Source organism: Sylvia atricapilla, chromosome 11 (genome assembly GCF_009819655.1).
Source record: "Sylvia atricapilla isolate bSylAtr1 chromosome 11, bSylAtr1.pri, whole genome shotgun sequence".
Lineage (NCBI taxonomy): Eukaryota > Metazoa > Chordata > Aves > Passeriformes > Sylviidae > Sylvia > Sylvia atricapilla.
The window spans coordinates 16,111,096-16,686,187 of NC_089150.1; the positions used below are offsets into that span (position 1 = coordinate 16,111,096).

The window sequence follows — 575,092 nt, forward strand, 5'->3', positions numbered from 1 at the left end:
TTCAGTGATAAATAACAATAAATTATTATTAATAATAAATGATTATTGAAGTCAAGTAACAATGGACAACTGTAAAACATGAAGAGAAGGTCAACCATGTGAAATGTGCACATGTGTAAATTTAAAGGAGAAAACTTACAAAACAGTATGAATACCTCCCATACTGCTCTAAGATTTCTGTGCTTAAATACTGGCATGGTAAATGACTCTAAACACAAAAATTGATCAAGTGATCAAATTACTGAACAGATTATATCTTCACACAAAGTGCATACTCCTTCCCCACAGCCCTCACTAAAGAAGTGTTTCAAACTGAATTGCTACAAAGATGAAAATAATCATTCTGCTCACACCTCCCGAGGTCGGAATGGCAACTAACACACTTCATTTATAATGTGGCATTATCTGCCGGAGGCAGATTTATATAATCTGAGGGGGAATGATCTTAAGTTAGCATTCTTCTCCGTGTTCCTTTGCCACAGCCTGAGCTATCAGTGAAGAGATTCAGAGCCGAGAAATTCCAGGGTTTCACTGAAAGGAGCATTTTCACGTGAGCCACTGAGCTCAGGCACCAGAGCTGGTCAGCGGCAGCTCTCCATGGCTCAGCAGGGGCCAAGAGGTGTTAATGGGTGAGAAATGCGACCAACGTGAGCGGATCACACACCACGCTAACATTCATTGGAAATGTATTTCAGAAGCCCAACGCTCTTGGTTTTGTAACTCTGAGCTGGATTTTGCTAATGCTTGGTCCTCCCCATGTTTCACATTTTAGATCACTGAAAAAAATGCAAAACCCTCTGTATGCCATGGGTCGTGTTTTAGAACGCTAAACCAAACCTGGGACACAATGTGCCTCAAGCTCAGGGAGCCAAGCGATGATTGTAATGGGAAAAACACCACCACGGGTCCACCAAGTTATCCAGCAGTGTTAAATGCTTGTGTTTGTAATGAAGCATGAACACAAGGCTGCTGCATCTCCTTTGTGTCACTAAGCAGCACAGAAAGGGAATGTAATTCAGTGTGTGAGCTGATGACCAAAACCTACTTAAAATACCAGGGAAACCCCAAAGCTGCACACGACTGAACAAACTTTGTAGAGGGTAAATTAAAAGAGGCTAATTAAACAAGCAAGTTTTGGCAGATGATCAAGTATGGCACATTCACAAAGGATGGGAAAGAGTTGGACAATGGATACAGTAAGAGGAAAGCAACACTGCCTTTTAAAAATATTTAACTGCTCATACCATCAGCAAAAAGAAGCCATCAAAATTTGGCCACTCTTTCAGACACATTCCACTTCCTTTCATCTTGAGTGAGCTCTCCTCAGGCTCCCATGGAAAAACAGCTTTTTATTGGACAGGAATAAAAACAAATAAACTGTGAAGCTAATATAAAATTCAGCTCCTCTTCAAATCTCAAAATAAGACCTGTTCCCTTCCTCCACCCACTGAACCTTGCCAGACAAGAGCTAAACAGTATTGGGTAATACCAAGCTTGAAGAATGAGCCTTTCAGGGGAGAATATCTTTGTTCATAATTCCCAAAACCATGCTATAAGTTACTTTATGATAATTAGAGAATGATAGATTAAAAAAAAAAAAAAAAGCCATCTCCTTGCCATCCAAACTGGAGGATGCTCAAAAGTCAGTCTGGAGACTTCACACCTGAGTCACAAGACAATTAGGAATTCACTTTATTTTTTATAGCACAATATGGAAATTAGCTGTGCTGTACTGGTTAAATTATTCTCTTTTTTTTTACAATCATCCTTTATAAATGAAAACTTGGGCTCAAAACATACAGGATATGAGTGATTCTATTACAAACAGTAGTTCACAGTAAAAAAACAAATTAGCTAAACCAGCATCCATACTGTCCTTAAAATTTAAAAAATTAAGAGACAATATAATTCAGCATCATTTGCTGCATATCACTACCCTCTGTTCAGTCAGGCATCCACTGTCACAAGAGGACAACATGTTATTCTCTATCCCTTAGTTTCTCCAAAACAATAGCAGCATCAACTAAAGTCCTGTCCACATCAGAGATGCAGCAGTGCAGCTCTGAGTAAAAACCAGTCAGCAGCTAAGGATTAGACACTTTTCCCTGGGGATAGGAAAAATGCCAAAGCATCCCTTAAAAAGAGAAAAAGAGCCCCATTCTCAGATGTATCTGTGACTCCATTTGGCAAATAGGCTGTAGGGGAGGGTGCTCCATCACTGATGGTTCTTTCTAACGTTGGGAATTAAGTGACTGGCACCTGGTGAGGAATGAAGCCCAGAATGTCTCACTGCCCACCTGTGCTCATACTTACATCATGCTAAAAATCCTGAAGGACATGACAACCTTGTCCACATTCCTGTTATAATCCCCAAAATCCTGCAGTCAACAAGGACAAGCTTGCTGAGAAATTAATTCAGTCAAGTCAATTGCCTGTCCAAGCATAGATGCTGCCATATGGTTTTCCATGTGATATCTATAACTGAGATTTTCACCTGATGTACTTGAAGACACAAAGGAATAAATACAAGCATTTTCTCACGGATGTACCTGCTGGATTCTGTCATTACTAGTGACATTATTGTCCCCAAACTATAACTGTTACCTTCATATATAAACTTTTGCAAATGAATTTCTAAACTAAGAGCAAAATCTGACCCAGACATCAGGACTCCCCATGAACCATTTCCTGACAGGGACACTCACAGAAGCATCTCTGGTCTGACTGCTGTGAATGGCACAGCAAGATTCTGGACCTGACCACTCCTTGCTGAGGATCTTTTCCGGCACCTCAGGGCTCTGCAGTCTGTGCAGGTCTCAACACTCTTCATATAAACCAGAGTAACATCTTAGACTTCATAAACCACAGTTTTATGGCTGCTTTATTTTTAATAGGATAAAAAAATGTAAGCCTTTACATCCACCTAAGTGACAATAGGATGTGTATCTCCTGAAAATCAGATTCCAGAGTGAGTTTTAGAAACAGAAGAAGGGAGAACACTGGAAACCATTGGGAAGGAATGATGACAATGGGGGTCTTCTTGGCTTTCAGGAAGCAAGGAGGATATTGAGAAGGAATGAAAACAGAAGTTGAGTAGAAAAACAATGCTGAGGGCACTCAATGGTGAAGAAGTATTGGATACACACTGTACTTTATATTGAAAGAGTATTTAAAGTTATGTTTGCTCTGTATGGAACATGAAAACTACTTAAGAGACAGATTCACATCTCATTTAAACAGCCATCATTGAGAGAGATGCCAAAATAAATTACAAATTATGTAGAGCTGGTACTAATGTAAAAAACCCACATTCCAAGAATCACTGAGACTCATAGCAGGTGATTTCGTGAAGGCCAAAGCAAGAGTACTTCACGTTGTCTAATCTCAGCTGCAGCCCTCCTACAGTCATGGTTTGCTGTGGGAGGATGTGGGGGCTGTAATTGTCCCACTGAGGGTTTTTGATGGATGATTGTATTTCAGATATGTGGACCTGTGATTCTTTAAGCCTTACTTTGACTTATAGTTACATTAAATAAAAAAAACAAAACCAAAGCACTCATAACATTATGGGGAAAAAATTGTGAAAATAGCTGGTCCTAAGAAGATTAACTGCAAAAAGAAAGGACAGGTTTTTTTCTTCATGTAATTTTAAACAGAATTGGATACCAAGTAAATACAGTGAATTTTAAAGAAGTCTTGGACGCAGGGGCACTTGCTATGAAAATTAAGTGGAAAAATCAGTAGATCCTCTATGACAGGAGGAGTCCAGTAAGTTTGTTCCCTACATCACCTTTCTTGAATGAATTTTCCTGAAGTGATTGAAAAAAGAACTGTCCCAAGACATTGACACCAGCCCTTTTCCAGAGGTTACAATCAAAGCAGCAAACCCAGACCCACACCTGCTGTGCAAAGCCTGGTACACAAAGAGAAATGGGTTTGTTTTCTCCTGAAGTATTCAATGGGTTGGTCAGAACCTGGTGAGGACCAGAGCTCAGTTACCAAGGGTTAAACAAGTCCACCTACCAGAGCTCTTCTCTCTGAGCCCTTGGTCCAACCTGAGCACTTGGATCATGAGCAGCAAGTCCTAATTTTAATCCTGCTGTCATAATCTTTACAATCTAATCTTTACAATCTATTATTCTTAATTGCATTTAACTACCATAAATTATTTAAAAAACCCAGCAAAACACCACCACACCAAAAACCAAACCAACTATCCAAATGACAGGACCAGAAACTGATTTGTTTAGACTGTTAACTCTGCAGACATCAATAAAGTTACTCCTCATTTTCAGGTCAAATCAGTCCCAAGCTATTTAAAGTTGACACGCTGTGCACAGCTGAGCACTTCGTGAAATAAACAGATCAATAACTGATCTGAAAATGGTTTTTAGGGGCAGAATTCCTACTTGCAGAGCTTTCCTATTGTCTCTTCCTTCGGTACCACAGAGCACACTGACTACTTACTGTTTACACAAAACTTTCTACATTAAATGCTGAACTCTCAAATCCACCTACCCACCATATGCCATTTGTAGTATGCAAATGCCAAGCTACTTCAGGTGCTGCTGTTTTTTCAGCAAGTGACATTTTCAAGGCATCCCCACAACATCCCCACAAAGATCACCAGAACTTGAGGGTTACTATTTACCAGGTGAGGAAGCAGCAATGATTTGCACTCAGAGACTGCTCCGTGCCGGTTGGGAATGGGACGTGTGACACAGGAAAATTTGCTGGTTTTAAAGAGTATTTAAAATACACACAGCTGTATTTTAAGGTTTCAAATGCTGATATTATATACTATACATAACAGTGATAGAAATATTTTTGAAATGTAGGCCTCTACTCTGCTGCTTCTCTTAACAGATGCTACCCTTGCAGAACTGAAGCCAACAAGCTCTGGATACAAATCCATTCCAGTCAGTACCTGACCCATACATACACTGAGTTACTGGTTTGGTTTATTTTGTTCCAACTGCTTTGATAAGCATCAGGTAACTATTTGGTGATGTTACATATGTCATACATATGCGTTCCAAATTATATCTGTACAAGTAAAAGCCAATATTTTTTTTTTAGATTGGAGAGGAAATGAAGTTGCATTCTTGGCCTCCTTCAATATAAGACTTATCCTATTTTGAAATATTCATCAAGCAGTCAGTCAGCTCAAGATAATGCCATGTGTTCAAAGGGAAAAAGCACTTCTTCCCCAAAGAGCAATGTTAGGACTACTGGGGCTGCAGAAGGAAAAAATATTTGACTCCCTGCCAGTCTCTGAGCTCCCAGAACAGTGCTGATCATGGCTCTAAGAACTGAGCTCCACACCAGAGCAGCTCTTTACTTTTGTTAACTTGTTCACAGCTTCCCAGCTTTTCAACCCACACTATTATAAAATTTTAGCCTTCCCATCTTTCTTTGGCTACACTGCGATGTGACACGAACCAGACTAGCCAGGGTGGCAATTGAAATAGGGATGGGGACGATTGAGTAAGCCCAGAAAATAACTTTAATAATGGCCTGAGCCAACAAAAAAACATAAACCAAACACAGTATAGGGCACCCTCGAAAGACCCAGCAATGGGGCAAACACAGCAATGTATAGATTCTATCCCAGAGAGCCAACCAATGAACATTACATGATCTTATATGTAAAACGTTAACCATTCACATGCAAGAACTCAGAACATAACCTTATGTGGTGCAACTTCATTAACATAACTATACCCATAATCCCATTCTTCTCACCATAACTTAACAAGATATTTCCCTTCCTAGCATCTCATTTCCCATGGCCTCAGATTGATGCCAACTCACTGTCAGTCCTGCCAGCCCAACCTCCACAGCGCACCTTTTCCCCCAGCAGAAGTGGCTCTTAAATGATATTCATACTTTTACTACACATGTGTAACACTCATTTTGTAGCATTAGCTTGAGTACCAGCACCCAGGAGCACTTACATTTAATAAATGAGCCAAGTTCCTTATTTATAATTCATTAAGTCTTGGAGACATTTCTGTTTATACTTGGCATGAATTCAGGGATCCCGGACAGAAACCTTTAAACATCTCTAATCTTTCAGCCCAGGCTTGTGATCCATAAAGCTCCTTTCCCATCCAAAACTTCTATTACCTTCGGCTGATATCCTGACATGTCAGTTCCAGTCACTGCAAACACTTGAGGGGCATGGAATTGACTGTACAGCTCTAAGTCAGTTAAGAGTGTGACTTTTTTATCCTAAGGATAGAATATAAATCCTAAGTAGAAGCTCTGGTGTTGTAAAACTCCCCCAGCACTGGGGGCTGATTTGCCTTGTCAACTTGGACTATCAGTACCTGAGAGCTTAGTTCATAATCAAAGCACAGAATACACAAAATTACCTCCAGGCACTGGAGGAGGAGGCACTTACAGGAGGCTCCATTACTCTAAAGTTTCTCAAATGGCAAGGTGCCAGTAAATGGTACCATTTGTGGAGCAGTCTCTATTCAAGTGTTTTCCTTGTGTCATTCACACACTCATCAAGCCTGGGATTAACCTTAATCCTGCTTGGGAGCAAAGATATCATCTCTTTTCAGTCTTGATTGGCAGCCTATGTACAGGCCACTGGACTGGACAGCATTGGGCTGCATCTGATTCACACAGAGGAAATCTAAATGTTCAGCTGATTATATCACATTGCTCTAGAGTTACTCATCCTACTCCACAAAGCTTCTGCTTCCATCTAAAAGCACATTTGTTATTAATTTTTCCAAGACAACTCCCAGAAGAAAACAATCATTTCTTTCTGTTTAGATTTTTAAGTAAAAAAACTTCAAGCAAAAATCCAAGACAGGAGGTACACATCTGACAGTTTTGAGATATAAATGAAATTGATACCTTCTAATTGAGGCCAAGGTAGGAAAATCTTTAAAGTGCTATGAAATAACCTCAGCACTATGTATTTTTAAATGTTTTTGACATCTTTTATTTGATGGCATCCCATAAAACCCATTAAATTAGTACACCAGAAATAAAAAGATGGCAAGAACTGTGGATAGGAATCTATTCCAAACAAAATCCTTGGTGTTTCAATGCTCTTGGCAGTGTCACAAGGATTAAAAATCCTGCTACATATCCAGAGCCATTACAATCTGTGAAGGTAGGGAAGTGATACACAAACCACGTCTCTGCTTGCCTGGCCCCAAGGATGCTGCTGCCATCTGGGTTTGACCTGAGGGTTGAGCCATGAAAAATCCCTGCAGCACCTTGCCTGCCTTCCTCAGATCCTCTTACAGTTCTTTTAGTATCCATGAAAACTCATTGAAATCTCACATTTACTGTGTAAAGGAGTTCTTGGAGATTCTGAAAACATCTTCCCTTTCTGTCCCTCATTACTGTTTATGATCTGTACAGATAAAGCAACACTGGAAATCTGGCAAAAAAAATTTTCTTAGCAAGGCCCCTCACCTGCATCACTGCTTTGAGATACTGCTTACCGTTCTGCATCTGCTTCACAGAAAACACTCTTTTTTTTCCTCCCCTGGGGAGAATGTCAAAGGGCTTTGTGATAAACAAGTGTGGGTGGGAGCCTGAGGCTCTCCTCCTCACTTCCAAGATCCAGCCCAAATCCATAGCCAGCTCCCATGCAAAATTAAAAACATATTATTAAAATATTTTTGCAGGCTGCATCTGTTTTAAACAACCACAAACTTGCTCCTGCCCTGATGTGTTTCAGCATTAGGTAGAGATCATTCTAGGGAAGAAGGGCAGCAAGGTTAATGACAGCTCTGATTAGTCAGGCTGAGTGTGGATGGAGTTAAGGAAGCTTCTGTGTGTGATGGTGAGGTCTCTTGGTGTGTACTTTCACATCCAGCTTTAGGAAATAAACTCACTGTCATGTGACCTTTAGTGACTCTTCCAAGACCATGCAGCACCTTCAGCGAAAATTACTGGGTTTCTTGTTCTTACAGATGCTGTTTGATGTCCTTGGGAGGGCTGGAGGGTTTCTTTTCTGGGGTAACTCTGACACTTCTAAATTTGTCCATGATCCAACGAAAACTTTGAAATGACAAATTTTGTTTCTGTAGCTTTACTTCTTAGACATGTTCCACTGAGTCTAAACATACCAGTCAAATTTTTTAGCTTCCCAGGCAGTGGTAAAATTATTACAAAGTTAATTTCAGAACCACTGCACTGAAATTATTTTTAAGAGTTATTGACCTGTGCAAAGAGTTACTGACCTATGCAGCTTACAGGTATTGAATACATAGTATGTATTTTCTAAATCATGTTGGCTGAATTTTATAGTCAGCCTGGAACAGGAAAAATGCCAAGAGGTGTTATTAAAGTGTACAGGACATCAAAGTCTTCTATTACTTCTGCTATTTATGTAATTATATGTGAGCCCTTTTTTTTGGCACTGCTTCTTTTATTATTTACATACTAATTAAAATTGATGCTTCCTTAAGTGCAGTTTGAGAACGTTGTAAAAAGAAAAGTACATAAAAGTCCAGTCCAATAGTGCCTCTCACTAACAGTTCCTATTGCTGCTGAAATGAAAAAGTTACAGCAATCTGGATAGTTGTAATTACAAATCTTCTTTGATGATCTTTGTCAAGAAAAGTAACAGAGTTTAAACAAGAGATGAAATGCAGCAAGGGGAAAACAGGATGAAGCTGATGTCATTGTTCTAACAAAATATCCAAGTTTCTGTATGCTTCCCACACAAACTCAGGAATGGGAAATGGATTTTTTCCCCCACATCCTAGATACTTGAGGCTGGCCATACTTCAGCTGGGAGATTGGACTTGATCTCCATACCCAGCTAATTATTCCTATTCTAATCCCCTTCTCGGTGCACTCCAAAACGGCTTGAAACTGCAGGATAAGAAAGGCTTCCCTTGACTAAAGCACCTTTCCTACAGTAAGGAGTTATTTTGCTCCATGGCTCCACAATTTAATTTGGTTTGTTCACACCCAGATTCTGCTGTAGAAATGGGGTGAGAGCAGAAGCCACTGTGGCACATTGTGCCATAGCAATTGCAGTGGGCAGTCAGCTGAGATCCTGCTTGCAGGGGTCATAAAATAGGGAATGTCAGCCTACAAAGCAGTCACAAGCTGGAAGTACTTGTACCATGATTTAAACTTCTGCTTGAATTCCTAGCCCAAGTTTCAGATTGAAGATACACTTGCTGAGAAAAAGCCTCCTCTGCTCAGGATCAGGCTGTCAAAGAAATGGATGTGAGCAGGGGACTGCCACAAGTAATGTTACTGAGTGGATTTATCCATTTTGTTCATTAAGGGTGTTTTCCCACAATGTTGAAGAAGCTCAGCCATATCAACCCCCTTTAATAGTCTTTCCCTAAACTCTGAGGTCTTCATCTTCATGAGGAGCTCCAACACAAATTCAGAAGGATAACCACCGCTAAAGATAGAGCAAAGCCAGCAAATAAGAGCAGTTTCACTCTTGCCTAAATTAACAAAAGAAATACCTCACAGAAATATATATCTTGTCTTTTTTACCTCCTCACAGCAAGAGAAGGGACAGTTCAGTTTATTCTCTTACTCTGGATTTGCACAAGGGTAACTCACTCCAGTAGTATCAGTCGAGTTATTCTGGCATGAACCCAGCGTAAGCAAAAGCAAAATTTAGTCCCTTGTTTGTTCTTTGTGAGGCGCCTGACCCTTAGAAGCATCAGGCTGTTTGGAAACAATCCCATGGCCTTCAACAGAGGAAGGCAAAAAGATCTGATTTATATAAAAAATACAAGTATGCCAAGTAAAGCTGGTATTGCTTTACATTTTACTGACTTTAAAAGATGCTGAAACAGAAAAAAACCCCCAAACCTGTATATGACATAGAAAGAAAATACTCTTGGTGGTTGTATTCCACTGCTGAAAATGTTGCTCCATTAATCTGGGGCAATCTACCTTTTTTTCTTTTTCTTAAATGGAAAGCACAGTTTTTGCCTAACTGCTTCATGAAGGATTAAGAGTTTTGATAGCTATTTTAAATTGCTGGACTCTATCAGAGGTAAATAAACATCTCTCTCTGAAGTTTCTTGCAGCATGGCTGTTGCAAGAATAGCAATGCAGTCATCCTCAGTCGTAAGCCCTGAGTCGTAAGCCCAGCACAGGCTGCATTACATATTTTGCAGTCTAAAAGTGGCACAAAGCTTGTTGGTTTTGAAGTAAGGACTCAAAGAGGGAGAGAGGGACAAGTGGATGTCCTTTTGTAAAGATTTCCTGCCATGGTGCCACTCATTGCCTCAAATTCATTTTCCAGCTTACTCTCTTGAGCAGATTTCTTTCTAAAACAAATAGGGAGAGACAGCAATGGCACCAGTGATGGATGAAGCATAAATTATCTGCAAAGCCTTCCTGTTTCTCCCTAGGGATTGAGCTCATTGAAAAAGTTTGAATTTGCATTTACAGTCATATTCCATTTGTGGGGCTTGAGAACATCTGAGTTCAGTCATGCAGTGTAGCACCAGATCTTTTTTTCTTCCTCTTTTCTCAAAGGAAACAGGACTAATTTGGTAACTGTCATGGTTCTGACTGCAATCACTCCTCTAACTGCTTATTTGAGCCTATTGAGTCATTTGGGCTCAAACTTCCCAAGTTTGACACTGTACGTAAACTGTCTCTGGAATCCAGACACTGTCTCACATGTGGATCTCCTGCTGGAACTGAAACTGCAGAGATCAGTGACTTTAATTTAAAGACTTCTAAATCAGTGACTTTTAATTTGATTACCAGTTTTCTTCATTATCTCAACTGAAGAGAGTTTTGAAGCTGCCATATAATACTGGTTTAGCATATGGTGATAACTTGAAGGCAATGAAACCAACAAGTCATTGTGTTTCTTCCTTTACAGTTATTTATGTGAAGTACCTGTAGACCCTTACAACAGTAAGCTCTACAGAAACATGCTTTTTAATTATTAGAATCGAAGTAATTTTGAGAAAGAAGTCTTAATTACTTTCTTTGTCACACTTTTCAAAACCTCAGCATATCACAAGACAGCGTCCCTCACGGAGGCAAAGCTGGAAATGAGCAGATGAAGCAGATGAAACAACTGATGTAAGATCGTAACTGCTGGAAGAGGACCAGATACTTTATGAGATCAGCTGTTTCCTTCAGATTTGCACCTCTCCATGGTGAAGTTAAGGTCAGACTAGATCACTTTTCAGTCCTGAAAAGTTGTATGTGCACACATGCTATTATGAAGGCAGAGACAGGCAGCAGAAACATTAAAACAGCCACATTAAAATATTTAATAGCTATAAACATCCAAGGCAGCTGGAAAGAAGTGATCAAACACAGGACATGTGCAGAGACTACACCTCACCCAGATCAGGCTGTGGCAGCTCAGTGCTCACACAGCAGCCAAACAGATGATTTTAAGGAGAGATGCACACTTGCTCCTAAAAAGAACCTGGTCTTGCCACAAATCTTTAGTTATGAATAAATAAAGAAGTTACTGAGAGTTCCAACCAGCATTTATACGGCCCCACAAGGATTTCTACAAAAAACATTATCTGAGAATAGTAGCAACATGTAAAACCTGTGTTTTAAGGAAGGATGATTGTTCTCAGAAATAATTTAGCTAAGGGCTAAACCAGATTATTTTCTGTGGTAGCAACTGGTGAAGTCTTGCTAAAATGTTCCAGTGTTCCAAAGTCTAACCAGAATGGACTAAGAAATATCGAGATTACATCTAAAACTTGATGATATCACAGTCAAGCCACTGCTCCTCATAGCATTAAAGACTATGTAGTCTCACGCAACTTTGCTCTAATAAGACCATAAATCATTGAATCTCTCAACCTTCTCTCTGCTTGGCTACATTTCTGTAGGGAATTTGGTTCCCTATATTCCCCCCACTCCCCAATAGACCACATGAAATATTTACTGTTGGAGCCATCAGAATCAGGAATTAATATATTTGTGTCATTTCCAGAAACTGGAACACTTACACAATGCTGCAGCAGAGTCCATGTCAGAATTAGGTGTGACTGTAACCAAGCTGAAACCTCAAACCAGGTTGCAGATCCCCTCACAAATCTCCCCATGCTGATGTTGGCTCTGTACAAAAAAGATCATTAAAATGAGGTTTTTAGAAAGTTGATACATAAGCAAGCAAGCAAGAGTGGCACAGGGCAGAATTAAATGTGCTTCTAAACAACATCAACAGCTTTCTCCTCACAATTTCCACACCCCCTGCCAGAAGGAGACAGAGACAAAAGACAACAAAAGCTTCAAGAAAGATTCTGAACTAAATAATTCCTGTATGCACAGCTTAAAAGTTAATAAATCTATTTTTATACCTTTGAGAAGAGAAAAAGCAGATGGAAGACTTAAACATTTTTACAAAATGCTAGCAGTAAATAGCTTTATTTTTCTCAATTATGTTTACATTACCTAAAATCTTTTATCGCTCTCCAGTCGTCAGAGATTTTAAATATAGGGTTCATTTAGTAGCTTCTATTTACAAATGTTTTGGATAATGTTTTACACACTGATACTTCACAGCACAGGAGTTGTGTTTTCTGACTTCCAAGGCTTTACATGAGAAATGGGCAAAATGCCCTTGTTTTGTGTGCTCAAGTCCATTACAGTAGGAAGATTAAAATACGCAAGTGAAAAGACAATGTGCATCTCTAATACGTAGCTAAATAAAACTAGAAGTAACCCCACACTCAATGCTCACTTTCTAAATATCGCTCTTTGCTCATCTGTTCTTGAAATGTAGGTCTTATTCACCAACTGGAGGAAAGATTTTGTTTTTCTCCACAGAACATAAGTCCATGTAAGAAAGTTTTAATGCTTTAAACTTTTGTGCTGTGGTAATCCTAAAAATAAATAGTACATTTTGTAACAGCTTGTAGTCTTATGACAGAAGATGGAACTCAGCAGGAGATTCGAAGCAGAGTAATTTGAAACACTTTTCTTTTGTTCCAAACCAACACTTTTTCTTTTCAGGCAATTCTTTGTTGTGATGCTTTAGACTTTGAAATTAGTGTCATCCCTGCCAGTATCTTGGGTTGGAATCTTCCAGCCTTCGCAGGGGGATCCGACTGCTGCTGGTGAGTTTACCTCACCTTCACACACACTGATTTTCACAAGGCCTTGAATTAAAGTCAGGCTTTCTCTTTCCCCCTTGGGTGACAGAGGAAAACACCTCCTCATTCCAAGTAACCTTAGGGCAAGAGAGTGAAATGTGTCCTCCCTACACAATGTGTGTTGTTAATGATTATCTAGAGATGTACAGTTGTTTTTATATCATAAATTGACAGACAATGGCAACTAATAGCACCTGAGAAAGCATTTATCTTTAAAGTTGGTATTGTATCAAGTTCTTCAAGTCACACTTGGTTTTCTTAAAGTTTTACCATTACCAAACAGACCTCAATGCTTTCCCCCATAGACCTGTGATCCCCTCCTTCCCAGCTCTGCAGTAACTGATAACAGACCCTAATTTAAATGATGCTCTGGCATCTGCAGTGGATTAGAAGGCAGAGATACAGATTTTCTGGCATTTTCTGGACATGGATGACTCCTCTGACTCAATTTCCCTTCCATTAATTACTGCCTACTTCCCCATACTCATCTGCAGCTGAAATTGGAGAAGGAGCTTTCTGCAGTCTTTGAACAAGCGTATTGAACGCATTACCAATGGTTTATTCTCAGGCACTTTATTTCACCAGGAACTCCACCAGTATCTACTAAATGCACCTTTACACCTACACAGAACCTCTCTGGGCCTTGGACATTCCCTTTGTGTTCATCTGCCTTTTGTGAAACCATGAGCAGAGAGTGAACCTGACACAAACAACAGATTGCCTCGAGACACCAGCAGCCTGTGTTGGCCTGTAATTTGTATTCTTGCACTGTTACTGCAGGATGATTGCATAGCTATTTGCCATGCCATAAAAAGGTACAAGAGACCAAGCCCTGCCCTTCTTGGTCAGTGCTGAGCCTGTAATTTGTGGTGGAAAAAATGCTGGGCTAGCAGGAGGGGTGTGATGGGCCATGTTTAGGTGTTCTGCGAGTGCCAATGACACAGAGCGGATGGAAACGTCACCATGCAGGGAAGGAGGAGGAGAAGGGCTGCTGGCACAGCTCAGCCCTGGCAAATCTTCCAGCTCATTAATCCTGTGCTCTCAGTCCTGCACTGAAGGTTGGTTTTCTCCAGTTTTTCTGCAGTTCAACACGGCCTTGCTGTGCCCTGCACCACAGCACCAGGGACTGTTCAATGTCATGGAGCCTGAGCTGCTCCAAGGGAAGGGAATTACTGAGGCATTTAATTCAGCATAACCATCAACATAGTCCCTAGAAATACTTACAGAGAGCTGACAGCTAAGTACAAAGACTTTTCTTAAAGAACAGGTTTCATAACTAAGTCAAGATGCTTTCTAAAGTAATAGAAAAAAAAACCAAAATGAAGCAATAGAAATAAGTAATGAGGAGCATTTTAAACATACCTAGAGATGATTCTTGTTTCAAATAAATTAATGACCTTCCAATTCACACATCCTTTTAAATTAATGACCTTCACATGTTGGAACCCTGGTCACTGAGAATTTTAGACTTTCTGTGCTGATAGGCACTGACCCCCAAGAAAACACTGCATTTGACCTAAGGCCTTGGAAAAGGCTCCCAAAATTGAATGATAGAACTGGGATTGTGGGTGCATAGTTTGAATAGAAGAGTGCAATATCACATAGTAGAAAATCTAAGAGTTTAAGGTTTTATAACATAGCAATATATATGAAGCAAGGTGGAGGTTTTAGGGTGGAGGCCAGTCCTTCTTTTTCCACCTTCTTCTTCATGGGTCTGAGTGGTATTTTGTAATTGGGTAGAAAAATCCGCATCGCAGGCCATGAGTGGTTGGTTATTGGGTTAAAAGTAAAAATAATTTAGGTGTCATTTTTTAATGGGACAGTTTATCTTTAAAAGGCCTTGTAGAGAGAGATATGGCTCCATTTTTACTTTTTTTAGATAGAAATGCTGTAGAAATGCTGTGAGACTATAATGTAGATAAGAATTACTAAACATCTGAGTCTGAACAAGAAACACTGTCTCAAGTATTTAATCCCGACTGGCAAACAGAAGATAAAAAGCAACATTCACACATCCTTTTATTCATCCAAGATTATAACCTTATTTTTTTTCTTTCTTTGCTATTTTATTTCTTCAAGACTTGAAAAATTAGTTGGAGGTGTTGGCAGTTGAAAGTAAATATAATTGCATGAAATTGCCTATCAAGCCATCAAATATATGGGACAAGTAGGTCTAAGTTAAGGCAGTTTAACCAAAGGTAAAAGCTTGCCAGAATTCTTTTATTTTTAGTATTTTTACGTTTCTTTATAATGTGCTTCCCTAAACAAATAAAAATAGTATAGTAAAGTGTGCGACTCTAAAAAAAAAAAAAAATACAATAACACAAAATACACAGCAATCCTCACCAAGGAAATGAATCGAGCAGAAAGGCAATTTATGAAGGAAGTTAAAGGGCACTAAAAAAATGTCTGTTGGAAAAAAAACTGACTGTGAAGAGGCAGAAAAGAGTTCCATAAACTTCATTCTGTTTGTGCAGAGACCACTGAAGTAGATTTTAGTCAGAAAATTAGGTTACAAGCTTTTTCCCAGCCTCTTATTAGGCACAACTATAACATGATCAAAAAATATTAAGAACTGAGGAGAGAGTATTTAGTTTCTAATAAGTTCATGCTTCCTATCATGTTATAATCAGGGCATTGTCAGCAATAACACAGGGCAGAATCCAGAAAACAGAATTGGATTTTCCATTCCTGTAACCTTCAAGAAAAATTACTGATAGTCTCTGAGAGTCACAAGCTCTGTATTTTTGCTACATTACTGCTTATTACCATCATTAAGTACATAAAGCCTGTTAAGGGGAAAAATAATTGCTGTGGAAGGAAGAAAGGGAGGGAGAGAGAGTGAATGAGAATGGCAAAGCTTATTCCATTGAAAATGTAAACACAGAACAAAATGAAGAGAGGTAAATTCTGGTCCACAGTGATCCTTTAACAGGTTGGACTGTAGTTTGTAAAGTACCAGTATCAATTCACATATGCTTCTGACCTAAATCAGAAGCTAAACTCTCCTGAAGTACTGGAGACCTAAGACAATGCCCCAAGAGGGGCAGATAAAGTTCCAAATGTTTGAGAACCGTTTTTCTGCTAGGCAGGTGTTCAACTGTACTGAAGTTTGTTACCTTTTTTTCAAAGGAGCAATTTGAACACACCGCTGGCAATGTTCTCTTTGCTCCTTTTCAAAGTAAACTTTGTTTCCCCAGGCAGTTGCTCTTTCAGGCTTTGTAGCCCTTAATTGCGTTTTAAGCAGGTATTTGCTCTGTGATGCTCTCTGTGGTGAAACAACTCACATCCTAACATGTTCTCACTGTCTATAAAGAAATGCTGTGCTAATGTAACCCACTGATTACTGCCTTCACAAACAGCAAGAGGCTGTTCTCTAATGCTGAGGGAAAAGACAGGAAGAGAACAACTGTGTGAGTGTACAACAGAGATCTTGCAGAAAGTCATTAAGCCTCTTCACAGTGTTCTTGAATAGAAAATTCCAACACAAAGAAGACAAGACATGGCTTTTAGATACTCTGAAAACAAAAGGTATCTTTTGCTTGTGCACCTAGAGCTATTTGCTGTTCTACCTTCCCATCAGCATCTCATCAAAGACTGCCTACACAAATGCTTTGATAACAGTAGGATCACAGCAATAAGAGTATTCATCATTCCAGCTCAACAGGAAACCAAAGTATGATATTAAGCAGAAACTGAGCCCAAGTTCTGCACTCAGAGTGTCTGCCTCAACACTGCAACAGCTTCAGCCCTGGTACTCCTAATTCGTACCTTTAGAGGAGTACAACTCGAATCCATGTTCTCAAAAAAAGTTCTCTGGAACTTTTGCTAATTATTTGTATTTTATGGATCTGCATTGTCAGGCCAGCAGGGACAGGTCAGCTGGGAGGCACAGCCGGTAGAAAATACCTGTGTATGAAAAACACCATAGTGAAATAAATTGCGGCATACAAGAATTGAGTTAATACGAAATCCTGAAACAACTTCCTTTCCTATAGAAGGATCTTGTAAAGATTAGTCTGCAGAGAATAAGGAGTTAAGCCTTTATTAGTATTTCTGAAGTGGCCTTGGCAAGGGGCCTCCAGGAGAGGGGTTAATCTGGCCTCTGTCAATTAGCTCTTACTCTATCATAACAAACCACCCTCCACAACAAAAACTGTCTCTGCCTGACAATATAATACAGCTACAACTTACCCAGTGATACAAGAAATGAAATGGTATTCACTACAAGCAGTTGAGCTTTTCTCAGAATCCCCTCTACTGGGTGACTTAATTCTCTTAAATATTTATCTAGTATTGGAGGAGCAATACTTCGATTCTCCAGCAGCTCTGGAGATAGTTTTCCAGTGACTGCAAGAAAATACAGTGAGAGTCTTCTGTGAAAAATGGAAACTGAAGCAATACCATGAAGCCTCAGTAAAGTTTCATGACACATTTAGCAATAAGTCAGTTTGAGCTGGGTCACCTGTTGTGTCCATGTGTGGCAATGAACTAACACCAGAACAACTCCAGCTGTGCTGTAAAGCAGATCAGTAAAAAGATCAAGTGTTTGTTTTGCTTTTTGGTTTTGTTTGGGTTTTTTTTAAAGAAACATGCACAGTTTTTGTGGTGGTTTCAACAGTCTGGGATAGACCAACATCACACAAAGAACAACACAGGAATGGCTGCTGGACTGAGGGGAGGGCAAACAAGTGACCTGTCAGGGCAGCTCTGCCAACCAAGCCAGTAGCTCATCAAACTACTCTTCTCAGCAAAACTGGCATTATTACATGAAAGGCATAAAGTAGATAATAATATTGTCCAAAATGATGGACATTAAATGTCATCTCACTCAACAATTCCTTGGCTATAATAGGGAGTTATAAGTCTTTCCTTTAATCCATAAAGAAGATTATGAGAACTGGGATGGATTCAGGAGGTATGATGTCCTAGGTCATACAAAAGAGAGAAAGTAAGGGGATTTTACTGTTTTTAATAGGTAAAATCCCTTTCCAGCTGAGATTTTCTGATCTTGCCTCCACATTATTTGCAATGTGTAGAAATCTGATTTAAGGGGGTAAGAACAAGCACAGCACAAAAAACACCTCATTCTATAACATATCTCATGACTTCTGCTTCCCAAATCCACAGCCTCATCTGATCAGAAAGTAAAGACCTTGTTATATCACGTTTGATTTTGTGAAAGTCAATATTCTCAGCAGAGAGTGGGATAAAAAGCACCAGCTCATCCCCACACTCTCACTAGACCTCTCAAAGTGACAGGCTCCATCTCACTCACCAACAAACCAGCCCCTGTGCATTTGGTATTATGGAAAGTTACCAACACTCCAATAATTTCTTAATTCCTAGCTTTAAAATTCCCCAACTAACCATTTCACTAATTGTGTGGTCTGAGGGCCAAAAGACATAATGCTTCCCCTTGGTTTTGCTTTTACTTCCATGTCTGCACCTAATAGTGTTGTTGAATGTGGTTACTGACACAGGAACTTTATCTCAGAAAACTATAGTTTGAAAGCACAGTTGTGTTTTTCATGTTCTTCCCTCCTCTAGGGATGGATTTCTGTGGAGAGCAGAACAGAAAACTGTTCATTTTGTCACTCAAAAAGGTTAGGGCCAACGGAGAACTTATGACACTCGAGTAAAGACATTAATTTCTCTGAAATCTGGGTTTGGTTCTATGTTTGTGTATGTGTCCCTCAGGTGGGGCTAATTTCTATCACTTCTTACTGTATTAGGAGTTTTCAGTCTTTTCCTGCTCATATTTTGATAGCAAGCAGCTGCATTATCACAAAAAGTATCTCTCCAAAGAGATACAGGGTAGAAAAGAGGACAAAAGATATCTAAAAGATAATACTGGCACACAAATATCTCCTCTAGGAATCCTGAGGCACAGGACTTCAGCAGAAATGACAGGAAAAGTCTTCCTTTCCCCTATTAAGAACATGAAGTTTCAAATGTTTTGTTGCAGCTACTTTGGAACAAAAGGAGAGGTAAGAGCAAGAGAGAAATTCTCTCACCCAGACTTAAGCTGTCAGAATGGAAATGAAGAGAAGAAATCAAAGAGAAAATACTCTGTGATAACATCATATGACTCACAAGCCTTAACAAACTGCCTTCAGAAATACTGTTAGGCAGAGTAAAAGCTCCCTTGTCTTCTTCTTTTCCATTTACGCATCCCAAGATTTGCTGTGAAAGGAAACACCGATATTTTCCTCCAAATCTTTAGGGAGAAACAGTTTCATGTTTTTGCAGCTGCACTTGCCAGAACGCTGTTCCCACCAGTCCCTTGGCTCTTTCCTCAAATGTCCCATAGTTCAGATTCCTTCAAGGGTAACTGTCAAATCCTCATATTAGTCCCCAGGACACAGAGACATAATCCCTGTCTTAAAAGACTTCAAATGATTTCCCCATTTTGCAGTTGGTTATAGCTTCTTCTGTATAGCTGTATAGCTCCTTCTATACAGCACTGCCAAAAAATCCCAACACAGCACAGTGACCAAGCCAAAAACATGAAGTTTTTTCTGTGTTTTTCTGTTTGTTTGTTTTCTATTTCAGGACACAGAAGCTGTCAAAGCCATACACAATCTGTTCAAAGCAGCAGTTGGGCACACATGCCTGAAATTTAGAAGCTGCTCACCTGGATCTGTGTTGGGGGTTTTTAGAAGTTCCTTCACAAAGCCCAGAGCATCAGAACAAGCACCTGAGAACACTTTGCTTTGCTCTCCTTGGCAATGTTAACATGTCTCTCCTGTCAGGGCTCACAGAACAGAAGACTGAACCTCACTGAAGAGAGACAAAGCAGCCCCCTAGGCCAGGTCTCTCCCCCGTGTTTTTTCCTTGACTCTGCCCACATAAGCAATCAAATCCAGTAAAAGGTTAAGAATAGGAATATAATGGATAGAATTTCAGGGTGGGAGTAGGATTGTTACAAGATGACAGCAAGTAAGACACATTTTGGTTCTTTCCTCTTGTAGCTACTCCAAAAATTAAAGGACTGTGAAAAAATAACTACTACCACTGTACATGAAGCTAACTCGTGTTAATCTATAATGCCTGCCTCACAACACACTTGTACTTGTACAGACATGCTGACATCTAAAAATGACTTGTTTACCGTGCTGACCTACATTGTATCTAGGTTTGTGAAAAGTAATTAGTATTTTTCAGCAATTAGGACCACACACAATGATGCTATCCAAAGAACAATAATGTTCAGCACAGGTCTATTCTGTTGGAAATAAAAAACAGTTAAAAGCACTCAGCCTCCAGATCTTGCTGTAGTCTTTGGAAACCCACTGGCTAACACCTGCCTCAGAAGTCAAAATTTAAAAATCAAAGCAGCCTTGTGTGCCTCTGCAGCATTGACCTGCGCGTGGATGTGGTTCAGTAACACAGTGCACGGGATGTGCCGGCAGCCCCAAAGCAGGAATCCTGCTCCCGAGGCTGAGAACTTCCCTCAGTGCCCGTCACAGGTACTGCAACCAAAATAGTGCACTCAGTATTTATAGCCCCACAGGGCACTCCAGAGGGTTTAGTCATCAGTGTGTGACGATGGACACACCTCTCAAGGGCTAAAATTGAAAACCTGTTCCGGACTCCTGACCCAGATCTGGTGAGTGATGTACCTACTCTCCACATCTTATTAGCTCCAGGTTTCCCTGCAGTTATTTACCCAGTGACATCTGAGCGCTCCTCAACGACATGCCTGGAGCAGAGCTAATGATTCTATGATTAATCCGCATAACCCTTCACTTGAAACAACTCTTGACAAGAGCAGTTAACAAAACTGTTTTCCTAGCTCCTCCAACACAGCAAGTCACGCAAAATAAATTCTTAAGAGGCAGTAAGGCAAGATCATTTGAGCCCTTTGTATCACTTAGTTCCAAGTGTATGTATATTCATCCAGCCAAAACAGCAGAATAGGCTTTTGCTTTCTTCAAAAAGAAAGTGAAACAAGCAAATGGTCTTTGCTTTAAATAAATGGCAGCAGGTGACATACCTGGCAAAATGTACCAAAATTAAACTTCAACTGGTAATGGTGCCTGAGTTTTATACATGGAATAATTTACCAAATGGAATCATTATATACATATATATACATATATGGAATTATTTACCAAACCAGGTTTTAGCAGAATTAAAAGGCTTAAAAAAAATAAAACCACAAATCCCACCTGGTGGAATCCCTCAACTCATTTTTAAGCTTTTCCATAAAACTCATGTGGCACTTTTCAGCTTGTTGTCACCAGAGACTGCATTCATCTGAGCTTTTCACTGTTCTTTGAAAGGGTACACCAAGATAAGATTTGCAAGAAATCACAGCTGGTGTGTTCACAAATGAACAGCCAAATCACATATAAAGAGAAAGATTTCTTTTAATGCCCTGCATGAGTTTTATTTCCTTCTTTGTTAGGGAAAAACACAGATCTCAGCTTTTGTAAAAGTGTATACACCATGCCTAAAAGTATGGACGATTGAGAGAGAGCTGGGACTACTGATCCGTGGTCAGAATTAATTTTTTACTGTGTGCTACAAATCTTTATACATCATTTTTACTACAATGATTAGACAGATAAACTTATACATTTTATACTTACACATCTTACAACATCTCTTGCTTGCAGAGATTGATTCAATCTTCTTTTCCTGTTGCCAATCTTGATCCAATCTTCTTGCAATTTTCAAAGCTCTGTTCTTGCCAAGGCATCTTGGTTATCAAACTGGCTGTGCTAATTAAATCCACAGTACCCTCTGTCCTATGTCCACAGAAAAGGCATGGTATCAGAAACACCACTGCTTAGCTGCAATTAACTGTGATTTCCACTGTCCAAAATCATCCTGAGGATAAGTGCTCCACATCCTGTTTTGATTGCCTTGCCTGCTTCTGTTTCTGTGCCCATGGATAAAGAACACTAAAGAGCAGCATGGGGATAAGCAGGAAAAATCCAAAACAAATTACAAATAAGAAGAGTCATCACCTATTTCCCTAGAATATTCTCATTTTTCTTTTGCTTCTCATGATGTAGAGAAAGATTAAAGTAGAACTAAAGAAAGCAGCATGTAATTTGCAGACACTGTATTAGCAAAAAACCTTATTTCTAAGCAGTTCTTTCCCCAAGCACTACTTGTACACAGTGGTACTGCAGAACAGTTTTAAACCATGATGGTAGAATGGAAAAGCACACAATGTAACTCAGGATTGCCCCCAAACCTCTTGGTTATTTCCTAGGCGCTGCTTTCTTCAAGAGTATCAGAAGTCCCCAAGATAAAGATGTAGGACAGGGTGATAAAACACTAGAAAGGCACATATTTGGTATACTAAATACATTTTCTGGCAACTCACCTCAAATGGAAAGAGAAACAGAATAAGAATATAAATGGGCAAAGCCCACTCCCTTCTGGTTCTGATTTTATTTCTAAATGGCTAAACTGCTTAACTATGTGAATTTGTATTTTTACTGCTGACAGCTTAAGCTGACATCACTAACAAGGAAGGCTTAAGAATCCACTTTCAGGTATTTATTTTCATAAATTATTTAGCCAGAAGGTTGTTGCACTGAATTTGCAACTGTGCAGAAAGATCCAGGCAATATTTAATCCTCTTCTGGCCTGCACACACCAAAATGCATTCTATAAAAATTGATTAATATTTAACCAAGTGTCTTCTTGCTACTTAATTCAGATACACACATTTAAATTCTAGTTGCTGTTCAAGAAAACTGAATTTTTATTCAGCAATGAACTCTCTTTGAACTCACAATGTCCAGAAAGTTTTTCTGGCCATTGCTCCTCAGAGTAGTGTCAAAAGGGCACAGACTTAAAGAATCTTTTCCCACAAGGTGTGTCCCTTCCCGGGCTGTCATCTGACAGACACATGAAAAACACCCAGTGACCACAGAAGAGAATAGCTTAAGGGACAAAGGTGACAGCTGTACAAACATATTTTCAATGCCAGGTTTATGCAGGGCAGTGAAATGCTTGGTTCTTAACCTTCTGATACCATGATATATAAAGTCTCCCCAAATGTTTCCAAGAAAAACCAAAGGCATAGAGGTCCAAAATGTGACTTCACAGAAAAATCAAACATCTCGTAAAATGAACAAGCCACATTCTGCCTGTGGCAAATTTCACAGAAACCTCCTGACACTGCCTAAAAGGCTAGTTTGGTTTTGCTTTCTGACTTTCTACCTCTTGGCTCTTGCTTGCAAAGGCTCGGGCAGATCTCAGTTTTAGCCTTCAAATTACAAAGTGTCCATGGAGTGTTTGACACGGCTCCAGGACAGCGATGTCACACAGGCTGCCCCGAGCCGCACAACGTCCTGGCACTGTCCTCTGCCAGGACACCAGGACACAGCCTGCCACTCCCCTCCTACAGGGACTCAGAGCAGAGAGAAAAGAACAAAGATGTAACCTAGAAGGGTGAAGCTTTGCCTGGTGTACAAGGGAAAATCAATTCATTACAAAAACAGGAAGGAATTAATTTAGTGCTCAAATGGGGACTCCCTTTAGTACCTGGCACCTCGAATAACAAAGAAGTAGCTGAGGAGTTAGAACCAGGTGAAGCCAAAAAAGACCCTGATTTTCTTGTCTATCAATGACGTGTGTTAACATTTGGCCTACAGCAAAATTATTTTGGAAGCAAATTGCTTAAAAAGGTCTGCAAGTAAGAGGAGGGATTTTTCACCCATCTGAATAAAAAGTAACATAATCCTCATTTACTTATTTTACCTTAAAGAGCTCCAGGTTGTCTGTGAACTTGACTACAGAAAAAGAAATGGAGCAAAAACTCCTGCTGCCTTCCACTGAAGCCAGTCCAGGACAATTCATGGGTATTCAGCCAGTTTTACTGAGGCTGATACAGACAAGAAGAATATACAGCACAGGACCACGATTCTGTGGCTATACTACTGGGTTTTCCTGATGTTGTTTTAACCAGTGCAATTAATTTAATGTGGAAAAACATGAAGATTTGAAGAGAAAACAAGGTACACAGCTATTGGGGGCTTAGGTTTCTTTCTTTTTTACTCATCTTATAGAATTTTTCCCATAAGTTGCTAGGAAACTAACTACTGGGTACTTACGGATACTTAACCAAAAAAAAAGAAGTAGCCTGAGTGAGGAGAGGAGCGTAGCATCCGGCTACACTTTTTCTTTGGGAGTTTCTCTTGGAGGGGGAAGATACTGAGAGTTTTGGGGGCAGGTAAAAGGCAGGGCTGGGGGCAGCTGCTGCCTCTCGCTCTCAGCATCAGAAGGAGCAAGGTCAAGCTGTTGCTGACTGCGGAGAGAATTCCCTGTCACCACTGGAGTCCAGTCCTAGGGCCCCACCGCCGTCTGCTCGTGTGCCCAGGCATCCTGAGCTCGCCTTTTCCTGCCCCGCTGGGGCTGGGCTGCCGCTGCTCCGGGGCTTTGCTGCTCTGTGTCCCCGCAGCCCCTGTCCCGCCGGGACCTGCTGCAGCTCCATCTGCCACCGGAGCTCCTGATACACCTCATCTCCCAGCCCGGGATTGCTGCTCATCCCTGCTGCCAGCTAACCCTGCAGAGCTCCTGATACACCTCATCCCCCAGCCCGGGATTGCTGCTCATCCCTGCTGCCAGCTAACCCTGCAGAGCTCCTGATACACCTCATCCCTGCTGCCAGCTAACCCTGCAGAGCCTCTGATACACCTCATCCCTGTCCTTCCAGCTAACCCTGCAGAGCTCCTGATACACCTCATCCCCCCAGGATTCCTGCTCATCCCTGCCCTTCCAGCCTGGTGCTCCTCAGAGTCCTGCAGGGCCACTGGGATCAGACTGCCCCGGGGCTTGGGAAGCAAAGCCTCTCCTCCATCCCTTCCCATCTCGGCCGAGAAGGCCGTCACAACGTTCCTGGTTCTGTTTTGTTGTTAATGCCACAGTTATTGTTGTTTGTCTTGTTACAGATACCAGTAAAGAACTGTTATTCCTACCCCTCATATCCCTGCCTGAGAGCCCCTTAATTTCAAAATTATAATAATTTGGAGGGAGAGGGTTTACATTTTCCATTTCAAGAGAGTCTCCTGCGTTCCCTATCTTATAAATACAGATTATATTGCTGGCTTTTTGCAAGTCTGCACCTAGCAGATACCTGTCTTTCAAACCGAGAAAAGAGCTGAGCTGGTTGGGAATTCTTTGATGAAATATCAAATAAGACTTTTAACCTGATGTGGGAAAAATCTCCTCTGATGGCATTGGTGCCACTTTGCTGGCCACTAGTGAGGGTCACTGCAGCACCACTGGGGTAACAGCAGCCTGAATCAGCAGTGCCATGGAAAGACATTTTCTTGTACAGTGAAAAGGAAGTGAAGAGCAGGAAGAAATCTCACAGAGACCCAAGAAGTCTGAATAGCAAAGTTGCTGGGACTGTGCCAGCTTTTGTTCAGGCACAAGGACATGGCTGCAATGAGCATGGCCAGAGCACTCTGGACACAATGAGAAATGATGCAGGTATGAAGCTGCTGCCCAGGGTGAGCATCCACCTGCACAATTTGTTCCTCACCTCAGGTCAGGTCTCTGAATATTCCTCATTTCAGAATGTGCTCCATTAAATATGGCATGACTGTTTCTCAGGTGAGAGGAAGCTTTTAGGTTTGCAAGGTTTAACATTTGGCAAATCTTCCAGATTTCTCAGCTGAAGGAATAAACAAAATGCAAACTACAACTTACCAGATACTAACAGGTGTTTTCCTGTAGTTGTCACATTGCTTGCATTGCTCCTGAGTCACAGTATGAAAATCCCTTACCAGAAGAATCAGGTCAATGGGAGTATCCACATGAAACCAGGAACGTTAAAAAGAAAACAAACAAAAAAATTTACACCTGAGTCAGCATTAACCAGACTGAATCATTCACTGTCAGACAAACAAGGAAGTTAGGAAACTCTCTCTGACAGGTATTTTGTTTGGGAATTTCCTCTTTCATATAACTTGAGATATTTTAAATTAGTTTTTGTTGCAGAAGCTGATTAAAAGAACAATGATGGGAAATCAAATATTCATCAAAATTAAGTATTATATTAATAGCATTAAATGACAGTGTCCTCTAAATCCAGTCTCTTGACTGTTGACACACAGAGTGATAAATTTCTTTCACAATTATTTATTTGATACATAGCAATGTATTTATGAACACAGATGGCTAGGACATTTGCCCAGTATGTACATTATGATATTATTTGTGTGTTCACATTAATGCACTCTCAAGTTTTTGGAAATTACAAAAAAACCCCCTTATTCTGCTGATAAAACTTACATCCAAATAATATAAATTTAACTACTCAAGGTATATTGACTTGCACCTTAAAAGGTTTTCAATACACTTTGAGGAAGCCAGGGGGGTCTGTTCCACTCCTGGTGTAGAGGACAGCTCATGGCCCTTGTAGCAGAAAAAATATTGTTGTAAAGAAATACTGAAGCTGGCAACAGAAGGATTCACCCCAGTGAAACCACAAGACAGGAGAATCAGGACAGTAACACTACTCAGTTATCTGTGAGGAATGCTGGTATATTGCATTATTTTTTTCCTATTTACTGTGAAACCATCAGAGGACTCTAATCCCCATTGCCATAAATGTGTCTTTGCTTTAGTTGATGCTCACACTTGTGACCATCCTCTACATATTAGACTAAAATACATGTTTTTTTCTTCACTCAGTGGTTCGTCCCTCTGGCTCAGCACTCCACCTCTTTACTGCCATAGTGGTTTTTAAAAGCAGTTGCTCTGCATTGTCAAAATCAAAGGATGCAACTGTCATAACATCACTAAAACTCCACCATCACCTTCAGCCTCTTAAATCACATTTTGGTCTCTGGTCCACTGCACTGTACAGAACTGTACCTCTACTTTCCTACATTAGGAAACTTCCCTTTGGTCATGACATCTAGCTACTAAGTTTTTAAGGCAATAATTAAAAGTAATTTTTAATGCCACTGAGTTATTTTCATTAAAATTAAATATTTCTAATCAAATACATTAATCCCACTTGAATAAGGGTGTCCATGCACTGGAACAGAAGAAAATACAAAACCTTCATGGCAATTTAGCCAGATGGAATATAGAAAATATAGTTATTAATTTTAATATGACTGAAGTTCACAGAGCATTCCTGCCAACACTCAACAGTGAAGGGAAAGAATAAATAATTTCCCTACTGACTTCTGCTTCAATAGGATACAGAAACCAGATGAAAACATTGCTTTTTATAATCACTGGGCTAATGAAATATTTCTGGCAGACTCTGTAGCAAGTGAAGGACTATAAATGAATATTTTAGTCTTCTTTGAAAAGTGTATGAGTGAAAAAAAATGAGATTTTTCGTGACTCACTAGATATTTGTGTAACATTAAGTAAATTTCGTCTAGGCAACACTTAGGAAAGCTTTTGTTATTCCAAACCTTTACCTTTTAAATAGAAGTATGAGAAATATCCATCATTCAATTTATTCTTGAAGAATCCTAGAGCTGCACTTCCAGTACTAAGGAGTCTAAAGTAAGCACATGGACAAATCATAGGTAATGAAAAAATAATCTTAGATCCTTTTGAAAGCCTTTCCATGTAAAAGACCAAATGATTTGCATTAGTGATGTCCAAGGCTATGATGTTACTGCAGAATATTCTGAGTTCTAAAATTTTTGCCCCTGAAACAAATTACTTCCTTGCCTGGAAGAAGTATTTCAAATATTCAGCCAGCAAAATCCATTAAAGAAGGGCCATAAAGGTACTCAGATACTTCTGGCTTGAGATGGATTTTCTCTGCCCTGGTCTGTAGATTTATCCCAATTCTCTCTCTACACCATTAGGAAAATATTGATGCAAATTTCTCACTTTCCTCCCTCACCCATTATGGTCAATCATCAGTTTTCTTGTCAAAGGGCATCTCTCCATTTTTATTTGTGTGAGCCTCTCCTAAAGAGATTTTCATCTCCAATTCCAGAAGCTTTAATATTAATATGCCCGCTCCGTGCCATTCATTATCTTCATAACTCAGCCACACATTCTACTTTCCTGCCCCCTTACACTTGTCACATCTTTCAAAGTCACAGCATTTCAATTTACACAAGACTGGGTGGAAAGGGCTCCTCTCAGGCACGACTACAGGAAAGACCAAAAACAGCCACAGATTTTTTTTTCCTCCCAAAAACTTAGGTGTGAAATCCATACGATTGCAAGAGAATGCCACAAAAACTTTCTAGCAAACACATCTGCAGGATAAAAGTTGAGGCAAACACACTCCAAAGATTCAGAAAATAAAGAACTCTCTGCTTTTCATACTTCTTTTAGATAATTTAGTTTTAGTCTTGGTTTCTAATAATTTGAACGATAAAAATATCATCTGTGATGTTATGACTGTTTCAAGCAGAACTTTCAGTCATTTGGCAAGAGCCAAATACCACAGGGAAAAATCACACAATAAAAATTTGACCTGCCACACATCTGTTAAGGCTCACTAAGTTTGAATGTAACATCATTAAACATTCTGATTTTTTTCCCTTTGCTATTTCAAATGTATTTCTTCTGTTACAGTGAGGCACAAACAGAAGAAGAAAGTTTCCCAACCACTCATGTGGAGCCTAAGTGTACTCTGCAAAGAACATAATAGGATTAGGAAAACAGTAGCATTTCTTGTTAAATAGGGAGCAAGGAGACTGTTTATGAGGTTTGGGGGTTACTTGATCTATTCAGGAAAGCATCTTAGCCAGCAGCAGCTGATCACAAGTGGAAGGCCTGAGGCACAAGGGCACATAAAACATGCCCTGAGCACAAGAAGGAGCAATTCATTCCTTTCATCTCTTCTGTGCTCTACTCTAAGAGGAGATTAATATTCCAACAACTTTTGCAAACTGACTAAAGGAAAATATTTAATCCTATTCTCCAAAACTCTACTCAATAACTAAGGAAAAAAAAAACCAGTAACAGAATCATCAAGTTTGGTAAAGAACACAGAACAAGGAAAGGAAGCACAATAATATGGATGCAAAAGGATTTTCACATTTAAATGAGATTCAGCCTCATGAATCATTAACATTTCCATTTCACAAGGACAAGTAATCTCAAGACATCTATCTAACTGCTTTGATGTTCTTTAAATGGGCCATAAAGACAATTCCTTCTATTACATTTCTGCTGCCAAAGACAACCTTTGTGGCTGGTTTGGTTTTCTGTTTGGGGTTTAGTGTTTTGTTGTTTGGGTTTTTTTCCCCCCTGCAGTTATATTTTCAACAACTACACATAGCAGCTTTCCCTTCTCAGAAACAGTAGAATTTTAAGCCAAAATCAGCCTGTGAGACAAAGATAAGCATCTTCTTCATGATGGAAATCAATCTGATTTTGCAATTGATGATTTGCAAAGCTACAAGCCAAGTGATGAAACCCGACGCCCTGGACAAGCACCAGCTCCTGACAGAGTAAACAAACTTCAAGAGCCATGGAACTGAACTCTGCACTGCTTCCACTTGCCATCCAACTTCCTTGTGGATAAAAGCACCAAATGGATTGTAACATACGCCTGAGCACTGCTGATTTAGATAATTTTCTACCAAGCATCTAATTTTAGATGTTTCACTTATAATGCAAATAAGCAACAAAAGGAGGTCACTAACGTGACCTTTTGTCTAAAGACCATGTTTGCCTCTGCCAAGAACTTCATTCCTTCAGAGCCCCAGGGGACTCTCTGCATGAATGATTTTGCATCTGAAGCTCTTTACCTGTACTTCACCTATGCCTGAGCTAACAAAACACCAAAGCTCAGTAGGTTACTCTAGATTCCAACACTTGGAAGTGAAGTTTGCAGCTGAACTGGACAGTGGCAGAGTGCACTGTTGCTCTTTATCCTGGTTTTCCCCAGTGTGAAAGGGTTTCATTCCTCACTGAGGATGATGACCCTCAAAGCTAAACCTGAGCGCTGACTCTCAGCTCTTCACTTGAGTGCTCTGCAATGTTGTCAAAAATGGGTTTTAAGCACTGACACAGTAGTAGCATCCCTTCCTCAAAGGTGTGCTTTCCAAACTCAAACTCCTGTGTCATGTAGGTGCTGGATATCAAGCCTAGAAACCCTGGTATTTCAGGACCCCGCCTAACACTGTCTGAATTTCATCAGATTTTTTTTGGACAGTAAGCAGTCCAGGACATAGTTTGAAATTACCAAAGTTATAAGTGACAGATCATTTATTAGTCATAAGCTGAGGACAAAGCCACAGGAGTGCAGAGACCTGAGCTCCTTCCCCATTCTTGCACCGTACAGCACTTAACAAATTTCACTAATAAAAGCAGATTATAACAACTAAATATATGTAATCTCTTCAAAGAAAACATAATCAGAAAATATTAAATTATTTTATGTTATGTATACAAAGATCTCCCATATGTAGCAAGCTATTCTGAAAAGCAAGTTTATTGGAAAGCAGACACAGCACATCCTGCAAGCCTGGGCTCTATGGATGAACCCTTCCCAACAGCAGCAGCCTCAAACTGGAGCTATTTCAGCCATCACAGACCCCGGCATGGTCTCTTTATCATTGCAGTTCCTTCTGCTTGCCCTGGAGCTGAACTTCACCTATTAATATATAACATTAAGGGAAGATTTCCTCTGGAGACAGCAATGCACTTAAAACAATAGGTAGCTGTATTATTTTCATCTTACAGCAAAAGCAAGTGATTACATAACAGCTCTCCTGGTCTCCAAGCACCTCATCCTTTTCAGAGCACATTCCATTTCACTGGGATCACAGGAGAGAATTTCTCCCAAATCAGGCACAACAGTGGTACAAACCAACACCTTCCTCATCTGCAGCATTAAATAAAACACGAATCAGAATCTCAAAGAACAACGTGCTGCTTCTCTCAAGCATGTCCCGAAGTACCAAAAATTTCTACAGAGCATGGCAGAAATGTCATATGAAGACCAGCTGGTAAGAAACCAGCACAAGAATACCAGTTAAACTGCTACTCTGGTCAAATTAATTAACAGTCTTAATGATCCTACCGAAGTCAAAATGGTCAGGAAGGCATATTTAGACCTACTGGTTTTAGACTCCAGGGAAAATATTGTTTTACAGAGAAGACTGGGGCGTGATGTGGGTGTATTAGGCACAACCAGTCTTCGGGGGTAACAGTACAAGCCACTCTTCTCAACATTTGAGCTGCACCACTATTCTGTCACTGATGTGACACTCTCCCTACAATCCCAACCCCCCTCCTCAGCAATAAATGCTCAGATAAAAACTCCCACCACCTTCATCAAATGGGACCACTTCCTCATTACTGTGGTAACGGCACATTGAGACGGAGAATCAAGAAAAGATGAGCACAACCTTTTCAATCTATTCCCTGTCACAACTAAGAAAATCCTTTCTACCAGCTTTATGCCAGGAAGATGACAATTAAACTGCCCTGACAGCAGCCACACACATCAATCAGAATTGTCAAGCAAAACAAAGTGGTGCCCAGTTCAGAGCTGCACTGGCCTCAGGCAGGCAGCTTTCCTGCTTCTCTGGATCACAGAGAAACTTTCAGCACCTTGCAAAGTGAAACTTGAAACTGGGGAAATGATAGACTGTTTTAAACACCCACACCTGACAGTCATAACCATCATTCGTGCTCATTCACACGTACCTGGAAATAAGGCAGATTTTCAATAAATATCTCCATAAGATTGGGCTGCATCTGTGCTGCAGGATAATAAGTTCTTTAAAATAACAGTTTGAAGACTCTCTGCAAAATAGATTTATCCATCTACATTAGTTTCTCTTCACGATAATACTATATTGTAGATGTCACCTAAGTTTATCAGCTGTATTAACATTTACATTGCATATTTCAATATCACTGATTCATCCAGTTTCTCAGAAAAATGTACCTGCTACTGAAATCTGAGGAAAGACTTATAGCCCACATGATATTTCCAAGAGCTGAGCAACAGTTCTCTCACAAAAAACAAGACAAGCAAAATAAGCAAAATGATCTGGAATGACTCTTCATCACTCACAAGACAAGTTAAGACACAAAATTGTAATTGTACGTTGTCAAGTGAAAAAAAAAGTTTTATCCCAGAGTTTCTTTAGGGGTTTTTTGGGGGGGGTTGGGGAGTTGGTGTGGGGCTTTTTTGGTTGTGGTTTTTTTTGTTGGTTTTTTGTGTGGGGGGGTTTTTTTGTGTGTTTGTTTTGTTTTGCTGTGGGTTTAGAGTTTTGGGGGTGGGTTTTTTATACTTTTAAATGTTTTTATTTTCCTGATCTTCAATGAAGTATTTTTAGAACTGTCTTTTAATAAAGCTATAAAGAAGAAAGAAGAGCACATTTCCAGGCAACAAACCACTACCTGGGAGGACTCAATTTACTGAGTATTTTCAATTGCTTGAACCAAAATGCACAATTCATTTTGTCAAAACTAGAATTACTAGTATTAAAAAGGAGATTAGCATGATAATAATTATTCCTGATGCCAAAATAAGTGTCCCTCAACCCTCAATCTGCAGAGACATTTAAAAGCTGAAAGAGCTATCAGTCAGATTGCCCTGAGTAGAACAACATTGCACTAAAATTCCATTAATAATAGGAAATTTGTTCAAAGTTTCTGAACCAACTGTTATTCATTAAAACCAACCCTGCCCCTTTAATATGCCAATAACTTGGAATGTTTCCAGAATTTCTGCTTATCTATAATTGTAAAATAAACACAAAAGGAATTCTGAAAATCTCTAACACATCACCGCAGTTATTGGATACAACCAATGTGACTCCATCTCAAAAAGGATATGCAGCACTTCCTGCTCTGTGCAGACCCCATGTTCTGAATTAAAACACACAGGCTCAATGTTCTGGACAAATACAAATGTTTAAATGTGAACCACAAGTTCAACATCTAGAGACCACAAGGTAAACCAGAAATCCCAAGAGCTACAGGCAGTGGCTTAGGCATATACTTAGTCGCATGTTTTACAATAACGTGCCAATTTTTTTATGTCTTGGCATTTGCTGCACATTGCCAGTCTTTTGAATTAATGTGAATTCAAGTAGGTGGATATACAGTTCCAGGGAAATTCCATTATAACTTATCATAAATGAATCTTACCACCTACTATACCATCAAGTTTCTCTTGTGCCTACGGATTAGTTCACTCAAGTATTTAACTTGTTTCTTATTAAAGCATCTGAACTCTGAAATTGTACAGTTCCCAGAACTTGAAAGGCACTCACAAGGAACTCACTTAATAAAAATCAGTCATATTCTTGCACTTTTAGCTCACGATGACTGTACTCATGTGCTTCTATTTTTATTATATTCTGTCAGTTACTAATTATTTGTGATTCTTGCCTGATTAAATAAAGGACTGATAATCCAAATCCAAACTTTATGAAAAGTAATTTGATTTAAATATTACAGTATTAGAAAATATTAAAGACAACATGCATAAAGGATTGATTATACTAAAATAATTTTCCCCAGAGCACACACAATTTCTTCTCTGAATATCTTGATGTTTCATCTACAGTTTTGGCACAGAGGAAAAAAAGCCCGTCTTAGAAAAACTTCAAAAACAAAAACTCCAGAAACAAATGCAAAACCAAACCAACAGTGACAATCTGCATATGTTGATTAAAATTAAACTCACCCGGGCCTTGCTAGAGAGAACTCAGGATGGATTTCTTCATCCTGTTCAAAACAGTTCTCCCATTTTGGCACAAGCACAGATCTTTACTAACTGACTTCCAGATTAACACGGCAATGAAAATAACAAAAGCTTTTCTCAGCAGCCTTCATTTCTCCTGAAAAGCTCATCGGTGGAGGTTAAAGTAATGCAATGTGAAAAGGAGCCACACAAGTCCCTAGCCACTATTCTGGCAGTATCCATCAGAGGAACTCCCTAGCAGGAATTCAGGAGTTAAATATTTTGACTTTGACAGGAACATCTGTTTAAGCCATCTGCATATTTCCTTTGTGGCCATCTGTCCATCAGAAGCTGGGCTAAAACTAAAGATATTTTGTATATCAAGAAACACCTGTAAAAGGAGGAAAAAGAGTAAAAGGAAAAGACAAGGAAAAAAAGGAAAAGGAACACAAAAGCATCCAAATAGTTACAGAAGGAAGGTCCAACAGAAGGATATTCCCAAGAAGACAAAACCAGCAGGAAAAGTCTCAGAGGAGAAAATGAGAAAGTAAAGAAGAGATTAATCCAAGCTGGAATATTTGGACCAATGTGCAAACACAGCCAGTTGGAAGCACATGACCCTGCCTGGGGCAGACCCCAGGGCTTAAGTCTCCATTTATTTATTTTTTCCTGGAAACAAAATAGGTTTCAGCTCAGATTAGGGTGACATTAAAGCTTTTTGCTATGTTACTATAATTCCATAATTCTCTGCAATATCACAAGCCCACCAAAGAAGTCCTCAGCTTAAAAAGGTGAATTCTCGTTATATCCAATACAAGAATTCTGATTCAAGGAATAAAATTTTTTTCAATATGAGATACAAGGTGGATGTGAAAATTTTCTGATTTATTTTTTTTAATTCAAGATTTAAATGTTTCTGAAAGGGAAAAGCACATCAAAATCCTTTCTTCCTCCTATCTCCACCCACCTGGAGTCAGAACTCAGTTCATGAGAAACACAAGCTGGATCCTGAAAACATTTAGTATCTAAGACAAGTTTGGTGTTTACAGCTGGATGAATGAAATGCAGCAGTCAGCCCTTTGAGCACCTGAGAGACCCACACACAAGTGCATTTAATTTCAAAGAAAGCATTGCAGGGTATTTGAGAACATGTATGGCTCTACTTTAGCACTCACAAACATCAGACTAAAAACTCAGCTGTATTTGCAGGTGCTCAAAAGCAATGGACCAAAAGCAATTTAACCCTTTGAGCTGCACCTGTCACTGCAACCCAGTTTGATAAAATCATCATAGGTATGCTCTTTACTACATGCCACAACCATCACAACAGCTCCAGCTGCCAAAAAGAACAACTTTTACTGCCCTCCTTTTGTGTTGTCCATTTATCCCATGTCTCTCAAGCACAGAAATCCATTATTAGGTCAATGTTGCTCAATAAAGAGGCAGAAAATCGACCATATTTGTTTGGGGCTTGGATGTGTTGGTTTGTGGGGATTTTTTTTCCCTGGAATACCTTGCTGATATTTCAAGAGTAAAATCAGAGCCTGAAGCATTCCAGCAAGCATCAAAGCTGGCACAAGGTGCTCAGTGAGAACACGTAGGCAGGAACGAGGAGATGGGGGTGACATGACTCCCTGTTTCAGCAGCTGTGAGCTGCTAAGTCTGTCCCCCCTGTGCTAAGAACCATGCACAGATGGGTGGGCAGATATTTAGCAGTTTTTCACTTTGCTTCGAAGCCAAGTGATTAAGTCAGACTTTGGATGGTAAAGCACCCACAACAGAAAACAGCACCTACACAAGATAAGAATCACTTCACCTTCACCTCCTCCTCTGAGTTCTGCCATGCAGGAGGTGTGCACACAGAAAAATCTCTGCTCAGACTTTCTGTCTGGTCTCAAATAAGGTGAATGAAACTGGTATTATACATATTTATTATCAAATTATTCAAGTCAGTGTAGTTACAGAAATAAAACAGAGGGGATTGTTTCCACATGAGACATTCTCAGCATTTGCTTTAAGCAACAAACATTTTCTGTAGTTAATGCAAAACAAAACCATCCTCCATAGGGCAACTCAGAACAGGAATCTGAGTCAGGTGCTCTGATTTGCTGGTAGAAGAACCTTGCCTTCTGAAGAAGCCTAGGGGAGAACGATTTAAAATACCTGTATATTTAGGAAGTGTGATCCCACAAATTCTGAAAAGGAAATTGCAAAATTACCTTAGGTCTTTGCAATTCAGTGAGGTTTTTTCCTATATATATATAAAAACTAAAACAATACATCAAAATTTTGATCCCTGAAGGACAGTTGTAAATATATGGATTTGACACAGACACATCCCTAATTTAATTTTTTTCTTTTTAACCGCTACTGACACTTACTACTACTTCTAGAGTGTATTCTTCTACATTTAAACAAAGCCTGTGAAATCTTCACTCAACCTGAGTCTGCCCTACTGCTATAAAGGAGGAGATACAAAGGTATATTCTGCGGAGGAGGATATAAAATCATTAACGGAGAATAAACAACTGTTCTGAAGTCCTAAATTGCTCTGAAGTTTTTTCTGAACCTATACTTTTTCCTAAAAGCACGAGCAGGTAAAAAACTTATTTAACAAGACCAGGAATGACTTCCCCCTCTTCTATTCTGGGCCTACCTGGAAACAAAGTTTGGATAACCATAAGGGAACTATTATTTCTTCTCTCACTTCTTCCTCCTCCCAATGATTTATACCACTGCCATCCTCTGCATAAGCAGCTCATAAAAGCTTCCTCACAGCTCTAAACCTGCATAGAACACACTCTCCTATAAACAAAAGTGAAGAAACGTTAAAAGTAATTGCCTCCAAATAGAATCTTAAAAATTTTGGTGAGTAAAAGTAGTTGGAAACATGGCAAACCTGTCCCTCTAAAAGCTTTGTTCTAATCTTCGAGCAGCCAAAACCATTGGAAGAATGTGACCAATAAAGAAAAACAGCACCTATTTGTCCTTAGCAATAAAATTTACTGTACAGACAGCATGAGAAGGGAGCTAGTTAATATTTGAACATCTAAATTGTTCTTCCATTTACCTTTCTGTCACAAAAAACCCACAGGCATCTTTTTAATCATGAGAATGACATGAAGTGAATCATATTTAATATCGGCCTGACTAGAAGAAAAATTCTGTGGTGATCTAGGACACTAAGCCTACAAAAAGTTCCTATACATTCAGGTGTGTTGTAGATCATCCAGGCTTGAATGATCATTTACTCAGGTATGCTGTAAAACATAAAATATGTAAATCATTAACTATTCAATTATATATAATGATATGTAAATTCCAGGAGATTTAATTATACATCAAATAACAAGCTTACATAAATAAAAGGGAACACAGCCCAACTGACTTTAGCTGCATGTATTTAAAAATGGTTCAAAGACATTTAGGGTTAGATCAACACTAACCAGAAATCTGGGTTTGACCCCATAAACAGTTTCCAAGTGTAGTAGAGCAAGGCTGTGCACTAGAATTCAGCAGACACAAGCCCCCATACTGGCATCATGACCCAACAACTCTACAGCCTCTTTTGAACAGAATTTTAACTCCCTTAAAATTAGCTTTTTTTGACAAGAGACACAACAGGTTGCTGAGTAAAATGAATGTCCCAGTTGCAAAGAGGTGAAAATAGCTGAATTTACTCAAGAAGTATGTCTGGAATACTGGCTCTAGTATCTCTAACAGCAAACCCTCTCTTCAGACACATTTGCAAAGTAGCTCTGCTGCACACGGACTTTCCAACTCTGTTGACAGCAGCTTCAATTTATGTTTTTACAGTTAAGTCCTCAGGGAAATAATCAATTTTTAGCCTATTACTAAAAAGTGGAGTAAATATTCTCAGTCTCTTTATTATTTTACCAGATTTTAACAGCAACATCAAATCCTTCCTTCACCCTGCTACCCAGCAGCAGCAAACATGCTGAAGAAATGGGAGTTTGGCTCACCCATTATTTGGCAAGCCCAAGGCAGAGCTATTTCCCCCAAACACAATCTCTCACCCACATGCAGAGTGGGGACGAGAGCTGTGTTGACATCTCTCTCTCTCTCTGAAGTCTCTTGACTCAACATCTGTGTCACGACTCCAAACATCAACTTCACCAAACTCTCCCCTGGTGTTCACCAAACCTGTGACGTGCCTGGGGCAGGTGACCTCAGTCCTCCACCCTGCTCCTGTGCAAACACACACAGTCTGCAGTTTCATTATTGATGTTTGCTTTCATTTTAAAGGTTTACTAGGATTGATTTTGCACACGATCTTGTTTCACTGATACTGTGTTTGGCTTTTGATAGCAGCAGTGGCCGTAGCAATAAAAATAAATTCTACTAAATTACTTTCACAACATAATAATGATCTAAATAATATGTGCCCCAGTATGCGGGCAAGAAGATTGATTAAGATGGACAGCTTGAAAGACATGAATACAGCATTATTAATTATTACTTGAACAAGGGAAAAGATCCAAGCCTACAGCCCAGGCAGAAGTGAATACGTGAGAATTAAACGTTAGTGGTACTAGCTGCCAAAAGATGTTCATTTGCAGTGGTCAAACTGTGCTTTAAAATGATACAACTGACAAATGAAATTAGGATTCAAGTACTCCCCTATCCACACACCAGGTCACAACAGGACATATTTTATTTTCTGCAAAAAAGGCCTTGTTCTAGTAACAGCACAGGACTGCTCCATGTTATTGTTTGACGGTTTGATAGTATAGCTGGAGCATTTTAAGACAAAAAAAACCTCCCACGCACCAATACCACTGCAGTTTGCATTTTTCGATAACTATTTATACCGATGAAAGGAAAATCTTTAGTTAATAGTTTCTGACAATAATCTGTAAAAATCACAGTAGCCCTTTGCCCCAGGGATGGGGTGGGTGGTACATGTTCCACAGCTCTTGTTGCTGTGCCTGGCTTGTCTGGCTCCTTCACTGAGGGGACAGCAGGACAGAGCTGCTAAGATGGGGAAAAATCATGGCAGGGGCAGAGAGTGGAGAAGAGCCACCCTCAGCAGAGCAGCAGCCTCACCAGCAGCCCTTAATCTCCTCTTTTCATTCCTTAAAGGACACAGCAACTCTAGTCCCTGAAAATATCCACAAATGATATTTCCACAAGGGTTAAAACCAAAACAAAGCCTAGACACATTATCTTAACATCTTACCATCTTATCAGATAACAGAATCCGACAGAATTTCCTCAGCGTTGGGGCTCTTGATATCTGACACCCCTGAGACAGCACTCTTAAGCAGGAGCCACCTGTGTTGCCTCAGGTAGCTGAAGAGGTTCTTCATTCTTCCCAGGTGAACTACAAAAGCATATATGGTGCTACAAGCTGATGTCATGTGGTGGTCTAAATTCATTGACTTGATGGTCTCCAGCTTGTTCTTGTTGATTGATGAGACAACTTACAGCTGCAAATCAAAAGGGATTTGGGAAACAAACCAAAAATCCGCCCTGCCTGACTGAGAACACCACAATGTGAATTGCACCCCTCTATACTGCCTCTGTTCTTTGCACAAACAGAACCTTAATCTCCTGAACCTTAAATTAACACCAAACATCAATTTTTTTCAAAAGAGCTGAAAAACCAACCAAGAAATCAGAAAACATTGCTTGTGTTCTTTCACAGCACGGTTTTCTCCAGCACTCAGAGGAATATAAAACCAACAATGAGTAGGACTGTGGTGAGCAAGAAAATTGCATCAATACATACACTTCCTTGTTCTCCCATCTATATCAACTGCAAAGAAAAGCTGTCAGAAGGGGAAGTAGAACACTTACATTGCTCAGAATCAACACTGGCAGCTGGCATGTTGAAATCAAATGTAAGGGGGTGTAGGCAGTAAACATCATAAAAACCTTTTTTTAATTTCAATTCTTCTAAAAACCAACTACAGTCTCAAATGTTCAAAATGCAGGGCTCAGTCTTCTACCCTCAACAATAGAAGGCAGCATGGGGGTATTAGTAAAACTTTGAGAGATTTTTGGTTCCTCTTATATGTAGCCCAGACTTTCAATCTTTCAGAAACTCCAAGATGCCATGTACATGTACCTTCTCTATAAACATGAAAAATAGGTTTGATTTAAGAAAGCCAAAAATCCCAAAGACTTTCATGCAATTACTTCCTCAAGGAAGTAAGGCTTTAAAAGCACCAAACATCACAAGAATTGACAATGCTCTAAATGGGCATCTCAGCAAAACTGTCAGGAAACTACTTGTCTGGTTTATAAATGAATCATATATAAAAGTTCTTTCAAATGAGCAGAACTGTGGAGTGGTTGGGACATAAGCATTCCTCATTTTAATCTCAAATTCTTAAGACTCTTATCTGATAACAAAAAAGCCTCTGCAGTAACTTAGTTACACAAACATGTAGAAATTCACCTGATTGCGTGTAACATGAGGATCTTCCCTGGCATACCCAGCTAACTTCTACGTCTCATGATCCAGAAAATAGAAAATCAACCCATCATTCCACTTAAACTCTGCTAGGCATAGAACATTACCCATCTTCAAGCTCTAAAACATGGTAAATTAGGCAGAGACACAATAATTTCTCCTAGGTGTAGTGCCTACCATGGTCTCTCCCCTGCACACAGTGCTCCTTACTCAATTACAGCTCTGCACAGGCACATCCAGAGAAGCAAACCCTGACAAAGTAGGAAAAACACAACTCGGCTCCAAGTTAGAAAAAATGGCAGGCAGACCAACACAAAGAAGAAACTCTTCCTTAATCAGTATAAAATACTGCAAAAATAAGCAGTAGAGATTAATGTACGTTGTTATCAAAAGAATCTCTAAAGTTACAAGACTTCAGGAAAGGCAGGCTAATTCCTGTTCCACTTGGACATCAGTCCAAATGTTCATGGCAGCCAGACCTTCACATGACCAAACTCAGTATCTGTGTCACGGCTAATCCATAAAGACTCATGTCCTTCACAAAGAAAAGCATGAAAACCTGGAGGAAAAGCCTGACAAAGACAAGCCTCTCCCCCCAACCTTAAGGCAAAGCTGAAGACAATGAACAGTGCTCAAAACACTTCAAAAAGTGAATCTACACAAAAGACCACAGACCTGTGTAGAAGGTTATGGGTGGAAACTCCTATCACCACCAGATTCTTCACACCTTCAAATACTATCAGAAAAGAGGAAATGAGAGCAGGCATTTGGTGGTTAGGCTTAGGGACTGAGAGACCAATGGAGTCCTGCTACAAAGTGGAGCTGTGAAAAAACATGGCAGCAACGGCCATGACTGTTTTCTGTTCTGAAATTACATTTTTGCAAATGTCACCATCTTTGCATAAATGAAGATCTACCATCAGGATTAAAATCAGATTTGTTTTGCTGAAGGTAAGTTATTGTAGATATAGTCTTTCAGCTCACAATATGTTATTACACACTTGTTGAAAGTGATTTTGCACCAGTCTGCCTTAGAAATCTTCAGAGAACAAGTTCTTAGCTTCCACTAGAAAAATTTTGCTTATATTTGCTGCAGAAAGTTTTATCTCTAACTTCTGTTCCTAATGTGCATGTTCAAAATCACATCAACTCTTTACTATCATCCTGTCATATGGCAAAAATTAAGTGGCCCCAGGTAAAGTAGGTTTTCTGTATGTGAAAATACAAGAGAAAATCCAGCTGTGGGAGGCCCTGGTAGTTCATCTTCTCCCAGGAGATCTTTTGGAGCAAAGCAGTGATTTACCACGGGATTGGGAATTATTGGCATGTCTATCCAGCTACCAAAGAGATGAGATGTTTTAATTCAGCCTGAGACTGTCTTTTTCTTAGGAAATACCCAAAGGCACATTTCAGAAACATGGATCAGAGACAGTAAAGGCCCTTTTCCTTTCCAATAGTTACCCTGTAATCACTATGAAATCCAGCATTTCTTACTACTTACTTAGAGGCTGACAGAGAATACTGCTAAAGGATGTTCACTAAGAACTGATTTTCATCCCCCTCTCAAATCCACTGCACATAAAATGGGTTAATAAAGCCTTCTGAGCTGCATTAGAATCTATTGTGAGGAAAGGCTCTCTCCTGCTGTAGGAGCATTTCCATGCATTTAGCATGGCTGAGTCGTATAGGAAAAATTACAGAAAATAGGCAGCAAGAAAATCTCAGTACCAGGAAACACCTCAAATTTCTAAAGTCACATCAACAGTCGAGAAGACTCTCCATTTCATTTTCTGTGAATCAAATCTTTACATTTTTACTCAGTCCTAATCCAACTTGAACCCATTGACTGAACAAAGCCATGAGAGGCAAAGCTCTTTAGGTCTTGCAAAATTTTCCACAGTCCAAATCAGAAATGACTCTTGGTTTCAGAAAGACTTGGACAAAAGCGATGCTCTAAATAATAGAAATGCAGCTGTAGTTAACTAATGGCTTGCTGCAACATTATATGGTAAGGTCACAAACGAAAATGGACTCTCTCTGACCACTTAAGTGCCATTAAATACCCAAAGAGCATGAAATTAAATAAAATATATTTTAAAGCACTGTTTCCAAACTTCACTGGAAATACTGAAATGAGAAAAACTCCTTGCTTTTGCTTTTTCTCCTCTCATTCAAACTAGTTTTAAACATGACATTCATGAACTGTTCATGTTTATAAATCTCCTCCAGATTTCAGCATAACAGCAAACTACACTGTTTTAAATGAGAGTCCTCATACAATTTATTACAGCATCACAGCTAATCAGACGACATTCTGTCCCAAACCAGGAAAATATTATTCAGATTATTTAGACCAAAAAGAAACCCCACACTTAATCATGCATAAGAACATGTATCTTACACAAAATATTACAGTTTAATTTGCAGCAGAAGTAAAAAGGAAATTACTTTACATGACTTTATTCCTTTGCTTTCACCCAAACTGTGATTAGCAATGTATCTACTACAGCTCTCAATTTTGAAGTAAGTTTCTTCAAATTAGACTCTTCAACTATAAATTAACTATTGACTGGTTTATATACATATTACAACCTTTCCAAGATGATGTCAGACAGAACAAGGGAGGAACTTCGGACATTAGCTTATAACCATCAAGTGAAATGTTCTGGAAAGAAGCAGGACATCAAAGGGGCGGAATGTGGCGTTTCAGAATGGACTCTGCAGCAATGCAGCAGCTGGGTCACAGCCCCTGCAATGCCGACAGCCCACTGCACACCAGGGTTTGGCACCTGCCCGGAGAAACACCCCGTTACCACAGCACCGCAAAAACACTGCGAATTTCGTCACCGTTTTCAGCTAGTGCTGAATGAGGTAATTTAAAATGAAAACATGAGAGCAATTATATGTGACCTGCGCGAGTTAAAAAGTGATGACAAAGGTCTACCTTGAAGTATGCAGGTGTTTTCTCTGGCTGCTACACTTCACACACTCCTGTGCTGCTGCCCATCCCTAAAATGTCTCATTTGAACACAAACGCTCACAAGCAGTGAAGAAAAGGCGAGCCCCATGGCGGAGAGCAGAGCGCGGACTGCGGGAGCCCCGGCTGGGACCCAGCACAACCCGGTGAAGGCCTCCGACTTCGGCCACACCACCTAAAGCTCAGGTGTCCGAGGTGAGAGGTGAGCACAGAGCCACGAGGTTTGGCCCCGCTGTTAAACAACACCCGCGGCTTCTAAGTCACTAAAGAGCGCTTTAACCAAAAGCGCGGTAAAGGCTGAGGGCACCTGAGCGCAGCTCACCGCCGGCCAAGGGCTCACTCCGAGCTCCGGCACCTCAAAGCCCGGTGTTTCCCCGCGCCCGGGGGACCAGCGGACCAAAACCTCCCAAGCCGCAGGCACCGCCGCAGCCCCTCCCTGGGCACGGCACCGAGCCCGGTGAGGAGCGGAGCCTCGGGCAGGGCACAGCGCGGGCTGAGGGCTCGGGCACTCCCACACGCGGCCACGGCAGAGGAGAGGAGCCGGCAGGGAGGGCCGGAGCCCCGGGAGCCGGGCAGGGCCAGCCAGAGCCCGGCGCCGCACCTCCGGGGCGGGGCGGCGGCAGGAGGAGCGGCGGCGGCAGGAGCAGGTGAGCGCGGCCCACAGCTGCGGCCGGGGCGGGGCGGAGCGCGGGGCGGGGAGCGCCGGGCCGTGCCGGGCACACACTGCTGCCTCCCGCCCCTCCGCCCGCGCTGCTTCGCTCCGGCTCTCTGTTTCCCGGGACGGCGCCCGAAACTTGGTGACGGCCGCGGCTCCCGACGGCTCCCTGGACGCGGTGAGTGCCCGTACCTGCCCCCGGCGCGGCGCTGCTGCCGCCCGGCAGTTCCTGCCCCGCCTGGGGTGAAGGAGGAAGCGAGACGGGCTCCGGCTCCCTCCGGCCCGCCCGGCTTCCGTGGGGCGCCCGGCGGGCAGGGCGAGACGGAGGGAGGCTGAGGGTCCGCGGGGCTCAGCCGCCGTCCCCCGAGTGCCCCGGGCAGCGCCTCGGCGCCGGGGTGGGGCGGCGGGCGGCGGGGCTGTGCCCCCGGCCCGGGGCTGCCTCCTCCGGGGCCTCCATGTTGGGCTGCGGGGAGGGGGCAGCGGCCCCGAGCTGCCCGCGGCCGCCCCGGAGCGCGGCCAGCGCCAGCTGGAGCGGGGCGAGCCCGGCGGGCTGCGGGGAGAGCGCCGTGCCCCGAGAGAGGAGGGGGCGACACCCCCGGCGTCGGTCCCTGGCAGAAACGTGGAGTTTCCTCCCGGCAGAAATGCCAACTTTGATACCGCCAACTTCTTCTCCCACCCAGCCGCCCCGAGTCTGCTTCAGTCTCCGTGCCACGGGGAGTTGGAGCGGATGAAATGCAGAGTCTTTTAAATGGTCAGGTTTCCAGCTGAATGGCGACAGACAGTAAGAAGTGAAGGAGCAGGAATGCCTGATGCTTTTGTGTACGTACATGCCAGGCGTGCATCTATTAAAAAACAGTTTTCAGTTCATCGCTGGAGAATTCCCTGTGTGCATTAGGGCATGAAATATTAAAATAATTGGATTAGGGTGTTCTGTGATTACATCTGACCTCTGGTTACTTGCGGGCCCTGAGTGTTGCACCGCTTCACTTTTAGATTGTCCAAGTAGCACAGAGCAAAGGTCTGGACCTAGGAGCTCTTGCGGGAGGTTTATGTGCAAGGATGACATTGCCCTGTATCCCATCCCTTGGTGTGTCCCAGGAGAGAACTGACTCCGCAGAGCAGATGCGTGTGGGAGAATCAGGTCTAGTGCTAGATCTTTACCTCGTTTTAGAGATTCATTTAAAGCCTGAACTGCAACATTTAGTATCTCTACAAATAATCAGTGTCAAAACCGTTGATACAGTTGTGGTGTGGTTAGTTCCTTTTAAATCTTTTTTGCTGTGGGCTTGTACAGTAATAATTGTCTATGAACCCTGTAATAGCAAATAAACTCTTCAGCTTTCCATCCATCAAATAATGCCATGCAGCACTGTGCTAATCAAATAGGAAGCTATAACCACCATAGATTTCTGAGCAAGAACACTATGAAGAAGTGCTTCTTAAGTGGTTAAGCAATAATTCATAAGCATTTTTTTAAAGTGTATATGGAGGATTTCCTGTTTATTTTAGTTCCTGAAAATGGTTATGTTAAAAATGAGCTGTTTGTCTCTGGACTGATAGATTTCAGTCACCCCATGTCACTGCTATGGGAACCTACAAATACTGAGGAGAAAAGCAAACATAGGGCTGCAAAACATAGGTTTGAATTTATTTTTTTTAATGTTTCTTATCATCACCTTGAATTTCATCATAAAATACAGCTGTGTGCTTTAATTTAAGAAATTATTAAATGTTGGTGTTTTCAGTTTCTTTGACCCATATAGTTTTACCATGTTTTGTAAACTTGTATATGTTCAAGTTCTAAGGACATATGATTTTCAGAATGAAGTGCATTACTTTTGGAATTTCAACAGATAAAAAAGGTACAATAAGATATTTCACTAGTTGTTATTATTTGCCTGTACTGCAAAACACAAAAGAACTCAGGGGCAGCACAAAAGAATTAAGATTTGGGAGTCATTGGAGATTTTCATCCTACATCTCATAATTCAGATTTAGGTATGAAGGAATTGCTGCCACTCAGTGGCTGATACAAACATACAGAAAAATATATTCAGTTACACAGATGTGATGTCTGTGTGGGTAATGAGAAAGTCATAAGGTGATTGTGCTCAGGCAATATGTGTGACATAATTGATCAGGAAGATGCTAGTATTGTTCACACCAAAAAAGAGCTTATTGGGGTTTTTTTGCCATGTTGTGCTTCATTAATTATGACCCACCTTTTCATTAGACACAATCATACAGGAGAGCCATACGTTTTTATTGAATGGAATAGTGAAATTGCATCATAATTTTTACTTTTTGATCACATGGTAGCGATGAAAAGATACTCTGTAGAGAAGGAATTATTTAGAAACTATTTCTAAAATAAAAGACCCAAGGAATTTTCTAGGCACATTTCTTAAAATGAAATCTTCAGAAGAATCTCTCAAAGAGAACTTGGCTAATTGATGCTGTATAGATCTAGGAAATAACAATAAATCTTGGAAAGATGCCATCTATTGTTAAAGTAACTGATTTCCTGGGAAAAGCATAGAAGCTTTCAGGCCTCTGAGTTTATGCTGATGTCTAAAAGCCACAGTCATTACAATTAAAGTCCATTCAGATTAAGTCCCATCCCTGCAAGTGTTCAAGGCCAGGCTGAACAGGACTTTGAGCAAGCTGCTCTAGTGGAAGGTGTCCCTGCCCATGTGGAAATAGAACATCCTCAAGGTCCCTTCCAACCTTAACCAGCCTGTGATTCTGGTGAGTACTTCAGGGCCTGGTAGTTTAAATTAACATCCGTCCATGTCCCCATTTGAAGGGCTTCACTCTCACCCTGCCTCTGTGCAGAGGCACAAATCTGCACCCTGCTCATCCATAGCTGAGCTCAGCTCTGCTGCTGCTCACAGAGAGGAGCCCCTTCCTCACCTCTCACTCCCAGCTGTGCCTGGAGGTGGGACTGTGGCAGGTGTGGATGTGCCAAGTTCACTCAGGGCAGCTGATCTACAGGGAGCCGCAGTGGCCCAAGCCCCAGTTGTGGCTGTGCAGTGTAAATACTTTCCAGGTGTTGGCCAGCACTGAGGTATGTGCCTGGACCGTGTTCATTGACATAGCTATTTGAGTTCCCCAAAGCTAACTCAGGTGTGTCTCTTCCTGATGCAGTCCCAGTGCATTGTGTGCCTGTAGTCCACGATCCCCTTCACTGCGTTTGCAAAGTTTGTACTTAAACTACTGCAGAAAGAGTGGAGTGGGAAAGGAACAGGCTGGGGTTTGAACTGTTCATTGCAGATGAGTCAGAGCTGAATGTGAAAGATGACAAGAAGGGATTTACCAGTGGAGTCTGGGGGCTGGCTGACTTATTAGGAGCCAAATTCCTCTCTTAATCATCCACTGATGAGAAAGATTATGTGACTCTGCTCTGGGGTTATCCTTGCACCGAATGCAGCTTCTCCATTCTGCTTATCAGGTTCTGTCCAAAAGCTGCCTAAAAAGCACCAAACCAGTTTGTGTTCCAGTAGTTTTTAAATTGCTGCTGTGACAGCACTTGTCATCATTCTCCCAGTTTGCCTTTATCTTCATAATCCAAGCGCAGAATTTGTTTCTGTAGAGCTCCATGTGGAGCCAAAGGACAGGGAGCAGGAATAAGGAAAGGGGGAAAGCTGCACCCATTCAGAGCCTTTTGGGTAGCACATTAAAAGTAATCATTCTGCATCGGCTTGGCTGCACTTTGCAAAGATGCAATTAACAGAAATGAGCATGGGAGAGCTCTTTACAGCCTTGGTAAAGAGTAAAGCTGAAGTGCATTGTGTTGTGTTCTCATTTCAAAGGCAGTTATTTCTACCCAAAAGAGTTTCTACACTTTCTTAAAGAGGCACTGCCTCTTCAAGCCAGAGCTACTCGGACAGGTTTTTATGGTATTTGAGTACTTCAGCAGAAATCTGCCCCATAGGAGACAGATCATTGCCTCTAACTCTACAGGACCACCTAGGTTATCCATACTGCCTTTATGCCTAGAAGCTGCACCAGTGTGCTGCTCTTGTACCAGAGACACCAGGAAAGGCAGAGAAATGAGGGATCAGGCACACAGGAGTACTGGGAACTGCACAAATCTGACCTTGGCAACAGTCATGCAAGATTTCTTTCTGGTCTGATCTAGACTAGACTCTGTTATTACACATAACATTGCTACAGAGGTTGGAAATCAGATGTATATATCTGTGTGCTTCAAATCATTTTATGTTGGCTTTTTTTATTCTTTTGATTAAAATTTATGCAAGTGAAATATTATGTCTGCCTTTTGGTGACAGCAAGGTGCCATGACACCCCTGAAGTTATGTTTTCAACCTGTTGGTTTTTTTCTGATTGACAATAGAGCTGACAGTTTTTGACTAAAAGATGGAAGTGACGCAGCACAGATTTATATCAATAGCTGCAAATCCAAGAGGCAGGCCATAAAATAAATTCTTTGCAAATACTGCTTTCAAGCCAAGAAAGTGCATAAAACCACAGAATACTTTTTATGGTATGCTCTTACTGAAATTAATGTGTTTTCTGGTAATTGCTTTGCCATTGAGTGCAATGCTCTATCTGGAAAAGTTTATTTAAGAATACTTAAGCATAGTTGGTATTCATATGATAATAATCACCGTCCATAAAGTCTGGGAATGACTATCACAGATAACTTCATGGAACTGATCCATGTTAAGCTTTTAACCTTGAATGATACTTGCCTGACTGCTGAGGGAGGAGGGTGTGTGCTTGCCATCTCCTGCCATTTACTCAGCCAACTATCAAGCTTTAAAAAAAAAAAAAAAAAAAGAAAGGCAGGAGTACCTCTCCATGCCTCAGAACAAGATTATTCTGAATTCTGAGATACTACCTGTTTTTGAGAACAAAGCAGTTGGATAATGTGTATACATACCCTGCTGTTTCATGTACTACTGTTAGAGCTGTGAGCAGGCTATGGTCTTACTTGGTTGAGATGTAACCGAGTGGTTTCACTTTTACCCATTGGGAGTGGAGTCAGGAGAGCTCCTTGGAGACTGGATAATGGGGCGGGGAATCATTGCTCTGGACACTGTGTCTGTGGCTGAGAGACCCTCCTAAAACAGGCTCTTCCCAGACCCCTTAGTAAGGGTGCCCCTCTTTTCTGAAGAGGTGCACGTGGGCTGATGAGCTTTCCACCCCACGGGGCTCAGAGGAGTAATCTGAATTAGTATCTTGTTTCTCACCTCGGCTGAAAAGTCTCTAAAATGTCATGTACATTTGCGCATGAGTGGCTTTGATTTGCACTTTGTTTAGTCTTTTGCAGTCTCAAAAATAATTTAGGTATTTATGGACTTATTTTAATCCTGGCTGCCTGCTGTCGATACAGCACATCTTGAAACATACGCATTAAATCTAAACTTCAGCTTATCTCCCGCCACTCCTGAGCTATGAAACAATTCATGCTACTGATCTAGAGCTGGAAGCCCAGACCTGTGTTGGTTTAGCCTTTTTGTTTATTTTGAGATGAATTTGTACTGATGAGATGACAAAGAGAAAACTACATGGCTGTTTAGCACTCAAGTGTTGAGCTAGTGTCTGTTTTATCTACTCCTATCCCCATCAACACCTATTTAATAGAGCTCTAATAAAATCCTTGTTTGTATACTTGACTCTCTCATGTTCTCTGGTTTCTGGAGGAAATGTGGTTTAAGCTTTGCCATCACTTTTCTGCCGAAGAAACTCTTGAAATCTGAGTGTTTGTCAGCACCACTTTGTTCCTCATCATTTCATGGATATTTAATTTACTTCAGTGCATTGAGTGTATCAGTATTCACTATGAGGAATGGCTTAAGGAAGAAGAAATTTTGGTTGGGATAGCGGATTTTTCTTTCTGATAGCAAAGCTTTTGTTTTTTTTCAAGATTTAGATGCTTGAACATGTGTATAGATATGCTAAGAGATGATCACAACTGCCTTAAGAGCCAAACTCAAGGTTAAGTTTGGCTTCTGTCTTTCTGTGGGAAATTCTGAGTACGAAGGTAACTAAGTAATTGCTAACACAATGTTTGATGTTGAACTCTGCTTTTCTAGGAGAGCATATTTGATTCTTGCTTGAACAAAAGAGAGATCTTGTGTTTGTTTCTTAAAAGAAACAGTCCTTTTCAAAAAGTCTTGTGTGCAGAAGTTTGGTAGGAAGATATGGTGCAGCGAGTTAAGAAGTAGTGTTTATCATATGCTTTCAACTTGTATTCTCACGGAAAAAGTAAGATAAATAGACATAGTGCAATAACACTGAAAGACTGTCATGTTTGAAATATGACGCTGAGTGCCCTGTACGTGCCCTGTACGTTTTAAATCAAGATGTTTATGATGTGTTTTGGAATGCCTCTTGGTGACTGCATTTTGCTGGTGTGACTTTGTAACCAAAGTGGGTATTTTGTACCTCAATGATCTCATTAGGGCCTGTTGAGAAGCTGTTTCCCTTGCTTAGGAGCACAGTTGAGTGTCTGAATGTTTTAATCAAAAACTCTGAAAGTAAGATTTATTCTCGCCTATTAAAAAAAAAGGTATTTAATGTATTTTTCTGTAAAAATGAGCACAGATGGTTGTCTTACATCAAGCAGGTGCAGTCAGATTCTATAATTTTGATCACGAGCTCGGTTTAATTAGATCTGAAACCCTTAGTCAAACAAGTAGTTCTGCAGGTGAAGGAGTAGATTTGACTATAGATGCTTTCAGTATCGACGGATTTGGGGTTTTTAAAGATTTTTTTTTTTAGTATTCTGGTTCCTGCACTTGCTGATCAATGATGATTACATTTCTACTCATCCCGTGTGTTGGTCTGTAATGCCGTGCTCATGCTGAGCTGTGAATTGCTCAACAAGGGTTCAGCTGTTTCCTTAAGTATCTGATGACTGTGGCCTTTGCTGAACTCAGTCTCGCTAATGACTTGGGGGTGCTGATTGCCAAATATCCAGAGCAGATTAGTGTGTCAGGGAATTGCGAGCCCTCTCAGGTTACATTTGCTTACATTCCTCAGTAGCTGACAGGAGCCGACAGTTGCTATTTCTGTTTGACGAGTTTACCTGAGAAGCAGCATCCCAGGGACAAGAGCATTTTGGTGTGGACCTACACTTCGCCAGGTAACTTAAGAGCTAAAATTCAACCAGTTTTGGTATGGACTGAATGCAGTGAGCCATTGGCACTGGAACGTGTCTTCTCCCCGTTCTCTTGGCTGAAAAGGAGATGCCAACATCCCCAGCTACCTCATTCCTTCAAACCTAGCACAAGTTAGGGAAGGACAGGTTAAACCAGGGCTCAGCAGACAGCATTTGCCTAGAAAAAATCATGTTTGGGAACTAGAGAGCAGGAGACACAGCTTGAAGCAGTATTACGTGTTTGGCAGGAATCATGGCCCCAGCTCTGCCCAGTGAAGGAGCATTATTTGTTGTGCAAGTCCAGTGAAGTCATTCCACTGGGGATTCCTCACCTTTACATTAATAGAAGAAAATTTTCATGAGGGAATATTGCCAGGTATTTTTTTTCATGGTGGGTTTGGTTTTTCTTGGGGGGGAGGTTGTGTTGTTCATTCTATTTTTTTTTATTTTTTTTAAGTAAAGGCCATTTGAAGAAACATGTTGCTTGGACCAAGAATTTATAGCTCTCTCTGTTAATCCCTGCTATGCTTGTATGAAGTTTTTAGGATTTCTTTTCCTTTCTCTTGGAAGGTTTTCTTGGACCCTTACAGTGAGGGACTCTGCAATCAATTTGTACCTCTGAGCTCATCTGTAATTGCAAAGTATCCATTCTGTTGCACATACACCTTAGAATATCTTAAGTATTGGAGGTCCTCTGGAATCTGATTCTCCCTGTTAATTTGGTCTCATTTCACCAGAGGCTGGTTTTTCTCTCCGGGAAGTCGGGGTGTGTCTGTCTCATTCCCTCAGTGGTCTCAGCTGTACTTTTTGCCTTCCTGGCTGAGCCATGGCAGCCTGGGCACGGGCTCCCCGGGGCAGCCTCTGCACAGCAGCCGCTTCCAGGGAAGGCTGGGGTTATGGCACATGTGCAGCGTGCTGTTAAACTGCTGTCACTGCACCTGCACTGCAGCTTGTGTGCAAACACCTCGCAGGGCTGACCTAGGGGAGTGCTGTAGGGGTACGTGTGGGCTCATTTTATCTAAAAGAAGAACAAGTTTTGTCCAGAGTAAGTGAGAGCGCTCTGTTGCAGCCTGTGTGGGTTGTTACTCAGCAAGCCTTTCCACGTGGCTCTGTTTCCCAAAAGATGAAGTTATTGGATCTGCACCACAGACATCTCACGTGGCCATGGAAGGGAATGTGGGGGTTGCTGACAAGGGAAAGCAGGAATGCTGAAACTGCCATTTGGGCAAGGAAGTTGATTGGTTTCTGCTGTAGGGCAAGAGCAGGTGGGAAAGAGAAGTACTGTGATGTAGAGTCGACATGGACCCGAAGCATGGCAGGGGCAGCCCAGAGTGATGAGAAATGCCAGGCTCTGCCATGCAGCTTGTCCGTGTCACACCCTGTGCTGCCAGCCCTGCTCCCACTCCATCCTCAGGAACTCCTCCCCAAAATTTGTGTAATACAACCCAAATGCTCTCACCAGGGCCCGGGTGGAGAGAGGAAGTCGAGCTCTGGTTTGTTGCTGTATCCTGGTTTTTGTTTCAGTTTAATTCGCAAGCTTGCTGATTTCTTGCAGTGCCACTAATGTTTTTCAAGGCAACCCTAGGGTTTTAATGTAATCTGTACCAGCGTCCGTCAGATTGATTTTCTGACCTATTTTGGGTCTTGCAATTTGGAATTAATGTTGCTTTCCTTTTCCAGTGGGTGGCAGTTGAAACAAAGAGAAATGTTTATTTGCTTGAAAGTTTATATAGATATGGATTTAAGGAGAAGAAGCCAAAATAGGCCAGTTGTTCACTGTCTCTCCTTATGTTGAATTCTGTTTTTGTCTTGCATCTTGCAGCTCAAGAAAAGAACAAAAACCTCTTGTGAGCAAAATCCGCTTTTAGTTTCAATCTCCTGCTTTTTGTGTGTTGTTCTGCACTCATTTCCTTATTCTCTTACCAGTTAATAGCTGTGAACCCAATCTTTCCATCTCTAGAACTCTGCATTGCATAAGCCTCCTTTCAAAACTTTGAAGCAGGGAGCTGCTGACTTCTTGCAGCAAAGTGTTTACCTTCCCAGAACTGTATTTTGATTTTGAATGTGACATGTAATAGCATTTCTTTCTCCTTTTAAAAAGCAAATCTTGAGGAGGAGTCTTTAATACTGATTTTTCAAATTTAGTAAGTACTCAATATCTGTGTCCTTGCAGGGCCAAATTTTAACTGAAAATTACTTTCATGCAGATTTCTTGTATGGAATCAGGGCATATCTTATTCACAGCTGAGTTCAAGCATCTGTTATTAAAATAAACAGCACTTGGAATCCAGTGTGCTAACTAAAGTGCACATTAGTGCATTTAGTAAACAATTCTGAATAAAACATTACTATGCATTTATGGGAATATCAATACATTTTAATGTATAAAATACTGCAGTTCTAAGTACAGTAGAGATTAAGTTAAATCCATTCTTCTAAAATTGTAAGAAGTATCTGTATCAGTGCTGAAACCAAATGTGAGGTTGGTAATTATTGCTGTATCAAGAAACAGAATTCAATGTGCTTTAAGAACCAAATTTTTTTTTTTTTTTTTTTTCCCCCCAAAATACTAAAACTATGGAAAGACTCTTCCAGGATTTCCCAGTGCTTTATTTTGTGGATAAGTACTTGATGTAGCCTAAAAGGCAGAAGTCGTCTTTTATTTTAGTGAATTTTTCCCCTAGGGATGTACTAGACATTGATCTTCTACAATTTGTGATTATAGCTAAATTAGCAATTAATCCCCATCTTTTCCCTGAGGAAAAGGAGCTCTTATAAAGGTATTTAATGACCAAGTCAGTTTATCATAGCTAAGCCTTGTCTAAGCGTATGTGCCAGTCTAGTTTAAGTCTGCTCTTATATTGATGCAGTTAAATACAAAAGCTTCTGCAAACACAGTAATTCTAAATGTTTATAAACTGATTTGCCCCTTGTGTGGATACAAGTTCTGCTGCTGCTGTGGTTGATAGATGAAACTTGCAAACTGATTGAGGACTCTAAATGGAAAAAATATCCAGGAAGAAATATTTCTTCCCCCTCTGGCCAAGTGAAATGACAAGACGTTAATTACCAGAGCAGCGACAAGTTGAGCTTTGTCTGGTTGATAAGAAAAATTATTTTACTTAGCAGCAGTATTCTATGCCTATAATAACCTAAAATGGCAATTTCTAAAAAGTAAAAAAGTACTCTGAAAGTCATGACATAGCATGATCTCAGTTTTGTCAAAGGGACACACTCAAACAGAAAACTACTCCTTTGAAAGTCATGACTTGTCCTTTTTTCATTGTTGTTGGATTTTTTTTTAAATGCAAGTCATTTATTTATTTTCAGTTCCTTTATTGGTCAATTACTGGAATATCATTTACTGGAAAATGATGCTTCTATAGATGGTGAGGAAAAGGCTCTAAATTACTTTAAAATACTTCGATACACACATCATGTGTGATGGCATGCTTGAATTTTGGAGGGTTTTATACATTAAGACTTCATCCAACTGGCAAATAAATCTTGTTTGGAGGGCTGTGGAAGGATTTTAGCATTATTCCCACTTTAGATTGCAAGAAATATCTAATTGTATTATGTTTTGGGGTTTGTTTTGTTTTGGGGCTTTTTTTGTTTGTTTTGTTTTTTTGTTTTTTTGTTAAATCTGGTTTTCTTGCTGCTATTTCATTCTGCTTTCCAGTGAATAAGGCTGATCCTAATACTAAAAAAGTTTTGAGTGAGTCTCAAACAGAGGGATGTTTTTTGTTTGCTTTAAACAACCCATGCAGGTTACACTGTTAATTCTGTTTTGAATTAACAGCTCTCCAAGCTGGGCTGACCACTTAATGCTTCTCAGACACCGAGCATTCAAATACTTCAAAGGAAAGACAGCCATATCTAGTGTTTTATCCTCTTAAAAGCACAAACAAAAAAGGATGCCAGACTCATGTAATTGAAAACATTCACTGTAAGCAAGGTGTCCCAGGCAGGTCAAGGCAGAAGAACTTATCCCTGTTCTCCAGCGTTTAGTTTTGCTTTGGTTAGTAGGGGCACCCTGCTGCCTAATAAGAGTTAAAGGTAACTTAAAACTTTGGCTGTTTATGTCCTGTGATTTTGGTTTTTTTTCCTGTGGTCTTACTTGGAGTTCTAGTGGGGGAAGTCACAGAGTCACAGTAAATGGAGAAAAGTCTGCATAGTGCTCTTCTGATCAGAGTTTTATTTTCCAAAGTCCACTCAATAGCACTTTTTAATTGCTTAACCATTCAATCTCCTGAAGTAATTTGTTAGGAAAATTACAAAAAAAAAATCCCCACTTTGCAATGCATCAGTGTCTGTACTGTGTAAGCCTTTTAAAGCCTGTGTAGAAATACCCCAGTGTAGCTCTATCTGTTCTCTGTGCTCAAGGTAAGAGGCAAAGAGAGAAGCAGGGGCAGGTGAGGGAAATGTTTGGAGCTGGATGTGGGACTCTGGAGGGGTAAGATAGTGACAGTGCTGTGTTATTGGGTAGCAGAATTGTTCTGCTTCTGCTGGACCCCTGACAAGTTGAGTCATTTGGGTAATTGTTTGCTTGCTGCACGCCCAAAACATGGGTAGTGAAACTTGTGTTTGTTCAGGGTTTTGCTTTTGGGGGTTTGGGTATTTGGTTGTGGTGGTTTGGTTTTTTCCAGGGTTTTTTTTTTTGCCTGTTTTTCCTATTGCAGTAACCCAAGAGTGGGTGCCCCACCAAGTACTGTCAGTGTCCCCTGGTTTGCTGCCTGCCCCATCTCTCACAGCCCACAGCTCCCATCCAGCAGTGTGGGACTGACCATGCTGAGCTCAGCTCCAGTGCTGCAAGGCAACACCCACTGCTGGCCTTGCACAGCCCGAGCCCTTCCCTGGTGCAAACTGGAGAAATTTGCATGTAACTGACACTGTACAATATTGTATCGAAGCTGGAACAAAGATGAGGTAGATGTTCTGCCACATCCTAGGGAAAAGCAAATACTCTCGAGACTTGCGGATTTTCCTGTACATTCTTTGTGACTTTATGATTATAAAGTTTCTGAGAGATTTCTTTTCCTTGAAGTCAGGTTTTATATGTATGTTTCACATATTTTGTGCCTGTGCAGGTGTGTTAATAAGCTGGGGGGTAATATGAATGTTGTAACAGAGAGGGTTTTGTCCTCTGGGAAAAGAAGCTGGAAAAGCTTTTGTGGTCTGTTTTCAAAGATTCCAGCTAGACTAGCTCAGTATCATTTGGAGCCATGTTCTGATACTGACTGAGATTTTACCTGAGATTGTGGTTGGCTGACCTTGTGAATCTCCACACTCAACTGTGCAGAATTTCTCATTTTGAATCTTCTGAATGCTTGATCTGATAAATTGCTGGGAGGGCATGTTCTGGTTATCAGTGAGCAGAATCCTTTCCCGTTGGAGACAAAGTGTGGTAAAATGCAGGACAGAAGCTGTGGGAAGCCCACATTGTGTTTGATGCAGCCACAAGCCGGAGTCTCAGGTTGTAGATCAAAGAATGGGAGATATCCTTTAAGTCTTGGTCTTCATGTAATGCAATGACTTCATGCAATGCAATGACTTCAACTGTTGCAGCATTTTTTATTAAATTTTTCTCAATATTCCCATGCTATATAGAATTAGCACTCTTGTAGTTTGTGTTCAGCTTGGCTTGGATAGCTGGAGGTGGAGAGGATTGGCTGAAGGACTTTGGCACCATTTTTCTATTAGTTGCATCTCCTCAAAAACTCAAACAGTACAATTGCTCTTTTCTTTTCAAATGTGTGGTGCTGTGTGACATCAGGTGCACATGGCATTCATCAATAATGAAAATGTTCAGCTGAGCAGTAACAATATCTACGAATCAGTAATCATGCAAACAAGTAATAAGTAATCCCTAGCAAGTGACCTGTTAAGAGGGAGTAGGCTGCTTGCTTCTGTTCTAGTGTGGATCCTGGACTCCAGAGGTTGATTGTTTCTGACTGTACATCACCTAAACACATTACTAAGCTCATTCTCACGCATTTATATATTGAAGTTGTCCAAGTCCTGAATTGGCCTTTTGGAGAACGATGTTAGTGCTCTTTGTTTTCAGGTGTTGCTAAATCCTAAGAAAGAAATAAAAATGTGAGCTTTTACTTTGAAAGAGTTTTTAAATGTTTAGTTGTGTGTTTTAACAGTGCAAATCAAAACACTGCATTCTTTGTTGGTCAGTAGAAAAAGCTGAAATGGTAGCAGGGAGGTGGCCATGGGCTACTTGACGACCTCCACTGGTGGGAGATGCCCAGAGGCCTAAGAAGGGACTGTAGATTAATTTAATCCTGTTAGTTCCATCCAGTGCTAGCAGTGCTGGAGGAACCCAGCAGGGAAAGCAAAATGCTGATTTATTTACTTCACAGCCCAATCAAAAGCCAGAAACCTCTGTACTTCACCCTGCCCAGAGCCTTTGCCTGCTGCAAAGGTATCCAAGTTTATCTGCTGCTATTAGACTTTGCTTTGCCTACACGTCCTTAAATACTGCACAGCCCATCATATCAGGAAGGAATTAGATAGTGACTGGAGTTACTTGGGCTCATCAGACTTTGAACAATGTCTGAGTAAAACCAGATTGAAAGCAGTACAACCAGTTTTCCTTCTGCTGTAGCTGTGTTTACAAAGATTTCAATATGGCCATAATTTAGCTGACTTGGTAGCAACTTTCATTGGCAGAGAAATAAATGAATTCTTACATTCATATTTGACGCTTGCAGGATTGTGCTTCAGGAATGAAATTTCCCAGATTTTAACCAGAATTCACATTTAATGAAAATGTTAATAAAGCTGATACTTTTTTCTTTCTGCTGCAATTGTTTTAACGAGTGCCATTGCACCCATTAAGGGATGTGGTCTATGTGTGTGCTCCCCAAAACAAACACTGAAAAGAAGCCCCCATCTTTTGTTGATAAAGTGTGAAAATAGTAAAATGTAATCTTAATATTGCCTTAAGAAAGAGAGAAATCAATTTCAGACTTCAAATGCTGTACTTTAAAACACATTTGGACATTCTGGTGACATTAATCCTAATAGAGCACATTTCACAGAATTGAAACTCAGCTTTCACTTCTCAGTTTGTATTCCTGTGGTCTACTTTCTTTTCCCTGCCTTTTCTGTGCTTTGCTGAACAGATGCAGTTCAATACTTTTTTTTCTAAAAGGCATGTTACACAAAGAAGTTCTGCAGTGAAACCTTTTATATCATGAAACTCCAAAAAGCTTTGGTTTTCTGTTTCTCAGCTTGCTCTCTGCCTTGCCCTTTGGTTCCTGTATTTTAGGATACATAAGTAGCAAACGGTCAAAAACTGATTTTGAAAAACTTTACTTGGGTGTAGTGGCTTCAAGTTTGCTCTATTTCTGTTTCTCAAATTATGTGTAATGGTTTGAGTGTCTCCTAGAGTCATTTACTCTTTTTCTGCTGTGAGATAGGATTAAGAGAAAAGCAAAGCAGGCTCAAAACTTTAAAGGGTATAAAGACAGGTTTGTCAACAAAACTACAAGAGAGAAAAACCCCTAATAAGAATCAGAATAAAACTTTCAAAACACTTCCTTCTCCCCCAACAGTTTCTTTTCTTTCTCATAGACAACATAAAAAGACAAAACTCGGAACTCTAGCTCAGTGTACCATGTATAAAATAGTCTTTCATCAGTTCTTGTAGAGAGAGGTCTCTTTTGATATGTTATGGTAACTTCCTCACAAAAAAGAACAGTGTTCTTGTGGCTTTTAATTCTCACAAAAGCAGCCACCCGGGCATCTGCAGTTGTGAAGTCTCTCCCTTGTCCCACAGCCTCTCACAGCTGTATATGGCTCATGGGGTACCATTCAAAAGATGAACAGTTCCAAAAGCAAAGATTTTCTTCATTTCTAGGAGCAGACATCTTTTCTCTCTCTACAGGCAGATCTTCATTTTCATCTCGCCACTCTGTCTCTGCTTAAACTTCTCATAAGATCACAGCTACTTCAATATTTACTTAAGTCCATCACAAATGGACTAGTCACTGATTGGTTTTGCTATAACTTTCTTGAAAAGGCCACTTCCTTGCAAAAGCAGCACACTGGGGTAACTTTGATTCTCCCTCTTGGTTTAATCCTTCCAGAGACTAATGGCAGTTCCCCTGGTACTCCTTGGAAACGCTGAAGCCAGTCCATTTTTAAAAGCAACCAATTCGAAGGGTAATTCTAGCAGGAAGCAGTGTAATGCAATTTAATGAGTTTCTGAGGTCAGCCCTTAAGTCATCTTTCTCTGTCCTTAATTTGTTCTGTGGAAACTACTGGTTTTACATGTGTCCCAATTTTGGAGGAAAAAAACAAACCGACGGTCTCTGAAAAGATGTACAGTGTTAGTATCTAGTTTATTTAGAAACGGATGGTAAAATGCCAGAGAAAAACGTGTGATATGGTAAAATATATTTGCCCAAAATTAAGTGTCTCAGACATCTTATAAGGAATGGGAGTATTTGGGGGTTTTTCCCACTTTTTTGTTCTGAGCAAAATCCAGTGTGCTGGTGTCAAATCCTCAGCAATCAGATGTTCCCAGGATCTGTCACAGTAATTAATTTGCGTGACTCTCTTCAAAGGAGCAACTTAAAAGCTTTTTTTCCTTTTAATTGCTGAAGTTTGATACTAACCTTCCCGATGATTTGTTCAGTAGCAGGCACTGCAGGGGGGTAGCACAGTGAGCTGACATTCAGAAATTGCTCATAGCTGGATGTTTTTCCCTTTCAAAATACTTCATAAAGTCAACAAAGGGATGAAAACTCTAAAACTCAGAGCAACTGTACTGTGATCAAACAATTCTTCAAGTATGTTTTCTGAGTCTCTCACAGTTCGTGCTTGTTTTATTTGGTGACATACTTTGAAAGAGCTGATTGGACATCAATGTGAAATGTAAAGTTATACAAATAAAGTCATTTATTGCTATAAAAACCTCACCTCTGGAAATCTATTAGGACATAGAAGTTTTGGTTCTTTTACAGTAGCTGGTTTGTCCTTCCTAGTTAGATTTTCCCATGTTTGAAAGGGTCTTTGTTGCACTCTTTGGCTTGTCTTGCCATTGATACACAGGTCTGAGGTTTTCCTGTTCAGGGAAAATTTGGCTGCGCTCACCGTGCTGCTTCTAGTAAAGCTCATAGAGCAGAGTGTTGTCCTGGAAAATATAACAGATTGGGTTTTATTCAGCTGGTATATTTTGGACCTTTACCATGTTCTCATTTATCTCTCACTCACAGAAACACTCTAAAATGGCAACCATGTAATCTTTTTTAGATTGTAAAGCCTTTGTTATGGCTCCAGAGTTTGATGCCTGACGCTTTGCTGTGTGCTTTGATCCGGGTTTTCTGGTTTGTGTTATTCTTTGGTTTGTGGGGTTTTTTTTCCCCTGGTGCCTGTGGAAACATTCAAAGTCCTGATTATTTTCAGGGACTAATATGGCTTTTTACGGAATTATATGGAAAAAAAGGCTTTATTAGATAGTGAAGCATTCATGTGCTTTACTTCATTTGCAGAGTTGTGATTTTTTGCTAAATCCTAACTCTTCTCTATAGGGCATGGCTTTAATAATTTTACTTTTTGTGTCCAAGCTGGCTCTTTGTGAACAAGGAAAAGATTCCTGGTGATACTTCATCTGAAATATAAGGGTTCCTCTGTTGGTTGTTCCTTGACTTGGTTTCTGTTTATATTTGAGTTATTGTCTAAATTTAGGATACTTAGTTGTTATAAACTATAGCAGTTGAAAGAAGCTCTGTCTCCTTGTAGAGAGCTACATATAGTATTTCAAATAATGGTTCTTGATTCAGTGTTAGGGCTCAGGAGAGCGAGGATGAAGCAGTTCCATTTGGCTGCTGCTCCATTTACAATGTGGAAAGCTTCTTTCTTGTGGCTCTGCCCAGTTTATCTGGAAAAGCAGGAAAAGTTTTCAGGCTACAATATGCATTTAGGTGGATTCTTAGTTTCAGTGGTCAGCTGTAATTTCCTGCCGGGTGCAAACATTTGGTCCTGAAGGACTTGGTCACTGTGGCTTAGATTTACCACAGCCTGGGTCTTAAGAGTAGTAGGTTACCTAGAAGAAAACTCATCTGTCTAGGAAGATACTACCAAGGAAAATTCAGGAAAAGGGGTTAATGGTGGGTCTGCAAAATATTCCTTTTTTTCTTTATTGTTTGAGTTAACGGAGATAAACTCAGTAGAGTGAAATTTCTCTGGTACTAGAAACAGGTAGGAAGCACAGACTGTTGTTCTGGGCTCCCTAAGAAAGACAAACTTGGTGACTTTTTCACTTAGTGCATTACGCATCGACTACCTTGTGTATTCAAGGAAAAATCCCAGATACTCCCCCGATGATGTGACTGTTTCTGTCTTGCCTAAGCGTGGTTACGGCCCCAATCCAAGAGGTTTAGAAGGCATAGTGAAATCTTTGCCAAGTATGAAAGACAGGTATGGCAGGCAAGTACTCTTGGCAGGCAAGTTTGTTTATTATGCAGCTCTTTGAAGGGGCAAGCTTCCAGTTTTCCACGTTAAAAGGAAGATAATTGCCTAACAAGGTCACTTGGAATAAGGAATACTGTGAGAGAGAAATTTTGTCCCGTCCCTTGGTAGAACAGATTATTTTATTTCATTGCATGCTGAAAGGACCCATGGGGTCTAAATCATGCCAGTTCCAGACACTGAATGTGTACCATGTCTCCCATTGCCAGCCAGAAAAATGAGTTTATGAAATGTTGGAAAGTGCCAAAATGAAGATTAATATGCAAACTAGAACTGAGGCAGTCTGTAGTAATGTAGTGCCTTCCTTAAATGTTTAAAGAGAGGAGGAAGGTTTCATTCTCTTTAATTTAGTAGGAATGGGGTCTTATTTTGGGGGCAGTTCTTGTTTATTTGCTTAAACTGCTCTGAAGATAGTGTCAGTTATTTTCTTGTTCACTGTGTTTGTGATTAGAGTAAGTCAAAATTTTTTCAGGGTAATTTCACAGTGTCATTGAGATATAATTATTTGCATTTTAAAAGAGGCGAGTCATTATAGGAAAAATTAAAATTTCCCATCTATTTAAGATACTCATCTTCATATTTTAGAGATACACAGCTATACATGTGTCTTCAGAATACACTGCAGGTGATTTATAGCCATGTCCTAATAAAGAGCTGAATTTTTGAGGGGATAAAACTTAAAAACTCCTGTCCATTTGAGGCAGAAAACCTGCCATGTCTGTGGAATTTCAGTGTCATGATTAAAATTAGACATACTTGTAAGTAACCAAAACCACATCTACTAATCAGAGAGGTTAAGAAGCTTCAGTGGAGTTTGCTGGCAGTCATGACTGTAGTGCATGTCAGAGGCTGTTATTGCTGTTTGAAGTGAGTCATTTGGGTAACAGAGGTCATAATTTATTTTGTAGTTCTGCACATAAGTACACAGAGCACCACCTGTTAACTACTTCTGCATTATAATATATTTTTACAGTCTGTCATTCAAAAAAGTATTTCCAAAGGGAGAGGAGCAATCTGAAAGAGATATGTGCTTATACAGGTTAAACTGCATGTATTCAGAGAGAGTTTTATTTTTCTGATGCCACACTGAAATATTTATATGATCCTCAAATAACGCACATGGAATTGACACAATTAACTGCCAGTCAACTTCCAGAAAAGTTGCTCAGTGTTTTCTCAGAAGACACCATCCTTCAGCTTCCTGGAAAAGGAGGAACTATTGCTTGGAAATAATGCAGTGATCCATCTAATGATTTTCTGTGGCTCAGCACCTGGTGGAAGATTTTTAAAAAGAGTAAATAGCTGGTTTTCTGCTTTCGGTGCTTTGTTCTTTCTGAAATCAGTAAGTGCCCAGCTGCCTTTACAATAAGATGAAGAGAAAAGCAAAACCAAAAAAAGGCCTTGACCAAAATCTTAAAATCGTTTGGGGGCTCTCCCTACCTCTGCAGCCCAGGACCAGCCCTCTTCTTCATCTCCCTCCATGCAGCAGGGATGGCTCATCACTCCCCAACCTTAGAGGTGATACAGTTCAGTTTTGCTGAGCTGGGTCACAGTCAGGGCTGGTTTATCCATCATCTCTCTTCCTGGCAGATGGCTCCCCCTAAGAAGACAAGTAGTGATCTAGGAGCTCAACCAAAATCCTTGGAATGCATCCGGTCAAGGACACTGCCACTCAAAGGAGTGTGGTCCAAACACTCACACATAAGCTGTTTATTCCCTTAAATTGTAGAGTGCTTCATTCCCAAGTTGCAGCATATCTGGTTTTTTTCCACAAAGTATTTGATTCCTGTTTGCAAGATCTAGGAATTTCCAGTATCATATCAGCGCGTTTATGGTGTTGATGCTTCTTGTTCTTTACTGTGTTTTTTAGAAACTCTGTGTTCCCATGTTCTCTCCCATAGTTTGTTTGAGTAGGAATGTTTGTCTGTAAACTATGCCAAAAAGAGGGCTTAAAATTCTCCAGAAGTTATAGGAGCTAACTGAGGAATTATGAGGGGAAAAGAATTCTTCTAAATATACTTAATTAGGGTTTGTCACTTGAAAAAATCATAAGAAGACTAAAATATCTGATAATCCAGAACTCTATATCTGTTAGTTTCCTTGGGAAGGAAAAATTGTTTATGTCGTGTATCTCCCAAATCCAGGCCATCAAAGTCTGTCTCCTGGATGATTAAGACACAGGTGAAAGCTAGCAACAAAAGTAAAAATTTTCAAGTTCTCTCCATCTTTCCCTCCCATCTGTTGCCTATTTTTAATCCCATGTTAGATACAGTTGACAGGCAGTGATCTAAACTCTCTCAACAATTTGGCTTTCAAACATGTTTGAGTCGTTTGTTCCAAATCTAGATCTCTCCTTTTTGCTCTGTGGGTTGGCTCTTACTGTCTTCTCTCTGCACACTGTGTGTCCAGAACATTTATTTCACCTGCTGAATACCTAAGGGGAAACAATCTTGACTTCTTCAGGAACTCTGGTTATCTCTGTGTGTTCAGCTTCAGTTGTAGCTTGCATTGCTCGTACTGTTGGCTCTCAGTGTCATGTGTGAGTCTCTGTCCTGTTAGATGCTTAAGCATTATTTATGGAGTGTTTGTAAACTTACAGGCAGAGTGTCTGGGAATGTTTGGTGTGTTCCCATGGAGCTGAACTGTATTTTGACAGCTGGTAAATGCCACAAAGCCTCCAGGGGCTACTGCTCCCTGTCTGCCATTCCTCCACCATTTAGGCGACTTGTGATCGCTGTTCTGCAGACCGAGCTGTGATTGACAATCCTGATTTCAAAATGTGTGCTCCTCCATGTATCTGTTATTTGTAGGATTAGTTCAGTTTTGCTTTCCTCTGTAAATACGAGCCATTTGTTCGAAATTGAGAGTCGGTGTCAACAAATCCTATTTTTAATATTAAAGTTTCTGTTGTGAGTCCTCACAATTAAAACACTTTGTCAAGTGTGTATATATTGTTTTATTAGAGCAAACTAAGGGAGAGAAGTTTAAAGGTTTCTCCGGGTCATAGTGCATTCAAGATCAGATTCAAAGGAAAACAGTACAGTTCAGCCTGGGACCTTGTCTACTTTTATGGTCACTAACACCCCTCCCTGTAGTAGCAGAAGTCACCAGTTGCTTCTCTGCAATCGAATTTCTCCCCGTTGTTTATGTTTGTACATGAAAATGAGGTTTCAGTCATCATTTGGGGTGAGTCCAATGACTGTTGAAACCTGAAGGAATGCTGCTGTTTCCTACTTGAGAGGTGCCTTCTGAAACTGAAGCGAGCTGGGCCTTGGCACCAGGAGGAAGAACAAAGAACCTGGGCTGTAGTGTTCCTCGAGGTAAAGGATCTTTTGGTTTTGAAGTGTTGTGAAACTTTTGTCAAAATGATTCCTCACCTGTGTGTAAGGGAATGAGTAGAATAATGAACATGTTGTAAGGCTGGTCTTGTCATTGGTCTATCTTTGGATACCCTCTAGATGGGTAGGTGAGTTGATAACATGAAACTCTTGCTAATGTTGGGCAAAAAGCAGGAAGAGAATCAAACAGAATAAATTCAGTCTTTCTATTTTTAGTCTTTCTCATTTTTCATGTCCCTGGGTATTTCCATTCTCCATCATTCCTTGTATTCATCTTGGTTTACTTATCATTATTTATTATAGGGGGAGCCTGGGGGTTTTCAGGTTGACAGTTTTGTAGGAAAAATAGGTTTCATGTAACACTGTGTAAGATATCAACTGAGAACTTGTCATTTAAGGTGCTACTGACATCTACATCAAGTCTGGCCTGGAGTCTTCTTATCTCAAACTAAAATGCAGTTACATTCATCTGCCCTTAAGCTCTTCCCCAGATGGTCCATGAGATCAATTCAAACATCCCACTTGTTCAAAGGCCCTTAAAAGGAAAAACTTTAGGGAAAAAAAAAAAAAAAAAGGTCTTATAATTTTATAAAGATATATCTCAAAGGTGGGTAAATAGTCTACAAACTTCTTGAGATGCCCTTTGGATACTAAGTTTGGTGAATTTGTTTCAGATTGAAAAAGGATGTTGAAAGGGAGCTTTAGAGAGTGTAGTGCTTTAATGAGTGTTTGTAATGGGAGATTACCTGTCTGTGCAGTTCTGAGCTGTGCCCTTACTCAGCACTCATGCTCCTTGGTTTATGAGTAAGCACAGAAGTTGGGAGTTTCCACAAGAATTACTCATATCAAGGAGGAATCCTAAGAGCCTTGTCCCTGTCTGATCATGGAAGCAAATTAATTAACCTGCATGCGTAATGCATCTTTCCAAAATTACAGGAAGATTCTTGATTCTCTTTGCTGTAGGGGACAGGAGGAAAAGTTCTGAATATAAATTCAGTCATCCTTGCCTCAGAAATTACTGTTAGAAGCCTGTAACTGGCCATCCTGGCACCTTGCTGAAACTATAATGCTTACTTTTTCTGTTGAGTGTTTTTAAAGAAATAGTAAAAAACTATAGAGATTTTAGATGATAATCCTTAGCTATGATGAGGTATTGCTACCAAGTAGCCAAACCTGTTAATAATCATTTGTGCAGCTTCACTTTCCAGTAGGTGGGTGGTGCTAGGAAAAGGGAACAGAGGAAGGGAGCTCAGCAGTAAATGAATCCCAAACCCAAACCTTGATCTTTTGGCTCTCTCATGCCTAGATCTTAAATGTAGTACTGTGTTCTGCTGAACTCCATACAACTGCCTGGAGTAGCTTTTTCTCTGTGTAGCTCATGTAACTTCACTAGGAGATGCTGTAAGTGTTCAAACTGTGTCTTTTAAAGTTGTTACTGAAAATTGTTTAGAGATACTAACCGTTCTGTTTGGAGAACAGAAATCTATGTTTCCATTGTAGAGCATACTGAAAGTTTATTCTGAATAAAGCAAGAGCCACAAAATATTTACTGACAAGAAAAACCAAATTCAACAGTGTTTTCTCTTCTGTAGGCAGAATTTATTGTACTTGCTTTTCCTAAAATTGAACATGTTGTTGGGAGTTAGTTACAAACAATGGAAACAACTCTACCCCACTACTGTTTAAGTCTCCTAAACTGTTTCTGGATTATGCAATAGTACAGGTTGATACTTAAGTGCTTTTGTTTTGATTTTGTGTTCAGAGATTGAAAGTAAAACTAGAGAATTGCTCAGATCTACTTTTGGGGAGGGTGAAGAATCTGTTTCTTGGGAACTGCCTACGCTATGTATCACTGCTCCAGAACTGTACTGAATACCTGTAGTATTTGTTATATCCGAGTCTTTCAAAGGTAGCAACATGAGGAGATTTTATCAGAGTCCAGAATAACTAGAAGTTTTAACTCTTGTAACTCCTAATGCTCCAATTTAAAAGTATTCTGGTGTTTAGCTATATTGCTGCACTGAGCCTTGTAGCTAACATTAAGCATTTTGAAAGAGGTCAGTGTGCAAATCCAGTTTGCTGTGATATCATTTCCATGCATTAAGGTGGGTTGATAAGAATATGATTAGCACCATTTTTTTAAAAGGTACTATTTTCAATTTGCCTTAATTCTCCTGTGCCTGATGGGTGTCTCCTGCCTGTCCATCATCCACTGTAAATTAATGCTATTGCTAGAAAAACATTTCTTGCAATAACAGGAAAGAATCTATCTTCATCAGGTTTTTTGTATTTCTTTGATAAGCTCTTGTTTTATTTTTCTAGGTATCCTTTTACCCTGTAAGTAAAGGTAGGGCCAGATGCAGGCCTTGCTTTGTGCTTGAAACCTTATTCAGGAGGAAGTTTCTGTGTAGTTTTTGTGGGTAATATCTGAAGTCAGGAACACAGAGTTTCTCCATTTTCCTTTTCAACTCTTCCTCTGGAAAAGGAAATGAAAGCAGCTTGAATAGTTTTGTATGATTTACTTGAGATGTGTCAGTTGTTACTTAAAATACCATATTTTTTTGTACTCAACTCTAATCTGTGATCCTAACAAAATAAGGGAAATAGTTCTACCACTGAGCAAATACTGCATGACATATGCTATTTCCAGTATTTCCAGTTATACTGGAAACTTTCCTCAGTTTCACTTACACAAGGTATGGAAGTTCAATTTTCCCTTTTGGCGAGGGAGCTGCTCTAAGTAGTTTTCTATGCTTGATAGTCAAGATTGTATCAAACTTTACTGTATTCAATTGACATATGTTGGAAATCAAGATGGCTTTATACAATGTTTCCCTCACAACTTTTTAAAATTTAAAAAAGCCCTACTGCTTCGGTGGAACAAAATGTTAATGAGAGGAGATAATTATGAAAATTGTTCTCCTTCCTCAGGATATCCAGTCTTTATGCATGTAAGACATTATTTGCACATCTGACCTGATGCAGTTTCTCAGTGCACATCTTAGATGAAGGTGGGGTGCTGAGAGCTGCAAGAGAATCGTGAGGTTCTTTTCTCCTTTGATATCTCCTCAGCTGAATTTTAAGTGCTGATTTTCTATCAGAAATAGGTTTCATAACTTCATTTTCAGAAGCGGATTTCGTTTTAGAGCAGTTAAGAAACGTTAATGCTTTACTTGGAACACTGCATCTGGGACAAGGAGATACATCATAGGAGCATAAAGATCTACTTTTAATTAAGCATTTTCAAAATACAAGAAAATACGTTATTCAATACAGCTGTTTTTCAGGTCTGAGTAAATATTTTAATTTTTTGATAGTCCCACAGGGGCAGAATGGGGTTGTCCATTAAAGATTGGAAATGTAGCTGGCTGCAGCTCTTTCCCACAAAGCTGTAATTCATTGGGCTGAAGTTGATTTAACTTCTGTTTACTCAGTACCGGGGACTCTCAAATTATCCAAGATGTGGACTAACTCTTTTGTAAGAAGTGGGTTATGGGCATCTATTTACTTCTTAATTGTATGAATTGCTTCTCAGTCCTGGTCACAAAACGTGTCTGTGGGTTCAGCAGGAATTGCCAATACAGAGAAAACATCTTTTAGACCAGGATTTATGTACTTAGTGCTGTAGTAGAAGCAAATATCCAGACCTGTGGGGAAAAGCCAGCATCCTGTGGCCTGGGCAGTGCTGAGTGCTGTAAACCACGAAGCAGAAAGGAATCTTTTTGGGCTAATTTGTGCTGGGTTTGCTGTGAACACCAGGACAGCTCCTGGCCAGCACTAACCACTCGCTCATTTTCTGCTTCCTATAAGCGAAAGGTATTTCAGATACACAAAATGCCAGCGTAATTACAATTAAGCAAGCTGTGATTAAGCAAGCTGCATAGTAAGCAGCATGAAAGAGCCTCTTGGCATTGGAGAGGGGAAAGAATCAAGGCAGGGTAGATAGCACTAATTCACAGAGGAAAGATTTGGAGGCAGGACTGAGCAGACCATTAAGAGCAGATCTACTCAAACAAATGACACCATGTGGAAAGAGAATTTCCCACTAGGCTGCCAGGGGACAAGCGATCTTTCCATGGAGGAACGTTTGCATTTGGAAGTGCTGGGAGCATTCTGGTTCCTGTGGGCTTCACTCTGTGACCTCCTTGTCCCCTTTAAAACACTGGAAGGGTTGGGGAGAGCATTGTGCCCATGGTGTGTGCTACTGCCCCAGGAGCTGTGGGATTTACAGCTGTTTGGTTTTCCTCCTGAGTTTTTCTGTGCCAGTAGCAGCCATGCCCCATCCCTTTGAACTGAATGATCTCACAGAAAAATCCCCCAACCTGCTGTCACCTCCAGTATCCCAGCATAGTTGGAAAGCAGACCATTAGGACGTGTCATTTCTAGCAAAAAAACGTTGCTATAAAAGTTATTGTGAAGAAGCACTTCTGTGGAAGATGAAACATGTTCAGAAAAAAAAAAATCAGAAATAATTGGAAGGTGCAGGGAAAGGGACCAAGACTTTAACTCATTTATCCATTTAGTGATGGAGAAAGTGAGAGGCCCTAATGAGCCAGGAAAGCTTGTCTGCAGGGAAATCACTGAATACTCTGTTGCTTCTGTGCATTAACTGGGACACAAGAGTATAACTGTAATCAAAGGCTTTGTCTTCAGTTGCTTTTTGGATAATCTGTGGATACCCTGGCAAGTCAGTCGCACATATCTTCCTGAAAGTATTTTTTTAGGCAAATAATGAAGTCTGTGTATTGTTTACCAACGTGTTCATCAGTGCAATGACCCAGTAAAGTAACAAAACAGGTGCTGATGTGCAGTGTTGTGAAGCTAAGTTCTTGGGTATTTGGTTTGTGTTTCTCTCTGTGAAAAACAAATCGCTCATTTTAAGTGATTCTCCAGTTTTTAGCAGGATGAGCACTGGAGTGGAAGCTGGCAAAAGCCGTGGTAAACAGTGCACAGGTAATAATTTGATTTGCACTGTCCAGGAATGTGAGTCCTTCAGGAAGTAGGAATAACATTTCTGGAAGGTGTAGAGGGTATTCCTGACAGCACACAGCTTCTTATGCTCTCAAAACCTGAAATAGTTGAGCACGTCCTGATACCGTTGTCCTTCCAAACAAGGTTCTGGCTTATCAAAAGCTCCAGGGATTTTTGTTTCTCATTTACTGTCTTGTGTTCCAGTCATTTCAATGTTTTAAAGGTTTTCTTGCCTCATAAGGGTACAAAAATTATGTTTTTATTCACTTACTGGAAAATAGTTCAATATGGCTATTAGCAGACACGAATCCTAAGTGTTTAAATCCATCAGTATGGAGTTTATACGTTTAAACCACAAAATTCAGGGGGAGAAAAAAAAAAAAAAGGCAGGCTTACCGTGAATTTGTTATTGGGAAGATTTAAAAAAAGAAGAAATTTAAAATGGTATTAAATTGTACATCTCACCCTGAGTTTACAACTTGTTATGTAAACTCTGTGCTGTCTTAAGATCCTTTATGCTTAAATTCAACTTGCTGTTAATGAGCTGTGTCTGTTCTCTGTATTTTGGGGCATGCCAGGTCTGCTGTGGAGCTTTATATGCTCATTTCTTCCAGAAGGTGATTCAGAGAGGGAGGGAAAGTTAAAAATCATTTGTGGTTCCATTTTATTTTCTCTTTTTGCAAGTTGAAGGCTGAACCTTAAAATTACAGGAGGAGCAATGTTGTATTAATTAAAAATAAGTTTTGGTTATGTTTGCTTCTTTCCAATTTCTGCTTATCAACCACTGTGGCCCTTCACTATTTCACATCACCCTGTACATCCTCAGTGGAACAGAGCTGTGTTCATTTTCTCCCTTCATTGCAAAAGAGAGATCACAGAATCACAGCTAGTGATGTATGTACGGTTTCACTTTATTTTCATTTTATAAACCGCAGAAAAAGGTCTTGATTAAATTGACTAAATTGGTTTTTTACATTTCTTTAGTGGTTTTTGACTTTCACATTCTCAATAATTAAACAACCAGAACAAAAGAATAAAAGGATGATTCCCACCTGAGCAGCCTCTGAGTACCAGGAAATACCAAGAGGAGCATTGTGCTCAGAAAGGCAGATCCAGCCCCTCTTAGGAACACAGAACGGTTTGGATTGGAAGGGCCCCTCAAGGTCATCTCAAAAAACCAAACCAAACAACCCAAATAATGCCAGATGCAGTCAGGAGCGTGAACTGGATCTATTCCTACAACTCCATACACAGTTAATGAGCAAAATGTTTGGTTCATAACTCCTGCACTCTTTTGGTTTAAAAGCCTTGGTCACATCCATGGGCTGAATTGTGTCCTCTCTGATGAGGTTATCTGAGCAGTAGCTTTCCAGCGTGTATGAATGATGATACAGTTCTCTCAGCTAATGAATATTCTAGTTTTCCAGATACTTGGAGGATTAGATCATAAGTGCTGGCAGTAGGATACATTTCTGACCTGGAGGCTTGTGCTGTTTGAGAGGCATTTAGACTGCATGATCTGCTGATTTAGTTTTCAAAAGAGCAAACTAAAATAGTTTTCTTACTGTGATGTTTTAGAAGGTATTTCTTATAATTCTGTTGAATGTCCAGTTTCTTTATTTTTTCCCTCTTCATGGTTCACATAGACTCATTAACCCAGTATATTTAAAATAAGACAAATTAAAATTTCATTTTTATCTTAAACTGTCATTTACTTACTATCTTTATGGTATTTGGCTTTTTCAATGTGAAGGGAATTCAGTGGAAAATATAAAAAACCTACCCAAACATAAAACCTTCCAGTGTTTTGAAGAGAAAGGCAGCATTTTCTGTTTGGTTTGAAAATACGTTCTTGACGTTATCCATTATTCTTTCTGGGAAATACATTTCAATTTCCAGAAAGCTTATAATTGAGCAGAAAATCACGGAATTCTGGAAGGGTTTGGATTGGAAGGAACCTTAAAGCTCATCCAGTTCCAACTCCCTGCCATGGGCGAGGACACCTTCCAGTGTCCCAGATTGCACCAAGCCCCATCCAGCCTGGCCTTGGATACTTCCAGGGATCCAGGGGCAGCCACAGCTTCTCTGGGCATGCTGTGCCAGAATCTCTCCACCCTCACAGCCAAGAATTCCTTCCTATTATCTAATCTAATTCTCCCCTCTGGCAGTGAGCAGCCATTCCTCCTTGTCCTGTCCTTCCAGGCCCTTGTCCAAAGTCTTGCTTCAACTCTCTTGGAGCCCCTTTAGGCACTGGAAGGCCAGAAAATGTTGGATGTTACAATGGATCTTAGATTAAAATATTCATCAAGAATGAACTGGAGGATAGGCTTGGTGTATATCTCCTCTGTTAGAGGAAGAAATATGCTACTGGAATATGCCTGAATGTCTTCTTGATTATGGTGGTACCTAAACAGTTACTGTACACCGGATTTTCTTTGGCTGTTTTCCTTTGGTTTGGTCCTTCTGAAAGCTGTGAGTAGCTCAGCTGTCCTCATGTACTGGTTAGTACAAAAACGTCTATGAAGCCTTTTGCAGAATGGCATGCTTCCTCTGGAGAACTGGTATTCACATGATAAACTTGATGTGCCGTTTTGCAGTTCAGTCATGCTGACTAAAAACTACCCAATTTCTTGACCATCGCTGGGGAGGTGGGAGCTGAGAGCTGATCAGGGGCTCAGACTCAGCAGAGCTCCTCCAGTGCCCTCTTTAATGACACAGAGCCAGACCTGGTGCAGAGCTTGGCTGCACGCTGTATTATTATAGAGAAGTGTAACTTCATCCCTTGCACATAACAGGGTTTTTTCCTCTCATGTGGGAGGGATTGTTTTACTTAACTGCAGGGAAAAACCCTCAGCCTCTACTAATTCCCCGTGTCAAGGAAAAAGAAAAGCTTCCTAATTAGACCTAAATTATGCATTGCATCGAGGAAAGCCATGGTTTGCCTCCTATAAAAATATTTTGGACATGCTCCCATTTCATAGTGTGATTTGATATTAATGAATTGTTCATTCACCTGGAGCCTCATAAAGGTCTGTCCAGCCAGCCCCATTGTATTAATCCTTCTAAAATGTTATTTCAGCTGTACTTAACAAATTATACCAGCTTGTGCTATCAGAAATAATTAACAAAGTCTTTGGGCTTTAGGCAGCCTTTCGTCTCTTGCATGTTTCTAATGTCCTATGTTTGGGTTTGAAATTAATGAAGGGGATTCATTTGCACTTTTGTTTGAAGCATGATTTTGGCAATGATGACAAACAGTGGCCTGTACTGTTTTCAGGTTTAGTCCTGTGTGTTCACAGAGGAAGAAGGACTCGGGACTCTAAAAAAAAAAAACTTAAATGGCTATTTCTTATGCACTTCTAAAGAAAAAACCAGCTGACAGTACTTCCCCCTTCTCCTCACCAAGCTGTGGTTGTGGAATACTGGAAAAGCCAACTTTGTTGCTCCAAGTGTTCTTTCTGCGTTTCCAAAAAAAGGACATTTGGTGTAAAATGCTGTTTTTATCTTGCAGCATATGCTGTGTGACAGCCTGGCCCACTGCCTATTTCAGAGTCCACAATTTCCTCAATTTTCTGATCTTTGGGTGTAAAATCCAGGGTTTTTTTATCCTCAATGCACTTGAAACTACTTTAAGAACAGTCAGCTCTTATTACTGAGCTAATCATGTTATCCTGTGCTCAAATAAATTGGGCTCTGTGTCTTCCTAAAAGCTTCCAAAATCAGGTCTGCTTTACCTCCTGCTTGCCTCCAATCTGCATCCCACCTCAATCTGCATCCCCTTGAGCTTCCAGGAGTTAGTGCTCCCAAGATGGAAAGAGTTTCCCTGTTTATAAAAATATTTCTGGTGCTCATATTTTGAAAAGCTTCTCATTGTAATGATAAGGGAAAATATCACTAATTATTTTTGCCTTGAAGAGTGTTGGGGAAAGATCAGCAATTTAGACAGCAGCCACAAATTTGGGCAGTTTGGGGACTGCTGAGCATGCAAAAAAGTGTGGAAACTTGGAAATATCTCTGCTACTGGCCAAGTGGGATGAAACCAAGGAACATCTCTTGCTACATGACTTACCTGGATGGATTCTTCTCCAGGCTGTTGCAACACAGTGACAGATTTTATTATGTAATTGTTTCTGTTTCTGGACTTGGCCTAACCCAGCAAAAGCAGAAGTATCTGAAAGAGAATATACTTGAGGGAGGAAGGGAAGAAAATGGTAACTACACTTTTTCCAAGCTAAGCTTTGGATTCTGAGCCACTCGTACTATTTTACAGCAAAGACAAACCCCAAAATTTGCATCATTTACACTGGAATTCAATGCATAAACTGTCATTTTTAAATTATGAACCAGAAAAAAAATCATTTGCAGTAAGTTTAACAGGAAGCAAATTGAATTGTGAGTTAAATTTTTTGCTGTCTTTTCTTACTTTTCTTAAAGTTGTGTAATTATTTGAAAACATTTTATGAAGATACACTGTTTTAAAACTGTTACTGCAGAATTCTACTTGATTGGGCTGTTGGGCTGTTTTAAAAGTGCTTTTTGTTTTTTATCCTTGTCTTTCTGAAGATAGCTGCACTTATTAAATATCACCAAATACATATATTTTGCTTTCATGAGTATAGTCCCACAATTATAATTTCAAAATTAAACCATTCATAGGAAATTGCTGTACCTTAATGGCTAAACCTAAAAGATAAATGGCTAAACCTAAATAAAAACACCAATGATGCTGCTGCAGAAGCAGTATTTTTTGGGAATCCTCCTGGTTTTTTTGCAGAGACCTACATGCAATATGTCAGTTTAACCTTGTTTTTTGGAGAGCACTTTCTATGCCCTCTGTGCATTTTCAGCTTTCAGATCAGCATCTGAGGATAATGGGGTGTTTTGCTATCTCTGGTGGCTGTGAGTGTTCAGCATCACAATATAAAGTGATTTGAGGTTGGATATGTTTTTTAGAGTTTATTTGGGTAGCAGTGGTGCCTTGGGAAGTCCAGCCGATAAAGGCTGCTGCTATGGATCTTTTTGACAAAGTTCATAACAGCAAATGTAATAAGCCTCTTGTGAACAGACTTCTTTTTTAGATTGACTTTTACCTACAGAGCATCAAATAAAGAGCAGGGCTTGCAACAGAACCTGCAAAAAGTCTCTGTAGACTAATCCTGGGTGTACAATGTAGACAGTGGTTAGCACCATATTCCTTCAGTTCAGTGAATTGTCCTACAGGACAGATACTGTTTTTCTCTTTTGGGTCATCACTGAAAGGATACAAGTGCAGGGAGTGTGGGTTGTCACACGTGGGCACCACAAAAACACACAGTCTGCACAGGTGAAGGATGCTAATCACTCTTGGAGCATCTTTATTTGCAGCTTTCTTTGTACTATTGCCATGCAAGCAGCATAATCACCTTTGCAGGCTGGACTCAAAGAGCACAGAGAACCTTGTTTGTGTGTTGGGAAGTGCTGTGGGGCAATAAGTTGGACAGTAATTTGTTGCTGTCTTTCTTGTCCGTTGCCAGAATAGAGGACAGGAAATCCTTGTGTAAAAAAGTTTGGATGTAATCTATCTATTTCTGCATCTTAAAGAAGAAAAAGTGACTGCTTGATCTTTTCAGGGAAGACTGCATTGGTCATCTGTGTGTGGTGCTTTTGGTGATTCCCAGAGCAGCTGTGTGGCCCTGGAAGCAGCCACAGCAAGGAGCTAAGGAGGAATCAGACATTTGATAGAACAGCCGTGATGTTTTACAGCAGCTTTACATCCATCTGCAAAATGTTTCACAGACTAATACAAGGAAATCAGAGGCACAAAGCAGCAGGGGAGTTTTCTCAGTTGTGTTTCTCTTGGATATATGGTGCTTATCAGTGATGGAACAGCCTGGCTCTGTTTGGGCCCATTGGTTTTTAGTCTCTTCAATGCTCTGTTGTCAGCCAATGTCAGCATTTCCTCCAGATCATCCACTGCTTTTCCTCCAGATCATCCACTGCTTTGATGTGCCTTCCTGCTTTGTGTAAAAGTTACAACCGTGTCTTTGTTTCTGGGCTGTGCTATGGCTGGCTTGTCCTCACTGTTTATAACGAGGCAGAATTACAGCAACAAAGGAACCCTGGCAAGTGCCTGAGAGCTGGGCACTGCTGGAAGGAGAGAAACTGCAGGATTTATCCCTTGATCTCTGCGGAGAAGGTTTTTAATCTAATGTGAATTTCGTGCCATTTTATCAAAATCTTGATAAAATTCTCCTCGGAATACTTAAGATTTTAATTTGCTTTCTTTAAAACCATGTATTGCAAACACATCAGTGTGAAAATTGAACATTTGTTCATCTGGCAGGTGTTGACATTGATGATGTGAAGATGTTTCCAGTTTCCCCCTTCTCTCTGTCTGTAGTTGATAAATAACACTGTTGATTTTCTTTCCATATTAAATAATCAAAACCTCTCAATTTTAAAGCTCCATGGAAAGTGCTGTGCATTTTGCAGAATCTGTCCCAGACAGCACAGAACATGGGTTTGGTTTGGATTAGAAAAGGTCAGGGATCCTTTATAAAATGAATGTTGTGCAGGACAGCATCTGATGATGTGCTTTAAACCACTGTGGCCACCAGGTACTTTATATAGAGTGATGTTCCTGGAATGTTTTCCCCTTAGTGTTTTGTTCGGTGGGGGTTTTTTCAGACTGTACTTTGACTTTGAAACTGTTTGAGATATTGACCCTGTCATTTAGACTTGGAGTCTTCTTGGAGCTTACATCTCAGTTTTTCCACCATTTGGTTTGGATAAAATCTTGCCCTTTAGGGAAAACAGTTTGGCTTTAATACTTCATAGCTGCACTGCAGATTGTGTGAGTAGATTTTACAATTTCCCTGAATTCAAAGCTGGTGCTTTGCTGCAGTTTCAGTTCTTGACAGATACAGCCCTTAAAACAAGAGTCAGCACTTGTGCTGTCACTTCTGTAACAGTCACAGAGACTGGAGGTGAACTCTTGTCTAAAATGCAACAAGCAAAGTCTGTGTGCTGCTTTCAGTGTCTTTCCTTCTCAAATGTCTTCTCACATGAGTGTCCTCAGCAGGGATTTTGAGAAACTTTGTTGATTTAAAGTTAATCTCTTTCACTGAGTTTCACTGCCAGAAACAGTTTTAGTGGGGTATGGTTTTGTTTATAGCAGTGCAGCTGATACATGTCAACTATCTCACAGTACATCTTAGCATAGGAGAGGATCAGAAAATGTATTTGAGGAGCAAATCCAAAGCCTCCTTTCTCATTAACCTCCCTCTGTCACAACATATATTGAAGAGTTTGCATGCAGGCATTTAAGATCTCTACTTCTGTGGAAAAAAAATGTGTAGGAGTGGAGAAACTTGGCAAGAGCAGGCAGCTGCTGAGTTTGTTTGGGCTCTTTATAAGATGTTGTTACATTTAAAGGCAAACAGTTATCTTCTGGTTTCCACTGTGACCTTGGACTTTGAACATCCTCAAAAACTCTGGGATATTGGTGCTTTCTCCTAACTAGTGAATTGCTTGTGTGTAGCATTTCTGAGTGAGAAGTGAGTCTTGGAGATGCACTGAAGCTGAGCACAATAAAACTACAACAAATAACCTTATTCAAAACTATAAAGCAGAGGTGAAAATACGGCATCCAAATGTATTTGGCCATTGGAAATGAGAAAGATTGTAGGATTACTCAAAATGTATATGCATTGTACCTATTTTTTATTGTATCTGATAACTTGGAGATAAAAAACTAAGTTGTAAATCCTTGTATTCTGTCTTGGGACTAACACTGGCTTGAGTCATGTGGGCTGAGTGAAATCAGTGCAATTGTTAGTTTAGCTTTGTCAGTGCTTTCCAGTTTCTTGTTCATATAGTCACAGGCTTACTGGAAATTGTGACTTCTTGCTGGGCTGTCCCTCACAGGTAGAATCCTCCTGTGATTCTGTTAAATAAACCTTCCAGTGGGAGCTACATGTTGACCTTCCCAGCTTGTTTCTACCTGTGGCCTCACTGAGTCTTAGAGCTGTTTCCCAGAGGTGAACAAGGCTGAAATCTGGTTTCTTTTACATCCATGTTGAGTAGTAATGATATGTGATCTGCTGTTGGCAAGCCCTGTAGCTGGTCATTGGGGTGTAGTTCTGAACATAGTGAGCACAGGGTCTCTTGAGCAGCTAAAATATGTTCCTCATTAAAGTTCTTGATGAGCATTGTGCTTAAGTTGCATTTGTGAAAGTGATCTGTCAGATGGTATTTGTTAATTTTTACAAAAGCTGTCTATTTTTCTTTCTTTGTGAGGTCACCTCAGTCTCCACTCTGATCAAATGGTGCCCCAAGCTGCAATAAGCAGTGGGTTAGTGTGGGAAGGTTATTGCTTTATTGTTAGTCTCCATGCAGGAGAATTATAGTCATGGCTTTCTGTTCTTCAGTGGGGTAAGCAGTGGTGCCAAGTAATCTTAAACTTGCGTTCTAACTCTTGTTTTACTCTACAGAAAGAAAGTGGGGAAACAGTCAGTTAAAAAAAAACACAAACAAACAAAAAAAACCCACTAGCTCAAAAATAGTCATAATTTTTTTCCATTTATTGAAAATGGTCCCTGCATGAGGAGAGTGTGAGATGTGCAAATGATGCTGTCTTACTCTGCCAGACACTTGATTTCAGTCTTTCATCTAAATGATTGTAAGTGCCTTAAGAAATAGAGGACAAATGTTAATTGCTTCTTGGGTCAATGTCTTTGCATTAAAAAATGCCAGCATGTGCAAGATTGTTCTTCCTAGTCCTGCTTGACTGAGCTGGTTAGCAATCTACAGTCAGAAGGCCAACTCAGCCCTGTTTCAAGCCTTAATTTTTTTTCTATCCCCTCTTCCTTTTACCTTGTTATCTCTCCTCTTAATCCCTCCTTCCTTGTATCCCTCATTCTCCAATGCATTAGCATTGCTTTTCTCTCAAATGCCTCTTAGCCCTTGAATAAATCCCTTTTTTGCCACAAAACAGTGTCATACAGGACAAACTCCATTGCTAAAGGTGCTGTGAGTTGTAAACTGAAATTGCTCTGAGTTCAAGAGCTCTTAAGAATGGGGGAAGACTGTAATGAAACACCTGTTTGCTGACTTAGAAATTACAGGTGGTTTGAATTCTTGTAATTCCTGACTTTAAAAAGGGTGACACAGTAGTGTTTGGAGCTTTTCCCACCTGTTCCTCTTTTTGCCTGGCATGTGCAGGTCTGGAGGCTCACACGTTGGATCACTAGCTTTGGATGCTTCCTAGGATTTGTGAGCTGCCACCTGAAAGCAATGCAGGAATAGAAACCATGTGATTGTAGCTTCAATAGAAGCTCTGGTGGCTGCTGAGAAATGTGTCACTTTATTACGTCTCAGACCAGGTCTTTTACTCTGTGAATTTTATTTCTTTCTTTCCACCTAGGTTGTGTATCATCCTAAGCGATGGCCCCCTTTTTACGGATATCTTTCAACTCGTTTGAGCTGGGACCTGTGCAGAGTCAAGGAGAACAGCTACAGCCTTTTTGTGCTATCAAGATGAAGGAAGCTCTGACTACAGGTGAGATTACAAATGGGGATGCTTTTCTGAATATCAGTAAATTTTTAAGAAATGCTGTAATCCTCCTTAATCTGTAAATGGCAGTGAGTCCTTCTCTTCCTGTCATGCCAAGCACTTCAGTGTGAGCTTTTCTTTTGAATGGGACAAATAATAATGAATAATGGCTGTTTTCTCTACCTCTGCTTTAAAGCAAGGCTTTATTATTAGTACACAGGACAGGAAACTGGACTGCAGCAGGTTTGAGAGAAGTGTCCGCAAATACAGAGCAGCAAATGCTTTTTATTGGCCTGGAGGATGGGTAAATGATGAGAGGTGCAGTTTGTTGTTGTTGTAGTAATTGAGGTACTTTGGCTGAATTGTTTCCTTGAAATGACTCAGACTGAAGGTCCTCTTAGCACAGAAACACAGAATAAGCTGTGCTGGAAGGGACCCTCAATGGTCACTGAGTCCAGCTCCTGGCCCTGCACGGGACCATCCCCAAAAGTGACTCACTGTGCCTGAGAGAGCTGTCCAAACCCTCTGGAGCTCTGTCAGCCTTGGGGCTGTTCCCATTCCCTGGGGAGCTGCACCACCCTCTGGGAGGAACCTTTTTCTAATACCCAACCTAAACCTGCCCTGACACAAATTCAGGCCATTCCTTCAGGTCCTGTCACTGTCACCAAAGAGCACAGATCAGTGCTGGCCCCTCATGAGGAAGTTGTAACTGCAGTGAGGTCTCCCCTCAGTCTTCTCCAACTTCTCCAACAGACCAAGTGACTCACCAGGCCCTCAGCCTTCAAAGAGCTCATCTTTACAGAAATTGGTCCAAAGGTTTATAGTATTTTGTGACATTTGGCTGGAATACACTGCTGTAGCCAAACAGGAGGATAGGGAATTGCTGTATTGGGCTAGACTGCAGCTCTCTAATCCTGCACTGTGGCTCTAGAGATTCACAAAACATCAGAGAATGCTGAAAGGGTGAAGTTTCTTCTTCCTCACAACATGATTGGTCTTTTCTGTTATTGTTGAGGGTAAAAGCTGCATTTAAACTTGAAATACAAGGCATGGTGCCTTTTCCAGAAAGTGTTGTCATTCAGCGACTGTACTAAGTTCCAAAGGAGTAGTTTCCTAATCTGCTGGGAAGACCTCTGAAGAAATGGTGTTGAAGGTGTTGCAGCTGCCAGAACACGTGGAAATGAAAGTAATCTAAATAAATCCCCTGGTTTTTTTTTCCAGCCATTTGCTTTTGAAAAGTAGAATTGCCCCAGTATTTCCCAATCTTTGCTTCCATGTGTCTTTGACGTACCAAAAAGGGGGAGGAGAGGGAACTGCTTGGAGAGATGAGTGATTAGAGCAATCAGGAAAATAATCTGATGCTCCTGTTGTCAGTTTGACGAGATCTGGAACAGCTTTATGTTGGATTTGAGCACTGGAACACAATCAAGGAAAAATTTATTGTATAGGAAGAAGAAAATCATAGACCTAACTTAATGATTAGGCATTGAGCCATTCTGGAAACATGTGATGTGTTTTGAAGTCAGGAGTGTGAGCAGAGAAGCCAAGGAGGCCTGAACACAGCAGAGGCAGAACAGCTCTTCAAGGCTGTTCTTCACTGACACTTCATTGTTCATTTGCAGACAGTGATTGTGGCATGGTCCCTGGCAAACCTTGATTAATATAATTTTAATTACAAAAGCATCATGGCTGGGCTGGAAGCTGTTTCCAGGAACTGAGACACCTTCTTTATGTTTTATATAGGGTAAAATGTATAGAGTTGACTGATCAAAGTAGATATTAATTGGTACACAGGAATAGGGAGGGGAGAGGCCTGTGGACAGACTGGAATCATTCTTTCCTCTTCTAAGAATCTTACAAAGAGTATCACCAACTCTTTACAAACTGCTGCTGTTTCTGCAAACCCTAAATTACTGTCAAAACCCCTGCAAGTATGCCATTTCTCCTATTGCCAAGGATGCTTCCTGAATTGTGCCTTTTTGATGAAGGGGTCTGGCTTTAGCAATCCAAAAAGCAGGCCAGTGTAAAAACCTCGCTGTGCAGCCTGCTTTTCATCCCCCTCCTCACCTTTATAGTCTGTCCTAATAATCTCTAAATAAATGTGTAGATGTGGCACTTGGGGACATGGTTTAATAATGACCTTGGTGGTGCTGGGTTAGTGGTTGGACTTGATGATCTTAAAGGTCTTTTTCTACCTAAACAATTCAGTGATTCTGTGACAATATTTTCAAGTTTTTTCATAGAACAGGCCTCTGGAGGTAAGTTTGCACTGTTTGCACTTGAGCCTTCGGTCTGCACAGTGCCTCAAATTCAAGATAAAAGCTTTTGACTGAGTCGAGGAGGAACGTTCAAGTTTGGTTTGCACTGGAGAGGTCCTCAGGTGGCCATTTCTGAGCATTCTGGAATGTCCTTTGGCACGTGGCTCAGGGCTGTGTCCCAGCTGTAACTCCCAGTGCTGCTGCTGGCAGGCATTCCCTAATAAAGCAGTGCAAGGACACCATTCCCTGTGCTTGTCTGCAGAGCTCAGCACAGCAGAGTGGAGTGCATCCAAGAACCTCTTAATGAATGAACACTGACTTTGCCTTCAGTTTCCAGGAAGATTTTAAAATACTAAGTGTCTAACAGACCACACTGCAGCTTCCTGTGGAAGGGTCCAACTATTTAATCTGCATTACTACTGCCTTGATATCATAACAGCAAATAGATCACTGAGAGCTGGAGAGGCACTTAGAAAGCACTTCTATTGCAAAAAAAAAAAACTAACCTTGATAAATAGCAGAAATTGTGTAGAATGCAGAAAATGGTATTTGGTTGCCTGGGCCAAAATGGAGAATAATTGGCTTGGCAGCAAATCAGAGAAAAACTGGGAGGTGGCACTGTGTGCCAGAGTCACAGTGAAGAGTTGGATGTGGTTTCTTAGGAGGCACCATCACCATCACTTTGGATGTGTTGAGGGACTTGGAGACCAAGATCTAGAAATATGCCAAAACTTGTCATAGACTGTGCAGTCTCTGGCGGTTTTTCTGTACCTGAGACATGGACAGGAAGAAAACAGTTAAATGGGTAGCAGGAGAGACTGAAGCTGTGTATTAGAGTCATAGAATACCAGGCTAGAAGGGACTTCAAGGATCATCCAGCTTTTCTTGGCAAAAAGGAAAAAAAGATCCATCTAGTAAGAATAGCGCAGTGCAGTAAAACTCCTAACAAAGGAATGTGCTGAGGTGCTCTTAAAGGAAACCAAAGAAAAAAGGAGGGAAAAAAAGGACGTTTTTTGAGGTAATTTTAGCTTTTTTGTTATTCTGTAACTACACAAGGTCTGCATGTCGTACAGAGGACAGATAAGGCCCTAAAATATCCTGTAAAAAGTAGCAGTCCTGGTAGAATACAATGCAAAGGAGAGTGACTTAAGTGAAATGCTGGGATAACTTGAAAGTAGATTAATGAAATGTGAAGCCTTTCATCTCTAAGACACTGGTTTCAGTTTAAACTGGGTCAGTGTAAGGTTTATCTGTATTTATCTTATAGCAGTAGGTATTCACAATGATCAGAGGACACTTTGTGGAGATTTATACAAGAACAGAGTCTTGCAAGTATTCCCTGTCAAGTTGTGACTGACTAACCTGTTTATGAATTCCACAATGGGGTTTGTCTCTCCTGCTCTCTGGCTCCATGTTAACCCCTTCACTGCCTTTGCATGTCCAGGGTGGGCTTTACCTTCCATGTCATGAACTTTTGAACTGACTATTTAAACCTTGTTCCAACAACAGTAAAAGAAGCAGTAACTCTGCTTTTAGTTTCAGTACAATTATTCCCTCTTTTATTTTGTTGAGTTTAAACACTAGGTCTATATACATTTTACAGTTTCTGTTCTTTTTTATTTTTTGTGGCTTTCAGAGAGAGGAAAAACTCTGGTTCAGAAGAAACCCACCATGTATCCTGAATGGAAATCGACTTTTGACGCCCACATTTACGAGGGCCGGGTGATCCAGATTGTGCTGATGAAAGCAGCAGAAGAGCCACTGTCTGAAGTGACTGTGGGTGTGTCAGTGCTGGCAGAACGGTGCAAGAAAGGCAATGGCAAAGCAGAGTTCTGGGTAAGGAAAAAGACTAATTCCTCAGAATTGCTGACCTAGTTTCATTTCTTTCAAGCTGAATGAATGAGTGTCTTTTAGGCTTACAGATTTTCCTAGGCTAGCAGGATCTCTCTGTTTTGTATTCACCTGTTACACTTGGGTTTTTTTTTTCACACTTTAACTTCATTTCTAAGACAAGAACAATTATTCTCAATTATTTTACTCCTCTTATTCAGAAGAGTAAAAGCTAATAGTGATGAGTTTTAGCCAGTTCAGTGGTCTCAGGTCCTCTGCTTATTATCCATAGAATGGGTACCATATTGCCATCATCAGTGTTAAACTTTCTCTCTACAACCTGTCATGCCTTGGGCAGAGCAAAGAGACCACTTGGCATAGCCTGTAAGGTTATTTTTGTGTGTGGAGAGACAGCCTGGCATTAGTAGCTGTTAACTGAGGTCTTGGCCTTCTGTAAACTTTGCTGGGCAAATGTTGAGTGTCAGGCACTGCCTTAGAGATGAACTCACTCATTGTCCCAGTGTGACGATGGGATTTGTGGGGAATCTGTTCATGAGTGTATCTAATGTAACTGTGGTTTGGTTTTGTCTGGAGACTGGATTTTTCATCCCAAGTTGTATTTAGTGTAACCCAGAGGTACTTTGCTCTGTGCTGAAGTGAAGATTGAGTCACTCTTACATGATTAAGAGTTATCTTTTATGAAGACAGCAGTTGAAGAATTAGTGCCTGCTTTCTGAGCACAGGAACTGACCTCAGCTATTGGCTTGAAAGGTGTTTTTTGTTTTGTTTTGTTTTTTTTTTTGAAACCATGTGTAATGGTTTTGAGGAGGAAAGAAAAATAAATTTTGATTATACCACTGTATTTCATTGCCAGCAACAGCATTTGATATCACTATGGTTTGTACTCTCAATAAACATATAAAGGATTGTATAGACTTCTTTTAAAACTGGGTTCCTGCGCAGATTGCATTTACTAACAGTAGAAACAGAAGCCAACAAACTTCTTTGCAGACACGGGAAAGGGACGTGAACAAATGTTGTGAACTCTGACTGTGCTGAACTCCTGGGGACACATCAAAGCAATGCAGCACATGAGTAAAAGCAAGAGAATAAAAGCCCCTGACTCAGCTGCAATAGTGAAATGTGGAAGAGGATTATAATCAAATAGTTATTGAATAGTCTACTTTGATACCCCAGAAAGAGCTGTGTAAATTCCTGAGAGATGCAGTCAAACACACACTTCACTGTTGCTTTCTTTCCACAGCTTGACCTTCAGCCTCAGGGGAAGGTGCTGATGGCTGTGCAGTATTTTGTGGAAGATGCAGGTAATGTCAATACTTTATTTTCAGTCAGTTATGTGAGAAAAGGGGGGTTTTGCAAAACACAGGATGTAACTTACAAAAAACATATCACCCCATGTACTGAGTAAAATCTTATTAATTAATTTTATTAATTTGCTTTCTAGGTGGTTTTTATGGTTAGGTTTTTTTTGTTATGTGGACTCATGGCAGGATTTTTTTCATTTCTAAATGCTGTTGCATTTAGGCACTTACGCATCTTTATTATGTCTGTTCTTCTGTTTTGACGTGATAGAAAATACATTATCTGTTTCTTTTTAGATGCAAAGAAGTTGAATCTCTTGCTCTAGCTTATGTTGGAAACTTTTTCTGTGGATTGGAGAAATGGGTCTGAGTTTCCTGGGATTCAGACATCCTATTCACTAATCACAAACTGATTGTAGGAATGAGTGAATGGTTTAGTGTTAAAATGCAAATCTAGTCAATGATCTGATGTTTAAAAAGTGAACAGCCTGTCAGTCAGAAACCCTCACAGGCTCTTTGGAAATGGTCTAGGAGGGAAGCTTCAAGTACCATAATAAAAGCAAGAATTTTGGCATGGATTTGTCTGTCTGGGGAGTCCTTTCCTAAAGGAAATGCTGTAAGCCTCACAACTTGCTTAGCTTGTAGTTAAGACTTTCCCACACCAGAAGGCATGAAACCATTATTTCTTGGGAATAATACTGTAATTATAATGCAACTGGTCAGCCAGATTAGCCTACCAGTCTTATATACCAGTTTAGTAGCATGTGCTTATAAACAACTGAAAAGACTAAGCAGGATGTTTTGAAGCCTGGATGGGGTTTTTGCCCCACAGATATTTATAGTAGGAGCACAGTTCTCCTCTCTAGAACAAGTTCATTTTGAAGGTACCTTAGATTTTTGTACCATCTGTGCAGAAGATACTGAAGATAGAATGTGACGTGCATAGGTTACATTTCAGAGGTGATGTTTTACCTTTGTAATGGCAAAAAATATGCTATATGCTTGTTGCTTTGGTGTCTGTGAAAAGTCAGCACTTCTAAGCAAGTTTTTAAAAAATACTGTGACTTTGAGTCTGTAAGTGAGAGCTTTTCTCAGGTTTGCATTTAAACTGGCGTGAGTCATAATATTAGAAATTATCTTGGTCTTTATCATAGTTTCCTGTGCAAGGCTGTTTCACGGGGCAATGGTACTATGATCATCCATATTTACTGAGATATACAGAAATCCATTTCTCCTGGACATCCAGAAGTTTCTCAAGCAAACCTGTACAAACCCAGTTTCTGTATTTTCAGTCGGTTATTTAATGAGGCTGAAGCATATTTCCTCCTCTCCATGCAGACATGTGGAAAAGTAGAGATAGCATAAGTGAAAACCTTCCATAATTTATTATTAGCTGTTAATGGAAAGGTAATATGCTTGTGTGCTGAAAGTCTTAAATTAATTTTACTCAGTAATCAAAATAATTTAAAAATAGATACAATGTTCTTGCAGTTCTTTTCATTGCTTTTATTAGGGTTTGCAGATGGTGGTGGATGAAGCCTAAATACCAAACAGATCATTAAGTCATGCATTTATATTCTAATTGGCAAGTTAATATTCGCATCTTAATGCACTTTTTTGACCTTCTACTTTGCAATGACTTCCTATTTGCCCTCTGCTTTATATGAAATTAGTCATTGATACATTTTTGGTAACTAAACCACAGAGGTGATGGAAATTGCCTTTCAAGAAATTTATACATCTACATTTTGTGAAGGAGAACTACTCAATCTGATATTTTAATGTGAACACTGCAAATATCAATACATTTTAGCAAACTACTCCTCCTCAAGGTTGTAAACCTCTCTTATGTCAGTGTGTACTGCTCCTAAATAGGCAAACACTTTGATGTTTTGCTCATCATTGCACTGCTGTAAATGTTCTCTCCAGTTAAATTAACGCTTATCAGTGTGAGAGGACTCGATCTTGGAGGTCTCTTCCAACCTAGTCATTCTGTGAGTCATTCTGGGAGCACAGAGGCTTGCTGGTGCATTGCAGGGATGTTTGTGTAAACCTCCATTCCCCACATTGCTGAAACCCTCAGTTAATGGCTGAAAGCTCAGAGACAGTTCACATTCCTTCCTGTGCACTTGTCGTTTTGTTCTGCCTCTGACCTGCCTTTGCATACAGAACTCTATGGTAGCTGTGTTTCTAAAACACTAAAAAAGGCTCGTTCTGAAACTGGTATTTCAGTTGTTCCTGGTTTATTCAAAGGCATTGCTGCCATTTGTATCTTTGAGTTGTAAGTGCTACCTTTTGTTTGAAAATCTCCAAGCACTTCACAGAAGTGACTAATTCTTTCTTTCAGTTGTATTGCAAACTGAAGCTGCTGTTTTTCAAACGTGTCTTCTAAGTAGCAAACATTCTGCTACCTTTAGAGAAAACTGCTTTCCTCTGCTGCAGTGGTGCAGAGCGGAGAAATAAGAATGTTATTGCTCCATTAACAGGTACATTCTTAGAGAAAAAAACATTACAAAATAAGCTAGTACTAATGGTTCTTCCATGGCAGACTACACTGAGACTTTTCGTTTGAATATTCTTTTTCCAGATTGAGGTTTGACCAGTTAATTTAGGGCTGCATATGAAAAATCTTACCAATCTTAAAGGATTTTTTCTTCCTAGACCCTATAAAATGGGAACCACAGAGGCCTGACTTAGAGCTGTCAAAGAAATTTTTTGCCTTCTGTCCTGTGATTCGAATATGAGTTTATGCTGAAAATTCAAAAACTTTTCTCTTGGTGTGTGAAATGTGAGAACAGAGGGTGTTAACCTCGATTTTCATTTTGAAATTGTTTTCCTTCTACCCCTCCTTCTCTTGTTGTAGTACTGAAACTAGGTTATAATTCTGTAAAGCAGCTTTAGTTTTCATAGGTGGGAGTTGTAATACGTTTCATGCTTTGCTTGATCTTTGTTTATTCAAATGTGGTTAATGACCTCCTCGAGTAAGAAAACGCAGAGCCTCGCTCTCCTGAGTGTCTCGTGCAGTGTTAGCAGCTTTGGGAGCATGCTGGTGTCTTGGGCTTGAATCCTGAATTGCTGTTTTGCTGGCTACAGCTTCCTGCAGAAAAGAGCAGTGAATTTTTTCCTTAAAATGCCATTAGAAGTACCAGAAGGTGAGTGATTTGCATGTGAACTTTTGATATCTCAAGTGTCTGACTTCTGGGAGAGGGACATGAACCAGAGAGGCGCCTGTATTTTGAATATGTTGTTCTCTGTGTGTTGAGTGCTGGGGAAGCATGAGACTGCAGCATTTTTCTGAGTTATCTGTGAAAAATAATAGGGTAAATAAGAGATTTTGCTATTTCAATCTGTATATTGTGTGGGCCTAAAGTAAGATTTGAAGAAACTATCTCCATGAATTTCGTGTGTTGTGGAAGGATGGTCACATTTTTAATAAATAATAGTGATAAGGGCTGAAGAGCCATAACTGATCCTTACAGTTGTACATGGGGATGTCGGTATGATTTAATCATTTAACTGAGAAAATGCTGTTTATAGAAATTTGGCTGATGTAGAGATTATTCAGTGGCACCTCGCATCTGCTTTCATCTGCATCAGAAGTGCAATTGCATGAATTTAACAAAAACATCTGCAGCCTTTCTCTTCTGATTTTTCTCCAGAAGAATCAGACAGTTGCAGATGTAGTGATTTCATAGATGCCAGGTTGGTGTGTCTTTGGTTCCCAAGGGTAGCTAACATCTGTGTGGACCACAGACATTCTGATATAGTTTGTATGTTTAGTAGAAGTTTGATTGAGATGCTGCATCTTTAAAGGTTGGTTTTACTGTGTGATTTGAAGAAGAAAGAAGACCTACTTTCCAGTTTACTCCTGGTTTTGTCACCACAAATAAAATGCCAGAGGTCTCTGCAGAAGCACTTACCAAACACTGAGCTGTAAAGCAAGAGCTCTGTATGCTGAGCATGGGCTGGTGTTCACACTGCAGCTCTGGGAGCTGGGAGCACAGCAAAGGCTGGAGTGTGTTTGGTTTTGGGGTTTTTTAACCCTGGATTGAAAAGCAGGGCTTGTTAAAGCTGGTATTTTGTTTTACACTTTTCTCCCAGGCCATTACCATGTCACTAATGCCTAGGAAAGGTTACATACCTAGGTACTAAAGCAGCTGCAGAGCAGCAGCAGATGGTGGCTCAGGGGCCACAGCAGGACTTCATCCTTGATTTGCTCAAGGCCAGGCTGGATGGGGCTCTGAACAACGTGATCTAGTGGAATTTTTCCCTGCCTGTGGCAGACATTGGAACTAATGCTCCAACCCAAACCTGTGAGAAATTAAACTCTCTTTAGAGGGGTAGCACAAAGACTAGAATGATTTACCAGAGCAAGTTCATGTCATAGAACTGTAGGCTTTGGGGAAACTTGTAATTCTGTAAGTGGTTCCCTGGGTTTTTTTGGGTTTGATTGGGTTGTGGGGTTTTTTTTAACAGGTGATCTTTAAAGCAATCTTCTCCAGGAGCAGGTTAAAGAGCAGTTTGCCTCTGAGACAGTTAATGCTGGGAAAGTCTCCTTTGTCAGGAACAAGCTTTCCCTTTTAATGATTGCTCTGAGAGATTAATATTTTTCTTGACCTGAAGGTGCACTTAACTTTCAAACAAAGCCAAGTGCAAGGCTGCAGAACAGCAGAAGGAGACAGACATTGAACAGAAGTGTTAGTGGGATTTGTAATTTATTATAAAGTTTCAGGCAAATTATAACCTGAGCAACCAGCTCAGAAGATTCCTTTCCTGTCCCTGTTTGAAGACCTGGTTCCCAGTCTCTGACAGTAGCACTGTTAGCTTTCCTTTTCATTAACAGCACCATAAAATAAGCAGATTAAGACGAAAATGAACTCTAAAGATGATAAATATTTTTTCAATTCTCTCTTTTAAAAATAGGGTTATCGTGAGGTTGATTTCTTTTGTTCTTGAACTTTTGAGGTTCAATTGAGACAATGTGACATCTCACCTTGAGGTTTATTACAGCTCAGCAGAGCCTCAGCAATATTATTTCAGTAAATGTTTTCCAGGCAATGGGTTGGGTGTTATGTTTGTGGCTGTGGGGACTGTGAAATGTTCAGCAGGACGAGCAGAGAATATCTGAACAGAGAATACAGGCAGGTGTTTACAGCAGTTTGGAGAGCTGCACTGACAGTTCATGGTTTCTTCACGAATGTACAGCACAGAGGAGTTCTGGGGGTTTGTGTCACATCAGCTGCAAGTTTTGAGAAGGGACCTTGAAATACATGAACGTGTCAGTGATAAATATTAACTACAGCTCTCAACAGAGGAAATAGGTTATGTTGTTTATTGGTGTGTGCTAGGTCCAAAATGATTCATGTCAAGTCTGGGCTGCAGAGGTCACCTGGATCCTAGTTGCTGATTCAGCTGTTCTGTACATGCTCTTTCTGACCATATGCTGGCTCATGACAAGCATTTAATTTATGAGAATCCTGGCTTGCCTGGAGGGGGAAGCAAAGTTTTTTCCCTTTGCGTTTCTCCATCCCCCTCATCTCCACCCTGCATCCATACAGTTGTGAAAGTTACTTCCCAACAACTGTTGATTGTCTCTGCATCTCTGAAATTAAGCCTTTATTCTCTAGTTAACTCCACGGTTGGCTGAGCTGCTTAAAGCTTTTCTGGAGCAATACACATTAAAGGCAATTTACACATTAAGAGAACTTGTTAAACATGCTCATAGTAAATTGAAATTACACCATAATTTCAGAGCCACCTCAGCTCCAGATGAACTTGACTCACAGCTGCTCTCCAAACCTCTCAGCTGCTTCTGATCCAGACAAAAATGTTTTCAGCTATTCTTTCTTATTTATATCGATCAAAGAAAGAGATAGCACAGTTTGCAGACTGCCACAAGCTGAAGTGCAGCAGCTGATGAGTTTGTGTTGGATGAATTCAGCAGCCTGTTTGAACAAGGAAAACTAATCCTGTTCCAGGAGGGGCAAGGGTAACTCAGCGACTGTCACAGTGCACACTGAAAAATCCTTTCAGGGGCTGTCAGGATGAATTTTTCTCTGAACCAGGTGGCCAGTTTCTCCAAAAAGTACATTAATAACCAGTGGCAAAACCTAAAGACCTTTTTTGAACTTTTTTTTCACTAATATGCCTAATCTTTCCTTAATCTCTGAGCTGATGGTGTTATTTCTTTTCTAAGACAGCACTCAACTGCTGCAGTGTGGCTGCTGCTCGCTGTGACAGATAAATTTGTTTAGGCCACTCAGAATAGTGTCACATGACAGATTGTATTCCAGGTTCAGCAGTCTGTTGGAATAGCAGTGGTGGCAGTCAGCTAAAAAAAAAAAAAAACAACTACAAGAACTAAGTGCTTCTAGCAGCCAGAAAACCAGAGCTCCTGGGTAACTTCGTAGTAAGCTCAGGCATTGCAGTGAGTGTGACTTGGCAAAGGAAACAAATCTGCTTCTGTCAGTGCTAAAAGCAAGGTTCCCACTGTAATGATAAAAGGCAGCAGTGCAATGGAGCAAATTTAAAAAAACTATTATATTGACAATGGGAAAAATGTTCTTCTGACTTTTTCCTTATTCCATTGCTGTGGAAATTTCCAGCCTGCAAACAGCAAGATCCTGTTTGCCCTCAGCTTTACAGACAGCACTTTGGAGATGTGAACCATGTCCAATTTCTTTCAGGCTGGGACCCACAAGCTGCTGGCCAGAGCTGATGGAGTTAGCAGTTGATCAGCTCCTCATTGCCAGCTCAGTCCTTCATCTTCTGCTGGGTGGGATTGTCCTCAACAGCTCCTTTCAATTGACAAGAAATGTGTTCTGCCAGTTACCCAGTGTCTTGATACACCTACCTTGGGTTACCTCTGCTACAAACCCCTAGGACTTTAAAAATGCCTAATTAAGACTAAATAGTCTGAGTTTGTGTCTCAGTCTATTTGTGTACAGCCACAAATAGGCATTTTTGTAGAAGAAACTCAGAAGCTGCCTTGGAAATGAGTGAAAATAACCATAATCTCTAATGAGAGCCTGTATGAGCTGGTTGGACTTGGAGCCTGAGAATTTGTTTGTTGTTTTATTTCTTGGCTTAATAATGGTACACGTGATTTCTATGGGATCCAGTATTAGAGGCTACAGTAGATGGGAGCAGGTAGTATTATTATAGTGCTAAATAATCTGACTCCATGGAGGCTGGAAGGGGAAATGAATGAGGCTGAGACTTGTGGAAAGATAAAACATGAATGTTATGAAACAGCAAAATGGAAATGTCTAACTGAAAATCTCATTTGTCCTTAATGAGGACATAAAGAAGCAAAATCCATTTGCTGCTTAATGAGCCTGGAGGCTGGAAGAAAGTCATCTTCCAGTAGGATGGTCCTGTGGTCACCCAGAAGGTCCTGCAGCAGTCCATCTGAATTTCTGCTGTAGTCCTGGTTCAGGAGGGCAGGTGCAGCAGCAGCATGGAAAGGCTTCTGCTGACCCTCCTGCTTCCAATAACATACTTATTCATATTAAACATAAATCACATAAGAGAAATAATAGGGTTTGTTTTCTTTCAAGGAATAACAGTGGTTGTCACTTCTCTATGAGAAGGGTGCTCCATCCCTGCTTTTTGCTGTCAGTTCATCAGCTGAAGGCTTTTTTTGTGTGGGCAGGAGTGGGGAGCACTTGCCAAGGAGCACAGGGACACCTTGGGAAAGCAGTGTGTGCACCTGTCCCACCCCTGTTGGACTGAAAGTCTGCAGAATGCAGGTGTAAAATGAACAGAAACACCAGTCAGAAACAGAAAAACAAACCAAATATCCGGGAGAAGCAAATATTAACCTTTGTCGTACCTGGAAGTCTTAAGAGTGTGTCTTCTTGTGTCCCCCTCAGACTGCAGACAGTCGATGAGGGAAGAGGAGGGGACAGTAACTATCAACAGGAGAGGAGCTATCAAGCAAGCCAAAATCCACTACATCAAAAATCATGAATTTATCGCCACCTTCTTTGGACAACCTACATTTTGCTCTGTCTGCAGAGACTTTGTATGGTAAGAAAGAAAATTGAAACTTTCCCCCAGCTCCAAGGGCCAAATTACTGCAAACTTTGCTTCAGATATACTCAGACAAAACATGACAAATAAATTTGTGTTGGGAAATTGAAGTTATATACTCACTAAGAGAATTTTTATATGTAAGAACTATAGTTGCCTTTCACATTGAGAAATAGAGCTTGAACATTTTTGCCACTGAAATAATGGGCAGAAATTCCATCAGCATCTGGCCATGGTCATCATCAGCTCTGTCACAGGAGAACAAGTGGGGTGGGTCTGAGAAAATAATGCCCAGACTTTGAGATGTGAAGTGACTGATGGCAGACTATAGACCCACAGAGGGCCACAAGTTGGATCCCTTTCATAATAAGGCTGGTTTTGTCCTAAGCTACGTGGGGAGGATTTCCCATGTGATTGAAACCTTGTTGTTTCTGGGTTTTCCTCCTAATTTTCAGGTCTGTCAAATACAGGGCCTTATCCTTATCAGAGGATTCTGATTACCAGAATTTAGACCAGTTTATTAATTGGTTGGTTGACATGATTAAAATACAAGAAACCAGTCATCTTTTTTTCCAGAAAATTTATTGATTTTCTTTCTTTATAATTTGTTTTTCAGGGGACTCAACAAGCAGGGATACAAATGTAGACGTAAGTTGATTTTTTGCTTTTTTTTGTTTGTTTTGTTGTTTTTTTGTTTTGCATCTTATGCTGCTTTCCACGTGAATCTGGAGATCTAATAGTTACTCTTGAATAAAAACCTGTAAATATGCAAGGTACAATGCATCATCACTATGGGTAGTAGTAGATGTTAAATATCAATTTTGCACCATAACCAAAGGAATCTGACTATGATTCCTACCTGGCATTTCAGTATCAAGATTTATACTTAGCCATTCTTCTCAGGATTGTGTAATGCTATTGAAAAGTTGCACTCATTTATGACAGTAGTTCTTTGTGAAACCTTTTCTAAAATGAATTAAAACTATTGAGGGGTTTTACAGCTGAATTGAAAATCACTTTTGACTTGGCACAGATCTGTGCATTACTCGAAGTAGGGAGGAGCTATCAAAAGGTAAAACTCAAAAGCATAATACTGTCCTTCTGTTATCAGATACTGGGGATATTGCTGATTTAGTTTAGAAATACAGTTTATGCTAAAAGAAAAGAGGTGGAGGAATCAGCTTAAAAAATTATTATCTTGATACAAAATAAACTTTTGGTATATGTAGTACAATGCAAAAGGAGTGTGCTCTTCACATTCTGCCATTCAATGCAAACACCTCATCCCATGTATTTACTATCTGAAGGAGTCCCTTTTTTTCTTGTGCATGTCTTGAAGAATGCAACGCTGCTATTCATAAGAAATGCATTGATAAAATCATTGGGAGGTGTACTGGTACAGCAGCCAACAGCAGAGACACAATGGTAAGAGCTGGAACAACATATTTAGAGTGTAAGTATGTAATTAAACATTGTGAACTAACAAAACCTTGTAACAGAAGCTGACAGCGCCATTTGGGAGATGCTTGGCTGTACAAGCCAAGGTTCTGAATTGTATAAAGTTCTGTAACACATAGTGGGCAAAGCTTTCAAGTAAAAGGAGCAGCTGAAAGCTCTGTGAGGGGTGGGTGAGGACCCACCTCCCTGCTGGGTGAGGGAGCTGATGTGAAATGCTTGTGGCTGTGCTCAGTTCCAGAAGGAGCGGTTCAACATCGACATGCCCCACCGCTTCCGAGTCTACAACTACATGAGCCCCACCTTCTGTGACCACTGTGGCAGCCTGCTCTGGGGGCTGGTCAAGCAAGGGCTCAAGTGTGAAGGTGAGGAGGAGGAGGGAGCTGGCAGCTCTCTGTGCTTTTCCAATGTTCCCCCCCTGGACATTGCTGTTGGAGCGCACTGTGCCTTTCCATGTGTGTCCTGTAGGGTGGGATTTGTCTCATCCATATGGGATAAAAAAGCTTTTGTTTTAAAGAGAGACAAAGGCACTGGGCTCATGGGACAGCTCATCCAAGGTGAGCTGCTGAAGGAGTCAGGAAACACTGCAGGGTTGCAATCTTTGAGCATTATCAAAATTACTGTTTTGGGAATAGCTGAAACAGTACTCAGCATGGAGTACTGGTGGAGATTTACTCAACATAGCATCTCAAAGTGTGTTCAAAGCCTTTACTATAAATATTGCTGTTATAATTCTCTCACAAAAAGGCAATATGATGCTTATTGTCACAGGTTTTGAGAATAAAGTAATGATGATTGGAGGTTTTTTGCTTGTGAAACATTTTTTAGTCTTCATTTTGTTATATCCTAAAACCTGTGATTTTGGTAGCCATGACAGGTCACTGTCCAGTCTGGTCTTACAGAAAGGTTTCTGAACTGCACAGAGCAGCCTGGTTTGTCGTAATGTCGGTATCTTCTTGATGCTTGTATAACAATCTTTACATTTCTTTTAGAATGTGGGATGAATGTGCACCATAAATGCCAGAAGAAGGTGGCAAACTTATGTGGAATAAACCAGAAGTTGCTAGCTGAAGCTTTGAATCAAGTGAGCCAGGTAAGATTTATTGCCATTTCTCAGGTAATTACTTCAGAGCCTTTTGGGGTTTTCACATCATCTTTTCTGCATCAGTTATGTGCAGTCATAGGCTGGAGACAGATTCACGACTCAAGTCACCGATGACCATGAGACAAATGAGGTTTTATTGTTCAGAACCTTCTCATAGAGGGGGTTCAAGTTTCCCAGGCTTGGACAGCCAGGGGGTTGGGATCTCTGCACCACCCAGCTCCCTGAGCAGTGTCTGCATTCAGGATGGAACAGGGCTGGCCATGGGTCCCCTGTTTAGGTTTGGATCCAACCTCCCCTTGCCTTATCCAGGCACTTGTTTTACTTCTAGGCTGGTCGAGTTTGGGTGCCTGATACGGCCAAATTTATCTTGGCCACAGACCAGCTGAGCTGTGACACGTCACTTTTATGGGGAACTGTATTTGGAAAAGAGGAAATGCAAACAGCTTTGTCTTTTTTGATACTTATAGAGACTAACAAAAATATCAATAGTCTCAAACTGAAATAGGGATGAGGGTTTGCCACTTAAAGAATTTTTTTAAAGGTGTGTGGCTTCCTGAAATTCAGTTTTGTTCTTCTGTGATGCAAAGATTATTTTGTTCCTTTCTGTTTAATGGATTAATCAGCAACATTGTAGTGCTGAAAATCTGTTTTTATATGCTTCAACTTAAAAATTCCACTTAATGATAAAATTAAGTGAATAAGGAGAAATATACCAGATAATATCATTTTTTATTCATCTGAGATATATATACACATACACACACACAGAGAAAACCCCTCTGGGATTAATGCTGGCCCCATAGCTTGCACTGGTCATCCCCTCCTGCAGCATGATTCTTTTCTGATCAGCTTCTGCAAATAAAGATTCAGACACAAGCTCTAAAATAAAACAGGAAAATATATCACAAAAGCCAACAGTGCTTCCTCTGAGATGTGCATTCCTAAGCTTTCACAGGATATTTACTTTGAAAACAGTGAGAGCTGTTGCAGCAGCTCTTTCATGACACAGGAGCTCAATCTTTTCATTACTGAAATTTGATCTCAGGGATCCTCCATATGTAAAAGTTGTTTCCCTGATGTCACATCCAGATATGACTTCAGCATGTCCAGTAAAACAGTGATTCCCATCTCCTCTTTCACATGAACAGATATCCAAGGGGACATTTTCCCACAGTTCAAATTTTTTCCACTGTGGTTCAAACCATTTTACCTGTAATAATTTTGAAATGAACAATGGAACGTAGACTGTTCAGGAATTTCAGTGACTTACTGTCTTGCAGTAAAAGGAAATAAAGCAAATGGTTGATGTGAAGCTGTAAAGAAGGTGACTAAATAGTCTGTGAACCAGACTTCTTGAGAAAAGGTACATACTGGGAGTTAATAAAAGGCTTATGCTGCCATCACGTTACATTTAAAGCTATTACTCTATTTCTAAAGTAACAGTGCTAATATAATTTCAAATGTTCCCCTTCTCCCCAGAAATCTTCACGAAGGTCTGATTCTGGATCTGTAGAAAGTGTTGGTATTTATCAAGATTTTGATAAGAAACATAAAGCTCCTGGAGGAGACACAACAGGTGAGGAAAAAATTTTTCAATATAGCCACTTACCTGACAGACCATTTAAGAAGTTATTCATTCTTGACTTGTGTTTGACAATCTTTTTAGTCAGTTCTGTTAAAAAAAAGCAGCATGTATTTCTTTTTACCATCTCCTGGCCACACAAGAAGCTTACACAGGACTTGTCCCTTATGTTCAGATCCACCAGTAGTTCCAGCAGCAGATACACTGAGAAAACCATGTCAGTACCTAATTCTTACCCAGGGCTGCAAGTCCTGCAGTGTTCCTGCATCCACTGAACTTTCCCCTCCCTGTTTTGATCAGCAGATAACAGCGAGTACGATAAGCTCTGGGAGGTAAACACAACCAAGCCAGTGCCGAGAGCTGCAAGGAGAAAATTCAACATAGACAGCTTTGTCTTCCACAAAGTGCTGGGGAAAGGGAGCTTTGGAAAGGTAGGTGACAAACTGAGAGTTAAGATGTCTGCCTGGCTTGATCTCTGTGATGTGATGGGTTGTTTCCTTTAACCAGAAAGGTCTCACAGCTTCTTGGGTCAGTAATCTCCTAACAGAATTGTATGTAGGTATCTTTGTCAAAAGCACTAGAAATTCATCAGCTGGATCGTGCGTAAACCCAGAAGTGATTCATGGTGCAGAGCAGTTTGTCAGTGTTTAGTATTGAGGCAGAGGAATTGCCTTTTAATGCACCCAGTGCAGATGGATGTTTTAGTTCTGTTCACTCCACACAGAAAGAGCCTCACAATGCCCCATTGCAGTGGCAGGGGATGTTTGGGAGAGCAGTGGGACCTCCATGGGCTCTGTCCACTGCTGTCTCTGACACTGCAGCTCTAGTGACAGACCAGGCTTTACATGGCTGCTGCTCATACACTCACAAGACATTGGCAGAAAAACTGCTGTCCCTGTGGCCCTTGAGCCCTATCTCCTCATCTCCGTCCAGCAGCTTCACATTCCCAAACTTCTCTCATCCTTCCCATTTAAATGTGTTTTTTAATTGCCAGTGCACCTGATCTGAACACCTTTGGCTTTCCCTCACTGATAGATCAGCTCCAGTCTTTCCTACATATGCTGTACTCTCATCTTTCATTTTTTTTGTAGGTTCTGCTTGCTGAGCTGAAAGGGAAGAACGAATTCTTTGCTGTCAAAGCTCTGAAAAAAGACGTGGTGCTAATTGATGATGATGTGGAATGTACCATGGTGGAAAAGAGGGTCCTCGCCCTTGCCTGGGAAAATCCATTTCTCACACATCTTTACTGCACATTTCAGACAAAGGTAAAAATTTAAATGGTGATAGCAACAAAACAGATCAAACCTTTTAATGGGTGCTGATATCAGCAGTCAAATGAAATTAATTTAGTGATGAAAGAATTAAATGTCCTTTTCCTGTGGTCTGTGCAATAATTCATGTGCCTAATGGAAAGTAAATATGAAAACAGATCTTGGTAAGGACAGAATAAAATCAGAAAAACATCTATGCAGTCTGGAATTAGAAGGAGTTTAATAAAGTCCTTGATCTGAGCTTTATCCTCAGTGAGGGGAAAAGGATGACTGTCTCAGATTGAAATCAGGAAGCCTATTTAAGTGTGTATTAAGTCTAGAAACCCACAGAATACAAGATCAGATATTTATATTTACAAGACCAAGCCACTCAACTCTGTAGGAGCCTCATGGGGGTGCATGAAACCAAAAATATTTCAGGAGAAGAGGGAAGTGGCTGCTTGGTCCCCTGGAGGCACACTACTACTTCATTTATGGTTGGATAGCATCAGTAATTGTTCCATTCCCTGGTTATCTGCAAAAGGATCATTTGTTCTTCATTATGGAGTTCCTGAACGGGGGAGACCTGATGTTCCACATCCAAGACAAGGGGCGTTTCGACCTCTACAGAGCAACGTGAGTCCTCAACCCTTCACTCCCCACCTCCATGAATGATTTAATCTCTGGCTTTATGGCTTCTGTGCCCCTCCTTACCTGCAGTCAAGTTTCAGTGGCTGATGGTTGCAAAGATGTTTTTAGGCACTGGTTGAATACAATGAAGTTCACTTAATGATGTGTGGAGTTGTGATTGCTTAATTTATGTAATTTAGTGTGATGTTGTACTTTATGGGATGCTTGTTCCTAGAGGTGCAGAATAAATTGCAACATAAGCCAGCACTGAGAAGCAAAAGGCACAGCTTCAGTGTACTTTGGGATAGTATTCTGATGGAAAAAGTTGGAAAACAGCATGGGGGAAAAAGTTCAATACTTACTTACTGCTATTGCTGAATTGACATGATAGTACAAAAAGCCACATTCCATGAGATGCTAATTAAATGGGTAAGCACTTTGTTTAGTAAGTACAACTGTGTCAGTTATCTGTGATTTAAGTTTTCAGTTCCAGTGATCTTTAAAGGATGCCAAAATACTCTATTATTGTTACTTTAGCTATCATTTTTAGTTCGAGGTCAGTTTCTACTTCTCTCATCCACACCCATGGGCATTTTAATGGCATCATTGAAGGGGTGGCAGGTAAGCCTTAAAAAGTAACAGTGCAGAGTACTGGATCTGTCTGTAAACCCCAGGAACATTACTTCTGTTCCTGGCACTGCACTAAGGATTGCTGACTGATGGGATCACAAGAAATCTGGCATCAGCAGCAGCCAGTTGTACAGGTCAGCTCCCTTCCCACTCTCCCAAGCAAAAATGTGGCTAAAGCCCCTCCAGCTTACCTGCATCCCAGCAAACACCTGTGCATCTGGCATCCTCTCTGGGTATATTCTGTGTCTATTTGTTTTGGACCAGCATTCATTTTCTATACAGAAATAGAAATAGTTTTATATTTTTCCAATTTAAAAAAAAATGCTTTTTGGGGCAGAGGGAAGCATTCTTTCAGATTTTCCTTCATGTCCCCTAGATTGTCACCTCCTTTTTTTTTTTGAGGAGAGTGCCCCTGAAGTGATGGCACTTTTCAGTGTGTCTGTTGTGACCAGGCAGGTGCAGAGGGAGACAGGTGAGGCCCAGTTCTAATCTTGTCATTGGTGCCCAGGCCCTCCTGCAGCAATCCTGGAGAGCTGAGCTCCCAGTAGCTCTCTTTCAAAAGGCATGTGCCTATCAATAAAACCACTAGAACTGTTATTAAGGACGAGGGAAGGGATGGTGTTCCCTGAGGGATGTGGGATGAAGCTTACAGCAATTCCTGCTGTGTCCCCTCTGCTGTTTGGTGTTGGACACTGCCGATGTGTGGTGGAAGGATTAACTTGCAGGTCACAGCATCTGGCTGCACACACACAGAGATATCAGGATTTAAAGATGTGTACAGTGTTTCTCAAAGATGCCCACAGCATTATTTTGGCTGCTTGAATTGACTGTTGTAACTGAGTGAAGATTAAAATACATTTGGTTTTTTTCAGGTTTTACGGAGCTGAAATTGTATGTGGGCTCCAGTTTCTTCACAGCAAAGGCATTATTTATAGGTGAGTACCAGCTAGCTCCAGGCTGGGACCTGGGAATTGTCTTATCACTTCATGCATCTTTTAATTCCTGATTGATGTAACAAACACAAGCTCTCTGTCAGAGATCTGATGTAGTTTCCAAGGCTGTTAATATGCCCAAAATTAATCTCTATGTGTTTCTTTCCTTGGTAGCTGGAATGTTGGAATGGGATTTGTGTTACACAAAAGCAGTTTTGTTTCAGTTATTTTCAAACACTGCCTTCAAGTCATGAGTCTATTTAGTGTTGAGGTGAGGGAGAGGCTCCTTGAGCAAACCAGCAAAGTGAAAGTTCCCTGCTTTTGCCTTCTGATGAAACCACATTGATGGTTCTGCCTCACAAGGCTGAAGCATCACGGGCCACACCCTGATCCAGTGCTGGTGCTGGGAACTTCAGTTACCAGGAGAAGAGACTGCCCTGTTCTTATGGGAAACTCCCTGCTCTATTTCAGCCCTTGGTAAGCAGAGGGCTGTTCATTTCTCTGCAGCCTGCCCTCCTTGGTATGTGCATTTGCAGCCAGATGGACAAAAAATGCAGCATGGTCAAAGGGAGGGAGTGTAGCTTTTGGAAACTGCTGGGAAAGAGCTCTTTCTTGGTTGAGTAGTGTTGTTCTGAGAAAAGATATGAATAAGACCCTTCACAGGCTCTGCCACAACACATGAACTTGTGCTGTAACTAGGAACAAGTCACAGGTAGTGTTAAGAGCTGGGCAGGTTTCGAACAATTAAATTCCTGCCAAAAGCTCTCAGAATCTAACACAATACTTCTTTTGAGCCCTGAAGCTGGTGCAGCACTGCTGTGTCAGCTCCTGGGGCATTAACTCACACTGCCTTCCAGCAGCAACAGAAGCTCTGGCTGTGTTTCTGGGTCTGAAAGCAAATGTGCTGGATTACAAGGTCACATTTTATATATGCACCTTAGCCTCTTACTTTCTTTGACAAGAGAGAATTCTTCCCTTGTCCCTCATGCCTTCAAAGCACAAAAGAACCATTTTGGATGGATTGTGTTTATGGATGATTATTTTCTTGAAAAGCCTCTGTGTGTGCAGCTGGGGAGGTGTTTCAGTGAAGAAACTGCGTGCATCTGATTACAAATACTACTTAATGCACAACATCTTTAAAACTCTTTCTGCAGAGACCTAAAACTGGACAATGTGATGCTTGATAAAGAAGGCCACATCAAAATAGCTGATTTTGGAATGTGCAAAGAAAACATTTGTGGTGACAACAAGGCGAGCACTTTCTGTGGGACCCCCGACTACATCGCTCCCGAGGTCAGTGTGGCACACACAGACACTGCTGGCATGGGTTTACTGCCCTGATGGCACAAGAGCTGCTGGGATTAATCAACTCTTTGTAGACTAATAGCTCAGAAAAGTCCAAGTCTAATAGAGGCAAAAATCAGAGGAAAAATTTGTATCTGTGTTTTTTATAGAAGGTACTTGGGATTTTAAAATATTCTGTAGCTGTAAGTTCAAAAAAGAAAGTGGATTTGGAAAGTTAAAATGCTTTTTAAAAGCTGGGGGTTAGGTGTAGCCAGCACACCCATGAGGCTCCTGCAGAATGAATCTATGTATGTGCACTGCAGATGGAGAAGAGATTTGTGCCTCTGCAAACAACCAGGATTCAAACCAAAAAGGAGCTTTTAATGGGAATCTCACAGTTTAATTCTCTGGTTGTTTTTTTTTTTTTTTTTTTAAATCTTATTTGCAAAGCAGCTCAACTAAAGTATTTCACTTTTAAAGCTATAAATTATATTAAAGACTTCTCTAGGAATCTACTTTGCAACACTACTTGCTTCTCCCTTCATCTTGTAAAGAAAATAAGAAACTAGAGAGGGTGGTTTTTAAGTCTATAGTTATTTAAAATTAAGGGAGAAAATTTCTGAATGAGAGCAAATAGCTGTCCATGGAGCTGGCCACATTCCCACAACCAGCAGCCCAGTGTAAAACCACAGCTCTGCATCAGTGTCCACAATTTTCCAGAGAGATGGATTTTTATTTTTCCTCTAAGTGCTCTACTCATTTAAGATTCTCTCTTCAAATACATCTGGGTTTTGGGATTGCTGCTTCTTACCTCTTACCTGTATTCCCTCAGATCCTGCAGGGTTTGAGGTACACATTCTCTGTGGACTGGTGGTCGTTTGGGGTGCTGCTGTATGAGATGCTGATTGGCCAGTCCCCTTTCCACGGGGATGATGAAGATGAACTGTTTGAGTCAATCCGAGTGGACACCCCTCACTACCCACGCTGGATTACCAAGGAATCAAAGGATATATTAGAAAAGGTAGGACTGATGCTCAGCTTGGGGTCCTGATACTGTCTCTGTGCAGGGAGAGACAAATCTCCTAATAAAGGAGCTGTTTATCAGCAAATTGCTCTTACAAAGGGAAAGCCAGGTCAGATGAATTCCTAATGCTTTGTGCTGGGTGTCTTCTCTTGCAGCTCTTCGAAAGGGATCCAGCAAAACGACTTGGGGTCACTGGGAATATCAGAGAGCATCCTTTCTTCAAAACAATCAACTGGACAGTGCTAGAGAAGAGGGAGGTAGACCCTCCCTTCAAGCCCAAAGTGGTATGTGGGTTGTTCCTTGTTCTTAGTAAAGAGTAGCCCAGGGGTAGGGGGTGAATTCTGTTCCTGCACAAAGGATCCTACTGCTGTTTTCTCCGCACATTTTACAAATGAGAAAGTTGTGCATCTGTAAACCCATTGTTCTTGGATGGTTCAGTTCTGCACAGGTGCACTGTACTCCTTTAACTGCCCTGAGATCTTCCTGTCAAAATTGTCTTCCTCTTGCTCTCAAGGAGTTTTTATTAATAAAGCATTCAGGAAAACCAATAGATAGCTTTAATCTCCATTCCCCTCTGCATTAAGACTGTTCACAGTTCCTTGCAGTTTGCTTATCTGAAATGCCACGTGAGAGGAGCAGCAGTCCAGGCTGCTCAGCTGGTACCTGACTGCAGGCACTCTGTGCAAGCAGTAGATCTCTGCTGTTTCAAACTCACCCAGGCATCTCCAAGGGGGCAAGAAGCAGCATTCTCTACAGTACTGAACTTGAAATTAATGAACATACCCAATGGTACCTGAAAAAACCTACAGAACAGACTGTAACTCAGTCTGTATCACAGTGGGATGCTGCTGCTTCAGCTCACCTGGTTAAAAATCCAAACCAGTGTTTCTCCAGCCTATTCTAGAACAGGTGAAATGGTGTGGAGGCAATAGTCTCATTAACGTGTACTCTATGGAGGAGAGCTGTCCCTTTCAAACACACAAGGTTTTGTGTGGCTTGTTCCCAGAGAAGTGGGAAATCTGGGAACATAAGGATCCTACAAACAGCAATCGTCAGTGGATCAGAGTGTAAAACAGTTTCTAGTTACATGAATATTTATGAAACACAGAACAGCTGCTATCAGGCATTGCTTTATTCTCTGAACAAGTACAGCCTGTGAAATGTTCTCAGGAATTTACACATTTTGGTTAATGACAAGAAATGTTGATCTGATGTGTAAGTTAATGCTGCATTACTTTGGTCAACAGCTAACCTTTGGGTAATAACCCAGTCTTATCCCAAATCCAGGTGGCTCTTCTCCAGAGCAACCTGGGTTTGATTTTTCTGTTGGTTTCCAACTGACAATAAGAAAGTATCCCAGTTATAGTCTTGTTAAAATAGGTTAAAATGAGATTTTTTCTCTAAAGCAGGGGAAGGAGGGAGGGAGCTCAAAGACTAACATTTTGTATTTAAATAATTTGTTCTAAAAGAAAATATAAAGTTTGTCTTAAACTGTCTTCTGTCTCTAACACAGAAATCAGCAAGTGACTACAACAACTTTGACAGAGAATTTCTGAGCGAGAAGCCAAAATTGTCCTACAGCGACAAAAACCTGATTGAGTCCATGGATCAGTCTGCATTTGATGGATTTTCTTTTATTAACCCGAAATTTGAACAGATCTTGAACAAGTAAGTCTCTGAACAGCTGGACTTGAAAGCAGAGTTACATATTACAGACCCAGACTCCCAAGTGTTAATGCATTCCAACCACTTTGATACTTCAGAATAATACACGGTAGTGTGATGAATTACGTTCAACTCCTGATTTATTGGCAGTGTTTTTATGCATGGTTGGGTTTAAGGTATGTGAATCATGTGCATTATTTTCTCTGTTTGGGAAAATGTAAATTCTGTTTGGTACTTGAATGTAATTATGTTTTATATATATATGTGTGTGCTGTATATTTTGCTTGAGAGAAGACATTGGGGAACAGAAGACGTCTTTTTAAAATGTGTTTGAGCCCTTGGTTCTTTTATTTGTCTTCAATTAAAAGAAAGTTTAATGTAACTTTCATTCATGGCTCTATGTTTTTTAACAATATATAATTTAACTCCCTTTGTCTTTAAACTACAGTGAAAAAAATAATGCTTGGTCAGCCATGATCAGTTTCTTAAAATATTTGTTATTTTTGTGAATTAAACAAAATGAAGTGCCAGACAAAAGCAGAGATTCCTAGTGTAACACCAGCTGCTGTGGGGAACAGCTCAGGGGTGCTTTTGCTGAATAAATGCTGCATATTTATTCCAAGGCAGTCCAAGCATGAGACAAAGAGGCCTCAGCATCCCAGAGCAGCCCCATCCTGCCTGGGACTGTGGGGTTCTGCCACTAAATGGCACTTCCTGCTAACAGCCACAGCAATCCCAGCAGGACAGAACACAGGTTATGACTGTGGAGTTACTTGCCTGCTCTGCCCAAGGAATTATTCTGTTTAGCTGCCAAATACAAAATCCTTCTTCCAGTTCCATTTGCTTGTTTGTAACACAGCAGCTGTGGCTTCTCCTGCTTGCTGTGAGAAGGGCACAAAAACAGATCCTGCTTTCTTGCAACACCTACTACTGAATTTTGATTTTTAGCTATTAGTGAGAAAGAAAAACCAATGTACTTACTGCAAAGCTCCTTCCAAAACCTTTGCCATGCAGTCAGCTCATAAAATTCAGGCTGAAGCAAGATTTCCTTGCTTCTCAGAAGCTTTCTGTATCTTGTAATACTATTGCAAATTATTTGATTTTTCTCAACACTGAGCAGGCAGAAAAAATGTACATGTGTCAGTTCATCCAAGAGTTATGGAATGGTACAGAACTCTTAGGAGCACCCTGGAGCTTCTGGGGAGTTTCAGATTGTTAATCCTGCTGAAAGAGCAGCTAAAAGCTGTAATACTTTGTAGAGACTCAAAAAAAATACACTGCTGCCTTTGTTCTGCTCTTAAAGAACAGCTCTAGCTTATTGTCACAACTCAAGTAATGCCAGCATGCCCTGGATGCCATCTGAGCCTGCAGCAGATTGAGGCTGGACAGGACAGAACACAGCTGGCATTTCCCCAGAGCCAGGGCTGGCCTGGTTTTCCAGCCACAGTCCAAGGGGAACAAGCAGTGCCCTGTAAGGGGCTGCAGGGAGAGCAGGAACCTGCATTTTTTCCCTTCATACAACCTACAGAGTCACTTCTGCTTTGCCATTTTTCACCAGAAAGTGATTCTGCTTTCCAAGGTGAGAGCCAGGCCCTTGCACCCAAGCAGAAAGACATTTCTAGGTAAGAAGTTACAAATGTGGGTGCCAGCAGCAGTGGGTATCTGCACACAAAGAAGCTGTTATGATCTGCAAGTTACAGTAAATATTCCTTGAGAACGCTGTCCCCCTGTACTCACCTGCTTTGCTCTGGAGTAACAAGTGCCAGATCTGCTCAAGTGGCTTCACACAGCAGCTCTTTCAGCTGGCATCTACCTGATGTACCAGGAACATCTCCTGCTGCCACAGCTGTGCCCGACTGCACTCGTGACACAGGGGCACAGATCCCTTTCCTCTGCAGAGCAGCTCCTCCCGCTCTCCTCCACGGCAGCCCTGTCCTGTTCAGCCCCTGCACAGGGCCCTGCCCTGCACCACTGTCACCTCCTGACAGCACAGGCAGGAAAGCTCCAGAGCCTGGAGGGCTCCTCCACCTCCTCTGCAGCACTGCTGCACCCAGGGCCACCTGTGAGCACCATCTGCGTTCACTCACCCATCAGCTCTGCGTCGTCCTCCTACTAATGGAAGTTTCAGCCATCAAAGGATTTTGTCCAGAAAGCAGCCTAACACCACTGAAACAAAGAAGTTACACCTGCTCCCCAAACAGAAATACAGAGTGGAGTTAAACTATGAAAACACTCCTCCCACCTAGCAGAGACGAGACAAGTGGTTACTACCTGTGGGGCTGCGATCAGCAAGGCATGAAAATGTGAGTACATAATTCTAAAAGCACAAAGCAGTAATGAATTTTGTCCTTGTCATTCTGAAGGATAAGTACCCCAGCAAATTTAATGCCTTCCAGCATACAAACTTGTACTGACAGGCAGCATTTGGCTGTTGGTTTTCAGCTTTCTCAAAACATGAAAGCTCAAAAGTTTTCTCAGCAGCATGTTCAAGACAATGTAAGAGGAGTGTAGTTCTGAGGGTGGAGCAGACCTTAATCCCAGTGACCAGGTAAACCTAATAAAGTCTCACCTTTCTCCTCCACTGTGTGCAAATCCTGGCTTGCATTTATTTAATCAATTCTTCCAACTTCTTCCTCTATTACTGCGTTTCCTACTTAAATCATAATTGTTTGTCACAGTAGAAGAACCACAGGGTGAATTAATTTAATCCTTACATTTCATCAGTATCCCTAAACCCAGTTTGTGGAAGCTGTGGAACCCTGCTGAGGCTCAGAACACTCACCTGGCACTTCAGCCACTGGAAACACACATGGAAAGAAACACGTATCAGTGCACTTTGTAGCATTTGATCTTTATTACTTGGATCAAAGGTCAAATGATTACATTTGTCTGAAATATTACAACAAAGGCCAACGATGTAAGAAGGACAGTTTAATCCCATTCAAGAGACTGCATCTGAGCCAGGCACACACAGAACAGAGGCAGTCAAATGGTACAAACACAGAAGGTCAGGACAAGGGTTTTCCCCTCCCCTGTCAGTGACTATTCTGTCAGGAGTGGAGGGGACACACTTTGACAAAGTGACATTTAACTGCAATTCTTAACTGTGCCTGCCCAGAACAGCAGTTAGGGTTACATCCTGGAAGAACCCATCACTCCAAATCTACATTCAGCTCAAATCTACATTCATCCTCTACACCTGCCTCTCTCCAGCCAGGGTCAGATGCAGTCACCAATTCAGTACCTTCCTACCACAGAACCAATAACTTCATTTTTTCTTTCTCTTCAAGTATCAGCACAATAGTTTATTTACACTTGTGTACAACTCTTTTTACTGAACACCCATTGTAGTAAAACACTCATCACAGTATATCTGAGCAGGCTATAAAAATACCTACTGTACACAGAACATGTAGCCTCAAGGATGTTACAGCACCTCTGACAGATCAGAGAGGTAAAACAAAGGGGGAGAGGAAACACTTCAGGCCGTGCTTGCCAGCAAAGAGAAGCAGCCCCTGGGCTCAGCTCTCATGGGGGGAAACGTTTCTGTCCACATTTTTTTCAGCTGGTCTGAGCTCACAATCTGCCAATAAAATCCCACTTTTCTAATGCAGCCTCCTGGGATTTTTACAGATCAATCCTGACATTCTCAGTGTAAAAACTGTTCCACCACCCCTCCTGTCCCAGCAGAGGAGCAAGGGCGGCCTGGGGCACAGCCAGCTTTCCCACACCACCGTGGGAGGGGAAATTGCTCCTTCAGTCACGCCACAAAGGGGGTCTTGTTAACTACATATCAATAAATTCACTCCTCTGAGCAATGCCAGGCAGGCTTTCTCCTCACCCCACAACTATGGGCACAGCTGAATTAATAAAGGTCTGAAATGGCATTACCATAACACACACACACAAAGCTTTAGACAGCAGCGCTTGAAGCAAGTGTTCCTGGTCATTCTGCACCCTACACATTCCTCCTCTGAAACAGAACCCACTATGGCTTACTTCCAGGGCTGAATATATTGCTGAATTTAGCTTACTAAAAAAAAAAAAAAAAAAAAAAAAAAAAAAAAAAGAAAATCACAACAGCAGCACATTATTTTATAAACCCTGCAGAAACAAAAGACAATTTAGCCCTTGCGTGCAAAACTATGTTACCAGGGCCTGGTATTTCACACAGGAATTCAGGGGATAAAAAAAACCAACAACCTCAACAACTCACATGGTAAAAGCTCAATTAATTGGAAAAAAATCTTTCAAAAAAACACAGTCCAGCTACCAAAGAACGGTTCTCCTCATTTCAGAGCTAGAGCCAGCAGCAGTGCTGGCAGCTCACTTCAGTTGTCTGGTAACACACACACAAAATACACTTTGATTTAGTACAGTTAAAAGGTGGTGACCTTGACAGACACAGAAAATTCCATTTTTAGCACTGGAGTTTCACTAAGCATAAAAAAGCAACGAAGAGTTGGGATGATGGAAGGTGCTTAAAAACAATACCAAAAACCCCAAGGCGGGTATGCCATGTTAAAAATTATTTTAGAATTTACCTGTTGTTTGTGTTGCATGAGCTGTTAGAATGTTAAACTCACCTAACCTTTCTGTACTGATTCCTGGTGTACGTATTAAATGTGGCTATAAAAGAGAAACACATACTTTTATGTTGAAATTCCTTCCAAAATTTCTCTAAAAATATAATGACAACACTAACAAGACAAGCAGCTTTTCCAGCCGTTGACAGGCTGAGTCCTTTTCCCCTCCCTTCCAGACTTACGAAAGCTGCTCATCCCCTCCCATAACTGCAGCAGAAAGGACATGTCTCTCCATCTTCTCTCTTGATTCATGCCCCAGCTGTCACTCACATTCACGTCTCCCACTGCCCTCCAAAACACACCTGGTCTCTGGAAAGTGTTAAAATCTTGCTAAAACAGCAGAATTTCCCAGGTAGCAAATCCAGCTTTTATGCTTTGGTTTTCCAAAGGGAACAGTATCTCCCTCGTGAATTTCAGAAAAATTTTAATTTGTGGTTGGCAAACCAAAGTTCAATTTAAAACACAGGACAGTTATCAGAGCTGATGGGCCTTCCCCATTTAAAGCAGCTTTGCAACATGAAGCCTCCAGTGCTCAAAATGTAGAATTTTGCCCATGTTAAATATTACATCAAAAAAACTCCATGTAATTCTAGGCAATCATTCACAGTAAAAATAAGAGAACTCTTAGAAAAAACACTTACAAAAGAAAATAAAAGTCTAGTTAAAATCTGACAGTAAAATCAACACGGGCAATTAACCACCTTACATTATCCACAGACAAACAGTAAAAACCCACTGAAACTGCACAAATTTACATAAGAAAAACCTAAAACCAACTCTGCTCTGCTTCCCACAATCATACCTTTTGAGTTATCCACGAGCACAAGTTTTGTCCAGAGAAGTGGAACCACATTCAAAACGTCTCGAAGGGAAGGGGAGGCGCGTCCATCCCGCCCCTCGCAGACACCGCCGGACCCTGAGCTGCTGGAGGAAGGGCTGCCACCCCGGGAGCTGCAGCTATAGGTGCGTGGGGACTGTCCTCAAAGCTTCTTCTCTCGACCTATTCACACCTACATTCTGCAAATTTAAAGACAAAAAAATATATATGAAGTTTAAAGCAAAGGTCTCGTGGCAGCCGCAGCTTTTGCTCGGCACACAGATGGTGAGCGAGTTGTAATGCTTATTTCCTCAAAATGCTCTGTAAAACACAAGGAAAGGTCCTGGTTCAGGAGCCAGAACCAGGCTTGGAACTTGTTCTAGTGCCAGGAGCTTTACAAAGCCCCTCAGATACCCAAAGGCAGGATCTGCCACCAGTGAAATGCATCCCTCAGACCTGTACCACCCCAGGCCTGGCAGGACAGCTGGTCCCCGTACACCATATGCAAGTCTCAGTGTTACAGCTTTTAAAACCTTTTTGTCCTTTAACCACATTTTTCTAACCCACTGTCTCTCCCAGTCTTTATGCAAGTGTAAGGGGAAACAGAACCCTGCAAAGGCCATAAACCACACAGGAATCAATAAAATCCTGAGGGAGGGAAGCCCATCTCTCCTTGTTCCAAGCACACTCCAGGAAATAATTCCTTAACACCAACAGCCATAAAGCCAATCCTGATCGTATCTGTGAGCAGCCAAATCACTGGAAGAACTCTGAATAACTCCTTGAAGAGCTGGTAACATCAAGTGTTCCCTAAAGAGCTGGTAACATAAAGTTTAAATGCACTTTGGGATGCACATGGCATGTGGCAGATGTCACGCTGACATCAGGGAATGCTCCAGTGGTTTTATAGCCACATTTATTAGAGTTTACATTCAAAACAAGTCTCTCCAGTCCAGCTCCAGGGAAAGGAGAGCCCCATAAGCACAGTGAGGGGCCCTCTCAGCACATTCAGACACACAACTCCCATCAGTCAAAACTCATCAACTCAAACAGCAATTCAATCCCCCCCAACCCCAGTTTCCAGATTTTCAGCCATTTCTTAGGATATAAACAAGCAGCAGCAGATTCTCTTTGGAGGTTGAATTCTGCCAACATTGCTCTGCCCTTACCAGTTCTCCTACACCCACATCAGCCCTTCCCTTTGTCACCAGCCTTCAAGTCCTTGGGTACATACCACGCCTTTTTCCATCATAAACACCACGCCAAGGTTTCTGGGAACGCACACACAGCAAATGCTGCTGGACAGAGTTGTCCAGGGGCTGGAAATCTCTGCACCCACCAGCACACAGCCTGACCTACTCCCACCTCTCTTCGAAGGAAAGCAAAGCAAAGCAACAACCCCATTTGAAAAAGAAGCTTCTACAAGAAGCACCACTTCTGCACCAAGAATAAAGCATCAGAGAGCATCAGTATCTGCCAAGAACACGAGGAGTTGGCAAAACAAGTCATATTCTGCATGGTTATAGGGGGGGAAAAAAAAAAAAAAACAAACAACAAAAACAACAAAAAAAACCCCCAAACCAACAGAACATGCTGGCATTTGGTGTGTTTGTGTTTTTCTTAGCAACTGATGCAACATACCCAGAATTTCCCTGGAACTGCAGAGGTCTCCCCAGGCACTCCCAGAATACTAGCTGAAATCTTTTAAGCTGAACATCTGATGTTGATTCAAAGAAAATTAAATGGAGCATGAAATGGAGCATCAAAATGCAGGAATCCAGAGGTACTGGAAATTAGTCCGCAAGCAGCAAGAGCTAGACAGCTCAAACATGAAGCTAAAAAGAAACAAGGTTATTAAGGCAAGGCAGAAGATACAGCTTATTTCACTCAATGAGAGGTATTGCATAAAAGCAGCATTCTAACAACTAATACAGACCCAAAGGGAATATTGATAAGCAGGCAAGAAAGCTGAAAGCAAAAAAAAAAGCTTCAATTTGAGTAAACAATCTCAGGCTGTAGAAGCAAAGTGTGCTGAACTGTCACACTGAAGGAAGAAGACTGGGATAAACCCTGATAAACACCCCCAAGGGCTTATTAAGCAAACACAGACCAGATGAACAGGGGCTTAGAAAAGGACCAATATCCTCATTGACTGTAAGGGGGTTCCTACTCAGGAATCTCATCAGATGAGATGATGGCAGCTGGGCTGTACCCACCTTCAGTACCATGGGCACTGTGAGGGAAAAGCCATGCAACAAGGACAGTGCTGCTGCTTAGAAAGGTGACAGAGGTTTCAGCCTTACTTTTGGGACCAGAAGGTGTCCCTGTAACTGCCTGGCACCAAAGCACACCTGGACAAACCACCGTGAGAGCCTGGAAACACAGGAGGAGGAATAAACACCACACACCTTTCCCAAATACTGCTTCTACCAAGACATACACTCTCTTCCTTGGCCAGCCCCAGCAGGAGCTTGCTACTTCCAGAGCCTGCTCCCCAGGCAGCAGCAGTCTGACCCTGCCTTGCACAAGAGACATGCAGCCCTTCCTGGAAAGGCTCAAAGTACACAGATTAACTCAGATACCCTCCTATAGCACTGCTGCTGTCCTCATTATGCCCTGACCTTTGTACGCTTTTTTCCTATAGGACAGAGCGTCCCCCAGCAAAGTGCTGTGGCTCTCCAACAGGACAGGCTCTGTTTTTGGTTTCACTTTGACTCAGCCACATGTGATCCTCACAGCAGAACAGGAAGATCCTGCAGAAAGGCTCCTGCAGGCAAAAAGAGGAACCTCTGGAGACCAGAACCAGCACGGGCATAAACATAGAAATGAACAGCACAATACAAACATTCAGCACTCCGTGCCACCAACCACCTCTGACATCTCCCATCCAGCATCAGGCCTTCCTTTCACTGACAAAGCCAGGGCTGCTGGGCAATTCTGCTGTAAGAGGAGACCCCTTAGGGCGTTCTGCTTTTAAATATCCACTTCACTCTGTTGCACACAACAGCATAGTGAGTGCTGTGCTCAGCAGAGAACAACATGCAGACACAGCCCCAGGAAATTTGGCTGGCAGCAGCTGGCAGAAATGGAAGGTCCTGGGGTGCTCCTGCTGCTCCCCTTCCCTCTGCAACCTTCACCAGCCACAGACCAGGCAAACTTTGCTTTCTTCTCTGGCCAAGCTCCTGCTCCTGTTATCCTCTCCCTCAATTTTCTCCAATAGCCCAAGCCATTCTTCTTCAAGCAGCAAAACTCATTTTTCCCACAGCAGATACCTGTACAGATTCTGGCTCCATCAAAACAATGCATTGAATTTCACTTGGATGGTATTTCCTTAGCTGTGGCCTGTGGAGATGACAGCTCTACAAGCTGTCTCCATGTGGCTCCTCAGTACCTGACTGTGGCCAGCATCCCTGTGATCCCTCAGGAATGTCACCTCAGCTGTCAGTAAGAGCAAGTGGCCTCATTGTTTTGTGCAAGGGGGCACAAGCAGGCTCAGGTGCTCCTCTGGGACACCTTTCACAGCAAAGCTCAAGCCCAGACCCTGGAGCAATTAAACACGGAAAAGTGACCAACCACTCCTACATCACCGTCATGACAGCAACAGGAAAATGATCCAGGTTGTCCCAATTTCATCCCAGGGACAGTGGTTTAACTACACACCAAGCACCACAGCAGGAGGCTCTCTGGCCAGAAGGTTATCTGGTTATGGCCAACATTCCCAATTGCTACAAACTTCTGGAGAGCACAGTACAATTTTAGAAGCGCAGATATGTAAAATTTCTTTTTTCCCTAATCCTGGTTTGGGAAAAACAAACCACCAGAGAAACTTTACAGATAAAAGCTTCCACAACCTACAGTCCTGCTTACTTTCACTACTAAAAGAATCCCTTGGAAAACAGCTGCAAGGCTCAGTGTTTTTCTGCCTTTCCCTACCTCAGTGCTACCTGCTCCATGGCACAGGTGCTTCCCACAGAGCCCCATGGGAAAGACACCAAGGCACCACATCTCCCACAGCCTGCAGTCTCATCTCTCCTGCAAGAGGCTTTCCTATCACACAGTTTGAGATTCGTGCCCCGCTGGTTTGAGATCTGCATCTACTGGAGCCACTACCCAGCTCCAAAATCCTCTGGCTAACTCTGCCTTCCTGGTCTGGAATGGTCAGCACTGCTCATTGGAGCCCACATAAAATCTTGGTACAGAGTAGCTGGGGCAGAGCTGTACATGCTCCATCACCCACATCCACACAAAACAGGAAAGGAGGGAATTTAAAATCCCATCTGCCCATGGGCAAACCCTAAAGCCTGGTGAATGCAGAACAGCTGTTAACAAAAGCTATATATTAAAAACATTTATACACATTCCTGTTCTTTGAATAATTGTCCTAGAACTAAGTGAAAACTTGCTACCCTGCTCCAACAGCACATCATTAATTAGCACATGTAGAGCACTAGTGCTGTGGATCAGTGGGATTAGGGATTTACAGTAATTATGGGTTGTTATTTTACACTACATGGCAGTCCAATCACTCCCAAAGGTCCTGAAAGAGAAAATACTGGTGCTCTGCCAGTATTTTGACTTTCCTTATCTTACACAGGATGTTTTGTTTCATGGCTTTTATAAATACACTGCACCTAACACTAAATGATTGCTGGCTGTTACAATAAAGCTTAATCCTCCAAGATATTTAAATTCCAGCAATTTACAAAACCAGCATTCCAATGAGAGCCCATCAAGGTTTGATACTCATCCACAATAAATTAGCCAGTGCAATAGTTTTATTGTGATTCGATAAATTTTTTCAAGTCATGTGCTGTACAAACATTTGCTCTGGGTTATGAGTTTGGTTTGGGTGTGGCTATTTTTTTTTTTTTTATTTCAAAGTGATTGGAATGATTAGTTTTTTCAATTTATTCTGAAGTAGCAGGACGGAAACAGCACCCCAAGTTCAATAGCTGGTCAGCTCACGGGATTCACTGATGAGCAGGGACTGTTACAAGAGCGTCCTCGGTAGGTCTGGAAATTTCTACATTCTGTATAATAATAAAAATACAGAGAACATTTATCATGCAGCAGTAAGACCAACAAAAACCACCAATCAGGTCCCTTCACAAGTACTCAGCTGGGTTGATTGAGAAGCAGAGATGATTTCAGCCCCCCACACCCCAAGAATGCAGCAGACTGAGAGCCAGTTGCTGTCCCAGAATGAGACAGCACAAAAATGTATTTACAGTAAAAAAAAAAAAAAAAAAAAAAAAAAAAGGTTTTGAAATTTTCACAGTCCTCTGAGGAGCAATTAAATACAGCACTACCCAAAGCTCAAGTCAGTCACATTTAGGAAGAAGTCTTTTACAGGCCTAAGTAGGAATCTACCTTATCATGTGCTTCAGCACATACTCATGTTCTCACTGAGAAACTTCCAGTGCTTTGCTGAATGTGCCACATGCTTCTGTGCCAAAGAGGGCTTTTAACATGTGTTTGTGTTATAGGCAATGTAACACCTCTAACAAAATAGAAATTGTGTTCTCAAACACCTTAACCATTCAAGGCTGATCACACCAACTACCCCTTAGCTCCTCTTGCAGAGGCTGCAGAGAAACAATGATATTCAGTGCAGCACTCCATTATTCAAAACCAAATGAAACCAAGACCTCAGCGCAGCCAAACACATCGGGAATAATCACATCTGCTATGGCACCACCTCCTGAAAGCCCCAAAGCCTGTGCAATTGGTATTCTCCCTCCTATCAAGAGAGCAGACCAGGATAAATTGCTCTGAAGTTCCTTACAAGATCCATTTTAGGCCAAAGCATTGCCAATTCTTCCAACTTCCCACTGATGGGTTTCATTAGTCTTGCTTGTTCCACACTGTGGTGAGCCAGCTCACCTTGCACTAACATCTCCCACCCCCACGTCTCCTCAACAAAACAAAAAAGGAGATCTGGTATGAGTAATCCCCTCTCTGTCATTCACCAACTGAGCCAGATGTGCAAAGCAGACATTTCACCCCAGCGCTTGTTTTGTGGCCCACAGAAGGGACCCAACAACAGCTAAAGCAATTCCCCTGAATTATTTTCTGTAAAGGACTATAGACTCCTTCATTGGAAAAGGTCAGAACTTCAGTCACTACAATGCTGACAAACACAAAGCTTCAATCGGCTCCAGACAAATCACCATGGTACTCCGAGGTTCACACATACCACAGACAAATGCCCCAGAGCTTTGCCTGCATTTCTGCCATGTGAAAATAGATGTTTTCAGCTGAGCCCAAAGCGAGGGCACTGTTCTGGAGCACAGACTACAAGTGACTGGTGGGTCACAGAACAGCACACTGGGCAATTCTCAATCCAATAGTTTCATTGTTTAACAACTCTGTTATGTGATACTGAATTTAATTAAATGCTTTGACTTCAATAGACTACTTGAAAACTTAATTTTACAGAAGTAATTAACATTTTTGTAGGTGATATAAATGAAAGCTTTTGAAAGTTTCAGAGTCCTCTAAACAGCAATTAAATGCAGACAGGACCAACTTAGTCCTTCATTCAGACCCACTACCTGAACAGTGCAACATTATCCACGTTCACCAGGCTGGGTTTCCTTTGGGGCAGAGGAAGAAAATTTGAGCAGCTTTTAGGAAAAAGCCACTACTCCTTTTTTTTCTTATAAAATTCATTCACTCGATTTATTTCTGTTCAAATCAGTCTTGTGTCTTTGAGCCCACTGCAATGCAAGTGTCTTCATGATCCTCTAAGTGCACCTGAATAAAGTCACCCCATAGCAGTGCCAGCACACCCACATCACATGCTAGACCTGTCAAGAGTCACCTGGCAATTCAGGCAGAGCTTTCCCCCTTGAAATAAAGCCCTTCAGTCAGACGACTGGCATTTTCAGCAACATTTTAGCAAGCTGCAAATTCAGCACTGATATTTTGATCAGCCAAACTAAAGATGTTCATCTACACTATTTCACACAAGTAACTACAGGTCTAAGACACCCTCATGGATTTTCGCTGTGCTTCTTCAACTTTAGGTACTGTGAAAAAACAGATGAGATTTCCTAAACATGACAAATCAAACTAAGATACAAAACAGCAAAGCAGAATGACAAAGCAGGAAAAGGAAGAGAGAAGAAATAATGTAATGCAGCTGTTGAAGAGAAAACGTCCAAAACTCGGTATTTTCAGAACTTTTAACACCCAGGTCATTAAAACACAACTTCTTTGCAGAAGAATTCAGCAAAGAATTCTGGCATGAATTCTGCACAAAAGTGAATCCTCAGTTACAAAAGGTGCTATATGTCACATGCCTTGTTGAATACACACATAAACCCCTCATTTCTCACTGTATTCCTTTTCACCATAAACTGTTCTGAAAACCACCAAACAGCCCATTTTTCTCACATTACCCAACTGACCTTCAATCCACCAGGCATGGCACTGCTCCTAACCTCAGCACGGAATCAGTGCCGTGCCTGGTGGCATGAGCCTGAGGATCTGCAAGGGAACCAGAGAGCTTTAACCATGACACTTCACACAACTTTGACGATAAAGCAAAAGAAGAGCTTGGCACAAGCAGCAGAATCAGCCTGAGCTCAGGACACTGAGGAGCACAGAGAACCTGACACAGGCAGGGCACAGAGCTGCCGTGGGCTGAGATCTTCTCTGCACTTACATGGCACAAACACGCTCAATTTCCTTCCCCCGGCAGTCCTGCTGTTTCCCGAGAGCTAGTCTTCCTCTCCAGCTTTGGCTTAAAACACAGGTGACATCATCAATTCCCCTTTTTCATACAGCAACAACCGCAGTGATGAAAAAGCTGATGGTTTCTCTCCCCAGAATAAGTGTGGCATTCATAACACAACTGTGACTACACCTACTTCTGCTGAGTGACAAAGCCTGGCAGAACTTTATACAGTATTTAGCCTGACACCACATCTTCAAACTCTCATTTCTCAAAGATAAACTATTCCAGCCAGACCTCACATAAAAGATAAATTTGATTTATCTTTTTATTTGTGAGCTCCCCCCTCACAGCAAATCAGCAGCAAAGCTTCATACGTAAAATAAAATACACTCAGTTGAGTTATCAAATCAATTCTAGCCACAAGGACAATGGAAATCAGCTCAGACAGTACATTACATCAAGCTCTCCAATTTGAAAAGCATTCTTACCTCAGGTTTATCTCTGTGTGTGTTTACAGCTTCGACATTCAGAAATATAGATTCTACTTTACATCCTGTTGATAGAAAACACATTTTTAGATACATCTGCTTTGAAAGTGAAGTTATAATAAAGATGCAATCTAATTTTGAGATGGTGAAGGTTAATCACTTCCCCCTTCTGATTTATACCAGAATTTCCTGAATTTTGAAGAGCTAAAGTTACAGAAATTAATCTGTTCCACCTGGATGAATATTATTGCCAATCTGATAACCAGTCTCCTCAGCTTAGCTTTATCATTATTCTCACTGAAAAAAAAAATTCTTTTTTTTTTTTTAACATACAGGAACATTCAGTGAGAAAGTTTTTATTTGTAACTTTTTGTGTTTTAAACATCCTGAACTTCTGTATTACAGTGAAATTCTAAGAAGATAAATGCTGTTCTCACTTCTTAAACATAAAAACAACTACAAGAAGGTACAGTGTGTTGTCAGCAACCCCCATTCCTCCGTATGTGCAGAATGGTTTTAACCCCAAGCTAAACAGAACTTCAAAGCCGACTCCTGAAAAGAAACTTCTGCTTTATATTCAAAAATTCAAAGCACTAGTGAGGCAAGAAAAATTAAACAGTGAGAAGAAACAACCATTTCCCAGGTAGAATGATATAATTGCTCCATACACCACACCACAGCACTTTAAGCAACCTCTGATTGCCAAACCCTGGCTTATCTCTCACAAACATGACTTTTATAAGTTACCACTACTCTAGACAACATCCATTAATAGTCACTTCCTCTGACACACCAGAGTCCATCCTCTATCATAAGCAGGTTTCCGGATTTTTCTCCTCACTTATTTCCTAAAGTCATAACACACTCCATAGAATTGCTACATGACAGAAAAAGGGGATTTCCTTAGAAAGCCACTGCACTTTAAAAAATTATTAAGGCCAGTATTTGCCTTCCCTTTGGGAAGTCTATCCTGATAAAGCCCATTTGTCAGGAAGACTGTGAGCAAATGCTGCAGAGGAGGGCCAGAACTCAGAGAAATAGTGAACCATAAAACAGATTTTAAAGAGGAAAAGCACACATCTCCCACTGGAGCAGGATCCTAACTCATCCTCCTGTGTCCACAGATTCACTGTGAGCCTTGAGACCAAGCTAAGACAAGCTCTGAGCCCTGTGGCTGGCCATTACCCAGGACTTTACACAGCAGACACTTCAGAGACCTGTCGCAAGCTGAGTTTAAAATCAGAAGAGAACAATGTGTGGAAAGCTTTACACACAAACTAAAGGGGCATGCCTTGCTCCACCGTAATTACCACATGCATACTCAGCTCATTTTAATTACTGATGAGCAAGTTTATACCTACAGCAAGCTGCAGTGTGTCTTTCCATAGACCACCACTGCCCTGGACTGCTGGGTAAAGCTCTCATCCACCCTGATCCAGCTGTCAGGCTGTAACAGATGTTCCTCCACTGCAGAGCAGACTCTTAACGTGGGAATAACGCTCCTCTCCAACACCAGGAAGAGCAAAGCCCTGGCACAGGCATTTCCCCAGAACAGGCTTAGCTGGGAGGCATCAAACACACCAGGTCTTATCCTGCATCCTGCCTGGCTGGAGCCAAGTGACACATCAGCCTGGAGCAGAGCCACTGATCAGAACTGCAGAAATAATTTACACAGTCCTCATGTTTTCAGAGGGCTGAATTCCAAAAAGTTGGTTGGCTGAAATGTGCTCATCAGACATACATATCCAACACCTTCAAAAAGGACAATGGCGTTTCTTTCCCTCAAGTCAAAAGGATGAGGACAGTGTTTCGTGCCACTTTGTTTCCTTCCTCTCTTAGGGCATGAGCAAGCACTGCAAACATCCACACCCTCTCAAAATTTATGAACAGTCACCCAACTTCCCTCCCCTCACAAAGAAGAAAGAAAAACAGCAACAACCACCAAAAAAAAAACAAACAATCACCAGAGAACCCTCCCAAAAACAAAGAGAACCCCAAACCAAAGCCTTGCTGTGGAAAACAGGCAGAGTCTAGCAGGTCAGAAGAATCCAGTTTTAAAAAGCCCAAGTTTTAACTGTGGTTAATCTTTATTTTCAAACCCCAGCTTGTCATGCAAGGCTGGGAACACCAGATGTCACCACAGCACAGGCTGTCGTTCCTTAGGATGACACTGCAACCAAATGACAAAAATCTCTTCAGATTTCCCAGTGTAGCAGATACTTTGTTTCATAACATTCTTCGTTTCAACTTCATTTGAAACTTAACAAAGAACAAAGTACAGATCCGGACTGCTATTTTTCAGAGCCCATAATCAAAGACAGCTTCCAATTCATGACTGAACCAACATTTTTGGCCAATACATTTTTCCTAAGAAGCTATGCAGATAATTCTCTGCCTGAGATGATCTTCTGAATTGGGACATCAGCAGATACAGCGTAGCCATCACTTAACCAACATGAAAAGCAGGCACACTCCCACTAAGCTGAGGTGGGAACACACACAGAACTCCATCAGCAATCAGCCTAAAACCCAAGCAGGGCACAGAGTAACCCACAGAGCCCAGGGAAAGCCTCTGAGCCAAGCACCACGAACAGCTGCTGACAAACGCCAACAAACAAGGTGAGTCCATGGGGGACTCCCATAGTCCATGGAGAAAATACCTCAGGAAAAGAGAACGAAGATATTTAAGCCTAAAGGAACACATTTTGCAAGATGTTAACCTATAAAAATGCAAAAGTGCCTGTCTTCTGACAAGCAGAACCCTCCAATACACCAATAAAAACTCAGATCTTGCTGTAGCAGATGTGTAAACGCATGGATTGACCCAAAGGATTAGTGAAATAGTGAACTGAGCACAAAACTGTCCCCTCCAGCAGTTACAGCCACAGGTGGTGTCAGGCCTTCAGCAACACATATGTGTTTCCTGGCACAAGGCAAAAGCAAGGGTAATCCAGAGGATTCATTTATTCCAGCAAAGCTCTGCAGGCATACACACAATGTCAAACCTAACGATTTATAAGCAACACAAAGTGTGTTTTGAACACTTCACCACCTTTCCTGATGACAGAGACAGCATAGCCAGACATAGACATACATAACTGCACTTACCATAAGCCACCGGGGTTAGCTTTAAGACAGTATGCAGTGGGCACTTCAGGTAGGGCAGTTGTTCTGAGAAATCAAACCACAAATTACACATGAAATACAGATTACAAGTGACTTTTCTGTTATGTTTCAGGTCAACAACTTGAATGACTTTTTACCTAACAGTATATCTATTTTTTTAGCATGCAACAGAGATGCTAATCAGAGCAAAACCCAAATATCACAGTATTTCAGGTGAGGAGCAGCTCAATAACATCAACTGCCAGGTTTCATGTGAGGGTCGAATATGAAAAAATACACTTGGGTACTTGCCTAGCAAAACCAGCCTCTGATGATACAGCAAATTGTCAGAATTTACTGTTTGGAACCTTAAGCAGTAAATTTTCAAAAAACCAGACTGTTTGTAATGTATGAAGGAAGGCTTACCTGCGGGCTTGTCAAGGAAATATGCAAGCAAACAGCGCATGACAGCTTGGTGACAAATGACAAGCACATTTTCCTGCCTTTCCAGCTCCATAATTACTGGCTCCAGCCTCTGAACAAGATCTTCATAGGACTGGGTGGGGAGGAGAAACACAGAGCACATTAAAAAGGGAAAGCTCTTTGAACAGTATTTGTATGTAGAGGGGATCTTACTTTCATATTAGTCAACTTCTAAATGTTATTTAGTGCACAGACAAATACTGCAGAAATAATTTCCATTAAACTAAGAACACAGGTCAGACCCGAGCATACGCATTTCATTATACACACAACATTTAATAACACATTTCATTATACACACAACAAAACAAATCTCCCTCATGGAAAAGCTTTATTAAATTAGCCATTTTGACCAAGAACTTCCACAGAATCCCTAGGATTTAATTCACATCTGCAAATATGAGTCTTGCACGTTATTTTTCCATAGCTCATCTTCAAAAGCATCTCTCTTCCAAGCCCAAATCTAGGAAGCCCAGCCAACAGGCAGCATGCAAAGAGGTCACAAAACCTGACTTGTTCAGGCTGCCCTTTCAAAACAAGCTGTGGGCATGCTGGACTGGCCTGGTGATGGCTGCCACCATCCCACCAAGAGTCAGCACAGGGACTTGCTGGTGACCTGTCCTGCCTTGTCATGCACAGGGAATTGCTGCAGGCTCCTGCATGGACATGACCAAACTGAATTTCCCACACAGAGTAAAGACTCTGCTTCAAAACGTGTCACATACATCCAAAATGTGTTATGTAGTTCACATATGGAGAGCTCAGCACATTGCCCAGCAGGGCAGGGATGGAGCAGAGCAGAAAACCTTCATCCTGGTTCCCAGGCAAGACCAAGTGGCACTGCTGACTGAGCCCTGGACAGCAGAAAGCCCCCAGAGAGCTGTGCAAACCCCTCACACTGTTGCCAGATACAAAAGTGCCTTGGATAAATGAGACTAACTCATCCCCACAAGGCAGGAGGGAGTTTGACATGCCAGTCACCATCCTCAGGACTGCGCTGGTTTGAAAAACAAACACTGCTTGTTCAAATCCATGAGGAGAACCTTGCAGCTTAATGACTGCCTCATTAGCAGGACTGGGGTCACACTGCCGGGGACACTGCTCTTATCACAGTGACTGCTCTTGAGGAAGAGGGGAGAAGGAAGGAAGAAAAGCCCTGCTTCCTCATGGCTCAAGCAGGAGCAGCTGGGCCAATCCCTTCTCCCTGCTGCCCAGACCTCAGCCCTCAGCCCCCAGCAACTGCCCTGTGACCATCTGGCCATCACTGCACTGTACTAGGGCTGCTTTAGACAAGCCACCAGCAAGTTTATTTTCCCAGAGGCAAGGAGTTTAATAACACGGCTAGAGATTTCAGCCATGCATTCCACCCCAGCACTTCAGCCAGAGCTGCCTGCACAACAGCCACCCCCAAGAGCAGGGATGAACACAAACAGGCCATCTTAGCAGCCTGCTTGCATATGCAACAGTTGAAGCCCTGCAAAAATTGCTCCTGCTTTATCACTGCAGGACCAGCACAGGAATGATCCCCATCAAAGCTCCCCATTGTTTTTCTAAATTTACGATTTTATTTTTCAAGCCCTGAATCAAATTAAGGGGTCTGGGCTGAATCCTATGTGCTTCTCCATAGAGAAAGGAACAACCTTTTCATTAATTTAGAAATTTATTTTTCCTTCCTAAAGCCAGCATGAATGTATGCAAGAAGACAAGGAAGCCCTTTAACTTGAGAGATTAAAAATAGCATACCTCCCCTTTAGGGTATCTGTATCTGTATTTGTCTTGATCTCTCAGTGCAAATTCAAGTGGATAATTTTCCTGTATTTCTTCATATGTCATTTCTTCACACACGCCCTGTCGGTAATGAAAACAATTAAAAAACATGTATTTCCAGTAATGCAAAAAGCAAATATCACTCTTAAGTAAAACCACATACAAATAACCTTTAACAGTTTTATTTTGCTACTCTGACCCTTGAAACTGTCACACGTGATAAACAGGGCACTCAGCTTGACTCAGAGATGGTTAGTAGGAATCATTAAATCCCTGTAGAGGTGAAGTTACATCTATGGACAAAGCAAGGTCATGTTTTATCTGTTGCACCTCCTATTATACCTTACAGCTACAGCTGGAAATTGCCAGCTAGCAAAATCCCCTCACCACAAGCTTTTCAAGCCCAACTAACCAAAACTTCATAACATCACGGCTTCTACAGTGGAGTGTTTTACTGGGAAAGATAAGAGAAGAATAAATTAACAATGGCAAAATTTAATAAAACATTTAGCCTTGTTTACAGGTAATGAAAATAATTGCCAGCCTCTAGAAGCAGCTTCAATGACTTTCTACCCCATATTATTTAAAAACTAAGTACTTTCTTCACCCCTAGCAATCAAAGCAACTTATTAGGCATTTAAAAGAGAAGAACTTACTGCATCTATCTCATTCAAAACCTTCCACTGCTCATAAGGCACTCCCAGGGCTTCAGCAGTCTGAATTGTCCTTTTCATCTGGCTTGTCCAAACTTTCAGATCTTTGATATTTTGCTCATTAATAAACTGTGCCAAGCTTTTGGCAAACTGGAAGAAAAACCGAGAGACACTGGATGAGGGCTCAGAGCCAACACACGGCGTTAAGTTTAGAATACACAGGTCCCAGTCTCTGTAAGCTCACTGTAGCTTTTCCAAAACACTGTCAAACTTTTTGCTAAGAAATACAACCTACTCCATTACCCAAGAGGGACAGGAGAAAGAAAAGGAGTAAAAGGAAAATACAAGTTTTTTGCAGTTACTAGCTTTCCTTCCACAGATTTTCCTTTCAGCTTTGTGTACACTTTCCCAATTACCCAACTAGTCAGGATTTCACAAAAAATTAGTTAAAAAATAAAGCCCTCTTGCCAACTGCTTTGTGCTGTAGGGATAGAAAGGAATTTCAGCCAACAGAGAGACAAACATATAGAAGAGTACTAACCACAGCACAAAAAGCATCCATCCTGTTTCCACCACCCAAATACACAACTGGGGAAGTCCTTTAAACTCAGAAGTTAAGAAGAAAAGGCTGCAGAGGAGGAAAGCTACTGCTCAGCACAAACACACAGAGAACAGAGTCCTGCCTGGCTGGAGGTACATACTTCTTTCCCCCTGACAGACAGCCCAGGATCTCCTCCTATTCTCCCCTTCAGGTTAAGCTCGCTCTCTCCGTGCCGGCAGAGGTAGATTGACCGAGGAGTCACATGGATATTCATGAGGTAGTAGACAATCCGGCTCTGGATGTGATCCATCACTCTGTTCACGAGGTAACTCCTTCCCACGTCCATAATTTTAATGTAAGAAAGGTCCCTTTCACGAGCAAGTGAAAAAAAAAAAAAGGTAAGGTTCCCCATTGCTGCTATTAGCACGTACCATAATCTTTCCACGCTCTCTCTCATTATAAAACAAAGGGGCCACAAGCCAAAGAAATGAAAAAAATTTTCAATGAGACATGGAATATGCATTAGTCCTAAGAAACAACACAGTACTCCAAAGGTACAGGATGAACTCTATTCCTTTCACGTGCAGTTGCTCACATCACTTTTTCTGCTTCCTCTGCTTGCATTTCATCCAAATCTAGATCCTACTCTGGGAAAAATACAGCCCACACACTGAAAGGGAGCTTCAGTGGAGTTACTTAAGTTCCCACAGCTGAATAAAATATACAGCTATTTTACAATACTGTTTATTTTTTTTCCAGGTTACAAGCACTTTTCATCACCAAGTGTTTGTCTGATTGCACCCAGAGGCCAAAAGGAATGGTCACTAATTACTCACCTCAATTAATCCCACCAGAAAAACTAGGGCACCAGAAGTGCCAAGGAGCAGTCTGAAGCAAGACATTTTCCCAGCTGCTCTGTTGAGCAACCCTTTGTTCACAGTACTGTAATCTACCCCATCACTACCTTCTCTCAGCATCAGACATCTTATAATTTCAATTTTCACTGCTTATCCTTTATCATCTGAGCTATAATTCTAGAGCAGCATTTCGTTCACACAAGAAAAGATGTCTCATAAGCTGAAAATAACCACTATTGGTTTCTAGTGATGCACTTGAGACACCACACTGCAATAAAAGAAGAAAACTGATAATAAAACCAAACTGAGGTAGTGAGATACAGACATCAGCACTCTCATTCCTGCCCGTGTTCCTTGGAGTTAATCATTACTATTCCAGCCAAGCACAGCCATTAGGTCCATCATGGGAATTACATGCATGAACTGAGTCAATTGAACCAGCTTCATGCTGCTCACGCTCAATTACATTAAAATGCAGCTCAGCCTTCTCTGCAGCTCTGGCCTGGAACAAACCAGGAGCACCTGGGATGGCTACAGCTCCAAATCCTACCCTGAAATCCCGGGCTGTAGCAAGAAGAAAGGGGCTCTTCCTGACATGATTCATCCCTACATTATTTTCAAGAGTTCAAAGTTAATAAAACACAGAAGAATGCTTTGGCATGAGGACAAATAACGTAGCTAAGACAGTTTCTCACAGCCTTGCATCTGCAGGATGATTTTGCAAGCACAAAGAAATTAATTCAGAAGTCACATTTTTAAGATTGATGTGTTCATAATTAACCTTAACTATGCCAACCAATAAAGTTACACTTACAAATCCCTCACATCTCCTCTATGTACCTAAAAGCAAGTACCAACCAACCCCTGTAGAAAGCCTGGAATAACTGCTAAATGCTGGTTCTATCCCAGAAGAATAAATACCATTCTCCAAGTGGGAAAATGAAAAACAATACTGTCCCAGACTAGCCAATTTTCCTCAAACAAGGAAGTTTCCATGCTACACCTCCAGAATCAACACTCTAGTTTGCCAAGGGAGAGAGAGCTCAAGCCACTAAAATAAAGACTTGAAAGCCCTAATCCCCAGTACAGGATGCCCCAACCCCTAAAATAACATTTTAATAATACTGTGATCACCAGCTGTATTACAGTGTTGTTTCATCACTTACTTATCCAGAGTTTCATCTAAGGTCTCATATGAGTTCTTGTAGCATTCTATTCTTTTCATGAAGTCTTCTGTTGCTTCATCATTACTACAATCAACATAGTCAGGACTACCCAGCTTCACTTGCTGTTTAAAATAAAAACAGGAGAATAGTATTTAAGTTTCCTTCCCTTCTTCATGGATGTCTAAAGAAATAGGGAGTGGGAGAACAAAAAAAGTTTTGTCTGCAACTTCATTAAAATATATGTAAAGCAAAAAAAACCACCCTGCTCCTCAGAGAATTAAACTTCTGTGCTAGTAACATTCACATGGACAGGGAAAAAATATTTCCACTAATGAGTTAAGATGGAGTTTTTGCTATGGGAAGTTTTTATAATGCACTTCTAAAAATAATGAGCTACTTTAAACCTCCCAATATCAAGCCGTTAAAGCAAAGTTTCCTTTACTCACCACAATGTTTGCAGCAATGACCTCAGGATCGACACATACAGACTCCACAAAAAAAGTCTTCGGTCCAAATGGGAGCCACATGGACAGAAGGGAGGAAGAAGGAAGATGCATGAAAAAAAACACCTCTGGATACTAAACACACACGAGCAGCATGTTGCCCACGTCCATGCCAAGGCTTTTTTCCCCTCTATTTACTCAGAAAGCTTCTCCAGACCCTCTCATCAGAAATTCCTGGCTCACCACTCTATGACACATCATGCTCTCTCCTCTTTTCCCCAACAATGCTTGCAAGCGGAAAATTCTTGCAGTAGAAAAAACCGTAGGATGGAAGAGGAAGAAACAAATGCAGAGGATGCAAGTTCAGCCCCACAAACTGTAACTAACATTTCTGAAATAACATTTTAGAAGCCTCCCAGCTAATGGAGTAGCCTCACTTACAAAGGGGCTTGTGTTTTGCTGTGTCAAAGGCTTACAGAGATTAAGTTTAGAGGAAATGAAAGATGACTGGAGAACAGCTAAATGTAAAACCAGAAGGCAGAAAACCACAAAGTTTTTGCTTTTTACAGAACTAACACAGAACCCTCTTCATTTTCCTGCAGCAAAGATGTGAGCTGCCATGAAAAACCATACTTTAAATGTCCTTTCTGACACTGCACTCATGACCACAGGTCCAGGAAGACAACATTGAAGCTGTAGCACAAAACAGCTTAGCTCCAAACAGTACAAACACTAAAGGTGAGAAAAATGAGGACTGAATGACTTCAAATCACAAACAATGCTTAGGAACATAAACCACATTGATTAAACATCCGAGAAGGATGTGGCTTGTGCTAGTGCACTCAGAGCACAGATAAGGGCAAAACTACCACTGGTTGACTTAGCCATGCAATAGCTCAGAACTGCTTTGCTTTGACTCACCTTATATCCATTTTCTTCACCAAATTTATAAATCGTTTCTCTACGTTCTCGAGTTGTGTTTGTAGCATCAAAGACCTAGGAACAATTAAAGGGAGAAAGAAAAAGGAATTTAAAAGCAACACAGCTTGAGGAAAACACTGTGCTAGTAATGACAAAAACACGGATTCCAAGTACCCCAGTGTGAAGGAAAGTAATGGAAACACTTCCCCTTCCCTCTACCCCACCACCTCAACATGCCCAACAAGAAAACAAAGACATTACTACTTTACATGTATTATTTTCTAAATACTAAAAACTTAGTAATATGTTGAGAGCAATTCTAGCAGAGCTCTGGATTTGGAAAAGGAAATCAGAATTTAAGCCTAGCACATAGTACAGGAGAGAATCTTCCTCTTCGCCCATTATCAGCATTAAATACTAATGCACAAGTTTTACTAAATTTATGATACAAAAAAAAAGACACTGTAGTTCAATGGGTTGCTCAAAATGCAAGTGTAAAACCTGCAAGAGTTGTAAATTCTGCCCATGAACAACATTATCAATGCAGCCATTTTTCTAGGAACTCAGTTTAGCTTGACCACATCATTTTTTTACTAACCTATGAAGTTTTCCAAAGCGTAACATTTACCTCATGTATCCAGCAGAACTTATAGTTACTAGTTTTCCCAGATCAGTTAATAAAAACCCCAAAGTTATGTTAGTAGTCTTAAGAAAAAATATTAAAAATTAGTCTCAACTAATTAGTCAAAGAACTGATGTTTTGCATCCCATTATTAAATACTCAGGTATGCAGCAACTTATAACAAGTTTCTCCTGCTCTCTTCAGATATTTCTCAGGCCAGTAACAGGTGCCAAGAAATACAGAGGATATTTTTTGTTCAACAAGTCTTTACCTTCCACTTGGAACACTAAACTATCAAACAGACATGCAAGCAAAATGGCAGATGTGTTTAACTGTGGAGCACTGTCCTATAGTAATGTGGTGAGAAGGTGGACATTTTTCTGGATGTTCTCCTCTTCCCAGCTAACCCCTCAAATCAAAGCTAGTTCCTCAGTATGGTATCATCACCCTGAAATTCAGTACTCACTTCACTGCAGCAACAAGGCAGATCTAACTGCCAAAGGAAAGAAATCTGCTATACTGGATGGCTACTATAATCACTCAGGCTGTGTATTACCCAGCAGACACACAGTGTTTAATGCAGAGGCACCTCAGGAAAGTGTCTTCAACAAGAAACTTACAGCCACGTGTCCGTTCTCTTCACTGAGGTACTGCCGGACGTCGTTCAGCGCTGCTAAGGCACACTGCCTTCAGGAGGAAAGAACCACAGTCAGATGCTAGTTAAAGGAATTTTGTTAATGCACTTGTGAGCAAAATGCCCTGAAATGTTAGATAAATTATCTCAAACACATGGACCTCCCTCCAAACGTGGGGAAAAACTAACAGGGATCAGCCAAGCTACGCTAAGGAAATGTGGTCAGGTCACCTTGCTCCTGGTGTCACTGACACAGCTACACAGGTCCACAGAAAACCCATCAGCTTTGCTGACCAGGATACACTTCCACTGATCTAAAATAACATCACCAAAACATCCCTGCATCTGTATAGGCTTTCCCCAATTACCTATTCACATATAAGTGCTTCTTAATTTGATTCAGAAAGAAAAAAAAAAAAAAACACAAAAACCAAAAAAACAAATAAAACAACTTAAGGCCTTTATCTTGTGGCACTGAGCAGAAGCGGAGAGAAAACTATTTTTCAGTACTCTCTTTTGAGCTATTGCATGAAAACTGCTTATGCAAAAAAAAAAAAAAATTCTAAAACAGAGAGCAAAACAAAGGCAGCATCAAGTATTAGTGACTGAGGTGAAATATCATCTCACTGCAGTCACCAACCCAGTATAATTAGTACTGGAGACACCTGAGGACACAAACACCAAAAACCCCCACCCTGACATACTTTACACTTCTGTTAAATCTGGACAAGAACACATGAATATGCAACTTTCCTAGGTACCCAGCATTAGCATGATCTTCCAAGTCCATTATGATTCCTAACACGTCAGTAATGCTGGGGGGCAACACTGTACACGATTTACTTGTTAGCAGAACAAAGTCCCATTTATTCCCAGTAAGTACAGCCTCTTTGCACTACCAACAGAAAAGCCTGCCCATTTCAACAGCCCTTCCCTGCATCACTCCTGAATTCTGACTTCCAGACTGAAATTCATAACTCTTTTATTTACCATCTTCTGCAAGCACAGCTTTATCTTGAGATGAGAAATGGAAGCTTTCAGATCCTGACAGTATTTCCACATTAGCACTGTTAACAGATGTCAGGAGCTGAGATTCATCACCCAGGTCCTCAGTGAATAAATACAAACCCTCTTCAGTCATTGCTAACCAGGCAGATTATCTCATTTCATGCTACATCCTTCACCATTTAGCCTAATAGGAGACAGAGAGCCACATTAAAAGGTTTGGCTCTACCTGTAAGCAAAAGGTAGTGGCTTGCAAGGCTAATTCACTCCATAACTGCTCTTTGCCCCCAAGGATTGGGAGGTTCTCATGCAAGCTGTTCTTTGACTTTAGCAACACTCAGTGCTGCTGAGGAGGGGAAAGGGAAGAGAAAGAATTGACAAGGCAAGGGACAGCCACAAAAGAAAGTCCAGACAGTAGAAAGTCCAGACATTTTTTATGAGTAAGGTGAAGCTGAATTAAGAACAAGACAGTTCATATTTTAAGCAGCCTAAATAAATATTATTTCCATTCATTTCAAATTCCTCACTTCACACTGCAGGCTCCAAGTGCTTTCCCGAACACTCTAAAAAGTACAGTGAATGTTGAAGAAAATCAAAAAGCCACCTCATTTGATCTTCTCTAGGAAAAAAGCAGCTCCCTCTTGCTCTGACCTTTCTCCTCATCTGCCCTTTCTTCTCAAGGTCTGTCCCTTCATTAAAGCACAGCCTCTTTCCAGGAAAGAGCAGAGACTCAAATGATTCATCTGCACACAGAAGTTCACTCTGGTTCTCTCCTTGCTTTGCACAGCATTAGCAAAACATGGCAATTTTTGAGGCAGAGCATTGATGGACTGAATAAGGCACCTGCACGGTGGCCAAAATCACAATTTCAGGGAGGAAATTACATTCGATTCTCACTCATTTAAGCAGATAATGATGAATACATTCAAAGTGCTGCAGATGAAGAATTTCACTATCCAGATCAAAAAGAAAAGCAGTTTTCTTTATGAGCCAAACAAAAGCTCTAAAATAGGATTTTAGGAATTATGCAGCAGAGTCATATCCATTAGCCAAAGCCCCACAAAAAGGTAGAAAAAGTTATAACCATTTGTTAAAGTAGGTTTTGAGTGAAAATATCCTAGAGTATCTACAGGAATAACAGTAGTCACATCCTAATGAAAAAGAATCAATGACTTCTCTCCATTTTTGATGCTTGAGATGAAACAATCAAGAAAAAAAGACCCCCAAATTTTAATCAGCCCAAAGAAATCACTATTCCACCTTCTCTAGAATGTCTTTTCCTACAGTCTCCCTAAGTGTCTTCTTAATCATACAAAAATGCAACTTCAAGCCATCTCTAAGAGCAAATTACACAGGATATCATTTTAATACAATTAGCAAGGTGTATACCAACCACAATCAAAACTTACTTCCTGATTTTCAAGCCTTCTTCATTGTCAGGCAGGAAGAATTCAAAGGATTTATACTTTTTCACCAAATCTCGACGATACTGACCAACATTAAACTCTGCCAAGAGAAACCAGCATTAGCAAGAGCCAGCAACAGCCACGTGAGAAGGACAAAAAGTTATGACAACTTTGAAACCAAACTTCCTGCAAAGATAAAATAACTTGGCCTGTGGGAAGTCAATGTATCATACTTTTTGTGTTTTTTGAGGTTTAAAATAGCAAGACAGCAATAAATCTTGGAAATAGCTAAAGAACATTTGGGCTGTAGTCACTCCACTGCAGTGGCCATGCTGTAGTGCCTTGGTCTGTCAGTTCACCTGGACAACAAAAAGAAATTCTTTTCCTCCTTTTCAGGGGATGCTCAAAGTCTATAAAGGATTCGTAATGATTATTAGCATTAATAATAATTTATTATCATTATTAGCTTTTTCTTCTACGTATATGTGAAACAGTATTTAGATAGCACCTCCCAAAACTTACAGCTCTTTTTTTAAGCAAGGCAGAGCTCTAAATAGAACTAAACAATCCTGCTTTAGGTAAACAAAACTTAAAATTCCAGTAGTGGAAACATTTTTTCAGAACTCTGCTCAAATATTTCTATTCCTTAAGGATTAGTATTTCACAACCCTTGTTCCACTTACTTTAATAAATAAATAGTTTCATACTTAGGATGATTCTTAAATGAGCTTTTTTTTGTTTTATCAATCTCACTGTGATCTCCTATCAGTGGTCATTCAATGGCTCTGAAAGCAGGTTTCTGAAATGCAATTAATGTTTAAGTTGTTTCAGACCTACAGGTTTTTTCTGCTGAACTTCAAAGCTTTTGGTTTTGGTTTTTTTAACATTAAACCACACTGAAGTATTTTGTTTGAGATGGTGCCAAGGCACAACAATTTGTCAGACTGCATTTCTGGAAAGAGGAAAAGAGGCTGTAGACACAATTATAAGGTCGTAGTAAAGAAAAAAAGAGAATAAAAGGGCTCAAGAACCAGCTGCTGTATGCAGATCGCTGTTGGGATTGGAAGCAGAGGATAGAGATAATTTTTTTATCCCCGCAAAAGTCAAGTTTTGTTTGAGCTCAGCAGTGTTGATGGAATTTTTCATGACACAGATTATACAACAATCCAGGGGACTCTGTGATGGTTTTAATGAGCACTGGCCACAGTGGCTACATGAAAAGGTGGGTCCTTGCAAAACAAACAGAAGGTGTGAGAAGTTCAGATGGCCAGCGTTGTCAGATAACAGCACTTTAACAACCAGAAATAATTAATTTCATTAGAAGGAACAGTTACTGCCAGAGGGCCATGCACGGCAGAGGAAAAAGTGCTATCTAGTGGGACAATCTTTAGCCTCTACTCTTAGCAGCCCCACCTATAGGAAAGTTTCCCAAAGCTAACTGGTATCACTACCACAACTATTCAAAAAAACTTCCATGGCGTACTATCTCAAAAAAACTGCGTACTATCTCAAAACCACACTGCAACACAATGCTATTCAGACATCTAATTGACCTCATTTCCTTCGAAAAGCACAGACAGAAGTCTTCTGTACTTTTAACCATTTCACATCTAAACAACAGAGGATTTTGGAAGGAAGAAAACACAGAAATGATGACTGAAATGATTCAACCATCAGAAAGCCTGGGCTATTTACCTCCACCTTCTGTTCTTGAACTCTCCAGCTTGCTTAATGTTACATGAAAAGATGGTATTTATCTTTTCTGTGGTTTACATAACCTCATAATTTGAGCCACCTGTCTCAGAGAACAAGAACTCTTGCTAAATTAAGCACACACTAATTTTAAGACATTAAGACCCAAAGGGTAGCAGATGTTAGGGCTACTTGATACTGATCCTGTGTCAGTTCAGTCCTACCAACTGGAAGAATTAGGGAAAATGTCATCTATACCCTCAGCCAGGCAGTGAGGTGTTTTACACTGACTTTGTTAGAAAGGATGACTGAGATTTTCTCAGAAAACCACAGAGACTTTCTGTTTGTATCTTCAGCGACGCGATTTTACTGAAGTCAAAGACAAAATACCCAGCAACCAAAGACAGAAGCTCATATGGCAACTTCATGTTCCACATTTTCATAAAATTAGGCAGCAATGCTCTACCTGCTTTTCATCAAGCACAAGTGTGTTTGTTTTCTGATGTGCAGCTCACGTTAGCCCATGGCATTTTTCCTACAGCTGAGCCAAACCCCACCTACAGTAAAATTAGTATCTGGGATACATTCAACCAAGCACCAGCCAGATGTGGAGAGTATCTTGTTTTTGTTGTCCAAGACTTCTGCTTGTCAAAGTTCACACAATGAAGTGCTCAAACTCAATGACATTTATACATAACACATCTCAAATTTAAGTTACATGTGTATTTAACATACAAGCATTTTGTCACCCTGGATATAGGCTAAACTACTTGGACTGTTATTCTATTTCAGCCTAATGGATAAAACTGAACCCTAAACTAGCTGATGCTTCATCAGAAGGGTTAAACCATGTGAAAACAGTCAAAATCAAGTGATAACTTCAATCCTGTTAACTCTCATATTTAAACAATATAATACATCCTCCATAATGTCTCTTCTAAATAAAGCACATTATACAAGTTCCTAAAAACTTAAGAAAACGCCCACACAAAAAGCTTTACCCTAGAAATCAAAAGGCAGTTTAAATATAGGTAAGTACTTTTCATCTTGACTTCTTGGAGCTACTAGGAAATTCCTGAATAGCCAGCAAAAACTCCACACTTTAGTAAGATCTCATATGTTTGATGTTGTTTAAATGATTAACTAGGCATAAAGCTACTATTACTGCACTGGACACAGAATCACAGCACACCAGAAGTGTCCTGCTCTTCTGCAGAGAGAGAGAAGGAATGGGAGGTGGGTGCTCAGAACTTCAAATGGACTTACTGGGCCCACAAGATACCACAGCAGCCCAGGCAGGTCCTTGGCACAGCCAATCTAAGCCAATTCCTGCCCAGAACACACTGAGAAATCTTTAAGAAAGTGATAATAAGTGGCAACTGTCTGCCTCAGTCCTTGGGCTCTTAGTAATTAGACAAAGAACTGCAAGTCATTCCACAAACACAAAGAAGCAGAGAACTGCAAGTAGCACAAAGTTCACAGAGAAAAAAAAGATGAGGAAGTGGGGAAGTTTAACCCAGAAGTGCTGACTGCTTAACTGCTTGTGAACAACATTCCTTTTCACCCACATAAAGAAAGAAAAAGGAAAAGAAGGAAAAAAAAAAACAAACAAAAAAGGGCAGAGTTTAATGATAAGGGAAAAGGGTTGATTTAGGCACCAGGCAGAACAAAGAGGTAAAGGGACAGTCAACATAATTTGATTAATTAACACTTAAACAGCAATGTGCCTGTGTACGTTACTGCTTAAAAATACATTAACAAAGCAGGAGGACTTTAAGTAGTCAAACTTGGCAACAAAATTACTGGAAATGAGGTTTATAAACCACCTAAGGCTGTGTCCTATCCTTCTGATGTAAACAGAAGTAAATCCATCACCTTTCGTAGGCACTCCAATCCAATTTAAGTAGCGTGTCAGCTTCTTTGAGATGTAGGTTTTTCCTCTTGCTGGAAGACCCACCATGACAATCAGAGTAGGGCAATTGGTCATACATACTGAAACAGAAACACAGGAAACCAGGATTTACCAACAGCATTCCCACAGAGCCAAGGCTGCTGCTGCAGTGGAAAACCCCTCTCTGTGAACTCCCTGGAAGGTGCCCATCCAAGCAGCTCATGCATTGTGCCTCGCTGTTTCTGGGGTTCTACAGCAGGACAGTGAACCTGACTACTTATCTTATGATGGATTTTGGAATGGTGAGTCAGTGGTAGTGCAATGATGGACGTGTGAGGTGTAAACAGGCAGAAAAGAAGAGACCTGTGTATTTACACACAGGAGCAATACCAGAAAAAAGGAAGCCAACCTCTTATGCCCCTGTGTACCTCAGTTCAGTGCCTGCATTGAAAGGAAACAGCAAGGTGTACAGTTTTTAAAACAGTTTTTACATTTTTAAGAAAAGACCTTTGCACTGCTCAAATCTTTTCTTGACTTTGAGCCAAATAAGCATGACAGATGCAGCTTAATACATTATAGTAAGACATGCTACTCATTACTGATTATTTCTCCTTTAAGTATAATTAACACTAAAAATCTTTCTAGAACAGAGCTCATTTTGGCTGTTAGTAAGACACAATTATCCTAGATAATCAAGTACAATATTCTAATATAGATATATGTACACACTCTTAATCAAAGCCAGAGCATTTAATTAAAAAAAACCTCAACACTGTAGGAGGCTGAAGGAATTGTATGTATAATCTGAAAACCTTGAAGCGTTTCCTTTCAAATCACAAGTTTTTGAACATTTTAACTAAGCTAAACTTAGCAAAAAGTTTATCCTTAACAAAACTAAGGATACCTTGTATTAATCTATCACAGCTACAAGGAACTGCCTAAAAAGAAAGAAGATATTAAAGTGATGCAGATACCACCAATAGCTCCCTCCACTCTGTTTTTAAGGGAATTAATTTCTATGCAGTCCACACATGTATCAATTTCCTCAGTGCCTTGACAGAGGAAACATCAATTCAGGCCAAAAGAACAAATCTCAGTGATTAGCTGTAAGGCATAACTGAACTGTTGTACAAAGGACTGTGATTGCTCAAGATTCCCAAACTCCCAACCCACAGAGTCACCTGCATAAATCTGGTGCAGGTAGTTCACATAACAGATCAAAAAAGAACAAGCAGATTAGCAAACATGGATGTGCTGTTTTAAAATGCACATTGAGACACACAAAACAAAAACATTAAAAATACACCACTTTTCATGAGGGAGAGGAAGTAAAATGGTACCCAACCTCAAATCCATGAAACAGTCAACTACTCCCCGTAATTAAAGCTACAGGGAACTAAATGCAAAGCAAAACAGATCCATCCGAGTATGACCAAGTCTCTGGAAGGACAGTGATAAAAGCCTTCAAAGTAAGTTCCACTGTGCAGAAGCCTATAAACAAAAAAGGCAATAATTTCTTTTCCTCTTTGTCATAAGTTCAGGCTGTGAACCCTCTGTCCAAGAGGGTGAAGGAAGTCTCTAGGGAAACAGCAAAGTCTATGGAGTGCCAAGAGCACAGTGCTTATTAAGCTTAACAGCCTTGCTTCCAGCTTTAAGGACAGTACAATAAAACACTGAGATGAAAGAAACCCCTGAGCCCCTAGAAATTTTAAGAGAAGACATTTTTCTCCAAAGCCTGTTCAAAGGTGCTTCACCTGAAACAGCCAGCTCAAGTTTCAAACAATTTTTTGAAACTTCTTACTTCATTATAAGCAATGAAGTAAGAGCTCTAAAAGACAAACCATATCTGTACAGAAAGACTCTGCACACAGCCCCAACACCTCCTGCTCTGCAAGGAACTGTGCTGTAAAAAGCTTTTCAATCCCTTCCAAGCAGAATTTACCAACTTTTTATTTTTAGAACATTCTTTTTTCTTTTTTTTTTTTTTTTATGCTGCTGGTGTCAGGCATACAAACTTCACCTTCTCACAGAACATTTGTCTTTTGGTAGTGCAATGATAAACCTGTACTGGAGTAAAACTAAAGGCTGGGAAGCTGCCATGAAGTGACCTGCAAACCACTTAAATGGTTGCTTCACAGATTATACCAACAGCTAAATTTCTAAATTAAGTCCTACTGCCTGCATGGGTTTGTAACAGATTTTCTAACCGTGCAGCAAACTAGATCAACACAAGTACATTATGCATGAGGGACATTCAGTGTGCTAGTCTGCTACCACCTGCACTTTTACATGTATTTCCTCAAAGAAAGAACAAAACTAGTAAAGCTGCCTTTGTTAGAACCCCATGTGTCCAGTTTAACAGGCACATCTCACCGGTTATTCCAACCACTCTGGTGGGCAACCACAGAGCAGAAACCAAGAGAAATATCCCAATCAAGTAAGTGGCAATCCTATTCTCATTAGGTGCTGACCAAGAGTGCTTTTACTCTATGAAGACAGAGGCCCCTATCTTTGTAAGGAGGAACATCACTGATGCAAATGATCCCAAATACTCTGCTTTTGCAAAAAGGAACAGCCCTGTAACAACACGGCACAGGACATGCTGCTACAACACGTGCCACCCCTTGCCTTTAACCAGAGGATGGCAGCTCAGCCTAGAATTCAGGGCACTAAAAAGATGTTTGGTGTTCTGGATTAGATGGCCACCAGTGGCTGCAGCCTCATACCACCTGCACAGGGGGCACGTAGGGACAAACACACCTGAGCATTGGGAAGTGAAAGCCAAAGGCACCTGTGCTGGCCAAAACAGCCCATTTACAGCTAAACGGCAGGACTCAAAAGCACACAAAGCAGCTACTTCACTACTCCTGCACCTCAGTGTAGCATTCTCAACACACAAACACTCAGCACAGCAGACTTTATTCTGTACCTTATGATCCTGTGCAATTAACAAGGCTATTTTGTTCATCAGCTGAATAAAAAACTTAAGACCATAAGAGAATGCAAAGTTCTGAGGATGTATCAAACACTCCAATGAAATTAATAACCTTTCACTTTATTGAAACCACAGCTTTCTCAGCAGAATACTGCCAATGCTCATTGCAAGCAGGAAGCACTAGTCATCCCCACTAAGGTATTTTCAACATCAGTGTCTCATAGCTTACATTTTCCCTTGAAGAAATGTAAGCAAGTTTGACACTAGGAAGTAGGCTGACAAAAACAGCCAAACATACCACAAGTTCCATATATGTATTTCCTGGTTTCCCAGTGGTACAGTGTTCACTCTCCCTTTTCACAGCACCTCATCATCCTTCAATTTATATTTAAAAAATTTTCTGGTGCCAGTTACAGGTGTGCGAGCCAAGGCAGACTCCTAAGGCCAGCTTTCTCTTCACCCCTTACCACTGGATTGTCTGGTTTATCTCCAGAAATATCTCTACAAGATCTAGTCTCCAGAAAACAAACTCATTTTTCACTATTGCTTTGCATATATAACTCATAAGGGTTTCTGACAGCTCCAACCTGTAAATGTAACATCAACACCGTTTTTGTTAGAGGAACACAAGCACTTAGAACAGTAAAACAAAACTTACAGGTTGTACACCATCATTTGCTAGAGATGTTCTAAGACTTTAGTCAGTTTTTTTCTTTAAAACAGATGCTTGTCATATATACATTTAAGAGTGCATGTTGACAAACATCATTGGCAAAGAGAGGGAACATGGAAAAAACACATCCAAAATTCCAATCAGTGAGGGAAAACAGCCAAGTGATGAAGTGCTGCAATGGAAGCAAAGCCATTATCCCACTTTAATATTTCTTAAACATTAGAACAACACGGCAAGTTGCAACTTGAGAGTAAAATTGTGACTGCCTACCCTCCTAAAGTTTAAGACTTAAGAGTCAAGGAAAAAGAAATTACATGTTTATTTCTTGATTCTTAAACTATTGTGAAATAGCGCAAGTGCAAAGGAAGGTTATGAAACCAAACTGGGACATGGCACAATCTGGATCAGCTGTGCTGCAATTCATCAGCCCTCAAAACTCTCATGGATCTTGTGAAACTAGAGTCAAGAGTTGATATTTTCCAGGTTCACTTACTACCAAATAAATTATCAGTTGTCCTTTCCTTTGACCCAGAATTAGATTATGTTTTTTCCTTATATGCGTAAAGGACGGATGTTTTTTGTCTCAAGCTGTTACTGTTAGAGATCTGAAGTTTACAAAGTGTTCTTGCAGTTTCTATAGCCTTCAATTCAAGGCCTGTTCTCTAAAAATCCTGTACTATTTAAAGGCTCTTACACAAATATCTCTGACTTTAAGCCAACACAACCACCCTTCCAAATAAGGTTAGCCCTACATATTTTATCCATCACATATCCAAGTTAACTACTGCTAATCCATCATATCCTTTTGATCAGTGATGACAACCAGTCTCCCTTCTTTTCATTCCATGAGGATGAGTTCCCCATCCTGCTGTTCTTCCTGAAAAGCATCTGCTCCTACACCTGAAGAAGTCCATTATCTTCTAATCTGTCTCTCCTCTTCTTGTCCAAACCATCAGTTTTTAACATCACCATGGTACAAGGGATTCAGAATTCACATTTGTCCCAAGGCCAGCCTTGCGCTGTTCCAAGCTGCTCTGTCATTCACTTTCTCAGGGTCACCTTTTGCTTCCTACAGCTTTGATACCAAAAGAAACGTTCCCCTCACACATCCTGCTCCTCAGGCACCATCCTCACCTCATTCGGTCTCCTATTTTCAGTTCCTAGGATTAGGAAAAAAATAAATCCACACAAGCAGCATGTGCTCAAAGAGTAGAATTCTTTAGAACAGAGATAGTAATTCGATACTTTTTTTTTTTGGATGTACATTTCTACTGCTGTACCAACAGCAAATGACCATTATAAGAATGACCAAACTCCAGCAGCTGTAGGGAAACAAAGAATTTAACTGTAGTGGGGGGAGAATGTTTAACCACAGGAAGTTCACTATTTATCTCTCACTATAAACATCCTCTGCTGGCCTCCCCAAACAACTTTCACTAGGGCCTGCTTGGCTATTTGTTTTTTATGTCCACGCTTACAGCTCGTGTTTACTGCTTGATTCAAAGGTTAAAGCAGTCTGAACATCCAATGCCAGGAGCAGCTTTAATTCAACCTATTCACAGACAAAACTTTTCACAAGTGACCACAAAAGGCAAGCCACAGCTATTAATAACAATATGCACTTCCAGGGCCTTCAGGTGTGACTTTGGAAGGTCATCAGAGCAGTTAATTTGGCTGCACCAGTGCCACCAGCTGTAAAAGCTGCCTGCTCAGTAGGCTGTACACGGACACAACTCCTCCTCGAAGACCTTGTACCGCACAGACCAAAAGAACTGGCTCTTCAAAGCCCTGTGACAGCTAAACCCTGGCACAGCTCAACAGATTTCTTCTTCCCCAGACAACTGTAGTTGCTACAACTTTTAGAAAATCAGACTATGAATGCTAACACAGGGAAGTCCTTTTGTAGACAAATCCACCGAGTCCTCAACTGGAAGAGTGTACAATTCTGCTCATCCATCTTCTAGAATGATAAAGACTACAGCTAGTGCAGATAAAGGTCAGCAGCACGAAGGAGAAAACAAAAATCCCAACCAAAGGAGACTGAAAGAGTTCATCTTGTTTAGCCAAGAAACTCAGAACAGAGAGTGACTAACTTCAGTTTTCTCGCTGCAAAGGTACACATGAGGACAAGAAAACCACTTCCACCTTGAGACAGTACTTTTGGAACAGTAACATCTGACAGAGTTACCTGTAGCACCAAAGAACTGGAACTGGTCAACGCAACATAGCTCCAAATCACCCATCTGGGCAGTCCACCCTGAGCTGCCACAGCACGGCTCATAGCACCCCACAGGTCACAGTGTCTCACCAGAACACAGGGCAAGGCAAGGGACGTGGAAATCTTAGGGAAAAGGAGTCTGCAACACCCTTGCATGGGAAAAATAATGAAGTGGTCTCAGTTTGCTGTAATCAGATAGATGGTTTTATCGAGGAAGAGTAACTTCATTTCCTTTGCAGGCTGTTTGTAATTCTTACGTATCACAAATGACTGCAGATTTCTTACGTGTAGCACTGCAAAAGGATTAAAATAATAAAAGGCAATCTCTTTTCCTAGAAAAAGTGGTTTTTTCATTTATAAGGGGTCTCAGGCATTAAACTTATAGAGTCCTACAAAAAACCATAGAGGCATGTGAAATATTTTTTAATTTATAGACAAGTGAAGCTAAATAATTCTGCCAAGAAGACAGTGTACATTGTCAAATGACACATTACTCATATGCAATTTTATTCATGGGTTTGGGGAACTTTTTTGTAAAACAATATCTGTGTCAGAGCTATAACAGATATTACTCTGTTTGGAAAAGAGACACCAAATTAAAGCTAAAACGAAGCAGTCTTCTTAGCACGTTTATAAAGCACTTAAGCACATTTTTTGAGCCTCTTCCTATTTCAGCATTCCTCTCAACCTACTATGGTTCAGACGCTGCAGTAATTCAGTTCTCACATAAACACACTCCGGCCTGATTGCCCAGCACACAACAAGAGAGTTAGGGGAGCTTTGGGTTTGTTTTTTTTCTTGGAAGGGGGGGAGGGGTTTGGTTTTCTTTTTTAGCAAGGGCTGGACCAAAGCAAGAGCAGAGAGAGCCAAGGCTGCAGCCCATGGACTCCTGCCACACCGGCAGAGCCTCAGCTCTGTCAGCACAGCCTCTTTGCATGACAAATACAAACAATTCTACACGACAAAGCCCCTTTTGTCTGCAAAACTGCCGTGTACCGGACCTCAGTTACTTAAGAGGGGAAAATGAATTTAAGAAGGGGGAAAAAACAACCTGTGAGGCAAAGTTTGTTAATGAACTACGGTCTACCAACGCGACAGCCAAAGTCTCAGGAGGCTGACGACTTGGTTGGCTGCACCTCAAAATATGGGAAGTCATTAACTCACAGAACAGATGGGCTGATACAGCATTGGCCTTAAAGCGGAAAAAAAAAATAAAGAAGAACACAAAAAAAAAACCCCATAAAGAAGAACACAAGAACCAAAAACAAGAACACAGTGACATTTTTAGGCCCCTCTCCAAGACAAATATACTGCATACAAACGCTCCCCGACACCAAGAGCGTCCAATAAATAAAAAAACCCCAAACAAACCCGCAAAACACCAACAAAAGCAACCAGGAAAACACATTCAATTCCAGCTGAGCTGCCCTGCCATCCGCCGCGCACAGAGCCAGCAGCTTGGGGGCTCGCCCCTCCGCAGGGGACCGCGCCCGCCGCCCCCAAGAGCCGCGCTCGGCTGCGGCCCCTCGCCCCCCGCCTGCGCCCCGGGGCCGCTCACCGCCGCGCTGCGCGCTGTGCCCCGCGGGCAGCCCGTTGTCGTAGGGCTCCCACGTCTTCTGCAGCGGGTTCTGCGTGAGCTCCCGCGCCGCCCCTGCCGCCGCCATCCTCGGCCGCTCCCGGCTCCCACCGCAGCGGCGGCGGGCGGGGCGCGCCGGGGCCGCCCCGGGGCAGGGCCGGCGGGGGAAGCCGCAGCCCCGCCGTGCCCCAGGCCCGGGGAAGCCGCCCCGGGGCAGGGCCGGCGGGGGAAGCCGCAGCCCCGCCGTGCCCCAGGCCCGGGGAAGCCGCCCCGGGGCAGGGCCGGCGGGGGAAGCCGCAGCCCCGCCGTGCCCCAGGCCCGGGGAAGCCGCAGCCCCGCCGTGCCCCAGGCCCGGGGAAGCCGCCCCGGGGCCGCGCAGACCCCCGCGGGACGGGACCGGGCCCGCCAAGGGTCGTGCTGCCGGCAGGTGACTCCGCTCCGCGCTGGGGCTGCTCTGGCTGCAGGAACACCACGCTGCCTCTGAAAAGCCTTCTTTCTTTTTTTTAACCAACCCAAAACCTCAATGTAGAACGCCCAAGGAGAGCGCGGTGTGTTTTTAAGCCGTGCATTGAGCGGTACGTTTTTCCGATTAAACTTCTCTTTTGGCCTGAAGGCTAAATTAATAGCGATGCCGAAAATCAAAAATAAACCATAGGTTTCCTACATTCTATTTAGCTCCCCCACCGAAAAAAAAAAAGCTGTTAACAACAGAGAGGCAGGGAAGCTGCAGTGGGAGCAATGGTTTGACTAAACGTGACACCCAGCTGTCGCCTTTCCACATCACCTTTATAGCTTATAGCTTAGGGAAACCCACTTCATTAACTGGCCTGAGCAAAGCCCTAATAAAGCTCAATATTTCACATATATACACATATATGTGTACCTACATATATATATACAAATATAGAGAGTAAATTTTACAGAAAATAAATGCAACACAAAAACAGTAGTGAAATGCAATACGCACTTTCATTATTAATCACTCCACTGTTATGACACTGGCCTAAATACAAGTGAAGGCCAGTATGTACTTTCTTTTTTAATACTAACCAGACTCTGATCACCTGAGGATTATCTTTAGTTTTTCTGTTCTTTTACAAGCTAAAATGTATCTTTCTAAACAACAAAAAATCAGTGCTCAGAGACATTTGTTAAGACACCATTGTGAAAGTCAGTACTGCTTTTCCAGAACCACGTTTGCTTGACCTAGTTTTCCCTCTGTTCCAAGTTACTTCCTTCTCCCCAAGACCGATTACAGTTTTCCACAGTAGGTATCCTACACTATACTTTTACCCAAGATTTTCTTCCAGATTTTGTTTTGGGTCGACAGCTGACTTGGGGTGGGGCAGAGGGGCTACAGGAGTTACATTGGAGGGTCAGAAACACAGCAAAGAGAGGGAGGTTATGAATGCTTAAAAGCTTCTTGGTTTCTTCTGTCAGCTGTGTGTTTACTTCCAAGAGTTGCCCAAAGAGGTGTGAGCAGGAACAGCTCAATCTCTGTCCCAGGTTTATTCCAGAAGTCTGTCCCCTGTGCACACACAGAATGTTGCAACATACAGATGACAGACTCCAGGGTAGAGTCCAGCACCAGGATGTCCCCACCTCGGCCTCCTGTGACCACGGCCAGGCCAGCACCAAGATGCTCCAGCTTTCCTAACAATGCCTCCAGTAAAGCCAGGAGAGCCCCCAACAGATGTAATGGTAACAGCAACAAGAGATTAATAGGAATGCAATTTTATAAACAGCATTTCTCAGGTTTGTTTTACACACATTAGGTAGAAAACTTATTAAATCCTTCCAGTCTCTAGAAACAAAGTTTGTACTTACTTTCTGCAAATCCACACTCTGCAAAAGCACTGGAAGTCCGATCACACACCTGCCTCAAGCCAAGAACACTGAACTGATGTTGTTCATATGAGAACAGCATTTTCCAGGAGTCAGTGGGGTGAATGACTACGTTTCTCAATCTCATCCTCAGAGTAACAGGCACAGGGCCAGTTAATCAATTCCTTTCTGCTCAGGCGGATTCAAACCAGTGGCACCTGCACAAAACTTCAGTTAAGGGTTTGTCCAGGTGTCCATAATAACATTAGGGGTTTTCAGAGACACCTGCTAGCCTTTGCTTCTGTGAGGCAAAGAGTTCAGCTTGTTTGACAACAAGCTTATGTGATTATGTCGTAACCAAGGGTTAGTTGTTTTGTGGCTTGTTTTTAAACCTTAGCGCAGTAATGAGCTATTTTACCAAGGACACAAAGAAAGCAAATACAGAAATATTGTGCTGCTCCTGAGGTCTCATTTCAAAACATGGCTCACAAGGGCACTACATTCCCTTCCTGGGAGAAGACAGAACAAGTGTTGCTCGTTAGATTCCCAACAAATGACAGATCACCTTTTGCACAGTATCATTGTCATCAGCTGCTGTCTTAATGCAAAGGCTGGAGGAGCAGAGCTGATGGCTGCAGGTGAAGAGCTTTGTTTGCTACAGAGAAACCATGAACAAGCCTTTGCGCCTGGGAAGACTTTTACACAAAGCATCTGCTCTCAGGGCCGTGGTGAGCAGAGATCTTGCCTGAGAAACCACCTCTCTCCAGAGGCAAAACATCAAGGGGAAGGGCAGTGTTGGAAAATGAGCTGCAGCATGGAAGTAACGTGCCTGAGCCAAGTGACAGTTACACCCATTCTCTGGAAACAACTGACTGACAGGACAGGAAACCCGGGCTTTAATGCCTACAGCAAATGGTAATTATTTATAGACAGGGAGAAATAAAAGCCACTGAACCAAAGTTTCTGCTTGATCCTACAGAAACCAAACTTTTATCTGTGAACGTGCTGTATCATATGGCAGCCACACAATCCAAGGTTTACAACAGGTGCGAGTAACTTCCATGTATCTCGCTTCTCCAGTAAAGATAACACTTTTTAGTCTGACACCCCATAAAATATCCATAAATCACACAAGCATCTCTTCCTCCCGTCCTTCCACCATCTCCCTGGCAGCACACACTCGCTACCTGGAACAGGGGAAGACTTGCCAGTGTCCCAGAGGTGCCCGAGCCCTGAGCAGCCCGAGCACAGAGCTAAGGACAAACCCACCCGCAGCGCAGGGGCTCCGAGCGACAGCTGAGAGCCAGCGCGTTCCTGCGGCTCGACAACGAGAGCGGTGAGCCCGGGGGCTCTGGGGCGTTCCGTCAGCTCTCCCGCATAGCCCGGGGACACCCGGGACACCCCAAGGGCACCAGGGACATCCCGGGAACACACGGGACACCCCTCAGGCTCCCGCGGGTCCGGGACCGCCCGTGCCGCCAGGCGGCGCTGTGGCCCCTCCGCCGGGACTGCGCGGGCGCCGCCTGGTGGCTGTCCCAGGGAAAGGCACCGGCCCGGCACAGCGCTGGAGGGACACAGAGCCCGGGGGGACAGACACAGAGCCCGGGGACACAGATACAGAGCCCCGGGGGGACACGGACACAGAGCCCCGGGGGGACACAGACACAGAGCCCCGGGGGGACACGGACACAGAGCCCGGGGGGACACGGACACAGAGCCCCGGGGGGACACGGACACAGAGCCCCGGGGGGACACGGACACAGAGCCCCGGGGGGACACGGACACAGAGCCCCGGGGGGGGACAGACACAGAGCCCCGGGGGGGGACACGGACACAGAGCCCCGGGGGGACACGGACACAGAGCCCCGGGGGGACACGGACACAGAGCCCCGGGGGGACACGGACACAGAGCCCCGGGGGACAGACACAGAGCCCGGGGGGGACAGACACAGAGCCCCGGGGGGACACGGACACAGAGCCCCGGGGGGACACGGACACAGAGCCCCGGGGGGACACGGACACAGAGCCCCGGGGGGACACGGACACAGAGCCCCGGGGGGACACGGACACAGAGCCCCGGGGGGACGGACACAGAGCCCCGGGGGACAGACACAGAGCCCGGGGGGGACAGACACAGAGCCCCGGGGGACAGACACAGAGCCCCGGGGGGACACGGACACAGAGCCCCGGGGGGGGACACGGACACAGAGCCCCGGGGGGACAGACACAGAGCCCCGGGGGACAGACACAGAGCCCCGGGGGACAGACACAGAGCCCGGGGGGGACAGACACAGAGCCCCGGGGGGACACGGACACAGAGCCCCGGGGGGGGACAGACACAGAGCCCCGGGGGGGGACAGACACAGAGCCCCGGGGGGACACGGACACAGAGCCCCGGGGGGGGGACAGACACAGAGCCCCGGGGGGGGGACAGACACAGAGCCCCGGGGGGGGGACAGACACAGAGCCCCGGGGGGGGGACAGACACAGAGCCCCGGGGGGGACAGACACAGAGCCCCGGGGGGGACAGACACAGAGCCCCGGGGGGACACACACAGAGCCCCGGGGGGGGACACGGACACAGAGCCCCGGGGGGGGACACGGACACAGAGCCCCGGGGGGGGACACGGACACAGAGCCCCGGGGGGGGACACGGACACAGAGCCCCGGGGGGGGACAGACACAGAGCCCCGGGGGGGGACAGACACAGAGCCCCGGGGGGGACAGACACAGAGCCCCGGGGGACGGACACAGAGCCCCGGGGGGACGGACACAGAGCCCCGGGGACACAGACACAGAGCCCCGGGGGGGACAGACACAGAGCCCCGGGGGGGGACAGACACAGAGCCCCGGGGGGGGACAGACACAGAGCCCCGGGGGGGGACAGACACAGAGCCCGGGGGGGACAGACACAGAGCCCCGGGGGGGGACAGACACAGAGCCCCGGGGGGGGACAGACACAGAGCCCCGGGGGGGGACAGACACAGAGCCCCGGGGGGGGACAGACACAGAGCCCGGGGGGGGGACAGACACAGAGCCCGGGGGGGACACACACAGAGCCCCGGGGGGACACACACAGAGCCCCGGGGGGGGACACGGACACAGAGCCCCGAGGGGACAGACACAGAGCCCCGAGGGGACACGGACACAGAGCCCCAGGGGCGGACACGGACACAGACACAGAGACCGGTGGAGGGACGGGACAGACACACACGCAGCCCGGTGGAGGGGACACACACACACGCAGCCCGTGGGGGGACACACATGCACACACACACACACACGCAGCCCGGTGGAGGGGACACACACGCACACACAGCCCGGTGGAGGGGACACACACACACGCAGCCCGTGGGGGGACACACATGCACACACACACACACACGCAGCCCGGTGGAGGGGACACACACGCAGCCCGTGGGGGGACACAGAGAGCTGGCCATCCCTGTGCTGAGAACTGCTCTAAGCCCGCCCAGCCGCCCGTGCCCAGTTCTCCGGGAAAAATTAATTCCCCGTTACCTTTCAGAAAGGCACTGTCACAGCCAAGTGACACCGGGATCACTGTGCCAGGAGATAGCAAAAGCTTCGCAGAACTAAAATACATACTTGACTTTTAAGCACGTATGGTACAGTCAGAGTTTGCAGAAAGTTACAGGGAAGGAAAGCCCATCTACCAGCCCTGAGTTATTTCTTAAACCAAATGAAAAAAAAAAAAATTAGGATGAGTGAATCCACACTCAGAACCAAATATCCCCATTTCTTTCTAGATATTAAACACCAACAAATTATATTTCATCATTAATCTATTGCTTCAACTTCTCTAAAGTAATTCTCCTTCCAGTAAGTCATGGCATATATTTTGCAGTCCCACATTCTCAGCTATCTACTTTAACAAAACCCACAGTCACTGACCTCTACACACACAGCTGACAAAAAACTAAATCCAAACCCTCTCTATTGCAAATGGCAGATTACTGCTCCAGCTCGAAGTGACAGTGTCTAGTTTAAATGATCCCATCTTAAGATTGCATCTGCATTTTCTAAATCTGGCAATAGTGAGAGAGGGAGAGATCAGAGTTTAAGTTCTTACACCCGTTTAAGAAGGTGCAGACACACAAGAAATACACAAGAAAACATCACCCCTAGCACAGCACCAGTTTTGTTTCAGCACAAATTGAGGAGACACAGAGGAACACAGACTTTGCAATGATCATTACACATGGCTGTTATTCAAGAAATACAGACACACACCAGCACAGCCTTCAGCCACACACATATCTTACACACCCAGCTTTGACATCCATCCAAAGCTCCCCAGTTTCACATGGATTGGCTGGGTCTGACCAGCTAACAGGCAGCCTGCTACACTGCATCACAGTGTTTGTATAAAGCAGACAGGGTAATTCCTGTTGAGCTTATAACTGATTTTCTCTTTCAATGAAAAAAACAAATTCAAATATACCTTCAGCGGGCTGGTGGCAGTCCTTCATTGGCCAAAATCCGTGCAGCTGGAAGCATCACCCCAGGACAGCAGCCATCTAATTTATACAAGGCTGTTACAACACCGCAAGCCAATGAGAGGAGTCAGTGACCAAACACACAACTATGCTTCACCCTTTCTGTTCACAAGTAACAACAGTACAGCGTTTCAAAACCGGGTTTCAGGTGGAATGGGAGAGATTTCTCCCCACTCAGCTGATGTGAGGCATATCACTGATGAGTTTTTTTGACCAAGTATTTGTTGGGATGCTCTTACATAGTAAAAAGACTTGTAAATGCACCCAGTGTCTGCTATAATGGCCAAAGCTGCTGCAGAGCAGCTGGGACACTTGGCCTGTTCTGTCACATCCCTTGTTACACTAAGATCTCAGCAGGGAACCGACTGCTCCCCTCCAGGTAATTCCCATATTCCTGAAGTGCAGATCAAGCCTGGCAGGTTTTTCCTCCCTGTGCAAGAGAAGTCCCTAACAGCCTGCATAAAACACAATGTCCTTCTGCTCAGTATCTTGTGACCTCTATAAGCCAGGTACTAACCCAGCCTTGCTATTCAGTTGCCAAGGAAACCCAGAGATTAGGGAAACTGCACCAAAAAAAGCACCTCTCTTCCTTCCTGGGCTGGTCCTGAGCTCCTGGATGATGACACAGAGTATGCCTTGGGAGCAGTCATCCTGCACAAGAGATCCCTCAGGAGCTAAAAGCTTCTCACAGAGCTTCCCACTGAGAACAGAGTAAGTTCCTTCCCATTCAGAGCTTAGCAAGCACAATGAGCAATCAGGGCAGAGAGGTGCAGTGCTGGGTTAGCAGAGTGACATACACTGACTCACACCTTCTCAGTTCAGGCTCTCAGGACACTTTGTTACATCAGCTTTGGAAATGAAGGCTTCCCATCTCATCAAGGCCGCCTATGGTTCCCTCCTCAACCCAAAGTGCCGTCCTCCTTTTTGTTTTCCTAGAGTCTAATGTCCCAGGTGTCAACCCAGCAAAAATGACAAATAGCCCACTAAGTCCCCAAAAATTTCAAGCATCCCACATGACAAGTTCAGCAGGTTCCCCAGACCATCTCCACAGGTCCTTCCATTTGGGACTTGATTCCAAACCAACTGAAATCACAAGGGCCAGGCCTTGTGATACACAGCCCTAGCACTTCCTTCATTTCTTCTGAGCAACAAGTAAGTTTTATTAGTGGCACCATCCACTCTGTGTCTTCTTTTCTATCACTGCCTAGAGGGGAAATGTTCCAGTTGTCTTGGAGTAGACTGTTACCCCAAACGCAAACAAAAATCCATTAAGAATTCAGAAGTAAAACAAGAATCTGCTCTCAGCAAGACACACCTTCAGAAATTACTTTCTAAGAGTTCATTTTACTACCAGATTTCAGCATGACAGATCAATCTATCAAAGAGATTGATAAAAAATACCCAGATGGAATCATGTTTTAGATGAGAATTAGCTACTACTAAGGACAAGAAAATTCTTCAGTGCTACCAGGGGAATAGATTTAAACAACACCCAAGATCCCCGACACACAAAGTCATATAACTACAAGTACTAAAGAGATTCCTAGAGCTGAAACAAAATATTCCTTAGCATAGATAAGGAAAAAATAATTCATCCAAACAGAAAATCTTCATGTCAGGGAAATCAGCAGGCAAAGAAGTTCCTATCTATTCCAACAACCATCAACACATCTGATACAAGGGAAGATCTGACAGGTTTCGGGCACTCAGGACCTCACACCACACTTACTTGGCTGGAGAGACAGATAATTCCCACAGCAATTTGCTTTTGTGGTCTTTTCCTCATTGTCTACTGAAACATCATCAGAGTTGTTCACAGTGCATGCAAAGCAATGAGGTATCCCTGACAGCAGTGTTCATGTGTGGCTGGATTCCAGCACGGTTGTGTTTCCCCAACCATCACGACCCAACCATGAGGAAACGAGCAGCAGCCACACAAAGGTTTTATTGACAGAATTGTACCAATAAACTCTTGGATTGCTTTCTACAGAACTCGCTCCTTGCATTGCAGGAATATAAACTGTATCGGGGGAGATCTGTAAGATTACTTGGGGAGATACATGTTATCAGCAGAAAGTCAGCTCACCAACACGTGGACTGCATGAGAGCCACACAGCAACGGCCGAGACTCACAGACACAGCAATATCAACTAAAATAATATACACCTTGCCACAATGTCACACTGTTCCTTGGTATCTCTATGTGAACCATTCCTCAAGGCGTGGCCACTCAGAGTATTTTCCTTATGTCCAAGTATATGTTAGTATAGACGTTTATCACATTTTAGAATAAATGATTGATCTCTTCTAAATGTGGGAGGAATTTAATGTCTGGAGATAAACCCTTTTGATGAGACGTTGTTGTTTTCACACAAGGAAGTTTCCTGTGTTAAGCCTGGCATTAGGGGTAGATTTAAGGCCTGCCTGCATTAATTCTGTTTGTTAAATCTGAAGGACAAATCACTAAATCTTTACACCTTCAGTCCAAGCAGTCCTCTCCCATCTTTATCTCTGAGAGAACACAGAAGTTATTTCCCTGAAAAACAGGCAAGATCCTCAAGTGGTACTTCCAGGTATTGCTTAAAACTATTCCCATCATCACAGAGTTGAGCAACATTTTAAATCTTCCTGTTACGATGCAACATAAAGGAAAGATGGCATCCATTATTCATGTTTTCTAAGTGCAACCTGGAGGTAAAAAGCCCTTTGTAGATAAACCCTCTTACCAGAGTTACCAGGGACTCCAGACTATTTACATGAGGGGGCCTGTGCTTGTAGGAAGTGCAGAAAGAGGACATCAAACCCCACAGCATTTACACAAATTGCCTATTTACAGTCACATGTCCAGGGGTTAATTGAAAATCCCGGGTTTCTGAGAGGGCAAGTGCACTGAGGAGAGTCATTCCTGCACATTTTTTCTGGTAGAACCTGATGCTGTTACTATAGCAACAGCATGACCAGCCTGGCACAGCCCCTGCATGGTGGGTGCACCCCCAGACACTGCCCACCTGCCTGCAAGTCCACTTCAGTCACCTGATAGCCATCATTCAGCCACAGAAAACAAAGGCTGGATTAATCTGCAGCGTTTGAGAGAGAAGGGAAAACAAAAACACACCTGCACCCATGGGGATGTCTGTTTTTGTGCCTCTTGAACCTGCTTACAAGCAACCTGTGCTAAGCCAGTCTGAAAGTGCCTCTATGACCTCAAAGCTCTCTATTCCTTTTCAATCACCCAGCACATTAGAAAACCTCCCCAGTTCGGACTGACAGATTTAAGTACAATAGACAGTCCTTGTGAAAAATGAGTTCCACTCTCTTTTAAAAACTTATAAGTTTAATAAAAAAAATAAAATAGACAATTAGGAGACATAAGAGCAAACATTCCAGCTGGGGTGCCTCACCAGAAAGCATGCCCTTCTCTTTCAATTACTGTGTTTTAAGGATTTGCTCTTTTACATATTCAACAGATATTAAAACATTTTTTTCTGTTTCAAATTTCCCCAATCATCTTATTTGATAGATTTATTTGTGGGTGGCTCCACTCTGTCTGGTAATATGGGTCTTGGCTGTTTTGATTTTGATAGAAAAACCAGAAATCCTGCAGGGCCACAAGGTGATGACCCCTCCCCATAATTCTTGGCCTGGTCAGTTTTAGTCGTCACAAAGAAGAAATCCAGTCTTTCCACTATTCACACATCTCAATCAGAAAATACGTTCATCACCTTTCTAAACTCTCATTAACAAAACACAATACAGTACAATTGTACATATACTATTCATCCCAATATTTGCGAAAAGCCAACTTTATAATATGCATTTATTACAGCCCTTATCCAGGTTGACAGGCTTATGAATTATGCTCAGCTACTTTTATATTAGATATTTGAACATTTCTGGTGTATACATCTTTTCTCCTGTCACTCAGCTAGGATCCTATGAATCCCACTTGCTCATAACAGTAGGTTTAGGCTGCTAAATAAAATATATATATATATATATATAAAATAAGGGCAGCTGCCTTCAGAGTAGAACTAAACAAGGGCAGCTGCCTTAGAGTAGAACTAAAACACTTTATACCATCTTCAAAACCAAATCAACTGACTTCAGAAGTTCGATTCCACGAGAGCTGTCACTTCAAAGGGAAACATCTGTAAAAACTTACTACGTGCATTAGGGAAGTTGTCTGATGAGATGAAAAAGGAGAATATACTGACAACAAAGAGTACACAAAATTTGCATGTGATTCATATGTATGAAGTACACCAAATTAATTTTTTAAAAATCTTGAAGGCTTCGGGGACAGAGCCACCTATAACATGGCAGCACTTTAAAAGACGAGAGATAAGAGGATTTGGGAAGCACAACCCGGGGTTTGGGGCGTGAAATACTCAGTGACTGACGGGGAACTCAAAGGGAAAAAGGCAAGGAGGAAAACAGCCACTGGGCTGGGTGACAAACCCTCGGAGGTGTCGAGTGAATCTGTGAGTCATCAGCACTTAATAGAAGTTGAGGCCATGTGAACGCCTGGAAAAGGGCACGGGGAGACAAGAGCAAGACAAGGTCAAACCCTGGGAGGAGGAGGAAAAGCTGGACCAGGAGCGGAGAAGAGCATCATCAAAGAAAGAACAACAGCTCACTGGAAGCAGCAGAGAGTGTGAGAGAGGTCGTGCAGAACAGGAACAAAACAGGGGTCTGCAAACATTTGAGTGACATAACATGTAAACAGAGAGAAGCACCCAAAGCAGCCCTGGGATAGGAGAGGCTGAGGGAGAGAGAGTACAGCCCCACCTTGTAAGAGGGACTAGACTTCACTGAGAGCCAGAGCAAATCTTAAAAAGGGGAACAGGAGTAAAAGGTCCAACAGAGGACAGTCCAGGCTACTTTACAGAACAGGTGGGGTCATGGAAAAGCCCATGGCAATGGAAGAGCAAAGAGTAACAGACTCAAAGTCCTCCCAGTTACACTTGGGTTCCTGCATGTCCCACGGGCAACAGCAAAGCAGGTTTTGTGAAAGTAGAGATTAAATCCGTCTGGAAAGCCAGCATGGAAAACTGACACTGACACAAGGAAGAAAACAACTCACAGCATGTGCGATGCCAGCTGCTGCTGGAAATATTCTTAAGCTCTGTGAAAAAGAAGGGTATTCATCCAAATAAAAATACAAGCAAACCAGAGCAAAGCTGCTCAGAAGCTACTGGCGAATTTATAAAAAAGGCAAAAATTCATCCTAATTTGGCAAACTGCAGTTAAGTCAGGTAGTCGAAAACAACACCAAAGGGAAAAAATACAGGCCAGACACACAGATCTAAATCACAGTGAATCTCAGTATTCAGAGCCTCCAGGGCAGATTTCTCATTTTCTGTGCATTTTGCAAGTAGACTTAGATGGCTTATCAGCTTCCTGAGGCTAACAGGATCAATGTGCAAATGAGGAAGCTTAATAAGAGTAATAAAATTATGACAGCCAAAATAATCAAATTTACAGAATGCAGACAGGCTAAACAGCACAAATGCTACACATTAAACTCTTGCAAGGGGAAACATTCACCAAGTGAGACTCCAGCATAATTTTAGGAAAGAAGCCTTCTTTTTAAAACAAATTTTAAAAAGCAGCCCACCTGAGTTCTCTTTATATTCTGAAAAAAATATATATAACTTTGATTCAGCACAAGTGTGTCCCTAGAGAAAATACAAAAAATTATTCAGGTGCACAGAAGGCCATACTCCATCACATATGGCATAAAGGACAGCCTTTGGCACCAGAATGTGTAAAAACACATTCCAAAATTTAAATATCAATTGAAAGCCGAACAGGATACAAAAACAGCAAACAAAGCATGGGAATCAGAAGCAAATGAGCACACCCAGCCCTCATGCTCACTACCCCCAGTGAAACACCAGCTGCCCAGGACTGCTGGCTCCAGACACCCCACCCTGGGTCGGTCTGTGCCTGCTCAGGTCCCCCCTCACCACCAGGCACAGATGAACCTTCTTTCCCACGAGAGAGGTCTTAGAAACATTAGTCTTCCACACTGTAATGAAAACTGGCTAGCAGGAGTGAAGAGGTGCCCTGCCAATGCTCCCAGGACACACAGGGCTCTGACCTGGTCCCATCAGACCTGGGACTGAGAACAGACAAGCCCAAATCTCTGGAATTGGCCCAGCCCGGGGGAGAAAAATCAGTTAAAATCCCAAGACATAAATCTGTGGGAGATATCTCTTCCGGAACTGCTTGGATTTTTAAGCTCCTCTCCTCTAATCCCCAAATGGAGCATTTCTCAGGGAAAAATAAAGAAGAATCCGCGAGATCGAGCTTCCACCAAAACTGAGTAACGTCTTCAGCAGTACCACGACTTCTGCTCCCCCTCCTCCGGCCCATCAGTCCACCTCTCACAGGCCATCTGACATTTTCTAATTGCAAGAGGTCATGAACTCCTGAAAGCTCCTCATTGTTTTGGGGAAACCACTTCCACATGGGTAGCAGAAAAAAGAAAATACAGAGCTCTTCTCTTTTTCCCCCCCCCTCCTTAGTGCAGAAGGTAAATGCTGCAGAGCTCAAGGATATCAACAGGGTTCCCATGAACAACAAATGTTGCTTGTTATTAACCAACAACATCAATTTGATTTTCAGAGACATATGACTATAAAAGGAAACTTAAAAGGAAGGAAAATCCAGCCTTAAATGCAAAGAGTGTCAGTGGTCATTGGTCAGAAGCCGTTTCAGATGCATTAAAACAGCTCAGGTGGTTGTGCTCCTCATGTCAAAAGGGTGGGTGTAGTCATAGAGAAACTTTCAGCTATAATAAATCACCACAAATGTTTCACCTTTCCATGTTTTTATTTATACCATCCACTGCACCTAACCCAGACATGAGGATTTCTTGCTGCTTAGGGAAAGCTCCCCATTTAGGCACCTAAAACAGGCAGGATCAAAGCGAGCCTCTGCAGACAGCCCAGACTGAGACAACAGCGAGTCTGCTGCTGTCTGCACACGGAGAAATCCCTCACGTGGGAATCCACTGCCAGAGAAGCAGCACCACGAGTGGCTTTTCCGAGAGAGGCAGGAATAGCATGTCCCAGCCATTTTTAGGTGTCACTCTGGTGACAGGCACCAACCCCGCAGCAGATCTGGGGCTGGCAAGGGCTGCTGTAACTCCTGCTGAGAGAACACTGCCAGGGAGCCTGGATCACACAGCTCCTCAACGCCCAAGGCTCATGAAGCCAGCTCCACACAAAGACAGGGCACCATGCAGAAACAGAACAATTTTTTTTTTAAATAACTACCCAGGAAGGACTTCAGGCAACTCTAGCTCACCTTCAGAGTCAAAAAGAGAGGCAAGAACTTAAAACCCATTATTCGCCTTTTTTTATATCTTTTCCTACATTTTTCTACTCAAGCACAGCCTGTAAACAATACCGTAACATACTGAATCACCTGGAAACTAATGCCATACAGTCATTTCAGATATTCAAGTGCAGAAATCACAGCTTTAAATTCCATGTTCCAATGTAACAGGCACATTGTTTCTACAAGGGCGCTAATGACAAATTCATCCCATTTTATTAATAAAACATCTGCAAAACATCCTTTTTATTCATCACACGGATCCAAGTCAGTTGCAATTTAGAGACTCATCATTTGTATTCATGGAAGCTCAGTGCTTCAGGGCTCCAGGATTAATTCCAGTGTTACTTAAATGTTGCAGACACCAACATCCAGGAGAGCTACTCATTCAGCACCTTCTCAGATGAGAGTTAAGTTTGGCAGAATCAAAACACAACCTTAAAAGTACTTAAAACTGTACTGTTGTAAAAGCACAGGTAAGTTGACACATTTCACACAAAAAACCTCAAGTACTTCTCCTCTTCGAATGGACACAAATTCACAGGCTCAGCACATCAGAGAGATTTTGGGGAAGAGAAGGCTCTGGGAGATATTACAGCACTTTCCAGTGCCTAAGGGGGCTCTAAGAGACCTGCAGAAGGCCTTTTCACAAGAGCATGGAGTAGCAGGACAAGGGGAAATGGCTTTAAATTGACAGGGCAGGACTAGATGGGATATGAGGAATAAATTCTTCCCCAGGAGGGTAGTGAAGCCCTGGCACAAGGTCCCCAGAAAAGCTGTGGGTGCCTCATCCCTGGAAATGTCCAAGGTCAGGTGGGATGGGATCTCAGCAACCTGGGATGGTTGAAAGTGCCCCTGCTCATGGCAGGGGGTGGGATAGGCTGAACTTTATTGTCCCATCAAACCCAAACCATCCTGTGATTTTACTTCACCAGGTCAGCACCTCAGCAAGTAACAGGCTCAGTACCTCTGGAGATTAGGATTCGTAATTAGTGAGTGATTACAATACTTGGGGCCAGGTTTTGGCAGGAAAAGGCTTGGTTTGTAAGCCACCCTGGCGCCATGCTGCAACCTTGTCAGAGCACCCCAGGCCAGTGCTGCCCCCGACACTGCCCCTCTGCACCACCAAACCGTGCCCCAAAATCCACCACTGCTGGAAATAACAACCTGTGTGAAGCAATGAGGAACTCTCTCCCGCAGCCCCACTTTGAGTGCCTGGTAAAAATCTAGTGAAATCACGAATCAACCTAAATTACTTAATTTTAGACGCTGGAGAGCCCAACTAGACAGACTAGGGAGTCTGGAGTTGATTATTATCTTTTACTCCCTTTTACAATTTAATTACTTCACCTCTTATAGTCTCAGACACCACAAGCCAAGCACTCTGCCTGTGAGAAAAGGTTAACAGATTAATTATTTCTCTTATAATGGGAGAAAACAGCTTCTGGGGAAAACCTTTGCAGACCCAAGGAACCCTGCACTTCTCAGGCTCACAGCTGCTTCCTCCTTACTCGTGTTTTGAGATTTTTTTACCCTTTCTACTACACTGGCCTTGTGACTCTTCCCAAGAATCCCCACCCAGGGTGTGGGGCCACAAGCTTACATCACATTCAATAAACTAAAGCAAACAAATTTAAAAAGAGAAACAGAACAAAAAATACAGAGTGGGAAGGTGGGAATACTCCACCAGGTCATTTCTTTCAGAAGAAGGCCAAGAAGGCGTTCCCCAAATATGTGATCTTTTCCAGCACTTCAAGGCTAAGATTTATATTTATCTCAAGAGAAAATCTGTGGGCATCATACGCAAAGGTTAAGCCCCAAGGAAACCATGCAAGTCCAGTGAGCCATTCAGAACACATCCATAGTGCTTCACCAGCAATTAAATACTGTCCACAAGTTGGATTTACCAAATCTCTTACTCATAAAAGCAGAGGGAACACTGACGCAATCAAACTGAGAAAAATACTGGTGCAACCAGGCTGGGTTTTTTTTTTTTAATTGGATGGATGATACATAGAAAAAATAAATATCACTCAATTCAACAACATCCTGGCTGATGGTAAGGGTTATACTTATAAATCAGTTACATTTTCATAATAAAATGTCCTATTTCATAGCAGATCCTTCCTTTGAATGACCTCAAGAAAGTTCTGCAACCAAATCCTCCCCAAAATGCTCTCAGCTTTGGGTCGTCATCCTGCACAGCTATCCCTACATGAATGCTCTCATTAGATGATGCACCGATTTGAAAGGACTGGCATCTTATGTAAATGGATGTTATTGCCTTTAATTGCAGCCATAATTATGGGAGTGCCTCAGAACTGAGTAAGGTCACATTAAGCAAACTTACTGGAAACTTCGGGAACTGCTCTGCAACACCCTGGACGAGCATCAGGAGTCCCACAACGGGCACTTATTCAGTCTCATCTTCAGCTCTACGCAAAGCATTACAAAATCAATCCATCCTATATGGGATTGCTCCAAGTTATAGTTGGTTTAGTATCTTTTTGCCTCAAATGAACTAGTTTCTCTGGCATTTATCAATATAAAAAGTTCAGTTCCGAATTAACGCCTTTTAAGATCGAAAAAATCTTAAAGAATCTTCAAGATTCTTTGGTATTAATATCTTTATTTTCCTCCTTGCACCTCAAAGGGCCACATGAGCACCATGGACCTGCTGGAGAGCCAACAAGGAGCCAGGTGCTGACAAGAGCAGGGAGAGCAGCATCCAACTCCCCTGGCACAGCCAACAAATCCCTGCTCGTGAAAGACGCCAGCACAAGCATCGTGGGAATAACCAAAGGGGTAGTGAAGGGCTTTTAGTTCAGCCACAAAGCAATGGCCATCACCACATTTCAGTGGCTGAATGGGGGTCCCCCCTCCTAGCCCAAGAGGTTCTGAAACACCAACCTTACTGAAATGCCTTTCCATGCCCTTGGCTGGAGTCAGGCATGGAGGAAGCAGGCAGCTGCCTACTCTAAGGCTGGCAGAAGCAAAGTGATGGCTGTAAACAAGCCTGTGACTCACTGGGCAGGAGCCACAGCCCCTCTACACCCGACAACACCCAGTTTTGTGTGGCACCGGGCAATTCAGGCTCCTGGTCCCGTTACCAAACCTGAGAACAACAGCCCTCACTGCCACATCCATCTCTGCCTCCCTGTCCTGCCCCATGGCAGCAGCAGTGCTTGGTTTATCTTCCAGCCTACATAATACAATTTTCCTAGAAAGTGGGGAAATTATATCCAAACATAACTATGGCTGAGGCTACGTTCAAAAGTTTTGGTGCACCTGCGTCACAGCTGTCACGCTGTATTACACAAAGTGCCTCACAAACACGCCAGACCTCGGTCCCCAGGGACAGACAGCCCTTTCCAAGGCAGGCCCCAAGGAGCCAGCAGCCGAAGCTCACGGAGGAAAGTAAAAACGGTGCAGATTATGCGCTTTTTATGGAGTTGCCCCTAGGAATAGGAGAAGAAGAGCTAACCAGTTAGATCAGTATTTGCCAAAGCACTGGTTTTACACCCTTCCTCAGCCAATGGAGAGCACCAAGGCTTGGAGGAGTGAGATGTAAACCCGCCTTCCTACAGACAGTTAAAAAAAAAAAAAAGTCCATCACAGCAAAGCAGTCTCCAAAAATAACTCGGCAAGCAAACAGCTGCTGGTACACTACGATTACCTCTTTCCACGCCACATCTCCCAAACCCTCCTTCACCCAGGGCTGCCCCAGCAGAAGCCGCAATTCCCATTTCAGACCGAGCTTTCCGCGATGCCGGGCACCCTCACTGCTCGGTGGAGCCGGGAGGGAGAACCCCGAGCAGGAAAACAGCACCCTCCCTTTCAGCCGAAGGCGCGGGGCTCTCCCGGGGGCTGCCCCGCGGGCGGGAAGCCGGGCCCGGCAGGGGAGAAGCGGCGGGGTCCTACCTCGGCAGCGCCGGCCCTGAGGGCAGCGGCCGCGGCGGCGGCAGCCCCACATGGGCGGCGGGCTGGGCTCCGGCGGCGGGCACGGACGGCGGGGGCGCAGGGCCGCGGGAGCCCCGCGGAGCCGCCCGCGGGTGTGCGCGCCCCGAGCGGGGCGGGGCGGGGCGGAGGGACCGGCCCCGGGCAGCCCCCGCCCCGCCGGAGCCCCCGCCCCGGCACGGCCGGGGACGGCACGGCCAGACACGGCCCCGCACGGCACGGCATGGCACGGCAACCCCCGGCCCGGCACGGCACGGCACGGCCCGGCCCGGCACGGCACGGCCCGGCCCGGCACGGCACGGCACGGCACGGCACGGCACGGCACGGCCCGGCCCGGCCCGGCCCGGCACCGCCTGGCACGGCACGGCACGGCACGGCCCGGCACGGCCCGGTCCGGTACCGCCTGGCACGGCACGGCACGGCACCGCCTGGCACGGCACGGCACGGCCCGGCACGGCACGGCACGGCACGGCACGGCACCGCCTGGCACGGCACCGCCCGGCCCGGCACGGCCCGACACGGCACGGCACGGCCCGGCACGGCACGGCCCGGCACGGCACGGCCCGGCACGGCACGGCACGGCACGGCACGGCACGGCCCGGCACGGCACCGCCCCGCACGGCACGGCACGGGGGTCGCCCGGGGCCGTGAGGGCTGCTGCGCCTCAGCGCGGGCACCGGCCCTGCCACCGCACACCGCGCCACACCGCCCGCTCCCTGCCGGGACCGCCGCCCGCACTCCGTGTTCAGTCAAAACGAGCCGGAATTTAAAACAAACGAATACACCGATAAGTAAAAATCAGGTAGACGTGAGGGAGGTGCGGCGGCTGTAGCCATTTTGGAGAGCTGGGTGTGCCTGCGGCCGGAGCGGTGGGCTGCGGGCAGCAGAGAGCCTCGGGAGCGCCGCGGAGCCACAGGTGACCCCGGCGCTGAGCCGACACAGCGCACATCACCCCACCTGCAGCCTCAGGCAGGGCACGGACACCAGCCAGGGCTGGGATCCAGCTCCCGGGGAGCCGGAGCAGTCCCAGGGATAGCCTGTCCGGGCAAATACCGCCTGTCCGGGCACTCAGGGCACGGCCACCCACCCAGCTGCTTGGGGCTGCAGCTTTTCGCTGCCCTTGGCATACAGCATCCCCGAGGACACGTACAGCATCCCCCCCAACACAAGCTCGAGCTGAATGGCGAAAGTCCTCTAGGTTTTTATACCACCCTTGGGGTGATACTGAAGCGTGTTTGTTCTTTTGTTCAGGTTGGGGCAGGTTATTTTCGTGGTTGCCTCTCGTCACGTCTTTGTAATTGAATAAGGCTGTCCCCCTGAGGCAGAGTTGAACTAAATGGGTGTGTTTAGGAACTTCAGAGCTGTTATCACACTGTCCTGCACCGGGGTGAGGAGCTGGAGAGGCAGCACTGTGCTCAGGACAGTTACATGACTTTCTGTGCCTTTGGCCTGCAGAGATAGCAAACACAAGTTTGGGGAGGGGGAAACACCACTGCAGAAGAGAGAGGGCCAAACAGAAAATGAAAGAAGATTAAGGAAGCATCAGTATCAAGCCACTTACTAGTAAAAAATCAGAATAATTCCGTTTTTAAGATGAAAATGGTCGACATAAGCAATGGAGTTAAGAATTTTTTTTTTTTTTTTTTTTTTTTTTTTTTTTTTTAGTTTTGCTTCTTCATAAAATTCACATGCAAATTTTCTTTACCTTGTCAGGATGTCTTTCATCTACCTACACACCTCCATCCTGCTTCCCAAGTTGTGTCCAAATGATATCAACTCCTAAGTTTACTGTCTGGGCAGCTGGTTTCAGATCCCCACTGGCACCAAAAGCACTGTAACTATGCTGGCTCTGCCTGGGCATCACCTGATGCTTTAAAACTTCAGTTAATAAAGTACAACTTCTGAATTGCTTATAGAAGTTAAGCCACGTGAAAGAAAGGGTGGGTTGTTGGTGTGGATTTTTTAGACAGAGGGTATTGCATGCTTATCTCCAAGTGATGCCCCCTGCCATGAGGAAACCTGGCAGCTGAGGTCAGTAGGATGCCTGGTATCCTTTCCTTCAAATGTGTGTGTTCGGTGACTCAGAGCAAGGACTGACTTCCTTTGGTCTGAGACACCAGGCCCCTGCTGCTTCTCCAGTCCTAGGCTGTAACAGCCGCTCTGGAAATCTGATTTTCTAGGAACTGAGGGCAAACGCAAGAGAAAAGCATTTCACTGTTGATGCAATGCTGAGGAATGCTTCTTTTTGTTTCCGGGAACATTCAAAGTAAGATCCAACTCCTTGTGCAGCCCCTAGAGCTGAACAGCTTCTGACGGTGCCATAGTGCAAGTGTTGGCCTCTTTGGAGGTAGAAGTCACCTGTGTCCACCTTCTGCACAGTACTTAATCCTTATTAACTCTCTATGATTTCATCTGAAGTATTAATGATTAGTTTGCTTTATCTTCTTAAGGAGCTCAAGTGACTTTACATAACTGTGGTCTTTTCTACATTAGCAAGCTTTGTTGTCCACTGCTAAGAGCGTGAAGATGTGGTTGATACTTAGAGCCCCCATGTCCTTGTACTGTTCTGGAGCAGAGCATTTGTCACTGGCACAGATGGCATAGCTCAAACCTTGATTTAGTTAAGTCTGCTTTTGGTCACTGTGCTTCCAGCTTGAAGCAAGGGGCACTGGAGTTGTTTGAGGGTTTCTCTGAAAGAAATATCGTACAATTCTGAGCTCTGGGATAGGAATGTGCCCTTGGTTTCATCTGCTTTCCCCCTGAAACGTCTTTTAGTCACAGTTTCTTGGCTTAGTGAAACCTTATCCCCATGTTTCATAACAAAAACAAAAACAAAAAAACCGACCTCCCCCCCGAAAAAAAACAACCAACCAACCAACAAACCCAAAAAAACCCAAAAAAAACAACAAAACAAAAAAACACCAAACCACCAGGGTTTTTTTGCAGCTGGTGTGAAGCAGCAGCAGGTAGTGAGGCACAGCCAGAAATGAAGCTCAGGGAGGTTGGGCACTGCAGCGGCTCGACCTCCTGTCCTTGGCCTTAAAATCAAGGAAAATCCAACAGAACCACCCAACTGCAAGGATTCCTTGCTGCTTGATGTTGGTGAAAAGGTTCAGAGTTAACCTCCTGCCCTCCTGGCCAGTGAGATGTGACTCAGTGTCAGCCAGGAACTTCCAGTACTTTTGGCAGAACAAAAGGTCCTGAGCACCAGTGGTGAGGGCAGCCTGTAACCCTGCACGGGCTGGTGGGCAGAGCCTCGCGGGGGATCAAACAGGCTTTTATTTTAGTGGTTTTTCTCTTCTGCTTAACCATGTTTATCCTCCTGTACAATGCTTTTTTCAAGGTGGGAAGGCACACCTTGGCCTTTGTGTGCAGCAGCTACCCCCCTACAAAAGCTGTACTGTAGGACCCTAACAGAGGACTTCAGTGTTCTTAAAAGCAAAACACATCAAATCACTGATAAACCAGTGCAAATATTGACAACAGCACTTGCTAGAAATCTTGTGTTTTGCTCAAGATCTGTGTAGTCAACCACTATTGAGGCTGTTGAGATTTTGTTCAAATTGGAGAGGTGTAGTTAATTTGGCAAGTGGAACTAGGAACAGATTAATGAGGGAAATAAATAAATCTGAGAACTTATTTGCATTTAGGAGAACTCAGCAGGAGAGGAGACTGTTCAAGGTAAGAACTCACAGTTTCTGCCTGGGATGTTTGATCCTAGCTTGTGCTTGGATAAAGTAAGCAAGCAGGGCCATCCATTTGGAAAATGTTTGACTTAGTCCTGTGCCTTCCTCAAAAATAGTTAAATTGGAAGAATTGCTGCACTTACAGGCCTTGGAAAATATTTTTCCCTTCATGTGGCTTTGTGGTTTCAAGTAACTGAAGAGAAGGCCTCAAAAATACATTTTTCCTTCAGCTGCTTGGCAAGGAAAAGGGCTTATCAGAGCAACGTGGCTGGGGCAGGCCTGGACTGCCTGGGGACACCAATCCCATTGACTGTGTTTTTCACAGGTCACATTCCTCCTGCTCTAGTGCGAGCCAGTATTTCTTACCTCTGGATGACAATAATTTAAAGACGAGTAAATCAATTGGATTTTTGTTCCTCAGCTTCATTGGGAAGTTTCAGCTGTTGGGTGCTTTGTTAAATTCCTTGGAAATTGGCCACATGCAGGATTGCACTGCATTCAGTTCAGCCAGATAACACAAGTCTTTCTTAAAGATATATTTTCAATCTTTACCTAAATTGTAAGTGTGCAGAAGAATAAAAGGCAGAAACCAATAGGTGAACCATCAAACAAAAGTTAATACAATTACTGTACCTTTTTTTCCTTTCTTTGAGCTGTTTCTTTTGTCTGGACTATAAGATCTTTAAAAATCAGGTGTATCCTTGTTCTGAAGCATAGGAGCATGTTAAGGTACCCCAAGACCGGAGACTTAAGATATTTGGGAAGCCTTATCTTTTCAAGTAGGAATTATATCTCCAGCGTGGTCAGACCCTAAGAGCTTGTCTGGCCTTTCTCAGGCTCTTTGGAGGAGGGAAATCTTGTTATGTGCATTGCTGGAGTGCTTGTTGTGCTATTTTTATGCTGCTCAGTTTTTGTGTGTGCAGCTGTAGTCAAGTGTTGCTTCTTTATCCCAGACAACTGAGATTTTCCATAACCTTTGACTAAGAAAAAATGTATCTTTAATTACAGCTCCCCTTCACAACAGGCAGCATGTAAGAAGATTATATAAATATTATATTAAGCACATTTTTTGGCAAATTGCTTGCATTGGTGTTGCATTTCTTTCCACCAGTGCCTGGGTGATAGAAGAAATAAATTACGAGCTTGGACCATAATGGAAATTATTGCTCTGGTGTTGTTCTCTTCTAACTTGGGGATTTCTCATTAATTAACAACCTAGTTAAAATAACTCTGACATCAATTTGTCTACCAAGAACCCAGATCAGGGCACTTTAAAGATGAATCCCCTTACTCTTGGTTATCAGTGGGTATTTTGTGATAAGCCTGCATAGGTAGAAATAAGGCGCTTTTTTTTTTTTTTTTTTTTTTTTTTTTTTTTTTTTTTTTGGCCTTCTAGTCACAACTGAGGTGGAAAAGGTTTCATGACCCTTCTGGCTAAGATCCTGAAGATTAGCTCCAAAAAGATTTTGGTGGCAGTTTTTCTTGGGCTCACCTGGTTTCAGACAATGATGGGACACTGATGGTCAAGTTATTTCATTCAATTTGAATGTAATTACTGATTAAACAAATTCTGTGAGTGGATGAACAAGTGAACAATCCATGAAATAAAAAGCAACATCGGTGTTTGTCCGTATGAATAAATGCAGCATGGATTTTATGACAGAGAATCTGTTTCATCCAACCAATTTTGGTAGAGTGGCAGAGGTGCAGAGAGAAAAGGGTACCTTTGGAGGGCTCTTCTGTCCTAGGCCAGTGACTGTGAAGGGTCACTTGTGCCCCAGGAGCTGGGTTATGTAGTCAGGGAGAGCAGACCCACATTCAAGTGTCACCACTTCCACTATTTTATAAAAGGAAAATAAGCTTAGCTAGAGACCACCCTCTTTGCCAGCTGCCTTGAAGACAAGGAAGCAAACACCTACCTGTGTGTTTGTTCTGCTGCAGATTTGCACAAGACACACTCCCCAGGGCACGCCGGGTGCTGGTGTTCAGACATCCAGGGTGGTTCTGCATCAGGCACCGTGATGGTGTGAGGGATTCAGACCTCCAGCACCACTGCCCTTGCTGTGCTGGATGCTGCCAGTTATCCATGTCTTCTTACTCTCCTTACAGATTTGTTGCTATGGTGAGAAAAGCCAAGCCTTAAATATTGGACTCCCTGTTATCTCAGCTGGTATCTGCCGTGTGCAGGTATCAGTTGGTGCGTATTTAAACAAATAAGATAATAAAGAATATACGCTTTGCACTGTGGGCAAGTTCTGCCACCAAATTTTGGGTTGTTGATGTTTTTTTTCCCCTGCTTCAATTTTAAATTGGTTTGTTTTTGCTGAAACTAACCTTGAACTCTGCCCAACAGCACAGAGGATTACAACTGTTTATGTCTTAATTGGGGAATAGGACCAGTAACCTGTCAAAACAGATTTTTCCTCATGAGAAGTTACAGTCAAATGCAGGACAATTCTCACAAAATGTTCTGCTATATTATTTAGTGTTTGCTTGAAGTCTGCACTAGCAGATTAGAGCAGCGTTTGGAGCACTATATGGTTTTATGCTGAACATATTACTGGAGGGAAATGAGTTTACAAGGTGTTTTACATAGTGCAAGGCTGCAGCTTCACTGTGACCCTCCTCGGGCTGTTGATAACACTCCTGCTGATTTACTAATGCCAGCACAGGACACTGATTAGCCTGTTCTAAAGCCCCAGGGTGGAAAATAACTAGGAGGGAAGTTGCTGCCAAATCAGAGCAGAGGAGATGCTGCAAACGGGACAAGTGTTCTGCCTCTGACTGTCCCCCCAGCAGTGAAAAACACAAACTACACTTTTCCCTAGCAGAAAACGTGGAAGCCCTTGCACCCCACACAGCAGCTCTGCCTGAGGCTGGCCTGGAGCACTCGCAACAAAGGAGCTGCTGCTGCACCCACATTCTTGTGGTGAGAGTCCTGCTCTGCTGCCCAGCCCCAGTAATAGCAGATTAAAAACGTTATGGAACAAAGCAGGACAAGTTCTCAAGCACAGAGGCGTTTTTATTTGTATAACATAAAGCAAGGTCTGCTGTTTGTGCTGAATGTTTAAACACTCACTGAGAGCCCACAAACGGTGCTTCGGGGTTTATTTTTTTTTTCCAAGTAACTTCTGAAATTGCAGTCTGATGAATCAGAGGAATGAAGGCTGATATTCCTGCTAGTTCTCGGAAACAGGGTATGTCAGGTCCAGGGCAGTAGCAGAGTCTGTGGCCCTTGAGGATTACTTTAGGTCTTTCTTAAATATGGCTTGGTTTTTATAAATCTTTTAACATCTTTTGCAGAAATGCCTGAGCAAGGGAAAACGTTTGGAGTGGCTGATTTTTTTAACATAAAACAGAGATACAAAGACGTCGTAAGAAAGAGCCACTTTCATTTTGGGTAACTGGTAGCTTGAAAATTTTGTGTTCAAGTCGGTGCAGTTGATGCTAGGGATGGGGGGGTTGGGATATAGAGTCTTGAATTCAAGCTCTGGAAATTATTTCTGTAGGAGCTGATGTTTCACTTTTGAAACAATAATCAGAAGTGAGCTTTGACATTGCACCTGGAACAGAAGTGGCAAGTTTTAGCTAAAAGCATTAACAGGAAAGCAGCGAAGCCTTGTTCACACCCTCGGTGCTGCTGGCATATGGGGGGTGTGCTTTATTCAAAGCCAGCGAAACCCCTGCTGCTCTGGGTACCTCAAGCTGCTCATAGGCTCAAGTGTCATTGGAGCCAGTTTCTGTGCTGCTGCCTCCTCCTCCTCCTCCTGGTCTCATGTTTCGCTAAGGTACCTCTGAGTCCTCTTAGCTGCTCCTGCTGGGTGAGCTGCTCTCCTGGAAGCTTTGGGCACAGCAGAGCAGCATTTGGGAGTTAGGGGGGCTTTCTGCAACTGCAGCTAAACAGAGTGACCGAAACCTGCCCCGGGTGGCAGAGTACCCAGCCCTCCTCTCTCCCTTTAAGCTGCCATGTGTTTGCACGCCCACGAAGCAAGCTGAGCTCTGAGTGACCAGCCCTGGGTGCCACAAGCCTCCACTGCAATGCGAATGAAATAAAAGGCATTTAAATACTCACATGCCATCTCTTTGATTTCAAGCCATACAGTTGCCTCGATCTGCTTTTGGGAAGGATTTATTTCTTCCAAGAGAGGTTTGTACTTGTATGTCAGGAGAAGCTCAGCATCCAGCTATGAGAGCTGAAGAAGTGGTCTGGTTTTGGTTTTATGGCTTCAGTCCAGATCTTTGGATGCAGTGAAATGCAACAGCAAATGATAGCTAATGGGGTTCTAAAACAACTTCTGGGGTCTCAAAATACCGTCACCCCCTTGGTCATCTAATCGTAGTTGTGGGCTGTTAATGCAAGACAAAACTGAAAACGTCTTAGTGTCTGACTAAACTGATTTCTAACAATGTGGGGAAATATCTCTTTATACAGATTCTGAGTTTTTTAGTCAGGAGAACAAGGCAGATGTTCTTATTAGGTAAATAACAGGCCGCTAATTTCCTACTTGTACGTGAAAAGCCTGTGGATTGCTTGGAAGGGCTTCCTTCTGTATGTTTTATGCAAGTCTTAATCTACACCTTACCCTTCAGCTGAACTACTTATGTCCTGGTTATATCAAAGCATTTAAAGGCTCCTCCCTACAAGTATCTTCATTCTAGACTGTAAAATAATTATTCTATCTTCAGAGCACTCAGCAGTTCATTTCTCTCAGTTTGGGAAAATTAACCATGGTAAATACTTAGGATTATTTGTGGAGATATGAGGCTTAAGCAACATAGACAAAAAATAATGAGTCATTGAAATGAAAAACCAAGCAATGTAAGGGCAATTCTAAATGACAGTCTTCCCTCATTTCTTGGAGCAGCACGTGGAAAAAGCCTAAAAATTAATTTAGTGTGAATCCTGTAATGCAGTGGACAAGCAAGCTCTGCACACAGCATGTTTGTCAGTCATCCTGAGCATGGAAAACCAGAGCTGCTGTGACAACACCGTGAGCACATCCCCCCGAGGGCCAGAAATGTGACCCACGCAAAGTCCCGTGCCTGAATTATTGCTGGCTCCCCTCCAGCACCCTCCTGCCTAGTGTGGGCTGGCTCCGGCAGCGCTGGGCTTGCACAGCTCTACACATGTACAGGTTTTTTTCAGACCTGGAAAAAACAACCAGCAGATGTTCAGTGCTTCCACATTGTCTGCTGGCACCACATGCAGTGTCTTTTTAGTCTCCATTCCTCAGCGTCTGGAGCGAGACAAGCTGAATTATATGAAATCCAGGATCTTGGGTGTCTTTAGATACCGTGTGAGGGGCAAGGATAGAAGAATAGCTACAATAAGTAGGATGAATAAAGCAAATCCTCTTAAACATTCAATGCTATTATTTGAAAGTGGCAAACTGCATTCATGCCTAAGTTTGCATTATTTCTATAACAAGAAAAGGAGCTGTTTCAAGAAATAAGGGAAGTCTGTCACTTTTCTTTAAGAAAAGCCACACACACCTGGAGACAAGGTTTCTGCAGGGTTTCTGTGGCTTCCGTGCCAGAGCCTCTGCAACTCCTAAGGAAATCTATCCTGAGTCTCTATCCTGATGCCCACCTCAGTGGTTTGGTTAATGGATTGAGATAATACTGTCCAGGAGAACCTCAGACCAGCCTCCAGTTAGGCACCAGTAGCTGAACACTTGAAGCATATTAAATTACCTGAAGTTACAAGCACACAGCTCTGATCCCTTCCAGACATAAGGAGGACTTGAAATTCATGGTAATTTTCTTTGTGTGAATAGCAAGGTGAACTTTGCTTTCAATATCAGCATTTAATACAGAGCAAATATCAGATTCCCTGTAACTTGGGAGGAGTGTGTTTGAGTATTCATTTAAGGTAAATCACATTTCACATACAAAAAATAATAAAATAATATTGTTTCCAACATTTACATACAATATTTACCAAGCTGTCTCTATAAGAACTAGATATAACTATTAATTCAGAGCCAAAATCCAATTATGACTGCTTTTTCAGGGGCCCCCAGCTTGTTAAAGAGCTTGGTAATAACAGAGTGTATGTTTCTGAAAGCTGTGACAGGAGAATCCAAAGGCTTAATTATGTTTCCAGCAGTATATTGTCAGATCCTCCTCAACATAATAATAAGAAGTGAACAAAAGAAATGTAGTAACTCTGCAATGGTTTACACTGAGCAGTTTAAAAATTAAGAGTGCAGCTTTGTAAGTCCCTAGTACATACATAGTGCCATGCAGTGCAGTTCCAACAAGGAGAGATTATCTGAATTAGAGCCTAAAATCAGAGAACTGAGCATGTGATTCCCCTACCCCAAGATGAACATCCAGATGAAGATACCAACCTCTTTATCTCGGCTGTGTCAGGGCTTCCTGCCTTCTCCTAACTGCTTTGAAATAGGTACAGTTCAGTCTGGGTTACAGAAATCAGTGCTTTTGCATATTTGTGAACTCAACTGCTTTGCATATCGTTATCCAGGGGAAAATCACCGTGAGGGCATTGGTGTCAGTCCACTCCTCTGTGCACAATGAGGGGCTGGAGAACACGCTCCCTTCAACTATAGCCACACAATCACATCTTTTCACCCCCTTTGCCTCCCTCCATTCTTTGGCCATTCCCCATCATTCTTCCATTTTTCATCCTCTTCCCTCACCATCCTCTCTTCCTGTATCTTTTCCCATAAATTTTCTTTTTTCCTTATGGGTTCTCTGAGGCATTACATCCCAAATCCCCAGCCCAAAGGACAGCCCTTGGCAGCATCACATGGCAGCAGTGGTGTTGCAGGAGGACCCACCCACCCCAAAAGTGCTGCAGCAGAAGACAAGGAGATACTTGCTGATGCTTTCTGGTTTTATTAAGAGCCCCTTAGTCAGGTTCTCAACCCCATGGCAAGGGTGCTGAGGTGGTGTCACCCTGTCTGCCCCATGTCCCCAGGGTGGGAGGACTGACCCCGGGGGTGGGTCACTTGGCAAAGCCCTGGGTGTCACAGCGGGGTCCCTGCCACTTGTCGTAGCACTGGCAGGTGAACTCCCTGGCCACTTTGGACATGTCCTCCCCAGGCTCCAAGCTCTGAGCCACCACCCAAGGCTTGCCAGCATGCAGGTCGATGGTGAAGCGGGAGGGGTCGAGGTGCAGGTAGCCCTGCTGGCTGTCCTGGCGCACGCAGCGGCCCTGGCCAGAGCACAGGGTCTGGCTGCACAGGTCAGCACTGGTGGTCACATTGACGATGTAGTGGCCCAGGGGTCCCTCCACGTAGTCCTTCAGCCTCAGGCACATCTCCTGCAATGGCATTCAGTGTCACAGCCCTGCACAGCTGAGGAACCTGCTGACAGGGACCTGACGCCATCATCTGCACTCACCTTGGAGGCGCTGTAATCCAGGCTGCCCCAGAGAATGATACCAGCAGCACCCTGAGCCGCGCTCTCCCCAATGGTGTTCATCAGGTCCTCCTGCACCCACAGGGAGAGGAGAAGTCAGCAGTGCCCAAAGCCCTCCACACAGCCTCAGCAGAGATAGAGTCCCTGGTGCCAACCCATTGCCCCAAGAGGTGCCCACTTGTAGTATTCCCACAACCCATCACCTGGGAAAGGAAGTCCAGAGTGTAATCAAAGGCAATCTGGGAGTAGGGCAGGATGGGGATGCCGCTGTCAAGGATTCCACGCTGGACAGCGAAAGCCTCGGCCACGCGGTGCCGCACGTAGGGGAGCACCTTGCTGGTGCCATTGAGGCAGACGGGCAGGTAGATGCTGGGGTAGAGCGCCCGGCTGCTCCTCCAGAGCCAGGACAGATTCTTGTTCCTCTGCTGCTCCACATCTGGGCACGTCCCGTTGTAGGGCAGGCTATCAAAGTCATTGTTGTAACAGTCAGGGAAACCATAGAAGCCCCAGTAGGCACTGGGACGGAGGCTCTCCCCCAGCCACAAGGTCTTGTTCATGAAATCACAGGCGCTCTTCTCAAATTGCTGCTTGGCCATCTCCTCCACCTCCTTGGGGGGCCACTGCGGGTGCTGCTGCTGCACCAGCTCCTCCGACTTCTGCTGATAGATCTTCATGGAGTCCCAGTTGCGGATCCACAGTGGGCGCCACTTCTCCCAGTCGATGACAGCCAGCCCACCATAGTCAGGGCTGGGCAGGGTCATCTTGATGTCCTGGGTGGCCTGGTGGATGTGAGCCTCCAGACTGGCATTTTGGGGGAGCCCCCCATTAATTGGCACCCCCTTAGATGTGTAATAGGGGAAGAGACCTATCTTGCTGCTGTAGAAGAGAGTGATGTCCTGCCCAGTGAAGGACTGCTGGTCATTGGCCACCACATCGAAGACCTCCAGGCTGAGGGTAACATTGTACTTCTCAGCACACTGCTGGGTGGGGATGTTCCAGATGGTGACAAAGGGGCGGTTGACGAGGACAGGACTGGGCCCCCCAGCACGGGTCAGGGCAGGCAGGAGCAGCAGGAAGATCCAGCAGGACCACACGGATGCCATAGTGCTGGTGCGCTCAGGGTGAGTCCTGGAGCTGTCTGGGGAGAGCTGAGACCTGGGCAGGCCTTGATGCTTTTATCCCCAAGTCAGGACGGGCATTAATCCACACCTCTGCTCCCAAGCGCTGCCGATCACCCAGGGTCAACCCTTCCACTTTCTCAAAGTCCCCGAATTTATCAGCAGCTGGAGCCCAGCAGAGCGGCCCCGCACTGGGACAGCAGCGTCAGCTCCGCGTCAAGAGCGGCGGCGGGCTCTGCTGGGAAGGAATGCGCAGAGTCAACACCCCATGACTGGCCGGCGATGAGTGGGCTGGAAAGACAAACAGACACGGACGGGGCGGGGGGAGGAAGGTCACGGCGATGGGTGAGGGCTGCGCCGGCCGGGCGCCGCTCGGGAAGTGGAGAACGACGGCCATTCCCTGGCGGGAAGAGAGCACTGCTGGCAGGGAGCTCACGGCACCGGGCAGGACCAGGCACGACACAGCCCGCGGTGGCACGGCCTGCGGACACCCAGAGCACAGGACAGCAGCCACAGAGAGCACGCCATGGGGACCCTCCTGCGGCGGACGGGGAGGTGGCTGTGCCACGCGGGGCCGCTCCACACCCACGAGCAGCCCTCAGGACAGGGCAGTGGCCAGAGAGGCTGCACGGGCACAGGAAGAGCAGGGCAGTGTCGCGGACAGGAACCACGCTAGGGCACCGCTGGGGGACAGTGGCGGCACGGGACAGTGGCGCTCAGGGACGCGCGCGGCACAGCGGTGTCCCCGGTCCCGCGGGGCTGAACCTACCCCCGGCCGTATCGCACAGCACCGTGTCCCCACACGCCGATCGCGGTCCCGGGGGCTTCAGTCCCGCGCCCCAGACGCCGCCCGCGGCCGGGGCAGGGCCACGCGGGGAATCCCGCGGGGGGCGGGCCCGGGGAGCGCCGGGGCCGGGCCGCACGCAGCCTCCACGTGGGTGGCCGGCCCGTGGCTGCCCACGCGGCTCCGGCCTCGCGGGGCCGCTCCCGCCCCTCCAGCCGCTTCCCCGAGCGCCTCCGGCTCCGAGGGGCACTTCCCAGCTCCGCAGAGCTGTGCCGGAGCTGCATACCAACTCACACCTCTGCCCCCCGCCCCGTCCCGGAGGTTGTGTCCGCGAGTTGAGTGACTCGTGCCTGCCCCGCCCCAAATCAGCCCACTTCTCTGTCTGACCAGCTTTATTCGAGGTAAAGCGCTTCAGAGTGGGGCAGCACACGGGGGATCAGCACCACGCAGCACCCGCTCCCCGCCCCCGTGTCCCTCTTGCCCCCATCCCTCTCCTTACAACAGAAGAGGGGTCCCTCTCCTCCCCCCATCCCCATGAAGGGCACCTGCATTGCAGCAGGGTGGGCAGAGATGGGGCAACCGCATGGCTCTGGCCCCACACCACCACAGCGAGGGACGGCCCTCCATAATTAGCTGCCTCCCAGGCAGGGTAGGGATATCAAATAGGCTCCTCCTACACCGCCACATAGAGGGACAGCTCAGTCCAGGGGCAGGTAGCACCAGCTTGCAAGCAGCCACAGCATCCCAAGTCCCAGCGGTGCCAAAGGGCCAGGGGCGTCACTGCGGGGGCCAGCACGTGTCTGGCAGCCACTGCCCTGCCAGCCCTGGTAGCAGTGGCAGTGAAAGTGGGTCCGTAGGAAGAGTATGTCAGCAGAGGAGAGCTGGCCCTCAGCCCAGAAGAGGGGGCGTTCAGGGTGGTCAGCATCCCGGCGCCGCAGCTGGAAGTTGGTCGAGTTGAGGTGGAGGAAGACATCAGCATGGCTGTCCTGGCGCAGGCAGCGACCCCGGCCCTGGCACAGTGTCGTGCTGCAGAGCTCTGCTGCTGTCGTGACATTTACCACATAGCGTCCCAGGTCCCCCTCCAGGTAGTTTTTCATTAACTGGCACAACTCCTAGGGAAAGGGAGGCACCAGGGTGTGACCCAGGGAGAAGTATCTCAGATGGAGAGGACAGCTAAGCCACTGGTCCTCCCTGGGGGAGCAGGTGATCCCTCCAACCCATCCACCTCCCACACTGACCCCAAACTTACCCGGTTTTTGGTGTCAACTGCATCACCCCACAAAATGGCCCCAGCTGCACCCAGTGCTGCGCTCTCTCCGATGGTGGAGATCAGGTCTGCCTGTGGGGACAGGGTCTGATTAGCACCCACAGACCCCATGCAGCACCCACTGCCCCAGCACAGTGTGTGCCAAAGTGTCCATTGTGGGATCAGGTGGTCAAGACTCAATCTCTGCTCCAGGGAAAAAGGGATTATCCCAACAACTTGGGGACAAAGCTTCCCAATACCAATACTGCCCTCCTCCTCAGGGGCTAAGCCAGCACAGCACAGGGGCTGTGGGCTCACACACCTCAGGGTTCCAGCTGCCAGGACCTGACTCCTGCAATACTTCCCAGGCACTTCCCTGGTGATAGTCACCATTGACGCCAGTCCTGCTGCCAGACATCCCATCCATAAGGGAATCAGTTTGGGGTACCCCATCATCCAGACCAGAGAGGGGGTCCTAGGAAAGGAAGCACCCCTCCTGCTCCCTGGGGCCAGCTGCCAGCCCAATGCCAGATGGTGTTACTTCCCACCACATGGAGACAGTCAAACCACGGGGTGCCAGTAACACCATGACTGCAGACACCTGCCTCCAGAGCCACCCTGCTGCACGGGAGCAAGGTGCGATACACAGGCAGAGGAACCACCTCAGCCGACCCCAAAGCCCAAATGCCCGGGGCTATGAATGAGGATGTCCCAGAGGTACAGCCCTACCTGGCTGAGCACAGTCAGCTTGCGGATGTAGGTGGGCCGGGTGTAGACAAAGACAGGTAGGGAGTAGTCATCGTGGTGCTTCTGCGAGATGCGCATGGCCTCCATCACCCTCGCCCGCACAAACTTGCGGCTGTTGGGAGTAGAGTCCAGGAGCGGGTCGAGGTAGATGGAGGGGTAGAGTGCCGTGCTCTCCTTCCAGAGCCACTTCAGCTGGTCATTGCGAGACTTCTCCACATCCGGGCACTGCCCGGTGTAGCTGTCCTTGTTCTTGTTGTAGTCGTGGTTGTAGCAGTCAGGGAAGAGGTAGAACCCCCAGAGCTGTTTGGGTCGATAGCTCTTGGCTTTGCGCAGGGTTCTCACCATGAACTCCTGGGCAGCCGACTCGAACTCAAACGCTGCCTGCTTGTTCACTTTCTCAGGGGGCCAGGTGGGCTGACGCCGTAACACCAGTTCCTGTGACACCTCCCGGTAGATATCCTTGGGCTTCCAGTTGCGAGCCCAGACAGGCCGCCACTCCTCCCAGTCGATGACAGCCAGCCCTTCTTTGGTGGATGAGCGGATGTACTTGTCGATGCCCTCCTGCAGGCGGGCGAGATGCTCGGACAGGCTGCTGTTTTGGGGGACACCACCATTGACGGCCACACCTTGACGGGTGTAGTAGGGGTAGAGCCCCAGGCGTTCCTTGTAGAAGATGGTGAGGTTCTGCCCCACGAAGCCCTCGTTGGGGGAGGCATACAGGTCGAAGATGCTGAAGTCGAAGGACACCTGGAAGCGGGGCTTGCAGTCCTGGGTGGGCACATTCCAGGCCACCAGGAAGGGCCGACGGGTGAGATGGGGGCTGGCCGACGGCTTCTCGGGGGGCTGCCGGGCCAAGGCCAGCAGGGCCAGCCAGGGCACAGCCACCGCCGCCGCGCAGCCCCCGCGCATCCTGCCCGACGGGACCTGGGGGCGGCGGAAGAAGAGAGTCAGAAGGGGCTGGCAGAAGGGGGTGCAGGCAGGGGCCGATCTGCCCGCACCCCCCAAGGCAGACCCCGATCCAAGTCCCCTCCCGGGGGTGCGGGCAGAGCCCCGGGTGGGGGCTGGTTCTCGGGAATCCCGGTCCCAAGCGGCTTCGCCCGCTCGCGCTCTCCCGAGTGCCGGCGCGGCACCGCCTTTGTTCGAGCCGGGCAGACAAAGCGCCGGGGCGCGGCCCCCGACGGCCTCGCTCCGCTCCCGCTTCCCGCGCGGCTCTCACCGCGCCTCAGGCCATCCCCCGCCGCGGGATCCTCGAGCGCCGCTGCCGCCCCCCCGCCGCCGCTTTTAAACCTTCCGGCATGCACCACCCGCGGGGCCGCCAGCCCCGCCCCGCGCCCCGCCCGCGCCGCGCCGGGCTGGTGGCACCGACTATCGCGGGGCCCCGGGCTCTGGGCCGGCGGCGGAGCCCCGTCGCGCACACACACACACACACCTCCGTGGATCCGCGGCACCGGGCACCGGGGAGTCATCCCCCTGTCCCGCCGCGATTGGTACGGCCCGGGAGGACCCGCCCCCCACGCGGCGGAAGGGGGCGGGGCGGGGCCGCCGTGGGGGCCGACAGGGGGCGCCACGGTTGGCGGGGGGAGCGCGCGGCTGAGGGTCCTCAAACCGCGGTGACGGCGGGACGAGGCTGTCCCCAGGGCCGTGATGGTGATCGCAGGGTTGGTGCTGTCCCCGGGGGCTGGTGGTATCCCCAGGGTCATGGTCGCTCCAGAACCGCAGCGACTCCAGATTGGTGGTGACCTCAGGACGTTGTCCCCAGGTAGTGGTGACCCCAGGGCGGTGGTGTCCCCAGGATCATCGTCACTCCAAAAAGAGGACTCTGGAATGGTGGTGACACAGGATGGTATACCAGGATCATGTTTTCCCGAAAAAGTTGGTGATCCTACAATGGTGGTGGACTGCAGAGTGCTGGCAAGCCAGAATGCTGGTGTCCAGAGGTGGTGATGACACCGGAAGAGCAGTGTTCCTGCAACAGCAGTGTCCCCAGGACGGTGGTGACCCCAGGGCAGTGCTGTGCTGGGCAGGACATCCTGTGCAGGGCTAGGCTAATCGGTGCTGCTGACTCAGCCATGGCCCCCGTGGGCTTCCTGCCCGGAGAGGACAAGGGGGGCCATGGGCATAACAGGGCTGGGGGGATTCCTTCCCAGAGCACTGCTGAGGCTCCAGCGGGTGCCCTCTGGCAGGCGACAGGACAGGCAGGGCTCAGGACCAGCCATGTGGCAGTCCCCATGTGCTGCCTGTCCCCTGCCTGCTCTGGCCAGGGCTAGCCCCTTGGGCTGAGGGCCATTGGGGTGACCCTGCGCAGGAAGCATCAGACTGCGAGGGTGTGTCGGGGCCGACAGGGGAAGGAAGCGGGATTGAATCTACGGAAGTGCTCCCCAGCCAACCACCAGCTCCCTAAGGATCAGGCGGGAGCACCAAGCTCAGTATTATTCAGTGTCAGCTCCTGGCGCCACCAGTGCCAAGCCTTGGCCGCAGGCACCTGCAGCTGGCTCCAGTTAGTGGCACCACTTGGGTGTCAGCTTTTGTGGAGAAGCTCCCACCGAGAGGGTGACAGCCCTGCTAGGGATGGGCACAGCATCCAGGCCGGCCACTCCAAATCTGGGCTACGCCCCAGAGCTTGGCCTGGCCTGCAGGCAATGCCAGGCATCGGCTGGGAGAGGGGCTGGGAAGGTCAGCTGGTGGCTGGGTGTTGGCTGCCAAAACCCTTGGGAGAGATTGTGGGGAGCCAAGAAGTCCCAGCGCTGCAGGCGCTGCCCTTCCTCTCTGGGCAGTAAACAGGCTTCCTTCACCAGCAGCTAAAATTTTCCATTCTCCTTGTGCAAAGGTATCGAGCCCCACCGGCAGTGGGGTAGCCGGAGGGGTCACAGATTTCCACTGCTGGGAGGGGCTGGAAGTCCTCAATGTGACGCAGATTCTCACTGCTCTCCCTTCAGTGGGAGCATCACCTGACTCAATTTCCCTCCTTCCTTCCCACAGGGAAGACTTGCTTTTGGGAAGGGGCAACTGGGCAGATCCAGTCTCCCCTTGCCCTGCCGAGCATGTGATCATTCCAAGTCATTCCCAGAGTGTAGAGGGGTGCAGGATAGCAGCAGCCGGCAGGGGCCAGGGCGAGCTGAGCAGCCCAGCTGCTCCAGGCAGGCAGCAGGAGGAGCCCTCATAGATGGGCAGGAATCTCTCATAGATGGCAGATAAAGATAACGGGGTATGAGTCACAGCCACTCGTGCCAGGCAGGTCCGGGCAAGGCGTGAGAGGAGATCAGCTTGGGAGTGGAGCAGCCATGAAGCCAGGAGGGGACATCAGCACCTGCCTTTGCCCTGGGCTGGGGGCTCTATGGGCAGCCCTGTGGTGGCCCGGCAGACACAGAGATGGTCACGGAGCCAGAGAGCCACAGCCACTGCCTTGTGTAACCTCGCCGGGCTGTACCACCCTGTGCAGCCACCCAGTCCCTTTCTAAGCTACCACGATCCATGCATCCCTCCTGGGCCTGGGGTCCCTGTGGATGAATGGGCCAGAGCCTCATCCGCCCGAGGCTGGAGGTCTGGCAGGACACACTGCACCACTCACTCTCATGACGGCTTTCATCAGCAGATCATTTCCGAGCCGGCTTGCGCAGAGGAAATGATGAGAGGTGACGGTGGCTGCAGGAAAACAGTTGCGGGGCTGTCGGGGACAGGACACGGGAAACAAAGTGAAATCACACTTGCCCCACGGACAGGCGGCAATGCTCCAGGGACGGGCGGCATCCCAGCACAGGCTCACGCCGGCTCCAGAACGTCAGGCCCCCCGTGATTAATGAGGCACTGACTTGGCAGGGCAGGCGAGGAAGGAGCGGACAGGCGGATCCTCCCCTTCGCGGGGCTCGGGCGGAGCCATGGGAAGAGTCAGCTTGCTGCTGGGCTGCCTGCGAACCTCGGGTGCTCGGACCTCCGTCCCCACACGGGAGGGGAGAGAGGCCTGAGCTCCAGCCCTCGGCAGTGAAGAAGGAAATTACATGTATTTCACATTAGTGATATATTTAAAAGATGACACGGCAGCTACAAGTAGAGAGTCACAGCACCAACTCCTGCCAGTCCCGTGTGGCAACTGGAAAACCTGGAAATGGCTGTGACTCAGGGGTCCTTCACCATCAGCTCGGCCACATGTGCACAAACTCCCCTTTCCCAAAAAAACAGGGCTTGAAATGCCGGTAGCCAAGTCCACCTCCCCGGAGGTACAGCTGCCTTCCCCAGTAAGACAGCTCTGGGACTTGTGGGCTCTACAAATAATTTTATTGAAATTTAACAAAAGTGGACAGATGCACTGGGAGGAAGGACCAGAAGTAGTGTACATTCCCCAAACCCATGGGTCCTACCCACACGCTAGAGGAGCAAGGAGCCTAGTGTCGGTGAGTACGGTTCGGCTACACATCCACACAGGAAAGCACAATGTTGCACAAAATAAAAAAAAAAAAAAAAAAAAAAGAATCATCAAAAGGAAATTTTTCTTTTTCTTTTTTTTTTTTTTTTTTTGCTTGCTCCAACACCACAGTGGACATAGATACTATTTACAGTGACCTTCACATTTTTAAGATCCCTCTAGGTGCTCCCAAGACCCTGCTGCTGCAGGATTGCTAGGGTCCTGGGGGCTGGCTGCTGTGGGGACCAGCCTGGGAAGAAGCAGGGCAGGATGCAGCTTGTTGGCAGACTGCAAAGGTTTGCTGCCACCCTGGTGACGCTGAGGGGGTAGAAGGGTGGGAGAAGGCATGGGTTTTGGGGAAGCATGTTTAATACGCCGGGGGAAGGATAGGCAGCCTGTCAGAAAGGACAAAAGCATCCTTGCTAAACTGGTCACAGCCTCTGCTCCCTCCCCCGGCTTCAGGCCATGCCTTGCCAGCAGATCTTGGCTGGTAGCCAGGTGAGGGGCACCCCACTGGGGTAGGCAAACAGTGCCAATCCCTTCCCTACTCCTCCTCCTCCTTCCTCCATGCCCAGGGCAGGGTTGGTGCAGCTTTCCATGCCCTCAAACAGCAATGGGGTAAGGCAGCACAGACAGTGTGGCCACGGTTTTCTCTCCTCTTCTTGGGGACAGCAGCTCCTGCTCTCCTGTGGAGCACAAGGGATGCCCTTCCCAGGGAGCTCCAGCCAGGGAGAAAGTCAAGAGCAGGTGGTGCAAATAAGAAACACTTCAGTGAGGGATTGTTTTAAGACAAGACTCTTTCAAGCAAGCAGAACAAAAGATGTCGTAAGAAGCACCCAGCATCACAGTGTAGACCAGCCCTGCCCTCCGACTTTCCTGTCTGGTGGCCGCCAGCACATTCATATCACTCTGTGTGCTTGCTCCTGTCGATGGGAACCACGGGTGGAAGGACTTGAAGGGAAGAAGTGGTGACAGGAAGACAACAACAGCAACAGCCACATCGCTGTTATCTCCCCGAAGCCGGGAATGTGGCCCCGCGCCCGGGCGGCTCTCAGCAGATGAGGGGATGGATACATCCAACATAGACAGCGACAGGGCTGGCAGCCAAGTGCCAGCAGCTTAAATTAAAAATCGAGGTAGCAAACATCTGAAGTGCTTAGAAAGTAAATAAGTTCTGGAACGAAAGAGGAGGAAAGCCAAGCTGGCTGCTGTGGGGAGCAGGCTCTGACCCACTTTAAAGCTGTGCCTGCTGCCGGTCCTCCTCTGCCTGCCTGTTCCGGGCACGGCCAAGCAGGGAGGCAGGGGCTCCTCATGCTGCCAAGGGGCATTTGGGGCCAGGCCTTTCCCCCAGCAGCTGGACACACGCAGAGGTGAGAGGTTCTTCGGTGCTGCCAAGATCTTGACTTTCTCAGGTGGGAGGAAGCAGGAGAAAAGAGCAGGACTTCCGAGATGGGGCAGAAAGCCTCCCTTTAAAGTGCATTGCATTTCTCCTCCTGCCACCAGCTGGGATGCGGAAGGAACCACAGTTCACATCGCCAGGGAGATTTCCAAGCTGGGGCAGGTACGCTGATTGTTTCAGGGTACAGGGAAGGAAGAGAGGATTCCTTTCCTGCTTGGCTTAGTCGAGGCCCAGCCTACAGGGAGGTATGTTCAAACAGCAGCGGGGGTGAGGAAGCTGCCCAGCAGCCCAGCCCCGCTGCAGGCCAGGGACGGCGCTCAGCAGGAGCCAGTGTGACAATGGAGGCAAGTCTGCTGTGGAGCTGAGACCCTGCTGCCACCAGCAACGGCCAGGGACTGCAGAGATCTCCAGCAGGCAGCAGCAAAGCCAACCTCCCCAGCGCTGGCATAAATGGGGAAATGCAATGGGGGAAGAGACCGAGGCCTAAGAGAGTGGCATCTGATCTCCATTCCCTTCCCGAAGGAGAGCAGCAGCCAGCCTGATGTGCTTCGAGACCCCTCAGCCTGCCCTTTTTATCCTCCATCAACAAACCCACACAGGGAAGCATCACATCACACCGGTGTAAAGGGACATGCTGCAACACTGGCCACCTAACCTGCGGGCCCCAGGGGTCTTGGGGTGCAGGAGAGGGCATTACTGTGCCCTGTCTCTCCCTGGGCCGCATACCTGAGAAGCAGGGGATTCTCTCTGGTGAGAAGTGCAGGCTTGCTCTCCCTTTCACAGCTCAATCACAGCAGCTTGTTTGAAGTTCCAGTTACCCATCAAACGTCGGCTAACGGCTACAAAAGGTATTTTAGTCTTCTGACTCAAGCGAGGATGTTTTTAAGCAAGTCGTTGCACAGAGTCACCCATCTCCTGTGAGGGCCTGCTCCATCCTGCCTCACCTCCAGGCGAGGGGAGAGACACTGTCCCGCCAAACGCCGGGAGTCCTCCTCGGTGGGAACACAATGCAGCCTGGCCGGGCGAGGCTGGGGCGGTGGGGCAGGGCCTCCCGCCCGCGGGCAGCCATGTCTGGGACTCACACCTCGCAGATAATCACTGGGAAATCCACGTGAATGCGAGGATGCTCTAGTTTCACTATGCCCTGAAAGAAGAGTCAGAGTGGTGAGCAGAAGGGACGGCCAATCGACATCCCTGAGCCCTGCCAGTCACCCAGTGACAGAGAACACTGCGCCCTGGAGGAACTGGAGGGACCAGGGTCCATAAATCGCCTGTGATATCAGGTACAGCAGCACACAAAGCACCAGCACTTTGCCCTTTGCACTCACCCCTGGAGAGCTGAGGGCAGCACGGCTGGCTGCCACACATGGTAGGGCGAGGAAGGAGGGAGCTGCTCTGCCAGGCACTGCCTGTGCAGCAGCTGGTGCGTGACTGGCAGATATTGGCCGTCTGGGCTTTTCATCCGGCACCTTTCATTCACGGGATTTAGAAGAATGAAAAGAGCTCTCTGAGAGAATGCAGCCGGGGCAGCTGGCGCACAAGAAAAGTGGCTTTCTGTGCAGACGGGAGGCTGCTGAATGCACGTTCCCTCCACACCAGCCACAGGAACCATTCCCATGCCCCATCCAAGCCTTCTCCTGTTACAGCACCAGAAGGAGCTGCTGGCAGCTGGGGGGATGGGGCAGAGGGGGGAGCGGGGGCTCAGGCTGCACCCACAGAACCCGAGAAAAGTCTGCACTAGCGAAAGACTGTTCAGTGCTGGTACCTGCTCTCTCCAGCTCAGCTAAGCTTTCCAACTGGGTGAGTTTCAACCCACATGAATGAGGAATCAGTTCCACAAGCCAAGCCTGCCTCTGCTAGAATGCCAGCCCAGGAAGCAGAACCAAATCCTTCCATCTATAACTGCCTGCTCAGCACTCAGAGGGGTCCCATCCTGCTGAGAGGCTGCCCACTCCTCAGAGCACACTGACAGCTCACCCTAGCTGCTCACTACAGCCATGCCTTTCTGCTTAATTAGGGAAGACTCCTATAGGAGCTTTCTCCAGCCCTGGTTTGATCTGCCCTTTCCTCCAATTATGCCCCAAAAAAATTCCCTACATGCAGGCTCTCCTGGCCCTGCACCATGATCTTCACTTGACATCCCAGACCTGCCCAGCTTCACACCACTTGCTTATTTAAAGAGGAGACTTTTCCACTGAAGAGCAAAGTACAGAGCTGTCAACACTGCTGAGCAGCTGGAGGGGATGTGCATACTCATGTCAGCAGCTGACATGCTCTGGCCGCTGCTCCCCGACACAGGGCCTGGCCCTCCACAGTGACAAGCTAAGGCAACACAGCACCCTACACCTTGTGAAAGGTGCTTGGTAAGGAGATACCATGGCCATGCAGGTCTGCCTGGCACTCTGTGCCCCACAACACATACTGAGCTATCTACCTGCCTGGCAGTTCTGAAAGGCTCAAGCACTGCTTCTCTCCAAAAAAGGCAGCTGGAGAGTGCCACCAGCTCTCCCTTTCCTGTCACAGCCTCAGGTGACACGGGTGTGAGCTAGGACACACAGGAATCATGGCCTGAGGCAGAAACTAGGTGGAGTAAAGAGCAACTACCTTTCCAGCAAGAAGATGCCCTGAGGGAGATGGCTCCTGTAAAGTCCGGACTTCAAGTGTCACCGTGGCGCTTTGCCCTCACTTTCCCCCACTCTCCTCCGAACATTACCTGAGGTATCAGGTTCTTGTGGATCCTCTTCAGCTTGGCGCGCTTCCTCCCGTTCTTGGTGACGATTGTCTCCTCGTAGAACTCGTGAGCAAGATCCCCGTCCTCATCGTAATACATGGAGCTGCCGAGAGGAGAGGGGAGGCGTTGGGGTGAGAGCCTGCCGGCCCTGCCGGCTCCCTGCGCCCCGAGCCGGCCCGGGGCTTGGGGCGAGCCGATCCCCGCTCCCCTGGGGAGCTGCAGCGACCACCCGCTGCCGGCTCGGCGCTGCCGGCGGCTCTTCCCGACCCCCGCGCCATGTCTGTGCTGGGACCTGCCCAGAGCAGAGCCCCCCGCCCCGCGACAGCCGCCCCCCGCGTCTCACCCGCGCCGTGTGAACACGAAGGGGGTGGCGGCGCGCGCGGCCCGCGACCGGGCCAGGGCCTGCTGCCCGCCGGGGCCCTCGGGGCCGCCGCCGCCCGCCGCTGGGCTGGCGAAGGGCCACAGCCCCCGCGACTTGGAGCCGCTGGCGCCCATGGCGGGGGCGGGGGCGGCGGCGGCGGGGCTGGGGGGAGAAAGGGACGGGGGCGGCCCGGAGCCGCCCGGCGACACCGACCGAGCGCCGCCTGCGCCGCCACCCGCGCCACTTCCGGCGCCCGCGTCACGTGACACCGGCGCGGGGCGCGCCCTCCTCCCCGCCCGCCGCCGGCAGCGCGGGAGCCGCGGGTTCGAGTCCCGCCGCCGCCACCCCGCACACGTGGGAGCACCCATGGCCCACCCACACCGGGGAAACTTCGCATCCCGTCCCTTCCCACCACAGCCCGCTCCGCCAAGGACACATCGCAGGCCCACACATACTGTCACCAAGATGCCTTTATTGGTGCTTGAAGCCCTGTTTTTGCCCAGGGACACTCACTTCTCCGGGGACACTCACTCCCCCCATATCACCCACTCCCCTGGGGACACCCAATCCCCCAGGTGACACTTGCTCCTCCCAGGACACACGCTGTCTTGGGGACACCCACTCTCCTGGGGACACGCAATCCCCCAGGTAACACATGCTCTCTTGGGGACACCCATTTCCCTGGGGACACCAAATCCTCCAGGTGACGCTCCCCCCAGGACACATGCTGTCTTGGGGACACCCACTCTCCTGGGGACACACAGTCCCCCAGGTAACACAAGCTCTCTTGGGGACACCCACTCTCCTGGGGACACACAGTCCCCCAGGTAACACAAGCTCTCTTGGGGACACCCAATCCCCAGGGACACTCAATCCGCCAGGGTACACTCATTCCTCCCAGGACACACGCTCCCAGGACACACCCGCTCCAGGGTGACACTCGCTCTCACTCCCACCAGGAACGCTCACTCTCTGGGCCAGGCCCATGAGGCCTGTGACAGCCCGGTGGGTCCCTGGTGCCCCGTTCCACCCCCCTCCCTGGTGCCCCCACCCGCCGGCGGGCGAGGCTCCTGCTGCGCTGGCTGAACTCGGGTGCAGGCGTCGTGGTCACCCTGGCGTGCGCATGGCCAGCGCCTCCTGCATCTTCTGGCGGCAGCAGGCATAGCGGTGCCGCAGCCGGCGCACGTGCTCCTCCTCCTCCCGCTGCAGGATCAGCAGGAAGTTGTGCAGCTCCGGCAGCGTGAAGGCATCCCACTGCAGGCACAAGGGCTGCCATCACAACGGGGACCTGGTGCATCCCCCCGGACACCTCCCGCGGCAAGGCAGGTGCCAGCCCCTTCCCCGTCCCTGCACTCACGTTCACCTCTCCGGTCTCGTTCTCCTTCAGGATGAAGCTCAGCACCTTCTCGCTAGGGCCGGCCAGCAGCCGCAGCCGCAGGGGCTGCTCATTGTCACCCAGCTTCCGCAGGTACGCTGCCACGGCAACCACGTGTCACCGCAGGGACACTGCCAGAGGGACAGCACCGCCACGGGGACACTGCCACTATGGGGACATTACTGCTGCCACAAGGATGCTGCTACTATGGGGACATCTCCACCACAGGGGACACCACTGCTGCCATGGGGGGCACATCCCTGGTGACAGGGGACAGTGTCACCAAAGGGGGATACCACTGCTACAGGGATGCCGCCACCAAGGGGTTGCTGCTATCTAAGGAATGCTGCCACTCACTATTGGGGCACTGCTGCGATGATATTGCCACTGTGGGGGACACCGCCACTATGGGAACACCACTGCCATAGGGATGCTGCCACCACCATAAGAGACCCTGGGGACATCACCACCATGAAACTGCCACCACCCAGGGGAAACAGACAATATGGGGACACGGCCACCACTGTGAGAACAGGGTCCCCCTGGGGCACTACCTTGCTCATCCTTCTCAGACCTCTCGAAGAGGGCGAACTTGCGGGGGTTGTCGATGACGGTGAACTTGCGGAGGAGGGCGTCGATGACCTCGCTGGCGCGGGTGTGCGACAGGATGTGCAGGTGCTTGACGGTCCCCTTGGGCAGGTAGAAGGACGTGCGGCGCTTCACCCCCTGGGGGTGTGGCCGCCCCGCCTGCAGGGTGGGGACCCGATTGGTGGCCGGCACCGCGACAGGGCGAACCAGCTTTAGCTGCACCTTGATGAAGCCGGCGTAGGAGCCGTCCTTGTTCTACGAGACACCGGTGGGGGCGGGGGTGAGTGAGGTCAGGGCAGGGCACCGTGATCCCCCCGGCCCTGTGCCGACCCCATACCAGGCTCATGAAGAGGTTGCTGTTGATCTGGCTGTTGTACTCCTTGATCCGCTGCTCCACCTGCGCCTGATCCAGCTCTGTCTTCTCCCACTCGCTGGGCTCATCCTGTGTGACAGCAGGCGGGCTGAGCGGCACTGAGACCGGAGGGGACCGTCCCGCCCTCCTCAGTGTCCCGCCGGCCCCCAGCCCACCGCGAAGTACCGGCAGATGCGCGGGCGGTTGCACGGGGTTGCATCAGCCCGGCTGGTGCTGTGCTGGGCTGTGCCGGACACGCACAGCTGAGCTCACCGCGGCCCCAGCCCTGCTTCGGGGACAGCGGCACCGGCCGCCCCTCAAGCGCCCGTCCCTGGGGCTGCAGGGCGCTTGTCAACGCACTGCGAAGACACCGGGAGCCGAGCGTCCCCTCCCGGCACCCCAGATCAGAGAGGCGTCCCCAAGGCAGACGGCCGGCAGCCGGCAGCCTGGCACCAGGTTGTCTGGGCAGGCTCTGCGCCCGCGGAGACGCCCTGAGATTTGAAGGCAGAAGGGCCGGGCCGAGGGTACATAGTCCGCCCTTGCCGCCGGCACCCCACTTCAAAGTGCTGGCCCCACACACGGGGGACCGAGCGTCCCGGCTCAGCGTCCCTGCCACCCGCACCCACTAATGAGTATTTACGCGGGGCAGCGGAGCTGCCACACAGTGCTGCACGTGTCCCCACGGAAATGAGAGGTTCCCACTCCGACATCCACCCCACAGCATGCACAGGCACTGCCGGACCCTTCCGGGGGTCTCTGCAGGATGGGGACAGCTGTGAAGCTGCCCGGAGAGTTTGTCCCGGCACCCCCAAAGCTGGGAGCAGCTCCAGCCCTGAGGGACCTTGGGGTGCCCGTGCCAGGCAGCGAAACCCCACTCGTCCCACGGTGCCTCGTTCACCCCACATCCAACCGGACCGGGCCACCGTGTCCCACGGCAAGGCCAAGCTCACCTCCAAGAAAAGACCACCCACACCTCTAGTTTTTCCCACGCACCTAGCTCACCCCCGCCTGCTCCCCAGCACCCAGCCCGGGGGAATGTGTTCCCGATTACGTCACCCGTGTCCCCCACGACGTCACGGCCCGGGACCGACCTGGCGGCGGCGCGGGCGGCGGCCGAGGGAGGTGCGGGCGGTGTAGAAGAGCTCGGGCTCGGAGTCGGAGTCCTCCTGGCTGCAGTAGCCGCTGCTGGCCGTGCTGCCCCCCGTGCCCCCCGCGCCGCCCCGCCGCAGCGCCAGCGCCACCGCCCCGCAGCCCGCGGCCCCGCCGGCCCCCGCCCCGGTCACGGGCACGGCGGAGGCGGCGGAGGGCACGGCCCGGCCCGCCAGCCCCGCAGCCCCGCCGGGCCGGCGGGCACACGGGCACACCCGGCCCCGCGCCAGCCCGACCGGCCCCCGGGCCGGGGCCCGGCTTAGTCCGCTCCCGGCTCGGCTCAGCCCGCTCCCGGTCCTTGGCCCGGCTCCGCTCGGCCCGGCCCGGCTCTGCTTGGTCCCGGTCCCTATCGCGGCTCGTTTCCGCCCGGTCCTTGTCTCAGTCCCAACTCGGCTCCACGCGGTCTCCACTGTGACAATCTCAGTCGCGGCTCAGTTTCGCCTGGTCCCTATCGCCGTGCCGCTCGGCTGAGCTCGGTCCCTATCGCGGTCCCGGTTCCGGCTCGGTTCAGCCCGGTCCCTATCGCGCTCCTGTCCCGGCTCGGTTCGGCGCGGCGTTTACCGCGCCCTGCCCCGTTGCCGGCTCAGCGCGGCCCCCGTCTCTGCCCCGCCCCGGCCGTCGGGTGATGTGAGCCGGGGGCGGCGCGGCGGCCGCGCTTCCGGCGGTGACTTCACCCTCTGCCGCCCGGACACGGCTTTGCCTTGGCTCGGCTCGGCCCGGGCACAGGCACGCTGCGGTGCTGACAGTGCGGCACGGGCGCGACACAGCACAGCTCGCCAGGGCACAGTACAGCTCGACATGGCACAGCCCGACATGGCACCACCTCACTCAGCCCCGACCCGTCCAGCCCAGCCCAGCCCAGCCCATCAAGGCTCGGCACAGCCCAGCATGGCACAGCATAGCCCGGCATGGCACAGCCTGACATGTCAACCTCACACACAGCTCAGCTCAGCTAAGCCCAGCCGAGCCCAGCCCAGAAAGCCTTGGCACAGCCTGGCATGGCACAGCCTGGCGTGCCATTACGTGGCCTCACGTGGCACAGCCCAGCCTAGCTCCCCCCAGCCCAGCCTAAGCCCCAGGTTTGCCAAGCTCTCCCTCACAGAGAGGCCCAGGCCCTACCACGTTGGTGTCCTTCTCCAACACCTGCTCATTGCCATTGTCCTCATCACCAGCAACTGGGGGGCCACTGCAGTCCAGCCGCACGAGGGCTCGGCACCGGTAATGGCAGGTGAAGCTGCAGTCTGGGGACAGAGACAGGAGTAGTGTCACCACTGTGCACAGCCTGGGCATCAGGGTCAGGGCACTGGTATGTGGTGAGGCTGGCACATGGTGACAGTGTCAGCTGTCTGCTCATGCTGTGCCCAAGGGCTCAGGAGTAGCATCAATATGGGACATAGCACTGTGCCAGGTCCTGGCCGGTGCCACTGTCTGTGCTCCCTGCTGGGCTGGCCAGCATGGTGTGCCCAGTGCCTGGCACTGGGATGCCCAGTGCTCGGACGTCCGGTATGGGCACCAGTGTGGGTGTCCAGTACTGGAATGCCCAGTGGCCAGTGTGGGTACCCAGTGCTGGAATACCTGGTACCTGGTGCAGGTATCCAATACAAGGATGTGTGGTGCCAGGTGAGGGTATTCCGTTATGGGGCTGCCCAGTGCCTGATGTGGGTGCCCAGTACAGGGGTGTCTGGTGTTTGGTGGAAGTTCCTGGTGCCCAGAGGCCCCGTGCCTGGTGCAGCTGCCCAGACTGGTGGTGTTCGACCTAATGGAATGAATGCCTGGCAGCAGGATGCCTGCTGGCTGTTATCGGTACTGAGATGCCTGTACCCAGCCTGGTGCTGGGATGCCTGTGCCCAGTGGTGGGACAGCTGGCGCTCAGTGAGGGGGCCCACTACCAGGATGGTCGGGGGCCCGTGGGAGTGCCCGATGGCAGCATGCCCAGTGCTGGGAAAGCCATGCCCAGTGCTGGGACATCCGATGCTCAGCGGGGCTGTCTACTCCCAGGATGCTCGGTGTCCTGTAGGGGCGCCCGGTTGGTGGGATGCCCAGTGGTGAGGGTGCCCCGTGGTGGGAAATCTGGTGCTCGCTGGGGGTGCCCAGTGCGGAGGAAGCGCAGGGGCGGGACGCCCGCTGCCTGGCGGGGGTGCCGGGATGCCCGGCGGCGGGGGTGCGGGGGGCCCGGCGCGGTACTCACGACGGCACTGGAGACTCTTCCTGCCGCCGCCCCAGACGAAGTCCCCGCAGAGATCGCACCAGGTGTGCAGCCCGCGGCGCCGCGGCTCGAAGCGGTGCCCGGCGCCCGGTGCCGCCGTCAGCCGCGGGTCAGGATGCGCCCCGGGGCCAGGCCGGCGGGCCGGGCTGATGCGCAGCGCGTTGGCTCGTTCCAGGCGGCCCCGGCCCGGCCGCGGCTCCGGCTGCAGCTCCCGCAGCTCGATGAGCTCCATGGCCCGGCGGCTGCGGGCGCTGCTCGGCGGCGGGACGGGGCCGGCACCGGGCCGAGGCCGGGGCGGGGACCCGGAGGGGCCGCCCCGATCGGGCACCGCGGGGAAACTGAGGCAGGAGGAAAGGCGCAATGCTCCGGGCTCCCGATCGCCAACTCCAGTCCCGACGAGCCCGGCGGGGCGGGCTGGAGGCGGGGATGAGGTTCCCGGAGCCGCCGCGACGGAAGGGGGGGCCCGCTGCAGCCGCTCCGCTTTCTCTCCCTCTTCTCGCAGGAACAGCACAAACTGCGCTCCCTGCCTCAGTTTCCCAGTGGGGAAGGGGCTGGACGCATTTCTGGCAGCGGGTGAGAAATAGACGAAGAGCTATGAAGAGTGTTCCTGCTCCTGCTGGCTGCAGCTCTGGACGTGCAGCTTGGGTTTGGGGTTAGGAGTTGATTGAGCTCCGAGCACGGGCTGCTCAGCCAGGGCTGCAGCTGGACCGAGATGGTTTCCTGCCTGCTGTCGTGGCTCCTGCAGCAGCAGCCCTGGTGCAAAGCCTATTGTTATGTGTCAGGGCTTCAGAGAAAGGACAGGGCCAACCTTTCCCAGCTGTTCTCAGACCAAGTTTCCAGCCCTTCCGCAGCAGCTGCTGACCGGTGAGAAGTGGGGATGCACCCCAAGGCATCCCCACCAGTAAACCCTGTGCACTGGTAATGCTGGTGGGAAGGGGGCGAAGCCCTTGGTGCTAACATCACATCAAGGGAGAGGAAATGGGGTGAATCGTCCCTGCAAGGTGGGAGATGACAAATACCCAAGAAACTATCTCAGAGCATGGTGCTCATGCAAACCACATCCTCTGCTCCCCATGCTGCTCTAACGATGGTACAAGGCAGCACAGAGGCCTTCTCACTACTCCCTTCCCTCCCCAGTTGCAGTAGGGTAACCACAACCTTACAGGCTTTTTTCGGGTGCTCTGGGATTTCTGTTGTTGCAGAGGGGAAAATGGACACATGCTTCTCACTGTATGGAAGAGAGGGGAGGAAGCAGTTTGTTATCTTCAGCCGGGAGAGAAAAAGCAGAAGCCAAGCAGCTATGGGATGCACAAGGAGGTTTACTGGAGAAGGCATGGTGAGGCGGTGGGAAAGGAGAGACTGACCCTGGCTAGTGTTGCCTAGGGTTGGAAGCAGGCAGAAGAGGCCTTTGCCAGCTTCTTTCCAGCTGTGGGCTGCACACCAGGGGAATATCTGCCTCTCTGAGCCACGGGCCAGACAGATGCCAGACACCACTTCTATTACAGGTCATCCACATTCCTCGGCACCTCGGCCATCAGGTTGCAGGCAGGCTTGTGCTTCTGCCAGTGCTGGACCTGGCATGCCCTGCAGAGGGACAAGCTGCTGTCAGGGGCAGTGGAGCCACATCCATCCCTGGGGGCAAAGCAGCAAGGACAAACTCCAGCACTACACTCCGCTGGGAGCTGCAGGAGAGCTGATGCAGCCCAGCACTAGACCAAGAGGGGGGTGGATGTGGCCCCAGACCTGGGGGTTAAGGAGGTTTAATACCAGACCTTGCCAGATGGTTCAGAACCAGAGATTTAATTTACTCCCACCATCCCAGCTGCCACATCCCAACCTGTCACCTGCAGCCACAGGGTCATGAGTGCTTTCCTACTCCTGCCCCACAAAGTGGAGAGGAGGAAGACAGTGTCACCACGGAAAACCCAGCCTGTCATGGTTGTCAGTGTGGGCAGATGCAGCTCAGCACCTCACAGCTGCAACACAACCCTCACCAGCACCTCCTCCACCAGCAGCCCAGCACATCAGCCTCCCCACAAGATTTGAAGAGGTATGTGGCGAGCAGAGAGCTAGTGGTGCTGTGCAGTGGTGGGACCCCTGGCTTTCCTTGGCCCTCTCTCAACATTCTCCAGTGAGATCTGTGGTGCTCTGGGGAGCTCTGAGGGGCTGCAGGGCTTCCTTACCGTGTGCAGTACCACTCATTCCGGCAGCGAGAGCAGCGCTTGGCTGCTTCTACACCACACACTCTGCAGCGGGGCTTGTCAGTGGCCAGAGCCTCCATCATGTCCAGGCTGTAGGTCTGTGCCCATCTGTGCAGGCAGAGAGCAGCGAGGTTGCTTATAGGAACTGCTGACCTGACCAGCAATGAGCTGTCCCTATTGCACCCTTCCACTGAGGGGACATCACCAGCCAGTGCCACAGACCCCTCTGTCCTCCCAGTGCTGAGCTCCAGCCCATGCTAATGGGGATACTGGCCCCACTGGGCACTCTGCACACCTGTACCAGGGCCTCACCTGCGTGCCTGGAGCTTCAACTCCTCTTCAGTGGGGCTGAAGGCATGCTTCACCTGGTACTTGGCAATGGCCTCCCACTTCCCTGAGTTTTTCTTTAGGATATGGTCCCAGATGACAGGAACCTGGTGGGAGAGGCAGGGCAGGAGGAAGAGGTGCTAACAGCCTAAAAAAGGTGCTGTGGTCTGGGGACAAGGCAGCCAGCCCTGGGAACAAGAAGCATGGCCCTCCAGGAGGGCAAGCAGAGGCAGAGGTGCAGAGGGTGTCAGGGTGTGCTTTTTGGGTACATAGAGGGGAAGGATCCACTCTCCAGTGGGCACTGAGGTGAAACAAGGCAAAACCTTCGGGCTCCAGTTGGGAATGAGTGTTCATCTGGGGCCTGGGCTGCTGAAAAGGGACCTCAGCACCCTGTGTGTGGCAGCGCTGTGAACCCCGTGCTCCAGAGCCGTTTGTCTGAGCAGATTTTTCCGCTCATCAGTTCCCTGAAGATGAACACTAGGGGAAGGGCTGGCCGGCACAAAAGAAAACATCCCAGCCAAGAGCAGTGCGCTGAGTTCAGGCTCTGGAGCGGACGATGCTGCTTCAAACAGCACTGCCTTCTCCAGCAGAGTAAAAATAGCCAAGGAAGGGGAGGAGGCTGCTCTGGGAGCAGCCAAATGGAAAAAGGCCTTTCCTTAGCTTGGCTCAGCAACAAGGAGTGAGTTCAGCACTCTCTGGGCAGAGCAGGGAGCCCATGCCTATGCTTCCCGCTGGCTCCCTGTGCCTGTCCCCGGGGCTCAGCCCCAGCGCTTGGCAGGGGCAGGAGCAGCACCAGCACAAAAGCAGAGCTATGGACGAGAGCAGCAGCCTGGGTAAGGGCTGGAGGAGGTCCCAGTGTGGCAGCTGCCTGTCACTGTGCCACCAACACGCTGGCAGTTAAGGCACGTGGTATGAATCTATGTCCACCTCCTCCCTGCTGCCATCTCCAGCCCCAACAGCTCAGACTGCCAGTCTGCAGCTTCCCCAGCTCCAGCTCCCAGCCTGGGCCATGCCTCCAGCTCAGCTACAGCCATCTCTGACAGGGCACATCACCCTCCTCCCAGGACATACAGCCAGCTGTGATGGGGACAGTATGCTCCCACTGGGAACAGCCCTGACAGCCACTGCCCAACGTACCCATCTCCTCCCAGAAGTGGTGTGGGAGCCTCTGGCCGTGGGGAAGAGCCTCTGTGCTCCCAGTTCTTCTCAGCAGCCTCTTTGCAGATCTGCCCCCACACTCAGTTTCTCCCCTCAGCTCACAAGAAGGCAGTAGAAACACATAAAAACACTTTTCTCCAGAGATTACTGCTGCATGGATTAATACCCCCAAGAATCTCTTGGCTGTTTAAAGACCTTCATAGCCGAACTCCCAAAGGCCCAGACACCAGCTGGGACCAGTTTAACTCCAGACTCTATCACCAGATCATGATGTCCCTCTGTACACAGTGTGCCAAGCAGCCTCAGACCAGGGCTGTAAAAGGGGACTTCCCTGAGGAGTCCAGAATTCAACAGGAAAACACTGATAAATGTCAAATGTTAATTGTCAAAACAAGCCAGTGCCTGTGTCTGCCCCATGCAGCTGCCATCTCAGGGCTCAGTGTGACTGGAGAGCTGTTTATAACCCAGCATTTATGCCTTCAGATGTGATTGCTTGGCCACTGCAGGGCAGACAAGGCTCTCACACCAGTCACAGGCAGCTTTGCTGGCAATAAGATGCAACTGAAATGGGTACTTGGTTGCTTTTCCAGGGCATCATCACTCCAGAGCTGAGCTTGGTGGAAGAAAAAAGGGGTAGGGAGCTATCAGGCTTAAACCAGAGTGGCTATTGAGGTGAAGGAAAAGCCACAGGATACCTGCTCTATGATGATATCCTTTTTGGGGGGAGCCGGCTCTGTCACTGCCAGGTAACTCAGAAATCTCTGCATCTCCACCAGGTTGGGCAGCTGGTCAATGAGGACGTCTGTCAGGAATGCATGGAGCTGTGGCCATGGAGGGGGAGAGAAAAGTGAACAGAAAGAGGTCAGGACAAAGGAGTCAGAGCTGGGGATGCAGCAGGGCAAGAGCAAAGATTTGGGGTGCAGTGGCAGAGAGACCAATGGGGGTCTCAGGAGGTACACTCACAAACATAAGCTTTGTTGCTGCTGCTATGGTGACAGACCTGCTGCTCTCCCACCACTGGCTCCTTGGAGCCCACAGTGAGGATGGGGACAGATATCTGGAGGTGCCCAGTGCTGGCAAGGGCCCAGGGCCTTTGTGCTGCAGGGTCCTACCTTGAGGAGTTGGCTCCTGTTGAAGCCGTCGTAGCAGTATTTGCGCTGGCACTTGAGACTGAGCAGGAGGTTGAGGAGGGCAAGCCACACCTGCCCATCAAGTTTGGTCATCTTCACCTGGTCCTCAGGGGGCACGATGTGCCATGTGCCATTCTCAAACTTCTTGAGGTTGCCTGAAGGACAGAAGTACCAGGGAGATGCAGTGCTGCCTGAGGGAAGACAGCTCAGAGGGGGGATGCTGGCCTGTGCTCACTGCCTTGCTTCACCTTCTGCTTCTGCCTACCTTGGTTTCCCCCCCTTTGCTCCATATAGCAGCCTACTTGGTACTGAGGCAAAATATTAGAGAGCATGAAAAGCAGAAAGGACATGTATTAAACCCACAGGGTTGTGGCAGGATCAGAAAGATCTCTGAGACATCTCCCTCTGTACTTGGCCAGCAGTGTAGAGCACTGGTGGGCAGTGGGGCAGCCCACGCTGCAACAACAGAGTAGCTGGAGAGACCCATTTTGAGGTACAAGCCACTCTTCTCAAGCTTCCTTTGCCAGGCAAAGCCAGAAGCAGCATGAATATAACAGATATGACAAAACAAGCTCCAACAGCTACTGTGTGGCTCTGGGGGGAGGGAGCAGGATGTGACCCTGCATCTGCACAGCCTGGAAATGCCTTTGTGCTCGTCTCTTTCCACTCCCTCCCTCAGGGCCCTGGATCAAAGCTCCCTCTCACACCCTGAGCACACAAGCAGGGAGAAGGGATGTGTTTTGTGGCTATAGGAAGGAGGAAAGCTCCCGCATCCAGCTGGGCTGCTCTCGGCAGGCACAGCCACGTGCTTCCCAGAGCTCTTCCTGCCCTGCCCCTGCTGTGACCCCTGTGCAGGGCTGGGCCAGCACGGTTCCCACGCCCCAGGCTGTGCAGGGAACAGGGCAGGCAGTGGGAGGCGGGGGGCCGTGGAGGGCCTGCCTCGCTGCAGAGGTGGGGGACAATGGGCACAGCCTCATCTGGGGCCCTTGGCAGGAGTGAAGCTCAGGGACCAGCAGCAGAATCGCAGTAAAGTTTGCTGCCTGGGACAGACCACATCTGGCTCTAGTCAGTGCTGCCCCAAAAGGTGCAGAGAGGCTGGGACGGGCACTCTGGTCTTTCTGTGTCCAGAAGACTCCTCAGAGGAGCACGTGTCGTTGGCAGAGGTCCTACACTCCGTGCTGACTGTGATCACCCAGAAGAGACCCAGCCCTGTGTGAGGATCAGCTTTTGGGAGCACTGCCAAATCCCCAGCCCAGCTGTGCTGCAGCTACTCTCAAGCTGAACAGCTTCAGGCAGGGAGCACTGAGGAGCTGGAGGGGAGGGTAGAGGGGAAACAGCTCTGCAAGGGCTCCTACAGCAGATCCCTCAGTGGATGCACACCCCAGCAGAGCACGGTGCCCAAGAGACCATGGGGCATGAGCCATACCTGCTTCCCAGCAGCTCCAGGGGCAGTGCTCCACCAACTCGACAAGAAGGCAGGGCACGTTGTGGGTGTTCAGCATCCGTGTCACTGCACCCAGGGGCAGACTAGAGATATGACAGAAAGGGAGAAAAGGCACTCACAGATTATTGCCTGAATTTGTATCTACAAATACTCCCTGAGGCAACTGGGAGAGAGAGGAAAGAAACAATGCTCTGAGATCCCAGGAGTACCATGGAGCAGGGTGGAGTGCTGCTGCTTTTGCCTCCCAGGGCACAGTGTAACTGCCACTGTGGACACAGTCAGCTGAAAGGGGTCCAGGCATCTGCTGTGACCCCAACAGGAATCCCATCCAGAGAGCTGGGCACATCCTCTGCTGCTCCTGGTCACCTACCTGTCCACCTGGTCAGTGATGAACCGCAGCACGGACAGGGCCTTCAGGGAAATCTCAAACTCCATCACCTCTGCCTGCTTCTGCAGCTCCTGTGGAGGGACAGACCAGCCTTGGGATTTCAGGCCCCATTACCCAGGAGCTACAGGGAGGCAGGCTGTTGACTGCATTGGTAACCATAGTCTGGGTAAGAAAACTGACCTCTGAAGAACAGTTTCTTGTCTCAGCTGTGCCAGCATTGCCTGTTTGCCAGCGCAGCCACAGAAGAGCTTGCAGCCCATAGTTGCTCTCCCCTCATGTCCCTGCCCCTAACATGTTATGGGTGGCTATTGGCTGCAGTGCTCATGCACAAGAACACCCCCTGAAAGAGGCTGGTCCCAAATTTTGCCTCTCTCCCTTTCTGGGACCATCTTGTGGCCCATGGCCCTACAGGGACCTTTGAGAGTTGAAGGAGAGTGGAGCTTCATGATCAGCAGAGGAACAGGAGGAGGAGGAGGAAGAAACTTGGCCTTGGTGCAGCTTCAGTCCTGTGTCCACCCCTCCTGGATCTGCCTCTTCCCTCCAGCTTGGGAACAGCCAACTAGAATATGTGCCAGTGGTTATCCCAGCCCACAGCTGTGCCATGCTCTCCAGCCACCAGCATGGACACCCCACTCATCCCCCATGGCAGCCTGACCACCCTCTGACCCAGCCTCTTTCAAGACCATGGGGAGGGCCATTCTGAGAGGTGCCAAGTCCTTCTCCCTGGTTCAGGCTGAGCTCCTCTCCAGTCTCAGATGCAGCTCACACTTGGTGCGCAGAGTGCTGACCTCAGCTTCTTATATTTCGTAAGAGCCACTGCAACAGTTGCCTTCCAGATTTCTGTGGTAAGCAGCTCTGTGCTCCACACCCCACTGTGGTGTCAGTGGGCTGTCAGTGTGGTGTCAGCGGGGTGCCCAGCAGCAGTGTCAGAGGGCTGGGTGGGGTCCCTGAGCCCTGCCCCTGGCAGCATGGGCTTGGCAGCCTGATTTGGAGAAAAGCCTGGCCCACTGTTCCCCTGCAGTCTGAAGGCTCCCAGAGGGGCAAGAATCCAGGTTTGGTGCCCAGCTGTGGGCCCCATAAGTTACTAAGAGAGTCTTGTGGGCTCCTCTCTCTGCCTCCTCCCTCTCCAAACTGCACTAGTGAAGTTTGTCCTACAGCTCTTCCTTGTATCCAGACCTCATCTCTGCTGCCTTGAGACAGGGACTATCTTTTCCTTTGAGGGGAACAACAGAACAGGGGTCAGTTACCACCATACACAGTTCCACAAAACACCAGGCTCCACAACACAGGAGATGGCAAGAACAGCTTTTTCACAGAGGTTATTGTACACACAGTCAGGAGAGGCTGGAATTAATCAGAGGAAACCAGGCTCCCTGGGAGATGAGGGCTTTTGAGGATCCTATTGGCTAGAAAAGGTCTGGGCTTTTAAGTTCGTGTCAAAGCAGTAACAGAGACACCCCCTTCCTCTCCCCAGCTGGAAAACATTTCCTGGAAAACATCCCTATTGTGCTCCAGATCCCTCCACTTCCTTCCCTTTTCTGAAAGAGAAGTATGTGCTTGGGCAACAAGCCAAAGGATGGAGGCGAGGGGAGATTCAGGCTCTCCCTTTAACCCTGTTCCTCCAGATACTCCTCCTGATGTGCAGTTCCAGGTGCTGAGAAGCCCCAGAGGCAAAGACAGCTCCTGCTCTGGGAAGGTGTGTGTTAACCTGGGAACACTCCAGGATCACTGCTGGCCCAGACCAGCTCAGAGAAGGTATTTCTCAGAGAATAAAGGAAGCTGGGGGCAGCACATGGGGACAATTCCTGACTGTTAGGAGAACTTTATCATGGTTATAGGCTGGCTATAGCAGCAGCCTGACCCAGGGTGGCTTCCCAAACTTCAGGGAGAGATATCCACACAGCTTCCAAGAGCAACAGCAAATGGCCAAGCCCCTCTGCTAAATATTTTGCTCATCTACTCTCCAGCGTGTCCCACCCCAGAGCTCTAAGCATGTCCTGCAGGAAGCCTCAGGCTGGCACTGGCACCAGACAGGGCAGAAGCCAGGATGCAGAGTGAGGGGGTGGGTGCAGCCACAGGCACAGAGAAGCACCAGAAACCCTCTGAGGTGAGCAGGAGGTGCCAGGGTTGCCACTCATGAAAAGGCCTCCCTGTGCCTCTGCAGGCTACTACACATGTCCCCAGGGAACTACAGGACTTTCTCCTCACCTGCATGGATGAGGGGCTGGCCAGATGCTCAGCACAAAGCTCTGCTGAGGTCGCTGCTCGTGCCTTGGCGCTCCGAGCTACCAGCAGGATCAGCTTGCGGTGACAATAATCAATCAAATCCAGAATGCTGTCCTCTGCTGACTCACAGATCTCCTTCACAACAACAAGGGTTTCACACAGGGTCAGTCCCCACAGTCTCCCACCCCCGGGAGCTTTTCACTTGAGGAAAGCTGAACCTGTCTCTCACCTTGAAGAAGAACATTGTCTCCAGGAGGTTGATGATGGAGGCTTCATGCTGCAGCTGTGGGAGGAGAATGGCCAGAGTGAGTTAACAGTGGAGCAGCATTGGGAACGTGGGCACTGGGACAAGGAAAAGGCTCTTCTGATAAGCTGCTAATATAGTTGTGGCCAAAAACTAGTTCAAGAGAAAATATAAGTGATGCAACCTTCAAAACTACTCCAGTTCATACAGTTCATATTAATAGTTATGCTGACTGTGGAGAGCCACACTTCCCAGCAGGCAGCTGTGCTGCAGGGGCAGGACAACCACTGCCCCCAGGCAAGCTGCAAGGCACCAGCACAGAGCCAGTGCCTGAGCTGGGACAGTGCTCTGCATGGCTGTGCTTCTCCCAGGCCCTGGACTGGGACAGAGAGCCTTGTCCAAGAGTGGGAACTATGGAATACCTGCCCTAAGGCAATCGGCTGCTCAGGGAAGAAACCACCTTGCCCCCACATGGTGTTACCCTGGACTGAAAATGGGTTAAAACTTCCAAGCCTCAGGCAGATCTCCCTGAGGTCAAGGGTTCTGCAAGGAAGCCCAGCTCTGGAGATCATTCCCCTGCCAAGAATGGCCCAAGGGACCACTGGTCCCAGGAGCTCAGTAAGAAAAAACTACATTTTTGTTAGCTCAGGAGCACATAACCCTGGAGAGCCTCTGGCTAGAGGAAAGCAGTGCTCAGAAGGGGGGAAATACCCCAGGGGTATGACTGCCTGGGAGCAGGGGCAGCACTGGGAGCTGCAAGCCAGGAGCACAGCTGCCTCCAGGAATGGCTTTTGCTCCACCAGCAGCTCCTGCAAGCCCCTGTGTGGGATTAGAGCAGGGACAGCTCTCCACAAAGCCAAGCGTCCCTGGGAGTGAGTCCCTGTCCCTCCTGGGGGCAAGGGTACTGGCTTGCATGGGCTTTGGGAAACCAGGAACTTCCCACTGTGTCCCACTGCCCTCCTCAGCCTGGTGAGATGCAAAACCTCAGCTCTGAGACCTTCAGGGTGACATTTATTTTCAAGCACAGCTGTGCCAGACTCATTTGCAGGCTCATTCCCACCATTCTCTCTACTCACCACCACATAGATGGGGAAGGTGCTTCTTGGCTTGAAGTCCTCCAGCCGGCACAGCACAGGAAAGATCTTGTGCTTCCAGATCTCCACAGAGATCAGCTCCCCAATGAGAACAGGAATCTGGACAGGGAAGGGATGGGAAGTGAAGCCTTTTCAGACCAGTGCTGCAGGGGTAACCAGTTTGTTGCTAATGGTCAGCCACACTCCAGTTGCCCAGGGAGGAGGGTAGCCTAGGGGCACACTCTGTATTCATCCAGCTCAGAAACAAGCACCTTCTCACAACAGGGCAGAGCTCCTGGGACTGCAGAGGGGGAAGGTGACCCCAGGGAGCTGGGCAGGTCCAGGTAATCTCACACCCTGGGGCTGGGACACCTCAGGCATAGGGCAGAGGTGTGCAACCAGAGGGGCTGGTGCATGAAGGAAACCAAAACAACCTCCAAGAGAGAAACCAGACACCAGCAGGTAGAAATACCACAGCTTGACCTTTAATTTATTTTAAAAAACAAAACTGGCACACCACCAGTCAAACGTCTTTTCCAGAGGTATAACAGATTCTTCGGCATTTTATTCCAAAATTGCACACTGCCCACAGGTCAAACCCAGCTGTGGGGACCACTCCTGCACCCAGGGGGGCTCACCTTGGCATGGGTAACCAGCAGCTCAGTGAGAAGCTGCTCCTGGCCCGCTGAGACACTCAGGATACTGTGCATGTTGAGCTTCTCCACATACTCGTGCTGCCGAAGCCATCTGTGGGGCAGCCAGTGAGGACATCAGTGCCACAGACCTCTGGCCACTGGCTCGGCAAGGGTCCCTCATGCAGGGAAACCTGCTCCTCTAACCCCCAACCCCACACTGTGCTCTGAGCCTGAGGCCTTAGCTCCACTGGGAGAGCCCTGCACTCCTGCCAGCAACACCCTCACTGGGGACACAACAGAACCAGGGGAGCCTCTCCATCAGCCCTACCCTCAGAGGCCCTCCAATCTCTCCCAGATCTGGGACACTTCCTTACCCTAGGCTCTCCAATCTCTCCCAGTTCTTCCAGGAATGCTCCAGAATTGCACCCTCTTCTCTCACCCCACCCCACCCTGATCCTCTGGGCTCACCTCAAACCCAGCACTCCTCCTCTCTATCCTAAACCTTCTGGGGACCCCTCCTTACCCCCACCGTGAACCCGGGGAAGGCCCCAGAACTGGGCCCCCTCCTGTCCTCCACCATCCCCAAAGGGGACCCCCCCCAAATGTAAAGACCCGCTTTCGTGTTCCCCCCCCAGACACCCTGGGGACACCCCATGGCCAGGTCCCCGCACTCCTGCCCGCCGATGTCCCGCAGCTCAGAGCCCTGCAGGGCCTGCACTAGCGCCTCGGCCTCGGCGGGGGACAGCAGCGCTGGGGCGGCAGCCATGGCGTCCGCGTCGCTGTGGTAACGGCGCCGCCGCTACCGCCCCCTGCCGGCGTGGAGGACTCGCTGCGGGCCGGCTGCAGCCGCGGCGCGGGGCCGCCTCTAGTGCCCCCTGGCGGCGCGGAGGATCCAGCGGGGCGCTCCGGGGACACGTTAGGGGGGACACACCGGGGATGCGTGGGGTGACAAAGCTATAGTGAGCGCCATCGCTGCCATCACTTCCAGCACACGATGATGTTGGGGTCGTTCTCCAGGCGCTCATCCAGCTCCTTGTAACTCATGCCTGAGGAGTAAGACAGTGGGCTGTCAGTGTGGTGTCAGCGGGGTGCCCAGCAGCAGTGTCAGAGGGCTGGGTGGGGTCCCTGAGCCCTGCCCCTGGCAGCATGGGCTTGGCAGCCTGACTTGGAGAAGAGCCTGGCCCACACTCCTGTCCCCCTGCAGTCTGAAGGCTCCCAAAGGGGCAAGAATCCAGGAGCGGTGCACAGCTGTGGGCACGCAGACATTCTTGTGTCTCCCACCAACCCTGGGGCCCACACGGAGCAGAGGATCCTCTGGGTCCTACGGCTCCATACCAGTCTTGCAGCAGATCTCATCGTAGCTGTGGCAGCCCGTGTACAGCCGGGCTGGGTGGCTCCGCTCATCCCGGGCCACCTTGACTGGGTATTTCTGGAGCCGCCGGATAAGGCCCTTCATCAAACCAAACTGGATCAGCCTCCTGGGGATGAGGAGGGAAGAGAATGGAGCCACAATGCTGAGGTGCCAAATAGCCCAGCTCCTCACATTCTCTTCTGTTCCACATGCCCCACCACTGTGTGAGTACTGGGTGAGTACTTCCTGCGCACTCTCTCTGCCACCCTCAGTGTCACCACTGCCCTCAGGGACCAATCAGGAGGGCTCTGACCTCTCATCCACTCTCTGGAGCTGCAGGGTGTAACGGGAGATCAGGTCTCGCACAGTGGTGCCAGGGCTCAGCCCACAGTACAGCTGGAAGACATCCCTGAGGCTGGCTCGCTTGTGCCCTGCAAGGACAAGTCACCAGTCAGCTGCCCTGTCCCCCTGCCTGGGCCAGCATCCCCAGGCAGAGTCACTGTACCTTGTTTGGTGACATAGGACAGACACTCTTCCTGGAGGCACTTGTCATCCACCAGGTCCTGAACCTTCGGTGTGGTGCAGTAGACATTGGAGTACTGGAGAATGATGGAAAACCAGCTCTGCTCAGCTGTAGCTCTGAGACAGGCCCAGCCCACTCCTACCCTGCTGTTTCCCCTCCACAGCCACCCTGACAGCACAGCCACTGCCCAAACCCTGCTCACAGCCCCCTGCACCACGGCCTGACCCACCTGGAGTATGGAGACAAGTGTGACAACCCCGTAGTACCTGCAGATGGACAGGAGAAGGTGAGAGATGCTCTCTGGCAGCACCCTCCCCCCTCCTCGGGCTGTCCAGCCCCTCCAGGCACTCACAGCAGGTTCTGCACAGCAATGCGCACCAAGTTCAGCTCCACGTCGGCTTCCGCCGAAATCTTCTGCACGTGCCGAAATCCATCAATGTAGGGCAGGATCTGGGAGAGGAGAAGGCAAGAGTTAAAAGGAAGAGAGCAGTGAGGCACCACCCTGAAGGCCAAGCTCCCCTGCACCTGGGAGCACCTGGGATGGGCAGGCTCCACCCCCAGGAGCACTTTAACCTTGTGATGGTCAATGATTTGCTCACAGGCCCAAGCACAAAGACAAGGGCAGCACCAAACTGCGCTCATTAACGTGGTGATCTCCACAACAGCCCAACTCTCACAATGGTCTGGAAACAGATCCCCTTCAAAGCGTCAAGCTCACGGACCTGCTGCGTGGTGAGATCCCACTGGGAGTTGAAGAAGTCATCCTTGTCTTGGGTGAAGACAGGGACATCGTACTCCTGCACGATGGGGGGATCCGGGCGCTGCTCGATCACCTTCAGGTGGATGGTGTTTGACTCATCTGCCCAGGGAAAGGGGAAGGCTCAATCTCCACGGAAACCAGTGCTCCCTCAGGAGCTTGCAACCATCAATCCCAGGACACCACAGTGTCACACAGAACAAGATGTTTGCAGCCCATAACCCCATCCCACCCATCCCTTGGATACAGGTAGGGCCAGGCTGGCTCAGATACCCCTGCTCCAAGCACAGACAAGCAGGGAGCTGCTGGGAGCAGCACAGGCACAGCCGACCTGGGCAGGGAATGGCCCAGCTGTCTCCCATCTCTGCCCTGTCCTTGCCATACCTATGGGCAGGGTGCACTTCCCTTTGGCATTCAGCTCCTCCAGCAGGATGGTCATGATGGGGACCAGCTTCTGTTTACTCTCCTCGTTGGAGATGAATCCACTTTCCAGCTGAAGAGAGCAAAATGTCAAGTCAGCTCCTCCCCCGAGGACTGCTGCCTACAGGAGCCCAGATCCTGTTGTCCTTCAAAATTGAAGTGATCTGCAGGAAACCAGCACAATCCCCTCCTCTCTGTAAGACCAGCCCCAGGACCAGCAATGCCCAGTGGCCCCCAACATGCTCCAGGACACTACTGAGGTGCCCGCGCTCTGTGGGCTGGATTGGGAAGCAGCCTGGCCGTGCCCAGGCCTCACCTCGAGGGTGGTGAGGTAGCCAGCCAGCTTCTTCACAATGGGCTCCAGCGCACAGGCCTTGGCTCTGGCATCACACACAAAGCCCAGGTTGAAGAGCAGAGCATTCCGGCTGTACTTCTTGTGCTCGATGCACACGGGGCAGCCGATCAGCTTCTTCTCCATGGCCGTCCTGTGAGGAGACACGTGTGACCTGCACCTACGCCCTCAGGGAGGCTCCAGTGCCCCACAGGGATGGTTCCCAGGTGGCTCTGGAGGTACGGGCTTTTTAACCTTGCAGGAAAAATGATGCCTAAGCCCTACATGCTCAGAGTGCAAATCACAGTCTGAAGAAAGAGAGAAGGGGGAAACGGGGAAAGAGTCAGCCCTCAGGAGAGGAAACAGCACAGCTCTCAGTCAGACTTGTGACGTTCCTGGATTTAAAGCTGTCAAAGCAGCAGATGCAGCACCAGCCACCCCCAAAATGTACCTCTGCAGGGGTACCTGGGGGCACCGCGGTGACCCTGCGGGCCCCGGGCCAGGAGCCCGGTGCTGGCACTGTCACTATGGAGCCCGGCGGGACAGCGGGGCCCCGGGGCAGGGCCGGGGCTCTGCCCGCACTCACACGGTGATCAGCTTGTTCTGCAGCTCGGGCTTCGTGATGACGTACACCTGGATGGTGTCAAACAGCTCCCGGGAGATGAAGTCCTCGGGGACCTGCGGCGGCACAGGAGGCTCAGTTCCAGCCGAGCCCCGTCCCTCTCCGGGGAGCACCCACCTCGGCCCCGGTACCCCCTTCCCCCCCATGGCCCAGCCCCAGTCCCCCGCCGCAGGCAGGCGCTGCGGGCCCCGGGCCGATCGCCCCGCACCTGGTAGGTGATTTTGGGCCCCAGCGTGGGGTGGAATTCGCTGAAGAACACGCACTCGATGCGGCCACCCATGGCGGGACGCCGAGCAGCCCAGAACACCGGGCCCAGACCCGCCGGCCACCGTAGCGCCGGACCCGCGGAATCACACGGCCGCGCGGCGGGGGGCGGGCCCTCGCATTGAGCGACAGCGCTTCCCGCCACTCAGCGGCGGCGCAGTGACGAGGGGGCGGGGCTTTAGCACTGACGGACAGACCGTTTCGGCCAATCGGAGCCCGCGCCGCGGCCTGGCCATGTCGGCGGCGGCGGTTCTGCCCGCCCGGCCAACATGGCCCTGACGGCCGAGACCGAGTCCCGCCTGTACCGCTCGCTGCGCGTGGCCGCGGGCGCCGCCGCGCACCTGGTTGCGCTGGGATTCCCCGTCGCCGTGGCCGTGCTGGCGCGGCCCGGATCCAGTGAGTGCCGGTGGGGCCGGGGCCGGGGACGCGGGGAGGGCCGGATGTCTCAGCTCACCTCACCCTGCGCTTCCCTTCCAGGTCTCTTCTCCTGGCACCCGCTGCTGATGGCCCTCGCGGTAAGTGCCGCCCCCCCGGTCACCACCCCGCTGCCGTGGGACAGTCAGGGCCCGTGCCGGCCGAGTCCCTGGGTGGTGGGTGCCGAGCCGCGGAAGGCCCCGGGCGGTGAGGCGTTTGGCCGGCACCAATCCCGCTGCCCTCTGCCCCCTAGTTCTCCTTCCTGATGACCGAAGCGCTGCTGATCTTCTCCCCGGAGACCTCGCTGCTGCGCTCCTTCTCCCGCAAAATCCGAGTGCGGGCGCACTGGGCCCTGCAGCTGCTCGCCCTGCTCTGCGCGCTCCTGGGGCTGGCAATCATTACCTACAACAAGCACCTGAACGGCAAGGGCCACTTTGTCACCTGGCACGGGCTGACGGGGCTGCTGGCCGTGCTGTACACCGGCGGGCAGTGTGCCGGGGGCGTGCTCCTGCTCTACCCCAAGCTGATGAAGAACTGGACGCTGGCCAAGCTGAAGCTGTACCACGCCACTTCAGGGCTGGTGGGATACCTGCTGGGCTCTGCCAGCCTGATGTTGGGCATGTGCTCCCTGTGGTTCACCACCACGGTGACCGGTGCCTCGTGGTACCTCGCTATGCTGTGTCCCCTTGTCACCAGCCTGGTTATCATGAACCAGGTGAGCAATGCATACCTGTACCGCAAGCGGAGCCAGCACTGAGGGCTTGGTGCTGACCTGAACTTCCCAGAGCGAGCTGGGTCTCCCCTTGGAGGCCCCCTGCTCGCACAGTGTCTCCTTGGAACTTGGTTTCTACCTACTCATCTTTTGTTAGTCCTGGATTGTCCATAGTGTCTTGTCCCTGGGGAGCAGCTGTGATGTGTGTGACACCTCACCCCTGCCTGGGTGGGGATGTTCCTCAGCACAGGTGAAGCTGCCGGGCCCCACGGCAGCTTGGTGCTCAGTGGTGGGAAATAGAGGGCTCACTCAGGATTCCTGCTCCTTTTCCCTTCCCACGCAGGGCTGCTTTGGAATGGGCAGGACAGGAGCCATCCTGGTGAGGAGGGCAGGGAGTCCCCTCCGTCCCAGGAGGCTGCAGCAGGCGCCACACTGCCTCTCTGCCATGGGGGCAGTTTGGCCAGGAAAGCACAGGGCACGGTTGTGGCTTCAGCCCTGGCAGGGCTGGGGCAGGGTGGCGGCACCCGAGCAACGGTACAGCAACACGTGTGTCCCCATGGCACGGGCGCTCCCTGGGATCAGAGCGGGCAGCTCTGCCCCAAAGCCCTGGGTCTGGGCACCCACTGCCACGCACAAACCCCTCTAAACCCCTCCTCCGTGGGCTGGGCTCGGCCTGGTGGAGTGGGGTCAGTTTACAGAGCAAATTACTGAGCCGGGCTGTGAACCTGCAGTCAGCAAGTCATAGGGAACAGCGTGAGCACGGGGGAGGCACAGACCTGGGCGATGCACCCTTGGGAAGGCAGGAAGAAACCTCCTTGCTGGCACAACAGCCTTCCTTCCAACACGCATCCTGCTCCCGGCAGGGCTGGAGAGCTGGGAGCGGCTCCCAGGCTGAAAAATTCCTCTGTATCCAGAGCTTTTATTCAATAAAAATTTCAGGCAGCTAGAGTGCAACAAGCCCTCTTTACTCCTTGGGCAGAATGACTTTTGGGGTGCAGGCAGTTATCTCCCCCTGCAGATTTCCCACATCCTGCTGGGAGCACCTGGGAAGAAACCCCCTCCCCAGCCTCTTGACAAGAGCCCCCGGGAGCTGCTCTGGGCCAGGCCCCTCATCCTGCCCATGCTCTGCTGCAGGAGACAATGCTTTCAAAGAACTCTTTATTGATACCCAAACATCTGTCTTCTTCCCATTTGACAAAACCTTCTTGTGTGGTCCTTTAAAAAAATAATCATGACACTGCAGATCCACGTCCTGGGCTGGGAATTGCCCACGGGATCAGGAGCTGTGGAGGTTGTCACAGGGAGCATCCTCTCCATCCAGGAAAAAAACCCCATCAACACAGAGGGAGGGAAAAGAAAGGGGAGTCCATATTCTACCTGCAGGAAAGAGAACCTGCTGCCAGAGGAAGCAGCTAGAGCCCCACTGTAAAATTAATTCCAGCTTTTAGTGTAATCTGGCAAACGGATTAGCCAGGGAGCAGCCAAGGGCAGCAGCTCCTTGAAGGGGGAGGGGGCAGGAGACCAAGGAGGAGAGAATCCTCACCATGCAAAGCCTGGAGCTGGCAGTGCTGGAGCACCACCACGAGGGGCTGGGTGGCCTCTTCCTGCCCAGTGTCCTGTCCCTTCCTACCCAACAAACTTCTCGCTGGTCCCGGCGAGCTCCTGCTGGGGCGGGGGGAGGCTCCCCAAGGGAAAGGCATTTGGAAAAGAAACCCACTAGCCTTCCCATTGCCTCAGTTAGGGACAAAACTACCTTCAGAAAGAAGAAAGTAAGTGTTGAGTGCTCTGGCCAAGCCCTGGCACAGAGGAGAAGCTGACTTGGATCCCACAAGGGCCAGCACAGCGGCTTGGGGCTGGGATCAGCCCCGTGTCCCTCTCCCAGAACAGCCCCCGCTGCCTGTGCCGACTCCACGGCCTGCCCTGCGCTGAGGGGAGCGGCTCCAGGAATCCCTGTCCTCACAGGGGTGGCAGTATCACTGTCCCGTCCCGGGTGCCTGTCCAGCAGCAGCGAAGCCTTGGAATGAGGTATCCCCCTGCCTGTGCCGCGGGAGGAGTCCCCGCTCCCGGCCGTGGGAGACACGAGAGGGATTAGCAGCTCTCCAACGGAGACAGGGCGGGAAGGGGGCCGGTCACAGCTGGGCCGGGGCGTCCTGGAAGCTGATGAGGTTGGACTCCTGGCCAGGGCTCTTCCCGGCCGTGCCAGAGTCAGGCAGCAGTGGGCTGCTAGCCTTCGCTGCTGCCGCCGCCTCCTCATCATCATCCTCCATGCTGGGCCAGGCTGATTGGTCCTCCACTCGCTTCAGCCGCTCGTTCAAAGCCTTCAGGGCCAGCTGCCTGCAGGACAAGGGCACGTGGGCAGGTTAACCCCGGGTCAACGGCTCTGCCCCATGGGGCACTGTGCAAGTCAGTCCCTGGCTTCTTCCCAGCAGGAAAGAGTGGATTCAGTAGTGCTGGGGAAGACCTGGAGCGCCTACAGCTGCTGCACAGAAATCCACTCTGGCTCTCAGACTACTCAGAGTTTTCATGCTACGTGGTGCAACTGCAGGCTGTCAGAACGGCGGCAGCTCCGGGAATGGGGAATAAAGGCATAAAGCAGGGCAGGGCAAAGGGAGCACCAGCACCCTGTCCAAACCCTCCTGCCAGAAATCAGGAAGGCCAGTGCTGGCTGTGCTGGAGGACTAGGGTGTGGGGTTGACTCACTGCCCTCCCCTGGGCCAGGGTGAGCTGGTGGAATGCTGCCGGGAGCAGGGGTTGTCACCGTCCCAGGCTGTCTCTCTTTCATCTGCAGGGATCCCTAACCCTGTCTACCCCTTACCCAGGATCTCCCCTGCCTTTCCATCGTTGCCCCACATTCAGAAGAGCAGGATAATGTCCCACCAGCTCCCTGGAATGCTCCTCACCACCTCCGTGGCAGGGCAGTCCCCAGCAGACCGCACGGAGAAGGGCCCTCCTGAGCCCCTGAACCTACATCTCCCCTCTCCTTGTTTGGATTTTAAACCGTACCCTCCCCGTCCCTAAACACGATCCTCATGGGCAGGGCAGGGGTTACCTTCTTCTCTCGGCGTCCTGGGGGTCTGTCCCCGGCAGGCTGATGGTGATGGAGGACGGGGCACCCACGTCGTAGCGCTTGACGGTCTTGCGGCACAACCGCACCTTCACCAGCATGCTGTGCACCAAGTTGGCCACCAGACCCACCACGGGCTGCAGGATCTCGGGGAAGAAAGTGGCAAAGGCGAAGTGGTCGCTCATGTCTCCGCGGCCTCTACTGTGCCGCTGGTAGAAGCGGAGATAGACCCAGCTGGAGAGGAGCCCGAAGCCGTACGAGGCCAGTACATTGCTCTCGACGAGCGCAGCGAGCCGCAGCAGAGCCAGGAGGAGGAGCAGGAGCATGGGGACAGCTTTCATTCTGACCTGAGGCACCTTCAGTACGGTGCCGTCCCCCATCGTCTGCTTGAGGGCTACCAAGACCCCCCCGAGGAAGCCCAGCCCGCCGTGGATGCGGACGACGAACAGATAGTCGAGGTCGAAGGAGGCCACATAGGTGAGGAAGTAGGCGAGGGCTGCCAGGAGCCCCACGGAGATGTTCACCACGGCGAAGAAGACGAGGAGCTCCAGCGCGCCCCAGAGGGGCTCCAGGAGCCGCCCGGCCGCCCCCAGCGTGGCCAGGCCGGCCACCAGCCCCCAGGCGCGCTTCTCCACCAGCCCGTGCGTCAGCAGCGTCCACACCCAGAAGTTGGGGGGCAGGAGGTAGCCGGGCGTCACCCCCAGCCAGAAGGCCGTGTCCAGCCCGAAGGACAGCAGGTACAGCAGCACCACGGCGACGCTCAGCGACTTCACCACCACGCTGGTACCGGCCAGCGCCGCCAGGAAGTGCTGCCGGGCCACGGGCAGGTACCGCCGCATCTTCGGCCCCGCGGGCGGGACGCGGCGGCCCCGCGGGGGCTGCCCGGCCCCACCCGCCCGCCTCCCCGCGCGGCCCCCGGCCGGCCCCGGTCCCTGCCCCGGTCCCTCCCTCCTTCCGCCGCCGCCTCGGCACAGGCCGCGCTCGGACCCTCCGCTGGGCCGGGCCGGGCGCGGACAAACAGCGCCGCTGCGCATGCGCGGAACGGGGGCGCGGGGGCGGGGCCGCGGCGGGGGCGGGGCCAGGGCGCCGCGGGGCACTTCGGGACATGTAGTCCCGCCACGTGGGCAGCGCGGGGCAACGCGGGACGCACGGACACGGAGGGGAGACACGGACACGGGAGGGCATGGGGCAAACGAGCGGCACGGCCGTGGGGGAGGGGACACGGGCACGGGGCGATGCGGAGGCAGGTGGGACACGGACACGGCGGGACGTGGGGTGGCAGAACCCGGTCATGGGGCGTGAAGGACACAGTCGTGGGGATGCGTACATGGAGGGCACAGATCCTGGGAGATGGGGATATGGACATCGGTGGGCTGAACACGGGGGACACTTGGGGACACTGACCCCCTAAAAGAGGGGGACATGGGTGTGGGGACACGGGCATGGCGTGGGGCGGGTGACACACTCCTGCGGGAACACAGGAAGATGGGGGAGCTGAGCCCCTGCTGCCCCCCAGCCCCTCCTGTGCAGCGTGCGCGGTTCTGTGAACCCGCGGCTCTGCGGTGTCCCTGTGTGTCCCCTGTCCCTGCCCCCAGAGGTGCAGCAGGTATGAGGGCAGTGTCCCACCTGCAGGAGCCCCTCGATGTCCCGTGGCCCCCCCCACATGCTGTGCCCCCCCAGCCGTGCCCACGTCCCCGGGCAATGATGCAGCCACCGCCTGTGAAGTGAAAATATGAACATTATTTAATAACTGAGTCTCTGTAATAAACCATTTGAAAATATTTTACAAGGAGTCACACGCACGATATCTTACAAATTGTCTTTTTGTTGGTTTTTTTTTTTTTAGTTTTCCAACTCTTCTGTACAAAACAAAACAAAAACAAAAGCAAAGAAATTAAAAATAAATTAAAGAAAATCAATTAAAAACCCAATGCCTTTGAATGAGCAGAGAGAAGCTTTCGGGTGGGGACAGGGCAGGAGGTGACCCCGGCGGGACAGGGGGCCCGGGGCCACGCCGCCCCTTCATCTCATTGGTTTTTAACTTAAAATAGACTATATATGTATATATTTATAGGTATGTATAGTGGTGGTTTTCTGGCAGAGCACCTAACTAGACTACAGAAGTACACACACTCCCGGTAACACAGAGCCATCTGTTCAAACACGGTTCCCAGAGACAGTAACCAAACACACACTGAAAAAGCTACAAGCAGAATGACCATTAATTACCCCCAGCATTAATTAGCGCCTGGCGCCCTCCCCAGCCCCCCCGGGGTGGCCATGCTGAGGGGGCTCCCCTGGCCCCGGTTGATGGGGTGGCTCTGAGCGGGGTGCCCCGGGGGGGGTGAGGGTCCCCAAGGCTGCCCAGGGACCCCCGGCACTGCCGGGAGCAGCGGGGGGCGAGAGGGGACGGCGCCCTAGGGTGTCACAGCTGTCACCCTGCTCCGCGCCCCTCCAGCCCCGCGGCACCTCTTCTGGCTGGGTTTGTGGGGTGCAGCGGGGTCTGTGGGGTGCCAGGGCTCAGCAGCCGTGCCGTCCCCCTCCTTGGCACCCAGTGGATTGACTGGGGGGGGCAACACGCCCCGGCGTGAGCCCCAGCCCCTGGGACACCGCTGCGTGTCCCCAGGCAGCAGGACCCGGCGCCCCGGGGCACGGGCACCCGGCACGGCGCTGCTGGGGACATGTGGCACCTCCCGCCTCTGTTTGGCACTCGAGGACGTGCGGCACGTCCCTCGGTGGGGCGTGTGGCGTGACCCACTCGAGGACACAGCGGGGCACGTCCCCCAGGGGACAAGCAGCACGTCCCCTCGGCCAGGGCGGTTTCTTTGGCAGGGCAAGGGGCTCCGGGCAGGACTGGGGATGGGGGGCAGGGCCGAGCGGGCAGGATTCACAGTGATCTGCAGAACGGAAAAGAAACGAAATACTTTTTTTCCCCCTCCTTTTCACCCCAGTATCTGTGCCCAAGAACGGCTGAGCCTAGCGCAGGGACCGGGGCTCCATCGCTCCCCGGCGCAGGCAAAAGGCCACTGCCCTCCGCTCCCAGCCCCAGCCCGCAGGGAGTGGTTTTTATTTTTTCTTTTTTCTCTTTTCTCTTTTTTTTGTATTTTCTCTTTTCTTTTCTTTCTTTTCTTTTCTCTTTTATTTTCTTTTTTTCCCTTTTATCTTATTTCTCTTTTCATTTCTATTTTCTTTTCTTTTTTCTTTTCTTTTTTCTTTTCTCTTCTTTTATTTTCCCTCCCCACCCCCCCACCGCTTTATTTATTTAATTTTTTTTCTTTTTTTTTTTTTTTTTCCCATGTGTCCTCGTTACCGACAATAAACCCCGCCGGTCTCCAGGTGAGAATGTTGGAAACTCGATGTAGAAATACTGCTTTAAAATCTTCAGGCTAAAAAAATAGGCGAGATGGATGGAGGGGTCGTGGGCGGACGACACCGACGCCACTTTTCCAAGTCCGAGCGGCCGGGAGGGCGCGGCGCCGGTCCCCGCTCAGCCGGGGAGCCCCTGCCCGCAGCCGCCTCCTCTTTGGCTGCGGCCGCTGGGGAGAGCGGGGCGGCACCGTGGGGTCCCCGGGGCGGCACCGTGGGGTCCCCGGGGCGGCACCGTGGGGTCCCCGAGGCGGCGGAGGGGACGTCGCTCCCCCTCCACCGGGCCGGGGATGGGCATGGAGATGGAGGTTGAAAGAAAAGAGAGCTGGCGGGGGCGGCCAGGGGGCTAAAGGCAGGCGGCCGGGGGCAGTGGGTGCCGGCTGGTGCTGGAGTAGAGGAGCAGCAGCTGCAGCGAGAGCAGGACCCCCAGGGACGGGGAGAAGGAAGCCCCTCGGCCGCAGTCTGAGGTATCTTCCTGAGTGGGTGAAGAGAGAGGGGCCATGGGGCACCCCCGGCAGTGCCCTGGCACCCCAGGGGCACCCACTGCCCTGGTGGGGGCGTCTGCCACCTCCCTGCAGCCCTGAGAGCCCCCTGCCCGACAGCACAGCCCCCGGGAACGGCCCCTGGTGCTGCTCTCACAGGGACCCCCGTGGCTCTGCTCTTTCCCCCAGGAGGGCACTCCATGGCATTACTCTCCTGGGGACCCCTCATAGCTGTGATCTCCCCAGGGAACACCTCAGGGCTCCTGACCACTCCTCCCAGGGCTCCAAACCCCCATCAGAAGGGTTCCCCCACAGCACTGCACCCCTGGGGATCTCCTCATGGCTCTGTTCCCCTTGGGGACACCCCATGGCTCTGCTCCCCCCAGGGAGAGCACTCACCTTTCCATTTCCCCTTCAGGGATGAACCTCTCAGCTCTGCTCCCCTGGGATTCCCCCCATGGTTCCACTCCCCACTGCCCAGATTTCCCTCAGGGGAGCACCCCACAGGGCTCTGCTCCCCCCGTGGCTCTGCTCCCCCCACCAGAGGATACGCATTGTCCCCATCCCTCCCCAGGGGCCAGCCCTGGCTCTGCTCCCCCCTGCACCCCACGTACTGTTGCATTGTAGTCAAAGCAGATGTGGGGGCCTTTCCGGTAGCGGGGCCTGTCCACGAGCTCACACTGGTTGGGGTCCCTCGGGGGGGCTTCGCAGGTCAAGGAAACCACCAGGAACAGGGCAGTGGGGGCTTGTAGAGCACCCCCAGCCCCTTTGGCCACAGGCCAGCTCCCTCCACCCCTACCAAACTCCACAGGTCCATACCCCTCTGCCTGTCCCACAGACCCCATGTGTCCCCCCATCCCGCTGCCACCACATCCCAGTGAGATGCAGCTGAGACATCAAAGGATACCTCTTACCTCTGCCTGCAGCAGCTTGACAGACTCACACTGGCTGCAGAGGGGCTTGTCAGCCACCACGAAGAGCAGGTTGGTATTGGCCAGTCTCTGTGCATGGAAGAGCCTGGGGTGCGAAGGCAGTGGGACCCTACTTACTCTGTGCCCCAATCCCCCCCAGCTCCCAGTGCCAGCCCTGCTGGCACCTGGCTCTGGGGAGGCTGAACCAGCAGCATCTCCCCAGACCAAATTTCATGGCTGTCTCTGTCCTCCTCCCCATCCCTGTCCCCAGCTTCATCCCTATCCCTAACCTTATGTCTGTCCGCATTCCCATCCTTGTTCCCAACCTTACCGCTATCCCCGTTCCCTGCCCTGGTCTCCATCCCCATCCTCATCTCCACCTCCTTCCCCATCTCCATGCTGAGGGGCTGCCCAGGGACTCAGCACTGATGGGCTTCCAGGGCTTAGTTCCACGCAGAGGATCCTTGGGGACACCATCACCCACAGCCCGTGGGGACACTCCTGTTCCTCTCTGTGCCCTGTCTCCGGGTATCACAGTCCCCCTAAATGCTGCACAGCATCTCCTATTGCCCCCACACGGGCTGCTGCATGGGGATCTTGGCAGAAGCAGCCTCGGGGGTGTCCCCAGCCCTGCCCAGGGGTGGGACAGCGGGGATGGACCCACCTGGAGCAGTTGCCGCAGTCGATGATGGCGTTGTAGGTGGCGTTGACGGTGCTGAAGTAATACTGGGTCTGCTTCATGATGCAGCTCGTCTCCCTGGCCTCCATGCCGTCCCCCACCACCTCCTCTGTGCCAGCACAACGCTGTGGGCCAAAGGCCACCCACCTTCCCCCAGCCCCCGCCCACCCCAAGCTCAAAGCTCCCCAGAGACTGACCCGTCTGGAACCAGCTGCTGTAGGTGAGGCTGTACAGGAACTGCTGGAACAGGGACCTGGGGAAGCAAAGTGTGGCCATGTCAGGTGTCCCAGCCCCAAGGACACCCCAGTGTCACCCCCCATTTGGAATGGCCTCAAGGAGGAGACATGGCAGGACTCACCAGGCTGCAGCTGAGGTCCACCAAGCGAGGCTCAGGAGATCGGCCACAGTGGGCTGTGGGCAAAGAGGGGGCAGTGAGCCAGCAGATCCTCATGAAGGGCACTGGGGACACACTCATGGGTCCCTGAGCTCCCAGACCACCTGAAATGCACTGTCCCTGTGGGTGCTCACCACGAAGACGCCACGGGGCGCCGCGCCCGTGTTGCTGGGGGCCTCAGGGGCACAGACGGACTGGAAGTCGTAGGACTCCTTGCGGGCGTAAAAGGAGTTGTTGTAGAGGGCAGACATCAGGTTGGCATCCACTTCGCTGAAGAACTTGCCCACCTGAAATGGGGACACTGAATCTGCACCCAAATGCCACCTTGACATGGGATTTCCCTGGAGGCGACTCGAGTGGGGCTGTGTCACACCACCCATGACATGAGCTCAAGGGTCTCAGCTCCTCACTGGCATCCCACGCCCAGGAGAGCTGCGGGCACTGCTCACCTGGTACCAATGGTCCTCCTGGTTGGAGAGCACCAGGAAGCCCCCGTCATCAATGAGGACACAGATGAGGTCCTGGGGAAGGAGGGCAGTGTCATCCAACTCTGGCCATGCCCAAGGCGAGGCAGGAGCAGCAGGGTGGAGGGTGGCAGGCTGTCAGGTAGGGGGGCCAGCGCGGTGTCCCCAAGCCTCAGAAGCATCTCAGTGTCAGGAGCACCCATGCTGGGTGCAGGGAGCAGGAGACACCACCCACCCTGGGGGTTTAACAGTCCTCTCTGGGGGTCCATGGGGCAACCCCCAGGATTTCACCCCTGTGAGGTGGGCTGAGTATGGCTGAGCTTGGGGAGCAGCAGGGGACAGGGTGGGTGCACAGGCTGGGAAAGCAGGGGACAGGACATCTTCCAGCCATTCCATACACCCCCACCAGCTGCCCCCACCCCTGCCCATAACCCACCTTGTTGTTGGCCTCACAGTCCATCTCACAGCTGCTTGAGGGGTCACACTGTCAACCAAAAGCAGGGCAGAGGGACAGGTTAGCAGGATGGTCATCCCTCCAGAGCTGTCCTCCCAGCCAGAAGGGGACATGCCAGGTGGTGTCCCCAGAGGCTGCGGACAGGTACCCTGAGGAACAAGCCCATTGCAACCACAAGCACCATGTCCCAGCAGTGCCTCCCAGCAAGCAGAGCTCCCTCCCTGTCCTGTCTCCACCCCTTTTTCCCTGGCTGTGCCTGCCCCCAGGATGTACCTGGCGGGCGCCCAGCTGGTCACGGTCTGTCCGGTTGCTCGCCAGCACTTTGAACTTCTCAGCCCAGGCTTCCAGGTCCAGCTTCACCCCCACCACTGGAGCAGTGGGGAGATGAGGTGAGCTGTAGCCTGGGGGGGTTGCAGGGACCCCCAGCCTGGCACCAGGGCACCCAGCTCCCTGCCTACCTGCGGGCTTCAGAGTCTTGCCCCCAATGCTGAGCTCCACGGCGGTGCTCACCAGAATCCCAATGGTGTTGTTCTCCAGGTCCAGCCCTGGATAGCCAGCTGTGGAAGGCAGGGGTGACATCAGGGGACACATGGAGCCAGCAGCGGCCTGGATCACACCCTGTCGCCCTGAGCTGGCACCCACCATCCCGGTAGGGTGGCTTAAAGATGTAGCCCTTGTTGTCCAGGCTCCTCCGGTAGAAGCTGGCGTTGAAGGGCTCCGGTTCCTCCTCCCAGTCATCCGCAGCCCTGGCAGGGAGAAGCCAGAGCCATGACTGTCACTGTCATCTCTGGTCCCACCAGAGATGGCCCAGCAGGAGCACACATGTCACTGTGCAGGGCAGACACTCACTTGTTAGGGAAGACACGGGTGATGCCCCCGTCAGTGGCTGCGAAGACAGCCAAGAGGCTGTACCTGCAAGGAGAGGCGCCAGGTACGCCGGCCATCAGTGGGGTTTTGCTCTGCCCCCACCTCCACAGCCCATCCCAATCCTCCTCTGTTCCAAAGAAGTGCTGCCCACCATGGGCCATCTCCCCTCCACCTACGTGTTGAGGTCCTGGTCCTTCCAGACTTGCTCCACCAGCTGCTGTGTGATACCTGTGTCCAGGATCAGGTTGTGCAGGAGGAAATTGTCGCCTTGGGAGTTGGAGAGGAGGAGGTGAGAGCTGACCCTATGAGGGCCACCCACGTCCCCTACCCTGCCCCAGCACCCACAGGACCCCAACCCCAGCACAGTTTATCCCCTGCTCCATCTCCCCCTGAATCCCCATCCACCCCCAACCCCACAGCAACCCCTCCACCAGCCATCCCAGCTACTCACACTGCTTGGAGTCTGGGGTCACCTTTTCCATGAGGGCAATAAAGTTTTCCAGGAATTCGGTGTTGTTATCCGACAAGTCGAGGTCTTTGCAATACTCTCTGGGGTTTGGGGGACAAGGTTTGTCGTTCGTGGGGATGGAAAAGGTAAGGTCAGTTCTCCCCCGGGGACGGCGGGGTGGGTGCTGGCCGTGCTGCCAGCACCCAGGCTTGATAGGGACACAATGGTGGTGACGTGCCACCTCTCCTAGGAGTGTCACCCCAGCAGGGGAACTGGCTGTGGGCATCTCTGCAGACTGCCCAATATCCAGCCCCTGATGCCTGCAGTGCCACCAGAGAAGTGTCACACCAGTCACCAGGTCTGTCACTGCCACAGGCACTGAGGTGCCGTCACCTCTGCCGGGTTAGATGGATCCTGGTTTGCCCAGAACGGTACAACACTGAGTCCATCTCTCCCCATACTGGTGGTGCTACTGGTGGGACTGGGTGCCTCTGACACCGTACTTACCTGCGGAGCCAGGTGGGCACCACTGAGCCCACCCTGCCTTGCCCCTGTGGCACCTCAGGGACTGGGGGCTCCATTGTGGGTGCCAGCAGTGATTTGCCTCGGGATTCTCCACAGCTGCACTGGCAGCACCAGGCAGGCACTCAAGGCCATACCTGTGCACTTTGCACAGATGGTGGGTGCTGGCTGAGCCCCAGCTGGTGGAGATGAGTGCTTGCCCTGGGCATCACTGGCCCTGAGACACTCCTGGGACAAGCAGTATGGTGGGTGCCATGTCTCTGCTTCAGTCTGGAACACCCTGAGCGCAGAGTCCGAGCCCCACCAATGCCAGGGACAGCTGTAACCTGTTGGTCACCACGAGGCTCTGACTGGGTGGCACAGGTTAGTGCCACCCCAGTGTGCCAAGAGCCTCCCATCCTCAGCAGTGTGGCTGTGAACAGTGCCAGGTGCTCAGGGTTCCTCCAGTCACGACCCCTCCGCCAAGCTCCTGACTCTGCCAAAAACCTCATTAAGAGGACAAATGTCGGAGCAAAGGGCGGCAGGGAACGTGCCCACAGGGCAGCTGAAAAAGGTGAGGCACCCTGCCCAGCTCGGCCTGGCCCCTCAACCCCTGTTCGGGGAGAAACAGCCACCTAAATATCTCCACCGACACACACAGATACAGGTACTCACACACCCACGGGGGACGGGGGATATACGGTTTCTGAAAATTTCCAGCGGCCCACGGGCGCGGCAGCGCCGGCGGCAGATCATACAGTCGCCCTGGGTGCCGGGCACGCCCCGGCACACGGCCCCGGCCCGCCTCCGCCGGGCAGCGCCCACCGCGGCAAGGGTGCTCATGGAGCCGCTCTGGGGACACCGAAGGGCTGGCCCTGACTGCCACAGCCCGCTGTCTTCTCCAGCTGCAGCCTCTGCAGAGCCCTACACCGGACACTGAGCCCATCGCTGCAGCCTCGGCAGCACACTGGGGGCAGACCCACTCCTGGCGCCTTGGGCTCGGGCATCCCCTCCCTGCCCATCCTCTTGGGTGACAGGCCAATTCGCAATGACAGTTTTCCTGTTTCTCATTCACACTCTGCTTTAGCTCCCGTGCGTCCTGGACTTCACCCCGACTGCCCAGCAGAGGGCCTGAGGCCGAAGCTCCCCAAAACGCCAGGGCTGTACAGTGACTGCACATTCTGGGCTGGTTTACCCACACTCAGTGTGAGCGACTGCTGCTGTGGGCCGACAAGGTGGGGGGTACTCGCAGGTGGCCGTGCTGAACCTCAACCCAACAGCAGTCCCCAAAAGCTGGCACAGGCAAAACGTCCTCAAACAGGGCGTTTAGCTGCTATAATAACCTATCAGCAGATAGGTGATTAGCTGGTGATGTTAATTAGGGCTGGTCAGAGGTTGCACTGTAGTAGGAAGAAGGGCGGGGTGCCGGCAGAGCCATGGGGCTCCCCAAACACCCCACTGCAGGATCGCCCTATATCTCTGCTAGGTGACAGGACTGAGTGGCACGGCCCAAGGGAGGGGACATATTTGTCCGTCTAGGGGCCGCTACGCTGTCCTCATGTCCCCAAGCCCCCTGGGCGTCCCAAATTTGAGCTGAAACCTCCCGTTCCTTCTCCCTCCCCCGGCCCCGCCCCCCGCAGCCAGCACGACTGTATGATGCCGCTGCCGGCGCCTCGCTCGGCAGGGATTTTCAGAAACTATACCTATATATGCACTCGCAGAGGTCGGGCTGCACCGGGTGCATATATACTGTGCTGGATGCAACCGGGTGGCGCAGCGGGGCCGGGGTCCTGGCGGCAGCCCCGCGGCCGAGCGGGCACACGACACACACAGCCACAGGGCACGGGGAGCGGGGACAAGGCACGATGAGGCGAGGATGGGGGCGATGGTGGGGTCGGCAGCGGGGCCGGGGCGGATGCACACCTCGGCAAGCGCACACGCAAAGCTACCTGGGAGCAATGAACACATGTCCCTCCGACTCAAAGCTGTTGGGCAGCAGGTATTCAAAATCTGCAACAGAAAGGGAAGGTTATCCGGCGGGGAGCGGGGACGGGCGCGCCGGGGGCCAGGAGGGAGAGAAAGGGAGAGAGACGGACAGAGAGAGAGAGAGAGAGAGGGGAGGGAACCAAAACAAAAAGAAGAAAACAAAATAAGAAAGAGGCATTTGCTGCTCTTGGTATCAAGAGAGGAAGGAAAAGGCCGTTCTGCTGTTGCTGGCACCGCACGGGAAGAAAGGTTAGAGCCAAATCAGGAGAGGTTTGCCCATCTCGGCTCGAATTTGCTCGGTGGCGGGCTGAAGGCGTGCGGGTGCGTCCGCGCGGCCGGTACGCAGGGACACACAGACACACACATATATAAATGTGCGCACATGTATATATATTTATATATATGCATGTTCGGGAGGGCGGGGGGACGTCTCTCTCTCGGGGTGGTGGGCGAGGGCAGGGAACCACATGCTGCGCTCCTGGCCGTAGGAGGATCACCAGAACACTCGGTTGTCGGGAGCAAAAAATAAAGGGAGTTTTCAGGCATCAACATGGCCAGAGGGGAACCTTGCCGAGGACAGTCCAACCAGAGGCTCCCGCCCTGCTGCAGGGCCGTGCAATGCGCTGACGGGCTCCGCCGCCGGGCACCGCTGCCCCCTCCCTCCCCGAGGCCGTGGTACCCCGGTGGGGACGGGGATCCGCACTCGCTCGCCAGCACACTCTGCTTTAACACCGGGGTGCAGCCCAGTGGCTTTGGGGTGTCTCTGGGAAGGCCCCCGGCAGAAGAGACAGAGGATGCGGGGCTCAACTCGCAGGGGTGAGCTGGGTTAGGGGGTGCTTGGAGAGGTGCTGTGGGACACCCCTGGGACAACATCTCCCCCACGACGGGCACCGCCACCCCCTTGCCCGCCCGCCAGCTCCTGGTGCATTGCACGGCACAGCCAGAGGTTGGACTGTTGCTCTCTGAGGGCTGGAGGCAGGGGCTGGGTACAAGCCGATGAGAGGAAGAAGAGGAGGAAGAGGAGAGGAGTACAAAACACTCGTACTTGGTCCATCAGCATTGCCATCACAGGGGCGCTGGGAAGAGGCAACTCAAGGCTGATAGAACAGGGCTGAGCGTGACACTTCCACCTCCCCGCTGTCCTGCTCGCCCGGCCCTGTCGCCCACGGCCCCTCCTGTGCTGCAGTGCCCCTCCCAGCCGTGTCCCCGCCTGTGCCAGGGAGGGGATGCTGCCAGACAGCTGCTGGTGGGTGCCGTGTGCTGGGGGCTGTGTGGGATGGAGAGTAGTGCCCGGTCCCATGGGGACCGTGTGTGCCGGGCGTCCCCTGGCCCACTGTGGGGTCGTGCAGGAGCTGTGGCTCAGGAGGCCCCTCTGGCACTGAGGGAACGTGGGCCAAATGCTGTGTCACATGGGTGATATCCTGCTCCACTGCAGGGGGAGACCAGCTGCGGCACCTCGGCCTGCCTTGGTGGGACTTTGGGCTCACACTTGGCAGCTCCCAGGGGCACAGACGGCAGCAGGACACTGTACCTTCAGCGGTACAGTACTGTGTACCCTGCTGGTCCCCAGGGCAGGAGGGACGGCCACCGAGCAGCTGTGGGGGCAGGCAGTGTGGCACCCCTGGGCTCAGCCATCCCGTGTGCCCCTGGGGCCAGGCTCGCCGTCACCTGTGCAGCTGGGAGGCACTGCCCAGGTGGTCCCATCCCTTCTCTGCAGAGGGCTCCTGCTTGCAGGCTTTCCCCAAAAAGCCTGTCCCAGAGGTTGATGGCAGTGGTGGATCCCCCCACCTGCCCTCCATCCCTGCCACCTTTGGGTGCCCACCCCACAGCCCCCTGTTCCCTGCACAGCCCTATCCCTTTCAGGTTGAGTTGTCTTGGGGAAGAGGAAGCAGAGGAGCCAGGAGAGGGGGAGAAGGAGTTGAAGGAGACGAGCGGGAGAAGAGGAGCAAGAAGGGGCAGCACTGGGGAGGAAGAGCAGGGCATCCAACTAGCTACAAAAAACCTCATGGATCAAAAATGGCAGTTTCATACGAGATCAGCTCTTGAACGATATCGAACCAGGTTTGGGAGTGATGTGCAGGGAGGGAGTGGGGATTTTCGTGACAAAGCTCTCATGAACAGAACAAGACATGTTGCTTTCAAATAAAGGGGGAACTGGAGGAGAGGAGGAGGAAGAGGAGAAGGAGAAGGAAGGAAGGGCGAGTTGGTGGCGGTTTGCAGGTTCGGCGTGGCAAACGGGCAGGGAGATGGGCAAGCAGGGGGCTGGGGGGGACTGGACACGGGGCAGGGGACGGGGTGGTGAAGGTGAGTGGTCTGAGACTGAAAATACTTGCCCTTCATTTTGATGTTTGGTACTGTGTGAATCCACCATAGAGAGAAAGCAAGAAAAACAACAAACAAAAAACAACAAACAAAAAAAAAAAGGGGTTGGGTGGAAAGGGGGAAGGGGGGCACAAACAATATTTTATTCAATCGACGTTTGAATAAAAATATTGTGTATTATAATCATACCAAAAGGAAACCTCTTGCAAAAAACGACATGAAGAAAAAAAAAAGAAAAGAAAAACCCAGTAACAAAAGGAAAAGAAAAGGCCACGGTGAAATAAGAACAAAAAAATGCAAAGATATAAAACTAGAGAAATATATAGATATATATTCAATACTCCAAAGGAAAATGAGAATCAGTAGCAAACAGTTGCAACAGTCTTGATATCAGAATGTCCTCACTGAGTCAGGGGGCATGCACGCTACAGTGGGCAGAGCCGGGGAGGATGGGAGGTTCCCCCCTCCCGGGGATGGGGACAGCCTGGCCTCGTCCCCACAGGGACACAGGGCTCCTGCCCATGGATGGAGGGGTGGCAGGGGCTGGATCCAGAGCGGGGCTGGGGTCGGGCCATCAGGGTGGCCAAGGGGGAGAAACAGGGGGAACCAGAGGGGGGAGGGGAAGGGTCCAGTTCTCCCATGGGGGAGAGGGTCCCTGGGAGCAGCGTGGACCTGAGGTGGGGAAAAGGCTTGGGGGTCAGGGGAAAGAGAAAGAGAGAGAAAGGGGGGGGCCAGGCTAACACACACGTACACAGATAAATTCCAAACAAAAATCGAAACCAACCAAAACCAAACTCATAAAAAGAATAAATGGCTTAACCGAAACCAAAGTATTGTAATAAACCAAAAGAAATTAAAGAGATCCATGCAAACTTCCCCAGGCTCACAAATTAACTGGCTGCTACAGCGCCATCCCTTGTCCCCGGGAGGCAAACAGGCAGCACCTCCCTGCCTGCACCAGCAGTGCCTGCCTGCAGCCCCGGGATTTGGGGTTTTGGGGTGCAAAGCATCAGGACCGAACCCCGGCCCCCCGGGGCACCCCAGGCAGGCAGCTTGCTCTCCCTCTGTGCGCTCACCTCTACTCATGCCTCTCTGAGCTTTAGTTTTTATTTTGCCTCTCACAGTGATCCCTATGACTTTTCTCAAGTCTTTGCTTTGTGTTTCTCCCCCCGACAGCCATGGGCTGGTGTGGGGCGAGGGGGAGTGCAAGAGGGCAGCAGGGAGAGCCAGGGGCTACTTACACTTCACTTGCAGGATCTGGTCGCTGAGGTTGGCCTGGATGTAGTAGGTACTGTAGGGAGGCAGAACCAGCCCCAGGCTGTGGAGAGGGAGAGCAGACACCTGGAATAAGGCTTTACACCCACCCAGAATCCTTGGCCAGCTCCCAGTTCCTGCCTGGCACCTGCCAGCAGTAGCTTGACCCAGTCAGCAGCCCCACTGGCCTCCTGCACAGCCTGCTGCATCCATCTCTCCAGGAACTGCAGCCAGCACTGTCCTGAGGCATCCAGAGTCATCCCCAGAGCACTCAGGGTCATTCTGGGGTATCCAGGGTCATGCCCAGAGCACCCAGGGCTGTCCTGGAGGCGCCCATGGGCACAGAAGTTGGGACATCTGCCTAGTCAGGCCTGAGATGAGCAGGATGTGCCAGCCCAGGAATCAAGGGAGATGCATGTGGAAGAGGAACATGACATCCCTGTGAGGGAGGAAGGCAGGAAGAGACACAGCCCAGGAAAGAAGGGGCAAAGCCTTGGAAGCCATGGGAGCACAGGGCTTTCATCCTACTGATGTGTCATCCTGTGTCACTGTTCCCTCCTTACCAGTGCTGCTTGGCTCCAGAGGGGTGACATCATGGGGGACACGACTGGGACTGCACTGGGGACACCTGGCAGTGCTGGGTAGTGGCTGTGACCCTTGCCAGCCCCTCCTGAGTTGGGTGGTGAGGAGTAAGAGGAGGGCACACTGGGCAACAGGGGCCCACATGGCTCCTCCCAGGATGAAGGTAGCATGAGTTGAGAAATGATGATGTCAGGGTCTTTATTAGACATCTGCTGGTCCAAATTGGTCCAGTTGATGCAAACTGGGTAATAAATGCAGAACTTTGCTCTCCTCTGGCTCTAAAGACACTGCCTGTGCTGTCACTGTCACTGTCACTGTCACTGTCACTGTCACCCACCCTAGAGCAGACAGGGACCTGCATGAGCCCCTGGCTGGGCAGACAAGGGCAGCAGGGGTGTCACTTGTCTGGCCCCTTGAACACCAGCCCTGCAGCCTGTCTGGAGTCCTGGGGACTGTGCCCAAGCTCTACAGTCCCTAACACAGGCAGGCAGCCCTTTCAGGAGCGCCCTCCAGCACATCACTGCCTGTGTGCAAGGATGTGACAGTGCATTTGCAATCTCACAGCCCACGGGACACATCCCTGGTGGCCTCGGGGACTTTGGGAGCTGGAGGCACGAGCCCCCAGCCCTGTGCTGGTGCGAGTCCAGCCAGTGCAGGGCAGTCTAGGTGCACTGGCAGTGACACTCACCTGTAGTTGGTGCTTTTGATGGGAGCCCACGTGTAGGTCCGGAACACCTCGTCGATGTATTGCTGTGGGTCAGAGGGAGCCGGTCAGGCCTCGGTACTGCCAGAACTCTGCTGGCACGGTGCCACAGGGCCCTGTCTCCCAGCCTGGTGCCAGACACAGCCCCTCATCCCCACGGCCAGTGACTCCCTTCCCCTGCTGTGTTACCTCGTCCAGAGACTTGATGAGAGTTTTGATGAACCTCTGCCCGTCATTGCCATCAATCATGCTTCTCCGGATCTGTGGGACACAGAGGAGGCAACTGAGGGCCACAGAGCCCAGCCATGCACCTATGGGCACCCATCCCAGTGGGGTGTCCCTGGGGACCCATGGGGTGCAGGGCAAGCAGCCTGGGGAGGTTCATCATGTTGGCACCCAGGGGACAGTGCCCCAGCTCCTGTCCCCACTGTGGGTCCATGGGAGCTGTGCCAGGACCCTGAGGATAAGACTACCCACAGGGCAGGCTGGAGGGGCTGAGTGCCCTTTGCAACTACAGATGAGGGGGGCAGCCTGTGCCCCAAAAGCTGCCCCTGCCCTCGTCTGCTCACCTCCTCCTTGTTTTCATCCTCCAGCTCAGCATCCAGGAAGTCCAGCGTCACTGGCTCACGGAAGTTTATGATCTGCAGGAATAAAGGGAGAGCCAGGGAAGGGCTCAGGGCTCCCACAGCAGCTGCTGAGTCCAGACTGACTCATCACAACCCCCACAATTAAGTCCTAAAGGCCTCGGGGCCTCTCTAATCCCCATGGCTGCTGCCCCTTTGGGCCCCTCCTCACCTGGGGCTGCAGGTTGGGGTGCAGCAGGACGTAGCCGTTCAGGTCGATGGCGAAGACGTAGCCATTGGCCCCCAGCTGCAGGAGGACAGGGGCAGGGGTGAGGCTGATCAGGTGGCTCTGTGGCATGACACCCAGTGCTGGTGTGATCACCCTCACCTCTACAGGCAGAGCTCGCTCCATGTCACCCCCAGGGCTCAGCCCATTCTATTTCATCTATTTCTATTCTCAGGGCAATGCAACCTCCCGCTCCTGGGGTGAGAGTTTGGCTCTGGATTTTTCCCACTGCTCCTTTCCCCCCAGGCCAGTAAGGTTGAATCCCTGCTGACCCTACAAGGGTTTTGGCTGTGCTCTGGGTCCCAGAGCATCACACAGCTTTGATCCCTGCTCTCCTGCTTGCACCCATGGCTCCTGCTAGTTGCCAGTGCTGCTGGAGGTGCTCTGGAGTGCTGGGGCACAGCGTGGAGCTCCCATCAGAGGAATTTCACACCAGGATCAGGCAGTGCAGGGCAGGGACAGAGGGGAAAGGGACCCCACGCACGTTGTAACGCGGCGTCAGCCTCTTGATGTCATTGAGAGCCACATCGATTCCCATCACACCCAGGATGAGCTGGTTCTGGAAGGAAATGCAGGGAGGGAGGTGGGTGGGAGCAGAGCTGTCACCTGCCACCACCAGCCCGGGGACAGGGAAACAGCAGGACAGACCTCTTCTACCTCTGGGGACATGTGGGTCAGATTTGGATACTGCAGGGGCACAGGGTGGGATGTACCAGTCCCCCAGGAGCCCCCCAAGGGACACTGCACCCCCAGGGACTTGCAGCTGTCAGCTGTCCCAGTGGAACTGTGTGAGCTAGCCAAGGCCATTTCAGATCCTGGGGATGGCAGTCATTCCTGGTGTCACTGCAGGGAGGTGGTGTAGAGCAGGCAGCACCCCAGGGATCCCAGTGCCCCCCCAGCAGCCACACACACATCACCAGGGCACTTCTCCCACCCCACAGTGGCCCCACACCAGGGCTCCCAGTGTAGCCAGGGAAGGGGCAGCAACGTCTCCTACCTTCCTGTCACTGCTGTCCTCCGTCAGGTTGAACACTGGCAGCGTTCCTGTCACCACCAGGCCCAGCCCCTGCGCAAGCACAGAATGATGTCCCATGGCCCCTCACTGGCCTTGGACCCAGGGCAGCAGAGGGGGGTTATCCCCCTGACAAGGGAGATGGGGCATGTCCTGTGCAGGACCCTGGGGCCAGTGTCCCCATCTACCTGCACACTGGAGTTCTGTGGGACCCCAGGGTCAGTGTCTTCAACTGCACCTTGGGGCTGGAGTTTCCTCCACATGCCCCTTGGGGCTGTAGGGGACCCAGGGGTGAGGGTCCCCATCTGCACCTGGGCCTGTGTGGGACCCTGGGGTTGAGGGTCCCTCCCTGCACCCCAGGGCTGGGGGGTCCTTACCAGGGCATCCTGGTAGACATTGGTCCACTGAACTTGCTTGGCTCGGTTCCCAGCCAGAACCATGGGTCTGCCCAGCACATCCAGGTACTCCTGCAGGGACACAGGACACAGGAAAGGACAGTGTGGGAGCGAGATGTCTCCCTGCTCCAGGCTGGTGACACCCTTGTCCCTAAGCACACCCCAGGAACATTAACGGGGTGAGGCTCCCCGTTAGGCTGAGCTAGGGGAGGGGGCTTGGCAGCCACCACACCTGGGGGTACTGGCTCCAACTGGGACTCCTACAGGCCCATTAAGATGCAAACAAGGTGCTGCTCATCACGGGCCATGCACAGGCAGGACAGGGGCTCCCCAAGCAGCACCAGCCATTCCTGGGGCTGGGGTTGCTCCATCATGCCAGGACCATGTCACTGCTGTCTCCCTGGCTGCCACCTTCTCCTGGGGCAGGCTACCCTTTTCCTGTCCCCCCTTGCCAAGGAAGATCTCTGGGCAGGGAGGCAGCCCCTGTGCCACAATGCCAGCCCTGCCCTGGGGGGATGCCCTGCTCTGGGACCCTCATCACTTGCCCTCATGGCACCTCGTGCACATCCCATAAGGAAAAGGGTCAGAAAAGAGGCAGTGAGAGGAGGAGTGGGGCAGACACGACTGGCTCTGCTGGGCTTGGCCCTGCCCACGCTCACTCCCTGCCTGTGCTCAGCTCTGCTCTGTGCTGATTAACGCCTGATGTTTCATAATTAGTCACTCAAAAGGCAGCAGGTCCATGGGGAGCTGCAGAAGATAAATTACTTATTTCAACAGCGCAGGGCCTGGCTGAGGGCTCAGCTCGGCTCCCCAGCTCGCTGCCACACTCACTGCCAGCCTGTGGGCTCTCCCCAGTGAGGCTGGGGCTGCCCAAACTCGCCCCCAGGCAGGGCAGCCCTCGAGGGCTCTGTACCTGTGTGTTGATGCGTATGGCGCCGATGGAGGGGATTTCGAAGTAGTAACCTTGGAAAAGAAAGAGAAAGGCAGCTGGAGATGCAGCTGTCCAGCAGGCTGGCTGCCCTGCTGCCCGTCCCTCCAGGGCTGCAGCCAGTGCTTTTCTGGCAGTGGCACACACTGGGGCCGAGGGGGGAGCCCAGCACCCCCTGGGCGCCAGCCCTGCTCACCTTTGTTGGCACAAGCCATCCACTGCAGCGGGGTCACGTCATAGTTGTGCTGCCCCACAGAGAAGGTGAAGACCCGCACCTGTGGCAGAGCATGCACTGAGGGCCATCCACCAGGCACCCTTGTTTTCCACACCCAGTGCTCCCAGCCGATGACAGCCTCCCCAGGCACTGTGTGGCATTGCCTGCCATGGCCCACTGAGTGTGTCAAAGCGGGCAGAAGACTCCCGCAAGTGCTGGCTGTGCTGGCAGTCCCCTGTCTCCTTGCCTGGCCCCAGCTAATCCTGCCCTCCAGCATCACTGTGTTGGTTCAAGGGACCTGCCTCAGTGGTCCTTGCTCTGGGGCATCACTGCTCCTAGAGGGGTCTGTGCTTTCTGAGGGTAATACATGGGCCAACCCCCCTCCACCCCACAGGTTTCCAGGTACTGGGAAGCAACTGGGACCTTCCTGCTGGTTAATCTGCCTGCCAGCAGTCCTGTCCCCATGCCTGGAGTGTGCTCCTTTCAGGGCAAGCATTCTGGGAGCCCACCAGCCCCATTCCCTCCCCAGCATCCCACAGTGTGCCTGGTCCCACGCCTCTTTCACAGAAAAGTGAGAGCCAGCTACAAACTCATTAGCAGGGCAGCGGCTCCATGCAGGAGGAGGCTGTCGAGGAGGGAGGATGGCAAAGAGGCAAATGGAGCAGAAGCCAGCAATGGAGCTGGAGCAGCCATTTTCCTCTGTGGTGAGCAGCCCCAGCCCAGCACACAGACCCACAGTCTCTCACCGTTTTATTGGGCCAGTTGTACTTCTCAAAGACATCTTGTACTCGGTCCTCACCACCGTCCGTGAACATCATGATCATCTTGTTGCAGTTGGCACGTGTGATGTTGGACTGTGGGGCAGACACAGCACCTGAGGCCACACCTGGAGCCAGCAGCACTGGCAGCCAGGAGGGCTGGCCCCAGCCCATCTCTTTTCCCAGTCCATTTCTCTGGGGAGAGGGTGACCAGCGTGAATGGGCAGGAGGGACACTGTCAGGATGATGTGGCTAATGCCACTCGGCACCTAATAGCACCATTCATCTTTATTTGGCCTCTGGCATAGTGTCTTGTTGGCTCTGGTCCCTCCACCCAGCCCTGCTAACTTTTAATAATCCAGAGGGGAGCAGCACCAGCAAAGACTCCTTGGCTACAGCATGCCTGGAGGTGGGACATCTCCCCCAGCATTGAGAAGGAGCACAAGGAACCTTCAGCACAGAGCAGCAGCCAGGCACTCAGAGCTGTCCCACTGTCCCCAGCACCCAGAGGTGCAGCCTGTTCCCTAGCCCACAGCCCAGCCCCCAGCTCACGTTCTGCAGCTGGTCGAAGGCGTACTCAAAGCCAGCCTTGTAGTCTGTTGTGCCTTTAGCCACCATCCCCTGCACGTCCTCCTTGAACACCTTCTTGTTCCGGATGTTGGCCTGCACCAGGTGTTTGAAGCACGACACCGGCTTCGCCTTTTCATTAAACTGGGAGGTGAAATGGAGGGCAGTGGGTCACAGAAAGGGGACAGGGCAGACACCAGCAGGCCCAAGCCACTCATCACACTCAGCTCTCGTGGGCAGCAGCTGACCCAGACGTTGTCCCACATCCTAGGGAGGGCTGATGCTGAGGCTGAAGCTTGGCTTGGGACAAATCCAGCACTGAGCTGCGTGGTGCAGGTTCTGGCAGTGCAGGGTTCACCTGCACCCTCACTTCTGCAGGACTCCCAGCTTGTGCAAGCAGCCGTGCTGTGCTGCTCTGTGTCATCACCAGGAGCAGGCTCTCACTGACGGCTTATTTACTCTTATTTACTGGCAATGGGGCCCATTCATTAGGGGGGCAGTGATCCAGCTAACAGAGCCAGGCCAGACACTTTAATTAGTGCTGGCTTGCTGGTGGCCAGACAGGGGAGGGCCAGCAGGGGCAGGGCACTCAGTGACGCAGATGCTGTGGCATGGCCACTGCGCTGCGTGAGGTCACGAGCTGGTGACACAGCCACGGGGTGCAAGCTGTTAGTGGCTGGTGATGGACAGGAGGTGGCTGGTTGGAATCGTGCAGGAACATCTCTGCCAAATGCCCCATGATGGGGGCAGCTTTTGCTGCCCTGAGCGGCCACATCCTCACTTATGTGCAGGTGGTGGTTAAGAAGATAAAAAATGGTATTTCTGTCTGCAGAGCCCTTAGCCAGGTGTGCATGGGGGAAAAGAGTTCCTGTGCTGGGGCGCTGGGAGGGCCCTGGGGACACAGCCCTTCCATTTGCCCCATGGCACTCACCGAGGCCACATTGACATAGTCATCATCTGAGAGGGTGTCCAGCATCTCATAGACCGAGGTCTTCATCAGCTTGAGGGTGAGGCCACTCACACTGCCACTCCTGCAGGAGACAGGGGTGCTGGGGGCTTGGCAGCGAGGGAGCACAGGGCTGTGCTGTCCCCACCGGTGGGACGGTGGCACCTTGGCAAGCTGTGTCACCGCCCTGGCCCCCACCATGTACTCACACGTCCACAATGATGACCATGTCCTTTGGGGAGGAGGCACCTTGGATGTACCTGTGGGGTATAGAGTGGGGTCAGCGGGGTTGACTCATTTCAGGGGGACCCTGACTCTGCTGGGTGCAGTCCGACAGCGAAGCCCTGCCAGGGCACAGGCACTGGGGAGCTGTGCTGGGAGCCCCGAGCACCCAGGGCTGTGCTGACCCCAGGGCAAGGAGCAGGGACGAGGTGGCTTTGGGCAGGTGGAGGCAAGGATGCAGCTCCCGTGGCACAGCACAGCAGATGGCCAGTGAATGCCGCTCTGCACCGTGTCAGCCTAATGAGCTCTAAATGCTAAACTCTTCCATCATCACAGGCCCTTTCCTGCGTGCTGATTATGCTGACACACACATCCATATTAAGATGCTATTTACCCCCCTGGTAGCTTCAAAGGCCAGGCTGATTAGGTTATTTTTAGCTACGACAAGGAAAAATAATAACACTACGTAAATCTTCCTCACTGAAAACAATTAGGAAACCCTTCCCCAGCCCCTGAAGCAGCAGGTCCTGTTCCCAGCCCCGCTATGCCATGCTGTGTGGGAAGGAGTGGCACAGTGCTTAGCACCCACCCCACCCCAGACGTGGCCAGGCACAGCCCCACCTCACCAGCCCATTGCATGAGGTGTGATCCTGCTGTGGCTGAAGGCCAAGGGAACCTATTGTTGGCTCGATCAGGATCAGGCCTTGCGTGAATTAATTAGTGTGTTATTAGTATCAATTACTCACCACTACTGGGGAGGACTGGGGAAGGGGCAGGCTCTGATTGTGAATCCCAGGGCCTGATGCTCCCTAATTAGAACTGATTACCTGGGCAGGATGCTGGCACACAAGGGACCCTCCTGATATGATGCAGCATCCCCCAGCACCTTCCTCTCATGCTGGAGTGCAGGATCCTCCCCGCCGGCATGAGAGGGGACTCTTGGAGCCTGCCCTGCTCCCGGGGCTGGGCTGCTGGTGCAGCACAGAGCCCAACTAAGATGCTGCCCGTAATGGGTTGTGGCAGCACATCCATCTCCGGCAGCCCGGCTCAGATGAATTCCCTGGGCTCGGCAGGCGATGGCTGTGGCTAATGGGGCCATTCATCAGGGGAGGCGAAGGCAGGGGAGTGGCACCTGTGGCTACGGCCGAGATCGTGGCCACGGAGCAGTGAAGGCTGCATCCTGCACGGGACTCCAGCCTTAGGGCAGGGGAAGACCCCAAAAAGAGGTTCCCCCAGGTGTGCTGTCCCCCAGCATGGTGGGTGCTGCTGCTCCGCCGTGGCTGGGTGGACAGCCAGGTGGCCAGCATGGCTAGTGGGCAGAGAGCTGGGCTCAACAGGGCTCAGTAGCCCCCATACACATCAGCAGCCTCCACCCCAAAACAGCTTTCCAGTCCCTGCTCTGCAATAACCTGAACAGACACCCCTGCAGGGAACAGTTAATAATTAATGTAGAGCAATCAAAGGCAATTAACCACAGTAGCAGGGCCATTAATTTTCTGAGAAGGAGAGGGGGCAGCTCCTGGTGTGGGCAGGGGCATGATCCTTTGGGATACAGGGTTCCCTGGACATGTGCCAGAGGTCTGTGCCCACTCTCCTCTCCACGACTGCAGTTTGAGACAGAAAGTGTGGGCAGGATGGGGCTGTTGCTCCCCCAGCTCCAGCTGATAACTCAGCACTGCCACACCAACATCTCCAGCTGGGCTAAGGGGAGCCCGTTCAGTCCCACCTCACTTGGTGTGGGCTGGAGGGCTGCTCAGCTATCACTGAGCCACAGCCTAGTGCTGCCTGCCCGCTCCTCTCCCCATCCTCCCAGCTCATGGTTTCCAAGCTAGTTGTTGTCTCATTTGGATGGGAATGCTGGCCAGGACTGAGTGCCAGCAGCCATGGCTGTGGAGAGGGGGCACAGGGTTCTCTCTACACTTTCATCTGCACCCAAGGATTTATCTCTGCTCTGCTCTGCTTTCCCAGGAAGAGGTAAGGGAAGAAGGAGCCAAGTGCCACAGCTCAGATGCCCTTGCCTGTGTTATGGTGTCCCTCTGCCAGTGCCAAAATGAAATGAAAAGGGGAGGGAGCTGGTTGCTCCCAGCCAGAACCCTCCTCCCTGCCCAGCACCTCCTTACCAGGGCCGCCGGCGCACATCATAGAGGTCGATCTTATTGGGGGCTCTCCATGGGGTGGCTGTGGGGAGAAGGCAGGCAGTGAGCCAGGCAGGGCTGTCCCAGGGTGGGGGACAAGGGGGACAGGACAGAAAGATGCCCAGGGCTGAGGAAGCAGCAGGCTCTGGTGGGGGGCTCACACCAATGGGTTCTGGCACAGTACAGCTACATGTGTCAGACCAGGCCCAGGGGGTTCTCGCCCACATCTAACAGTGAGAAGGGCCTTGGCTGCCCTTGGTGACAGCCCCTGTGTGCCACCTCTCCCTGCCACGCACCGGGGTAGTAGCGGGTGACGCCGGTGGCGCTGCCGAAGACCTGCCAGAGCAGGGAGGGATCCTCCTTCCGGTTCTCGATGAAAACGTCCTCCAGGGCCTGTGTCCAGTTCAGCTCGTTGAGGATGACGGTGGCTGAAGGACACAGAGATAGGGGTGGGTGGTTGGGGGTGGGCTATGGGGCAGTGGGGACAGTGGTGTCCCCAAGTGATGACAGGGAGGGAGAGGTGTGTCCCCTCTGCCCCTTCCCAAGAAGATTCCCATGGGGGCTTTCCAGCTTCCCCTACATCCCCTCGACACCCTCACTTCCCCAGGGCTCCAACACCACCCTGCTGTCCCTTATCCTCAGAGAAATGAGCCACTCTTCAGAGCTCCCCAGAGTGCTCACTGTCCCCATCTGCTCTGGGGCAGCCATCACTGGGGACAGCTGGCCTGCCATCTCACCCCCTTCCCACCAAAACTCCCTGTGCAAGCCTCACTCCCTGGGGACGGTCACCAGCTGGGAAACCCAAGGCTTGTGTCCCCACAGGCTATGTGGAGCCTCTCAGGCCCACGCTGCATTCCCACTGGCCCTGCACCTGACACAAAAGCAATTAAGATGCCGGCAAACAGCAGTTTTAAATTATTCAGCTATTGAAGCAAAAGATAAGCTGCTGGCAGCCCCAGCCTGTGATTAATCAAGGGGGGCTGGCAGGGCAGGGGGGACCAGCGTGGTGTGGCAAGTATGGAGCTGGCTGGCTGGCAGGGAGCTGGGATGGCACCTCCCTGTGCTCACAGGGAGACCCCAAATGCTGTGGGAGGGGAATTTCACAATGGCCACTGTTGCTGGGTTGCCCCAAGACTGCAGCATGGAGGAGCCAGAGGTGGGTGCCACTGCAGGAGCAAGGAGGCAGCAGCACCCCGAGATCAGGCACTGATCCCTCCTGGGGGGCACCCTCAATGCATTTTGGGGGTACAAGAACTCTCAGGAACACCCCATCTCTTTGGCATTGAGCAAAACAACCCAATGTGGTGCTGCAGGGCAGCCAGTGTGCATTTGAGGAGCATATTTAGCTCTCCCCTGAGCCTTTCTCCCACACTTGCCCCTTCTGGAAACACGGTCATCACCTGTTCCAAGCCTTCACTGTGGTCCCAAGGCACTGGCAGAGAGTGGGAAGGTTTCACTCAGGATGAATCCTGGATCTCTGTATCCCAGCACGACTGCTGAAGAATTGTCCTTCCCTCAGGCAGCCGTGCCTTCAAACCATGATTTACTCTCTCCGTATCTCCCCAGCCATTCCTCAGCGCTGTGCTCACACACAGTGCTGTTATGTGGACACTTAGGATGATTTCTTGTTTGGCTCTGACACAGGATGTGGTTTTTCCCAGGAGAAGTGGCTGTGAGCTGGCTGCCAGGCTGCTGCCTGCCTGGAGCAGCCCTGGGCAGTTGCTGCCAGCCTCAGCTGGGCACCGGGCTGGGCCCTGACACATCCATGATATCCCTGGCAGCACCCAGACCCTTGGGGCCCATCAGCCACACACGCAGAGTTGTACTAAATGCAACTCATATCATCCCTGTGCCCAAACACAGACCTTAAATTATCTCTGAGCATGAACGCAGCCCCTACACCTTCTCTGGGCACGAAGGTAGCCCTCATCTCATCCCTATGAACAAATACAGTTCCTACGCTCTCACCATGAGCAGAGTGATGGAGCTGTGTCCATGTTGGGATGGCTCCTGTCCCTCTCAGTGGACAGAGCTGCCAGCCCCACTGGTAACATCCCCGTCCCTGTCCCCATCTGGTCCCCGTCCCCATCGGAGAAAGCCAGGCCCAGCCCTACCCGCGAGCGATTGCATATTTAATTAAAAATGTCACAGTAAATAAAACACATATAGGATGTAATTTGTGTGTGTAGCGAGGGGTGACGGCGGCGGGCGTCGCCGCAGGGTTTAATTAGCGTGGCAGGCAGCGATAGCGCCTCTCCGCCGGTCCCAGCGGGACGCTCCCGCCCGCAGCTCTGCGGGGACTCGCCACGCTCACGGCTGTCCCTGGCAGGACAGGTGGCCCCGTGCCCTCTCCCCAAACCACCCTCTGTGGAGCAGCAGTTGTAGACCCTTCCCTGCACCCTGGACTTCTGGAGCACCTCGGTGTAGCCAGAAGTGGCCTGATTCCTTGTGCCCGCACACTCAGTGGCTGCAGCCCCTTTCCCTGTCTGGTAAGGGGCACCGACAGTCCCAGGGCCACAGTCACCCCCGCACTGCCACATGCCCTCTCCAGCGTCCCTCTCTGAGCAGCTGTGAGTCCCTGGAGCGCGTTAATCTCCAGCTTGCTCCCGTCCCGGGGCTGAGTGGGGTGATTTATGCGGCCGCGGCGGGGCTCCAGCCGTGGCGTCGGCTGGCGAGCAGGGCTGAGGAGGAAGCAATGTTTCACCCTGGGCAGCCCACCCGGCTCGCCTGATGTGCTTCATTAGCTGCCTGCCCTGCGCTAGCTGGGTAATACAACTAATTGCTAATTCCTAATCCACCGCTGCCTCCGCGGTGAAATCACTGCAGACAGGCGGCTCCGCGCAGAGCCGTGCCCGTAACGAGCCGCGCACCGGGAACGCTCCGCTTGGGTCAGGAACATGAGCTCCGCCCCATCACCGCCCAGGAGACCTCAGCAAGTGCCGCTGAAACAGAGGTGTGGGGACAGTCCTGCCCTGGGTGCTGCGGGGCACCTGGGGACGCCCATGACAGCAGGGTCCGGGGCTGGGCGCAGGATGCGGCCGGCGGGTGCTGGAGGATGATGCCCTCCATCGGGGAGCGGTCCCAGCTCTGAGCCGAGCAGCCGCTAGAGGGAAATGGAGACCGACTGTCCTCGTGTGCCACCGCAGCAGGGCGAGGTACCGGAGAGGTCTGAAAGCTCAGGGACCGTCACACCGCCCGGCGGGGACCGAAGCTGGTGTGGCGCATCCTGTCCCATCCGCCCGTCCATCCATCCCTGCCCGCTCCCGGGCTGCCCCACCAGCCCCATCCCCGTTTCAGGAGCAGGCTGTGCCCTCCGGCAGCCACAGGGGCACGGCCGCAGGGCTGAGCCCCCTGCACGTCGCAGCAGCAGGGGCTTAGCTAGCTATGGGGTGGCATCACGCTGTCCTGCAGTTACCCTTGGCTGCCTTCCTTTGAGACTGCAGCTGCTTTTTCTCCTTTTTCATGACCGCAGCCCCATGTAGGCTGAAGACAGGCAGCATCCCTGCTTCACCCTCTGCCACTGCCCAGCCGTGTCTCAGTCCCTTCTAAAGCAGGTCGGTGCTACCTCTGTAGTTGCTCCTGCACAGAGCTGCTCCATCCCTCTGAACATCTCTGGTGCCCGCTTTGAGCCTTCTCAAGATTTGCTGGGCTCTTCTACAGGAGGATCAGAGCCATGTGGGCACAGCTGAGCTTTACCCTGTGCCATAATCACCACCTCCCCTTTGTTCCCCATCCCTTCCCTAATAACTCCTCATCCCCGATCTGTCTCTTGCCTGTGCTGAGCCCTGGGGAGGGACACATTGTTGCCTTGATCCTGACACAGTGACTCTGCCCTGTTTCACTGCCTGCCTGTCTGGAAGCCAGCCTGCCCTGGCACCAAGACCCATCTGGGGCACCCAGAGGTGATGGTCCCCGGGATTGCAGTGCTCCAGGCAGGAGAGGTGGATGCCCCCAGGCAGCACGAATTGGAGAGGGTGAGGAGGGGCACTCACAGCCTTTGTAGATGTCCGTGGGGATCTGCACGGCAGCGTATGAATAGTTAACCTTGGTCTTGAAGTTGTCATCATCAGTGAACTCCAGCTTCAAGGAGTTGGACTTCTCTCTCTCGATCTCTTCTCCATCAGGATCGTCCTGGGGAAGGGAGCAGAGGACAATGGAGTCACCCAACCCTAGATGGATGCTGGGAATACCTCCATGTGAAGCCCATCACCAAATGTTCGGTGGGGAGACCAGCCCTGCTGGATCTGGTGTGGATTTGGCCTGCCAGGAGCAGGTGGGCACAAAGGCGAGCACTGGTTACCCCCTGCATCTCCAGCTTTGGTAGCACAGCAGGTATTAAATCAGACATAGGAAAAAAAATCAAAAAAAGGCCTTGAAAATCAATTAGCAGCAAAAGGAAACTATCAAAGAGCAAATTAAAACGGAGTGCAGCTTAGCACTCTGTCAATAAGCAATGCAAACAATATTTAATTATGGTGGAGAGATGGCGAATTCCCCACTGCTGGTGCTGGAACACAGTCCCTCACCTTCCCAGCCCTCCTCTCCATTCCCCAGCCCTGCTGCCAGCATGGCACTAAGGGTAAAATCCCTCTAGAAAGGCAGGCAAGGCTGAGCTGGTGCAGGCAGAATAGCTGGGTGGCTGCAGAGATGGGACAGGGTGGGAGCTGAAGCATGAGGCCATGTGGGGAAGAGCGAGAATGGGGGTGGACTCGCTACAGAGCTGGAGAAATCACCTCTGCCACCTCACCAGGAGCAAAGAAACCCAGGAGAAGGTGCTGGCTCTGAACTCTCATCCCTGCCACAAGCCCAGCAGCGGGGGAAGGCTGTTTGCAGCCAGCTGAGAGAGGCTCAGGGTAGGAAGGAGGGAGAGGAGGATGCTGCAGCACCTGCTCTTTGTACTCCTGGAGCTACATCCCTGCTGAAGAGGGGCAGGGATGCAGAGCCGTTGGCACCATCCACAGGCAGGGACAGGCAACAGTGCCCAGCCCAAACTGGAATAGACACCTGAAGGGATGCCGCACGCTGTCCACAGCAAAGTGTCACAACACCAGGGGACAAGGGATAGGGGATGGTCCCACCCTCCTGTCCTCAGTGGCCCACTGTCAGCATCTCTCCCACTGGTCAGGCTTCCCTTGAAAAAACCCAGGGAACAAAGACCTGAATTTCTCACAGGAAAAGCCATATATTTAAAGGAAAACTGTGTTTGGGAAGTAAACGATGAAGCTTGTTTAATACCCATCCTGGTCCTCTCCCCTTATCTCCTTCACAAATGACATGGAGAAATGACACCTCCCCTGCAACACCTCCAGCCAGCCACTAAGGTGGTGACATTCCCATGACATTGAGAGGAGTGGCCAAAGCATTCGCCACAGCTCGGGAGAGTAACAGGATTGATACACAAGGTTTGGGTTTAATTCCAGCCAATGGACTGTGAGTGTAAACACACTGCCCAGCCGACCCAGTGCAGGGGCTCCAGCTGCCCAGAAAGATGCTGAACTCAATTACAGCTGCAGTAGCCAAGCAGGAGGCAGGCAGGGACTGTTCCCAACTCCTTGGAGCCATGTCTCCAAGATCAAAATCAAGATTATGCTCTCAATTTCACATAAATATGGAGAAAAGGCAAAAAAAACGATTGCTGGAGCCCCTGCAGAGTCACGATGCTGCAGCAGGGCTGGCACTCTCTCTGTGCCATGGGCTACCTGGAGAGTGGATCTGGGCTCAAGCCCGCTGTCCATGGGGGGCTCAGCTCTCTGGGGGAAAGCACACACAACATTCATCCCTGCAAACCTCTCTGAGCACCAGACAGTGATACAGAGGTGCCTGCTGAAAACAAGCTTTGGGATAAAGCTGTGGCCTGAGGGCACCTGCAGCACCGAAAATTCCGCTTTGACACTAAACCCTTTTTTCCCTCAGCCCAGCAAATTCCTGGTGACAGCTCCTCATCCCTCCCCATCTCAGATCAGCAGGGCACCCTGCCACAGCCCATCCGCTGCCTCTGTCACTACCAGCTGCTGGAAAATCCAACCCTCCCTCTTTCCCCATGCTGGCATGGCTATTCCCCACTTCATCGGAGCTGGAACTACTGTATGTAATTACTGCTCCTCTGTTTATCATTATTCCGTGATCTCACCCACTTCTGAGGGGCTCATTTGTATGCTGCCAGGTTCGGTGCTGTCTGGCTGCTCTCATTCATGGTGCTGTGAAGAGGTGCATGTATAGATCTCAGGGACAAATATACAGCTATCTATACGTGGGGCACTTCATGCATCACTGACACCTCTATGGCAAACAGACCCGCAGAAAGAGTTGATGTTATCCAAGCTACGTGTGCCCTTTATCCATAAATCCCCCAACCTCAACTGAGTTATTTCTGTTTAAGCAAGGCTGAATTTGGCCCCTGAAAGGTGGTAATTTCCAGCCACATGGAGGCAGGTGAAGCTCTCACCCCAAGCAGGGAGGGGAGCATCTAGAATACCAGGAGAAACCTTGAGAAGGCCGAGGGAATAAATTCTGCATTAAATTGAAATTAGAGCAAAGCAGATGATTCAAGTTCTGAATTTACATGGGTTTAACTGTGAGCATCTCGGCAGGCCCCCAGTCAGATCTTGCAGCATTCCTCATCATTACATTTCAAAAGAACTTGGAAACATCTATTTATCTGTTACAGTATGTACAACATAACGCAAATAGATGCTACAGTTTGAATATATTATTTGCTACACACCATTAGAAATCGACTCCACGGCAATATATCAATATGATACGTATTTACTGCTTCAGCGAGAAGTCATCACTCCCTGAGAGCTTTTGCCATCTCCACTGCTTCCACAGCTGGGCTGTCAGTCACAGTCTCTTTTCGGTCTCCCAAAATGACAGACAGGCGACAAAACCCAGAGATGCCCCAACACCCAGTGAGCACTAGCAGCACCATCCAACAGCTCCACTGGAGGCTGCCACGCTCTGGGCAAGCGGCTGCCCTCTGTCCCATCCAAGCTGGTGCTGGCTGAGGAGAGCCAGCCTGCCCCTGGGCACCAGGACCGTCGTGGTCTCCGGGGTTTGGAGCTGCTGCTGGAGCTGGGATGTGACCTGGAACAGCAGCGATGCCTCGTCCCCAGGGTCCCCAGCAGCTCCTGCAGATGAAACCCCCCCTGTTCAGTGCTCATCTCCATGGGAACCAGCCATCACAGCTAATGACGGCTGCTTAAATGGCAGCCCCGGTGACAAACACTGGGCTGATCCAGTGCATCCCTGCCTCCCCCAGCCTGATCGAGAGTACACCCAGATCCCAGCACAGCCTTTTCAATCTCCCAGGGGCATCCATCCATGCTAAGTCTGGAAAGGCCAGCAAAATACTCATATCAACACACTGTGATTCTGCTAATAATGGATATAAATGCCAGCCCCCAACACGTGGCTGAGAAACTCCAGGTCTGTGCAGAAGGGCCTTTCTCCTTAAATATATCAGTTTTTCCTGAAATGCAGTGATTTAATGCCAAGGAGTGAGATGGTGCGTTCTCCAGCCACATTCCTGCTTTTACAGCAGCACAAGTTATAAATAACAATCAGTCTCTCCCGCCAGCCTGCTCCCCTATTCCCCTTTGCTTTTTTTAATCTTTGCCAAAGGTACTGTTTAGAGATCTTTCTAGACCATTTATTTTTAAATTACCAGCCAGAGGTGAGAAGTTAAAAAAATAGGGAAAAAAAAAAAGAAAGAAAGAAAAGAAAAAAGGTAAAAGAAAGAAACTTCTGGGGCTGATAGCTTATCGTGAGGAAATCCAAATGTCACATTAGTTGAGAAAGTTGGAAGATTAAATTTTCCAACACCCTTCATCTGCTGCTGCTGACATTTAGGGGCTTTTCTTCCCCCCCTCCTTCCCCTCCTTGCTGCATCTACTGAGCAGAGTGAGGAGTGAGAGGGGTGAGCCGTGAGTGGGCAGCCCCACCTCCCTGCACCAGGAGGGGCTGAGGCTGGCACGGAGCCTCCCACCATCGGCCCCTCCCCAGGACCTCAGCTGGGTGCTGGAGGGCTGTCCTTGGGGCCAGGGTACCGTCACACAGCTGTGCTGTTTTCCACCTGAGAACAGTACATCCCAGACCCAGCTTTGACAAGCATCATCCCCTGCCACGATCACAACACGAAATACGGAAAATTATTTTATTTCTGTGTTGTTCTGCCTATGACACCCAACTGAGACTGTCTGCTGGTTTAACACTTCTCCCCACACAAACCCATGGCCCTTGCTAGTGGGGAAAGGTGAAAACTTTGTTTCTACAAACATTCTGACAGCCTTGGGGACCCCTGGGAATATTTTCTGATGTTCCTATTTGTTAAAAACCACTTGGAAATCCAAAGTCTCTTGTTGGGGGGCGGGGGGGGGGGGGAATAGTGGAGCTGAGGTGGAGGCAAAATGAATAGGAAGCTCATTTCCTTCTGACTGCAGTTAAAGCCAGCATAAGGCTCGTGAATAAGCCTCAGTTATGGGGAGCAGCCATTGTCCATCAGCACCAACTCTGGCTCAGCTACATCCTGCTCCATTTAAATAGAAAAACAGGAGCTAAATAAAGAAAGGATGGAAAGAGCATTATTATGTTCCATTCAGACCTTCTGGTATCATCCCCCTCCTGTTTTACTTCAGCAGCATCTTCCTTCTTTCCCCCATTGAATTTTGTTGGAATTAAATTTGCTGGGATTTCACTGGTAAGGAAGCAACAGCAGAGGCAGGGAAGTGCCCTCCTTGCCAAACCCACATGCAGCAACAATAGGACACCCTCAATCTTGCAATTTTTCTTGGTACCTCCCAGAGCAGGACTAAAGCTGATGTGGCTGGTGATGGATTTGCAGGGCAGCTCTTCCTTGCCATGTCAGTTCCTCTGGGAAGGACCAGGGATCAGAGAGCTGAGCCCTGCAGTCCCCAGGGACACTGTGCCATGCCAGCATGCACAGCCTCTCCCCAGTGCCCCCTGTGCTGGGAGGGCTCCACGGGCACAGCTTGAGATGCCTCCTGTTTCCTAATCCTGCCTAACATGACCAGGATGGTGGGGTGTGACACTGAGGGGAACAGTGGGCATGGGGACATCCAGCTTCTGTCCCCTGCCCTGCAGCAGTGAGCAAATGCCCAGCCTGATGGATGCATTAGTCCTGCTCCTCATCCCCTGTGTTGGGAGTTGCTCTGCTCCCCAGGCTGTCTCCTCCTGCCTCAACCGCCAGCCAGTTTTTCCTTCACTTCTATCCAAAATCCCCTTTAATGTATTTTAAGCCCATTAGCTCCATCCTCTCCAGAGCAGCCATGGCATGATCCTCTCCTCCCTCCTTTGGTAGCTCCCCCCAGGCTGGGGAGGGACAGGAGACATCCTCTGCATCCTCAGCTGTAAATGAGTGGGACTGTGGGCAAGGTGACCTGCTCAGGAGAGCAAGCGCCCTCCACTTCGGTCACAGCATCTGCCTGACCTCTCCACCCCACCTCCCAGACTCTCTGTGGCTGCTTCCCCTGCCAAGGAGCCCTCTTACTGTCACTGCCTGGAGACAATGGCACAGGCAGTTAGTCAGTAACTCTGCTTTGAAGGCATCCATCCTCCACTCCAGCCTGTCCCCAGCTCTGCTCTGGGGCATAGACTCTCAGGTGGGTCGAGAGGAGAGACAGGTCAGTGCAGGGCATGGTGGGACCCCATCAAGCCCAGATCCTCCCCTCTCTTCTGCACAGGGCCTTCTGAATGCTCTTGGGGTTACCTGAGTGTTATTTTTGGATGAAGCCATGTGGTTTGCAAGTGATTTGCTGCCAACACCATGTTCTCTCCTGCTGTGTTACTGTCTCTCCATGGCACATCTGCTGCCAGGTCTGCCTGGGGACAAGGAGCAGTCCTGGTGCACCAGCACTGGCTGGGGCTGTCCCTAAGGCTGCACCCTGCTGTGCTTGGGGCTCCTGGTCAGCTCCAAGGACTCTGCTTAGCAGCCTCACACCAAGAGCATCACCGACCTGCCAAGCCCCTATTTCATAAGGATCCCGCAGCACAGTGTGGGAGCCGGGTGAGCCGGCAGCAAGGTGGGGTGCTGCTGGAGCTCCCTGCACCCGTGGCACAGCACCTGAGTGAAGTCACCTTCACTGTCACCACGGGGAGGGAGGAGCCGGCAACTGGCTCTCTCGGGAGCACCGGGAGATGGGAGCTTGACGGGCCTGTAGGTACAGCACTGATTGCCAGAAATCACAGGATGGCTATGCTCAGAGTAGGGCAGAGAATTAGATTCAGTCTCTAATTAAAGGTTTGCTCTCATTTGAATTTCAGATGCCAGCTTTAATTTTAGAAACTTTTGCAGGCAGCAGAGCGACCTGCCCACCTGCCTGCTGCCAGGCCTGGTGCTCGTGGACAGATGTCACCGTGGCTCAGCTGGGGGGACACGGCTGCACACTGGGCACTTGCTGCCCGCTGCAGAATCTGGTTACACCGGCTGTGACAAATATCTGTGCCATGACCCCTGCTACAGTGCTGGGACAGACCGGTGAGAGGCTCAGCCCTGGAGCAGGGTGGTGGCTGTGCCAGAGATGCCACAGGGACAGTACTTACATATTCAGTGTCAGCCTTGGAGTCATAGTACTCAATGTCTTCCTCCTGCAAAGAAAGGGGAGAGCTGTTAGTGCCGATCAAGGACAGGGGTGGGAAAGGAGTCCTCCCCCTGACTTGTTCCCTCAGCACCTCTCTCATGCTGTTGGCAGCCATCACATTGCTGGGGGTGAAGTCTTCCCAGCCTATGCTGTCCTGGGGACATGTTTAGGGCCTCACATCCTCCACATCCACCCTCCAAGGACGGGCCATGGCCTGCCATGCTTCCCTCTGCTCATGACTGCAGCTGAGCCACAGCACTGCAGGGCCAACGGGCCAGTGACACTGACACCGACACTGGTGTGACCGCAGCCTCTCTACCATCACCACGTGCAAGCCTGTGCCACGTCCCCACAACCAGGGTGCTTTGGTTCTGCTGCAAACATCAGGAGCCACAGAAGAGCCAGATACAGGCAGCGTGGCAGGCAGCAGCCCTGCAGCCCACCCAGGCCCCCTCTCTGCACTGCAAAAACAGGAAGAAAAGTGTCCTTGCTTCCACAGAGAACTGCACATCATTAATTTGGGGTATTTAGAGCCTATTTAAGCAGAAAGGTCTGCTTGGATTCCTCTTTCCCAGAGTGTCAAGATGCGAGACAGCTTAAAGATAAAGACAGATAAAATTCCTGAGGAGGCAATTGGGAGAGCAGCGATGCTGTCACTACAGCGTTCTGCGTACCAGTAAAAAGGGTAATTAAAGGGCACTCGGAGACTCTTCCCAGCGTGCCGGGACACAGCGTGATGCCGGCACACCGGCAGCCGTCCTGGTGCCGACACGTCTGCCCGTCAATCCCCATCAGCAGCCAAGCAGCCTTCTCCGGACGGGCAGCGCCCTGGGGTGATTATTGCTGTTATTATCGAACGGGGAAAGCGATCTGCGCCCCGAGCAGAAACACAGCCAAAACCTCCGTGGCACTGACTGCATCTCTGTCCTGCCTGTGCAGCACCCAGGCTGGTCACAGCCCCGTGCCAGGCACGGTGGCACCATGACATCCATCCCAGCCTGGTCATGGTGCTGGAGAAAGGGACCAGCCGGGGCGAGCGGCTCTCCCGGCACGGCACCGCCCTTCCCACCAGGAGCCTAGGGAGTCACTAACCCCTCAACGGGATTACCCTCTTAGCCACAAAATTGCTCCCCAGAATGGTTTTCCATGGCTTCTCGCGGCTTCCCAAGAGGTGGGAAAGCCCCTGAAGCTGATCTTGGGGACATCAACAGCAGGAGACCCCGGCAGGCTGTGCAGCCGATGCCTCCCCAGGGTGGGGATTGCAAAGGGCGGTTCCGGCATCCTCCTGAGCCGAGGGGCCGCCGCTGCCGCGGGCTCTGCGACTCTTAATGATTGCGATAAGACGGCACCGGGAGCGGAATGGGGAAAAAAAAAAATAAAAATGACGCAGCATCTTCCAATTTCTGCTATTAAAAAGCCCAGTCATTAAGGGAACACACTTATTAATTATCTGTGATTTGTTGTGAAATGCTGTGGGGTTTACAACAAGAAAAAAGGAGAAAAAACCGGAATTCTCCTCAGCCGCCCGTCCCGCGCCGCTGTCGGCCCCACGCACGGCGCTGCCCCTCGCCGGGTCCGCGGCCATCTGCGCTTCCTAATTAACGGAACCCCCGGGAGACCCGTAACACAAACGAGCTAATTTCATGTTTAATGATCTTTAATCAGGAGTGAGTGTGACTAACAGCGGCCATGCAGAAGGTGCTTTGTTATTCGCTTTATTTGCCATCGGCTCCTCCGAAAAGCTCGATTCCCCTCCCACCCGCAGCGGCCCTTGCTCCCGCAGTGGAGAGGGCACGAGGTGATGATGCTCGGGCAGGAGAGCGGGTGCCCTGATCCAGCTTTTACCCGCTCCAGCGCTCCCACGGCACAGGGCATGGCACAGAGAGCAGAGCTCCTGCGAGGACGTCCCTCCCACCGATTTCCCGAGGGATCACAGAGCCCTCGCCATGCACTCTTTCAAGCCCTGACAACCGCAGGAGCTGCTGGGTGAGATCTCAGCCACACTCGGGCTGCGGCTGAGGCTTCCACACGCGACACAGCACGTGTGGGCCAGCCAGCACCAGCCCTGGCCCTGGGATGTGCCTGGTGCCAGGCTGCACAATCCTTGCCACAACCCTGCTGATGCAGGCGCGCTCGGAGTTGTTCACGGGGTCCAAGGGAGACTGAGGGCATCTGTGTCCCTGCCACTTGGAAACCTGCGTCTATTCCAGGAAGAAGGGATAGAGCCCTCGGAGATGTTCTAAAAGCATGCCATGGATGTTCTAAGAGGCAACAAGGGCAATTACTCCAGCAATTACTGCTCCCTAATAGATTCTTTTTAACCATATTTGCCTTCTTCACATAATCCTCTCCTCCTCCACCTCTTCTAGTCCATGTTAAACTCAGCACCAGGTCTACGTAAATAGAACTGGTATTTCTAGAGCCTTTCAAAATAAATATCAATAAAGAAACAAAGGGGTGAAGCTATCAAGGGATTTCAAGGCAAAATACTGCCCCTGTCTCTTGCAACCAAGCCTGCAGGAAGCACACTGTGGCTCCCACCGCAGGGGAGGCTGCCAGGGAGGAGCTGCTGCTCCATGATGTGTTGTTAACCACTGCCCATTTTCTTGTAGATAAATTGCCCAGTGCCACCTGCACAGTGGCACGGCATGGCTGTCTCGAGGGTGGGTAAGTGTGGGGCTATTTCAGCTCCTAAACTATCAGTGCCACACTCTGGGAATTGCAGACTGATCTGCAACTGTCCCTGAAGCCATCGCCCAGGCTTCTGCAGCAAACCCACCAAGGAACCATCACACCTGCACCAAACCCTTGTGGTTCAGTGTCACTGGGTAACCCCTGGCCACGCCTGGCCCAGGTGGGACCTCCTAGAGGTGGCCCTGGTGTCAGAGTCTCTCCAGGGACCCTGGCTCCTTCCTCACCCCCTTGAGCTCTTCCTAGGAGTCCTTTGCTCTACACCTTCACTGTTTTCACACCAAAACACCAAGCGAAAAGCTGATAAAAATCCAGGCTGTGAGCTTCTGGAGAGCTGCTGGAGCCTTGCCAGCAGCACAAGGGAGGACCCTGCTCTGGCCCCGGTGCTCCCTTGCCACACATCAGCAGAATAGGTATGAGACAAAGCCCAGGACAAGGAGGGGCACACAGGTCTCTCAAGTGGCTGGTGAGGGGCACCACCTCCCACAACTCCTGACACAGCCCTCTACGAGCATTCAAATAGATCTTTTTTTTGCCTAAAACAATTACAGCAACTAAAAACAATGCTGAAAAGGTCAGTGCTCTGTTACCTCGCTGCAGCCTGGAGATGTCTGGATGGAGTGATGCTGGCCCAAGCCTCCAAGTCAGTGACCTAAGGAGGTGGCGATCAAACCATATCACACACGCAGCTGCCACCACCCTAAAAAAGCCTTGAAAGAGCTCTTGGTGGAACATCAGCTCCCTGCTCCAGCCATCCAGCTGGAGCACACAGCTGGCAGGGACACTGCAGGAGGGCTAATCTGGCCAATCCTTCTCCCAAGGACCTGTGGGATCTGTAGTACTCCACAGGACTGCTACTCTTGTAAGGGTCACCCTGCTGATCACATGCCCTGGGGATGCTGCAGCTCCCTGGGACAGTTCTGCAGGCAGATCCTGCTGTAGCACATTGATTTTGGTCCTTCTCAGCCTCCAGCTGTGGGTTTCATTTCTGTGAGCAGCACAGGCGACCCCTGTGGTCAGCAAATCTCTTTCAAGATTTAATTGGCTCTGGAAGAGCCAAATCCTGCAGCAGTTTGCCTTCAGGCAGTTAGGAGGAACTTGGAGGGTGGTAGGCAAGAAAAGATGGATCCTGAGCTGGTACCTGCCTGTTTTGCAGCCACTGGATGGAGATGGTGGCAGGATGAGCATCTCAGCCCACAGCTTATCAGTGGGGACAAGCCAGGCGACCAGAGCTGTGCCTGGTCAGACCCGTGGGCAATTCAGTGGGTGGGGAGAGCAAGCAGGAGCTGGTGTGCCCATATAGGACTGGGGGCTCTGCTCCCAAGCCCATCTTTTATCTGCCATCAGCACTTAGAGAGGACAGTGAGTATTTAGGTACTTCTTTGTGTCCCCGAACTGTTAAGCACATGAAAATAGCAACAGCTTTTGCTTATAGTTGCACCGCTTGTACAGAAGACATCCTGCAGTGTGTCACAGAGCTCCTGCAGCCTCACTCCTGCTCTGTGGCCGGAGGAGCAGAGGATGAGCAGGGACGTCCCCACCACAGCATCACCCTGCCAAGCCCTCCTGGGTCACGAGGAGCGGGATGGGGCTGCCCAATGGCTGTCCCTGGGGACTGGTTTGTGCTGATCAGTTGGTCCTGGCTGGCAGCTGGGGCTGGAGGTCTCAGCCAAGTGAGTGCTCAGCCCAGTGTACCCATGTCTGAGCTCTGCCATGGGTACAGCACCCTCTTGGCTGGGGAACAACAGAGCAAAGAATGTGTTCCTGCTACACCTGCCACGGGCTGGTGTAAGGGCAACAGCCAGAAACAGGCTCCGAAGGGACTGGATGAACTCCTAGGAGAAATTCCTACCTGCAATCACAGCCATGCCTGGCTGTGGCTGGTAGGGGCTGAGCCTTTATTTCCACTGGCTAGAAATGTTCTTGTCCATATGCACCATGATGAATCCTTTCCTAGTCCCCAGAAGAGGACAATATTCATGGTTAGTCCCAGCCACCACAGGCTGTTGGACAGACCAAGAAGAGGTCTGGTGGGGACCTTACTTCTCCTGCAGCACTGTGAATTCCCTGCATCCCATCCACCATCAGGGGCCGTACGCATTACCCAGGACAGGTGGAAGCAGTCATCATAATCTGCCTTGGCATCTTTTTTTTAAAAGCAATTTCCTCCCTCTGCCTCTCTGACAGAGCTGGGGAAATATTTAAGTGACCTGTCAACAGTTTTTTCATCTCCCTGAGAAGCTGTTTTATCTGATCGCATCTCGCCAGCTATTCTTCTTTACATGGCATCTCCTGTCTGTCCTGCTCCTCTGAGGCTGCCTCAAACGAGGTGTGGCTGCTGCTCCACTGCACCCAGGTACCACAGGGATGCCAGCACACACACACAGAGGCTGTTGGAGACCCCCTGCCCTTCCAGGGATGAGATGGGATGGGAAAGCAGTACTGAGAGGAAAGCCAGGAACCACTACACCAAACCATGGCAGTCATGGAGATGCCATGGGTGGCCCAGATGCCTTGCAGAGTGGGGGTTGGGAAAGCCCCCTCCAGCCCCATCCCTGGCTTTTAAGAGGGAACAGCACTGGCACAGGGTTTTTGTGAATGATTTTCTTGTTCTGCTTTTCGGCCAGACCGGCGCTACAGCAGCAAGGTTGGTGCTATAGCACAGTAATTCTCCGAGCGTAATGAAAGCTGACATTATATCAAACACAATAAAGACTCTCAGTTGATGGAGATCATTCCTGAACACACAAACCCATTAAACTGAAAAAAAAAATATCAATTCTACACACTCACCAGCCAAAAGAAAATGTGATTTGTTATCTAAAAGGGGGTTATAAACACAGCTTCAATGCACTTTCTGTGCTGTAATGAAAACTGGGTTTGAAATGGCAAGACGACTGCAAATTAGAGTATTTGATTTTATTTTCTAACTTTTTAGGTAAACCTTCTACAAGGGCAAGTGCAAGGTTATGGAGACAATCTTTCTGTTCTCAGCCGATAAGTAGGATCTGTAATTAAAGGAGAAGAAAAATGAAAGGAGGATAAGAAGATGGCGTTTGCCCTTCTGATGCTGCTTTGAACACAAAGCCCTGCGTGGCCGTGCCCAGCCCATGGGAACGGCTGCCAGAGCCCACGCACGGCACGGCTTGGCACAGCTGCTGCTCCCCCACAGACACACAGCCAGCAGTGCTGGGTGGAGCAGCAGGGTGGGGAAGGATCCTGCACCTGGAGGGATGCAGCACCCAAGGCTGTATGGCCACAGCCAGGCACCCAGACATGCTGCCATGTCCCCCTGCTTTATCCCTCACCTTTCCTGGGCAGTCAGGAGCACAGGCTCTGTTATTGCTCCTCTCCATCCCCATTTGGCAAACAGCGATCCCCTTTTCCCTGGGGTTTTGTTTCTAATGGAGCTTGAAATTATCTGGGTTTGTTATTCCTCATGTGCTTGCAGGCAGGGGTTACAGATGGAGGCAGTGGCGTGGGGCTGTCCAGCACTTGTGACTCCCCTGCCATCTCCACAAATGTCACCACACCCCAAAACCACCCAGTGGTTAAGCCATGTCTCCAGCAGCTCCCACATCCACAGCTCAATGTATGGCTATTTTTCTTTTCCAAGGAAAAAGGGCCTGCTGGGCTCTGACCCTTCAAAAGGTCCTTTCCAACATCAAAAGGTGGGGAGAGGTGGGAGGCAGAGGGGCAGCAAGCAGAGGAAGAGGGGAGCTTCCCAGTATAGTGATGGAAAACGCAGTGAGGAAGGAGACTGGGAGAAAAACAACAGTAATAAACATTTTATGAAGCAGAAAATGGCTTATAAAGAAGTCAACTTTTAAAGGCAATTTATATAATCCTGCCAAGCGCACATAAATCCAGGGATGGATCTCTGCAGCATTGGAGTGTCCCTTAAAGGCACGAATAGCTCTGGCAGCCCCAGCAGACTGACACACGGTGATGATGATGGTGATGTTGCCCTGGGATGCATTCTGTGGCTGGCAGCGTAGATCTGCACCTCTGACAGCATCCCCCAGGTCAGCACGGCCTGACTCCTCCATACTGCATGAGTGTGAGACACCTGAGACCCTGCTGGTGCTGCGGGGATGGGGCTGAAGGTCTGGAAAAGAACCCAAGGAAAACTCGTGAGGAAAGTGGAGCACACAAATGGAAAAGAGCTGGGAGAACATGGAGCTGGCTGGAATGTCTGACAGGCGACATGGCAGCTTGTCAGTGAAGATGGATACAAAAGATGGCAGCAAAAAATGCAACAGGACCTTTCAGCATTTTAATAGGTGTTTCTGCAGGTCCCTTTCCCGAGCAGGGCAGCAAACAGAGGATGGAAAGCTGAAAACTGCATTGCAGGCTGGGCTGTCCCGGCACCTCCATTTGCTGCTGGAGATGGTCAGCACAGGGCACGCTCAGAACCACCGCCACAACAGAGGGATAGGACTGGGGACATCCAGAGCAGGGGGCCAGCCCTGATGTGCCTTGAAGGACAAACCCTCATGGCTCTGCATGAGACGGAGCCAGACTATCCCAGCGGACCTCTGAATGGAAGCCTGTAGGCCAGAAGATCCTCACTGGGAAAACTGGTTGGCCAGGACACTGCAAACGGGGAATTCTCTGTGGTTTCCTACCACACCAGTGCCAGGTGGTTGCTGTGTGCCTTGGTGGGAGCCCACACGACCCAGCTCTCACCTTTCCAGAGCTCTACCAGCTTTCTCCAGTGGGTGAATGTGCATCCCTGAAAGACCCTCGGTGTGCAGGCAGGGAAGGGCATGATCTCTCCTGGCCCACGTCCCTGCCCACCATGCCACTCTGAGCTGCCACCCAGCCCTGGAGTTAAACAAGCTCGAGGAAATTCATGAGGGTGCTCAGTAGCCCTGGGGCCAAGGCTACTTTGAACCAAGGAAAATGGAATGATATCCAGAACTGATTTGGGAACACAGCCCCAGCTGGGCACAGCTGGCAGACATGAGAGGACTGAGGGTGAACAAGCGCAAGGAGCGCTGATGAAGCAGGACAGGATGAAGGGACTGTTTAGGGAACAGGGAGGCACTTCGCAAAGCCTGCTGAGGTTGGGAGGCTGAACTCAGCTCCAGAAAGGCCACCATGGCTGGCACGCAGCTGGAAACTCCAGAAAACAGCAAGGAAAAAGGAACTTTCCCAGTAGAGATGGATTGTGAGTGACTGCTGGCAGCAGCTCCCAGCCGTTCAGGCTCTTGCTCCTGCTTCATTTTCCCCTGGACTTCCATAGCAACCCATCTGCAGTGAGGTTTAATGGGGGAGCCATTAGCACTAATGCAGCGCAAACACTCAGCATCTGCTGCCGCCTTTGGATGGAAACGCAAAAGTAACCGCGCTCGCTGCAATCTGTCATCGACTCCGGCATGGAGTTAGGACGCGACACGCTGGGAAAGGAGGGGAGAGCTGCAGCCAGCAGGAACGAGCCGAGCCGCTCGGCGGGAAGGGAGGAGAGGAGAGGAGGAGCCGGGATGCTGCGCTGCCGCCTTCCCTGCCGGCCGCCGGGACCAGCACCGGCAACAAGCCGGGGACAGCCGCAGAGCAACGCGGGTCAGACCGTGCCCGGCCATTTCATGGATGAAGGGCAGAACAAGGAGGCTCAACCCTAGCAATGAGATGTACAAAGCCCCTTCATCGCTCTGCTCAAGGGCTGGGGCTGTTGCAGGCAGGGCTGAGGCAGGCAGGGCTGATGCCCAGCACCCTGGGGGCTGTGCACAGAGCTGGACCCGTCCATCAAGTGTCCCAGGCAGGTCTGGGCTGTCCTGATAAAACTGCACCGAGCTCTGTGGTGACGCATCGCTGCACATTGTTTCTGGGTGACTCGCTCCTAATTACCTTGATTAAGTGGTTGCAAACAGTGCTATTAAAAATATTTTTTTTCCATGAAAGTGGATTTCTGAAAGGTTTGTGCCGTGAATGGCAAAATGAGCCAAGAGCTTCCCAGCGCTATAGCCTTTCCCAGCATGTTGTGTGTCCTGCTGTTATTCCCCGGGCAGTGGAAGGCAGCCAGGTGTGGATGAAGAAGGAGCTCTTTGAGATGGCTGCAGCAGGAGCCCATCCCTGCATTCCAGAGGATGAGCAGAAGCCCCAAGCCCTGCTACAAATGCAGTGACCTTGTTCCACCTCGGCCCACCCTGCACACGCCCCAGTCACAAGGCAGCCAAGCCTGGGTGCCACCCAGCATGGGGTGCATGGGGCAGCCACACCCTGGGGTACCCCAGTCAAGCTTCAGGTGCTGCTCAGGGATAAGCTTCCTGACCCCAGAGGACAAATGAGACTGGGTCAACACTAGGGACGAACATGCCTGATGCTCCCCCTGCACGACTCTGAGCTTTTCTTGGGAGCCCCGAGCCAAGGTGCTGGTGTGGCACGGGCAGTGGCAGCAGCAGCTGCCTGCACCAAATCTCACTATCCTATTCACCTCCTCTCCACTGGCCTCTTGGCAAGAGGTGACAGCAATTCACCAGTGCTCTCATGCACACAGGAAGACCCCTGTGAGCTCATCCTGCTCCTTGGGTGCCCGTGGGACACAGAATCAGCCACCAGTGTCCCCCCCACACTGGCCACATGGCAAATGGAAGCCAAGCAGGTGAATTCCTTGCCTTCTCTTTTGCTCCTCCCTCCTCTTCCTCTCCACAGCAAACCCTGGTTACCATCACCTACAGCAGGGGGGTCTGTGTGAGCAGCAGCAGCTCAGACAGTGAAATATCCCCCAAAACACAGCAGCACGGCCTGGCAGTGGGGCTATCCCCAGGCTGTTCCCTCAGGGGATGCAGGGGGTTCCTCAGGGCTGGGCAGGATGCAGCCCTACCCAAGAGGAAGGAGATGGGTGGCTCAGGAGTATTTTTTATTGCAGACTCCATTTGCACTGGGGGAAAAACAATCTTTCCTTCCTTTTGTATTATGCTTATAATTTGAGAGCATTTCCAGACAGAATCCTTCAGGTTCCCGCTGAGTGCTATCACCGCCAGAATTACAAAGTCAAATGCAATCATTAAACCCACGTCTTCCCTCTCCCAGCCCAGATTGCTCCTTCCCCAGGAACAGCCCCCACCGCAACTGCTGGCATGTGCCACAGATGAGCCACCGCTGCTGTCACCCCGTGCGAGGCCCCCCGCAGCACCAGTGGCTGCCAGCGATGGGGAGAGTGGGAGTCTCCTCAGCCCCCACCCCGTAAGAGCTCAGCCGTCACTTCGACCTTCACCTCCTGCCTTCTGCTCACGGCTCTGCAGGCTGAGGCACCGCTGCAAACGAGCTCAAAATCACTTCATTTGCTCTCATTAGCGGTGGCAGGCGGGGCGTGCCGAGCCGTGACTCAGGACGGGGACAAGAAGGTGGGCGAGGAGGGATGGGACAGTGACTCCTGTGCCACAGGAGGGAAGGGCTGGGAGCGGCTGGAGCGCACGGAGCCTTACCTTGATGTTGTCCTGCCAGTGGTGAGCCTTCTGGAATTTCTCCGCCGCATTGGCAAGTCTCTGCAAAACAAGCGGGAGAGGAGAAATGAGCCTAGGGAAAGCAAGAGGACCCAAGCATTGCCCACACCAGCCCAGGAGCATGGTGCTGCCCCAACACCCAGCATCCCTGTTTGAGGGTTCATCCAGCACCCTGCCACCCCTCTGCTGCAGCGGCAAGGGAGCAGGAGGAGGCACTGTGGGCAGCACTCTGGAAAGGGTGTTCCAGTGTTTCCTGCTTGCTCCTGCCTTTCCTGGAGCAGGCCAGTACCCCCAGAGGAACTGCTGCCACTTGAACTCAACAGGCCTGAGCCACTGGCAGCTGTCGGCATTCCTCTGGAGCAGGGCAGGCTCTTGTTGCACAGGGCAAGGGCTGAACCCAGGTCCCTGTACTGACAGCCCCAGCTCTGTGCAGAGCAGGGCAGACTCCTCAAAAATGCCTCAAAACCCTCTCAAAATGGCCCGGTGCTGAGGCCCAGAGGTGCACCGTACTGCTCACCCAGACTTAACCCCTTTGTATGCCTGTGCCCAGACTGGGGTAACCAGAGGAACCAGGATTTGCCAGAAGCAGGATGGGGAGATGCTCAGCACCTCACTGGATGCTCAGCCATGAGACCCCTCACCAGCACAGAGGGTGCAGCAGGGCAGGGCTGCAGACTGGGCAGCCCCTGGGGTACTGCAGTGCCTCGAAGAAGCTGCAATCTAGCCTTTTGTGGACTCAAAGGGGATAGACAGGGCAAGAGCTCCAGGCTTTCTACAAGATCCTCTCTGCATCACTAAGAAAATAAAGCCAAGAACAAAATGAGCACATTTCCCTCCATCCCTTGACCAGACCCAGGCACCCAGGTTTGTGGGCAGCTGCCTGCCAGGGCTGTACAGAGCTGTACAACCCGATCAGCACCAAAATCCAGTGGGAGGCAGCCCAGTGTCCTGAGCCAGCCCATGGAGCCAAGGGCCATCCAGACCCCTGGGTGCTGGACACTCACTGCTAGCAGGGGCACGGGGTTTATGTCTGGCCATGCTGTACTCAGCACAGGCTGCTCTCCACCAGCTGCACAAGGCTCCCAGGGAATACACCCTGCCAGGTCTCAGCTCCAGGGGCCAACCCGTTCAGGGCTAACAGCCCATGAGGTCTTCGAGGCTGCTGCAGTCCCTGGAGGGCTCCCTAGAGAGTCAGAGGGAGACAGACCAAGCAAAGATGTACCGTACAGCACAGGCTCCTGCATTGCCTGCTCCTCATTTCCCTGCAAATGCATTTCCCCAGAGAGGGATGGACATGCTCTGCTCCATGCAAGTGGTGCTGGCAGCCAGAGCATGGGGAGAGAAATGAGCCCTGGCTGTTTTCAGACACTGAATTGGCTGGGAGGAGGAAGGAGCACTGACAGTGGAGTGACGTCTTTGGCTAAATAACACCCCCAAATTAACCCCCATGGGCAGCACCACAGAGATTCACATAACGAACACAAGACTCCCAGCGCTAGTACACACATGACTTCCACGCCATGAACCACAAATCCCAGGATGGAAAAGCACTCCTTTGCTCATCAGGGATGGGGCAGGCTGCTGGGAACCCACAGGGGCAGCAGTGAAGTCCCTGGGAAATTATTTTCCCAGGGCCTGAACAGTGGCCAGCTATAAGAGCACAAACACATCTGAGCCCTGGGCACAGCCACAGGTCACAGCTGCTGTCCCCACTGTCACCAGTTTCTCCAGCACTCCCATCAGCACACAGGGATGAAAAACGTCTCTGCCCTCCCAAATGGATGCTCAGGGGAAAGGAAGCCCCCAGGTGCCACCATTGTCCCCATGGCCCATGTAGGAGAGTGGCAGGGTGGCTTGAGCAGGGCTGTGGCAGCAGACGCTGTATTTCTGTATTTCTGTCAGCATGGCAAAGCACAGGCACTCAAAAGTAAAGTGAAAGACATCACAGATCTGGCGCTCCCCAGCCTGAAAATGCAGCTTGTTCTTATCAGATGCAGGGAAACACGAATCCATCACTGCATAATCTCAGCACGTACTGGTCGAAACTTTCCTGTTTAATCTTTTCTCTTTCTCTTAATCTTGATTTCCAAATCAAAGTGCTTGCTTTCAGTGGCCAGCATCCAAGGGGAAAGATCAGCTATCAGCTGAAGCAAAATCCTTATGGCTCCAGTGGCAGGCAGAAGGGAATGAGAAACAACATGTGGCTGGACAGAAAAGACAAGTGATATGAATTTTCAGGGTAGTTTTTCATGGTCTCACCTGCACAGGCATATCCCTACCTCCAAGAGCTGCCTAGAAAATCCGTGGCCCAATTCTGTACCTCATCCCCCAATCTTTTGTGCTCTGTTTATATATTGAGATGGCTGATTAAAGACAAGCATTTATTCTGAGTCGCATTTAAGGCAGTGGTGATGAAATATGCATTTTTCTATACTTGATAAGAGTGTGTTTGTTTATTATGGGCTGGGGTAAGATTTATGGACATCTTTAACTATTCAAAGCCTTGTGCAAAGTGCCTGGAGGGTTGCAAATGGTGCAGTAAGGGAGGGCTACACCCAAGAATGCCACCTCGACAGAAGACATTTTTTCACTGGAAAATGTCAATTTGTCAAAGTCAAACCAGATGCAATTTTGGTTAAAAAAAAAAAAAAAAAAAAAAAAAAAAAAAAAAAAAAAAAAAAAAAAAAAAAAGGAAACCCAGATGTTCTTGTTTGATAAATAGACAATGCAGGAATGGGGGAGCCCACAGCAGGATGGCACAGCCACAGCAGGGTGCTGTGCTGGCTCCTGGCCACCACTGGATGTTCATCCAGAAGTGCCCCCAGAGCCCTCGAACAGTTGCTCCTGGAGCATTTTCCTGACAAAAGACATCTCAGTCCCATGAGCAAGATGGTGACTGGGAGGAGAGAGGGACCAAGCGGGCTGCCAGCCATCCTTCTTGTGTAATCCTCTGCAGGGGACAGGCCTGGAGTGATGCCATGTGGGGCTCCCGTGGGAGCAGTCCCATCCTGTCACATCCCTGACTGGTGCTAGAGGGAGCCCACCCAGCCCCTGCCCGGAGATGGGCTGCTGACATGAACAGGATGGGTGATTGCTAGATTCAGGACCCTCCAAAACTGTGCCAATAACAACGGGTCCCTAAGGGGCTATCGGGGACAGCAGGGCCTGGGGTTGTTTGTTAGGGCTGGGTTTGTTGCTGCTCCCACAAACCCCACTGACAGCTCCCCAGGGAAGGTGACGGGTCTGCCCAGAGCCACACACTGCTGCAGGACGTCCCCATTAATGCCAAATGAGTTCATCATGAATAATGTTATTGTGATCGATTCAGCTCAAGGATTATTTCTAATCCTTAATAATGATTAAACCATTATTTTTCAAGTGTTACAGATCAATCAGACCAGCTCAAGGTGTGCTGCGTGCAGGGACTGTGAGATGCCCAGGAGGCAGGCTGTAGTGGAGAGCCTGGTAGAGTACAGGGCAGTCACCAAAACCTCTCCAGATTTCAGACCTGGGGTTGTATGGTTCAAACAGCAATAAAAAAATAGAGGAACTACCAAAAAATAAAGCATGGGTGTGAAATACCTGCAGATTTCCAGCAGGCTGTGGTGCAGAGGCTGCCCTGGCACTTTAAGGAGCATAGTTCTTTCTCCAGAAGTCACCCAGGGCTAAGGACAGGAGATTTAGAGGCTGAAAACAGTGAATTGAAACGACTCTGAAGGTCATGAAAGGCCAGCAGGAGATTTGCAAGGGATTGGTGTCTGGAGATGCCGACAGTGACAGCGGGGTGTGAGAGGGGGAAGGTGCTGCAGGGGCTTATTGTGCCCCAGCCTCATTTGTATTCTGCAGGGAGCTCCTCTCTGCCTTGCTGCTCACCAGGGCAGATCTGTCAGGAGCTCCCTACTCAGCTCACCAGCTCGCCTGGGATTAAGGAGCCTTGGGGATGCCACGGACTCTCAGTGGGCAGGTGGCAGCAAAGGTGGCATGGCTGGGCACACGCCTTCCCTCCCAAAAGATGGGCAGGACAAGCAAGGGGCAAGAGGGTGGGTGACCATCTGTCTGCCCAGAGGATGGCAACTCCAGACACATGGCTGCTGCTTTCCTCTGGCTTTGCTCCAGGACCTTGCTGCTCAGCCTGATCCCCCACAAGCTCACTCGCCCCACTCTGAGAATGGCTCACCCACGTGTGCTCACCCCAGAAGCACTTTTTGGGGACAGCTGGTCTGAGGCTGCTGGGAGTGTGGTGGTGGGGAACGCTTGGAGCACCAGAGCTGGCACAGGCAGGGACCACGACCTCCTCTCTAGTGGAGGTCCAAATCCATCCCTGCTGTTGGCATCCCCACTGCTTGAGAGGCCGGCACACAGGAGGATTGTCTCTGATGGAGCAGACACCCAGGGGTGATGCTCACCTCCTCTTTGCCATCCGTTCTCCCCCATCACACCTGGGGCTATCCTGCATTGCTCTGATATTTTTACATAGACTCTTTCCAAAGCAAACTGGTCCAATGATTTACTGAATCTCTTCTGCCAGCCCCACCATGGCAATAAGCATGCCCTGGCTGCTCCAGCCGCAGTCAGATCAGTGGGTTTAACTTGGGAAGCAGCAGAGCAGAGCCCAGGGAGACCAAAGACCAAGGATGGATTTATAAAACAGGATTACAGCAAACACTCTGCAGAAGGAGACTGAGCAGCCCTGTGTAACAGCAGCTATGCCACCCATGTCCAAGCCTCCACACAGGTGCCCCAAGCCTGTGTGGATGCTGGACTGCTCAGGCAGTCTGGGATGGTGTTCCTGGCCTCTCCCCACAACTAATGTGGAAGCCCCAGCCCTGGCCCATCACACAGCAGCTGTGTGTGCTGTGTGTGCCTAGGGATGTTTGCTCTGAGGGAAAGCCACTCCTGCTAAGCCTTCATTTAACTCCCTCAGCGAGACTCTTATCACCCTCATCGCAGCACCTCCAAGGCTCTGAAGTGCATTAACCTCCTGCAGCCCAGCACACAGCTAGGAGCAGAGATCTTCGCTGGAGATTCAAACACACTGTGCCACCAGGCTGGGGAGTGCCACACAGCATCACACCTTCTAGCCCTCCTCCCAAGGCAGGAAACTGCTGGTGAAAGGTTAAGGCAAGAAGGTGAAATCAAACACACATGACAAAGCCGAGAAACCCAAGCTGCAGGCAGGAACATCCCCCAGGAGCTGGTTTTGCAGCTCTTCCTCCTCCATAGTGAAGGAATGAGGATGGCACAAGCTCTCTCCTCTGGTACCAACCCGTCTTCCATGGAGAGGGCACCCTGAACCTCACCTGTTACTGCAGAGCATCTGGAAAGGCAAAAGCCCATTCCACGTGCTTCACATGTCTCCATCCTTTCTGCTTGCATGCAACAGGGCAGAGTGCACTTTCTCATGGTCCCACCTCCTGCCACCAGCTCCAGGGTGTCTCCACCCCAGCTCTCCCTCTCCTCCCCAGCATGTTCTCTCCCCTTTCATGGAACTCACCCCTAAGCAAACCCTACCAACAGTGTGCATGTCACCGTCAAAAAACGATCAACCAGTGACAAAAGACAGCACCCCCCTTGTGAACACATAGGGTGTCATGGTTGTGGCTGGCATGCAGCTACCAGATAAATATGGCCACATCAGACCCCCCTAACTCAACCAACCTAGAAGTAAAACAAGTCCTCGGATGAGGCAGGGATAGGTTGGATTCAGACCCAAGCAGGGATCTCAGCCAATTGTGTTCCATCCAGAAAGCAGACATATCACTGGTCAGGGAGCTGGGCGGTGTTAAAACCCAGGCCAATCAATGTCTGGGCCCGGGAGTTTTGAACTCTCTATATAGGAAGGTTCTGAACAACAAAACGTGCTGCTTGTCTTATGATCAAGAGGACTTGAGTCATGATTTTCTGTCTCCAACCACACATGAGAGTAGGGAATGTAAATCTTGAGTAAACACTGTAAAGCAGCGAAGCATCTCATCCTGTAATAATCTCCGAGACAGTTGATCCCAGGGCTCTTATTACCCCCCACAGCAGTCATCTGAAATCCACTCAGCAGCAGGCTCAGCCACAGCTCAGTATTGATCACGGAGGCAGCTTCAAATATGCTGCGGCATTTTTCTTTCAAAGCACTAACTTGTTTGTCAATAACTCCCTTGGCTGTGAGGAAAGAGAGGGATGGATAGAGCCCATCTCTCCTTCCCTTGCACCTGGATACAACCTGTGCATGAGGGAGGATGGGGCTGGAGCCAGCACTGCCTGCTAACATTCTCCTGCCCACGGGAGAGCAAATAAAGCCCCAGGGACTATCAAAGAGCACGTGGTAAATCCTCCAAAGGCTCCCAGACCTTGGTTCTGTACCAGCTGGTGCTTGCTGCCGGGGTCTGACAGGGCAGGGAGCAGGGACACCTCTGCAGAGCCAGCCCTGCCAGCAGTGAGGTCACAAGTGCAAACCTGGAGCTAAACCAGAGCCAGAGCTGCTGCAGACCCCATACGGGGCAGTGACAGAGCCAGCATCTGGCACTAGGGGCCCGGGATGAGCCCCAGAGCCACAACTCCCCCCATTTTACTGAGCACCTCAGTAACTCACGTCTCTGCAGGCCAGTAGCATGTGGCTCTTGTTCCCCTGTCAGCATTTCTCATTTCTCCTTCTTCTCCAGGGCCACAATTTTTACCAACAGGGAACACCAGCATCTTCCCAACAATCACAGGGAGGGGAGGAGTGAAACATCCCAAGAAGAGAGGTACCAATGTCTTTGCTGAGATGATGAGGAAAGGGAGAGCGTTGCTGCTCAGGCTGTTTCTCCTACCCCAAAATATTGCTCAGGTCTCCAGAAGGGCAGAACTTCCCACAAACAGCAAAGCACCAAGGGCAAAAGGACAGTGCAGAGAACCAGGTGTCCTTTGGCACAAACTGTGCTATCTTCAGCTTTTCTCCCCTTGCAGAAAAGCCTCTCTCTGTTACCGTTCTCCTGGAGTTCCTGTGCTCCATGGAGGTGGATACTTGCTTTCCAAAATCACAGGCAGAGAGCAGCTCTGCCCCTGTTCCCTGTCATGCAGGAGGGGAGAAGGAGGGCAGCAGCACCGTGCCCTGTAAACCCATGGGGACACTTATGCCTGGGGACCAGCAATAGCAAAAGCTCAGCTCAGCTGCTCAGACCCTCCTTGGCTCCTGCCTCATCCCTCCTGGGAGAGGAACGGCTCACACCAGGGTGTAGGATCTGTCCCCACCTCCAATCAGCAGTGAGAGAGCCATGGCAGGCAGGATGGAGGGATGAGGCCAGGAACAGGTGCAGGCAGGCTTGGCCTCTCTCACTGTCCCTTTCCTCTGAGCGGAGTCAGCAGAAGGAGCATTTGGCCACACTGGCATTGCCTCATCCCGCATCCTCCCGCCTTTCACCCTGGACATATGGCAGCAAACTTTGCTCTTGCATTAGAGATTACTTTTAACAGTACTGCTAAATATCGTCATGCTCAAGTCCTGCTGGAATGTGCTGCTATTTGAGATGCAGGTGGTGCCTTGGGAAGCCAAACGAGGCACACTTGCCTGCTTTGCTCAGGATATGAGAAAAATCCTTTTCCTCCATCCCCTTTGCCACGCTATTTGCAGTCATGGTAGCCTTTTGCATCTTCTTTAGTTAATGGAGAGGAAAGCAGGAGTATTCTCTGCTCTGAGATGCAAACATTCAGCCAGAGGAGAGACAAGCAGGAGTATTCAGCTGCCCTGTGGCAGCACAGTTCTTCAAGCTATCCATCTCCAGCAACTTTAAATGGTGCTCATTTCACACCTCTCCCTCTCTTTTGGGGCACCATCTCACAAGATGAGCACGGCAGAGAAAGCCCAGTCTGTTCTTGATGGAAGTTCCTACCATTTTCACAGCAGTCAGACCCATAAAAGCCTAAAATTCTGTCTGTCAAGGAAAGAAGTCTCTTGGGCTGAAGCTGGAATATTGGTGGCTGCCTCCCAGGAGGTGCTGAAGAGCTGGACCCTGTCAGCAGCATCCCAGAGGAGCGATGGATACAACCATCTGAGAAATGTGGCTCCAGAGCTTTTTTGGTTGTGGGTGGGACAGATGTGTCCCAGCAGTGTCAGGGCTGTCCATCCCAATCCAAGCCCCCCAAAGCTGGGCTGCCAGGCTAAAAGCCTGGTAGGTGCTGCTAGCCACAGCTCTTGCCATTGCCTGCTTTGCTGAGGTCCTGCTCTGTGCTGGGAGACAGCAGCAGGGACAGGGCGGGTGAGCTGCTGGGCACAAACACAGCATCCTGGCACAATGCAGCATGTCTGCCAGAGCTCTGCCACCACTGGAAGGGCTTGGGGACTCTCCTGCTGGGTGACAAGCAGCTGCTTGCTGCACAATAAGGTTTCAGATTACCAGAAATAATTCAGGTCAAGATGCATTTGCTGGAAGGTCAGAGCTGGGAAATGTGACAGCAGGCGATTCACCAAGCTGTGGAGGAGGAGACAGTGCTGCCCTTGGCTCCTTCCATCTCCTTTTCCCCCATGCCAGTTTGGCTCCAATGGGAGGCATGACTGGAGGGACATGGCTCCCACAAAGAATTTTTGGAGATGGTCCCTTCTGGCATGAGGTCCCAGGGCAGGCTCAGCTTCTGCAGTGCTGGAAGTGTCACCCTGTCACAGTCTCAGCCCACTGCTGCAGCCCATCTCCTCCCAAATACATTCCAAACATTCACACAAACAGCGCTCCCTAAACCACACTCAAATATCCTGTGGACCTCCTGCTACGATCATCAAGAAGGACTTGTCACAGTTCAAAATCCATTACAATAACCACAAGGCATTTCAGCAGCAATTATGAGAGATAGTTGCACTTAAAAATCAATTTTACTTAGAGCTTGGAGGAACAAGGTTTTTTTAAAAATAAAGGAAATAAAAAAGGAAGTGATACAACTTGTCACTTGGGCAGGAGAAGGAGGAATTTGCCTGGCCAGGTCTTAGCAGCCAGAGTCTTCAAAGAAAAAAAAATAAATCCTTCCTTATCATTATGCTTGCGTATTTTGGACAAATAAGTTCCACGTGAAGATGAGAAGAAGTTCAAGGAGTGGCTCTCCCTTCCCTGTGGTTCCCCACACGGTGCCAGCAGCACAGAAGCTCCTGAGAGATGCAGGAGGGCATCCCTGAAAACCCAAAGTACAGCCTGCATCCTGGCAGCCCCTGAGTGCCTGCTCCATGGGCATGAAACCTTTTGAGCCTTTGAAATCCTCCCCTTTAGCTCTCTGCCTTTCATTCAGGCGGAGGCTGTTGAAAGTTTGTACTGGAAACCATTTACAATTGATTTATTTTAAGGCATCACCTCTTGCTGCGCTGTGATGTGCGAGCTCTAAAAAGCGCCTCGTTTATTATCTGCTGCCACTCGGGGATTCCCATGTGGCACATCCCAGCACAGCCAGAGCTTCTCTGCTATCAGGTTTTGATGCTAAGGCAGATTTTCAGCACGCACAAATTCCCATAAGAGTGCCCCAAAATACCATCACCCTACAACCACAGCAAACCCTGAGAGAAACCCACAACATTTCCCCACTTGAAACCCTCCAGGGACACACGTGACGTTTTTTCTGATGTCCTCCAGTGCCATCAGCCACCCTCCTGCAGCCTGAGAGGGATCAGACACACTGAGCAGCTACTCAGGCCTCCATTGCCACTGTGATTGGAACACGAGCAGAGTAGTTGACACTGTCAGTTTTAAACACCGAAAAAAAAAAAAAAAAAAAAAAAAAAAGCAACTGCAGTGGAAAAAGTCATAGAAAGGACGTTTTAGTGGTATTTTGCTCTAAAAACAAGGACAATAGTTGGAGCCAGCTTTGCTCAAACTTTCAGAAAACACAGCAAAGAAGCCCCAGTGGCTCCAGGTGAGGAGGGAAAGTTTCAAGGAGATGGAAGGGAGCAAGTTCAGGAGGCCACCAAATGGCTTTTCCTAATGTGACAGCTCACAGTGACCTCAACACTCATCCACCTCCCCCTGGCATTTCCATGGGGCAAGGGGCAGCCTCCAGGCTGCCAGGACCCATTCTTATCCTGTTGGGAGACCCTTTTTTGAGGTCAGGGTGCTTACTCCCCCTCTCCTGGCCCTTCAGACCTCACTGCTCTTCGTCAAGATGTCCCAATGTGCTTTCCCACTCCTGTGCCTTCTTATTCAAGGTTCCAAATCCTCACATGGTATTTCCCTTCAGTCCCCATCCCTATGTTGATGCTTAGAGACCACTGGACAAATCCAGGTTCTGCTGATGGAGCAGGGTGGTTGCTGCTTTGCTTTTGCCCTCCATTCACCTGTTCTCTCTTGTTTGGAGCCTAAAATTTCAGTGTTGTTCAACTCTGCATTTTTACAGCCCAGCAAGCCCCATTTATGGCCCAGCTTTCTCAGTTACAATGAAAGAGGGAACCAAACAGAAGAGAATAACCATCATGGATGCAAGGGGATCTGATGTATTCAACACTGAGCCCAGCCCTTGGCAGGTGTATTCACTCTACCTCAGCCCATATCTCCCTATTTTCTGGTTTTTACAGGCTTCTGGTATTATGTACGCATAACTTGACCAAAGAACTTCAATACAGGTCCTCTTCTGACTCCTTTATCATCTCAATTTCTTTCTTTCGTTCCTTCTCTTTGCTTGTCCAAGGAGAGCAACTCTCATTGCCTACTGCAAATCTGGCTCCTGCCGGGCAGATGTGATACCCAGAAAGTGCTGGTGCTAATAAAGGCCCTGTAAGGAGAGCTCAGCTTCTCTTCTGCTCCTGCAGCAAGGGTGAGTGCCTTCCATTCCCATGGGGAATAGAGAAAGACCCAAGCCAAGGAGGAGGACTCAAGGCACATGTCCTGAAATCAGGACAACTTACCACTACACACATTTCTTAGGCTTTGTCTTTATTAAAATTGCCAGAGATATATCCTCACACAGCCCCCTGAGAAGCCTCTCCCTTCCCTGAGGCATGTGGCTCCGGCACAGATGGGAACCTACAACCCTCCCGTGGGGTCTGTGTTTGTGGGGAGAAATCCTTCCCAGCTCAGGTTTTCCCTGTGACAACACTGGGCTGATGCAGCAGCTCCCCAAGGGAACCTGCAGTGCCCTTCCCTCTGTCCTGCTCCAGGAACATGTCTTGCTGTTTCTGTTAAACCCAAAATGCAAGGCAACTCGACACTTTCAGTTTTAAAGACCGAGGTGGGGGAGAGAAAGCGTGGAGGAGCTTCCCTAAGGGAAAAGCCATCAAATGGAACAGGTTTTCAACAACTACAAGTTTCTTGACCTTTTCCACAGTCATATCTTTAATGTTTCAGGGATGGATTTGATAAAAAGAAAAAATTAATAAAATAGATTTCATTTTTAAAAAAAGGTCAGGACATGTGTTACAGGGAAAAACTCATTTAGGTTCCTACCTGATGCTGAGGAGCCTTCCCCTACCTCCCACCCAGGGCACTCCAGCCCAAGCATCTACCTCCTCACCTTTCTTTTCATCACATTCAGGGTTTGATCTCTCCTGGACTTTTCCTTCCCCTGCTAGACATGGAATCAGGTACCATAAGCATTCAGAGATGCTGACAAATGCTTGGGAGTCACAAATATTTGGTGGGATGTTGCACATCTAACTTGGAGATGCAGTCAGTGAGCCCAAATATGGAGAAGATTGTCCAGCCTCCAGAAGTTTGTCCAGCCTCCAGCACAGCTCTTCTCTCTGCAGCTACTCGACCTTGAGCCCAAAGTTCTCCCCAAATATCTTGACAGATGTTGAGGCTGTAGCCATGCCCATGCATGGCTATGCACAGCAGAACACCAACATTTGCACTCTCTTGTCCATCCTTTCATGGCTCCTGCACCCATCCCATGGATATCCCTGTCTGTGGAAATGAACATGGATCCCACCTGCTCTGTCTGAGCTCAGACTTATCCAGAGCAAACACAGCAAAATAAATTTCCCAAGCACAGAACCAATCCCTGCTGATCAAGATGTCTTAAAAAATAAATGGTATTTAATAGCAGCTCCATCCCAGCTGCCCAGCGGATGTTCTCGGGGACTCAGAAACAAAAGCAGCCTGGACGCTACGGACATTTCTATTATTAAGCCAACTCTACAATTAGAGCAGACTTCTGTCCAACGTTTGCCTCTTTTCACCATTCTCTCATTATTTTTTTTAATTCACTAAGAACAAAATATTATTCATCAAAGTTTGCAAAAAAACCCGCGAATGGTTGCGATAACATCATACTAAGTTATTAAGTGGTGACAATGGGGGACAATTACAGTATATATAGTCCATTATACAGCACTGCCGTCGGGATGAATCAAAGTAAAATACCCTGTGAATGGTGAGGAGCTTATTAACAGGAACATTGGTGTGCCAGAACATAATACCTGCATTCAGCCCCAGAGTTAGTGCTGAGCTGCTGCTGCTGCTGGTGGGGACTGCAGGGGAAAGCGGTGGAAAGGGCTGGCAGCTCCACTGCACTGCTTGAGGCACCAGCCCCATGGATTGATCCTCAGTGCTTAAATACGGAAAAAGGGCAAAACCTCAATCCTGGGCCATCATCATGCAGTGTCTCCCCCTCTAAATCTGTTTCTGGAAAGCTCAGAAGATTTTTGCAATGGCTCAGCCAAGCACAAGCAGACAAGGACTTCTCTCAACTCCCACCCAGATCAGGAGCATCCTCTCTGTGCTCACCAGCACCCCAAAGTGTATCTCACTGCTGCCTTTTGGACAAGGAGTGTTCCACCACTATCAGCAAATCTTTGCAGGTCCCACTCAGAGGTGTTGGGCACATCCCAGACTCCCTTTCCACATCACCTGAGGCTGCCCCTTGCCTGCAGCAGCAGGTGAAGAGGGCCATGATGCTGGGAGATGCATGAACTAAATTATCTGTGAAAATTCTCTTTTGCTGGGAAGGGAAACGAGTAAGCAAGCTGCATGCCTTCTTCCAAAGCACAGCAGCAAAATGCCCAGGTTTGGCTGTGCTCAAGGACTAACCTGTGGGAAGAGCTGGTTTTGTGCTCTTCCTCCCAGCTCTGCAGCCCACTCACACCTGGACACAGTTTGGGTAGGTCTTGCCCTGTGGAGTCTGTTCAGCACTCAATGTGATACCCAGGGTCTGGCCTTGGCAAGACAGACTCTAGCTACCCCTCCTGCCTGAGGGGATACTTCCAATGTGCTCTGTGAACAGTGGTTTGGTCAGTTCTGCTCCCTCTCAATGACACTGGCCTTGTGGTTCCTTCCCCCTTGGTGTGTCTGCATTGGCTTCAGGTCAGTGCCCTCACCTGCCCTTGGCCCCACCCCCAGACCCTCTCAATATCTAAATAAAATGGACTCTGGTGCTTAACCAAGGAGACTTGTCTGTTTCCCTGCCAGCACCTGCACCTCCCTGGACACGATGATCACTGTTGCCACACGATGAAACATTGCCCCTTCCCTCTCTGCTGCCCTGAATCCTTGCCAGTGGTGAAACCCTGCTCTCCTTTGCCAGTGCTGGGTTTCCTGCTGCTCCAGCAGCTCTGGTTTGCTCCTTCTAAGATGTTATTTTTATACTTCCCTTAAAATACAACACTAAGAGAGGCTTCTTGACTATATTAACATTAGGAATCTAATCAGCAATCAGACAGCTCATAATTTTCTGATTAGCTCTGATTATACTCAATCTTTAGGAATGGAAAAAAAAAGAGGGAAAGAGGAAAAAAAAAACTTAGAAGGAAAAATATAAAAATATTCTCTGCTCAGTTTTCCCACCCTGATTCCCTTGATGAGGCACAGAGTCACAGGAATTGCTCTGCTGTTACCAGCTAAGAAGGCACAGTGCCACAGTGACCTGTAAGACAGTGTTGGTCAGTATCCTGGTGCCATCACACTGCTGGTCTTCATCCTTCCAGGCTTGGCTGGGATATTGTGCCGGAAAGGGGCTGCTCAGGGAGTGGAGAAGACATCAAGGGTGCCAGAGCTGCTGACAAACCCAGAGGAGTGTTGTGAGCTCTGCTCTCAGACCAGACATCTCCAATAATCTGCTAAAAGACAGGGTAAAATGATGCCACAGAGAAAGGAAATGATGTGTGTGTATCCAGCTGGCTTCAGTCTGGAGAACGGAACCTCTCCAAGTGATGAGGAGGAGGCTGAAGAACTTTGTGAGTCAAGGCCATGGCCTCAACACCAGCTTGGCAGGAGATGATTGGTGCTTTGTGGCAGCTCAGAGAGAAAGATTCCAAGGATTCAGGATCTGAGGACTGCCAGAAGGTGGGACAAAAATGAGCACACGGCTTGAAGGCCCTTGGCAGGAGCAGAAGATGCTCCAGCAGGCAGATTTACCTGCAGACCAGGTGGCAGGAGCAGGAAAGGCATTTCCTCTGAGCATCCTACAACAGCAGGGCTTTTGTGAAGGAGGAGAAAGGGATGTCCTGGTGCTGAGCCTCACAGCTGCAGCCAGGAGGGAGGAAACTGAGGAAGAAGCCAGAGGAAGGAGATCTAAACCAACCCCTCAAACAGAGTTAATCAGTCGCGTGCGCTCTGCGTAGGAGATTCACTCCTGACTGCAGCAAGCGATCAGCTGATGCTGTGAAGCATGAGATTTAATTATTTGTATCATAGCCATGGCCTGCATAACTACAAATGATATTAATGGTGATAAAATTGTCCAGCTGGCTCTTCAAACCCATCACTACCCTGACTGGCTGCCTCCCACGGCAGGGATGTGCTGCCTTGCAGGGGCCGCTCACGCTGCGGCACAGCCAGCAGCAGAGCCCGTCCACCCAACACACACCATCTGGAGCAACCATCCCATGTCCACATGGCACTGCCGAGCACAGAGCACGTGCTTCCTGTCTTGAAGACAGTCTGGGTAATGAGAGGTGCTCTGTCAGAGCACTGCCTGGCTCTGTATTTGCAGCAGCGTAGCTGAACCTCAGCAGAGCTCACTCCTGCTCACAGGCTGGGCAGACACTTTGCTGGAGAGGAGAGGGCAGCCCCATCTCCCTCCAAGCTGCTCACTGCTTCAGGCTGCTCCTCAGGGCACTGGCAGAGCTGCCAGGGAAAGCACTGCTCCTCACCTAGGTCAACCCAAATGGGTTACAAAGATCTGCACTAAGCAATCATACTGCTAAAAACCAGAGTACAGCAAAGTAGAGTAGAACAGAACAGTTCAGGTGGAAGTGACCCGAGTTAATCATCTTGTCCAATTGCAGGACTAAGGGACACCTGCCCACTTTAAATCCAAAGAATTCCACTGTCAAAGTAAATGGCCCAGGTCAGAGCAGAGCAGCCACAGTGCTCCCAGCAGTCAGACACCACTCTCCTGTAGAACTCCTTGGCTGAGGCCTCCAGTCATTTTTACCACGGCTTCAAAGAAAAAAGCTTGAAATCCCCACTTGAACTAAACTGTGGAGAAGGAGAACGTGCAGACACCCCAGAGCTTGGCTCTCCAACATGCTTCACCACAGCATCCCAAGTGGGCAGCAGGGTTACCCAATCCCCTTCCAGCCCAGCAAAGCACGTGAGGCCCAGGAGGACGTTGTACGTGTCCTGGAGATAACAACAGATGGACTGATCCCTTTCATCCACTGGGACTCAAGCCCTCCCATAGCAGATGCAGTGCTCAGCACCCAGTGGGACTCTTACTGAATTATCTCAGTGCACACACTAAAACCCACCCCAGTTCCCATGCACAGGTGTCCCCAGTCCCCACTCTAGGTAAGTCTCCTCCTCACACTCCAGCCACAACCACAGAGCTCTCTTTCATGAAGCAATTGCCAGAGCTGTCATTACTTTGAGGTGACCTCTAGGAAAAAAAAAAGTTGAAGTTTAAAAAGAAAATCTCTCTGGGTAATGCTATGCAAATTGCCAGTGAGGCAATCAGGCTGACTTTTAAACACTGGCCCCTGTCGAAGGGCTTACAAGACAGTCTTATTGTCTTGCTATCAATTTGCATCTCATTACCCACAATGCCCCTCTGGTTGGAGGTAACCTTTTGGGGAACACGCCGCAGTGGTGAGGAGCCCGAGGACACTGTGGTCACTCCTGTTTGCAAAGCTTTTGTGTGGCCCAGCACCTGAAATGTGATAGGTGAGGAGCCAGGTCACTGCCAGCCACCTGCTGACCTTGTGCCAGACACTGTGACCTTGTGCCACTTCTGTCACCTCCTCCGAGGGCTCTGCCCGTGCTGGCTGTCCCATGGACACAGGCACAATGTGTGTCCTTCCCACTGGATTCACCAGCCCCCGTGGTCCCCAGAGGCTGCACAGCAGCAGTTTGTTTCCACCCAGCTGATCAAGGCCATTCAAAATGTTTCTAAAAGTCTTTGCATGCTTTTGCACATCTCTGCCAACCCTCCCCACCTTGGGGAGATGGTGCCAAAATAGCATTTTTTGATAGGAAGGAAATCTGCCGTGTCCTTGTCCTTGTCCTCAGCCTGCTCCTGCTTCTTCAGCCTCCCCAGTCTCTGCTGCAGTCTCCCACACCAGGTGCCTCCACCTTCCTCTCCATTCCCACCAATCTGGGGTGACAAAACCAAGTTCTCAGCAATCATCTCACCTACGTGAATCATGGATGCCCCGACTAAACTGCCCTTGACACACTGCTGCAGGGAGGCTGCCTGGCCACACCCTACATTACTTGGCTGCACCCCACAGCCACCTGCAACCAGAACCTTTTGTTCTCCGAGACAGGAGCGAGCCACAGGTCTCCACGTCCCTTTTGTAAGGTCATTCATCCAGCTCAAGCAGCCAGCACGGGCATCCTGCCTCCAGGTGCCTTGGGTACCCGTGCAGCCAGGCCAGGCAGCGGCTGGGAAGCTGCCCAGTGGAAAAGGACCTGGGGGTGCTGGTTGACAGCAGCTGTATGTGAGCCCAGGCGGGCAAGAAAACCAATGGTAACTGGCTTGGATCAGCAAGTGTGGGCAGCAGGACCAGGGCAATGACTGTCCACCTGTACTGGGCACTGGTGAGGCCACACCTTGAATCCCGGGTTCAGTTTTGGGCCTCTGATGACAAGAAAGACACTGAAGGGCTGGATCATGTTCAGAGAATGGCAGTGGATCTGGGGAAGGGTCTGGTGCACAGGTCCTCTGAGGAGTGGCTGAGGGAGCTGAGGGTGCTCAGCCTGAATAAAAGGAGGCTCAGGGGGGACCTTCTCACTCTCTATAATTGCCTGAAAGTTCTAGACAGATGGCTGTTGGTCTTCTTGCCCAAGGAGCAAACAGTAGGACAAAAGGAAATGGGCTCAAGTCGTGTTAGGGCAGATCTAGATTGGATATTAGGAAAAACTTCTGCACTGCAAGGGTTGTTAAGCATTGGAACAGGCTGCCCCAGGGAAGTGGTTGGGTTACCATCTCTGGAGGGATTTAGCATATATAGATGTGGCACTTGGGGCTATGGTTTAACAGTGAATATGGTCAGTATAGAGTTTGGAGTCTCATCTTAGAGCTCTTCTCCCACCTAACCAGTTCTACTGACACAGCACAAACGCCCTCCTGCCCTGGCAGACCCTGGCAGACCCTGGCAGACCCTGGCAGACCCTGGCAGACCCTGGAGGACCCTGTCAGCAGCATCCCCACCTCCTCCTGCCCCCAGGGCCAGCTCAGCCATGAGCACCTCCCTCAACAGCCCTGTGCTCCCTGCAGCAGCAGCAGCACAAGCAGCAGCCGGGGTCTCTCTCACTCTCTGTTTTCCTTCTCCCCATGAACTCTGCAGTGTGAGAGCTCCTCAGGGAGGCTCAGAGCTGCCCTGCCTTTGGCAGGTTCCTGCCCTGCCCTGCCTTTGGCAGGCTCCTGGCGGCTCCCCACGTTGCTAAGTGCTGGCGGGGCCAATGCGCGGTGCCATCTCCACCACGGCCAGGGGTACCAAGGCAACAAAGGGACTTCTAACAGGCGAGGAAGAAAACCCAACTGCTTAAAATCCTCCTGAATAATGGTGCTGCCTCCCCGCTGCTCAAATCAGATGCAGCACTTTGTTGTTACGATAACTAAATACAGAAGATTTGAACAGCTGGAAACGCAGCAACAATATTTAAAAGAAGGTTTTCTTTTTTTTTCCTTTTTTTAAATTGTTAGTCTTTTATCCAATAATGGTAATGGGCTTTTTAGTGTTGTTATTATTATTTTTGGTTTTAAAGGCACAACGTGCCCTACTCTGATGTCTTTGCATAGTGCTGGTCAGGCTGTGAAGCCGGCTCTCGCCTGGTGATGGCAGGGAATAACTCTGAGACACTTGATTAAACCCAGACACAGGGCTCCAGCACCCTGCTCAGCCCTGCACCTCACTGACAGGACCCAAAGGTGCTGCAGGGGAGCAGCAGGAACCAGGCAGCAGTAAGAGCAGCAGTGCCAGCTCCACGCCTGCTGAAGGGGAGCACTGGAGGTAGCTGTGGCTGTTATCAGCTCACACCCTCAGCCACCAGAGCCCTTTCACCCTTGGAGCAAGGGAAAACACTCAGTTACCGTCAGCTCCATGCTGATAACAGGCAGGATGTGTTGGGGGAACCAAAATGCTTGAAAGGGGGGTTTTGAAATGTGCTGGAATGAAAAGAAACCTCCAGAACCTGGGCATCCTGGCCTTACTTGCCCACACAGATATTCTGGTGGTGACTGCACCTCTCTGGGTTTTTTAGAAGTGCAGGAGCACAGATCTAGCTGGCATTCAGGCTGCAGTGTCTGACTTTATGACGGATCTGGATGAGACACAGTGAGTCAGTGATGGCTGATGGGACACACGGCTCCCAATGTCCCCCACACAGACAGGACCCTCTCTCTTTCCTCCTGGACCTGCAGAGCCCACGACCTGATGGTTGATCCTCTTACATTAATCTTGAAAAATGCAGCATAAATAATTTGGTGGGTAACTGCAAGGAATTAAGACAATGCAACCAGTGTAAGTGTAAATAAACCCAGTATTTTACAATGTAGTATTTTGGGTTGTGGGTTGTTTTTTCATACACTGAGCTGTGCCAATTCCTGAGATGCAGTTGGCACTGGCCCTCCCAGTCATCAGTGAATCACACTGCCATCCAGCCCTGTGACCCAACATCTCCCTGTGGCTTCAAGAGCCCACAACAGTGAGTTAAGGCAGAAAAGCTTCCTGACCATGGGATATCTGGGAATACACCTTGTCTCAAGGCCCTTGTTGCTTTGGGACTGTGAACCCTGGAGCTGGCAGCTGGTGGGAATGCCTTGGAAAGCCCAAGCAACCAATCCACCGTGGCTCTTCCACGAGCCAAACTGGATCATCCGTCATGGCAGTGTCAGGCATTGCTCCAACAGGGAAAGCCTCCCATGAGGTCCCAGGAGGAGCACAGATGGAGAGAAGGTTCCCAAGCATCCCTTTTGCAGCTCTGCTCTTGCTTTAGGAGTTACTGACCCTCCCTGCAAACCCAGCCCTGATTTACCCTCACCCACGCAGCCATGGCATGGTCCCCACACCCAGCAGAAATGAGGTGTCTGAGCACACATGCCACTACCAACATGCTGAGAGACCGCCATCAGCTCCTGCACCAGTACAAACCAGAACCTGGGCTCCAGGTCCTGCAGCAGTCACCCCTACCCCATCCTGTTTGCTGAAACGTCAAGCCAGGGGGCATCCCCTGCCCCACGCAAGACCTCTTACCTCAAAACGACTAATATCACCATGAAGCTCATTGCTACAGACTCAGTACTGCTCAAGGGGTCTGGAATAAATAAACCAGGGTTTAGAAGTACCAGCAAAAGCAAGGCAAGGAGAGCAGGCCCTTCTGCTGCTGGTTTGGGGGACAGGAACCTGCTTGCTCTGAGTGCATTGCTGCTGTGGCTGGGAGCCCCAGCCAGCGAGGAGGGGCTGCATTTGGGGTGGTGTTATAGGGGATTTATTTGGATGAGACAGGACAATCAGGAAACAAAAAGAGGAAAGGACAGAGACATGAAAGTGGAAGGAGTGTGGGGACAAAAGGAGGGGCTGGGGTGGGGAACAGGAGAAATGGCAGAGGAAAGCAGGGAGGAGGAGCTGGAGCTGATGGGGAGGACAGCACTATTCCAATGCTTTATTCTGAGGCCCTGCTGCCCTTCACCCTGATGCCTATTTAATGTCATCCTATTCAGCAAGTGTTCCCATGATCTGGTAATTATCTTTCACTTACAAAGGAGCATCTCTGTGTCACAAAATGCTCCTGTCTCTGGCTCTGCCACAGATCAATATCTCCTCAAGGCCTTCGCCATTGTCTGGGGAATGAAATTGATTTCTTTGAGAAGCAAAGGGAGGGAAAATATATAAATAAGTGCTGCAGAGATGTGTCCCTGCTGAAGGCTGAGCTGGGCAGTGGCAAAGCAAAAGGAAAGTGTTAGGATCCCACCTGACCATTGCAGGTACTGCATCCTATTGGTGTCCCTGCTGAAGCAGCTGCAGGGGAGACTCGGTTGTTTGTCATTCAGAGCACAAACATCCAGAATGCTGGAGCCAGAAGAAATCTCTAGCTCAAGATATCCCCGGTTTTCCAAGATTTTACAGCAGAGTATGAAGTCTGGAGCTGCTGATTCAACAGTGTCCAATAGGACACATGCATGTCTCACTCTAGGGTTGAAGCACATTGCAGCAGTTGCTGCTGTGGCCCAGGTGGGCCCTAGAGAGGAGCCTTAGAGACATCCCTGGCTTAGAGGGCAGCACTTTGGTGTGGCAAGCATGGCACCAGCACTGAAACTCGGAGCAAGGCAAGAGGCACTGCACCACACTGCTTTGGGGCTGCTGTCAGTGTGACCACAGCAAGCACAAACTCCCCCCAGCAGCACAATCCATACACCCTTCACGCTCCTCTCATCGGACTGGAAGATGACCTTCAAAATCATGAGATACAGGAAAAATACAATTCAACCTGGTGTTTGATTCAGGGTTGCTAAACCTTTGGGATCTCTGAGCTGAGCCTCTCTGCATCACACAGCTCCTGCAGCCAGTGGCTCCAGGGTGCTGGAGAAGAGTGTGGGACAGAGGTAAACCTGCTCCCCTGGCTCACACTGTGCAGGAGCAGATGGAATCTCCAGCAAAGGGGATGATCCCAAGGGGAAGTACTAAAGGATTTAAAAATTATGCAGGTGTAGGGAAGGATGAAGGATTCATCACTGTCTCCTGCCCAGCATCTGCAGGCTTTTACATACTTGAAGGCTGTTACCAGGTTTTACGTTCATCTTCTCCAGAAAAAACCCACAACCTCTGCTTGTATTATCTGCAAACGGGCCCTTGCTTTCTAATCCTCTTTTCAGTCCTTCTGCCTTTCCTTTTCCCTCCCTCTGGAAGTGAGATGCCAGGCACCAGACCCCGAGCCAGCACCAGCCGGGGCCCAGCCGGTGCCGAGGAGGGATCAGGGTTACACCACCACGTTTGCACAAGGTGCTATGAGATCAGTGTTTGTCTTCCCTTCCAGCACCCGGCAGGGCTGAGACATGCCAAGCCTGCAGTCTAGAGAACCACTGCCACCCATTTCAACCTTTCCCATCATGTCCTAATTTTTTGCTGTTCAGGTGGGAGGAAAGGAGGAAAAAAATATCTGAGTGCAGGGGAGGGTGGATATTGGACTTGAGTAAACTCATGGCAAAGCTTTTCTTCCAAGGACATTTAAAGGTGCATTTGTTCAGTTCCTTGGAAGGAGCTCACGGCTTTATAGAGCCCTGCTCCGCTGCAGGGGCTACTTCACCTTCTAAAAAGTAAGCAAAGGTCAAGCACACTCTTCTATGCAACAGATCTCAGCTGAGCCTGGTCAGTCCTGAGAAGGAGAAACAAAGAGGATGGAACAGAGCAGAAGGTGAAGGAGGAGGATGTCTTCCAATGCACAGGGATCAAAATGTTGGTTGTAAGAAGAGAATAGTGGAGTATCTTAAGTGAGGAATACATATGTATTGAGAAGAAGGCAGGGAGGGAAAAACATCAGGTGGGACTAGATAAGTGTGAAAATGGCTTTGAAAGGAGCCAGATCATTCAAGGAATTCAATACAACACATGTAGACAGAGGAAATTCAGGGCAAGCACATCCAAGGTACCGCTGGAGAATATTAGGACCTGTCATGCACTCTTGTGCAGCTCCAAATTACAACCCCAACCACTTGAGGGAGAGAGGGAAGCACAAACATCTCAGTGCAAGGGATGGTCCAGAGATTCTTGTTTATTCTCAGATAGGAGTGGAAAATAAAACTGTCATATTACCAGCAGGCCTGTGAATCAGTGTGTCCTTCATCTGTGACACCACCCGTAGTTCTGCTGTGCCCACCAGAGGGACAGGGTAAGATGTGGGGCAGGGCACATGGCTGCTGGGAGCACAGGAGGAACTTGTGCTGGGGCAAACTGAAAACATTCAAGGGATTTGACTCACTTAAAGGAAGAAACGAATTTCAAAGGACACAGGAGTATAAACCTCTGTGTAGGAGAGAAGGTACCTCTGAGCTTGATTATTTCAAAGTCCAGATCTGACGATGAGAAGCACAGTTCCCTGTGGAACTCAGTGCCTCAAGATACCAGGGATACAATACCTTTTCAGGGAACAGAAATCAGATTAATCAGAGTATCATCGGTTATGCTAGCCAAGATCAAAGTACAGAGGAATATAAGTTCTATCACTCAAGGATTTATACCTTCCAAGTAACTGCTTAGGATTAGAAAGAAATTTCAATAATCTGCCAGCTAAGTATGCATTGCAAGAGTAATAATCCTTCTCTCCCAACATCTGCTAGCAGTTACTAATGGAGATAGTAATAAGCTAGGTGGATCATAAACCTGACCTGATCTGATTGCTACCTTATAAACTGGAACACGAGGGTGTTATCATTTCTCTCAGGGTAACCTGTTGTCAACCAGGATTGTGCAGAGGTGGGAGCTGCAGGAGCAGAGCACCAAGATGCCTTCTCCCGCCTCACCACTGCGGGAGGCAGACCCTTCAGCAGGCAGTCTATTGATTTTTATATAATTTGTTAGAAACATTTCCAGTTGCTTCCTAAAATGGAACATTTCCTCAGGAGACAATGTATGTACAAAGGCACAGGAGGGGGAGAGCTCACACATGTGCTGTTTCTCTGCAGTAGGTCTGTGGTTCGAGCCGGTGCTCGATGTCGCGCCAAACCCAGGCAAACAGAACGAGCTTGTGCCTTTGAGAAACTCAACCCAAACCCCACCATCGCTCTTGCTGGGTTCCCCTTTCAGTTTTGCATCTTTCAAATGTGTGTCGCATTTTATTGAGGGTGACTCACTTTGCCACTTAACAGCACACATGGGAATATGGGAAGATACTGCCCGCACACCCTCTTGTTCCAAAACAATCCAGACAAAGTGGGCTGGGACACTCTCAGGGCAGGACATGGGATGGAGGACACTGCCTGAGCCCAAACACCATCAGGAATGGCTACTGGAGAGAGAAGGTACAAAAATAACATACACAAAGGGAGGAAGCAGGGGGAGAGGAGAACTATAATATCAAGGCATCCAGTATAACCGATTTTCTCCAACAAAGCCCAAGGGAAAGGTTAGTTCTGGTATTAGAGCTATGGGGAAAATGCCAAGAGTTTTTCAGAGAAAAGCGAATAACATTTTTATTCTCTGTCCTCTCTTGAGAAAGCAAACCTAAGTAAAACAGGAGCAGGGAGCAGCACCTGGCTGGTTCCAGGCCTTGCTCTGCACATGCAGAATCAGCATAAAACACAGGAAAGAAAAAAAAAAATCACAGTCTCATTTCCTTCCAAATGCACAATAGTTTTGGATATAATACCCATACAAACGAGTCTTTCCTGAATCCCTTATTGGCTCACTTACACCAACAGTTCATCTGTAGGAAATGCCCCAGCACCGGTCCTTGTCTCTGTCCTGACCTCTGGGCATACCCTGCTGCTGTTTCCCAGTTCTCTGTCAAGCTGGGACAGCTCTGGGGCACTGTCCCTGTGGGATGTGACACCCCACAAGTCACAGACACCAGAGTCTTTCTTTAAGGCTGTTCCCTAGAGACCAATGAAGCCAGTCAGGCAGGCTGTGTCCCTGCCAAGGTCACTTGCATGACTTCTGCTGTGCTGGTAACAACCCTGGCTGGTACACCAAACTCTGAGCACCTCTCCACCTGTGCTTGGCTACGTCTGGGGAGGCTGCACGGGGTCCTGGCAACCTCCCGTGTCCATCACCTCTCCTGCTGGGTGTCTTTGCAGGACAACAAACTGGCAATGGCCTCCCTCAGCTCTGCGTTTCATTTTTTTACTCTGCAAAAGGCTCTGAAGTGCAATTTTAGGAAAGGGAAGGCAAGAAAGTCCCTTTTCAAATTTGTCCCAGAGGAGCAGGATGCAGCTTCAAGTCCCACCAGGTGCTAAGGGCACAGTGACCCCACTTCTCCAGGCACACCTGCACCAAGCTTGGTGGAGATGTCTCCCATGGCACAAAAGGAGCACATTCCATCCCCATGGAAGCACACTGGTGTCAGTGGGAATACATTTGTCTCATATCTTAAAAAGACAAAGCAGATGACAGAAATCACCTTAAATGCCCCATGAACACAAAGTACTGCTGAGGGCAGAGCGCCCATGGGAGCTCTGCATGGAGGGGTGTGAAGGAGAATGTCTCCCTGTGCTCCTGGGACAGTAGGAGCCCAGTGCTGGCACTACTCCTAGCTCCCCAGGGCTCTCCCCAGACACCAGCACTCCTCTCACCAGCTCTTGATGGTCACTGGAGGCTGAGTGCTGAGGAGTGATGTGTACAAAGTGTCTATCAGCAGCCCCTGTGTCCCATCTGTGGCCACATCACCTTGGGGAGAAGGGCAAACCCTCCCTTTGCAGTGTGTGTTTAATACAAATTAATCCCCTATTGATTCCCAGCTTAAGCAGAGCCAAGCTGCTTATCCTGCCTGGTGTAACCACCGATGAGCACGCACCTCCTGGGCCTGCCTGGGCAGCCTGGTGTAGGTGACAGGGGCTGGGGCAGGGCCAAGCAGGTCTTTCCTGGGAACAGGGATATGGGAATAGGGTGGCTCACTCCTGGCAGAGGCACTCAAAGCAAGGCAGCTCCTGAACTGTTTTCCCCAGCCTAACTAGAGGCATCTGATGGTTAAAAAAAACCCCTCTGCTCACACACAATCCAAAGGCACTAGGTCCTTTTCTCCACTTTGAAATAATAATCATGGAAAGGAGGAGTGCTCCTTTTCATATTCAGAGAAATTGCATCAAGAAATGTGCCCAGAGCAAGTGTCTCCTCTGGAAGCTTTGGTTCCCCAGCAGGACACCTCCCTGGAGCTCCTTTTGTGTCTGAGCTCATTCAGGAGAGTGTTGGCATCAGTACCACATGGCAGTGCAGACATACATCCAAGGGGCTGTCACCATACACAGGAGCAGGCTGCTGGAGCAGATGACTGGAGCCAGGAGCCCTGGGAACCAAGCATGGCTTCTTCCCACCAACACCCATGTACCAGCTGCTAGGTTATTTGTTCTCTCAAAAGGAAAAGCCTCAGTGAGTGCTCCCACCACTGGAGCTGACCTGGGCGTGATCGAGCAAAGGATTTTGGAGAGTGACTGGCACTGAGATCCCTGCCCTGCCTGCCACAGCCCAGCAGCACCCAGGACACCAGGACAATGCTGGTGTCTTGTTGCTCATTTCTCTGGCCATGGGCAGTGGAGACAAAGCACTGCTATGGGAATGCATTGCTCAGTCCCACTGTCACCTCCATCCACTGGCACATGAGCCCTGCTTGGTCCCTGTCCTCCAGCTGGACATAACACTGCTTCTCCAACTTTGGTGGAAAGTGGGAAAGCAGCAGGGAAGGGAAAGAAGAGGCACAGTGAATGGGGCCAGCGAAAGATGGAGCTGAGCAGAATTCAAACAATGAGGCCAGGAAAAATAGAAGCAGGAAGCCACAGAAGTTGAAGTGAGATGGTGTCCCGGTTTTGGCAGGATGGGAGCCCTTCTGCTCCACACAGCTCAGGCCGACCTGCAGTGAGGGGAAAACTGATAGCTGAGGAGGTGACTTTCACCATCTTTCCACCAAAAGACCTGGTTTAAGTGAACATAGATGTGCAGTCACCTACAAAACATCTGGAACTCAGAGGGTGGCTGGTTATGGTGTTGTGTTCTCACACCAAACTGCCCCACCTGTCTCTGGGTCCAGCCATGCAACTGTGCTCATACAAATCCCTGCTAGATCATAATATTCTCCAAGGCTCAGCACTTCAGCGAATAGCTCAGAATTAGCAATAAAGACTCTTGAACCCCAAGGAAATCAGGCAACAGAAAGAGGCAGCCAGGTCCAGCCTTTTGCTGCTTCAGGGCCCAGAGACACAAGCTCTGCTCAGGCTTTCTGTGAGCTTCATAAAGTCACTTATTCTCTGTCCCAGCTGGCTTCAAACAAGAGAGAACAACTCCCCTTTTGCAAAAGGAGCTGTAAGGCACAACAGGCAGAACGAGCAAAGAGGAGAAGAGTAGTGCCAAAAGGTTTTTTATTAAAGAAGTTGACCCTAAAAGTTAGAAAAACAACAAACAAGCCAAATCTGCAGTGTGTCAACAGAACATTTCACTTATTGGTTCCCTCTCCAGAAAGCTTAGAAAAACACAATATAATTTCAAAAGTTTCACAAAAAGACTACCCTGGCTTTTTTTTTTTTTTTTTTTTTTTTTTTTTTTACCTTATTCTGCCTGCCTCCCCTTTACCGGTGAAATCTGTGGGGTTTTTTTGAAAACAAAACCATCTGATAAAACATGCCCCCGAGACAGGTACAGAAAGACTGCAGATGGAACAGAAATATCCAGCAATAGGCTCCTGTGACGAAGGACTGATGTCAGAAACCCGAAGGATGCTCTGGCTGGCTCCACTGGTGAGACCCTAATCATACCAGAAGGCTTCTGGCTTGGCTTGAGACAATGCAATTGCTTTTTAATTTGCAAACTGCGCATATTTTCCTGATGATGTTTACACCGAGCTACAGCTCGGTGCCCTGCCATTGACCAGATAATTGCCAAAGAGTTTGCTCCTGTCTGGGCTTCTTTAACCTTGCTGTTTATATTCAGCTGCACAATGGTTTAAGTCCGACTCAGAAGCACTTGAGGGTAATAAATTGGGAGAGGGGGGAGGGAGGGCTACGCTATACTGTTATGATTCTGCAAAGGTTTCTATTTTCTTTCTTGTTATCCTAATAACCCTTTTATAGAGCAGGCTGTTGGCAAAGCCCTCTGCTGAGGCAGCCGGTTCTGTGTAGGCACAAGACAATTTGCAAAAGCAATAAACTGACATTCAGCTGAAAAAGCCTGCTAGAAAGATGAGCCATCAGCAAATCCCCCTACACATGCATGGCCTTAAAGACCCACTGGGTTTATACAGCAGTGGAAAAAAAAATTAAACCAAACTCAAAACAAACAGGCAGTGCACCACAGGGCCCCAGCTACCCTGGCATGCGGCAGGGGCAAGCACAACTCTGCTCTCCGCTGGCTGGAGCCACGGTGGTCAGAAAGGTGGCATGGGGTCACCAATCACAGGCATGTGCTTGCTGGGAACCCCTTTGGAAACTGCTAACCAACTTGCCTGGAGACAGGTTGGCTGATTGCCTCTGCTCCTGCTGGTAGGGTGATTTTCCGGAATCAGCTTCCTTCGGTTGGAAACCTTCAGGTCTGCAGCCCGGAGCTATCCACTCCAAATGAGGAAATTTCTCATTTATTCTGGGGTTGATGCTGTACATGAACTTGAACAACCTTTCTCGCCCTGAAACTCACCCTCTTGCTATATTTACAAGAACAGGGGGATCTCCCCCAGCCTTTGGGCTCTGGCTCACGCTCACAGGCAGATGTCCCAGACAAAGCTGTGTCTGCTGGGATCCCCAGGGCAGGGCACACAGCAGGGTGACCACAGGCCACCAGAGCCTGCCTCATGGGATGGCATTTTGACTCCCTGTCTCACTGTGTCGGGCTCCCCCATGTGCTTCCCTACATCCCATGTGCTTTTCCCACAAACACATCATATCAGCAGTTCGTGATCACCCTACAACCAACACTCACAGCTCAGACTCTCTAGTCAGACAATCCTCTATTTGCAGAAGAAACTCTGATGCTCACCCATTCACTGTGTCATCCTTCCATCCCATGCTCTTCACATTTGCCCATTCCTCAAGGTTGTGGGACTCCTTGGTGACAGCCTGACCCTCCTCTACCTGCATAACCCACGTGGCACCCCAATAGATTTGACTAACACATCCCCTTTTGCATCCAGGCCATTAATCAAAACTAGGATTAATAATTGCACCAGTGAGATACTTCAACCCTAATAGCTACACTCGGGTCCTTTCTGTAAGGACCTCATTGGTTTCAGAGCAAGCAAGCACAAAATGTAGCTTTGAAGGGTCTCTGGCTAGCCAAGGACATAGGCTCCAAAAAAGAAGTCATCAGCTGAGGTGTAAAGAAGAGCAAAATTTATTGCGTTCAGAGCCAGGCTGGCTGGAGAAATCAAGCCTGAGAAAATAGAGACATATTACCAGGGCAAAGCCTACTGCCGAGTCTTAAGCCAGTGCTTTTGCAGACAGCTAATCCTGCTAACATTAAAACAGGAGCTGAGAGTTTTTAATGGCAGAGCTATTTATGGAGAGCTCCTCTACCTCTTTATCATCTCCATGAGATCCTGGTGGAGGAAAGAGCCTCGTAACTCAGAGGACTCCTGGACACAAAGGCAAACAGATGTCAATGGGCATGGGGAGAAAATATGGGGACAATCTGGTGGCACAGCTGATGGCCCTGCTGATGGCTCTGCTCACTTGGAGGGAGCAGGCTGGGCCTGCAGTGATGCTGCTTTAGTGACACCATTTACAACCTTGTGCAGCTCAAACAGCTTGTTGGGCTGTCACTTTGCTTCTCTGCTCCTCTATCAAGCCTCGTCTCACCTAACATCAGAGATACCTTGTTGGCACCACCATGCTGCTCCCCAGGAATCATTCCAGTAATTGCAGATCTGCAGGGTGCTCAGCCAAGTCAGACAGTGAGCATAGGAAAAACTTCTCAGCTGCAAATCCTCGTTGGCTTTGCAGTGTGGCACCCACCTCTGCTGCTGGGACAGGTACCAGTTGCACCCGTGCCCAGTGGCTGCAGGAGGCTGGGCATTGATCAGGAAGAGAGCAGAGTGGAGGAGCTGGAAAGCAGGTGGGAAGCAGGGAGCAGCAGCTTGCTGCTCACTGGGGTCCTGGCAGCCCTGCTCAGTGCCTCTCAACACTCTCTCTGCTTAATTGTCTTTCCAGAAAAGCATATTGTTTAAATGGGATGATTCTTATTAAGATCATTACCTCCTCCAGTGAGAGCTGAGCTGACCTGACTTCCCATTACCCTGCTCTCTGAAATCCCCTTCCACCAGGTTCACATTTCCCTTCATCCCACACCTCTCCATCCTTCTCACGTGCTCCACCAACACTGACTCAAAGCTGACCCAGTCCTTGCCTGACCCAGCTCCATTCCCTCCCTCCACAGGGACCTGCCATGACCTGCTACCCATTTAAATCCATTTTTGAGCTTCCCACTCCTTCCTCTCACTTTCCTCCTGCCCATCACCTTCCCAGGGTGCCACTCTGCCAGCCAGGAGGGAGTCCCAGTCCATGGAGGATGAGCAGGGTCAGATGCAAGACACTGGTGTGGTCAGGAGGATGCAGCCTGGACACCCCATTTCTCCCCAGCATCCAGGCTCAGCCTACTGACCCCAAGTGCCCTGTCAGACCTCAGCTCCCCAGTTTTCTGCCTTCCCACCTCGGTGCAAGCTCTTTGTCATTATCCCTTAAAAGCACTCAACTGCTGTAGGAAATCCATCCCATCCCTGCCAGGGAAGCAAGGGAGTTTGCTGCTCCAGCTGTTGTCCAGCTCCCAGCAAAGTCGTAATTTTGATCACCAGTTTCAAGAGAGAAACCAAATCCCTTCTCATACTGTCACACTTGAGGTCTCTCTCCCCACTCACTTCTCAAAATAAGGGCATCCTTCTGGAGGAAAAACTTCAGGGGATGGGAAGGGTTGAGGGTTTTTTTACATGTTTCATGTCTCTTTTGTTTAAAAAAATGCTTTATGCAGCTATCAGAAATGAAAACGAGAATTTTGTATTTTTTAGCAGTCTTTGAAATAAGGATGCTATGTGGGATCAATTTTTTATGGCAGTAAAGTAAAGGGGGAAAATAGCAGCAATTTTCTCTTTTGAACATGGCCTGTTTAATGGCATGGATGTCACGCTGCAGCTTTATCCAGAGAGAGGGAGAAAAAAGCCACAAAATGATACTGTGGTCAATCAAAGACTTCTACACTACAATCTGCTTCTCCATCTCTCCTACAGCCAGCTGAGATTTCCATCACTTCTCCTCTTAGCCTTCCTTCCCGCCTCTCCTCTCCCCACAGCCCTGACAGCAGCTGAAGTAAAGCACTGAGTGCCCAGATCCCACAGCCCCTCCAAGGAAAAACCTGGCCCTCCAGGCACAGCCCCTCCTCAGGAATCACAGACTGAAGCAGCACAGGGAGCCGGGGGAATGCTGCTGCTCCAGCAGTGTCTGCTCCATGTGACACCGTGCAAGCAAGAAAATTTGTTTCATTACGATGCTAACAAATCCACAGCAGCTTTGCCTAATCCCACAGTGCATCCAAGGACCGGGGATGCTGCGCTCTGCCCTCCCTGCTCAGCTCACAGCCTCCCTTCCATGGGAGCTGCCAGTCATGCAGCCTCATTCTCTGTGCCCATTGCTGAGCTCCGTGCAGGGACTTCCTGCACCTTCCTTGCAGCCCTGAATATAGCCTGCTGCTTTTCCCAGCACAGATCCACCAGGACACAGTGCCACACAGGCCCTGGGAAGAGACACATTTCTAATTACATCCCCAGAGATGCTGCAAACCACATCCCCAGAGGTGCTGCCTGGTGTAACGGTGGTTGTGCTCCATCCCTCAGCCTTCTCCACTGCAGGCAAGCTGACATGGAGTAACAGAATCCTAGAATGGTTTGGGCTCAAAGAGACCTTACAGATCACCCAGTTCCAACCCCTTACCATGGGTAGGGACACCAGGTTGCTCCAAGCCCCATCTAACCTAGCCTTGAAAATTCCAGGCATGAGGCATTCACAACTTCTCTGAGAAACCTGTCCCAGTACCCCAGCACCCTCCCTGACACATTCTCCCATGGAGTAGGAGGCTACAGGCAGCAGAGCTGGGGGAAGCATGGCTGGACACAGAGCATGCCAGTGGCTTGGCTCATTCTCCATCCCCTGTCATGGCAGAGGAAGCCAGGGCAGGGGACAAAGGATGAAGCCCTCTGAAGAAAGTCCTGCCAGGGCCTGGCCTCTCTGGCACCCTCCTGCCTGACCCTGTGGCAGCATGCAAGGCAAAGAGAGCTGCAAGGCTGCATGTGTGCCTCCATGCTGCCCTGCCAGCAGCCTGCCTGTGGATGGACAGAGGGCAGGGACTCACAATGACCACAGGGACTCCAAGACAAGCAACCCACCTCCGAACACTGGCACTGCATGGAGCAGCAACAGCTCAGGTTCCAGGACCAGGCGGGAGGAGGCTAGCAGAGACAATTTTATTTCTAGCTCTGTCAGTTTCTTTAGGTCCCGTTTTTGGGATACTTTTCTTCCCCCAAAGAATACTACACAAAACCTTATATGGACTAAAACACGTGCTGATTGCATTTCTTCTCAATTTCACCCAAACCCAGTGTGTTTGAGTCCCCTCCCACACAGAAGCCCTGGCACAAGCATGCCTGGCTCCAGCAGGCAGCCTTGAGTACCCAGCCAGGATCCAGCCCAGCAAGGACTGGGCACAAGCAGCATTAGAAAGGAGGAGGTATGCCCCTTGATTTCATTATTTCAGCTTTAATTAGGCACACACTGGAGCTCTGGAGCCAAGTTTCAGATTCCGGCTTCCCTGAGGCTCGGAAGCACTGGGGTCCAAGGTTTGGGTTTGGACCCGGACTTGGTTTAATTCCCACCATTAACACATGGAGAGTCTTTATCCTGGCCTAGACAAATGCTTCCTTGATGCCCAGGCCACCATGAACAGAGGGATAAAGTTATTTGTCTGAACATAGACAGCAAGTCAAAGGCAAAATTAAGAGGCTACAGCCAGGCCCCACTTGATACACAAATCCCAGACCCAGGACAGGCACTGCATTTGTGTTAAGGGTTAAAAAGATAAAAATGCCAGGGAGGGAACCAAGAGAACAAGGGCACAAGTTCCTGTGGGAAGGCAAAGCATGGTCAGGGGGAAGGATGTAGCCCAGCTCCTTGCAGGAACTTCCATAAAGCTCTGGGCTGGGGACAGGGAAGTGATGAAGCTCTGTTGGAGGAGCAGCATCAGGAGAGCACAGCACATATAACTGCACTCATCCAAGGCTAGAGCAGGGCTGGGCACTCATTACTGCCTGCTCTTCCCAGCCTGGGCATGGTGGGCAGCCACCTGGACAGCCTCTGGCGTCCTGTGATCTCTGCAGGGACCCAAATCCCATGGGCAGCACAGTGGGCACTGCACAGAGGCGACTGCTGCTGCCTGGCTCTGGCCTCGCCATGCTCCACATTGCCAAAGGCTTCTCGTCTCCAAGGGCACAGGAAGGACACGGGGGCTGCCAGGTTCTCGCTGTGCAGCAGGGAGGGATGTGAGGGGTGGCAGGGCAGCCTCAGAGAAAGGGGCTGCTCCTGTGAAAGGCTCTAGGAGCGGGTGTGAAAGCAAGGTTCCAAAAACGCAGGAGCTTCCCAGGAGCAATCCCTGCTGCTGCCCTCACTGAGCCATGGGACCCCGGGGCATGGCTCCCACTCCTGGGGTGACTGTGCCGCCCCAGGCTGGGGCATGTTGGGCACTGCAGACAGCAAAGCTGAGGGTCCCAACAGAGTTCAGTACCCTCCAAATGAAGGGCACAGAGACAGCTCGATGCAGGGAGGAGCACAACCTCCTCTCTGCCAGAAGCTGCACTGTGCTTCTCTCAGAGCTGCTCGCACAGCTTTCTGCCTAAAATCCTCACCTAATCCAGCTGCGGCAGCACCTGCACGGCCCGGCTGGCACAGCAAACACCCCGTGTGTGCCCCAGCACTGGCACAGCCTTGCCAGATCCTGCCGTGCTGATGTTTGCCAAGTGCCGTTTGCAGAGGCAAACACTCACCTCTGGCTGCCTCTGCCTCACTTCGGGAGTATGGGCTTGCAAACAATTTGCATTAGCCAGCTCATGGCTCCTTTTAACAGCTTTTGTGAATTTTCAGTCTTCCTCCTGGAGCCACTGAAGTTCATGGGAAAGGCTGGAGAGGAGCAGGGCTCTCCCAGACTTGCTGCCACCATCTGAAGCACCGTGATTTCCCCAAGAGCACAGATACGTGCTGGGCTGTTTGATGTGTGGTGAGGAGGGCACATCGGGCTGCCGGCTATGAGCAGGAGAAGAAATGGCTCTGGGGATGGACAGCCAGGCTGCAGCGGGTGGGCTCATGCTGCAGCTCCCTGGCACCAAGGTCACAGCAGCATGTGCACCCACATGCAGCAGCACCCAGAAAGCCCCTCAATATCCCCAATTTATTGTGACACAGACAAGGTGGCTGAGGACCTTGACTCTGGTGTGAGTGCCACAGAGCTTGTGCCACTTGCACCAAGGGGAACACGGCCAGGCACCGTCTATACCAGCTGCTGGGCCTTGCCCTACATGCCAGGAGCGCCTGCCTGGTGCCACACACAGACCCCATGTGCCGGCCAGCCCTGCCCACCCTGCTGGGAAAGGGGGAGAGCAGGACAGGGATGGGTGCCAGCACAGCGGGGCTTCTCCTCAGCCCAGCCCAGCCCTCCCTAGGGACAGGAGTCAGCACCAGCCCTGCTGACAAACCTCGCAGAGCCTGCCAGGACACAGTGCCAAGGCCTGGGCTGGCAGCCACAGTCAAAAGCCATTAGCAGGAAGGCAACAGAGTCCATCACGCCGGGTCCTCGGGTGCTGGCAGCACCCGCTACCTGCAGACAGCTCCTCCTGCTCCTCCCGCAGCACCAAGCCTTCAAAGCAATTAGCAATTCCGAACTACAAAACATTGTCCCGGTGGGATAATAAACTCCAACATCTGTCAGAAGAGCTAGCGCCTATCAAATTGCCAAGAGAAATGTTTTTCTTTTCATTCAATTCACAGCTAAATTGAAAACAACCCCAGAAAGTATCCAGTGGCACTGGCTCACCATCCATCTCTGCGAGCGTGCAAGCTGTTAGCCATTGCAGGGAAAGCATCCTGGCTGCGCAGTGATCACTCACTCAAATTAACAAATCATTTTATTTAGAGATGAAAAGAAGCCATAATTGACTGATGGTACATTCCCATATGGCACTGTACACTGGGGGAGAAGTAAAATACTCAGTGCAATCACCCCCTTGGAGCACACACTTGTTGCAGCTCTAGGAGAGGAAGGAACTGGATGGAGCAGCTGCTGGAGGCCAGGCTGTCAATTCCAGGGGGCCACGGATGCCTGGCCCCTCTGCACTGCCAGAGCACAGGGAGAGGTGATGGTTTCCTGTCCCTCCAAGCCCAGCAGCAAGGACAAGCTGCAACACCATAGAACAGACCCTTAATATAGCACAGCATCAGGGAAAAAAAAAGAAAGGATCCTTATTTTACAGATGGGGAAGCCATAATTCACATATGGGAATCAAGCACATCTACAGCATCTCTGCAGGTGCTGCTCCAGCAGGGATTGGCACAGGAGCCTCTGAATGGTTCCTACATGGTCCCCTCATGCTAGTTAAGGATGAAGCAGGCAGCTTGTCTGGTGGTTTCACAGGAGCCACCCAGAGATGTGCTGGACGGGAAGGGGTCACAGCCTCTTACATCCCGACTGTGCCTCGTAGGGGCACTTCAACACACAACATAGAAATTGGAGTCATGAGCTCCTACCTGCTCTAAAACCAAACCTTCCTCCTGGCAGTGACCTGGGAGTTGACTGCTTGAACAGACAATGGAGAAAATCATCCTGATCTCATGCACAGAGCTGGACAACATCTTCATTTCACCTGAGTTAATTCAGAGCATCTGAAGGCCTCATCTGGGGGAGCTGGAAGAACATGGTCTCAGGGATGTGCACTGGAAATGAATGTCCGTGCACTCCCAGTGTGATGTTTCACTGGGAAAACTCACTTGCATATCATGAATGAGATGGTGAAGCTGGGTGCTCTGAACAGCCCCCTGAGGAAGTATCCCAGAAAGTTCAGCATCTGATGTGGCTGCTGTTTGTCCCTTGGGGATGGATGCCCTGGAGCAGCGTGTGCCAGTGCACCCATGTGCAGGACAGCCAGCTAGCCCTGGGGCTGTCAAGGTGCAGCAGTGTCAGAGCAGCCTTTTGACAAGAACAAAGTAAATCTTGGTGCTTCACCAACGACATTTGCCTCATAAGGGTTATTATATTTGAATGCTCAATGAACAATGATGCTCACTGAACAGAGATGAAGCAAACACCTGGTCTCTCTGCCACACCTGGTAAGACTTGCAAAGGCCTCTTCTTTGCAAAATTGCTGCCCAGGATCCACTTCCCCCTTACTCACATCAACCTTCACAGCAGGTTGGGCTTTACTGGGCCTGAAACTCCACTCTGCCTCAGCTCCCAAGGCTCTCAGCCCCCCTGGGCATGGACAAGTATTTGCAGGGCAGGGAACAGAGATGCCCATACCCAAAAAAGCAAGTGGTGATGCCCACAGTAATCCCTACAGGATTCTGCAGGCCAAGGAGGCATCCTGCCTTCCTGGTTCACAGCACAACAAAAGTCACAAATATCATTACAGCTCAAAGGCAGTGCAAGACTCACATATAGAATCGTCCAGCCTGATCTGAGAGATGGTTTGCTGATTATATGTCTGAATTAGAAATAAATAGCAAATCAAGGTTGATTGAGAGCTGTCCACCTTTATTCATGCTGTCAGCAACAGTTTTGCCAACCATGCACAATGCCGAGTGAGATTTCTGTCCTCTCCCAAAATGTCAAAATTGTTCTGACTGTGTGGTTGGAAGCATTTTGTTAGCAAAGGAGAGCTTTTTCTGGTGCTTGCCAGCCCAGGGACAGGGAGCACAGCCCAGCCAGAGCCTGCAGACACACAGCTCTGGGGATGGACATGGGGAGAGCACGTGGGAGATGCCTGCTGCATCCCTCTGCATCCCTCTCCCTCCATATGATCCATAAGGACAACTGTTTTCTAAAAGGAAGAAGGATGCAAGAAAGGAAATCCATTTTGATTTTCCAGAGTGGAGGGAGAGGAAAAGTCTTAAGCCAGGGAAGTTAGAAAGGTCTGAAATACTCTGCAAGAGGACACTGCCCTCCAACACAGCCTCTGCCGGCTCTGGCATGCCCGTGGTTTCAAGGCAGAGCTGGCTGGGGACAAGCTGGGAGCAGGGTGTGAGATGAGTGAAAAACACCCCAGATTCTCTCATTCATACGGGTGATGGGGGGGCAGGGAAAGGTGGGAGTGGGTGCTTGGGTTTGGCTCATTTTCCTCTGAAATCCAGACGATTTCCAGGGATTCCATAACACAAATGGGATGGGGACACAGCCAAGCTGCCCTCCCCATGTCCCACGTGCCCAGTGGCTCTCATGTCCTGGCCACGGTTCCTTCCCCAAGCCCTTCTCCCTCACTCCTTGTAGCAGCAGTGCCTGCAGGCAGTTGCAGCTATATAATACCCTTGTTCCCAAGGTGGCTTGCAGACAATTTTAGGCTTAGCAGGTACGACTGACCTTGTGGTTAAAGCCTCGCTCAGGTTTGCAGCAGTCTTGAGAGCATCCTTGTGCTGCAGGATCCAGCACGGCTGGCACCCTGTGTTACCCCGTCACCTTAAATAAGCACTAGGGCAAGGCTGCAGTTCAGCACGGGCTGCTCCTCCTGAGCAGTCACAAGACCTCAGGGAAGCTCACCCTCAGCATGGCTGGGTTTCTCAGGGGGCCAGGTGACATTTTGAGACCTTTGCAGTAAATAAATGAGGCATGAGACGATTTCCTGGAAATTGTCCTGGATTTCCTCGCCCCTGCTCCTTTGGTTCTGCCACCACTGCAGTGGCTGTTTTGTGTGGCTGGGAGTCTCCAGCAACACTGACCTGGAGAATCTGGCCTGGAGCAAGCTTTCAGGAGGAGGCTTCTGCAAGCAGATCCTGACCCGGCAGCAGGAGCAAGTTCAGCACAGCCATACATCCTCGGATCTGACCCAGCTCATAGCAGGCAGAAAAACCAAACAGAAAATAACCAAAAGCAAAAACTTCAGCAGACAATCCTACATGAGACCAGCATGACCTCAAAACATCGCCACTGGGTCCATCTATGTGGTGTTTCCCAGCTCAGAGAGAAGGTAGAGGCTTGGAGGCAGGAATTACTGGGTGAAATTCCCTGGCCTGTCTTAGGCAGGAGGTCAGAGCTGATTGCTGCAACTGTCCCCCCTGGCCTTTGTGTCTATGAACCTCAGAGAGCTGGGAAAGAGGGAGAAGCTGCGTCGAGTGCTGCTCCTCAAGGTTAAAGAGGGACAAAGGAATGCTGAGCAGGGGATAGGGATGGTACAGACACACTGAGAGAGCTGTCAGGTGGCTTTTGCCCAGGGTTTGTGGGCCAACAGGGTACAGTGGTACAAGAGAAGGAAAAAAACCATAAAGAGCCTTGTTCAGCCCCAGGATTTCTGAGAGTTCAGAGCAAAGCTGTGAGCACACCCCACACCGCCCCCACCCCCAGAAGCCCACAGCCCCAGTGTGCTCTGGGATGCTCTGCACCCCTCTGACCACACTTGGGCATAGTATCTGCATCTCTCTGATGCTCCCTCGCTTAGAAATCCTTGAGATTAATGACCAGAAGGAGTCTATCTGGGAGATAAAAGCATTATGTAAAAAGCATGACAGCAATTACGTTAGCATTAGTCACAAAACACTGCACACTTGGAGAGGTTTTAAGTTGTATTCCTTGTTTATTTGCTTTGCTTTTCCTCTCCCTGTGTGGCTGTGGTATCTTGTGCTCCTCGGAATGGCAGCAGCACTGCAGCAGCAGTGACAAGCTGGCTGAGCACCGAGCAGGGTGTCTGTGTCAAGTAACACCAATGGCCACCAAACAGATGGTATTTCTCATCCTCCACCTCTCTCAGTGGCTATCCAGCTCCTTCACGTGAAGGTAACAGCCCAACACACCTTCACAATGCCAGAAAAACAGGAATACAAACAGCCTTTTTTTTCTGAGACACAAGCCCAAGCCTTCCAGTCTAACAGGGATGCTGGCTGCTGCCCTGGTGACAGGCAGAGCTCCAGTTTTCACCTACAGCTCCATGAGTGATGCCTCCTGCCCAGAGATATCCCCTGGGAGCTCCACTCCCTCCACACCCTCACTCTCTTGTGACCGTAAGTCTCATATCCATCCAGTACCAGGATTTTAGGACCTCCAGCCATCCTCCCCCTAGCAGGAGCCACAGCTATGCCAGCATGATGCCCTGCTGCTGTCTCAGCCCTGAGATGGCTGTGCTCAGCTCTCCAATGCTCAGTTCCTCTACTCTGCAGTCTACCAAACCACTGCTCCATTTGTCCAGTATGTACAACGTCCCCAAAATAGCAGGGTGATGCCACCCAGAACAGAGATGAATCCGTTTCAGTCAGTCCAGGGCCATGCCCCCAGGCACAGCCACTGGGGATGCCCAGGGTAAGTCATCTGATCACATGAGCACCCACTGATGTCCCCATATCCCCCTGACCTCCAGCATACCATGATGCAGAGATTTAGCTCATCACTGCCAGTGCCAGCAACACTCTCAATAGTATTTTCCTCTTCCAAATTTGTCTAATTACTTCTGGAAGCTTTCTAAACTCATCTGGCAGCCAGTTCTGCTGTTCTCCTTCCTCCTGCCATAGAGGAGCCACGTGTTTGCTCTCCTCCTGCCATCTATTAATTTAATTTGATGCCCCAGCAACTGATTAGCAGTAGCAAAGACAAGACATTTCCTACAGACTCCACAGTGCTCAGCCCTGCCTGCATAGCCCAGGTTATCCGTCTGCAGCTTTGAGAGTCACTTACGTTGCCAAAGCTCAGAAGGATGTCCATGGACTTGTCACCCTGCTCTGTCCCTGTCCTGGCTCTCCACTGCTCTCTGCAGCAGGGATCAGAGCTGCAGGCAATATTTATTTCCCACACAGACACACAGTAAATTAATACAACAGTCCATAACTGTGTTCTGGGTTTTGTTTTCTCTTTGTTTCCTAAAAATCCATTACGCACAACCTGAGGTTTGGATCGTTACAGAGTACCAAGTCAATATTTTCATGGAAGTGTTAATCCTAACTCCAGGACACAGGTCCTCACCAGCAGCAGCCAGGTCAGCCCCTGGCATTGCTTAAGGATGCGAGGATCGTTTCTCCTCCCTTCAGGCGCCACTTAGCCTTCAACAACGCTGGATTTCATCTGCTGCTTTACCAGGCAGCCACTCACCACCTGATGTCCCTTTGCAGCTCTTTGCACCTGCCCTATTCTCACTATCCAGGACAAGCCAGGGGCACCAGGCACTTTTGGCACAGTGTTCTCAGCCTCCTGCATACAAAAACACCAGGCACTGAGGAAACTTACACTGTATCTTCTAATCTCTGATTTATCCAATTACCTATCACCCCTCTTATTCCAAAGTAGGTTAATTCTGTATAAGCCCATGCTGAGGGACTGTAGCACAATGCTCATGACAACCCAAGCAGGAAAAGCAGGAATATTTCACCCAGAGCATCCCTCCTCCTCAGAAGACTTTTGCTCACAAATGCAGTGCAGACCTGTCGTTGCCATGCCCCATCTGCACACATCTACTGATGTGTCTGGCTGCAGTGGCCCTGCACTGTGAGTGGGGCATTCCTTCCCTGGTGTCCCCCACTCTGGTCCAAGGCAAAGACACCTCCATCACAGACACACACTACCAGTGACACAGAAAATTCCTAACAGGTAGGAAGGGAGACCTGAAGTCTCTACCTGCAAGGTTTTGGGGCGCTGCTGCCATGCCACAAGTGTGAGCCCCCTCAATCCTGCAAACAACCCCACCTGAGAACCAGAAGGAGAGGCAGCAATGAAGTGGGGGCACCCACCATCCTAACATGTCTCTGTGGCAGGCAGGGACAGCAGTGCCTGCAGGAGGATTTGCTGTCCCTAGGTTTGCTCACTGGGAGTGATCTCCAAGGTGACGGTGACTTTAAGCGGAAGCAGCCATCAGGTCTCATCACGGCCCCAGATGTCAGAGCAGGGAGCAGGTACTCGGTAGGAGTCAGCCCCTAATGTCTGCAAACAAGCTGCTGGGCTCATTTTGCTGCTCGCTCTGCTCTGCCAGCTAATTACTGGCTTGTCAGGGACACTGATGCATGTGCCACTCACAGCAATTCAATTGTCCTCTCTGCTCTGTACATCTTATCAATGTATACGCAGATATATTTTCCCTGAAATCTCATAGAGGTGCAAAGAGCTGCCTACAGGAGATGGATTTTGCTCCCAGCATGCCATGCAGGCAAACAGCACAGCTGACACCCACTGCCTCTGGGAGCCATCGAGGAGCTCTGCCTGTATTCCTGCAGGCTGCTGCAGAGACACGAGACAAAGTGCAGAAATGCACTTCAGGGTGGGCAGAGGGAGCAGGAGGAAAGCCCAGGGCAAACAACAGAAGGTTTTGACAAGAGGGTATTTTGAAGCGGAGAAGTCAATTTGCAGAGACAGAAGAGTGAAAAATGCCTTTGCATCACCCTGACAGGAGACTGACTCTGAGGCTGATGGCTTGGAAACCTGGGAGAAACATGGGAAGGGCACAGGGGGGGAAATGTTTCCACAGGCAGGTGGAAAAGGTGAAACATAGTGAGAAAAGCAGGCAGAGCCGAAAGAGATATTGCAGTAAGACAAGGTGGTGGTGAAAACCACCTATGACCAGAGGTTGTGACCATGCAGCAGAGAGAAAAGGAGGAGGCAGAAACAACAGAAACAGTAAGAGCAGAATGAAAACCAGCAACAATACCAATTCCATGGGCACTGGAGGTGGCAGGGCAAGCCCCTGGAGAGGCAGAGGGGCCGTCAGTCTTGGCTGGAGAGACTCACTCCTGTGTGCCCAGAGCAGTAACCATCTTCCCCTGGGAAGAAGTGCAGCCCCTGCAGTGCCAGGTGGCACATCCTCAAAGGGTCCAGAACTCACTGTCCCCATGAGCCAGTGAAGTCCCAGGTCTCAACAGCGTGGCAACGCCAACCAGGTGCTGGTACCGTCTTCCCAGCTGCTGGTTTGGCAAAATCCCCGAGGTCTATCCCTGCAAAGGTGATCAAGGCAGGCTGTAAAGATGCCTCTCCATAAACCCACGTGTCCAGCACACATCGCTCACGCCTGGGAAGCCTCGTGCAAATGTCCTTAGCCAGCACTGAAGGTACCACATGATGAGAGAGATCACTACGACATTAGGATTGCCCTCAGCCACCAGAGAGCAGCACGAGGTCAGGGTCAGACATGAACTTCACTGCAATTCAGTGTGATAAATCCATAAATCCACACATCTGATGTGATTTCAGGGTGATGCTTGGGCTACAGGAAAATGTCACAGCTCTTGGTATTTTTAAAGTGCACAGTCACTGATTGTAGCATCACGGTTTGCAGCATGCCAAGTGCATCCCGTAAGAACATAAAACCAGAGCTTCTCATTTTGTGTAAGTAAGACTTCACAGAACTCAAATGCCTGGAAAGTCTTTACACGAAATACATATGAATCGGGAGCAAAAAGTCACCTAAGAAACATTTTTAATTTATGAACTGTCAGACAAAAACGTCTCAGAATTAAAAGATAAGGGGGTTTAGAAGATAAAGGGCTCTGCATCTGACACTCTCTGCAGCCTGGAAGTATCCACGTGATTCCTTTCTGAAATACAGATTTTCCCACTGTGCCAGAACATGGGAGCAATGGGTTGGGAGGCACAGACAGATGTGCTTCAAGCCAGAAGACAGATGTGCTCCCAGACAGAAGTATGGCAGGAGTTTACAACTGCAGTACTTATTTAAAAGGCAGCAATGCATTATCCCTTGGGGGGAAAAAGAATTTAAATAGTTTAAGAAAAGCAAACAGGATGATTAATTAAACTCGCTATTTCTAGAAAGAACCTGCCACAGCAGATGCGCTCTGGTCCTTCCCTGGGGATAGTTTACAAAAACAGAGCCCTGTGGCTCTTTGTTTCCCACAGCTTCATGTTATTAGACAATGGCTGTGTGTTCTCTTCGTTGTTTTAAGTCGTTGATTAGGGTGGATCTGCAGGGAAGAGCCCTGGGCCACCTTGCAGAGACAACCACCCAGTGAGGAGCCTTGTGTTCCAGGCTGCTTCTGCCCTTCTCCAGCGCTGGGTCAGCAGCCACCTTTATTCCAGCTGAGCAGCACAGGAGCTGCTTGGTTCCAGCAAGAGAGGCTCCTGTGGAGCAGAAGTCTGAAAGGTGTTTTGGGGAGGGACAGTGTCTCTCTGGGGTTTAGGGTGAAGGCTGCTGGCCCCAGCCCCACCCGAGAGAGGAAGGTCAGAGTGAAACAACTCTGCTCACCATCCTCACTGGGGAGCTGTAGGAGAAAACTGTTGGAGCTTACTGAGGCAGCAATCATAGGGACAAAAAGAGTACGCTGAAATTTAATACAATCCTCCACTAAAGCAAAATAACCTTGTTCACATTTCCTGCTTGTGGCACCCTTCCTGGACTCCCACAGTGATGGGAACATGGTCCTTAGGAGGTGGCACACAGAGCAACGATTACAAACTGATAATGTACAAATTGTCACTTAAGTGGGATTACTGCTACCTCCTCCAGCAGCTTCTTTGCTCCCTGCTCTCCCTCACCCTCCCTCTGCTCCAAAAGTGGGAAGGAGAATGACAGATGCAATATTTTACAAAATGAGATAATTATATAGCAGCCACATGGTGAGATTAGATTAGCAAGAGATTTCAATGCAGGGATATTTAATAAGAATTAGACACAGGTACATGGAAATGCAGGCAGCAAAAGGTCATCATCATCATCATCACCACACTGAGATTATGAAACAAAATGCTTCTGACCTACACGGGCTTTGATGCTCGCTGCAGTAATTCTATTGTTATTGCAACACAAATAGGATTACTCTGAACAGGAGATGGATAGCTGCACACAGCCAACAAGAATTAAAAAAGATAACACTACAGTGACTACAGCAAAGCAGTTCAGATGCAGGGCAGAAATCCTATCCCATTTCCAGCCCACCCTGCCACCCTCTAAGGTTTGCACTCTGTGTTCCTCATGCCAAATCCCAAGGGAACAGCCAAGAGTTCGGGACCACGGTCCTGTTTGCTGGTAGTAAGGCAGTAATAAGGCCCTGGCTGCAAGAGGACAGGGGCAGCCCCTCCTCACCCCTGCCAGTCCACTCCACCTTATGCTGAGCCAGAGCATCCCCACGAGGCCAGCCTCCACTGCCAGTGCAGAGAGCCCTCGCAGAGGCAAGGCCTTCATTTGTCACTATCTCGGCCTTTGTTAACACTAATGCAAATCCATCTTTATGGATTACCATCTTCTGTCTGTTGAAAAGTCCTCTCCATGTTATCTTGAGTGTGAGGGGGAGCGGGGAGGGGGCTGGACAAGTCAGTCCCAGCAGCGTGGCAGAGCTGACATGACAGCTGAGGCACTCAGAGGGATCTGATACAGACACAGAGATGGATCACACAGATGAAGCGATAATTTCACAGCGATTAAGCCACACTCCATAGGAGCCTTCATTAAAGTCTGCTGGGGAGAGGAAGTAAGTCCTCTTGATTTTTTAATTTCTTTTTTTTTTCTTAAGACAGCAAATAGTAACTTTCCAAGAGTGTGCCTACTTGTATTTTAGAGAGGGACATTCCCCACAGGAACACCTCAGACCCTCTGCCAGTCTCTGGCTGTCCCGAAACTGCAAGTCCCCTGCTTTCCACAGATGCTGAGCTGTGATCTGGGTAGGTCCTGATGAGAAGCCAGGTATGGCTCCACAGAGCCTCACAATTCCAGACACAGGCACCACAAGGACACAGGAGTCTGGACCAAGATGCTTAACCTCAACCTTGGACTGAGACACAGACTCAGGACTCAGACCAGCTGATGCCATTCTCTCTGTCACGGGTCCCCAGGCATGAAACCTAATTATGTGCCTGCAGCTTGAAATTCTACTTTTGCTGCCCACACTGTACTGCCTTGGATATAAAAGACTAATTCTTAGTAGCTGCTTAAAACCAGGCAGAAATAGCCCTCCTGCGCATGGCTGCTGCTCACCACTGCTGTCTCAGCAAGCTTCACCCTGGGAAAATGTCAATGTTTGATTGACACCAGAGAAACACCCATTGCAGTGTGTTCTAAATAAAAACATCTGCACTTACTTGTACAGCACAAGTCAGAGAGACGAGCCCCCCTCCCCTCAGTGAAGGCAGGACCAGGGCTGGCTCTGCCACTCAGCCACCTGCACTCAGGCCCCTCAGCCCAGGAGCAGCCCAGGACCCGAAGGGACAGTCCTGCATACCAACCCACTGTGGGGGAATGAGCTTCTCATGATGAATTCAGCTGCTCCTCACAGAAGCAAACAGTGCCGTGGAGGCCAGGAGGTCAGAGCTGGGGCATGGCAATGACTACTGCCTTGCCCATGTCTATGGGGAAAGAGGATAAACCCTCCCCTGGAAAGACAAGGGACAAGGAAAGACAAGTTGCCCTGTGGCCTGGGAGGAGATGGCTGTGTCAGAGCTGACCCTAGAGATCATGTGTTCCCAGGGGAATGATGGTGGTGCACACATCTTCATGCCAGCACAGCACAGCGGGCTGGAGCTTTCCCTCCTGGAGCGGTCCAGTACTCAGTGCATCCCACCAGAAAGTCAGCTCATGGCTGCACAAAACAGACTGGCATTCAGCCTGTGAGATCCAACGCATCATCTCTTCCCAGGGCAGGACGAACAGGTTTCAGATGCAGGCACCATCTCCTCTGCCTCAGCTCATCCTCCAGCATGGCTGGCAGCAAGGAAGCCACTGCAGCAGGCAGCCAGCTCTGAGCAGGCAGGGTGAGTACAAGATCTTACGGTTACAGCCCAGGAAATCAGAGACCCAAATTACAGAGACACAGTTAAATGCAGGCACGTTCCCCTTCTACAAGACAAATTGCTTTCAGTAATCTGGAATTACTTCTCTTGGGCTTTCTAAAGACTTCTCAAACATATTAGGACAGCCAGGAGCACAGATGAACTATTTAGCTTCCTTGATAGGAAAATATTCTCTTCACACAGTCAGTACAACTTACAAGAAAGCCAATGGGGAAATCTGTACCATCTTCACACAGAGATATGTACAAATGATTAATATCTAAAGTTAGCCATGATTTATTGCCTTATCCCAGGTAAAAGGTGCCAAGACTAGATAATTCTGCTGTGTCCAAAGCTAGCTCACAGACTGGAACAGCTTTATAAAAACAAATGCAGCTTCACCAGCCCTGCTCATTGTTGAAGACCAAATCTTGGCAGGATAGTGTCTTAATTTGATTCTCACACCTTTAAGGACATATATACAAATGTCATAATTTTTTTCCCATTTTAAGCTGTGTAAAAAGGCTGAAATTTGGGGTTTGTATAGTATTATTTGAACACCTCAGTAAACCATTAAAAACCAAACCAAAACACAGGTGCAGCAATGGTGTGATAAGTGTTTTTGGAGTTCTATCAGTTTAGTTCAGATAATTTTTAAGGCATGGGAGAGAAGCAGGTGAGGCTGGAGGACAGACACCCATCCTCCTCCAGCAGCACAGAGGGACAGAGGGACGCTCCCTGCTGCAGGTGCAGCAGCACTGGCTCCTGGTGCCTCTGCTCCAGAGAGCATTCCAGCTCCAGTCACACGGATCTGCGACACTCTGACAGTGCTAAAATAAATGTGGAGCACCTCTGGCTGTGAGGTGATGAATGTGCAGCTGGCACGCCAAGATTTCTGTGGGTCACCCTTCTGTTTAAGGTCAACACAATTATTTTAATTATTACCTGGATCTCAATTTCAATCAGCTGCCTAAGGGTGGGTATTTATCTGCATCCTGTGATGCAGGAGAGTGTTCCTGTGGGCATGTGCAAGAGCTAATACGTACTTTTCCCTGTACCAGGGATGCCAACAATCCCTTGGCCAGAGAAAGAGCTGGGAGGTTTCCCATGGGCCCATCAGTACCTTCTTCCACCTTGCAAGCACCTTGGGCAGAGGGGGCTGGAGCCAAGAGCTTTAGCCCAAGTTCCTCTAATAAACAAGCTTGACATTCCCAAATCCAGCAGCAAGAACTAATCACAGTATGAGCTTCAAATTGGGAGCAAAACCTCACAAAGCTGAAAACGCCAAGGAGTTTTTCTTACAATCTCCTGAAGGGGAAGAAGCTGACAAGCGAGGGATTGTACTAATGGTTGTGGTGAAACACTCACCCATTTGCAGGAGTGCTTTGATACTCTCACCAGATGAATGCCAGCCAGCAAAATGATTAAAAATGCTAAGGCTGGCAAAACGTGGGAAGCTTTGAAGAGCGTGTATCAGAACAGCTTCCACCACCCTGACACCGCCTTGGGCTCTGCAAATCCATTTCTCCCTGCAATTGTGTGGAAGTACTAGTTTATCTCCCTTGTTAAGTAACCTGTATCAAAATGATCAGAGGAATATATTTTTGAAGCTTCTGGTGACCCAGTTCAAAGTAACAATGTGAAATTTATTCGTCCAAGCCAGGCACATGATGTGGGGAGACGACACTTCTCATCTGCATAGAGGCCTATAAATATCCTTATGCAAACCACGGCCAGGCTCTCGTTAATGCCAACACGACCTGAAAATAATGTTAAATACCAAAGGGAAAGGGAAATTCAATTACTCTCATTTGATGCAGAGCAGGAGAATGCCCTTTAGCAGTGCAGCAGTTTATGAAGTGCAAGCAGCAGAGAGGTGATGGAGACTGCAGAGGGACCACATCTCGCTGAGCTGGGACTAGCTGCCCAAGGGGCCAGCAAGCCACAAGGACCTTCCAGCCAGGATTCGCTCAGTTTTAATGCTGTAGAGGTGTCAAATAATCGTCCCCAGCTTTGAAGAGAGACAGAGCTACAAGTGATCACACATCTTCGTCCCTAGCTCATCTGGAGGCCCTGCTCCTGTTTCCAGGATGCAAGCTGCATTTGGAGCCCCACCACCCCCTGAAACCCCCTGGTTAGTGAGAGCTGGGAGCACACAGCGAGGAGGGCTCACACTCAGGGATGTTTCACTGCTAGTGATAGTGAGGGTACATTAAGCTCCCCCTGCCCCCCTCTGAGGTGGAAAAAAAGACACCACTGACTCTTAGTGATGCCAAACAGCCACCAGAGCCAAGATGAGCATCGCAGTCCCTTCCCCTGGAGCTGCCCTCCCCTGGGCTCAGCCAGGACTGCCTGTCCCACTGGTGCTATTATAAAGATCAGATCTAACTGAAAGCACAGTGGTGTAAATCCCTGCCAAATGCAACCCTGGCACTAGGAGAGTAAAGCCAGACTTGCTGACTGGCAGAGCCACGCCTGTGTGTACCCAAGGACCCAGCCAGAGGCATCACTCCTGTATTGGACAGACAAAATATTTCTGAAGACCTCTGAAGCCAACATCACTGACACTCTCTCTGCAGCTCCAGTGCTGCTTGTGAAGATGGGGCTGCACCACCACAACACTCACACAGTCCCTTGAGCTCTGTAGGGCCTCTCAGTAGCACTGAATCCAGTGCTACTCAAAGCAAAAGGATCTGTAAGAGAGTAAGAGCAGAGCTTTTCCTTTCAGGAGCAGGAGCTGCCATGAGCTAGGGCTCAGTGTTCATGCTGTGTCAGCCCATGAACAAATGACATGAGAGCCCACTGTCAGGTCCACAGCCATCACCAAGGCTGTTCAGTAGCAGGTCTAGTTCAGAGCATCCCAAAAGCACAGCAATTGGGATTAGATCCCTAGACTGCATCCATTAACCTCCACGAGCAGTGGAAGGACACGCCCCCACTGCCTTTATCGTAGGGCACATCTGATATCCTCTCCACCGATCACCCCTTGCAGGCTGTCCTACTCAATTCAGGAGAGTAAGTCAAAGGTACCCGCTCTTCATCCTCTCTTTAAGGCAGCTCTGTTTGCTTTTCAAGGCAGATATTATACAGTGGCACAATACAATCAGGAAAAGCAGTGGAGGAATGGCACCAGAGCCGTAACCACTCGCGATAAGAGGCAAGTGTGCAGTGCAATGAACATCTCTTTCCCATTAAACCTTTCTGAATGACTCTCATTTCCAATCTTGATGCACCCTATGGAAAAATATGATAGGTTGTTCCTCATCTCTCTAATGTACTTTAAATAGACGATGCTCCAGATGGTATTGACATTGCTAAACAAATTGTGAAATCCACATGCCAAAAATACTGTGGGTAAACATACTAAACCACCCCGTGCAACAAAAGAGGCTAAAAGAACTGCAATCATCATCAACTTTAAATGCTACTCACATCACAGAACAGGGACTGGGCTTCAATTTTTGTTACTTTTAACAAAAATAAGATAGTACAATACTAATCAGAGATGAGGCTTGTAACATGCTGCAGACAGGATCCAGGGGAAGAGCTGCCAGCTGCAGAGCCTTCCACATGTAGATGGATGTGATGGGAGCAGCTCAGGCCATCAAGAACAATGTCAGTGACACTCCATGCTTGGTGCCTGGCTGAAAAGTTGGTGAGACTCAGGACAACTCTCAGCCAAAGCCAACTCACCCCAAACAAACCCCCTCATAATATGACTCATCTTTCATGCCCCTGATGCTCTCAGGTTGGAGTGACATGAAGGGAAACAGGCTGCAGGGAGGCTCAGCACACACCAGTGTGGTCCTCCCCAATGCAATTTCCCTTTCAAATGCAGATCTTGTTATGAAATATGGTCAACTTCAACATGAAAGAGCGAAATTGAGTTTCAAACTTGAACAGCTTAAGTAGTTAACTCAAGAAAGAGCCACAGTACACTCTTTGAGCTATTAAAGCTCACAATAAAACCATACTTGGGAGTACAAATGGCATTTGGAAAATTATTAGGAGGAACAGCACTTAGCAAAACCCCTGGGGAACTACCTCTACAAAACCCTCTCTGATGGCGTTCAGACAGACAGGCAAGCAAGTGACCTGGTCCCTCAGTGTTTCCAGGCACAGGTAGCATAAATAAGGCTTCGGGCAAAACCCAGTAGGCACTAAACACCTTGTCTAGCTGGGAAGCCAGGCCTGTTCTCGCAGGACAAGCAGCTCTGCCCCCAGGTGCCCACAGGGCCCTGAGAGCACCCTGCCAGCCCCGCTCTGCAGCGCCGTCCTCAGCACAGCCCACTGCTACGGAGAGAAAAAACGGTGACAAAATTCATTGCCACCTTGCACCCTCACCTTCCTGCCCAAAAGCAGCCCTGACTCCTCAGAGAACGCTCTGAGGCACAAAAATAACTCACCAGGCAGAAAAACACCCATTTAATAATGACAGCTGAGGTGAGGACCGAGAAGTCTTTCTAAAAACTCCAAGGAAAGTGCGTGCTGAGGAGCAAAGGGGCTGCAGGCTACTGAGGGGGAATCTGTTGATGGATACAGTCAGTCTGTGCTGCTGGGATGCCACGCTGCTTCTCTGGGAAGCTGTGCTGCTCCCCAAAACTGCACGAGTCAGCTCCACCACCCCTGCTGTGGGTAGGGAACACTCAGCCCTCTTAATTGCAAGTGGAGACAGTGAGGATAAGAGGCTACAACCACACCACTTCCACATCACCAATGAGAGTTTGCATTTTAAGGGGCTGCTCCCAACCTTAGCACCAACATTTTCAGCCCAGCAAGGACGCTGGGATTTATGCCCTGTGTTGCAGGGTGGCCCAGCTGGCATTTGTTATTATTGTTCCTGCTAATTCGTTTTACCATTGCTGCAGAGAGGAGCACGCAGGAGCTTCTGGAGCAGTTGTCTCACTGTGGGTTGCAGGAGGAGAGCCCAGGGCTGTTGGTACCCCCCGTCCTGTGCTGTGTTCAGGCACTCTTCAGGGCACTGCTGGGTATCTCAAGCAACAGGGATGAGCTGAGTCTGGAATCAGTTCCCTCCCTAAACACTGCTGTGCTCCTTCCCCTCATGACAGCCAGCTGTTGGCTCAGACAGGTGTCCCGGCATCATTTTCACTTGAGTCATGAAGACCAGAAGAATTAACAACAGTTTATATTTCAATGTTATAAACCACCAGTTCTTCCCTTTGGGAGGATGCAGAGGGAAGAGGCCAGTAAGGTTCAGGACTTGGAATGGGCAGGTGTCCCCCCAGCTCCCTGGGGACCCCAGAAAGTGTGGAGGAGAGCTGCACTGACCACATCTCATCACCCCTTCACACAGCAACACAGCTCTGGTCTCACAAGCTCTGGCCATACCCACAAACTCTTGATGAAAACTCCCTCCTGCACTGAAACCAAGATTTCTCTCTCCCCAAGGTGGGTTACACACAGTTTATGAATCCAGCTGGTCTTTTATCCCATACTAACAGTTAACAGCAGTAAATACAGCCCCCACGATTTCCTCCTCTGTGCCTTTCTGCCAAGCTAACCCTGCTCTGTCCTTGCCACGCAAAGTCAGGATGAAAAAGGGATGCTCTTTAAGAGGCATCCCTGGATCTCAGCATCACACTGAAAGAGCCCTGGGTAACCAGCATGACAGCACATTCCTGCACAGTCACTCTCAATTTAAACACTCAGACTGTGCTCACTGCCATTCTGAAACACCAACAGGCAAACGGGCTTTAATTGAGAGCACACTTGTGCTGTGCTCTTGTACTCTGAAGGTTTCACTCTGTGAGGGGATGGAAGACTGTGGGGTAAAACCAGACATGGGGAAGTGGGGAGATGCCCTTCAGAAAGGGCTCTTCAGCTGGTGCATTTGGGGCAAAGTGGTGTTTAACACGTACCCATCTGGACCTGCAGGGTAAATCAGCTTTTTGATGGGCAACAAGGCTGAGTGTGAAGGAAACCAGCACTTGGAGGCATGGGGCTACTGCAGCAAGAGCCTGGGTCCTTTAATCACAGCAGCTGGACTTGGCTGAGCACGAGAGCGAGAGGGGGAATGGAAAATGTAATCTGCGGAAAGCAACAGCCCAATGACCTTGAGGTGCACAAAAAAGGTGAGTAAGGAAGAAAGAGACACAGAGCTGAACCAGGACAGTTCTGACTACAGGCTCTGAACCAGTTTTTCCTTTTCCCTCACACTAACTGCATGTGTGCAAGGGGAGGCAGAAATGGCACACAGACATCAGATCGGGTTCTTCTTTCCCAAAATTGCAGGGAAATCTTCTTCAGGGAAGATTAACAGCAGCAAGCCCAGTCCAGGAGGCTGCATCTAGCACAGGAAAGGCATGGTCAGGTACTTCCTGCATTCCTGAGCTCTCAGGAGAGAACTCTCCTTTGCCCCAGGAGACCCACTGGCCTCCAGTAACAGCTTGTCCTGTATCCATGGACACTCGTGATCCACAGCTGCTCATCAGCCCTGTAAATCCGATCATGCCTTTGAGCTGTGACACAGCACCTCTGCCAGTGTGGCACCACACAGGTAAAACCCACCATCAGAACCATTTCCTCTCATCAGTCTGAGGAATGCAGTCTGGGGTCTGCTTCCTTCCCTTTTTGCTTCCCAGCCTAGGCTCTTACAGAAAAATAAGTTAACATAAAAAACAATATTAAATTATAATTAAAAAATTAAATTCCCACACTGCTGCTTCCCGTACATTTGTTTCTATTGTGCTCAGCTCATCCAGCAGCAGGTCCCAGCCTCAGCTCACTGACCTCCTCCTATCACCACTGCTCATGTTATCCTACCACAGTCCTGTCTTGTGCTGCTCATTTCCAGCCCAGCCTACCTCAGCAGAGAAAGGCTAGAAGAGGGACTAGTTTTAAAAATAAATTGGATATCCAAGAAATTAATAACCAGAGTGAGAAGACAGTGAGGAGAGACAGCCTCATTTTTGGACAGAGGAGGAAGATTTCTCATCCTCTCCTGGTGATGTAGTTTATAGCCCGTTGGGAGAGTCCTAAAGCCTTTAAGTAAAACAAGATAAATATTTTTAGTCTCTGTTGCTCATTTTGGTTGAGATTTTTCTAGAGACTTTTAGGCAACTGAACAGGTCAGGACCTGAATTCATGTGGCCAGCAGAGCTCCACTTCAGTCCAAGAACCGTGCAAGCTGCAGCATTTCCTGATGAATGCCAAACAGTCAAGGCATCAAACCCACCACCAGCTTGTCAAAATTCCCCAATACCTCCTTCCCTTACAGACAGCAAGCAGTCAGGGAGCTTCCATCTGCGAGGATGAGGATGGGAGGCCCCCTCCAACAGGCAGCATCCTCACACACACAGGTTTTGGATGAGCAGGTGACCAATTTGCTTCAACCAGTAGAAATGCTGGCTCCTACCTTCCCCTAGAGCCAGGTCTCCTTCTGGCCACCCACCCCGCTGTGGTTCCCATCATGTGCAGGGCTGGGGACATCAGGCTCCCTGCAGGCAGCTGAGAGAGAATGGGTAGTGCTATAAAAAGCTCGAGATTCCCATCATTTCCTCTTCTACAACAGCTCCTCTCGCAAAGCACTGGCTGGGGTTCAGGAATCTGTCACTGCAAACAGCGTGCTGGAAATAAGTTTCCTAATTGCCGTATGTTAAGAAATACACACATAACCAGCACCAGAGGTTCCCCTGGAGGTTCCCTCCTGGCCAATCCCTTCTCCCTCACTGGGGCAGGGGCTGGGGGCTTCCCCTGCAAAGCAACGACCCCTGGGCCATGAGACGACCTGAGAACCTACTCTTCCACTTTACAGTGGGAATAATACACTGCTGCCCCTCATAGCCGTGGCATGAAGCTCTAAAACATAATTTTTGCAACTTCCTGATTCAGTGAGGAGGGACACAGTTATATGTGGAAAGCTAACGGGTTTCATTTGCTGTTGTTTTCAGACTGTGTCACAGTCAGAGACTTGGAGAAGCTGAGCACGGCAGGAAAGGCAATTACTTCAGGCAGCTTTCCAGTAGGAGAAGTGGTGAAGCCAGCCCACTCACCTCATCTTGGCCAAATTACAGGTAAATCTTGTCAGCCCACTTACCTACAGGTACTTATGGCAACCCAGGGACCTCCAGACTTGCTGCTCCATCTCTCCTTTACAGACAGGGAGCAGAGGGACTGAACCATTTGTTCAGAATGTTCAGAGACTGTTCAAGGTCTCTGTGCTGTAGCATGTGCACGACATGCAGGTATGTGTCCCAGGACAGCATGTCACTCATGGGGCTACATCGTCCTCTCCCATTTCCTGCAGGGTGGGTGGCTGCTGTCTCAGCCCCGCTGCTGAGAGCCTCCCATGGGAGGGATGGGGGGGCAGGATGGGCCATCCAGTGCCTGCGCTGCAAACACAGACCATCTTTCTAAAGCAAATTGGTTTTCAACAGAACAGAGCATCATTCAAGCTAAGCAAATAAAAGCAGCAGCAGCTGGTTTAATGAAATATATAGTGACTTATTTTCAGATTAGATGTAGGTGCCAAGCTCGGATATGAATGCTGAGCACTGTGCCTGCAATTACCCCAGCCAGCCTCGGAGAGGTCTCTGCTGGGCAGCGACTGCTTGGTGCGGACCAATAGTCCATCAGCATACAGCAAATGTGAAGAGACAGCAAGGCTCTTCTTCTTATTTTTAAGATTCTAAAGAATTTTACCCTTTCTAATCCCACTCTCTATTTGAGACTCCAGACAGCACTGGAGGGAGGGAGCACAGCACCCAGTGCTCTCTTCCCATAATAATTAAATAAAGCTTGAGCTTTGTGATGGGTCCCACCTCCTGATCCTCAGAGCAAGACCCATCCCATCACACTTGTACCTGTCTCCATGCTGACGCTGGGGTCTGTGGCTTGGCAGCCTCTGGGCTCTGCAGAGCTCAGGCAGCACATGCACAGCCCTGCTTCCTTCCCCATGAAGCCATGCTGGTTCTGCCAGAGCCCACACAGGGCGGAGCACACCTCCCTCTGCAGCTCAACACGTTCCCAACAGCCGCTATAAAAAGGACAGCACGGGACCTGTGAGTCTGGTCGTGGGACAGGGAAATCCCCCAGCACGGGAGAGGAGCTGCAGTCATTGAAACCCACCTGTCCCCAGCAGCTCGCTCAGGGATCATCACACACACCCACAGACCCAGAAGCAGAATGAGAAATAAATCACAAACAATGAATAAATAAAAGACTTTACAGAGCTGTAAAGGGCGTCTCACATAAAGCACACATCCTGGGGACAAGAAGGGCCACCCCAAGCTCAGCTAAGGATGTCCCCACTGCCCCATCAAAGCTGTGCTTGAGAGGGGCTGGAGAGGCAGAGTTGAGCTCAGGGCATATTCCCCACCTTCTCCTCCCTGTGCTGTGACCTTCCTGTCACTCCTCATCAGCATTGCGTTGCTGGACTCCAGAAAGAAACCACAGCAGATAAACTTTCCATTATGTAAACAGAGGAGCAAGAGGAGCTTGGGGCGAGAGGGGAAGGCAGCCCCTGAACTGCCAGACTTCCCACAGAGCCCAGAGAACTGAGGACATGCCACTGCAGGTTAGCAGAAAGTATGCTCGCAGACAGACATCATCCACAGCCCACCCACACACAAAGGAGAGATAATCAAAGGTGATCCACATCCCAGCGCCAGTCCTCCAGCTCTGGAACACCATCCCAAAGCTTCACTGGGACAATGAGTCCCCAAAGAGTGGGAAGCCACAAAAGAAAACCAAGGAATGCCGCAAAAGAATTGGAGCTGATACAAATAAAATGCTCTAGAAGCCAGGAAAACAAATAGCATGCTTTGTTTGTGCAGCAAGCTGGAATAATAACATTTGCTCACCCAGCCTCACTCCTTGCCCCTCTAACTATTGTACCTCCTCAAAGCTCCGGCAAGCCACAGAGGCAGGCTGCTATTGTAACTGGGGTGGGCTGAATGCTATTCACAAAATTCAGCAAATTGGGGCTATTTTGGGATTTACTAGGCATTTGCAAACAACTCCAGTTGGTATTTGAAACATGCACCGAGTATCACAAACCAACAGAAGTGACAGCCCATGGGCTGTTATCCAAGAAGCACCCAATAGAGCCGGTGTGTCTGTGAGCTTCTGATCCAGCTGTGCAACCACAGCACCTAAGGGTCACCAAATATATGGGGGCAAGGCTTTCTGGCCAAAGTCCTGGGTGAAAGCCACTAAAAAGTTCTGGTATGGCAGGAGGGAAGCTCAACCCTCTGATTGTTGCACCAGTATGGCTCTTTCCATCTATTAGTGGGGCTGTTTTTCCCTCTGTCCTGCTCCTGGGATGTGAAGAGCCTGGGTACTGAGTTCCCACATCCGTATCCTGATTCAGGCACTCCAGACCTCAGTTTCCCCACCTGTGAACACCTGATTATATCTAGGGCCTGACTCAAAGCTCCAAAGGCCCACAGGAAATCTTCACCTTGACTTTCATGGATTTTGGGTCAGGTAGCGAAGCAGAGCACCAGTGCTGGGACAGGGCTCCCTGAGAGGGAGCCTGCCTGCAGGCACTGGCACTCCAGAGGAATATTAAAAGGGGGTAGCTTTAATAGCCTAATTCCTGTATTTGTAGAAGAAAGAATGTCTGTAAAAGCCAGCTGTGACGAAATGTTGGAACAAGATGGAAGAAAAGTCAAAAAATGCAGTGGAGAAACAATCCTGCACCAGTCTCCTGGAAGGGCTTGGCAAACACCACATCCCTTGGAAACACCACTGTGCTCATTGCCTGGACACAAGGGCCAGGGCTCCAGACACTGCCCATAGCCCTGCCAGCCCCTGCCTGACCTGCTGCCTCCCATGTTACTCTGGCAGGGGCCTTTCCTGAGAAAATGTGGGGATCTGAACTGCTTCTGCTGTGACTGGGATGCTGCTCTGAGGATAGCAAGGAGCAAACCCAACATCCAAACCCTGGGTGGTTCTGTCAGTGTCAGGTGCTAACAAGAATTCTTCAGGGCAAACGATACAGTTCATGAAAGCTGTTATCTGCTCTATTGAGGTATGAGGGCTGGACCAGCTCCTTCAGCTGCCTCAGGACACAGCTCATCTCAGGAAAGCCACACAGGCAGCACTTGCTGGGGCCACAGCAATGGGATTCACTTGTAGCTGGAAGAAATCTCCCCAAGGAAAGCTGCATGGGGTAGAGCCCCAGCTGAGCACCCACTGCAAAATGCCCACCTCAGGAATGTCAGGGTGGGTCCTGTTCTTAAAAGTGACTTTATGCCAGCCCTGGGACCTGGGGGCTAACTAGAGAGCAAACTCCCAGGTGAGCACAACAGGGACGAGGGCCATTTCAGTCCTCACTGCCCTCCAATGCACCCCCACAAGCAAGGAGCAAACAGGTGCCAGGAACTCTCCTGGAGCAGGGCAAAACATCCTCCTCACCAGTTAACATCAAAACAATGCTCCCGGAGACAGCAGAACCAAAAGGGAGATGCACACAGCTGGCAAAGGATGCTGCTTTGAAGGAGAAATCACTTATGGCCCTGTTTGGAGTGCAGGAAGGCACAGGGCAGGCTCGCCCAGGGCTGGCTGTTCCCCTCTGCAAAGCCGGTGGCTGCAGAGTGACACAGACTGCCTGATGTGGAGAGAACAAATTATTCATGAAAAACACAATTGTTAAGCCGTGTGGCAGTGCGTGCAGAATGAGAGGCAGACGGGAGGAACTCAGACCTGGCATCGCCAGCGAGGCTGCTCTGCCTGGCAAACTGATCAGCGAAACACATTAGCTGGAAGAGATGAAAGATTAAAAATGTCACCCGGAGTACAGCTTCTCCTATAATACTCTTTTGGGTTACAATCCAAGGAGCTGCCTGACATGTCAAGTCAAGCCTGCAAAATGAAAGTGCCTCAGAAAGGTAAACCCATCACTTTGGTATGCTCTACCTCCAGGTCCAAATTTGTTTATAGATGCAGGAAGGTTTCTCCAAGGGACAGGCCCCACCAGCCAGATGTGCTGGGCTATCAGGACACCACTCAGGGCAGCTGTGGGCAGTCATGGAGGCCACACAGACCTTAGGGCTATTTTGAGTCCAGCCACTGACCTTGGCTTCTAGGAGGCTGGAGATGGACCCAGCTGCACGTTGCTTTGCTGCCATCATGGTCAGCTTCTTGTAGATGGGTTAAGCTAGATTTTTCAGATCATTCCTGCTCCTCACAGCCTGCATTTCAGAGAGGAACACTGACTTCTTATACCTTACTGAGCCCATCAAGCGCCTGCAGGGTCTGTCCTTGGATATCAGCATCACACACAAGTCTGTGCAGTGCTCCAGCCTTCGACAGCCAGAGCTGCCATGGTGAAAGCCTCAGTGTCCCCTAGCAGCAGTGAGGTCACACCCCTGTGCACACACAGCAGGGCTTGTCTTGCAGTGCTGACCCTCACCCCCAGACTGCTGAGCACACAATGCTGAGCTGCTTCTGGGGCGTCACTCAGATGGAGTAAAACCTCCACGCACACCATCCATCACCTGGAAGAGCTCCCAGCCACCAAACGGCCATGCAATTAGCAGGCACAAGGCTGGAATTCCTGATTGATTCCAGGGCACTCAGAGGTCTAAGAGACAGAGCACAGAAACGCTATATAAAATGAGAGGAACAGACTAGTACCAGCAGAATAACTGCTGGAATTGGGAAAGAAACTCTTTTCCTCACTGTGCTCTTTGAAGGACAAATGGTAGAGTGATTCTGAAACTACAGTATTGCAGTGCAGAGACCATGGAAAGCAGCTTAGATTAGGCAATGCTCACAGCTTGGAAATTTATTGTCCTTTCCAGGTATTTCCATGGCCCTTTGCAGCAGGGATGGAAATTTTCAGTCACTTATGAATTTATCCTCACAGCAGAGGACTGGGGAGAGCTTTATCATATGGGCCCCCTTTATATATATAGAAATAAGTCTGAGTTTGCCTAAGAGGCAGCAGCAGAGGCAGAACCCAAGACAAGGCTCGACAATGCAGTGCTGTGTCTGGGGGCCAGGCAGTCCCCATTTAATGGGGTTGTTCCCACCCTGTGCTTAATGAGGTTATCCTTCATTCCTGTGTTACTCCTCCAGCCACAATTAGCTCAGCTGGTTGGAGCACGGTGCTAATAATGCTGATGTCATAGGTTCAGTCCCAGTACGGGTCACTCACTAAAGAGTTGGACTTGATGGTCCTTGCAGACCCCTTGCAACCCAGAATATTTTGTGATTCTGCGATTTTACCTCCACCAGCTCTTAGTGGGGTGTTGATTTTCGAAGCACAGACAGGGCTGTGAAACTGCCACTGTTGGCATGTGAAAAGCTTCCCCTCGATCAGTGGTCAGCAACAGAGGGGCTTCTGCAGCATCCTCAGGTTCAAATGAGCTCCCAGCCTCTGTCATACAATCAATCAATCCAACAAACAACTCACTGACCTGGAACACGGGTGTTATCCATGGAACAGCACATCACAGGCATGATAAGTCATTGTGTAGTGACTGGGGAAGAGGGGCTGGGACCCACATCACTCAAGGCTAAGCAGGTATGAGCTCAGGAAGGTTTTCCCTTTGCAAGCTGGCCTGGGGTTGGGACCTGCCCCTGCCCACCAGCACATGGAGTGCAGAACATGTATCAGGCACATCTACAGTCACTCATTTCACCTTTGGGATACGGGGAGTTCTCAGTGGGATGTAACTTCCACTCTCAGACCTGCAATGCCCTGGCCCCAGGGCCTGCAGGGAGGTCCAGGGAGGGTAACTGGCATCTTTTCAGCAGCCAGAGGTTGTGCAAAATAGGCGTGAAAGCAACAGCAAGGAAGCAGAAAATAAAACAAGCCCTGCAGCACACGTCACATCACTTTCCACGCTCCATAACCAGACACAGCACTGGAATAAGATTGATGCAGCTGAAGAGCTCACTCCTTATCACAACCACTGTCACCAAAATAGGGAGGTCTCTGGACATCATGCCTGGATCAGATGCAGCCATGAACTGCTCAGAAGCCTGGGTGACAGTTATTGGGGTCTGCTACAGGGCACCCCTGACCAGGACAATCAAGTGGATGAGACCCTCTGGCCCTACATTATAGGCAGCACGCTTTCACTTTATTGGAGATGCAAAAATATGTTGGAGCAGATGCCATCCCCTTGGTTCATCACTGACTGACTGTTTAATAAGCAGTGAAATTCTCTTTGTCACTCCTCAGCTGGCCATGAACACAGGGTTGCTTAAAGCAGACGAGCGATGGTTCCACTCCCTTCCCCTGTTCTGCTGGCCTCCTCCATGAGCCAACCCCTCCAACAAACGATCCAGTATGCTTGGCTAGAAGAAAATCGTCCAAGTAAAACAAATCAAGGGGCAACTCTGTGTGGCTGGTGAGTCAGGTCAGCCCAGGGAAGGGCATGCAGTGTGACAAGAGCTCCCAGCAGCTGCCCAGTACCTAGTGCTAACTGAGAAGTAGGGTGGGTTTAATTGTTTGCTGTCACACAGAGAGGTGTGAGCTTCTCTGCAAGACAAGTGAAGGTAAATAATGACTCATCACTGGCTCCTGGCTGGGGCCAGACAGGGGTGACAAAGGCTTGGGATGACTGACCAGCTGTAGCTGTGCTCAGCATATATGAAAAGCCCAGTCAGCCCAGTCATCTCCTCCCGGGCTGCACAACCAGCAGTGCCCGGGGCTCTGCTTGAGGCAGACACCACACAAGGGACAGAAATGTCTTCCAAGCAGCCATGGAAAGTTCCTGGTCCAGTGACCAACCCCTGTGCACTCAGACATGCAGCACAGGGCATCAATGTGGCCCCACAGATGCAGCTCCCAGTCCAGCCATGGCCAGCTGAAGGCTTTTAAACCTTGCCAGAGCCCAGCTCTCTGGCGGGGATTTGCAGTGCTCTGATTCAGCTCCAGTGTGTTAGGTGCTGTGTGGGCAGGGAGACAGACTCAGCACAAGGGAAACCCACGTTTGGAGTGGGGCAATGCTGGGGGATGCCTGCCTGCAGGGAAACACTGAGCACGCACGCACACACAAACGGCTGGGGAGAGGGAAGTGCCACCCTCTCTCCATGTGAACACTCCAGGCAGACCTGACTGACAAGGGCACAGTGGCTTTGCACTCTCAGGAAGAGTTTTCATGCTTGAAGGTGGCAGGATGATTTGAGAGAGAAAGCTGCGAATGGATGAACTGCTGGGAGAGCAGAGGCTGCAAGAGTGACAAAGTAGGGCAGAGCTGAAAATCCGGGGAGAGCCTTGAGATGAGGCTGGCCCCGGCTTTGCATCCTAGCCCCCTTCCTCCTCATGGCTGAGACACCCCATTTTCTTCCAGCATCCTCCTGCAGCTCCTCTCAAATGCCTTCAGGTCAGACAGAAAAGCCCTATACAGGCCTCGTTTCAAGGAGAAGCTGATGATGCTCAGCAGTTCCCAAACTCCTGCAGCTCCAGCAGATTTCAGCCATTTGCTCTACAAATCACTACGTTTGAGGGTGCCTGACTTCCAGCCCTCCCTGATGCAGCAAGGGAGGTCTTCTGGGCAGCCCTGCTCTGGCCCTGCCTCCCCACAGCCAGCTGAGGGCTGCAGCAGCAGCAGCCACTGCTGCCCCTGTCCCTCTCCCTGCAGTGGCCACCTCCTTCCCTGCTCCCTGCAAAGGTTTGCTCTAAAAAGAACAAATCTTGAGAGTAATCAGCTGTGTCCAGACAGGAGCGAGTGCTCTTCTGAGTGCCCTAGTTAGCAGGAAATGCCCCTCGTATGCATTCAAGCAGTTACATTTGTTTTTACTGCATGGAACACAAATGCAGATTCGATCTGTTAGGCAAAAAAAGGAGACAAAAATTGTGGATTCACTCACTCTTCGCTGCCCAGCTGAGCAAACGTTTAACTGCCTTGCCTGTGCTGCCTCCTGCCTACCTGCCACAGGATCCTGGGGACACTGGAGGAGAGCCAGCCTGGCTCCAAGGACAGGTGAGGGTCTTGAGCCCTGCACCCACAGAGGTAGGGCTGGCACTATTGCTCCCTGCCCCCTGCCATTCACACTGTCCAGACAACTCCATCCCTTTGCTTTCTAACCCAGTGCAGGAAGCAAGTCACCGGAGGGAGGAACAAAGGGCCGACACTGCACCTCAGAGGGACACAGCACCGGAGCAGTCAGAAGTAGGAAAAGAGACAGTTGTCACTAAGGACACTTTCTTCCATAAGAGACTGCAATTCATATGTGAAAGTACAATTTTTTACAAAGAGGATATAGGAGTGCTCTGCCTGCAGCCTCCTGGAGGAAGCAGAGCCTGGACAGGGGGGCAGAGGAGGCCAGGCATGCACAAGTCCTGGGTTTAGAAGCAGGAAGGCAGTGCTGACGAATGCCATGTTGAGCTGCAGGCTCCAGAGGAGCTGGTTTTGGACATGGGACACAAGCCTGTCATTCAGGTCCAGCTGCCCTGGAGACTCCAGGTCTTCACTCCAGGCATTGGGGTTCTGGTCTCAGCTCTGACAGTTATTCTGCATTCACACATAAATTAGCTCCCTGATGTCCAGTGTGGGACGCTGGGCTTGAATGTTCAGGAAAAAGAGTAATGAGCAGCCAAAGGAGCTGTCAAAGCCTACAAGCTTTGGGGCTCTCCCATTGTACCGAGCAGAAAGGGACACAGGTGACTTGGGGCAGCATGGCAGCTCTCTGTCACCCCGTGCATCAATCACCACGCTGGGATGCCATGTCTCTCGCACCCAGACTAAAGCAGACTTCTCCTCACCAGTCTTCATTTCCGTCTGTCCTTCACAGAGCACCTCACGGCATTAAGCATCCAGATGCTCTTTTCTGTACCCAAATTTAGCTCTTTTCATGGGTTGCTATCCATCTGAACCCTGCCCAAATGGCAGAGCTGCTTTAGCATTAGCTGTCTGTCACTGACGGGCTCCCTGCTCCCAGAGGCAGCTGGAGGATGACACTTAACTGCCGAGCTCAGCCATGCGCAGACACCAGGCACTCCCAAGTCAAGCTGCCCACAGACATCGGCCTTCGCTTGTTTATGGCCCAAGTGCAGATTTAGGAGCGCTCAGCTCGCCGTTAGCTGCTCAGCCTTTCCACACCCGTCTGTATTCTGACATTACAAAGCGTGTTTAACTCCGTGAGTACTCCCAGAATATTCCTGCTGGCAGTTCTCCCCTCCTGCCCGGCTTTGCTGGACACTCGCACTGCAGTCGCATTCTCCAGCTGGTGGGTTGTTTTTACTTACAGACTCCTACCGGTTTTCCAGCTGAGCTTTTGTTCCAAGCTGGGAGTTCAACTTAATATTACAAGTCTGGCTTTTCTCAGTTGTCTTTTGCAGAACCACAGCCTGACTTTGGAAGTCCTGGGCCCATCTTCCAGGCCACTTTTGCTACAAACGGTGCAAAGGCAGTGAATGTTCCTGGTGCTCAGGGAATACCCAAAGAGCTGGAGCTCAGCAAAGCTGAACTTTTACGCACCCCAAAGGAAAAAAGCCCTGTGGGCAAGCAAACCTGATAGTATTTTTCATCACCACGTGCCCCACACACCATGCAGCCATGTGTGTGCACACGCAACACAGCTTCCACCCTGAGCCGCCTGCTCTTTAGGATAGACACCTCACAGTGGAAATACTTCTCTCATTTGTCCTCTTATCCTGCCATGCTAGAATGTGGGCTTGCCATAAGAAATGTAATCAACATATTCCCACACAAAATAGCTTAAAGCATTATTGAGGGATATTTTTCAAATCTCAATTAGAAACAAGCTATTCTGTCAAGTAGTCTCTGTTTTGCTTCAGCCTCAGATCAGCGGGGATGTGGCATTTTAATTTCTATAAAAGAAAGGACAAATCTCAATACAAAGAGACAGGGAAAAGGCAGACATGCTGAAAAACAAGAGGATAAAAGGAAGAAAATCCAGCACAACTGCCCTAAACAGAACTAGCAGAGCACAAGGAGGAAAAAAAAAAAGAGCAGCAACCATTTTCCTTGGTAATTTACTTAAGAGATTGAGAGCACGGCCCTAAAACTGCAACAACGATTTTTTCTTAGAGGACAAGGAAACCTCTGGGCCTGGCTGCCTGGAGACAAGGAAACCACATTCATTCCACTAACACTGCAGAGGGTTTGTGCTGTGGCAGTCCCAGAGTTCCCTAGGAATGAGCCCTGCTGTGCCCAGCAGTGTCTGTGCACATCCAAATACACGTACAGTCACACGTGTCTGTGCCTAGGAGAGAGTTCCCAACCCAAAGACCTTCCTGCCTTATCAGACAACAGAAAGCCTGTGATTACCATCCACTGGAGACTTTACTGGGCCTTAACTGGGAAACAGTAAGGCTGGAATTCTGCAAGGCAGCCATTCCACCACAGGGAAGGTATCTGCCCTCACCTTCCCTTCTCTTCATGTTTTTTGAGTTAAATGGATGGATGCATTAAACTGACAATTTAATCACCAGCTGCCACACAGAGGCAGAGGGAAGATGGGGAGCTGCAGCTCCCTCTTCATCCCTTCCTTCTCCCATAACGCCTGCACACTGGGGGATGCAACATCCAGATGGAACTCTACATGCAATAGCCTCAGTACTGTGGAGGAGAAATGACAAATCCATTCCCTGCTTTCACAGATGTGAGTTAGAGATTTAAAAACAATCCTTGCATTTTCACCTTTGTGACCAAACACAGCTCCAATGAAATGCCTGGGAAAGCTGCAGGCTCCATCCATGCCAGAGGCAGTGAAGCATGGAGCAATCCCACTGGGCGTGCCTGTCCCACCATGGGATTGCAGCAGAGGGGATAACAGGGTGCCTTCATCTCCCCCTGATGAGCATCAGTCCAACAGTGTTGTAACCTAGAGGCTAAATAAGTTATTTTATTTGACTTCTAGATTTCGTGCCCACAGACTGCTGGGCTAGTAGCCAAGGCATCATTTCAGGGGTGCAGAAGTTGCCTGCCAGGTGAGAAGCACCACACTGGAAAACCACGTGGAGGGCACAGGGAAGTGTTAGACTCAGACAGTCCAAGGCAGAAGCTGTGTTTCCACCCCACCTGACTGTGACCAGACCATGCTGCCTGCTCTTATGGGGGGAATGCATCAAGAAATCAGTTATTCTGAATTCTTCCCACCAAGGCAAAGGCCTTGGCAAAGGCCAAGGGCAAGTCACTGGGACACACTGCTCAGATGCTGGGCTAGCAGATTATGCCACGTGTTTTGGTTGGCAAAAAGCCTGTTTCTATCTCCATCACAGCCAACAGGAATGTCAGATTTTTAGAAGCTATCAAGATTGGTGGAATCCAGTAGCATGCAGGTGGAAAGGTGAACTTTACTGACTTCTGGGGTGGATTTACCAAAATGTAAAAAATGTGAGGCATTAAAGCCTCATCCCTTTCAGAGATCCTAAGCCTCAGCGCTAAACAGCACCAGGGCTCTCAGCTCTGAGGCATTTCCAAAAGGCCAGTGTTTGAAAAGATGAGGGGTAGAACTCTCTGTGTTCTACCAAAATGTAAAGAGTTGTTTCCCCTTCTGTCTGTCTGCCTCTGATAACAGATTATTATACTTCTCACACCACTTTATGTTCAAATCACCCAAACATCACAATCAGGCTTAAATGCAGGCAATCAAATAAAATATGCATTTCATAGACACTGATTTCCACACACTGACTACTAAATTGGCACAACTTACTACTGTTATCCTGAAAGGTGGAAGTGAAGGGGTCAAGATCTTTTAATAGACAGAATGGATAAAATGCATGAAAAACCACTGGCTGCTTAAGAAATTCTTGCATTTTTAAAAAAGGCTTGGAAAGTAATAACAAAGTGGAAGGAGAGAAGAAGCATGAATATGCACACACACTTCTCTTATGGCAAAATTCTCATTAGAGTAACAGGCTTTTTTTCGTCCCTCCTGTTCACCTTTCCACTTTAATTCAAAATATGTGTTTTTTTATCCACCAGTTGATTTTTATCCACCAGTTGATGGCATTGAAAAGGCAGGGTAGCTGTCTGGCTCAGTCACTACAGCATGTGTAATAAAAGACACTCCTCCTCCCTACTCTTCGTACTTCATAGACACAAAGCAGTTTAGGGCTCAGTAAAGCAGGAGATGCTTGGGTGGCTCTCCAGAGAGTCACTGCCAAGTGGTCTCAGCCTGTGGTGGGTTGGTAAAGCATTGATGGGAAAGTTTAATGCATCTTTCAGGAAAAGCACAGAGACTGCTCTAGTGAAAGTGGCCCGGAGTCCCACCAACTTTCGCACTCTGAAAACAGTCTGGAGAAAGACCCAACTCTCCTCAACTGGATACTGCAACTCTATGTCTTACAGAATGTGTCGGCGAGAAAAGAAAAATATTTCCTGGCTTCACTAATTGCCTTAAATCTTCCCAAAGCAAGAAAGAGCAGCCTTCAGGTCATTTATCTTCTCCTCAGCTCAATTTGCAGATATTCACATTGATCTTGAAAGCTTCCATCACTCAAACAAACGCAGCATCACAATGGCAGCACTGCCAAGGGAGGATTATCACAGCCACCGCAGACTCGGAGCTACTGCTCAGATTCACAACAAGCTCCCCCTCATTCTTCTGTCTTGCTGAATTTCTTGCTCTGACAGCATCTTCGGGCAACAAGTTCTATCAGTGAGCTACAAGCTGTATTAAAAAGCATTTAACTTGCAGCAGACCTGTTGCCTTTTAATTATACCGTGTGCCCTCTGCTTCTGCTTTTAGCACAGGGGCTGACAGGACCAGCAAACAGACTACTTTAACAGGCAAACAGTGTATTAATGGTGCTACCTTATTGTTTCTTTGATTTTCAGAACTCAGTAATCTTAATCTGTTTCATCTACATTTTAAAACTGGAAGAAGTGTGATCTGGGGAATTAGACTAATTTCAAGCCTTGCTGAAATAGTGGAACAGACATTAAGAGAAAGGCCTAAAAGGATAATAAAATTGAACAACAAAGACCAATATAATGAGACAAACTTGATTGCTTTCTTTTATAAAATTAAAAAATCAGTAATCAGAGGAAGGAGGTATACGCCACATTCAGTTTTTTATGAAGCTTTGATACAGCACCTCAAAACCTTGTTCTCAAGGATAAATTACTGTTGTCTTCAGTAAGAGCGCTGTTACTTTAGCTGAAGGAGCAGAAACAAAGAACACTGGGTCACTGTTTAGAGCAGAATCCTCTTAATTAACCCTTTATAAATAATTAGCAGAGGTTACAAGCATGCTGTGGAAATGAGAGGTGTGTGTTACAGATGGTTAGCAAAACCCTTGGCACACTAAATTCCAGATGATAATAAGATATGGTTGTGAGTGACCCACTGACCCGTCTGCTGTGAGATAGCAATGAATCACTCATCCGCTCTTTATAACAACAAAAACACAACACAAAATTGTGCTCAAAAGACCAAATCAGAGAGGGATGCAATGGATGTGTTCCTGTGATGAACTACTGCTTCTCCATGACTTTCCCAGGAAGAGAGGGAGGCGGGAACCCATTGCCTGCAAGACCAGCATTCCTAACACACAACTTAATTGGCACTTCAGAAAGGCTGAAGCTGTAGGAAAAAAGAAAATCCTAATTCGAATTTTGCTTAAGTAGGTAATGTAGATGGAAAAGGGTATCTAATGGGACGCACCACACTTTAATGCTTACAGCGATTGAGGAGTGAATGTAGAAAACCAATTAGGAAGACAGCAAAAGCCCACTTCAGCTACAGACTGAATGTGCAGGAGAAACCTTTTAGGGAATAGAAAAATTCCTCTTCATGATTGCTGCTCCTGGTATATTCCAAATTCTGCAATTTTACAACCTATTTTATTCTTTTTTTTTCACCTTTTTTTAGTCCTTTCTTCACTACAGCAGAAGTTCTGGATTTAGCAAAGCACTAAAGCAAATCTTAAACAAACCACCATGCCTAGAGAGCATACATCCTGCCACAGACCACTGGGGAAAATACTCTGAACCTATCAGGTGCCTCACCTGAAAGGCCAGGTGAACTCCATACTGGTGTGACTCCTATGGCCTGGAGGGATCTGTTGAATTTACTGGAAAGATCAGTCAGATGATTCTTTTACTTCTCTAACATGTTGCCCGACACATGCTGTCATCAGTTTTGCTCTGGTTTAGTTTCCCTGTCCTCTCCGTTTGGCTGCTCTGTGAGTGAGGTCCAGCATGGGGTGGTTTTACCACTTTGACTCCTTTGTTTCCACCAGGCTCCCTCCTTGGAAAAAGCCTCCCAAGAGCAGTTGGCACAGCCCACCCTGCCCGTGCTGATCAGTGCTCGCTGCTGCTCTGGCTGAATGGCTGGGCTGTTTCCTACTACTGTGAAAAAAGCCAGTTGAACAGATCATGTATTATTTTAGCTCTGGCACATGAAACCTGCACAAGACCTACAAAGTAAATGGGAGACATGCTGCTTTCCTGATGATTTTAACAAATTCATCTGTAAGCCTCCAGCCTGGCTTAGCTGGAAGTCAGAGGCAGGTGTCCTACATACTGCCCACAGCTTGACTTCTACCGCTCTTGCACCACCAACCACCTCCTTCCTCATTTCCAAGCTCCCTTTAGCTCTCGCAGACAAAAAGAACATCACATGTCCAAGTCCTGGTCCCCATTCAGATGAAGCCACTGAGTTCTGGCACTGGACTGTGTCCAGTTGAGTCCAACCCACTAGGACAGAGTCTCCACTACTCATCTGTTGAACCTGTTCCGTGTTCAGCAACCCAACACTGGGCAGTGGGAGTGCTCAAGGACAGTCACACCATCTGCCCTGATGACAACCAGCACCAGAGCATGCAGGAGGTGTCACCACCAAGGAAGAGTGTCCTCTACTTGGTGACATCCAGCTCCCTGTTGCAATCCATGGCCATCGGCTGGACATGTAGCTATTTGCATAGTATTTTTTCCATAAATGAAAGGAGACTAAGAAATCTTCTCTTTATCACAATAACACTGCAATGAGATGAGGCATCACCTAAACCTAGGCTCTGTATGCACAGGGCATGCCAGAAGTGACAATCTGTGGGCAGAGAGTTATGCTGGTTATTGATTCAAACCCATGTGTTTAATGGGATAAAGGAGCCAAAGAACAAAAGAAGAAGAAGGCACCAAGCAAGAGATCATGTGAAGGAAAGTCTCTAGACAAAAGAACAGACAGGGATCCAAAGTGAAGGAGCTTCACCCCTGGAGATCGTCAAAACCCAACAGACAAAGCCCTGACCAACTCATCCAACCACCCTTGCTTTGTGGGTTAGGCCAAAATCCTGCTATATTGCCCAGGATTTTAAGAATAGTTTTCAGAGCACTGTTCAAGCAAGAATTCCATGCAAGTGTGAGCAAAGATGCTGTATCAGCAGAACCAGCCTTGGCATGTGATCTCGGAAGGGAGAAGTGCATCACTGGCTCCTTCATTACTTCCCCCTCCTAATGAGTCTGAGCAGCTGGACCAGAGCAGGAGCAGTGCAAAGGAGGTTTGGGTCCAGAGTGCCGAAGGCTTTGCCTGCAGAGTTGCTGCTCCATGACATCGAGCTGCTCTCATCCCAGTCATCAGTCACAGCAGAAAGCTAAAGGCAGGAGAAAAGATGCAAGGACAAAGTCCCATTTCAGAAACTGTTTCAAGAAGTGCAGTAAAATTTGGTTTGTTTTGGTTTTCACCATGTCCCTCATTTCTGTGAGAAGCACAGTGAGGTACTTTGCAGTCAGATTTGGACTAGAAAAGCCTTTTAGATCCACAGCAGAGACACTTTGGATCCTGGACACTTGGGACATTCTACAAAACATTTATATCCTAACAGAGAAAGGGTTCTCCAGGAATGTTCCTGCCAGGGAAATTATTATTCTTAGGAGCCTACAAATGATGGGGGTTTTTCTTGCTGGGATGCCCCTAGAGGTTAATTTTTACGCTATCTGCCTTCACTAAGGAGAAAGGGAAAAAATAAACAGACAATAAAGCAGAATGTGAGATTATAATTCCTTTTCCACGAGTAGGAGTGGAACCCATCTCCCTCCCCCAGTGTAAACCGAGGCTGCAGCTGATGAGAGCCGGCACTTGTGCGCTTTGACTCGGCGCTGGGATTTAGGGAAACCTAAATCAGCTTCCCGCAGCACCGCAGCCAACCCGCCCCCGCTCCCCGCCTCGCCATCCGCGGGAAGCTTCAGCCAGGAGAAGGGCTGCAGGTTTGGGACAGCAGTTCCAGAGCGCCTTGAGGGCATTACTTCTTCCCCAGGAAAGGGTATGGCTGAGATCCTGCCACGGAAGATTCATCAGACATTTTGGGTGCTCCCTGGCTGGCTAGGACAGAGCTGCCCCAGTGGGATGCTCATTCCACACACAGGGACAGGGATGTGGCTCAGACAAACACAGCCCAGTTTTTTCAGGAGACTCGGTGGCAGGAGCTGTAAGCTGCTCTGTGGGCATGCCAGCATGGACCGGGTAATCCTGACAGGGATGGTGTAACTGTCCCCACAGGCTGACCCTCAGCAGAGCACTAGAGGAAAACAACTTCCAATAGTCCTTGTCACAGAGAATCTTAAAAGAATGATGACTTCCACTGGTGACCAGAAGGCCAAGGACTCTGCAAACAGAATTCCAGAATGTACTGCTCCCTTTCCCTTCCATTCAGTGTTTTCCACTCATTCCTGTACATAAACATCCAACAGTAAAGGAGCTGGCCAGAGAAGAAGGCAAATCTCTGTGATGCATTTATATTCTGATCTTAAAGCTCTTCAAGTCTAACAGATTTAGTGACTTTGATTCCTGGAAAAAAAATTCCTTAATAGAAAGACAGCACCACTGCTTACTCATCTTGAAAAGATGAGTAAGCACACACATATGTGCCTTGCAGCCTCAAGGCCTTCTTCACCTTCTCACCCTGACCACCTGCACCCACCTTCCAGATACCTCAGTCAAGTCACTGCCCAGGGCTTAGCCTGCCCATCTGTAAAATTGGGACAATCTTCCCAGGAACAACTGAGTTCCTGGGCAGGCTGCTCCAGCTCACCCTGCTTTGGCCAGGGGTTCAAGTGGATGATCTTCAAAGGTCCTTGCTAACCTCAGTGACCTGGTAACTGACTCATGTGGCTACTCTGGGTTGTGGCACCCCAGCCATGTGTCACTGGGATTCAGCAGTACAATGTCACACACATGTCCTGCCTATAGGGCTTGTTGGGAACTGAGCACACAGGACACGGCTGAGACCTCCAGCCTTGTTAGTACAGAGCCACCAAAAACACTGATCCAAGCTGCAGTGCACCCACCTGCTAAACCCTGCACGGCCTGCCATCATTTTCAGCTCAGGATTGGAGCAGCAGACTCTAATTCACCTTCACTGAAGATGAATTTCAGGTAAAATTCAAACTGATTAATGAAGAGGAGGTTAAGCACTTCCAATCAGGGTGGCTGAAAAAGTGCTAGAACAGTAAAATTGAATCCCAGACTGTCTCTCTGCACTTAAAGGTGTGTAAGTTCAGGGGATTCATCTAAGATGCTTCCCCACATCCCTGTTACTGTGGATGAGTCTGGCTGATGGTAGCCTACAGCACACTGAGGCTCACCATAAACAAGGTGTCACAGCACACTTCCCTGTGGGATGCCAAAAGCTAAAAAATACATATCATCAATAATGCAGAGCAAGAGTTTCAAATTATTTCCATCAGTTTTCCCCATTCTGAAAATTTCATGTTCACCTCTCAGGAGCTGTGACAGCACAGTGCTCTGCCCTTTCTGGGGCATGAGAAGGAATCAGTAATGGTCTCCAGAAACCTGCCCCCTGTCCACCCATGCTGGGGAGCAGAGAAGACGTGTTTCCCCCTGGGAACTCTTTCACACTTCCAGTGCAACGGGACACAAAGGAAGTCGACCTATCTGGGGTGAATCCAGCTCTCTGTGGAGATTAGAGGGCCTCTGACTTAACTTTAGAGATAATAAATCTCTCTGTTTCTCCTGTGGGATATCTAACATCCATCCCTGCATAGAAAAGCAGCCACAGCCTTTCCTCTCATTACTCTCATGGTACCAAAGACAAAGAAAAGAACAACCTGGATTTTAAGCAAAATCTTCTCATTCCCATCTCTGTTAGCTTCACCCTGTATCCAAATTCTGGAAGAATGTACAATCTGGAATTTGACAAGGTTCTCCCTTGCCAAATCTTTTGCAAGCAACCGGAGCTCCAGGCACTCACAAGATTTGCAGTGTGATCGTTTAACAGAGCAATCTTGTGAGGGAAAGAGGGGAGAAGATATTTATGGAAGATAAAATGGAAAGACTTAGACTTTGGTATGTTACACAGTATTTGTAATCTGCATGTCCTTGGTGAGCATGTAAAGCAGGTAGTGGTCTTTATTCTGAAGGACCCAGAGGAATTCCAGAGCCTAAATGCAAATTTCCCTGGATGGATCTGTAAGAAGCATACACAACATATAACCATCCTCTTTGTGAGGAGATTATCATATTATAACATTTCTACCTTCTAATTTGTGCAAGTAGTCTTAATTTCCCACTTAAGTCCTGGGAGAGGCCACAGAACCAAACACCTGCACCCACAGACAGAAAACCACAGAAGACTTCTACAAGAGTGTCAGTCCACTGGGATTTATGAAGTATTTTCTCCAGTGTATAAACCAAGGAAATTTAGAGTCCTGAGGGAAACAGCAAAGACAGGCTTAGTCTGAAAGACAGCCCTGGCAATAACACACATGATGATAACAAGACCAGGAGGCAAGGCGCAACAGAGCATTGAGGGATGCAAATGATGGGTGGGATCATCTTCATGATGCCTTAAGCTTTAACTTTCATACTTTTTAGATTCTGTACTGTCTTAGACTGCAACTCTGAACTTCATATACAGTGTTAGCAAGTTCTCTTCACAGATTAGACAAAACAATCCTCTTCTAGCTTGAGAACCAACGACACTGTTGAAGCTTTGGGCAACAACAGCAAACTGAGGAGAGCAATCTGGGAGGATGGGACTTCACAACCTGAAGCTGTAATTGGACAATTAACCCCAAGATGTAAATGGACCAAAATTGATAAAAGTGGTGACCAGTGACCAGTGGTCCATCTTGCATCCATGCTGGGTTAAGCCACGGACAGGCTCTTGTACTGCCCAAGGCACATCCTCCAAAGACCTTTTAAGAAATACCTACTTTATTCCTTTAACTCTGTCTAGCCTCTGTTCCAGGTAGCCTCTCTAGGCATCATTCAGGCACCCAAATTTCTCCCCAAAACAACACAGTTGTCAAGTGTGTCCTAGAGTGTGCAAGGGGCAGCAGGAAGAGCTCAGGCTCATCTTCCTCGGCACCTGGCCCAGGGCCCATTTCACTGGAGCAAACTCAATTTCACCCTTCGATGTTTCCAAATCATAGCTCTAACTCCTGCACCCAGAAGATGTCCAGACTTTGAGTGTCCTTCAAACTGGCCAAGTTAGTGAATTTGTTTGCAAATCAAGTCCCAGGTTTGAACTTGGCAAAGAGGCAGAATTGAAGCAGAAATAATGTACCTTGATTTGAGACCAGGCAGAATTGATGTGGATTTTCCCCAGCATCACCTGACTACTCTGGTGCTGGATCAAGAAGCCTGTGTCCTCTTTGTTAAGAGATATAATAAAGCAAAATTGCTGTCCTAAATATTACTAAAGCACTGTCTGGCATGTTTAATAAACCTTTCCATTTAGGTAAATTAGCACTCATCTGGACAAGTACTGAAGTGCTGTTACTTGAAGAAAAAAATTCAATGCTCGGAGTCTAATTTAAATAATTATCAGCATATTTCTGCTCTGCCTGTTTCACTGAAATTACCAGGAGACTTGATGCAGTCTGAGTGTAAGTGCCTTTTGTCTGCATGTAATTTATTGACCCCATTTCAGTTAAGTTTTTGGCCCACTCGCTGCCATGCTGAAGTGCCATAACCAGAAAAGACTTTATGGCCAGACAGAGCAAAATCAGTAACAACTGACCTACTTTTACCAAAATCCCTTTCAAGAGCTATAAGTTACTTCCTCGTGTCCTCCATGTTGTAAGTCTCAGGTCTGTGATAAACTGCTGTTCCCATAGGGCTGCTGTTTGGGGACCACAGACATTCATGGGGAACACCAATACACTGACTGGGGATGATGGTCATCCCATCCCTGCCAGCCAGGCTCCAGGTGTACGCAAACACTGCCTCACAGCAAACGTGCAGTATTGGGATGAATGCTGAAATACTCTCTCATACCCGCCAAAACCTAGAGTGTGGATACCAGGTCTTCAGCACTGACTGCTTCATCCTGCAGACCTCCAGCCATCCCATGGCTGTGTTCCATAAGGGACACAGCCTGGAGCAGCAATCAGCCACAGGCTTGGCTCCCAAGAACAGAACAACCCTGGGGACACAGCACTGACCTTCAGCTACACTCATGGCTGAAAGCCTCGGTACCCAGCACATTGGTCACAGGATTAATTTTATTTCTAGCAAGGAAAACGTAGAGAAAACTCTTGAATTATTTTTCTCAATTTTTTGTTGTTGTTGAAAAATGGCAGTGGTATTTGTGCCTTTTGTGCTTTTTCTTCTGCCCTAGCTCCAAGACTGTCAGCAGAAAGCAACACAAGACCACTTGCTTGTTCGAAAGGCCCCCTCTCCCTGGGAGCAACTCCAACCCGCTGCTGGCTGATTTGGATGAGGAGCCATCCCGTGTGGAAGGCTGTGCAGCCCTGGGCACGGGGTGCTGCTGCCAGGGAGGGGCAGGGTCTGCCTCGCCGAGATGAAGGTGATGCTCCTGCCTGGCTCCTGCTTCCCCGGCCGTGTCTGCATTCCGCTCGCGATCCCGCCATCTGCACCTTGTGCTTGCCGGGAGGAGGGAAGCTTCCCTCCAGGGCACGTTCTGCAAACCTCTCATCCACCAGCTCATCAATTCCTGGCTCTCATCAAAAGACAAACTTATAAACAGGCCCAGACGCTTCTCCCAGGTTTAATGGAGGCAGCTAAGAAGCTGTGATCGTTCGATGTTTTCCAATGATAGTGGTGATGCCTGAGGCCAGCTATAATATTACCATGAAATAAATCTGCAGTGATATAATTAGCAGGGATGCTATTATGCTCAGGTTTTAGGGATGCTCAGCACAGAGGGAGAAGAGCAGCTACTCAGAATGGGTCCTTGCAGAGGTTCTGGGTTTGAGATGGGGCTGGGAATAGGAGAGACAGAAAAACTCTAATGTCGAGGTAGTGTGGATTTCCTGCATTAGTCTGTATGCAAAATAAATCTAGTTTTTAACAGCCAGATGTTACGGTAGACAAAGGTCTCTGCAAGTCTCAGGGTTGCATCCAGACAACTTTCTCCTTGCCTCTCCAGCTACCTCTGCCCTGCCCAAGCAGCTGTGGAATTTAGGTGGCACTTGCAAGGCTGCTGCATCTTCCAGCACCCAGCCAGTGATGTGCCTTGCAGTCCCCTAAACTGGGATGGGAGGTGGAGCAGGGAGACACAAACCAACACAACTCTGAAGCCCAAGTCTGGCAGGAGGAGATGCCTGCTGTTTTCTGCCAGGCTGCATCGAGAAAACAACACCCTGTTAATCTTGCCACTGGTACATATAAAAGGTAGACAGATACCACTAGGAACAATTAGGAGAAGACAGAAGAGGCTGGGTTAGAAAATGGGATGCTACTTGTATCTGGAAGGAATAGCTAAGAAAAGAGTTGGCACCTACAGAGTGTTTTCTGTTACTTGCAGATGTAGTGCTAAAAGTAAGAGCACAGAAAAAGGATATAACTAGAGCAAAATATTTTAGGATCAATGGTCATGGGGGAAGAGGATGGGAAGAACAAAGTCAACACATGCCAGGATTGATTCTCAGTTTTGACACAAAATCCTTATGGCAGTTGTTTAAGAGCCACATTCAGGGAACATGGAGTTCCTGAAGACTCCCAGATGGGACCCCTGGAAGGGTTTCTGCCCCATACACAGGACACAGACTCGTGAGCTGGAGCTCCTGTGCCAGTGTCTGCATGTTATATCATGGCTTGATTATAAAAAGTGACATGCTAGGGCAGAGTTTGCACCAAAATCAAGAGATCATCCTTGAAATGTGCTGGGCAGGAGATGCACTGGAGGAAAACCATGAAGTAGACAGCCTGCCCTCAGCTAAGGTTCAAGAACTCTTTGTAAGTTTTAAGTGTGTTTCCAAATCTGCAGGCAAATCCTACACCTTTCCTCTTTTTTGCTACAATAAACTTTATCTCAGAATGTAATCTAGTAATAAAAATGGTTTTAAAATGATCTGACAAGCACTAGAAACCCCATTTCTTTTAGAGTGACAACTCTATTTACAGCCTCACATATATACACTCTGGTTTATATTCTACATGCGCACCAGGCCCTCAAGATTTGGGATATATCCTTTCCATCCACTTGCAAGAATTAATTTCAGTCATGAAATGAAGTTCTTCAGCAGGCAGAAGGTAGGAAGAAAGATTGCCTCTAATGCTGGGGCCCCTGCACATCTCCCAGGACGGGGGCACAGAGGGATGGGTAGCCCCCTCACCCCATATCGGGGCTGTCCTACTGCACTTGAGCAACCCTCCCAACTCCAGCGGCCACCTCTCCAGCAAGAGCCACATGCTCATCATCCCTGAACAGGCCAGGGGGCTGCTTTGGTTGAAGGGAGGTGCAAAACAGCTGGCAACATCACACAGGAAGCAGGAAGAAGATTTAGGATCTTACTCTTTCGAGGGAGTGCAGAAAATTGCTAAACTGCTAAGAAATTCACATTCAAAGCCTGAAGTGGCCAGGGAACAATAGCACCAAACACGAGCAGAGCTGACAGAAGTTTCCAGCTCCAGGGAGATGTTATTGTCATAATTATACATGAAGGACACCTTGTAGCTAAAAGTTTCAGAACTTAATTAGGAAGAACAGCTCTTATTCCCGGGTGTATCAAAGACAAAGAATGATCTCTCCAGGCCTCAGTTTCCCTGTGCATAAAGCTGGAGCAGTCAAATACATCCACACTAAGGGAATACAGCACTTGCTGGAATGCACTTGGGAAGCCACACTACCACTACCTTGAATTTTGCTTCTCTGCTCTCACACGCACTCAAGCACACCATTCTTATCTCCTCCCCATCATGGTCTCCCACTGCCCCACGATGCTGACAAGCTCTACACCTTCCATATCTTACCCAGCTTCCTCAATTACAGGCAGACCAGCAGAGACATCTTCATCTGTGTGAGTGGAGAGTGAGGCACAACTCAGATTAGCAACAGGAACACCCGGACCGGTGTTGGCTCCCTCTATAATTAGCTGATATAAAAGCTGTGCCATCTACTGGAATCCTGCTGAAACACTGCTCCCAGCACTACTCCCATCAAGTTGTCGCCGCTCCAGCAGCTCTTCGTGTAGAGCTGGAGTGGGATTTCAACTCACCCTCATGCAGGTGGCGGCACACAAGTGGCAAACTAGGGACAGCCAAAGACAGAACTTCATTTTGCAGTACCAAAACCAGGCAGTCATTGGAGCCCTGTGTTCACATTTCACTCCCAGCCCTTATAATCTCCCACTTGCTATGGAATTACTAGCTTTACTTAAAGGAGGTTTTTTGTCCTATTTTTTTTTTTTTTTAATTATCATGCCTGCAGACAAAAAAAAAAAAAAAAAAAAAAAGCCAACCACCTTTTAAAATTAACTTCCCATTACTATGCCTAAAATTTTGGGAAGACATTTTGGCAGGTACAATACTGACCTACATCTTGCAGCCCTGCACAGAAAACAAGGGGTACCCCTTCCATCAAACCTGTAGGGTACTTCCAATAACCTTTAGTGCTGTCACCTGCTCATTTTCAAGGATGTGGCACACCCTAAACGGCAGAGGAGAGACAGAAACCAAGGACATAATGCAGCAACACTAGCCCAGAAAACAGGTGACCAGCAGGGACAGGCAAGCAGAGACACACCAGACTGAGTTATGGAGGTGCTCCCCTGCCCTCACCAGCACTGCTACAGCTCAGCCCTGTCTGTGAAGCTGCTTCAGCTCCCCCAGTTACCCCAGTTCCAGCTCCTCACATCCCAGTTCAGCTGGCGGCTCCACAAGCACCACCAGGCAGGCGCACGGTTAAATATTTTTGCTTGCAACCTTTTCACGTTGCTTTCACTTCAGACCATCCCTCCGAATGCTGACAGATTTCTCTTTGGAAGGCTGTATTAAGCCGCTTTTTAATTGCATTTTGAGGGACCCAAAGGCCAGCAGGCAGAAGGGCACTTTATTTTTTCCAAGGAACATTATTTTTCTTGTAGAGGCAGGAAAGGTTTCCATTAATCCTCAGCAAGCAGACAGCTTCCACGCAGCACACTGGCTGCAGGGACGGCCACTCCAGAGCACTGGGATGATTTGAACACTGTCTGCTGGAATATCAAGGCTCCCAACAACTCCTCTTCAAAGAGCAGATGACAGGCTTTGGCACAAAACTTGCATTAAATTGATACAATCTCTTTAATGTTATCTCTGGCTCTTTATCACAATTGTATGTGCAATTTACATTCTTGTCGCCTTTTTTTTTTTATTAAGATTTGCTAGATCCTTATCCCTGGTATTTCACACATTGTTGTAGTGTCACTCAAACATTTAATGGACATCAGCTGCTCTGGAATATATAATAGCTCCTTGCTATGGGGTAGGGCAGGATGCTGATGGATTTCAGACTCACTCCATGAAAGCTTCAGTGGCTGCAAAGCAAATCCATGTGGGACAGAAAGCAGGGTCCTTGGTGGGCACCATCCCAGGGCAGAAGGACAGTCTGTGCCAGCACCACATGCCCAAAGCAGGCTAAACACTCATCATACAAGACACCTTGGGGGCTGCCTCCTGCTCCTCACCCGCAGCCAGCCCTGCTATTCCAGTCACTGCTGTGCAGAGATCCACTGAGATAAACTCTGCCAAAGCTGATCCAGGGTTTGCAGGCTGCAAAAATGAAACTTGCTAAATCTACTCTTTGGGAAAAAGGAAAAACAAGTGGGATTTGAAGATAGCTTTTGAGACAAAAAAGCTTCATGCAAGTCCATTAACCTCCAGGACCAAGCCTTCACTCCCTCACTCATTAGTCTTTAACTTCACTACTTGCCTGTAAGCACAGCTATACAAATAACTGATTTTAGTTCAGCCTGAGGATGAAACCCTTAAAAAATAATCCTCATTCCACCTGAAATAAATTCAAAATGATTCACTGTCCCAGGTCAATTACTCCCATTGAATAAGAGTCTTCCACCCCAAATGATGCATCTGAAATATTCAAGGGGAAAAGCATTAAACAAGAAGAAATTGGTTGGAGGTTTTTCTGCCCAAGATCTTGGGTTTCAGAGAACTCTCTGAGGTTGTACAGCATCATGGAGGGCAAGGTTGAACCCCCAGGGAATGAGAGCACATCTCTAACTGCAGAAGCACACACTCAATGCAAACCCACAGGCAACCCTGGGGAAATAAAGATCCTCCTCTCACACCATGCACAAATTACAAAGTCACAGGACAGGGTGCAGAAGCAACTCTAGGTACCAAACTGCCATGGAAATGTGTTTTCTCATGCCAAAATTAACCAAGAAAATTCAAATAAATCCCTTTTTCAGTGAGATGGTTTCTTTTATTTTGCTATCATTGCAAGCATATCTTCTCAATCATGTTTAAAGGTTGTTCTATAAAGAATTAAATAGTAATTCCTTTCTCTAGCACTAATTCCCTCAGAGACCTCCTCCTCTTCTGCATCACTCACCGGTTTATATCTATATCTATCTTCACAGATAGACCAATAATTCATACTCATCTGCTTTTACCCTTTGAACCACCCTCAAATGCCTTCTCTTAGAGCACAGCCCCACCAGGCCTCAGGATCTTGAGAGGGTAAGGACCAAGCTGAAGGATCTGAGTTTTGCACTACAACTGCTGCAAATCCCCTGCCCACAGCAATGGCTTTAGTCACCTCCAGCTCTGCTAGGAACGCCGCTCCTGTGATGGAAAAAAGCAGGACAAACTGAGAAACAACATGCAAACTGCTGTCGAATACATAACCCAGTTTGAGGAAGGGAAGGAAACACCCTTTACGGACTATTTCATCCTTCTCTTCACTCGGTCTCAGAGGTGTCTGGGCACCTCCCAGCCTGGGGTGCAGAGCGCAGCAAGACAAGGCAGCACAGCAATTAAACCCTCCAAGAAACATTCATTCTCAGTCCGGGGAGCTCCTATTCCTCCTGTGCGTGCAAACCAGCCCGGCAGCGCCCAGGGAGAGGGCGTGAGGGCAGGCTTTGCTAAAAGCCCAGCTAAAGCTGCCAGCACGGCTGTGACCCCAGCCCGACAGCCTCAGCCCGCGATCCCTCTGTGCCTCGGCGGTGAGTGCCGCACACGGGGAAGATGCTCCGGGGCACGGGGGAACCATAAGCCTAAAATAAATCCCCGGGCAAAGGCAGCGAGTGCAGAGCGAAGTGGTACAGACCTGGAGCGTGAGAACCAGCTCACCTCTTGACGGGCTAAGGGACCAGATGGATATTTCAGTCTTCAGGAAGGGTAAAGTCAGGCAACTGTTTATTTGCACAGAGTAAGCAAGGAAGCTTCACTCTGGGTTGAAGAGCTATACTAAGAGACATCGTCTTGTTCACAGAGCTGGTTTTGCCTCCTCTTTTTCCTTCAGGCCCAGAAAGGGTATCGAAAAACCCAGACAGGTATTTTCTTTAAACACCAAACGTCCAGACCTCTTACAGCAAGTATCAGAAACAAGAGCCTCACAGCAGCCTCAGTCTGCCAAGGGCAAGAGAGGGCAAAGGTTTCTTCATCTGTCCTTTACCCACAGCCACGCACAGGGCTGGAGATCTGCTGTGGGGACTTACCGAACACCCTGTCAAGTCAGGACCGTCTCTTTTCCCTCCCCCACCTGTGGCTCCTGATGCAGTGGTGGCACTGAGTCCATTCCTTGTATGTGTGCCACAAAACAGGATCATCCCGGGAGCTCAGTGTGCAGCGGTGCAGCAGCCCCCGGGGTCCCGGCAAACCACAGGGCACCCAGCAGCTCACCAAGTTGTAAAGCCCATCGGGCTGGGCTGCTGCCAAGTGTTCGTGGGAGAAGAAAAGGAAACGTTCAATGTAATCTGCATGAAAGTGCAGGAAGCCCTAAATTGTGTTAGCGCTATTAAGAAAGCTGGTTAGGTTACATCACTCAGCAAACTGGCCCAATACAGGTTTGATAGACTTGTTACAAACATCTGATTGTCCCTGATTAGATCAGACAATCAACCCCCATCCTGGTGTGTGGGCATTGTTTAACTCCCCTCTGCAATCTGTAAATTAGAATTCCAGACCTGGGAGATTGGATTCAAATTGGATTACTGGAGCAGGTCCAGCACAAGAACAACTGTGAGGCAGGAGAAGACACACACACACATGCACGAATGAATAAATAAATAAATAAACAAATAAAAACACGGGCACAGTCAGCCAGGATTTGATTAGGAGCAAATTAAAAATAGAATTAAAAACAAAACCCACCAACCTGCAATTACCAAAGAAGTAGGAAGAGGGCTGGATTTGTCACCATGAAATAAGAAAGCGCAGAGGTCTTGCCTTTAAATGGTTTGTACTTCAGCATGTGGAAGGTTGGTGGTTGTGGTCCTTGTTCCACCAAGTCAAAGAGTTCCTGTCCGTGGCCAGGAAGCTGGAATGGTGCATGAGGCAAGGAAACCCCATGTCTCACCAAACCCACAGGCTGTGTCAGAGCTCACCTGAGCTATGTTTATTCCCTCTCTCCTACCCCATTTTGTTCTCTAGGCAAGACAGGTAAAGTGTCCCTGGGCTGGGGCCCAGCAGGCCACAGCATGACCACTGGTCGCCTTCTGACATGCCCAGAGGTCAAAGCCAGGGCTGCACCACACTGCAGGAGGGAAACCCACGAGGGTTTGGCACCACGTGCTGCCAGCCAATGTGACCCCCCGTGCACTGGGACCTTTCCAGTTAAACACTTCAATGACTTGGCCAATGAGCACCTGGTTCAGCATCCTTCAGACAGGTCTGTGGTGCAGGGAGATGGCAACAGCACCTTGCTCTGCCAAAAGCAAAGCAGAAATTCCAGGGCTGCTCCTGCTGAATGCTGATCCCTTTTGCTGCCTGCCACCAACACCAGAGGACAGCAACAACCACAACAGCAGAGGAGGGAAGATTTCCTGATGATATTCTACCAGCCCATGCTGTGACAGAGGTCAGTGCCTCTGCTGCTGAGAGGAGGGAGCAGGGCTGAACTGGTCTGAGAGATGCTTTAATGTATTGCCATTTTTTGCAGCTTGTCAGACAGGTGGCACTTTTTGTTGTCCCTATCAGGGACCAGAAACCTGATAAAGGTTCCAATCACCAGAAACCTACAAGGGAAATCTCAGGGCTATCAGAATTGTTAAAGGGATAAACCTGTCCAATTAAATCCCTCTGCACTCTTGATATATGCTTGTGCCAGGCTCAAATGGAGGTGGGAACTAGTCCCAGGTAAGCAGTAATGCACTGAGTGTTCAACCAGGACTGAAAGTACAGCTGGCTTGACCTCCTCCCTCCTGCAATGCCCCCCCAGCCAGATTCACCTGAGAAGCTGATTTGGTCAGTACTTTGTGGGAACACACCTCACTCTTCGTCACAGGATCCTAAAGCATGGCCAAGTACAAAGTGCATCAACATTCAGAAGAAATATGCAAGAAAAAATGCCAGTAAGTGGGAAAACTCAAGGCTGAGGGTGAGGAGTGGAAACAGGAGACAAACCAGCAAAATAGGGTTAAGGCAATAATAAACCCTCAGCATCTCCAGGCCAGCCACCTTTTCTGTGTGTCAAATCCCAGCTCTTCCAACCTCTTTCCCTTAGGATCTAAGGTAAAGAAAGATGGGAACACCTACAGCCACATTCCCCTAGGCTTGCCCCCAGCCACAGGAAACCCAGCCAGACTTCCCTGCAGGATGCTTTCAAAATACAGGAAATCCCCAGTTTTGTCCTTTGTATTCCTTTTTCTGCCAAAAGAAAATGTCTAACACCAAGTGTAGCTTTTACTACCCCAGTTGCAGTAAAATCTGAGTGAAATATATTGTGACCTCCTACACCTTAGCTGAAGGAACAGGAACCTTGAAACCTCCTACCACTGAGCCCTCCTGCCAAACCCTTGCTTTCCCCCAGATGCTCATTCCACACTGGAGCTAAATATGCAGCAACAAAAATATGCTATTAAATTTCACAAAAACACAATTAAAAAAAAATAACACAAACTTTCCTCCTACTCCTGGTTAAGTGCCGTTAGTGCTCTGATCACCAGAGCCATGCTAAGGACACCAAACCTGTTGCACACCCATACATCTACATAAGATACACACAGATATACATAGTACACATTATAAATTCTGATACACAAAATGCCACTTTGCTACACTTTTGCTCCCCACAACATATTTGATACTGCACACAGCGGAGGTTCACAGGAAATGCAACAAACTTCACCTTAACTCAAAAGATTGTGCCAATGGTGTACAACCTGCAAAACTAAATCAGTTCTGTGGAGAAAATACCAGCCCAGCCGTGTCACCATGGGGGCAATGCAAGAGCCTGCAGGCATCCAGACCATATTTTGTGGATCAGCAGGCCTCTTTTTTGAGATGGGGGAATGTCACAAGCACAGAGAGTAATCTTTAGGCTGGTCACAGTATATGAATAGTTCACTTCAGGGCATAACCCACTCAGTAAACTGTGGGATGTGTCGCTCTCAGGAGGCAAAGCAAATTGTCTGTGGTTAAATATGTGAAGAATGAAGCAGTCAGCATCCAAAAGCAGCCTTCACAAGAACTATATAAAAAGGAGAAACAATCTTAAAACATATCCTAGGATCTAAAATTTCTGCCTCTCAGCCTCCTCCTCCAACAAATCACAACTTCCTTCTCCCCCAGGCTGTGGAGCTTCAAGAAAGAATAGACCTCGAGGCATCACTCATGTACTTGACATAGTATTCTAAAAGAAAGAAGAAGTGCCCCTTGGGTTTGGGAATCTGGGCCCACACCATGAACACCCTCAGGTGATGTCTTTTTCCCTGGCTCACTCAGGGCTCCACCAACAGCAAACTCCAACATCTGGGCTCCCAAAGAAGCCTCAGCCTGTACATCTCTCTCTGGGCACATACAAAGGCAAAGAGGGGTTGGAACAAACTGAAAAACTGAAGAGGAGATAGGAAATAAAGTTGAAAAACTGACCAAGAATCTACTTGGCAAAAAAACAACCTGATGAGTTCTAGTTTCAGATGATGTAAAGCCATGAGCCAGCCAGCTGTGATTCCCAGCACAAGGAAAACCCAAGAGGGATTTGTGGTCTTTTGGTAATGTGCCACCTCACTCCTTTCCACATCTTACAAAAGGTGTCACTTTCAGCCCTAACAAGGACAAGCTCATGAGTGTGGACAAGAGAAGCCCATTAAACTCCCACCCAGCCAGGAGCACACCTACTGCTTCCTTACCCCTCACCTGCAGCTCTGGAACTTCCCCACAGTGCAATACACTGGGTAAATGTAATGTCAGCTCCTTCTTAGTCTTCTACCTCCAATTCAAAGGAAATTAGATGCATTTTTGGTATTGAAGGCCATCTTTTTTCACCTCCCCCCCGTTAAAGACTGGGAATAAAAAGCAGCTGGAACTACAAAGCCCAAAGGTGACTGGGAGGCCACGTTTGAAGCAATGAAATCATCATGGACAAAGGACACTGGAAAAGGCAATTAGTGCTGATGCAAATCCATGTCAAACAGAATCCATTGTGTGGGATTAGGGGTAGAAGCCCTCAGGATCCAGCTGAGGATACTCCAGTGTCAGGTGGAACAGGTGGGGAATGCAAAAACATCTTCCTAGGAGATTTTTGTCCCAGGATGAGACTGTCATCTGATATGATGCTCTGGAACAAAAAGGGAGAGACAGCTTCCAAATAACCGGCCACTTGTAGGTGCCTTATTTTAGGAAGCAATTACCCTCTCTGCCACACACCCCTAGGCTCCAGCACAGCTTCAAAATGCACGAGGGAAATCAGAGTGTCCTGTTAGTGCCAGATCCATGCCACAGTGCTGCACCATTGCTGCCAGGGCCAGACAGGTTCAGTTTCCTTGTGCTTGATTTCTGCCTCTTAGAAATGCAACACACAAGGTAACAAACTGCATTAATAAATGCTATGCACATAGTTTAATAAAAACACATTAAAATTTTCACTTAGAAACAGAGGAAAACAGGTTCTTTGATGACTGGACTGAATCACCTCGTAATCAGAACAGTGCTCTAAACTGTGCACCCATGGTGTGTGTCCAAAGGCTTGTGAGCACCTTCCTACAAAGCCCCACTGAGGCCCAGGCAGCATCCCTTCTCTCTCCTGCAGCAAAGCAGACTGGGCTCTCCCTCAGGAGAGTAAGCACATGAGTGACAGGACAATTTGTACATCAAGGAGAGACTCCATTTCTCCCTCCTCACCTGCCCTTGCCAATACATGGAGTCCCACCTGACTCAGATGCTGAAAAATATGTTTCAAGAAGTCATCATCACTCTTGTGAGTCATGAGAGAAGAGGAGGAAATGACTCCAGGAGAGATGATTCAACTAAAGGGAGAGTTGAGACAGATGAAAACAGGCAGGAGAATGGAAGGAGGTATGGGAACTGCACTGTTTCAAAGGAGCTCAGCAAAATGTGGAAGAAATTTAGAAGATTCAATTTCTCTTCCCCCATCAACTTCCCTATTTCCAGATTTTGTTGTTAGTACTACCAATCCAAAACACCAAGAATTTACATGGAAACTAGATGTAAAAGTCTGCTCCATCTGAGAGTGCACTCTGAAGGAGTCTCTGGAAAGATTAATTTAGGTCAAGGGTTCATTGTTTCCACTATAAAGACAGCACCACGTGCTGTTACCTAACCAGCACTGCCAGAATCACCTCTGTGACAGGTGAGCCCTTCACAGCACACCAGGGAGTCCTGCCCAAAAACCCAACAAAAAAAAGAAAGACAGTTGGAAGACAAACAAGGTTATTTGTACCATGGGCACAGTTCAACCCTTGATCTAGCACCAAAAGATGCACAAACTCTCTATAAGTCTGTGTGACTCAGAGCAAATGGCAAAGAAAAACAGTGTGACTGATGAGCTGAAATTCAAATGTCACAGTGGAACCACTCAGCAGAGTCATACTGTGTAACTCAGGGTTATTACCCTGTGCATCCCACGGGGGCCATGTGTTGTCCAGGTGTGTATCAAGTTTGCAACAACCTTCTGTCACCTGTATCTTCCTCCAGCATCTATAGATGCTGCACATCTCTGGAACATTTAATATGATATATGCTCAAGTATGCATCAAACTATATGAGCACAAGGATACAAGTCCATGTGTAAAAGAAAATTGGTCTCCCTGATTTTCACTTCCACAACCCAAATGCAGGGCTGACAGTTTACACCTCTTTAGTCCCACTTCAGTTTCTTCCATTCAAGCTAAAACACTTGGTGTGAGTCCCAAGTAGGATTATTCTTTAATTCCCAGAGTAAGAAACTGGGTAAACAACAATCTTCTTCACCCAAGTCCCTACAGTCACCATCTTTGTCAGGCACTGTGGACAGCCTCACAGCACTCAGGCCAGACTTTGACCACCCTTCACTGAGATCCTGTCTTGAGACTCCCCTGGCCCACGTGGGTGTCCCGTGATTCCTGTTGCATACCTTCTCCAAGCTACTTCTTACCCACTCTGGAGACAGGTCACTTCCAAACTCTCACTGCCTTAGTTACACCTCAGTTGCTGCAATATCCCTTCTCTCACCACAGCACGTTTCCCTGTGCTCCCATTCCTGTCTATCAGGTTGAAGGGTGAGCAAGTCTTTTTGGCTGCAGTGCTTCTGTGGACACATCAGCTGTGTTACCTGCTCCAAGCCTTCCCCTTGTCTATCACCCTGCAGACACCCTTCCAGCGAATCCAGCTCCGAGCTGCCTCCAGCTGGCCACACTGCCAGATGGTCATTGTACAATGTCATGCCACTTGATAAAATTGTGTTTTAGAGAGGACACCTCAGCTCCTGGAGGGGAGGTATCCATACCCCTCTGCACTGGAGAAGGTTGTCCCTCTCTCCAGGAAGGCAGTTACTTGTTCCTGTCCCAGTAACAGAGCATGGCCCTGCTGCCACCTCCTTATAGCCACCAGTGGGTTTTACTGAGCAGGCACCATGGATCAGGTCACCTTCCTTCATTTTACAAGGACTGTTATAAAATAGGACAAGACTGAAAATGTATGCAGATAGCCATGAGGGCAATCCACACATGCAGTCAGTCACAGGGCTCAAGTCCCCAGAACCAGCACAAACCCTTCAAGTGCATCATCTAAACAGGAAAGGCTCCACTTGTCCAGAACACTTCCATGAGTGATAGCAGGGACACTGCAGCACCTCTGCTTCCAGTACACTCCCAGTTAAATGACAGGATTAAATTTGCTGCCAGGCTTTTGCTGTCACTTGTATTCTTGTGGCAGCATCTTCAGGTGTTTGCATGACAGTGGGAAGAGATAAAAAGCAAGAACATATGTAGAGTAAATCCCCACACACATCCTTGCCTCCTTGCTCCATATAAATCTGTCCAACTGCAGGATGCAGTTCCCAGAAAAGGCCACACAATCACAGAAATCACTTTGAAGCTGAGATCATACCGCTAAACCAGCATCAACTCTCTTGTTTAAACTGAATATCTCCATCAAAGGATCAGAACACAGGCCTATCTCCTTACCTTTAAAGCACGGACTTTCTTGGCCAAGAGGCTCTCAATGTCCCCTGCGACCTTCTCCACCAATTTCCTGGGCACATTCTCCTTGACTTCAAACAGGTTTTTATTGTCATCGTAGATCTAAGAGGGGAAGCAAGAGAAAAAGACAGTCAGCATTAGTGAGGAGTACAGGAGCCTTCCTACAGAAAAGCTGATCCTCTAACAGAGAACTCTAGCAATGTAGATTGGGTAACAATATAAGCTTTGGAAATGAGGGGAGCAAGAGAAGAAAGGCTTTGTAACCAGAAAAAACAGAAATGCAGTCAACCTGCTGCCCACACTGCTGGCTCTATAGCTGCCTGCTTTCATGCTTGCAGGCAATGAGCATCCCACCCTCTCATTCAAAAGCTGAGCTGCCCATCCCTGCCTCTGCTAAGCCACTGGTGTGGCACAGGCAGAGCCACCACACACTGCAGGCAGTGCAGGGCTTGGAAGCACTGAGGCAGCAGGGCTGCCCTGGGGACCAGGAACGGGAACAAGGGGATCATATGAAGCAGGATAAACCCCACATCTCTAACCAAGGCACAGTAATTTGGCACCCTCAGGAAATGAGGATTTCTACAACCAGTCCAGAACTTGGCCAGGCTGTGGTGGGTAGAGGCAGAAATCTATACCAAAATTATCCAGAAGGCCAATGCAATCATCTGTATTTGAATGTTTGCACCCAAAGTGGCAGCAATGGCCCACAGGTACATCATACAACTGCAAGGAACAACCCCAGACCCAAGGGAGTTGCTGTTGGCATCAGCACTGCCTCCAGAAGAAGGGATCAGTCCCACCAGAAGACTTCACAACCACAAACCTCTCAGTCACCTCCTCAGATGATTTCGTGGCTTGTTAACTCCCCCTGCCTGCAGACCCAGGTGCAGCCAACACAGGGTCAAAGGGAAGAGTTTATTGCCATCATCTGAGATTAGCAAAAAAAAAAAAAAAAAAAAAAATTTCCTCATGCCCTATCTTTTCTTAAGTAAGGTACATGAAGAAAACCACAAAGCAAATAGGATTCTGCTTCTCTCTTTATCCTCAGGCTACTTGCAAATACCTTCAGCTCTAGACACGGAGACATATGGGAACAGAAAACCCTCCAAGGAGAGCTGGACCTCCCCAAGGAGGTAGCAGACTGCACACTTAACTGCAAATTCCATGCTAAGCATGTCTGGCACCTACCCAAGCTTGTATGATCCTTGGGAGCTGAATCATGCTTCCCACGGGACAAAACCCTCTCTTTGCTGGAGCTTCATTACAAGTGAAAGACTCTGCCTGTACGTGGTGGTTCGTTGCAGACCTGGCCATGAGGACCAGGGCTTGCAGAAGCAATTTCTCATGACACATCTGCCCCGGGTCTGCAGAGCAGCACCCAAACACAAACAGCAAACAGCCAGCCTCCACATGACAGCCACGTACCCTGAACCTCCTCCATTTCAGCCAGGGCTAAGGAGAGGCTCAGCCAGAGACACCCACCAGGCTCACACTGTCACAGTTCTTTCTCTCGGTGGAGCAAAAGGAAAGGTACAGGCAGGTGCTCAGGATCTGGATGGTGGCACATCACACAGCTCAGGGACATGATGAGACCCTCTAAAATGCTGGGAAACTACTAACTGCTCTCTCTTCAGACCTTATAATGAGCTGGAGTAGACAGCAACTCCACTTGCTGAAGGCAGCTGACAATGAATTCAAGAGCCAGGGCAGAGACATCCCCCAGCTCCAGCCTCCCTTTCCCTTTCATGGTTAAACAAAGCACTTTCTGAGGCTGAAGCCACAGGAGTACACTTAGATAGACTAAGCACAAGGCTGCTCTTTCAGCTGGGCACAGTCCCTCCAGACCTACTGGGTTATTCCTTCCACTTTGTTCTTTGCAGCTCTCTCTGGGGCCCCTGCTCTGCCCAAGCTCCTCCTTTCTTCCATGGCCCTAGGAAACTCCTAACAGCAGTCTCTTCTGGCAGCCTTATGTCCACATATACCATTACTCTGTTCTAGCTCTACTCCAGCAACTGCTTTTCCCCCCCAAAAAAGCCCCAAGGGACTCAGGTCACCTGCCCTGGCTGCCAGGACAGTAACCCACCCTACCTCAGTCAGTGGGGTAGCGCACAAAAGGCTCAGATCTGATCGTTTTTGAGGTTTCTGGAGAAAACAGAATTTCTGTGAATTTTTGTGGTTACTGACTTGCAAGAACATAGCCCATAAGCCAAGAGCAAAGAGCCAGACATCTGTGATCCTCATCTGACCCCTGAGTCCCTAAGAGACACAGGGAGCATGGCTCCAGTGCCCTCCCCAAGGCTCTGCTCTTGCATGCTCCACACATACCATCCTTCAAGGGAGGCAACCCCAACAACCTGGTTTGTCTGAAATGGGCTTCACCCAAATCTCTTTGGTTCCCAAACCACCCACACTTCACATTAATTTGGCAACTCCTGTGTTATTCAAAGTGATCACTCTGTGAGCACAGGGACTCCAAAGAGGATGCTTTAGTAAGAGAAGACATTTAAGAGGCATCCCCAGACCCCAGAAGAAATTATTTAATAGAATGGTTTGGGTGGGAAGGGACCTTAAATACCATCTTATTCCAGCCCCCTGCCATGGGCAGGGACCCCTTCCACTCTCCCAGGTTGCCCCAAGCCTTGTCCAGCCTGGCCTTGAACATTTGCAGGGATGAGGCAGCTACAGCTTCTCTGGGAAACCTGTGCCAGTGCCTCATCACCCTCACAGCAGTTAATTTCTTCCTAATATCTAATCTCAACCTCCCCTCTTTCAGTGCGAAGCCATTCCCTCTTGTCATGTCACACCATGGCTTTGCCCAAAGTCCCTCTCCAGCTTTCTTGGAGCCCCTTTAGGCAGTGGAAGGGGCTCTAAGATCTCCCCAAAGCTTTCTCTTCTCCAGGCTGAACATTATCAGCTCTCTCAGCCAGTCTTCATAGCAGAGGTGCTCCAGCCTTCTGGTGATCTGCATTGCCTTCCTCTGGACCTCCTCCACCTGTTTCTCATGTTGAGGGTTCCAGACCTGGATGCAGTATTCCAGGTGAGGTCTCACCAGTGCAGAGGGCAAGAGTCACTCGCCTCCCTCAGCTCACTTTTGATGCAGCTCAGGATACGATTTCTAGATGTTCTTCACATCAGAGCTCCATCACACCCTGAGCTTCAAACAAAAAGCTTGTATTGCCAATAGCAATACAACATCCTGCACTAGATAAGAACGCCTCACATTGGCGCAGAAAGGGTTAGAGCAAGGAAAGCTCGACACAAAGCAATATTCTCTCACACTCTTTTTTTTTCCCCTTGGTAAGTAACAGCACAACAAAGTCATGTGCTTGGAAGATGCAGGATACCTCCAGCTGAGCAGCAGCAATTAGGAAAGCAAAGAGGAGCAATCTTCAAGGAGAAAGCTTTGGGTACAGAGGGAGTCCTGACATTAGTATTTTCCTATTATGAAACAGAAAATTGTCTCCTATTGGTAATGGACAGATTTGTGCCTGTCCACAAGGGAGGAAAGAACAGAAAAAGAAACCAGGAGCTGTTCCTCCAGCCCTCTCTGCAGCTGCAGAGCTCTGCAGTCTTCGTGGCTGAACAGCTCACCGGCGTTAATTAGAACAATTCAAGACAAATTAACAGTGACCATACGTGCATGAGAATGTCCCAGACAGGCAGGGGAATGAACGGTGGGGGCTCCAGGCAATTCAGAGAACTTTACAGTCTCCACTGTAGCATTTTACTTTGGGTTGTTCAGAATGTGGTCAGGTTTTATTTATCTAAGGTGACATTTCCCATATTGGGTTTTTCCTCAACCTGAATCAAAGGGAGGATCTTTCTGGCCAAACACATCCCAAACATTCCTCAGTGATGGCAAAGACCTTTAGTTTTGTCCAGATTAGAAAGCCATTCTCATTGAAATTCTCCTGTGATCCAGCACTCTGGGACCTGTTTTTGAGATTAGTGACACTGGTGACCTCAGAGGCAAGGAACTGCCCTCACTGACTCCGTGCTCATACCCTCACACCCAGCTGTGTTTGCACTCGTAGGGAGAAGGGGTGCAGGTTGTGTGCTCTTGGCAGACTGGGTTTTACTTGGCAATACACTGAGCAACAAGCCCCAGCCCCTCACAGCCTCCCTGCTAGGCAGGGCGGGGGGGTGGCAATGCAGGGACACCAGCAAAGCCAAATGCTGCACTGCTCCAGCTACACTGAAAAGAAGAAGTAACACCCTTGTATTAGTCCTCCTCAACGTGGTTGGCAAACCTGAGATTACTGTGCAGGAGAAGGGCTGTAGAGAGCCCCTGAATTACTTACAGAGGGAGTGGCTCTCAGGAAACACAGAGGAGGAAACTGTTGTACTCAGAGAATGGGGATTCAGACCACATTTATGAACTGCAATCTCAATAAAAAAAGTCTGGGAAGGGCTGAAGGTGGATGCAGTAGAAGATTCAATCCTGGCAGTGGAAAGAAGTCCAGCAGTGGATGCTGAGAGTGAACTAGTAATGGCAAGAGCAGGAGGGAGTGAGAGGGAATGTTAACAATAGCCAAACAACAGAAATTACTGAGCTGGAATAAAAAAATAAAAGCAAAAGAAAAAACCCAAAGAGAGGCAGGTGGGGGGAAGAAAAATCCAAGTGTTGAAGACAACCTGCAACATGAAAAATTTATTCCTACATACTCCTAAGCATAGTGCAATTACAAACAGCCAGGAAAATGATTTTAAACCAGCCCAGCAGTGCTAAGTGGCCTCACTTAAGAGCAAAGCTGGTAACACAACCAACTGTCAGCACATGTTCCTAGCAGCACCTGCACAGCCAAGGAGGCAGATCTGATACTGCCTTGAAACACCCATTCTCTAAATTCACTTGTTTGCCTTGCTCCTAATGCACAATAAATGATGCTCATCTCTGCCTTTAATTCCCTCTGTGCCTATATATTCAGGGAGCTGTCAGAGTTCAGAGAAAGCATTTTCCTCTCCCCAATTCCCTGTGAGCACACCAAGCACCATGAAACTTGGCAGCCTGAGAAAGGAACGGGTGCAGAAATACTCCCATGTAAGTGCAGAAATCACCATTTGATGAGCTGCCAAGAGAGAGGCCAACACCTTCCCAGGGGTCAAGGTATCCAATGATAAACCATGAAGGAAAATAACAAATCTCAGGAGAGCGCCCTGTAAAGCTCCACTAGAAAGTAAAAGCTGTCTCCTCAGCCTCAGCCTTCCTTGTCTCCAGCAGGCATTGGCCTCCCCTGCCAGCTGTCTCCAGCCTCCTCATCCAGGACATGAGGGAGGACACTGATGGGAGGGCAGGGGTGGTGGGCTACACCTGCAGCCCAAAGAAGACCCCTCCCTTCTCACTCCCTCCAGCACCAACTCCATGTCACAACTGCCACTAAGCAGCCCTTCCCCCAAATCAGAGGGGCAGCACTGCACTGTGCTTGCACAGCATCACCTCCATGCCAAGACTCCCCCAGCACCTTCCTCAAGAACAACAGCAACCAAAAAGCCGAACCCCAACAGAGCAGCTGGTAACCCCACAAGTTCTCAGCCACCCTGGGCCAGGATAGAGCTGTACCCACAGCTCAAACCCCACCTGGGGTTTGCTCAGGGCCAAGCAGCCAGAGGCTGTGGTGCTCCAGCTCCGGCTGGAAAGGCATCTGATCTGGGTAACAGTCATTTTCCAGAAATTAATTTTTTCTCCACCCCTGTATGAATCCAATACACCAGGTTTGGACAGCTGCAGTCCAAACAGCGTTTAATCACAGTGCAAACCTGGCATGTTTGCAAAAGAGCAAAGTACTACGTGCAGCAACAGAGCAGCTGCCTTCCTGCTCCCAGAGCATTCCACCTCAAAGCTCGGGTGCTCCAGGTGAGGCAGGCCAAAGGCCAGACCACATCTCTGCAGGCACAACAGCCACCCATACCCAAGATAACAACCCTCATGCCCCAGAAATGGGGCTGTGCCATGTCATGCCCCACAAAGACCAGCAAGCAAGAAAACAAAAGTGTTTTCCCAGCCAGCATTATCATGGGAGTCAGGGAAGGTCTCTGTTCAGGGTTATGCTTCAAGCTCCTGCAGCCAGACCTGTGCCTGGGATCAGTGCTGTACAGTGACCCAGATATGGTGTCCGCAAAGGGAATTCATCAGTACAGCAAAAACTGCAGCAGGATACCTGCCCTGAGAGGCACTGCTTGCTCAGACGGTGGGCTAGAGCTTCTCCTGGAGCTTCAGGATCAGTTGGTCTCCCTCAGACAAGCATCAGTCTGGCCCATTTTGAGTCTCATCTCACCTACTGCAGGGTCCTACCATTTGCCCATGGCTCAGAGTATGAGTGAAGAGGAAAGAGGAGAACCCTTGGGCAGACTTGCTTTTGCCTTGACACAGGCAAAAGACCCTTTTTGTCTGTACACAGGACAGACCCCTCTAAACTCCCTGAAGCAGAAGCCTTGAACAGAATTGCCCAGCAGTATGAAGGACCAACAAGAGCACCATAAGACAGTCGAGGCCAAGCACGGAACACTGTGGCTGGATACACGGGGAGGAAAAGGAGCGCCAGACCCCAGAGATCCCTGCTGGAAGATGGAGACTGCTCAGGGCCATAGGCAGAGACCACAGACAGCACGATTTCCATCTCATCCCTCATCACTGCTGCACCTACTGTTGTTAAGTTTCATTGTCTGGTGCTTATAGCCCTTGCAATGATGATAATCATCGTGGTTTCTACATTACATTAGGAGCGTGTGAGGCTGGGGCAGCGTCAGGGACAATCAGGCAGGCAGTGATCAGAGCAACAGCGGCCTCGCTGCCAGCTCACAGGACAGGCAGTGCTGCCTGTGCCGCCCCTCCTTGTGCAGAGCAGGTCACACGCCACTGCAGGGGCCAGGGGATGGACACTGGCACAGCAATGGTCTTCTGGAGAAGCAGTTATCAGCCAGGAAGGTGCTAGATCCTGGTTTGACATGTTGAAGAGTCACAAGAGGAACAGGCAAAGGGAAGCAGCTGCAGGTGAGCACTGGTGAGCCACAGTTCAGAGGGCTTTGCAAATCTACCCCACACCATCTCCCAGAACTGGTACTGTGTCTGCTGCCAGCCCCGAGGGCACAGCTCTCAGGTGCCCCGTTGGGAGCAGCGTGGGCAGTGCTCCCACAGACCCCAGGCTGTCCCTTGTCACCAGCCCTGCCTTGTCCTTGGCGCAGCCGCCGCTCCGGCAGCCTGCGGACGTGCTCCAGTGTGCACAGGAGGCAAACAGCTTGACATTTACTAACCCCAGCTCCCTCTCTCCTCAGTGCCATTTCCCTGCTGTGCTCCATCCTTCTACCTACCTCATAAAAAGCAAGCACCCTCTGAGCTGCTCTTCACAGCCCTCCCGCAGAAGCAGGACAGGGAAATGTGAAGTTTAGTTGCTCCTCAGGGATGGTCAGCTATAATTGAAGCAAACAAACCATAGAACTGAGGTCTCTGTAGTTCACTAAAGAGCCTGCTAAAAGGCAGCAGTACCACAGAGAACACGGGGGAAGAGCAAAAAGCAGCCCACACCACCAGGGATAGAGAGGTGGAGCTGCTCCAGTGCTCCCTATCCTGCCCCAGCACCCACACCTCCCCTCCTCCACTGGCTGAGCTTCTGCTTTCTCAGCACAGGATGACCAGCCTCTACAGCTGAGACTTCAGCCCTGCCAACCCTAAAGCAGACCTGGGCCTGCTATACATAATTTAGCAACTAGTCATGGATAAAGGGCTATGCATGGTTAGCCTGGATTATAGAAAACCTCTTCCAGCCTGGAAAGCAGCTTTTAGTCTTCATCATCCCAAACTCTTGTATGGGGAGCTCTCAGAGCAACAGACCTGCCTGGATGTTTGCAGAGAGTGAAAATCTTCTACAAAGAAATTCAGTATCACACAACTTCAAACTTGCTCTTCTTTCAGATAAAGCGCTGCAAAAATAAATTGCTGCACAGCTGAAGACAGAAGGTCTCAACCAGGATGGGAACTCTGCCCAGGCCCTTCTCTGCACCCTTACAGCCACTTGGATGGCGTGGGCCTTGCTGCCAGGTCAGGGCACAAGCCCCCCAGAGCCTGCTGTGCTAATGTACAAGAGAGAGAGAACAGCTACAGCTTCTCATAAAAAGGCCCAAATGCAGTCAGACATCACATGATCTCTAAAAATACAAGCTTGTACAGTATAACAGAAACAAAAAAACCCAGCCTGATCCTGGAGTCTGGCTGCTCTCTTTGTTATATGGGACATAGTAAAAGCTTTAGTAAGGAAAACAGTATTTTTAAAAGGTGCCTCAACTACTTTCCTTCAGGATTTGTCAAAGAGCTAATCAGTTTGATTAAGTTATGTCTACATAAAACATACCAACTTCAGATGAATGGCATTAAAATAGCACCTCAAATACCCTGGGTGCATCCTAGGAGGGGTGCTGTCATAGATAAAGATGTGCTATTTTGCTAGATTTCAGAGTGCATATCATGAAAAATGTGTTGAGGCCCTGGCACAGGCTGCTCCATCCCTGGAGTGTTCAAGGCCAGACTAGATGGAGTCCTGAGCAATCTGATCTAGTGGAAGGGGTCTCTACCCCTCACAGGGGGTTGGTATGAGATGGTATTTAGGGCCCCTTCCAACCTAAACCATTCTGTGATTTTTGCTGGAATCAGCACCTCCACATAATGGATCACACTGGGTTTTCCCCAGCATCCCTAAGAGAATGAAGAGGATGAAAATCATTAGGGAAAGATACATCTCTGTTCCTCAGATCCTCCTGGATCCTGTGTGGTTGCAGTTTTGCCTTTTGCACAGCTTCTGGACAGTTTAAAACTCGGTATTCTTTTATTCTGCTGCTTTTCTTTAGGACACTGAAATTACAAAAGCTCGTCGAGACCCAAAATGGGATCTCACCAGGCTCCATTTCCCTGGCAGTGAGGAGGATGAGAAAGGGCCACGGCTGCCCAGAGAGTAATGAACAACACTTCAGCAGGCTCTCTGGCAGTGCCTGTGGCAGGGCTGGCTGCTGCAGGTGGGCAAAGGCTGCTCCCCATCCCATGTGAGTGCACCCAAAGCACACACAGCTCTTTGCTCTGTACTGAGTGATGCAAGACTCACAGATCCTCAAAGAGTTGACTTTAAATAAATACCCAGACCTCTTTCCCAAAACAGCTTTATCTTCCTTGCCAGAAATGCTGTTGCTTTTTGTAGGAAGGGCTGTGGGGAAAGGCTGTGCTGTGCAACCTCTAACACTAAGGCTCCCAGACATATTTTGCAGGCTTCCTTTCATCAACATAAGAAAAAGAGTAACAATTACCTCACACTGCCTTTTATTTTTATTGATGGCTACCACTGGCCAAATTCAGCTCTCAGCTGCAGTGATGCAAATTTGGGATGACTCCACTGACATGGAATTAAACTAAATCTCTTATTAGAGCTAAAGCAATTGAAATCTAGGCCAGCATAAGTCAGCACTGTCAACAGTTACCCCCACAGTTTTCTGCAGAGTAATGATCTATTTTAAAGATATTGAACTTTTAGAAACAGCAACTTTGCAATCCTCTTGATTTACCTTCTGATACAGGTGTTGGGGCTTTCTCTGCACTTCAGAGATTCACATTTACAAGCTTTTCTCCCTAATCTCAAGCACTGGAAGCATTTCTGTAAAGGCACAGGCCCACTGGAAGCAAGGTTAGAAGAAACCCGCCTGTCCAACCCATCCTCTCTGTCTCATTCAGGATCCAGTTAACAGCTATTTACCAACTCAGCTCTAATCCACTCATGGTGGAGAGCCCAGGCTTCCCTGGCTGAGGTCCTTTAGTGTTTTTGTAGAATCAAGCATGGTGTGGGTTGGAAGGGTTAAAGAACATCTTGTTCCACCTTCCACTATCCAGGCTGCTCCAAGCCCTGGCCAGTCTGGCCCTGAGCACTTCCAGGGATATGGCAGCCACAGCTTCTCTGAGCAACCTGTGCCAGGGCCTCATCACCCCACAATAAAGAATTTATTTCTATTATATAAAGCAATTTGGCCCTCTGGCAGTGTAAAACCATTCCCCACTGCCCTCTCAGTCCATGCCCTTGTCAAAAGTCCCTCTCCAGCTCTCTTGGAGCCCCTTTAGTCACTGAAAGGGAGGCTTGCTAGAAAGGCATTACTGATGTTTAATATAAAGTTCCTCCTCTGTTGTGGAACAGGCTCAAAAAGCTTTGCCATATCACCAGGATATGGAGAACAGATTTCCAGACAGCTTTCTTCCACACATTTGCAGACTCATCCTTTTTCCTGCTAGTGCCTTCTGCTCCCTGAGCCAGTGGGGTTCAGGAACTGTAACAAGAATACACCATGTACCTGGAGATTTTAATAAAAAGGTGACCCTCTGCAAAGTCATTTCAGCCGAGATTTTCAGCTTCATCCCTCCTTGAAAGCATCACCAGCAAGACTTTAGCAGCAGCATTAAACTCTACAGCTGACAAACTCAGCCCAGGTTTGTTATCAGCACAGTCCTGGAGAAGTACAGGGGCAGGATTGATATATACCCACAGAGATCTCAGGGGACATGTCTTCTGAAGGCAACCTCTAGAGGTCTGACATCTGAATGGAAACACTCCACTAAAAAATTCAGAAAACTCTGCAGCATCACAGAGAATAGGGCTGGAACAGATCTCATCAAATCAGGTAGTCTCAGCCTGTTCCCACACCCCCAGCAAAAGGTGGCATCATGGATGTGTCATTTCTAACATCATTACCACAGTTCTCTCATTCCTAACCTGTTCCTCCGACCTATTCTTAAAGAAATCCAGTGATAGAGATTCCTGTGTTACACAAGACAAAATGCTCTGGTACTTCACAATCCTATTTGAAAACTTTTTATAATGACTAGGTTGAAAATCTCTTGCTGCAATTAAAAATCCTTCTCTTGGTGGAAAGATCTCAAATTAACAAAGAACAGGCACTTCTGCCTCGTGCTGCTGTGCCCTGATACTATTCTGAAGATTTGTCCTACTTTAATTTTCACTATTGCAGGCCAAAAAATTCGTATTCGTTTATTCTTTCCCTACAAGTTAATGCTATTCATACCTAAGTTACAATTAATGTGACAATTAGACAATGTCCTTGGTAGAGCATTCACTAGGGTGCTCTTCCAAACAGTCCTCAAAATATCCAGGCATCAATCAAAGCGGGGCACCTTCGATCAGGTGTCCAACCAGACACATCACTTGTGAAAATCTTGTGCAAAGGGTCTATGACTTTCTCCTCTCCAGAGGGCCAAGGAGGAGGCAGCAGAATGCTCTGTAATCCTGGCATCACTCCTGCTCCCCATGTACATTGCTAAGATCGCGGGAGAGGTGTCCCACAGGTGTGGAAAACCTCAGTCCCCAGGGCCCCATCACCCCCAGGAATAACAGAGTGCAGGGAAGCACCCACAGCATGAAAGCCAGAGCTGGGCCAGGGCAGCCAAAACTCCCCGGGCAGCCAGAAACACTCAGGTCTCCTCAATCACCATGACACACATCTGTGCACACACTTACACTCCATTGCCTTGTCCTCTCCTTCTTCAGTTCTTCCCCAGTGTCTGAGGGCTCTTGTCCCTGCTGTCCCAGCCCTTTCCCCCTGCACACAAGCACACACTCAGACCCAGGGCTGAGCTCCAGACTCACCTGTGTGCACAGGCCAGCTCCCCACACAGCTCTGCTCTGTCACAAAGCACTGTTTAGACTCCACACCTGCTCTCCTTAGGACAGCCACAGTCTCAATTAAGCTTTAGGCACAAGCAGGGAGTAATTGGAGTAATTGTCTGGCACTTAGGGCTGAGAGAGGGGACTTGGTCTGTATTCCCCTCTTGCCACACACAGAGTACTGACCTGCCTGCATGACCATTGGCAAATCACCTTCCTGTGTTCTGCACTGACCTCCCACTTTGAAAGAATTTATTGTCAATTTTTGCAAAGTGTTGTGGAAGCCTTAGAGGAAAGGTAGCATAGGAATGGAGAGTATTAATATTCCACCAAGAGCTCTAGGGACCAACCAGCACATTAAAGCTTCTACAAGCAGAAACAAACTCTTGCACAGCTCAAGCCAGACCCCCAAAGCACTGGCAGATTTTTTTCAGTACTTTCCATCAGCACCAGGAAACATGTATTTGGCCTATCGCTGCACATCCAGAGCAATGGCCCTGCCAAATCTAAGAAAACACAACAAGGGGAGTGTAGGACCGTGGGTGGATTCAGATCTACTCGGTGTAAGAAAAAGCTGCATCGTGTATGGTAACGTATTCGTCTCCTGCTGTTCCAGCATAAAGTTAATCAGGGACAGAAATTAATCCCTCCTGACAGCATGTTGCCAATTTCTGATTTCATCCCCATTTCCTCGTAGCTTATCATCAAGGGAATGCGGAACTTGTAGCACGGACAAGCCTGTCACATGCTTCTTTCTTTGGGAAAGGCTCACACGCACCAGCCACAAGCCCCCATACACTCAGAACAGCACGTCCATGCTCCGCACACACTCAGGTCCCCTCGTGTCCACACAGATTCACCCACCATTGCACAGGTAGTGAAAAGTCATGCATATGCTTAAGGCAAAATATGTGCCCAAGCATCAGCTTTACTCCAAGACAGTTGGAAGGAGGAGGGAAAACAAGAATCAGACAAAAGAAATCCTCTCCCTGGAAGGATAGCGCCAGAAGAGCAAAGTGGCATTTACAAATCATAAGCACTTCCCCACTCAGTGCTCCTTCGCCCAGAATGTTAATTAGCATTACTCTAAACAGCAGTGGCAAAAGCTAAAACCCAAGCAGCCTCAATTGCTTGAAAAGAAACCTGGCTGGGAATTTTTTCAGATGAGACATTTAAACTTAAACGGTGAGACATGTGATGGTGATGCAGCAGGTGCTTTTTAATGCCACCTTGTAACTTCCCTCCTAATACTTGGGAATGAGTTCTAAATAGAAAACTACAATTTCCAAGGGATTTTGTCTCCTGTTCCAAATGTCAGGGGTTTATTCTACAGCTTGTTTTTTGAAGCCCAGTGGCTCATGAATGGAGCCCCAGAGCATGGCAGCAGCACCCTGCTCACTCCCACAGCCCTGAAGTGTGTCACTGCCCTCCAGACTGGGCAACTCCCAAGGCCGCTTTGCAATGCAGTTTAGTTGATCACATAACAGCAAAGTGGGTTTCCAATTATGTTAATAATAGTGCTGACTTGGGCTTGTGTCATAAATAAAATTATATAGACCACATATATCTCTGTGTTTGGATGATCAATACATATATTAAAGTATCACTAAATTTTAGCTACAGAAAGGGTAGCAGGAAGCAGGCTTCACAATTTGCTTCTCCTTTTAGTGCCATTTCCTTTTCTACTGTATATGTCTCCTCATCCAACTTATCAAAATCATCACCATAAGAAAACCTCCATGCCCTGATTGAGCGTTGCTGTGTTTCTGGCACACCTGGTGCTACAGCTTACCCTGCCAGAAGGAACCTGAACTCCATCTCCTGAAAAAGACAGACAACAGGGCTTCCGGAATGAATTCCTGCTGAAATTAGAAACTCAACAACACCCCATGGGCTGAATTTGGTTCTTGGTCCCAAACTCACGCCCAGCTCCACACCTGAGTGAGGCCCAGACTCGGCAGTGATGTTCTGACACTGATCACCTGCACTGGCAGGCAGTGAACATGCCACCATCACAAAGGGGTCCAGTACAACGGTGGATCAGAAGCTAAACAGGAAAACCTCAGTGTCTTCTCCTCTGAGAGCACAGTGCAGAGCATCCTCCATGTGCTGCAGGAGCATTCAGCCCCATTACCTCAGAAGTGAAGTGCTGCTGTGAAGTACCACAGGAGCTGGGGAGGGAAGGAGTCTCGGCCATAAACTCATCAGGAGAGCAAACGTGTTCCAGCCACTTGCTGAGCTCACTGGAGAACTGCTCCCCTCCCTGCCTGCGACAGAGCCAGGCTGCAGATCAGACCAGCCCCTGCATCCCAGCCTCCTGCTCAGGCCCTGGGAGTGTCCAAGGCAAAACAGGCTTTTTGCACATTTCTGCGAGTGTGGGGTTCTGCCCTCCCTCTACTTTATCTTCCTAGGTCCTCTCTCAGGCTGAGGAATTTCTCAAGTAAGCCCCATGCAGAACCACTTACTCAACAGGGCATAATTGACTCTTGTTGCCAAGAATTAAGTACTCTCAATAGAGATGTCCACTTTTAATGCCTTTTTTTAATTCTTACTAATGAATTAAGCCAAGATAACACCAAATAGTTCCCAGATGAGACTGACTGTCAAGTGGGTGAGGATTTTATCAATAGATTTTTTTTAAAAGTCAACTCAGAAAAATCATAATAAAAAAAAAAAAAAAGATACAAGCAACCAGAAAGGCCTCAAAAAAAGCATAGAGCAATCTCTCCAGGAGATTCCTTTCCCTTATATTGGTTATTACTGCCTCAGCATGGTTTCTAGTTATGTGTGCACTTGAAGAAAAAGACAAAAAAATGCCTGAGTTCAGTAACCTTCTGTATCTGAACCTCAGAATGCTTTGGTGAACATTTTGAATGAAATTACCCATAAAGTGATTAACAGTTTATTAACTTGAAGGGCAAGCCGTAACACCACCACAGAACGGCAACATGCTGTTTCTAGATAAGCTGGGGAGTTTGTTCATGGACACTAATGTTCTCAATGGTGGGGCTTTCCCCTCCCTTCTTTCCTTTTTTAAATAAAATTTTCTCCTACCTACCTCACTTCCCCACAAGCCCACTACCCTTCCAGTTCATAGACTAGTATCCAAACCTGCCACAGACACTGCTTCCTGAAGATTACTCCTCCAAATTGCAGCAAACATGTACTGTCTATCTCGGCTTGCTCCAAAAATCTCTCACACGCAGCCTGGAAATGTCAAGCGCTGTGACTCCCATCATCTGTTCACTATATCTCAAATCCTTTTTCAGATCTTCCTGTGCCCTGCCACTCAGGGCTCCTGTTCTTGTCTCTTCACCTTGCTTAAGGTGCAGGAAGAAGTCCACCCCTCATCACCCCGTTTCCAAGCAGCTCAGGACTCCTGGGAGGAGACCACAGCTCCTACAGGGGCGACTAACCCGGGTATGCAGGACCTGTGACCTGCATCTCCAGTTGCAGTTCCCTGTATGAAATAGGGATAGCTCTGATTTACAGAGCTGGTTTGCAGCCTGGGTGACTGTCTGACCAAGCTCATCTTGAGAAGCTTTCTAGAGAAGGGAAGAAGAGCAAGGCAGGAGGATCACCCCTGAAGCACCTTGTATGCCAAAGTTTTGCAGCATGTAGGTAGGAAAAGGACAGGACGAAGCACCCAGAAGAAACAATGCCTGGAAAGCCAAGCTGATCTGCTCAGGAATTCAGCACAGTTTGCATGGCCAGGCTAGACAGATGCTGGGGTTGAGCTGAGAAGTTTCACACAGCAGATGGTCAAGGAGCTGTGATTTGCAGGTAATCTAATAATCAAGTAGTTGTATCGGTGAGGATATTAGCCACAGGGTCACGAGGGGTTGGCGTACTTGCCCCCTTTCTGTAGAAGTCATTGGACAGTATGAAGCAAGAACATTAACTGTTTAGCTCTCAGCCACAGTCAGCAGCAGCCTCCTTCAAAAAAAAAAAATCCCTGTAAGGCACAACCAGGAGCCAAAACTGCAACGACACTGTTACCCTAGAATCCACAACTGGACCATGACAAGGCCCAAGGACCATGACCAAGGGGCAGCCACCTCCTCCTTTTCCCCCTTACCACAGCCCTGGTGCCAACACAAGCAACTCTGCAGCAAGGCTGCTCAAGTCACTGATCCAAATAAGCTAACCCTCTCAAAATTTCTAGCTGGGAATATCAAACTCTGAGCACGTTATGCCAGCTTGAACCCCTTAGAATGCCAGAAGTGACTTCTTCACCCTGTGCCAGTGCATCAGATACAGGATAGCAGCTGCAGAAAGGGAGGAGGAAGCAGAAAAATCCCAGGACAAATCCCTCCTGTGAAAATAAAAGCCATGTTTCTAGAAGCAATAAAATGCCAGTACTCAATCTCTACAGCCCCCAACCAAAAACCCTGTTCAGATTTTTTTTCATTAACTGTCACAAAATGATGCAATGCATATAGTGTAATTATGCTTAAGTGCTTTCCATGTTAAATGTCATTTCAGTTATCACTTTTTAAATGCAATTTTTATTGAGTGCACAATAATAATTTAGCAAGTAAACAGGCAAGTTACAAGAAAAGAGTGGAAGTGCAGGGGGAGGTGGGAAAGCCTCAAGTGTGACAATGAAATGCACCGGGGTACATGGAGCTGTTACTTCTGAATGCTCGGAAAGAATTATAAAAAAGCCATAAATTACAAGGTTGCAAAATGCAATAAATTACAGCCTCTACAAAAGGCAGATAATGGAAATGAGAAAGGAGAGAGGGAAGGGGGTGGAATCTACATAATTTGTCACCACTGACCCCAGACATCTGCACAGCCTGCAAAGAGAGCTGGAAATATTTGGGTGTTTCAGTCTCCTCACAAACAACAGTGCTCAGAGGCCAGCTGGGAGTGGGTCAGCTTTAGGGGCACTTTCCCTCCAACAGCACAAACACAGGATTTCTCCCTCAACTGGGCAGTCTTCCCTCTGTCCGACATGCCTTGGGGACACCAGGGAGATCCAGGCTGAAGACCAACATCCCCATGCTTTGTAGAAACTAAACCCATCAGTCCGCCAAGGGAAGAGGGATGGAGTGCAATCAAGTGCTGGCACACTCAAAAGGGAGAGAGATGGATGTGCTTAATCTCACCATTAATCACAGAATGGGTTGTGTTAGAGGGGACCTTCAGGACCATCTCGCTCCACCCCCCTGCCATAGGCAGGGTCACCTCCCACTAGACCAGGGATGCTCCAAGCTCCATCCAGATTGGCCTCGAACAGTTCCAGGCATGGGGCAGCCACAGCTTCTCTGGGCAACCTGTGCCAAGGCCTTAAACACAGACTTCCAAGGGTACCCTTACTCCTTTCCCTTTGCAGAGAAGGGTGCTGGAGGCCTTGGTGGACACCAAGTCGGCCGTGAGGCAGCCATGTGCCCATGCATAAAAGACAGCCAGTGGTACCCAGGTCTGCCTCCGAAGTGCCAGCAGGTCAAGGGAGGTGATCCTTCCCTTCACTCAGCACTGGTGAGGCCATTCCTGGTGTGCTGGGCCAGTTCTGGGATCCCAGCACAGTGGAGATATGGAACTACTGGAGAGTGTCCAGAAAATAACCACTAAGGTGGTTAAAGGACTGAAGCATCGCACGTATGAGGGAAGGCTGAGAGAGCTGGGACTGCTTGGTCTGGAGAACAGAAAGCTGAGGGGGACCTTATCAGTGTCTATAAACACCTGAAGGGAAAGTGTAAAGAAGGCAGAGGCAGGCTCCTCTCAGTGCTGCCCAGTGACAGAGAAAGAAGCAACAGACACAAACTGAAACACACGAGGGTCCATCAAACCATAAGGAAACAATTGATTATTTCCCCCCCCCAACTTCCACTGTGAGGGAGACCAAGCAATGGTAAATGTTGTCCATAAGGATTGTGGGACCTCCCTCCCTGGAGATATTCTAAAGGACTGAACAGAGCCCTGAGGGACTGACTCTGGGGTCTTTAATACAAGAGGGTGATATTTTTACTGCCATTCAGGCTACATGGAGATGCTGAACCAAAGATGGCAGCAAAGACGACAACCTCCTACAGAGCAAGAGGAGCTGGCAGCCAGCAGATAGCCCCTGCTATGGGAAAACACATTCCCAGCAGAAACACTCTCCAGCAGCAATGCCAAAGCCCTTTGGAGGAAGACAACAATGCACATTCCAGGCACGAAGGGCACGAGCAGGCGAGAGGCTGCCAGGTGTGGGAAGGCTCAGCTCCCTATCGATTTCACAGCCTGCTGGGTCCCCGGGAACCAGTGCCCTTGGGGATTCAGGATTTTCAAAACAAAGCCACCAACAGAAAGGAAAAACCCACTAGAGTAAAACCAACAAACAAAACAGAGGCAGCCAGGTTCTGAGAGTGGAGATGAGCAGGATCTTAATCTCTGGAAAATTAAATCAGAAGAAAATGGAACAAGCACAGATTTTGGCTGACAGAGAGCATCCTCCTTTCAGGAGGATGTGTGCCAGGTTTATTTGATTAAAACTCTTCAGGATGGAGAGAGAAAGGGAGTGTTTTCATTACTGAAGTGGGAGTGAGGAGGAGGTGGCCTGTAGTCACCATAGGACCGTTTTTTGTACTAATGGTAGCAAATAGTCCCAGTGGATGGGAGAAAATGATTGTACAGGTGATTACTTAGTTCCCTGGGGATAGAACTTTTTTTGCAGGGATGGGATGCAGGCTTTCTGGTGTCTATTGGAGCTCTGGGCTTATACTGCAGGCTCTGAAATAGTCTGGCAGTTGTTTTTACTGTTTCCAGACCTCAGGGAAGAGAAAACCAGCTCTGGTTGACTGGGAGTCTAAGATGAGGTTTCATTACTGCAGTAGCAAGTCCTGGACATTCTTCAGCCAGCACCGAAGGCATAGGACAGGCTGGACACTGCCAATGGCACCTTGAGGGCCTTCTTGAAATGAGCTTGGCAGGGCTCAGCTTAACTCCCAATCTGTCCACTCTTTTCCCTCTGTCTGAGCCAAGTCCCACCCACTGAATGCCACCAGAAGAAAGCCTGGGCAGCATCCTGATCATGAGCCGGGGAAGAAACCAGCTTCTCAGCCTGTGTGGGCAGAGAGGCAGCGGGAAGGAGAAGCCTAAGCTTATGCCTCCATCATAGCAAGAGAAGCTGAAGAAGCTCAGGCAGCAGAACAAGCTGGGAAAGGTAGGTCAGGCCACGACAAGCCAGCGGGACACAGGCAGGCTGGCACACACGGCAGAGCCACCAGCACATACTGCAGCCCCGGTGCCCTGCCAGCACTGCAAACCAGGCAGAAAGGCTCCTCAGCGAGAGGGCTGAGAGCTCCACGGTCCCCTCCTTCTCTCCATTGCTCCCTGAGTGGCCCAGCCCGCGGTGCTGATGCGCTCCAGCACAAGTTGCTAATCAGGGCACAGCACAAGCAAGGACCGGCAGGCGCTGAGGCTCCAGCACTTTTTTCTCAGCAGGAGCTGAGTGCTAGCACTTCCCCTGAATTACAGGAAAAAAAAAAAAAAAAAAAAAAAAGCAGAAGGTTAAAGTGAATGCAGTTCCCAAGTGAAGAAGTAAACCCCAGGATCTGAATGGTACTGTCCATCTTCATGCTCCTCTCTGGTCCCAGCTTGCACCACAGCATCATAACAACTACCTGCCTGCACCAGCTCCTCTGCCCACAGACCCCCAGCTCAGCCCCATCCCAGGAGCCCTCTGTCACCCACAGCCCTCCTCCTCTCATGCTGTAGTGTTTTGCTCCTCTTGCCCAGCTCTCCCTTGGCCCTGCTTTCAGAGCAGACCAGCTATCAAGGACAGTGCTTTTAGAGCCCCCGAGCTTGTTAAGTTATTCAGCTCTGTGATGCCAAGTGGAACAGAGTCACTGAACTTTACTAGAGACACCCAGAGGTGTTGCCAGTCCTGGCAGCTCACACCAGCCTCTTCTGCAGACAGCCCCTCTGTTCATACTGGTGACCACCAGCTTAGGATGCTCCTCTACCCACAAGTCCCTGTCCCCCATGCAGTGGGCAAAGGGAGAAGTAACCTCCCCACCAGTGACTGCTAGAGGTAAGCAGAAACCAAAATACAAGTCAGTACCCTTCCAGCAAGATCACTATCCAAACCTACAACAGTCTCTTTAAGCCTCCACATCTCCATGCTGTCCTTGCCTTCAACCTCATGTGCCAAAGAACACAAAATATTCTGCAATTCTCCTCATGGCAATCAATCCCAGTGCTGCTGGAGATGCACTGGTTTCACCCATGTCTAATGGGTTAGAATTAAGTAAAGTCTTACACTCCCTTTTCTCCTGCCCTGCTCTCTGCCACTGCAGCACAAAAAATCCCTCTGCTCATGACCAGGAAACTATAACCCTGTTGAAAAAGTCTGCTCTGTAACACTTCAGCCTCCAATTTATATGGACAAGAGCTACAAAAGCAATTTGCCATCTCATTTCAGGATTCTGCCAGCAGCTACAACATGGAAATGAGGGAGGCTGCTCTTTGTTGCAGCCTTTAAATACTTCGAGTCACTTTGGTCAGGCTTACTCGCCTGACATTGCTGCCAGCACCACATTGCCGTTACCTGAAGCACCCTGACACCCACAAAGACAGGTTACTGAGGGTTTGGTACCTAGGATATGATTTTTACCAAGTTTCCAGATACATAATGAATGCTAAATAAGAGCTTGAGCACAGAAAGCTGGAAGACCCATCACCTCCCCAATAATCCTAAATTTGTTGAGTCCCTGCCTCATCATGCCTTTGACCATGACTCATTCCCACAGTGCTACACCAGCTAGAAACTGCAGCCTTCTGAGTTCCCCTCAGAGCTGGTAAATTCCTCTCCTATCTCCTTCCTTTCCTGCCCTTGTCCAACTCTCCCCAAAACATCAAGGAGACAGAATCATTGTACCAGCTCTTGATTTTGGGAGACAGCGAGTGATGGCCCCAAAGCAATCAAAACAGAGGGCACAGTGCAGGAGAGCAGAGGAGCTGGAGTCAGGCTAAATAAGGGGTGCCCCTCCTGGCCCAGGCTGCCCCCCAGCAGTGGCTGTCCCCTCTTAGTGCTCTGGAACCAGGAAGGATAGATCAGGGCTGCTGAATGCCTCCATGGAAGCGAGCAGGAATCAATGATGTGCCATTCAAGCCCTTGAGATAATCCTATCTAATCAAACAGATCCAGAGAAAACAGCATCTTACTGGCCATAAAACACCAGAGGCTTGTTCCCCTCATAAATACTGAGCTGACACCACCACTGCTACAGCCCCTTTGGCTCTTCCTTCCTCCTCTCCCATCCTTCCACTTGAACGCTCGGCTGCTGACAGCTCCTAATAACTTGGACTCCGATGTGGTCCCTGACTGCCTAATCAAGGTTACATTAATGAAGCGGTTATCTCATCCAGCCTGACCCCAAAACATCCTCTGCAGAGCAGTGCCTGTGCCCAGCACACCAGGAAAACAGGTACTTTCAGGAGCAGCCCATGGCTGGTGGGGTCCAACTCTGCAGCAAGAAGCAAGCCCTAAACAGCCTGAGGGAAATCCTGGCTCTGCTCAAGCTCTTTCGCAGCAGAGATGCTGATGTCTCACCCTCATTTCAACCTTCATGGTTGTAGCAGTGGCCTGTGTCCCCTCCCTATCCCTTCTCTCAGCCAACTTTCCTCTCCCAGAGCTATCAGGAATTACCCAGGCACACAACCACAGCAAGGGGAGTCTTCTCACACCCTCTAGTTCAGGGTGAGGACAAAGCACACCTGAGCCTGGTGAACATGAGCATCCGGAGGAGCTTTAGCTGGACCCCTCCTACAACAGAGGATCTGGCACTTTTCCTCTGATATCAGGGCTGTCCCAATTATTGCCTTAGAACTATTGGCTAAGAAACTCCTAGCAAGCCCTGAATGCTTGGCTGCACACCCAAAGGAGACATGCACATGTCACAGTGAAATGAAGTTCTGACAGAGGAGATAGCCTGACACTTCCCTGTCGGCTGCCACCCAGTGTAACTGAGGCCACATGCCACCAGCCTAGCTTCAGCACAGATGATGAAAATCATAGTGTGATAAATGATTAGCCAAATTAATCAATAAAAACAGAAGTTATTGAGTAATTTGAGTATAAGTTTTGAGAAAGCCACAAGCAAACAGTGCCGAGCCCAGGGTTGGCATTGGGTGAACTTAAGATTTGGTCTCTATCGCCCCGAACCTCCCTCAGTTCACAAATTCTGCCTTTGGAGGGTCCGTTTTTATACAGCGTTTTGGCTGGGCAGGGGTTTTCTCATTCTTTTGTCCCTCTTGTTCTTCTAACATAATCATGTCCTTCTTTTTCATGCTGCCGGTGGTCTGTCAAAAAGTTTTCGTGGAAGGGATGAATGCTTGGTTCCTTGGGAATCTGGGATTGGAATGCCCTTGACAACACAGATTATCTTATCATAGATGCATATCGGGTGCTCATCACGGGGTTGTCGGGCCCATCCCTGGAGGAGGCTCACCCTCGACTGATGGCACCCTCTTTTCTATTGCAAATCGGTTTCTTCCTCTGCTGCTGCCTGTGTTTTTACAATTCCTGAAATCTTTAATGCTTAAGCATGAATTATTTTATACCATATATCACACTAGGGAGCTGCTGAGTGCCAGGACACTTCCGCAGACAAGCTCACCAAGGTGACATGTGCTAGAGCTGAAGGAAACACTGATGGTCCTCCCCAGAGACACAGCAGCTCAGGTGATGAGGGCCAGTTCAGGCACTGCCTGAAATCAATCCTTTCTCTGTTTTGCCTAAGGAGAAGACTGTCCCCATGAGAACTCCTCTGGAATGTTATTCTGCCTGCAACAGCCCTCCTGTAGAGTTTAGTCGTGCTTCTTGGCTTCACCAGTTTTGGCTTCCAAATTCCCAGGAGCCTCCAGGTGTGCCCAGTCTTTCCCATGAGATAAGCTCTCCATACTAAGGAGAAATAAATCCATCGGCTTCTCAGAAAAGCAGGACACAGCATGCAGCTGGGAGAGGGTCTGGAGACGTTTCCCCACTTCCTGCAAGGTCATGGAGGTTACCACTGCTCCCCCAGCCTCCCTGGCACCCCCTGGGCCTCAGGGGATGCAACAGAGACCTTTCTCCCTCTCTTCCCTCCCCTCAAACAGGGCAAGGAACGTGGGAATAGCAAAGCCAAGGGGAAAAACAAAACAACAAAGCACCGTATAATCTGTATATTTCGCCATTTGGCAGAGGGGATGTTTTAATCATTTAATAGTTTTAATCCTTTATCAGATGCTCATCTAAGAGGATTTTGCTGCACATACAAGATTTTAGTACAAATTCATTTGCAGTAAGTATACTCATTTAGCAAGTTTATTTCCTGCCCGGGCACTGAGTGAGGCAAGTTGGCTGCTACTTGACAAAGGTGGCAAGACCTTGCTGGAACTCCTCTGTGATGGATTTTTCCTTATTTTTGCGAGCCAGCATCTCAGCCACTGGAGAAAAATGACACTGGGCATCCTCACAGCTCAGTGTCCCCACAGACAGGGGGCACACCTTTGGACAGCACCAGCCCTGCACCTCAGCCACGAGGGCATCTTCTCCCAGAGGTGTGAGACTCCCACCCTGCCCTACTAACTCCATACTACTGGAGGCTGGCTGGCTGTTTCTACACCAGTAACTAAAGGGGAACACAGCACTGCCCCACCACCATCCAAATCACAGCAGACAACCATGGCTCCCCAGGGCATTTTGGCAAAGACAGCCCAGGTGAGGTTAATTTCTTCTGGGGAGAAGAGGTCAGCCACAAGGACATGAACCATGCCATGCCACTTGTCTTCAGAGCCAGATAATGAGGACAAGCTGGTTTGACTTATCAGAAAATCTAAAATTCTGATGAAAGCCCCTAGGTTTGAGGCAGCAAACAGACTGGCAGAGCAGGCTGCTGCAGCTGTAGAGAGAGGGTGCAACGCAGGGGAGATGGATTTTGCTCACTCCTGTTGCATTACTGGCCCAGCCATGTCCTCTTGTACCCCGTGGCCAAGGGTCAATCAAGGCCAGCCCAGGAGAGCCCTGCTCACATTGGTGGGTGGCAAGTGACACCTGAGAGCACAGCTGAGGCACAGCTGCCCCCCCAAAGTCCCTCTATGCAGCTGAAATCTCCAATTCTCAAGGTACTTCAGGGAGAGGAAATAGGAATGAAAACTACAATGAATTTACACCTGAGGCTCTGTTAATTTAAAAGTGGCCAGAAGATATCATCTATATTATAAGAGCGATGTGCTCTGTATGCATGCAGGGTAACTGCTGAGGCACAGCAAAGGTTTTCCAACTGAAATACAATTCACAGGATATAACGATACTTCTTTAGAGGGCTTAAAGCTACAACAGAGCCTGCTGCAGGGCTGATCATTTCTCATGTTTTTGTGCGCTTTAGTTTCTTTATGTGTTTGCTTTCGGCTAAATACTTAGAAATACCCTGGAGGAACTGAAGCTGGATCTCCTAAATGCCAGCTCCGTGATTAACCTGTGGGTTGTTCCACTGCCAGCCTCTCTCCTCTCATCTCACAACCTCTGATCTTCATCTAGAGAATGGAATGAAAAGTTTCTGCTTCCCCACAGCTGTCAGGGAATGCACGAATCCCTCTTACCTCTCTTTAAGGCCAGTACAAAGCCCTATTTAAAAGGAAAGGGCACACAATATTTCCCTGACACTTTTTACCCTCTTAGGGCAAAACCCAAGAGCCACATTTTTGTGTTCACAGAGCAGGGAAGTGCACAAGCAGCATCAGTATCAGTACAATGCTGTTTTTTTCCTGTGTTGTAACACCTTGGCCAGACAAGGGGGAAGAGACAGAGGGTCAAGGGGTTGTCTTTTGCCTCTGTGGAGCAGCCAGCAAACCGAGTCATGCTGAGGCGTGGCTTTTGGATGGAAGTTTTGATTAAAACACAGGAATGATCATGGTTGGATTTACACCAGAAATATCCAGCGAGCAAGCTACCTTCCTTTCTCTGGGATACCACTGATGCAATCCCAGATGCACGGTCAGCTTCTTAGACAAATGTCAAAGCAGCTTGTTGGCTCTCCAGTATGTAATTCCCACTGTAAGCACGGAGGGGCAAAGAGCACACCTCCCTGGGCAAGCAGAGCACACCACGTCTGCTGCAACCAGGCATAAATTCTACTGGAGCATAAATAAGTCAGAAAAATATTGTGCCCAGTTCAGGCCATGGTTAATTCAAGCAAGCCCACCAGTTTGACAGCTTGGTTTGAATGCTCTGGTGCTTGAAATGCAAAATACAACATAGCCCATTAACCCGCGTCTGCAGAGAAATATATCTTATTTTTTGTAGTTTATTCAACAAATCCAACAGACTGATCCTATCCTATTCCCTCTGCCTTTAAGACAATCCAAGATTCTATTTACTTTCCTCTTTCCACATGGATGGCAGCAGTGATAGGTGCTTTGGGAGAGAGAGTACCCGCTAATATTTATTTATGGTCCAGCAGTGGCTGCAGCATGCAAGCACTGCCTGTGTGCACAGTGAGATACACTCCCTGCCCCTCGTCCTTACAGTTCCTAACACTTCTTAAACCTTCACTTCTTCAGACAACAAGAGCCTACAAAAAGACTTCCTGGTGTAAACTGCCTTTGGCACCTCTCCAGGGCACCCTGTGCTGGCCCCTTCCACAGCCCAGGCACCAACCCAGCCTGGTACAATCCAAGTCTGGCAATTCCCCATTTTACACATGGAAAATCCAGGGCATGAAAAGGTCAAGGGTCAGGCCTGACAAGCAAAACAGGTCTTCAGTTTTTGGAGTATGTTTTCAGATAGCAGAACATGGCCAACTGCTTTCTGGGTCTCAAGACCTGTGTCTGGCAGCATCCAGGAACTTATTCAGAACCACAACCAAGACAATGTTCTGCTCTTTCACAACCCAAGGGTCGAGCTGCTCAAAGGGCCAAACAATCCTCAGCTACTGGGATCACCTTAATCCATGACCAGATCCAGATCAAAATTCAGGAAACATCTTGGTAGAACAGACAGAGCAAGCCCCAGCCTGCTGAGATGCAGCCTTGCTCATATTTTTGCAGGTCCAGAAGAGCAATTCAAAAATCTTCAGTTTAGCACTTCTAGCTCCCTGTAGAGATATATCTGATGCATTCAGGTACCAGTGTGTATGTACCACCTCCAGGGAATTTATTTCCCCCCTCTTTGCCAAGATAAACAGCATACCAAGCATGAAGGGGGGGAGGAGACAAGGCTGATTTAAGTGATTTCACTTTGCGATTTTCTGTGTTCTTTTTAAGTCGCTTATCCATTTCAGTGCTCAATATTCGGCTCTTTCCCTAATTAGAAAATCGCTAATCTGCTCTGAAAAATGTAAAAGTGAGTTTTGCTTACGTGCATTGCTTGGAATATGCAAGTGTGTTGGGTTTTGTGTTGCTTCCAAGCCCTTTTTAAAAGGCTTCTGGTGTCTCCAGCTGGCATCACTTGCTCCCGTTGAACCCTCCCCCAGTCCATGTTCAACCCCTGCGTGCAGAGCAGTGCTATGCATACCTAGTGCCTCCAAGAAATTATTCCTGCTCTGTTCCCAGTACACAGATGAAAACTTTAGTACCCCTGTAAGTAACATCTTCAACCCTTTCTTTGCATGGGCAACACCTCTCAACCAGAACAGGACAACCTTCCCACGCCACCTCCCAAACACTAGCAGCCCAGCTTGAAACCCTGGGAAGGGTCAAGGGAGAGCTCTGAAGTTGGAAGCTCAAGAAAAGTGAATTTTCAAATCAGGCCAGAGGATCGTTTCAAGGTTCAAGAGCAGCACTGAATTAGCTTGTTATAGCCACTTGACTACCAGGGACCAGCAAAAGTGGGGCTGGTCTACACAGGGACAGGGGAGACCACAGGGCAATCCTCACCCAGCCTAGCACAGGGCCACCAAGTCTGAGCAGGGCTAGGCAGAGACAGGCCCAGTGGACAGCCCCAGGCAAGGTGAGGCGACAAGTCACAGAGCTCAGGCAGGAACAAGAGGGATTCAGAGACAGGTTACCTGCAGCATAGGTCCAAAGTTCAGTCAGGAGACAAGACTCGATGCCAGGCTACCTGCACTGTCACTGTAAGGTTCACCCAGGAGACAAGGCAGCAGCAAGGAACTGCAACATGGGTCTGGAGTGTACCCAGAGAGCCATCAGCAGGGACAGTGCTGGTGAGGCTGGCACAGCTCCAACAGAGCTCAGGAAAGCATAAGGAGCTGAGCTCAAATGAAACTCCTCGGGTAGAGGAGCTGAGTGTGGGTCCTGGGTGAAGCTGGTTAAGGAAATGAGGATCATTAACACTGTGGGGCCCTCCTGGCTGGTCAACCCACCACCCTCCCACTCTGCGTGCTGCTGTGGAAATGCCAGCCTGGGTAAGAGCAGCAGAGGTGGGGACAGCTGGATTATTCAGCCTCGTGTAGGACACACAGCAGACCGCACCAAGCAGTTCCCACCTCAGCAGTGCTCTGTGCATCAGGAATTCAGCACCTGCTTCGAGGTATAAATCCAACTGCCCTGAAGGGCAACAGCTGGTGGCCTTAGACAGCAGTGTCTATACTGGGTGATTCATCACTACCCTTTTGTGGAAAAAATCCCATTAAGCAGACACCAGCATAAGCCCAAAGGGTGAGGGGTTGGTTCTGAACAGCTCACCCCAAGGAGATAGTGCAGAGATCAAGCTGCAACAGGTGAGTGCACCTGCAGAACATGTCTGCTCCTCAGGAACATGCCTGGTCCTAAGCAGAGCTGCTTGCACCCTCAGATCACAGCATATAACTCTTACACAAATCCTAGCATTGCTCAGCCAGCAGTTGACATTGTACTAAGAAAAAAACAACCCACCCACACACTGCATAACCAGCAATCAGGGGAGAAATGAAATCAGGAGCAGCTGGCCTGCAGTGCTCCGAGCCTCACCTCTAACAAGGTCCCCATTACCTTAGAAGAACACCCCAGAAACCTCGTGGCTAGTTATGTACTCTGTCTTTACCCTAGACAAGAAAGATCTCTTGCCTAGGTATCTAAACAGCATAGAAGTGAGATTAAAAACAGACAGGCACCATCCTGGCCAGGATAGTGGCTATTCTGTGGCCTCTGCACCTCTCTCCCAAGTGTTATGGCTGTGGTCACACTTGGCTACCTGCACATTAAGTTGAGCAAGTACTTGTGCTGCTCCAGCATCCTGCTGTGAGCCACAGCTCTCACACTGCACATTTCAGGTTTTTTAAAATCAGCTTCTCGGCACTCCTGTACGTAAACCTTGCCCCATTGCTGGAAGAGCCATCCTGGTGTCCTCATTCCTCCCTTCTCCATTTTTTTGCTGTTTTGGGAAGAGCTCTGTCCCTAGCTATGACGTGTCCATTGCTCCCTGTCTCCAGGTAGCTGTGAGAGCCAAGGCTGTGTGCCCAGCACACCCAGCGGCTCGTGGCAGATACACCCCTGTCCTACAGGAACACGGCCAAAGCAGGAGGAGGAAACTGTGCAGCTATAACCATCAACAGTGCAGCTAAAGGACTTGGAGTCCTCATATTACACCATTTTCCAGGGGTGCTATTTGCTCACAAGCTTTTCCCAAGCAAGCACTTTGCTAGGAAGAGTAATACAACCTAAATGGTAATTAGTCACCCATCCTGCCCTTGTTCCCAAAGGATCCCAGCAACATTTTGGGGAAAGACTGTGAAAATTAATCCATGGCTGACATACAGGCGACATTGCATTGCAGTGGCATGGACAGTTTTCCACAATTCCAGATTGCTCACAGGAGAGGAAGGGTACACAGCTGCTATCATAAACCTTCCCAGCCAAACCACCTCGCTTCATTATAGTTTGTCACCTGCTCAGGGAAATCACTTGTCACAAAAATTTTCTTTTCCACTTAATGACTTCAAACTCAATTTGAGGATTGGCTCAGCAGACTGCAGCTGAGGTACCTTTCAAATGGAGTGTGCACCTTCCCTTGGTATGAGCCGATACTGGAGGGATGACAGTTGCATCTTCCATTCGGGATGCAGATCTGTCATCAGCTTGGGGTAATTAAAGGCCTGACTCAGCAAAGCATGACAACCCACGGACTGTAAACCCACACTTAGTGTTTAACAAGGATGAAATCTGTTAAAGTGGGGCTGATGAGGCCCTGACCTAAACAAGGGCTACGTGAGGAATTTGGGATCATGACAATTGATCTGCAGAGCAAAGGACTGGAAGAGGCAGAGGCCTTTCTGTATGGCCAGATTCAAGAGCATTTATATATTGAAGTGTGGGGCCAGGATCAGCCCTGAAATGCAGAATTTACTCAGCAGTAAGCAGAGGGAGCTGATTGTCACCGGCTGGTACTCTAAACTGCTCAGCACCTCCTTGCTGATGAAGCACAAACACAGCATGTGCTGCCACCAGGTACTGAGGCTGGTACAAGACAGCATCAGTGGGCAAGGCAGGCCAACGCTCCTCATCACTGCAACTACATAAATAATGCAAATACTGCACTCAAGAAAAGTCACAGACACAAAAAATAGATTGTGCCATGGGAGATGCCAGGAAGATAGAGGCTCTCATATGTTAAGTATCTCCTACAGACACCAAGCAAGTTTCAGAGCCAAAACTAGAAGTTGGTGCACCCAATGCCCTTCTCTGCACCCAAACTGCCTTTTCAGCATTTTATGCTATAGTGACAAAGTTTCCCTACCACAGATGTGGTCTAAAATGATTCCTGTTTACTGGAATTGATAAAGTATTAGCAACAACTATCTTAGTTGACCTAGAAGGATCTGTTAAAATTCTGCATGTGAATACTGTTAAATGCAAGCATAAGGTAAGTCAATGCTGTGTCCCACATTCCCAGTGAAATGAATAGGCCCTGTGTTATGATGGAGCAGACACAAAATCATTGCTCGACTGAAGCAAGGCCATGATTTATTTATCTAGTTTGCACTGTTCCTAAGTAGCTGCACACAGTGTATTACGTAAACTTAAAACCTATATCTTGTTATTTAGCAGCCAAACGACAGCAATCACACCTCTTCTAAAAGCAGAATAAATTGAATAGGAAACCAATGAATCAGCTTACGAATCTCCTCACCAAGGCACTTCCTTGCTGCTGGGACAGCCACCCAATCCCACCCCTACAGACCCTGGTCAGTGTGGATGAAGCACAGGACTGTTCCTGAAATCCACACTCACAGCTCCAGGTAGCAGGCTGGGGTCAGGCCCCCGCTCCATTTGGCTGCATCCAACAGACTGAGTGTGTTCTCAGGAGAGAGCAGTTCAAATTAGCACATTAGCAGACCTGCCAAGAATTGAAAGCCCGGTGCAACCAGCTAAACACTTGAGATTTGCTCCAGTGGCTGCTGGACTAAACCCTGTTCAAGGCAGAGATAACAAGATCTCTGCTCTCTCAGTGACACAGACCTTCCCTACAGCCAGCAATCCTGCCCCACAGTAGCACCAACACAAAGGCAGTGCTATGCAAAAGCATCAGTCCAGCTCCTGTAAGCAGACCCATCCTGCAAAAAAAGCTAAAAAAGATGCTGCATTAATGGAGAATGCACCAAATCCTACTCCAGGGTTAGCTGGGGCTCAGTGAACCCAACCCTTTGCATGCAGAGCATCTCACAGCACTGCCTCACCTCTCACACCCAGCCTCAGAGGGCTTTTCACCCATTCATCCTCATCACCATCTCTATCCCCGCCCAGAAACCCAGTGAAGATTTAAGAAAAAAGAGAACTTTAAAACATTTTATCAGCAAAAGTTAAAAATACTTTCTTCAGCCAACTGCAAGAAGAGGGGACAGTGTTTACTGCAATGTATGGCTGCAAACCGAGATTCCTGTTTCAGAGGAAGATCTGGTGCTCTGGGGGTTTCAACATGTTCTTTAAAGCCCTGTAATAGAGACTTATTTCAGCTCCTCTCTCTGCAAGCAGCCTTTAACTTACTAGCAACCCCACTACATTAGTTACACAAGCAACCAGTTCCCATCTAATTGGTTTGTAAGACAGCAGGTTTTCCTTTTCAATGGCAGATTAATTACCACACTGCCCAATGCAAGGCTGTGATTCACTTGTCCCTGTAGAGATTTAGCAGGGGAGCCTGAGGCTTCCATGTAAGGGAAGGGATTGACACCTAAAAAAACCCTGTTGCAATCCAGCCAGAACTAAACTGGCTGGCAGCCTCTCCCAGTAACCTTCCCACCACCTCCATCCTATAAAAGTCAAGGGAAATAAAAATACTCCAATTTTAAGGCAAAATTCGATGTTCATCAGGGAGATAGGGCTCATTTAGTTTTTAATTTTTCATTTTCCTTCAGGTTAAATTCAGGCAGGGAGCCTGATGTTGAAATGGATTGAACAACTGTTTTAACACAATCCAGCTTCCTTTCCAAAGCTCTTCCATCTCTCCATCCACTGCCAAGAAAGGGACCAAAGCGGGCAAGAATAGGGAGATTAAACAGAAACAAAAGTCAGAGTCAGCACCAGGCTGGGCTAATGCGGGCATGGCTTTGTCGTCGGCATTTTGCTGTTTGTTGTCTGCAATCCTTTTAAGGTGGCTGCAGCTTGCAGCCAGCATAATCCTGATTTTGTCAGGGTTTGGGGTTTTTTCCTTCCCCTTCCTTTTTTTTTCACATTGCCAGCAATTGATTTCATTTAACATTTTCATTCCTCTGCCGCTGTAAATAACTACTTGGCAGTTGAATTTCTCAAGTAGAACAGGCAGCGGCTGCTTACTCTCTTCCTGGCAGCTGGGGGGGAATCTGGCAAGCACTAAAGCAAGAAGCTGTTTCAAGTAGCTTTGAAATGTGCAAGAGATTACACGGGTAGCACTTGGAGTGGAAGAAGTCACAATACTGAAAGGCCGAGAACTTTTTTCGAAAAGCCTGGTGAACTTGGTGTCTCAGAGACTAAATTCACCAGTGAAGGGTGAGTGACTCCCAGTTCATGGCTCTGCACAGCCACTGATGGATGCCAGTGGAGAAGGAGACCAGCCGGCTGCAGCTCGTGGTTGCCAGTGATCTGGCAGCACATAACTGCACCCAAACCAGCACACAAGGTACAACCCAAGGAGACAACAGCCCAACTTCCCACCTCCTTGTGCTCTGCAAATAGCACTTGCTCACTGCCACGCTCTGCTGTGCACATCAGCAGGCTGAGATACTGCATCAGTCCTTGTCACACCAGCCCTGTCTTCCTCCCCATGGCCCAGCTCTCAGTGTGTTGGTGCTGCATTCCCAAAATGTTCAGCAGGACAAGACACCTCTGACCGCCAAGACACTCGTGCCATGTCCTCTCCCACTGTCTGGGCAACACATGGCCACCCTGCCAGGAGAGCTCAAGACCTGAGAAGAACCTCTCATTACCATCCAGTTTATTAGCCACAAATTTCTGTTGTGGTTTATAATCCCAAGAAATCCCTGACCTCACTAGAGTTGGACAAATTTAGGGCTAGAGCAAACTTCACTGTAAGTCAGCCCTCACAGCAGAGCAATAAAGGAGTCACAGAATCAATGTCAACTAGCAGCAGATGAAATCCTGGGTTCATCTTAGTCATGCTGGCATAATATCTGTGTAACTCCTTTAGGCTGAAAGCATTTTACTTCTGTGTTATGGGAGAGAGGTTGTTGCCCCAAAATTGCCAAGCTCCCCCAAACATCGGAGTTCCCAGTAGAAGGCTTTATTCCCATCCAGGAGAGGCTGAGCCATGGAGATCAAGCACAAGAATGGGTATTTACCACCCTGAATGGCTGCATGCATAGCTACAGGAGCACAAAGTACTAATAATGATTAAGTTGTAAGGGTTGCTTTTTAGCTTTTGTTCAGAAAAAGTCAGCATATTCTGAGCAGAGCTATTTAACAATACCAACAAGCAGAGCTCATACCACAGGCTACGTGGCCTAATTCCACCCTGCTTTTCTGATGCTGCAAAAAAGCTGCAGTAGAAGATATCCTCAGCGGCAGGATCCTACCACACACCGGCCCCCGCCCCGCATCTCAGCCCTGAAAATCTCCTCAGCAAGAGCTGCTCGCTCCTCCTCGGCTCCCTTGCCCCTCAACCCATGCTGCGAATTACAGCGAATGTCTTTGAAAATGCCCCCGCTGAACTCACGGAGGCAGAGCGGAGCGGGGATGACAAAATCGGAGCTGGCAGCTCTGCGGAGCGCAGCCCAGCAGCAGGTTCACCTTCCCCTCTCCAAGGCAGCACGAGTGGGAGGCTCGGGAGCAGGACAGCGCGGCCGAGCCGCTGCCGGCTGCAGCGCAGGAGCGGCGGGCGGCAGGCAGAGGTGGGCAGCAGCTGCCGGCTTCACTCGGCTCTGCAGCTGGGCTTCGTGCTCCGAAAAAGCCTTCGCGAAGGGCACACAGGGATGCCAGCAGAGGCTGTTCAGGAGTCCCTCGAGAGGCAGAGTCGGTCCAGCCCGCAGCTACACAGAGGGATAAAACATTTGCTCCCTCTCAAAAACACACCTGGGACGCCAAGGGGTGGGGAAGGAGCTCATGCCCTGTCCTGGCCAAGCGCTGCTGTCACCTCCCTGCCGCCATCCACACCTGCCAGCAGCAGGGCGACAATGGAAACCGCAGCCGCGACCCCTCAATCACGAGCACACTGCGCTACAGGGGAGGAGGACAGGCAGGGCTAATCCCCATCTCACAACTTGCAGCGCTAAGGACATTAGAGGCTGTTTTTATATTTTTCTTTATTTATATATATGTATTTTGCTTCACCTCTTCTTTTTCCCCAGCAGACAAAGAGTGGAGTAGAGCAAGCATGGATAATTCTCATCCTATTTTATTTTATTTTTCTGTGGCATTTCTCTGTTTGTTTTTGAGAGGAGGGGGTTGTTGAAGCATGTGTATTGCTTTGCAAGTACAAATTAGGTTTTTAGATGAAGTATGCTGCAAGAGGCCTGATATGCTATGTGTGAGTGTGCTACTCAGCCTCTGATGAGAAACAAAAGTAGGAAAATAACCCCACTCTACAAAAGTCTGCCGTGGTGCCGCTCACAGAGCCCGGGCTGAGGGCGAGGAGTGGTCACAGTCAGGGGCTCCTCCTGGGAGTTTGGTTCCCAGAGACAGCACAAAGATTTTTTTCACAGAGTAAATGGAAGCACTTGAAGCAGGAACCAGGTCAAAGCACAGCTCTGCTCAGGCATCAGGGAGGCTCTGAGCAGAGAGGAGGAGACAAGGAAAAGGCATCCTCCATCTCCCATCGAGGGGGTTCAGCTTTCTCCAGACCTCCAAATCCAGAGCCTGCCTTGCCATCAGCACTCTCTGTGCAGGGGACCTCTGGAAGAGCTAAATTTTACATGCACCAGAGTACAGAGTTTGGATGCTGTAGCAACCTGACGTGTCCCATCTCTCTTCCATGAAAATCCTCAAAGGCTGTGGCAGCAAAGCCAGGTACCGGCACACATTTCCCAAGGGTTTTGGCATTGCAGGCCATCAGCACACTGAGAACTTGTAGGCCTGCTCTGAATCTGACACCCCTGAGGCAGCTGCTGATGGGAAACACACCTCCAAGCGCAGTCCTGGAAAGGCAATATGCTTTCAGCCCAGTATGCTTTCAGCCTGCCCACAGATTTAGGGAAGCAGTAAATTGCCTGCAGAAGCCTGGAACTACCTCTTTCCCAATGTCTGTTATTAGCAAACCGAGTGAGTGAGCACCTCGCTGACAAACATTCAACTGCAGATGTGCCTTAGCCATGTCCCAACCTCTCTTCTTCCATCACCTGCAATTTTTGCAGCAGCTGATCAAATGAGCATATGCAGAGTGAGTGCTCAGCAAACGTTATCAGATATTCAGCACAAAAGAAAAAGTTGACTAATGATCAAATGCAGTTCCATCTCCAGTCTGCTGCTCACAGACAACTGACAAACAGAACACCAATGGTGACAGTCTCCCTCTGAATTCAAAGGCAGTCAGAGCGCAGCCATTCAGCAAAACAGCTGCAATAAAAAATAAATGCCCCAAACCCCATCAAAATTATAAATCCCTTGTACTTTAACTTCAGAGCTCAGAAAAATCTCAGCCCCAAAGCCAGTCCTCAGAGCTGGGTGAACACCAAAAGCTTGCTCAGATCCCCTCTGTGAACTTTTTGATACCACTTTGGCGTTTCTCTACCTCCTTTCAGACGCGTGGGGTTTTATAGTTTATTTTGGTTCGGGACATGGGCAAGAATCTGCTTGAAGCACTTTAAGAGCGTTCCCAGGCCCTCATTCCCAGATCCTGGCCACTCTGCCCTGTCCTTTCCCCTTTCATTTCACTTGTCTCTGCCCAACTCACCTAACCATTAAGGAGCATATTCTATAGCACTAACCTGCCATCCGTGGCCCTGTGCTGCTGATGTGCTCTCCTCCATCCCTCACCTGTGAAGGACTTTGCCTGTTCGGACCAGCAGGAACTGGTATTTTCCACTGCATGCTTATTTTCTGCCCAGCAGAGCTGAGTGCAATTTTTAAGGTCTCTGTTAACCACTCTGTCCTTCTTACTACCTCCAAACCTTTCCTCAGAGCTGCTGCATCATAAGCCTCTAAATATCTAGACACTGTCATCTGCATTTAAGAAAATAAATCTCATGTTTTATAAAATACTGGCAGAGTTTTTCCCTCTGTTCCTCATTAAGGATTTTTGGTTCACACGACATGTCCCCCTCGCAGACTGTGGTAGCAGCAGCGTGCAAGTTCAATGTAAGAAGAATAAAGAGCTACCTCGAGATTCACAGCATATTAAAATTAACAGCCACTGCAGTCAAATGCTGTATCTCTCTCCAGTCTCATTACGAATAGCTTCTAACATAAAACAGGATTCACTTCACAATATTTCACAGAATGATCCACAAGGAAATACAGAAAAGACAAATATATGTCAGAGTTTGCGTGAACAAGGACCAAGAATGTGGAAGGAAGGAGAGCCATGCACTGCTTTTGTGCCCTGAGCTGGCTGCGCCCCACTCACTGCCTCTGGTGACCAGACACTGCTGGGTCACACGGGCAGAGTGGGAGCTCAGGTCAGGGCTTCCTACTCTGAATCCAAGAACAAAATAGTGACAAATAAGGGCAAAATACAGGAAGACATTCGAAGCCAGGAGCAAACCAAGCAGCCCACGGGCTCTCATCTTTGCCAGTCATGCAATCGGTGTCCTAGTTTGTCCCGGTCATGTGTGGTTAATTGAGCTCCCAAGGGTTTCTCGACCTCATTTCCCAAGACACAACCCACAGCTCTGCCCTTCCTGGGCACCTCAGTTCACTGAGCCCCCAGCAATTCCTCTGCACGTGGAATGTGTGCCAGCCACCCCCAGCTTCCACACTGCACAGCCAGCCATGCTCAGCCCATCAGCCAGAGAGACGACTTTCCATGAACTGCAATAAAAGGCAGAGCCAGGCTGTCTGCAGAGCAGGACACCCTGGAGAAAGGCCACAGACATGGGGGGTACCCCACATGAGAGCCCCCCCTCCCTGTGCCTACATGCAGTTTCCTACTGTGCTGTCATCCCCACCCAAGTACAACCCTTTCACCCCAGAAAGTTGCAGTCACCACCTTTTCTATAAGCACAGGAAGGGTGGTTTCTGCCTCAAAGCACACCCACCTGGCTCATCCCATCCATCCAGGCCAATTGAGTTCGCTAGACATTCAGCAGCCCCATGTTTCTAGGAGAAAAAGTGGTGCTGTCAAGAATTGCAACAAGGGAAATTGCTCTGGTAGAAAAACCTGGCAGCACACATTGCCTAGAAGCCTGCAGAGCAAAGCTGAGAGTAAGAGGGAGATAACTGAGAAACCAGTGAGCTCTGGGAAAAAGCTTTCACCCCTATTTTGGCACTGGGAATCCCCTCCAGCCAGAAACCTGTTAGCAAGAGCTCCCTGGGCTTTGTCTCACAGGAGGGTGGGAACTGGGGGCACAGATACAGGAGGAAAAAACATGGTACTTGGCTCAATCTATTAGCACAAAGCATTTGCAAAGCCAGTTAGAACTGTGCACTGAGGGTAGAGATTTTATCCATGCAGAACTGGGCTGAGGACACCAGATCCCTGGACAGTCCTGTTGCACCTGACCCTTGTAGGCAGATTCACCTAGGGGAACAGCCAGAAATAATGTTATTTCCCAAAAAATCACCATCCCCTTTAATCCTCAGCAGCCATGTCTCCTCCCTGCAGCCAGTTTCCTTGAGAAACAGACAGCTTAAAATCTCTAGTGCAGCCTCCAGCATCATCAAGTGCTCCATGCACAGAAAGGGCACAGACAGGAGCGGCATTCATCAGGCTGGTAGACACAGCATCATTTCGCTGGGTAGCTGGATGTGGTTGACTTGGATTCGCTCTCTCCCAGGAAATGATTGTGATTGTCAGAGGAGATTGGTATATGATTATTAATAACAACACCACAAGGAAAAATAGAAGGCAATCAGCTGAGCGGGGCTGGGAGAGGAAGTGGGGAGGGTTTGCAGCATTAGCGCTGGATCCTGCTCAAGGCCCGGCAGGCTGAGAGTACCTTGGTACATGTGTTAGGCAGAAACACAACTGCATTTTGCTTTTCCAATGAACAAATTCCCCAGATGCCATGCAGAGCAAGTTAATAAACAACAGCAGAAGCAGTGAGGAATAAAGAAGCACAGGCATTAGGGATGGTGTTTGAATAGGTGATTTGCAGAGAGCAAGTTGCAAGCAGTGAAAACTGGAGCAGGGTGCTCAAAAGAAGCACCTTGTTCTTACACCAAAATTGGGCATAAGAAGAAATTGTCAAAAGGAGCTCAACACCAGATTTCAGGGCATCACCTACTGTTCTGCGCTCTCAGACACCCACACAGAGGGCCCTGGGTGACTGCAGCCACCGGGCTCAAAGCCACTCACTCAAAGCCACTCATGGCCTGCTTATCGCCCAAAGGCACAGACAGGTCCCTCCCTGCAGGGTATCACAACACAACACCAGCCTGGAACCTCTGCACCTTCCTTCTAATCCAAACCCATCCCCACCCTGCATATGGATGCTCCAGATTAAATTGCTTGCCAAAATCAGAGGGCTTGCAGCACAAGGAAGCAATGCACAGCATGTGCCAAGTCTCAGCTTGGTTTCACCCAAAAAATATCCCCCCCATGTGCCCTCTTTTCCCAGCTAATCATCCCCACGATGTGACAGCAGCACTAGAATTTCAATTTTATGCTGTATTTGAGAACACATTTCAATAACAGGAGACAAGACCAAGAAAGATAATGCAAGTTAAACCCTTGTCCGAATGAATGCCAATTCTCCCCTCTGCTCCTCTTGCAGAGGAGGGATGGTGGCAAAGGAGGAGGAGGAGGAGGAAGAGGAAGAAGAAGAAAAAGAGGAAGAGAAGGAAAAAGGCAGCTCACTCTGTGATGGCCTCCCCAGGGAAGGGAGGCAGGCTGCCAGGCAGGGGAAGTGCAGGGCTTCAGCCTGTAACTGTGCAAACACTAATGCTGCAAAAGCTAATTTTACAGAGTTCCACTCTGCGGACTCCTCTTTGTCCCAGGATTCCTCAGCCTGAGAGATTAGCAGTTTAGAGATGGAGAAAAAGAAGGTATTTTAAAATTCAGCATAAACTCACTCAGACTCAGTTTGGAAGGGTGGGGTGGGTGCATGAGGGAGGGCTCAAATAAATAGAAAATAATTGAAAAACTAGGATGAAGAAAGAGCATATGTGCCACCCTAGAAAGCTCAATATTCGCTTTCATTTTTATTCTCATCTTCATGCCTCTTTGCAGCTTACTTTCTGTCCTTTCCAAGCTTTTCCTCATCTCCAAACAATATTTCTGTTGCTGGCTGCCTTTAACTCCCTACCCACCAATCTCCAATCCTACTGGCTATTTGCAACTATGCCACAGGCTCTCCAGTAGTTTTTTTGAATCCATAGCTGGGATGAGGCTATCCAGCCTGCAATAAAAATCCCTGCAGTGAACATGGCATAGAATCACAGAATGGCTTGGGTTTGAAGGAACGTTAAAGATCATCCCATTTCCACCCCCTTGCCGTGGGCAGGGACACCTTCCACTAGTTCAGTTTTCTGAGAGCTCCATACCACCTGGCCTTGACCACTTCCACGGATGGGGCATCCACAACTCCTCTGGGCAGCCTGTACCAGTGCCTCACCACTGTCACAGTAATCTTTTTCTCACATTCAATCTAAACCTACCCCACTTCTGTGCAAAGCTATTCCCCCTTCTCCTGTCACTCCATGCCCTTGTAAACAATCCCTCCCCATCTTGCTTGCAGACTCTCTTCAGGTACTGGAAGGCCACAGTTAGGTCACACAGAAGCCTGCCCTTCTCCAAGTTGAGCAATCCCAATTCTCTCAGCCTTTCCCATTGGAGAGGAGCTCCATCCCTCCAATGAACTTGGACTTGCTCCAACAGGTTGACGTCATTCCTATGCTGAGGAACCCAAGAGCTGGATGCAGTACTGAAGTGTCATCCCCTACACAATCCTCCAATCCCCACCAACAACCACCGCAGTATCTGCTTGGACCTCACAGACATTCTCTCCTCACATTTCCATCTCCAGTGTATTTATCCTTGTAACACATTGGAGAGTGATGCAGGAAACTGCTGTGAGGGCAACATCACAAATTAAACCCCACCACTCTGGAGGGCTGTGGCCTGGGGTTATGCCTTGGGAGAGTGTCCCCTAGACTTTAACCTTGCCTGTGTCCCCCCTGTTTAGCTGACATGCTGTCAATCAATCCCAGTGCCACACCCCTTATTGGCCTATTGGCCATTACACCCCTGGTTTACCATATATGGTCAGCTTCTAGCAGCGTCTCTGTTTTGTGTGCCCTCATTGGTTTGTAGCCCTGTTTGTCTACCCTAGTTATTTCCTATTGGTCTCTGTAACTGCTCTCCCACCTATCCTTTCTGTTGATTGGCTGTTACCACTGGCTCCACCCCCTTACACCCATATATAAGCCTGGACCCTCTGCCTATTGCTGTGTTTGTTCCTGGATCCCTTGAGTGTTTAGGTGAAATAGACTACTGCTGGAGAGTCATCCACAGAGTGAGTGTGTGTGTTTGCAGTTCTCCTCTCAGAGACGCTTCAGGAAGGTTGCAGCAATCTCACATGGCCACACCGCAACACACAGCTCCCCAAGAGAAGCTACAGGTGATGCCCCAGGCCGTGAGCTCTCCAGACACAACATCAAAACCTGAGGACTACAGCACACTTGGAGCTTGAATCCTTCTCCCCAGCTGAATCCTCCTTGCAGATGAAGGATGGAAGCACTGAGAGCAGTTGCCTCCGTGCAGCCGGCACGAGGAGGGTGTTCCTGCACACACACACATTGGCAGCAAGGGAAAGACAACAGAGGAATGGCTTCAGCGGGAGTTCATTACACTTGTTTATGTTCATTTTGTCTCTAAGAGATGAAAAGTGTAATGGCTTTGGCTTTCCTGGATGCCACAAACCCAGAAACATCCTAATGAAAAATAAATGTATTTACAGGGAGACATCAGAACAGCCCAAGTCAAAGTAATGTGCCTGTGTTGGGAAAGAGTGCTTTTATTTCATCACCCCTCCACGGTCTTCGCACAGATAACACACGGAGAGAGATAAATATTTTAAATAGTGATACTTCAGCAGTGCATGGTTGTGCAAGACAGGATAATTAGAAAATAAATTCCTTTTTTTTTTTTTTTTCATGGTAATTCCAAATGTTGAATGAATTGAATTAATTGACCAATTCTAGACCTGTTTTAATGCAAAGGGTCCTATCCAGAGAGATACAGGGAACTTGGCTTCCAAAAAGAAGCCAAAATACAAATAAACGCAGCTTAGAGAAAGTGTTTAGGATCTGCCTGGCAACCTCCATAAATCTAAAAGATAGAAGGCTTCTCCTGGCCTCACACCAACAGTTTGGTCTAAAAATAGGTTAATCTTCTTGAGAGCAAAGGAGCCATAATCAACACAACACTGCCTGCAACACATACCCTGCCCCCGTAGGCACACACCGCTGCCCTGGGCAGGCACAGTCACACGGTGCACAAAGGCCACTGCATTTACTAATTAATAGCCAAATTCCCTTCGTTAATCTACCCCGGGGAAGCACACATGCCATCAGCCGACCTGCTGCACTGAGCAGGGGCAGTTGCTGTGATCACCTGAAACAGTCTCTCCTTGTTTAATTTCTTGAAGATTATTTGCATCCATGATGCAAATGTGTTTTCCCCCCAACCCTGATTAATTTCACAAATGTATGGCTATATAGGTTGGGATGAATATGCACATGCATGCTTTACTGTTGTGCTGACAGAGCATATTGCTTATTTAGGGAAAACAGAAAGATTTCAACTTGTTCAAGTAAAGAGGATTATATAACCTCTTCTCCCTTGTCCCCTCTCTCTTTGTCTGATTTTTGATTTAACTTGTCAGATGGTTTAATACCTGCCTTATGTAGATATATGGAAATGGTCACTTAAAAACTTTGGAAAACCATACTTAGGATGTTTTTAGAGAAAAGCCAATTGTTTAATGACCTGCTAAACCAGATGTAAAGCTGGGGCAATTTTTCGCACCAGAAGATTTCAGGTATAATAAATATATCTTAAGACAGAGCTGAGTGAGAAGAGTAATTACCAATTTAAACATGAGAAAACCCATACAAATCTCGGAGAGTTGTCATTTGTCCTCTAAAAAGCAGCATAAAGCAGAACAGGCATATCAGTAATTTTGGATGAAATATTTAAAAGCAACTGTGAGAGAACACACATGATGGAATCAGGAAATTCGATGTTTTAACACTAGACTGGACTGTAAAGCTAGCAATGTCTGCAACCTGAAATGCACAGTCAAACCATCCAAAATTAAATTCTGTGGTAGTTACATAATGTGGAACTGTATTTTTAAATATATTATGTTTTGAGATGTGCTGCTTAACTGGAATTCTTAAACCTTAATAGTGATTGTTGTATTTTTGTTTAAAACTATTAAAATAAGTGAGAATAGGTACTTTCAGTATGAAGTTAACAATAAAATAACCACAATTAATTTTTAAAAGCTTAAAAATATCAAATTCTCACATGATTCAATGAATCATTGACAAGAGCAGAGAAATGGTACTAGTTTCTGTATTGAGATTTCTTTTGGCTTTACCTAAGAGCTCCTTAGCCTAACAGAATTATAAATCATAATGGGTGTTCTTAATTGTGCAAATCCTGGGTTTAGGTGCAGTCATTGGCACTGCAATGCTCTGTTCACATTGCACTGATGTGCACACTCAGAAACATCATTCACCTTAGCAAAGCTTTCCTCTGAAGAATATCCTTTGTTTTCAAAATTATAAAAAAAAAAAAAAGCAAAAAAAAAAAAAAGCATTGGAGTTGCCCAAGGAGGAATTTGCAATGCAATATTTGTTAGCACTTTGAAGTTAAGCATCAATCTCAAGCCATTTAAAAACTGCTTTTAAAAGCAAACTGCTAACACATAAAAGCTGGGGAAAGTAGCAACAGCATAAAAGCTGAATTTGCAGCTGGTTTGTACCACTAGAGCAGCTGAAATGAACTCATGAATCTGGCCTTTAATTTCTAACTGATTTTATGACTTGGCAGTGAGCACAGGAACACAGGTCTGTCTGCAGGAGGAGACCAGGGGGACAGGAGTCCTCTGCACTTGACACCTTTGAGCCCCGACCACTGGCACAGGGGGGCACGGCAGCTCTCCAGGGGAAGCCCTTGGCTGTGGGGTGTCCCACTGCACAGGGCATCAGTAATCAATGGATTGATCCATGGGGAAGAAGGACAGAGATCAAGGACTCCATCAGCCAGGGATCAATGGATCACACACCAATCACCTGCACAGGAGTTCATTATAAGGTCACATTAGCCCCATCTTACAAGTGATGTGCTTGCTGACTTCACCTGGTTGTACCTGAGTAATGAGATACAGGAATATTTAATAATTTAACCAAAGGATGACCCAGTTGCCTCAAGTACAACCTGTACCAAGCTTTTGGTTACAGCTATGGAAAATTTGTCTTCATTACCTTGTTATTGTAATTTGAAACATAAAAAAAACTAAGACAAATTCCTGAAAGGACTTGATAATTAGTAATCAGTCTTCTTCAGATTTGCTTATAGATTTTCAGAAGATTCCTCCACCCATAGTCCTAAATACTGTGCTATGCTATATTTTCACATTAAAAAGACTATGGACTTCGACTTTAAATTAAATACTTCTGATTTCCCATCGTTTTGATACATGGGATCACCACCTATTGTACAAGCTTTGTACTGAGTGGGTGAAGTCAATGCTCTACAGCTGGGAACTATAGTGCCAAGAAGACTTTTATTATTTATTATGCATTTATTATTTTTGTAAGTCACCATCAGCCTTCAGTCCCTGGAAGTAGAGGTAGAGCATACCACTACAGTAAACACAGTAAAAGAGATGGTCTTACTGACATCCATCAAGAAGTTTGAGCTGGCAATGTGATTTGCCTGGGACATGGGAAAGACTGGCAAAAGCTGGTCTGCCTCCTTCTGCTTTAAATGAGTGAAGTATAAATATAGAACTTTGGAAAGTTGCCTCGAGTTTGCTGCATTGCAATTGCCATAACAATTGGATTATGATTCTTATTTATCCTCATTGACAAAGTAATTGAGCTTGGTCAGCTGGATCCCTTCCCTTCCTAGGGGACAACAGATGGGTGATACAGCCCCAGGCCTCCCAGGAAGGCAGCAGAGGCCCAGCACTGACTGACACCCAGTGATCTCCAGGGCCCTCTCTGGGACAGTTTGGACAATCCTGTCAATCCACCACTTGCCAAGACCCTCTGACTGCATAAATTACAGCTGGGAGGTGCTCTTCAGAAGAGACAGCAGCAGAGATGCAAGACTGATTTCCTTGCACACCATGGATGTGACACAGACCCAGCCCGAATGCTGCATCCCTCTGTTGAGCTGGAGCAAACAAAAGGTCAGAGATTATGAGAGTTCCCCACAGCTCAGTTAAGTCAGTGGTGTGGAATTCCTCTGACCAGTCTAAAAGGTATCTAGGTTTTCTAGACAAATGGCCAGACTGCCAGGCCAACTGTAAATGACAAACAGAAGAAATCATCTGCACAGGCACTGCAGTGGGACATAGGGAGGATGATGAATTCTGGGGCACAGAGGCAGGGGAAGATTTGAGCAAGAGTTCTGATATTAGTCCTAAAGAACACTAGTTCTGTCATGGTTTAGGATGCCTTGATATTTGACCAAAAAATCCAAAGCATGGAAAAAAGCAAAAAAAACCCCAAACAAACAGGAAAAAAAAATGACAAATGCAATCAAGCAGTAATAGTCAAAACAAAATCCAGCAGACTCCCCCGTGAAGTGTTATTCTATTATGGTATCATCTATATAGCAAAAGCGATGCAAAGAACAAGAAGTAGGAGTAAGAACCTCCAGACATCACGAAGCATCAAGATGCCACTTGTTAACAGCTGGTGTCAGGACTGGAGGTAGGAATAGCAAACAGGAAGGATTTGCTGGCTAGGAAAACAGGCCAGAACCAAATGCAACAGGCTTGGGACTGTAGCTAACCCAGCTGAACCCTGGAATATCTGTTGGACAACAGGCACATCTGAACAGGAGGCACCAGTGAGAATCAGAAGATACTGAGGCAACCATTGCTGTTCTGCCCCTCTCACTCCTATTCCCAATGCTGCAAATAAAATCACAGAATGGTTTGGGTTGGAAAGGACTTTAAAGAACGCCTCCTTTCAACCCCTTTGCTATGGGCAGTAACACCTTCCACTAGCCCAGGTTTCTCAGAGCACCATCCCACCTGACCTAGAACACTTCCAGGGATGGGCAGCCACAGCTTCTCTGGGCAACCTGTGCCAGGGTCTCACCATCCTCACAGGGAAGATATTTAATTATCTAATATAAGCCCTACTCTCAGTTTGAAGCCATTCCCTCTTGTCCTGTCACTCCATGCTCTTGTGAATAGTCTCTCCCCATTTTTTCTGGAGGCTCCCTTCCATGAGCAGGAACTGCAACTGCAGTTTGTTTGATGTACCATCAGTTCAGAGGTGCAGTGCTCAGAGAAGGATATTTGAGGAAAAGACAAACCTATTACAAGGAGTAAGGGAGAAACTAGGAAGTACACTACATGTTTAGAAGTGTCTGTGCACTTCTGAATAATTAGAGTGCAACAGACACATATTACAAGACCACAGCACAATAGATGGGAAAAAAGAAATACAGTAAATATTCTACAGCACATACAAGCAGCCCTAGAGATACACCAGAACAAATACAGAGGAAGAAATTACTACATATAGCTAACAGAGATCCACATTAGGAATGGTATTACAAGAAAGATTACCTCCATCAAAGCCAACCCCTGGAGACCTTCTTAGGCTAATGTTTGTCCTCAGCAGCTGCTGTTAAGGTCCTTATGAAATAGGGACACCTTTTATTACAGCACCAATTTCACTTCTGCTCAATCTTTCATGAGAAAAATAACTTAAACTGAGGCAGGCCACAGCAACTAGAAGCAGCTTGAGCCTTAGACCCCCATTTATAAGCCTGGCAGGGGGAAGATTTAAGTGGGCTCACATGTGTGATTTCTCCAGGGTTTGATGGATCCCCATGAAGAGGGCTATAATAGCACATGAGAAGCTGCAACTAGAAATCTGCCAAAATGTACTTGTCCCTGAATTCTCAAAAAGTACTGCAAAGCCCTGTTGTGCCCAAAGTTTTTCTTTGCTTTCAGTTCATGCTAATTTCTACCTATTAAGTGCCAATTTTAAAACATGAATTACAAAACACTCTCAGTGTGCTTACTTTTCTTTAGGTTTCCTCTTAAAAATAACCAACAATGTGCAGTTTGTACCTAAATTTTTCTGTGACAGGTGTTACTAACATCCACTCAATGTGAATTCAGAAATCCTCATTGTGGGAGGGAAATCCAGCAATAGATTGCTGTACCAGGAAGATACAGAGATCCTGTCCAGGTTCCCAGAGCAGGCTAAGACAGGACTCAACCACAGATGTCCTGAGCAACTACTTTCTACCTGAATCACCAAAGTCTTTCCTTCCTTTTGCCAGCAAACTTGCTCAAGTTTGTGTCTTATCTGGACTCACTGAAACTTCACAGACCTACTGATCCAGAAATAAATTTTTTATTTGTCATTAAATCCTAAAGTAAATGCCATGCAAGGAAAAAAGGTCAAAAGTCAAACGGGATGTGATTCCTCCAGATGTGAGTGGCTTAGCTGGATAATGAACAGCCCAGAAAATGCCACAACATTCCTATGCCATAGAAATGCTGAGATAAATGTTTCTGTCTACTTCATTACTGCAATAATAGGAAGGTTTAAGTGATTTCCCTCATCAGGCTACTGCAAGGGTTAAAGCTAGCCACAAAGTTTAGACTGGGATGTTGAGGGCTGTTCAGATGACACATTTTTTGTTCATCTCAGATTCAGGCTTGAGCACAAGTATTATAGCAATAGCTTATTATTAAATATATTTTTTCCATCTAATAAGTTCTCCTAGAAAACAGTTTTTGCTTTCTGGTGAAGTAAGTAGATATGTACAGTATAACTTCCACTGGTTCCCATAAAACAATAATCCAGCGTGGAATATAGAATTTGCAATTTAACAGGAACCTACATTTCTTTAAGGTTTTTGGTTTGATTTTCCTTTTTTTAAACTAGTTAATGAGCCACTTCTAAATGAAATTAATCTTGTTAATGAAAACCTTATGATGAAGAAAAAAAATAAACCTACCCTTCTGGATTTTAATGTGAACATGCTTCTTTTTAGTACACATTCCCCCAGTTTTCCCTTGTCCATTTCCAAAAGGAGTCATGCATGTTTGCTCTCTGGAAATGCTAAAGCCACATTTGGATGCAGGAAGGACAGCTGTTATCCCCACTGATATCTATACAACCAACCATTTTGGTAAACCAAACCTCCAGCCCCAGAGAATAGCTTTTTTCTTATCACAAGGACCACCAAGACTTACCTGCTGAAACAGAGCGTGTAAAGCAAATCAGTGGAGAGAGGGCTTAATGGATTATCAGGGCTATCTGCCTAAATTCTTACTTGAGCTTTTCCTCCTGATTTGTTTTGGACTTGGTAAAGTGATTGCAGGAGATCCTGGGTGCAGAGGGCTGCAACTGAGGCACCAGAAGGAGATCTGTGTTTGCACAGAGCAAATCAGATGCTGAGGTGAAGACTGCAGCTTTGCCCCATCACACATTTGAAAGTTATTTGCAGAAAGATTTTTTACAGGTTTATTTCTCCAAATAATAGTAAACTGCTTTTGCCAATACTTCAACTTAGCCATATTGCAGAGTATGGTTCCTGGATACTCATGAACTGAGGGAGGAGGCTTTGGAGATGCTCTCTGCAGTGTCATGAAAGACCATACTACTTCTACCACTTGGCTGAAGAAATCCAATAACCAGAAGCTGACACAGTGGTGTTGCAAAAAAAACCCCCACCAAAATCAACCAACACTAAGAAAACAAAACAACCCCACCTCCCCACTTCACATGGAGCACCTACAAGTGGATTTTGATAAGATCAACCTGTAGCTTTATTCAGACAAGTGGAATTTGTTCAAATAAGTGCACAGACAAATACATTCGGTGTTAACAATGTGAAAATGCTGGGGTACCCAAAATTCAAGCATCTGACTTTCTCTACTTCCAGCACAGCATTGCCACTTGGGAGAAAGCTCATAGTCAAACAGAAATACAGTATCTCCTGTAAAATACATACAAAATTACCACAAAAGTAATTGCTTTTGGTATAAATGGTTGTCTTCGAAGTTTTCTCTAGCATACAAGTCCCTTCAGAAAGAGCGAGAATAAATTTACTGCATGTGAATTAATTCAAAGCTAGTAGATTCAGTATAATGAAATCCTCCTAAGTAAATATCTGATAAAGAAGCAAATACTTAGCACTTGACCTCAGGAGCTGGGATTTCTTGACGCACGGCTGTAATGCAAAGCAGCAGGAACCTCAGGACTGCTGGCACAGGGGAGTCAGGCAAGGAAACTCTCAGGGGACTTGACTCCTGGGAGGAGATGGAGCCATACAGGGACTGAAACAACCAGTGCCACCAGAGGGTCATGTCTGGGAGGACTCTGAAAGCCCCCAAATCACAATCCATGCTGTACCTTTCCTTTGCCAAGGCCCATGAAACACTCTGCATCCATCTAAAAATGATTTTTGCTGAGGTTTCCCCCAGATTTCATTGTCATGTTGCCCAGTATGTTGTCAGCAGCACACTTCAGTTTCCCCTACAGCGACAGGTGCTCCTTCTGAGAATAACTTTATTAGTCTGTTATAGTAAGAAAGAAAAAGAAGTTGCCATGCAGTCACATGAAAATCTTCACTCCCATCACACCTACTCCTTGTCCAGAGTGTTGTCTCTCTGTTACCAGAGATCCCACTGGCTCAGGAGCTGAAAGGCCTTGGTGCCCACTATGCCATTTAGTAGATGAATGTAGGATGGCATTTCCTCTGCCACACACCTTCCCACATCCCAGCTTCACAGTGTGTCAACCATTCACATAACAAACACCACAGGAGTCCTGTTGATTATGGGTGGCAGCAGGGGTGGAAAACCCTGCTCATGCAGAAGTAACTGAGACCAAGGGCCAAACCCATGGTGACCACTGACATCCCACGTATGGTGTGTCACAGAAGATGAAGTGCAAAAGCTCTCTGAATTTCTGTTATCTCTGCATACAGCATGTCACTTAATTGCCCAGAAAAGCCTCTTGGAGAAGCATATGGGAAGTTTTCCCATGAAAAATGACACCGCTCAAAGTCTTTTCTAGCTAGAAACCACTAGACAGAATCTATCACTACTGACATCTGGGACATAAGCTTCAAAGCAGCTAATTTACCATTTTAGCTTGAGCCAGTTTCCCATAGACATTGATATCCAAAGCAGGTAATTGTTATGCCAGAAAGCAGAATCATTAGAGGAGAAAAAAGGTGAAGAAGAAACCTATGCAGTAATCCTCCTGCAGTATCCAGGCCTGCCAAGGCTTCATTTAGGATTGCTGATGACCCCTCTTTGGCCTCCCACATTGCTGAACTTTTAAGATGATGCTTCTACAGCTATTCTACAAGATCATGAACAGCCTGTAGAAGTACTGCAGTAATAACCACCAAGACAAGCCTCCGGCAAGGTCCCAGGCCAGACAATAAAGCCTTTGTGTATCTCTGCTGGTACAACTGCAGCTCACCTTTAGCACCGAGCTCAGGCTCTCAGCTGTGCTAATTAATTGCTTAAGGAGCTGTCACGTCTGGGTAATGCAGAGCCAGCAGCCATTGCCATCCCTCCCCTCCCTGCCGCGGTCACATTACCTGCTCTTCTCAAGGACCTCCTAGGACTGGCTCCCAGTCTGTCTCCTCTACAGTCTCCACACACCCCTGCTCCACCTCTGCGAGCAGGAACTGAGAGGAGCCAAACCCCAGCAACTCTTGTCCATGGCTTTCCCATCTCTGCCACTCCAGACCTTAGCAGGAGCTTTGGTCCCCTTGCAGAGTTTCTAACCACACTGATAGAGCTGGTGTCCCACTGCAGTTTGGCACTTGCAGCTTCAGAGGACACGCAAGGACATCAGGACCTTCTGCCTAACACACCCCATATTGTTTACTGCATTCAGAGTGTGTGCCTGTACCATATCCATAGGAATCTTGTGGTGATGGACAACACAAAAAGAACCTGCTGAAACCCCAGAAATCTATTGCAATAAGGTCCTGCAGGAGCTGACTAACTCCCATTACATAATTTGTCTGTGAATCCTTTCCAATCAGCCAGCCCTTCCAGTGGTTCCAGTACTCTTTCCAGTCCATGAAGGATGTGTGATAAACCTGATCCTAAGGCTGAAAGTATATGGCTTTCCTCGACTGATACCACTCCTGGGGATGCCCGTGGACACCAAAAGACCTGTAAAAAGATTGCCTTATCACGCGGGGCACGGTCAGAAATCACATGCCACTTTACAGGCTGGCAAGTAGACACCCTCTGTAAAACTAACCCAAACTCTATTTTGTGACTGCACCTGGGCAGTAACCACCTTGTGTACAAAAATGACTCCCCTTATTTCCCAGCCCTGCCTCCAGAGCTGTGTGAAGAACACTGTTGGTTATTTTTTAGAGGTGAATCAACACTAATTCAAACTTGATGGCAACTTAATGACTCCCATCAGCAGCTCTGCACAGAGCAGAGCAGTGACCTCAAGCCAGTGGCTGACTGAAGGGCACCCATACTCACATAATACACATATCCTCTATAAAGGGATCTTCTTTTCTTTGCACTGAGTATCAGCATATTTTTTAGAAATTAATCAGATTGTAACCAGTGTGTTAGGAAGACAGGCCAGGCTCTTGGAAGAGTGAGGCTAGGAAATGGTTTCTGCTAGCAGTGTGCTTTCAGTCTGAGGTTTGCACTGAAGTTGTTAGACCTACAGCTGTGATGAAAAATCCTTCCTTTAATACTGCACTGCCATAGCAGGAGAAGCCTAATTCCTTATTAAGTTGTGCAAGCAGAGAGGTCAAGTCTGGAAGTGCTGAAAACCTGCAATTCCCTACCCTCCTTTGGGATGCCGCAGGTCAAGGTGAAGTACAATGGCAAGTACGTTTGCCCTGATGCTGCATTTGCTCTGTGGGTAAACAGAGACCGTCTACTCCCTGGGCTGTCATTCTGGCATCTTTCATGACCACTAAACTCTCTTTTAAAAGAAAAAGGAGGTTTTATTAGAAAGTCAGTGGACGATCCAAATGTCAGAGTGAAAAATCCAGAGGAAGGTTAAGGATGGATTCTTTACTTTAAATTTTTTTTAATACAGCTGCACTGGAGGTGAGTGAACACCAGAGCGTTTTGATTTTCTGCCTGGTTTCAATAAATGTTGCACTCGCAGGCACCCAAGGGACTGCTGTGGTTTGTCAAAACCAATTAATTTTCTTCCACAGAATGCTTCAGGCACCTCAAAATGTCGTTCAAGAGCTAGCACACATCTAAGGAGGAGGGAAAGCTGGCAATCAACTGCTGCTTGGGCTCTGCATCAGGAGCACAGCCCTAAAAACTCACACCAACAGGAGAGGCAAGGAGAGAACGATGGCTTATCACTTCAGTCATGGGAGGGAGCTGAGGGCAGAGCCAAGGAGAAAACGCCATGTGTTGTAGGCCTTACAAATATAAACAAGAAGCTGCCACTTGTGAAACTTGCCAGAAGTAAGTTTCCTAAGGGAGAATTCAAAGCTGAAAGTTTGTCTCTCTCACTTGCATTTGCTAGGATTCGCTGTTCAGTGCTAATAGATGTAGTAATGAGCCAGAAGAGACACACTGAACAGTTGTTATTAAGGAAGACATTTGGTAGATATGCCCTGGAGTTGGGATTCATAGATTCCCTCCCCAGCTCTCCATCAGATTTGCTGAGCAGAACAAGGGTTTTCCTCATCCAAACCTCAATTTCCTATTTACAGAGCCAAACTTGGATGTTTTCCTTCTCTCCAGTATTGAGGTGTGAAAGTAAACTTGTTTCCAAGTAATTTTAATAATCGGCCGTGAAGTGCACTAGAGGTAAGAATGGTATTACTACGCTAGGATTTCTCTTTCAGTGAGCACCAAGTTACTGGGCACTTCAGAACATATTGGAAGGATCATTTCTACTCAGAATTGGACATACCCAGTAGCAATGCTATGAATATTCCATGAATATACCTCACAGCAAATTATTATCAGTGAATGTTAGGTAACCATCTGTTGCTTTCTACACAAGGCAGGGATGGGGACGGATGTTTTTCTTGTGTGCCAGCACTCTGCAAAAGGGGCAGAAGACAAAAGATAAGTTGAATTTTTAACAATTTGATCTGACTGTGGAGTCACACACAAATCCTGCTAGAGCAAGGAAACAGAAACACAGCTGATGTTCCCAGCAAGAACTATAGTAAGGACCAGCCTACTTATAATGCCCAAGGAAACTGGGAACCAAGGCTTCCTTAAAGATCCCAGCCCCCTAATCAGGTCTAGTGTCATCCTTGCTGGACCACTGACAAGAAACAAAGAACTTCAAAAATTAAAAATGACAGCATGCTGAGGAGTGACATGAGCTTTATAGTGTAACAAATCTTAGAAGAACAAGGACGAAATCCGCCTTTTTTTCTTTTTCTGTTCATGAACCACGGTATCTTCAATGACCTACTTGTTTTTAAAAGTAATCCAACATTTACCATTACAATCTTCTTTGCTCCTCAAGTCACATAAACCCCCTGCTGTCTCCTTCTTCTCTATTTACCTGGCCTTACAGTCACAGCAGGGAATTGAAAATCTGCTCCCTGCCTCCTAGCTACAAGCAAAGGCTTTGCTTGGGCATCCAACAGATGATAACTAATGCTACTGCTTAAACAATCCCTAGAGTGGCTCCTGACACAAGCAGACATTTAGATCCTGCCACCAGTCCAAGCCACATCAGCCAGGCATTTAGGAAACTGCCCTGATAGAAACAGCCATGCCTCTCATTCCCAGCATCTCTTCGCATCAGTAAATCTCATGTTTCATTCAGACAGGATTTTTCTCAGTGCTCTTACTTACTATTTAATATTTATAATATGGTCAGTGTCCAAAAAACATGACATTAGTTATAGTAGGAGCTGAACAAACACATACTAAATCTGTCTTGGATGCTTCCAGGTGTGAAAGGTCAGTTAGAAAAGGGAGAAAAGTCAATAAAATCTGTGAATAACTGAATCACAATGGGAAAGCCCAAATACAAGTCTAAAATCTTAAAACAGAGAAATCATCCAAAATATATCAAAATAAAGAGGGAATACCCCACATATATAGTTTGGCACTGATCAGCCCAAGAGCAACAGAAGAGAAAGGAGAATCCATAACCATGAGCCTCACCTTCTGATATATTTCTTCCTTAGCTTGTTCAACCTTCCTTCCCTCTGCTCTGGATATGACCTCCCAAACCATGAGAGAACCTGGTTTATCCCTAAGACATAAAATAGCGTGGAGCTTTTTAAGCTCATTTTATGCAGAATTGTCAAAGTAAGATGCACAGGATACACGTGTTGGAAAGCTGCAGATCCCTGATGGTTACCAAGATCTGGAGTCTCCCAAGAGGCAGTTCCTCCAGAAGCAGAGCCATCTCTTTGAATATAGCAACAGCAAACTACAGCTTCAACCAGAGCACAGATTCTCAGTCTTTAAGCAAAGCTCTCCAGTACTGAAGTCCAGTTGATCTACTAGCGAGGAAGGCAAGACTGATCTAATAACAAACTGCACTCCCTCTCCCTCCCTTACAATAATATCTTAACTTGAAATAATTTAAAAGGAAATAAGTACCTATAAAAATGGCAGCAGCATTGCAGGGCAATAGGTTTGCATGGGTTGGTGTTTGAAGTAAGGGGCCCATTCAAGTTATTGTTATTCACTTCAGATGTCAGAGGTGATCTGTAGTAATGAGGCACGATAAACACTCTCAACATGCAAAATGCCCACTGCCATTTACCAGGCTGGAGTCACACTGGAATATAACAACCACAACTGTGCCCTTGAGAAGTCACCTCCTTCCCGGCCTCCCCAACTGCCCAAGCCCTCCTGCATTTCTACACACTGAACAAAGGAGATATGACACATCTTACACAATAAGTGTAACAATAACACTTCCTCCACACAATAACCTCAAGTATCTAACATCAGTTTTCTTCTTTAAACCTTTTATTATAACTGCATATTTCATTCCTCTGCAGTCCAGTGATGAATGGAAGTGATGGATCATCCACAAGAATGCCAGGATCCAGTATTGTCCAGTACCTAGTGCTTGCTTGACAAACCTATCAGGAAGAGAAATGCCAACTCCCCAGCCTACAGCATTTCAAGTTGAAGGGGCACTTAAAGCCCATAAATAACATTTAAAAACACAGAATGGGAAAAATCTGAAACTGTGATGAAAAACAGATATATGTTTTCTATATTTTGTATCTTGATCAGTGATAAAGTAGCATTTTTGGTTATCAACTCTGCTCACAGGAGACTGAATTTCAGGCTATATCAATTCCCCTGTGAATGTAAAGGAAAAGAACCATCTGGAGAGAATAATAAAACAATTAACTTTCCATTAGAGAATAATCTATGTATGTTTTTAAGAAGGGAAACTTTAATGATCTCCACCTAATTATTCATGCTGCATTCTGGCAGAGTTGGTATGAATTTTGCCTTGCTTTATTTTTAAACACAGCCTGAAGTTAACAGCTTCAGCTGGGATGGATGTGGGGACCACACAGGCTCCTTCAGCCAAGGGCAGGGCAGCCTGGATGAGTGAGGCTTCCAGAAACGTCAGCCAAGGTCTCATCCTTCCCATGGATTCATATGGCTGGGTAATGGCAACAGCATCAATTCAAAGGGTTTCACTGAATATTCATGAGGATTTTACAAACATGGTTGTTGACTGGCTGGGTATATCAGCTACATTTTTGGACATGAAATGCAAAGCAGTGCACTCAGGAGATACACACACCTGAACAGCACTCTGTTGAATGTTGAGCTCATTTAACTTGTCACTGACAGCAATATAAATCAGAAATTACTCCATAAAAGTCAACAGCAATCCCCTCTGATTCTGCAAACTCACCAACTGGCTGCAAGTGTATTATCTTTACAGAGTAATTCTGTAGAGTGGAAAGGTTCAAAGGAAGGGCTTTAAGGACTATTACTCTGCCAGTTGCCCTTCTGAACACACCCTCTGCTATGGACCTGCTGGCTGTACCCACCATGGAGAACAGTCCAGGCTGCACCACACCTTGGTTCTGCAGACCTGCTCACCTTAACCACCTGCCTCAGTTTCCCAGTGGATAACACTAATGAGTCAGTAACTGTGGATGCCTGCACTTCGTTCCAGTTTACACAGTGCTTTCCAGCTAAGGCTCTCAAACATTTGGAAAGGACCAAATATAGTTTAAGCTAAAATTAACTGGAACATAAATACTAGGATTCAGCCACTCAGATGACTCCTTTAGAACACCTACCTGGCACTCTGGGCTTTCCAGCATGAGAACTCACACATTAAAGAGCTGGTAAATAGCAAGACAGTGTCCAGGCAATTATTTGCTACTATTTATTGACCAAGTGATTGAGATCAGGCTCTGTGACACAGTGCAGGCATGTTTATCCCTCTCCCCTGCAAGCTGCTAAGTTTTATGATCTGAAAAAGTAATTTAAAAAAAAATATAACCCTGGCACACAAACTAGTCACACCTGAGTCCTGCTGGAAAAATCTCTGCTCAGCTTTCAAATGTTGCAGAACATTTTCATTCGCAGCTTCTGCATAAACGGAACAAGTACTGAGCCTGAGTCTAAGGCATTTTAGCCTCTGAGACTTCTAGTCTGCTCTTCCCCTAGAACTATTAAAGCCCATCTTTCTGCACTAAATACATATATATAGACACACAGCCACAGCCACATACAGAGATATGCACACCCTGATGTCTCAGAGCAGGGCCCCTGCATCTGCCAACAGGCTGCACACTGCATCGGCACAATGGCTCTGGTGCAGGATCTGCACCACCCACTGGAAAGGATTTAGTGAGGGGTGCTAACGTCACACACTGAGCAGCCACATACAGCTATAAATTATTCATACACATTACTCTAATTATGCAAATGTACTAAAAGCTGGAGCATATGTTTCCCTACATCTCGCAGTACAGATGCAATATGGCTCGAGTAGAGGGAAAGAGTGAGAAGTGTGATGATGGGTGTAAGGGGGCTAACAATGGCACACACTGGCCCAAGCAAGGAGTGTCAGAGGATCTCTTTCCCAACCAAGCTGCTGCAAGCCTAAGGACATTTAAATGCTCCTCCTTAGTAATATAGTGTTGGCTTTGCACACAGTGCTGAGCAGAGTGCTGAGGCTGCTGAACGGCCCAGGCAGATTAAAATAAACCCAAGCAGTTTGGAACAGGAATGTGTTTATCTGGCATCGCACACTTCCTCTTATCAAACATGAGGAGCAGGGGAGGGCACAGTGATGGTGTGCGGAAGCAGGCTGTGTGCATGCTGGTAGGAGAGGGGGAGGGAAAAGAGGAGAGGAAAGCAAGGATCAGACAGATTATGCATGAGCTTGGGAACCAAGGGCTTGGAGCTAGACATCATCTCCCTGGGGTACAGAGCCTGTACTCCTGGGCAGTCCCCAGATGGAGCACTAGCTGTTGGAAAACTCAGTAAGGTCCTTTCTCCCTGGCAGCATCTGGAAGAGGGCAGGCAGTCAGAGCTGCTGTAGCATAAGAAGCTGGCTTTGTGTGTTGCCCAAGCTTTGGGTTGAAATTTCTCTAAACTCTATTGAGCACAGTGCAGCCACTGGGCATCACTCATCTCCCACTCTGGGAGCTGGGGCTGACATCTCAGAAGGAAAAGGCCAGATGAATTCTGCCATGGTGTTTTGAGGATAGTACTGGATTGAATATCAGAAGATTAGGATCTTATTCCCATCTCTGCTATGCTGGGAATAAGGACCACATCACTGTTTCTGTGAATGCCCAGTCCATGTGACAGAGCCCTTTGGAAGCAGACAGGCTTCTCAGACACTGTGTCCAGAGCATTGTGCAGGGTCTGATTTTCTTGCATCCTTCATTTAAAATCCCATTAACATTTCTCAGGTTCTCCAGCCCTACTGAATGACCAGCTGAGTGTTTCTAAACCCAGAGAAAACAAAAGAACAAATTAAACATAATGTAATACCACAGTTACTTGGGAGATTTAGGCTAACTTATTATTATTCCAGTAGTTACCCAAGATCAAAAAAGTTGAACAGAAAACCTTGACAGCTCCTTTGATAAGAGCATGTCTCACCTCCTGGTGCTGGCATTAAAGAGGCTCTAGCTCTGTACCAGCAGTTTTGTAAGGGATGCACTCACAGAGCCACGTGAAACACTCAGTACTGCAGAGACCCCATCACAGGAGGAGTGCTAGTGACTGCAGCACTACACAAGGCAGATGCCACTTCAGCTCTTCAGACCCAAGGCAAAACTCTGCTAGTATACTAGTTTCTTTTAATTCAAGTTCTTGTTTGTGCTCAATCACATTTTCTCACCTGCAGCTGCCTCAACTAAAGCATGGCAATGCTTTGAAAACAAGAGGGGATATATCAGAGAAGCAGCACTGAGCAGAAGGGACAGGCAGGCTGAGACAGACAAAGGTGGGGACATCTGCACACATCCTGGTCACTCTGCCCCAAGCCCTGGCCAGCAGGGTCTTTCCCTGTCAGGAAAACCCAGAGGAATGAACTGCAGCACTTCTGCCAGGCAGAGATGCCAAACCAGCAAAACAAAGTACAAGATAACAAGCAAGAATAGAAGATAGACTTGAAAATCCACTGAAGTAAAACCAGATACTGATTACAAGGACCAAGCTGGGCCATTTCTGCTGAGCCACAATCAGCAAACTCCTTAGGGAGCCACATCCCAAAGGGCACAGCACGAGTCTCCCTTTCCTCTGGACCCATCCTCCTTTCTGTGCAGTGACACATGTTGAGGACCAAGCACAGCTCAGCCAGCAGACTGCTCCCCACATCCCACCCTGGGCTCAGGTTTGGGGCCATCTCACGCTTTACAGACTGAGTGGTGCCTCATCACCAGGGCCAGCAGAATCCTTATCTCCCGCTCATACACCAGCAAGGCAGACCCAGACACTCTCTTCGCTTCCCTTGGCTGCCCAGAGGGAAGGGAAGCGGGTACAAAAGCAGCTTGACAGACTGGAGAGGAGAAGCAGGTGCAGCTCAGGTCCAGCTCTCCTGCCCCCACTAAAGCCTGTCTGTGGCAGGGTACAGCACCTCCAGGAGAGAAACTGCTGTGGAAACAGTCCTCAGGAAGGACAACCGGAGGGACGGGAGAAAGGAAGACAGAGCAGGAAAGGGCGGTCAGCATCTACATCTCTTAGCTCTTCCCCCTCTCATTTGAAAGGCTTTGGCTTCCTCAGTTAGTGCCAGTGAGGAAACAAGGCCACTGGAGGCAGCCGGGGATAAGAGGTACTGGAGAAGGGGGAGGAGATGTTCTGACCGGCTCACTGTTCACCGCAGGAGACACAGGATCAACCACAATTTAGGTAACAAGCCAGGGCAGATTTGAACCTCAGCCCAGCTATCCAGAAAAGGAGTTTTAACACAACATCCAGGGGAGCTGTTCAGTGAAGCACAAAACCCAGCAGCACACACAGCTCTGCTGTCATCGGTCCTGCCACGAGTGCCAGCACAGCAGGACACCGGGACGCTGGGACGGGGCTGCACCAGGACGCAGGGAAACTCTTGAGTACACTCTACCCTGGAGCAGGTTTTGCAGCATCTAGGCTGGAAGCACAAAATATTAATGCATTTTTGACTAAAATCTATAACTTTAACTTGTGCCAAAACACTAGAAGAAATAGAAATGTAGTGTGGTGTAGCGAGAAATGTCAAGACAAAATATGTTTTTGTTCTGCAAAGTGAAGAGTCCCCTGTATCCACAAAGAAGCTGCTAAAAGGGAATAAAAACAGAAATCAAGAGAGTTGTATTTTTAGGATAATATTCCTTACTCTAGGAATAATTATTTTAAGAATGTCAATCTATTCAGCCAGCATTATAGGGTCCCACGTATCATCGTGCCAGTCAGAGCTAAATTAGCAATGATTTGTGCTCTCAGTTATCTCTGGTGAGCTGTGAGGGAGGCAAGGACAAGGAGGCAAAGCAACATTCCCTTTTCCAAGTGCTGGGATTTGTTTTGAGGCATGCCTGGAGGAACCAGCCAGCCAACAGGACGCTGCACCACAGGCACCCTGAGGGCTGAACACTGACTTCACCAGGCAGAGAATCATCTCAGCAAGGCCATGGTCCTTCATACAACCCCAAGGCCACAGTGTTCAGTCATATGGGTGGCCCAGCACAGCCAGTTTGTCTAATGGGGACTTCAGTGTTTTCAAGGTCTGGACATCAGGAGAGAAGCAAAGTAGTACTTCACAGCTGAAAGAGCCCTTGGCATGACTCCCCTTTACATCTCAGAGCTTCTCACCCTCCTGTAATTGCTCCAGAAAAGTGGTCCCCTTGTGCAAAGGAGCATTTGCATGGTACAAGCTTGAAAAATCTCTCCAAGGGATTGCCTGTCCACCTGGTAGGACAGGAGGGAAGCAGGGGCATTTAATGTTTAGTACCCCATCTCAAGGAAATTACTGAAGAATTAAAACAAAAATCTTTCTGGAGTGGGCAGCACTCCAGGAAGATAAAATATTCAGCACCATTATGTTCCTGGACACTGTATTCCTGACAATAAATTTCATGCCTCATATGCCATAACAGGTTATGATTTCAGGCAATAACCAAAGAACAGATCCTCATCCTTTCACAGCAACTCGAAAAAAAAAAAATTAAGTAAACCTGGCAAATCTCAGAGGAGTGGATTTTTAAATTATTATTTGGTTTGTCACTTTGGTAGTCAGGCCTGGAAAGGGAAGATCCATTTCTGGCATGGACTCACCTCCAGTGCTTACAGCTTCATAGTCCCATGAGAGCTGGCAGTGGAACCCACCACCTCACAACAGACCCTGCCAAGTTCAGAAGGACCAGTTCTGTCTCTGGTGACAACTGGAACACTTTCCCTGCCACTGGAACACTTCTCAATATCACTATAGACGTCACAATGAACCAGAAGTCCCCTCTGCAGATATGTCCCAGGCCAACATGGCAAGCTCAAAGAACATCAGCAACTTTTAGCAAAAAACAGGCTCTACTTGTCTCATTTTTCTTTATCCTTCCTACTCCACATGAATCTACTCTTGCTTAATGATCAACCTTCCTGTGAAATCCCAGTGGGTGGAATTAGCTTCTAGCTACATGATGTTTCAGCTCCCACAGCTCTTCAGGGGCTCTTCCTTCCCCCTGTGACTGCTTGCCTTCTAAATTTTGAGTGTGGTTGCAACAAAATGTGGACTTTTTAAAATTTAACGTTTAAAATTCATGTCTCCAAGTAGGTTACAGTGCCACTTTATGACATTAGACAGCTCCCATACTGTAACCCTGATGAACCTGTGTGCAGCTGGTGGGTGAGGACTCCCTGCAGGTACAGCTCTGAGTTCTTCAGGGTGAAGCACTCCATGCCATTTTCCATCAGTTAAGCTTGCACTAGCAAGCAAATGTGGTTCTTAAGTATCTTCCACTTGATATTGCATCTGTGAGTCAAACCTGAACTCCACATCCCAAGTTCTCCCCTAGAGATCAGCAGACAGCCTCCACCACTCCTTTCTGGTGTTCAAACAGCTGCACAGTGTAGCTCACTTCTAGGCTTCAGCTGGTTTATGCATTTACTAGATACAATAATTAGCTTCCTCCCTTCACAAGAAGATTCCAAAACACATTTCAAAAAAAACCCTTCAATCCCTCTGTAGTCAGTTTATCCAGTATTAATCCATTGAAGTACTGCATTATGTTCTACCAGAAGAATTAAACAGGAAAAGTGGGAAGCTCTCTTACCTGTAATTGACTGACTGGCCAATAGGAGTCAAGTGCTAGCAAATTGGAGGTGTAATTTCTCTTTAATTATGGCATTAAAAAATTACATGATATACCTATTTAACATGCAAAGGAGTAAAATCAAAGCTAATAAGAATAAATTGTAAGAGAATACATGGACAAAAAAATGTAGTAGCAATCCTTTTGTTTTTTATGACTATGCTCTGCTGAAGAGAATGCTGCTGCACCGTTCTAGTGCCTGGAAAATATCCCCAGCTCTATGACCCTGCCAACGTGCAAAACTGCATTACACAAATGCATGGCTACATTCAGAAATATCTGTTGAAACACAAGTGGGTGTATATGCTTTTCATGCTGCACATGAAGTTTATATCAATCCAGTTGAAGTTCAGTTGAAATGAATGCACACAAAGCCCAGATACGCCATTCTAGAGTTCAAATATGAACACAAATGAATGGAAGAACCATGAAGAGTTTTGCAAGCCTTCAGGTAAACTCATTTCAAAATGTGTTTAAAAGAAAATAGTGTGAGCTCTGTGTTTAGACAATGGATTAAAACCAACAGTATAAAATATCAGCAGTTCTGTTTAAGCCAATACAGCTACTAGTGCAAGACAGACAGTAGGAGTCCCATAAAGTATTGGCATCTGAGAAGAACATGTTACTGTCACCAGAAAACACAAATACACCCATGCTTTTTTTTTTTCTGGGGTAACATATTTATCACTCCAGAGAAGCCTATTTTCTTTAGATTAACACCATAACCATTATTCCAAATTGCTCAATTTCAAATCAGCACAAGAGTGTGGGCAAGGGGAAACAGGGGAGGTTGCTCAAAGGCTGTTTGATCCCAAACCTAGTAAACCCCAATGAAGCTATTCTGTAACTGCCCTAAGCCAACCCAGAGCACTGCTGCCAGAAGAGTAGGTCTGGCTTCTGCAGCCTCCACATCCTGGTGCTAATTCAGGGAGCAGGAGGCAGATGCCAGCATCAGAAACTGAATTTTGTTTTCTGGCACTTGGAAACAGTACCCAAACAACAATTACAGTTTTACCTGCAATGTGTATTTAAAAACAAGGCGCTTCCAATGGCTAGCAAAATTATCCTTTCAACATTTCCTGCTTTGTCAACACAAGTTTAAATTTAAATCACAAATTAAACTACCTTCAGTCTCTGGAGGAAGGGTTAGTTGAATTTAATTTTTTAGTGTGTCATATAGGAAAAACCCCAGAGATACATGCTCAGATAGCAGTGACATGCAGGCCCAGGGACAGACAGATAGAAACCACACTCACTCCCACACATTTGATAAATGCATCTGACTGCCCAGGAACCAGAAGTATAGCGAGCCATGACCCTGTACATGGAGTGAGCTGAGAGGGCAACTAAGTACAAGTGTTCACACAAGTGATTTCTGCAGATGACAACATTTATTGCCACAGGAAAGGCAGCACAGGTAAAAGAAGGACAGCTTACCTTTCTGAGCTGCTGGACTCCACCAAATATCCTCATCACTCCATCAATCTCCTGTTCCAGCCTCCTGGCCCAGTACTGCATACTGCAAGAGATGGAGAGAAAGAGAGAAGGAGAAAGGGAGAGAAAGAGAGAGAAAGAGTCAGAGCCTTGACACTGAGTAGGTAAGCAAGGGACTGAAGGGAGAGGGAGGAAATCGGTGCCTCAGCTAAGTTCACTGCTCTCTCTCTGCAGCACTGAGTGCAGGGCAGAGCACCAGGAACACACCACTTTGAGAATTACAGCTGGGACAGGTTATAAACTTCAAGACTTCAAAATTTATGCACAAGGTACCACAGAGAGAAGAGGGGAGAAAGAAGCACAAAAAAACCAACGAGGCTTGAGGCTTTATTTTCTCCTTATATAAACATCTGCAGTAGATAATTATTTAAGCCCAGAGTGATTAACAAGGTCGAAGTGCTGTGGAGTACAGAAAACAGCTTTATTGCTTCAGCAGGGCTCTGTGGCAGACAGCAAACACCAAGCCACGACAGGGCCAAAGGTGTCTTGTCCTACTGCAGCAGTGGATTATCACTGCAGCACCACAGGAGAGATCTGGGCACAGGCAGAGGCCAAGCACAGAGCAGCGAGTGCCCAAGGGCTCAGCTGCTCTGCACCTTGAGCAAAGCCCAACCTGTGCCAGGCATGGACTGTGCCAGGCTCTCTGAGGGCAGAGCTGCCTCCCCAGGCAGCAGGAAGGGCTGGGAGCTGCCCTGGCACGTCCTTCATCCTGAGCCCTGGACAGAGGGAGCTGACTGCCAGGCCTTCCAACAGGCACAGCACCCTTCCGTACACACTCAGCCACACAGATTTCTGCTTACAGCAATAACACCGAATTCAAAACAACAACAAATAAACCCTCTGCTAAATCCACAGAACTTGATAATTCTCCTTCTTTTAATGAGATTTCCTGGCTTCAGCTGCTGCCCAGGCAAATGTCAAATCTCCTGTCTGACCTGGAAAAGCAACACTCGATTGCCTCTGCACCACTTGGCACTGCCTTCAGTGCTTTTTTCACAGCAACATTTCTCTCTCAATGTATGCCACAGAAAGGAGGGAAGGAGCTGAAGGAGTAGAAGGTAAGGCCAGCAGCAGGGGAAAGTGCTGGTGGGAGAGAGCAAACCAGCTCGAGGAGGTTGCACTTTCATTAGGTTTATCAAATTATTTCATTCTTCATGCAAATTCTTCTCCAGGCATCCCCCACACAGTCCCTACCCTGTCAACCCCCAAACCATGGAGGGGCTCTCCCAGAGATCAAGGAGCAAAGAAACCCAACTATTTTTCAGCTGAGCACTGGAGGACTCTAAATTGCACAGCACAGCCCAAAAGCTGGGCAGAATTAACGAAGCAAAAAGATGCCCTGAGCTGAGGGGCAGAATAGATCTGAAACATCACTTTTGAAAGGTGAGGGACCAGCAGCACAGAGGGAAGGGCTGACAGACAGACGTGTATTACTCAGACAAAATTCATGCCAGTTAGTAACATACAAGGCTGTGGATGAAGATTTAATTGTGCACGTCGACCCTTCTCAGTTTTCCAATGTAACTTTCACTATTTCCCATCTTTCTGCAGAAGCAATGCTGCTTCCTGTCCCCTGGAAGTGTGGTTGGGAAGGGGAAATCTAGGAAATGAATGAAGATACCAGCAAGCCCCCTATTCTGACAGAGGAGGGAGAGCAAAGCCTTCGGTGAGGCTGTCAGTGTGAAGGGACCAGGTCACAAAGAGAGCCGAGGGGGGTTGGGTTTGAAGGTTTTTGTTTCTTTTCCTTTTCCAGTCAAACATCTTATCAAAGATATATTCAGGTTACCCGAGTACGGAAGTTACCCACAAATCTTCTGAAGCATTTTCACCAAAATATATCTATTTTTACAAGGCATTCATTTTAAAAAAAGCCGTGAAAAACCAAAACTGAATTTATTTTTCCCCTCCTCCAGTTTGTCCAGTGAACTGAAAAAAATCAATTATATGCTCATAGTCAGCCACAGGTGTGAGAAACCCCACTGAGCACTTATGGAGCTGACACTTTTCCTTAACTTCCAGCTCTGTACAAGATCCTCGATTTCAGTGACACCTGCCTGTGTCAGCTCTCACCAGGAACACTTACACCACCACAGCAAGGGAAAATTACCTCCCATCTTGAGCTGTATCTATCAACATTAACAACTGCTCATATCCGCTTAAATGTCACGTATGGCCAAGCCTTCAGAAAGGATTAGTTAGAGAGGAAGACAGAGGCATCAATATTACTCTGTTGGCATATGCAAAAGAGACACTGAGTGCTCAGTTGAGCTGGGATTTACAATTAATTTAAATTTAGTCAGCAGATTCATTTAAAAAAAGTTTTTTTAACTTATTCCACCCCCTGCCTCTACCCCAAGAAGTACTACTATTTTAGAGAAAAGTCACTGGGTTTTTCATTCATGAAAAATGCTGCAATTTCCTTTAATTGTGCAGTCTTATGATACCTGACTCTCAGTCTTACAGATAGTTTCTCAAAGAGTCCAGCTAAGCCTCGTGACATCAATATTAAAAACAAATAAATACATGTATTACATTATCAAATAAAAAGGATAACAATTTGGCATAGCTGACATCAGGTTCTAGATTAAAAAAAAGTAATAGCAGAAGCCGCTTCTCTTTTTTTGGTGTAGTATGGCTACCCAAGAGCTTTTGCCAGTGGTAGTAAAAATTCTTTTTTATACCCAGCACATCCCTCACCCACACCAAAGCACTGGTAGAAGTCTTGTCTGACCCATTACTATGTCCCTCTACCCTGGTAATGTCCAAGACAGAAATCTGCAGAATGGGCCACATCCCAAAATTTCGGGGTTTTATCTCAGTTGCCATATACTGTGTTGAAAGATACCTTTTAAAAAAACCCAAAAAGTCATTTAACTAATGCACTTAAAATTTTACGTAAGATGACTGTAGCAAGGCTGCCGAGGGTAAGGAAACTGCTGGCCCATGATGAACATGGAGATTTCTGTGTGCAGCAAGTCTTCTATGGAAGCTGTAAGCAATAAGACACGACAGTCATTACATTCCTGGGCCATTACTGCACGCCTCAGGTGCATTACAGGGCTTGAGGAGCGATAACTCCTCCAAACATGCTGCCAGGAGTGCCCTGCTGCTCTTGTGAAACATCATTTACAAATAAAGCATAAAGAACACAGCTGATGCACTGGCTGGGAAGCCACTGGCATGGCTGTGGTGGTGCTCACAGAAAGGCACCAGGCTCCTTTACGAGCCATGTGCACAGTCCCCTCCTAAAACCAAGCACCACTTTGGTGTCTGCTGGAATGAGAAAACATGGGCCAGGAGAAAACCTTGGAGCTCAAGAATTTGTGATGGCACTTAATATCTCTGTGCCTGCAGGAACTGCATGGAAGGAGCCTGGCAGCTCCATTGCCCCCAGCAGTGACATGCCCGGCACATCTCACTTGTCTCAGCTGGCTCTCCACTTGCTGAGGAGTCTCCACAGGACTCTCCCAACCCAACAACTCTACAACTGTCATGTACACATTCAGGATATCCATAAAAAAATCTTTAGTATTGAAAAAACGGTTGTTTTCTTCACCTGTATATATTACAACCTCCAATGCAACACGCAAGGGAGGTAACTGATTTTTGAAAACACACCACCATTTATCACTGCCTCTCCAAAGAAAACTACAGAAATGTTAATTGATTACATAATTTGCATATTTGATTTTTCTTAAAGATTATATGAAATAGGCTTTAAAAAAGAAGCAGATATTCAAAACTATTTACTGTGTCAAGCAGAACATCAAGAGGCAAATCACTGCTACTGCAGCTGGGGCCAAGAAGCAAAGCAACCCAAGTGTCCCACTCCTGCTCACTGGGCACCTGTGCCTTGCCACTGGTCACAGCAACCCATTTTTAGGATTAGGGCATCTTCCATGCTTCAGGTCACCCAAGCAGTTGCAGAGACTTCCGTGCACATCCATGCTGGTGTCTGAGGCTACACTACTGCTCCAGCTGTGTAGCTTCAGAACAAAATTATAATTGCCTTGAAAGACAGGCTGTGCTTGGCCCACATCCTCCCACACTTGTGCACACATCAGATGGCTGCCTGAGTCCTGTCTTCTGTAGAGAAACTGGAGACACTCACAGAGAAGCCATCATGCACTGCCAGCCTGTGACAGCACCAGGGACATGCCACAGCAGCTCAGCCCAAGGTCACTCTGTTCCTTGGTGGCTCTGGGTACATGGGACAGGCCCCTCAGGGGCTGCAGTGACACCTCCTCGTGGCTAGCCTGGGGGCGGGCAAGGCAGTTACACAAACCACTAATGAATATAAGCCTCGCTGCAAGGCACCTCTCACAAAAGCACTGGGAAAAGAGAAGAGGAAAGAAAATTAGTTTTCTGCTTGAGGACATTTTTTCCTTAAATGAAGCCTTAGGAGAGTGGTTGTTTGGCCGTGAACAGAAGAGGATGTTACAAAAAAAAATAAAACAGGAGATTTGGTCCTTTTCTTTCACTGCCGTCCGGGCCCCAAAATTAAGAGAGAGTCACAGAAACATAAAAGCACAAGAGGAGATATACTTAAGCCCCAAAGCTTACTGGGTTCTGCACAGAGTGTGTTCTGAACAAGTGTCTACACTTCACGCAGTGTGTTCAGCCAAGAATGCTTCACCCTGATTCATACGCTTTGGTTCAGTGCCCAAATATTGCTATTTAATAAGGTTATTAATTACTGTGTTGTCTAATTTTTGCTGTGCAGGAACTTTTTATAATTGGCTTATTCCTTCAAGATGCTTAATCCTTTAACTATAATAGCATGTGTCAGTGCACATGTGCACGTGTGTGTGTGCAGGATATGCTCCCTCTGGGCTTTCTTACATACCTAGGCTGTAAAAACCCCACATGAGCCAATATTTACCCATCAAGGAAAAACAAGTTGCCTTTTTATTTTCCCCTGAAGACACAACTTAGAGAGAACACCTGTTTCCTTCCAAATAACTTACTGACCGTGCTTCCAGACATTATCAAGCCTCCCACATTGTCATTTTATGATTGTGTTTTAATTTAAAGTATATGCCCAGGTGTTTATATAAAGGAAGGGTGGGAAAAAATGCCTGCTGGACTAGTCTTTTCTTAATATTTATCAAGACATTATTCACCTCTACCATCTGGTCTTTCCTGTAATAAGAAAGCATCTTTGACATTATTATAAGGGGGAAGGACAGGACAAATGAACATTAGAACGATATCCTAAGGAAAATCTTTTAAGAGACAGGAAAGAGTCTGTCTACACTCAGCTCTTTCATGACATTATTCTGCTCTTCTCAATTCAAACACTAACTTTCTGGGTCTGTTTCTGTGTCCTATCTTCTGCTTATCTTTAAATTTTTTTGGAGCAGGGTATCTCTTGCAAAAACTGCACCTAAAAAACCTCCAAGTACCAAACTCCCTACCAGATCCATCTTGATCCTAGTTTGACACCCCAACAAATATTAAATATAATAAAAAGGGCAACTGTGGTGTTTTCTCAGCCTGCAGGATAGATAAAGCTGGGTGAGGAGAAAATAAGTCTGAGGGGAAAATTACACCAAAAAATGTTGTTTCATTAACAGCTCTCGAGCACAAATATTTCTTTAGGTAGCTGTGAGAAAACCAACAGTAACCATCAACTTGCCACCGGTGACATTTAGGACAATAGGAAAATTGTTCCTTAAATATGATTTCTCTATCAAAAACCAGCATTACCCATTCAAGGTCTAACTCCACTTGAGAACAGAACAGGCAGTAGCTGTTCAGTCAGTCATGGATACGCAGAATGGCAGGGGCTTCAGGAACTCCTCCTCCACCATTGCTAGTACTAAGACATCTAAATACCTGAACCCTCTGCATAAAGTGTTGTCTAGTCTGTTCTTTATATTCTCTGCTGAAGGTGAACCCAAGATCCCCACAGTACCTCTCCCCAGTTCAATTTTTCAGCAGATGGTAAAAAAGATCCCTTCTTATTCACCCTAAATCTCAATTCCCTTTCCACATATCCCACCTACACCTGACACTGAAAAAACCTTACAACAAGCTCCTAAGAACTGGAAGATCATTATTCTGTTCCATCCTTTTGAGTAGTAAAATAAATAAAAAGGCAAAATCAGCTTTTCACAGCTTTCTCTATTTTGCACTGATTTCCAAATATTTCATTCTTTTTGTTGCCTTTCTCTGGATTCTCTACAGTTTGCCTGTATTTCCAAAGGCTCATGCCAAAAAGTGAGGTCAGGTACTCCAACAGAAGCCAAACCCAGTGCTGTATGAGAAAGAAGACATCACCTCCCCAGTCTCGTCCAAGGACCTACTGAATACTGCAGAATAAATGTGCCCTTCTGCTATGACAGCACTTTGTTGACTCAAAGTGATCCACAATAACTCTCGAGATCTTTTGTGCCACGCTGCTACCCAGAAGGATGTTCTTTATTCTGTATTTATACATTTCATTTCTCCCTCATAATTGCAGTACTTTGCATTTGTTTTCATTGAATTTCATTTTGCTGACATCCAGCTCGCCGTTCAATTTTTCTAGATAATTTTGAATTCTGGTAATGTCTTTCAAAGTACATCCAACCCCTCCTAGCTCAGTGTCACGTGCAAATTTTATAAGCATATTTCCCATTCCATTGCTTAAGTTATTAATGAAACTATTGAATAAAAGCAGGTCCAGGGCAGATCCCTGCAGAACCCCACTTGAAATACCCTCCCAGTATGACAAAGAGCCACAGTAACTATTCTTTGAGAGCTGCGTGTCCAGTCGAAATATCTTGAATTTCAAACTTTTTGAAAAGCTGATTTGGAGTATTTGATATGCAAAGGAGCTGGAGGCCAAAGGATAATGCAGTGAATAATTTAAACCCTAGGAGTAGATTTGAGGAAAATCTCAGTCTGTTGGTGGATGATTTGCCCACAGACAAAGGAAGAAGTCACAGGCACATTTGCCTGGCAGTGCCATGAAAGGCCCCACACAGGCACTGATTTCTTCTGACCAAACACATGCACAACCTCTCACTGATAAAGCAATGAAAAGAACAAATGGCAAAGCAAGCACAGCAAGTATTTTTGGAGACCATAGGGCAGAGGATAGCTCTTTGCCAAAAGGCCATTCCAGCCTTGAACCCAGTGCCTAGCTCCAAGACCATAACAAACAAAATAAGCCCAAAGCAATGGAGCAACACTGGTGATACCAGCAGTATCCTACCCAAAACAATTAACTGTTTTTTCCAGAGCCCAGGCTAACAGAATGCCTCAGTGTCCCACCTTTTTTGCAAACTCTGCTCTCAGTTTACATCTGGGAACTCTGTTTCCATGGCACACTTGCTGATGCACATCAGGAGCAAGAGAAGCCCATGGCTTCTTTGCACCATCTTCACACTCTCGTCGCACAGGATTAGAACTGGGCTCCTTATCTCAAAGCCTGTCACAAATCTAGACTTGAAACACAATGAATTAATAAATAAGTGAATAGGTGTCAGTTTTATGGAGCACACTACCCGCATAAATTTCACCCAATGCAGCCACTTGTCATTTTCAGCACCCCTTGAGACCCCAATGGCTGATAACTCCTGCATGTCACTTTGCAACCCATTATACGGATGAAGTTTTATGATAAAACCTCCCTCCTGTCTGACTCCTGTTCTACAGATGCAATCTGAGTGGAGGCTGAAGAGATTCCATCCCCCACGGCAAAGATAAGGTTACAGAGGGTAGGTCTTAGTAAGGATTTTGCAAGCTGCATGAATTATTAAAGTCCTTTATGATATAATGACAGACATATCAGGTTATTTGTTTATTCTGTGTATAATTCATGACTCTCTTGGGAACCTGACAGAAATAAGATCGCTTGTTGCATCTTCTTGTTCATTCCAGTAAATCCTCATCACCAGATGGAAGGCTGAACCACCCCTGAAGACAAAACAGCCACAACTTACAGGACCTGCACTTGGGGTTGGAGATGAGAGCTTTTTACACAGCCTGTAGAAACAGTGAAGCTGCCATTTGTGTACATCAGGCTGGATGGCTGGAAGATGACAGTCCAGGTAGTGCTTCTGTATTATGCCACCAGAACACTATCCACTAAAGCATATGCAAACAACTTCATGATTACATGCTGTGATTTTCTGTGTGCTCCTCCATCACTGCTGAACAACAGTAGGGACCATCCAAGCTGATGCAGGCTTTTTTAGGACTTCAGGATAGTTCACAACCACGACCTCCTGGCTACTCAAATACTGTGATACTAGACAAAGCAAACAGTTCCTCTTGTTTGGGTCATTTTTGTAGAGTCTGGTCAAGATATGGGGCAAAGCATGATAAAAAAGTGCCACATCTTGATGGCTGGAACTGAGTTTTGAATACATACATTGTAGTCATCTCTCATTTCCTAAGCATGCTGCTCAAAGGGTGAGGGAGATGTAATGCTGCAGCAGGAAAAGAGGAAATGAAGGATTGACTGGAGCCCCTGGCATGAAAGAACTTCCCAGTGTGCTCTCTTTCACTCAAGACTCTCCACCCTGTGATGCTCCTACTGCCCAGAAGAGTCAAGCTACTATGGAGAGTTGCAGCAAAACAAAGGTGGCCAAACTGCAAACAGCACAATGTCAACTCTTAGCACCCACTTGGCACCAGAGGACTGCTTTCAACATCCACCCTGGCCATGGCAGATTTCAGCTGTTCAGAAACAAACTCAGCACAAATGGTAGATCTGATCACTTAAGACAAGCCAGGAGTTTGGTGGAGACTACTAGCTAGTCAGAACTCTGCTGAATTTCTGTCAACAGCTTCCCTCCTTACCGAGGAAAGATGCCATTAAACTCTGCCACAAAGACCTCCTGCTACAAGAAGCTATTTAGGGACATCCATTGTCATTGCTTCAGCCTCAAACCATATCAGTCCAAGTCTCCTGGGGTTTCTGAAGTAGCCTCTCACAGCACCATACGTAACATTCTGCAGGGGTTTCTGGGCATCACTGTCACTCGATGTCTATCTAGTTAAACCCCCCACCTTAAACAAGCCCTCTCCACACCATCCCCCTACCTGAGAGTTCCTGGCTCCTAAGAGAGCATTGTAATCATTGTTATTATAAAGCACTTAGCGATGCTCATTTATTGCATCTCTCACCAGCCAAACACCCAGAACCCTGTTATTTCAAATGTAGTTGCCTTCATTTGCAGAAGCTCTTCATTGTATTGGTCCCTTTCAGCAATAAAAGAAAAAAAGGGGTGGGGGTGGAGAGCATTAAAAAAAATAAATAGCAGTTTACTGCATTTTATGCCATTACCTCACTACTCTGTGATACACATCTAAAAGCTGTTTGTAAGACCTTTCCTGCTGTAAGGTGGCATCCAGACAAGCTCTGAAGCAGACAGAATGGAAGCATGAAGCCCAGTTCAGTTTTGTCCCAGTACTGCTGCATCACCCAGAGCCTAACAGCAACAGGGATGAAGCTGCCAGCTTTCACAGGCCACCTCCTCTCTTTTTCTCCCTGTCCAACTGGGATAAAGACTGGGAAAAATCATCTACATATCACTCTGAAAAGCCATACAAGTCTGTTCCTCCAAAAAGGATAAATATCTGTACAAATGGAGGTGCCTGAACCACACAGGTGCTACAGGATTTACTCTACACGGAAGGGATGCTGATCTAACAGGCTGTTTCCCCATCTCCAGCCATAACCAGCTTTTCACACTGAAAAGAATTCACCTCCTGTCCTGGAGGACCCTATGAAAGGAAGATCAACAGTAAAGTGTCAAATCCTCCTAATATGTCAAATAAAATTATTTTCCATCTTTTTCAAGAGGTGAGAATGGAGCTACAGAGGTGAAGCAGCAGTCTCAAATCCAGACAGACTTTTGGGAGCACAGTCAAAACTGCATCTCAATCTCCTGATGCTAACTTTGATGTCTTGGAAGACAGCACTGGAACACCAAAGCAGGAGACTCACACACCTATGGGTACCCCAGAGCAGGTTTGCTCCCAGCCCTTACACACAATATGCTCACATATAACTGGAATTGAGCATTACACAATAATTCTCTTTTCTGCTTTTCTACATGAGCATCAACATTAAACTCAAAATCTCCTGACATCCCAACACCCCATGAATAGAATGTGTTGGACATTTTCCTGTAAGAGAGAAAAATCCCAGTCTCTAATGTGGTCCTCTCAATGGGCCCCGTGACATCACCAGCCCCTTTCTGTTCAGAATAATGACTTCTTCCACACGCCAAGAGATTTGAAATTACCTGTGAAATATATTTCCCTAGGCACAGGCTCAAGAAGCATGTAAATTACCCAGTTTAATGGCCTCCAGAATTTCTCTCCAAGACACATATAGAGAGCAGGAAATGTTCAGATGATATCTCAGGTACTCTCCAAGGGGTTAAATGTCCAAGGGATAATCAGGAGCTACCACCCTACAGCTTGCCCAGTAACTGGTCCCACTGGTGAGCACTTCTCACAAGGAGGCAATAAGCACAAGATCCCATTCTAAATGTGTGCCTCATCAGCACAAAAATACAATTTTAAAGAAAGCATTTATTGGGAAAGGTGCCTAACCATAAATTACATGGCACAAAGAGCCAACATAGGGCTTTTGCAGCAGAAGGCACCTATGTAATTTGGAGAAGTCCAGTGCTGAGCACTCAGCAGCAAGGCCTCTTGCCCTCTGACTGCATAGAGAACAGCACTGCCCAAGCTTTGATGTTCAGGCATTTGCCAGAGATCAGTGTCCTTCAGAGAAGCTTTTCATCCACAAGGACAGTTCCCATCCTCCCAACACCAAAGAAAGGGACAGACACTTTCCCTGGAGTCCAAATCTTCTTGCCTCTGTTTTCTGTTCTTGCATCTGAATCTGATGTCTTGTTAGTACATAGTAGAACAAACAATTATCCCACAACTAAGAGCATGGATTCATTTAAAGGAACAGAAGAGGAGGAATTCTGTGGTGTGGTTGCATTTCCTGTTCCACCACTGACTTACTAGAGTCTCTGAAGCCTTATTTTCAGCAGCAAAAGGAGCAATAGGGGAATGCAAGTGCTTTTACAAAGCCCCAACAAGGAGTGGAAGATGGAGAGCAGGACAAGATGTTCACAGTGCAGTGAGAGGGGGTGGGAGGGGAGGGCAGTCCCAAGGGCATAATAAAAGAATTACCTGTCTCCCCAGGGAACAAGCCTGAGGCACACAGCTCTGCTCCTGATGCCCACCAAGAATGACAGGTTGGTCACCTTTTAACACACAGCGTCAGAAAGTAGGCCAGAAGGTCAACTGGGGATAAGAAAACACCTGAAAGACAGGCCTGGCAGTTGAAAAATGGGCCACATTCCTCAGTGTAAATCTCCTCAGAGCAAAGGTGTAAGACAAGGTCTTTGCTGAGACTCCTTTAAAGTGAGAAGCTGCCCTCATTCTCAGCCACAAGCATCATGCTAACCCACATACTGCCAGAAGCTGTGGTATCACAGCAAGATTAACACAGAAGCAATTTTAACAAACAGCAATTTCCAGGCTAATTTCCTCACTCATGAGCATGCCACTGAGGGCTGAAGTCCGTCTGGACCTCTCACAGCTATCTGTGCTCAGGATTAACTATACATCACTGCCAGTAATGCAAGCACCCTGCTACTCAGAAACTATTAGAAGATAAATATTAAACCTCAATATCAGAGCAGTAGAAAGAAAATGAGAAAGAGGAATGTCATTGTAATAAATACTGTAATCAAGCCAAATGAGGAAGCAAGGTTAGTTTCATGTGAAAAATTAGACACAAGAAATACAATATACTTGGAATAGTCCTTGCTTTGGTCATGGGATCTTGACTTTTGTGCAATGAACCTCACAAACTTCAGAGCAGTTCAACAAACTGCAGTTCAGCACTGCAGATTGGCAGCTGCGGGATGAAACAGGGCTCTGGCCACCAATTCCACCCTGAAGCACCACGCCTGCACATGAATCCTTCATGTAACATAGATTGTTACATAGAGAAACTGCAGGTCCACACATCACTTGTGGCCCCAACACAGGCCTCAGGTCAAGCAGCTGGAGCATCTCACCTGCAGCACAAGCAGGTCCCATTTCACCACACTGCAATCATTCGGATATTTCTCTGTAAGAAGGACAGGTACATTTACTACACCTTTCCTTTCTGCAGCTGCTTGGTGTTCTCTGAAACCAACTTCATGTACAAGAGCCCTCATGTTATCTAGTGAGATCTGAGAACAATAGGGATGGTACAAACACAGCAATAGGTGGATTTAACTAAGAATGAAAGTTAAGTATTATGCTGGCTACAATAAAAACACTGTATTTTTTCCCCTGGCAACCTGCTTTTCCACCAGCCAGCTGTGACTCCAGAGAACAGGACTGGGAGTTCAGAACAGATTGGAGCAGCCACTCCCAAATGGAAAGGTAACTGGCCATGCAATCAGCTGCCTGAGTCCCCAAATAAGTGACATTTATTAAGAGGCTCTTATGAAATAAAAAAGGCAAGGCTGCTTTCAGCACACATAATCTCATTCATAAACTGAACAAACTAGCAGTGCTTTCAGCACAAGGATTCACTTGGAGTGGCGTCAAGAGGAGAAGGGCAGAAAAAGAAGATTCCCACACAGCAGTGTTGCCACAGGCAGTGCTCCATGCAGAGCACCAGCCTGGGGATGCATCCTCACCTCTGGCTTGGTAACACTGCCTGCTCAAGGAAACAGCCCCAGTGAGGGCTGGCATGACCAGGCTGCAGGAGGGGAAAAGGTAAGAGCAAGCTCAGCAGTGACAGTGCTGAAGTGAGACCTCATGCCAAAATGTGGCTGTCAGAGCCCTTTCATATCCAGCTGCTCTGTCCTCACGTGAAGCAGGGGGAAAGTGAGGGTGTAAATTCACCTGTGGAAGGAGCCACTTCACATGAAAAAGAGCCCCAAGCACCTAGCAGACAGCTGAGGTGAGACTGAGCTGATTGGATTTTTCTCTACAGTAAAGACTAGATCAGAACAAATAAACACACAGGAGCAAGTGACACAGAAGGGTTCAGTTTAGCCTTAAGATGATGGGTGAAAAGGCGGTATTGATGTCAGAAATGCCAACATAACATTTTTGCTGCTGGGTCAAACAGGCGGGCAGGTGCTAAATGGGGTTACTTAGAAACTGAGACCAAAGCATCAGCGGACAGTAGATGTGTTAGCTGCATTTCTCTTCTCCATCTCACCATAAAAATCCCACCAGAAGCAACCACAAGCACCATCATATTTAAAAGTTAAAAAGACAAAGGCCTGAAAATTATCCCGGGCATAATCCCACAAGCATCATTACATCAGGGATGAATTTGTCCTCATCATCTTGAAATTTTTCTTGACAATTTAGCTTTTAAACCTACATAGCAGAGTACAGCACACACGACTTGACAACAGTAATTTTTTCTGCATTGTAACAAGTCTAACATCAGGAATGGCTCAATCAAAAATCCCACAGCACGCAGCCAAGGGGAGGGGGAGGGCACAAGAGCATCCCGTATGCACAGAGAGGGTCCCTTTTGGTCTGTGCTCTTGGAAGTGCTGTTATTCTGTAGGATGCAAAATAATGTCATCTGTTTGGTCATTGATCAACAATTATTAAGACTTTCCAGCCAATAAAAACAGAATAAATGAAAAATAAGAGCTGCATGAAGACAAAAATACTGATTATTTTTCGTACTCATGTAATCTACCATCCTTCCCAGAGCAGGCAGGGGAGGAGGGGAAAGCAGAGGAGTGCCCATGGAGCTTTGACGCATGCCTAGCTCACTGTCCTGAAACCCTTTTCAGTTTGCAGGCCTTGAATAATTAAATGCTTTTTCTTCCACTCTTTTCTTCCCCTAGTGTGCATGACACACTGATGCAGAAAGTTGCCTTTTACCCGGGCAGGGGGCATCCCTCTCTTGCAGAGGTGCTGAAGCACGTGAGCCCACCCAGTAATTCCCACACACACTGATCCCAAGAATGTGACACTACAGTGAACACTTAGCAGGGACCTCTAATTTACAAGACTACCTCAGACATGAGGAAATGGCACTTTGGCTCCTTCTGGGTCTACTGAGTTCGTTATGAGGCAATAAAAAGACATTCAACCACTCACAGCCCAGAATCTGACTCAATATGCAACACCTGATAAAGCTGAACATTAGGTGCTTTGCTTGGCTTAAGTCTGTCTCTATTTTGGTGTTCATGTTACAGCTGCCAAAAAATCTGCCTGTAAAACCCGCTATACGTTAGAAATGCAAACAAAACACTGCATTCATGACCCTCCCTGTTTCATACCGTACAGAAAGTATTTATTAGCCACAATAGAGAGATATTATATGAAAATTAATAGATGTGAGAATTCAAATACAAGAATATCTCTGGTTCAACAAATTACATCACTGAGAGCTTTATATATTTCTGAAGGGTAAGTAGCTTACACAAGGTTAGCTCTGAAAATTATTTAGATATATGCCTCTAGTTTTGCTTTCCAGTTCAGAGAATGAATGTGTACTCAGACTTTAGATATGGGATTCTTCTGGACTGCAGAATATTAAGTGCCCAGTGGAGAAGAAACAGAGCCTGACAGCAAACTGGCAGCTTGTGACTAAAGTTTCAGGACCCAGTTCTGTTATGATTTGAGAGGCACTGGTATTTATAAGGAGAATCATATCCCTCATTTTTCACTTGAGTGGAGATGGATACAATGCTTTCCCAATTCTTTCCGCCAATTCGACCGTTTGAGGGTTAACTCTGTGCTTGCAAGGCCAGGAGGCTCGGAAGCCCAAAGGTACGGGGCAGGCTCTATTTGCCAACAAATCAGGTGCACAGTGGCAGCCACACGGTGAAGTGTGCTGCAGCACTAACTTCGAGCACTGAAATGGTGTTGCGGCAGGGATTGAAGATAGCCCACGTACTGCTGCCAGGGGGACTCCGACTCTTACTGCCCTCGCTCTCCGTATTAGACAACACTGAGTTAATGGTCCTGTGGACACACACGTTCCAGGTTATCCTAAGCAAACCTCTCTGGTCAACACCCACGTGCTCTGCACACTTCCAAGCCTCTCAGCTGCTGAATGCCACACAGAAAAGCCTGACCAGCTCTGGCTTGAGCCTTCTTTTACTGGAGCTCGGATAAGAAAACCTCACCAAAACGAGTATGTATTTGACCAAACTACTGCTGCAAACAGCATTTCCACAGACGGGAAGCAGCCACTATTTTGGTCATGAGATTTTCACCCAGCTCTGTCCTTGTGTTTGTACTCTCCATCCTTTCCACCCCCCATCCTTCCCTGAAGCACAGGCTGCTTTCTAACACTACACGGATTTTTGCTCCAATGCACAGCATGATCTAACTAATTCGCACTTCATTGCTCTGCACACCTCATCATTTGCACATAAAAACAGCAGTCTCTCTCTATCCCTCCACTTGCTGCCTATTTCTTCCTCCTCCTCCTCCATCCCCCACCTCCTGTACCTCTTCAGAACAACTCCACCATGGAATCTGCAGTGAAGAGGCTCACATTACCAAGACTCCATTGCTTTTACAAAATTTACTAGTGTGCTGTGAAACCTCATAAATAATTCAGGATAGACAACCTTTGTCAGGTAAATGAACGTGCCTTTTGTAATGCATCACTCCGGGTTTTCCATCACAGTGATACTCACTGTCGGCACAACCCATATTGATTCAGGAATTCCCCAAGTGTCACTGTGGGAAAGGGTAGAACAGTTTTCACACCAGCAGATGCCAAGGATACCCAAAGTCTACCCAGGGCTTCAGGGAACTCATAGCAGAAACGCACTGGTGCTGACACAGCTCCAGCCTAGTCCGTAGAAAGCGCAGCCCCATCCCTGCTCTTCAAGGACAATGAAAGAAGGATCAAGGTCGAGGGAGGCAAGAGACATTCTTATTATAGAACTCCTTTTCATTGCAAGAACTTCAGGGATTTTGACATACACCAGAGCTAAAAATCATGTTGCATCCTGTATTTATTGCGTTTAACTCTACGCACAATCAGTGGCGTCGCTGCACAAAGAGATAGGCAAACTCAACTGCTGTTTTGACAACTGTGCCCAAGGCTTTACCATTATTATTGACCTAGATGGTTTATATGGCATTTAGCACCCAATCTGATTGCTGTCAGCAATTATCTCCTCTGGAGCTCTCATTCCCAACTAGACGTGCGGGAGAATTGATCCTGGTTCTCCAGAAAGGCAGTCTCACATAGCCTTGGGAGAAGCTGTGCTTTACAACAGCTCCTGCACCGCCCCCCACCAGACCGAGAAGCAGCTTCCGAGGAGGTGGCACTGCAGCCTCATCACCAGCAAGGATAACGACCTTACGAGGAGTTAATGAATTGATACAGAAACCACAGACCGTGCGCCCCTCTTCTGGCCTGACTGCGTTCAGATCCTCGTGTCTCTCGCCCTGCAGCCCTTTCACCCGTCACAAGCTCATCTGGTTAAATATCCCCATCACTCACGCATCAGTCAATGCGACAAACACTTTGCTTTACAGAGGAAGAATGAATCCTTTGGTCTGCATAAACACCTTTAATTTCTCATTGTATTTATGACCAAAAGAGAATGGCTGAGACAGAATGGGAAGGGTTGAAGGAAAACTGTCAAGGTAATGAAGAAAATCTGGATGCATTCTGCGAAAGATCAAATAATTCAACCTAAAGAAAACCACGTCGAACCTTGTTGACAGAAACTGGCTCTCCAGTAACAATTTGTACAACCCCATTCCCCATGCAACCCAGCAATAATTAAACTCGTGAATGGAGGCTAGATTACAGGAACTGCTCTAAAACAACAAACTACTACCAACACCCCAGAGAGGAAAAATAATTTTGCTAACGAAACACAGTTTGCCTTCAAGAGGCTCCTAGAAAAGTAAATATTGAAGCGTTCAGATACTGTCTTTTCTTACTGAATATTTCACTCAAGTATGTTGCTTGGTAATGACTTTTGCTTTTATTTAATCTCACTTGAGTATTTCATTGGCTGCAAAAAGCATTGTTTGACTCGTACAGCATGTGCACGTGTTCCATGTTGCAGCGTGCAGATGCCCCAGCACACAAGTCCTCGAGAGCCCTTCTGACGGCTTTTGGAGACAAACACCAGGAAGCTCGTTCAAGGGTAAACGTTCAGGTTTCCATTCACACCCTCCGGAACCACCTTCAGCTTTTCAGAGGCCGTTGCACACACACAAAGCTTCTTTACAACAAAGCTGCTGATCTCCTCCTGTCAAACACCAAGCAGGAGCCCATTTCTACCCTCAGGTCTACGTGCAGAAGCCTCATCGATTTCAGTGGGAACCCACACGCTTTCTCAAGAGAATTTCAATTAACAATTTCTCAATGTATACAGCTGAAAAATTCAAACTCCTGAAACCACAGTCTTGAAGGGGATGATTGCAGGCAGTTTACAGTGTTGAGGTGTCACAGGCAAGAAAGCAGCAATGCTCTGCTCTTTCCCTATGTGAGAACTGAGCAGGAAGCACACAGGTATGGTAACAGGAATGGAGAAAATTGTTTCTAAAAAGCAAGAAATATTGCAAATGGTTTCGAAAAAACATCTGTTCCTCTTTGTGAGGCTGTTCTTTTACCTCTGGAAAGTTAAGGGAGTCTGTGCATACCTCAGAGTGGTTTCTGCCACCCAGCACAGGCTGCACAGGGCTGTTGCAGGGACACTGGGTATTTGTGCCTCCACTGACTACAAATTGTCACAGAGGATGCTCAGCCCTCACAGGTACGGCGGGGCATTATCTTCAGTCACTCATGGTGGTAGATTGCCCTCCCAGGGAGCTGTCTCTCTGCTTGGTGGACCATAGCAGAAGACAAGCAGGGCCATCTCCCAGCTTCTCTGCTCCTTTCCAGACGAATTCCAATGCCAAGCATCAAAACCATAATTGGAAGAGATTTTCTGACCAAACAGCAGGTGGTCAGTAGAACAAGGGAAGGAGTTTCTTCTGCACGGCATTCTGCAAACCCTAAAGCATCTAGTCCTAATAGAATTACTTATTTCAAGCCCTGCTAGCCCAGATGTGCTATCACTACCAGCATCATTAACCTCATTTGGGATGAAATGACAAGTACAAACCAAAATCTGCTACAAAGAAGCAACTAATTTGGAAGAGGCAGCCTCAGGCCCACCTTCCAGTGGTGATGAGAAGATATTAAGCCTTACTGCTCTGAGTAGAAATCTTTACATCTCACTGTCTGACAGGAACAAGGGTAACATCTCCAGCTTGCTGCCCAAACAACTGCCTACATCTGACAAGTGCTAAACCTGTTGGAAAAGCAGGACTGGACCCAGGACCCCACAGCGGCACTTTCCCCTGCAGACATCCCTTTCTCCTCTGCTGCCTGGTCAGAGATGCCCTGCAGAGCAACAACGAGACCAAGGAGACACGCAGCAATTCGGCACACACCTGCTTCCTCACAAGAAGCAAATGACTCGCCACTCTCTAGCAGATGGCAATTTTCTTTCAAGTCCAAGTGACAAAAATCCTTGCTGGAAAGTGAGGAGGGGCTTTGTTCTGCTCCCCAGTGGCAGTACTGGCAACCACATTTCCTAGCACTCACGATCTTCAGTAACGTGAGGGAATGGCGATCCAAGTACAGGACACACCTGACTGACCAGGCTTTCAATTATCTCATACCAAACCGCTCAGAAATTCAAGCAGAGGTTTTTACCATGCCGCCACAGGAATCCCTCTTGTACTATTTAAAAGAAAAATTAACTGCAACCAACAGCCTTCCTTTCCACAGCCATTAATCCCGTTGCCCACACAGATGCACATTCTTGTACGTGATGATTCCTAAAAGGAGCCTTGTCCGTCAGTGGCCATCACCTAACACGCCCGCCCCAATGGGTTTGTTCCAATCTGGGATTTTGCTTTCTAAATCTCAATGAGAAATTCCCCTTTGGACAACTGGCTGAGCCGAGCTTTCCTTAGCTCAGCATAAGATGATTAAAACCATGCTACCCGAGAGGGGAGAGATAATGTAGAACACCAGCGATTTATCAGGGACAAGAACCAACAATCAACACACTGACAATAATTAATACAATTGTAAACAAAAATAAAAACCAAAAACGTTCTTTATTTTCTTCCTTCCCCCCCTTAGGCAAAATATCCTAATAGTTCGGTCTGCTGCTTGCCAGAATGAAACAGTTCTGGGGCTGCTTAAAAAAAGCAGCCTCGTTTTTGAGAGTCCTGTAGTAAAAGACGACTTCAGTGATTTACAGGGAAAAGCTCTAAAGACAAACGTGTTTCTAATCAATGTTCTGAATCATTCACAAGGGTGCATTGTCCAAAGTAGGAGAAAATTAGCTGGTAATGGGAAGAATTCAGCAGCACATATCATCAGCTCAACTCACTTCCCGGTAAATCTCCCCCCAAAATTTATATCCAGCCGCTTTAAAAACAAGGCTGGGAACAGGTAACTACTCGGGGGGGAACAGTCAATTACAGGGGATTGTCCCAACCTAGGTGCCAGTTTACTATTGCACTCTTTACTCCCAATAAGTACTTCCTTCCTAAGAAACAAACAATCACAGCAGCCCGAGGGCAGAGCTCACCAGGCATTTCAGCCTACAGGTTACATACGGCATTAACCTACTGCCCAGCAATTGAGCATCATCATCAAATAGCCATCCGTGACTCCTCTCGTCTCTGGGTTCACAGAACAGGTCATGAGGGGAACCAAACAAGGAAGGTATAAGGTCAGGTTGAGGTCTTGTGTCCCTTCTGTGTCTCTTCTCCAGATGCAGCCAGACGGCATCGATTGCCACCAGAGGCACACACACAGAGTTAGTGGCCTTTTCGGGACCATTCCTCTGTATTTGCAAGAAACTATGGATCTTTCCATAAGCCAGTAGCTTCACTTTTTGCTTATCTTGCCTCACTCAGTGCAGCATCAGGCCCACTCCGATAAAACCTCAGATAAGAGAGCACAGAGCTAACAAAATCCATGCTAGCAAACCCCTCGAAATTAATTGGAATCAAACTGCTTTGGTAAAAAGCTGGCATGGTTTATTAGAATAACATATATAATAGGGTGAGGGAATGCAAGCACATTATTTACAACTTATAAGCCCTTTTTATGTCTCTCAGTAGAGGAAGCTTCTTATAAAACTTTCTGCAGCTAGAAAGAAAACGCAGCTTTGACTCACAAACTGGTACCAAAAAGAAATTTATTCTATAAATCGATACTGTGCTCTGAACTTAGTAAGAGAATGCAACAACTTGCAATCCGTGAAAAGCTGCTGAAATATCAAAAACATCCCACAAACTTTAGCTGTGCTTTATCACGTACAGAATCCCCTTTGCTTCTTTAGGCATTCTCACGGAAGCAGAGATCGCTCGTGAGAGAGGCAAGGCTGGATCAGGCCGTAAGGCTGTGGTACTTGGACGAGGACTGGCACGTTCCCTTTCCTCTCCTGCCCCTGTAGGTAGACATTTCTCAGGATCTTATTCCGAAGAATTTCTGTATTTACATGACAGCAAGATAAGGGAACCCACCGGCTCCCAAAGGTCAAAGATATTTGAAAATATGAATACATGTCCCAAAAGAATCTAGAAGGAATCTGTCTGAATGGGAAGGATTTGGGAATAAACAACCATGCTTTTGGTGAAGGCAGATATTAACACAGTAACAGGACTACAGCTCTCCCAAGTAAACAACATTGTTTCTTCTGCCGATAAGCCTCCTTTTCAGAAGGCCTGACTACATGCTTGCAAAAATGTACTTTGAGATCAAAGACACTAATCTAAAGGCTTTCAGAAATACCTCCTATGACATATATATATATATGAGAAATGTATTTCTATTCTTAAGCAAATCACAAATGACAAGACAACTGTGACATAAAGCAGTGCACATCCACTGGGGCAGCACGAAGTTAAGGGCAACACTGCTATTATTAACTCTATGTCATTGAAATCTTTCCCCCACCTTCAGAAATGCAGACTGTAAGGACACGGTGTCAGCCTTTACATTGAATCGTCTGGATTTTTTTCAGTTTTGTGTCAACAAACCTCAGCAATTCGTAACGGAGATGACAGCCTTTTAAAATACATCTTAGCAAGGTTTCCCGAGGATGTGTGGGGAGGGACAGGTTTAAGTGTTACCACGGTAGGCAAGAGAGCCAACCCTGTTAACAAATATTCCCCAACATTAACTTCTAAAGCAATTTCTTCTTCTTCGAAAAATCTATTTATATCCTTCCTGCAACGACTATCCAGTCCCCCACCCCCTCACCCAAACGAGCTGCTTTCCGATTCTCTTTCAGTAGATTACGGTCAATTTTAGTCGCCAAAGAGGGAGGGAAGAGGATGACCCGCTAGCCCGGATAGCCTGTGGAACTATCCAGCTATTATTAGTTTATGCTCAAACTCCGGTGGGCACGGCCGGTTGTGGGTACCATATTGTGTGCTTGAAACGAGAATGGGGGGTTGGAAAATAAGTCGGTTTTGGTCTTTCCCCCCTCTCGCCACATTAAGGCTCCGACAGCCGCCCTGCGGACCGGCACCCGCCGGGGAAGTTTGTGCTTTCCAGCAACTTTGGGTCCGTTCCTCGCCCCGCCGCTCCGGCGGGGAGCGGGCGGAGACCCCCGCGCCCGCCCGCATCCAGCGCGGCGCCGGCCGCCGGCACCGGCAGCGCCCGCCGCGGCCCCGCCGCCGCCGCTCCCCCGCAGGCCCCGGGGCGGCCCCGCGATGCGCCACCGCGCCGGGCCGAGCCGCGGGGCGGGGGGCACCGGCCGGGGCGGCGGCACTTACGTGTGCTGCTGGGGGAAGCTGTAGCCGTGGGCGGCAGGGGCGGCGAGGAGCAGCAGCAGGGCCAGGTGGCCGCAGAGGGCCGGGGCGACGGGCGCCGCGCTGCCGGTCGGAGCCGCCATCGCCATGTTTCCATTAACGGCGCGGCGGGGAAGGGGCAGAGGCGGCCCCGCGGGGCGGCTCCCCCCGCCGCCACTCGTGCGACGAGCGCGGCAGTCCTCGGCAGGGGGGCAGCGTCGCGCCGGCTGCGGGCACCGACCGGCGGCCGCTCGCCCGGTGCCTCTCCGCGGCGGCCGGCACTGAGCGCCCGCCGAGCGCTACTTTCCCTCAAATAGGCGGCCCGGCCCGGTCCAGCCTCCTCCCCGCCCGCTCCCTCCCTCCCTCCGGCCCCCCGCGCCGCCCCGGCCCCCGCCGCCCCGCCGCCGCAGCGCATGCGCCCGGCTCCGCGCCCCCCCGCCGGTCCCGCCGCCCCCGGCTCCGCACCGGGCTGGGGCGCCCCGGCCGCGCCGTCCCGCCGCCCGCCCGGCCTCCGTGCACCCATCCCCGCCCCGTTTGCCCCCGCCCCGGCCACTGCCCCGCCGGCGGGTCCCCCCCGCCCCGAGCAGCGAGGGACCCCGCGGCTCCTTCCCATCCTCCGCGAGCGTCTGTCACTGCCATTCCTGCCCGGCTACCGCGTTCCTCTTCGGGGCCACCTCCCGGAGGCACGGCAGCGTATGGGAATCTCCAGTTATGTTTAATATAATAATAATAGCAGCTATGATTTTTTTTCTTTTTTTTAGCGCACTATTTTTGGGGAGAGTTCCTGAGCGTGACAGAAGGGCAGACTACACATTCGAAATAACAGAATTATTAACGGCAGCCCCCAAATTGGCAGGGTTTCTGAGCCAGACTTTTGAAGGCCTGGATTTTGAAACGTCTTCTGGATAGCTGCAGCACAATTTCGTCTTCCCTAAACTCAAACCCAAGCTGCTTGGCTTCACGGGAACTGACCACTGGCAAGGCAAGGACAGCTGGCAAAGGCAGAGGCAGGAACATCGTTCACATGCTCACCTCCCCAGATAGCCTAAATCTAGACAATCAGAGGCCAGGCAATGTGTAAGTAGCACCCCTTCGTCCTCCTTAACTCCAAAAAAGGTGTCATGTTGGCAAGGTTGACAGATCTCTTGAGGAAGAGCCCCACAAATTAGGCATCACCGCTTTAAAGATGCAAAGGCTTCTTGGTCCTGCCCACAGTAACAGCCCAGCAGTGGCAGGACAGGAGCTCCTGGCAGTTTGGATTGCAGTACAGAGGTTTAAAATTGCATTCCAGCTTGGGAAGGGGGAAGAATTTTGATAGGGAGAGGTTGCTTCTCTGAAACACTCCATGCCCTCCTTTTTAGGAGGGGTTTTCTTCTGCAGATTCACACGATTGCCTCCACCCTTTGTTTCTGCTGTGTAAAGGAAACATTTTGGAGGAACACAGATCCGGACTCAGACTCCCAGGTACTCCAGGAGCACTGAGACTGCCATCTAAACTCATGTGGTCACATCCATGAGTTGCAGAGAGGAGTAGTGATGGAACATTCTCGACTTGATGTACTGACTCCAGCTCAAGCTGCTTCACAGAAACAATTCTTTTTTCAAAGAGGTAGAAAAACACTATCATTTTCTCAACTCATGTTGGAACTCAGCAGTAAAACCCACTCCTGAACCAGAAAATAGGACTTGGAAAAACATCAGACCCTGACCTGATGTGTTCAACATAGAAATGAATATGCTAAGTAATTTAATACTTCAATAAATTATTAAGAAATACTTCAGTATTCCCTCCCTAGCTTCTGTACCACGTGCAGACTAGAACTATGCTTTGCACACTCTTCAGGACATGGTCTGGTTTTGCATCCTTAATTTCAGCTTGCACCTGCCACACAGTTTAATCCAGGTTTGCATGGGCTGTTACAGTCAAAATCACAGTTACTGACCTGTCATCCAGAAGTTTCCAATTTACAACCTCCAAGAGTGTTTCAGCAGTGGTAAGTGGATAATCTCTAGTGTATACATGGGAAACAGAGCGACAATAGGATAAACAGCTTGTCCTTTGCTGACAGAGTCAGCAGCAGATAGTAAACACTCTGTATTGTGTAGAATTTGGCTTTACAAACTCTTGAAAGACAAATTCTGTTCTCTGTTACATCCCTACTTTTGTCCCAGAGGACCTGGGTTAGCATCTGTCCAACAGATACAATTTTACTCAAGATATGAGCCCACAGGGTCCAGATATTTGCTTCCCATTCCAACAGGACAGCCAGGGTCTATGGAGCAACATTGCCACTGCCAGATATCCTTTATAATATGGGATTTTTCTGCATTATGTAATCTGATCCTCTGTCCTGTAAGAAGAGCTCAGGGACACAACTGTCTATTGCCACGGCTATCAAGTGCTTTTCCAAATGCCTGGCATCCAGGCAGCTGGCTGCTCTACAATTGCAAATGCATGGCATGTGTGCAGCAGCCCCAGTGCTGGGTGCTCCAGCCTGTTGTGCTTGAGCTCTGTGTGTGTACAGAGCAACTCTCCATCGCAGGCACAGCCACATTTGGAACAGCAGGAGTGATTTATATCCTTGAGATGTGGCTCTCCCAAATGCTTACAGTTGTTCTGGTTTGATACCAATAACAGTCCTCACTATTGTTTTCTTTGATACCAATAACCTTCAGAGCAGAATTTGATCCTATGGTCTTACAAGAGGAGCAGATCTCTAAATGTCAAGCAATTACTTTCAAATGTGGCTGTTTGGGTTTGTTAACAGTAAAGACTTGCCTGCTATGTCCTTGTTTGCAAAGAACAGTCCTGTACTGCCAAGATGGACATTTTGGGTTAGTTCTATGAAGTTGTTTTGCTTTGCTATTTCAAATGTTTTTGACTGTGTAGTACTTATTGCTGCAATGTCTGCAGTCCATACATAGATAGGTTGGCTAGTAGCAAGCTGGTTTGGAACAGTCTTAAATGTAAAGGGGCATAATCATGGAGTAAGTGAAGATATGTCACACAAAAAAGTGTTGATTCACTCCTGTGTGCTGCTATATTAACCCTTCCACCTCCCAAACAAACTCGTTTTCTGGGGCACATATGTAAACAGATTTATCAGCAGCTTCCTTCTACCACTCGACCTAAAAATGCTGCAAGTTTAATTTCCAAGCTCTGCATGAGGGAGAGTCACATCCAGAACTGGTATAAACAAGTATTATAAAGACCTTACATGGCAAAAATTTTCAAAATCAATGCTGTCCCAAAAGGGAGAGAAGCAAATCTGGAATCATCTTCCAGCTGGTATTCTGTTGAGAATGACAGGGAAGACAGCACTGAAATATCCTTTATATCTTCTGCAGCAGTTGCCGCTACAGTGTGGCCTGTTTGAAACAGTCTAACCTGCAGCACCAAGCACCACCAAGCCACAAATGTGCGCTTGAACATGGAGTTCCAGCCATCCCCAGCAGAGCAGCTTGTGATATGTCAGTAGGTTCTCAGAATCAGCCTAACATTGAACGCACCATAATCTACACAGGACCCAGTGCAATTCCACACAATACCTGAAATAGTGACAGAGTTGCAGCAAAACAGGCAGCACCACTGTTGAGAAGCCATGTAGGAGGAGGCTGTCTAAATTGTTCTTATGGCTGATTTATTTGCAAATGCAGGTGGATACCAGAGAAGGTGTCAGTTTAACTCTTCCCTGACTAATAATTTCTCAGGAAAAATGCAAACCTTTGCAGCCAGTAACTGCTGTAGGTTTCTTTCCTTACTCCTTCAGGTACACCAAGTTTGCCCTTTCCCATCCTCTGCTTTCATGCAGTGCCTTGATGAAAAGGGACAGTCATCCACACTGTCCTAGCAAGGCACATGTCCTCCCTGCAGCCCAAGTGACCAGAGGAATTAGCAAGGATACTCCTCTCCCACTTTTGGCAATTTACAGTGAAGCACCTCTGCTTCTGCATTCCTGAGGGGCAGCTGAGATTCCAGCATGCCCAAGGCAGCACAACTCTGCACAGGATTCCCCATCCCTGGACACAAGCTTCAACTTCAGGAAGATTGGACCAAGTACCTGGCTTGATATATGAATGGTAGTCAGCAGAACAAATCTGTCAATTTAAACCTGAAATTCACTTTCATGGAATTACTCCAGATCCACAGTTTTATAATTACAAGTGCAGTTTTGCACCCCATGGCTAAATATGTAAATGCTGGCATGAATGATACCTATAGTCTTGACAAATCAGTTGCTGAGTGAGAGGTTAGAAGATGTTGTGGGCAAACTACTAAAGGGAGACAAATAAGGGGAAGAGGTAATTAAGAGTGAGCAAATGAAAACAGGTAATGCACATCTTGACTTCAGAGGTTTGCTCTTATTCCCCGTTCTGAAACACTGAGCTCCTCAGCTAATGATGTATAGAGTTGCTTGATGCCAGATGTGATTGTTTCAGAAAGAGGAGAAAAGAATACACTTAACATTGACAAAAGCACAAGAAGTAGTTGTTGCATTTACCACAAGTCATGGAAAGCCACATGGTTTTCAAAAGCCCAAGAAATAACGAAACAGCATCATGGATATTTGTGGAGTTTTTGATCCAGAGCTAATAAAAACTTGCAAGTAAAAAGCAGAGTTGTTCTGTGGATACTAATATGGACAGGAAAGAGAAACAGCATGGGGACAAGGTTAAAACTATTCCAAAATCCTTTCCCAGCTAAAACTATTCCAAAATTCTTTCCCAGCTCTCTCCATGGGGCATTTACCTGCATGTTTCTGGGCCTTTGCTGGCCTCTGACTACAGAGTCCACAAAGTGTCCATTTAGAGAAACATACAGGTTCTTTGCCCAAACTTTGCAAAGCCAAAGGCTTGATCTGAGTCCAGAACTGGAATCAATTCCTTCAGCCACTATCATTTTGTACTATACACATTTTCTAGAGAGTTTACGAAGTACATGCACTCCATGTCAAAATCTCACAATTACTCTAGGTGATATTCACATTACTTAAGCCTTGGGCATGAATGGAAGCCTACTCTGGAATTGAAATTGGGATTTGCCTGTTGACTTAACTTTTTTTTTTTTTTTTTTTTTTTTTTTTTCCCATTAGTACAGTGATGCAAAGTCCAATCCAGGACTGCAAAAATTTCCAGCTCTATAAACACCTAGCCTTATTGCCAAAGGGCTGTTGGATGGCTTGTAAAATGGAGTACAGTCCCAGAATCATTTTAGAGGCTACTGGGACAGCTGAAGACAGATTTTTCTTACAGCTTTTACCTGTACCTGTGCTCAAGGTAGACCTTGTGTGTTATATAATCAAAGTGTGAGCATTCAGTCAGTCAATTTAACTCAAGTCCAAGTCACCTGCCACTGAATCATTTATCTTTGGGATCCAAATGATACTTCTACACGATGTGAGGGTGAAATAGCTGAGGTCAGCAGCATAACAAGTCACACAGCACTGCACTCAGTTACCTAATGTAGTCACACCTCACTATTGCTTTAATTTAAAACATGATTACTGCGCAACAGGAAAGAACACTTGTTTCAGAGTTCAGTACAGGAGATACTCAACCTTGACCCATATTGGACATGAGATGGGGTTTTTTTTTCATATAGTTGGACAATGATTTAGGATTGTCATCATACTAAGTGCTTCTCCTGTGCACAGCACAGAGCTTAATACTGTTCCCCCAGCATTTTACAGGGGAGGAATGTGTACTTGTGGTATATATACACGCATGGTAGTTCCATCTTGGAGGTGAGCACCTGTGAAACAAAGGAGCTGAGTGACGTGCCCAAGGACATGCCAGAAATCTGTGACAGGAGGAGTGAATCCCAGTTTCCTGAAAACTCAGCCCTAAAACTGTCAATTCCCCAGGGCCTTGATCTGTGGTTGGGGCCTGTAAATGCTTCTTCAAAGTAAATACATTTTTCTTATTATTAAATTCAGAAGAAGACCTAAAGGTAATTTGATTAGATAATATAAGTACCAAGAAGACAGGGGTTTTTAAAGAGCTTCTTAATCCAGTGGAAAAAGGCATATTACAAGAGCCAATGGCTGGAATTTAAAGCCAGAAAATTCAAATTAGAAACAAGGTACAGAATGGAGGAGTTTCTGACTGTAAGGGTGATTAAATACTGGAAAGACTATCGAGGAATTATTTGCCTTTTGAATTCCTCACATCAAGAGTAGATGTCTCTCTGGAAGATCCAATTTTGTCAAACACATGTTACTGGGCTCAATACAAGGGTAACTGGATGAAATGTCTGGTTTTTGCTAAGCAGGAGGTCGGATTAGATCATCTTATCATCCTTTACAATCTTAAATTCTATGAATCTATGAATAGTAATGACCATCATTGTACATTACAGCTTGTAAAACAGCAAAGAGCGCACTGCAACATAGCTGGGAGACAGAATAAAGAAGCACGTTATAAAAAAAGCACTTTGCTCTGGAACTAAACTTGTGACTGGTAATTATTTAAACTCCATCCATGTGTTTCCAAATTTTTCCCCCAAACAATATTTTAATTAGATTTCAATTATGGGGGAAAAAATAATGACCTGATAATCAAATAGGTTCTATTGCACTCAGAACAGCATCACCAACATTCTGTATTACATTTAAAAGCCCAATTGATACAGAAATAGCTGCCGATTTGCAGGAACTGTATGTAGAAAATCTGTAAAGGAGGTATTTTCTAAAAGGTTTTATAGGCCTGAGTCTGGGATTCCTCTATTATATTTGAGTAGCTATATAAACTTTCGTGTCAGATCATAACATTCTGTAGTTGTGAATGCAACCGATTTTACAGAAAATCTGTTTTAGCAATGGATCAGGGAGTTTTTCAAATAAAGACATTGGCACTGCTCTGTGCTTCTTTGCCCATAAAGCCAAATTCTTTTACTGCCATGCTACAGCCTTCATTCTAAACTTCTACATCGGTTTAAAGACCCACTCAGAAATCAGGACTTGTGTCTCCTCCTGTGGGGTCGTGAATGTGATACTTGTTTGCCAGATATGGGTCTGAAAAAAACTCCATGAAGAGGGATCTGGAGGCCTCCAGTTTGCATACTTGCCTAATGTTCATCTCCACACCATAATGTCTGAGCATCTCACATCTCTAACAGATTTATCTTCCCACCACTTCCGAGATAACATGAAGTGTAATTCCCACGTTACAGTAAGGAAACTGAGATGTGGGGCACCTAACACAATTTTCCTAACATCCAACATCGGTAGCAAAGGAGGGGCTGTACGAAGGTCTTGTAATTCTGAAGAGGTGTGCCTCATATTCCAGATTGTCTTCTCCCTTCTGCATTTGACTGGAATGAAAGTGGTTGAAAAAAAGCAGCAGAAAAAAATCAAGTTAGACAAGCAAATTTTCCCTACAAAGTGCTGCTTTTTTGACAGGGGGCAGGTAAGAGATGGTATGCTTCACAAAATTCCGAAAATTTCTACTAGTATCTTTCTTAAGAATTTCAGTCATCGATTGTGTGTGTGAATTTTGGAAGGAAACACACACACACAGACACACACACAGAAGTCCTTATTTTGGAACAAGAGCTAAAACTATAAAAGCAACAAAATGAGGAAAGCAGGCCTGCAGCAGTGTGGGTTGATATTCTGTCTTTAAATCATTCTGGCACTTGTTTTTTTCCCCTCGAGGTAGAAGTGGTAAGCATGAAGGCAGAACTGCAGTGGCCCTAAATCAGAACATGCCTCTCTTCCTGGGTTTACAAAGCAGACTCTTTGCATTCCCAAACAGAGGTCTTGGTGGTTCTCTATAGTGCTACAAAGACAGTTTCTGCACAGCTGTTCCCTATGTACAAGCCAGCTTGCTTTCTTTCTCACCATGCATATTTTAGTACCAGTGACACATTCTAACACGGCCATGGCTGCCTTTTCTGGCCACATGCAGGTGGTCCCTAAACATCCAGTGTTTAAATGATCCTCATCTATCGTGCTGCTTGTTCTGTAGAATTCAAAGCCATATAATCTTCCTGATATTGTGATAGAAACTAAACTTCGGGAATTCATTTGTATTTTAAGATACTTTTTTCTTATTCTTTTTTTTTTTTTTTTTTTTTTTTTCCTCTGCAGGAGTATCCTCACCCTCTGCATCCTCCATCCAATTACTCATTTTTCTTTCTGTTTTCTCACCTCATCCAATTACTTTTCTTTCTCTTTTCTTGCTTGCCCTATTGAGCTCTTTAGTCCAAAGATGAGGTGACAGTACTGTCTTTCCTCAAATCCCCATGATCTTTCCTGCAGTCTCCCTGATTCTACCAAGCTAAATTCTCTCTCCTTTTTTCTCTCTCCTCCCCAGTGTTCCATTTCTCCCCTCCTCTCTGTTCCTGCATCTGAAATACTCCCTTAAAGCAAGAGCCTCTGTCTCTTTTGTCATTTTGATCTTCTCAGTGCTACCAATCAGGCTATTCCAAAATGACAGGAAAATATCTCTGGCCTGTTAATCCCAGTTAGCATTAGAGCAAAAGCAGGCAGCTGCAGCAAACACTGAAAAGTCAAAAAGAGATCGAGGAGCACCCTACTTCCAAGCTAAAGGATGGTGAATCATAGTGTGTGCAGCTACAACATGATGTTCCATGTTAATATTCCAAGGAAAACACTGAAAACTGGTCAGATCACCTCTGAAGCGCACCTTGAAATGTGGGCTAAGCAGGGAGTCCACAAAGAGGTGCTTCCTAAAAGATGTGTTCTCTGAAGGAGATGCTAGACATTATTACAGCTGGAGGAGATGCACTGCACGTGTCTCTAAGGCAATTCCATGCATCTCCCAAGGTTAATTCTTCCATGGGCTGTGGGTGGCTGTGACATTTTTCCAGAAGACAGACATCTGCCACAGCTCCTGGAATTATGGCCAAGGTAGCTCATGATTCATGCGTGCCCATAGGCTTAATGTAGCAAGTGCTTGGCAGGACAGAAGTGTCAAGTGTAGCAAAAAGGGCAGTGAGAACAGTGGTGGATCAGGCCCTCCCCTGTGTCCTGGGCAAGGGGGGCATAAAAGAGAAAAGATAAAGCCAAACAGAGGTTATCAACACACAATGGTGAATGTATTCTGCATTTAACCACCCCAGGTACTTTCCTTGCCCCTAAATACATTCCACTTTTTGCTGGGTGTCACCTCATTGCTGAAAGCAGAGCACCCAAGTGATATTCACTGAAAAACAAGCACAGCCCAATCACATCTTCCCTCTCCAGTGCTCCTACCACCCACAACCAGCCATAACATGGTCTATATATCAAATCCATGGGAGAGCCTTCATGCTACACAGGCAAAATTGAGTAATGATGCTGGCAATATAAGGAAAGGTCATGGCCATGGGAAAATTTGAAACAAAAAATAAGCATTTAGTGAGAATATATTTACTTTCCTTTAGACAGCTAATGATTCTCTTTCTTGATATCTCCCACCTTGCCAAAAGGTCTCTGGCCAGATTTGTAGTTTAGTGAAAACTGTAGAGTTTTCTGTTCTGGTAGCAATCTTTTCCACAGAATCCAGAGCATTTTCCTGTGCCATGTGCCAGATCATTCCTGCAATAGGGCAGCAATATCCTGTCCTGCCTGGGGTTCAGGGAAGCAAAGTGGAGTTTTCAGTGTGATTGACATATTTTTTGCCTTCAAACCAGCCTGTACAGCCTTTGGCTTGTAGTGCAATAGAGGAGAGAAAGGCAGGATTTGAAAAAGAGAAAGGATCTCAATTTCCATTCCATCCTTGATCCTTTAGAGAAGGAACTGGAAGAGATACTCCAGATAGGTGCAGAATAAGATTAGGCTCTGGAAGTGCTCTTATAGGAAGAATGGGTGTAGCAGTTCTGCTGTGATATTTTCTCTACACTAGGCTATGAGAGATAATAGGTCTAATGGTTAAGCTAGGAGTATCAGGAGACTTTATTTCTAGCCCTAATTATATCAGAAATTATCTGTCTTTCCTTAGGCAAATCCCTTGGTTACACAGTGCCACAGTTTTCCAGCCAGTAAAATGTTTAGACACCTCCAAAGCACTGAGATGCACAGATAAAAAACATTACTGTCATCACACACATGATTCAAAAATGCAAGTTCACGTATGTGAAACTTCTGACCAAAGTCGATGGCCAAAGTTTGCAAAGCTTTATTATATCCTGAATTCTCTCTTTATTAGTTCATCCACAATATCTGGGAACACTCTATTTTATAAGCCCCATGATACTTTCTATTGGTTTTGGTTTATAGTTTCTCAAGTCTATCTAAGTTTGTAAGTACGTTTGTCACAAAATGAAAATCAATAAGGAGGGCTTTTTTCAAAAAAATGGCAGTATTATATGCTTAGATAGAAATGCAGGAATCCTGTGCATCTGAACTGCTTTTAAACCTACCTAACAATGAGGGCTCATCTTTGGCTCAAAAATTGAGCAGTTCCACTGGTACCTTGTTTGGGCTGCATACAGCATGAATCTGTTCCCCCAATTAACCCCCACCCCAGGTCTGTTTGTTGAGTGTGACACCACCATAGTGGTGCAAAGAAAAGAGGTATACAGATATCAACATGATTCAAGGGCCTGGGAGACTGCAAGAGAGAAAAAGGGTATTTTCCGAATCAGTTCCCCATGAAATCATTGGAACTAGCGTTGTCCTGGGGGATAATAGAATGGATCATTAGGTGCCTTAAAAAGTTCACATTGGATTTTGAAGCCACCCTGCAAGATGAAAAATCAGTAGTTTAAGCAAATAAATAAAAGTCAGTAAATCCTCTTTAAGCTAGGAACTCAGGGGCATAAGGGCTGTAAGAAGAGATTCCAGTCTTCACAAATTATATGCTTTTAAACTCCCCCTTTCCATCTCAATCCTTTTCTCTCTTCCCTGGTGATTTAATCACATGAGGTACCGTAAATCAAATTGCTTCCTTTTCTCCTCAAGTATGAGTTAGCTCTTAATTAGGCTATTGGGCAAAAATGAGATGCATCCTATTAATAGCTTGGGATATCCTTTGTGCTAATGTAAAGGTTAAAACCTATCTTCGCGATGTTTCTGGAGTGGGATTTTGCTCTTGCAGACAGATGATCTACCTATTGCTGAATTCACTGGAATTCATTCTGATTTACATACTCATAAAAGAGTAATTTGGCCCATGGTATTTAATTTTTCTGTTTCAAGTTTCTGTTCAGATAAGAGAAGAAGATTTATGGGATTTAATGCCAAGGTGAGCAATCATTTGAGCTCCATTATTTTAATTCTGTGCTTCCCATGTGTACATCAGAGTATGTAATCTAACATCTATATCCAGGTGAGTCTCAAACCTGACAGAAGGATGCAATGTATATATGGAGATAACTGGACATTGTCCCGAGATACTGCTCCATCTGATAAACAGGCAGTGCTCAGCCACGTCATGAATTAATGTCATCGTGTCAGCACCAGGTGATGTGATGATACTACATGGTGCTGTGATGGCATCTCCTTACAAGGAGAACCTTCCCTCCTCCTTCACTCAGGTCACCAGTCAGAGGAGCAGAGCCTGCTGCAGTTTCCAGCTGACATCAGACAGTGCTGGCTGCCTTAGCTGTGCAGGGTCTTGGATGAGACCCCTGGTATACATCTAAGGCAGATGTGGAACTGGTGGGAGCTGACTGGATCCGATAAAGCCGGTATCTGAGTGGAACTTGTCCCAAGCTGGCCTGGGATAATGGGAATTTATGTCTTCATTTAACAGCTGATGAAATAAATGCACAGAGTTACCATCAGTATCTGGAAATACAGACTAAGAATTCTGGTGCCTCTAGACAGTGTTGACTAATATTTACTACCAAGATTGTTCTTTACTAGGAGATATTCACCACGATTCATACACGCCTCAGTTATAAAAACTTCTTCCCTGTGAGAATTTTTCACAGAATGACTGACGATGTCTAAGAGAAAGGTGTAAACTTTGCAGATTTCTTTGACAACACAGATTTGGGTTGCTTAGTCTTCTGTATCCTGTTTCAAATCAATCTCTGCAGTTTAGGATAACCCTTTGCAATGAAAAGTAAAGCCCTGCCTGAGACACTCTACTACTACAAACTCCTAACAGAGAGAAGTACACCTCTCATTTATGCTCAGAAATAGGTGCTTTTCCACTGCTAGCTGTTTTTCATGTGAGCAGTATAAAGCAAAATGGAAATGATTCCTGCACTAGCTAGTGTGACTCGGCTTATAACATCAAACAGGAACTCAGAGAACAAAACATTAGTTTCATGCTAGCTACAGTAAACAACATTAGGCTGCCTGAGAGCTGTAGTCAGGTCCCAGGCAAAACGAGGTCCTTGCTAAACAACATCAACACAGTAACTAAAATGTGAATAACTAAATCATAGACTGTGCAAGCTGAACTACCAAATGAAAGTAAAGCGCTGAATTATTTGAATGCTCTTCAAACCTAATTTAAATTTCACCCACTACTGAGACCTCCGTTTACTGACATCATAACTAATAATGGGAATGCTGCTGAAATGTCAGTTTTAGGAAGAAGCCCATTAAGAGAATGAGGTGGAAAAAAAAAAAAAAAAAAGAGATATCATACAAGAAAACCAGCCATTTACAACCTGGCATATAAGCTCCTTGCATAGAAATACAAAATAGCAGAAAATAAAACCCAGGCAGTAAAACGTCCTTTTCCCAACACATTCAGTAATCATATCCATCCAGACCTTCACACAGGAAGCCCTAATATAAATATTCTACAGCAGATGCTGCACTGGCATTAAAGATCCCTGTTGGGGGGACTGGATGATTGAAAGGGTAGTAGAAAACCTGTATGCCTTTAAGAAACTGGTCTGAAATCAGACCAAGTTAATTTTTGCTATGAAAGTCAATTCCATCTGAGAGGATCTTTTAGCCAGCTGGAAATGAACTGGAGGTCTGCTACATCCCGGTTCCATCTGGCAGCTCTACAGAGACACTGATATATCAGAGATACTGATCTGTTCCTAGAACTTACCCAGGTTTGTGGCTTGTGTAAGTATGGAGTGGGTTAGAAGGCAGACATGCTGATCCGGTGCTGTTCACGCACACTCCTACTCCAAATTAAAGTTTATGGAGACTAAACAAACTCCTGCATGTCTGAGTTGTGTGCACATCCCAATCCTCTGGCCCCAGCTGCAGGATAAAATATGCCAGCAGAAGCCACCAACATGAGAAAAACTGGTGCCACAGACTGAAATGGTACAAGGGTGTTTGTACATACCCTCTTAGCCAGGGCAAATTGCCCCTTTTGCTCCCAAAGTCCAAGTTTTCTCAATCATTGAACCAAAGTGAGTATGAAAGGTTACACACAAGGCTAAGATTAGGCTTCACAGCATCATGGCTGAACACATATAGAAATTTGTTTCCTTTCCTTGAGCTGTTCTAGGTCCTGCCAACAAGAATCCCAGGCCCCAGAGAGTGCTGGAACACTCTAAACACTGCCAGCTGTGTGACCTCAGGATTCTAAAGGATTCCATTTCACCTTTTCCCATTTTACCCCCTCATCAACCATTTTCTAGCCCATTCCCCTCAGATATGTTGTGCTTTTTGAAGGAATTGTCTAGCAGGTTCTTCGAAGGTAGCAGTATTTTTGATGTAAGTATCAGACAGAAAGCCCACTGTTCCTTTGCATGCAGCCTTGCTCTTAGTCACTGAGAGCTGAGAAACTGCTGAGGGTCTTGGCAAGTGACCTACCTCCCTGAGAACCTGGCGTCCACAAGAACAGCCTCTTCACTGCTCATCTCTGTTCAACACACAAGGACCTTCTTTTGCAGCTTTAGCAGCCAAACAGTCCAGCCTTTTGAAAGGGGATTTTTATCAGCAGCTTTCAAATGTCTAAACAAATAGAAATGTCATCCACATTGATTTTATCAGCTCTCTTACTGACCTCACCATAGGGAGCAATTAGGTTAGTTTGGTCTGGGCTGTTTTATGTACAGTTGTCTTGATCCTGTTTTATTTTTAAATCTTGCTATTTCAGCCTATTCCATCAAACTGTCTTTTAAAATACACTCCACAGGGCTCAGCTCTCATCTCACAGGAGGGTAAGTAAGGAATGTTTGTATTCAGTGAATGCTGCCATCCTGATTTGAAGCCATGGTCCTGTTGATGAGTCAGTCCTCATAATTTTGTCAAATACTGGAACTAAACTAAATGTGTGATTCTTACATGGTTGGTGAGTTTTGGTTTTGATTTTTTTAAAGCTAGTTTCACATGAGATATCTTCTAACACAAAAAAGTTGCAAGCAACAAAACTTTACACTCACACTGGCTGGTCTGCTGCTCCTCATCTACTGTGCTCCTAAAATATGCCACATTTCACACAATGTGCTTATTAGCACAGTTAGGAGCCATGAGAAAGAGCTAGCAGAAGTCTTGCTAAAAGGCCTGATGGTATAAAAAAATTCTGGTGACACTCAAGAAATGGAAATATTCTGTTGTAGATGGCACAAAAAGACTGGGCTTACACCCAGTACTGATACTGCAGGAAGGAAGAATTTGGTGCCATCATCCAGCAAATTGGGAGCTCCCTTACCCCACTGGAATGCAAATTATTTGAACCTGGTAATTTATTAGGTCCACATTTTTAAAACATAGTCAGCATGAACCTGATTTCTCAGCTTGTAAACTCATCAGGGCAAGGACAGCCTGCAGAGCTGAGTTCAGGGCATCCTGATCCCAACCGGTGTTACTGAACAGCAACAATGAAATCAAGTGACACCTTCATCCGCTGTGCATGTTTGTAGTTGATTTGTTTAGTCAGCATCACCATCCTCCTTAAGACAATTTTACTCAGTTTTTGCCTCTCAGACATTGATCTTTCTTGCACCAATAAACTTGCCACAGATTCCCTCCAAAGGAGCTATGACATTTTTCTGCATACTCTCAGTTACAGGGTTTTTATTGATTAACTGTACTTGCACAATTCTACATTTATGAATGGCTGACAAGAGCAGGTTACACTCTGTTATGCTGCAGCTGTGTGAACACCAGTGCTGGAGATGAGTGAAGAGATTTGCTTAAAGGTGGGCAGGGATGCTCATTCTGAAAAAAAAATCCAAAACACCCAAAGAAAGCATTGTCTCTCAGGATATGGCTTGGCAGGCTGAGGTTAAGGTGCAAAGCTCACATTGGAGTTCTCATCAGGGCATGAAAACGTCTCACTCCAGAGCTCTGTGAACTGTACACAGCCCACAGACAACAGTCGGCCTCTGTCTGCAAATTAGCTCAAACCAATCAGTTTCCTTCTCTCCTACTTCCTTGACAAAACTCTACTCAAACAGTAATTAACGGGTCTCATTACTGCTCACTCTCTCTTGAACTGTTGGAAAATTATCTGTTCTTTGGCAATTATTGTATTAGTTTGTCAAGGGCTTTCTACAGGATCCTGGCCTGCATGGAGGCTCTGGGAGCTGGATAAGGACAAGGCTTGGCAGGAAGCAGGGAGACCTTTAGTGCTTGCCTCCTAGGATTTGAAAATCTGAAGAAAACGAAGTGTGCATGGAGGAATGACATGAGAACCATCTTAGCTGGAATACCACTTTCATGTCACTGTTCTGAGACACCTCTATTGGCAAGGTTAAAAACTGCTACAGTAATGGATAAATATATTTTGGCTCTGTGATTCAAACCTCTCCAGTTTTGCTGCCTTCATAGGGCAATACTGACATGAGAAAACCTGCCTTAAACCTGTTAGGTGAGTGCTCAGAACACTTCCACAGGCATGCAGAGATCACTGTGTTCTGACCGCTTGATTAATTGTGAAGGAAAGTTTGATGTGCCAAAACCCTCAAAGTCATTTTGGTAGATGTTAGATATAAAACTTACATCCCTTTGCCACTTGACATGGATTTCAAGAGTTTGGTTTTACACACCAACAGTGGTGGCAAATTTTGTTGTATTTTTTGAGGTACCTAGAGACTTGGATAGGGAAAAATATAATTTCCTTGTCTTCAGGGTTCCCACGCAGTCATGTGAATTAGTTAGTTTCATAACCCAGAAGGGAAACCTGAACAAATGGAGATTTGGCATTCTTAACCTCAACTGGTGAAGTTCAGAGCTCTAACATTATTTGAATAGCTAGACTTCCTTATATTACTTGATTTAGCTTGATATACACTTAGGAAATGTGAATAATATTACACAATCTTCACTGCTGTAAAAACTCAAGGAAGTTCCCGTTGTAAAGTACTGTCATTACTGAGTCTTGGAAAGTAAAACTGGAAGAGAACTTGGGAGATCATCTGGCATATTCCTTCACCCCAAAGCAGGAATTGTCATGTCTAAGCCTAATCCTCTCCAGCCACCAGCTCTAACTGAGACTTTTTTAATGATGGCTCGGACACAGTAGTTTTGGACAGCAGTTTTCTCATGTGAAAAAAGCCAGTATTTACAATCAGCTGACAATTATGACAAACATATCTGCTATAAAATGTTGTTAATGGGATCTACATTGTCCAATTACTAATGTTCTGATCTAACCTTAGATTATTTTTTATTCCTTCAGTATTTATTAGAGTTTCTTTTCTTAGCAAATGTGTTCTTCTTTTATTCTCTTTGGCATTGAAGGAGTGTTAGTCTTTTACTTCTGTGTGCATTCCTTGCACTGGGAAGGAGCCTGTTCCTTTTTCTAATGAGAACCAACCTGAATATGCTTCAATGTCTGCCCCAATGCTCTGTCCACAGACTGACTGCTTCAATTAAATCTCAAGCAGTAACTTGAAGCAAAAAGAAGTAGATAAATGCTGGACAGAAGTATGAGAGACTGCAATACTAAAAGCCAGTATAAATTCTGCTAAATATATAAAATTAGTTATTTAGAGTGGTTCCCCTTATCTGAGATGAGTAAGAATGCCTGCATGTTTCTGTTCACTCTCACTAGATCAATTTGCAAACAATTTAATGAAAATTGCACTGTCTCAATGGGTTTGTATGACATACATTTTAGTCCAGTCTGCAGTAATCAGAATTCATATCTAAATCATCTGCTATCCTTACTGATATTTTCTACAGAGAACTAAGGAAAGCACACAGACCAGGTCCTTGTGCAGCTGAGTTGGTCTCTCCATTTTTATATAAAAATAACTTTCGTAGTTTATGTTATTTATACCCATTCAGTGAACTATCCAAAGTATATTGCCTGCATCTTTCCTGAATATAAAATTGCTTATGACTTCAGTAAAAAACCCTCAAAAAATCAACAACAACAACAAAACCCACCAAAAAAACCCCGAAAAATAACCCAACAAACAACCCCACAGTATCACTGCCCTGGTGACTTATACTCTCCTACTGACAAATAATTTGATTCAGTCCTCATTCTTGCATTCCTAAGAAAAAGAGACTTCAGAGTACATGGGAATCTGGCCCAGTAGTTAAAACATTAGTTTTAGAGACATACAAAAGCTAGAGTCTCTGCTTTGCTTAGATATTATCTTCTCTGTGATGCTTCTTTCCCTAGAACTGTTTCAGCTCTGCCCTATTTTTTGTCTGGTCACCACAGCTCTAATGTAGTAGCCCTAAAAAAAGCAACACAGTAGATACAGTGACAGCAGGCTCATCTTTGCTCAGCAGTGCAATAGTTTCTTGGAAGCCAGCAGAGGTGCAAATATAACTACCTTTCCTATCAAATCAGCAGGAGAAGCCAAAGCTGGAGTGTCATCCCACTTAACACAGATGAGTCCTGGTGCAACACCCTCCTGCAGCAGTGTGATCAGCACTGCTTTCTCTGCCTCTGAACACTGAAAAAGCTGAGGACATCGACACTGAGTGATCAGTCTAGGATGCAACAAGAGTCTGTGTCAGACCTGGATTAGAGAGTTCCCAGAACCTGGTCTTTTGGTCAGAGCACATCTTGTTCTTTATGTCCTTTGACGACATAACACTAAGGCAAAAAAACCTCCCTCCAAAATCACAGTACAGTGGTCACAGAGAAGTTAGAAGCATTATCTGGAAGAAAACAAGTAATGTATGTCTGTTCAATAAGAAAGGGCCCAGAATACGGTTCTGTCTTGGGTTTTTGTAACTGAAAAAAAAATGTTTATTCTATTCCATCTATTAAAACCTGGTTGGGGAGATTTTTCTTTATCTGTTATAACTCCAGGAGGGAGAGGGTAACTGCCTTCTCTGATAACAAGCCAGCTGTTATAAATGGGGTGGAGCAGTGTTGCTTACCTCTCTGCTCAGATGGGTCAGTGTTGCTTATCTCTGTTCATTGTTCCACTACCCCCATGGAAATATCTTCTGTTACCGGACCATTAAATCTTACCAATGACATCACACATTACATCACCCTATTGTAAGATGCTCCACCCAGGGAGGAGGAGCCAAACCATCTTCACCTAGATAAAAGGAGCCACAAGTGTCACCAGTTGTCCAGTTTTCCACTGCATTCCTCAAGGAAGACCAGACCCATCTCACCATTACTGGACCCTTTTTCTGTGGGACCATCTCTACTGCAACAGAACCATTTCTACTGCAACACATCTGCCACTCCAGAAGGGCTTACTTTGGACTGTTCCCAACACCCTGACCAACAGGGCGTCAGGTTGTATTTCTGACGCTGTCAAGGTTTTCTAGGATTTCTTGTTTGTTCGTTTGCTTGCTTATTCTTCTGTACTACAACATTTGTAATTTTTTTCTATATCCCTAGTAAAGAACTGCTATACCTATTCCCAAAATCTTTGCCTGACAGCCTTTTAATTGTAAATTTATAATAATTTGGAAAGGGGAAGTGTCGGGGGGCTTAGATTCCAAGGGAGACTCCAGTCTTCCCTGGCAGATACCTGTCTATCTAAACCAAGACAGGTTCTTTTGAGCTGTTTGGATAGGACTGCACAAGGATGGCATCCAATCTCCCTGCACCATTCTGTGATTTATTTTTGCCTTTGTTGTTTGTTTTTTCCCCTACAGCGTTTGCCTGTTATTCAATCCATCTTCTATTTCCATAACATCAGATTAAATTTTTCAATTATTTAATGTCCCATAATATTTAGATCTAATTCTTCTGAAAGAATATTTTTATGCCTAAATAAAAAAATATATATTGCTGGTAGCAATTATGGTTGCTCAGGTCTCTCTTATGTATGATGCTGTGAATGGGAATATGTCTTTTGTAATCTTCAGGGGAAAATATAATGAGGTAATAGAAGGGACTAGAATTAGAGTAAGGAGCTAAAAAGGCACAAAGAGGGTGGGAGGAAGAGTCCGAGGACTAGCTAGGAGAGCAGAGGGAAGAAGTCAGATTATGGGCCAAGCAGATGGCAGAAGATGAGGTCTGTAGGATGAAAAGAAGGCTCTGAGGGAAAGAAAGGACAGGGCGACTATAAACTGAAAGGAAAGGAGATGGAGATTTGGGAGAGTGAGTTGGAATTGATATCTGCTTGTTGATAGAATGTGTGTAAAAAAGAGATCAGGAGAAAAGCTGGGGGGTGGAGAGTGAAAGCTCAGAAAGAGAAACAACTGACCGAGAGCAAGGGAACTACAGCACAGACTTGAAACTGAGGCTACCCTTCCTGCACCATCTATTACCAGCCAGGATTAAAAACCTTCCTGACAGTGTGCACCTGGTTATTTCTTTATTCTGTATCCTTTAATGTCAGAATATCATGACATAACAATCTACCCTGTTAACTGAAGTGATGGAAATCTGTACTGCAGATCTGAACAAAGCAACATTAAACCTTTGATGCAAGCCTTGCTACACTGTGGATCTAAACATCAAAATCTTGCTGACTGGGGAGAACCATCTCTTTCCTCTAATGAAGAGAATTACACTGCAAAAGGCTTTAAAGACTGTTAATTCTGCAACACCAGTGATCATGAAGATGTGTGTCAATTAGGTCACAAAGATTAAAAAAGCAGGAAAAGTTTGTCCAACAGACTGTGGCTGAGACCTTAAACACAAGCATATATCTGTAAAAGTAGAGACAGAGGCATGGGTGCTGTTCTGAGTTCTGCCAAAAGAATGGCATGACCTTGGGTGATTTATTAACCTTTCCACACTGCAACCTCCCCATCTGTATAACAGAGTGAGGATGACATCTTTTGCCCTTGACAGGATTGTAGATCACTATGACCTATGAGATACACCCAAGGGTAGTTCATATTAACTGACTGGTCCTGCATCTCTTGGTGGGAGGGCTGCTGTTGCCAATTTGTGCACCACCCAATGCAGTCAGAATTATGGTCAGAAGTCATCTCCTGTGGTCCATTAATACACACCCTGGCATCCCTCAATGGAGCAGTCAAGAACTAATCTGCCTCCAGTCTCAGCTAATTGGAAAAGGTTTTTTTTCTCTATGTTATGTGGATTTCCAGAGTTAAATCTTGAGTGATAGACAGTGCTGTCACAGCAGCATTAAGTGTTTGAAGAGTGATTATTCTTGGAAGACTTCAATTTTTCAAACTTATGCTTTCAGAAAAAGCTGTGGAAATAAATGAGAACACCAAGGGCTAAACAACACTTTGAGCTTTACAATGATCTCCAGAAAGGAGATGCAATAGCCCAACACCTTGCCTATTGCATTTACAATTACAGGAATCTGCAGGTTTCCTCATATCACTGTAGGCAATTTAGGGGCTTGCAACATGTGAAATCCTATTCATAACAGTCAGTGAACTCCTGAGAAGAATCACTCTCAAAATGTCAATATACCTTTTTGTAACTTTTCTATTTAATAAAAAAAGAGACAGCTTCAATTAGTGAGGAGTGTTTTGTATAAATTAGATTATTTTAAAAGGTCCAGCATTATTAAAGATATTTTAAGTAAATGAACATTTGTCACTCTGGCAACATTTGTAGCCTTTTTAGTTTTCCTTTTTTTTTTTAAATACCTGGACACTTATTTTGTATGAGTCAAACCCATACTCATAATTTCTCACTGCAGCTAACAGAAACTATGCCTGATGAGAAGATGAATAAGAAATATTCAATATTTATGATCCCACTGCGACTAGCCAGCTATGTGGATGCTTAAACTTGCCCCACAGAGTCCATATGTTGTTGATCCCAATGATATAAATGGGAGTGACTCCTCGGAATGACAAAGAAGGCCCACTATAGGACAACAACTCACCTCACTGTCTAGCCAGAGGAAATCAGCACTTTGTGCTCTGGTTGTGCACAGACAGCCCAAGCTCCAAGAACTGTATGGCCAGCCCAGCCAACCTGAACCATGCTACCTCTTTGGGGGTAAAAAATGAAATCCCAAACCTTGCTGTCAGCAGAGAAGGAAAAGCAGATTCTTTCCTAGCAGCTTCCTCTCCTCTTCCATTCTCTTGGCCTCCAATCAGCATCAGGACATGAACATTTCCCTTCCTCTTATTCCCTAAAGGAATATTTAACTTGCATTTTAGCAAAAAGCTTTTATTATTATATACAGATTTATCAGTGAAACCCTTCAGGGGGAAAGCTTTTGTCATCCGTGAAACTGCAGCACAAAGAAACCTGCCCTTATCTTACTAATTACTCCAGTGTCTCCCCAAATCCTATCAAGCTGCTTGTTATTAATCAGTTAGAAGAGTGTTGCCTGTATGGCAATATAATATATGCTAGGATGAGATCTGTTTAGAGAACTGCAGCTTTGGCACTGAGCAGGGAGGTGCTGATGCCAAGAGAAGTAGGTTTGCTACAGTCTATCGGCCAGATCAGGGGCCAGCAGACACCTGGCCTCTCAGGTGTTGGATCCAGAGGGCTGTGTCATGTCATGGCCCCATCTACCTTTTCCACATTGTCCCTAAAATAACAGCATATTTTGAACAGCTTTGAATCCAGAAGAAAAGGTTTTGGGAGAGATGTGGATATAAGTCTGTTGGAGGTATCAAACACTACGGTGCACACTTGATGTCCCACCAAAAGAAAGAGGTTCTTCTACCTGCCTCCTGACTTCATGCCTGTATCCCAACAATGCAAAAGAACTGAGAAAATCTTATGACCAAGATTTTTTTAACTGTCACCACTCTGAAGTATCTCCATGACAATATATGGATAATGTAAAGGGGAAAAGTTATTTTATCAATGCTATTCAACCAGGATCTTCTCTAATGGAAGCTGAGAAATTCACTAAAGAACTTACTGACCCAAGGCACAAATTACTGCTAATGCAGTAACCAGTGGCATGGCCTCTCTTCTCAGAGGAGTGTGAGCAAGTTCCTCTCAGATGTGTTAGTGCCAGGGTCTTGACTTAACTCTTCAAGCAAATTCCTGCTTAAGGCGAATGAGAATTTGCTCTGGGAAAAGTTGCAGCAATGAAAACAGAGGGCAAAGTAAATCTGCAGCATTCCTCTGAAAGTCAGGTGTCTACTGAGGAAAAAGCTGCACACATTGATGAAGAAACTTGAACCATAAAGTTTTTGATAGAAAGTCATTGTGATTTTTTTTTTGCCAAGCATAAAAATAACAGTCTAAACAAGAAATGCTTTCTTGGGGTGGAGGTGAGGAGATATATAAGAAAGAAGAGAAGTGTTATGTGATCCTTCTCCTGAGACATCCTTCCACTTTGTGGCAACCAGCAGCTCTGAGTGAAGACACAGCTGAACCCATTCTTCTTTCCACAAGAATGTCAAAACACATTGTTAACTGTGGCAGGTCAAGTTTCATAGCCAGGCTGAAAAACAGCAAATTATTACTATTGCTATTTACAGGTCATGAAACTGAGACACAGAGAGATGAAAGAACTTGCCTACAGTCTATTAGAGGCAACACTAAGGAGGAAATCCAGGAAATCTTTTGGCTCATCATTTCATTTTCTTTCCCCAAAAGGCAATGCAGTGTTACAGGTACACTGCCCTTAATGAATATGCTTCAAGCAATAGCTCACAGTAATCTCACCACAGTCTTTGGCCTTATTTTCTTCAATGATCAACATAGCCTCCTTCATTTTACACATTACTCCTTTCCCATTTTAGTTACAGTATTTCCAGACTGAAAAGGTAATGATTTTGCAAGGGAAAAAATAGAAGTAATTCTGCTGGCTTCAAATACAAGCTAGTCTTACTCTATTTTAATGAAGGAAGAATACTGGCTAGATATATAGAGTTATCCTCTATTAAAGGTGTGCTGTGGGATCTTAAATATGCATCTGGACAGGATATGGAGAGAGCAGATAGGACTTCAGTTTAGCATTTATTCTAGCAGCAGCATTCAGGAAGGCAGTGAGCCTCTCAGTCCAAGCCCCAGCCCTAGCTTACTTAAAACTAAGTTGACCTTCTAGACAAGGAGTAAAATTACTGTTGAGTCAGATGCATAACAATGCAGAGGGAGATGGCAGTGGCTCATAAATCTGTTTTGTATTTTAGCATGCCGTTAAACTGCTCATAATTAGGACAAAGCACAGGATGAAACCCTAGGCAGGCACTGATGCTGCCCATATTACCTGTGGATTGATTCTCCTCTTGCTCATGCTGGTGTTACATCTGTGATTTGCTGGTGTTCCTCTGGTTTACTTCGCTGCAGTGAGGGTATGAATCTGGCCCAGAGCTCTAATATCCATTCTAATTTAATTTGTGTCTCTGCCTCCATGTGGGAATTCTCATCTAGACATAGCCCCCTCTGGGCCCTGTGCTATTTCCAAATATAGGACCCTTTCCCATTTGTGCTGGATTGGGTGGGAAACCCACCTAACTATCCATTCACATGACTTGATATATGTTTTAAGGTAAGATTTAAGACCTTTCCTCTGCCACAGTAATTTTAAGTACATTGCATATTTTATTATTTTGTGTAGTTTTCTTGCACATAAATCAATATATAATGAAGCTAAGCACTTTTACACTTGCTAAGGCATTGTGCAGACATTAACTCTTCTAGGCCCCTGGAGGTGAGTAAAATAGAGAACATTCCTAGCTTCTCTATCTAGGTCTATCCAGTGCATCCCACCGACAAATAAATACACATTGGATTTTACAGACAGATAAAATGAGGCTGAGAGATTAAAGAGCAAACTGTACTAGGACAAGGAAGAATATGACCCAGAGAAATCAGAAATGCTTTTCTGGCAGTGAAAAGTGCAGAGAACCCACACACCTGTGTGCCATGAAACTGAGCTCTCAGCATCCCAACTTTGGATACAAGTTAGATGCAGAGCCAAGGCAAATAGATTATGATCCATGATCATCACTTCTAATTTTACCCACAAGGGATATGCCTTCAGAAGGCAGACAGCTCAGAAGACTTATGGAGATGATTGCTTTTCTTTGGGGCCTACGCCAAATGTTCTGGCAGGTTAGAGATGGAGATGTAGTGATTTGCCCAAGGTAGTGCAACAGAATGGGCCAAGGAACTGAATCCCAGAGGTGCTCCAAGTGCAATTCTGCAGGGCAGCACTATTGCAGTGGTGTTCTCTTCTTCTGCTGATTAACAGATTCATCTTATGTATGTCCTTAAACTCTAGAAACAAAAAAAACCCTCTGAAATGAACGATTCCCCTATTCCAGCAACCCCAGCTGTCACAGATTACACCCCAGAGCAACATCATTCATGAGTAAATACCTGGGAATGTCTAAGGAACAAACCTGCAGGGGGAAGGAGGAAACAAATTTATGGCATAACCTCAGGTGAGCATTTCTTACCAAACCCCTTTATGCCCTGCCAGAGAATATGGGCTTGCTAGAGCCTGAAGCTCACACCACAGCACTCACAGTTGTTAATTCTAAAGAATCAAGCTCAAACCCTGCTGTGTTGGCCAGGATGGAGGCCAATCACAACATGAGGCAAGTCCTTTTAATATGTTGCATATTATTGCAGTAATCCAAGACAAATCTCAGAAAAGAATGTGACTTTTGCAAGAGTATTTTTGTCACTGAAAAAATCAGTCTAGCAAAGAAACAGCAAAATGGTCTTAGCAACATTCAAGTTGCCTGTCAGCCTTCAAGTGAGAATCCCTAGGAGCAGTCTGAGGAGCCCACAGTATCCATGTGGATGGCCAGGGAATGCTGCTGACCTTTCCCACACAAAGGCAGAGAACTACAACTACACTACTCAGCACCAATGCAGAGTTTACTTTTCTGTTCTAGGAGACCAACTCCATTTGTTGTAAAAAACATGTGCACAGCTTCTTTCTAGCCCTGACTTCCAAGGTCTAATGGCACATGCTGAAAACATCTGCAAGCTTCTCATTTGCTATCATCAAGCTTAGAAATACACTCTCTTAAAACATAAAGCTGAGGTTCAAATTATTATACCAATTTAATAAAAACATTTAATATTTCCAGACATAGTAAATGCAGTGTGGTGATAAGAAGTCCCTGCACCATTACCACTGGGGGCAGAATGACTGGGAAAACACCTGTGCCTCTTGACAGTGGCTGAACATGAGCCTGGGTGTGCCCAGTTGGCCAAGAAGGTCAATGGCCTCCAGGAGTGTATCAGAAACAGTGCTGCCAGCAGAACCAGGGAAGTCATAAACCCTCTGTGCTTGACACTGGTGAGGCCATACCTGAAGCACTGTGTCCAGTTCTGGGCCCCTCACTGTGAGAAAGACATGGAGGTACTGGAGCCTGTGCAGAGAAGGGCAAAGGAACTGGGGAAGAGTTTAGAGGTAAGTCTTACGAGGAGCAACTGAAGGAGCTGGGGGTGTTTAGTCTGGAGAAAAGGAGGCTTGAGAGAGGCCTTATTGTTCTCTACAACTCCTTCAAAGGAGGTTGTAACCAGGTCAGCCTCTTCTCCCTGGTAACAAGCACAGGAGCAGAGACCATGCTGTTGCCAGCAGAGGTTCAGGTTGGACGTCAGGAAGAATTTCTTCACAGAAAGGTTGTCAGGTATTGGAAGGGGCTGCCTAGGGATGAAATCTCCATCCCTGGAGGTGCCAAGAAACAACTGGATGTGGCACTTAGTGAAACGGTCTATTTGTCGTGAGGTGATTGGTCAAAGGCCAGACATGATGGTCTTGGAGGTCTTTCCTAACCTAAATAATTTTGTGATTCTGTGTGAAAATTGTGATAATTCCTGTGACTGCTCATTAAATAACTTACACCAAATCCTGACTCGGTTGCCAAGAAAGTGCTATAATCAGAAATTTCCACTTACCTAGTGAATGCAGGAAATCAGCACTCTCACCTGGGGCAATCCACACCATTCTCTGTTTTTCTCCATTTCCATTACACAGCAGAGAACTGTTCCAATGGAATAGGTAGATTCTGGTTCCTTTAAACATGTTCTCAGAGTATTAAAGTTCAAAAGCTGGAAAAAAGGGTGATTTTAAAACATATTAAATAAGATGCATATTGCAAAAATCTCTGATTAGAAGAATGTCTTACAAAAATGAAAATATGGAGATGAAATCTGTAATGAACAAAAAGTAATTTAAATTGTTCCCTGAGGAAAAAGAACCCAAAGCATATCTCCTTAAAACAGCAAAGGAATTCCTAGAACAAAGAACAATTTACCTTTTTCTTTTTTTGGAAAACAAAACTGCAAGTCACACACTGCAGAATTGTTTACTCTATAGCCATTCTGGAAAATAGAATCAATACTTGACACAGGATCTGAAGCGATCAGTACAGCTCTAATTTCTAATGTCTGTACTCTTATCTTTTTAAATTCAAAATGAAAATTCTGAACACTCTCAAGAGTATCTAACACTTCTACAACACTTTTCACCATTAAGTCTTAAATACCTTCCAAAGGTTGGAAATATTATCTCCATTTTAAGAAAAGGCAAACAAGCATGGAGAGCCGATTTGCCCAGACCCACCAAGCAGATTGGGAGCAGACACAGAGCGATGATCCATCCTCCTATGTGTTCTAGTCCTGAGGAAATTAGCATCCTTTTTAATTGCATTTTTTTTTTTCGTTTTAGAGAGCACATAGGAATATCTGGAAATTTAGTAGCAATTTTTAAAAGTGCTTTTGGGGAAAAGGAAGATTTTAGTCACTCATTATGTGACCAAATTAATGCACTAGAAACACACTCTTATGAATATAAAACATGGCATACATCCACATTCTAGGCTATTTAATATTTGCTCTGAAACTCTGAATCAGATCAAATCCCTCAACCCAATATTGTTTACAATTTATTTCAACCTCAATTTATAAGACAACACAGAGGTTCTCTTCTGTTTAGAAGTGGCTGTGCCATGCTGATGCCACCTTCAACACAACTTTTGTAGTTGTGCCACATAAAGTTCCTGATACTTTCTGAATATTAGTACCTACCCATCCCAATTCTGAATGGGTAGCTGAATCATTTTCACAGTATGTTTCAAAGCAAATATTTACACAACAATAATTCCAGAGCTTTTCCTTACCACTTTAATTCTGTCTCATGCTCAATTCAGGAACTTGGCAACATCCATTGATTATCTGGTTACAGAGTCACTTTCCATACATTCATATATGCAGGTGTTATTATATACATACTGAGCTACAAATCAATTTCACAAACATTTCTAGGCTTAGAACATAAACTCCTCTGCAAATTAGAATTTTAGGCAACACAACAAGACAATGTTGAAGCGGAAGAATACTCATCACACGAATTAAAATTGCCAGCAGCTAATTGACCCTTCTATTTCCCTTTGAGTCACAGAGATGGGAAGCATATGCTCCCTGAAACATTCCCAGCTTGAGAACATGTACACTCCTGACACAGGAAACAGCTAACCCATGTATTAGTGTCTGGAGGAGGAGTAGATATTTAACACCTTGTACCAGAAGAAAACAGGAAAACATTGGACCAGGTGGGAGAGCTAGGGTAGGTAGAGGAGGTATAATTATACTCACTGGAATTTGGCCAGAAAACTTGATTAAATACACCCAACAGCCTCATAAAGCTTTAAACAATCGCTGTACTTTACTTTTTGGTCTTAGGTAAAGACAGTGCCTTGTTCACGTCGATGGGGTCGCTGCAGCTTTCCGGGGTGTTTTTAAGTGTGTTTATAGGTATAAGCACGCACAATATTTGAAGCGAGAGCATCAGTAGAATCTACTTTAACACACATTTGCAATAAATATACGCCCATTTGCATCAGATTACACAAACGCATGGTGCATTTTCCCTGAGCCATTCCGTGCTGTGCGCGGGCCCGCACATTCATTTCCCAGGGCCTGCACTTCCCTCCTCAGTAACCCTGCGGGAATGGCCCTCGGAGGAGGGGACAGGCGCAACCGTTAGTGGCAACCCCTCGGGATGGCGGGAGGGCACGGCACGTGCGGGGAGGCAGAGTCCCTCATGGGATGGCGGGAGGGCACGGGCACAGTGCGGGAGCACAGCCCCTCAGGGATGGCGGAGGGCACGGCACAGTGCGGAGCAGAGCCTATCAGGGATGGCGTGAGGGCACGGCACAGCGCGGGGAGCACAGTCCCTCAGGGATGGCGGGAGGGCACGGGCACAGCGCGGGAGCACAGTCCCTCAGGGATGGCGGGAGGGCACGGCACAGTGCGGTAGCACAGTCCCTCAGGATGGCGGGAGGGTACGGGCACAGTGCGGGGAGCACAGTCCCTCAGAGATAACAGGAGGGTTACGGCACAGTGCGGGGAGCACAGTCCTCAGGGATGGCGGGAGGGCACGGGCACAGTGCGGGGAGCACAGCCCCTCAGAGATGGCTGGAGGGTCGGGCACAGTGCGGGAGCAGATCCCTCATGGATGCGGGAGGTACGGGCACAGTGCGGGGAGCAGAGCCCCTCAGGGATGGCGGGAGGGTACGGGCACAGTGCGGGGCACAGTCCCTCAGAGATGGCGGGAGGTACGGCACAGTGCGGGGAGCACAGTCCCTCAGGGGACACGGGAGGGTACGGCACGTGCGGGAGCACAGTCCCTCAGGGATGGCGGGAGGGTACGGCACAGTGCGGGGAGCAGAGTCCTCAGAGATGGCGGGAGGGCACGGGCACAGTGCGGGGAGCAGAGTCCCTCAGGGATGGCGGGGAGGGTACGGGCACAGTGCGGGGAGCACAGTCCCTCAGGGATGGCGGGAGGGTACGGGCACAGTGCGGGGAGCACAGTCCCTCAGGGATGGCGGGAGGGTACGGGCACAGTGCGGGGAGCAGAGTCCTCAGAGATGGCGGAGGGCACGGGCACAGTGCGGGGAGCACAGTCCCTCAGGGATGGCGGGGAGGGTACGGCACAGTGCGGGGAGCACAGTCCCTCAGGGATGGCGGGAGGGCACGGCACAGTGCGGGGAGCAGAGTCCCTCAGGGATGGCTGGGAGGGGTACGGCACAGTGCGGGGAGGCAGAGCACCTCAAGGGATGGGCGTGGAGGGTACGGTCAGTGCGGGAGCAGAGCACCTCAGGATGGCGGGGGTACGGGCACAGTGCGGGGAGCAGAGCACCTCAGGGATGGCGGGAGGGTACGGGCACAGTGCGGGAGCAGAGCCCTCAGAGATGGCGGGAGGGCACGGGCACAGTGCGGGGAGCACAGTCCCTCAGGGATGGCGGAGGTACGGGCACAGTGCGGGGAGCACAGTCCCTCAGGGATGGCGGGAGGGTACGGGCACAGTGCGGGGAGCACAGCCCCTCAGATGGCGGGAGGGTACGGGCACAGTGCGGGAGCAGAGCCCCTCAGGGATGGCGGGAGGGCACGGGCACAGTGCGGGGAGCACAGTCCCTCAGGGATGGCGGGAGGGTACGGGCACAGTGCGGGGAGCAGAGCCCTCAGATGGCGGGAGGCACGGGCACAGTGCGGGGATCAGAGTCCCTCAGGATGGGGAGGTACGGGCACAGTGCGGGGAGCAGAGTCCCTCAGGGATGGCGGAGGGTACGGGCACAGTGCGGGGGAGCAGAGCACCTCAGGGATGGCGGGAGGGTACGGGCACAGTGCGGGGAGCAGAGCACCTCATGGGATGGCGGGAGGGTACGGCACAGTGCGGGGAGCAGAGCACCTCAGGGATGGCGGGAGGGTACGGGCACAGTGCGGGGAGCAGAGCCTCAGAGATGGCGGGAGGGCACGGGCACAGTGCGGGGAGCACAGTCTCAGGGATGGCGGGAGGGTACGGGCACAGTGCGGGGAGCACAGCTCCCTCAGGGATGGCGGGAGGGTACGGGCACAGTGCGGGGAGCACAGCCCCTCAGAGATGGCGGGAGGGTACGGGCACAGTGCGGGGAGCAGAGCCCTCAGGGATGGCGGGAGGGCACGGGCACAGTGCGGGGAGCACAGTCCTCAGGGATGGCGGGAGGGATAGGGCACAGTGCGGGGAGCAGAGCCCTCAGAGATGGCGGGAGGGCACGGGCCACGTGCGGCGGCAGCAGAGTCACTCAGGGATGGCGGGAGGAGGGTACGGGCACAGTGCGGGGAGCAGAGTCCCTCAGGATGGCGGGAGGGTACGGCACAGTGCGGGGAGCAGAGTCCCTCAGGGATGGCGAGGGTACGGGCACAGTGCGGGGAGCAGAGCCCTCAGAGATGCGGAGGGTACGGGCACAGTGCGGACACAGCCCCTCAGGATGGCGGGAGGGTACGGGCACAGTGCGGGGAGCACAGTCCTCAGGGATGGCGGGAGGCACGGGCACAGTGCGGGGAGCAGAGTCCCCTCAGGGATGGCGGGAGGGTACGGGCACAGTGCGGGGAGCACAGCCCTCAGATGGCGGGAGGGTAACGGGCACAGTGCGGGGAGCACAGTCCCTCAGGATGCGGGAGGGCACGGGCACAGTGCGGGGAGCAGAGTCCCTCAGGGATGGCGGGAGGCACGGCACAGTGCGGGGAGCACAGTCCCTCGGTGGCGGGAGGGTACGGGCACAGTGCGGGGAGCAGAGCCCTCAGGATGGCGGAGGGTACGGGCACAGTGCGGGGACACAGCCCCTCAGGGCGGCGGGGTACGGGCACAGTGCGGGGAGCACAGCCCCTCAGGGATGGCGGAGGGTACGGGCACAGTGCGGGAGCACAGTCCCTCAGGGAGGGGGAGTCCTACGCCGTGAGTGGAGCAGCCCGTGAGAGACGCGAGTCTTGGCACCAGAGGGAACCGAGCCCTGAGGGGAACAGCCCCTGGAGGAGATCAGTCCCAGGAGCATGAGGGAAAGGCCCTTGAAGAGGAGAGGCCCAAGGCTGCAATACAGTATTTCTCAGAGCAGTCGCTCTGAGTGAGCAGTTTCAGTCCTGTAAAGAGCAGCTGCCCAGGAATCATCTGAAGGGGATGGAGGGTGTGTGGAGTTACCTATGATAGAAGGGAGCTGGTCAGACTTGTCTGAGTTTTGCAGTGCTGGGAGAAGAAGCCAGAAAGGCAGGTAGCACAGCCAGGGTGGCTTTGGAATGGCAAGGAGCATATCCAGGTTGTCTTGGAAGCGCAGCTCCACCTCCTCAGGTGGGTTTGGTGTGTGGAAGGAAGTAGGGCCCTGGCTGGGAAGCTTTGTTCAGGCCTTCGGAAGTGGAAATCAGGAATCTGCCTGAGGAAGAATGGCAGCCCACTCCTCCTGAGGGTTTCTTCTTCTCTTGTGGAAATGTGACCGTGATCCCACAGGAGTGCCTGCTGAGGTTCACCTGCAACAAGCCATATGCTCTGTGAACCCTCCCTGCCCTGCCTGAGGTGTTCCTGTAGCCCAGGTGGTGAAGTCATGCACTGTCTGGTCTCAGGATTTGTGGGGCAGGTGGGAGGTCAGCAAGGCCCTGCATGCACTGGATCTCAGGCCAGTACTTGTTTGTGAGAAGCACTCCTGTCTGAAATGCAGGCCAGTGAGAAATTCCAGCACTTGGTTCCTGAAAGCTGTTCTGAGGCCAGCAGATGGAAATACCATGACTGGGAGGAAAACGAATGAGGTAGCTGTGGTCACAGGATGCTGATCATTCTGAGCAAAGGATCTCTAGGTTACGGTAGTATCTCAGGAAGCTGCACTGAGACATAAAGTAGTTCTGGGCTTGTTCCATGTGATTAAGATCTAAATCTCAAAAGCTATGGTTTTGTGGTTAAGGAGTGGGACAGTGGCTTAGCAACTGTGGCTTCAGTCCTTTCTCCCTGACTGGCTCTTTAGATGAACTGGAGGAAGCTGTTATTTATCTGTATTTGATTTGCACATCTGCAAATTTTTACTCTGCCAGTTAATCAGTGATGTTTCTACCTCTCTAATTGTACACTACCCATGCAGTGCTGATCAGATGTTTTCAGTGTGTTCCAAGGGGGTTAAGTTACTGAGGGGGTTAAGTCACCTGGGCAAACAAGGCTTTAAAATGGCACTGTTGAATAATATTAAAAATAGTTTCAGTACTCATGGCTTGTACAAGTTTCTCACAACCTTTCAAATGGTTTCTCTCTGTACTGATTTTGTCCTTTTTCCCTTCACTGAGCAGTGATTATTTCCCATGCTTTTACATGGAGCTGAAATTAGCTGGTTATTTTTGTTTAACAACCACCTCAATGCATGTTGTGCTTTTTATCCTGCTAAAAGAGCTTTGTTTGTTCCCTGGCATTGGAGATGATGTCAGCAAAGCTCCTGGAAAAGCAACTGCTGTTAGCTAACTGCTGTCTGCTTCACAACCAGCAAAGGTAGGAATGAAACCAAGGTACATTTTTGGCCCCACAGAATGTTACCTGTGTTTACATTCAGTGTGTGGCTTCATCAAAATGCAGTAGCATGAAGTAGGCATGAAGTACTTGGGGTAGTTTTGAGAATTGAGTTATCCTTCTGATCAGTAACAACAGTAGTAAAGTAGACAGTTCCTGCTTTTTATTTCAAGGTCCACTTTTGAGTAAAATGCAGGAGATTGGAATATCTGAAAGGATAAGGTCTGGCAGGGGTTTGCACTTGGGGTTGATTTTTTCACTTCACATAAAAGCAAGAAACTATTTTTGTTGTGTTTTGTTGGAGCTTCATTCATCCATCTAGGACATTATCAATCCAATATATTTCTACTAAAATCTGTGAGACAGGGCCTGAGAAAGGAGGGCAGAAGATAAATACTGTGAAGACAGAAGAAAATGTCTTCTTTAATTCCTGCTGGCAGCAGTTCATTGTGTCATGCAGAGTGCTAAGGTCTAATTGCATAGAGATGGGCAGCCCTCATACAGGAGTTTATCTCTTTTGACAGACGAGTAACTGGGAGAAGGATGACTCCTCAACCCTGCAGTCCCACGAGCAAAAGGGTTGATTTTTATTCCTGCTGTGGATTCTCAGGCTCTCTCTTTTGATGGAATCCGCATTCTGATTCTCCAGCAGTGAAGAAGAGGGCAGGTTTTTCCCTTCCAGGCTTTCATTATGTTGCAGTTTTCATGATTTTCCAGGGCCGTTGGGTTCATGAAAATTAATGCAATTCTGTTAGACTGTTTCCTTCGCCTGTGATGTGCCCTGATGCATTATGAAACCATTCAAGGGACTGAAATTTCCCTTCCACTGAGTTCAAAGAAACAGCATTTGATTTGTGCTGTTTCCGGAGACTTCCTTATGATCCAGTATTCTTCTACTAACCCAACAGAATGAATTGGAGAAGACTTCTATGTTTGGGACCCTCCCCTCCAAATCTTATTCCCATTTGATGGCATCAACTCACTTTCCTGGGAAGCGTTACATGTACTAAATAGGCAGACTTTGCAGATACGTTTGTTCTGTAAGATTTCAAAATCATATTTTGTCTTTTCTATTCCTGCATAAGGAGATGGAAACCGACAGGGAGTACTTATAAGATTGGAGTTTTCAAAGGCAACCAGAGACAAAAGCAATTGGTGCACTGATAACAGAACTGTTTCTTCTCTGATATGTACTATTAAGTCCTCCAGTGATGGCACCTTAGCTGATGCTAAGCTGAGTTTCAGCTGAAGGAATTTCCACTGAAGGCATGGGTTTACTCTAGTGCTTTATTGATTGCTATAAAGTAGTTCTGTATTTCAGAGAAAATCTTCTGTCAGGCACATAGTTTGGATTTCTTGATTATGTCATGCCTGTATCTTGTGGATAAAAAGTAAACATTGAGGAAGAGAAAAGTTGATTTTGAGTGTAAACATGAGAAATCAGGATGGAGTTGGATCACATTTACTAGAGAGGAATAAGGGTTTTATTCAGAGCCATCAGGTAACCCATGTGAAGAGATGATCATCCTGAATATGAGAGTGATTGGGAGCTGTGATCTATTTTCAAAAGCCAGTGTCTATGTATATATATGGCAGGCCAAGATGACCAGTTCTGGAGGGCCAAGTAGCATGATGATATGGTTGTATTTTTATAATTTCAGTTTATGCTTTGAATATATGGCGCCATTCAGAATTTCTTCCCTGCCTTCTGACAGTGGTGTCTAGGTGTTCAACCAGATGGCAGCAACAGTGGGGGCACAATGCTGGCCTTTCACAGGTGCTCCTGTCTTTAATAAATAAAGAGATGCTGCACAGGGTAAAGCATTGCTCTCTAAATCTGAAGTAGCTGGAGGATGCCAGTATGTGCTGCAATCACATTCCTGATTGCACTGTAGTCATATCTGAAGCAAGGAACGGGCTCAGGGCTGCCCTTGCTCCATCCTTCACATTCCAACATCAGGTGCATAAAGGGCTCTTCCAAGGACTTCTCCCCTGCCTGACTCTTCTGCATTACTGGATTTCTACCTACTGGTTCAGTAATCTGCAAAGATGGCCAAGGGGCAACTTCTCCTTTCCCCTCCTCTGTTCTCTGCTAATCAATTTGCTGAAAGGACAGATAAAAATTCCAGTGAGTATCTCCTTATAAATTCAGAAATAAAGATTAAAGGGTAAGGGACCTCTTCCAACATTCTCTTCATTTTCTAGTGGTTTCCTCAACAGCCCCAAAACACTCTTGTGACTTTTCAAGTATGTAAATGATCTAATTCCTGTCTCTTCAGGTATTTCCAAGTAGAAGTCAGGTAAGCATGACCTATTCCAGTGATTATAGCTTGTTTTCTACTGTGATCCCCTTCTCATCTGCTGGGACACCTCATACTGTTTAGCAGTGTGTGAATAGCAGGGTGCTTATGACATGCTGACATCTGCTTACATCTTAGAGCTGAAAACTCTAGTTCTACAGAGAAAATTGCTGTAATTTTAGGTATAAATGCATGGAAATTCTTGGTATCAGTACTGTACTGTCTTTATAATGGTGCCTGATGCTTTTTTTGGACAAGTGGGATGACACTGTGTGAGTGAAGTTGGAAGGGTTATTTGGTTCTTGAGTAAGTGGCCATGGGGTAAACTGTAGCTAAAATATCTCAGATACACATTTCTGCTGTATGCACAAATAAAAACACCCCAATGGAAGTGGCAGGAAATGAACAGTTGGATAAATGGGACTCGTAATGGCTAGCCTCAGCTTTTCTCTTTCTGGGACATGGTGGCAGTGTCTCAGTGGGCTGCTGTGACAGTGAGCTCTGGTGAATCACCCAGAGGACATTGCCCAGTGCTGTGGACTATGGGCTGAGCACCAACAAACTGAGCTGCCTGCAGTCCTGACCTGGTACGCGAGCACAAGTTCATAGCAAAGTCTGAACTCGAATGAAAAAGCCCATTAGCAGCACTTCCTTCCTTCCCTCCTTCCTTCCTTCCTTCCTGCCTCCCTCCCTCCCTCCCCTGCACTTTCCTTTCTTCACAATTCTAACTGCATTACACTTTTCTATGTGAAAGGATGAAAAGGGAATCAAATAAATGGTGTAAGGACTCATTTATTTCCAAAGTTTTTTCCTTTTTTTTTTGTCATTGTTAATTGGATTGCTTCTAGCCAGTGGGCTTTTGTTCCACTTAGCTGCCCTGATGCCAGGGGAATGGAGAGGAGAGGAAAGGAGAGAGTATTTAAAACACTATAAATCATGTAGAAATGCAGAAAGGTTTATAATGATCAATAAAACAAACAATTATTCTGTCATTACTCAATACACTGTCATGGTGGCTTCAAGCACTGGCAAGGAAAATAAAATAATAGTAGCATGTATGGAAAGGAAAAATCTGAAGCCGCATTTGTGATGATAAAATCCACAGCCCAGTAAAATAAGGCTCCCATCTTAGAGCATGCCTGAGGTAGATCTCACCTGAAATTAGTTAATACTAGTTTTACTTCTTTCTATCAACAGCTTTACACTTTTAGTAGAATCATGGCTCTGAACACCCATCACTGCACAGAGTGAGAGCCAGACACTGCTCTGGAGTTCCAATTAAAGCAGAAGCAACAAGAAGACAACATTCTTCACTATCTCCTCACTATGGGGTACTAGTGATTGAGGACTACAGTTGTTTCTGTTCCAACAAAATGCACAAGTTCAGGCTGAGGTTTGCCTCTTCTTGGATTCCTAAAAGAGATTTCATGGGTGTTTGTCAGACTAGAAGTGTCTTTCCCAAATTTAAATTGGTGGAAAACTTCTGTCGGCTTCAAATAGTGCATGTTTAATTAATCATTTTATAGACATTGCTTGAACCAACACATCCAAAACAAAAGAGGCCTTTTAACACAAGCATCACTAAAAACAAGTGGATTGCCAAGAGGTGAGGCAGTCCAAACTCCCTGTCTTTGTAGTGCCTCTGCACTCCTTAGGTAAGAACTGTAAGTGGACCTGTGCCACTGTATAGACTCTGCCTCTTCCCCTGCTTCAGTGAAGGCATGTCCCACCTACAGGTACACCTGTGCTGAAGATTTGTCCTACCTAACAATTGATAAAATTAACGCTTTCTGGCGGAATTAAGTGCTTTGTTGAGAACTTTGTTGAGGCATAAAGTGTAGTTATATCCAATAGCCACAACACCAGTCTTTTTCTGCAGATAGGAAGCAACTCTACCAGTGACCATTGTCCCACCTTACAGTACCATGATGAATTCCACTTCTAGAAGTCCATTGCCAATGGCCCTGGATCCAGTTAGATGGCATGTACACATTATGTTGACAAACAAGCTAGATGTATCCTTTTAGTAAAGGTTCAGCTCCACTGAACATCTCTCATAGCAAAATAGTTGCTCTGTGCCAGCAAACAACCGGGAGTCTTGAGTGTTCCCCTGGTTTCTGTGGAAATCTGCCAGCCCAGCAGTGGGTCTGGGAGACCAGTAGGGAAAAAGTTAATACAACTGAATGCAGAGAAGAAAAAGCATTGAACTTTTCAGTGGTATTTTTCTGTTTCATTTTTTCAAATGCAAGTGCTTAAAACGGTATATTTATAACAGCTGGAGGAGTTTTATAGTGCTGTAAAATGCAGACTTATAACCTGTTGTGTAAGGGGTGGGGGAAATGTTGCTATGGAACAAAAGTAATGATGTCACATTATTAGTACTATTAGTACTATTGTCTTCAATGCACCTGACTGCTGGAAAATTACAGTGTTTGCAACAGACCTTGCAAGATAAATACCCCAAATCTGAAACAATAGCCACATAGTAACTTGCAAAAAAATTCAACCCACCCACAGAAGCCATTTCATTCTTCTGGTATCTCTTGTGGTAGAGGAATAGGAATGGCATTATGTTCATGATCTACCCTGTATTCATACAGGAGGTGTTTCAACCTTCACTTACTTTCTCTTCATGCAGCGCCTCTTTAAGAACTAGATGGGCTGATCTTGAATCCATTGTGGAGATGTGGCTCCTTGCTTCTATATGGTTATTAGCAAATACGTCTTCCTTGAGCTCTGCTACCTCTTCCTGTCAGAAGAGAGGTATCTGGAAGAGTCTCTGGGAAACAGAAAGAAGGTGAGAATAGAATATTTGGGTGACGTGTGTCTCAGTAATGTCATGAGACTGAGATTACCCTGTCTGAAGGAGTTTCTCTATAGTCGCTGTTACCTTACTTTGACAATTCCTGAACATACTGGTGGGGCTCAGGGCTCACACTCTACATACATGTAATCACATCACGGGTAAGAGAGGGGTAGAGTGCTCCACACCATTTCAAATAACTAAATAACACCATTGCTTTGGGACATGAGCGACTTTCACAGAGCTGCTCCAACACTGCTGCACTCACTGACCTCTCAAGTACATCTCTGTCCAGTGGAGTCTATTTAGCAGGGCACAGCTCTATGCAAATATGCAGGGGCAATCTACTGCTAAAAGGATCTTGCTTTCTTAGTACAACACTCTGCTTCAGCTGTGACAGGGTCCAGTGGAGCTCACTGGCTGTGTTCATGTGCATGGCTATTCCAGACCAGGCTAGACTGTTTACAAACAGTAGAGATATTCTGTAATCTGTAACAGTTTTTTCTGCAATTTAGAGAAACATTTCACGGCTGATGTAGAGTGTTCAAACAATAAGTGGAAACTTCAGCCTCAAGAGCTTACAATTTAATTAGAAAGCAAGGGCAGGGGAATGATTATTCTTCGTCAGTTTGCAGATGAGCAAGTTGATGCATACTGAAACTAAATGTCTCAGCAAAGATAATGCAGGGAATCTGTGAATGAGCTGAGAACTGAACTCAAACCTCCGTTGTCCCAGCTTGGTATTGTCTTTCCTCTATTTGCTGCTTGCCGCTCATTTTACCTTCTTGATATAGCTACCTAATTCTATGCTCATAGCTGTCAGTGACTGAGATCCTTCCTACATTTTAAACTGTGTGTGTTGGGAAGGGCAAAGTGGAAGGAACAAATGTAACAGCAAACTGGTTGTACTGGCAATGAAGACACTACCTGTTCTCTCACAAGGGTTACCCACTGCCTGCTGAAATCCAGAGACATCAATTTATTGATTTCATCAAGTGCTTCATAAAGCCCTTATTAGTCTTTTTAAGGTGCTTAAGGTAGAACACATCAGTGTAGGCTAGTATATCTGAGTGGCTTGCATTGTTTATCATACTTATTCTCATGATACTTCATTTGGCAGGGACAGTTTTGCTGTTTTGTTTAACAGAGGGAGAACTGAAGCTCAGAGAGCCCAGATGACTTGTACCAAAGTACATACAGACAGTGGCAGAGAAGGGAGCTGGATCTGGCACTCTGAAGTTCAGGCCTATGTACCTTCAGCAGTGACTGATCCCTCAGCCTGCTTGGCTACCTCTTCTAGCAGTTCCACTTCACTGGGAGAACTGCTCAAGAGACAGCAGAGCAGAGAGTTATCTACAGAGGGAGGGAAGGACAACCTGCGCATATGGATACCTTGGAGATGTTCTCTGAGATGTTTCTAACCTGCACAACCTACAGGTATAGATCCTATCTATAAATGCAAGAATATAGACGTGGTGGGGGAAGGTAGGTGTTGGTTTTGTGTCCTGGGAATGGGCTGCCCACTGTCACAGCCTGTCAGTTCCTACAGCCCTGAATGCTCGTAATTTAGCACTCCTTCAGCTGACGGAGATGTGAGTTTTCATGAACTTACATGTTGGGTGATACACGAGTATGATCCATCTGACACATCGCTGCATAATCTTGCCTTTTGTGTGGTTGTAGGTGTGACTTGTCATGTATGTTATGTGGTAATTTTCCTGTGACACTGGTTATGGCAGCTTGAGAACAGCTACCTATGGTAGGGAACAGCTGAAAGAGTAAACAAATCCAAGTCTGGGCCAGGAGTGACCCTGCTGAGTGTGAGAAAATGAACAAGCCATTCTGAAAAGTGTCTCCCAACCGTTGTATTTCACACTGGACCGCTGTTACATGGAACAGGTTACAAGTGAATCTCTACCAGCTTGGGTGCCTCAAGATCCTGTGTACAGGAAAAGGCAGAAGTACAGCAAGAGGAATGCTTTCTTGATGCGGCAAAAGTGCCAAGTCAGACTGTGCTACACCTGCAAAAACACTCTTTGTCTGGGCTTTATCCAGTAGAGGGTGGTGTTGGATGCTGACCCGGAGATGGCATTTCTTTGTAGGTGTGATCATCACACGGTCCCCATTTGACTTGTTTTTCTGGCATTTACAGGCAATATGTAATATTTTTTTTTCACAGAGGTGTCATGAACAGGTCACTGTGCTTGTTATTTATTAGAAACTTGTTGATGTTTGATGTTTTAACGAGTGCTGGTTCTAGTGATTGTACCCCTTTAAACTGTAAATCTCAGATGACCTTGCAAATGGGAAAGATTTGGGCTGTGGCATGCCAAAAGTGCAGGGAAAAAAGCACTTATAGTGGAATTCAGGTTGATAATGCAGGCCTGCATGAATCTGTATGCAATAGAATCAAAGCAGATCTGTAGAGGATGATGTATTATTGGAGAGATGTCTCATAGCTAAGAAATAAGGTACCTCTATTCATTCTTAAAGTAATATATGCCTGGATATGCTCTGAATATTTATTTTATCTACTTAGGTTCACACTTTGGTTTTGGTCAGGTCGTTTGATTTCTTCTTTCTAGACCTAAACTGTTGTGTATTGCTGCAATGTGCTGCTAAACAGATGTCATGTTCCACTACAGAGCATACTGCCCATCAACTCTAGGTAACAGTCCTTCTTTTTAAAAAAAAATCTGTGCAAATGCTATGGTCTTAAAAGCAGAGATTTAACTGGTTTTATTCCTGGGGATCACTACTAACTCTGTATAGTGCATTGACAACTCATGGAAAAGGAAGGACTCCTAGATGTCCTACTATCAGGAGAATGACCTGGAGGGTATTTACCTATTACCAAAAAAAGACAGATGTGCCATGAATTGCATTCCAAAGAAGTCAGCAAGAATTACAGAATTACACAGGCCTTTGAACTTTCTATATGAATTGAGTCAAATTGGCTAAGAAAGTTATGCATTTGAATCTAACAGCAGAGCCTCCTCCCTATGACTATATTTCCGGTCATAAGCACTGTGGAAATATTGCTTTTTCAAACATGTTTTTGGTCTCAAAGAATTTCCAAGAAGAGAAGCTGAAGCCAGGATCAAAGAAATAATATTCTCTGTGGAAGTACTAAACTAAACCCACCAGGAATAATTCTGTTGTGGTGTGGCAGTGTAAATCAGCATGAACTCACCTGTAAAGTGAAAAGGAGGTCAGACTAAGTCATGGCTTTGGAGTCAAGTCAAAATGGAATCAGCACAGAGATGATGTCCTAGCAGCAGACAATGAAAGCAGCAGGATGATAATGCCCAGCAACAAACCTGTTTTGGACACCACATGAATGTACCTGGATAAGAGTCAAGATATCAACCTACTTGCTTTCATTTTGGTTCCTTTCCTAGAAGAAAAATAAGAAAAACTACAATTCAGAAGAAAAATAGAGCTAAAGCAGCTAGGCAATCCAACTTCTCCTGAGATTTGAATTATGCCTTGCAATTCAATTAAGAGAGCTTGGGGTAAGTCTGTGGCAGGGAACTTTATTCTGATCCAGGCTCAGACATATCACAGCCTGTCATGTGGCCTTGGCTGTGCCAGTATATCTCTCTGTGTCTTGGCTTGTCCAGCTACAAAATGTGGATTGCACATGCCCAATAAGAAGGGCCTGGAGCACCTTTCAGCATTAGTGTGTCTAAGGCCCCAAAGGGAAGGAAGAAAAGGGTAGAGGAAAACTCTGGACGTGCACAGGTCTACTGAAATAAGTGAGATTCTGAGTTTTAGGAGCCAACGTATTTTGGCAAATTGGCATCCTACGAGGGGATGCTTTTTGCCTGATAATTATTTGGACCTATCCTGAGGCTTTGTCACAAGATGAAATGCCTCCTTTATAATGCACAGCTGGAAATACTTTATCCCCTTTTAGATTTCTTCTATGACTGGTATTTCCTACAGCATCATGCATTACACGTGTATGGTAAATCTTTCCTCCATCAGACAGACAGATACAAAACAGAGAGTGATTTATTATTCAGTCCCATTATGCCTGTTTTCATAGAAACTAATTATTCTGCAGTGTTGTATTAGATAATTTAAGAAAGATTACATTTTTCTTATTTTGGCTGATAAAAAAAAATTAAATCCATCAGTTTTCCTAAACACATTAGAGTAAAGACAAAATTCTCATTCTAATTATTAATCAGTCGGATTTGAGGACACAGAATATTCGACTTAAGCTCGATATAGGCAGGAACAATGTCCCAAATTCTTATTTTGTATTGAAACAATTTTCCCTTTATTAAAGTCTTAGGAGAGGACCCAAGCTGTAGCTCTCGCTCAAGGTCGTGGGAGCTTAACGCAGCCTCATTGGTGCAACAAAGCTTAAATGTTATCTTCAACTTTACAGGCAACTACAGGCATCTTCTTCCCTCCCCTTCAAGCCCCTCCTCATGCCTTAGTGTTGTAGGGATGAGATAAGGGAGAGGGAAGCTACCCATCATGCCTGGAGCCTGGGTGGGAGTGTTCTGTAGAAGGAAGAGAAGCCAGGGGCTTGGGGCAGACTTAAGGTCAGTGCTCGAAATTTTGATAGAACGTCACATGATTTTTATAGATTTGAATTTGGAATTTAGCCGTGATTTAGTACATAGCATTAGGTGAGTTCTTAAACCTGAGCAGCTAAGTCTTCATACAGCAGGTACAGGAACAGGAAAATGAAGTGCATCTTTCCCAAATCTGATCTGCTGGCAAGGACAAGCAGGTAGCTTGGAGAATGTCTCTGGTTCTGTAGCCATGTCAGCACTTCCTCACTGAGCACAGCAGATCTATCATGATGTGAGTTACTTGGATACACCTGGTCCATCAAGCCTCTGTACATGGGATCAGGCAGCTGTTCAAGGCATCCTTGCCTAGAAGGGCACAGCACTCTGCCCTTATAGTTGTCTTTCTCCCTTATGAAGCAGTCATACATCAGATTTGTTACTACCTTTTGCTATGGATGCAAAACTTCAGCCCATAGAGGCTGAATTTTATTTAGGTTTTAGCCGAAACTGCCTTGCAGACTGTTTTTGTTTCTTTTTTTTGTTTTGATTGTTTTTGAAGAAAAATTTTCATCAGCAATGCAAGGATTTGAAAAGGTGGTAATACCAGGAAAATCAGAAATAATTCAAACAGTTTCCACTCCCCAATCTGTGGTTCTGTGGAAGGACTGAGTATACTAGACTTAAGGAGACAGGTCAGATAGAGGCCTCATCTAAGGCAGGATAAATTTTGGCTGCTATAGTTCTGTAGTGGAGGATAGATAACCTCCCTACTAGAAGATTATTGAGCTTTAAAGTCTCCTGCCCCTCCTGAAAAGGGTGTTTATGGTGTTATTCAAAGAAAGGGACTTCTAACAAAACCCAGTAAGGAAGAAGACCACAGAAGAAATAATCTGTTGTGTCTGCCCCATCCTGGAAGTGTTCAAAGCCAGGTTGGAGGGGCTTTGAGCAAGCTGGTCTGATGGAAGGTGTAGCTGCCAATTGGCAGGGAGTTGGAACAAGGTGATCTTGAAGGTCCCTTCCAACCCAAACCATCCTGTGAGTCTAGTTTCTTGGCCTGCCTTTGAGCCTGTCTTGGTTTAGATAGACAGGTATCTGCCAGGGAAGATTGGAGTCTCCCTTTGGAACGTAAGCCCCCACCCACCCCCCACTCCCCTTTCCAATTATTATAAAATTGCACCTAAAAGGCTGTTAGGCAAAGAATGTAAGCCCTTCTGGAGTGGCAGATGTGGTCCTGTTGGAAGTAGAGATGGTCCTGTGGAGCCAAGGGTCCAGAGATGGCTCTGGTCTGCCTTTGAGAATCCCGTGGGAACACTGGATGTCTGGTGACACTTGTGGCTCCTTTTATCTAGGTGAAGATGGTTTGGTTCCTCCTCCCTGGGTGGAGCATCTTACAATAGGGTGATGTAATGTGTGATGTCATTGCTGAGCTTTAATGGTCCATTAACAGAAGATATCCCCATGGGGGTAGGGAACAATGAACAGAAATAAGAAACAATGCCCAACCCAGTTATAACAGCTGGCTTGTTATCAGAGAAGGCAAGTTAACCCCTCCCTTCTGGAGTTACAACTTAGATAAAGAAAATCTCCTGATCCAGGTTTCAACAGATGGAATAGAATAAATTTGTTTGTTTGTTTTGTTTTGTTTTGTTTGTTCTGTTGCAAAACCCAAGACAGAGGCTTAGCTGCAAACTAGTGGGTGGGCACTGTCAAAATCAGTAAATGGACTAGCGTCATTGCTGGAGCATTCCTCAGACATCCCAGGATGTGTCATGTGAATGACCCCTTCCACAGGCTTGAACCAGTGTTCTATGCAATGTACATCTTTCCCTAAATGTGAGCTTCTCTATTCAGCCACTCCAGTGCAGTTAGGAAGAATCTCATCTCATAAGGCTCATTTTCTAATCAACCATTCTCAATTTGTGAACACCACTTGTGTACACAATTATGGTAAAATCAGTTAACAACACAAGGTAGCTACATGATTTGCAGGCACCTGCATTAAATATTGAATAAACTCATGCTAATGTCACATCAAATATCCATTTTAGTAGCAAAAATTTACTATGCACACAGTCATACATGTATTTTCTAAAACTGGGCTCACTGTGTAACCACTGGCAATACAAAGATCTTCTTCAGAGATACCAAGAGCCTGTAATTCACTGTGTTATGCTCATATTCAGAACCACATTTACTTCCTTAATAACAACTGCAAAAAACCCCAGCTCTACAACCCTGTGTCTTTTAGGCTCCCTCTCGCAAAAGCCCACTGTCAACATAAAACGTAGGGCATCAAGATTAATAGCAGAGTAATGCCACATAGAGCCATTTCCATTTTAATTCTAATCAGCATTTAGCATAGCAAGTGTCCTGTAACACCAGCAGATGGAAGCTGACACTGTCACTGCTGTCAAGTGCAGAGGGTTGTGGGTAGCTAGGGCACTGCTCTTTATTTCTTCCTGGTTAAATACCACATTTCAGCAAATTAACTTTGTTTTTTTTACATGCCCTTCTCTCTGCTTTCTTAACATTGCTGACTATGCAGGCTTGAGAGTGAATGCTGATGGTTGAATGGAGGGGGTTTCAGGCTCCTTCAGCTTGCCCATGGCACTGAAACACGTCATGGGCGTGCCTGTAGAAGGAAATGCAAAGACTGGGGATAGGACTGGTAGATGGAGAGGTAATAAACATTTCTAAGCTTTGCAAAATATTTTTCTGTTTCTTTCTATTTTAGCATTTTAGTGACTCTAAAGTATGCTAGGACACAACAAGCCTCTGGCCTTTCTGTTAGAGCATTCTACAGTGGGTGCCTTGGCCAGAGCTAAGGTCCTCTAGGGCTCATGTCTGGGGTGCTCCAGGATAAACCTCTCTGCTGTTTGTTTCTCTAAAACACTGCACTGCACAATGTCAGGGCACACACATTGTGTGTGTGTCACTCGTTTGACCTTCTTATGTGCTGCTGTCATTGAATCTGCATCTCTTGCAATTTCAGCACAACACCTTTGTGGTTCATGCAGGTTTGCCAAATTTTTTAAATTCTTCAGTGAGGTCTCAGAATAGCAAACAGAGCAAGGGTTGTGCTACTTTTGGGGGTGTGCAGTCTAATGCCGCACTTCCTTTACAGGAATTCTGCTGAAATTACCCCGTCCTTTTGAGGCTTAGGTTAAAAACATTTCCCAGCTCTGCTGGAGAATGGGATCCTCCCACCCCTTAACATTCAGGACTTTGTTATTATTGTAAATGCAAGCAACTGCAGAAGAGATAGCTGATTGTATCTGTAATTTGTCTTCCCTTCTGCTGGCTCCCAGTTTTGACTAAGTATTCTTTTAAAAAGAATAAATAGCCTTTGGGAACATGTGAACTGGAAACTGAGATCTCATGGCAGTGAAATGTGCCTATGTAGCTCATATATACTTCCTTGATAATCTTTTCCTGACTGCTATTCTCCAGGGCAGATAATGATTTTATCTGAAAATGTCACCACTAGATATCCCCAAGTTTTATTCTTAAATGAATTTTCAAAATAATCCTATTGCCTTATTTTGGCTCTGCAGACTACTTGACCTTGGTCTGTCATATCTTGCCTTAGGACAGTCCTTCTAGACTTTTTTCAGAGGAGAAAGAAGAGGAGCCACTGGTTTTTAGGCAGAGCTGCCAGGATTGGAGAAGCTCCACAGGGACCTTTCTTACATAAAACTTCCTCAAATATTGACATCAGGCCTGCTACAGCAAAGTCACCACTGCTTGGGCTCACTCCATTCTCCATCAAGAGCTTGACCCAGTAGGACAAAGTCACTGCTGACCGTTGTAATGAGTCCCCACCATGACACACCCTGCTCACTTCTGGCTGCACTCCTGTGCCTGCCTCTCTCTGCTCTTCCCACACAAGTCCTCTGCTTCTCATGGATGCAGGAAAGGGGCTGGGGAGGTCAAGTACTGTGTGAGCTTTGTGGACAGAGCTGACAAATATAATTTGTCCTCTTCTACTGTTCTGTTATTCAAGGGGAGCCAGCCTACTATTTCTAGTTTAAAAATAAAAATTACAAGGGAATCCTCTCCTGGTCACAAAGCAGCATATCTAGGAGATTATAGTTTCCACTTTGTCATCCCTGTTGTAAAAAGCTTATCAATTGGCTGTTTGCACTACACTGACATTACAGGCATATGTTCTAATGGATGGGACTGGGACTCAGAAAGCTTGAATTTTAACTTCATCCCTGCTTCTGGTTTTCTGTGCCCTTGCAAAAAACACTTCATGGTGCTTTCGCTTCTACTAAGTTCATTAGCCTTTCTAGGAAAAAACCCATTCTTGTAGATACACAATCCAGTGCAGTGGGGTGGCCCCTTTACCACAAAAAGTGATCTGTGAAGATATTGATGTGTATGATATAGCATCAAATTTTAATTTTACACATCAAAGCCTGCTTCTAGTACTGCTGTTCCTCAAAAGCCTCGATGACCAGGTCCCATAGAATTGCATCACTGTTGCTGTGCTGTCACAAAGCAATAACAGCAAGTTTAGAAATCGCAGAAGTCTCAAAATAAGACAGAAATTCACAGACAACATCTGGACAGCCCTGTGCCCTGCCACATCTCTGTGCAGAGCTACTTGCTATTCTGATCAGATTGGCAGGATCACTTCTTTTAAACAGTTCCCATTACTGCGAATGAGACTTGCAGAAGCAAACTTTGTTTTTAGTGTCTTCTTTAGAGGGCTGATGAACCAATGTAAATGGTTTAAAAATATACAATGACATTGAGTCTGTATGTACACTCATAACAGGAGATATAGAGATAAATTTTAAGTTCAAAAGTTTATATTGACCTTTCAGATATAGTCCTGTTTTTCATGACAAAGATAAAAACCATCAAAAGCTTCTAAGAAACATTTCTACAGCAAACTTCTCTCTTTTACTCTCTTTCCCCCAGTAGATGTTGTCTACTATATATAGTCATTCCTCTCGGTATTTATATTTTTACTGGACATCCTCAAGAGTGCTGGCTTCTAGGATACATGGCTTGGGATTTGTTTTAGAAGACCAAACTTGAAAGCACTTCACTCTTCCAGTCCTGCAGCAATCCCTGAACGTTCTGTGTTTTTTGTATGTCAGCATAGGACACTGGTCGTGTTTCGGACAGAGCAATTACTGTACGGATGGGCTTATGTCACCCAGTGCCACCTTCAGCTGAGTCTCCATCATGTGCAGGCAGGGGAGATGGAAGGAAGCTGGGCCTTCATGGCAGAGTTGTTCATGGGCATGTCTGCCAAGGATGACAGCAAAGAAGCTGTGCTGATTGGCTGGGACTGTTCTGAATTCTGACAACTTCACTGGAAGACAAATACCTTGGCCACTGTCCCACACCCAAATATTAAAGTGCTTTCCCTCAGCTTGTCTGCTTCTCTCCCCAGAGACTCCCATACATCCCTCTGTAAACAGGCAAAATTCCAGCTGCATATTGGGAGTCAAGAGCAAATAAAACTAAAGCCTGATAGAGTGGCAGCTGTAAAAGGGAGGTGACAGCCCACAGGGAAGAGTGGAGCTTGCTTCCAGAGAGAAATAGAAAGTCCCTGTTAAAGACTAGTTCCTGAACACTAGGAAAGGAATTGCTGCAGGGTGTGGAGTTGGATAGTAAAGGGCTGAAGCCAGGAAGCAGCATGGCTGAAGCAAGATTGGTGGCAATGGAGGACCCTCAGAATGGGCCAGTGCTCATCGACATCGTGAGGATGTCATAGCAGTGCCAGATTGCTCCTCCCCCTTTACCAGCACTGTCCATCTAGCAAAATGGACATTGTTTCCCCACAGCTGGAAAGCAATTAGGCAGAAACCTCATCAGTATACCACACAAGACAACTGATATAAAGCATTCCCCTGTTAGTACCATTCTAAAGAATCTTTAAAAGATATTTCTTTTCTGTTTTGTAGCAATCTCTTCAGCTCTTGACGATCCGTAGGAAAAAAAAACAACGGACCACAACCTAGCTTAGAAAACAAAAACAAAAAATAACCCCCAGCAGACCTCACAGGAATGAGATCAGGAGATAACAACAGAGAATTCCTCTCCTGCATGCAGGTTAACTAATGACACAGATAACCTTGTGCATGCCCAGAAAAACTGTTTTCTTTCTGAAATCATATCATTTAATTATCCCACTTCTCACGCTGTCATTATCTAGAGCTAAAGGCTGCACAATTATTTTTTAATTTAGTTTTTTAAACTCACCTTTTTTCTTTCAAGTCTCTGTTATCACTCAGTTAAAGATACATGTAAGCACTATAGCTCACATCTGACCTCCCAGCATATTTTTTCGAAATTCTTGCATTTCATTTCTCATCACTGTGTATGCTAACAACTTCTTAGTGGAGTATGCAGCAAGTTAATTGCTATTTGTCATGCATGGTAAGTAAGATGCTCAAAGTCATAGAGTAGGTCAGTGTCAGAGAAGGGGTTCATTCCCAAGCTAATGAATTCTTCCTACAGCTTGCTTCTGTCTCACCTTGTTGGCTTCAGGAAACCAAGACAGTCTTTAGGCTTTGAGTGTCCTCAATCTAAATAAAAATATGTTTAATTAGTATCTCAAATCAAAGAAAGGAAAAGCTGCTCATCTTCTCTAGTGATAAATATATTGTGAATGCATCAGTACAGGGGTTACTGCAAACAACCACAACATAGTTTGGCCATAGCTGACTGACTTTGATCAAAATAAAATGACTTCTAGAACACTTGAGGGTGTTGGAGGGAAGAACTGGATTTACATCATCTCTGTGGTGCAGAACTGAAAAGTTGGAAGCTTCAGGGCAGAAATGAGTGAAATCAGCTAAACTGCATCAGATTGCAGGACAGAAATGGCAGGTGGAGCTCTGAGTGTGTGAAATACCTTTGCAGAGCTGGATGGAGTCTGTGGCTGCCATTGCAGTGGGGGTCTTCAGGACAGGGACATGTGCATTTTTCTGGTTTACGAGCTGCTTTCAGGATACTGTTTGCCAAATCCCAAACCAGCATGTGCACCAAAACGCACCAAACCCACCAAATTGCAAACCTGCAGTGAGGCAGAGCCCACTTTCTATTTCTCTCCCTGTGGTTGTATTCCAGGCCAAGGAGTATGGGGAGCTTGTTCCTCAAGATATTCAGTCCCCAGAGTCTCTATTTGTACTAATAAGGCAGGGTGGTAGAAGCCAAGAAAGAGTGTGTGGGGAAGCTGGAGTGACAGAGAGGACTTCCTGTGGCATTAGAAAGAAATTCTTATTGGCTTTGACTGCAATATCTGCCTTCGCAGCCTGGCTCCCTCACTAGCTGTTTTCCTGTGCTGTGTGCTCTGCTTGCTCTTGTTCACATTGCAGTCTCCAGGACTGTATTATTTTTTTTTCTTAACCAAAGAGCTGCCAGCTGGTGTTGTTGATCACTCCCCCAGCAGCAGGCACAAAGGCCAGCACACAATTTACACAACACTCCTTCTCTTTCCCATTCTATTTCAGCCCTAATAAAAACATTGTCATTTTAACAAGCAGCTGGGAGTGTCACTAATTTCAGTCTTTTCATTAAGGTGGTTTGGCAGAGCTTTCTCTGTTCAGCTCTTCTTTCCTCAGAGCTAAGGCTGGGCAAGGGTTGGTCAGAGTCCAGGTGCCACACTCTCAGTCTGCAGCAGTTAGTAACCCTAGTCCATTGAGGCAGCCCAGGCAGCCCTCCTCAGCTGCGTGCTCCCTTTCTTCAAGTTCCCCACATGACTCTTTGCTCAGAGCATCACTTGACTGTCTTATTGATTCTCTTGAGTTTCTGAGCACTTCCTCCCTTCACTGGCAGTCACTGCTGTCCCTCCACTAATGGCACAAAACCCTAACCTACCCCTCTTTCTCATTCTGAGACAGTCAACAGCCATCACCCTACCAGAGGACAGAATCTGCTTGTCAGAAGTGCCAGGGAGGGAAGCCTGCAAGGTGAAATCAGTTTAGTCATCCTACTTGAAGTTAGGCACTTAACTGAAATGCTTCAACTGGGATGTGCTTTTCCTTTGTATGTATGGACTGTGGAAAGCTAGAGGCTATTGAAAATCTGCTTTCCACTTTGGATGTGTTTCCTTCTCCCCTGACTGCAGAGAGAGCCTAGAAGGATAAAATGTCCATCTCAGATGCTGGATTTCAGAAGCTGAAGTTGGATGCAATGGATCTCTACTTTGGAAATCTGCTACAGCAAGTATTTCCAGACTCATGCATGTCTCCTATGTTGGTCTTACAGAAGGTATTTTTCTCCATCCAGTACGTGTGTTTAATAGAAAGAAGTTGAGTATGTCACTTGTGCTAAGACTGACCTCATGTAGAGCTGATGTTCAAAGTCTATGCACCTACCACTGACTTTTTTGAGATAAAAAATTAACCTGAGTCACTGACTTTCTGTCTCTCTGATGGATACCCTTTCTATACCCTTTCAATTTCCATTATATCCATATCAGCATGCATGACAGAGAGAAAGTGTAAATAGAGGCAGGGTACATGATAAGGAGCAGGGTAACACATTTTTATCCCCACCACTTATGGATGACAGCATCACATATTTACTCTATGTGAGTAAATGGCTGTTTGCTTCTAGCAAATGTACATCAGGAGTGTGGTACTACACCATCCATCACTCAGTATTTTTAGACCATTCCAGAGTTGTTGAGGCTGTACCTGAAATCACTGATTTTAATAGGGATGGCAATGATAACAAGATGTTCTGATGCTTTATTTCCCAGTGGGATTCAGTCCTGCACAGTGCATATCTGTATTTTTCCAGCCTCGACTTGTCTTTTTCCCCCCTGGACTTGAGTGACAGCCTTATTTGTAAGAATCTAAAGAGAAACAATGATCATTTTCATCAGCTGCATTTGCAGTTGCCGACTTTGTCATTCAGCCTTACTAAGGATCCAGGCAGGAACAATCACATGGCTTTGAGTGGCTCTGAACAAGCAGGCAGAGCAGCACCCCTGGCTAACCTGCAGTAACACAGCAGGGAAAGCCAGCCCTTTAAGGTCTCTTGTCACACCGTGTGCTGGGCACTGCTGCGTACTAGCAGGAGGTGGGAGGGGAATAAGGAATAAGAAGGCAGATGATTGATTTAGAGAGACAGCTGTCTCCTGTCAGAAGCTTGTCTCTGCAGAGCTGACACAGGATGACAAAACCAACTTGAAAGGCTACTCACCTTCTCTCTCTCTCTTTCTCTCCATTCCTCCCAACTGGAGGGCAGGAACAACGGGGTACATGGCCTTGCGGCCAGCCTCTTTTGAGATTCACAGCTAATTGCACTTCAACTTGAAAATACAAAGGTGCAATGTCTCCATATTTGCTCATATTTTTAAAAAACACTAGGAAAAAATGCACCCTAAACAATTACTGGTCTCTCCAACTACTCTCCTACTCTTTGTTCCTGGTCAGAACTTCAGCTTTCCATCCATAAGAGTGAGGTACTGCAGGCAGGGAGGATGGGTGAGGAAAGGCTGGGGGTTGGAGCCATATAAAGAGTCATCAACTCTGTCAGAGCATTTAAATCACTGACACAGAATTGCAATGCCACATATTTCAGTTCAAAAACAATCAGCACCCAAATTCCCTTCAGCATAGCATACTTCCTCTAGGATAATGCATTTTCTAACTTTATAATATATTGGTATACAAAGAGCATAGAAAACACATGGACAGGATAGTGTAGCAAGGATCTATACATGGAACTTTTTCTGCTGATGAGTAAATCAAATTCAAACAGCACAAGCCATTTATGCTCTCCTCTTTCTTTCTATTTAAATGGGTTACTGCTGGTAAGCGCCATAATAGTTAAGGATCTGTCAGCAATTCCAATACAAAGAAGAGAAATCACACCTTTAAGCAGACTTCCAAGGATGGGCTATAGACTATCAAAGTTAAATAGATTCTTAAATCCTAGCTGTTAGGGCTGGAAATCTTTCAGCACTAATAGTGCATGACTGCTCCCTGCAATGAAACCATCATGATAAGTGGTTTAGCCCGTGCTATTCAAGAACAGCTCGTCTTGCCCTTGTGGCCACCCCCACTCAGGACTGATGGCCCAACAATCAGTTGGGGAACTTTTGTACTCAAGGCACTTTCAGACTTGCATAGATGCCCCTACTCTTTCAGAACCTGTGGTCTTGGGGGGTTAGTGTTGATGCTGACCTAATTGTCACAGAACATAATAGTTTTTGTCCTGCCAAATGTCTGTCTTTGCCTGTGATCACAGCAGCCAGCGCTCAGAGAGATGAGGGACTGTGGTAGGTGCCAGCTAGTGGAGATCTCCTTTAACTGTGATTTATAGAGTAATTGCCTGTCTGCAGCACATGGGTACACTGTCGGCCATGCTTTTGTTCCCCTTCAGTTCTTCTTGAATGCACTATATACTAAGCATTATCCTCTCTCCCTGGGTTGCCCTTCTCAAAGATACACTCTGCCGTTCGCTGAAACTCATATCAAAGCCAGGAGCTCCGAATTTTTGCCACAGCACTGCTGCAGCTTCTCCGAATTCTTTGCAGTTTATTTACATCTCCCTTGTGTATCACCTAATGTGATTTCTGTGTGTGTTTGAGACTGGCTTTTCTACAGTAGTCTGTAGCAATTTGCCAGGGAATAAATATCTCTCTCTTGGTAAATTCTCCCACTTCTCAAACATTTTCAATGTAAACACTTTTTGAGAAAGGGTTTGGGACAAGAGCAGTAAGACTGAGGGAAATGGCACATCTACATTGCTTGAGAGCCTATTCTCAGATGAGACATGGATTTTTTTTTCCCTGACAGTCATTTGATGAGATGCTGTAGGAGAACAGTCTGTTCTGATGTGTAGAACCTTGTTTTCTCTATCTATTCCTTTGAGAACATAAAAAGGAAAATCCAAGGAGCCACTCGATTTTAGGTCAAGTACTATATATACTTAAAAGTGGAAGACAAAATAACAGACTTTTCCTTCTTACTAGAACACTGATAAAATGGCATGGCATCTAGGACTTTTGGAGACTTTTAAATGAAGACACAAAACCTTTGGGTTTGTTGAGAAGAGATTGGTTGCAGCAAGGTGGTTAAGTATATGTAAACAAAAACTCACTGAAATGTGCTAAGACCTCATTTTGACACAAGTTGAGTGGAGCAAAGTAAGATATAAAAATTTGTCCTTCCAGCTTGCCTCTAGGGTTCCTTTTCCAATACTTACTGCCAGTGCAGCTTTGAGGGCTAAGTCCTTCAGTTTTGCCTAGGAGTTGCCTGAACTATACAAAGTGAATCGCTTTGCTGTGGAATAGGCTAAGCAGCTCCCATCAATTCTACTGCAAACATTGCCTCCTTTGGGAGATGGAGAGTGACAAACAGCTTGAGAATAGAAACCTCTCACAACACTCCAGCCATTTCCAAAGTGCCCCTGAGGCTGTGCCCTGAGGGTGTTCCCTTTGATCTCATGTAAAAGAGTAAGATGACTGGCACCCTCCATTCCACAGCCAGTGGAATAGCTGTTGCTGCAGCTGCAGATTAAATGTCTTTGGCCTCACGGAAAGTGAAGAATTGCCTGATACTCCTTTACTTTTGGCTGCTTTGTATATTGCTTTCTACTTGACCCGTGAGACATTCTGGTCCTTTTTCATTTAGCGAAGATAATTGTACTCCAACAAAGCCATTGCAAGTAAGGAAAGACCGAGTTTAAGAGAGAATAATGCAGAACAAAATGCATCAATGCCATCATGTACCTAGATTCCTTTTATCAAGACTCAACTCTCTCACCCTCTCCACCACCAGAGGCATTCACAGCCTTGCATGATTACTTCCATAGGTTAGGTATGGCCAAGCACGGGATTTTGAAGTTCTGTGCTCTGTCCATTCAAGCCTTGAGGCAGATTCATCTCACTTCCACCAAAGTTTATTCCTTATTTGAGCCCTGCAGAATTGCCTCAAACCAAAGCAGTCCTTACCTTACTTTTGTGCTTTTGTTTTCCTTTGGTCAGATCTATTCAGTGGGACTTGTCTCCTTAATGGAAAACAAATCAGGAGCTACACACGGTAGTGCTCCCCTGTATAGTGGTTACTCAGTGGATTATCAGATGTGAAGTTAGTCATCTTACATCAGTTGCTAGCAAGGCAAGGCCATGCTGATCACCTTGCATTTGTCACAAAATGGTGCTGGAAATCACCTTGCACAGCTGAGGGCATCTTTTCTGAACAGTAATGACCCATGCAAAAATGCAGACTAAAACCTGCTCAGACCAGGAATCTTCTTTTCTCATGTACCTTTCCCTAGGGGTGTTAGTTTAGGTAATCAAGTCTTCCTGAGCAAAGAGAAGCATAGATTTCCCTCATTCAATATAACTGTAAAATACTGCACGTGTTTATAGGAACAGGTATTTGCTGTTCCACAGCAGGATTGTAATTCTTCTGTAGTGCATGAGAGCCATGATTAGGAAGCCAGCATTGCTCTGCTCACAGGAATGCTGCCATTGTCTTTGATTACATGGTATTAACTGTAAATTATAGCCTTTTGGAGACTGCATGTAAAATAAAATAAAAAAAAATTGTCAAAAGACAGAGAAAATATTGATTCCAGAGACAGTGGAGACTATGGCTTGGTTGAATTAGAACCTTAAAAAATAATAACAAATGAGCATTTCTGATTGTGAGAGAGGGATTAGGAAAAGAAAGATTCTGCCTTTAGAAGTATGCAAATTTCAAGTAGCCCCATTGCAGGCAATGAGATATCAGTGGTTTAACCAAGAGTATGGCTCAAGGCATAAGGAGAAGGTACAGAATATGGATTACAGAGCTGTAACTTAGGTGCTGGTGAACGTAAGGAAGCTCAAAATGGAAGGAGCTACAGCTTGAGACTGCTGTTAACATTTCTCAGATTTCTATTGCGTTTTCTAGCTCTTAGTGACAAAACCCTTCAGGTCAGCTTGTTCTCAGGAACCAACTCTGTCTGTTGTTCTGCACTGATAACAGATACAGTCGCAATCAGTCAGTCTATAATTTCACTGGTGAACTGGGATTGCCACTGGACTTTGTGTCACCCCAGTCCCTGGAGGCTTCCCTGCAAAAGTTTTGAAAGTGCAAAATGGTGGTAGGATTATAATCACTAAAAGACTTCCAGCCTGAGGCTGCTGAAAGCTGAATATAGATACGCTAGAGAGATAATGGGTTTGCAGAAAAAGCAAAGTATAAGACAGATGGCTTTTTTCCCCATAGATACGTTGATTTTAAACCCACAAATGACTGTTGGGTCATGGAGTCGGGCTTGTTGTGTAACACAGGCCAGAGATTTTCACCTAGAAATTCCTGTTTCGAGCCAGTAATTTCTGGCTTAACTCAAATGTACATCTCTAGAGCACCCATGCTGTGTATGCAATTCACACCCAACAATTCTATCAATCTATTTATCTTTGCCTGTCACAGCATATATACCTGGCTGTCCCAACTTGGGCTTTTAAAAGGGCAAAATAAAGGTCACTAGGCAAAATACAAAAAAATGAAAAACAGCTTAGCAAATCTTTGAACAAATATTCTGGACAATGGCTATTATTTAATATGTCTTAGAGAACTTCTTCTACTCCCGGACTCCCCGCTGAGTGAGCACAGTATTCATGCATTCATTCCATAAACTTCTCCTCCTTCATCCTCTTGGAGTCTGGTTTTATTGGCAACTCGGCACAAAAATATCACAAACCTCCTCTTCTCATTCCTCTGCCACACTTGTTCTTAGAGGACCCCCCTAAGATCCCACCAATCCTTCATATCTGAACAAACCAATATTTTTCTTCATCCAGTGTTTGATTGGAAATCTTTTTCCAAACACAGCAACTAACACAGCAACCAGCAACTCACATCAACACTGTAGTAGTAAAGTAATTGCTCAGATTTTTTTCTGAGGAGATCTAGCAGGAGGTCACTCCTTTCTTCTAAGCAGCATCTGACATCACTTCTGTCCAATATGGATTAGCACTTGCATCCTCTTCCCTCAAGCATACATTAGTAAATATCTATGTCTTCCACTATGCCCCAATCCCATACATATTATTTCATGAAGATTATTTTCTTTCACATTTCCAAGTTCCTTTGTCCTAATAAAAGCCAGATCAGCCATTCTATTGTCCTGAATTTTTGCCATCCAGATCTTCTGAACTGCCTGATTGTTGTTGTTATTTCAGGAAAAGGGAACTAGAGAGATCATTTAGAGGAAAAGTGGTTTCTAGGGTGGTAGACAAAGAATTTTAAGATTTATGTGACATATTACTTACTATTTGGGAGAATGGATTTCATGACCTAAGAGATCCATGTGTTGTTCATAGCTCTTTTTATTTGGTGGGAAAAGAAGGCCAGGAACCTTTACAGACTTTCTCTCTTCTCTCTAAGTGATGTTGTCTCTTTTTGCAGAACCTGCCTCACTGGAGAACATTACATATCCATAAAAGGCAGACTTAGGCTTCATTTTGCACTTTTCCTAGGACACATTGTAAAGCAAGAGGATCCCGGTAGGAGAGGGCAAGCAAGACCTAGATTAGCTAGTGCCACTCTGATGCAAGGAATGAACCAGGCTGTTATTTCACTCCTTGGCAAAGGAACAGAACATATGATTCGTGTGACAGTTTAGCCAAGTCCCCTCACTATAAGCAGCTATCTACTCTGTACTTCTGCTAATAGATATTCTCCTAGAAATATTATAATAGAAGAGTTGGGAAGGAAGAGAAGGAATAACAGAGGATAGTGAGAATGAGACAGGCACAAGTAATCTGAGCCGGATACATTCTTAGGAAACCTGTCTTTTATTTCCTATGTTTAGAGAAAACAGTTCTCACTTTATGGCTTATGTTCAATCAAAGAGAAAATGAGCTATAAAAGCAAAGATAGGAAGGAGTTAACCAATTTCCAATTCAGTGTGTTACAATTTGCTTCAGTAATAAAAAAAAAGGAACAATACTGAGAAACATAATTTTTAAAATTAAGACTACTAAATCAATAGGCACTACATGACTAATCATTTTCTATTTTCTTGGGCAAGGAAGGCAGAGCTGTGATCAGAAATCAAAAGCAGAAGTTCCAAGTTTCTCTGCAATCTGACAAATTCTTCTTTACTGTAATACACAAGAAAGGAGATTTTTTACTAATATTGGTAAATGGCATTAAAAACACTGCACACTAACATCTAATTTTGTGGAAAGAAAAATAAATTAATATGATTCTAGATGAGTTAATTCCTAAATAACTGTATTTCTTGGCAACTGAGTGTTTCAGCCTGAAGAAGTTAGCGGTGGCTTCTTCATTTACACAATCCTCAGTTGTGGTGGGACTTCATATAATAGCTATTTAAGTCTGTGTTTGACTTGCAGCATGTGAGTAGCCCTGTCAGCTTCAGTAGGACTACAGAGTCTGTAGAAAAGGTAGGTGTTTGAGTGCCTCTTGAACCTGCCACTCCACTAGCAATTTGTAAAATCCTATTTGTACAAATGGTTCTCAAAGTATTGAACGAAAGTGAGCAAATATTCTCTCTTTCAGCACTGAATATCCAGAGGCCCATAGCATCAGTGGAAGACTGGGAGGAGATTCTCAGTCAGGAAAATTTCAGTCTGCATTGCAGTTCCTCAAATAACTTTAAAAATTTCAACACAAATTTCATAACATTCCATCATACTCACAGGTACTTAACCGCCCCTTTGCTCTTTTTGGGTCTGATAGCAGCCTTTTATTTTTAGAAGCAAAAAAACTTGGCTGGCTCCTGCCCGGAACATTTTACTGTACAGTATCTTACACTCTAAAGGACTCAGCACAGCTTTCATTGTTGAACACATCCCAGTAAAAGGTAACATTGCAAAAGTTTTTAACAGGACAAAGCAACTGACTTTGATGTTTTAAATGCCACCAGTTTTAACATAATATTCATAAATGAAACACAGTGAATAGGACTCTTCCTACGTAACCTTAGTTAACTTTTAAAAAATGTGTGGGACAGGCGAAGGGACTAAATCATGGGGCATTCTGGTACAAGAACTCTGCCAAGGCCTGTGTGACAGGGACACTGCCCCTCACCTGCTGTGGGTGGGCGACAGCAAACTGAGCAGTACTAAATGTATGAATGATGTCATCTAAACAGATCAAACCCCACCACTGCTTCTGAACAGGGCTGGAGGAACTGGCACATTTGACAGAATTTTTATTTGACAGAAGGTCCCAGAATGCATTTTCCAGCTCATACTCACACTCCAACTCAAAGTTACTGGGTAATAGGTAAGAAAAAGCAACTTTGGTTTAGCAAAATTCCTTTTGCAATGGAGCCTGTGTTTAGAAGGTGCCTGCTTTAGTATAGAAGTGTTTGTGGGAGATTAGTACTTGTTAGCTAATAATCTTCGATGATGTTTACTCCCACAGTTGATTTGCTCAGGTGTTTGTCACACAAAGGGGAAATAAACTTCAATGACACAGCTTGTTCATAGTTCAGTCTGAAAAGTTCTATGATTCCTTGGCAACTAGGTGATGGATTACTATTTTCTGTGAAATTCTCCTCTTTCTTGAAGGGCCTTTCATGCAAGGACTCTGGGGTAATTAGAAAAATAATAACCTTGCAATACCCCCTTGATCTGTTTTTAATGAAATGAAATGTGGAGAGGGTAAGTTCTCTTTGTCCATAGTCAAATAGTGGGTAAATGGCAGAACTGAAAATAGAACCCAGGAGCACTAGTTTCTACTCTCTGCCTCTATGAAGCACTTTCACACACATTGGGTTATCCAGTGATAAAAGACTTTTTTTTTATACAGGACTGAGAAAGAGAGTTTAATGTACAAGGAAATCTTGCAATGGCAAAAGCTGGACCAGATTAGTTAGCAGATTTATGCTGGGTTCTCAGACAGTTTTCTGCAGCTCAACCATTGTTTATTGGTCACATCAGTCATTTATGAATGTTGCCCTTAAAAAAGCTTGGTGAAATATCACCTTCATTTCAAAAGCAGGGAAATAAAAGCACAGAGAAGAAGAAGTTGCTTTTCCAAATTCACAAAGAGAGTCTTGGACTCACCTGTCCAATTTTACTGTCAGCTTCCTTTTTTGCTCAGAAAAGTCTTTTCTCTGTTAGACTGCATTGTTTCCAGAGTTAGGAACATGCATTCCTTGTCAGACATTATAAAGTGGAGTTTCTGGGCTCATGTATGAACAGCTTCCTTGAATTGAACCAAGTCAAGTTTCAAAAATAGTTCAAAACTAACAATTTCCAGAAACTGCCAATCTGATATGGATCTTAAGAAAATGTGACGTTACCTCTTCAAAACATGGTGAGGGCTGAATACAGTACCACTGAAGCCCTTGAAAGTCCAGACCTGTGCTGTCCACTTCCCTGTGGATCAGAATGTGGTAGGAAGGAGAGGAAATAAAAATTCTGCCCCACCACAGCTCAGTTTCTGGAGAAGCTTGCAAGATTAGGGACATGATTGTAGCCTGTTGGCAATGATATTCCCTGGCAGGTCACCATCTGAAGAGGATAAAATCAGAACCTCTGATTTAAAATCAAAAGACTTTGCTGGAACCAAAGACCAGAGAATTTGCTAATGGAATAATTTCCCTGTAGAGTACGTGACTTCACTCTCCTTCCCTAAACTTAAATGTAAGTTTAATGACAAGATGTGTCTATTAGTAACTGGAGTGATACTGTCAGGTTCTTTACAAATGTGTCTTTGGCTCACAAATCAGATAGCAATACTTGCAGAATCCTGCTGGTCTGTGTTGGTTTTCCTCCAAACTGTACAATGTCTTCATCCCATTTCCATCTCATCCATCTCTAATTGGTCCATACGAAAAACATAAAGAAATTCTTCACAGACAGCTCAGATCCCATCTCTCAAGGGTAAATGACTATGTCTGCCACTACATTTTGGCGTGGGGATGGATTTAGGCTGTTGAAGAGGTGCTGTATTATGGGGTGGTGAAGTGCTTTTTACCTCCAAGTATGAACAGCATTGTGGCTGAAACGGGGAGCAGCATCCCTGCTCTTGGCAGAGCGAATGTGCTGTCCTGTGACACTGTGTGACACTCAGCAGCTCCCAGGTGAATCAGTGCCTGTGACTGCCTCAGACATCTACACACATGTGCCCAGTCATAGAGCCATACACAAGCATTTACCTTCTGCAAAGAGTGAAAAAAGAATAGATAAGAGTATCCAAATGATAGACAGAATGATAAGAGTATCTTCCTGCCTAGGTGCCATGGGTGGCAGAACAAATCTACTTCTTCCCCTCTGGGAGCAGCTGCCTGCTGGAGAGAATTAGAGTATTACCATCATAATGAAGTTTATTAGCAGAGGATTCTGGACAATGGTGTTTCATACCAACCTGATCAGTGCCATAGAACAGCCATTCCAGCTCTGGAAGCAACTCTTATGTGGCTTGGCCATAAAACAACACGCTCACTCAAGGTACCTAGGTCTGGTACCATCTGACTGAGCAGCAGATCTTGCTCTCATATCTTGACATGCCTTTTAATCAGCTGCCCATGATGGTCTACTACCTGGCAAAGGAGACTGTGAATAAAAATGGGCATTTGCTCTGGTCAGGAGCATCCTCACCTATATGGGGAAAGTCTAATGACATTTGAAAGGGTGGAGAACTGAGTTTCCATCAGTGGAAACTGAGTTTCCAGCTCCTGTCCTACAAAGCATCTCAGCAGAGTCCAGCACTTTGCAATGATGTCGTGAGAATTAAAAGTATCCATCAGTCCATGCAGGCTTTGGGTAAGGCTGAGTTAAGCTCTTACAATTGCTCTGGCAGTGAGTGTATCTGAGTAGAGTGAGTCTAGAGCATGTTATGCAAAAGTTTCCCAATCAAAAAAACTTATTTAAAAAGAAAAGCCTTCTATTAAACATCAGTGCCTCAAGGTTTGTTAAACTTCATATTTCTTATGACTCTTCCTATGTAATCTTAGTTAACTTTTTAAAAATTAAAGTACTTATGAAATAATACCAAAATTACTATCAGGTAGTCTGTGCTCTCTGAGTATGTTCAAGTAAACAAAATGTGATTAAGTTATGTATCAGGTTTTTTTTACTGAATGTATAGAATTCAGGAAATAAAATGTCAGATGTGTTTTCAAGACAAAAAAAAAAAGGTAGAAAAGTATTGACAAAAATTTTACAGCCACTCTCCTGACAAAGAAGAAATTACTCTATTTCAAACCCAATGAGAAGAAAGGAGTTGAAATGTCTTTCAAAATGAGCTTATGTAACCAGAAGCTTTTTTTTTTCTTTTCTTTTTTTTTTCTTTTTTTTTCTTTTTTTTTTTCTTTTTTTCTTTTTTTTCTTTTTTTTTTTCTTTTTTTTTTTTTTCCCAGCTATACCGATTGGTTTTTTAAAAGACATTAGCTTTATTGACATCCTTAGATGTTCACAGCATAACAGCTTGCTGCACAATCTTCTCTCTACATTTGTGGCAGCATGTTTTGAGTGTGCTTGGCTGGAGTCTCTGTGCCTTCTCCTCAGGGTGACTGCTGGAGGTGAAGAACTTGGTCCGCCTGTGCTGGAGCACTCCAGAAGTCAAGGGGCAGCTCTCCCAGGTCCTGTGGATTCACAGCTCTTTCTCAATCCTTTCCAGAGCTTCCTCACACTTGGTATCTTGAGCTTTCGGGTGGGCCTTTAACAGTATTAACATTTCTGCTGACCCTTAGAGTAAAACCTGGTTGATAGCCAGATTTTATGCAAAGAGATGCTAATTTCTGTTTAATTTTCTCGCTTTTATTACTATTCATATCACTGGAAAACGTAGTTTACAGCAATATAAATAGGATCCATTGCTGGAGGGAATTGTGCAACTTCTGTCAATTTTTCAGCACCCAAATGTGAAACAGAAGCAATTAAACTCTGAGGGGAAAAAAGTAACAGTGTGGAACACATCAGAAACCGGGTCATGAATTCACACAGATGGGAAAGCCAGGAAGCAGTGGGAAAGTAGGATTTTTATTGACTCACCGTCAACAGTAAATGAGCCATTGGCAGTTTACTGTCAATTTTTTGCCTTTTAATCTGCAAGTTCCAGAGGTGATGGCACCCCCCTTAATGCACTGCTTGGAGATGGGAGCAGAGAGGAAAGGGAGACGAGAAAGCAATGGCAGGAGTTTAAGTGACAACAGGGATGGGTCAACCTCACAGAAGGAGGAAGGCAGTTTTATCATTCTCTAAATCTGATGTGTGGAGCTAACATTAAACAATACCCAGGCAATAGTCATGGGTGTTAAAAATATGCCACCCAAAAGGGATCATGAGGTCTCTGCAGATTAATCAGTAATAACAATGTTATGGTAGTAATTAGAGGCACTGAGCAGACCCAAACCCTGTGGTGGGAATTATTATACAAATATAGTTAAGGATATTTCTTGCTCCAAAAAACAAAAAACCCAAATAAAGCAAAGGAAAAAGAGGAAGACCAGAAGCTGCCCAGGTGAAGATAGAGGCACCATGACAGGTGCTTTGGTGTTGTTTGGAACATGCCAGGTGCAGGCAGGGACTTTGTTTGCTTGTACAGAGCATGTGCTGCGCAGGCTGAGAGGAGGGGAGGTGACGTTTGCACCCTGTGCTTGTCCAGCTTTCTCCAGTGGAAATCCAAGACCCAGCCACAAGCCTGGGGGCAGACCAGGATTCCTCACAGGCTACCAAAACACCTATTTGTCCCTGCTTGCTAGGATGTGGCTGTGGCCTGAACTAAACTAAATGGGATTTGTGGGATTTTCATACTACCCAAGAAAACACAAGACCTGAGAAAACACAGAGTATTTTAGCATGCAGAAGCACAGTATATTTTTCTTTTAAAGCAGCAGCACAGCAGTTCTGAGAATGAAACAATCAGTTATAAAAGTAACCTTGCAGCAGAGCTTCAAGGAGGAGTTATATATGCTGGCAAATTTTCACTGTTTATTCATTCTAGACATACTCACAGATTAATTCTCCTCTTACTCTGATTTTATATCAATTATTTGCCATTGATTGAGTGGAGTTAATTTAAATTTACTGCGGTGTAAGTGAGGAAAAACCGCTTGTAATCAGTAGCGAGTTGATTCTGCCACCTTTACTCGCCATGAATAGTACCTTACTCACTGAATAATCCTATAAATTCCTCTTGGGGTTTCTCACAGAATAGGATAGTACGTGGTCTGAGTAAGGATAGCAAATACTTCTCATACTTTTCACATCAATTACACTACTGGACTGGACTAGTTGACATTTATTCAGCTGTGCGTTTTTAATAATTTTCTGATGTATATTTTGGAAATGACATTTCCTCCCTACCATGTTGTTTGGAGTTTGGAAGAGGTGTGATGCAAAAAAGGAGGAAAAATGTAGTAACAGCACTGTTGGACAGACAGCACTAGAAAACTCTTCCCAAGAGACACAATTCCCTTTTAGACTGCTTTTTTTCTTGTGCGTTTGAAGTTACTTATTCTTGCTGGTAGTTAATGAACATGAAATCATATTAGAGTAGGGTAATAGCTAGCTAAATTTCTCACTAAGAAACTGAGTTTCATATTGCACTCCTTGTTCAGCCTATACACGTGCTGAAGGGATTTGCTAGATCAGGACTAGCCTTGATAGGTGTGGCCTATTGACATTCTGAACTAGGACAAAAAATTAGTGATTAAACTTGGTGACTGCTGAGGGTGACTTTAATTAAAAGACTTCAAATTTTTTGAAGTCCAAAGCAGTAATTTATAACACTGGTAGAGAGGAATTCAGAATTCCTCAGTGGTGGCTCAGCTCTGTATTCCCAGTTTAGCACAGCTGTCAAATTAAAGGTCAGAATTTTTAAAAACAGTAATAATTTTTAAAGTACTTGGTTATTTTTTTTCCTTACCAAAACCAGTTGAATCCAGTTATCACTCAATACATAGATAAGTTAAAAAATCATTAACTATGTGTTTACTATCTTTTGAAAATTATTTATCTTGGAGACAAGCATTCAGGAAGCAAAACTATATTAAGCTGTTAACTAAACAAAATAGAAGATTGAAATGAAAATCCTTCTTTGGGGTTCTCTGCTGTGATCTGTACCAGGAGACAGGACCTGTGCCTCTGCACAGGACTGTGTATTGGCTCCATTGAGCCAACCATTTTTCTGATAGATAGGCCTGTGCTTGAAATTAGACACTTTCTTTTCTTTTCCCCCAATTAAAAGGGACAAGAGAAGAAACAAAGAGTTGGAAGCAGCAGAGGAGATATGAAGGACAAGTTCAAGAGACATGGCATTAACAAGCATGACAGACCCCACAAAAGGGATATGTTAAGCCTGTGATACTCCATGGGTGTATGTCCAGCACTTTCTTTTATTTTTGCAGTGTTAAAAGAGGAAGTTCTCACTCACACCTGCTTTGTCAGTTTTGCTAAAATGATTTGGGTGAATGGTAAGGAGGTTGACAAGAAATCTCCGATCATACAGATGAAAGGAGTTGGTGGAAGTGTATCAGACAGCAAGCACTCCTGCCCCAGGCCCTGAAGGCAGAAACCAGCTGAGGCTACTTGCCAGGATTTCACAGCCTCCACAAAATCTGGATATTGTGTGACAAATCAAAATTTCTTGTCTGTACCTGACTGCATGCATTTTCACTTGATGGGTTTTATGTTTACGTGTCTCCAGTGGAGGAATGTGCAAGTATGGCAGTGCTGAAATATTCAAGACATCTAAGTAAATGTGGCTTCTATTAATAAAAAAGCACTTTGTGATTCATTTTATGACAGCAAAAATACGTTTTGTCACCCAGTAGAAGTCTCCATGTATAAGAGAGGTGCAAGGATGTTTCAGTGAGTGAGATGGCTGCATATTGATGAGACCACTGGAGCCTCATTATTCTTAGTCGTGATACTGGTAAGTCCACGTGTTGGCAATGGGATGCAGAGTCAGCCCCAATTCTGATTCAAACCTAGGTAATCCTTGAAAATTTTTGGGTGATTTCTCTGTGTTGAAGCCCAAGCACAGGTTTGGTCTGTGTGACAACACAGTGGATGTGAATGACACAGAGCCACACATCTTTGTGTGGTTTGTGGCGAGCAACTCGAGACACTGCAGATTGGTTTACGTTTGGAAGCAGCGTAAATGCAGTGGATGCTGAGGACCTGCTGAAAAACCAGGGATTCTGGCACTGCTATTGATCTATGATATATTTAACCTTCTGCTTTCTTGCAGTGTCACTCGTCTTGAATACTTACACTGTAAACCTTTCAGAAAAAAGATTACTCCTAGCCCACAGGATTCTTGGTATTATTTGAATCTCTACATGCTTCTGTGACAATAATAGCAAAGAAACTAGAAAACTTGCAAATACATGGTGTACACCTGTGAGAGACAAGGTACAGGAACACCAGAAGAAATGAGGTGACCTCACTGGGGATACTTTTAAGCTGAAAATGCACAGATATTGAGAGAAGATTTAGGGAACAGCTGTATAACAACAGAGAAAAATAACCTAACTACATTCAAGGTGATATTTGTTAAAAAAATATATATGAAAGGGTGTTTAATTCTGGTTGTAAGCACCAGTGGGAACTGTATTTAGTGGCCAGTGGATGTGTCTTGCATCCAGGGAGCACAGGGAAAGGACACAAAGTCAGAGAATTATGAAAATAAAAGCATCTGAACTTTTTAATGTAACTGTAATATTGCATTCTTACTTAGCTGAGAACAAAATAGATTGACTGAAGCAATAAATAAAAGCAGGGTTATAAATTTTGTAGAGGAGAGCAGTTGTACAGAGATGAAGCAACCTCACCCTGCAAAGAAAAGCTGTTTCCCTCATAAACCACATTTTCATTTTCCTGTCTGCAAAAGTGAAGCAAGGGAAAATCAAGTAATACAATGTACCTGTATATTCAAAAAAAATTTACAAAAAGATGCAGAAAGGGAGGGGTAAACATTAAACATTAAATGTTAATAATTTTCAACACAGTAAGGTCTCCAGAAGCAGGGAACTGCCAGGCTATGTAGTAGAAATTGTTTTATTCTGTGTTTCTCAGTGAGCAGCAGGCCAGGTAATCAATGGAGTCCAAATTTGCAGCAAACATTTCAGAGTTGAGAAGACCACAGGTGATAAAGAGGAATGTTGAAGTTATGTAACTAAAGAAATAAATAAGCAGGCAGCAGCTGAAAGGTACCTGAAGGGATGTTTCAGGGAAGTGAATGATTAGAGCTACTACCACTTACTGCTGTTTGCAATCCTATAGGTAACAAATTACCTGTAAACCTGGATTATTACAAATTCAAGTTCCATTGAGTAAGAACTGTGCTGTATAAAACCCATACATAAGAGATATAAACCTGTGTGCTTCAAAACATGAAGCATAGCTACTGGTCCAACATCATGAGGAGTTAGTAGGTTTCTGTTGTACGTGTTCTGTCATAAATGTCTACTGCAAGGAATGGCCATCTTTCTCTGAACCAAAAAACAATTTTGGCAGTCCTCCCAGTGCATACATTACCCAGTTATACAACCTTGGTTCCCAAGGCATAAGGAAAGTATCTTCTAGAGCTTTAAAAGACGTTTAATTTCTTCCTTCACTCATCTGGCTATTTGATTCTGCTTCATTCGGAACATCCTTTTTAAGAAAATTTGCTTGTTCTTCACAATCAGCACTTCAGTCCAGTTCAGAGGCCTCACAGATCTTTTTTGTTCAAACACTTCAGCTCTTCAGAATTTTAAAGTCAGCATTTTGGGCCTTCCTTTTTTTTTTGTCAGGAAACATAGAACGTAGTCACTTCAGAGATGGCTAACACTTTTGTCACAGGAATGTTTTCTCATTAGACAACCTGATTTCACCTAGACTGAAAAAAAGAAATAAACAAACAAACCCAAACCCAAACCCAACCAACCAACAAAAACAGCAAACAAACAAAAATAGAAATTAAAAAAAAAAAAAAAAAAAAAAAAAAAAAAGAAAGAAAGAAAGGAAGGAAGAAATGGTTTTCCAGCTGGGGGAAGCAAAACAAAATATTTTGTTTGGGTTTGACATTTCAACATGAAATGGCTTATTTTTCTTTTCAATATGTTGATTCAAAATTAAAAATGCTATAACATGTTGGATCATTCTGTTTTGATATAAAATGTCTAGATCTTAACATTTATAGTTTTCCTTAGACTTTTTACTTTTCATTTAAGTTTGGAATGAAGAATAAGTTTGAAAATCTCCGTGGGAGGAAAAAAAAATCTATTTCCTCCTCTGCCCTCACATTAAGAGGAGAGACTGTTCTGAAATCAAAGGAGTAGGAGAGTAGGGCAAGCCTCAGTTTTGCATCCTGTGTTGCATGTCATAATTTAGCTGCATACATTTGGACAAACTGCTTCACTCCTTAAAAAGCTGGGTGGGCTTGAAGGGATGATTTGTTGTTGATTTTTTTTTTAATAAGGCAGAATGCTTATCTACATCCCTGGCAATGCTTGGGAAAATCATCAAATCCAGTTTGTAAATTAGGAATAACAGTACTTGCCTGTCTCACATGATAGGATGAGTCTTAATTGCTGCTTATGAAATTCCCTCAGATTCTTGAAAGGTGCTGTAGAAATCTAAAATCATATTTACTGAAATGAGTTATTCAGGTGACTTAGAAGTGCTGAGTAAACTTGGCTGTTATTTTTAACAAGTACAAATTGTTAGTTTTAAGCAGTACCTTTAATCCTCTCTGCCAGGTTCTAGAGTCTCTTCTTTGGGCTCTTTTCCTTACTCTGCTCTTTTCTGCACAGAAGTAAAGCAGCAGTTTTCAGTAAGCTGATCAGTAATGCTAATTACAAGGATAGTTTCTTCTGCAGTTGACAACAAAGATCCATGAGAAGTTTCCATGTTGTTCCAGTTACAGACAGGTAATCCTCCCTTTTTTGTTGTTGTTGTTGTTGTTGATTTGGGGTTTTTTAATTTTTTATTTTATTTCTGACATCATCTCTAACTCATGCACATACATAGACATGGAGTGGAAACGTGGGATCAGGAGGATAGAAAACACTGCAAACCATAGTGGGTGAAGTAAGAGTTTTTATCCAGGGCTCCTTTTGCCAAGGCTCTGTCCTACTCTGCTTGACATTCAGTCATTTAAAGAGATTTTCCATGCAGAGATGATAATGATATTGGTTCAAGGGGAAGAAGATGGGCCAGGATTCTAGATTGCATTGTACTGTAGAACTCTCCAGTTCAAGGCTCTTCATGCCAGTAGCTTGTACTGAGACCAAGCCAGTTCTTTAGACTCCAGTATCAGTTGTACCAAGTCTTCAGTCCACATCTGCAGTCAAATACAAGCATGAATGACGCTCCTATCAAATTCAGCAGGATCTGGATAAATTCTTGTTTTCCATATTCCTCTTTCTTTTTATCTTGCTATCTCTCCTCTTTATCTTCTTCAGCATCTCTTGCCCTTTCTGAAATTCCATCTGGATTCCATCACTCATGGGACAAGCATGCTCTGTTCTGCAGCACCTGCCACTCAGCCACACCACCAAGTACACCCCTCCCTCATGAAAATGAACCTCTTATCTTTCATATCCCCAGCTCTTTTAGACTGCTATTTGTCAGGTAAGCTTCAGTCTGCCTGATGTTTAATCTGTTTATTGCTGTCTGATCCTCACCATCTGCATCCTTATTTTCTGTATTCTCCTGAGACTTTGACCTTCTTTATTTTCAGGCCCAGAAGGACAGCAGTGTGGTTTCCTTGCACTTGGGCTGTAGGAACTGTTAGAAAACATCATACATGTGCAATTGTGCCAACATATCCGTGATTATATAGGCACAGGCAAAAGAGGTTTTTTTTCCTAAAGGGCCTCGCAACTTTTTACCAAATTAAATTCACATGAAAGAGGGCACAAGTATTTTGTTTAATTTTTTTCTTTCATTCTGTTTCCTTTCTTGCTAGTGCACTGGTCTCCATAAACAGGCTTAAGCTAGTACACAAAAATCATATTAGTCACTTACTGGTATTATTTAAAGTGTTTCTAGCACAGAACCAGCAATGTCTGGTTTGAGTGGGTATCTGGTAATGACATCTCCAGTAGAGTGAAACAGCAGTTGAGGAAAAGTGTGCATAAACCTTGTGTTTACACTCTCATTCTCCCCAACAAACGAGTGGCTTTGCTGTTTCCTGGGAGATGCTCTTTGCTTTTTTGGTGGTTTTGTTGACACAGGAACCATCACCCTTGGTCATAGTGGCACCTCAGTCACAGCTATTGCTGCAGAAAGGGTGATCCTTACATGCCCAGTGGGTTGTTAGCAAGGTCTGTGGCTGATGGCACACATCAGCTTCAACAAACTTACTTTAGGAGCGAATGAAAAACACAGAGACAGAAGAGGAAGGGGGAAACTGTCTTTTCAGGGACCAACCAGGAAGGCTGAGGTTCTAGACTCTCAAAGCAGGTAAAAGACCGTGAGAGCAAAAGTACAAGAGCATGAGAACAACAAAGGAAAAAATAATGAGAATAGCAGCATAGGAACAACAGAGGGAAAATACTTCCAGTGACACTTTGGAAAAGCACTGATTTAACAGCTTATGTGAAGGATTATAGAGCTGCAAATAGGAAGCCCTTGGCATTATTAAGGCTAGAACACTAATGTACTTGAGGCCTTTTGAGGCACTGTGAATTCTCTGCTTTGTTTTCTCATTCTTTTGCCATCATGACTACAACCTATCTTTTCTGAATTCCTGGTTTGGGAATCCACAGGTAAGCAGGGCAAGGTGTAGCATTTCTTAAATCTGATGTCTGGGCAGTATCAGCCTCATGGTAAAGTCTTCATTTTAGATGTACAAAAATAAAATCCCAACAAAGTTACCTTGGCTATAATACAGTGCATTTCAGATTTCAGGCATTTCTTTAGCATTTCTAAACCACCAGTAAGTGTGTCACACCACATCACTAATAATCACTGCCAAGAACATAGAATCCAGGTAGCTATTCATTTCTTCAATACATTTCCGTCGGTTTGTTCCTCCTTGTGGCATTCACAGGGAAAGTGTCCCTATTATATGTTATATGGGGACATGGGGGAGGAAAAACCTGTAGCAAGGATTTTCAAAGGAAACTAAGTGGATTAAGTACTCAAACACTCTAGAATTTCATTGGCTTAGTCACTTTTAACAGCTCAAGACAAAACTATTGAGGACCAACTGGTATATTCATTATAATAATATTTAACATGATTCATTCTTATTTATATTCTCTGAGCCTACCAGTCCCAAGAACTAAATTCACTTTCCTACTTCCCTCTGTGTCCTTTCATGTGACTTGCTCAGTGTCTGATCACACTGGTCTTCTTATGCATGGTGGTATCTCTCCAGTGACTAATTTATTTTCTCTGGCTCTCCACCTTTCCTTAAGAAGGCATCCAACCTGTGGCATCCAGGGCTCCTGAGCTGAGCACTTCCATTGCACAGTAACATCTCTGTTTCCCCATTAAGAAACATAATATCCTTCTTCTGTTCAGGTCAGGAGGAAAAGCAAACCTGGTAAACAGGCACAGTTATTAGATCTGATGCCTTGGCTCTGGAGAGGAAATTGGGAGATAAATTAAAAGTTGGTCCCATTGTAAGGTTACCCAATGGATATTGATCAGGCTCAGGTGAACTAGAAACAGTCCAAGGAAAATTTATTGATTAGAAGCTGACAACCAATTGTTTCTTCCTCTCTCTGTCTCGAGGTTGTAGATTTTGTCTTCCTGCTTCTCTGATAGAGGCTGCAGGTAAATTCCTTTAACTGTACTCTTTTGTCTTTGTCCAAGGGGCAGCAGAGAAGCACAAAGGCTGGCAAAGCTCATTAAAGTCAGAAGCACAAAAATGGAGCTTGGCTTGTGCCACTCCCTTCCCCAGAGATGCTTCAGGTTGTTCTCTATTCTTTTCTGAGACCCTGACTCTTGTCCTTTAGATTACACAGTTGGTTACCTGAAACCTTTGCACTTGGGTTTCTACCTCTGGCACAGACATCGCTCCCATGAAAAACACACATATCTCAGTCAAGGAGAGGTGAGGAAGAGGCAAAGAGGCACAGAGGCCCAGGTAATCCTCAGAGGGGTTTATCCACCTTGTCAGCAGATCTAGCTAAGAATTCAGTAGGAGAGAGGGTATTTTTCACTGACTGCAGGAGCCACCTTTGGTTTTAAAGTGAGTTATCAGTTTGCCTCATCATTGTTTTAACAGTTTACTACTGTTAATATATTTCAATGCCACTGGATTGAATGGATTTCAATACCAAAGAATTAGAGACCCAATTCTGAATATAATCCTGCTGGGGTAAACACAGAAACACTCCTCAACATAGGAACATACTATGAACCTCTTTAAAACTGCAAAATAAGCTTCAAATCTTAAAGAATGTCAAATACTAATTTAGCAAACACAAGCCTGAGTCTTCCTTGGGGTGTACAATAAATTTTAACTGCATCTCCTCACACCGCTTTTTAACCAGCAGTTCTGTCTCGGGATAGTGCACAGAATAGATGGAGCTTTATGAGTAAGCAGCTAGTCAATATTTTATTTCCTTCTTATTGTTTGGCATATAGCTCCAGGTTCTATTTGCTGGATCCGATTCAAACCCTGCTCTGGAGGGAAAATGCTGAACTTTCTACAGACTTTTTTGGAGGCACTATAGTGGCTAAACGCTGTACAGACCTTAACCAACTTAATGCAACATCAGTTCTGGTTGATGAGGGCATTCTATTGTTTTGGGTTCCTGCTTGGGAAACTTAGACAGAGGCATTGCAGGAGGGAGTTTTGAAATTGTTTATATATTTGAACATCTCCTATCTTTCTTCATTGTAGATGAAGCTATGTTCAGGTTGTCCTGTAAATCACAGTCCAGACCTCAAGTCAGGAATAAAAGAAACAGGGTATCTTCAGTGAGTGACCTTTCATGGTACTTGGCTCAAGTATCTCACTTAAACCATGACAATCACATGAACGACATTTGTAATAGCAGGCAGGAGAAAAACCATCCCACTAGACATTCAGATATATTAATCTTGAAACCCACTTCATCTTTCCTCTCAATTCCTTGTTTTGTTTACTGTACATTTTTCCAACTTGGCAATAAATGCGTAGAGATCCTAAAGACAACATCCTCTTTCAGTATAGCCTCCTGTTCTGCTGTAATATGCGACGTGTAAGTCAGTCTTTCATCAGCAAATAGTCTGTGACAGGCTAAGAAAAGATGACCAGAAATATGTTCCAAGAAACTGGATTTACTAGGTCTTCATGTTTAATTTGCACCTGCTCTTTCCTATATTCCAAATACACGACTTACCATTATCAGGCTGTTTTTCAGTGCCTTGCTTTTCTTTTGTATATCTGTGCATGTGTTTGAAAAAACAAGCAAATCAAGATTTCAGAAATTCCATCATGTGAGCCTGGATTCATTCCTAGGTGATTCATCAGCAATGTGGGAACATTTATACATGCTGTATAGACCTCTGCTACCCAGGCTGTGGGAGGAACTGATAGAAGATGTACACAGTTATCTTCCTTGTAGGTCAGCACACAGAGGGGAATGAGGCAAGCATTTTGCATCTGGGTTTTACAGTTGCTTGTTAACAACAAGAGATAGTGAGACTCTTGAATCCTGGATTATACTGTGGGGTCCAAAAGGGAATTTAAGATAGTGGGTCAAGACATTTCTGTCTTTTTCTCCCCAAAGTCATCCTAGGTGCCCTCTTCACTACAGTTTATCTCATACTCTACCTTCTGTAACTTTGCTGAGCTCATACCCTTAGGAGGTGTGAATGCAAACCCAGACAATACAAGGTTGTTGTTGAAATGTCAAAATTCTGTAACAGCTTTACAGCTTAACATAAAGGGTGTGATATTTTATTTCATGGTTTACTGACTTAAGATGTATTGTAGAGATGTTATAATACTGACTGATATTTGTTGCTGTGATGCCAAGATGAGTTTTTGCCTTTTCTTTTATATACCTTTTATATAACTTTTACGTATTCTCAGTATTCTTAGCACACATACTTTTAATTCCATAAGTCTAATAACTTAGCATAGTCCTAGTATTTTGTTTGGCCAGGAGACCAAACATCCTAAATACCTTGTAGTAGGAGGCCAGAAAACTCTACGCTATCTTGAGAAACCAAGGCCCCCTCTGGAACACATCCTGAAAACTAGAGATTTGGCCCATCCAGGGGGAATTCCACGGATGGGGGAATATCACACCATTCATCCAGGTCTCCCATGGGGGTATCCTTGTTAGATATGCCGATTTGTAAGGTCTATAAATTGTATACGTGATCTGTCGTGTGTGTGCATTGTGGAGCATCCCACCTTGGTTATATGGTACACCATAAGGATCCATATCAAATACCAAGATAAAAACCCCTTATCCCTTAACCATGTCTGGCTCTTAATTTTTTAAGAGCAGGAAAAGGCATCAGTTGAATTTGAAGAAAAAAAGCAGTAAATAAACTTCTTTCTCCTATTTCTTCTCCTTTAAAATAAAATCTGCAAAACTCCAGGAAGATTTTTCTTAGATTTATCTCCATTGGGTTAGCAGCCGCTAGGCCAAGATGTTTTCCTATGTGATTTATATGTCTTTTCACTGGTCCCTGGAGTTAATGTTTCCCCCCTAGGTGTTGGCCATTTGTAGCACAGCTTGAAAGAATGAAATAGTGTTTTAAACTCTCCTTCCCATCTCAAAGTTGGGCTTTCAACTTTAAAAATTGATTCACTTTGGGTGAAAGGTTCTGGCTTGAAGGGTTCTGGAGAATGAGGTTCTTTATTAAGTGACAGAACTTGTGCATGGCGGACAGGACCAGGATCACCGTCTCTCCTTCCAACGTGACTTGCTCCTGAACTAGAGGTGTCTGCTGTAAGGGTGAACTATTTTAAAGGTCTGATCAGTCTCTCTACTCTAAGCTCTTTAGTTTTGATGGTGACTTTCTGTGATATGGACATTTTTCTATGAAGACCTAGATGGGGATTGCTGACATATTGCACACAAACCATTCAGCCATTCGATAAAGTTGAGCTGAGGTTACACGGACACAAGGAGCCTTGATTAAATGAACTTCAGCCATTTGGCAGATTGATTCTCTTAGGAATTTGTTTTTCAGCTTAACAAAATATAAAGCTTGATGAAATGCAATTTTAAAATATATGTATTTGGTTAATTAATGAACTGTCACTGACAAAATTAACTTACCAAGACAAATCAAACTCAGACATTTTTTGTGATTATAACAAGATCCTCTCTTCCCATGGACAGACAGTTATATGTGAAATCACTGTTACATAGCAGAAAGTTTCACTTTTAGCATCTTTAATTAAGAAAAACACTCTATAAAAGAAGATGCATAAGAAAATGCAGTGTTCAGATCCATTTCATTTGTTGAGTTCATATTGATATTAGAAGAACAGGATCAGACGGGATTTTATCAATGTCCCTTGCTCCTTTTACAGTTACAAAGATCTGCTCCTGGGAGTTCAATGTACCTGCAGCAATTTATCATCCAGTGAAAATCTTTCCACCCCATGTGCATTGACAGCAAATAACAGTGAAGAACAGAAACCAGGTGGGAGACATGAAATTCTGGAGTAACTAGTACCAATACCAAAGCTTGCACTGTTTTCACTAGAGACAAGGTTCCTCTCTGGGAGTTTGGTTGAAGACAACTTGTATTAGCAACTTCCTGTAGTAAAAGAGTACATCCCACTGATGATTTGGGCCTGGGTAAGTCTTGAGGATGTGCTCAGTTTTGGTAAGGTGGGCTTTATGGAAATGTGGCCTCTGCTTGTGGAAAAGAGTGATCTGGGGTATCTTTCTCATGCAGACTATTTTTTATCCTTCTCAAATTTCTTGTTCAAACTGATGCATTTCCTTACAGTGAGGAAAATTTGTCCCCATCCACCCCTGTTCTCCATTCCTTTGAAGAGAGGATGTGGTAAGGGCACATCAGACAAATGGGCTGATCCAACTAATCATGAAATGCTGGCAGAGTTTTGACTTCACTCCTCTCCTGATTGTAGCCTCATGCTTTCAGCATGTTCAGTGGAAATATGCCTGAGCATAGGTTTGAATTTCTGCTGTAGAGCTCAGTAAAAACAGACTGCCAAATTCATCTCTGATGAAAGCCCTGTTTGACTTCAGCAAATTTACTCCAGGGAGAGATTTGGTTCTGTGTACTTATGTGTACTAAATGGAAAAGTGAATTTTTTGTTAATACTCTCTGCTAGGGTTAGGCTACAAAAAATGCTATAGCACTGTGTTTTTGATGGAACAAGAATGGCTATTTATGCATCTATAGCTCTACAGCTTTGTCTATATCTACTTTTTTGTAAAATTAATACATTAGATAATGAAAGTGGTCTTAGAACCTGAAGTAATTACCATGCAGGCTTTTTACTCATTAACAGGCAAGCTTGCATTTGGATTTTGAGGAAAAGGATGGGCAAAGCTGGGTATAGATCTCTGGAAAAACAAATGGGGGACAAAACAGAGAGCACAATGGAGCTTAATGATATCCTGGCTTTGGTGGGATACAGACCATGGGATAAATGAACCACAGATATGAGAAGAACTGGGAAAATACACATACACATACAGATATCAAGGTTTTTGGAACTATGTAGTTTTGTAAGGCTGCCGAGTAATGCAAACAATAGGCTAATTCTGTAACTAGTGGGGAAATTGTTGCTTAAGGATGTGTCTGCTTAGAGCTGTAACTGCTTAGTGCTTCAACACTATATAAGACTAAACTGAGGGGAAAATAAATTACTCCAACCCCTGTTTTGTTTGGACTTCAACTCCAAATTCTTTTTGCTCAGGTCTTTGATTTCTTTTTTGCTTTGGCTTCTTGCTTGGACTACTTTTTGCACCCCTCCTTTGAAGTCCCATCTCTTAGTCAGATCTATGGGAGCAGTTCTGGATTAGGACATGGCGTGCAGGCTTTGGCACAGCCACAGGGAGATGAAGGCAGGCCCAGCCATGGGGTGGTGCAGGCCAGGACAGTGGTGTGTGGGCAGGGCCCACAGTGCCTGCACTGGACTGCTCCAGGCAAAGTCAGCAGATCCTTCACGTCACAAAAACAAAGTGTACCTAGGGAAAAATTTCAATGCTGAAATGAACACCACTCCTGATTTTTAAAGAATTATAGGAGAACTGAAATAGAAGCTGACAGATAGCTTCTCTCTCTTTGTCTGCGATTTAGTAAGACTTCAGGAGTAGAGGGAGGCCATGAGGGCCAAGAGCTTCCCATCACTGCGACCTTGTGCAGAGTTTGCCCCAGGGGTGTGAGTTGAACAGGTGTCCCCCAACACCATCAGGCACCCTTTGGGGCTGCAGTGGTGTCAGACTGCATGAGCCATCCTCTTCTCTGAGAAGAGCAGAGATGGGTATGGTTCTATCTCTCTTTCTTGAGTTATGCCTTCCCACCTCAGTGAAAGCACAGTAGACAAACATGGGATTCAATCAGCCACACCAGGGCTCCTGAGGAGTGACAGCTCTGTGGCACTCCTAGGCTGCTCCTCTGCAAAGGCAACCACTAAGAAGAAAGAAAGAAGGAATATGGATAAGCTTACTCTCCTCTGTGTAGCATCCTGCAAGTTTGTATAATGACATTTACTAATGCTGCCCACGTAGTGCTGTCTCACCAGAGTCTGGAATAGAGGTTAGACTTTGTAGGTCATCATTATAAAACCAAGGCCCTGCTCCAAAGCTCTTCACAGACTGGCCTGTGATGCAGGGCAAAAAACTTCTACCCTTCTGTAGCTCATTCTGCCCCAGTGATGCCAGCTCTCCTCCAGGAAGGCTTGGATGGCTGAGAACCATAGCATTCCTGAGGAGAAAAGCTCCTTGTGTTTGTTCAGTGGCTGCTCTGAGTGAATCCATAATATCACAGCCTAAAGCAGGCGGAGTTCCCACTCAGAATCCCTCTCTGCCCCTCACTGACAGTCTTCCTTGAGCTTCCTTGTGCTTCCTGGTAAAAACACAAGGTGGCACTGAGTCTGCAGGACCTTAGCTGACAGTTGCCTCCGCATTTCTTTCTATTTATACACAATTATGGCAATTTGCAAGATCTCCTATGGGTAGGCTGCAATCTCCCATTTCTCCAATCATTTTGTGAGGATAGGGCCAGTGACCATCCTGACTCATTTATTGCAGACATTATTGTTTAGTCGCTCTATATAATGTACTGACAATTTCATTAGGAAGTGTAGTGCCAGAATAACCTAGCAAATGGACACTTTCAAGAACCACATTCTTGCATCTGCAAGAAAAAAATAACAGTTGAGAAAATTAAAGGAAAGAGGAAACTGTCTCAAGGGACCCAGGGATCACCTGAATGGTGATCCACCATCAGGCCCAGACTCCTCATCACTGACAATATTTTTGCTAGAGATAGAGAGCCTGAATTGCAAAACCCCATCTCAGCTCCCTGCAGGATGGATGTGCCTTATGAGTTCTACTTTTTGCTAGCAGCAAGCAATTACTGAATGTGAAATAGCAGTGGCATGATTACAGCTATATGAAAATACAGACTGGCCCAATCCCTACTGATGGCTTAAAACAGCAGTGTCAAAGCCACAGCTACAGGGTACCCCTTTCCTCTTGCTCTCCAGCTGAAGGTACATGACTGATAAGACAGTTAAAACTGGGATTTGCCTTCCTCTAGGATCTGGGCCTGGTAAGCAGAGATAAGTGCACTGTTTACCATGGAAGAATGTCTGACACCTAAAGGGGAGAATTGGGCAGCAACACCTAAGGTCCATTCCAAGACTTTCTGTAGCACACCATGGGCAATGTGCTTATTCCCTCCAGCATTTCCTTGTGTGTGATGTGAGGATGATAAGCTCTCTTCCTCTGGACAGCAGTGTGATGACAGAGTACTGGGTGATACAGTTCTAATAGATGTGCCATGCAAATAGGTGAGATGCGTAATGCCATTGCATTTGGGCTATTTGGTTGAAAGGGTTTGCCTCCCTGCAGGGTTAATGTAATTTTGTGTGACAAAGCTTGTGCAACTATATTACATAGAAGACATCTCCTCATATAGGAATTCCCCTGATTCTCTTTTTGGCATCACTAAAGTGACAGGACTAAAGCACAGCAAGTTTTTGACTGGAAGATGCTATGAAGGTATATATATATTAAAAAATTACTTTTCACTCATTACAGTACTGCTCAGCAAAAAAATTTATCCTGTTTTCCCTTATACAAGGCCCAACAGCAATGACAAAAAAAAAAAGAGTTATCTGTGGATCATGTCTCCAAGACTTCTGTTTGCTGCGTCCTCGGACAAGTCGCTCTGGGTTCAGGGAAGTGTTTCCATCCTGCCCATTTTCCACTGCCTGTGCTTCATCACCTTGCTCCTTGGCTCTGTGAGATCCTTCCCCAATCCCCCACTCACAGAACAGTTTATTTAACCTTGAAGTTCCCTTATCAGCTGCATCACCCTGCTGTAGCTGTGAGACCGAAATTGTTTTCCACTTCCGTGAGCTGAATGGGGCCAGGCCTTTAGAGAACACAGGCTTGGAAGCACTTTAAATTAGGCAGTCTGAGATGGAAATGCTCCAGGTAACAAGGAAAAACAAACAAGCCCTATCCTTCTTCTGAGGCCCTTTGCTCCTTAAATGCCTGGTGGCTCTGTGGGAGTTCCAGCCCATCTCTCAGGAGAGCTGTGCATAGCATATGACTCTTAATTAAATACATATTTCTCTGCAATGTGAAATGAGAGGAGGCTGTGCAGTGCGGACCAGTAAGCCTGTCACCAGTAATGCCCAAGTTGTCTCCTCATTGCCAGGTCATCACTGGGCAACATCCCTTGTGGAACTGCACAGTGGCATGGTCCCACTGCACCCCAAATCCTGTGGGTTTTCCCTCCTCTGAGTCGGTGTGTGATCAGTCCATTCCAATCCCCAATGGGACAGAGCCTGCTGGCCAAGCTGTGGGGAGTTGTGGTTCAGGAAGCACAGGACAGCTGAAATGCCAGGTGCAGTGACCACCAGACACAGCTCTTTTGGAGACAGAGGCATGGGAGCAATGCAGCGTGGCAGGGGTGTCTGCACAAGTGGTGCCATCAAGGTGCCACTTGGAGCCGTGTCTGCAATGTGATTGTCAGGTGCAATTGCAGCATATGCAAACATAGGTGAGCTTGCTTGAGTGCCAGCAGTGTAATGCCAGTTCAAAGTAGGGCAGCTGCCCAAATTTATATTTAGAACTTGTGCAATGGCTGTGTGCAGTCCACACTATCACATCTTTACCTGGTTTACTTCTAACCAGGGCATAAAGCTGGGCTTTGCACAAAACCAGGTTGCCTTGAATTTGGAAAAAGCACAAAGAAGGGATTGCATCTTGTCCTGAAAATTTCCCTTACCTACGTGTCTTACCCTCAGTCACAGGAGCACAAACCTGTTCCTCCAAGGAGAACTGCATGCCTTAACTCTCACTTGCACTGCAGTCTTTTGTGGAAATTTAGTGACTGGGATCCTCTGGAGCTGCAGGCTTGAATAAAAAGACAGATCATGTCTTTTATGTCTTTGACTATCTTTTTTGCATTTGGATTGCACGTTTCCATACCATTTTGCAAGTGGCTTTTCAGCACAAGTGGCGTTTTGGTATCAGTTATCACCAAGTTTGACACAGCCAATAACAAAGGAGGAGGAAATATATGAGAACAGCTTACCTGGCTGCACAAATGTTCTTGTGCAGAAGGACCTGCCTTCCATCTTCCCATGTGTTTATTCAACAGGTGAGTTGCAGGTGAAAAATAATAATTTAATTAATACTGGAAAATATTAATTCCTTACAGCACAGGAGGCCCATGAAAACACTGGAGGGAGAACTCCCATGCAGAATGTTCCAACCACAGATTTGTCCTTGGAGTTACACGGTATGTAATGATGTGGAGCTGACAACACCATCTCTCCAATGGAGGGCAGATGGCTTAAAATGTCGGGAGCAGGGTTGAGAAGATGATGAATTTATAAATTTTGTGGCTTAACCAAAAACCATTAAATTTGAAATTCTGTATTTGTGGGAACCAAGCAATATTTTCTTTTAGTTTTTTTAGTTCTCAACTTATTTGTCCATTTCTCCTGCATTGTTATTTTTCTGGTCTTTACTTCAAATCAATTTTTCTAGCAAAGGATATTTTAAAGCAATAAGGAAACATTTTGTACAAAAATGAACTGTTTTGACATTTTGAAAATTCTCCTCTGATTTCCTGCAAATACTGCTCAGCAAATTCATTGCACTCTCATCAACACCTTTATTCTCATAATCTTATGCTAAAATACTATTTTGTGCAAATTTACTGTCTGACAGGAAAAATATATCTGACAGTGATATATTTCTTCTGTGAAGGCAGAAACTAGGACATAGTGATGACTTCAGATACTTTGGCTCCTTCCCCTGTCTACTAGTGGCATGTTGTGGTGTCCTAGGTCACAGCACTTCTCTGATTGTTTCCTTTTTCTCTGGATTACAAATTCTTAGTCAAGTAATTCTTCTCAGTGTGTATGCATCCAGCAAGATTAGCAAGGGCAACTGATGCTGATTGTGATTCTGGGTATTATTTTGATAAAAATTTCTATTACAACTTCTCTTTGTGCAGTGAACAGGTTGAAGTGTGTGGTCCCAGGTCAAGGAAATAGATTTCATTTATGAAACATAGCGGGGCTTCATCTGCATGAAATCCTAATTGCATTCTTTGGCTTTACTTTAAGAAAGAAAAGCAAATTAAAACCAAAGCAAATGCTATCTATACTTTGCAAATACCTTCCTATTTGAAGCCAAACATTGGGAAGCTTTTGTTCATCTTCTTTTATCACTGTGTCTCTTTCCACATTAAGGAGACCATGTTGGACCTTCCACCTTCAAGTCCAGCCCAGTGCAGCCTGCCTTATCCTGCCCCTACAAACTCTCTGAGGGCAGCCAGGCAGTTTGGACTCCTGCTCTTGCACTAGCACAGCAATCTTTTCCAGGGATCTGCAAGTACTGGATAATGAGGGGCAATATTACCAACCTTATTTCACACAAGATCTTGACCCCAGAGAGAAGTAGTTTGAAGAAGATCATGCTGTGAATCGAGTCAGACCCAAACTCCTGGGCTCAAATCTGCTGTTGCACAGCTGCCCTTCATTGACAGCAACATGAGTCAGAAAGTGTCTGTGCATATGGTTCCTAAAATAACTGGTAATCAGCAAAACTCAGTCCTTTTACTCAGTCATTTCTCTTGAAAGAGTCTTGTTAGGCCAAATTTCTTTTTCTCCCTCCATCATACAAGTGTTGCTCCATTGAAGATAATGGATTTGTTTGCATATATCAGAGAACAAGATGACCATTGTGCTGTTTCAGGAGGTATTTTATCCATGTAAGGATTTGACTAATTACTATTATTTAGTTACAGGCATGTTGGTGGTTTGCTAACCATAAAAGAAAGCAAATCTTTTTTTACTCAATCTAATCAACACACGAAGCTGGCTTAAAAGAGAGGTGAGAGAACAATTTTCAAGCTGGAAATGCATTGTGAGAACCTTTGGATATTTCTTTGTGCAGCTCGACCATAACAGCCACACAACTTGAGCCAGTTCTGTTTAAGCCAGTTTTACAGAGGGGAAGCACTACAATAAAGGTAATTCCACTGAGAGTCATAGTCCTGCTGAGATGCTGTGTTTGGCCCAGGCAGACCCCAACCTTGCTGTATTAACAAAGTTTCTTTTCTCTGTAACATCTCAGCAAACCCAAACACCTACAAATTTGGTATTTTCATCTCTTTTTTTTTTTATTTTTTCCTACTGTTGTTCACTCAACTTAAGAGTTTTGCTGATGTTTGAAAAGCATAGTATATGACCAAACCAACCAATTAGAAATTTATTAAATAAACTGTAAAGCTGGATGATTTTAAAACATGATTTTTAAGATGCATGAGAATTTTTTCCATTATGAAGGAAACCAAATCAAGTATGTAAGTTGTACCACAGTGTGCATAAAGCAGAAATCATTTGGCATCAGCCAGTCCTGTCTCAGACCATTCCTGTACCATCTACAAGCTGTTGAATTACAAAGTTCCTGCTTTGTCAACTGCCCGTGGCTTGTCCTCTTGATTTAATCTGGTAGTTGTTAAAAGAGCTTTCTATCTGGTGTTCTCAAACGAAGGCATGGAAAGTCTGCCTTGTATCCAGCATTTGTTCAGCTCTGAGTAAATTGCTCCTGCTCCAGCACTTCACCTGTGCTACCACTTCGCTCTGAGTATCACATTCATCATCCATTAGCTTGACTTGCTGTATCGTGACTCTGCTGCAGTGTTATACACAGATTTTCAGTGCAGTGCTGATGTGGAGGATATCAGACAACAAAGGAGCAACCCTTGCTCAAATTGTCATATCTGAGGTCAGTCTCTGGCCTCCCAAACAATGCTTCCTCAAGGGAGGCTGACTTACGGACAGGCCCTTTCCTTCTGTTGCCAAGAGATCACTATATGACCTTTCAGAACCTTTGCTTGACTGGATACTTTATCCACTCTCTTTCTAGGAAAAGTGTGGAGAAAATGCTGAAGGAAAGATCATCTGTGATGCTGACTGACAAAAATGCAATTTCTCTTACTTTGATGTCTTTCTTTAAACAGTTTTTCTAGGCTAGGGACAGCAGATATGTTTTTGATTTATTTATTTATTTGAGCAGGTGATCAGCCAGAATGCAGAATCATGTGATGCATATGACACATCCTTCAGATGCTGGTGTTTATCATGGGAGGAGTTCAATGCCAGTAGTCTCATCTGCCCCCTTCCAATAAGGGTCAGAAATTTCCTGGGGAGTTTCACCCCAGGGTGCAGCACAGCACTCGTGACTTAGCATCATTTCCTTCCTGAGGCCTCCATCTGAGTCCAGGGGTGATCACCAAGCTTATGAGTGCAGACTGGATGAGAAGGCCTGCAACAATAGCTTCTGCCCAAAGCATCTACCTGTATTCCCATGAAACCAGGTTTCGTTGTCTTGTAGTCAAACTTGCAGGCTACCATCTCCATGCTCTCTCCTCTGCTGCTCTTCACATGTGGGGAATCCCTCCTGTAGGCATTCAGAGAGCCATGTCATTACCCACCTCTGTTCCCCACTCTACAGTTCCTTGTCTCCTGCAGTGATGCAGTGCTGACACCTTTGACTACCTTGCTGACAAATGTTTTATCCCACCACCATGTCATTGTCCAGATTTTGTCTTTCCTCTTCAGGCTACAGGGGGTCTTTTTGGGCAGGCAGTCGGGCCTTGCTTGGTAGAGGGCAGCGGGATCTATGGTTATGTTCCTATAAACTGTGTAAGATATCAAAGTATAGCACACTAATCTTTTCAGCATAGTCCTCCTATTGGTCTGGTCCACCTGAGTAATAAAAGCCATGAGTTGCCCTTCAAAACAAGCAGAAGACCTAATATTTGGGGAATGCAAACTACATGTGCATCAGCCCAGGGAGTATGGGCGTTGCTAGCAGAAAAAGGGTCAGTCCAGTCTTTTTTCCCCTGCAGTCCCTGCCGGCTGGATGAAAATGAATCACATTTCATTCTGCTCTCAGTCAGCTGAGATTGCTCTATAATTTTGTTTTTAGTCATTCGTGACTGAGACCTTCTCTGGCAAATTTAGTCACACAATGTTTTTTAGCTGTTTAGCCCCAGTCGTTTGAAATCTCGGGGGAAAGTAGGTTTCATATTGCAACAGCTGAGAGATGAGCAAGGGGAAGGCTGATGGATGTTGATAACACAGGCTGAAGATATTCAGCATCGTTTCCATATCCCACATTGCTGGGCAGAGATACTCAATTCATTTATTCATCATCATATACAAAGCATTTTAGTCTTCAACTCATAATAGCTTGTGACCTTAAAGAGACACAGTCAAGTACTTTTTGGGCTGGAATTTAACCTACTGTAGAAATTGCCATCTGCTGAAAGTGATATATAATAATAGCTAAAACCATTGCCATTCATCCTGCCATCTCTACATACTATACACGCATTACAGGGAAATTAATTTCATGACCATTAGAAGATATAGAAGTGTATTATTTTCCTTTTTAACAGCAGGAGAAACTGAGGCACAAAAGTTAAACCACTAGCCTCATACAAAATCAAGGACAAAATTACACACAGGATTGAGGTCTTCTGTTCCTGTTATGAATAGGCAAGCAGTGTCTTACACATGCTAAATAGATAATTTGTGTTAATCCAGCCCTAGGTCTTGAAGGAAGGTTTCCAGAAAGAATTTGAGAAAGAGTAAAAAAAATCCTAAAATGCAAAAGGGCCCTTTGTTGTCTGTGTTTTGGCAGTATTAGCAAGGAACTATTCCCACTATTTCCAGTGGTTTCACAATGGCACTGACAAAGCTTTTGAGGCACAAACAGGACACCAAATAAAACTGAGACACGAAAGTATTCCTGCTTCACTCAGAGAAAGACGGATGAGCCTGGAAGGCAGAGAGCCAGGGCAAAGACATGCATCTACCCATGAGCTTATATGTGCAGGACACAATGGCAATCAGTCTGATGAGAGACATTTTGTTCCCCATTTTCCAAGAGGAAGTTAGGAGCACCGCAGAGTCCTGCAGCCTCTCTAAATGGAGTACCAGTTCACTTGTCATGATCAGGAAATAAGTCTGCAGCAGGATTGCAAAGGGCTGTGGCACAGCTGAGACGTCTAGTCGTGTTAGCATGGTGAGACCCTACAGTTTCTGTGGAATGGTGCTGGCTGTCGACAATAGGGGCTGATGGAGAAAGCATTTCCATGAAGTTAATGGCTGGCTGGTGGAGGTTAGGGCCTGAGGCCATTATTACCATTGTAAGTTCTGGAAATATAAAAATGCAGGGAGAAAAAATAAAGAAAATTGCCTTTTTATATATCAGAGGGTTTAAAGTTGAGCTGGCTGTTGCCATGGCTACAATATTCAGTTTGCAGTCTTTAGTTATTTAAGACCAAGGGCTCGATCTTGCTGAATCAGTGAACTCAATGGAAACATATCACCCAGCCTCAGCAGGGGAAGAATGAAACCACGGTAGGGTGGTAGGGAAGGAGAACTGATTCCCATCCCATTAGAGCTCATATCCCCTGTGTTCAAGGAGGCTATCTGAGGTGCAGAGGCAGTGCTTCTGAGAGGAGATGGGAATGGCTACAGGCTTCTGTAAACTCCCAAAGTTCACAAGATCATGACAGGATGCTCATACTAGTCCTCAGTTCTTTACAGTACAGCATTTACATCTGTGAAATGGACAGGGAGTAGGGCTGATAAACCCTGTTTGTAAACTCTAGCAACTACATAAATATTTGCACTGTATTAATAATTTTTAAGATCAAGACTTCTTAAAAGGAGACATAACTTCTCAGTGGCAATTAAGCATGTTTTGGGTCATAGAATCGGTAAGGTTGGAAAAGACCTCTAACATCCCTGAAATATTCACCTTATTCCCAGAATGGGCTCTTCATGGTTAATCTAGCAATGACATAGTTTGTGTTTATGATGGAAAACTGAAGTTTTCCCAGTGTGGTTTTTCAAGTTCTTGTTAAAATGAAATAGAGTCCCCTAAAGATCGCTGTCTATTTGGATTAAACTGTGAAGTCAAATGAGACTGTGGTAGAGTACCAAGAAAATGCAACCAGCAGGAGTCTCTTGCCCAACTCTGCTTCTCTTACAGGGGATTCCTAAGGGGGACATGCTACATCTTGTGTTGTAAAGCCCTGTCTTACAAAAAAGTGGGTCTTGATGTCATTCTTCTGTTTCTACACTTGCCAGAGAAAAGCCAAAACAATTTCACAATCTTTAGAGAAAGAAACATGAAGTACAAAATGAAGTTCTCCATGTCAGAGACGGCCCAGTGTGCAGGTTGCCACAGTGGCACAAATTAGCTGCTTCTCTGTATGTTTTAACAAGCGTGTTATAGACTCAGATGCAATACTGAGAAACATAAATGCCTTATGTTTGCAGAACTGACTACCGCATCAGAATCTGAGGTGAAAATGGATGGATATGATTCTCTGAGTTGTGCCTCTCTGCTAAAGAATACTATCTGTCAGTATAAACACACTATCTCAGAAATTAACACAGTAGTTTTGCATTTACTATAGTGCTGCCATGTCCCAGAGCTGCACGGCAATGCCCAGGATTTGTCTGTGGATCCCCGTCCCCCAAATGTATCTTGCAGGTTTATCCTAGGATATTCAAATTGTTCCTTACATGTGTAAGTTGACTGTTTCCCTGCTTTTCTGATCTATTATGCACATTCCTTATTGCCTCAAGAATAATGGTGGTCACATGTCCCCTTTGAGACATCTCGTTTGGCTGTACTGTGGTTGCTGGTTTTTCCTCCTCACCAGGGCACTACCCAGACCAGCCTCAGAGTTCCTGCCACCCCCAAGTGAGACTAGATAACTGTGGCCCATATTGAGACAGAGACAAGAGGAGAGTTTTATCAGGGAGGAACATGAACCAAATGAAAGCTTTGGGATTTCACTTCAAAAGAAAGATGCCATTAGTAGCCCTCTTTGTGTTTGGCTGCATGGGTGGGCAGACATTTCATTAATGTCCTGAGCAATTAGAGGGAATAACTGCCTGTATGCAGTTAGTAAACAGCACAGGGACACTGCATTAGTATGAAATTAAAGAATTCAGGAGAGAAAAGAGAGATTTCCAGAAAAATTAAACACACCCAGATGACCAAGGAGAGCTCTGGTGTAACTGGTGTAGCTCTCTCCTTGGGCAGAACTACACCAGTTTCATCAAACACTCTGGAAACGAGAGGTCTCTCCAAGAGCTGGCCATATCCTACTCGCCACCAGCAGCACTCCATGCTTCCTCCCAGCTCCTCTGCCAACCACAGAGCCCCTACACACCTCTAGCCTTTTTCCACAGTGGAAAGTCTGCTGAGTCTTCCCTTTGTGATAAACAGAAGTATGGTCTAAATTTCCAGTTTAGAGCCGAAAGCCAAATGGAGATTGCAAGCAGAGGACCCCACACCTTGTGGAAGAACAGGGGGTTGCTCACGCTTCCTTCCTTCTCCAGGAAAAAGGGTATGTTAGCAGCAGTTCCCAGCATTTCTGTTAACATTTCTCTGTCTGCTTTGCAATGGTGCAGGATTCATTTGAAGATGTAAGCATGCTAGGAAGTAGGAAAAGGATGATTCCCTCATTCATTAAATCAAAACAACTTGTATTGGGAAATATTGAATTTTTACTGAAGATGGATGATGCAATTGGACTTCCTTTTATAAATGAGTTATTTTTTGTTGACTGCTGCTGCCATTGTGTGTGAATCTTAAGACTTGAAAATTGCTAGATAATATTGTTTAGGCCTACATATGGTAGTGAGAAAGGCTGTCAAGAGTCCCTGGGAGAGTTGTTTTTCCTGCATCAGCTCTGCCTCTCTCCTGGAGGTTTTCCAGAAGGGAAGAGAAGATTCAATACTGATCACTGCTGTGTGGACTGATCTTTGCTGGAGGCTCAACTGTTTTGTGGGTCACAAGTATGGGCACAGTTATCCCTTCATCACCATTATTCACACCATGTAAATCTGGATTTGATATTCCAAGGTCACCTCCAGGCTCACCATTAAGCAGGATAAGGCCTGGAATATTGGCCCACTTAATTTCCTGTCCCTAATGCATGACTTAATACACTGCTTTAGTGTATCCTGTAATAGCTATACAGGAATTTTATACAATTTACATGGTGATAGGTAATTTCTTCTCTCCTTATATCCCGAACCTCTATTCCCTTTTCCTCTGTCTCTCCCCCTTCTTCCCACCTTCCTTCTCTTTCCCTGAGCTGTCAGTATTAATGAACAAAGAAACATCTTTATTTAACCCCTCGCGACATCTTCTGCATCTGAAATCCCTGGTAATGGCTTATGGGAACCTTCCATTGATTGGGTTAATAAAGAATAAAATTGCTTCATAACTATATTTCTCTTTGATTTTAAAATTATGTCCCCTATCCCCAACACTGGGAAGGAGTTGTTAACCCTTTCATTTTTCTAGTCCTGCTGGGGCCTTCTCTGGATGCTACCCAGTGTGGAGCTGGGGAGGATGGGTGGAAATTAGTAAAATCCCTAAAGAAAATACATGGTATTTCTGTGAAGATAATGAAAATTTTCTGAATAGAAGAAAATATCATGAAGGAAACTATGCATAGATTGTAAATGTTATTGCGAGAGGTGGAGTGTGCAGATTACGGGGTTGCTGAATTTCAGTCCCTCACATTAAAAACTCAGCTCCTTTTTCATCAGTCTCATATTCTTCACCTGCGTTAAAGGAAATGGAGGCCACTGTCTTCTTATGACTTCTCTATTGTCTAAGTTTTATTGAAATGCTAGAAAAATGTAAATGTTGCCAGGCTCTGCTGCCACCCATTGGAGTTACACTTTTCTGTGTGCATGCCTTATGCAGCATTTTGCGGATACTTATCTTGGTTTGAGGTTTTTTCAAGATGTTCATAAAGTGCACAGAGAGGATTCCCTTTCTGTACGGCCTGTGGCCATTGCAACAGTGGATAAATATAAACTTATACTGGACATCAAAACAAAATGCCAAAGAGCAATTCAGCTGGAAAGTTAGTCTGCAGAATGTGTTAGAGTTCTACATATCTTCAAGATCTCCTTCCTCTATTTAATGGCATTACTGCCCTCATTTCTAGTCTTTAACAACTTGTCACAATGGGAGATGATAACAGTGGCATAATTTCTTATGGTAACCATATGTTCTTTCAGCCCAAAGGGTCCAAGTGTTCTTTGCCAATATGTGTAGCAATAACCATCACTCCCTGGCTGTGGAACTGCTATTTGAAAGCACAAGGGAATCTATGTGGAGTCATGAGGAAGAGAACAGCCCAGTTTTTCTTTGGAGTTGTTGTATTGATGAGATGAAGGAGGGATGTTTCAGAGGGCTGGAAGGGAATTCTCAAATTAATTTGATCAGGACAAACAGAATAAATACCCCGCCATGGCCCAAGGATCTTTAGGGGGAACAGTATTAAGAATATCAGCACCTAACTCTCTTTTTAAGCACTGCAAGAAGCCCAGGTCCTTTTAATTTTGTTGAGGATTCATTCAGCGCCAACCCTGAAAGAAGAGCTTTCCCTCAGAATAATAAATACTGTTTTCTCAGGCTCTGCCTCTCCTGCAGTTCTCTTCCATGGCCCAGCAAGGCCTGTCAGTAATTAGGTGATGAGATTTGACAAGATCACAACACAGGCAGATATGGCTGCAGGTTTCTGCCTCAGTTTTCAATTAGTATTTATCTAAGCAAAACAGCTCCTCTGCTACATTGTAGTGGCTCACAGGGTAATTTTTCAAATGAGCATTTTAGTTAATATCCCATAATGACTCAGATATGCAGACTGAACCTCCTAAAAGATTTAGATGTTTATGGTATTTACCATAACAGCTCCAGCTCTTGGACTGATTCCACAGTAATGCCTCTTTCCAGACTGGTTTAGGGCAGTCTATGACAACCACCACAACATTTGTTCTTTCCATCTCAGGAGTGGGTTCCCACAGCTGATACAGATGCTTTGCCTGTCTGCTGTTGATTTACTACAGATAGAGACCCCTCTTAGATAGCAAAGGCCCTGCTCTAGTGACAGCATTCACAGCACAAGCAGCACAGTGTCCTGGCAAAAACAATTTATGCGCATCTATTGTCATTATTCATTGTACCAGACTTGCCCAAAAATACAGTTTGAAAACAATCTCAAGCCTTTTCTCTTGTAGCTTGGGACATTCCCACCTACTGCTGTGAGAGAAAACAGATTCTGAGAACAGTAACTGCTTCTCCCTGAAATCCTGGCATGGATGTCACTACAAGCACCAAAGACTATACCATTACAGTCTTGATTTGGGCTATACTGCTCAGGATTTTCTCCCGCATGTCATTTACACTCTTCTTATCCACTGCTGGCAGTGATGGGGATATGAATCACATTACTGCAGCTGATAATTTTAGAAACACTGCCTGGGAATGCTGCTAAATATAGAGAGGGGCGAGTAAAAGGCCTTCCTCTTATCAAGCATCTGTGTAGCTTCTTGGCATCTGTCTTAGTTTGAAAGGCAGGTATCTACTAGGGAAGGCAAGAGCTTACCTTGGAATGGAGAATGTAAAACCCTTCTCTCCGAATTATTATAATTTTGAAATTAAGGGGCTCTCAGACAAAGATATGGGGATAGAATAATAGTTCTGTACTAGTATGTGTAAGGTGGCAAGCAAAACAACAACCACAGCATTGATAATAAACAGACCCTGGCACCCAGTAATGGTGCCCCTCTGGTGCAGTTCCGCTCCCCGCCAGCAGGGGCGCTGCTGGCTCCCGGCCGGGCAGGGCTGGGGCTGTGATCCCTCCGAGCCGGCAGGGGGCGCTGTGGGCGGGCTGGGGGGGGCACAGAAATGGCGGCTGGGATGGGATGGGATTGAATGGATCAGGAACTCCAGAGCTGTGGCTGAAGGGATGGATCAGGAACTCTGGAGCTGTGGCTGAAGGGATGGATCAGGAGCTCTGGAGCTGTGGCTGAAGGGATGGATCAGGAGCTCTGGAGCTGTGGCTGAAGGGATGGAAGGGATGGATCAGGAGCTCTGGAGCTGTGGCTGAAGGGATGGAAGGGATGGATCAGGAGCTCTGGAGCTGTGGCTGAAGGGATGGAAGGGAAGGATCAGGAGCTCTGGAGCTGTGGCTGAAGGGATGGATCAGGAGCTCTGGAGCTGTGGCTGAAAGGATGGAAGGGATGGATCAGGAGCTCTGGAGCTGTGGCTGAAGGGATGGAAGGGATGGATCAGGAGCTCTGGAGCTGTGGCTGAACGGATGGATCAGGAGCTCTGGAGCTGTGGCTGAAGGGATGGAAGGGATGGATCAGGAACTCTGGAGCTGTGGCTGAAGGGATGGAAGGGAAGGATCAGGAGCTCTGGAGCTGTGGCTGAAGGGATGGAAGGGATGGATCAGGAATTCCAGAGCTGTGGCTGAAGGGATGGAAGGGAAGGATCAGGAATTCCAGAGCTGTGGCTGAAGGGATGTAAGGGAAGGATCAGGAGCTCTGGAGCTGTGGCTGAAGATGCAGGAGGTCTCAGCAGGCAGGGGGTGCGGGTGGCAGAGCAGAGAAGGACTTGGAGCAGTGTGGGGACAACAGTGACCCGGCTCCCAGCAGGGCAAAGAGGGGCAGGCTCAGGATCCTGGACACCTGAGAAAACAGTGACAGGCCCCTCTTTTAGTGAGGCAGGTGATAACCAGGTCCTGGTTCAGGGGCTGCTCCCAGGAGCAGAGGCTCACCCCACAGCAGCAGCGAGTTCCTTTTCCCAAGCAGCAGCTCCACTGGCCTCTTCTGAAGGCTGAGAGGAAGAGCACAGCTGCCCCCAGCCCCATCCTTTTCCTGTCCCCACACAACTGGTGGTATCTTGCCCCTCCCAGAGACACTCCCAGAGAAAAAGAAGTGTAGCTAGGTGCTGCACTCCTCTCCCGACTCTGGCCACTTTTTTGTTTTGCTTAAGTGCCCATAAGCACCCAGTAGTTTCCTAGCAACTTATGGGAAAAGAATCTGTAAGTAAAAAAGAAAGAAATCTAACTCCCGACAGCATCTTACGGGTATAGGTTGTATTGTTCCTGATTTAAGGGTCTGGAGAACCTCTGATGAAGCCATGTCCATCACAGAGCAGAATGCTGCCTGGGACCAGCCGAACAGTACACAGGCTGAGAGGTCTTCCAGGGCCAGGCAGCATTTTGGCATTTTGTCAGGGAGGACTCTGCCCATGAGTACTGCCACTGGAGGTTTAGTTTGACATCTGCTGTGTCATTTACAAGGATCTCCAGGCTAAGCAGGAAGGAAGAAACACTTGTGTTTGCACCCACAAGCTGAGGGGTAAAACACACAAGCTGCAGTGGATGGAGGAGAAGAAGTAGACAGTGTAGACCTCTAGGCAGCACATGAGATTACAATCCTGCTAAACAAGGAGAATTTAAAACACCATTAGAGGCCAAGTGAATAAAACTACCATGCAGCTCATGCTTGACTGTGAGGAGTTGGGTTTCCATACAAGAGATGATGCTGCAAAGATCCTTTTGGACACCAGCAGTTGTAACTCATCTCAAATGGAAGGGAACAAGAAGGAATTATGCCAGTATTATTTCTTTGAAGAAAACTAGGACTCTGTTAAGATGGTCTCTCTCTAAGTGAAGGGTTTCCTGCCCCATTAGCCCACTGAAAATCCTTGTGTAGCTGCCCTCAGGGGGCAGGAGAGCCAGCAGGAAGGTGAAGGCAGGATCTTCTAGTCAGTAGGACTGAACTGAGTGGGAGTGAGAGTAAGAATGAATTTCCACGTGCACCTGCAGTCCCAAAGTAATGCAGCTTTATTGGTGCAAAGCCACAGTCTGCTCTTGCTGGCAATTGGAGAGAGATTCCAAAGTTTCCATATTTGACAGCTTTGGTTTCCTTCAGGAGCAGGAAGTCACCCTGGAGTGAACTCCTGAAAGTGTTTCTTCATCTGTCTACATGTAAAGGAAGTTGGAGAATTATTGTTTTCCCTTGATTTTTTTGCTTAGATTTTTTTTCACTTTTTTTCAATTTTCCCCTGAAGACCCAAAGTACATTCCTTTGCCAAGTACAACCAAGAAATTGTCAGCATTTTCAAAAAAAAAATGTCCATTCCCAAAATGGTTTCCTGCCCCCAAAATGTCAGTGGAATTATTTGAATCAGTTCCATTTATACTGGCAGAAAAAAACACAACAAGATGCCAATATACATCTCCATGCAACTGACATCTTGCAGCTCTGTGATAACCAAGACTTGGAACATTCCTGTACCTGGAAAGAGAAAATAAATGGTGTCTGTGCCTGTGTTCGATGGGTGACAGAAAGGAGAGCCCATACAGAAAAGGCCTTACAAGGCAGAGCAGAAGAGAGCTTTCATCTTTTTCCAAACAGAAGAGAGTCTGCATATCAACTGTAGAACAGAGGGGCAATTTCTATGCCAATATCAAATGAATCCTGCATGCCAGTATAGAAGGAAATTTACAGGTAAGAGAGCATTTCTGTGAATCACACAACAAAAAAGGTGCTTAGACCGCCCTAAAAGCAAGAGCTTTTTTTCCCAAATTAGCCCAGAAGAGAGCCTACCAATGGAAAAGAACCTGCATAAAAAATCTCTTGTAGCTGCCCTTGAAGAAAAAGAATGACAGAACCAGGCTTTTCAAACCTAAACCAATTAACAAGGTAAAAGAAAAAGTCTTATGATAATTAAAAATTAAAACCAACAAGACAACAGTGTAAAAAATGAAAGAAATTAATAAAAAAATTAGCAGAGATGAAAAAACCCAGGGATGGGAGTGATATAAATTGAACCTATTATAAGGCACTAATGACATTTGAAAACCTAATTTTTACATTGTCAAACCATTTTGATTAAGTGTTAAATGCTGCTCTTACAAACTTGGCATATATTGTGCAAGAGCAGTAATTTCTGGCTTTTATCTTTTTCGTTTTCTCTGAAAAGCTGCTTGTGTGCTGAAAGAGGCAGCAAGCACTCAGGACTTATCAGTGCTCCTTTCTCTTGCAATTCCTCATGCCAGGAAGTGCCAGCCCTGCCTGACAATGGCTATTTTCGTGTTCACAGGGAGTAGGTCCTAGGTAGGTTGGGGGACAATGAGGAGAGAGAGGTGAAAAATCATGAAGACATTGGATGTTGATGAGAAAAAAAAGGCATCCTTCTAATTAGGAAACTTCTCTTTTTTTTTTTTTTCCTATTTTTTTCCTCCTTTTTTTTTTTTTTTTTTTTTTCCATAATTTAAAAAATGGAATAAGCAAAATAATTGGAAAAAAAAAAAAAAAAAAAAGAAAATTGACTTTTTATGGCTTTTTAAGTGCTTAACATGAAGTTTCATCTAGGAAAATTATTGTTATTTTTATCTTTAGCTGCGTCTTTCATGCTTCTCCTTAACGAAGATATTTCTCCAGTCAGGATGCCAGCTGCAAGGAGCCGCGCCGGGAATGACAATGGCCTATGCAAATACAAAGCAGCAGCTATAAAGGCGCCCCAGAGCACCCGCCCTGCTCGAGGAGCAGCACAGGAGGGGAGGCGAGGCCTGGCCTCGGCCCTGCTGCTGCAATGGGAGGTGAGGATGCTCCACACCTTGGATGGGACCCTCAGTATGGGCAGTGCCACAGAGCAGGGAGTGCCCAGCCAGGGAACAGAGTGCTGGATCCACTCACACATCAGGGAGGCTCAGGGACGCCAAATGTGGTTATTGGTTTGAGATTTATGACTCCAGTCACCGAGGCTTTGGTTTCCTGAAGTCACTTCATACCCCAGTCCCTGTTGCATCAGCCCTGGAGAAGCTGAAAGTCTGTGGGATTGCCTCATTTCAGAGCACGGGCTTGTTTCTTCTGGCCTCAGCTGCAAACTCTCACTGACCAAAATTCAGCAACATAACATATCAGGCACCAGTAGACTTGTGCTAGGGCTTGCTACTCCAGAATTGGACAGAAAAGAACATAGAGAAATTACTATTGGAAAATTAGGAGTTTTCAGCAAGAAAAATAATTGTTTGTTTGTTTTAACTTGAGAATTGAGAAGGGACCAGGAAAGCACTTTGCAGGCAGGAGGGAATATATGACAGTTTGGAGTGTTCCTGGGTACACCCCTCAGCTCTGTCCCTAAGAGTGACAGACTTGTAAATGACAGATCTGGGCTTGGCGACAGAACAGAAGAGTCCCAGTCCAGCATGATGGCCCACATGCAGCACTAGGTAACAATATGCCTCTCCCCAGCACACATAGCTCAGCAAGTCACAGTAACGAGGACAGGGACATGCAAGTATTGTCACCAAAAGCAGCAATCAGATGAAAGGTGATTACACAGAAAGCAAATTAGGCTCAAGGAGTTGGGATATCTGGAAATGATGGTGCAGAGAGGATCGTTCTGCTTTGGCAGGGCACAAAGTCTTTTTACAGAGACATTGCAGCCCTCAGGATAAAAGATTTGATCACAACTCTGTTGGTGTCAACCTGCATAGAAGAAAAATTACACATTACAAAATGCTAAAAGACAGCTAAAGGGAAGGAGTCAGAAGAGGGGATGGAGAAACAAAAATAAATCAGAATCACCACAGAGAAAAAAGACTGAAGGTATAATTAAAATATAGAACTTTTGGAAGGTAAAGATTTTAGAAAGAAACAAAAATTGAAGAAAATAGGAGGGGGTGTATAAAAAGACAGGACATAAAGCCAGGCAGCATGGCCAGTGTAATTTATATCAATTTTTAGTGCTCCTTTTCCTCTGCCCTAGGAATAGTTCATAAACCACAGCATTTATTATAGAGGTGGTGTCACACACTGTAAACCTATTTGTGAATGTTACCACTGGGGCACTGGGGGATCACATGCGGAACTGGCTTCCATTGCAGCTGACAGGCTCAATAAATTCAAAAAGATCAAGAGGAACACAGGTGACAGGGAGTATTTGGAGTGTGTGTGCTCTTCTCTCTTTTTGTTGCACAAAGAAAAGAATGTGAACCCCCCATGCTACCAGTCACCACGTTTTTATTGTAAGCCTTGTAAAATCTGGTGTTAAAGTCTAAGCTCTCAGGTCATGCAATTATTTGAGTCTCTCCTTTCATTTTTAAAAATGTCAGTTCCTAACCTGTCTACTTGTGAAGAAAGACGTGGAAGCACAAACATGTACAGACTCTAAGCAAACTAATTATTGACATATATTTCTTGTTTTTTTTTTAATGTATTGATGCTGGGTACTTGGTTTTGAATTTCCAAGCTACACACTAAGGGCACAAGGGCTTTCTTGCAGCCAGCACCAAGGCACATGTGAAGTTCTCACCATATTCCTCCAGTTTTGAGGTATCTGGTATCTTCATGAACTGTCTTTTGGAAAACCTGGAGGTCTTGACGTGAGCCAGAGAGACTCGACCAACCTTAAATTTAAAGAAAGTGCCTCATACAAGTGAGTGAATACAACTAAAGTCTGCAAAGGTTAGTCATCTTTCATTACCTGGAGACACATTCCTCATGTTGAATATTTATCATATGTATCTGCTCCTTTTATTTAATGGCAGATATCTGGGAGCAAGCATCCATTAAATTCTGTCAAAACTGGATACAGTTCCATGGTGCTAAGAAGAACCATGGCGATGAGGATTTTGGAGTGAAAAAGCAATATTGAGGGGCCACTGAAAAATTAATTTCATGATGTCAGAGAAGGAGCAGATATTCATTAGGTGAGAAAGAGGGAATGCAGGCAGCTGCATCATTCATGCATTGCATGAAAAAGAGTAGCACGATAGTTGAAAACCCTCTGTGGTCTGTTTCCAGGTGCTGCAGCCACCTCTGATGATGGTGTAGACGTAGTAAAATATATTATTTGGAAAAAGAGGTGTACTCCTGTCAGAAAGAGTTGATTGCTTTAAGCAAGGCCACTACAGGACTTCTGCTAGCTCTCCTCTTAGCAGGAGCAATGTAATCCTGTTGTCTCATGACAAAGAACAGTGGAAGTGAGGATTCACTAAGAGTTTGGACATCATCTTCCCTTCCTAGTTACCTCCAGCTCCTGTATTTCTGCCTTGCTGTGGGAACTGGCTGTTTGATTCTCCAGTGCTGTGCCACAGCTTGTCTCCAGCTGTGCACTAGGAATATAAATCATGCCAGTGCTGCAGCAGGGCAGGAGAGATGGGAACACTTGCCTTGCTAAGGCTTCTCCAGGTGCTTGTGTGGATTCTCCACCCCGGCCCCAGGAGAAGCTTCCCTTGGCAGCCACGGCTGCCAAAGCCATGGTGCCACTTCCCCCAGGACTGTGCTACAGACAGGGCTGTGACAGAGCTCTGTGCCAGCACAGCCCCTCTGCAGCCTGCCCTCTAGGGAGCATGCAACCTCTAATCCATGCATGGCTTCTGTTTGTGGAGAAACAGGGAACTGAGGCTGCAGCTTCTTCTGCCAATGTGCCCCTTCCATCTACAGTTTAAACACTGTGGAAAATTTAGAAGGACAGACAAGGAGAGGCTGAAAGGTTGAATTGTTTACAGAGTCCTTGGGAAGAAGCACATTTCATACAGTTACTCAGGTCTGTGTGATCCACATAATGGCTCCATTTGTTTGTGGGATCTGGTAGCCAAAGAACCTGCTTAGGAGGGATGTAGACTTGAGCTGATGGACATCCAGACAGACAGATTTAGCAGACAGGAGTGTGTGTACCTGTTCACATCTGTCTATATGTGTGTATGCTTGCAGGACAGAGCAAGTCAGCAGAGCAGTTGTTCCATCATTTCCCACCATTCTGGTTCTTGTTAACTTAGTTTGAATTTTTTGGCTTTCTTCCCTCTCCACCTCCCTATATTTGTGTGATTACCTCTCTTCTAGTTGTAGGGCAAGCAATCTAATTCCATTCAGTGCTTTGGCAATGCCAATCACTGGCTTTAGGTTAGACAGAGTGAAGTGGCAGCTGGCTGGTAAATTCATCCTCAACCTTGCCATGGCAGCTACTTGTGGGCCCTGAAAGAATTTGTGCTCTGCTTCATGGACCTCAAGGCCTGAGGAACAACAACTGTCAGGACTGTATGGGACTAAATAATTTGCCAGCACTGAAGGGACAGTGCCAGTTTTGGAAGAAGGAGAGAAAACAAGGTTTAAAAAAATAGAAGAAAGAAGAAGAAAATAAGAAAACTAAACAAGCAATATTGTCACATTCTGCCTTGTATGACAAACTTGTGCTAGATATTGTTAGACTCAGAAGCTTCATTCTTTTCCCGCAAATAGAGAAGCCAAAGGTGGTAGAAAAAAGACATTTCTATTGTGCTGACCTTGAGGTGTGAAGCAGTGCACTCCAGCTAGGATTTCCCAACTGGTTACCTATTGCCTGGTCATCCCTAAGGCTGGATTTAATGTTCTTGGAGCCTCTGTTTAAGCAGAAACTAAAATATTAACTCTTCCCAGATTTATTTTTCAAAATCTGTCACAGGACAGTTGAAAGGGGCAGAAGGCAGCATTGTCTACCTAATAAGAAGGACAAAGATAGCAAGGAGTCTGGGTTTATCACCATTTCTGGCACTGACTTATTGCACGATTTGGTTTGGTTTTGTCTTTTCCTTCTTCACAGCACTCTTGTAAATATGGTGGGTGTATGTAAATAGCCTCAATGGGCTTGGAGAGAAGCCATGCAAGAAGAAAATTTATAGGAGCATAGAATGGTACTACAGAGCCTTAGCAGAAACATTGGAAAGAGGTAGGATCCCTAGAGTCAGTGTGAGACATTTTCATTTGTCTTTTGGCACAGCAGCTTCAAGGCCTGACATTTAGATGCCCCTCCTGTGGCTGGGTCATGCTGTGCTGTAAACAGGGTGTGAGAAGTGCACCCCTAGGATGGGGCAGAGTCCTGCAGAGCAGCAGCACTGGATTTGGCAGCAGGGAGAGAGGGATTTGCACTATTCCCAGAGAAGGAGGAAGAGACATCCTGCAAGAGGACACTTCTCTTGAAGGGGAGTCTGACAGGATGATGGTCATAGAGTGAAAAGTCCTTGTGTGTTGTGAACTCTCAAACCTTCTCTGGGTCCCCTAATTACAGTGTTCTTCCTCTCTCCGAGAATTTCACTTTGAACATGTAAATCATAGGCAGTTTTTTGTTCGTTTATTTGGGTTGGGTGGGGTTTTTTTGTTTGTTTTTTTTTTTTTTTAATAAGGAAAAACAAGAACCATGTGACTTTTAAAAGAAAAGACTCTCAGATTTTTGATACTTTACTCCTGACTCTTGAAGGCCTGTGACTAGCATTACTAAGTGGGTTAGTCCTACCAGTATCTCAGATTGTTAAAGACAGAAACTGAAAACTAGTTAGGAGTTCATGTTGTTTTTTCCTCTAGTGTTCCACTCAGCTGGCTGGAGTGATATCAGCCCATTTAATTTCCTTTCCTTCTGCTTGTCAGTGCCACTGTCTCATTTTCATATTGGTACCAGGAAGCTCCTGAGCTTATGGCATATTTCAGGGAGAGGAGTTCTCTGTCAATATCCAATGATTCTCCATCAGTTTAAATAAAGTGAATAGGATATTACAAATAAACATTTTTGCTGATGGTTCTAAATTCATAAAGCTTACATTTTTTGCAGATCCAGGTAGGCAGTTGAGGCCATTCCCTGCTATTGCTATATTCATCATCCCACCCCTTCCAGTCTCATTTTTCTCTGTCTTGTTCTTTACTTTCCCTTAGACGTACTCTCTCTTTCCTGTATCTTCTCCCCAGTGCTGTCTTTCTCATGCTGCCTATGCCAGCCATATCCCTTTTCCACTGAATGCCTCCTCCCCTGCAGCTGTGGTTTCACACCACATTGTGCACGGCCCTTTCTGCCTGCTGTGTTTCCATCTTGGCTCTTCTGCCCTCCTCCTTCTCTCTTGTACCTCTCAATTTTTCTCTTTACCTTTGTCTCCTGCTGCCTCATTCTTCTGTCTCCCAAAGGCTGCTTTCCCAGGAGAAGCTAAGTCGAATTGATTTGCCATTTAATTGCCTGATGTGTTCATTGCCTGTGCCTGCTGTTTGAAACAGGCCTGCCTGAAAGTCCCTGGGGGAGGCAAGGTTGCGTGGCAATGGGGGAGGCGGATAGATGGGCTTGCAGCAGCTCAGCCAGAAGGCAGCTTCCTCGGAAACAAAACACCTGCCAGGAACACCTGTGCTCGTAAATGTCTGCTGCCATCCTTGGGCAGGTCCCAACACTGGGAGAATGAACGTGTCTATTCCATGGCATCAAACCAAGGTGGCTTCCTGGCATGTGTGAAAGCTTCTAACTAGCACTTACACTAAGCCCTCCATGTTCAGGTGGAGAGATGCAAGCCAAGAGTCACACACCCCTGTAGCTATGGGTTCAGGCAAACTGGGAGTCCTCCTGTCCGCCCAGCAGCTACAGCTCCAATTGCACCTCCCTGTGGGGTGGGTTGCTGGAAAAACCCTTTTTCTGACCCAGAGACAGGGCTCCTGAGAGGCATTTTAAAGACTTTTCCATTTTCAGTCTCATGAGAAAGGTGAGACAGTACGGATGTTACCATTCACACCATCAAAATCAGAAGCCAAACTATTCCCTAATTACAATACATTATAAGCATGTGCCACACAATGCTGCTAATGCTTCGAAACCAATCATCTATTAAAATACCCCACCTGGGTCTTGCTACAATACATCTTTCACAGTTCTGTTTCTCAAAAATATCTGGTCTATTTGCAAGGTCAAAAAAAAAAGTTTAAACTTGTTTCTAGTTCAATTTCTCTCTCAACAATGTCTTCTCTATTCTGTGGCCTTTCTAAGTCAGCACACCTTATCTGAGAGTTTGCATACAGGTGTACAAGACTATGTGAGCTTTCAGTCAGGCTTTGAGAATTTTCTACAAACCCATTTCTCACATCTCCCCCTCTTTCTTGAACTGTAAAAACTTCTTTGATGGTCTTATTCACATTTTCTGTACACAGTGAAGTACACAAGGCACTGCTACTGTAACAATTAATACATATCAACCTATTTTGCAAAGCTCCTTTAGTCAAGGTACAAAGTTTTATCCTTCAAACACATAATCTAACCATGATCTACCATCTACCGTTTTAATTTGATCTGCTAAATCTCTCAATTTTTGAAGCTGTTCATGGATAGACACTGAATGGTTAGACAAGTTCATACAATGCAATCCTTCAAATTCCTCACAACTATGCCCATGTGCCAGGAAAAAAAATCGATGGTGGCTCTGTTTTGTAAGGTCACATGTCTGACAGCACTAACATCTGCCATCATAGCACTAAATACAATGGAAGCAGCATTGACTTCTTTGCTCAGCCAACACCCTGATCGGTCTAATTGTTTTAATGCTATTGCTGAGACAAGTTGAGGTATAAATTAACCTGATGTAACTCGTCTTGTAGGGGCCCAGGGTTTAAAATTGCTATTACAGTTTTCTCTATAATGATTGGCAATTCTTTTTCTTCTATGTTTTCTCTTGATGGTTTTTTTTTAACACTAGGTGCTATCACAGTGAGCTTTCTGATGCTACATGGGGCACCTTTAAGTTCTGAGGGAATGCCCTGCCAGGCTATATCTCCACAAATGAGCCAGTATCTTTTTGGCAATTGTCATGGAAACTTACTAAGATCAGCAGTCTTCCTCTTAGGGAGCACAGGGGTAGTACAATTGCACCAAAAACTTGAGTATCTCTACACAGGATGATGGGGAGTAACATTTAATTGCAGGTCTCCTTGACACTAAAATTCAGCACAAAATTCTATTGTCAACCAAGAATTTCTAATTCTTGAGGTTCAGAAGGTGCTTTAAAAAGATCAGGGGCCCAACGATACCACTTGGTTTTGGGATTTGTCTCGGCAGCTGCACACCAGTAACACTCAAGGTTACATATGGGTCACTCTTTGGCTGGCACTGGCACACCAATCAAACAGGTAGCAAAGGGTTTGTCTGGGCTCAAATTGGTCAAACATATGGTATATGAGCCTGCTGACTTGGCTAAAGTAACCCAAACATTTGGTTTTGGTTGATCTACAGGCATATCTACATTGCAAAAGCAAGCAAGCAAAACTAAAAAGTGCCAATATATTGTTTGATCTAAGTCCATGTTCTTCTTCAGCTACTTTTTAGCAAAAAGCTTTCCCACATATTTCAATTTTCAAGCAAATCTTTTAGCATTTTTTGCTTTTATATTTTCCCAAATTTGTTCGTGAACTGGCCAATTATAAGTACCAAGCTGTCCTGTTTACACTGAATTTTACAAATCTGGATATCCTGGGATTCTTTTTAACACAATGGACATCATGCTTTTGCTAAAAGAGCTCTACAATACTAACTATTTTCACAGTTTTAACATTGACATAAAAGCCAAGGTTCACAGCTTTTGCAGGCTGGGCAGGGGACGTCAGGCATGAGCCGTAATCCCTCTGTGCAGCTCATGTCTGTGTGCTCATTTCCCCGCTCGTGGAATTGTCAGTGCTCTTTTGTGTGTGATATGGCTTCACGTTCTTCGCTGGAACCCACTCAGGTCCTGCACCTGTGGAGACACAAGCATACCTTTTGCCTCGAGTTATTAGCGAAAATGGTCCTTCAATTTGTCCTGTCTCAGGGTTTCTAGCTAAAACTGGAGGATTTTCTTTCAAGTTTCCCTGTGTGTTATTTGAAAGATGCTTAAAAATTGGTGGATTGGGTTCTGCAAATGAGCTATTCAAAAAATTAAAAATGTATAAAGCTTTGCTCAACCTCATCTGAAGTGTTGCTTGGGCCACTCCTCCTTTCTGTTAATTTAGGATGTGTTTTAGAGTGTGATGTGTTCTTTCAAAAACTGCTTGACTTGTGGAAGAATAGGGAATTCTAAATGTGTGGTGAACAATCCATCAAAAATGCAGCCAATTTTTGATCTGTGTAAGCAGGGCTATTGTCTGTTTTCATTTCTTGGGGTACTCCCAATGAAGCAAAAGCTTACAAAATATGTTGGTAGGCATGATTGGCTGTTTCCCAATATATAGAAGCATGTATAGAAGTAAAAATTGTGCCTACCGACACATGAATATTTTAAAAATTCCCAAAAGATGGGTATTTGGTGATATCTGTTTGCAAAGTTCTGACCTTCATGGGTTTACAGCTCCTCTAGAAACAGGAGTTTGCACAAGCTGACAGTCCAGGCAAGCACAAATAATGGCTTTTGCTGGACTTTTAGAAATGTGAAACATTCGCACAAGTGCTTGTGCATTTTAATGGAAAAAGGCATGACTCAGTTTTGCTTGTTCAAAAATGTTTGGTAAAGTGTTTGAAGCAACCGTTTTCAGTTTGTCTGCTCTTGCATTTCCTTCTGCTATAAATCTTGGAAGTGAGAAATGAGCCCTGATATGAGAGATAGAATATTGGTTAGTTTTGTATTGCAAAATTGTATAAAGACATGAAAGTCAATGATATAGGGTATCATTGCTAACATCCTTTAAAACGGATCTTTCTATCCTTTTAGCAATATTAGCAAGATAAGCTGAATCCGTAATTAAATTATAAGGTCCTGAAAAGAGCTGAAAAGCCTTAACTACTGTGGCCAATTCAACAATCTGAGGAGAGCTCTCTACTCTTTGAATATCTGATTCCCATGTTTTGGTTGTTTGATTTTGCTATACTACTACTGATTTATGTGTTTTCTCTGATCCCTCAGTGAAGAGAGTTACAGCACTCAGAGGCTCTTCACTTAGCACGGGTTTTTTTCTAAAACTCAGTTTTGCCTGCAACAATTTGTGGCCTGGACACTGAACAGAACAAACATCTGAATAATTTAACAATGTATTTTGCAAGTCTTCTGAATTTTGCAATGCCCAATCAAGGTAATCTTTTTTCACAGGTAAATAGATAGTTACAAAGTCTCGGCCTGCCATAGTCAGCAATCTTGTTCTGGCTCTAATTATAATTTGAGCTGTCATCTCCATGGCTGTAAAAATTATTTTTGAAGATCTATAAGGAAGAAAAATCCACTCTATGATTAACAAAGGATTTTTTCAGAAGTGTCCCATTGAAAAATGAGACCAAAAAGTTGCATTTTTTCTCTTAACACTGCAAGAAAAGAGGGCTTTTCTAGAGCACAACTGTGTGCTTGTCTTTTTTGAAGAGCTTCAGTGACTTTTTCAAGGACTTTTTGAGCTTCAAATGTTAAAGTTCCAGGAGATTTGATGTCACAGTCTCCTCTCAATAAGTTAAAAAGTGGAACAAGTTCATTATTTGTAATTCATTGTAATTGTAATCTATTTCTCACAGTGGGTGAGTTGCATAGAGGCGCAGATGAGGGAGGACCATGACCATTTCTTATTCTGAACCCTTTCCCTCCAGAACGTCAAAGGACTTGGTCAGAACACCTGGCTCCAGGCCTTATGGTTCCTCATGTAGGCAAGGCTCCTTCCTCCCTATCAGACACCAGAAAGTCATTGATTCATCCAAGGTCATTGCAATGATTTCTAGTTGCAGTTAAAATGAAATCACTGTCTTCTACTTCTAGACTGCAGACTCAGTTTTCTTCTCCCAAGGAAGTTAAAGAGGGACTATGGTATGAATAGAAGCAAACCCATTTAAGCAGACCCATTGTCTTTGTAGAAATCCCACCTATGAATTGAGCTAGCTTGGATTTAACACCACCGAATTGATTAAAGGTCACATGAAGATTAAACACCAAGACAATTAGTCTTGCCAGGGAGGCAAAACTAAGGATTTTTGCAATTAGTGTGGTGGAGATATCCTTCCCTTCCCTTGTATTTGTGCACATTTACCTAACTTGTTTGTTACAAAGGAAAAACATGAGCTCCATGTATCTACAAACACCACATAGGCTTCACCTCAGTGTAACAGCTGGATGAAAGCCCTAGGCTCCAAAGGCTTTGCCAATTAATGACATTTTCTCCTCTCTTTAAACAGCCCATGTGGCTTTTTAAGCTTTAGGCAGCAAAGCATTCATGGAAGAGCAGGCCATTCAGTACCCATCACGCTGATTTTTGCTGCTTTCCTAAACACTGTCCACAATGACCCTCATTATGAAGGGAATAGGAACTGATCAGACACTAGAAACAAAGGAATAAGTTGACACTGAATAATAATAGATGAGAAACACAGAGCCAATCTGATTTAAGCAAAGCAAGAGCTGGCCAGTTGTCTTTACTGCTTTTGTGAAGCAATTTCATTATTTGCTCTGCAGCAGCTAGCTAATGACATGGCAGACAGAATTAATATGGTATGGGCCTTTCTGGTGGGCAGGGCTGCACACACAAATCCATATCCTTGTATTGTTTCTGCTGGGATTTAGGTGCATGTATTCACCAGACAAAATATTATCCATCTGTTTTTACTAACCCCCTTTCTCAGACTCTCTGTCCTGCAAGACCTTGAGCTTTCTTGTGTTTATTCCTCTGTTCTCTTTCTCTCAGCACTCATTAAGTCAGTAAGCTCCTTGAGAAGGAATCTAGTTTTTCATTCCATGTATGAAGTGTGGCCCTGGTTCTGTTTGGATCCTGGAACTGCTACAGATCATCTGCAATTGTGCATGTGCTGCAGGGAGCACAGGGTGACTGTGCTGGTGCATTTCTGTGAGCTGTCCCCATGCAGGCAGGGGGTCCGGACATACACTTGGTTCCAGGCAAAGTTGGATCCTTATACTGAGATTACATTAGGGAAAAAGATAATGTGTGGCACAGACAAAGGCTGGCTTAGGAGGTGCATCTTAGGAAAAATTCTTAAGCTGTCAAAGAAACAGAGCTATGACTCCCTGTTCCTAACAGCTGGGACAGCAGGATGGCTGCATATATACATCAGCACAGAGCTGGACAGACCCATCCTGCCAGGTGCTCTTGCTTCTGACTTTGAGTTTTTGCACAGAATATTCTTCAATTTAGTAAAATGCCTTGATTAAAAAAACCCAAATTTTAAGATTGTATCTCTGACTCACTGAATCAATGGGATTTAAACACATGCTTAACCTTAATCATGCTCTTGAGTATTCTCCAGAACTGGGCCTTTTACAAGGGTACAAGTCCCAGGGAACTTGTAGGAGTTTTGCCTTCTTACATTCTGCTCCACATATACTATTGATGGAACAATCTGTTATTCATTAATACTGCAGATTAAGCCATTTTGCCTGAGTCTGTTTTTTTCCGTAGACATTTTAACTGCTTGTCTTATGATATATTTATTTGATTTCCAGTGCTTAGTTACAATATGACAGCAAATCTAGAGTACGTTTAATAACTATTTATTCTGTCTCCTCAGGCATTTATTGACTGCAGGAGGTGGCATGAACTCAGTGTTGGCATTGAGCTACAGCACTGATGGCCATCCTACAAAAAAAACCAGAAAATAAGAAATTTCCAATTGGAAATTATAGTCACATAGATGTGAGAGATGGGAATCAGTTCCACTGTAGTCTCAAGGACAGATTTCACACAAACCTGTCAGGAAGGTTCAGGGCCCTTACTGCTGGGAAGTAGACTGTTCTTTGTATCTTTCTGGAGAAGAAAGGGTAATTAAGGAAATTAAGGGAATTAGTTTATCACTGAATGGGAGCCTCAGCTGTAGAACAGGTATCCCCTAGGGAACTCAAATGATGTCCATGTGTGTGTTACCCCAGAGTTACTGGCCTGCCGGTCTGTGGCTTTGTGATTGATGAATATATGGAAAGAGTATTGGACACCATGGAGGTGACAGCTTTGGTGGAGGCTGTTTGTTCCTCCTCTTCCTTGTGGGGTTTTCAGAGCCTTACCAACAAATCAGTCCCTGTTGTGAGGCATTCCACACTTGTCCTTCCACACTTGTCACTCCACACTTGTCACTCTGTCGGTCATGGTGCCATTCCTTCTCATGTCCTGGCAGGAAGTTAGGAGGGTTTCCTGTGGCAGATATTTTTCATACTGGCTCCCTGGGGAGCAGTGATTCTTCTGTGTATCTGCGTGTGGCTCATCACCCACTGCCCAGAGCCTGTCTGTCGTCTCAGAAGTTGGACTTCTGTGTGCTCAGCTGTGCACTGGGTTACATGTCCAGGCAGTTACTAAAACGTGTGTTCTTCACATTAGACCAAGGTCTGCAAGGCCAGGGGATTACTGGCTACCAGAGAACCCTTGACTGAACTGAGAGAGAAAGATGTCTGTACAGTGGATGCAGAGAAATTCTGTTACTGGACAAAGGGTAGTGGGACACACAAAAGCCTTCAAAACAGGTTTACTGAGAGGTCGTAAGAACCGAACAACGTAAACAAATTTGCCACAGGAGCACATCCCAGTATTAAGGCTTTTCTTGGGGTCTGGGTAAGTACATCACTGTGAAAGGACAGTGTTCCTCACTCCTTCCCATGTCCAAGTGCATTCAGAGCCTGGCCTATGTGAGTTGGGGGACTGTGCCAGTCCCATTGCAATGCCTGCCCTTTCTCCTCCGAGGTATTTAGAAGCAGCCACAGAGCTGTGAATCCAACTGCAAATCCCTTGCTGCACTGCATGCCAAGAGAGCCTCTTCCGAGGCAGGTGTCTCCCTGTTCTAACCAGCAGAGAGGATACAGGCGTGGCCCAGGGCAGCAAAGGATCAACCTTCCCATGGCTCAGGACAAGGTAAAGCCTGCCATTCACACTGGCACAGGTGGCTTAGGCAAAATCCACCCCTCTGGATGCTCAGGAGCTGTTACAGGAACAGCTGCTCTGGGCGCTGTGTGAGAGGAAAGGCCAGAGACACTTCAAGTGTTTTATCACACTCTCACCAAGCCTGTCCCCTGTGGAGACAAAGCCTGGCAGTTTTGTATTCATTGTCTCATACAAAGAAGGTTCACCATAGGAAGGTGGCTGTTTCCAAGGGCTCAAGAATTAATTAGTGGTTATCTCAGCACTGTTTAGATGCTAAAAGAAATTAAGTCTAGGCCAAGAGCTGCCTTGTGAAGGGACCATTAGCTATTTCAGTTAGCAGCGGCACTGTGTGTTCTTATTCTATATTTTTTCTATACTGAGCTTTGTAAGGTGTAGAGAATTCAAACACATTGACTGTAATTTTTGACTGTAAGATGAAACCAATGGCTCACTGCAAGATCCTCTTCACTTTGCTTTAGTAGTGGTGTTGATTTTGCTTCATCTAGCTCTGAGGCTGACTGGGGGACTGTTTCAGCACCAAATATTTTTGCTGTGGTGTTTATTGTACAGAAGGCTTTAGAAAATAGGCAGCATCAAATTTTGCATTCTTCATTTGGACTGAATCTGTGATTGCTACAAAAAATTCCAGTTGCTTTTGATCCTGAATAAAGATGAGAGTTTATTTGACACTTTGCTCTGCGTCTTAGGATATCCAAAATTCCAGTGTTGTGAGCTCTGATTTGGATTTCTGGCAAAACAACACATGAATTAGATAACTTGTTCTTGTTCCTAATACAATTAGATAATTTTGTGCTGTTTCACCAACCTCTTCTTGTGTGACTTAGGTGATGAGTCTGTGTGTCTGGGACAGGTTTAATGCCTACCCACCCACAGGTTCCTCTTAAGCTGTCATTCTACGCTGTCATTTTATCAGAGTTCCCACCTGAGACTGAGACGCAGTGGAGTTCATTTAGTCTGACTTTCAGCTTGAGTTGCTTCCAACATTGCTGCTTTCCCTGATTATTTATGCCAACTCACAGGTGATCTCATAAATGTTAGAGGAGACTAAAAGGAGGCTGTATGAGCACCTGGCCCTGACCCAGTACATTTAACCTGCAGGGCTGAATGTGAAGCTGATGTGAAAAATCTGCTTTTACAGTGGGGGAGGGATGTTTTACCAAAACCAAGAGCTGTTCCCATGCTGTTCCCAAACAATTGCAAATCTGTGCTTAACACCGCAGGGAGGAGGGGAAGGATATTTCCTTTGGCCTGCCTGTGTCACGATTTCAGCACACCCAAAGTCACATCTGCAGGTAACCCACCTAATTTTCAATATATAAAATTTAGAAGCAGTAATTTTCTAAGCTCTGTTTTCCTGAAGGTCATGTGGTTCTTAATGCAGAAGAATCACTGAGAGATACAGTTCTAATTGTACATGACGGTGGTCTGATTAATTGAATTTAAATAAGTCTTCCAATCTAAAAAGCAATAGTAATCCTTCTTAGTTGGACTGCATAATTTTCTATGCCCTGTAATGATTCTGCTGTTTAATTTACAATTTCTCTGAGGGTCAGCCTGGCTGTTTCAGAAGACTTTTGACTGGGGCCAGTTTCTTTGAGAAGTAGCTGGAACATGCAGCATTGTTTCCATTACTGAATTACTTATTATCAGGGATAAAAATCTACTATTTCTTTTTCATCTTTTCCTGCAAAGACAGTTTGAAATTATCTTTTCCAAGTACTTTCCAAGGAACTCAGCCCTTTTCTCTCTGAAGAAGCTCTTACTCTGATTACCGGTTGTAATGGATGCTCTGTATGTGACTGCCTTAAAAGACCATTCAATAGTTTCAGAAACCACAATTCTCTGTAGACAGTATCAGCTGCTGGTTTCCTATAAAGTGCAGTTCAAGCAACAGATTTGGAGTCTACAGCAGCACCCGATGTGAGCCCAGGTTTTGTCTGTCTTTCACACATCACATTTCCCTGCTACTCAGAAGTGACAGCAGGCTGTTACCAAAACACCTTACTGGAGCCCTCACGATTCTGCGCCTCACTTTGACCATAAAATTTTGATCTTTAAACAATGCAACATTTACTCAGCTGTAGGCTCTGTCTTTATGGAGTCTGAATGACATAAGGTACAGTGGGATTGCCTAATGGAGGTTTGGGCTAGGAAGAAGATGAATATTGTCATATACATTGTTTATAACCTCCAAAACAATCCTTACATTTTCACTCTAACCAGAATTTTGATGATTTGACCAGACATTCTGATTTCTGACCCAATTTCCAGATCTAAGACACTCTGGACCTTTTTCTGGGTATTCATACAAATAGTTACCATTATATTAATTAAAATTGCTTGTTTTGTTCCAAACTGGAGAGGACATAACCTCCCTAGTAGCACTGGAAACTTCCTATCTTGCAGTTCTCTTCAAATACTTGCTTAATTTTTTCAGGGTCTACCTCGAGTATAACCATTTAGTGACTTCTATCACTCCTTTCAAGGGAAAATTTTGGAAGTCTTTTCTCACCTTACTGATTCTAAAGATGGGGCCCTACACAAAGGTGCTTAAGTTGGAGTTACTGCTGTAAAATAGTGTTCCAAGTTACAACCCTCGAAAAGCTAATTTTGGGGTGGCCCAACCAGCAAATCCACCTGACTTTCCGTCGTTCCTGAAGTTGTTATTCAGGCCGTATCCTGATGTTTCTGCATCCCCAGTGACCTTTTACTAACCAGCATCCCTGCATTATTTAACAAGAATGTTCCAGAGTTCTAAGTTTTATAGAATTTTAGCGTGTGGCAAGTAAAGAAATGAACAATTAAATTTATATGATAGACATAGAAATCAGTCTTCTCTTTGATTTGCAGCTACCACAAAATTCCTTCTCACCACATGCTGCCAGTCTGCAGCATGTCCTGAACCAATGGATCTCTACAGAGGCAGCTAAGATACCTCAGCTCTCATGGTCAGTTTATAGCTCCAAGATGAATACCCACAAATTTGGAAGCATGAGCGGACAGCCTGTTTCTTTAGTGGTGTAGGTGGCTATCAGTAAAAGATGGGCAGAGAACATCAGCTAGTTTCAGGAAATAAATAAATCCATCCGGCCTTCAGTCCAACACAGATTTCTGTCATCTTTAAATCAGGGGCACACAGGCAAAGACTTTGTATCACAGTCCTCTGAGATTTGTCTCACAGGCAGCCTTAAAGCTTTTACAGAGCTCCCTAATCATCTTTGCTGTCTTGGAAATCTGTATTTCTACTAATTAGCCAACTATTGGAAAACATGGCTGGACACAGCTATTGGTGGAATTAGACTGGCTTTCCCCAGTCTGTTGTTGTCCAGCATGGCTTAAGAGATGATAATTTGCTGTTGCTGGCTTATATGGTAGCAAGATGCTGAGGAACTTACATCTCATCCTTTATATACTTAGAAAGGAATGTCAAGATGATGCAGTGTTGTCTCTCACTCCCCCTCTTCTTATTTGATGTTAGAATTAGAGCCCGCAAATGTGAGGAAAAACAGCCATGGCTGCAGTCAAGGCATTGTGCGAATCTTCCTCCCACAGCAGCGCTGGTGTAACTTAGTCTAGTTTGTTGTGGGTTTTTTTTTTCCCCAAATGTGGCCTCCCACACTTCATGCTAAAGTCCCTTCTAAATCAGTTTTCAAATGTTGCCTTCTCAGCTCTGACATGTGAGAGCACCTGAGGTGTGCTCTCACAGGCACTCCCAGTTAACGCTGCAGCAATCCAGGTATGTATTCAGCTTTGTGAATGCACTTCTGCACCTCCTCATTCCTAGACCTGGATCTTTGCTAAAAGATAGTTATAACCCCAGCAGAGTGGCTGTGTAACAGCAACTCTCAGCTTGGGTTACCGAGCCAGGGTGGCAGTTGAGCTAATCAGCTTGGTTTATACCTATGGTGAAGGCAAGACAGAAAATTAGCTCAGGACAGAGCAGGCAGCCTTTGTTCTTGTCTTACTAATGACTGATCTGCTACCGTCCTTTAGCCCTTCCTTTCTACCTGCTTCGGACAGATTTCCTGCAGAAGGAGACCACAGAGAGGTTATCTGACTAAAGTAATCTTCTGTGCTTCTGGAATGAGTCTAAAAGCAGCAATAGAAAGTACTTTAAAGCTCCTTACTGAAGTGACCTTGTGGCACATTAGGATGTACCAAAAGATATGGACTAAAGCAATCAGATGTCTACAGGTATCTCATCACGTTTGTCTAGTCAAACCTTGTAATTCTTTTTTGTTAACTAACTATAACCAGATAAAATACGAGGAGCTCTGTGAAAAGCAGTTGCTGTACCAGTCAAGATGACTTCTGAAGGGACAGTTCCAGCAGTGTTATTGAAGACATACTTTTTTGCATTGCTCTGAAGCAAAACAGGAAAGCTACAACATCATTCTTGTGGTTTGACAGAACTGCAGGCATGGTGACAGCTGCATGTAATAGTGATCATTTAACACCCTGTTAGTCCCTGGGGACCCATGCAGAATTAAAGTTGTGTTTCACCAGGCGATACACACACAGGCAGTGGCATGAACAACTTCCAGGATAATAGTTGTACTGCTAGCACTGGCTTTAAATGGTAAGGGAATTGTGTGTCTCTATTAAGATAAATACCGAGTATCTATCACTGTGGCATTTCTGGAATTGAGGTCTGTGTTAATCAGGAGGCCATTATTAAACAACCACAAATCACAGGCAAAAGTAAGCAGCCTTTCACTCAGCTCTGCTTCCCACTTGGTTTGCTGTATTTGCCAGGCTTACACGGGGTCTGAAGCTGCACAGGCACACAGAGGTATCTACCACAGAATCACAGGCAGGAACTACACATGCCATTTCAATATCTAAGGACTAGAGCTTCCTTAGCAGCAGAGGGAACAGGACATGAAATGATGGGAAAGGGAAAAAACTAAGGAGGGACACCAGTTAATAGATAATAGATAATCACCTAGAGGAAGAAGTAAAACAGAAGCATGAATGTTTACATTAGGCAGGGAAAGAAAGATGGATGAAGAAGAATTAGAATGTAAAAAATGGTAATGGAGAATTTCCAGAGGTAAAGTTGAAATAGAAAAGCATACAACAAAAGGAGAGTGCCATTAAAAAGAAAGAAAGGAAATATTACAAAGCAGGCACAGAAATGAGCATCTGCTCTAAAGAAAGCCTATGGCTGGAATATTGCAAAGAGAACAATGAGGTGACCCATGGCCAAAAATTTGCACTGTTTCTCATTAATACTGAGATGCTAATGGCTACCTTCCCCAAATCTCCTTTTTCCTGGGGTACCCTTTCTTTTTGAAATGTTCTGCTTCAAATACAAAATTGAGGCAGTCTCACCAACAGGGAATCCATCCCTGCTGTGTTGAGCTTTCAGGTTAAGTTGGCTGTTCCAGACAAGTCTGAGTCTTTATCAGTCAACACCAGGCTCTTCCTTTAATGTATGTTACCTGCTTTTCTATTATTGTTATTGCTATTATTATTACCACTACCATTTTGTTCCAAAAGTTCACTCAGACCTTGATCATGGTCAAACTCAACTGTGATAATCATTATAAAAAAAATAAATTCAAGTAGTAATAAGTGAAGGAAATAATGTTATCCCTCAGTCCAACAAAAACATTATTTGAACAATGTACTTTTCATCAGGAAACTTCCATTTACTGAAGCTGTTCCTGGAAATTTTTGAATCAGCTAAGGAGACAAAATGGACATGTAGCAGTTCAGTAAAGCTAAGCTTTATCTGGAAGACTGTGCTGTTGAAGTGTCAGACAATCATGCAGTCTGATGGCTACAGGCAAAAAGAAAATTTGGCTTGTATCCCTCGAGAAGGATCATCTCTGAGAGCACAGTGTTTCCTAATATACTCTGGAGGCATTAAAGGAGGAGTGCCTCCTATGGACTTGCTGCCTCCACAGCTCCTGGGGGTTTTGAGCAACCAGAGAGGACTGGCTTGAAAGGCTGATCTGCATCAGAGCTACAGCCCTGTCAGATCCCAGCCACTGTCACAGGGCTGCAGTCCATGGGCAGCTCCTGATGAAGCCAGCAGGAGGGTCACAGATGAGACTCGTGTACATGGATATGAGACTGAACGTGCTCTCTTGGGATGGATATTGTCTTGGGCTTTGGATGTAGGTTGCTACTGCCGTTTCTATTTAAGTTTTTGTGGCTGTTAGGCCCCTGCTCTTTTCAGTTCTTACTGTTACCTCCCCCCCGCCTCCACACAGCCAAACAAGGCCTCGGGTTCAGCTTCCCAAATCAGCCTCCACAAACTTGACTAGCCAGATCTCCACAGGGAACAAAGTCACATAGATTTCTGTGACAAAACCAATTGATCTGACAGGGGTTGAGATAATTCTGCCTCAAAAAGTTAAAGCAATAGAAATCCGGATCCTCAATGCAAGATTTCAGTGACAAAACCAGGGAGCTGACAGGGACTCAGACAAATCCATCCATGCTGAGTGACTATGCATTCATTCCACATACAACTGCCTGCTTGAAGGGATAGTGATGAGAGATCCCCACACAGCATCTAACACGGCATCGGCATTTGTTAGGAGATTAGTGTCGGAGGGAGAAATACCCAATTAAAGAGGTATTACTCTGCCATTGGGGGATTGGGAGTAAGTAGAAATAATCATGCCAACCACTGCCACAGTAACAGTGCTGTGCAAGAAAAAAATGGAATGTAAAAGAGTCTGAAGAAGAAAAGGAAAAGCAGAGTGTATTCACAGGTTTGGAACTGTGCCACTAAAATAGCTCCAAAGAAGATAACCAGCTCAGACTAATTTAAAAATGTATGGGATCAGGACAAAAATCAGTCTACATAGCAAAATGGCAAGTAGATCATTCAAGGTCCATGTGTTCCTGTCCAGCTGGGAGAGTTACAGCAGAAAGACTGACTGCAGGGTGGTAGAAGCTGGTGCCTAGAGCAAACTATTGGTGCATTTATACTGCCACAGCAGAGACTGCTTGAGACATAAGAACATGAGAGTACAAGGAATTGCTTCCCGGAGCAGAGCACTGGGCCATCTGGTCAAGTGTTCTGTCTCCCCTAACAGCAAAAGCACATGCTCTTCAGGGGGAGCCTGGGAGCTGTGGCGCTTTCTGCTCTTTCCCTCCGTGTCCAGAAATGTTGGATCAGTGCTGCTAATGGATTCATCCCTGCCCTGTTTTCAGTAGCCACTTGTAGATCAATTCTTGAATTTGTCTAATAACATGCTCCTCCTTTGCAGGCTGATTGGTGACTTTTATTAAAAAAAAAAAAAAAAAAAAAAAAAGAGGATCTGTGTCTGGAGCAGTAGCCTCATGCTTGGAAAACTCTGCATTTCCTGCTATGTGGTATGAAAGGTGCTGAAATTGAGGCTTTTAGATTCTTAAAAATGATGATTTTCAGAAACAAACATATCTAATTCTCACTGATATCAATCAAAAGGAAACAGACTCCCTGGGGCTTCTCAATTCAGCAATTTGAATTGCAGTTATACATTTCATGGTTTGAAAAGTGTATCAGCAAACTCTGCATCCATAAGTTTCTTTAAAAATGTGCCTTTAGTCTCTGTGCCCAAACCTCCAATTCCTAAGGAGAAGGTTAGAGCTGCCCATCTCAGAGAGGTGTGATGAGGAGAAACACATCAGGTATCATGCAGGGTTCATCTGCTAAGGCAAAGAAATGTCTAATGAAGATCAAGAACTGTCAGAGTTCACATTTGCCCAGGGCACTCTGCTGAGGATCAGCCAGTGAAATGACCTTTCCACACTTCCAGAGAAGCCCTGCACACACAACAGTGTAACCGTGGTGGGGAAATGAGGTGTGGAGGTGAACAGTGAAATACAGCTGCAGGGATGCTGCAGACAACTCTCCCTCTCACACAAGCAGAAATGCTCCCCAGCTAAAGGGAGTGCACGGGTGCTATATGGTCTTTATGAATTTCTCCAAGACCCACATCAGCTCTGGTGTTAGTGCCGGCTGGCGTGAGACTGCTGAGGTGGAATGGAGGCCAGTGGCCCAAGGCTACCATGCTAGTGAAGGTAACTCCATGTCCTCAGGTGACAACAGATGCTACAAAGCTTGTCACCAACTAGAAAACCCCTGTTTGCACATGCTTGCTGTAGAACATGTCGGGGAGATGCTGCCTGTGTAGTGTCAGGAGAAGCTCCTGTTGGATTTCCCTTTGATTGCCCCTTCCAAAGGCACAGGCATTTGTTGTGCTTGCTTGCTTTCCCACTTGCTGTTCTATCATCTGACCATTCCAGCTGCCCATCTGCTTTCGAGTTACTCATCAGTTTTCTTGCCTAGGAATGTGAAACAGCAAGAGCACCTCATGCACGGAAGCAATTTTTCTGTAATGGATAAAGAACTAGTGCAGCTAGGTACTCTATTTACAGCATAGAACACAAAGTCAACATCCCACTGTTGTTACTGTAAGCACTAATCTCTGCAGATGAGCAAAATGAGAACGACTTGGATGCAGGGATTTGCCTTTTAGGGAGCATACGGTGTTGGTTAAGGCAGCATAACCCACAGACCAGAACACTCTCAAGGGATAAGCAATACAGTTCTGGCTTGCCAGCTGCTGGCTGACTCTGGGCCAAACTGCTGAACAAGCAATAGTTTTTCACTTTTGTCTTCCTGATTTCATTGCTAGCTGGTTTAAAAACTTGGTACCCTTAGACAGAGCCAATGACTGCATAGAAATGCAATCCATGCGTAATGGAGAGGTGGTGACACCGCGTGTCAGAGAGGGCCCTTCTGCGAATGCTGCCTACGGGCGATGCCCCTTCTGGCCTGGGCAGCCTGGAACTCTTGTTGACTGTCTAAAGGAGGTGCATGTGATTCGACTGTCAATGGCATCCACCTCTGGTGCCCTTCTTTGCGGCCTCATTTATTTCTTAGAAGAAGCCACCTTGTCGTGGAGCCATCCTGCTCCTGCAAGCCATCCATCAGAGCGGCTGTGGATCCAGGGAATGGCTGAACTGCCCCAGGGAATGTCCTGTGCCGAGGGCGAGCCCCGGGCTGTGCCGCGGCGGCAGGGCTGGAGGCTCGTCCCCGCGGGCCTGTCCCCGGGCTCCCGGGCAGGGCCTCAACCGTGCCGGGCCATAACCGTGCCGGGCCATAACCGTGCTGGGCCTCAACCGTGCCGGGCCCGAACCGTGCCGGGCCCCAACCGTGCCGGGCCTGAACCGTGCCGGGCCCCAACCGTGCCGGGCCCGAACCGTGCCGGGCCTCAACCGTGCCGGGCTATAACCATGCCGGGCTTTAGCCGTGCCGGGCCCCAACCGTGCCGGGCTATAACCGTGCCGGGCTATAACCGTGATGGGCCTCAACCGTGCCGGGCCTCAACCGTGCCGGGTCCACCTGCCCCGTGCCGGGCTTTAACCGTGCTGGGCCTCAACCGTGCCGGGTTTGAACCGTGCCGGGCCTCAGCCGTGCCGGGCCTCAACCGTGCCGGGCTATAACTGTGCCGGGCCATAACCGTGCCGGGCCCGAACCGTGCCGGGTCCACCTGCCCCGTGCCGGGCTTGAACCGTGCCGGGCCATAACCGTGCCGGACCTTAACCGTGGCGGGTCCACCTGCCCCGTGCCGGTACGGGCCGGGCTGAGGCTGGGCAGGACCCGCCCCGTGCCGGGCCTGAACCGTGCCGAGCTTTAACCGTGCCGAGTCCACCTGCCCCGTGCCGGGCCTGAACCGTGCCGGTTGGGCTGGGCTGAGGCTGGGCAGGACCCGCCCCGTGCCGGGCTATAAGTGTGCCGGGCTTTAGCCGTGCCGGTACGGGCCGGGCTGAGGCTGGGCAGGACCCGCCCCGGGCCGGGCTTTAGCCGTGCCGGGCTTTAGCCGTGCCGGGCTTTAGCCGTGCCGGTGCGGGCCGGGCTGAGGCTGGGCCCCGTTCCCCTGCCGTGTCCTGCTCCTCTGGGCTCGCCTCTGCTGGTAAGCAACTGCAACTGCTCTAATGCCCGTCCTCTACTTGCCCCGAAAGAGCTGGTGGTTGTTGTTGCCCTGGTTTTTGTGTGTTTTTGACGTGCGTCAGAATTAATATAAAACAAAAGGATGGATGTAGAAAGGGAAGCTCTAAGGGTCCCCCAGTCTGTAGTTTCCTGCCTTGAGGTGATGTATGGTTTGCTAAGAGAGGAGTGCTTTAACCTAATGTGTCTCCGGGGAATCGAGGGTTCTAGTTAATGTTAAAAGTGTTGTTCTGGCAAAATATCTGCCCCATAACTTGGTTAAAATGAAAAAAATATCTGTAAAACCTTAGTGTTTGCCTCATTTACAATGTTCTTTATCAGTTCAGAATGTTCTCTGCAGTTGTATCCTATTTGCCTCATAGCACCAAGCTTCTAAAGCTGTCATAACTAGCACCTCCGTAATTATAGAAAATAAGTGTTTCACAGTGTTGGGCACCTCAGCAGGAAAAAGCTCTAAGTTGTAGTCTTGGCTCCCCCACAAGTGTTTTATCTTCTACTCACTGGTTGATTTGTGGAGGTGCTGGTGCTGTTTCAGCTCCATGACACAAATGCTGAGCTCCCTGAAAGGGCTGCGAGATTCCAGAACTGTGTAAAGCATCATTATTATGTCTATTTTTATAGATAAGAAAAAGTATGTTTGCAGCAAACAACAAAAAAAATATTTCCCAGCTTTGAATGTGATGTATAGAAAAAGGTATATTGCTGAGCTATTACACCACCTCATATCAGTGAAATATAGGGTGTTCCTCAAGTTGTATTACAGCTGCAAAATACGTTTCTTGAAATATTAGGCATGCCAGCCAGTTTGGATAAAAATAATAAGCATGTCCATTGTTACCTTTCTAGAGGCACAGGAAAGCCATTTAATCCAGCACTATCTTGAACCTTCACTTTCTGGGAGTAACTGTTGAGTGTTTCTGGCCCTGGAAATTTAATTTATCTGTAAACAAGTTTCCTTTGCTCTGCTTTGGGCTATTCTCTCAAGAGAGGTTAAGCTGCACTTCAGGCAGCAGTGAGCTCTGAGAACAGAAGACAATTTATTCAGAGTTTCATAGCAATATTAATCTGGGGCAGGTGTCTACTTCAAAACATCGTAAACCAGGTCTCCTAAAATCAAGGTGCTGACTTAAAATCGGTGATATTTACTAACATACACACTTAGAGAAATCACTTTCCGCTTATTTAGTTTCTTACAAAGGGTGTAATTGACATGCAGTTGTTTCAGGCATTTTCATGGCTTCCTTTTCAATGTAGTTATTCTAGCCATTTTATTTAAAATTAAATGACTGCTTAAATATATAGTCCAGACACTAGAGCTTTAATGAAAGGGTCAGGTATGGTTATGTCCCTTATAAAAGAGGTGAGATTTGACAAAGCCATTTTAAGAATTCACCTGGATTGTTTTTGCCTTTCCTCCCCAGTGAATTTATTGTAATTAAGAACTAGTGCTGTGGCTACACTGTTGGGTTGGTATCAGGGTTTCACTGTACCCTAAAAACAAACACCTGAGGAACTTAATTACTCTGAGCAGCAGGGGATTTGATGGGGGGTGGGGGAGAGAGCAGACTTTTGGGGTCGGCAGATGAGCTGTGTTTTAATGGGGTTGGTTTTTGCTCAGGCTCTGTAGTTAAAAGTCTGGAGGCCACTGTCATAGGCAATATCCTCTCTCATGCTCCAGTGGGATGGGATTTTACACAAGAAACACTGCCTTTCTTGACAGGCAAAGGAAAATATTCTTGCCCCATTACAGATGGGCCTACATAGAGAGGACCTACAGCAAGAAAAGGCATGAGCATCCAAGTGAAAAGGTAGTTTTTTCATTCTGCATGCAAGACCTAGAGCTGTCAGGAACATGAGTTAATTGCAGTGCGATCAATAAATGAAGCAAATATGGAAATGTATAGTACTGTACAATCTGTAGCCTTCTCACTTCATCCACCCCCTTCCCTCAAGTCTGAGCACTGATCACAGCAAAGTACCGAGGTTTTTATTCCCCTCTTTGCTGAACCTGTCAAACCTTCCCAAACCCCATTTGTATGGCACAGCACCCACTGGAGCTGCTGGAGGGTATCAGTGCTCACAGGGGGCACTCAGCAGCATCCTCACTGTGAGCTCTGCTACATGGGATGAAGAGACAAAAGTAAAAACTCAGGGGAGGAAAAGCATTTGGCTTATTTTAGTATCATGGTGCTGGGATGGTTGGCAGTGTTTCTTAGAACATGTACATGTTACAAGATGTGTTCTTTATGAATTTTTTTATTGATCTTGCCTCAGTGACTGTGATTAATAGTATTTTCATCCAAAAATGTCACCTCTGCCAATAATTCTGAATTTTTCCTTGTCCATGCTTCTGTTCCTTCAATCCCTGGAGAGGATTGATATGAGAGGAAGCTGAAGCTGAGGGGGAGTGTTCTCAAGGACCACACCATCACCATATGTGACTGCATTCACCCAATCAAATGCCTTTATTATCACCTCTTAACTGCAGTGGCATTTTGCATCTGCTTTGTGGGGGCATCTGTGCTAGATCTGTGCAGGGGTGACAGGAAAGGGTTTCTTATTTCAAAGAATTCAGTGCCTAATGTGCTGTATGCAGGGATTATATCAAACTATATTCAAAGATTATTAGGACTACAGTACTTGGAGACTGAAGTATTTTACAGCTTTTAGAGGAATATATAAATGCCACGTTTGTTTCAGAAGGTCTCTGCCAGATTTCATCTCTTGGGCAGAGAGGCAATTACTTCCTAATCACTAATCAAACAAAAGGTGATGCAATAGCCATACATCACCTGCTACCTACAGCTTGCCCCTCCTGGTTTGTGTGCTGAAATGTAGTCTCTGCTGGTCTGTCCCTTCGTATTAAAGCAAGAGGGAAGCTGCAGTTCAGTAGTGGGTTTTAACTCAAAGCAGATTGTTCATCAGAACTGGAAGACTTGTTTTCCAATCACTTGCCAAAATTGGAAAATGGGGTTTTTTTTGGTGGTTTGTTGTTGTTGTTGTTGTTTTGTTTTGAGTGCAAGCTTAGAGCTGTACAGCATTTATCTAACTATCTTCTTTATGGAGCTCAAGGTAAACTGAGGTACCTAAATATCTTTGTGGGCTGTCTTAAACACCCATTGGAGAGGAAGAATAAACAGTGTGTGTTACTGCTGACTGTGAGTCTGCAGCCAAACCACTGTTACAGCTGAATGCTGTGAAGGGTTTCTGGAGTGAGAAATTCTCCAAGCACTGGGTGGGATACCAGGAAAGGGGAACCAGCTGTTACCAAATAAAATTATTTCCCTTGAATTTCTCCCTTGGCTTAGGAAAAACTTCAGGGAACAAGGCAATTTGGCATTTTTTTGCCTTGGTAGCTGGGAGGATTTCTGGGATATCAGTTGAGAGAAGCAATCAATAAGTAAATTGATGGAAGATGAAATTGGGCACTTCTTGTGCATCAGAAAATGGGACTGTTGCGTGGCTCCATCTGCCTGCTGTGGGCACAGCCATTGGTGTCTGGCAGCAAGTTGACAGAGCTGGGTGTGTCCCTTTTTGAGAGGGGGGTATCTCTATCCAGATAGCCCAGTCCTTCTGTGCGCACTGCTGGTGTACAGTTGCTCTGGCCCTACTCTGCCTGTGGGCCTCAGCCAGCAATCCTGAGGTGCTGAGGTCAGATTTAACAATCTGCATCAGAGCCTGTGCTTTCAGCAGGGATTTTGCTCAATAACTGATGCTGAAGTTTGGTTTTCTAATATGTTTGCACGTGGTTGTGTGGAGTCTCCATAAATGATTGTGTGTATTTGGAAAGGATGTATGTGTGCTGTTTTTCAGTAGGTGTGTAAAACCATGCTGCCAATTTCGCTCAAAAATATTTAGTTTAGATGCATCTTCTGAGACTGAAGAGGGAAATTGGAAATATATGTGTAATAATTACTCATGGAGGGCCAGCATTGAACATGTCAGAAATTGATTGGGTGGAATGTGTATGTGATTAGTCTGGATGCTGATGGTATCTTGATGAGTACTTTCGTTCATTCTAACTGATTCTTTTTCATGAGGAATATACAACAACACTGTAATGTTGAGTTAATGAAGGTTGGGTTTTATTTTGGAGGGCATATATATAATTGCAGGGAAATAAAACATCTGTGCAATGTATATTGCATATCTGTATCTGTCCTTAATGGTTACAGTTTTTATCTTTGCATTTTCAGAGCTGGAGACTGTGGAGTGTTATTGAATCTTTACTGCTTCTAACATCCTAGATTGATATTTGGAAATAGTGAGCTATATAACATCACTGCTCTGATTCTTCTTTCTGTGCAATGCAGCTTTAAATTTCTAAAGAATCAAAGCTGCATCTTAAAATAAGATGCTGGTGCAGACTCCACTTCCTGGAGTCTTTGCTTTTGTTCTTTCTCGTTTTTAGTTTAAAATAAGTAATTCAGAATAAAAGCCTATTTTTGTTCTTTGTGGGTGGGAAAAAGCTTGGCTCCCTCAGTTCTCATCCTGTGCACATCAGCGTGATGTGTGTACACCCAGTGTTAGTATCTGGGAGATACCAGATAAAGCCTTCAGTTATTTTCATCTACTAATCATGTCTTAAAAGCAGGAATAAAAGTTCCTTTCTAAAATAGAGAGATTTTTGATCTACTTGCAGTATTGTGCTTTCCATCCCTCTACATTTTACAAATGTAGGAAACTAATGTGGAGGGACCACTTGGACCATTGCAGGGAGCAGGCCACCCTCACTGCAGAACAGAGATTTTGTTACACATGACCATCAAACACAAGGCCTTAGGAGAAAGTATGCTGTGCCCAGCTGAGGAATCAAGTGGAATTTCCATAGTCCCCAGAAGTTACATTTAAATTACAGAAACAGAAAATAAAGTGTATGAGGTCATTTATTCCTTTCCCTCTGTTCCCCAAGGCAGGGGTTTTAATACTTAGACCTTTTTTGACAGATGACTGTTTAGCCCATTCAAAAAAATTCAGATGATGGAGACTCTACAACTTCCCGAGGCTATCTGTTCCAGTGTCCCAATCATTATTCACATTTAATCTGTGGAGGACAAAGGCTGACACAGCCCTTCCATACAAAAGGAAAGGACTTAGAAAAAGCAGTATCTTTAATTTCAGTGGTCTATATTTCTCATGTGATGTATAAAATGGTTCCTTCCCAGCAGACACAGGTGTGGCAGCACTTGCGTATATCCAGAGCAGTTTATGAACCTGAGGCCTCAGGAACTCACCCCTCCATGTAGTGTGAGACCAGAGCATGCCAACACATTCCTTGTTCTCCCAGCAACTTTGTGTAGCTAGAACTTAGGAGTGTGGTGCATTTTTCTGGGATTTCTGGACACGTGCAGGACAAATGCAGTGAACCTGAGACCCCTGAGAAGGGCAGGACAGCAGCTTGTGAGGACTGACTACAGCTAGAGGAGTATTTAGCACCCACTTTTAACGTATGCAGGGAGGGGGGAGAAAAAAGAGAGGAGAGATATTAAAGAGGAGGGATATTATAAACGTTCACATAAGGAAGAGTTGGCAGAGATGCACAGGGAGGGATTTCAAGTCCCGGTAACTGTGTGCTGTTGCCAGAGTAGAAATGCAGGAACTCAGCACAGTTTGTGTCAGTTTCCCAGTGCAGAAGTGCTGTGATGTGAGCTGGCTGTGCTGCTCTGTCACACAGGGTGTGTTTGAGCCACGAGTTAGAATTCTCTTACTTTGGAGTAGGCTGCTGGAGGATTGGTCCAACCAGGGTCTTAGGAACCAACAGCTGATAAGCTTGTTCTGCAGAGCAGGAATTATCACTTCTTTTGTGCTGTACCTGATCCATGCTCTGTGCTGCCACCAAAGAAATTGTAAAAGGAATTACATTATTTGTTTTCCAGTGAAATGTGTGCTGACAGGGAAATCTGCAGGTGTAGGAAGGTGTGCTGTTAAGGCTTGCACTGTCACAGCAGGGGGGGTGGCCAGAGCTCTTGACACAGCTTGAATGAAAAAAAGCTTGCTATGCTGTCTTGCTCTTGTTGGATGTCTCAAACAACAGTTAAGTGTCTTTGGTGGACAGTGGCCACCTGGATTAATTCAGATGCTGGGCTAAAGTGAATAGCTGGTCCTGTACTGTTTAGCAAGCTATTGCTGAAGATTTGGAACCTGAAGCAGACCTGAGATTGTGGAATCTTGGATATGTGCACTAGCTGTGATTTTTTTTTTTATTTTTTTTTTCCCCTTAGATGCATGCAGGGCAGCTCAGGAGTTCCCACCTGGTGCCTAGTGTCCCTCCCAAAACAGCCTCTCTTAGGTGGCCTGAGAGCTCTCCCTAGCCAGTACCTTTGGTTTTTTTGGTAGAGGAACAATGTATGTGAGCATTCAGACCTCCTGCCCCTGCTGTAGCTCATGTAGGGGGGATACTGAGTCGGGAGCAGCCCAGGGCTGTGTTCCAGCACAGTTGCTGACAGGGAGCTGATTTATTAATGGTTTCCTGGCATCTTGGACTAGTAAGCCATTCTCAGCTTTCAAACCTTTTTTGTTAAAATTTTAACTGATGACTGTTAAATCTCACCGTTGCATTTGGTTTGGATCTGCTGCGAATTAAATCTGACTTAGTGGAGCGCTCTTTACAATGCTGTCTGCTAGAAGGGATCTGAGAGCACCACCTGAGCCAGTCTCTGGGTCAGGTTGCCTTCCCTGAGCTCACTTTGTGCCTGAAGCAGATAAAATTTTCCCTTGGTTCTCCTTCTGTCAGGCGTTTAAGAGCATCCATAATATTTTAATTAAATGGCAAAATGGAGTAAATCTAATAGCTAGCTCTAGGTTATACAAATACCTTAGACCTGAGAGTGGTTTTAGGTACAGAAGGGTTAACTGCACAGAGTTTCATACTTGAATGGAAAAAGAATGACACCTTTTTTGTTATCAGCCGTTTTGCTGCTGTCTTTTTTAATCATTTCAGGCTTTGAACTCCTGCTCTGAAAGAGAGTCTCTGTCTCTTCATCTTCAGTGGCTGCCAGGTCTGGAGGTCTAATCAATGCAGGTTATTGATAGCAAATCAATTAATGCAGACAAAAGATCAAAATTAAGAGGCTTTCACTAAATTAATAAGTGATTCCAAGTCTTTTAACAGAGTGCCTGAGATAAGGGCAGCTCAGTCTTCTGGGACAGCAGCCTCCAGTCCTGCTTCCAAAGACAATCAGCTGGAGAGAGCGAGCTGGGCTTTTTACATCTTTTCCCCCATTTAAATAACCTTTTTGTTCAGTAGGAAGTGCTTAAAATCTGAGTCCAGCAAGGTTGCCAGGAAGCAGATCCTAATTGAAAAGAACAGATTTATTTGTAGAAGGGTGTGATGGTCTCAGCTGATTGAGGGAGGACCAGTTATTCCAAAAGCCAAATTTATGTAAGATCCTAGCCAACACCCAAGTTAAGGTTTGCTTCAATAGCAGATATATCTGAAATTGAACTAGAGATGCCCACAGAAGCAACTAGATGCAGAATAACTACAATAATGGGGAGCTCTTGCCAGTCCCAGCCATTCTGCCCTGTGGCAGGCCCTCTTGGAAGAAGGTGGGCAGGGCTCTATCCAAACTACTTGCAGTTGGTGGTCCTGCACGGTTCTCTGCCAGGAATGTGAGAGCTAAGATGCCTGACACTGTGGGGCTGGGATTTGCTACTGCCAGTACATCCCAGCCCCATCAGCCTGTCCCAGGAGACTGGCTGGGAGCTCCCTACCAGTTAGAGGAGCTTTTCCACCTTTCCTCCTGCTTTAACCAAGGAAAAAAAATGAACTGTGCCATGCAGGAAGGAGAGCATTTCTTAAAGTTTCCATGTGTGTAGTGCTGCCTGCTATTTCTGCCTGTTTTCCTGCTTAATAAGAAGGGCCATTCTTTGAAATCCCAGAAACTCTCCTGCTGTTACAGTAATTAACAAGGATGGAGATGGGACTGGGAAGAGGATTACAGAAGCACAGAGTGTATAGCTCCCTGGAGATGAAGAGTGGCTCAGGTCACTTCATGAGTCACACTTGCAGTGTGGTGGTGGAAACACTGTCTCCCTGTTTGGGCCTGTCTGGCCTCAGTCAGGTCCTTGTGCCATTGGTGCTTGGCACTGTCCAGAGGGGCAGGATGCTGTTCCCGGGTGCTGAGCAGGCTCTGGAGGCTGAGAATAGAAGTTACGGTGCCCTGCTGGCCACAAGAACGGATCAGTGGTCTGGCTTTCTTAAGGCAGTTGATCCTATGATGTCTCGGAACATTCTGAATTCTAAATTCCTGTCGTCTTTGGTTGTAAGCCTAATTGCAAGACATTATATGTTAAAGAATATTTTTTATATGCTGTGTCAAAGATTTCTCTGAAATTACTGCAGCTTCCAAAACTTCTGACTAGAAGCTTATGCCAGAAGTACTAATATTTGGACATTTACAAATGTAGCCCTTGTCATAGCCGTGTCTGTGGCAGCAGAACTGTACCTGACTGCCAGGCTTTACTGGGTCAAATTTCCTGTAATCAGAGGTTCATTTTTGCTTCTGTTACTTGGTCTCCTGAGCTCTGCCTGGCTGCTGCCACTCACTGCCTGTTCTATTGCCGGCACTGAAATCCAGTGTGTTACCTTCATCTGCTTTCCTTTGGCCTTAAACAGCAACACAGCTGGTGTTTGTTGGTTGTCCTGGGCTGTAGTTTAGGATGTATTCTATCACCATCCTCAGTTAATGGCCCATCAATGCCTTTTGCATGACTCAGAGGGAGTTATCTCTCTCTTTAATGGGCCATCAAGACCCTCTTCCATGACTCATCATCCCATTGTGAGATGCTCCGCCCATGGGGAAGAGCCAAGCATTCTCACCTGGATATAAGCTGGGATTTGGGACAGTAGAAGCAGCCCTCACCCACTGGATTCCCAGAGGACCGGAGCTACCAGACCTTTCTACAAGATTTCTGTTTCAGGAAGACCACCTCGTCTGGACTGTTTCCATCACCCTGATCAGGTTGTATTCTGACTCTGTCAGTGGTTTTTCTTTTTGTATTTATTTCATTTTATTTTATTCTATTTTATTTTCCTTTTCTTCTCATTAAATTTTATTTCTGACTTAGAGCCTCTCACTTGGTTTGTTTTCAAAACCACAACATTGGTCTAATGCACTGGTGATGATCTGCCCCCATCACAGAGTTGAGCTGGGCCCGTGGCATGGAGCAGTGGATGTTGTAGTTGCCATTGCAGCCCATAGTTTGGGTCACATCGGAGAAAAGGGCTAAGTTAACTTCCTACTCCAGATTGGACAGATGAATTGTAACGCTGAGAAGTGACTCTCTGAGGGTGCAGTGCTGCTGTTCTTTGTTTCTGTGCCTGTTGGGAATGACTCTGCTATACTGTCTTGCTTGCTTCAGGCAGGCTTTGCAGCCCTCAGATGTGCACTCCTTTGCTTTTCTTCCACTGCTTTCAGCTTCTTCCTACAAACACCTCTGCTGACTGCAGTTCTCTGCAGCCACATGTCTCAGTAACTGCTTAACCTAGAAATTCATTGCTAAAAAGATCTGACATCATAACAGCCTGGAAAAAGACTTCTAACTCCCCTTCCCCCTCCCTGGTCCTTCTCTTTTCTTTTCCCAGGATATATGAAAAGCTGTAACTACTAAATCAAAATCTATTTGATTTTTTTTGTACTCCCTTGATAACTGGGCAGCTGATCCCTATCACCCAGCTCAGGCTTATCTGCTGCCTCCAGCCTCCCTGCTGCAGCAATTGGTTCCTGCGGGGAAAGCGCTGGGTTATGAAGTGAGACTGACATCATGGTCAGGGCCTTTTGCTTTCTCGCTGTGGCCATTGTTGGTGATATGTTCCCAAGCAAGTGGCTTGCTTTTCTGGGAGGACTAGAAGGAGGGACTGGGCCTGTGGGATTTAGAGGTTCAGAGATATATTTTTAATCTCCTTATTACTTTTTTTTAAGTTGTGAAGTGATGTCAGGGAAGGCGCAGGGTCAACAGCAGAGACTAGCGCCAAGGTAATGGGCTAATGGTTTTGCTTTAGCTCTTGAAGTTCCCAGGTGAGATCTCGGCCTTGTTTAGGCAAGCACTGACCTACATGTGTGTTGTTCATTCCAGCCTGTTCTGAAAACAGGTCTAGTAGAAGAAAAAACTGCCAGCTGCTGTGCTTGGTATATTACTGCTAATTTTGAGCTGTAATTGTAACTTTTCTGTAACTTTTCAATGAGTTTACCAGGGTGCTGAAGGAGCTATAGATCCATATCTGCACAGCTGGTAGTAGGTAGCTCACTCCCAGCTATGTAACACTAGTGGGATGTGGGAATAAAAGCATTCTGGCCCTATCCCTTTTGGCTCAGTCATGTCCTAACTGCAGTGATTCAGCTATCGAGAGCCACTGGAAAGGATGCAGTCATGTTAGCACCTTTTAATAAACAAGATGAGGAAGTAAGGACTGCCACAACTGCAGCCATGCTGGTGTTATTTAATTTGCTCAGCCATCATGTGTAATTAGAGTTCTGTTACTCTCATTGGGCACTAGCTTGAGGTGAGAGAGAAAGGAGTTAAATCAAATCGTCTTTCTTCCCTGGAACTGAGGAGTCTGGGCAGCACACACAGCTTTTTTGGCAGTTTGGTTCAAGATTACTTGGCAGTGCAGATAAAACTGCATTTTGCAGTCCCGAGAAGAGTGATGCAGGGTAATTCCTGCAATAGGGGATGTAAAAAAAAAGGCTGAGCTAAGGGCAGTGAGGCAGCTGGTGAGACTCAGCCAAATGACAAATCAGCTGCAAGAAGTACAAAAATAAAAAATTGAGATAGTAATTATAAGAGCTTCTGGGAAAGGCCTTCCCCCTACATGCTTATTCCCAGCAGAAGTCACTGGCCTATATATTCTGTCCCTGCTTTGGCAGCAGCCATTTAGGTTCTATAGGGCAAAATAGAGGGTCCACAGCCATCCTGTCACTCAGCTCTCCTAGTCAGCTGCTGCTTTGAGGATCTGTAAAGCCACTCCACACCTCTTTCATCTGTGATGTTTTCTGTTTTTATTATTCAGATAGAAATAGCTACACGATCTGGGAGTCAGTGCTGTAATTATGCCTATATTACCACTGTCCCAAACCCCTAATTTAAAATTATCTTTTGTGAACAGAAGTTCCTGTAATGTTTCTAATTAATAAGATATCCTTTCAAGTAGAATTTAACTGATATTTCTTTTTAAGGTACCCTTTCTAAAAAACAGCTTCCACCTTATATTTTCCCTAATGTGAAAATATTACCACTGAAATGAGAAGCCTAGCCCTTCCTACCTTTCATATTTATAATACTGATCGCACGTTTGCTTATTTATAAACCAAAATATAACTTTAAATGTTGAGTTTTTGCAATTAAGTACGCAGATGTTAATCACAGAACTAAAGTAACTTGAAATTACAGAAAGGTGAAAAAGTATTAATATACTGATATACTAATGACACATACTGATCCATGCAATATATTTATCTAATATTCATGGTAATATTTACCTAGATTTCATCACCTTACAGTGTTGAAAGAGATTTTTTTTCTAAGAAATAAAGGTGATACCACAATTCCAACCATATTACTAGTATTTAGACCCTTGGAATGACAATTTACTTATGACTTTACTCGAGGATCATGAGAATCAAATGTTTTAAAGACATTATTAATACAGGGATGTGTCACTTTTAATCATATACCTGATCAAAATGATATGACCTGTAAAACCTAAGACAAAGAAATGTTTCCTTTAGTAGTTTTGAATTAGTTTGTTTGTAACAGAAAGGTAAATAATGCTTTCAAAGGAGTTGTATATATATGTGTATAGTTAAAGTTACCTATAAGCTTTTTATAATATCATTGATTATTAGCTAAATATAGATAACAAAGCCAACTGTCCTATGAGTTGTTACTGAAAGATTTCTTTTAAAGATATGGTAGAGAAGCCTGCCCAGACTAGGTCTTAGTTCTGGCCAAACTGTGTCCTTAACTGGAAGAGAATATATACCATCAAACCCAGGTGTTTCTGGGCTAAAAATAAAAGCAAGTCACTTTAATTCGCCGATTTGGCTTTGCAGAAGCTGAACACTTTTCCTTTGAGATAAATGTGAGGGACCTCGCCCAGAAGAGGCTTTTCAAGTCGTCATTGTGAAAAGGAGGCTCCTCAGCAATCACAGACCCTGGGTGATGGTAAAGCATAAAGACAGTTTAGGTTTCACCTTGGTAATTTCATTCAAAAGTCCCTGTTTTGTTCCAGTTATAGTTGCTAAAACAAAGAAGGGGGAGAAGTGCAGGTGGTACACCCCTCTCAAAAGTCTTGGGTGCTCTCATGAATTTTATATCAATTCACAACATATTCTAGCAAGCCAACACCTTGTCAGAAGCAGAAGGTTGCAAATGGTGAGACAATCTGCCCATTCCCCTATTCGAACTCTAAGATTCAGATATTTAGGAGACATCAGTGGCAGAAGGCTGTATGTTTTTAATTAAAATGCTTTGGCGTTGAATTGTTTACTGTTATTGGCGTTAAGTTGTGACTTTGTAACTTCTAAGCAGTTAGCCTGTGGCATGCTAGACTAAAAGATTGTGATATTGGTGGGTTTTGCCTCGCAGCTCCAAGGGTTTAGTGCTGGAGCTCCAGTGATCCGTCGGACACACTTCTAACTAGGAGAGCTAGGTTTGTCAAATTGAGTAGAATGCCTCATTCAAATTAGACTCATGCTGTCTTTGTTGTCCTATCTGCAAGGCACCTGCAGAAGATAACAATGAACACTTTTACATTTTTTAATATAACTGAAAGGGTGACTTGTTGCAGTACAGATAGTCTGTAGCTGGCAGATAAATATGGCTATAATAAACCCAATTTGGCTTAATATAATAAAATTTGGTTTGGTATAATAAACCAATTTCCTAGTTTGACAAACAAGTCCCTAGGTGGACAATCATAGGAGAGGTTTAAACTCAACCAGTCCCTTCCAACCCTAAATGCAGATGCAACATTGGCCAGGGAGTTGGGTGATGTTAAGGCCCAGACCAATCAGTGTCTGGACCCAGGAGTTTTGAACTCCCTATACAAGAAGGTTCTGTTTGTCTTATGATTAAGAGGATTCAAGTAATCATTTCTGTCTCCAACCTACATAACACCTTCCCAGTGATTTAAACCAAAATGCCCTGTTCTGCATTGGAGTTGAATTAAAAGGGAGGGTTGCCACAGCTCAGTGGACACACAGTGATTTGCCAAGCCAAGGAAACTTCCCTGTTTGCAATCACATGGCCATGCCATGCTTCTCCTCTGGTTGAATTAAACTAACTTGGTCATAGCTGCACAAAGACTTGAGTTTTAAAAATACTTTAAGAATGCCTGTGCAGTTATTTGTCTGCACCTATCAGACCTCAAGTGCAGGAAGTGGCTATGCAGACATATTGGCTTCCCATCCACAAAACAGCCCATGCCCATTCCAATGCCATCTCTGCAGCAGGAGGGTGCCTTGGATTTGTGTTCTTTACCAGTGGGTATCTGCAGCAGGAGTAGAAATGTAGGCCAGGAATTACTGGCAGTCATTCCTGTCTAATATTGCTGATTGGTTAAGTATTATGATGGTGACAATGGGAATCTTTTTTTCCTGTAAAAATGTTACATATCTGCCTGTTTCATCCTGTCACCCAGTGCCTTCTGGGTCAAGTGTAGAGACCACTCAAAATCCAGAGACCACCATGTGGGATTGCAGTTCTGCAGGGCTTTCTGTGTTACAGCTGTGATTTAACTTGCCCTTTGTTCCACGTCTCCCTTCACAACTGGCACAGACATCCTTGTTTTCACTGTCCTAAAGCTGGTGGAGAGCTGAGGCAGCCTTGTAGCCTGCAATGAAAGGTCTGAAGTTCCACCTGTGTTGGTTAGAGCTACCAGAAGTGAGTCCTTGCTGGCTGTTTGCTTTTACATCAGAAATGGCAACAATAAACTCCCCTGACACTTTGTTCTGCAAGTGTTCCCAGGTGGACAAAGGGTCAGCTGGTGGTGGAAGTCCCATGCCTCATGGCTTGGCATTTTTCTGCAAAATGTAGCTAGACTCCAAATCTGGAATAGCAATACAACTCATTGGATTCTCTTGCTCCTGGAAAGAGAAAATAAGGTCTAACAAGCATGCTACAGAACTCTGATGCATCCCACTATCATTCGCTGCCGTGGATACCCCAAACAGTGTTGCCTTCCCATTAAGGCAATGAACTGGAGTCTGTGAGAGGCAGTAAAATGACTTCAGGACTGTTGGAATTTCTGTAGCGTGGCAGCAAGTCATTGTAAAGCAGTTGACAGAAGTAAAACCATTTGTCCCTACAGTGTGGAAGCATAGAGTGTGTCCAACCAAAATGCAAGCTCTCTTCAAATAGATGTGTTGGGGGAAGGCTGGCACAAGGGACAGTGGCAGAGCTAAGAGGAGACCAGCCTTACTGGCCACTGCCTGTTAGAGCCCTGTTCACTGGGAGGTACAGCTTTGGCAAACAATGTTTAGTGTGCAGGTGGGCATTATTTTATATCTAGTGTAATTTGAGAGCAGTTAGGATCTAAAAAGCCCTCAAGAGTAGTGATACTGAGCAATTGGCACTGCTGCCAGCATTGACAGAAACACAGATTTCAGCTGGCAGAAACATGAAGCTGTGTTTTAAAAAATATGTTGGACATTGCAAAATGAAGAGTTTGCCATCATTGTCCTGCTGGATCAGGTAAGAACTCATCAGGAAACACTGGACACTGTCCAGTTGCTGGACACCAGCATTGTCTCTAATAGAAATGGTTCCTATTTTTGCTTGTTTAGCAGCTTTCAGTTTTGCTTGCAAGAAAATAAAATGAACAAGATTCCTTCTCCAACCTAGGCATACATATTTTTGACATACATCTGTCAAAAAAACCGGCTGTAGCAAGGAATTGGGTTGGGCTCACACAGGGTTTCTGTTTCTTAGGCTGTGGAGGATGTTGCTGAAATTCTCAGCACTGAAAGATCTTCAATTTCACTGGTAGGCAGATTGTGGCAGGGGACAGTCTCCTCTGTTCCCTGTCAAGGAGAGGGGAGGGGGCTGTTTGAAGGTGGGCAGTAGATGGTACCAGTGCAATTAAAAAAATAGTATCAGTAGGGACAAAATAACTCCCCTGCATATGTGAATTTTATAGTGCCTGAGATGAGCAAGAACATGGGTACTCTTATGGCTTTGAGATGCAAGGAACTCAGCGTTATCCATCCTGCTTTTCTGTGCATTAAGACTTTTAAAAATACCACTTCCCTCCTCTTCCCACTCCTTGCAAAAACAGCATCCCTTTATTTCTTGTAGAATACATATACTCAATTCTTTTTGCAAACTGCACAATCTCACTTTCACCTTACAGAACTGAAATTCAGAATTTTAGCCTGACTTCCCTGAAGAGGTGGTGATGCTCAGTGCAAGGCAGTTTATTCCATCTGATGACTTCTTATCATCACTAGCTTCCCTTTATCTCAGGGTTGTTATTAATTGGTGCACCCATATGTCCCTAGTTACCTTGAAAACTCAAGTCTCTCTCTTTAACAGCACAAGCCTTGCTAAGACTGTCCTTTTAGGCTGCATTTAGAAGAACTGGCCACATCATTGGTTTTCTGTCCTGACCAGTTTGATATTTATTTTCAGTTTAGCCTGAATAGAGGCAAAATAAATGTGTGTAGTACATGTGCTTGGAACAGCTCTGTGGGGACATCCAGGAGAGGAGGAAAAGACTGGGGTGGAAATGAAAGACCCTAAATGTAGACCAGTGCAGTTTTGGGTGTAGACTCCAGACAGGGAAAGAGAAGGGAGTTGAAGGCTGGGAGAAGTGATGCTGTATTTCTGATCTGGATGAGGACATCCAGCACATTGCTATTTTCTTTTCATGCTGTACCTGTCCTCTTTCCTGCCTCCTTCAGTGTGATCAACTACTCAGATAGCATTACTCTGTGTGCATGTGTATGAATAACAGTTCCTTCCTTCCAGTGTTAAGAAACAAAAACAAATTACTCTGTGGCAGGAGTGATGGATTCCAGAGTGCATGAATGGGGCTCAGTAGAGCCAGCTCCCCTGTTCTTGGGTGAAGAGCTGAGGAACAGCAATGCGATGACTTGTCTAAGACAATGTGTGACAAAATTAGGAACAGGAATTGGGAATTTAGTACTTAAGACTTTGGCTTTCTGACAAGATCATCTGTCTGTCATCAACAGAATGGAAACATATGAGTTGTGCCTTTGTCTTTAGGAAGAAGAGATTAAATCCAAGTGGGTTATTTCAGTTTGGCCTGAAAGGCTCAGTGGCAGGTGCAAACTTTCTGCTTCCTGTCATCCAGCTCTTAATTGCAAAATGTCTTTGCTATTTGATGTGGCATTCTGAATTGCCAGGATGTTGTGCTACAGCAAGATGACACAAGCATTGCTCTGTTGCTGTCTGGTACCAGCTTTGCTGGTAGGCAGGAAATGGAGCACTAACTCCTTAGTATTACTGCCAGCAAGGTGTCTTGGAGCACAGGGCTGCCAGGGTGAGGTGTCCACTCATGTCTGTCCCTGCTGGCTGCTCAGGATCCCGCTCTGTTTCTAATCTGGGGTGCAGCACTGAGGCTGGGTCAGCTTCACGTGAGTCGGGTTTTAGCATTGAGGCAGCTTGTTTTAAGGTACCACAATCAGCAGCAAGAGTCCTGACTCCAAGCCCTACTCCAGTGTGAGCTGGTAGAACTTTTTCTGACTTTGTGAACACTTTGGACTAGTTTGCCTCAGGGGTCTGCCAGAATGCTGCTCTTGCTGTAGGCATGTGGCTACAAAGGAAAGGGGAGAGGAAAGCAGTGACAGAATGAGTGAGGAGAAAGGGGCAGGAATAGAAATTGAATCTAGCTCCATATTCTGCATGGGAAAATTAACATTTCTTTTAAGCCAGCAAGATGGCAGAGCCTGGCTGCATAGAGATAAGTGTGTACAGCAGCTGCCCAGTGGGGTTTTACAGGTTGACAGTGTTTAGCATGATGCATTTAACAATTTCGTTGCCAAATTTTCTCAGTGATGTGACATAAGATGAAAAAATCGGCATCAGGAGGGTGAGGTGGATGTGCTGAATCCTACAAGAAGTATCTTCTCTACTCTGTGGCCTAATGAATGCCTGGGTGAAAGAAGAACTGAAGTAAGCATGTGTGAAAGACAGGGAGCTCACATCACCCCTGTCTGCTGAAGTGACAAGGGTTTAATGAGGACACCCTGACAACAGACTGTGCTGTGCTGCCTGCACAAGCAGATCAATGCTGTCCTGAGGCGGCTGCTCAGAGTTTGTATGTCTTAATGAGGCTCACCCCATTGTTTGCAGTGGTGAAGCCAGCTTGGCTATTCCTGCCTGCTTGGCTGTTTGTCACCACACAGTAACTGGAACACCAGTATGGTATAGCTTAAAGTCGACTTCTTCTGTGGGGAAAGGGAAGCGTGATTCTTGATGGTATCTGTAGCATCTGGAAAAAAGGGGGTTTTGTCTTGAACCTGAGGTGATTCTGAATTTCTGCATAGAGATGGAAATGAGGAGCCAGAGGGTGAATCCAACAGGATTAAGATTGATGTTTGAGCCTTGTTCTGCTACCCCATCTCACATTCTGAATTTGGCTTGGGAAATGAGGACAGCTGAGATGATTGGCTAAGAGAGACCCAGTCTGGTGAAAGAATGCTAAAAAATTGACTCAGTGTAGCTAGCAATAAAAAGTCTGACAGATCTAGGAAGAGGTACTGGGGAAGGGCTGCCTCATTTGAGCTGAAGGGAAATGTGAGCATAAGAATGTACAATCTAGTCCTCAACAAATGGAGGCTGCAAATAAGAAAAGGAGAGAGGAAAAACGAATTTTCTAGGACATTGCTGGTGAATTATAGGGCATGAGAGCCAGCTGTAGCACAGACTAGACCTGAAAACACAGAACATCCCTTCTGAGCCACACCCCAGATCCTATACTTTTCAGTTTTTCATGCTAAGCTCCCAGCCTCATGAAAAGTGGCAGAAATAAGCATTGCTTCTACACTCAGGTTCTCCACAAAGAAGCAGAACAAGACCACTTTGAGCACGTTGTCAGCAAAGTCCAAGAATTTAGCATGGAAGCTTTGAAAATGAAGAAATGTTTAATAATAATAATCTGTAGTTTAAACCTGTTTCATCACCACTGGCTTGCTGTGTAAGGAAATTTCAGGATGAACTATCTGCTCTAAGTATAAATAAGTATATTTTGCATGTACTTTTTTTACAGAACTGCAGGGCAGTATTGACAATTGAAGTTAGTCTGGGCAGAGGAAATGAACCATCAAATCTCAGCAGAGAGTATAAAGACTATAATGCTGACTGCTGAGAGCAGTACAAGATCCCTCTTGAGTACCAGCAGAGAATGATGATGAGATATTTTCACAGGGTGGATATGCAAAAGAAAACAGTGCACAGTGAAACACTGGCAGGAATACTTTGGTATCAGGAATCGTCTTCATGTCTTCTGGGATTCTCCTGAGTTAAAGAGATGATGCTTTAGAAAGCTGACCTGCATTATCTTGAGGATGCAGCTCACAAGTTTTTATTAGCGTGCTGTTAGGAGAATGTTCTGATTTTCTGCAATTAAACAAAAATCAGTAACTATTTAACATTCTGTGTCTGAAGCCAGAAGCTGTATTAAATTACTGTATGTACAGAGACAGATACCATCCAGAGAAATGGATTTGGCCAAAATATGATAACTATGAAGAAAGGAGTGTCTTGCTGCTTTTAACAGATTGGCAACCTAACTGTTTGACAAAGGAAAAGACCAAATGGCAGGTTTTGCTTTGACATTTTTAACAGCAGTACTTTTTCTCAGTGTTTATTCCATCTTAACTCTTCTGACTTCTCTTTCAAATTGTTGCCAATAGTCTTTACACGTGAAAACGTCTTGTATGGTCAACAACCTTGTTGCTCTTTAACAATGAGTACCATGTAAAAGGCATTTGTCAGACCGGTGCTCTCTGGCTCAGTTGTTAGTGCTGAAAATGTTGCATTGTGTTTCTGTAGTTGACAGTCTGGGTCTTTTCCTGAGTCAAAGGCTCCCCCTGTGTCATTACTCTATGCAGAGCTAAAAACAGAGCTCAGCAAAGTCTGGTGGTGTTCTTCCATTGCAGGGCCTGCCCGTGTACATGATCACCAATAATCAGCTGCACAGGAGCAGCTTATTTTCTGCTCTCTGGCTTGTTGGAGATGATATATCAAGTATGAGGAATAATGTGAGATGTTTTTCTTAAGCTACGTTAAGCCCACTGTGCTGACAGCAGCAAAACAGAACTTGTTTTGACAAGGAGTTAACACGACACAAAAGCTAAACTCAGGAAAGATGAGTGTCTCTTTCAGACCCTGGGGTTTTTTTGTTGTTGTTGTTGGTTTTTTTTTTTTTTTCCTGTTGTGGGTCATTCTAAAAGCCTCTCCCCGGTACTGCTACCTTCCCAGGGTTTATTTTCTGAGCTGCTATCTTCTCCACAGTCTGAGAGACTCATTGTTTTTTGGGGCTTTTTCCATTGGTCTTTGTTGCTTCCAGTAAAAAGAGTGAAGGTTTATTTTGAGACTCATGGATCATTACAATGTTAGTAGTTTTGCATCTTCATGTGGTTGTGACATGTCACTGTGAGTTGTTGCTTCCAAGGAGACAGATTCGGCTCGACAGGAGGAAGACAGTGTCATATCTCATGACATGTTTCTCTGCACCATGGGGCATATATGAGGAGTGAGGACCCCAACACAGATGGCTTAAGCCTGTAATCCTTTTATGTCTTCTCCCAGGCAAGCATGGGGATTTCAGACCATCTCAGGGGCATGGATCAGACAGGACTTTCTGCTTCTGTAACCATCAAGGGGCAATTGCTACTCCAGTAGGTCATTGAACCAGCTCATTCTGCCACAGTCTGAAGGATGGATTGCTTGAGGTCTGGCATTATTCATGCTGGGATGGGTATGAATAAATCTGTGCTCCAGTGTGTAAACTGCTTGCATAGCAGAGGTCGGAAAGGTGGTGTTCTCCCCTGCAATGTTGCATGAAGGCTTTGCATTACCCTGAAGGTAGAAATATTTGAGCTTAAAAGAATCAGGGTGCTGAAGGTGAACGGACTCTGGCAGTCAGTGACAAACAGCATGAATGCTTTTCCATGGATCACCTGGACTGGGGGATCCTATGGCTACATACTGAGGTTTCTCTGGGTGTGCCTAAGTTTCCTTGCTCGAGGAGGGGGCAGCATGTGCTCAGGTACATCCCCAGCATGATGCCAGGAGGCCTAGATGGTCTGCACCCAGTAACCAGGATTGCAAAGCCAATTCTAAAGTTTCTGTTTCATCGTTTAGATTTACTGAGTTAATCCTGCTGCCGGATATTTATTCATTTTTTGTCTGTGGGTATTTTCTGCTAGGTTCTCTGCTCTAGGTAATGGACTTGTACCAGTGAGCCATAGGAGCTGATTTCAACAGGAAAGGACCTTTCTGATGTTATCAGTAGGCAAAGGTGCCTTAAAAACTGCTCGCTGGTAGAAGTGTGCTACCCTTCCTCCCACAGGACTTGTTCAGCTTTCACCAGTCACCAGCTGGCATAACTGAAAATCAGTCTTCCCTGATGCCCTGGGTTTTGGGTGACAGTCCAGTTCCCAGTGGCCAGGTCACAAATGGCTCTTCTGTCAATACTGGGAACCCTTCTCCAGGACTGCACGAGCCAAAGAGGGCTTGTTCCTTGCCAGGCCATCCTGACCAGATTGCAGTGAGCTGAATTAGGAAAGTGCCTCCATCTGTTGCATCTCTTTTTCAAACTGCTGGTCCTTAAACACAATATTGATTTAAGTTGTAAATGTTGGTAAAACACTCTGGGATTGTGAGCTGGGAGCAACGCACGTTTGTTAGAAGCCTGTAAAAGACTTTGACCTTCATAATGCTGAGGCTCTTTCTGCTTTCCCTGAAAGTGGCTGCAGAACTCTCACTGAACTCAGCTGGGCAGGACAGAGCCAGGAAATGCAACACCTGTGTTGCTGCCTTGCCCAAAGTGGTGTCAACAGCTTGGTTCTGTCAGGTAGTTGAAGGAGTCCCATAATATGCAGGAAAAAATATTAATAAGCTTTATAATGTGTTATTGTCATGACCAGCTGGGTTTTGCCTTTGTGTTCTTTTACCTCCTCCTCTCCCTCCTCAGCTGAGGAAGCACAGACAGAGATGTGTTTCTCACATCTGCAGAAGCTTTGGGGTTAATGTTGATGTCTAATGCAGAAGTGGGGAGCTGAGGGCCATGACAGTATAGCTCTAGGCTTTGCATGAAAGAAAACATCTTCACTACAATAGAGATCACACTAGCAACCACTTCTGAATGTCAGAGCAGCAGCTAATATTACAATTGCTAAAATGTCCTGGCTTCAGGCAAATTTAGGAGAAAACCTCCAAAGAGGATTCCTCTAGAACAGCAAATTCAAGCGGCCCCTCCCCCAACTGGTTTGGGAAAAGATTTCCTCAAAGAAAAGAGGAAAAACCTATTTATTTAACAAGCAAAGTATCCACAGGCATTAAAAAAATTAATTACATTAAACAATAAAACCTCTCGCAGTTCGAAGAGGTGGCAAATTCAGAAAGTTCTTGCCGCGGGTTATAGCTTGGCTCGCTCAGTCTCTTATCCATCCCTCCAGTGCTAGAAAATGCTGAGGCCCAGGCCCCAGTGGGCTGCAGATGTGAGCTCCCAGTGCTCTTCTGGGTTTTCAGTCCACAGCAGGTTTGAACAGTTCCAAGAAGAAGGAAAGAAAAACCATCAGTCCAGGGAACGTCTCTGCCTCAGCTAGCTAAAATAAAAGCAAAGGAGATCTCTGTCCCACTGTCTGTCTATACTGCAGACAACCCAGTCCAGGAGTGCAGTTTCTGAAAACAAACCCTATGCTGCTTCTTCCCCCCCTCTTTGCTCTTGGAACCAGTCCTAGAGGTACGGAGCACAATATCCAACATAACGGAACAGACAATTGGGGATGCAAGCATCATAAAGTCACCCTAGGACGTAAAATTCCTGTAGCATCTTTTTTGAAGATACAGTGGGAGATGAATGTTGGGCAGCAGAGGTGCAATGGACCTGAATCAACCGCAGTGGGTGACTTGTTGAATGGAGCACTGTGTGTGGTGAGGAGCTGGATCTGCTCTGTGGTTTTCTAAAGGACTGTTGTGCCCATCAGTGGTCAGCTTAATCTTACTGCTGCAGTATCCACACCAGCTCAGTGCTCTGTTGATCCAGAAGCCACATGATAAGGCAGGATGTTCTGGCCAAGGACTTTGCCCCTGTCAGAATAACTCCAATTGTCCTGGGCATTTTCCAGTAGCACCTGTGTGCAAGAATGCAGGTGCTGAGTTGCATTTCCAGCTTTGCTGAGAGCTACTAGCTACACACTGCAGTTTGACACTGTAATAATAGATTTCTTTTGTCAGATGAAAATTAATCGTGGATTATCTGCTTCACCAATCCAAATACAGGCTCCTACATTAGCATCCACTTTCCTTAGACTTGAGTCTTTCAGGAAATAGATGCAAATTGGAAAACCTACGTTAAGTTAACGGAGGTTGTAAATCCTAGCCACATCACGAGTGAGCCTGGGAGGTAGAGAATAGCTTTCAAACCATTTCCCACAAATTGAGTGCTAGACTCCCATACATTTTATTAAAGCTGTGCTGAGAAGCAGACTTGCCAATACAGTGCCCCTGTGCTTGAAGCAACCACTCCCATTTAGAGAACAAAAAATGCTGTCATCTACCTCCAGCTAGTGGCATCCAGATTAACTTCTGCCCTCGGAATTGACACACAAAACTTTGTAAGGAGTCAGTTGGAGCTCAGTGTATCTGACACCAGCTCGCTGTGTCAAGAACTCTACAGAGAATCAGAGGAGCACTTTGCTCTGTCTCTCCTTATCCCTGCCCCTATTGTATAATACAGCTTTTAATTGCCTGTAAAATTTGGCTGGTTGGTGAATCCGCAGGGAGAAAGTGTGAGTGGATGTGCAGCACGTGGTGTCAACGCTGTGTTGCGGTGCAGAAATGTCTGACCTACAGGAGAATCATTCAAAACTGGAAGCAGGATTGCCGGGGTGAAATCTTTTGGGGCCTGGACTGTTTGGACGTGGAATGACCTGGCATACCTTTCTGGATCAGCTGAGATAGTCTGTCCATTGCTGTGTGGATGTTTAATCCTGTTGTCTCTGCACTGCATCATTGCTGGGTGTCAGACATATCCCAGTTGTCTGCGATTTAATTTCAGTAAATGCTTATGTTTTCTTGGTTAGTTGTGTTGGGTTGTTTTTTCCTGGTTTTGCAGTTCAGATGACATCCTTTCAACTGAAGCCTTAGAAACTCAGAACAGTAGTCCAAGCATGATTTAAAGGCATGCTAGGAGTGGAAATGCAATTAAGGTATCTTAACCTCCTTTACTCTGCCCTGCAGCAATGCAAAGGAAAACAATCTGGTTTTAAAGGTTATTGTAATCTAGAGCTTTAAACTCTAACATGCCTTAATCATTTCTGAGTGGTTATTGAAGTTTATCTTCATCACAGTCATAAACATCTGCTAACTAAAACACGCCTTTTACGTTTTTATGAGGCAAATAGTACAATGTACAATAATAATGGCCACTGTGGCCATTTTGTGAAAAACTGAGACAAGTTATCACTTAGCAAATGAAATAATGTGAAGTCTCAGCTGTTGATATTAAGTGGAGCCTGTGCTTGGTATGACTGATGTTCCTTACCTTTTTGGCTTTGTTGGAGGAAGGAAATTTCTTATATTGTAAGGTATATTTCAATACAAACAACATGTTTCAGTTTCAGCAGTGTTTCAGGAGCTCCCACTCGTGCTCTGGTTGATGCTCCTGGAGACTACTCACACATTTAATGTGAAGGCTGATATACATGTTTTTTCTAGCTAGAAGGCTGGGCCTGTCTTCTTGACGCAGCACTTTCCTTATATTTTAAGCACAGACAGGAAGAACCAAGGAAGGGTTTGTGTCAGGTGTGCAGCAGGGCTGATTTACTTGTCCACAAGGGGCTGCACCCTGGGTAGCTGTTGCCAGGCTGTCATCTTACCTGCCATCAGTTTGAGAGTATGATTTGTGGGTTGTACAAGACTACACAGAAGAAGAATATACCTCTTAAGTTTATTTATCTTAATGAGGTGGAGAGCTTGGAGTGCGTGGCTTTTCCTTTTTTGTAAAGATCCTGCAAGACAAAGAGAAACCTGCTATCTTTTTCTGAGGACAAAGTTTTTAATTTTTGGTTTAGTAAAGTGAAATTTTTCATAGGACATGAGAGCTTTTATCCCTCCGTGCCTTCACTAAAATAGATTCTCCTGTGAGCCAGAGGATGAGGATTTCAAAACTGTCATTGTTGGTCTTGCCTGTTATTTGTGGTGTGCGGAAGGCTGACTCAATTGCACACTTGGAAATTTTCCACCTTTGTAGGAAGGGAAGGACAGAATCCCACGTGGATCTGTGCTGCTGCAAAGCCTTGTGCTGGCTGTGTGTGAGCTGTGGTTGTACACCTGCAGCTGGGCCGTGCTGGGCAGGGGGTTCACTACACATGGCCCTGCTTAGCAGGTGCACGGTTTTGTTAGTGCCTGATCCCATACTTCATTTGGAAAGCATTTGCTGTCCTCTCCTGACAGTGTTCTGTGATCCATATTTTTTGCAGCTGGTATAATCTGAAAATCAAGTACTTTTGGCAGTTTTCATAGCTCCATATAGTACACTATCTTCATTTCAGCAGCTGCCATTTGTCTTTAATCTGTCCACATCCAATTATTTTAAATGTCCACAGGTGAAGCATTAGAGACCATGTGTTCCTTCTGTTTAAAAAAGGAATTTCTTTATCTGTCATGGCTGGAGGTGGGAGCTCAGTTCCTGGTCATCCAGTGGCATGTGATGTGACAGGCACTTCTCTGTGCCTTGGTTGTCTCCTATGGGCAATAATGTTCTACCGTTCCTTCATTTATAACAGGCCCAGAAGTCTGCAATGTGTCCAGGGTGACCAGGAGAGATTCACATCAGACCTCTGTCATTAGTTTGGTTCTACTGGAGAGCAAAAATTTATTCAGTATTTATCTTCATTTTGAAAGTAAGAGCAGTGATACTGGAGTCTTCTGTAGCAAGCATAGTCTGGATAGGAACAGTTAGTGAAAGTGAGGAAAACAGGAACAAATAAATTGTTTGATGTTCAGTGTTTCTCAAATGATTCGTGTTGGCAACACAACCTGAAGGGATGAAATTAATAAAGTCCAAACTCTCTGTTCCTACACTTGCCATGCAGGTGCACAGAGGTAATAATGGTAATGGTGTTACATTGGTATAATTGCATTGTGTGGCTGTTTTAGAAGGCTGGCAAAGAGCTTTTGGCTATAAAGGGTTACGATGTTCAAGGAATGCAGGAGCAAGATTCCTGCATTTGCTTGAAGTCGTAGCTGCATGTTCAGCATTTCTCTGACCCTCATTTCCTCCCTGGACTGTTGCTTGACCTCCTTGAGGGATTTTGAGGCACAAGTAGAAACCCCAGATCTACTACTTGACCATAACTGTTTGTGGGGAATACACCAGTTAGAAAATCCTGGCACTTCCTATGGAAACAGGGCGATGTCTGGAGAGAGGTACAGGAACAGGACTTTTGGCATGGGTGTCCCCACCATGAGTTGCAGCCCGTGCTTGGCTGATAGGGGGTTTCTCCTCTTAGAAATTTCTGACTTAGCCAAAGGTATTATCATCTCTTTAGGGGCTATTTGGTGATAATTAGCAAAAAACCTTGTGGTCTCATCTGTAGACCAGGCAGCTATCACTGTGTGGGGGTAAATAGCCTACCAGATTTGTCAGTAATTGTCCCTCAGTCACTGGCAGTCTCGGCCAGAGAGCTGAAATGATGCTGTGGAGACAGAACCATCTTCATGCTCCTAGACATTTGTGCCAGCTCAGCCTGGGAGCTCAGCAGCAGCAGAGGGGACAGTAGGGCCTGGGCTGTGTCCCTGGGTGCCAGCAGAGCCCTCAGCCAAACCCATTCCATAAAGGAAGAGACAGTGGCTTTGCCTGCCTCTAAACAAGTCAGCAGGACTAGGACTTCTGCTGGCTGCCTGTGATGAGACCAGTGGGCCCTGGGTGTGGGCATGGGGCTGGCTCAGGGAGGCACCCACCCACTCAGAACACACAGGACCCATTTAGAAATGAGCAGCAAGAGTTGGAGGGTTCAGAAGGATGGCAGTGGGTGTGAAGCACTCTAACATTCCCATTAATTTGAAATGTCTCCTTTCTGGCCAGAGAGTAGTGCCTATATTTTTTAGTCAATATTAATTTTACACTTGGCACCACAGGAGAGTGTGAACTGCTGAGTTCACAAAGGGCCCATCTAATAAACAGACAATAGAAAACCAGAAAAGCAAAGATTGAGCTCGCTTGCCCAGGCAATGAGAGTATAATAACCACGAGGGCTGTAGAGGGCAATGGAAAATTTTGAGCAGTAATGAGAGGTCACAGCAAGTGCCTGTGCCTGGGCTCGCTGGGCACAGGTAAGAGCCAGGAGAGAAGGTGGGATGGTGCAGCATTGTGTGGGCAGAAGGAAGGCTTGGATCAGGAATGAGAGACAGATGAGGAGGAGGGTATCATGTCACAGGTGATAATGTGACTATAGGAATGAAGGGCCAGATTAGAAAAGCAAATTGTTGCCTGCAAATGAATCCTGAGCCTGAGCTCCATCTGATTTCCTTTCGAAAAGGGTTTGAAATTTTAGCTGGGCTCCCAGCATGCCTGGTGCTTGTCAGCTCCCCTCTGCCCTTCCCTGTTTGATCACTTCTCCTTTGAATGAACCTTTCCTGTCTCCTGGTGGCCTGTAGGATAGCAGACATCAGGCTTTAAAAGCTGCCCGGGTTAGCCAAGTGAATAGTGCAGAAGTAAGAGATGAACTTGATTGCAAGGAGCCAGATGCCGATAGCTTTCTAATAAACCCAGCAGAAACTCTCCAGGAGCTCGAGATAATTGTAAGGAAAACAGGTTGGGTTTGTCAAAACATGTTTGCCTGTTTTCCTCAACTTTCAAGCAGTCTGCAAAATTAGTTTCTTTTATTCAATCTTGTTGCTAGCACAAGATTTTCCAAAATGAGAACTACTTTATTTTGAACTAATCCATGGGTACTTAAAGCATACAGAGGTCCTGGTGATCCATGCCTTGGCCTCTGCTTTCTTCCTGGGATGGTGGCGTCCAAAGCCAGATAACAGACTGAGGACTTCATTTCCTGCTGTGGCTGAGTCGATGTTTCAGAATAGATTGATTTTTCTGCAGGATTGTTCTTTTAGTTCCCTTCCCATTTCTTCTTAATGAACACTTTCAATATCTGTAGAATCAGAATTCTGCCTTGATTGAAATGGCACCACCGTTACCAAAATTCAGAGCCTGTATCTGAAACCCCAAGCCACTGAAATCCCTGGCAAACCTAGCACCTGGTTACTGAATACATCTTGAGGAGCCCAGATACTTTATTTTCATTTCTGTCACACAGTTAGTGTTTTTGATCTGCCCATTAGAGAAGCAAGGTGAAAGAGTAAGAACTTGCCTGTCTCTGCGTTATCTGCCTGTGACAAGGTGCCAGTGCAGCAGATGCAGGCTGCTGCATCTGATCAGCTATAATATTCACGACTGATTTCTGGATAGGAGGCCACTGATTTTGTTTAAGATCAGAAGAGGGAGAAGAGGCATGACTTTCCCAGCAGTTGTGATCCTGTCAGTGAGATTAAAAACAATACATGGCATGTGAAGTCTTTGGAAAGAGAGAACATCAAAGCCGTGGTGAAGAAATGGGGAAACAAAGTGTGGTTAGACAAGGGAATAAAGGGATACACGTGAAGTGCATGTGCTGAAGAGATGGGGCAAATAGACTCCTTTGGAAGAATGATGAATTCTCAGAGCCTCTGGTGTGAAAGAGGAAAGGCTGATGGAGAATTCATAAAATATATTAGGAATGAGGACAGAGATGGAGGACGGGGGAATCTTATGGAGGTGTGGAATTAGGGTAGCTGGATGTGGGGCCTCCTGCAGCATGAGAGGTTCCATCTTTCTCTCAGGGGTGACACGGCACCGGCACTGGAGACCTGCACTTGGGCAAAGGCAGCAGCTTGTGGGAATGTCCTGGGCAGATGGCAAAGTGGATCAGAGTGCAGAGACCTAGACTCAATCTCATTTGACACTGCATCTCCTCAAGTCTGTTCCTTTTCAAGCTCAAGGTGTGTTGCTGAAATTGTCTTCATACAGCCTGGAGGTTTTACTGGGTTTTCAGTCAAGCTGAAATACAAATAAATACTCCAACTGCAGCCATCTTTTGGCACCCAAATTTGCAACACTTACTGAGTTATAACTAAAGAACAACATCTGTTTTGAGGTGGGAGTTAAAACCTATTGTGCATCCTTCTGCAGGTGCTTTGCACTTGCTCTGTGCCCTTCCCCTGCTTGTTCTGTGCAGCCCAGGAGACTCATCCTGGAAGTCTTGGGGTGTGAAGTGAGGACTTGGACCCCAAGCAGCTGTGCGCTCCTGGGCGGTCAGCAAGGCTGAGCGTGCTGCTCATGGCAGAGGAGCGCAGTACAGTGAGACTTTTTATTCTTTAACCTTATTCTATCCTATTTATGAAATGTCTGCTTGAAGGTAACTGGCTATGTTTGTACCGTTGGGCTGTGCTGCTGTCTGTCCTCAGCATGACTGTGTGGGGTGATTAAAGGGTGGGGAAGGCAGGTAAAGCCCTGTCTTGATCACAGCTTCTGCCCCAAATGTCTTTGCACACAAGTTGAAGTCATCTTCCCATCTGCATTTTTTCAGTGGAGTGACACCTCCTTTTCAGTTCTTAAGTCAAGACTTAATAAACCTAACCTTTGACTTCGCCCTTTCCTTTCATTAAACATGTTACCGTTGTCCATGTGTTTTAGCAGCTTGGTGTGGTGGCTGGCAAAGACCACACCAGGGCCCTGCTGGCTGATGTGATCTCACTCAGGCTGTTGAGGTGTCCATTCTGAGATAACCACCCACGTACTAACATGCTCCATTTGGCCAAGCGGCCTGACGATTAAATTACTTGCAAACACACCCCTCTTGTGCTGCTGCTGCTCTGTGATGGAGGAGCAGAGGCCTGTTGTAGATCTGTAGTGGGCAGATGCCATGTAGTTCTGCTGTCGGGTCTTGACTGCAGTGATCACTGTTCCTCTTACATTTCTAATGGGTCCCACCCTGGCGCACAGGGCATGTGTGACGGTTTTGTGTAGGAGGATGCTGTGGGGCTTTGTAGCCCAGCTCTCTCTAGGCCTCCTTTCATTCTGAGCTCCCACTGTCCATAGCATTTTCTTGCTCCCCCACTTGGTCACAGAACATAAAATGCTGGCAAAACAGGTTTCTGATTTGGATCCAGAATCCAACATTTGAGCAGCCGGGAATGCTAACAGATTGCCAGGACTGGAAGGCTTCACCTGAGGTCTGAGGAACTCAAGTATGAAATAGCTGTATTGCCGAAGGCAGTGTGTAACATTGCTTTTAAAAATTTTTTGGCACCTGAAGCATGGAGAGTGGGTAAATATAACATTAATCTTTAAAAAAAGGTTTGGGAGAATCCAGGAAACCAAGAGCTTGCAAGCCTGGCATCTGTAGTACATAAACTAGTAAAAGGTGCAGTAGACAAAAATATGTTTGACAATGAGATAAACACAATAAGTTTGGGAAAAGTCAGTGTGGTTTATAGGAAGGCAGGATGTTTGTCTTGCAAACCTCTTGAAGTTCTTTGAAAAGAAAGTAGATGAGAGTTAAAGAGCTGGCACTGTAAGACTTTTGACAAAGTTCAGAATACCTTATTGGGAACATGTGCAGGCACCGCAAAGGAGAGAAGGTCCTGCGATGTACAAATAATTGGCAAAGAGATTGGAAACAAGGTGGGAGAATGCTGCCAGGGAGCTTCACAGTTCAGTGCCTGGATTTCTGATGTTGAATCTATTCAGGAATGACCATTGAAATCAGGGGGAGTGAGACTTCAAACTAGCCTGTTAAAATAAAATTTTTCGAGACAGCAAAAATGATGATAAACAGTGAAGTATTGTTGAAAAATCCTGAGACTGAACAGCTGGCCAGTGAAATGGTGGATGAAATTTCAGGTAAATACGTGTAAAATGAGCTATGCAGAGAAACAGGGATTGTTGTGTATCTAAAATCATGGACTTGGAGTTCACCAAGATCTGAAAGTATCAGGTTGAGCTTAAGAGAAAGACAACTCTAGAAGCTAAGGGGGGGGAAAAACCCCAACATAAAACCACTATTGCATGGTTCTGGAGAGAGAAGTAGTGTTTGGTTTTAGTCTTGTTTTGGTTGGCTTGTTTGTTTTAATTAAAAAGAGCCTGATGGCGCTTTCATCTTGAATACAACACTTGATTCAGCTTTTTTCATATTCAAGGAGTATACTAGTTATTGGAATATTCCCATGTCAGTTTTTGTATAGGATTGAATGAGGGCTTGTCCTCAGCTTGGAGGAGACATGTCTGAGAAGTAGAGCAAAGGTGGAAGAGCCTGCCTTCCCCTACATGTGAACAAGGGGCTTCCAAAGAAAGCCTTGGCTTGAATCATCATGAATGTTCTTACCTCTTCTGTTGTAGGGTGGCTTTTCTCATGTACAGCAGAATCATCTCTCCTGAGGAATACTGCTTTCCTATCTGAATTTCTTTGCTGAAAAGGGAAGACAAAGTCCCCCTAGGTAAAATTCTGTGTGATAATTTATGCATTCATTATGCTTGCCCAGCCTCCAAATAGACGTTTGGCTGTGGAGGGAGTTTCCTCGCCCAGATGAATCACTCACTGGTATTTATGCCATACATGCATGATAATCTTCTTGATCTCTGTAGGCATCTGGGGTTCTTCTGCTTGGGTAACTGGCAGCCAGCCTGGCTCATCACAACTGGCAGCTGCAAAGGTAGAAATACTGGTTGGAAATCTCTGGAAGTGAAGACCCTTTGTGGAAACCTCTGTTTTGCTGTGAAGATGTCGGCACGCTCGATTGTCGTGTTTGCACCATTGTTTGCAGAATGCCCTGTGTCATCTCTGGTCTTATAGCCCAGGGCCTTCCATCAGAGCTGTGCAAGGGGGGAAAGTGAGAATGGGGAGTTAGAAGGGGCAGGGCTCAGTGTGGACTTCAGAGCACCTGCAGAGTCTTACTGGATGCTAAATATACTGAATTTGCTGTCAGCGAATCCCCATCAATCTGTGGCTTAAAGAACCCGGGGAAAGTGTTGGGGTGGACAGTGTTTTATCACTGGCAGGCCAGCTCCCACCTACATTAGCACATGGCCCCATCCAAAGGTCACTTGGGAGGGCTGAGCAGGACTTTTTTTCTATCGTGTAGGCTTCCTTTGTTTTATGTGCATCATTACAGGAGCTCTGCACCTTGTCTCTGTGCAAAGTATGTGTAATGTTTAGGCTATAAAGATTGAGTCTTGCATTTGCCCCTGGACTTAAGGAGAAAAATCAGCCCTCACCAGGAAAGCCTGTATAAACAGCTCTTTTCCAGCTCATTTCTACTTTTGTGTCACTCCCCTTTATTCAGCCCTGTTTCTCTGGCACAATCCTATCAGCACACTATTATTGTCACCTTTAATAAATCCATGTGTGTCTAGCAGAGAGGTATTTTGGTGGATTTATATCTGCTTGGGAGTTCTTTGGGCTTCTCCTCTAAGGAAGTTATGGAGAATAAATGGTCTGCCAGAGTTTAGAGTGGTGCTACTGGAGTTGTGGAAGAGAAAAGTCAAAGAGATCTCAGAGTGAATTACCAGAATGTTGAAGTGCAATTGAAGTGTGCAGAAAAGAAGGTGGAAGGAAAAAAGATCCTAAAAATAGATTCCCGAGCAGTTTTAAAATCAGATTTTCCTAGTATTTGGTTTCTGGCAGCTCGTAATCAGCTAATGCTTGTGCTGTCAAAGCAGGTGCTTGACCATCTCTGCGGGTTCCACGTTGTGTTTCAGTGACTGGTGGTTTCCGAAAGCCCTGCCTGCTCAGCAATGAGCATAAATGCTCGTGGGTATCTTGGTAATGGGGGGAAACCTGCCGGTTTCCCTCTGGGAACTGTGTGAGCAAAGTGCCGCTGTGTGGTGACACAGAGCACTGCGTCCTCCGCTCCGGGTGGGGGTTGAAAGAGCATCTCTCGGAACTTAGTGGAAGGATGCCCGATTTCTTCACGGGGTTTGGGTTGTGCCTGGTAAAGGAGCGGGAGCAGCACTCCAGACATTTATATTGTGGTTATATGATATTTTGCCTTTCCTTTTCTCCCCGATAGCCTTTTGACAAAGTTTTTGGCAAAATGTGTTCTTTTCCAGTTGTGTTAATGTCATGTCTTTCCTCAAGGAGCACGGAACTAGAGGGGTAAGAACAGGACACATGTAGATAATATGCTGTGTTCTGAAATTTTGTCCAAACAATGAATTGTCTCAGCTATAGACAGCACAAATTCAGGTACTCGGGACTGTGCTTTCGTGTACCTTTGCCAGCAACGCCAGGGCTGTACTGTGATCATACCTCTAACAGAGTGTGCATTCTGCACCCACAGTGCTTGTACTGAGACTTAAGTTGTCTTAGGCACTTGTCCTGGCATCCTCATAACTTGGTCATTTGGCATTACTGATAGGACTCATACCTTAATTCTTGCTTCTCATTGTTTTTTAGCTTATATACTGTCTGTCGTTCTGCTCCAGGGAAGGGAAGGCTTCCTTCTGAGGTTGTTTGTTGTAGATTGAATGGAAAAGAGAGTAACAGTGAGCAGCAGCCACCTTGCCGGGGGCATAGCCTGCAGGCTTTCCCTGTGCTGTAAACCAGGCACTGTCTCTGCAGCTGAGCCATCCATATGCTCAGTGGCTCTTTGCAGACATCCTTCCAAAGCAGGCTTCATGAGCTCTTCAGCCTGATCATAAGAAATTTGGTAGAATTTAGATTAGTGTATGTGAGCTTCTCCTTTTCACTGCCCTATTCACTCCTGTAAGGAGGATTCAAGTACTGCTGTCTTGAAGCTGCACATGGGATATGTGTTGTTAAATCAGGGAAGGGAGCGTGGTGTACACTACATGGTACCTTTAAATACCCACACATCCCCCTCCCTTGGAGGGCAGCCTAAAGGATAGTCATGGGCCTGAACTGTTTCCCTCAGAAATACACATCTTCCTCCATATGTACACCAACCCCCAGTCTTCTACTTTCCCATCCAGACCTCCTTCATACCCAGCTATCTGCTAGTGGAAGGTTCATGTTGTGTTACAAAGGTCCTTCAAGGCCATCTCCAGGCCATTTCTCACAATGTCTCCACATGGCTTTATCGACCAAAGTGTGAACTCTTTCTAATTCTAGCCGCACCTTTCTTGCCTGCAGCAAAGCTGTTCCCTCTTCACATTCTCAGTTGTCCCACCTTCCTTGTCTGCACATTGTCAGGAACAGTAACTGTCTCTTGCTATAAAGGTAGAAAAAGGTCACCCTTCTTACCATGCTTATGGCATTACTTTGGCAAGATTTATTCTTCCCATTGCAAAAATCAAGTTCTATCACCTCCTGTAATTAATTGACAGAATTTGAGGTATGAACTTGTGAAATATTTTTTAACTTTCCCAGTACGAATCACAAGCTTTGTAGCTGTAGAACCAGCTGGATTCTAAAGCTTCAAGTAATACCCAAGCAGTTCAGGAAATTTTTGCAGCCATGGAGGACAAGTAAAAGTTTATTCTGGTCCCCAGGAATCATCTGTTCTGGCCCTTTCCTAGATAATTCTGCATAAACATACTTAATCTCAACTTAGTTATAAACTTCACATTGCAGAAAAGAGAAGTTTCCAGACACTTCATTTCTCAGGGAATTATTACTACCATCTGGGCCAGTCCTAGTGTGTGACCCATTTGTAGTTTCTCCATAGGAAGAGGCTCCACAAACTCATAACTTATTCCACTGTTCTGCTGTCCTGACCATTAAGTCATTAGACTTTTCTCAGTGTTGAACTTAACTTCTGCATTCAGACTAACTCTTTATGCTATTCACATGTTACTTTCCTAGATACTGCATTACTCTGTGTACTGGAAAGTCATTATCATGTCCTTTCTGCTCTCCTATCTCTCAAGGTTTAACAACCCACTTTCTCAATCTTTCCTCACAGGCTGTGTTTTCTAAGCTTTTTTTTTTTTTTTTTTTTTTTTTTTTTTTTTTTTTTTTTTTTGAGGCCTTCCGTAACCTTGTGTCATCCAGAGAGTTTGAATGAAAGAATTAAGAAGTATAGTATTGTGGGGCACACTTCCATTGCAATGATAAAAATAGAGCATGGCAAAGCTATTTCTTATCTTGTGGAAATCACACCTCAGCCTAATCTCCAGTTAAAATATTCATTAATACAGACTGAATAATATGCACATATAGAACAATTACTATGAATCCAGCTTTCCTTATACTTAGGAGATAGGAGTTTGTGCACATGAGAGGTTCTGACAAGATCAGGATAGCAGTGAATGAAGCTTTCTCTACACACCTGTCTAACAGAAAGAGATTATACACAAATGAATCTATAGTTGATGTTAGCCTATATCTCTCACACTGTGCCACAGTGACCCGTCTGGTTTCTGGACGAGTGAAGATAAGGAATAGGAATACAGGCAGAGACTTGCACTGCGTTGTGGTAAAATCTGGATGCTTCCTAAAGGAAACTAGTAAGTGTCTTGCAGGCACAACCTAGCCCTTGTGCAGGTCAACTCTTCCTGCACAAAATTCATGAAACTCTCTGGGAGTTGAATGTCTTGGCAGGTCACTCAAATTGTGCTAACTTACCCCATTCCATCTGAGTAATCCTTGTACTCTAGATCTGGCTGCTTCTGCTTTTCTGCTGATTGGTCTAGGTCATGCTCATTCCTCCTCCATGGGACCTCCAAAAGGGACTTTCCATCAGAAGGTGCAATTCAGCTTCAGCCCTTGGCCAGGAGCTGCCCATCTCCAAAGCAGAACTGCTCTTCTCCAGGGTGCTCTGGGACAGCAACAGGGCTGCACA

General features: G+C 46.6%; 11 protein-coding genes and 1 long non-coding RNA gene across 22 annotated transcripts; 2 read left to right on the plus strand and 10 right to left on the minus strand.

The window, feature by feature from the left end:
- Positions 1–21,697: 21,697 nt before the first annotated feature.
- Positions 21,698–39,043, minus strand: LOC136366171 (uncharacterized). Its single transcript, XR_010744480.1, has 3 exons — positions 38,918–39,043; positions 25,772–25,853; positions 21,698–21,856 (listed from the first exon to the last, which is right to left on the minus strand). It is a non-coding gene; the product is annotated as an uncharacterized lncRNA (long non-coding RNA).
- A 4,799-nt stretch (positions 39,044–43,842) lies between these two features.
- On the plus strand, positions 43,843–104,635 carry PRKCD (protein kinase C delta). 2 transcript variants are annotated; one of them, XM_066326843.1, is made up of 18 exons: positions 43,843–43,966; positions 79,118–79,252; positions 83,141–83,340; positions 84,599–84,659; positions 92,531–92,687; positions 93,307–93,338; positions 94,030–94,115; positions 94,381–94,510; positions 95,138–95,238; positions 96,730–96,826; positions 97,133–97,263; positions 97,924–98,097; positions 98,627–98,718; positions 100,215–100,277; positions 101,429–101,567; positions 102,391–102,579; positions 102,738–102,866; positions 104,096–104,635. In XM_066326843.1, exons 2-18 carry the CDS (start codon positions 79,138–79,140, stop codon positions 104,252–104,254), a joined length of 2,055 nt encoding a protein of 684 aa, XP_066182940.1. In that variant the 5' UTR covers positions 43,843–43,966; positions 79,118–79,137; the 3' UTR covers positions 104,255–104,635. The 2 variants fall into 2 exon arrangements, with proteins under 2 accessions (XP_066182940.1, XP_066182941.1); XM_066326844.1 differs by having other exon boundaries at positions 97,136–97,263.
- Positions 104,636–108,808: 4,173 nt separating this feature from the next.
- On the minus strand, positions 108,809–160,079 carry LOC136366049 (6-phosphofructo-2-kinase/fructose-2,6-bisphosphatase 4). Of its 6 annotated transcripts, XM_066326862.1 has the most exons (16): positions 142,390–142,425; positions 135,910–135,943; positions 134,990–135,106; positions 131,426–131,522; positions 128,998–129,064; positions 127,756–127,830; positions 126,838–126,894; positions 126,392–126,513; positions 124,529–124,736; positions 123,831–123,977; positions 123,151–123,255; positions 121,351–121,480; positions 120,928–120,990; positions 117,820–117,884; positions 117,320–117,397; positions 114,404–114,680 (listed from the first exon to the last, which is right to left on the minus strand). In XM_066326862.1, the coding sequence occupies exons 3-15, from the start codon at positions 135,099–135,101 to the stop codon at positions 117,335–117,337; spliced, it is 1,311 nt and encodes a 436-aa protein (XP_066182959.1). In that variant the 5' UTR covers positions 135,102–135,106; positions 135,910–135,943; positions 142,390–142,425; the 3' UTR covers positions 114,404–114,680; positions 117,320–117,334. The 6 variants fall into 6 exon arrangements, with proteins under 6 accessions (XP_066182955.1, XP_066182959.1, XP_066182957.1 ...); XM_066326860.1 differs by lacking the exons at positions 135,910–135,943; positions 142,390–142,425 and adding an exon at positions 160,014–160,079; XM_066326861.1 differs by lacking the exons at positions 135,910–135,943; positions 142,390–142,425 and adding an exon at positions 148,694–148,760.
- Positions 160,080–170,573: 10,494 nt separating this feature from the next.
- On the minus strand, positions 170,574–172,713 carry HYAL1 (hyaluronidase 1). The gene is made up of 3 exons (XM_066326864.1): positions 171,325–172,713; positions 171,104–171,193; positions 170,574–171,023 (listed from the first exon to the last, which is right to left on the minus strand). The coding sequence occupies exons 1-3, from the start codon at positions 172,222–172,224 to the stop codon at positions 170,706–170,708; spliced, it is 1,308 nt and encodes a 435-aa protein (XP_066182961.1). The 5' UTR covers positions 172,225–172,713; the 3' UTR covers positions 170,574–170,705.
- Positions 172,714–173,333: 620 nt separating this feature from the next.
- On the minus strand, positions 173,334–181,681 carry HYAL2 (hyaluronidase 2). Of its 3 annotated transcripts, XM_066326854.1 has the most exons (5): positions 181,541–181,681; positions 178,585–178,680; positions 174,999–175,940; positions 174,273–174,362; positions 173,334–174,135 (listed from the first exon to the last, which is right to left on the minus strand). In XM_066326854.1, the coding sequence occupies exons 2-5, from the start codon at positions 178,600–178,602 to the stop codon at positions 173,722–173,724; spliced, it is 1,464 nt and encodes a 487-aa protein (XP_066182951.1). In that variant the 5' UTR covers positions 178,603–178,680; positions 181,541–181,681; the 3' UTR covers positions 173,334–173,721. The 3 variants fall into 3 exon arrangements, with proteins under 3 accessions (XP_066182951.1, XP_066182953.1, XP_066182952.1); XM_066326856.1 differs by lacking the exons at positions 178,585–178,680; positions 181,541–181,681 and adding an exon at positions 176,233–176,266; XM_066326855.1 differs by lacking the exon at positions 178,585–178,680 and having other exon boundaries at positions 173,335–174,135; positions 181,541–181,676.
- TUSC2 (tumor suppressor 2, mitochondrial calcium regulator) lies at positions 179,267–184,152 on the minus strand. The gene is made up of 3 exons (XM_066326865.1): positions 183,889–184,152; positions 183,528–183,648; positions 179,267–181,958 (listed from the first exon to the last, which is right to left on the minus strand). Exons 1-3 carry the CDS (start codon positions 184,038–184,040, stop codon positions 181,893–181,895), a joined length of 339 nt encoding a protein of 112 aa, XP_066182962.1. The 5' UTR covers positions 184,041–184,152; the 3' UTR covers positions 179,267–181,892.
- An 861-nt stretch (positions 184,153–185,013) lies between these two features.
- On the minus strand, positions 185,014–189,893 carry RASSF1 (Ras association domain family member 1). Its single transcript, XM_066326870.1, has 6 exons — positions 189,559–189,893; positions 188,490–188,611; positions 186,207–186,311; positions 185,836–186,124; positions 185,264–185,379; positions 185,014–185,160 (listed from the first exon to the last, which is right to left on the minus strand). The coding sequence occupies exons 1-6, from the start codon at positions 189,806–189,808 to the stop codon at positions 185,014–185,016; spliced, it is 1,029 nt and encodes a 342-aa protein (XP_066182967.1). The 5' UTR covers positions 189,809–189,893.
- A 984-nt stretch (positions 189,894–190,877) lies between these two features.
- Positions 190,878–201,168, minus strand: ZMYND10 (zinc finger MYND-type containing 10). The gene is made up of 12 exons (XM_066326867.1): positions 201,074–201,168; positions 200,406–200,514; positions 199,771–199,887; positions 198,680–198,733; positions 198,433–198,585; positions 196,207–196,295; positions 195,819–195,919; positions 194,375–194,547; positions 193,958–194,083; positions 192,090–192,211; positions 191,760–191,885; positions 190,878–191,160 (listed from the first exon to the last, which is right to left on the minus strand). The coding sequence occupies exons 1-12, from the start codon at positions 201,166–201,168 to the stop codon at positions 191,076–191,078; spliced, it is 1,350 nt and encodes a 449-aa protein (XP_066182964.1). The 3' UTR covers positions 190,878–191,075.
- Positions 201,169–201,321: 153 nt separating this feature from the next.
- NPRL2 (NPR2 like, GATOR1 complex subunit) lies at positions 201,322–205,248 on the minus strand. 2 transcript variants are annotated; one of them, XM_066326869.1, is made up of 11 exons: positions 205,125–205,248; positions 204,371–204,462; positions 203,770–203,938; positions 203,418–203,526; positions 202,999–203,135; positions 202,629–202,726; positions 202,506–202,542; positions 202,259–202,352; positions 202,067–202,184; positions 201,738–201,880; positions 201,322–201,448 (listed from the first exon to the last, which is right to left on the minus strand). In XM_066326869.1, exons 3-11 carry the CDS (start codon positions 203,929–203,931, stop codon positions 201,381–201,383), a joined length of 966 nt encoding a protein of 321 aa, XP_066182966.1. In that variant the 5' UTR covers positions 203,932–203,938; positions 204,371–204,462; positions 205,125–205,248; the 3' UTR covers positions 201,322–201,380. The 2 variants fall into 2 exon arrangements, with proteins under 2 accessions (XP_066182966.1, XP_066182965.1); XM_066326868.1 differs by lacking the exon at positions 205,125–205,248 and adding an exon at positions 204,615–204,796.
- Positions 204,834–206,753, plus strand: CYB561D2 (cytochrome b561 family member D2). Of its 2 annotated transcripts, XM_066326872.1 has the most exons (3): positions 204,834–205,066; positions 205,148–205,185; positions 205,338–206,753. In XM_066326872.1, the coding sequence occupies exons 1-3, from the start codon at positions 204,940–204,942 to the stop codon at positions 205,839–205,841; spliced, it is 669 nt and encodes a 222-aa protein (XP_066182969.1). In that variant the 5' UTR covers positions 204,834–204,939; the 3' UTR covers positions 205,842–206,753. The 2 variants fall into 2 exon arrangements, with proteins under 2 accessions (XP_066182969.1, XP_066182968.1); XM_066326871.1 differs by having other exon boundaries at positions 204,834–205,185.
- Positions 206,754–206,937: 184 nt separating this feature from the next.
- On the minus strand, positions 206,938–211,426 carry TMEM115 (transmembrane protein 115). Its single transcript, XM_066326866.1, has 2 exons — positions 208,846–211,426; positions 206,938–208,130 (listed from the first exon to the last, which is right to left on the minus strand). Exons 1-2 carry the CDS (start codon positions 209,892–209,894, stop codon positions 207,926–207,928), a joined length of 1,254 nt encoding a protein of 417 aa, XP_066182963.1. The 5' UTR covers positions 209,895–211,426; the 3' UTR covers positions 206,938–207,925.
- A 1,030-nt stretch (positions 211,427–212,456) lies between these two features.
- CACNA2D2 (calcium voltage-gated channel auxiliary subunit alpha2delta 2) lies at positions 212,457–423,295 on the minus strand. The gene is made up of 38 exons (XM_066326873.1): positions 422,993–423,295; positions 401,162–401,243; positions 339,623–339,739; positions 253,019–253,078; positions 242,860–242,904; positions 236,292–236,430; positions 232,596–232,727; positions 232,285–232,342; positions 230,152–230,202; positions 229,928–230,027; positions 228,982–229,140; positions 228,418–228,525; positions 227,654–227,732; positions 227,443–227,492; positions 226,512–226,601; positions 226,120–226,188; positions 225,607–225,681; positions 225,069–225,143; positions 224,843–224,914; positions 224,463–224,534; positions 224,259–224,320; positions 222,976–223,052; positions 219,376–219,436; positions 216,929–217,026; positions 216,654–216,744; positions 216,460–216,522; positions 216,253–216,356; positions 216,069–216,167; positions 215,884–215,978; positions 215,593–215,640; positions 215,142–215,213; positions 214,827–214,979; positions 214,657–214,709; positions 214,496–214,551; positions 214,284–214,407; positions 213,616–213,725; positions 213,323–213,411; positions 212,457–212,701 (listed from the first exon to the last, which is right to left on the minus strand). Exons 1-38 carry the CDS (start codon positions 423,115–423,117, stop codon positions 212,573–212,575), a joined length of 3,342 nt encoding a protein of 1,113 aa, XP_066182970.1. The 5' UTR covers positions 423,118–423,295; the 3' UTR covers positions 212,457–212,572.
- Between the last annotated feature and the right edge of the window lie 151,797 nt (positions 423,296–575,092).

What these genes read in the sequence shown, in the direction of transcription:
- NPRL2 (XM_066326868.1), bottom strand. Translation starts at nt 204,686, where the DNA reads ATGGGTGGCCGCATCGAGTGCGTGTTCTTCAGCGAATTCCACCCCACG. An exon ending in GGCCCAAAATCACCTACCAG is followed by an intron (nt 204,463 to 204,614) that starts GTGCGGGGCGAT and finishes GTGCCGCCGCAG; the next exon opens with GTCCCCGAGGACTTCATCTC. An exon ending in GTCCTATGTCACCAAACAAG is followed by an intron (nt 202,185 to 202,258) that starts GTACAGTGACTC and finishes TTGTCCTTGCAG; the next exon opens with GGCACAAGCGAGCCAGCCTC.
- PRKCD (XM_066326843.1), top strand. Translation starts at nt 79,138, where the DNA reads ATGGCCCCCTTTTTACGGATATCTTTCAACTCGTTTGAGCTGGGACCT. An exon ending in CTTTGAATCAAGTGAGCCAG is followed by an intron (nt 95,239 to 96,729) that starts GTAAGATTTATT and finishes CCTTCTCCCCAG; the next exon opens with AAATCTTCACGAAGGTCTGA. An exon ending in ACTGCACATTTCAGACAAAG is followed by an intron (nt 98,098 to 98,626) that starts GTAAAAATTTAA and finishes TATCTGCAAAAG; the next exon opens with GATCATTTGTTCTTCATTAT.
- TUSC2 (XM_066326865.1), bottom strand. Translation starts at nt 184,040, where the DNA reads ATGGGCGCCAGCGGCTCCAAGTCGCGGGGGCTGTGGCCCTTCGCCAGC. An exon ending in TTCGTGTTCACACGGCGCGG is followed by an intron (nt 183,649 to 183,888) that starts GTGAGACGCGGG and finishes TCCTCTCGGCAG; the next exon opens with CTCCATGTATTACGATGAGG. An exon ending in ACAAGAACCTGATACCTCAG is followed by an intron (nt 181,959 to 183,527) that starts GTAATGTTCGGA and finishes CTCTTCTTTCAG; the next exon opens with GGCATAGTGAAACTAGAGCA.
- LOC136366049 (XM_066326857.1), bottom strand. Translation starts at nt 142,495, where the DNA reads ATGGCGGCGGCAGGGGCGGCGCGGGAGCTCACGCAGAACCCGCTGCAG. An exon ending in GCACAGCGCGCAGCGCGGCG is followed by an intron (nt 135,107 to 142,389) that starts GTGAGCGGCCCC and finishes TTTCTGTTTCAG; the next exon opens with TATGTATGACCAATTGCCCT. An exon ending in GCTAACCCCGGTGGCTTATG is followed by an intron (nt 117,885 to 120,927) that starts GTAAGTGCAGTT and finishes TTCTATCAACAG; the next exon opens with GATGTAAAGTAGAATCTATA.
- HYAL1 (XM_066326864.1), bottom strand. Translation starts at nt 172,224, where the DNA reads ATGGCATCCGTGTGGTCCTGCTGGATCTTCCTGCTGCTCCTGCCTGCC. An exon ending in CTCTGGACTTCCTTTCCCAG is followed by an intron (nt 171,194 to 171,324) that starts GTGATGGGTTGT and finishes CTGTGGGTGCAG; the next exon opens with GAGGACCTGATGAACACCAT. An exon ending in TGGATTACAGCGCCTCCAAG is followed by an intron (nt 171,024 to 171,103) that starts GTGAGTGCAGAT and finishes ATGCCATTGCAG; the next exon opens with GAGATGTGCCTGAGGCTGAA.
- HYAL2 (XM_066326854.1), bottom strand. An exon ending in AGCTGACTGTGCTCAGCCAG is followed by an intron (nt 174,363 to 174,998) that starts GTAGGGCTGTAC and finishes CTGTCCCCACAG; the next exon opens with GCAGACCTGATCTCCACCAT. An exon ending in CAGTTGACACCAAAAACCGG is followed by an intron (nt 174,136 to 174,272) that starts GTAAGTTTGGGG and finishes CCCTTTCCCTAG; the next exon opens with GAGTTGTGCCAGTTAATGAA.
- TMEM115 (XM_066326866.1), bottom strand. Translation starts at nt 209,894, where the DNA reads ATGCGCAGCGGCGCTGTTTGTCCGCGCCCGGCCCGGCCCAGCGGAGGG. An exon ending in CAGGACGCCGAGAGAAGAAG is followed by an intron (nt 208,131 to 208,845) that starts GTAACCCCTGCC and finishes CTTGTCCTGCAG; the next exon opens with GCAGCTGGCCCTGAAGGCTT.
- CYB561D2 (XM_066326871.1), top strand. Translation starts at nt 204,940, where the DNA reads ATGGCCCTGACGGCCGAGACCGAGTCCCGCCTGTACCGCTCGCTGCGC. An exon ending in CGCTGCTGATGGCCCTCGCG is followed by an intron (nt 205,186 to 205,337) that starts GTAAGTGCCGCC and finishes TCTGCCCCCTAG; the next exon opens with TTCTCCTTCCTGATGACCGA.
- CACNA2D2 (XM_066326873.1), bottom strand. Translation starts at nt 423,117, where the DNA reads ATGGCGATGGCGGCTCCGACCGGCAGCGCGGCGCCCGTCGCCCCGGCC. An exon ending in CCAAGGCTGACACTGAATAT is followed by an intron (nt 236,431 to 242,859) that starts GTAAGTACTGTC and finishes TCCCTTCCCCAG; the next exon opens with GACGATCCTGATGGAGAAGA. An exon ending in CAGCAGCTGGTTCCAGACGG is followed by an intron (nt 214,408 to 214,495) that starts GTCAGTCTCTGG and finishes GTGCTGGCACAG; the next exon opens with AGGAGGTGGTGGGGGACGGC.
- RASSF1 (XM_066326870.1), bottom strand. Translation starts at nt 189,808, where the DNA reads ATGGAGCTCATCGAGCTGCGGGAGCTGCAGCCGGAGCCGCGGCCGGGC. An exon ending in TGGAGAAGGACACCAACGTG is followed by an intron (nt 186,312 to 188,489) that starts GTAGGGCCTGGG and finishes GCTGTCACACAG; the next exon opens with GATGAGCCCAGCGAGTGGGA. An exon ending in GCAACCTCTTCATGAGCCTG is followed by an intron (nt 186,125 to 186,206) that starts GTATGGGGTCGG and finishes GGTGTCTCGTAG; the next exon opens with AACAAGGACGGCTCCTACGC.
- ZMYND10 (XM_066326867.1), bottom strand. Translation starts at nt 201,168, where the DNA reads ATGGCTGCCGCCCCAGCGCTGCTGTCCCCCGCCGAGGCCGAGGCGCTA. An exon ending in CGGGACATCGGCGGGCAGGA is followed by an intron (nt 200,515 to 201,073) that starts GTGCGGGGACCT and finishes GCTGCCCCACAG; the next exon opens with ATGGCTTCGGCAGCACGAGT. An exon ending in ATCACTGACCAGGTGGACAG is followed by an intron (nt 195,920 to 196,206) that starts GTAGGTGACCAG and finishes TCATATCTCTAG; the next exon opens with TCTGCCCCTGGGTGCAGTGA.